General features: G+C 34.0%; 44 protein-coding genes, 3 long non-coding RNA genes, 2 other non-coding genes and 1 pseudogene across 94 annotated transcripts; 31 read left to right on the top strand and 19 right to left on the bottom strand.

Moving 5' to 3' along the window:
• Positions 1–22526: 22526 nt before the first annotated feature.
• Positions 22527–23957, top strand: LOC146722100 (uncharacterized). The gene is made up of 3 exons (XR_014925348.1): positions 22527–23030; positions 23409–23564; positions 23692–23957. It is a non-coding gene; the product is annotated as an uncharacterized LOC146722100 (long non-coding RNA).
• Positions 23958–194021: 170064 nt separating this feature from the next.
• On the bottom strand, positions 194022–201787 carry LOC114943444 (Sodium/solute co-transporter-like 5A11). The gene is given in 15 exon segments (XM_029319077.2): positions 194022–194556; positions 194558–194609; positions 194695–194853; positions 194990–195153; positions 195315–195401; positions 195491–195674; positions 196303–196527; positions 196874–197014; positions 197093–197247; positions 198664–198731; positions 198876–198927; positions 199018–199083; positions 199173–199332; positions 200117–200309; positions 201545–201787. Coding segments are annotated over 14 exon segments (1746 nt in total). The 5' UTR covers positions 200305–200309; positions 201545–201787; the 3' UTR covers positions 194022–194511.
• A 106-nt stretch (positions 201788–201893) lies between these two features.
• On the top strand, positions 201894–221334 carry spz5 (spatzle 5 Toll-1 receptor). 7 transcript variants are annotated; one of them, XM_029319082.2, is made up of 9 exons: positions 203492–207592; positions 207715–209007; positions 213292–214104; positions 217446–217600; positions 219051–219140; positions 219410–219538; positions 219625–219774; positions 219845–220087; positions 220264–221334. In XM_029319082.2, exons 4-9 carry the CDS (start codon positions 217455–217457, stop codon positions 220433–220435), a joined length of 930 nt encoding a protein of 309 aa, XP_029174915.1. In that variant the 5' UTR covers positions 203492–207592; positions 207715–209007; positions 213292–214104; positions 217446–217454; the 3' UTR covers positions 220436–221334. The 7 variants fall into 7 exon arrangements, with proteins under 7 accessions (XP_029174916.1, XP_029174915.1, XP_029174917.1 ...); XM_029319083.2 differs by lacking the exons at positions 203492–207592; positions 207715–209007 and adding an exon at positions 201894–202342; XM_029319084.2 differs by lacking the exon at positions 207715–209007 and having other exon boundaries at positions 203492–204034.
• LOC114943443 (endoplasmic reticulum transmembrane helix translocase) lies at positions 206259–213980 on the bottom strand. The gene is made up of 18 exons (XM_029319074.2): positions 213436–213980; positions 212781–213046; positions 212463–212691; positions 212231–212384; positions 212003–212155; positions 210878–211060; positions 210654–210791; positions 210452–210572; positions 210214–210368; positions 209964–210139; positions 209631–209870; positions 209332–209547; positions 209061–209250; positions 208733–208990; positions 208209–208545; positions 207959–208124; positions 207731–207874; positions 206259–207574 (listed from the first exon to the last, which is right to left on the bottom strand). The coding sequence occupies exons 1-18, from the start codon at positions 213697–213699 to the stop codon at positions 207467–207469; spliced, it is 3498 nt and encodes a 1165-aa protein (XP_029174907.2). The 5' UTR covers positions 213700–213980; the 3' UTR covers positions 206259–207466.
• A 20042-nt stretch (positions 221335–241376) lies between the features above and the next one.
• On the top strand, positions 241377–302225 carry Tet (tet methylcytosine dioxygenase-like). The gene is made up of 11 exons (XM_029318969.2): positions 241377–242624; positions 274032–274106; positions 284144–284374; positions 288422–288650; positions 288738–288973; positions 289140–291723; positions 292019–292194; positions 292333–292686; positions 292778–293005; positions 293159–293313; positions 293409–302225. Exons 1-11 carry the CDS (start codon positions 241494–241496, stop codon positions 296077–296079), a joined length of 8070 nt encoding a protein of 2689 aa, XP_029174802.1. The 5' UTR covers positions 241377–241493; the 3' UTR covers positions 296080–302225.
• Positions 285951–310801, bottom strand: LOC114943381 (uncharacterized). The gene is made up of 4 exons (XR_014925343.1): positions 310206–310801; positions 297412–297612; positions 293974–294084; positions 285951–288933 (listed from the first exon to the last, which is right to left on the bottom strand). It is a non-coding gene; the product is annotated as an uncharacterized LOC114943381 (long non-coding RNA).
• Positions 300189–304079, bottom strand: LOC114943380 (steroid receptor RNA activator 1). The gene is made up of 2 exons (XM_029318975.2): positions 302836–304079; positions 300189–302734 (listed from the first exon to the last, which is right to left on the bottom strand). Exons 1-2 carry the CDS (start codon positions 303341–303343, stop codon positions 302541–302543), a joined length of 702 nt encoding a protein of 233 aa, XP_029174808.1. The 5' UTR covers positions 303344–304079; the 3' UTR covers positions 300189–302540.
• Positions 304741–322487, top strand: Aldh-III (Aldehyde dehydrogenase type III). 6 transcript variants are annotated; one of them, XM_029318971.2, is made up of 14 exons: positions 304742–304812; positions 305136–305290; positions 307350–307542; positions 314350–314378; positions 314590–314733; positions 314824–314919; positions 315043–315264; positions 315754–315917; positions 315998–316228; positions 316573–316773; positions 317275–317390; positions 319513–319648; positions 319825–319978; positions 322424–322487. In XM_029318971.2, exons 2-14 carry the CDS (start codon positions 305243–305245, stop codon positions 322472–322474), a joined length of 1785 nt encoding a protein of 594 aa, XP_029174804.2. In that variant the 5' UTR covers positions 304742–304812; positions 305136–305242; the 3' UTR covers positions 322475–322487. The 6 variants fall into 6 exon arrangements, with proteins under 6 accessions (XP_085341610.1, XP_029174804.2, XP_085341606.1 ...); XM_085485480.1 differs by lacking the exon at positions 317275–317390 and adding an exon at positions 318949–319064 and having other exon boundaries at positions 304743–304812; XM_085485482.1 differs by lacking the exons at positions 317275–317390; positions 322424–322487 and adding exons at positions 318949–319064; positions 320668–321145 and having other exon boundaries at positions 304743–304812.
• Positions 322431–329722, top strand: Sms (spermine synthase). 2 transcript variants are annotated; one of them, XM_029319029.2, is made up of 7 exons: positions 322431–322712; positions 325245–325356; positions 326088–326210; positions 326278–326432; positions 326510–326599; positions 326685–326876; positions 327031–329722. In XM_029319029.2, exons 1-7 carry the CDS (start codon positions 322431–322433, stop codon positions 327175–327177), a joined length of 1101 nt encoding a protein of 366 aa, XP_029174862.1. In that variant the 3' UTR covers positions 327178–329722. The 2 variants fall into 2 exon arrangements, with proteins under 2 accessions (XP_029174862.1, XP_029174864.1); XM_029319031.2 differs by lacking the exon at positions 325245–325356 and adding an exon at positions 323854–323965.
• Positions 327152–331905, bottom strand: LOC114943401 (uncharacterized). The gene is made up of 2 exons (XM_029319006.2): positions 331742–331905; positions 327152–330783 (listed from the first exon to the last, which is right to left on the bottom strand). Exons 1-2 carry the CDS (start codon positions 331841–331843, stop codon positions 329926–329928), a joined length of 960 nt encoding a protein of 319 aa, XP_029174839.2. The 5' UTR covers positions 331844–331905; the 3' UTR covers positions 327152–329925.
• Positions 331906–332059: 154 nt separating this feature from the next.
• LOC114943402 (elongation of very long chain fatty acids protein baldspot) lies at positions 332060–338795 on the top strand. Its single transcript, XM_029319007.2, is given in 4 exon segments — positions 332060–332624; positions 335428–335783; positions 336793–337009; positions 337011–338795. Coding segments are annotated over 3 exon segments (879 nt in total). The 5' UTR covers positions 332060–332624; positions 335428–335457; the 3' UTR covers positions 337347–338795.
• Positions 338354–343199, bottom strand: LOC114943367 (transmembrane protein 242). The gene is made up of 3 exons (XM_029318951.2): positions 342881–343199; positions 341938–342314; positions 338354–341550 (listed from the first exon to the last, which is right to left on the bottom strand). The coding sequence occupies exons 1-3, from the start codon at positions 342948–342950 to the stop codon at positions 341545–341547; spliced, it is 453 nt and encodes a 150-aa protein (XP_029174784.1). The 5' UTR covers positions 342951–343199; the 3' UTR covers positions 338354–341544.
• vimar (visceral mesodermal armadillo-repeats) lies at positions 342568–346704 on the top strand. Of its 2 annotated transcripts, XM_029318950.2 has the most exons (10): positions 342568–343200; positions 343444–343584; positions 343759–343992; positions 344293–344459; positions 344565–344796; positions 345073–345219; positions 345289–345684; positions 345792–345924; positions 345989–346257; positions 346345–346704. In XM_029318950.2, the coding sequence occupies exons 1-10, from the start codon at positions 343194–343196 to the stop codon at positions 346482–346484; spliced, it is 1866 nt and encodes a 621-aa protein (XP_029174783.1). In that variant the 5' UTR covers positions 342568–343193; the 3' UTR covers positions 346485–346704. The 2 variants fall into 2 exon arrangements, with proteins under 2 accessions (XP_029174783.1, XP_085341605.1); XM_085485479.1 differs by lacking the exon at positions 342568–343200 and having other exon boundaries at positions 343431–343584.
• A 1403-nt stretch (positions 346705–348107) lies between these two features.
• On the top strand, positions 348108–356526 carry Sec24AB (Protein transport protein Sec24AB). Of its 2 annotated transcripts, none has more exons than XM_029319014.2 (15): positions 348108–348283; positions 348800–348961; positions 349341–350473; positions 350586–350738; positions 350827–350942; positions 351190–351292; positions 351432–351558; positions 351640–351749; positions 351950–352565; positions 352954–353283; positions 353361–353471; positions 353627–353802; positions 353903–354238; positions 354534–354637; positions 354781–356526. In XM_029319014.2, the coding sequence occupies exons 2-15, from the start codon at positions 348823–348825 to the stop codon at positions 354893–354895; spliced, it is 3669 nt and encodes a 1222-aa protein (XP_029174847.2). In that variant the 5' UTR covers positions 348108–348283; positions 348800–348822; the 3' UTR covers positions 354896–356526. The 2 variants fall into 2 exon arrangements, with proteins under 2 accessions (XP_029174847.2, XP_029174846.2); XM_029319013.2 differs by having other exon boundaries at positions 351429–351558.
• Positions 356527–357478: 952 nt separating this feature from the next.
• Positions 357479–373400, top strand: LOC114943359 (protein qui-1). The gene is given in 18 exon segments (XM_029318939.2): positions 357479–357571; positions 359819–361070; positions 362072–362151; positions 362245–362367; positions 363100–363242; positions 363331–363491; positions 364433–364837; positions 365298–366055; positions 366111–366650; positions 366735–366975; positions 367114–367772; positions 367882–368188; positions 368284–368509; positions 368623–368902; positions 368904–369239; positions 369241–369337; positions 369429–369680; positions 369792–373400. Coding segments are annotated over 17 exon segments (4731 nt in total). The 5' UTR covers positions 357479–357571; positions 359819–360961; the 3' UTR covers positions 369806–373400.
• On the bottom strand, positions 369756–373261 carry LOC146722099 (bifunctional 3'-phosphoadenosine 5'-phosphosulfate synthase-like). The gene is made up of 7 exons (XM_085485514.1): positions 372892–373261; positions 372426–372602; positions 371655–372293; positions 371128–371562; positions 370827–371033; positions 370420–370702; positions 369756–370257 (listed from the first exon to the last, which is right to left on the bottom strand). Exons 1-7 carry the CDS (start codon positions 372940–372942, stop codon positions 370145–370147), a joined length of 1905 nt encoding a protein of 634 aa, XP_085341640.1. The 5' UTR covers positions 372943–373261; the 3' UTR covers positions 369756–370144.
• Positions 373401–374168: 768 nt separating the features above from the next.
• Positions 374169–375833, top strand: LOC114943420 (uncharacterized). Its single transcript, XM_029319034.2, has 3 exons — positions 374169–374449; positions 374643–374748; positions 374821–375833. The coding sequence occupies exons 2-3, from the start codon at positions 374644–374646 to the stop codon at positions 375637–375639; spliced, it is 924 nt and encodes a 307-aa protein (XP_029174867.1). The 5' UTR covers positions 374169–374449; position 374643; the 3' UTR covers positions 375640–375833.
• A 558-nt stretch (positions 375834–376391) lies between these two features.
• Positions 376392–379640, top strand: Ssrp (structure specific recognition protein). The gene is made up of 4 exons (XM_029318948.2): positions 376392–376604; positions 376914–377411; positions 377498–377893; positions 378001–379640. Exons 1-4 carry the CDS (start codon positions 376554–376556, stop codon positions 379288–379290), a joined length of 2235 nt encoding a protein of 744 aa, XP_029174781.2. The 5' UTR covers positions 376392–376553; the 3' UTR covers positions 379291–379640.
• Positions 379641–379903: 263 nt separating this feature from the next.
• LOC114943413 (TP53-regulated inhibitor of apoptosis 1) lies at positions 379904–381218 on the bottom strand. 2 transcript variants are annotated; one of them, XM_029319026.2, is made up of 3 exons: positions 381051–381218; positions 380700–380862; positions 379904–380330 (listed from the first exon to the last, which is right to left on the bottom strand). In XM_029319026.2, exons 2-3 carry the CDS (start codon positions 380844–380846, stop codon positions 380244–380246), a joined length of 234 nt encoding a protein of 77 aa, XP_029174859.1. In that variant the 5' UTR covers positions 380847–380862; positions 381051–381218; the 3' UTR covers positions 379904–380243. The 2 variants fall into 2 exon arrangements, with proteins under 2 accessions (XP_029174859.1, XP_085341604.1); XM_085485478.1 differs by lacking the exon at positions 381051–381218 and adding an exon at positions 380466–380659 and having other exon boundaries at positions 380759–380824.
• Positions 381219–381558: 340 nt separating this feature from the next.
• On the top strand, positions 381559–387010 carry LOC114943412 (testis-expressed protein 2). The gene is made up of 7 exons (XM_029319025.2): positions 381559–381898; positions 382048–383254; positions 383327–383704; positions 383864–384038; positions 384110–384591; positions 384899–384971; positions 385081–387010. Exons 1-7 carry the CDS (start codon positions 381850–381852, stop codon positions 385408–385410), a joined length of 2694 nt encoding a protein of 897 aa, XP_029174858.2. The 5' UTR covers positions 381559–381849; the 3' UTR covers positions 385411–387010.
• Positions 387011–387291: 281 nt separating this feature from the next.
• Metrn (meteorin) lies at positions 387292–389715 on the bottom strand. The gene is made up of 3 exons (XM_029318989.2): positions 389461–389715; positions 388394–388967; positions 387292–388286 (listed from the first exon to the last, which is right to left on the bottom strand). Exons 1-3 carry the CDS (start codon positions 389556–389558, stop codon positions 388071–388073), a joined length of 888 nt encoding a protein of 295 aa, XP_029174822.1. The 5' UTR covers positions 389559–389715; the 3' UTR covers positions 387292–388070.
• Positions 389633–395565, top strand: MICU1 (Mitochondrial calcium uptake 1). Of its 6 annotated transcripts, XM_085485461.1 has the most exons (13): positions 390129–390387; positions 390832–390890; positions 391677–391952; positions 392085–392241; positions 392658–392817; positions 393618–393655; positions 393715–393829; positions 393911–394071; positions 394246–394362; positions 394457–394581; positions 394669–394796; positions 395088–395177; positions 395334–395565. In XM_085485461.1, exons 3-13 carry the CDS (start codon positions 391684–391686, stop codon positions 395486–395488), a joined length of 1515 nt encoding a protein of 504 aa, XP_085341587.1. In that variant the 5' UTR covers positions 390129–390387; positions 390832–390890; positions 391677–391683; the 3' UTR covers positions 395489–395565. The 6 variants fall into 6 exon arrangements, with proteins under 6 accessions (XP_085341589.1, XP_029174817.1, XP_085341586.1 ...); XM_085485463.1 differs by lacking the exons at positions 390129–390387; positions 390832–390890 and adding an exon at positions 389633–390119 and having other exon boundaries at positions 391677–391814; XM_029318984.2 differs by lacking the exons at positions 390129–390387; positions 390832–390890; positions 392658–392817 and adding exons at positions 389634–390119; positions 393132–393291.
• Positions 395566–395728: 163 nt separating this feature from the next.
• Positions 395729–396713, top strand: LOC114943390 (uncharacterized). 2 transcript variants are annotated; one of them, XM_029318990.2, is made up of 4 exons: positions 395729–395957; positions 396048–396123; positions 396201–396324; positions 396606–396713. In XM_029318990.2, exons 1-4 carry the CDS (start codon positions 395846–395848, stop codon positions 396663–396665), a joined length of 372 nt encoding a protein of 123 aa, XP_029174823.1. In that variant the 5' UTR covers positions 395729–395845; the 3' UTR covers positions 396666–396713. The 2 variants fall into 2 exon arrangements, with proteins under 2 accessions (XP_029174823.1, XP_029174824.1); XM_029318991.2 differs by having other exon boundaries at positions 395905–395981.
• A 178-nt stretch (positions 396714–396891) lies between these two features.
• Positions 396892–399721, top strand: LOC114943423 (V-type proton ATPase subunit D pseudogene; annotated as a pseudogene).
• TRNAG-GCC (transfer RNA glycine (anticodon GCC)) lies at positions 396927–396997 on the top strand. The gene has a single exon. It is a non-coding gene; the product is annotated as a tRNA-Gly (tRNA).
• TRNAG-GCC (transfer RNA glycine (anticodon GCC)) lies at positions 397353–397423 on the bottom strand. Its single transcript has one exon. It is a non-coding gene; the product is annotated as a tRNA-Gly (tRNA).
• A 191-nt stretch (positions 399722–399912) lies between the features above and the next one.
• Positions 399913–413146, top strand: LOC114943422 (frizzled-4-like). 2 transcript variants are annotated; one of them, XM_029319036.2, is made up of 7 exons: positions 399913–400993; positions 401496–401833; positions 402515–402758; positions 402869–403115; positions 403535–403778; positions 408882–409069; positions 411256–413146. In XM_029319036.2, the coding sequence occupies exons 2-7, from the start codon at positions 401637–401639 to the stop codon at positions 412059–412061; spliced, it is 1926 nt and encodes a 641-aa protein (XP_029174869.1). In that variant the 5' UTR covers positions 399913–400993; positions 401496–401636; the 3' UTR covers positions 412062–413146. The 2 variants fall into 2 exon arrangements, with proteins under 2 accessions (XP_029174869.1, XP_029174868.1); XM_029319035.2 differs by having other exon boundaries at positions 399913–401021.
• Positions 403591–404118, bottom strand: LOC146722098 (uncharacterized). The gene is made up of 2 exons (XR_014925341.1): positions 404006–404118; positions 403591–403887 (listed from the first exon to the last, which is right to left on the bottom strand). It is a non-coding gene; the product is annotated as an uncharacterized LOC146722098 (long non-coding RNA).
• Positions 413147–413568: 422 nt separating the features above from the next.
• LOC114943419 (nuclear nucleic acid-binding protein C1D) lies at positions 413569–414629 on the top strand. 2 transcript variants are annotated; one of them, XM_029319033.1, is made up of 3 exons: positions 413569–413618; positions 413970–414228; positions 414331–414629. In XM_029319033.1, the coding sequence occupies exons 2-3, from the start codon at positions 414015–414017 to the stop codon at positions 414552–414554; spliced, it is 438 nt and encodes a 145-aa protein (XP_029174866.1). In that variant the 5' UTR covers positions 413569–413618; positions 413970–414014; the 3' UTR covers positions 414555–414629. The 2 variants fall into 2 exon arrangements, with proteins under 2 accessions (XP_029174866.1, XP_029174865.1); XM_029319032.2 differs by having other exon boundaries at positions 413577–413897.
• Positions 414630–415774: 1145 nt separating this feature from the next.
• Positions 415775–420761, top strand: eEF5 (eukaryotic translation elongation factor 5). 3 transcript variants are annotated; one of them, XM_029318995.2, is made up of 4 exons: positions 415775–415839; positions 416658–416950; positions 417267–417401; positions 418500–420761. In XM_029318995.2, exons 2-4 carry the CDS (start codon positions 416675–416677, stop codon positions 418569–418571), a joined length of 483 nt encoding a protein of 160 aa, XP_029174828.1. In that variant the 5' UTR covers positions 415775–415839; positions 416658–416674; the 3' UTR covers positions 418572–420761. The 3 variants fall into 3 exon arrangements, with proteins under 3 accessions (XP_029174828.1, XP_029174827.1, XP_029174829.1); XM_029318994.2 differs by lacking the exon at positions 415775–415839 and adding an exon at positions 415846–415942; XM_029318996.2 differs by lacking the exon at positions 415775–415839 and adding an exon at positions 416323–416474.
• Positions 420762–421614: 853 nt separating this feature from the next.
• Positions 421615–424232, bottom strand: cpb (F-actin-capping protein subunit beta). 2 transcript variants are annotated; one of them, XM_029319001.2, is made up of 4 exons: positions 424101–424232; positions 423487–423698; positions 423032–423404; positions 421615–422944 (listed from the first exon to the last, which is right to left on the bottom strand). In XM_029319001.2, exons 2-4 carry the CDS (start codon positions 423684–423686, stop codon positions 422711–422713), a joined length of 807 nt encoding a protein of 268 aa, XP_029174834.1. In that variant the 5' UTR covers positions 423687–423698; positions 424101–424232; the 3' UTR covers positions 421615–422710. The 2 variants fall into 2 exon arrangements, with proteins under 2 accessions (XP_029174834.1, XP_029174833.1); XM_029319000.2 differs by having other exon boundaries at positions 423995–424164.
• A 1060-nt stretch (positions 424233–425292) lies between these two features.
• Positions 425293–434381, top strand: Graf (GTPase regulator associated with FAK). Of its 2 annotated transcripts, XM_029318997.2 has the most exons (20): positions 425293–425689; positions 425939–426096; positions 426254–426325; positions 427092–427193; positions 427288–427398; positions 427512–427616; positions 428247–428318; positions 428545–428611; positions 428732–428829; positions 428922–429016; positions 429093–429174; positions 429265–429367; positions 429448–429669; positions 429885–429990; positions 430355–430697; positions 430897–431089; positions 431174–431333; positions 431438–431494; positions 431595–431674; positions 431751–434381. In XM_029318997.2, exons 1-20 carry the CDS (start codon positions 425530–425532, stop codon positions 431840–431842), a joined length of 2478 nt encoding a protein of 825 aa, XP_029174830.1. In that variant the 5' UTR covers positions 425293–425529; the 3' UTR covers positions 431843–434381. The 2 variants fall into 2 exon arrangements, with proteins under 2 accessions (XP_029174830.1, XP_029174831.1); XM_029318998.2 differs by lacking the exon at positions 428247–428318.
• On the bottom strand, positions 431681–435383 carry nSMase (neutral sphingomyelinase). Its single transcript, XM_029318999.2, has 7 exons — positions 435334–435383; positions 434710–434980; positions 434416–434589; positions 434156–434339; positions 433677–434003; positions 433500–433605; positions 431681–433403 (listed from the first exon to the last, which is right to left on the bottom strand). Exons 2-7 carry the CDS (start codon positions 434751–434753, stop codon positions 433063–433065), a joined length of 1176 nt encoding a protein of 391 aa, XP_029174832.1. The 5' UTR covers positions 434754–434980; positions 435334–435383; the 3' UTR covers positions 431681–433062.
• A 131-nt stretch (positions 435384–435514) lies between these two features.
• On the top strand, positions 435515–442670 carry Sra-1 (Cytoplasmic FMR1-interacting protein Sra-1). Its single transcript, XM_029319068.2, has 18 exons — positions 435515–436125; positions 436563–436742; positions 436841–437022; positions 437107–437631; positions 437715–437919; positions 438001–438215; positions 438380–438510; positions 438619–438789; positions 438873–438955; positions 439240–439308; positions 439565–439638; positions 439759–440164; positions 440252–440451; positions 440530–441059; positions 441145–441239; positions 441325–441563; positions 441666–441813; positions 441889–442670. The coding sequence occupies exons 1-18, from the start codon at positions 435916–435918 to the stop codon at positions 442099–442101; spliced, it is 3876 nt and encodes a 1291-aa protein (XP_029174901.2). The 5' UTR covers positions 435515–435915; the 3' UTR covers positions 442102–442670.
• On the bottom strand, positions 442663–444905 carry LOC114943440 (WD repeat-containing protein 55 homolog). Of its 2 annotated transcripts, XM_029319070.2 has the most exons (8): positions 444684–444885; positions 444464–444613; positions 444013–444226; positions 443761–443943; positions 443605–443678; positions 443346–443512; positions 443064–443281; positions 442663–442993 (listed from the first exon to the last, which is right to left on the bottom strand). In XM_029319070.2, exons 1-8 carry the CDS (start codon positions 444709–444711, stop codon positions 442735–442737), a joined length of 1293 nt encoding a protein of 430 aa, XP_029174903.2. In that variant the 5' UTR covers positions 444712–444885; the 3' UTR covers positions 442663–442734. The 2 variants fall into 2 exon arrangements, with proteins under 2 accessions (XP_029174903.2, XP_029174904.2); XM_029319071.2 differs by lacking the exon at positions 444464–444613 and having other exon boundaries at positions 444824–444905.
• Positions 444906–446514: 1609 nt separating this feature from the next.
• On the top strand, positions 446515–448546 carry tex (THO complex 3 homolog tex). Its single transcript, XM_029319072.2, has 2 exons — positions 446515–446773; positions 447239–448546. Exons 1-2 carry the CDS (start codon positions 446588–446590, stop codon positions 448019–448021), a joined length of 969 nt encoding a protein of 322 aa, XP_029174905.1. The 5' UTR covers positions 446515–446587; the 3' UTR covers positions 448022–448546.
• Positions 448539–449458, bottom strand: LOC146722097 (WD repeat-containing protein 55 homolog). 2 transcript variants are annotated; one of them, XR_014925338.1, is made up of 3 exons: positions 449318–449458; positions 448940–449157; positions 448539–448869 (listed from the first exon to the last, which is right to left on the bottom strand). XR_014925338.1 is itself a non-coding variant. In XM_085485416.1 (3 exons), exons 1-3 carry the CDS (start codon positions 449231–449233, stop codon positions 448611–448613), a joined length of 489 nt encoding a protein of 162 aa, XP_085341542.1. In that variant the 5' UTR covers positions 449234–449299; the 3' UTR covers positions 448539–448610. The 2 variants fall into 2 exon arrangements, 1 of the variants encoding a protein (XP_085341542.1); XM_085485416.1 differs by lacking the exon at positions 449318–449458 and adding an exon at positions 449222–449299.
• A 96-nt stretch (positions 449459–449554) lies between these two features.
• LOC114943442 (uncharacterized) lies at positions 449555–451241 on the top strand. Its single transcript, XM_029319073.2, has 2 exons — positions 449555–450362; positions 450442–451241. The coding sequence occupies exons 1-2, from the start codon at positions 449724–449726 to the stop codon at positions 450523–450525; spliced, it is 723 nt and encodes a 240-aa protein (XP_029174906.1). The 5' UTR covers positions 449555–449723; the 3' UTR covers positions 450526–451241.
• Tmem131 (Transmembrane protein 131) lies at positions 450702–462276 on the bottom strand. 3 transcript variants are annotated; one of them, XM_029319066.2, is made up of 24 exons: positions 462017–462276; positions 461080–461153; positions 460853–460881; positions 460223–460300; positions 460032–460155; positions 459697–459810; positions 459487–459609; positions 459219–459382; positions 458951–459137; positions 458731–458839; positions 458380–458639; positions 457854–458270; positions 457588–457776; positions 457255–457483; positions 456749–457121; positions 456300–456515; positions 456059–456198; positions 454360–455511; positions 454226–454287; positions 453579–453906; positions 452389–452813; positions 452103–452304; positions 451848–452020; positions 450702–451692 (listed from the first exon to the last, which is right to left on the bottom strand). In XM_029319066.2, the coding sequence occupies exons 1-24, from the start codon at positions 462108–462110 to the stop codon at positions 451603–451605; spliced, it is 5352 nt and encodes a 1783-aa protein (XP_029174899.2). In that variant the 5' UTR covers positions 462111–462276; the 3' UTR covers positions 450702–451602. The 3 variants fall into 3 exon arrangements, with proteins under 3 accessions (XP_029174899.2, XP_029174898.2, XP_029174900.2); XM_029319065.2 differs by having other exon boundaries at positions 454226–455511; XM_029319067.2 differs by lacking the exon at positions 459487–459609 and having other exon boundaries at positions 454226–455511.
• A 306-nt stretch (positions 462277–462582) lies between these two features.
• LOC114943370 (RNA-binding protein 28) lies at positions 462583–466334 on the top strand. Of its 3 annotated transcripts, none has more exons than XM_029318957.2 (12): positions 462583–462667; positions 462745–462833; positions 462915–463048; positions 463219–463387; positions 463470–463735; positions 463826–464178; positions 464356–464800; positions 464899–465067; positions 465162–465379; positions 465469–465618; positions 465704–466003; positions 466100–466334. In XM_029318957.2, the coding sequence occupies exons 2-12, from the start codon at positions 462815–462817 to the stop codon at positions 466220–466222; spliced, it is 2346 nt and encodes a 781-aa protein (XP_029174790.2). In that variant the 5' UTR covers positions 462583–462667; positions 462745–462814; the 3' UTR covers positions 466223–466334. The 3 variants fall into 3 exon arrangements, with proteins under 3 accessions (XP_029174790.2, XP_085341546.1, XP_085341545.1); XM_085485420.1 differs by having other exon boundaries at positions 462599–462667; positions 462749–462833; XM_085485419.1 differs by having other exon boundaries at positions 462602–462833.
• Positions 466212–474361, top strand: LOC114943372 (putative cytochrome P450 49a1). The gene is made up of 11 exons (XM_029318962.2): positions 466212–466276; positions 469149–469357; positions 470093–470339; positions 470732–470848; positions 471021–471097; positions 471512–471707; positions 471931–472090; positions 472169–472338; positions 472489–472567; positions 472803–473000; positions 473679–474361. The coding sequence occupies exons 2-11, from the start codon at positions 469156–469158 to the stop codon at positions 473784–473786; spliced, it is 1554 nt and encodes a 517-aa protein (XP_029174795.1). The 5' UTR covers positions 466212–466276; positions 469149–469155; the 3' UTR covers positions 473787–474361.
• Positions 472663–479875, bottom strand: Cyp301a1 (Probable cytochrome P450 301a1, mitochondrial). Of its 2 annotated transcripts, XM_029318960.2 has the most exons (11): positions 479689–479875; positions 478006–478476; positions 477252–477368; positions 477079–477155; positions 476473–476674; positions 475708–475870; positions 475326–475495; positions 475082–475160; positions 474631–474831; positions 474152–474271; positions 472664–473681 (listed from the first exon to the last, which is right to left on the bottom strand). In XM_029318960.2, exons 1-10 carry the CDS (start codon positions 479709–479711, stop codon positions 474164–474166), a joined length of 1611 nt encoding a protein of 536 aa, XP_029174793.2. In that variant the 5' UTR covers positions 479712–479875; the 3' UTR covers positions 472664–473681; positions 474152–474163. The 2 variants fall into 2 exon arrangements, with proteins under 2 accessions (XP_029174792.2, XP_029174793.2); XM_029318959.2 differs by having other exon boundaries at positions 472663–474271.
• A 3326-nt stretch (positions 479876–483201) lies between these two features.
• Positions 483202–488157, top strand: pink (WD40 repeat domain-containing protein pink). The gene is made up of 6 exons (XM_029318992.2): positions 483202–483377; positions 483879–483989; positions 484182–484415; positions 484690–486608; positions 487249–487363; positions 487799–488157. Exons 1-6 carry the CDS (start codon positions 483279–483281, stop codon positions 488048–488050), a joined length of 2730 nt encoding a protein of 909 aa, XP_029174825.2. The 5' UTR covers positions 483202–483278; the 3' UTR covers positions 488051–488157.
• Positions 487217–505678, bottom strand: Cpsf6 (cleavage and polyadenylation specificity factor subunit 6). Of its 5 annotated transcripts, none has more exons than XM_085485510.1 (12): positions 505490–505556; positions 504192–504258; positions 503231–503455; positions 502650–502877; positions 502046–502525; positions 500316–500442; positions 499901–500014; positions 499084–499364; positions 498360–498657; positions 497941–498205; positions 495401–495481; positions 487217–494754 (listed from the first exon to the last, which is right to left on the bottom strand). In XM_085485510.1, exons 2-12 carry the CDS (start codon positions 504192–504194, stop codon positions 494586–494588), a joined length of 2271 nt encoding a protein of 756 aa, XP_085341636.1. In that variant the 5' UTR covers positions 504195–504258; positions 505490–505556; the 3' UTR covers positions 487217–494585. The 5 variants fall into 5 exon arrangements, with proteins under 5 accessions (XP_085341636.1, XP_085341637.1, XP_029174782.2 ...); XM_085485511.1 differs by lacking the exon at positions 505490–505556 and adding an exon at positions 504945–505476; XM_029318949.2 differs by lacking the exon at positions 504192–504258 and having other exon boundaries at positions 505490–505678.
• A 338-nt stretch (positions 505679–506016) lies between these two features.
• On the top strand, positions 506017–514650 carry LOC114943424 (uncharacterized). Its single transcript, XM_029319039.2, has 19 exons — positions 506017–506437; positions 506532–506662; positions 506729–506925; positions 507590–507730; positions 507829–508162; positions 508269–508402; positions 508525–508797; positions 509067–509191; positions 510790–510908; positions 510979–511190; positions 511416–511550; positions 511638–511950; positions 512020–512147; positions 512224–512505; positions 512770–512891; positions 512996–513096; positions 513166–513299; positions 513382–513515; positions 514295–514650. The coding sequence occupies exons 1-19, from the start codon at positions 506361–506363 to the stop codon at positions 514326–514328; spliced, it is 3126 nt and encodes a 1041-aa protein (XP_029174872.2). The 5' UTR covers positions 506017–506360; the 3' UTR covers positions 514329–514650.
• A 351-nt stretch (positions 514651–515001) lies between these two features.
• LOC114943403 (protein Abitram) lies at positions 515002–516752 on the top strand. Of its 2 annotated transcripts, XM_085485433.1 has the most exons (3): positions 515002–515189; positions 515269–515340; positions 515536–516752. In XM_085485433.1, the coding sequence occupies exon 3, from the start codon at positions 515796–515798 to the stop codon at positions 516618–516620; it is 825 nt and encodes a 274-aa protein (XP_085341559.1). In that variant the 5' UTR covers positions 515002–515189; positions 515269–515340; positions 515536–515795; the 3' UTR covers positions 516621–516752. The 2 variants fall into 2 exon arrangements, with proteins under 2 accessions (XP_085341559.1, XP_085341560.1); XM_085485434.1 differs by lacking the exon at positions 515002–515189 and having other exon boundaries at positions 515196–515340.
• On the bottom strand, positions 516749–519664 carry Coq2 (ubiquinone biosynthesis protein COQ2, mitochondrial). Of its 6 annotated transcripts, XM_029319023.2 has the most exons (8): positions 519542–519664; positions 518598–518950; positions 518344–518510; positions 518124–518271; positions 517849–518042; positions 517585–517773; positions 517297–517495; positions 516749–517124 (listed from the first exon to the last, which is right to left on the bottom strand). In XM_029319023.2, coding segments are annotated over exons 2-8 (1242 nt in total). In that variant the 5' UTR covers positions 518941–518950; positions 519542–519664; the 3' UTR covers positions 516749–517122. The 6 variants fall into 6 exon arrangements, with proteins under 6 accessions (XP_029174856.1, XP_029174853.1, XP_029174854.1 ...); XM_029319020.2 differs by lacking the exon at positions 516749–517124 and having other exon boundaries at positions 517231–517495; XM_029319021.2 differs by lacking the exon at positions 516749–517124 and having other exon boundaries at positions 517231–517495; positions 519584–519664.
• A 4233-nt stretch (positions 519665–523897) lies between these two features.
• Positions 523898–526103, top strand: Dak1 (cytidine/uridine monophosphate kinase Dak1). Its single transcript, XM_029319024.2, has 2 exons — positions 523898–524326; positions 525228–526103. Exons 1-2 carry the CDS (start codon positions 523946–523948, stop codon positions 525504–525506), a joined length of 660 nt encoding a protein of 219 aa, XP_029174857.1. The 5' UTR covers positions 523898–523945; the 3' UTR covers positions 525507–526103.
• A 4859-nt stretch (positions 526104–530962) lies between these two features.
• LOC114943383 (nose resistant to fluoxetine protein 6) lies at positions 530963–544293 on the top strand. 2 transcript variants are annotated; one of them, XM_029318979.2, is made up of 13 exons: positions 530963–531194; positions 531338–531624; positions 538143–538357; positions 538834–539054; positions 539142–539233; positions 539323–539504; positions 539718–539902; positions 540269–540437; positions 540757–540953; positions 541273–541405; positions 541607–541796; positions 541892–542034; positions 542715–544293. In XM_029318979.2, the coding sequence occupies exons 2-13, from the start codon at positions 531411–531413 to the stop codon at positions 543096–543098; spliced, it is 2325 nt and encodes a 774-aa protein (XP_029174812.1). In that variant the 5' UTR covers positions 530963–531194; positions 531338–531410; the 3' UTR covers positions 543099–544293. The 2 variants fall into 2 exon arrangements, with proteins under 2 accessions (XP_029174812.1, XP_029174811.1); XM_029318978.2 differs by having other exon boundaries at positions 530963–531624.
• A 17366-nt stretch (positions 544294–561659) lies between these two features.
• Hand (heart- and neural crest derivatives-expressed protein) lies at positions 561660–569256 on the top strand. Its single transcript, XM_029318980.2, is given in 4 exon segments — positions 561660–562399; positions 564743–564774; positions 564776–565408; positions 568531–569256. Coding segments are annotated over 4 exon segments (882 nt in total). The 5' UTR covers positions 561660–562317; the 3' UTR covers positions 568666–569256.
• Positions 569257–576716: the final 7460 nt, after the last annotated feature.

The following is a 576716-nucleotide window of genomic DNA, read 5'->3' as shown; positions in this document are numbered from 1 at the left end:
TTAATTCCTCGGCGATCTCGTATATATCATAAATTACGTCGTACTTCCGCTCGAAAATTTCGATCGACAAAAAATCGCAGATTTTTATTCGTAGAAAAATTTCAACGCTTTTAACTAAAAAAATAAAAAAATTGCTTTAAAAGTCTGGAACTGTACTTTTCTCCGTGCCATCATTTTTTTCGACTATATAAATTCTTTTCTTTTTATAGACTTTGTCTCTGTCTGCAAAGCGCACCTATACGCCGGGATACAAATGTTCGAAGGAAGAGAGCGGCACGCGACGCGGAAGTCGATCCAACGCAAAAGTTTTCCTTTCCGGGTGGAATGGTGGTGGCCATCGGAATGTCGTTTTACCAGTACACGCTGTCGCATCGCGAGGCTTCGAAAATCCCCGGGATAAAGTTAGGGCTCAAGCCGGGCAAATGCGAGTTTGAAATGTTGCCGCCGGACGTGCGTGCGTGGGATCTCTATATGCCTTCGGCATAATACTCTGCTTGGCCGAACAACTTTATGCGAATTTCGGGAAAAATTAAAAGAGAATTTCCGTCGTTACGTACAGAGGATACACAGCAGCCGCGGCGTATACGTGCGGACAATACCGAATTTAGGGAAGAAAGGGGAAAGCCGACCCTTTTTGTTCCAAATCGTGGATTGCCATTTATTTTATACTTTTCCAGAATCGAATCTCGATCGTGTCGCCAGCAAGTCTCTATTTTATACGTATATATTATATCGTGTATTTTTAGACATATGATTATATATTAAATTATATTCATATATATTTATATATATTACTATATTATATAATTATATATTATATCATATTCGTATATTTTTATATATAATATTATATTAAATAATTATATATTATACACGGAGTGAATTTTCTCTGAAAATTTACCTTGGTGAAAATCATGGTAATCGTGCGGCATAATGGAAGAATCTTATAAGAGTTTCTCTGATTAATATTTACCACAATGAAAAATATAATTTCAATACCATATTGTCGCACGATTACCATGATTTTCAGGGTATATATAAATTCTAAAAGAAAATTCTCTCCGTGTATTTATATATTTTTATATATAATATATTAAATAATTATATACTATATAGTATTATAATATGTTAGATAATTATATAATATTACGTAATATATTACGTAATATATAAAAATAAATAAAAAAATATATAAAATATATCTTTGAATTTGCTATACTTTTTCAGAATCGAATCTCGATCGTGTCGCCAGCAAGTCTCTATTTTATACGTATATATTACTATATCATGTATTTTTAGACATGTAATTATATATTAAATTATATTCATATATTTTTATATATAATGCTATATTAAATAATTATATATTATATCATATATTCGTATATTTTTATATATAATATTATATTCAATAATTATATATTATACACGGAGAGAATTTTCTCTGAAAATTTACCCTGGTGAAAATCATGGTAATCGTGCGACAATATGGTAATGGAAGAATCTTATAAGAAATAATAAGATGCAATTTAATTCGACCAAAAACTGGTTATTTATTTATTGAAAATAAGTACATACTACGTTTCGACCCACATTGTGGTCCTTTTCAAGTGTTGTTCTTATTCAGCAATTACATTAATTAAAAATAGAAATATGAAAGTTGTCCTGTCATATCGACAATCTGTTAGCTACCGTCACAGTAACTTTTATGTTTCTATTTTTAATTAATGTAATTGCTGAATAAGAACAACACTTGAAAAGGACCACAATGTGGGTCGAAACGTAGTGTGTACTTATTTTCAATAAATGAATAGCCAATTTTTGGTCGACTTAAATTGCATCTTATTATTTGTTAAAATTTTATCACTGGCGATCAACAATTAATTGTGAAAATCTTATAAGAGTTTCTCTGATTAATATTTACCACAATAAAAAATATAATTTCAATACCATATTGTCGCACGATTACCATGATTTTCAGGGTATATATAAATTCTAAAAGAAAATTCTCTCCGTGTATTCATATATTTTTATATAAGTATAATATATTAAATAATTATATACTACATAGTATTATAATATGTTAGATAATTATATAATATTACGTAATATATAAAAATAAATAAAAAAATATATAAAATATGTCTTTGAATTCGCGATTGATCCAATCGACGGCGTCCTTAGTCGTTTCAATTAACTCGAATCGTGTAATCCGCGGTGCACTCGCGGCGCGCATTCACGCGAGCGATTCGCATTCTGCAGGAATGCGAATAGCAGGGGCGTGTCGACGATTTGCGAGAAGGATCGAAAGAACGGCGAGAGAAAGAGAGAGACAGCCGAATGATCGCGGAGCGAGAGAAATTGGCGAGGGAAAGAGAGAGATTCTCTTCCTGGGCCGGTACTTATAGTGCCTGGTAATGAAGGTGTTATTAAATAGATTGAGATTAATTGCGTGATTAGTGCTTTATGTGTAATTGGATAGCGAGCTGAGCAGAGAATCGCCGAGGAGGAATTAAATTGGTGTTCGTGTACGTGTTTATATCCTGAATCTCTTCTTCTTCTCATTCCCTCTTTCTTTGTCCCTTTTCCTTATTGGTCTTATTCTTATGGTACACCGAGATTCTCGGGACGCGAGAGACCCATCGCTTTATTTCCTCTTCTCCGCGTATCGTACATAAAAATAATGTTCATTGAAATTATCAAATCGAGAGATTTCTCTTCGCTCATCTTTTCCCAATAAATGTAATAAATTATTCTCTCGCGAGTAAAATTAAAATTTAATTTCAAATGACTTTCTCTCAAAGGATTAATTTCCAAGATCGTTGTCATCGGAGGATATCTAGGGGTGGGAAAACGCGCGAGAGGCAGGTCGCGAGACAAGATTGGAGAGAAAAAAGTAGATGGCCTTCAAGACGAAAGCGCGGAGGGAGAGGGAGGGAGGGTTTCTTCTTGGCCCTATTAAAAAGCCCGTTTCCTCCTCCGTTTCTAAAAGCCTCTTATAGCACTCGAGGCAACTGCGAAAGCACTTGAAAGCTCCTGAAAAGCCCGACAACACTTCCCTGGTTGAGTGCCGCGTCCCACTAGGAGGCCGCCGCCGCGACTTCGCACCCTGTCAGCGAGATACTCTCTTTCCCTTCTTCGTGTGTTGCAATATCGGCTTCTATCCTATGTATTAAACATCGAATGCCGACTTCTCGAGTCCGGTCGCGACGCGACACATTCGAGAGCCGCGGAAATTCTTTTTTTTTTTTTTTTTCTGACTAAATAGATTTTTCGCGCCTGCGACAAAATGCCTTTAGACATACATTTTAATAGAAATGTGATTAGCTGAGAATATTGATCTATATATATTTTAACATGATAAGTGATATACTGGGATGCATTTTGAAATTTTTCATTTTTTTAATTTATTCTTTATACAAGAAGCAAACTATTTTGTATATATTCAGGGTGTATACTACCGGAAAAAATAGCTTAGTGTGACATTTAGTGAAAATGTACCGTACTAATGATTTTCGGCTGTTTTAAGTATTATTTTTGACAGTCATGTAAGAGTTCTATGCTTAAGAAGTTCTGATAAAAAATTATACTTTATTGATTTTTAGAGTAGAATTATGTTTTAGTAAATTTGTTCTACAAGTATGATTATTTTTGTAGTGCTTTATGAAAGGCAGGAAGCACTTATATATAATTAAAGGCAAGTGCAAGTCCTGTCTGAAAAATATATTAAATTATTTCTTGTTTTAGTAGTAATATTTTTTTCTGTATCTTATAACTTCTTTGACGTTTCACAACAGACAGACTGAAAACACGTAGAGATTAGAGAAATTCTAATTAGAAACTATACTCTCTATTAATTTGTAGTAGAATTGAGTTTCTATATGTATGTTTATTTTGTAGTGTTAGATTGAAGACAGGAAGCACGTAGATAAAATAAAGAGCACGTGCAAGTTCTGTCTGAAAAATAGATTATTTTTTGCGTAAGTAGTAATATTTTTTTCTGTATTTTACAACTTTTCTGACGTTTCACAAAAGACAGACTAAAAACTCGTAGAAATTAGAGAAATTTTAATTAGAAAGTATATTTTATTAAAAAAAATTTTTAGTATAGAATTGTGTTCTATATGTATGTTTATTTTGTAGTGTTAGATTGAAGACAGGAAGCACGTAGATAAAATAAAGAGCACGTGCAAGTCCTGTCTGAAAAATAGATTATTTCTTGTTTTAGTAGTAATATTTTTTTTTTGTATCTTATAACTTTTTTGACGTTTCACAAAAGACAGACTGAAAACTGGTAGAGATTAGAGAAATTCTAATTAGAAACTATACTCTATTAATTTGTAGTAGAATTGTGTTTCTATATGTATGTTTATTTTGTAGTGTTAGATTGAAGACAGGAAGCACGTAGATAAAATAAAAAGCACGTGCAAGTCCTGTCTGAAAAATATATTATCTCTTGTTTTAGTAGTAACATTTTTTTCTGTATCTTTGAACTTTTCTAACGTTGCACACACTGAAAACACGTAGATATTAGAAAAATTCTGATTAGAAAATATACTTTATTAATTTTTAATAGAATTGTGTTTTATTTGTATGATTTTGTAGTATTTGATTGAAGACAGAAAGCACGTAGATAAAATAAAAAGCACGTGCACATTCTGTCTGAAAAATATATTCTATTATTTCTTGTGCTAGTAGTAATATTTTTTGTATATTTTATATTTTTTTTGACGTTTTACAAAAGACACAGACTGAAAATTCGTAGAGATTAGAGAAATTCTAATTAGAAACTATACTTTATTAATTCTTAGTAGAATTGTGTTCTATATGTATGTTTATTTTGTAGCGTTAGATTGAAGACAGGAAGCACGTAGATAAAATTAAGAGCACGTGCAAGTCCTGTCTGAAAAATAGATTATTTCTTGTTTTAGTAGTAACATTTTTTTACTGTATCTTTGAACTTTTCTAACGTTTCATATACTGACAACACGTAAATATCAGAGAAATTCTGAGTAGAAAATATACTTTATTAATATTTAATAGAATTGTGTTTTATTTGTATCATTATTTTGTAATATTTGATTCAAGACAGAAAGCACGTAGATAAAAAAAAGAGCACGTGCAAGTCCTGTCTGAAAAATAGATTATTTCTTGTTTTAGTAGTAACATTTTTTTCTGTATCTTTGAACTTTTCTAACGTTGCACACACTGAAAACACGTAGATATTAGAAAAATTCTGATTAGAAAATATACTTTATTAATTTTTAATAGAATTGTGTTTTATTTGTATGATTTTCTAGTATTTGATTGAAGACAGAAAGCACGTAGATAAAATAAAAAGCACGTGCACATTCTGTCTGAAAAATATATTCTATTATTTCTTGTGCTAGTAGTAATATTTTTTGTATATTTTATATTTTTTTTGACGTTTTACAAAAGACACAGACTGAAAACTCGTAGAGAGTAGAGAAATTCTAATTAGAAATTATACTTTATTAATTTTTAGTAGAATTGTGTTCTATATGTATGTTTATTTTGTAGTGTTAGCTTGAAGACAGGAAGCACGTAGATAAAATTAAGAGCACGTGCAAGTCCTGTCTGAAAAATATATTATTTCTTGTTTTAGTGGTAACATTTTTTTCTGTATCTTTGAACTTTTCTAACGTTTCACACACTGAAAACACGTAGATATTAGAGAAATTCTGATTAGAAAATATACTTTATTAATTTTTAATAGAATTGTGTTTTATTTGTATGATTTTCTAGTATTTGATTGAAGACAGAAAGCACGTAGATAAAATAAAAAGCACGTGCACATTCTGTCTGAAAAATATATTCTATTATTTCTTGTGCTAGTAGTAATATTTTTTGTATATTTTATATTTTTTTTGACGTTTTACAAAAGACACAGACTGAAAACTCGTAGAGAGTAGAGAAATTCTAATTAGAAATTATACTTTATTAATTTTTAGTAGAATTGTGTTCTATATGTATGTTTATTTTGTAGTGTTAGCTTGAAGACAGGAAGCACGTAGATCAAATATAGAGCACGTGCAAGTCCTGTCTGAAAAATAGATTATTTTTTGTGTAAGTAGTAATATTTTTTCTGTATCTTATAACTTTTTTGACGTTTCACAAAAGACACAGACTGAAAACTCGTAGAGATTAGAGAAATTCTAATTAGAAACTATACTTTATTAATTTTTAGTAGAATTGTGTTCTATATGTATGTTTATTTTGTAGTGTTAGATTGAAGACAGGAAGCACGTAGATAAAATAAAGAGCACGTGCAAGTCCTGTCTGAAAAATAGATTATTTCTTGTTTTAGTAGTAATATTTTTTTTCTGTATCTTTGAACTTTTCTAACGTTTCATATACTGACAACACGTAAATATTAGAGAAATTCTGAGTAGAAAATATACTTTATTAATATTTAATAGAATTGTGTTTTATTTGTATCATTATTTTGTAATATTTGATTGAAGACAGAAAGCACGTAGATAAAAAAAAGAGCACGTGCAAGTCCTGTCTGAAAAATAGATTATTTCTTGTTTTAGTAGTAATATTTTTTTTGTATCTTATAACTTTTTTGACGTTTTACAAAAGGCAAACTAAAAACTCGTAGAAATTAGAGAAATTTTAATTAGAAAGTATATTTTTATTAATTTTTAGTAGAATTGTGTTCTATATGTATGATTATTTTGTAGTGTTTGATTGAAGACAGAAAGCACGTAGATAAAATAAAAAGCACGTGCAAGTCCTGTCTGAAAAATATATTATTTCTTGTTTTAGTAGTAACATTTTTTTCTATATCTTTGAAATTTTTTGACGTTTCACACACTGAAAACACGTAGATATTAGAGAAATTCTGATTAGAAAATATACTTTATTAATTTTTAATAGAATTGTGTTTTATTTGTATCATTATTTTGTAATATTTGATTGAAGACAGAAAGCACGTAGATCAAATATAGAGCACGTGCAAGTCCTGTCTGAAAAATAGATTATTTTTTGTGTGAGTAGTAATATTTTTTCTGTATCTTATAACTTTTTTGACGTTACACAAAAGACACAGACTGAAAACTCGTAGAGATTAGAGAAAATGTAATTAGAAACTATACTTTATTAATTTTTAATAGAATTGTGTTCTATATGTATGTTTATTTTGTAGTGTTAGATTGAAGACAGGAAGCACGTAGATAAAATAAAGAGCACGTGCAAGTCCTGTCTGAAAAATAGATTATTTCTTGTTTTAGTAGTAACATTTTTTTCTGTATCTTTGAACTTTTCTAACGTTTCACACACTGACAACACGTAAATATTAGAGAAATTCTGATTAGAAAATATACTTTATTAATTTTTAATAGAATTGTGTTTTATTTGTATCATTATTTTGTAATATTTGATTGAAGACAGAAAGCACGTAGATAAAAAAAAAAGCACGTGCACATTCTGTCTGAAAAATGTATTGTATTATTTTTTGTATTAGTAGTAATATTTTATTTCTATATCTTATAACATTTTTCACAGATTGAAAACATATAGATTAAAGGAATTACATGTAATCATCTCTAAAAAATTAAGAATTTTTATAGTTTAGTTATATAGTGATATATCGCACTTTGTTGTCCAAATAATTTTTTTTTCCCCAAAGATTTGAGTATACATCCTAAATATTACACACATATTGCAAAATGATAAAATGGGAATGCATCTCGAAAATTTTGTTTTTTTGTCATTTCTTAATTTATTCTTTAGAAAAAAAAAAGAAAAAGAAGTAAACGATTTTATTTGAAATTATCGGCGACTAAGCATTATCGATTTAGTTGAAATTGGACATCTGTAGTCGTCGTAGTTCGGTATTTACCGCGAGTCTCTTCTCAGGGTCGCCTGCGCGAGGAAGTCGGACGATATTCTAATGTATTGTAATAAGGTTCGCAGGGAAAAGCCGTTCGCGCGAGAACCCATTGGCCCATTTTCATTTAAGACGCCTAGCGATTGGTCGTAGACCCGTAGAAGAAACACTGCATTATGTATGTTCCCGTTATCTCCGCTCGAGAGAGCGCTTCGACACACGGATTACCAACACTTTCCGTCTCTCTCTCTCTCTCTCTCTCTCTTTTGTCCTCCCTTCGTATCTTTCGATTCGTACAGCTTTACTCTGTCCGTGTCTGTTTAAAAACTTTTTTTTTATTTCTCTTTGGTATCAAAATTTAAGCAAAGCGTTTCGAGATGTCATCGTATAGTTAAATAAGAAATTAATTTTTTTTTTTATACAGAATTTTCTTGTGATCTCGCCAGTAAGTAATGAAAAATAGTAACATTAAGTGACCAACACTGGCTGCTTTTTTTTCGAAGAAATTAATTGTATATAATTTTTTTTGTTAAATATATGCGCAAAGTCAATGAAAGATAAATGATTGTTGTTGACTCGTATAAAGATGATAATTTAAAGATTTTCGTTAGTGTTAAATTTACAGCCTGTAGCGTCTCCGAAAGCCGATCTAGCGCGTCCGGGACGCAGCTAAATGAAACAATTCCCGGAATTCTTCTTGACTTGGCTGGCCATAGTAGGACGAGGGTTGGTTAATTTCTGGAGAGGTCGGAGACGGTAGTGTTGGAGGCTCGCTTAATCTGGCGCAGTTTAGACAATTTAGCGCGGTTACCCGGTTAGCGTCAAACATAACCTCGCCACTTGGCCGGGTGTAAAGAATGGCGGCTGTAATGTCGGTCCACGCTCCACGTCGCTTAGGGGAAGCGAAAGAGGAAGAGACAGGGTTGCGAAGCGCGAGCGGACGAGGGTGGAAGGGAAGGAGGGGGGTGGCACGGAGGGAGGGGGGTGGAAGGGACGGGTGTGTGCTTACCGGTTACTGAAGCAGAAGGGTAAGAGAAGAGGGGCTGCTGCTGGTCCGCGCCGGAATAACCCAGCTCTTTAATTTAAAGCCGCCGGACAGTAATTAAAATAACCACCCCCGACACACATACTCCCCCAAGCGGTGCCCAACCTATCCAAGGAAACGTGTCTCACGCCCCCTTCGATCCCATGGTTTTTTCCAATTTTGGGAATTGCCGCGACGATTGTTTTGCAATGTTAAATAGGAATTAATAAAGTTTTTTTTTTTTTTTTTTTTTTTTTTTTTTTGCGAAAATATTTGCAATTTATTAATCAGTTATTTCTCGAAATTATCAATATAGATTTCGTGAATTTTTATATCGTTGGATTTTGCCTCTTTTGAAAATTAGTATTAAAATATACGTGTATATGCATGTATATAGTCACATTAAATTATAGATAATCTGTTTTGAATGAAGTATATTTTTTTTTCAATTAAAAATTTTAAGCTACACACGCGAAAGGAATAATTTTTAACACAATATTTTGTAATTAAAAGTACTAACACATATTCGAATTAGATTTGAGCACCTTCTTGTTCGCGATTATAACGAGAAAGACTGAAGTCGCGGTGAAAGCATTGTAAAAAGATGAATTTAATTTTGTTCGTCATGTCTAAATTTTTTTCGTCACAGACGTACTCTTTTTTTTTTTTTTTTTTTTTTTTTATTCAATTATTGTGATATAAAAAAAAATCGAAATCTACGGGAATGAAATATTGAAATTAAAAAAAAAAAAACTACTACGAAATTAGTTGCGTGTGATTTAACGTTAATATCGATATTGTTGCGTGAAAATATAGCGATCTTAATAAAATCAAGTAGCCGATGTATCGAGGCCGGTCGAGAATTTCGATTAAGTGTTTCATCAGCGTAGCATCAATGCAATTTTCAAGTTGCTGGACGATGCGGTATCAAATTGCAGGTAATCACGGAAATTAGAAACGCATGTTCCCCGTACCTGAAGCGCGTTTATGATATAACGAACTGGTTTAATAATTCACTTAACTGAATATACTTTTCCATATATATATATATACTCTCGGCCGTTCGAAGCGAGGAAAGTGTTGCGCAAAAAACGCTATATAAAGCGCGCGTTGCAAAAAGAAATGGGAGGGATATAAAAATTAAGTCAAAGAAAAGGAGCGCAAACTTAGGACGGCAAACGGGATGATTTCATTCGCCATAACTGACCGTTCCCCCAGGATTATTATTTTTTCATCAAGACCCGTGTGAGGATGGAAGGAGAGAGAGAAAGAGAGTGAGGGTCCAGACGGACGGGCCACCCCGAGAAATTGCATCTCCAGGGTGGGAAGCCCTCCTTTCCTTCCTTCCTTCCTTCCTTCCTTCCACGGGTAGCCTTCGCGAAATATATACGAGCCGGCAAATTGAAAACTAGCGATCGGCCCGCCTGAATAAAATATCGTTTAAATTGATCGTAACACCTGGTATATCGACCACCGGTTATATCGACGCCGGGCGTTGGTCACGATTGCAACTTAAATGTGGATCAGCTTATCCTCTTATGATCTGGAATGTGCATCTCGATTCAATTTCTTTTGCGCGATGACGATCGCGCGACCAATGATTTTATCTTACACTAACATGTTTACGTATATAAAAATTTATTAGGATCACACTGAATTTTTGTGGAGACCTTTATTTCGATGTTTTAATGAAATTCTGAAAAGTACCCTTAATTTCATCCAGGGCGTTTTTTTATGGGGAGTAAAAGTTTAGTTTTTTGCCATTATCTCGGAAACAATCAATTTTTCGAGAAAAATGGTTATTATCAAAATTGTAGCTCATAAAATTCCCTAGAAAATAGGTTGTTATACTTTTTTTCGAAGAATTAACCGTTTCAAAGATATAGAGCGAATTAAAAAATAATACCCACACGATGATGTGGAAAGGAGTATGTATTTTTTAAGGAGCACGTTTTACTCAAAAACAATTAGTTGTACGAAAAAAAGGATAACGATCTTTTTTGTAGAGAATTTTACGAGCTACAATTTTGATAATAACTATTTTTCTCAAAAATTGATAGTTTTCGTTATAATGGCAAGAAACCAAAATTTACTCCTTTTTACTTCTCGTTTAAAAAAAACGCTCTGGATGAAATTGAGGGTATTTTTCAGGATTTTATTAGAAATAAAGGTCTCTACAAAAATTCAGCTTAATCCTAATTTTAATGAAGTGAAAGTCTAATTTTACTGGACTAAATGGGAGATTCCCAAGACTATTTGGAGACGACTCGAGAGAGGCTATTATTTTGATCTTTGTAAGAAAACTAAAATTTTGTAAAATAAAATTCGACTTGAAATTAACTGAAAAATGGACTGCCATTAACAGGGGCGATCTTAGTAAGTCTGGCACACCCAGTATATAAAAGACATTTTTGTTTATTGAGAGCTAAATATAGCTGAGCAAAATTGACAGCCTCTTTAATTAATACATATGTTTACGTATCTCGAAACTGCGAAATAGATCCGATCTAACGGGAAAAAGTCTGGGCATTACTGGCATTTTAGGACGCGCAACGCAGGTCACATTTAACGAACTCGTATTGTTCATCGGGTGCGCGCGTGTGGGTATCGTTGCGAAGATAAATAAATTAAGTGGATCTCCACGATAGCGCGGCATCCATTTTCGCGACGCGAGCAATAATACAAAATAACGTAAGAGCGAATCGATATACCTATGTGCGGAATATCTCGCAACGCGCAATTGGAATATACACACTCTCGAGCCCTCGATATATCGTTCGAATCGTTATTTTATTGTCGACATTCCAGCGCAATCAGAGGCGGAAATACTTTAAATGGAACCACTTAGCTTCTTCTATTCATCAGAGATTAATATCGGATTACTATCGGATATTTTCGCAGCAGTCTCTCTCGCTCTCTTTTTGTTTGAATGTCTGTTATCGCTACTGTTTTCGTGCACACATAGATAAGATATATATTTCGCTCGTAATAAATTTATTATTATTGCTATTGGCCGAAAGAATTCGTTGATCTCTCATTTAGGGTATACAGGTGCGAAAAATTTTAGGGGACGATTCTTTATTATTGAAAATTAAAAGGGGTTTCTCTTACATGTATAAACATAAATTCTTATATTATTCTCTCCCTGAGGAGTTATACTTTTCTAAAGAAAGAAGTAAAAATTGAGTTTTTTTTTTTCTTAAAAACTATTGATTTTACGAAAAAAATAAAGGACAAAAAAGTTTCTAAAGAAATTAAACTTTCTAACGCAAATTTTTAGATAATCATATTCCGGTCTGTTAAAAAGTTCTGATAATAAAAAATAAATAGGGGTTGTTAGTTTCATCCCCTTATAACGATACAGAAAGATAAAAAAATATTAATAAATATTTCTTTTGTTAGTGAAAAATATCTCTCGTCAAGTTTTATTTTTTAATTTATCTGAAATTTGAGAACAAAAAATAAAAACTTAATTTTTACCTTGGGAAGAAATATAAGAGTATATATGTTTTATGTTTATATAAGAAATCGCTCTTAATTTTCGACAAAGAATCATCAAAGATTTCTTGCATGTATTTAGATGCATCCTGTATATTAATTATTATTAGTAACTTTGCTTAGATAGCTTAACATATATCTTTGTTCGACAGGTATATCGAGTTATCTAAGCCAAAAGTCAGATTACAATAAATTATATAGGGTGTACCGAAATAAGTGTGAAAAATTTTAGGAGGTGATTTTTTGTCGAAAATTAAGGGAAGTTTCTTATATAAAAATTAAGTTAAGTTTTGATAAGAAATTAAATAGGGGTTGTTAATTTTATTCCCTTATAACGATACAGGAAGATAAAAGAAAATAAATATTCTTTTCAATAGTGGAAAAAAGCCATCAAGGTTCATTTTTTTTAATTTGTCAGAAATTTGAGGAAAAAAAATTAATTTTTAAACTCCTCAGGGAGGGATACAAAAATATATATTTATATAAGAAACCCATCTTAATTTTCGACAAAGAATCATAAAAAAAATAAATAAATAAATATGTATATTCTTTTCAATAAGTGGAAAATAGGCAAGTTTTATTTTTTTTTAATTTGTGTTCAGAAATTCGAGAAAAAAAATTTTAAACTCCCCAGGGAGAAATATAAGAGTATATATTTATATAAGAAACCCGCCTTAATTTTCGACAAAGAATCATAAAAAAAATAAATATCCTTTTCAATAGCCAAGGTTCATTTTTTTTAATTTGTCAGAAATTTGAGAAAAAAAATTAATTTTTAAACTCCTCAGGGAGGGATACAAGAGTATATATTTATATAAGAAACCCATCTTAATTTTCGACAAAGAATCATCAAAAAAAAAATAAATAAATAAATAAATATGTATATCCTTTTCAATAGTGGAAAATAGGCAAGTTTTATTTTTTTTTAATTTGTCAGAAATTCGAGAAAAAAAATTTTAAATTCCTCAGGGAAAAATATAAGAGTATACATTTATATAAGAAACCCGCCTTAATTTTCGACAAAGAATCACAAAAAAAATAAATATCCTTTTCAATAGCCAAGGTTCATTTTTTTTTAATTTGTCAGAAATTTGAGAAAAAAAAATTAATTTTTAAACTCCTCAGGGCGAGATATAAGAGTATACATTTATATAAGAAACCCGTCTTAATTTTCGCGAGAAATCCTGAAAACTTGTTCTTCCTTAGATACATACACCCTGATACATTTCGACATGTCGCAAACTTTGATCCGCTGACGAAAAGACGAATTACTTTTGCAACCTGCCCTCTCCCACCCCCTTTCAGGCGGTATTCAATTAGCAGAAATGACGAATCGTAATTTCCCGGAACATCGTTCAATTCAATCAGGGTCGGACGAGTCCGGAGAACACGAATTCGTGCTTTCCAATCGGGCTGATTGGCCGGAGCGTCATTGCGATCGATTAGGAGCAGTGAGCGGCGGAGGTGGTTTCGTTGCACACGCGAGGGGGTGAAGAGGGGGAGGGGGTGCGCTTCGCTCTTTCCCGCGTAATCCGTCGGATTAGTCAATTATGTATAGCATTACATGTCTCCATACATTTGGTCGCGCCGGACCAACTCGAGGCGAGAGAGAAGGAGATCCCGGGTTAGAGGTGATAGAACGTGGCCCTGGGGAAGAGAAGGGCAGAGTCAAATGAAAAAGAGGAGCCTTTGTGTTTGGGATTCCTGCGCGGATGAGCGACGGGGGTGGGATGCAACTGCAATTTGTACCTCTTACTGTCCGCGGGAAGAATGGGTATTGTCTTGCAGGAGAGAAACGAATTGAGCTTCTATGAAGCCCGGCGTGCGAATGGGAATCGATATTTTTAATTTCAGTAGAAGCCAAACATCTACCGGTCTGCCCTCCACCACCCTCGTGTTTCGAGCATCCTTCACCTTCGCGGCTTAAATACCTAGACCTAGAGGCACCTCCCAAGACGAGAGAGAGTAGGGAGAGATGCGCCTGACCCTTCGTCTTTGCCGGTGTGACACCCACTAATTGTAACGAGACGGTAAACATTGGTGAGCGCGCCGGGAATTGTCTCCGAGGATCCCGCTGCATGTCGCAGCTCAAGAAACACGACATGCGAGACGAATCCATTTAGGGGTAGATATATACGCGATACCTGTCTCTGCGTACGGCGTAAATTTTGACGATGGAGATTTCGCGAGGTATGTGTGTGAGAAGCCGATCGTGAGGAGCGTGTAATTTCAAGGTATCGAGATATATTCGTTTTATATATTATTACAAGGTGTATTATAATTATATATAATTTAAACGTAAATATAACTGAATTATATATGCCTTAAGAACCCTTAAAATTTATTTATTTTACCTGAAATTTTTATCAAAAATACCTGGAAGATCAGGAAATTTTTTACAAGATTGAATAGACACTTTGATTATTGTTATATTATCCACATAAATATAACTGAATTATATATGCCTTAGAAATCTTTAAAATTTATTTATTTTACCTGAAATTTTAACCAAAAATACCTGGAATTCAGGGAATTTTTTACAAGATTTGAGTAGACACTTTGATTATTGTTATATTATTCACATAAATATAACTGAATTATATATGCCTTAAGAACCCTTAAAATTTATTTATTTTACCTGAAATTTTAACCAAAAATACCTGGAAGATCAGGAAATTTTTTACAAGATTGAATAGACACTTTGATTATTGTTATATTATCCACATAAATATAACTGAATTATATATGCCTTAGAAATCTTTAAAATTTATTTATTTTCTCTGAAATTTTAATCAAAAATACCTGGAAGATCAGGAAATTTTTTACAAGATTGAATAGACACTTTGATTATTGTTATATAATATTATCCACATAAATATAACTGAATTATATATGCCTTAGAAATCTTTAAAATTTATTTATTTTACCTGAAATTTTAACCAAAAATACCTGGAAGATCAGGGAATTCAGGGAATTTTTTACAAGATTGAGTAGACTCCCGGGAAATCCTAGAAAACCTTAGATTTTCGAGGAACTTTCTTCTATCGAGAAATCAGAATTCGAGGGGGAATTTCATTAGGATTCGGGGAATTAAAAAATGCCCCTTTCATCATTTTTTGCTTCTTTAGCATTTGAAACATATGTTTCACAGATCTTTGGAATATTTTAGTTTTTAGCAACATTTTGTATGATTTTTTATCTCATCTATTTTTGATATTTAACACAGGATTCAGAAAATTGTTTAATTTTTTAATTTGTAATATTTAAATAAATTAGTTCTCTTTTTTACTTATTTAATAAAAAATTAAATAATTTCGATATGTATCAAATAGATGTAGTGATATATTAAACTTTGTTATTGTCCGGATTAATTTTACAATTATTGAATCTATATTAAATGCTAGGAAAATTATACTCTTAATAACTTTACAATCATACATTGAAGGAAAAATTTTGTTAACTTGACTAAACTTTTTAACTAAATTATTTTAATTGAGCATATATTAGTATTTCAGTCAAATATACGTTTTGTTAGATTTAATTTATTATATTTGATTTTTAAATGTTTTTATATGTTCAATTAACAAAATAATATTTAGTTGAAAGGTTTAGTTAGGTTAACAAATTTTTTTTTTAGTCTATGAAACGTAGAAAACGCATTTCAATGCACATACAATAAAAAAATTGATTTTACAAAGCGTTATGCAATAAAGAAACTGATTTTATAAAACTGCATCTTCAACTTTGTTTATTTTGCCTGAAATTATAAATAAAAATAAGTACCTGGAAGATCAGGGAATTCTCAGGGAATTTTTTACAAGACTTGAGTAGACATTTTGATTATTATTATTATATATTATTGAGATAAATGTAACTTAATTATATATGTCTTAAAAACTCTTAAAATTTATTTATTTTACCTGAAATTTTAACCAAAAATACCTGGAAGATTAGGGAATTCAGGGAATTTTTTACAAGATTTGAGTAGACACTTTGATTATTATTATATAATTCACATAAATAAAACTGAATTATATATGCTTTGAGAACCCTTAAAATTTATTTATTTTACCTGAAATTTTAACCAAAAATACCTGGAAGATCAGGGAATTCAGGGAATTTTTTACAAGATTGAGTAGACACTTTGATTATTGTTATATTATCCACATAAATAAAACTGAATTGTATATGCCTTAAGAAGTCGTCGCGCTCGTCGCAAGCTGATTTAATTACGGCGAATAATACATACCTTCGCATCTGTATCTATCTTTGTCGAAAAATTAACGCGGCATCGCATGAAAGAATGTCGCCACCCCAAGTAATGTCGTTCCATCTTGAAAAATTCGCGCTCACGTCGCGGTAATTACTCGCGCGAGAACTTTATCTCTCTCTCTCCCTCTCTCGTTTCTACGAAGAAAGAAGTCAAGAGAGAAGACTTTTGATTGACTCCCTTGGTCCTTCGTTACGCGGAACGAAGGGCATACAGCGCGGCCCACACCCTTTGTTTTCCGAATGCAAATAAGTAGCCTCAACCACTCACCCTCTTCTCCACCACCACCCCTTCTTTACCCTCTCTCTCTCTCTCTCTCTGTTCGCCCCTCACGCAACCCCTAGTCTCTCTCTTTCTCCTTCCCTCTCTCCCTCGTTGCCTTCCCCTCTACGTGTATCTGTGTGTGTGTGAGAGTACATCCCCTGCTCTCTCACACCGCGAAACGCAGAACACAGCGCATGCATATTCATACGTGGACCATGGCTGTGTGTGCACGAGAGGTTATTAATTAACCGGAAGCCTAATCAAGGCTCGTAGTCGAAGAGGGTAGCCGTCTCTCCGCGTTGGCGAAACCGCGCCGAAATTGCGGTCCCTGATATAGGTAGTAGACTTGATCGCGAAAAAATACTGATACGGAAAGGAGATCAAAATATATACGATTGCTCGATATCATTTTCTGCACATTCCAATCATCTTCGAGTATTCACACGGAGAGAATTTTCTCTTAAATTTTTAACCCTGAAAATCATGGCAATCGTGCGACAATATATGGTATTGGAAGAATCTTATAAGAGTTTCTCTGATTAATATTTACCACAAAAAAAATTAATATGTACATAGTAAATTTATATTATATGTACATAGTATGATAGTATTTATAGTATATGTACATAGTAAATTTATATGTACATAGTATGATAGTATTTACAGTATATGTACATAGTAAATTTATATGTACATAGTATGATAGTATTTATAGTATATGTACATAGTATGATAGTATTTATAGTATATGTAAATAGTAAATTTTACTAAGAATTTACTATGTACATATTAACTTTTACTATATACATATATTAATATTGTACATAGTAATGTACATAGTAAATTTATAGTATATGTACATAGTATTTATAGTATATATAGTATATATAATAGTATTTCTATAGTATATGTATATAGTAAATTTTACTAAGAATTTACTATGTACATAGTAATATTTTTATTGTAAATATTAATCAGAGAAACTCTTATAAGATTCTTCCAGTACCATTTTGTCGCACGATTATCATGATTTTCAGGGTAAATTCTAAGAGAAAATTCTCTCTGTGCAAGATGACGAGGATTCTGTTATTATAATGAGATGCATAGAATGAATTATGGATTACTCATTGATCATCGTTGATAAGAACTTAATAGAATGATATTGCAGGATGTCTAGTCATCCTTGAAATCTTTAAAGTCTTTGAAAGGTTCTGGAATTTTATTTCTCCTTTAAAAATCCTGGAAATGTATTTGAATTTTTAGTTCTTTTTGATTTTTTTTTCGTTGCTTCTAAATATTCAACTAAAAGAGTCAGCTGAGACTTTTCGAGTGAAAAATATTTAATCTTCATAAATAATACAATATATTTTGTATTTACGGAATCCAAAAATGTGTTACGCATAAGTTGTTTATACATGAATTTTCTCTTAGGATTTACCTTAAAAATCATGGTAATTGTGGGATGGAATTTTATGAGTTTTCCGATTAAATATTTATCACAATAAAAAATATTAATATTTTATTGCGTTAATATTAATATTTTTTATTGCGGTAAATATTAATCAGAGAAACTCTTATAAAATTCTTATCAATATCATATTGTTTCACGATTATCATGATTTTCAGGGTAAATTTTAAGAAAAAATTTTCTCTGTAGATTTTAAAAGTTCAAATATAATATAATATAAAAAAATTATATCGAATATTTGTAATGCATATATATATTAATTTTCATTAATATGCAATTATACGGACTTGATAATAAAAAAAAAGAAGGTTTTTAGTTTCTTGTACATTAATGTATATCTTTACTATACAATTGGAGAATTGTGCAATTTCCTTGAAATGTCCTGGAAATGTCCTTAAATTTCATTTTCAAATTTTACTAGACACCCTGTATAGCCTTCAAAAATTAACAAAAATTCGTTCGTTTTCAGTACACCGAAAAAATTGTCCATTTTTCTTTATAATATATTCCACTAAAAAATAGATGCCAAAAGAATCCTCTTAATTTAAGAGAACAATTCTCTAAATAGATATTCTTTACATGCAAAATCAATCGTGATAAGAAAGTCTTACAAATGGACATTTATTATGTTAAACATATAATTGAATATTTTTGTGTTGACATAGTTAAATACACATTTTTTATATTATATTATTATTTTTAATATTAATTGATAAACTTAAAAATTTTATTATAAACTTAAATAATTTCAATAATTTCATTTTATTAATTTATTATATTTATTTTTTGCGAAAAATTAAAGTTGCAAAAAGAAGAAGAATATATTCTTAATTTAAGAAGATATTCCAAAAAGCATCACGTAAAGAAGGAAATATCCTTCTCTATTAAGAGGACTTATAAAGTATGCATTTTAAGAAAACAATTTTTTCAGTGTATTTTTATATCGGACGTTGCGCATCCCCCTAAGAGGATTCCTTTCCATTTTTCGAAAAAATTCGATTAGTATCGAATATCTGGTCATCGAAGATATTAATAGAAAGCTCATATATAAAGCCATATCTTCTTGTCTTATTTCAATCGCTCCGCAAGAATCACTATTTATTTTTGTATTTCGCCGAACGGAACCGAATCGATGCATATATAGCGATGCATAATAGCATCGGAAATGTTTCACCGTCAAATTACACGTGCGAAGTGGGTAATATATTTCGGAATTCTAATTGGCCCCGCAACACGCGCACTCAAAATGCATCCTGTCGGCGAGTTATCATATCGATACGATACATCGATCCGATCCTCGAGGATTATTATTATGTCTCCTCGTCGTATCTTCTCAGAAATGGATATATCAGCGTAGGAAGGTCGATATATATATATATATATATATATATATATATATATATATATGTTATATATATTTGTATGCATGTACGTATGTTATATACCGGGTGTGGTACCTTACACGGCAGACCGACAATCTCGCGCCATTACGATCGTATAATGATCGTTATCCGAGAGCACAAAGGGTCCAAGCAGTGGTGCTCAGCTAGAGCCAGCGTTTATCGGCCGATCTGCGGCTTCATGCCGGCTGTTTGCATGCGGCGATCACACTTCGCCGCAATTATGATCGAGAGATAGCCGATCAGGGCCGCATTTGCGCCGCGTTGTCGCGCGTCGTCCGCGTTTCGACAAGCCCGAAAAATTGCAATTCACGTAATCGGCAGTCGGGATCGGTGATCCATTTCGGCTCTAATTAGGCGGGACGTTTGCATTTTGAAGGAGACCGAGAAACTATCGAGTACAGCTAGCGCGAGCGCGTACAATGAGCGCGAATAATGGCAAACTTTCGAAAGTCGATTGAAGCAAATGGAAAAAATCAATCGATCGACGAACTTGAATTTTTTTCCCCGAATTTTGTGGGTATTTTCTGAAAGCCGATATTTTGTGGAAGCGGCCCTGAAGGCAAAACGGGCTTTCTCACCGCGGAACCACGATCTACGGGGTGTAAGGTAAAGGAAGATCACCCGGTTGATCAACGAACACACCTTGGCTACACACGCTCGTGTGTAATTTATATTTAAATAAGTTCAGGATTGAAACCGCAAGGTAAATACGAGTTTCGACGAGCTGCACACGCGCCGAGTTTCTTCGCGATCTTCGGCGATATAGCATTGCGGTCGCCGGACGACGATGCATGGGTAATCGATCATCAACGGGGATCGATAGTATCAGTCAGGCCTCTGCGGCCTGGAGTGATCGGTTTTCTCTTTTTATCGACACGTGACATTTCGTGTGCTCTAGAAACTCTGCGAGCTCTAGGAAAAATGATTAATCGCGGAGGGACACGCGACAAATGTTTGAATAATCCAGACGAAGAAGGAGAAAGAGAGAAAAGATATTACCCATGTGGAAATTGTGAAGTCTAGTAAGATCCTTTTTTTTCCTGTTTTATCGACAAAATGTGAGGTTAGATAAACTATAATCTATTTATTGGCTTTACGGATTGTTTTTTGCCTGAAATAAGACCAGGTCGGATTTGGCATTGGATAAAGGAATATAAGTGAATGTTTAGATATCAATTTGGAAACCTAATAAACGAGAATAACTCATCCTATATTTTTCCCCAACTTTGTTAGAGTTCTAATGTGGAAGTCCAATAAAATCCTTTTTTCCTGTTTTATCGACAAAATGTGAGGTTAGATAAACTATAATCTATTTATTGGCTATACGGATTGTTTTTTGCCTAAAATAAGACCAGGTCGGATTTGGCATTGGATAAAGGAATATAAGTGAATGTTTAGATATCAATTTGGAAGCCTAATAAACGAGAATAACTCATCTTATATTTTTGCGCACACATGAAAACGTAGGATGAGTTATTCTCGTTTACTAGACTTCCAAATTGATATCTAAACATTCACTTATATTCCTTTATCCAATGCCAAATCCGGCCTGGTCTAATTTCAGGTGAAAAACAATCCGTATAGCCAATAAATAGATTATAGTTTATCTAACCTTACATTTTGTCGATAAAACAGGAAAAAAAACATCGAGGGCCCTTAAAGTTAATCAATCAGAGTCTTGATAGTTGCCTCATGAAATCCTTTATATTACCCTAAGATGGCCCTATAATTTCCAGTAATTACCAAGTATTGGCCAAACATTAGTTACCACATCGGGCCAAGGCATTGGCGCTATTGCAAAGACTGGCAATCTTATATGGGGTACCCGCTTTTTTGGGATGTGTAAAATATTAATACAAAAATTAATGCAATTTATTTATTAATTTTAAAACTTATCAAGCCTTATCAGGACCCTTTATTGGTTTCCTTATTCAGACCATACATTAAATTAGAACTAATATCGCCTTACTAGGACCTAATCTGACAGTAATGTGGAAAAATCCCTAATATAGGGAGCCCACGTTAAGTCCTCGAAATTTTTCAAGAATGCCCTAACAATTTTCCACGTGGATATTATTTATTTAATAATTCTCACGCGGCTTCGAATTTTTCTTCGCTCGTAACGAAAGAAGACGAAGAGCGGAAACAATATAAAACAATAAAGGGGTTCTTACCATAACGGCGCGATATTGTATCCGGAACTGCTTGCAGTTTTACTGAAAGGGTGAGAGGGAGGGTTGCTGGCTCACACGGGTCAGTTGTCTAATATATGTGATAATAACTTCGAGACGGGGAATCGAAGGCGGCGGCGTGCGAATCTCAGATCTGCATATATGGATTGCTCCTTTCCTCCTTGTCCTATTTCTCTCTTCTCCTCCTCGCGGTACCCGGCCGTGAATTTCGGGATTGAAATTTGAAATATGGAAATAACATGGAACGACCCTCTCTCGATCGCCACTTAAATACAGGCGTTTCGGGATCCCGTGGAAAGTCGTTTTTAAGATTCCGCCGCGCGTTAAAATCGCGTCCTCTCTTTTTTTCGGAATGGAAAAGCTCCAAGTGTCTTGTATTTGACCAGCCATTTGTCGATCTCTCCCGCGGCTCTCAGGAAAGAACAATATTGCCCGGCGTTGTAATATTTGAACGGTAAACACCTTAGTGACGCTGATATTTTTTCGCTAATTCTTTCCTTATAATACACGCATGCACCATTTTATATATATATATTCACGCGCGAGATTAATCAAGAGACACGGTAGTGTCTCGCGACCAGTTAAGGGCGTAGCCGAGACACCGTGTATCTTAACGCGAGTCGGACATTTGAGTCTTTATAATATTTCGAATTCTCAATAACGGCTGAAGCAATCGAGTTTATACTAGACTTAATCGATAGATTGAGTTTGAATTATATAATAAAAGTGTCTTTATTTCTGCTCTACGTGATTTGTAAGCAGAGATATATAATTGCAAAGTCGAAATATGAAAAATTTCTTTTAAGAAACGTCCCCGTCATCATTATTATCATCATCGACCACGCAAACATAGTAGTATCGTGCTACACGTATTCACACGTATACAACACATGCGCACACATATACCTGTATTACACGTACACAACACATGAATAGATGCATGTATTGGAAATGTCCATCTCGCACGTTTTACAACAGACGGCGATAGTTGCCCTCCGCTATATTGACAGCGTGCGGGGTTAGATATTTTCAATTTTCAATCAATCAACGTGCGGGGTTAGATATTTTCAATTTCAATTTTTACATTCAATTTTAATGTTATTATTTGCAAATTTATGGTCATAATATTTCAATAATATTTCAATTATATAAATGCCTATGTATGAGTATGCATATATTTTTAATAATAGTTGCCCTCCGCTATATTGACAGCGTGCGGGGTTAGATATTTTCAATTTCAATTTTTACATTCAATTTTAATGTTATTATTTGCAAATTTATTGTCATAATAATTTATGTGCAAGTTTACAGTCTGTGATACAAAATCAGATATTTTGCTATTATTTCAATAATATTTCAATTATATAAATGCCTATGTATGAGTATGCATATATTTTTAATAATTTTCTTAATTAGCTTCTATATTTTTTTCAGTTGTACATCAAGCAGGTAGCATTATCAGCTCACTTGTGAGCATGGGTTGGGCATTGGCTAGTTATCATCGCAGCATTCGATTAGCTTAACAAGATAAATCTAATATCAGTGCTATAGGAACTATTTTATATTTTTTCTGGCATTTTCTTATTGCAGGTACATATATATCCAATAATTAATATACAAAATTAAATATTATTCATCACACACTTTGTATCAAAATAACATATTTTTTAAAATTTATTTTAAATTTATTTAATCATTTTTATCATTGTGATTGTAGTGGCAAGGATCTTATTGCTCAGTGTCATTGCAAGCATCTGGCCTATATATACCATAATATATTGTGTAATACATTGGCTAAGTATGACAATATAGATTTTGATAGATTCCCATGGAATATTGGAATTTTGTCGGACTTACAGTCATCCACCACATATGCAGCCTACGATTAAAGAACGCATTTATTCCATATGATTTGCTTCCGTTATTGGAATATTTAAAATAAAAATTTTATTAATAAATTTCGATGAAATAATTTATAAGAGGTTGAAGAAAATATATTCTTAATTTAAGAAGATATTCCAAAAAGCATCACGTAAAGAAGGAAATATCCTTCTCTATTAAGAGGACTTATAAAGTATGCATTTTAAGAAAACAATTTTTTCAGTGTATTTTTATATCGGACGTTGCGCATCCCCCTAAGAGGATTCCTTTCCATTTTTCGAAAAAATTCGATTAGTATCGAATATCTGGTCATCGAAGATATTAATAGAAAGCTCATATATAAAGCCATATCTTCTTGTCTTATTTCAATCGCTCCGCAAGAATCGCTATTTATTTTTGTATTTCGCCGAACGGAACCGAATCGATGCATATATAGCGATGCATAATAGCATCGAAAATGTTTCACCGTCAAATTACACGTGCGAAGTGGGTAATATATTTCGGAATTCTAATTGGCCCCGCAACACGCGCACTCAAAATGCATCCTGTCGGCGAGTTATCATATCGATACGATACATCGATCCGATCCTCGAGGATTATTATTATGTCTCCTCGTCGTATCTTCTCAGAAATGGATATATCAGCGTAGGAAGGTCGATATATATATATATATATATGTTATATATATTTGTATGCATGTACGTATGTTATATACCGGGTGTGGTACCTTACACGGCAGACCGACAATCTCGCGCCATTACGATCGTATAATGATCGTTATCCGAGAGCACAAAGGGTCCAAGCAGTGGTGCTCAGCTAGAGCCAGCGTTTATCGGCCGATCTGCGGCTTCATGCCGGCTGTTTGCATGCGGCGATCACACTTCGCCGCAATTATGATCGAGAGATAGCCGATCAGGGCCGCATTTGCGCCGCGTTGTCGCGCGTCGTCCGCGTTTCGACAAGCCCGAAAAATTGCAATTCACGTAATCGGCAGTCGGGATCGGTGATCCATTTCAGCTCTAATTAGGCGGGACGTTTGCATTTTGAAGGAGACCGAGAAACTATCGAGTACAGCTAGCGCGAGCGCGTACAATGAGCGCGAATAATGGCAAACTTTCGAAAGTCGATTGAAGCAAATGGAAAAAATCAATCGATCGACGAACTTGAATTTTTTTCCCCGAATTTTGTGGGTATTTTCTGAAAGCCGATATTTTGTGGAAGCGGCCCTGTAGGCAAAACGGGCTTTCCCACCGCTGAACCACGATCTACGGGGTGTAAGGTAAAGGAAGATCACCCGGTTGATCAACGAACACACCTTGGCTACACACGCTCGTGTGTAATTTATATTTAAATAAGTTCAGGATTGAAACCGCAAGGTAAATACGAGTTTCGACGAGCTGCACACGCGCCGAGTTTCTTCGCGATCTTCGGCGATATAGCATTGCGGTCGCCGGACGACGATGCATGGGTAATCGATCATCAACGGGGATCGATAGTATCAGTCAGGCCTCTGCGGCCTGGAGTGATCCTCGGTTTTCTCTTTTTATCGACACGTGACATTTCGTGTGCTCTAGAAACTCTGCGAGCTCTAGGAAAAATGATTAATCGCGGAGGGACACGCGACAAATGTTTGAACAATCCAGACGAAGAAGGAGAAAGAGAGAAAAGATATTACCCATGTGGAAATTGTGAAGTCTAGTAAGATCCTTTTTTTTCCTGTTTTATCGACAAAATGTGAGGTTAGATAAACTATAATCTATTTATTGGCTTTACGGATTGTTTTTTGCCTGAAATAAGACCAGGTCGGATTTGGCATTGGATAAAGGAATATAAGTGAATGTTTAGATATCAATTTGGAAGCCTAATAAACGAGAATAACTCATCCTATATTTTTCCCCAACTTTGTTAGAGTTCTAATGTGGAAGCCCAATAAGATCCTTTTTTTTCCTGTTTTATCGACAAAATGTGAGGTTAGATAAACTATAATCTATTTATTGGCTTTACGGATTGTTTTTTGCCTGAAATAAGACCAGGTCGGATTTGGCATTGGATAAAGGAATATAAGTGAATGTTTAGATATCAATTTGGAAGTCTAATAAACGAGAATAACTCATCCTATATTTTTGCGCACACATGAAAACGTAGGATGAGTTATTCTCGTTTACTAGACTTCCAAATTGATATCTAAACATTCACTTATATTCCTTTATCCAATGCCAAATCCGGCCTGGTCTAATTTCAGGTGAAAAACAATCCGTATAGCCAATAAATAGATTATAGTTTATCTAACCTCACATTTTGTCGATAAAACAGGAAAAAAAACATCGAGGGCCCTTAAAGTTAATCAATCAGAGTCTTGATAGTTGCCTCATGAAATCCTTTATATTACCCTAAGATGGCCCTATAATTTCCAGTAATTACCAAGTATTGGCCAAACATTAGTTACCACATCGGGCCAAGCATTGGCGCTATTGCAAAGACTGGCAATCTTATATGGGGTACCCGCTTTTTTGGGATGTGTAAAATATTAATACAAAAATTAATGCAATTTATTTATTAATTTTAAAACTTATCAAGCCTTATCAGGACCCTTTATTGGTTTCCTTATTCAGACCATACATTAAATTAGAACTAATATCGCCTTACTAGGACCTAATCTGACAGTAATGTGGAAAAATCTCTAATATAGGGAGCCCACGTTAAGTCCTCGAAATTTTTCAAGAATGCCCTAACAATTTTCCACGTGGATATTATTTATTTAATAATTCTCACGCGGCTTCGAATTTTTCTTCGCTCGTAACGAAAGAAGACGAAGAGCGGAAACAATATAAAACAATAAAGGGGTTCTTACCATAACGGCGCGATATTGTATCCGGAACTGCTTGCAGTTTTACTGAAAGGGTGAGAGGGAGGGTTGCTGGCTCACACGGGTCAGTTGTCTAATATATGTGATAATAACTTCGAGACGGGGAATCGAAGGCGGCGGCGTGCGAATCTCAGATCTGCATATATGGATTGCTCCTTTCCTCCTTGTCCTATTTCTCTCTTCTCCTCCTCGCGGTACCCGGCCGTGAATTTCGGGATTGAAATTTGAAATATGGAAATAACATGGAACGACCCTCTCTCGATCGCCACTTAAATACAGGCGTTTCGGGATCCCGTGGAAAGTCGTTTTTAAGATTCCGCCGCGCGTTAAAATCGCGTCCTCTCTTTTTTTCGGAATGGAAAAGCTCCAAGTGTCTTGTGTTTGACCAGCCATTTGTCGATCTCTCCCGCGGCTCTCAGGAAAGAACAATATTGCCCGGCGTTGTAATATTTGAACGGTAAACACCTTAGTGACGCTGATATTTTTTCGCTAATTCTTTCCTTATAATACACGCATGCACCATTTTATATATATATATATTCGCGCGCGAGATTAATTACTAACTCGAAAGCGAAATCGAGGCGACACGCGATTCGTATACATATACAGGGTGTCCCGGACCACTGCTTTTCTTTCAAAAACTAAACATTTGAGAGACAAACCTTTTAGACAAAAATTGTATGGTTTTGAAGGGAACGTAAGATGGTACCATTGATTTGACCTTGAAAAGTCATTTAAAGGTCAACTTTAATTTCGTAAATGGAATTATCTATTTTTCATTACGTATTCTTGTAAATTATCTCAAGAACTTTTCAAAATCCTAGAATAAAGTATTTTTTCATGGAGTACTCTTTAAGTTATAAAGGTACGAAGCTAACAATTTTTTAACATAAAATGTATACCTAATATTCAGTTTTCGGTAATCATACGAAATACTTTTTTGCACGGAATAATGAGACCAATCAATTGGTGTAAAAAAAACATAGTTGCTTATAGAAAAAGTATGCAGCTGCGTGTTGAATATTACATAATCTTTTTAAAGCCATTATCTGTTTTCTTTATACCAATTGATTAATCTTATTATACTGTGTAAAAAAAGTATTAAGACATAATTATCGAAAATTGAATATTTTACATTTTATGTCAAAAAAATTGTTAGCTTCAAACTTTTATAACTCGAAGAGTACTTCATGAAAAAATTCTTTATTATAGGGTTTTGGAAAGCTGTTGAGATAACCTACAAGAATATGTAATGAAAAATAGGTAGTTCCATTTAAGAAATTAAAGTTGACCTTCACGTGACCTTCAAATGACTTTTCAAGGTCAACTCAATGGCACCATCTTATCTACCCGTTAAAACCATACCATTTTTGTCTAAAACGTTTAGTTTTTGAAGGAAAAGGGGTGTACGGGTGATCCGGGACACCCTGTATATGTATGCGTTGTATACGCGAGAAGACCGCGCGTATATATGTGAAAAAAACAGCCCGGCAAGATCGAATCGGTACACGATATCGTTTCACGCGCGGTAACAACGAAACGCGAAACCGACACAAACGGTTCGTCCCTGCCTGAAATCGAGACTTGCCTGATTCCGCCGAATTCCGACGTACTCTGTAATGACCGACCTCTTTGTGCTAGAAACTCGTGTTAGAAATTCAGTCCCTTCTGTGACAACGCGACAGAGAGAGGGAGAGCGAGAGCGAGATAGTGTAAAAAAAGAGCAAATAAAAAAAACAACTGTATTATATTCACACGCGCGCAATATGATCGGATGCGCGTTCGATTTCCATCAATCTTGTATTTTTTCGTTAGAACGCTTGTAAAGTCGCTACGGTTGCCGGGATAATCGTTCGATATATTTTTAGAAAATTATATGCATAAGATTGAGATTCGAATTTATTTGCCATCTCGAATTCTCTTTCCTTTTTTTTTTTTTTTTTTGAATAAACAAATTTTATTAAAAAATTTTTTCATTAAAATATTTTTTTATGAACAAATTTTTTTATCAAAAAATTTTTGTAATAAATAAAAGTATATTTTTTTTTTATTATTTCGAAAAATGGTACTTTTATTATTATTTATATATTATTTTCTATAAATACCTTGAAAAATAAGAGCAGTACTTCAAGTACATTTCTAGATCAAATATATGTTTGAATTTCTTTTATAAGTACTTATGAGAAATTTTAAAGATAGATGAATGTGTGTACGTGTGTGAATGTGTTAGTAAGTAGATTAGATGAGTAGATCGTCAGTAGATTTAGTAGTAGATTAGAAGTAGATTTTTTTTATCTTAGAGTACTACTTGTAAAAGATTCGATTTTTTTACAATAGAAAGTACTTGAAGTATGTAAGTATACTCAAAATCTAAAATTCGAATATAATTGTTACAGATTGGATCACTTCGCAAGTATTATATTATTTTTTTATAAGTTTAATTTTGATTATTTAAATTCATAAGAAATTTATATTGAGTATAAAATTTAAATTTAAATTAAATAAAATTAAGTAAAATTTAAATTATTTAAATTTTAGATAAAATTGAAACAATTTAAATCTTAGAAAAAATGAAATGATAATTGAATTTGACTCGTATATTTTTAAATACATATCGAACTTTATCCCATTTCTAGTCATGCGTCTTTCGCTCTGTCGAAATTACATGTACGACTTCCTGAAGACAAGTAGGGAATAAAAAGAAAGCATGACCGATAATCGGAGGTTCCTCTCTCCGTTACGACAAACAAAGTCTTTGTTTCGAGAATATAGACTCGTCGGAATCGTAATACGGAACATTAACCGAGCAGGGAGCATAACAGAGGAAAATCGTAGATTTTGCTAGGATAGGAGATGCATAATGCGACGTAATGCGTGTTTTACTTAGACTCATAATTCCGTGCATAAATATCGTTTATTGTCAAAATAAAAAGCGCGCGATCTTAAGCCCACTTTACACGATCTATAATTCGGGACAGAATTTTATGTATCAAATTATGAATATAAATTATTCATGAGAAAAAAATTTTTTATTACACGAACCATAACTTGATTTAAAATTATGTATAAAATATTCGATTTTAATTGATGGATTTTATTACATATAAGCAAGGATATTTCTTATATTTACTTAATAAACATTGCTCCCGTGACCAAGACATTGTCACGTATTTTCTTCTTTTTCTACTTAAAATTATTAATCAAATACGAAAGGTTAAATTGTAGTTTATGTTATTTACAATTTTATGCGTCTTTTCTATTCATAAAAATAAAAATAGAGCATTCTAGTTATAATTCTACACTGTAAAAAAATATGTAATATATTACACAAAAATATGTAAAATTACATAAATAATAAGTGTAAAATTACACAACAAATAATAGAAATGTTTACCTTTTCATTATTTATCATGTAATTTTACATTTATTATTCATGTAATTTTACGTATTTTTAATGTAATTTTACATATTTTTTTACAGTGTAGTTATAATTTGACTGTCATGTGTTTTCTGTATTACACGATGCATAAAATTTATGAATAAAATTCTGTCTCGAATTCTGTCGCGAATTATAGATCGTGTAAAGTGGGTTTTATATTATTTCCGAATCTCGAACATGTATTCTTAAATATATTTCAATTTTTACTTTTCGAATATCGAGTTGAAATCTGTACACCTGGACCACCTCTTCGAAGAGTAATTTGAATTATTCGCCGCGCATGTCGCGAATAATAAACCTTCGATTCGATCGATTACGATTATATATCTAGAAATTTTAAACGAAGAAGGCAAACATATCAAGTTTCTCGACAATTTTAAAAAAATGCTGTAACTCAAATTATGTTAAAAAATTCTCTGACAATTCCCTGATTTTTAAATTCCAAGTAAATGAAGTGCAGATTTTTAATGCAAGTTTTTCTTTATGGATGCGCTTTCTAATGTTTTCTATAGATACGATTGCAAAGTTATTATATTGATTTATTAATTATAAAATTAATTCAGACAATAATATATATATATATATATATATATATATATATTATAAATCAATATAATAACTTAATATATTATAAAATTAATTTAGACAATAATATATATATATATATATATATATATATATATATATTATTGTTCAAATTAATTTTATAATTAATAAATCAATATAATAACTTTGCAATTGTATCTATAGAAAACATTAGAAAGCGCATTCATAAAGAAAAACTTGCATTAAAAATCTGCACTTCATTTACTTGGAATTTAAAAATCAGGGAATTGTCAGGGATTTTTTTAACATAATTTGAGTTATATATATAACTCAAAAGTATATATATATAAAGTACGATATATCATCATATCTCTAAATAAGAATATTATCAGAGGCAATTTTAAAAAATTCCCCGAATGCCAATTAAATTCCACGAGAATTCCTTGATTTTTCAAGGTAGAACATTCCCTGAGAATACCAGGTTTCCAAGATTTTTCCCGGGAGTATACACACCCTGTATATTTTTTCATTCATAGGATCCAGTCGTTTTATGACTCGATTTGAACCTAAATATGAGTTTCGTGTATCCTTCTCCCTGTTTCCGCTGCGTTTCTTTTGCTTCTCGCGCAGACATCGAGAAGACATAATCGGTAGTTGAGATAGGTTCACGTGATCGAGCGCGGTCGAGCCTTTTACTGTAATAAACGGTTACGAACAACGACTTTTAATAGCTGAACGAAAGCATAGGGGGAAAAAGAATGGGAGTGGGGAAGGCGCAGCGTTTCTAGCGTAAAGGTAATTTATTAACGAACGCGTTTGTAATCGCGTGCTCCTTTCACAATGCGCGCACTGGCTGACCCCGCGGGCGAGCACGATGAACGCGCTTAATTAGTGTGCTTAATTAATAATTCTACTGCACCGGCCGCCAGCTCGTTTCTCTCTCGCTCTCTTCTCTCTCTCTCTCCTTCCTTCTTCTCCCCCTTCCATCTCTCTCCATTTTGTAGACTGCGCGAAAATGGTCATTATATCTCCTCGATGATTCTCTTACTTCGCGAATCCTATAGTTTTCAAAATCTAGACCGACCTGTCAAAAACCACGTGGTTCCTCAGAGTGTCCGGCACCCAATGAAAAATATTTTTGCAGATTTTTCAAGACCAGAAACTCATTTTTTCCCTGACTTTTTAGGATTATTTTTCTAAATAAAAAGGTGATTATTTAGAGTTTGTAATTACATGTTTGTTGCAATTTTATCGTTTCGATTAGCGGTCAGAGAAATCTGGAAAATCGAGCATTGCAGGATATTTTATAAATCTGGAATTATCAGGGAAAAAAGTGAGGAAATATTTTACTATTTATCTGGATTTTTTCACATTATTCTACATTTGTCTCAATAACTTGACATTTTTTATTAAATAAATATAAACTTTTCCTTGACTCCTAGGACGCTATTTTTCTGTGTTGATAAAAATCGATTTATCTACAGCGTGTTCGTTCATTTATATTTTCATCGTCGTGTTATTTTATTCTAATGTGTTTGATAGAGACAAAATTCAAAAAATTGATATTGAAATTTATTTGAAGAATTTATAGTGACATGTTTGTTCCTATTATCGTACATAATGCAGATTTACAATTGATTTAAAATGTTGTTTTTTTAACTTTCAAACCTTTTTATTGTCAACAAAAATATCTCAAGGATTTCACAATTTAACATTGAATTGATTTATCATACAGATATATGCAAATTATATATTTGGAAAAAATAATCTTAAAAAGTCAGGGAAAAATGAATTTCTGGTCTTGGAAAATCTGAAAAAGGTCAGGGAATTTTTTTTATCAAGTCTTTGGACAACGTCAATTTTTCCAAAATATTCGTATGTGAACGCGTTGTATTTTTTCCACCCTTTTTCCTGGGGGGGGGAGAGTTTTTCCTTGACAGAAGGATTACGACTATGTATGATATATATAGCTTTCGTAAAAAATTAAGAGTACACTGAAAAAAAATGACTAAATTAATGAATATTTATTTGAATACTCCCAAATGAATCATTTATTTGAAATAAATAAATATTTTATTTGTTTTGAAAAAGATTTTCTTATATCAAATAAATATTTTTCATATCAAATCAATATTATTAGCTTCAAATAAATAATTCATTGGGCAGTATTGAAATAAATATACTTATTCGAATTCAATAAATTTTTTTTCAGTGTAGTATCTTCCTTCGCAAATAAATTCGATATGAGGAATTCTAAGGATGGAACAAACGTCAATTTTTTCCGAAATATTCGTATGTTTAATTTTTTCCACCATTTTTCCCTTCGACGCTTCGAAAATCTGAAAAATCTTGGAAAATCTGAAAAAGTCCGAATTTTTTTCGCTGGACATCCTGTATGCTGAAAGAGGCGAAATTGAAAAATCACCTAATTCTCGGAAATAAACGCGGCCTCGAACCCAAATAACGGTACCGCTCGCGCAGCCGATCGCGAGAGCGTGTATAGGTCGATGATGCGTCTTTAATGATCATCGAAACTTCCTGGTTCGCGGGACTCTCACGCGCTTTCGCCTGCACCCTACCATAAGTCGCTTAACGAGGGAATCGACGGTGAGTGGAAATCGTGGCCGGGAGGCAGAAGGAAGAAACGGACGATACGCAGAGGGTACGATATTATTAACAGTCTCTCGTTATTTATTCCTCGTTAATCCCATGCATTTATTACGCTGCCGTATATACCGTGCTTTCTCTCCACGAGCATTCGACCTTCTTCTCCGCACGATACTCGCGAGGGAAGTGGGCGACTTAATGAATCGATTCGTTAACTCTGATAATGACTTTGTCACCAACTTGCAACAAACAAACACGTTTCCGTTCATCTGCTAGCTGAGATTAACAGTATCTGTTTTTTTTTTTTTTTTTCTATTGATGTTAGTTTTCTTCCCATTATTCGGCTGAGAAACCATTCACGTTTTTTTATGATTTTTAATCATTTATCTAACATCGAGTTCTCATACACAGACAGAAGAGAATTTTTTTTTTGAATTTACCCTGGAAATCATGATAATTGTGAGATAATATGTGGTATTGGGAAAATTTTATGAGTTTTTCCGATTAATATTTACCATAATAAAAAATATTAGTATGTATATAAATTTTACTATATTTTATATCTCGAATAAATTTCACTATATTTTGTATATCGAATATATTTTATATCTTATTGTGATAGATTTATTAATATTTTTTATTGTGGTAAATATTAATCAGAGAAACTTTTATAACATTTTTCCAATATTATATTATCCCACGATTACTATGATTTTCAGTGAAAATTCTAAAAGAAAATTTTCTCCGTGTATGATTAATTAAATATACGTAATTTTCATAATAGCGACTTGATAAATCGATTCCTTAATTATGATAATGACTTTGTCATCAATTGCAACGATGAAATATATTTATCCATTAACTTTCAGCTTAATGTTTTTTTTTTCACTGACATTACTTTTCATTATTTGATTATAAAAAACTTCATTTTTTGACTTATAAGGACACGTTCTAATATGATTAATTAAATATGCGTAATTTCACAACGAGAAGATAAATTTTCTTTATTTAGAAAAATAAATATCTAATTTATAAAAAATATAAAATAATTCGAAGAAATACTTTGAGTATTTCTTCGAATTATTTTATATTTTTTAAACTAGATATTTATTTTTCATTTCCAAAGTCGAGCATGACTGAATTATTAATTTATCGAGCGCTAAGGACTCTCGTAGAATTAATGCAATCACGCAATTTTCTAAGTCTCTATTGAAAAATAAATATCTAGTTTAAAAAATGGGAAATGATTCGAAGAAATACTTTGAGTATTTCCAAAGTCGAGCATGACTGAATTATTAATTTATTGAGCGCTAAGGACTCTCGTATAATTAATGTAATACACGCAATATTCTAAGTCTCTATTGAAAAATAAATATCTAGTTTAAAAAATGGGAAATGATTCGAAGAAATACTTTGAGTATTTCCAAAGTCGAGCATGACTGAATTATTAATTTATCGAGCGCTAAGGACTCTCGTATAATTAATGCAATACACGCAATTTTCTATAATAGAGACAAAGTCTCTTTATTGAAAAATAAATGTAGAAAAAATAGAATAATAAATGATTCATAGAAACGCTTTGCGTTTGATCAAAGTCGAGCACGACCGAACAGGTGTTTCTCCTCCTCGTATCGAGGATCATAAGGATTCCGAGCTTATTCCTTTTTGGACATTGGCTTGACATAATCTCGGGATTAAGATTCTTGTAGGTGTGGAAGATTAAATTACAGGCGAGCCGGTACAAGATAGTTGAGTTGGTGTACGCTTGTGAAGAAAAGCGACAAGATATCGTCTGAGGAAGGTTTTTGTCGCCTTCCCTTTTTTGTTCGCCAGATAAATGTCGCGTCGACCTCAACGAGTATTTAGGATTATACTTTGCTTTGTGATTACAGGAAAGAAACAAAATCATGTCCAATTTCGGAAAACTCTGCGCGGTAATGAAATATATATCGAACGTATTTATACGTTTCGAATTTTTTTATCGAAATGTTTTGTTGTCTCTATATATAATATGTCTGAATTAATTTTGTTTAAAATTTATTTGCGTTCTGAAAGTATAAATGCGTAGCTCGTAAACAAAAAATAAAACGTATCGCGTGTATGTGTGCGTGCTTTTCATTTTAATTAATTTGCTTGTGATATTAAAAGCAGATGAAATTTTATCAATAGAAGCGAAAAAGGCTCTCCGATATTAAATCACCACCAAGGGAAGAAGGGCCAATCAGAGACCCGGACGTGGGTTACGTTAGCGTAAATCTATGAAAATTATCTTGACGAAGATTGATGGGTCTATTGTTTAATGTGTTACTCGGTTCATTTCAAACATTTATCAGGGCATAACTAAATTGATATAGTAGAAACGCCGATATATGCAAATTGACATTTGTTGAAATTTAAAATTTTGACAAATAATGTTCTCGGGGGAAGAAGGAAATATATATTTCGAAATATAAACTAATTTGGAGACAAAAGTTGATGAGATTATACACAAGGCGAAAAAATATTTAAATTGTGAAAAGTACTCAAATATTGATATATATATAATTAGATTATATTTTATAATATAATTATATTTATATTTATTTATTTATTATGTTACAGTTATATTTATAGTTTATAGTATTGTATATAATATTACATTAGTACAATTTGTAATATTATATAATCTTTTAAATGTGTTTTAATACAAAAGACAAATAATTCTTATTGAATGAGCTATTAATATCGATACATATCGCGCGTTAAACATTGACATATTACTTATACAGTGTTGTGCTTAGATGATTTAAAAATTAGCTAGATAAAGATGAGATAAAAATATGAAAATTTATCTTGGATAAGATGAAGATTTTGTTTTAAATATATCTAGATAAAATTATATATGGTGATTTATCTAGATAATTTTCTAGATAATAATTTTTAAAACAGCTTATGTAAACACGGTTATAAAAAAATGTAAATTATAAATAGGAATATAAAAATATATTCATATTTTCATTTATAAATCAATACTTTTTTCATCTAAGATATAGAATACTTATTTTTGTTATCTATATAAAGATGAGATGACGCGAAAGTTTCATCTAGATAATTATCTGTATAATTTTATTTAGATAACAGCAAACACTGATTACTTATTAATTATTATACGGTGTTCTACTTATCGAAATACAGGTATATCTAGATAAAATTATATGGTGATTCATCTAGATAATTTTCTAGATAATAATTTTTCAAACTGCTTAAGTAATCACAGTTATAAAAAAATATAAATTATAAATAGGATTATAAAAATATATACACATTTTGATTTATAAATTTTCAATACTTTTTTTCATCTAAGATGCAAATATAGATAATACATATTTTATCTATACAAAGATCAGATGACGCCAAAGTTTTATCTAGATCTATATAATTTTATACATATTTTTATTTATAAATTTTCAATCCTTTTTTTCATCTAAGATGCAAATATAGATAATACATATTTTATCTCTACAAAGATCAGATGACGCTAAAGTTTCATCTAGATCTATATAATTTTATACACATTTTCATTTATAAATTTTCAATCCTTTTTTTTCATCTAAGATGCAAATATAGATAATACATATTTTATCTATATACAAAGATCAGATGACGCCAAAATTTCATCTAGATCTATATAATTTTATACATATTTTCATTTATAAATTTTCAATATTTTTTTTTATCTAAGATGCAAATATAGATAATACATATTTTATCTCTACAAAGAACAGATGACGCCAAAGTTTCATCTAGATCTATATAATATTCTTTAGACAACAGCAAATACCCTGATTACTTATTCTACTTATCGAAATGAATGAACATTTCCTCCTTACGTAGAAGCTCCACGTGAACTAATAAGGTCTTCAGCAAAGATTGCGGACACTTTCCACGTGAGAAAAGCAGGGTTGTTGAGTCTCGAAGAGGGCACCTGTCGTCTACGCGTAGAATCCCGCGCGCGCACCAGCCACGCCGCATAAAGAAGTTCATTATCGCGACGTTTAATTATGTATTTATTTTTAGAGTCCTTTGTCGAGAGAGAGCCCCGGAGTCCTTTACCGGGAAAAGAGTTACGCCGATTCTCGGTAACCCTTCCCATTGTCGTCCATTGCTAGCTGACTGCTAATGAATTTTCACCTTTTTTCGCCTTATTTGCTCATTAGTGCTTTACCCTCGCCTCGTCCGTTTCCTCTCCGCCGTTCGCCTAACGGCGACCGTCTCTCCCTGCCCCCTCCCTTGCTCCCCTACCGCACCCTTAATCCCGACGCGACGGTCGTTCCTTCGCCCATATGGGCTTCGACGCGTTTAGCATGCTCGCGTCGCGCGAGTAAAAAGGATTCGATAATTTAGTTATGAATACGTCTAATACGAAATACTCGCGTTTCTATGTGGATTTCTCATGTAGTCCGGTAAAGTTAGACTTGAAAAGGGCAAAACTTCAACAAAATTATAATCAAACTGAATTTTTGGCGAGACCTTTATTTCGAGATTCTAATGAAACCCTTAATTTCAGCCAGGGCAGTTTTTATGGGGGGTAAATTTTAGTTTTCCGTCATTATCTCGAAAACCATCAATTTTTTGAGAAAAATAGTTATTATCAAAATTGTAGCTCATAAAGTTCTCTACAAAAAGGGTCATTATACTTTTTTTCGTACAACTAGTCGTTTTTGAGTAAAACGTGCGGTAAAGTTGCAATACAGTAATAACTAATATACTATAAATTATAGTAAATGTGCACATTTTCTTTCAGATTTAATTCGCTCTATATCTTCGAAACGATTAATTCCACGAAAAAAAGTATAATGACCTTTTTTGTAGGGAATTTTATGAGCTACAATTTTGATAATAACTATTTTTCTCAAAAAATTGATAATTTTCGAGATAATAGTAAAAAACTAACCGGTAAGCGACTTTCGGATCTATATTTTTCTTTCGCATTTTTTGTAATTCTATCGAATCACGGGTAAAGTTATTCGCCTAATTATTCGCTCGTGTTTCAACGAGTCGATGAGAGGGTCGACCGAGTCTCCGCTCTCTTTCTCTAATTTAGATATTTTCGGACGACGGCAGCTACATTTGTTATATTTTCACTCGAATCATTATTACGCGGCACCGCATGCGTACCGTACGAGGGGATTACGCCTCAATCCGGTCCGCTATAAATTGGGCGGTATTGACGCTCGCACACGTACAAGTAGACGCCTACACGTGTACAGCCGCGTTCGCAAATTCGGAAACGCGAAACGGACATTAGGAATCATGGAGCTATTGGTTTTCTCTTTTAAACCATTGTTTTCCGGCCACTTCATTCGAATTTTTTCTTAGAATTTATCATGAAAATCATGGTATTTGTTGGACAGAAATAAAAAATATTATATATATCGAATTTATTTTATATCTTATTATTGTTGATTTATTAATATTTTTTTTATTATTTTATATTGTTTTTTATTGTGGTAGGAAGCATGGAGCTATTAGTTTTCTCTCTTAAACCATTGTTTTCCGGCCACTTCATTCGAATTTTTTCTTAGAATTTATCATGAAAATCATGGTAATCGTTGGACAGACTTTTATAAGTTTCTCTAATTAATATTGACCACAATAAAAAATATTATATATGTCGAATTTATTTTATATCTTATTGTTGTTGATTTATTAATATTTTTTTTATTATTTTATATTATTTTTTATTGTGGTAGGAACCATGGAGCTATTAGTTTTCTCTCTTAAACCATTGTTTTCCGGCCACTTTATTCGAATTTTTTCTTAGAATTTATCATGAAAATCATGGTAATCGTTGGACAGACTATTATAAGTTTCTCTAATTAATATTGATCACAATAAAAAATATTATATATTGAATTTATTTTATATCTTATTGTTGTTGATTTATTAATATTTTTTTTTATTATTTTATATTTTTTTTTATTGTGGTAAATATATTAATCAGAGAAACTTTTATAAACTTCTTATACTGTATCTAATAATTTTGAGAAAAAATTGTCTTTGTGTATGATTAATTAAATGTACGAAATTTTTATAATAGCGATGACTTGATAAATCGATTCGTCAATTCTGATTATCTCTGTCATCAATTGCAATAAAATATATTTAATATGTTTGATTAATTTTACTATGTACATAGTAATTTTATTCTGTATAGATTAATATATTTTTTATTGTGCTATATATTTATAAAATTCTTCAAATATCATATTGTCCCACAATTAATAAAAACAATATTAATATTTACCAGAATGAGATTAAAATATATTTGATTAATTTTACTATGTACATACTAATATTTTTTATCGTAGTAAATATTAATCAGAAAAACTCTTATATAAAATTTTTCTAATACCATATATGGTCTCACAATTCAAGGTAAATTCTAAGAGAAGATGCTCTCCGTGTATGTTTTTTTCATTCAAATAAATATTTATATTTCAATACTGCCTAATAAATTATTTATTTGAAACTAATAATATTGATTCGATGTAAAAAATATTTGATATAAAAAAATTCTTTTCATACTGAAAAAAAAATTTGTTAACTTGACTAAACTTTTCGACTGAATTACTATTTTGTTAAATCAACATATATTAATATTTAAGTCAAATATATGTTTTGTTAAATTTAATATGTTATAGTTAATTTAAATATTTTTATATAGGTTCAATTAACAAAATAATATTTAGTTGAAAGGTTTAGCCAAGTAAACAATTTTTTTCAGTGCAGTACACTAAAAAATGACTAAATTAATACACATTTAGTTCAATACTGTCCTATTTGAAACAAATAAATATTTATTTGTTTTGAAAAGAATTTTCTTATATCAAATAAATATTGTTCACCTCAATCAAGTATGATTATAGTTTCAAATAAATGATTTATTTGACAGTATCGAAATAAATACTTAACTAAATTTTTTCAGTGCACTGAAAAAAATATTAATTAATTAATTAAAATTTTTTAAAAATTTTATTTATCTTATTTATTAATTTAAATTTTTTCAATGTAAAAATTCGCTCTCTCTCATTCGTTCTATTAATCTCGAGTATTCGCGAGGACAATCCATCCTGTCGCTGTCAGTGTCCGTTCGGTCCCCGATCGCGTCTTAAAAATCGTCGATTCTCTTCGCGAAGCCCTGAATCGACTACAACCTAACGGCAAAAACTTTTTCGCGTCCGAAGGGATGGAAGGAAAAAGGGTTGCGGTGCAAGGAGGTCAAAAGGTGGCTCTGGAGGGCAAATGACGAGAATAAAGGATGCGCGGAGGAAAATATATCTGGGAAAAATCGTACGTCGAGGAAGGAGGAGAACCTATCGTGGAATCGCGGCAAAAGAAATATCGTCGGTCAACGGAGATAATCCGTATCCTGGCAGTAACGACGACGGGATGGACAAGCTAGAGAGGGAGAAAGAAAGAAAGAAAGAAACGAGGGGTTTAGTCGGAAGGGAGGAACTACCCTTAGCTGGTTTCCCTCAGGAGGTTTTATAATGGCGTCCAGTTATTACCGCAGAATCCACGGACACGACGCGAATCTCCGACAAGGGACGGAGGCCGATTTAACAAGTACTCGAATATATATATATATATATATATTAGTGTACGGATAGAGGGAGGAAAAGGGGTGGAAGGGGGAGGGGGAGGCAAAATTGTGGAGGAAGAAAGAAGACGGTACAAATCATTGATAAGGATTGCGTCTCGTTGTTTCGATAACGCAGAGAAAACGAAAGACACGTGGACACTCGATATAATACGAGCGTGAGTAACGGCGGTAATTAATATTAAGCAAAGCACGTAATTTACCATCCTTGCGAAGATTTATCGGCAACAGGCAGCCGAGCGACATCGCGTTTTAGTTTGCGTTATATAACGATGCGTTTGCGAATTATTTGCCGCATCATTTTTTATTTCGGAGAATATATTACGTAATTTATTAATATTATTATTATTCTTTATATTAATATATATATATATTCTTTATATATTAATATATATATATATATTTTTATTAATATATATATATATATATATATATAAAGAATATTCTTTTATTTAAATATGAGTAATATCTCCTTCTTCGCCGCATCTTTTCAAAATCCGTTTTGAGAAAATTATGAAACTGTAAGTAATTAAAGGTATAAATTTTTGATTAATATATATATATATATATATATATATATATAGTTAGTGTTTGCTGTTGTCTAAATAAAATTATATAGGTGATCATCGTGATGAAATTTTGGCTTTCTTCTTATCTTATCTTTATATAGATAATAAAAATATGTATTATCTATATCTGTGTGAATCTGAGATGAAAAAAAAGTATTATCTTTACTAAATTATCTAGAATAATTTTTAGATTAGTTTGGTTTAGAATCACAGCACATAAAAATACTTAAACAGTAGAACTTAAGTAGTAAGTGATAAAAATTTATAAATAAAAATGTGAATATATATATTTTTATATTTTTTTTATAATTTACATTTTTTTAATAACTACGTTTACATAAGCAGTCTTAAAAATTATTATCCAGAAAATTACCTAGATGAATCACCACATAATTTTATTTTTTATCTAACAATAAATATACTTAAAACAAAATCATCTTAATTTTATCTAAGATGAATTTATATAGATTTATCTCATCTTTTTCTAACAAATTTTAATATCTAAACACAACACTGTATATAGTTTTGCTTATGAAAATATTATTCTTTTTCGATAACGAGCGACATATCGCGTTTTAGTTAGCGTCATTTTTTATTCGGAATTATACTCTTTATAATTCTCCCATCTCGTATTTTTCCAAAATCCCGTTTTAATAAATTACAAAAGTGTAATTAAAGTTATAAATTTCTGATTAAAAATTGAAAATGTTCTTTTGAAATAATGAAAAAATAATATCTCATATTTCAGAAAACAAATAATATGTTTCATAAAGGAAGATGTATATATACATATATGTGTAATTATTTAGCCGCGTCATTTTTTATTTCGGAATATTATATTTTTTTTATAATTCTCCCCTCTCGTATCTTTCCAAAATCTATTTTAATAAATTACAAAATTGTAGTTAAAGTTTTAAATTTCTGATTAAAAATTGAAAATGTTCTTTTGAAATAATGAAAAAATAATTTATCATATTTCAGAAAACAAATAATATATAATTATTCAACCGCGTCATTTTTTTTCAGAATATCTTTTTTTTTATAATTTTCCCTTCTCGTATTTTTCCAAAATCTGTTTGAATAAATTACAAAATTGTAAGTTATAAATTTCTGATTAAAAATTGAAAATGTTCTTTTGAAATAATGAAAAAATAATTTCTCATATTACAAAAAACAAATAATATGTTTGTTTCATAAAGAAAGGTGTATATATATATATATATATATATATATATATATAAAATATAGGAATTTGTTTCGGAAATTTTCGGAGCTCTTCGCCACCGGAAATAATCAGTACAAACAAACTTTCTTAATTCAATTTATCGACCGGTTTTTCGACGCTCTCGGAGTCGGGATAATTAAATGTTGAAAATCGACCGGACTCGGTGACGGATGATATCGGCCGGCGGATTTTACGCTTTTGACGTGAAAGCGAGCACAATGCGCGATAAAGGGTAGTTCATTTGTGCGCTGCGCGCGCGCGTTTATAACCGTATAATATAAAAAGCTCTCAATTAAAAAGTCGACTCAATGTTCGAATAACCACCACCGGACGCAATGCGTCAGCATTTTTTTCTGATTCTTGCGTTTCATTAAAATCACAATGTAATTGGTAATATGATAGTACGTTTTTTCGTTAACACCGCTGGCATTATGATTATGGTTAAAGGGTTCCAGCGCACACGTATGCAGTTCCCGACAGCTACATCAGTTTCGAAAGTTGGAAATGATTAAAAGTTTAAAAGGCCGTGATTTCGAGGATAATGATTTTTCGAACAATCGGGTAAAATGCTACCCTTTTTTCCTTGTTTTTTTTTTTTTTTTTTTTTTTATATTTTTGCAACAAAAATTTAGATCATTATAAAAATCACTATTTTAATTGAACCAATTATTTTTTCACGGTGCACGCGATAGATATTTTTCACGACATTTATATTAATTGTATGCATAATGCATAATATTACATATAATAGTAACGGTCAAAGGTAATTTTTTTTTATATCGACTGAAAAAATGATTTCAGTTTTATTTATTCAAAATGCAAATGAAAGCAAACGAAAGCAAACGAGACGTGGAATCTCTTCCGTATTGTACTCGTGCCAAAATTCACGTGCACGTTTTGCTCTAATCTCAACCTGAACTAGAAAAGGCTACCAATGCGAGCTACGCTATACTTCTCCCTGATATATGAGATGTCAATTTAATAGCATCCGTAAAATATGTCTCTCCTTAGCACTTAGGAGCATTGAAATTAGATCTCGGGAACTATGCGCTATATGTAAGAAACAAGTAAGCTTTATTTCTGCTCTTTCGAGAGTTCGAAATTTTACGAGTGCATCATTTTATATCGCATATTTATATATTTTTCATATTCATTATTTATTTGTATTATTCATTATATAAATATTAATTCACAATATTATCTGCATATTATATATATGTGCATATATCAATATTATATATATATATATATATATATATATATATATATATATTAATAATATAAATACACATATAATTAATATATAAATTATATAAAAATATATAAAATAATATATAAAAAATATATAAAATAATATATAAAAAAATATATAAAAACTTTAATCTAGATAATTATTTAAAGATACACTGCTCGAATTAAATTATATATATATATATCGCGCATCTATCTCGTGCACATGTGTACGAACACGTGGCACATCTTGCGACGTGTCTGCGTTTGATCTCTTTTTAGTCCTTGAACGGAATAGAGAGGCTCCTTTATAAACACCGCGGCGCAAAGAGAAAGAACGCTTTGCATGTGTTTTGACTAATTAACATACGTGAAAATCCTCTTAATTGGGTGATTAAACGCCTGCGGAGAGACTCTAATGGGGAACAGGTCTTCCGCGCCGTATCCTTTTTTGGTTTTCGATTTTTACCGCGTTCTTTTTTTTTTTTTTTTTTATTTTTATCATCGTATTCGCGCGAGAGGTCAGATCCGCATTCGTGTCTAGTCTAGTCTGATGTATAGCCTGGTCTAATCTGATCTCGCTTAGCCTAATTTTAAACAGCGCGCGGTCTAAGTTAGATCGATCCAGTCTTGTGTTTAGTTTCCTTTACCCCGAAATAATTCATTCAGGCGTTAATTCAGTTTGAAGCGGAATATTTAAACGGGTTAGTATGTGTCTTTTTTAAATTAGATTTCGCATTCAAATTCTTCTTGCATTAGAGTTTACGTCGCAAAAAAAGAAAGAAAAAAGGAGACAGAGCTTCGCCTACTTCGCGACGTTAGAAATCGATGAGCAACGTTTATCGCGTTAGAGAGTGGCCTTTTCTGGCTATTACGTCGTTCCGGGGACAATTTTTTGCCGTCGCGTGAGATATCGCGGACTCGTTCGCTAACGAAGGAAAATCGAAGAAGAGACGGCGTCGGTCTGGGTTGGAAGAAGCGGAGAGGACGGCTATCTATTCAATTATCACCTCGGAACGGCCGCATACGTATGTACAGGTAATCCCATTTCACGACTTCCGGCCATTCTCGAGCTTTGAGCGACGTGTCCTGTGACGTCACATACGGTGCTATCATTCACTTTACGGATGCATGGTTGCTCGACTTTACTGCCTCATCACCCTTCTTATCTGCCATTTTCTTAATTGCATAAGAAATCTGAACATTGTTGAATTTGCTTTAGAGATCATGGACGTCCGCAGAGGAATGAGAGAAGAAAAAAAATTAATTTTGCATATTTAATGTATAAAAATAAATAAATATTAAAATATTTAAAAAAGTAAGAACAAAAAATTTTAATTCTGCGGATGTTAGAGAGTCTATACGTGATAGAAACCGTGAAAACGCGCGGCGTCGCGATAACAATGATTTAGCTGGGCCGGACTAATTATAAGATGCTGAGGACGTAAGAGTAGGTTGTCGAGCCAGACTAGACTGTAAACTAGATTGTAGTCGATCGGACAAGCGAGATTGTACTTTAGAATACGAACGACTATATGTACTAGTATCCGTTTTTAAATAATTAATATAAAAATAAAGAAATAAGTAGATATGATATTAAAATAATATTGTAAAAGTGTTTTTAAGACATATTTATATAAATGCGAAATAATTGGAAAAAATGTTTCATTTAATTGTATAATTATTTTAGAAAATTAAATTTGTACATACGTAAGTAAAATTAAAATTAAGGTATTTAAATGTAAATGATAATAAATATCAAATTTAAAAATAATTTTTTTATTTGATATTGAGCTTGAAGAATATAAAAATGTAATTTGTAGACCCCTAATTATAATTAAAAATAATATGACTGAATATCATAATTTAATTTTTATATTATTAAAGAAATTAATTAAAGAATACATTTATAAAATAGTGATAATCCAAATAACAATGGGATATATATAAATCCCATTATTGTTATTATTTTATTAATTTATTTTTTAATTAAATTATTTAAAGTTTACAATAATATAAAAATCTAATTATTTATAGATAATTACTACACTATTTTTAATTACAATTTAGATCTATTAATTATTTTTTATATCTTTCAGGCTTAATTTTAAGTGAAAAAATGATCAATAAATTCGATAAATATTTATTATCGAAGTTTTTATTAAATATCTTAATTTTATTTTTACTTATCTACAAATATAATCTTTTCTATTTACAAATTCAACTTTATTGAAACTGAAATAATTATAAAATTAACTGAAATAGTTTTTACAAATATTTTAATTTATGAATATCCCTTAAACAATTTTACATTAATATTGAAATTAATGTTACAGAGATAACAAAATTTAGAAAAAATAATTCTTCGTTTATGAAATAACTAATCTGAACTAACTAGTCTACTTTTAATCGTTTATCGCCAATCGATTTGTAAAAGTAGAGTGGTGCTCAAAAATGTGCTATCTTCTGATATAATGAACATTTTTTGCGAAATAATTAATTTCTCTTTGAGCGTTTATTGCCAATCAGCTTGCAAATGTTTGCAAGATTATTAGGTATCGAAAATACATCCGTGGATCGGGAGGGATAAAAGCCTCTTTTGAGTTTATAAGCGAAGTACAAGTCCGTGCTACTAGCAATTTACTATCTTCTGGTAATTAACCGCTTCCTTAAGCCGAGTCGTATCTCCCCTTATCTGTTTCGCCGTATCTGCCCTATACACACGTACACACACACATGCTGCTGCGTACGTTCTAAACAAAGAGCCATTTTCCCACATGGAGCACCGTGAAATTCTACAATTGCGTGTGCGTGCATATGGGTGGCGATCGAAATCTCGGCAGCTATTTAAGTCAGAGGTGGGCAACCTTTTGAGGATCAAATCGAACGAGAAGTAATTTTTAAACGCTTGTACATACGTGCCTCGACTTATCGTCGTACTTAAAGGGATGCTGCCGTAGTTCTGTTTTATCAACTTTAAGTTAGGTTAAATCACTTTTTATTCAATATATAGAGTGAAAAATCACCTCCACAATGAAAATACTAATAATAATGAATGGAGAGCGCTGTTCAATATTATTCTTTTATGTCATCTCTATTGAACTGATGCAAGAGGCCGATAAAAAAACTGTAATTTTTTTTTATACGAAATTACAGCTTTCTCCGTTTATTATTATCAGTATTTTAATTGTGGAGAAGGATTTTTCAATTTGTATAGCCAATAAAAAGAAAAGCCCTTGAACTCAAAGTCGGTAAAACAGTCATGGTCAGCATCCCTTTAAGGGGATCCTGAACTAACCTAAGTTTCCGTCCTGTTTTATCGACAAAATGTGAGGTTAGATAAACTATAAATCTATTTATTGGCTATACGGATTGTTTTTTACTTGAAATTAGAACGCTTCGCTCTTTGTTAATATTAATACTTTAATTTGTACACGAAAAAGATTTATTTCAGGTAAAAAACAATCCGTATAGCCAATAAATAGATTTATAGTCCTCACATTTTGTCGATAAAACAGAACAAAAATCACAGACTTCTCAGGGACGTTTTGGATAATCTTAACAAGAACAAAAAATATTGCGTAAATTTTTATTTGACCGTGAAATATTTCTCTAAAAATCACGTTTTTTTCCTTATATATATATATTTTTGTACTCATTTTAAGAATATTAAAAAACCTTTCTTCACGTTCACCGTTTTTTTTAACAGCCGAGTAATTAAGCTTTTGTGCCGTTTTTCTGGCGCGTTCTTTTATTCTTCAAAAGGAAACCCAGTATCTTTAACAGTTTTTCCCCCTCCAAAAAAATTAGAGAGACTCTCACGAAAAGAACTGTCCAGATAAAATTAAAATTTACGAGCACAAGAACGAGTGATGTTAAAATAATGCGGATCGAAATGAGATTTGAATTTTAAGGAACTAATTAATGTGTATTAAATAAGTTAACAAAGCACTTGTGCAGAAAACAGAAAAACCTAAGCTCAATCTCTTTATCTGAGACGATATTTTCTGCAATATCAGTTAATATATTTTCCAATTGTTTACTTGTAAAACAATGTAATTATAATATCGATTTAATTAGACGATGAGAAGTCACTCTAGCTTTTTATTGAAGGGTCGTAAAACTGAACAGTAATCGTGCGATTCGAGATATCGTTGATAGGTTTCTCGTGCACACACATTAACATTAAATCAATGATCTGTCCGATAACAGAAAATTATCCCATTTCTTTATACGAGATTTACATTAAATTTTTTTTGCTGTTACAAAAAAGTAAATTGCTGTTAATCGCAGTAAGATAGCTATCCGATTTGATGAATCGTCGTAAAGATTAATACGACGCTACGTACATCGTTTGATTGTAGGATGCAAATATTACCCGAAAACAATCTGTGAAGTTTAATTACAAATAGTTGGGATATATTCCCAGGTACAGTTTGACCGCCCAGTGTCCATATTTTCGGGTTTAGTTTCAAATGTCATATCGTCCGGTAAAGGTGCTGTTGATGCATGCGACAAAAACGTTGTTATGTATTTTATTTTCCATTCTCAACAGAAAACAAAGTCGGTTTTTTTCAAGTGCAATCTTTAATATATGCAATTTGCATATATTATATTTATATAAAAAAATCTTTTTTTTTAAAGATGTGAGATCTTTATTAGTCGAAAATAGTCGTTAAGGATATGTATAGACTTTAGTGTTTGCTGTTATCTAAATAAAATTATATAGATGATTATCTAGATGAAACTTTGACGTTATCTTATTTTTATATAGATAACAAAAATGTCTGCATCTTAGATGAAAAAAGGTATTATTTTCAATAAATTATTTAGAATAATATTCAGATAATTTGATTTAAAGTCATAGCGCATAAAAAATACTGACAATTTATAAATAAAAATATGAATACATAGATTTTTATATTCCTTTTATAATTTACATTTTTTTAATAACTGTGTTCACCACATAAGCAGTTCTAAAAATTATCTAGATGAATCGCCATATAATTTTATCTAGATATATGTCAAACAAAACCATCTTCATCTTACCCAAGAAGAATTTACATATTTTTATCTTATCTTTATATAGCTAATTTAAAAATCATCTAAGCACAACACTGATGGATCCATCATACATATGAGTCCATCATATGTATGATGGATTTATAGATAAATATATGTAAATTCATTGACACTGATGGACTCATACACGTGAATCCATCATATGTATGATGGACTCATATGTATGAGTCCATCGGTGTCGATGAGTTTACATATTTTTATCTAGCTAATTTAAAAATCATCTAAGCACAACACTGATGGACTCATACATATGAGTTCATCATATGTATGATGGACTCATAGATAAATATATGTAAATTTATCGACACTGATGGACTCATGCACGTGAATATATATGATGGACTCATATGTATGAGTCCATCGGTGTCGATAAATTTACATATTTTTATTTCATCTTTATCTAGCTAATTTAAAAATCATCTAAGCACAACACTGATGGACTCATACATGAGTTCATCATATGTATGATGGACTTATAGATAAATGTATGTAAATTCATCGACACTGATGGACTCATACACGTGAATCCATCATATGTATGATGGACTCATATGTATGAGTCCACCGGTGTCGATGAATTTACATATTTTTATCTCATCTTTAGCAAATTTAAAAATCATCTAAGCACAACACTGATGGACTCATACTAGACTCAATATATGCAACGCTTAGTTTGGCATACGATAAAGACTGCGATGGTTGGGTCGGGTTAGGTACTGTTGCGTGCGTATCGACACACACACACACACACACATACACAGGTCTACATAGGAGATTACATAGCATGTCTCGAAGTAGGATAGAGAAGGATATCGAGTAAGAGAAAGAGAGAGGGAGGGAGCGAAGAGGGAGGGTGGAAGGGTGGCTTAGTACAATTTCTTCGAATCAAGCGAAAGCCAATTACAAGTTTAATTCAGAACTTTGCACGGGCGATAATTAGCCGGTAAATTAAATTTACTTTCGTTTCAAAACAATCGCGCAAGTTTGCCGCCCTGCGTGCCGCGGCGCGTCGCGTCGCGACGAAACGTCGTCCTCGTCGTCGACGTCGTCCTCGTCGTGCACAGGAACAATCGAGAATTGTACAAAATTAATTATGCGAACAATGACGTTGTAATGTCTAATGTTTCTCATCGATGCGGTCTCGCATTGGCGTGGAAAGAAAAAATATATATTCCAGCTGCGCGCTCTCAAACACAAAAAAGTTCAAGTTTATATTATTCTTACTCGCTATACAATGATCGGAAACTGTGTAATATAAATATTGGATATTTTTTAACTAGTCAGACTGTATATTCCCGAGAAAAATCTCGATAACTTTGACAAATCAGAGGATTAGAGTTCAGGGAATTTTTTTTTCAAAATTTATCCTTTTCGATAAAGCTATGTAAACTTTTAACAAATTAATTTTTTGTTACAATAATTTCGTTTGTAGTTTTTAAAAATAGTAATTAATTTTACAATTTATAAAATTATTATTAAATATTAAAAATATATAAATATATAAATATTAAATTTTAAAAAGCTACATCTATATATAAATGCTCTCATTTTCCTGGAACTTTAGACGAAAATACCTGAAGAATCAGGGAAGCCTTCGAAAAATTTTTACCAGATTTGAATAGACACCTGTTCTTTTTTTCTTCGGAAATATGAAAAGATGATAGATTAGTTATGGGAGGAAATACATTATATATGTGCAAACGTATTCTCTACGTTTCTACATTATAGGGATTTGTGTAAAAGCGTCTTTACGTTTCCTGAGAATTGATCAATACTCACACGATTAATCCTGCGTCGAGAATATATCTCTGCGCGCTCTATAGTAATTACTGTTACAGATACAAATACCTGTCTCGTATATTATACCAAACAACCCTACTATATACTAGTTGCGAAGTGATTTCTTCATCGAATAATTTAATCTATATATAGTGAACAAATATTAATCTATAGGGAACTTTAATATTATCTTTTTAATATATTTTGTATATAATATTATCTATAATATATGTATATTATTTATAATATTTAAATTATATTATCTTCTTATATTTTGTATATAATATTATCTTCTTAATATTTAAATTTTATCTTCGTAATATATTTTGTCACGTTCGTTCTTTCGTTTGAAGAAACGAGAGAGTGGAAGATGAAGAATATATTAATTTTATTTTGTTAACGTCTTTTGTCTAACTTTGTAGAGATGAATTAGCACTGTCGGGGATTCCGAATAATTAAATTACTAAATTAATTGAATAGCGTAATAATAATTCACTCACCCAAATTATACGGAAGAATCTTCACGTATGCTCGCTATATAACCTGCAATCAATTATTAATACATTAAATTTTGATCATTTCAAATAAAGATATATTAACCCTAGAACGATAGTATATACATATATATATATATGTATATATATATACATATATATATATATATATATATATATATACATATATATATATATATATATATATTATATATATATATATCTTTATGAATGTAATATAATATATTCGAGCCAATTATGTCTTTTCATAACTGTCAAAATAAACATATTTTTTTCAGTCAATATTTCAGATACGTATTTTATTATTTATATTAGTAAAAATGTTGCGTTTTTAAAACTAAATAAATATATATAAAATTTTTAACTTTAAATCTCTTTGGATATATCTATCATTCTAGGGTTAGCAATTATTTTTTAAATAATGTATAGCAAATGGCAACTTAAATATGTGCGTGTAATGACATTTTTGTATCAATTTTCCACATGATCCCTATGTTAACTCTCGTAAGCCATTTCAGAGGAATAGTCATGTCATTCTCGCTATGAATCATTTACATATCGCCTCGTGGTATTTCTAAATTATTACCATGTCACTTCCATGCTATTTCCGAACGATCGTCATCGTTGTACGTTGTTCATTTCATACATATTCCTAAACATATTTTTTAAATAAAAGACTCGCATGCATATGCCAGCTTTTTTAAGCTTATATTCCCCGTAAACAAATTTTTATATATAATTATATATAAAGAATTATATAATTATACATATAATCGTAAAATTATATGGGAAATATGTCCATTTTTATACATAATTATATAAATTTATATATAAATTATAATTAAATCATCAAATTATATATGAAACAAATATTTATATATATATATGAAGAAATACTTATTTATCATATAGATATAAATATATATATAATTATATACAAAAAGCCCTTTTATCTAATTATGTATGGACATATTTTAAATATAATGTTGCGATAATATATATAATTGTTAATATTTTTATACAATTTTATTGTTATATATAAAAAATGTTTTACCGGGTTACATGCGCGATTTTTTATTTCGAGTTTTCTGAATTAGTCAAACGTTATTGCCATCTACACAGGAACACGCGGACACGTTCGGCTCTCTCGAATAATTTTTTTAGATTCATGCATTCTGCGTGACGTACTGCAGTCAGTCTTGGGACGCCATAATCGCGGGTGACACGAGCGATCAGCCCCCGCGTTATACCCAGGGGCATCGTTCTACGAGCTATGTTTCTTTAAACAAGCCGCTCTTTCGAGTAATGGTCTACCGGGCTCGGTATTTTACCGTCTTCTGCTTTGCATGTTTCAAGCCTACTAAAACTCTCAATAATCCGATCGAAAACTCAATTTCGCGCGTTACAAACGTGTCGTATTCTAGCACAGAGTCAAGTGTATATATAAGTATCGTTAGAAGAAGAAATCATAGTTTAGTATATATCTACTTTATATAGCTGAAACTGGCTGCACTAGTTTAGAGTTTATCTTTTTTACTCCGCGCATTGCAAGGAAAAAGATCAACTCTAAACTAGTGCAACCAGTTCAGCTGTAAAGAACAGATCTATCATGTGCGTAGAAAAAGGGAATCTGTTTTTAATGGGATGCTGTGTTTTATCGACAAATATGATTTTTATTTATAGTATAATTTAAGTATACAAAAAATCGAAGTTAAATAATTACAGTTTTCTTATCGGTTAGGTTATCTTAGATCGATCTATAATTATTTAACTTTCTTGGGTTTTTTTTATATATTATACATACCGAAAGAAATTTCTCCTAGAATTCATCCTGAAGAATGAAAAATATTAATATGCACTTAGTAAATTTTAAATTTTATTATGATAGATATTAATATTTTTATTGTTGTAAATATTAATCAGAAAAACTCTCATAAAATTCTTCCAATATTGTCCCACGATTATCATGAGTTTCAGGGTAAATTCTAAGAGAACATTTTTCCCTGTGTATATAAGTAGCCCAGATTTGTTATTCTGAATACTTTCTAGTAATGGATTTTTCATTCGGTGTAGGAAGATCTTAACCCTTTTTTATCTTTTTTTTTATTGATTGAACATATAATAATAAATGCTTTGATTTTTTACGTTAAAAAAAAATTTTTGTTCTGCGCAAAAATATTGTATCGTCGAAACAGAACAGTGATCAAGGTTACATAAGGATGATATTTTTTTCGGAGGTCGCGATATTCGGCGACACTTCAGCATGAAGTGCGCACGATATATAAACACACACTCACACTCGCACACATCGTTCTGTGCAAACGTGGAACGTCTTGGGATGCGCATACATTACGGACACGCGATCTCTCTCTCTGGTATAGAAGCTTCTCGCATTGAAAATTACAATTTAAATGGCCGCCGTCCGCGTTCTCCCGTGTCCGCTTATCTTCTCGTTTTCATCTAAACATCTCATTTTTATGCGCCATTGAAATTCCACGCGTCCCTTCTTTCGCCGGTGCTCCTTCTCGTCGTCCCTCGCTCGGTCACGCGATACACGCCGGCGTTGTCACTCCGCGCGGAACTTTTTCGCCCTTCGCGTGGCGGTCGCGTTCTCGGGGCTCGATATAACTATCCTAGGGGGTTGGTTACTTGGTCGTGTTCGGCCAGCGCGCAAACCAAGCCGAGCACGCACGGGGCGAGTGAGTCGGCGGGTCGTGTCGTATATATCGACGCGTGTCGCTTCGAGACACCCCGTGTGTATATAAACGTCATAGGAACACGGCGTCGTCGGGGTCGCGTTGCGTCGCGTCGCGTCGGGCACCTGTGCATACCCGGTGCGTTTCCAGGCTGCGAGACGCCTGGCGCGCGCACTCTTCGCAGGCCAGAGAGTTGATTTAAAATTGATTTATGCAAATTGGCGCTGCACGAGCAATTAACAATTCCTTGTAGACCGGCTCGAGTATAGCTTTTCGACGAGAAGAGGTTGCGGAGGGGGTTTGCTGGGGGTGGCTGGGGTGGGTTCGGCAAGGCATCGGAGTCCTAGGATCCTCGGGGTGCGGCGCAAGGGCACGCGTCAAGGGAAAGGGCTGGCTGCACATAGCCGAGCTGATGAAGGACGAAACACAGAGAATGCGCGATGCTCCGAGAAAATGGAATTAATTTGCTAGGATTAAATCCGCCTAGCGCCGCGCAAGCTATAGAACGCTGAATGTTTCTCGCGTACGTGTGCGGACTTATTTAGATTGAACGAGAGAGAAAGAGGGCGCGTTTCACTCGTAAGACGGGTCGCGAGGGAAAAAGACGGAGAAAGGCTGAAGAAAACGAAGAACGGAAAGACGCGCGGTAACGATTACACATAGACATTGATTCTTCGAAAAAAATATCATTGATTCATTTCGTCGATTGAGATTTTTTAAGGCGATGCTGACCATGTCTGCTTTACCGACTTTGAATTTAAGGGATTTTGTTTTTATTGGCTATACAAATTGAAAAATCCTCCGCAATTAAAGTACTGATAGTAATATCGTATAAGAAGCAATAAAAGTTAAAAAATTACAGTTTTTTATTGGCCTCTTGCATCAGCTCGTAACAATACTTATTTAATACAAAAGTTCTGCAGTTTATTTGTGCGCAAAATATGACGCTCCCAATAGAGATGACATGAAAGAATAATACTGGACAGCGCTCCTCATTCATTATTATCAGTATCTTTATTGTGGAGGATTTTTCAATTTGTATATTCTCAATAAAAAGTGAAGCTAACCTAACTTAAAGTCGGTAAAACAAAACTACGGCAGCATTCCCTTAAGGGGATGCTGACCATGACTGTTTTACCGACTTAAGTTCAAGGGCTTTTCCCTTTATTATTTATATACAGATTGAAAAATCCTCCACAATTAAAGTACTGATAATAATGAACGGGGAGCGCTGTAATTTCGTATAAAGAAACAATGTAAGTTAAAAAATTACAGTTTTTTATCGGCCTCTTGCATCAGCTCGTAACAATACTTATTTAATACAAAAGTTCTGTAGTTTATTTGTGCGCAAAATACGGCGCTTCTAATAGAGATGACATGAAAGAATAATACTGGACAGCGCTTCTCATTCATTATTATCAGTACCTTTATTGTGGAGGATTTTTCAATCTGTATATTCTCAATAAAAAGTGAACCTAACCCAACTTAAAGTCGGTAAAACAGAACTACGGCAGCATCTCCTTAATCGCTTTTTATATGATCGGTTTTTTTTTTTTGTGAAGAAAAAGATGGCTGAAGGGGGCAAATATATACGATAAAATGTAAAGCGGGACTCTTTGACTCTGTGAAAATCGAAATTGACGAAAATCAGAGATAGTCGCGCAGAATCGGATAGTTACTTATTTTGGTTCCCTGCGCATACACTGCCCACCCTTAAAATCTTTCGCATCGGTGCAAATGCGGATGTCGTTCGTTTATCTATTCACGTATCTCCGCACAGGTGTCTCTACGCATTATTCCGGCAGTTCTATCTCTCTAGCAATTCTATTTCCAGAATTTATCCTGTCGGTCGACTTGTTCCAATTTACGCAGCACAACTACGGCGTTGAAAGAGACTTCAAAAAACGTGTAATCAAATTTCATTTCCGTAGAGAGAATATCTATACATAAAGCGTCAAAATGCCGAGTTTACGAAAAGCGATTATATTTATTGGCATATTTTATCCGAAATTTTTATACGCACGTGTATTACATATCTAGTATTTTAAAGTCGATCCCTTTTACATTTTTTACACATATATAAAACTATTAAATAAAACAAAAATGCAACATTTATTTTTTCATCCAATTATATCGTATTAATTTCATAAATACATCGAGAAGCAAGAATTTAATCGACAGCTAATCGACACGTGGAATTTTTTTGACGAATAGTTTTGACGAAAGAGAAAATAAAAAAAAAAAAAAAAAAGGGAGAATCGATTCGAGGCGTCGTATTGAAGCATCTTCGTTAAACATTCAGCGTTCGTTAGGGCCGGCACCCGAGCAGAAGATTATTTACGCGACAGTTAAGTCGTCCCGAACAGTTTTCGTAGGGTAAGCTGAGTTCGGTTGACACATGGAAGAGGCGGCCAGCCAGGAATGTGCTAATGAGATCATTTAGCTGCCCCTTCCTGGCCCCCTTTGCACTCTTTACCCCGCCCTCGCGTTTACCTCGGATCTACGGAGAGAAAGAGAGGGCGCAGACTACCGCTGCTTGATTTACACTAACGCGCCAGGGACGTATTTAACGTTAACGAAGGCTGCCGTACAGCACCGGACTCCTTTGGCTAAGTAATTAATGGCCAGCGTTACAATAAAGTATTCTGTGTAAATATACAGTCGAGATATATATATATATATATATATATATATGTAGTTGAATGTGGAAATAGCGTATATTTAATTTCATACGCAAAGCACCGGGCTTAAATATAATTTCTCTCAGTCATAAATTAAATTAAATGCTCGAATATTATAGCGCTAATTATTAAAATTACTTTTGCGAAAATCAATTATCATCTTCTTCGTCGTCTCAATATTTATATTTTTTTATTTATCTATATATATATGAGGATGTATTTAAATAAGTGCGGAATATTTTTGGAGACGATTCTTTCTCGAAAATTAAAGAGGGTTTCGTATATAAACATATATACTCTTATATCCCTCCCTGAGGAGTTTTATTTTTGTTAACTATTAATAAATATCCTTTTTTAGTGGAAAATATCCATCAAGTTTCACTTTTTTAATTTGTCTGAAATTTGAGGAAAAAAACTTAATTTTCACCTCAGGAAAAAATACATATAAAAGTATACGTTTATTTAAGAAACTCTCCCTAATTTTCGACAAAGGATCGTCTCCTAAAATTTTTCTTATTTAGAAAATTTCTAAATTTTTTAAAATTAATTTCTGTATATTAAATATACAAATCAATCCAGTGTTTATTCAAAGGGAGAGCAAAAGCTTAATTTTATTACTGATTCCAAGGGGGATAAATACCTCCTCTGTATAATATATATATATATAGTGATAAACAATACGCGATACGATTTAATAAAATTGCTCGGCGATAGTTCGCGTGAAATACAGTGAGATTTTCGCAGCGTGAAATAATCGAGTTATATTCGGCGCGTTCGATTCGTAGATCGCAATCGGGGCGCCTTCGCGGAACTTTCGTGGAAGACAAGATATGGCCACAATAAAGCGGCGTATAAAATAATTGGCTGTAAAGTTCTGCGCTCACGTGCGGAGACGGGGCGCGAAAGGGCGAAGAGAATTGCAGCATCGCTCTCAGAAAATCTCTCCCGCCCGAGACTCCACGATCGTAAATTTCTCCGAATATTTTATTGTGTGACAATTTTTATGGTAATTGTCATTATAAATTTGCTCGGATTATTTATGCCTCGGGCGCGAATAAAGGGAGAAAAGGGAAGAAAGGGTTATTCCCGTCATTCGGTATTCGAAAAGAAGATCGGAGAGATCGCGGCGCGTAAATCAGAGCCTCGATGATGAGACCTTGCGGAGTTCAAAGGGTCGTCCTCTGTGGGAATTTTGCGAGAAGGCGCACCCGCTGAAAAATTCATTAAGCGGCGACTTGTCAATGTCAGCTGTTCGCCGCGGAATTTCGCGAACCAACGTCTCACTTTTTTTTTTTTCTTTTTTGCCCGCATCTTCGCACGTCTTTTTGTTCGCGACAATCGTCATCTGGATGTAGGAGTAAAAAAATCGCTCGCTAAATGCGCGCTCGTAAGGTACTCCGAAGCAAGTCCGAGGAACTTTAGCGGAGCTCCGAAACGTTCGGGGATTTTATGAGGCGGCGAAATTTATCGGCGGATTATTTGAATCTGTAAACAGAGACCGTGTCATCCCGTGCATGCCAAGGGCTGTAGATTGGGGCCGTAGCGCCCTGCGATTGACAACCTATAATTGAACGCGTCTCGTGATCGTAAATGCTGCCGCATCTGCCGGTTAATGATTTTACATAGAGATATGCATCTACCGTAGAATTGAATAATCGCTGCAACAAATATATCGATACTCTCGAAAGTGGCGAAATTATTTTGATCCGCGTACTTTGTCGCTCGACCCTCTTCTGTCGATAGGTACGCATAATTTTTTGTTTTTGACAATGATGCGTGTTTTTGACATTTAGCAAGCAGCTGCTTATCAAGAAATTCTTTCCCGGAATATTTGCTCGTTTTTCTGTGTCAAAGTAGTTTTTATATGTATTATATCAATTTTTCTTTTTAGAGGCGCACAGCAGCCTTTTTGTATAATTTACTTAAATTTTAGATATTTAATTTTTTCTTAATTTTACTAAAATTTTAATTATTAAAAAATATTAGTTAAAAATATTTAAACAATGTTTAATAAAATTGGAAAATTATAATTATAAAAATAGTAAAATTTCCCGATTTTTCTTTGTTTTTATTTGTATTATAAACCAAATAATTATCAATGGATATTAATTATGTATTAATATATAAGGTACGTTATCAATTTATCAATAAAAAATATATATGTTAATTAATTGATAATGCATATATATGCATGTGGTGTTATATGGAGCGATTAATGTTGCAGGATCAAAATTGACATATTTTGTTTTTTGAATATTTTTTTAGACGGAGAAATGCTCCGACACATTTTTAAAATTTAAAGTTGCTTTGCATACCCGTCGTATCTTCTTTCGCAAATAAATTATATGCCCCAAAAATCGATACAAGGAATTTTAGTAAGGATGGAGCAAACGTGAATTTTTCCAAAATATTCGTATATGGACGAGTTTTATTTTTTCCACCCTTTTTCCTGGGGGAGAGTTTTTCCCTGACAGAAGGATTACGACTAATGTACGATATAGCTTTCATAAAAAATTAGGAGTATCGTATCTTCCTTCGCAAATAAATTCGATACGAGGAATTCAGGGTGTCTAGCAGTCAGGAAAATCTAGAAACCCGGGCTTTGCCAGGGAATTTTATAAATCTGGAATTATCAGTGAAAAATCGGGAAATTTTACTATTTTCATAATTATAATTTTCCAATTTTATTAAATATTTTTAACTAATATTTTTTAATAATTAAAATTTTAATAAAATTAAGAAAAAAAATTAAAAATATCTAAAATTTAAGTAAATTATACAAAAAGGCTGCTGTGTGCCTCTAAAAAGAAAAATTGATATAATACAAATAAAAACTGAAGAATTGATTTATCATATAGATATATGCAAATTTTATATTTGGAAAAAATAATCCTAAAAAGTCTGGGAAAAACTGAATTTCTGGTCTTGGAAAATCTGAAAAAGTCAGAGAATTTTTTTTCATCGAGTCTGCTGGACACCCTGGAATTCTAGTAAGGATGAGACAAACGTCAATTTTTCCAAAATATTCGTACGTGGACGCGTTTGATTTTTCCCTGACAGAAGGATTACGACTAATGTACTATATATATAGCTTTCGTAAAAAATTTAGAGTACACTGAAAAAAAAAAAATGACTAAATTAATGAATATTTATTCGAACACTCCCAAATGAATCATTTATTTGAAATAAATAAATATTTTATTTTGTTTTAAAAAAGATTTTCTTATATCAAATAAATATTTTTCATATCAAATCAATATTATTAGCTTCAAATAAATAATTCATTGGACAGTATTGAAATAAATATACTTATTCGAATTCAATAAATTTTTTTTTCAGCGTAGTATCTTCCTTCGCAAATAAATTCGATGCGAGGAATTCTAAGGATGGGGCAAACGTGAATTTTTTCCAAAATATTCGCACGTTTCATTTTTTCCACCATTTTTCCCGGGAGGGAGGGGAGAAGTTTTTCCCTTCGACGCGGGCAAACGAGATGAAAGCTTCGAAAGGTCCCGAACTAAACAGAAAGCAGACTGCGCCGAGGTAAGACGTTTAATGAAATCAGCACGGTGTCTGTCTCCTCTCGCAGAGACTCTCTCTCCTCGGCGCTGTTTTAATTATACCGGGCTCTCTCGCTAGTTGCGCATCCTCCCCCTTCTTTCCCCCTTTCTCTCTCTCTCTCTCTCTCTCTTTCTTTCTCCGCTTCTCTCCACGCTCGTTGTGCGCCGACGGGACACGCACACCGCGAAACCTTTAGGATGATTAGACGAAGACGTTACGAAATTAGTATCCTCGCAGACAAAATTGTCGAAGGGAGCCGGTTGTTACGCGTTTCTATATACGTGTGTAGTGGTGATGGCAAGCCACCACCGTCTAGTCGGAGCTGCGGCATTTCGGATGTATTTGTCAAATTTATACATCTTACTTCGTTCAAGAGGCCACTCGCCAATTCAGATTTTATTTCAATCGAACGTTTTGTTCCTGGAACAAATTTCTAATAGGCTCGACGAAGGGATTCGAGGATGGACGACTCCTTTATTGACTGTTTCTCAATAAGTGTCTCTGTACAAAGATAAAAAAAAATGGACAGTGTAGTTTTGAATAATTATTCATTCCTCGTAATGTCTTTGATAAATTATTAATTCCTTTCTCCCCCTCTTCTTCCTCTTTTCCCGGTTCTTATTTCGTGTTATTCATATTTCATTCATCGTTCATTTAACTAGCAGTTTCTCGGTTTCTCGGCGAGAATCGATGGCTCCTGTTTTAATTAGGATCGAGCGGGCTCGATCGAGAAGAACATATATATCCCTTCCCTTCGCGAGATCGATGATCCACGATGGCGAGATGCCGATGCATTTCGAGGTACATTCGAGGGACGATTCTGTTCGATTGCGCCGACAACGGCGGGGCATTAATTAGCGTGCATAATTGTTTACTGGCGCTAAACGGAGCTGGATCAATATTTAATTGAATGCCTGCTAAATGCCAGCTGCATCGCCGCGGCTCTCAAATCGAGCCGATTCCTCTGAATAACGACGCCCTCCTGCCCCTCCCGCTACATACAATGCTCTGAGCCCTAAAGGAAAGAGGGGGGGGGGGAGGGACGCGCCCTTATGTCGTACGCGAGATGTTCTGCGCGGTGCCCTACTTTGCATCCTCTGCCTTTCCTCGAAATCACTCGAAAATGGTGCATATTTTTTTTAGAATTTATTTTTATTTTCTCATTTTATTTAATTTGTTACTTTTTATTATTTCATTTTTTATTATTTATATTCGTCATTCTTATTTTTTTGTATTACACGTGCAGGCAAAGTGGCACTTTGTGTGCGTGTTTTCTGTGCGGAAAGCGGCCGATTTCCCACGCCATCATCTAGCGGCGACGCGGTGAGTGAATAAGCCGCGTTCAAAGTCATTGCCCACGGCTAAAGCCGTGGGCAATACATTGCCTACGGCTTTAGCTGTGGACAATGACTTTGAACGCGGCTATTCCCGCATCGTGCCGTCGCAAGATGCGATCGGCCACCTCGCGCACAGAAAACGCGTACAAAGCCACTTTGCCTGCACTTGTAATACAAAATATCGTGTGTATCAAGTGCGGATTGACAATTGTTCATCCCCCGCACTCGTGACCAATTGTCAACTTTCCGCACTTGATACACAATGTACTATTATACTTATTTAATTATTTATCTAATTTATTATTGTTTTGTTATTTCTTATTACTATTTATATGTTTCTTATTCATTAGGTATTTTATACATTTAATTACGAATCAATCACGATAATTCTTACTCTTCCGTTACTTTTTATTATTTCATATTTTATTTTTATTTATTATTTTTTTTACTCGTTTTGTTATTTCATATCTCATTTCTTATTACTATCTTTTATCTATTAGGCATTTTATGTATTTAATTACGAATCAATCGCGATAATTCTTACCCTTCCGTTCGGAAGATGTAGCTAGGTAAATACCGACGGTTTTGAAATATTATTCTGTACACATCTACGCAAGCATATAGGTGCTGCATGCATACACGCTTTGATTAACCCCGTTGCAGGAATTATTCTCGCTATCTCGAGATTATGTTCGCGGTTATATTGCATCCGTGAAATAAGAGTCAGCGAGCAGGGATAGCACTTCGTACGAAGGGGGTTGCAACGGCGCGAGGAAAACAGGCAAATTGCGGCGCTCGACAGACAGGGGTGGAGAAGGAGGAGGGGGAGGAAGGGGAGTGAGAAGGGTGGAAGAAGGGGAGGGAGGCCGGAGGTTCGCGTGCCACTGCTTTTCCGCCCGGCTTTCCTTGTTCGGAGCATCCTGATGGTTCTTCGTTCGGGGGTGGCTTCTGGTGTAAATTTGTGTAATTAAAAAGGCGCCATGCCGAGATTTTCCTCCCTCTCTCCGTCTTACAATTAGAAAGATGTAGCGAGGAGGATTCAGCTTCAGAGAGAGAGAGGGGACGCTGCCACGAGTGAGTCTTCACTGGCAATAAGTAGGGAAAGAAGCGGAGGAAGGTTGCTTTTTTCCCCTTTTTTCTTTCTTTTTATATTTTTGATAATCGAACATTATTTATTCATGAGAGAGCCGAGAGGATCTCGTCGAATTCGAAGAAATGATTTGGAAACTTTTAAGGAATTATTACGCGTAAATGATTCGAGAACAATGGCGTTATTTTTTTTTTCCTTCACAGTCAGAAGACAATATAAGAGTGGCGTCGGACGAACTCGTTAAATCCTCGGAAACTTACTTTGAAGCGCTCGCGAAAACTCTAAAGTATCTAGAAGCCCAGAGGATAATATGTGGGAGGGGAGAGAAGTGAATGGGCAGCAGGGGGGCGGAAACGATTACCATCGTCATAGGATCGTATATTAGCATAGACGAAAAACAGACTCGTAAAACAAGCGACTGCAACCGCGCGGCGGTTCTGTTTCCATGGAAATCACACGTTGCGCGATTTTGACGTCACGCGCTCGCGCAAAAATGCGATATTTATTTCCTCGTTATTAGTCGACCGCCGCATTGGTTCAATATTTTTATCGCTCGTTTCTTCCCTTTTTTCCCCTCTCTCTCTTCGACCACTTTCGTCTTCGTCGTCTTGTGTCGCGTTGTTAAAGAAATCCTAAGCTAATCTAAGTTTTCTTTCTGTTTTATCGACAAAATGTGAGGTTAGATAAACTATAAATTCAGAAATTAGAACGCTTCGACCCTTTGTTAATATTAATATCTTACTTTGTACAGGAAAAAGATTTATTTCAGGTAAAAAACAATTCGTATAGTCAATAAATAGATTTATAGTTTATCTAACCTCACATTTTGTCGATAAAACAGGAAATCACAGACTTTTCAAGGACGTTTAGAATCACCTTATCGTCGTACTTAAGGGGATCCTAAGCTAACTTAAGTTTCTTTTCTGGTTTATCGACAAAATGTGAGGTTAGATAAACTATAAATCCATTTATTGGCTATACGGATTGTTTTTTAACTGAAATTAGAACGCTTCCCTCTTTGTTAATATTAATACCTTACTTTGTACAGGAAAAAGATTTATTTCAGATAAAAAACAATCCGTATAGTCAATAAATAGATTTATAGTTTATCTAACCTCACATTTTGTCGATAAAACAGGAAATCACAGACTTTTCAAGGACGTTTAGAATCACCTTATCGTCGTACTTAAGGGGATTCTAATCTAACTTAAGTTTCTTTTCTGGTTTATTATCTGGTTATATTATCGACAAAATGTGAGTTTAGATAAACTATAAATCCATTTATTGGCTATACGGATTGTTTTTTTTACCTGAAATTAGAACGCTTCGCTCTTTGTTAATATTAATACCTTACTTTGTACGGGAAAAAGATTTATTTCAGGTAAAAACCAATCCGTATAGCCAATAAATAGATTTATAGTTTATCTAACTTTATATTTTGCCGATAAAACAGGATGGAAGTCACAAACTTCTCAGGGACGTTTAGGATCACCTTAATCGAAACGATTTATTTCGCGAGAAATTGAAAAAGCGAAAATCGAGTCGGAATTACGATTCTTATATACGAACGCGATGGAGAGAGTTTCGGCTCTCGATTTGGATCGATCGAGGAAGGATGATTGAATTATTTAAAAATGTCATCGAAATTGTTGAACGGCGAACTGGGTTTATGGCTATGGTTTAGACACGTTTGCTCTTTTCGAGAGAAGTGGATACATCGCGCAATGTCGGCGCGATATATGCAGTTATTTTTAGCTGCCGGCACATAAAGTAATTGAGTGTCCATCACACAACCCAATGTCCGTTCGTTCGCCTCTTGCCTCCTCCTCGTCCGATGGTTTTGCACATACCGTATAATGCCTCGGACATGCTAGTGATAAATGATTTCGCCAGATTGGTAACGTTTAGTTGTGTTGCGTGTCTTGGCAGGTTTGAAAATTGCTATTCCACAAAATCCGCTCTGCTTTTTTCCTCCCTCCCCGATGATAGATCAATTATATTTAGCAGGCGTATTACGATTTCGCTGGAAAGCATTTTTCTCTAATGGAGGTATTTTAAAACGATATTTGCGTTTGATCTTTGCACCGTCCAGAGATTTAGTTGGCACAAATCAAATCGTAAATACGAGAAAATACGGTATATCTCTTTCTTTCTCATTATAGATGTTGTTATTTATTTAATAATAGCGTTATTTTGTTACGATATTATATTCAATTAGTATTTATCCTTATATACCGGGTATAAATATAAGCGCGCGAAAGCGCTTGCGGCTGATTTTAAAGTTCGATAGTTCCAAATACGCGGGAGATGTTCGACAAAGAAAGACACTGATGTATAGGATCGGCGCGCCTGTTCCGTGTCACTCTGTTTAGTAAATAGCCGAATAGCGAGCTACCCTTCTCGATTTTCCGGCACTTTATAGCCGTTATCTAACTCTTTCCTTTCCTTTCTATCCTTTTTTTTTTTATTCTCCTCCCGATAATCCCTCTAATAGTCTTTTCCCGCCTCGACAGATTTGCATTAAGAGTTTTTCCAAATTTCGGAATTTCAATTTCTATGGAAATTTGTTCGACAATTTTTACATCGATACAGAATCGAGAAAGGTAAAGCCAGAAATGAAAAGTCGGGACAAAAAATATTTAGATAATGATGAGCTATCCTTCTGGATATTTTTTTCTTAATCTTTTCCCGCTTCGATAGATTTGTATTAGGGGTTTACGAATTCTTCTAAATTTCAGAATATAGACTTTTGTGAGTTTCTTTGATTTTTATACCGTTATAAAATCCAAAAATCCAATGATTATTTATTATAACTTTTAAATGAGAGAAAAAAAGATATTTAAATTACAAGCTACTCTTCTCTCGATTTTTCTGTATTTTATACCAATTATCTAACTCCGTTTATTTTTTTCTATAATCTCTTTAATAATCTTTCTCCGTCTCAATAGATTTCTATCAAGAGTGTTCGAAATCCGAATACAGACTTTATGTTTGATATAAAATTCAAAAAGGTGAAACCGGAGCGTTAATTAATGACCGCGTATTATAGCTTGTAAATGAAAGAAGGATAAAAAATATTTACTATCTTTCTGGATTTTCCAATACCTTATATGTGTCTAATTTTTTTCTTAATCTTTTCTGGCTTTAACAGATTTCCATTAAGAGTTTACGAATTTTTCCAAGTTTCGGAATACAGATTTTTGTAAAAGTTCCTTTGATTTTCACCGATGCAAAATCCAAGAAGCCAAGAATATTAATATGAAACTTGATTAAGTATAGTTTTTGAATTAAAAAACGAAAGAAAGAAAATATTAAAATAACAACGAGCTACTTTTCTCAGTTTTTCTATATTTCAAAGCAATTATTTAACTCCTTCCATTTTTTCTAATCTTTTCATAATTTTTTCCGCCGCGATAGATATCTATCAAGAGTGTCCGAAATTCCCGAATACGAAAAATCCAGGAAGGTGAAGTCGGGAGCGTTAATTAATGACCGCGCATTGTGACTTTTGGAAGAAAAAAAAAAGAAAGAGAAAAAAGATCGAAGCACCGACAGCGCGAGATTCCCAGACGATGCGAGCTCGACGACTGTTGCTTCACACTCGTCCCACGTTGCGCCTATCCCTTTCGCTATTTCCGGCGCTATCCGTCAGAGCCGGTTACGGAGACACCGAACGACGCCCCTCTTCGACTCCGTCCGATGCCGTACGTCTTTCACAGACGGCGTGCGCCGAGTTATGCCCCTAAAGAGGTTTCTATTTACATCGTCCCGCGACGACACGTCTCTTTCTTTTCATCTTCGGCTAGATCAACAGCGTGAGAAACGTCTTGCTAACGGAGCGTTTGGGATTTACGATGGCGCCCACTTTTTTTTCATCCTGGTATCTATTATCATCGATGACGAGTCTAATGATATCATCCCGCTTCGTTATTTCGAGGAATAAAATTTTCCGGCTCCTCCTTCTCTGTCTCTTGCAGGGGAGACACTCTATACTCGTGTTTTTAGAGACGACCGGGTCTTAAAACAAGAAGTTACGAGAGGTGAGCGTATTTCGAGAGCGTGTAATGAAAGATAATATGCGCGTCGATGGCAGCTCTTTGTTGATACGCGGATGTATCTTCGTATCGGGCGTATCTATCCGCCGCGGAAAGGACACACATTATCCTCCGGTACTTGTATTCCATGCATTAACCGGGGACGGAGCGCGCTAATGCAGAAATCTGGTATCGGTTAATTAATAACCGTAAAACTCAAACCTCGCGTGTGCACGCCCGCTCACGTTATTTGATTTCGTCGGAAATACCTCCTTCCTTCCCTCCCTTTCTCTCTCTCTCTCTCTCTCTTTCTCTCTGCTCACGTAAATGGCAGGGAAACGTGATAGCTTAAAAAAACTTATTGGCCCGTAAGTCTCCCCGAGACTCGCCTAATATACGCTAATGCGATGGTTGGGTTTTTTTTTTTTTTTTATATTTTATTTTTAATTTTCCCTTTAGCAACACGGAAACCATATATTCGTATGATACGACGAAACAGGGATACATTTGGAAAAATTATACGATGAATTATTAATTATTCATTGTTCCATTCGGATGATATAATAAATTTGGTAATTTAATTTTCGGTATTTTTTGCATAAAATACTGAGAATCAGATTTTTAATTTTACCCCGTAATCTGTTTATTAGAAAATGTAAGGTAAATCAAATTGGATTTTATTTAACATTTAACTCGAATATATCTCGCTGCGAGTCAATGTCAGATTGTCGAAATTGGATTTGTTCTAAAACACTTTTGATCGTGAATCTTTTCTACGTAAAAGAAAAGAGTTCAGAAAGTCAGTGTTCGACTACTAATATTTTGATCGACTATACAGATCGATAAATTCTTTTCCACAATTAAAGTACGAAAATGAATAAACGACAGGGCGAAAAGGATCTTTCAATCTGTACAGCCAATAAAAGGATTCACGGTCAAGACCAACTTTGCGTTTCTATCGATGAAACTGCTTCAGGATCACCTTAAAGGAATGCTGCCGTAGTTTTGTTTTACCGACTTTAAGTTAGGTTAGGTTCACTTTTTATTGAGAATATACAAATTGAAAAATCCTCCACAATGAAGGTACTGATAATAATGAATGGGGAGCGCTGTCCAGTATTATTCTTTCATGTCATCTCTATTGGGGACGCCATATTTTGCGCACAAATAAACCGCAGAACTTTTGTATTAAATAAGTATTGTTACGAGCTGATGCAAGAGGCCGATAAAAAACTGTAATTTTTTAACTTTCATTGTTTCTTTATACGAAATTACAGCGCTCCCCGTTCATTATTATCACTACTTTAATTGTAGAGGATTTTTCAATTTGTATAGCCAATAAAAACAAAATCCCTTAAATTCAAAGTCGGTAAAGCAGACATGGTCAGCTGCCGTAGTTTTGTTTTACCGACTTTGAGTTAGGTTAGGTTCACTTTTTATTGAGATTACACAAATCGAAAAATCCTCCACAAAGAAGGTACTGATAATAACGAATGGGGAGCGCTGTCCAGTATTATTCTTTCATGTCATCTCTATTGGGGACGCCATATTTTGCGCACAAATAAACCGCAGAACTTTTGTATTAAATAAGTATTGTTACGAGCTGATGCAAGAGGTCGATAAAAAAAACTGTAATATTTTTGTAACTCATGGATTTTTTATATAAAATTCAGCGCTCCCCGTTCATTATCATCAGCACTTTAATCATGGAGAAGGATTTTTCAATCCGTACAGCCAATAAAAGGAAAAGCCCTCGAACTCGTCGGTAAGACAGTCATGGGTCAGCATCCCCTTAATAACCGGAGGATCGCGGTGGAAAAAAAAAAGGACGACGGTGTTGCGGAAAGGACGCGAAAAGTCCGAGGAGAGAATCTCTCTCTCTCGCGGAGGTGGTTGGGAAGGGTTGTGCGTCGCGCACGACACGAGGACACGCTCTCTCGCGTGCAGCCCTCGCCTTGGGCTGGCGGAGCAGCCTCGCAATTTAACCGGTTCGACATTCGCCTGGAGCTCTCGTAATTGGCAGGACGAATGAAAGAGCCTCCGCGCGCGCGGCGGACGAGGACGAGTGGTCGGGATTAACGATGGCGAATGGATCAGAAATTCTCCGCGAGAATAAAGTAGGTAGTAGTAGTAGAGAGAGAGTAGGTGGGCCGCCCGCCTACTACTCTCTACCTACCCTGGGCACTGAGCAAGAGCGAGAGAGTATAGCTCTGTAGTCCGTGGCCGTAGGTACGAGCCTTTGTTTGTCGTTCGCTCCAATTACCTCCGGCCTCTCCCGGTAGCTTCATAATTAACTCCCACTCATTTAACAAACTTTACTTTTAATGTTTTAAAAATAGTAATTAGCAGTGGCGGCAAGAGAGGAAGAAGGAGGAGGATGAGGTTGCGCGGGGCGAAGGAGGAGACGAAAGGGGGGTTGGTTGGAGACGGGGTGGTATAGAGGGAGTGGGGTGGGAAATGGTGGAGGAAGAGAAGATGGAAGGAGCGCCACGACGCGACGGTGGTGGTGGTAATGCTGGTGGTGGTGGTGCGCGGGGGTTGCAAAGGGGGTGTAATTAACTATCATGCAACCCCTTCCCAACAGCAGCAGCCGGCGTAGCAAGGAGGTAATTGGACCGGAGTCTTATACGTGTGGAGCGCTAGGTGGGGTGGGGAAGAGGCTGCTAGGATAAAGGGTTGCTTAAAATTGCACACAGTGCTGCATTATGGAACCTCTGACGAGCTTCCAGGGAACGGCCGTACGGATGGTGGCGTGGAAATCCATTAACCCCCTCTCCCACGCCATCTCTTGCTCAAACTCCCTCCTCGACCCCCATCCAGTCGCGAATTAATTGCGATCGTCTAAGGACGAGTCTTTGTCGGAGTCTGCCGTGACTACCTGCATGGTCGAATTCGCGATCCAATTTGAGGGATGCGCGTAAACAGAGAAGAAGGTGCCTACATCTGTCGAATTCAACGAGAGGGCTTCTTTCGTCCGAATCCGACTAAACGTTGCGGGCTAATTGTTATTATCCCATATCGATTTCGTATCCTTCCGCGGGAGATGATGTCGGCCTAATATAACATTCGACGTTGATTAGTTGACGATATTAACGTCTCTTAGGGAGGGGGAAACTTTCCCGCGAGATTCTGACGTCACGAAACGGACACGTTTGCAGGTAACCTCGCGTTTTCGCGGATTCCTTTCCTAGAAGCGAAATCGACTCGGCTCAACTTTGCGGCCGCGTGGATGTATATCCGGTTAGAGTTTTGAATATAATGGCAGGCAACTACTAGAACTCGGAAAGGGTGGAGGCAGAGAGGTGGAGAAGGGGTTGGGGAGGGGCAGGAGGGGGCAAGTCGAGGGCTGCCTTTGACTGGTCGTTGTAATACAACAGCAATTAGCAGTAAACCTAGCCCTCCCTGCCGTGCTTCCAACCTGTATGCTTCATAGTGTTTGCCTCGTCGTCTCGTCAACGAGGAGACGCGAAGAGGTTTAAGCCTTGTTTAACTCGGCAATACGCAATTAGCAATTTCCTTAATGCAGAGCAAATTATTCGGTCGCGGCGCGTCAAGCCGGACTTTTTCGCGATTTAATGACAATAATCTCCCGGCGTGTCTCGTCCCGGTATCAATGATGATATATCGTTTCAGCGCGATTTTCACGCCGCGTCTCACTTTCCGCCGCGATTAATCTTAATTTAGTAAGAATAATAGTTATTCATAGCTTTTTTTTTTTTTTTTTTTTTTTTATTATTTAGACCAACTATTCGAGTTAATAGCTCTCTTTTCTCCCGGTTTTTGTCGACGGCGAGGTGCCTAAATGGTTGGGGTTAATGGATGCTTTTCATTATGCAGAGCTCGGGCCAGGTGAGTCCGTGGGTTTTAAACGCTTTTAAGATCTCGATCGGTGGTTACTTGACCTCCGCTTGACCGGCCAATCGAGAACGATTATCTATATTTGGCCGATGTGATCTATATATTAGCCCGGACGCGTCCTTCGAAGAAAGAAAAAAAAAAAAAGACGCGTTTTTATCGAAACAAGAAATCTCTTTTTTCCCTACCGTTAATTATTCTTTAATACTCGACGGTAATTTTATAACAGAGCCCGGAGATTTTCGATTCGCGTTGAACACAACAAGCAGCTGCACGACTGTAGGGGAATAAATTGGCGCGTAAAAAAAAAAAAAAATGGACGATTCGAAAAGTCTAAGCGCGCGCGAGAGAGGTACGTCTTTCGAGAGTATAAAACGCGCGAGAGTGGTCATTTTTTATTCACACACACACGCACGCATCTCTTTCATTTGCCTTATGCCACGCAGGCATCGAATTATCGCGAACGTTCACGCCGACGGATATTTACAACGCATTTAAACGAAACACCTGTTTCCCTCGAACGCCCCACTCGATCGTAATGCAGTTTCCTCCTCCCCTCCCCTCCCCACTTCCTGTTTCGTCCCATCGTGGTAATGTCCGCGGTATCGCACGACGCCGTGAATGTCGCATAATTTAGCCGACATGATGAAAATAAAAAGCTACTTGAGTCTCGAAAGAGATAGCCAATTAATTCGCCGTTCGAAAAAATTCTCTCTCTCGATGTCTTTCAATTGTTTGTTTAATTTTTTCGACCTTCTTGTTATACCCTATCTACATTTAAGGATGATCCTAAACTTAAGGATGATTTCCGTTCTGTTTTATCGACAAAATGTGAGGTTAGATAAACTATAAATCTATTTATCGGCTATACGGATTGTTTTTAATCTGAAATTAAAACGCTTCGCCCCCTTTGTTAATATTAATACTTAAATTTGTACAGGAAAAAAAGATTTATCAATCTGTATAGCTTCATATATCTTGGTTACAAAGTTATGAATGCTTAGAATTCATAATTCTGTAATCAAGATATATGAGACAATACAGATTGATAAATCTTTTTCCTGTACAAATTAAAGTATTATTAATATATACATATATATAAACCAAAGAGCGAATCGTTCTAATTTCAGGTAAAAAAAACAATCCGTACAGGCAATAAATAGATTTATAGTTTATTTAACCTCACATATAGTTTACCTAACCTCACATTTTGTCGATAAAGCAGGAAGGAAACTTAGGTTAGCCTAGGATCCCTTTAAGGATCTCATTTGACTGCTTTCATTATGTTATTGGTATCATTGACCTCAAATAAAATATTTAATCTCACATAAATAGTTTACCTAACCTCACATTTTGTCGATAAAGCAGGAAGGAAACTTAGATTAGCCTAGGATCCCTTTAAGGATCTCATTTGACTGCTTTCATTATGTTATTGGTATCATTGACCTCAATTAAAATACTTAATAATCGATCAATGAGCTTGTCAATGAGCTCATTTGTCTAGATATGGCAGAAATGTTTTAAATTGGTACGATTGAAAACCAACTTCGATATGGTTTTTGATCGTCCATACTATTCACTGGGATAAGCCACAAGTAGGATTATCTTTAGGCGTTGATCTAACATTAGCGCGGTTGAAATCTATTATTATCACGTTGATGAATATTTGAAATGGCGTTTAACTGCTCGGATACGTATAAAGGGAACGAGGTCAGTCGCGTAATCGTAACGCGAATATATGTATATATTTCGTGACGCAACAACATGGTAACCACGGGACGTTAGGTAAATTTTCGCTTGTAAACGGCAAAGGTTTAGGCCCTGGGTGCCGGACGGACTCTCCATTTCCAAGGATGAGCGCGCCCAGGTAGACACGGCCCTGAGGCAACACCGGCGGACCTCGATAAGCATTCAGATTAGCGTGACGCCTCGAATGTGTTTACGTTTAATTACGCTAAGAGTCTCCATTAGGCTGGACCGCTGCCAGGCTCAATTCGGAGACCGCTCTGTTTTACCGAGCGTAGGTGCACCCACTTAACTCGCCCTCCCTCTTCATCTTCCACCTCTCTCTCTCTTCTTCTTCTCTCCCTCTCTTTTAATCTCCGCATCTTCCGCTCTCTCCAATTTCCCGTCTCTTTCCCTTCCGTCGACCTGTCTCTGTTTAATCCCACTCTCGGCCCCTTCTCCGTTTGAGTTCCTCTTTCTCTCTCTCGCACTCTTAAGGGTGGAACGCGAATGCCGTTTCGTGCGTCTCTTTTTGCGTCCTCTTCCTTTGCGCGCCCGTCGGCGGCGCGCAGGAAGAAACTTGTTTCGGGAACGCGGGAACTGATACGATTCTATGGGCTCTCCATGGTCCCGGCGCTTTTCAAACACCACTCGCGGCAATGTCTGGCTTTCAACACTCTCGATTGCCTGTGACTGAGATAGCCGATCGATTATACGATCTTGATAGAACGGCCGAGATGAGTCTGCTGAATCTTGCAAATTGCGAGAATTTCGAAATTCCTTCCCTATCTGAATGCAGGATGCTATGCAGATCTAAGATACAAGCTGAAGACACAGTTTTTGGAATTAAATTTCAACGATATCTTTAAAGTACTCTCTTACAAATTTTATATTTGAATAAAATCTGAGCAATGTCTCTAAAGTAAGGTACCTTTACCAATTTATTCGAATGAAATTTGAGCGATATTTTAAAAAATGCAGCTGCGAGAATATTTGGGCGACTTGTCCGAAGTAATACAAAGTTAGCGAAGGAATTGTGCGAAATTTCTAGGTTCTTTGAATACCCCATTTTTTTTTCTTGCTCCGAGTAGCTTGTAAATCCGTGGACGGGTGGATCGAACAAACAAGGAGCCTATGGAAGAAGAAGAAGAGGAAGAAGTTCGAACGTGTCGCCGTGCAAACAGCGCGCTCAGTTAGCAGCCTAACGTCTCCTCCGGGTGGCCGACACGACGGCGGTAAGGGGGAGAGTTGGCGGAATTTAAAAGCGCTTTTAGCTTTTAGCCCAGGCGATACCGCTAAGAAAACGTTTTAGCGGATTTCATTTGCCCCGTCGCGGCCTGCCGAGAACGATGGATCGCAAGAAACAGTGGGTGGGAGGAAAGAGATGGCGGAAGGAGATAGGGGTGAGAGAGAGAGAGAGGTGTAAAGGGTGAGAAGAAGCGGTGGTGGAGCGACGGTTGCTCCGAGGGATGTTGGCAACACCGGTTATTAAGTAGATGCTACATTGAATGGGTGGATGAATATTTAAGACGTTCAACAAGTTGCGGATTTTTCTTTAATCAGGCTAACCTGTGCCGGTCCTCGCCTTTCTTCTCATCCTCTGCCGGTTTCCACTTGCTCAGATTATGACGCGAAACGGGCACTCGAAGAAGAAGAAGAAGAAGAAGAGAGAAAGAGGGAGAGAATTTTTCAAGGAAGAGCAGCCGGGCATTGCTGCATTTAATAATCGGATCATCCAGAAATATTTAGAAACAGTCTCTTGATTTTATTCAGTCTCTTCTCTCTCGTTCCGGATTTAAATGTGGCTCACGCGGTCAGATCGATCGATCGGATGCTGCCCATCTTCCGAATTGGTCCGCGGTAACGGATAGGTCGATGGACAATCGGCAAGAATGAAGTTTTATTTGCGTCGTGTATTACTCTCCTCTTTCTCTCTCTCTCTCTTCGCGAAAGATAGGAGAGAAACGAAAAGGGGCGCGGTTGGGAGGGCAGGGGAGGCTCACGAAACACTCTAAATCCCCGAGGCAAATAGTTTTTCTTCGATATCCGTCGGCCAGAAACAAACAAGATTCTTTATAGACGGAGCAAACCACTCTTCTATAAGTATACCCGCTTTCCTCTCTTCTCCTCGTGCTCTTTTTCTCTCTCTCTCTCACAGTCAGTGAGATGTCTGCCCCCCCTCTTCCTCCCCTATACATATATATATATATATATATACACGTGTACATTTGTACGTGTGCAGTGTACGTACACGCGCAGGCGCGCGTACGTTGTTTGCTCGCGTTCGCGAGCGCTCGCCAAAGTAAAGTAAGCTTTTAGCGGAGTGGCTGATTTATCAATGTATTTATTCCGAGATATTGAATTCATTTAGTTAAGTAGCGTCGGCGGGGGCGGCCTCTCGCGCGTTTTCTACAGCTATTTTCACCTTTCTATATAGGGTGGTGCACCAAAGACATCGCGATACTCCTCACCGAGCCCTTACACATATACAGGGTGTAACTGAACAAAGGTATACGAAGCACATCATCGGATGCAGGACGACAAACTAAATCGAAAAGTCCTGAGCCATTTTTTCATCCGAGCTTTATTTTTGACGCTATTAATTGTTAAAGCGCGCCAATTAGCGCGCGGCTACAACGGAAAACAGCCTAGGCCCCGCCTACTAAGGCGGAGCCTACGCGCTAATTGGTACACTTTAATAATTTATAGCGTCAAAAATAAAGCTCGGATGAAAAAATGGCTCAGGACTTTTCGATTTAGTTTGTCGTTCCGCATCCGATGATGTGCTTTGTATACCTTTGTTCAGTTACACCCTGCAGGGCCGGATTAATCAATAGGCGAACTAGGCATTGCCTATGGGTCCCCACCAATCAATGAAGAATAATTTTATTTATACAAAAAAAAATATTTTATATTATATTAATTACAGTTCCTTTTGAGCTCATATGTTTAATTAATTTTCAAAAAATTCTTACCTTACATAGGTTCCCATTAAAATTGGCCTAGAGCCGCATATTAGGTTAATCCGACACCCCGTATAAGATATGCATTCTCTTAAAATATAAGTTGGGTTTGACAAAGAGCAAAACGGGGAAATTTTATCTGCGTGAGATGTGCAGTCAGCTTTTGACAGATCGTATATACTCGGAAAGTGGTATTGTTTTCAAGTTTTAATGATCATGTTTGAAAATTAACGGAGCTCCAATAAGAAGATAAATTCGCAGATTGAATATTCAGCCGTTCGGGACACCCGGTGTATCCGTTCGATACCACGGGGCGTCGATATTACGAATAACTATTTCAATCTCCTCACTCCATCTGAAAAAATTTGCGCTATCGAAAATAAAATATCGCGTGCAATTTTTTATATAATATTTTTATTGTGCATTTCATCGATTTGCATCAATCTATGCTCCAACAATTTATCGCCGCACACGTGACGCTTAGTAATTTGAGATATTCGAAATATCTTTATTCCCCCGGCTCTGTACGTATGTATGCGTGTGTGTTAATAATATTGCTAAATGCATTAAACGAGCGCTTCGCTCGGATAAAAAAAAAAAAAAGGGGAAAAAGGGGGAAAAAAACATAATGCAACAATAAGCCGAACGTGCGCGGCTTATGAACTTTTAGGTATTTATTATTTGCGAAACGTCGTGATTTAGTTCCCGTATAATGATTAATCCTCGACAGAGAGTACATTTACATATTACAGCATGAGTAATTAACTTGAGCCGAAAGTATGACAAATGTTCTGAATTAATGATGTATAATTAAATCAAGTACCGCACGCGGATTGTCTACGTCGGCTACATATTTCCGTAATCAGCTTCTCTCATTTAATTTGCAAATTAACATTCATAACGCGTGAAACAATTATTTCATAGTCATTTCTAACGTGATTAAATCAATCGTCTATTAATAAAACACACCCGGGGATGAGTCGCGAGAAATTAAAAAACGAAACGTTTCCCGCGGTGCTGCAAATTACCCTTTTTCTTCGTTCCTGTTCGGCGCTAAGTTTTTAATCGTCGCTCAAGATCGTCCATTTGCTCGTTCGCGTTAATCCAGCGTCGAAGCACGATCGCGCGACTAATGTCATTTCTAAGTACACACGCCTATATATGTACATATATATATATATATATATATATATATATATCGGCGCGGCATACAACATACAATTTTCCGATGGCGGCGTACCTGCGCTTTAACTATCCCTCGATCTAAATGCACTCTAATGGACTGCATTAAACAGAGAGACGGCCAGGCGGATAGGGTTGAGGAGGGGTGGGAGGGGGAGGGGAATTGGAAGGGCGAACTCGACCCGACACCGGGCACTTTCAAAGGGACGCCCGGAGACACGTCGAGAGAATTTTTATTTTTTATTTTTTTTTTTTTATTTTTATTTCCGAGGAAATCTCTCGCGATCATCTTTTTTTGCTATATAATTAAATGTATCGCCAACAATCGATTAAATCGAAGCCGACGATATAATAGAATGTTGTTTTATATGAAACGTGCTTTTTTTTTCGAAGATACCTTTTTTAATTTTTTTTTTTTTTTGCATATACGTCTGGTTCCATTTGATTGATTATATTTTTAATGCGTTAAAAATTTCGTTCACCCTTCTCTCTCGCATTTTTCGTCTTTCCTATATTTGTTCGGTGTGTATCAATGAAATCAAAACGTATACACACACACGACAATGAAAGAGAATTTTACCATTTCGGTGATTTCACTCAACCGGGCGAATCGTCCAGTTTATCCAAGCATAGTTTTCGACTAAACGGTTCGACCACACCAATCATTTTGTTCACTGATGCATTATACACCCCTCTCTCTGTACATCTTTTTCCTATACGCGTATAGTATATGAAGGATGAGCAGAATCGTTCGTTTTACAAGTAGCAACAAAAAAAATCAAGAATTGTTCTTATTATTAATATTTTATAAATCTTAATTGTTTATTGGTATGGTGATTTTTTTTATTTCACCGATGCGATTATGATTCTCAGGGAATCGATATGACCCAGTTTTTAATAGCTTTTCAAAGAGCTTTTCAAAGAGAGAGAGAAAGAAAAAGAGCGAAACTTTTAATTATTTAGAACATGGTAGCTTAGTATAAAACTTTATTTAATGAATTTTGTGATTTTAAATCGTATTTCATATTTTTACGAGAAATAAAAATTTACCTTCAAATATATATATATATACATGTTTGTTAATTTGGCGGACGGGTGAAAAAAAGTAGAGAGAGAGAAACGATTTATATAAATGCGATATCAAGAAAAGAGTAACATATCGTAAACACGGAATGCCGTAAAATAAAGAAAAAAGGAACAAAAAAAAGCGTGTCCGTCACACGAATACGCGAATAATACGACGAATATGAATGGCGGGGCCGGTTAAAAAGATCGAACAACTAATGAATATCGGAATCGTTGAACACACGATGAATTAGTTATTCCCTATGCAAATTCGACCCCCTCTTTTTTTTTCGGGCCGCGCGCTGATGGCGATCGAAATTCGAATTTTGGGGCGAGGGCGTTAACGCTGGAAGGCACGAATTTATGATCACACCGGGTGGATCTGCGATAAGAAAAATCGCGAGAATCGAGGAGAGGAGGGCCGGATATAATAAAACCGAGCGGAGAGAGAGAGAGAGAGCGCGCGAGAGAAAAACAGAGAGAATAAAAAAAAAGGGGGGCATGTGGGTGACGCGCTGAAAAAATGCCAGCGACACGCACGAAAATAAAAATGATTACGTACCCCACCGCGAACGTACGTGCGCTGCGTGTCACGCACACACGTATCGGAGGAGCACCGGGGTCGCGGGGGGTGGGGGTGGGGGGGCAGGGGGGTAGGCGTGTGCAGGGATGCAGGACCGTTACCGCGATGTTTTGTAATTTAAATTAATTGAAAAATATGCACTGTGTGTGTTGTCCGATCGCGCTCGTGTCGCTGGAGAGAAACAGCGGCGAGAGAGGAAAAAGGGAGAAAAAATGCGGGGGTTGGTAGGGGGGGGGGGCGAATGCTGCGCGGAAACTGTATCGCTAGAGAGAGAGAGAGAGAGAGAGAGAGAGAGAGAGAGTGAGAGTGAGAGTGAGAGAGAGAGAGCAGGAATGCAGGTACACCGCGGGCCAATCATTCGCGCCGGTCGGCCAATAACTTATTGGTTTTTCACGTACGATTTGATTCATTATCATTCCGTTATTTATATTTGTCCGACCTGCTGCGGATTTTGGGGATTTGGACGAGAGAGAAACTGCAGGGGAAAAATGCAGTCGCGGACGCAATGAGCGAGAGAACCCGCCCGAGTAATTTTGCTTCTCCGCCGAAACTTAATCGTAATCGCGGCTAAACAGTTTAATCCGATTTATGTCATTTCGAATTTTATTTATTCATCGGGGAGAGTATTACACTGTTTAACAAAAAAAATTTGCCAGAGACTTCTCGTCGTTTCTTAGTTTTTTTTTTTTTTTTTTTTTTGGATTCTGAATCCGGGCTCTACAAATTATTCCATCGCGGCATCGTTTTGAGAAGTTTTTAATTAAAGTTGCAGATATAGGTTTTTTCACGAACTTTGTTATATTATTGATGCGATATGTGGACGTGCTAGAAAAGTTTTATTGCAATTAAAATAAAGTATATTATTAGGACTTTCAACCCTTAGAAGGAATTTTTGATATCGGTTATAGTCAACGAAATATTCTTTTGGTTAAATGAGATGTATTGTGGAAGGAAATCAAATAGATTTCAATTATATTTATTTGATCTTAAAGGTTTTTCAATCACTGAATTCGAATCCAGTGTCAAAATTGTCAAATTCAAACTGATGGACTCAATATGGCGGATTTATATAAAAAAAGCATTTGTATTACACGTGCAGGCAAAGTGGCACTTTGTGTGTGTGTTTTCTGTGCGGAAAGCGGCCGATTTCCCACGCCGCCATCTAACGGCGACGCGGTGAGTGAATAAGCCGCGTTCAAAGCCACGGCTTCAGCCGTGGACAATGACTTTGAACACGGCTATTTCCCGCACTCGTGACCAATTGTCAACTTTCCGCATTTGATACACAATATACTATTTTGAAATTTTGACATCTCGTATCGAGTACAATTTTGACATATTAAAAAAAATTATACTGGATTTGAGAAAATAATTTTTTTAAATACTAACCAAATATTTACTTTGAAGGAATAAATAGAAGAAATGCATTCATTAATTTCTTTTATTAATTTAAAAAATCTTTTATATTTTATATATTGTAGTTACAAGACAAAGTTGGTGAAAATTTTTGCCCGTTCTTGAATTAAAAATGTCTCAGAATTGTACAACCGGATTCGTATTGAGCCAAAAGTCACTTTTCGTTGAACCTAATTATTCGTGACATTTCGATTCGCTAGCTGCCGTTAAAAGTCGGAAAAGCAAGGCGGAGTGGATGAGGAGACTTAAGGTTCCGAAATTCGCGAAAAAATAGATAAGGAGAGAGCGAGAGCGAGAGAAGTCTCTATTTATTCGCGGCGGAACTCGACGTCCGCCGATATTTCGTCCGGAATACGTTTGCACGTAGACAATTCCCGGAAAAGTCTTGCGCGCGCTCCTTTTCCAGCGACGAGGCGCCTTAATCATTCACGAGGGCCTGACGGCGGGCGCGCCTTTAAACGATCCAACTGAAATTCGTCCGGACGTCCAACGTCCGAATTTAAATCCTCTCAAATATTGAACGCGCAGCATCCGGCCTGGGCTGCGTACGTGTACACTCGTAACTTCTTTTCCTTTCCCATCCCGGCCGTCCATATATCTATACACAGTCGTTTTCCGCCCCCGAACGCACCCCGTTAAACCCACTCGACTCTCTCTCTCGGCAGAGAGAATCGTCGAAAAGCGGATATAATAATACTCGGGATATTTGGAAAAAAATGCATCGACTTTTGCCGGACGGAGATTAAAAGTCGTAGCGCGAAATCCCACGAAACCCGGGGATTAAGTCGAGTGCCCTCGAGTGCGATGTCGATATTGTTATCGCTCGGTGATGTACGCGATTTATTTGTAGGGCTCAGGAATCAAAACGGCCATTTCGAGTCACTCGAGAGACTCGAGCCGGACGTAATTCTCGAATCTCGTGTTTCATTACGATTTCAATTACACTACACGCGCGACTCCAATCAAATCCTTTTCTTTTATCCTCGCCAGTGAGTGAGAAGAAATCTATTTTTGTATATGTATTTTTTTTTTTTTTTTTTTTACTTTGGTCTTTATATGTCATTAATAATAATTTGACAACAGAATTGGATTTCTCTTTTTGGACTCGTCAGTTTTCAAAAAGATGAAGCGTATCTGGCTGCATTTGTATTTTTTTTTTTTTTTTTAATTTTTGCCTCTGTATGATATTAATAATGATTTAACAAAGAATTAGATTTTTATTTTTACACTTGCCAGTGTGTCAGAAATAAATTTCAAAAAAATAGAACGTCCCCCGAATTTGTATTTTCTTTCTCACTTTTGTCACTATATATCATTAATCATAATTTAACAACAGAATTAGATTTTTCTTCGTATACGTGCGACAGAAATTAATTTTCAAAAAATGGGACCTCTTTGTCCGATAATTTGTATTTTCTTTTTCTTGTCTTTATATATATATATATATATCATTAATAATAATTTAACAGCAAAATTAAATTTTCCCTTTTGTGCTTGCTAGTGCGACCAAAATCAGTTTTCAAAAAGATGAAACATTTCTTTCTGAATTTATATCTTTTTATTTTTGGTTCTGTACATTGAACAAAAATTGTTAAATCAACATATATTAGCATTTAAGTCAAATATACATTTTGTTAAATTTAATATGTTATATTTAGATCATTTTATAGGTTCAGTTAACAAAATAATATTTAGCTGAAAGGTTTAGTTAGCAAATTTTTTCAGTGCGTGATATTAATAGAACGATTGAACAAATAATTGATTTCTATTTTTACACTTGCCAGCGTGACAGAAATAAATTAATAATTTCCAAAAACTAGAACGTCCTCCGAATTTGTATTTTCTATTTCTCGCCTCTATATAATTATCATTAATAATAATTTAACAAGAATTTCCATTCTCTGGCGAGAGGAAGAGAAAAGCATCGCGCGTGTATGTGTACGTGTCATCGTGGTTTGCTCTTGTAGTACAGGAAATTTGCGCTCGCAAGATCGCAACTGCAGCTGCATCCAGGAGGACAGATATTCGTTCATTACGCGGTACATAACGCGACCGTGATACCGGCAATAACTCGACCGGGCCTTAATTACTTTAATTAATTAGGAAACGCGGCTTCGCCGAAGTCCGATCTTATGGCAGGCAACGTGTATCTTCCCGCGTGAAAGAGCAGCCCCTCGAAATATCTTCATTAATAACCAATCCTTTCATCCGACCTGGTCCTGCTTTGCAAAACGTCCGATATATAAATCGTCGCGTTAAATAAATCGAAAAACACAATTTTACAATGAAAAGAAAAGTGTGTGTAAATCTTAAGTAATAGAAAAATATTTTTCATAATTATGTAATTGCTTAATATTAAGCTATCTAGCTCTTTGTAACTTTATTTTTGAACAAAAAAATTATTTTTGATCACACAAATTAATTCTGTATATCATTTATTGTGTTGTCATAGATTTGGCTTAGATAATCTTAATATATATATATATCTTTTACCGTGCACGGAAAAAATTATTAGCAACTCTATAGCTAATATTTTATATTTTTCATATTTTTGACAAAAAATTAAAAAATTCTATATATGATTTTTAATGTGTTTGGCTTAGATAATCTAAATATATCTTTCGTACTGTGCACGGAAAAAGAATTATTAGCCACTCCGTAGCTAAATTTATAGCTGTCTTTGAAATATCACATATTAGCTACGCGGCTAATATTTTTTTCCCGCGTGCTCTTTAAGCGCTTTAAATTCTAATATCCGTGAAACCATTAATTAATCGGCGTTTAAGAATGAGAGGCACGCGACCGATAATATATAAAAAGTTACTGCTTCTCATTACGCGCAACAACAGGCAAAACTAAAAATTATCCTCGCTAAGTCACGTCGGTCGCCGCGCGTTATTTTTTAATTAAACGCGCGCCCAGTGTAGAATCAATACGCTCGGTATGTATTATCGTTATAATTAAAGCGCCGATGCTGGATATTAAATAAATGTTTTTGCAACCGGGCGTGCAGCGGTCAAGAATTTTCGCGAAAACCGCCGAATTATACGCGCGTATAAATTATATTACATTTATATATCTCTCGTGATTAATTTGCTCGACTTATTTCGCGAAAGAGAGGGAGAGAAAACCTCGGAGAGAAAACTTTCTTCGCGGTCGCGGAAAAAGTAGCACGACACGAGCGAGCGATATTTGAAATATCTAAAGGATCGATCCCTCGTGATAATCTAGGACGTTATTTCAGTGGTTTAATACCTTTATGGCATGACAAGAACGTTATTAGCATCGACCACCGTCGTCCTTTCCCTTCCGTCCTTCCTCGTTCACTTTCGCGTTCCTAAATTTAATTAAATTTCACGGTTTTTCGCGATTAAGGGACGGCGGCGACGGCGTAGGAGGCGTTACAAAATTAGTTTCGGCCGGGGATAATGAATTTCGTTAATTATGCCTCCGCGAATCGGCGCGAGCGTCTTAATCCACCTGAATGGTTGATGATAACAAGCGAGCGGCCGCTTAATGGTCAAACGAAAAAAGAATTACTACTGCCATTATAACTCTACGAAATATTCAACATCCTTCGAGGTGAAGGATGTTGAATAGTTATATCATGTAATTCCGTATATCATTTATCTTGGGTTTATCGCAGAAAAATATCAGATTAAATAATTAAGCTGACCATGTCTGTTTTACCGACTTTGAGTTCAAGGGCTTTTCTTTTTATTGGCTATACAGATTGAAGAATTCTTCTTCACAATTAAAGTATTGATGAACATGAACGGGGAGCGTTGTAATTTTGTATTAAGAAACAATAAAAGTTAAAAAATTACAGTTCTTTGTCGGCCTCTTGCATCAGCTCATAACAATACTTGTTTAATACAAAAGTTCTGCAGTTTATTTCTGTACAAAGTATAGCGCTCCTAATAGAGATGACATGAAAGAATAATACAGAAGTAATAAAAATAAGATTAAACGCCTGTATAGGATTTTTCAATCTATATATTCAATAAAAGGTGAATCTAACCTAAACTTAAAGTCGGTAAAACAGAACTGCGGCAGCATCCCTCCCATTTTCAACGTTAAGATCCACTAATGTTTGCAAGTACAATATATGAAGATTTTTTCGTAAGAATGATATAATACTCGTTAGAGTATTATTCGAATCCAGCACGGAGAGAATTTTCTCTTAGAATTTACCCTGAAATCATGATAATCGTACACTAAAAAAAATTTGTTGAACTCGAATAAGTATTTATTTCAATATTGCCAAATAAATCATTTATTTCAAACAAATAAATATTTTTCACATCAAAAATCAATATTATTAGTTATTGAAATAAATATTTATCAATTTAATAATTTTTTTTCAGTGTAGGATAATATAGAAAAATTTCATAAGAGTGTCTTTGCTTAATATTTACCACAATCAAAAATATTAATATGTACACGATAAAATTAATCGAACATATCTCTTATATCTTATTGTGGTTACGTGTTGTCTCACGATCAACATGATTTTCAGGGTAAATTCTAAGAGAAAATTCTCTCTCTGTGTAGAGAATGAAATTTGATTATTCGACTCGAGGGATTTTTAATTACCCATTGAACTTGATCTCATCCTTGAATAACACTGTCAGAGGGTGAAAGGGAACTCGGAGAATCATATAAACGTCGTCGGAAGGGGGACCCGGAATTTTCTTCTAATTTCATAGCTGTTAGTCCTAACGCGCCGCGTCGGCTTTGCCTATTCTAGCACCGGCGCCGACGAAAAAATCGCTATTTGCGGTCCGATTTTTGCGCGCTCGCGTCGCGTCACGTCGTCGCGCTAATCCTACCATAATGCTGCGTATAATGGCTCGTTAGCCGCCGGATTTATTCGGCGGCGACGCGCGTGCGGATTTTTCCGTGACTCGTCGCGGAAACGCGAAAAACTCACTTGGTCGTGACAACTGTAATTAGGAGAAATATTTTCCTAATTTTGTACGGCATGAAAATTTTATTCCCGAAAATGTAACCGCGTGTTTTAAATTTCGTAAATTCGTGCGAATATATACGCATATGTAGATTGCACGAAGTTTCAACTTGAAGAGATGGCTCGCACAATTTTTTATATTCTTCTCATTTTTTTCTTCTTTTTTTAATGTTTTAAGGAAGTATATATAGATATCTTTGTGTGTTAATCAAATGCAGGATTTTTTATTTTATTAAGTTTTATGAAAGATTATGATTTTTATGATAATTTTTCTTAAGTCAGTTTAATTTGAACAATAAAAATATCCGTAAAGGAAAATTTAAAAAATCCTTGATCACTGTGCACTGAAAAAAGAATTGTTAACTTGACTAAACCTTTCAACTAAATATTGTATTATTTTGTTAATTGAACCTATAAAATATTAATTAAATAACATTAAATCTAACAAAATAGTAATTTAGTTAAATAGTTAACAAATTTTTTTCAATGCACGGTGATCAAGGGTTCTTAATTTTTCTTTACGAATATTTGTATTTTTCACATCAAACTAACTTGAAAAAAATGCCCATCAAAATCATTCAGTGTGCTATTTACCGAAAAAAAGTCGAAAAATAGAAATTCTTTCGCGGACGCGTGAAGCTGCTAAAAAAGCGAGAGAAAAAAAATGGTGTGCATCTTAAACGGAGACTGACGTCACGCTCGTCCCGGAAAGAAATCGCGACCGACCGCATCCCACCCTCGGCTTCCTCTTGCATTTTTCCCGTTCCCCCTGGCAAATTGTCGTCGCGTGCGGATTCCCCCAGGTTTCGGAAAGGACCCTCGCGAGGAAGGCGGTCTCGAATTTCCATACACGCACCGCAGACCGCCGCTGAATATACTCACTTCCGGCAATAGATTTCCCTCCGTCCCCGGGTCGTCCGCCTCCCGTCCTCGCGCATCCCCTTCCTCGTCCACTGGGCTAGGATAGTTAGTTAGGAGTCGGAGGGATCGTGCAGTGGCGTACACAATCGGGGCTATTGTGCGCGGTGATTTGTGGGGACGATTTTTTGACTTCCGCCCTTCGCGGGTGGTGGAAAACGAGAGAGAGAGAAGCGGAGCCACGCGAGAGTTCGTGTCAGCCCTCCGGCGAATCATAGGAGATACAGCTAAATTATCGGGAGAGGCAAAGCGGGTTAAAGGTCGATTGCCGATTTATTTACGACGATTGCGAAGAATCCCTACAGGGGTGCATTTGTCTTTCAAGGGCGAGTCTATATTATTTTTTTTTTTTTTTTTTTTTTTTAATCTCGACGCGGTGTTCGATTCTATACGAGATATCGAGAGGGATGATGTATAAATCCGCCATAATTTCCGCGCAAATTAATAACAATGTTTATCAGGTTTTGCGCTTCGCGCGATTACTCATCGAATATACATATATACGTGTATACACGAGTTCATAGGTGAAGCATCGCGCGATGCAGCCGACGATGCATCTCGCACGCGACCGCATCTTCTGCCCCTTCCTTCCTCTAGGCTCTTTTTGTTTCTCCTCGATGGAGGTCACGGACCAGGACTCAACGCTATACTTACCGACCTCCGAGCTCATCATCTTACAGACATTTCATTATATGAATCAGACAACGGCATCCCAGCATCCCTCTCTCTCTCTCTACGAGAAACAACATTGAACAGAGAGAGAGAGAGAGAGAGAGAAGCTGAGCCGCGATCTCCGATAGGGCCGGTTTAATTTCTGATTGGTATTACCGCAGAGCGTGAACGACCCTCTTTCTCTCTCGCGCTCCCTCATCGATTATTGCAGAGAGAGCCGTCGAATTCGAGGCCGTGAGAGCGCGAGCATTTTTTTCGCACACAATTTTTCACCGGTATACGTTAACGCCGAATCCCAATACTGGCTGACGTTCTGGGCCAGTATAAGTTGATATCTGGGATTACTGGGACAATGTCGGAATGATAACACGGGTCCTAGTTTCGGCGCCAACTTTGGCCCGACACAGAGTATTAGTACAGAGGCAACGTTGGGCCAACTCTTGATGCCAACTTTGGCCCGACACAAAGTATTAGTACTGGGACAACATTCATTATCAGTATTGGGCCTATTTATTAGTCTGTATTGGGCCAAATCTAACATTAGAATAACCGATATGTTTAAAATCATTATAAATTAATGTTTCAAAATAAAAATATTTGTTGTCACACACCAACGTATGACCCAATGTATCCCCAGTGCTGATCCAATATATACGATTTTATTTAACATAACTTTTATCATCTCAGTACTGTTTCACGTCTCTCCCCCAGTGCACGCCCAGTACTGATACGATATTTGGCTCGGTATAGAAAATATTTTGTGTCAGTACGGTACACAAACATTGGCCCAATTTTCTTCCAGTATACTTGAACCGGTACTTGTGCTGCAGACAAAGTTGCTTGCTTCCCAGTAATCCGACACGAGTCGACTCAATACATGCTCAGTACTGAGACGATTCTCGGCCATCGATTAATACCATTTTTTGCCCTATACACGATCAGGCAACGTTGATTGCCAATGTTGGGCCAACTCTTGATGCCAATTTTGGCCCGACACAAAGTATTAGTACTGGGACAACATTCATTATCAGTATCGGGCCGCATTATTAGTCTGTATTGGGCCAGATCTAACATTAGAAGAACCGATATGTTTAAAATCATTTTTTGCCTTATACACGATCAGTACTGAGACACGGCTCGGAACAGAATATGATTGCATGGAAGTATTTAGTACAGTACCAATTACCGAGACTGGTACAGTATTGATCTGGTAGTTTATCCGTACTGGGACAGTACCACCTATCAAATCTTGGCAGCCAATATTGTGCCACTTCTGGGCCATGTTGACAACTCTGGCAGAAGCCCGACATTCGCATATGGGATAACGTCTGACCTCTCGCGATGCTTTTACTTCTGTCAATGGGCGACTTTTCGGGGATCCCAAGCAATTTTAAGCGTTTTTGGAAAGTAAGAATCTTTTTGTATTCGGAAACCTCCGAAATGATTTAAACAAAGTCAATAAAGTGTGTCAATTTTTATGTGTCACACTAAGCACTCTATATATTACATCAAAATAATATGTATATATTTATATATGCCTATATATTGATACAATTAATTATAAATATTGTATTTTAATATATACAATAGAAACTGATTTATTTGATTTTATAATATACATTAATTAATTAAAAAAATATAATTCTATAGCAGCTGCTATAAAAAAATTGCATGCACTTTATCGAAAACACTTGATGCCTGGGTCTCGTACATTGATGGAAGGGTGAGAAATGATGCATCGAAGGGTTAATAAAATTGGAAAAGATGCGGACAAACAGCACAACCGTGGTAGGCGAGCTTATTCTCGATATTTGAATTGCTATTAAGCAACGTGGATAAAGCGACGCGCGTTTTCGACCAGGGAAATAAAGTATTCATACGAAATACGTAGATGCACGGCCCGATTATAAGCGGATAAACATTTGGAGGTTGTGGAGAAGAGATGGAGGAGGAGGAGGACACGCAGATACCTGTAACTCGAATCTGGGTTAATGTGTGCGCTACAGGCAAATATGTGTGTGTGCGCGTGTGTTTCGCGTGCGCGTTGTAGGTACGTGCACGTGTAATCAGTGCTAATGCGTCCCTAATGGTGACTAAATACCAAATCATAGTTTGATGCGCTCCCATCAACGACGCTGCATCAACGAAGTGTTACATCGACAAACAAAATCAAGCCGGTCGATAACCAGGGGGGAACAAATGCAAAAATCCCATATACGCGGATGACAAAACGCGATAATGCGAGATCGTTTGAGAATCGACAACTTTGTGGGCGAGTCATTTTTTCCCCAAGAGCCTTCTTTCAATGTGGGTTTTTTCTCAAGAAATATTTCTGTCGCGATAAAACAATTTATGCTCCCTGGAAAAACCCTGAAAACCTAGAATTCTCGGGGAATTTTTTTAAAAATTGCTCCTTTGATTTTAAAATCTAGTTCTCAAAAATATTAAATTTTATATTTTATTCTAACATAATACTGATTACATATTACCGATTATATAAAAAAAAAATACTTTATTTATGTAAAAAATTATGTATAACAAATAATTATTTCAAAATTGCGTTCTAAATATTATTTATAAAATACCTTAATTGTACCTGGAAAAAATCATGGAATCCTAAGAAATTTCTTTCTAAGATCTGAGTATACGCTCTGTTCCAGATATTGGAAATATATTCAGTCAAATTGTTGAAAAAAAAATTCTTTAATCAGTCGATAATATCGATATATTTCTAGGTGCCGCGTTATTTTCTTTCGCGTAGGAGGTGGACATTAATTTTCTGGTTTAATAAGCGTACCGCGCGTTTATTAACGAAGCTGCGACCCGAAAACGGACCGAAAGCGTGAGCGCGGGTTATTTGTTTCTTAATTAGAAAGAAAACTTTGACTCGCTTCGGAGGCGACGATTATCGTTCCCAACTCCCATTAGAACTCGTTAACGCGGTATTGGAACGATACGTCTCTTGCGAGGGAGGACGTAGCAGCGAGTTCTCTCGTTTAATCACGCGAATCCACCCACTTGATAGTAAACAATATTATTAAAAGTATAGACAAATCTTTTTAATTTCCAAAATGCTTTTCTTCTCGCCGTGAATTAAATTTGTTTTTGTTACGAGAGCTTGTAACATAAATAAAGAAGATATATATATATGAATTTTCGTAGGATTAAATAAAATAATAATGACAAACATTGCGTTTTGCAGAATGTGCGCCTCGATTTTATTTTCATTCCCAACTTTAACCTCCTCCGTTTTATTCGCGACAATTATTCCGGCGTTTAATTTCGTCGTTAAAATTCTCGAGACGCGCGAATCAGACGCTCACAATTAATTGTACAACGCAATGAGACAACTATTGCACACGCGACAATGGAGAGAAAAATAAATGGGTGGGTAGAACGGGGGGGGGGGGGGGCAAAAGGGGGAGGGGAAAGGGGTATTAATTTAAACGATAAGCAAAGCGCACCAGTTTTTCCAGTCTGTTGAACAAACTGCTTACGTCTCCGGCCGCGAAAGAACGACGAGGTGGTGGACTATGCAGATGAAAGAAAACTCGTTACAGAGTGACAAGTGCCCAGCATCCTCATAATTATCACATCCAACGTAATTACGGAGTACGTGCCTTATCCTAACCTAACTAACTCCGGGTTTCATAAACGACTCCCACGCACGCGGACAAGGCAGCTTCCTTCTTTTATACGCGCCTCACCGGAGCATTTAAAAGCGTCACAGACGGAGAAATTAATAAATAATTAGAATCGGTCCATTTATGCGTCTTGATCATTTTTCTAAATATTATCTATTTCACTTTGCTTTGAACGAATAAAAAAGAAGATATGCGCTTTGTCAATAATTTTAATTAATTTTTGCTCCGTCGTGGCACGAAGTTGACCTAGAAGAGGCTGCGCGTTTCACGACCTCGCGGAATAATCGAGTCAATTATTATATATAGCTGGCCGCGGAAGTGTCGTAAAAAATGCATTTACCTCTGGCGATACATGGTTATGCAGCGCATCCGTGAACGACAAGCGTCTCTTCAGCATCCACCTATGCACCTAGCGGTTCTTCCGGTTTTATTCATAACGTCGTCCCGCTAATAAAAGAAAACCGCGCATAGAGGACATTAAAGTCTTCGCCGCTGCTGGCGATTGATAGCCACTCTTTTAGCGACTGACTAATCCTCCCTAAAGCCGGCATCGCGCGATAGTTTACCAGAGAATCGATAATCTTTTATCGAACAAGCTGTAAATTAGTTAAGAAGTAAGTCGCGTAGAAAAAAACAGGAACAAGTGTAGATTTTTTTTGATAGACACTTTATTTAGATCTCAATCAATTTGATGCCTTCGTTACTTGCTTATCCTTGTGAAGTTAGTCCCCCATTATTTAAAAAATTGATTTTTTTAGAGTTCTATATAGATTTGCGTTAGTTTCAGAGTTCTTGATAGTGGAGGGCTAACTTCACGCAGTTCTTCCATTTTTGACAAGAAATATTTTTTATTAAGCTTGCCTTCGTTACTTGCTTATCCTTGTGAAGTTAGCTTCCCATTATTTAAAACATTAATTTTTTTAGAGTTCTATATAGATTTGCGTTAGTTTCAGAGTTCTTGATAGGGGAGGCTAACTTCACGCAGTTCCCCCATTTTTGACAAAAAATATTTTTTATTAAGCTTGCCTTCGTTACTTGCTTATCCTTGTGAAGTTAGCTTCCCATTATTTAAAACATTAATTTTTTTAGAGTTCTATATAAATTTGTGTTAGTTTCATAATTCTTGATAGTGGGGGGCTAACTTCACGCAGTTCTCCCGTTTTTGAAAGAAATATTTTTTAATTAGCTTGCCTTTGTTACTTGCTTATCCTTGTGAAGTTAGTTCCCCATTATTTAAAACATTAATTTTTTTAGAGTTCTATATAGATTTGCGTTAGTTTCAGAGTTCTTGATAGGGGAGGCTAACTTCACGCAGCCCCCCATTTTTGACAAGAAATATTTTTTATTAAGCTTGCCTTCGTTACTTGCTTATCCTTGTGAAGTTAGCCCCCTATTATTTAAAACATTAATTTCTTTAGAGTTCTATATAGATTTGCGTTAGTTTCATAATTCTTGATAGTGGGGGGCTAACTTCACGCAGTTCTCCCGTTTTTGAAAAGAAATATTTTTTAATTAGCTTGCCTTTGTTACTTGCTTATCCTTGTGAAGTTAGTTCCCCATTATTTAAAACATTAATTTTTTTAGAGTTCTATATAGATTTGCGTTAGTTTCAGAGTTCTTGATAGTGGGGGGCTAACTTCACGCAGCCCCCCGTTTGGAAAAGAAATATTTTTCATAAGCTTCCGTTTTTGAAAAGAAATATTTTTTATTAAGCTTGCCTTTCGTTACTTGCTTATCCTTGTGAAGTTAGTCCCCATTATTTAAAACATTAATTTTTTTAGAGTTCTATATAGATTTGCGTTAGTTTCAGAGTTCTTGATAGTGGGGGGCTAACTTCACGCAGTTCCCCCATTTTTGACAAGAAATATTTTTTATTAAGCTTGCCTTTGTTACTTGCTTATCCTTGTGAAGTTAGTTCCCCATTATTTAAAACATTAATTTTTTTAGAGTTCTATATAGATTTGCGTTAGTTTCATAAGTTCTTGATAGTGGGGGGCTAACTTCACGCAGTCTCCCCGTTTTTGAAAAGAAATATTTTTTAATTAAGCTTGCCTTCGTTACTTGCTTATCCTTGTGAAGTTAGTTCCCCCATTATTTAAAACATTAATTTCTTTTAGAGTTCTATATAGATTTGCGTTAGTTTCAGAGTTCTTGATAGTGGGGGGCTAACTTCACGCAGCCCCCCGTTTTGGAAAGAAATATTTTTCATTAAGCTTGCTTTATGCCTTAACAAGGTACATATTATCTCGCTAAACATATACACTGAAGTGTGGCTCTGTGTTGGCGATCGTAAAAAAGGGCACGAGTATCCCTCCTTTTTCCCCCCTTCCTTGTGATCTTCTCTCTCTCTCTCTCTCTCCCTCTGCTTTCTCCTTCTCATCTCGTCGATGCTCACGTACAAGTATCCGGCTGGAAGTACTCGCGTTATGTACCGACAAACTCGAATCGAGTATGCTTTACGATCGGTTTATTCGCGGTCGGCTCGTGAGACGTTTTAAAAATGGCCGACGTGCCCCCCGACCCCCCACATTTTTTATTCCACGCTCTACTCCATTCTGCTCCCTTTTTTCTCGTCTACGACGCTGTTCTTTAGAGACGTCTCATTTATGTATTAGACAATTACAGAATCGGTGGCCCCCCTCGGCCCCCCTTTTTCAATGTCTCTTATTAGAACCGATATGATAAGTGCTATTTTATTATATTATATTTATTTATTGTCTTTGTCTTTTAGAGACATCTCATTTATATATATTTGGCAATTTTGGAATCGGTGGCCCCCCTCGGCCCCCCTCTTTTAATATGACATATATAAGGCTATTTTTTTATTTCTATTTATTTTGATATATTGTGTTATATTTGTTTTTATTTATTATTATATTATGTAATGATGCAACGAGAGCCGCATCGCGTTGTTATAATTCTGGCATTATTGCACGACGAGAGAGGGTGGGAATTTATGACTCCGGTTAGGTTGGGCTTCTTCGAACCAGATTAATACAATGATTTTACCGAACCGCTAACAACTTGATAGAAAGGTACGTACTTGTCGGCGTATTCTAATTATAGCGATTAATGATTTAGCATATTCGGGAAGTGGAAACCAGCCGTGCCGCTGCATAATCATTCGTAAATGCATGTAACAGCAATCGCGCTGCGTTTAGGCGTAGGGTGCATACATGCATACACGCGCGCGTCCAATACCATATCGAGCGAGAGTGATAAATCACGAGATGCGCAGCTTATTATGACTGCTCGTATTTATGCTCGCGTATCATGGCGAATGAATAGGATAGATCGCGAAAATTGTTGTTCGTATCGGAACATTTGTAAATCGAACAAATCACTAGGTTTTTCATTAAAGTTCATACAATTTAATCGAGGGAAAAGAAACGAAGATTTATTCGTCAAACATTTTTTTCCCAGATTTTAATTCCGCGAGAGAGTATTTAATTTCCGTCATTATCGCGTAATCGTCGACCGTGTGTGGATCCGAAACCGGTATGAGTGCCCCGAAATTACGTTGTTACACTCTCTTACAGGGACGAGACGTGCTCGCGCGCGCGTATAAATATTTCACACGTGACACGTAACGAGTGAGCGAGAGTAAAGCTTAAAGGAGCTCTCCGTGTACGCATCGCGTCTTGATTTACGCGTGAGAGGCGTGCCCCACGGAAGCCGCAATTAGTTTATTAATAATTAGTGAACGAGCTGCTGCATTCATGCGTCGCGCGAGTGTATGAAGATGCTTGCGAGTAGCGAGAGATCTTTCCCTGGCATTTATTTATCAACGCGAGTAAATAAAGTTAAAGTTCGCCTCTCTCTCTCTCTCTCTGTAATTTCGGACAAAAAAATAAAAAATCTTGCGCAAACAAATTTTACCGATCGGAGAAAAATGTGAAAGTATTGTATGCAGAGCCAATCTGTTATGTGTCAAATTCGTTGATTGAATTTGACGATTAAAGCATGCAGGAAAAAAAGGAAAAAACTAATTACTTAGTAATTCTTGATTGATTAATATAGTGTATGCATAGGTAGTGAAATGTATGATCAACGAACGAACGAGTGAATTAATTAATTAATTGCCAAAGGAAAAAGTAGCAAGGGATCTTTTCCTGGCATTTATTCATTAACGCGAGTAAATAAAGTTATAGAGTTCTCTCTTCGCTGCAATTTTGAAAAATAAAAAATCTTCCACAAACAAAATTCTAGCGATCATAAAAAATGTTGGAAGTAGAGGATCCAATTTGTGATTGAATTTGACGATTAAAGCATGTAGGAAAAATAAGAGGAAAAATTAATTATGCTTGACTGACTAATATATAGTACAATTATAGGTAATGAAATGTATAAATCCATGGATGGATTAATTAATTAATTAATTATCAAAGAAAAAATAGAGCTCTTCTCCTGGCATTTATTCATCAACGCGAATAAACAAAATTAAATGTAAAGTATCTGATGTATCAAATTAATTATTGATTAAATAGGACGATCATTGCAACACATACAGTATTGGATATATGGTATATACAATTTAATTAGGTAATCATTCTCGGCAACTCGATATAGCACAAAGCGTAGATAGCGAAATGTATGATCCACGAATGAATCGGTTAATTGGCAAAGGAAAAAGTGGAGGGTATAAATCGTTCAAGGGAAGACCTATAGTGGCCTGGATCACGTTTTCTTAGACCGGGGATCGCGAATTTGCTTAGAACACGGGTGCCGCGCATGAGTGCCACGCCGCTGGCATCACGTGCAACGTGATATTAGATCGTATATCGTCCGTAAATATATAGCGCGACTCGGAAAGAGAGAGAGAGAGAGGGTGGACGTAAAAAAATGGTTCGGCAGAGGCGGAAGAAAATTACACAACGGCTATTGCCCGCCTCGAAACATCGCTTATTTTATCATCTCCCGCAAAAATGTTCCACTTAGCGACTCCGCACTTTCTCTCCAATTCCTTTACCCGCGCTTTGATTTATCCACAACACTATACGATATTAAACTTTTGCACTTGTGATCAACGTTCGTGCACCGCTGATTGCGATCCCTCTTCTAATAACAGAAACATTTTATACGAGTTGTCGGAGGAGAGACTCCGCGATTGATCGCGTCAGCGCGCGAAACCTACCCCCGAAGTCGTAGGAAATTAAATTTTTTTCCTCCTCGGAAGATCTCCGAACACACTTGGCCACAAATTCATAAGATTCAATATGCTACGAGCGGGTTGCCAGAACGGCGCAGGGGCGCCGCAGCAACGACGTTGGCCACGCGCGAAAGAGGGGTCGAGGGGTTTTATAGTTTACATCAAATACGTGCCTCCTCTCTCTCTCTCTCTCCTCCATCTCTCTTTACGGGGAGGGCAGCGAGTTTTACACGCTCTCTTTGCGTCGTTGCATATTTACCCGCGATATATGAACTAATATCATGTGTTGGGCTGGCACGTGACATCGACATAGCGTCACTCCTGACCTCTGTTAAATGTTTTCTAATGAAAAAAATACAAAATGAAACGCAGAAACGAGAACCATTGACGAAATACTTAAGGCGAGTGAAACTTATTTCTAACAATATATATATATATATATATATATATATATATATATATACATGGAAAATTTATTGGGAGAGAAGGGAATGAAAGACGAAAGAATGGATATCTTAAACGTCGTTCTGGTTTATCGATAAAATATCATTTTTGCGCACTTTTTTTTATTGGTTGAATGAACAAAAAATTTTTAGTTTTAATATGCATTTTAATCATATATCTTGGTTACAGAATTATGAATGCTTAGAAATGCATAATTCTGCAATCAAGACAGATTGATCAATCTTTTTTCTATACAAATTAATGCATTAATATTAACAAAGGGCGACGAAGCGTTCTCTAATTTTAGGTAAAAATCTCTCTATAGCCAATAAATAGATTTATAGTTTATCTAACCTCGTATCTAGAATCATCTTATCGTCATATTTAAGAGGATCCTAAGCTAACTTAAGTTTCTTTTCTGTTTTATCGACAAAATGTGAGGTAGGATAAACTATAAATCTATTTATTCGCTATGCGAATTATTTTTTACCTGAAATTAGAACGCTTCGCCCTTTGTTAGTATTAATACCTCCATTTGTACAGAAAAAAGATTTATCTCGGGTAAAAAGCAATCCGTATAGCGAATAAATAGATTTATAGTTTTATCTAACCTCACATTTTGTCGATAAAACAGGACGGAAATCACAAACTTTTCAAGGACGTTTAGGATCACCTTACTTTCATAATTTTCCCAAAGATTAACCTCTAGCACGGAAGAGAAGCGACAATAATAAGAATCTACATTCGGATGGCGGAGAAAGATGTCGTGACGCTTGTTCGCGCTCGCTCCCCGCTCGAAGCCATCGCTACATCGAGGCGAGCGAGCAAGCATACTGAAGCTAAAAGGGAAATGAGAATGAATGTAATAATATATTTAATATTCGCCGGGTCCCTGCCTCCTCCACTCTCGGTATTACAAGTCAACCAATATTCTCGCCCCCGTTCTGAATCCTCCCCCTTCGTCTTCCGCCCATCCACCCCGTCCTCGGTTCTCTCATACCTACCCTACCACCCGGCCGCGTCTGTTATCCCGCGAGTGCGCGCGCGCTCTCTCTCTCTTTCCTCCGCTCTCGCCGACTTTGAAAGTGCACCGACATTATTTCCGCCGTAACCGACGGGTAGGGGAGACGCTTCTCTCTCCTGTAACGGCAAGAAACAGCAACGATTGCTGAGAATCGAGGAAAACCGGCGGTAGACATGAATTTCATCAACTCGTTACACATTCCCCTTTTTTTTTTCCTTCTTAAAAGGACGCCAATAAAACCGGATCGATTTTGATTAATTAGAAAATCCTCTCCCAGACACGCGAATGGGAGAGAAAGCTTTAATAATAAAATCCAACAAGAGATCGACATTCTGAACTGTCATCGAGCTTATAACTGCGACTGTTGAAGACGAGAGGCGGAGATATTTTAGAATACGTGCGTATATAATTTCTCGATAATAATAATAATAATAATAATAAGTTCGGCGGAAAACAAGGAAGTCGCGAATGAGATAAATAAAAACTAATAAAGCGAATTGGTTTCACTTTTACGTTTGTACGGCAAACTTCGCCGCGCGTAAACGCATGCTTTACCGTAAGAAGGGAAAAAAGCCAAGGAAACTCGAATCAGCCCGTAAAATGAGCCCGACCGCGACGAAACGAAGAAGAGAGAGAGAGAGAGACTGAGCGTTTGTATCGCGGAGGGACCGGGAGAGAGGTATAAAGCATCGTCGAGCGTGTGTACGGTGCAAACACATAATCGAGGGTATTAAACGTAATTAACTACCCCTGTACTAAGCATGTAGCGCGGATACACGGGCGAGGGCCGCCTATCGATATATCGATCGATCGCTCGCTCGCGCTGCTCCTCGCCGCGCCGGTAAATGTGTATCGAGGCCCTTTCCATTAGCGTACAAGCTCGCTCTCGGCTCTCCGCGTCCCTCTTTTACTTTTGCTCGGCCGCGATGCACCCTCTGTTTTCGCTCGTGGCAAATGCATTACTACCCGCCTCGTCGTAATCGTCGCGTCTCCCGCCCTTTCTCATTATCGATCTGCGAATATTTTAATAGCGATCCCGACGAGGATATAGATCGATCGAGAGAATCGTGCCTTCCTCCTTTGACTTCACCTCTTCTGTCAATAAACGGGTATTTCAACTTTGAATGTTTTAAAAATGTGCGTCGGAACTTTGCCCGAAACACTAGTCTTTGGAGATAAGTTTGAAACTTGAATTCGAAAGAAATAATTAATAATCTTCTAATTATCAGGAAAAATTGTATAATTGAGTAGAGGATTGATATTTTCATATTATCATTTAAACAAATTATTAAATTAATAAATAAAAGTAATGTATAGTATATTGTGTATCAAGTGCGGAAAGTTCGCCTTCGGCTCGTGCGTCCATTCCCCGCACTCGTGACCAATTGTCAACTTTCCGCACGTGATACACATACTATTTTGTATTACAAGTGCAGGCAAAGTGGCTTTGTACGCGTTTTCTGTGCGCGAGGTGGCACAGGATCGCACGCCGCCATCTTGCAGCGGTACGGTGCGGGAATAGCCGTGTTCAAAGTCATTGTCCACGGCTTCAGCCGTGGACAATGACTTTGAACACGGCTCACCGTAGGCAATGGCTTTGAACGCGGCTTATTTACTCACCGCGTCGCCTGCTAGATGATGGCGTGGGAAATCGGCCGCTTTCCGCACAGAAAACACGCACACAAAGTGCCACTTTGCCTGCACGTGTAATACAAAAAAATATATTAAATAAAAATAAAGTAACGAGATATATTTGTATAATATTTCATGGTGGAATAAATATAAGTCTTTGTTTAGGGATGCCAAGAGAGATCCATATATTGACGAAAAGACGAAGAAATTAATAATTGACAGAAGGGTTAATCTTGCTGTCTCGTCGTAATCGTCGCGTCTCCCGCCCCTTCTCATTATCGATCTGCGAATATTTTAATAGCGATCCCGGCGAGGATATAGAGCGATCGAGAGAATCATATCTTCCTTCTTTGACTTCACTCCTTCTGTCAATGAACAGGTATGTTGAATATTAAAAATGTGTGTCGGAACTTTATCCGAGAAAAAAGTTTGAGAATCTCCTGAATTGGAATGAATAGTTTTTATCAAATTTAGAGATAATTTTTAAACTTGACGAATTTGAAAAAAATAATTAGTAATCTTCCAATTATAATCAAAAATTGCATAATTGAATATAAGAGGCTTGATTTTCATATTGATACATTTACACAAATTAATAAAATAAAAATAATAAAAAATATATTGAAATAAAAATAAAATAACGAGATTATTTATTGATAGAATAAATATAAGTCTTTATAGGGATGCCCAGGTGGATGTTCACACAGAGAGAATTTCCTCATAGAATTTACCCTTAAATGGTAATCATGGACAATATAGTTTGGAAGAATTTTATAAGAATTTCTCTGATTAATATTTACCACAATAAAATATCAAATATGTTCGATAAATTTTACTGTGTACATAATATTATTTTTTATTGCGCTAAGTATTAATCAGAGAAATTCTTCCAAAATTCTTCCAATACCACATGTCCATGATTACCATGATTTTCAGGGTCAATTCTAAGAGAAAATTCTCCGCATGCATATATCGACGAGAAGCAGAAAAAAAATTATTGATTGACAGAAGGGTTAATTTTACGCGATGCAAAAATATCTGGAATAGAGTCGCATGAAGAATTTGTCGGATGTTTCCTTCGCACCAATAACGCGTGCATTTCGTCGAGAAAGGCATCTCCACGCGCCCACGCGATTCTTGGATCCGTGTCGCGCCTTGTAACGACAACGTCCAGTCGATAGCGAATGCGAGTTCTCTTATACACGCGCGAGTTCCTTCTCGGTTCCACTCGTTCTCGAAACTCGAAGGTATACGGAATCACGTTCGCAGGATCGCGTGGGCGCGCACGAGCTCGAATTAAGTGTTTGCAATAATAATGCCGCATACCTGTAACACAAGTTTTTTTTTTTTTTTTTTTATAAAAGTTATTTTTTGCAAAATTGTTATACACATAAGAAGGAGACGATTTGGTGCAACTGGATCTTCCATTATATAATGAAGCTAATTATAGCTACGCGCAAATAAAGCGATCGCGACAGAAGACGTTCTCTTTCGTAAAAGTGCTTGCACTCTTGATGAAATAATAAGTTTATCGGAAGTAATTTGCTTTTTTTTCTTTTTTTTTTCGTTTAATTGCGTCACTGCGTTTTCCGCCCGCGCGTTCTCATCTGCGATCGATGAAAATCGATACTACGGCTCTTTCACCACCATCGATGCTCTCCAACCGAGAAACATCGATGCGCCTCGCAAACATTTCGTCGCAATATATCCTGGAATCCGCGCAATTCGAATAAAGAGACGCCGTAATTCGATACATCCATGCCGCGATTTTTCGATAAGAATTTTCCTTGTCCCAGTTTTTAGTAGCGAAGGGACGAATCAAAGTGCGTATTCTTATTTAAATAAATAAATAAATAAATAGCTGAAAATACCGAACCCCGTTATGATTTCCCGCGCTACCTGGCCGGGGGTGAGGGGAGGGGGTGCGGAACCAAGGTCGATTGGAATTCATAGGGTATCGCGCGAACTTTCGAATTTCCCCTGCAATTTCCCTTGCGCGAGCCGGAACGAGGAGAGGCGAATACGCCTCGTGCACACCGCGACGCGTCGGAAATCGCGACGAAAATTGCTCCAATACGATGCCCCCCTCCCTCCCCCCCCTCCCTCTTTGCGTATGCGCACGCGCGCTTTAAGCCGTAAAAAGAAAAGACGGGGAAAACTTGAGCAGATTTCGTTTAAAGGATCCCGCAGCCTATGGAAGGCTTTTTTTTTCCGTTCGTGTTCACGAATTGACGTTTCTCTTCCTTCATCACTTTTTTTTTTTTTTTTTTATCTATTTATTTGCCAGAATATTAACGGACGAATTGACGTTTCTCTTCCTTCATCACGTTTTTTTTTTTTTTTATCTATTTATTTGCCAGAATATTAACGGACATTTTTTGATATTTATTTTAATTTCGCAGACATCGAGATTGATTTTTTTTTAATTAAGATAAAAAAAGAACGATTGTGTTAATTAAATATTTCAAATATATAATTCAATGAAATTTGTCAAATCTTGTCATTTTGTACCACCCTCCTTTTCAAATACATGTTTTGCACCAACTTTTTTTATTCCATAACATTTGTTTCTAATGGAACGAAGAAGTTGGTGAATGAATATTGAGGAGGGTGATTTGTAGATGAAAAAAATGATCCGATCGAATTATATATTTGAAAAAATTTAATTCGCTGTTACTTTTCGCCCTCGACGTGCGTAGGAAAATGAAAAAAAAATGGCGCGCACGCGCAGGCGGATTTTGATTGGCGCGCGACGCGCGCCTGGTTTCGCACCGGCGGATATCCCGGTCCGAAATCCGATAAACCGCAAAAGGCTATTTGTTAGAATGAAAAAATCACTTCCTCGCGGCTCGCGCGCGCGCTGATAAACCCCCGGTGGATCGTATCACCGGCCGCGATACGTCAAAACAGAAATGGCGTGAATTCAATATCCCGATTTCAAACCCGGTCGACATATGCACCAGAACCAACCCCCTCCCCCTCTCACCCCCTCCCCCTCCCGACAACGGGAGGAAACGGCACTTTCGCGAGCGCTCCCTTTCTCCGTCTGTCGGACAATAACCGATTCTTTATCGTGGAACGCGTGTTTTATCTTAAAACATTCTGTTCCGAGTGAATAAAAAATCTCCAGAATATTAATGGATATTTTTGGATATTTATTTTAATTTTGCAGACATCGATATTGAGTTTTTTTTAATTAAGCTTAATAGTGATTTCTCCCTCCCTGAATAAGTGTATGATGTATCCGATACTCCAATTATGCATCGATTGTGTGATAAGGACCTATCAAACCTTAAAACATTCTATTCCATGAATAAAAAATCTTTAGAATATTAATGGACATTTTTGGATATTTATTTTAATTTTGCAGACATAGGTATTATTTTTTTTTTTAATTAGGATTAATAGTGATTCCAGGATTTCTCCCTCCCTGAATAAGTGTATGATGTATCCGATACTCCAATTATGCATCGATTGTGTGATAAGGATGTATCAACCCTTAAAACATTCTATTCCGTGAATAAAAAATCTTCAGAATATTAATGGACATTTTTGGATATTTATTTTAATCTTGCAGACATCGATATTGATTTTTTTTTAATTAAGCTTAATAGTGATTTTTCCCTCCCTGAATAAGTGTATGATGTATCCGATACTCCAATTATGCATCGATTGTGTGATAAGGACCTATCAAACCTTAAAACATTCTATTCCATGAATAAAAAATCTTTAGAATATTAATGGACATTTTTGGATATTTATTTTAATTTTGCAGACATAGGTATTATTTTTTTTTTAATTAGGATTAATAGTGATTCCAGGATTTCTCCCTCCCTGAATAAGTGTATGATGTATCCGATACTCCAATTATGCATCGATTGTGTGATAAGGATGTATCAACCCTTAAAACATTCTATTCCGTGAATAAAAAATCTTCAGAATATTAATGGACATTTTTGGATATTTATTTTAATTTTGCAGACATAGGTATTATTTTTTTTTTTTTTTAATTAGGATTAATAGTGATTCCAGGATTTCTCCCTCCCTGAATAAGTGTATGATGTATCCGATACTCCAATTATGCATCGATTGTGTGATAAGGATGTATCAACCCTTAAAACATTCTATTCCGTGAATAAAAAATCTTCAGAATATTAATGGACATTTTTGGATATTTATTTTAATCTTGCAGACATCGATATTGATTTTTTTTTAATTAAGCTTAATAGTGATTTTTCCCTCCCTGAATAAGTGTATGATGTATCCGATACTCCAATTATGCATCGATTGTGTGATAAGGACCTATCAACCCTTAAAACATTCTATTCCGTGAATAAAAAATCTTCAGAATATTAATGGACATTTTTGGATATTTATTTTAATTTTGCAGACATAGGTATTATTTTATTTTTTTTTATTAGGATTAATTGTGATTCCAGGATTTCTCTCTCCCTGAATAAGTGTATGATGTATCCGATACTCCAATTATGCATCGATTGTGTGATAAGGACCTATCAATCCTTAAAACATTCTATTCCGAGTGAATAAAAAATCTCCAGAATATTAATGGATATTTTTGGATATTTATTTTAATTTTGCAGACATCGATATTGATTTTATTTTAATTAAGCTTAATAGTGATTTCTTTCTCCCTGGATACGTGTACCATATGATGTATCCAATACTCCAATTATGCATCGATTGTGTGATAAGGACCTATCAATCCTTAAAACATTCTATTCAGAGTGAATAAAAAATCTCCAGAATATTAATGGACATTTTTGGATATTTATTTTAATTTTGCAGACATCGGTATTATTTTTTTTTTAATTAGGATTAATAGTGATTCTAGAATTTCTCTGTCCCTGGATAGGCGTACATGATTTATCAAAACATACTTCAGCAATTATGCATCAACGTTGTAATAAGGATCTACCAACCCTTAAATATTCTATTTCGAATGAATCAAAAATCTAGAATATTACTGGAAATTTGTTGATATTTATTTTAATTTAGCGGACATTGATATTGATTTTCTAAAATTAAGATTAATAGTGGATGATGTATCAAAACATTATACAACTCCAGCAATTATGACCTTTATGAACAAAATTGATGCAACTATTCGTCTATATAATAACCGCGATAATGAGAGGGACGGGTCGATCGATCGATTAATTACCGACGTCGATTAAGATATTCCGCGGAGAGAAATGACGTTTCGCTGATCACGTCGAAGCAAGGAGAAAATGGTTTCACCATACACGATCGACGTATGGATATACCTATATTCGTCCATTTGGAGATTAAATAATTCGGCGCAGCCCTCTTTTCTCCTCCGCTCGCGTCCCGCGCTTTTCCTCTTAATTAAAAATCATGAATTAATCAGATCGTTAGTAATCAGACGCGCGCTCGTCTTCTCGCGTAGACGCTTTCTCGCTCTCTTCCTATCTCTCTCTCTCTCTTTCTCTCTCTGCTCTAAATCTCGCTCTCGTCTCTCGCCTCAAATAGACGTCGCAGTGCTTTTACGGTCCCTTTAGCCTTCCAACCCCATCGCCGCGGCGCGTTCGTTAAGGGTGGATTCATCCCCCAAATTAAATCAATTACCATACTAAGGCGGATTTTCGGAAAGCTCGCTCCCTATCTCTTCCCCAGTCCTCGTTCCGGCCCGTCTTTCGACGATGACGCTTGTCTCGTATCGTTATTTCTCAAAACTGAACTTGTGCACCGCCGAATACGTCGCGTATGAATAATAAATGCGCCACTCTCCACCTTTTGTATAGACGGAAGAGGCGCTTCGGCTCGTCGGAAAATTTCGTCGCTCGTCACGATGACGATTAAACGATTTTCAACGCGTAAATTTCATCAGTATGGTCCTTTTTTTTTGTTTAATTATTTTCTCGAATTTCGTTCACGAAATTCACCGATGAGGTATATTAAGCTATCTAAGTTAAATTTTTATTCTACTCACTGTATAAATAAATTCTTGACAGGAGAAAATTAATAAATGAATTTCATATATAATTTATTGTGTTCTGATAATTTGGCTCGGATAGCTTGTTAATTGTCTTGACCTAAATTCATGAAAAGCACCGACGAGGTAGATTAAGCTATCTAAGCTAAATTATCGTAAAACATTATTTTTATTCTACTCGCTGTATAAATAAATTCTTGACAGGAAAAAATTAATAAATAAATTTCATATATAATTCATTGCGTTCTGATAATTTGGCTCGGATAGCTTATTAATTTTCTTGACTTAAATTCATGAAAAGCACCAACGAGAAAATCTATCTAAGCTAAATTATCACAAGTTATCTTTATTCCACTCTTTGTATAAATAATTTTTGCCAGCAAAAAAATCAACAAATTGCATATATAATTTATTGTGTTCTGATAATTTGGCTCAGATAGCTTAATGTATCTTTGACGAGGAAAGAGTGAGTGAGAGAGAGAGAGAGAAAGGGAGATGACGTATGCGACGTACGCGAGTCGCAAAGAGCATCCGTTAGTTCGGTTGATCTTTCGGTCGAACCTCGTTTGACTTTCACGGAGACGCTAAAAGGCTCCGAGGTGTATCAAGGAGATTTTGCTTTTAGCACATTCACGATAAAACGCGTCAAGCGACGACGACGACGACCGTTCGACGACTCTCTCTTCGCGCATCATCTTTCCAGCCGACGACGACTACTACTACTTTAGCGCCTCGGCGCCCTTCGCTTTAACTCCGCGAAATACGTCGCGGCATATTGAGATCCTGTTTAAAGTTTATCGGCCCCCTGCTCGCCTCCGTACACATCAGCATCCAAATACGGATGGACGTGAGAACCGAACGCGGACGGACAGGAAGTGGTGAAATATATCAGCGTGAGTCGTAAATTTGGAAATTTTTAGTGGAGATTGTTCAAAATATATTTATTGCCTTCAAATTGTTGTTTTGCGGCACTTACAAAGTGAAAATATTTATTACAAAAAGTTAATGGATTATGGATAAATTTTAATTGCATTTAAATTGAAAAATGTTTTGCATACTTTTCCAAAAATATGATTTGGTACAGTTCATTTCCGCTGATATATTTTATTAGCGATGGGATCTTGTAAGTAGCTTCGAATTTGTTTGCATCATTTCGAACTCTATGATTATTTGAAAAAATTTTACTTTTGAGTAAGCCCTTAGACATTCTTTATAAATACTTTATTTGAATCTGGATCTCAAGTATGTTTGAATCTTTTATGAGTACTTTTTATTTCAGAGTTTTAGTATTTATTGTAATTCTAAAATATTCGACTCTTTACGAGTCTCTTTAGAAAGTACTCATAAATATTTTAAAGTACTTGACTCATAAGTATTCATAAATCGAAGTACTTGACTCATAAGTACTCATAAGCTTTTCAAAGTACTTGGTGGTACTCATAGGTATTTCAAAATACTTGACTCATAAGCACTCATAAAGTATTTTAAAGTACTTGACTCATAAGTATTTATAAATCAAAGTACTCATAAGGTTTTCAAAGTACTTGGTGATACTCATAGATATTTCAAAATACTTAACTTATAAGCACTCATAAAGTAATTTAAAGTACTTGACTCATAAGTATTCATAAATCAAAGTACTCGACTCATAAGTACTCATAAGTTTTTCAAAGTACTTGACAGTACTCAATCTTAAATTTGAACATATAATTGTTCTAGGTTCGATTATTTTGCAAGTACATACGAAATATTACTCTCAGTATTATTAAAAAAAATACATTTATATATAATACAATATTATTAGAAAAATTCAACTTTAAATACATATTGAACTTGATTCTACCGTCTGATATATATATTTATTTATATATTATTAAAGATATATCAAAGATGAGATTAAGTTTGTCATGTATTGGAATATAATATTATATACTATATAATAAATATATATATCCACAAATCACCGAATAAACCAGAACAATGACGTAGCGTGGATTCTCTCGGTGGATAGGGGCGGAACGGTGGTTACTGGGGACCTAGGCCAACGCTCTGCAGAAAGAAGGGGGCGGGAGGGGGAGGGGGAGGGGAACGTTGAGGGTCACTGTACAACGAAGCGCGTACCGGCTGACGATAAATTTGTCCACGGAGTCAATAACAGAGGCTGTTTCTGTGATTTAATGATACCTGCCGGGTGCATCCCCTTGCCCCCTCGTACACACGCTTGAAATGTTTGCCTGTTTTCACTTTTCATCCCACGACGCACAAAGCCGAGGCCTCCGCGAGGCCTCTCTTCTCTCGCGAAATTTTCGGATCGAGGAAAGAAGCAAATCCGCTCTGTTTTTTTGTTTTGTGCGAAAATAATTGGAATAAAAATTACAGAGGAAAACACACTTTTACATATTTCCATCTGGAAATTATGTTAAGACTTTGATAAGGCTTCTATTTTTTCCTAACTCTGTTATATAGGGTCCTAATGTGGAAGCCTAATGAGAACTCTTTAATTTTTATTACACTATTGGAAAATCGTGCAAATTTCCTCGAAATGTCTTTAAATTTGACTAGCCATCCTGTTTCATTAAGCCCTATCAGGACCCTTATTTCCTTATTCAGACCATACATCAAATTAGCTATTCAAAATTGATATCATCTTACTAGGACCTAATCTGGCCGTAATGTGGCAATCCCTAATAGGGACCCCACGTTGAAGTCCTTAAAGGGCCCGACATTTTTTAAGGTTGCTCCAACAATTTTCCACATTAGTTATTTATTTATTTATTTTTTTCGCATCGAATCTGGATCGCAGTATCCTGATTGTGGTAATCGTGTCGATCTCGAGGCTGGAGTCCTCGAAACTGAATCGCATTTGTTGATGCTGTTCCCATTCCCAGAGAGGAAGAGAGTCAGGTTTTTCGCTCTTCCAATCGCGAGATTCTCGCGTATTTCGCGAATGGTCGATCCCTAATAGGGACTCCACGTTGAAGTCCTTAAAGGGCCCGACATTTTTTAAGATTGCTCCAACAATTTTCCACATTAGTTATTTATTTATTTTTTTTTCGCATCGAATCTGGATCGCAGTATCCTGATTGTGGTAATCGTGTCGATCTCGAGGCTGGAGTCCTCGAAACTGAATCGCATTTGTTGATGCTGTTCCCATTCCCAGAGAGGAAGAGAGTCAGGTTTATCGCTCTTCCATTCGCGAGATTCTCGCGTATTTCGCGAATGGTCGATCCCTAATAGGGACCCCACGTTGAAGTCCTCTTAAAGGGCCCGACATTTTTTAAGATTGCTCAACAATTTTCCACATTAGTTATTTATTTATTTTTTTTTCGCATCGAATCTGGATCGCAGTATCCTGATTGTGGTAATCGTGTCGATCTCGAGGCTGGAGTCCTCGAAACTGAATCGCATTTGTTGATGCTGTTCTCATTCCCAGAGAGGAAGAGAGTCAGGTTTTTCGCTCTTTCATTCGCGAATGATCGATCCCTAATAGGGACCCCACGTTGAAGTCCTTAAAGGGCCCGACATTTTTTAAGATTGCTCCAACAATTTTCCACATTAGTTATTTATTAATTTTTTTTTCGCATCGAATCTGGATCGCAGTATCCTGATTGTGGTAATCGTGTCGATCTCGAGGCCGGAGTCCTCGAAACTGAATCGCATTTGTTGATGCTGTTCCCATTCCCAGAGAGGAAGAGAGTCAGGTTTTTCGCTCTTCCATTCGCGAGATTCTCGCGTATTTCGCGAATGGTCGATCGCTATTAAACGAAACAGCATAGTAGAGGGAATGAAGGAGAGAGCGAAAAAAAGGACGGAGCGAGCTCTGCGAGGGAGATGACACGAGGCTGTGCGAGAAGAAAGGAGACAGAGATAGGGTGAAAGAGAGGGAGCGCATCGTGCCGGCACTTAGGCCTGGCTTTTAATCTTCGAGCCTCGAGAAGAGCTCTAATTAGAGCTGGCTCTAGTTCTAGCTACGAGCCCGGGCTCTCCGTTATAAGCAGGAGTTAGAGTGGGGGGTGGAGGAGGAGGGGGTGGACGAGACGGGGGTATGTTTAGTTTTTAGCCGAGAGCGCAGTTACACGCGGTGCTAATTAAAATCTTGATTAATGCACGTGTCCATCAGGGCTGCCTCTAATGAACTTTCACGTCGCCTGCACTCTTAAGTCTACACGAAACCGTGATCGTCCCTTCCCCCACCCTCTCACCCCTCGTTTCTTCCACGGGATCGTTCTAATCGTTCGGATGGAATTGTTGCGCCTTTTTTTTTTCTCCCCTTTTTTCCGCTTTGCCGATTTTTCAACGAGAGAAATTGATCGAATTTTTTTTTTTTTTATTTTTTTATTTTTTTTTTCTCCCGTATATATCTTACTTTCCCGTCTCGTCGCGTTAAGTTATAATTCTATATCGCAGCGCTAAAACTACGGGGGAGCGCGCGCGCATAAAATCAAAAGTTTCCCTTATTTCGTAATTTTCGAATGGCGAGTTTAAATGGAATGCAAATATGACGGCTCGACATAAAGTTTAATTACGCGCTACTGCAAAAAGCAGGAGCTAACACGGCAATTAAAAAAATATTAAACCGCTCGCTCGGTCGCGACGCACCCTTTTTCCCTCTTTCTCTCTCTTTCTCTCTCTCTTTCTCTCTCTCGCGCGCGCGCAGAGTCTTCAGGCTTATTTCGCGGGCTTTTTTGAGCGGAAAATAATCGCTGAAATAGCTTTTGCCGGCTAACTCGGCGAACAAATATTGTGAATATACACACACAGGCGGAATACAAATTCATTATCCGATTCATTGCACCTCATAGGATAGTTGTTTGTAACGCTCAAGTGATAAGTGAACGCGTGAGCGTTCTATACTAGGGCTTTAGACGCAACAAACGAACTCGGCAAAACTCGCCGCGCTCGGGGAAAGTTTGCGATATGCGTCCTGGTCGGGGGAAATTAATGAAGTTATAGATAAAAGAACCTTTTTAAAGGAATTTCCGGTAGTTAACACACGGCGGCGCCCGGACGACGTTTATTAAATAACGATAACTTTCTTGTTAAACGTTGTGACGTTAATTTAAGCCGCAGCTTGCAAGCAATCAACCCGTCTATTCGCTGATACAAATATTTATAGGATGGTGTAATCATCGGGGATATTTCGCGCGTATCGTATAAACACGCCGCGAAACTTTCAATATTGATACATCAAAAGTCCCTCTCCCGCGTTTATTGGAATTTAAGGATCTCTCATCGATTCAATTTTACGACCCCGGGAACACATTTTTTTTTTTTTTTTTTTATAATTGTATAGAAATCATTGTATAAGTTTACATATAATCGTGAAATTTTATGTGAAATTTGTCCAGTTTTATACATAATTAGAATATAAATTATAAGGGTTCATATATAATCATGTCAAATTATATATGAAGAAATACTTATATACAAATTTATATAAATATGTAAATATATTTTATATATAATTATATATGAAAAAAAGCACTTTGTTCTAATTATGTATAGACATATTTCATATATAATTTTGCGATAATACAATAATTTTATATATTTCTATATATAATTTTATATTGTTACATATAAAAAATTGTCCCGGGACTGCTCGCACTTTTTATTATAAAAAAAAGAAAGGAGAGAAAAAATGGCGCGTCCGGGTTTGTCCGCGAAATAAATAAATCTAGGAATCTAGGGATAAATCTAGCGGCGATCTAGGAAAAAGCCGAACGATAGAAACGAGGCAGAAATTAGGAGGAGACAGAGAGGACCAAATACAGAACGGAGAGTCCATTTATTTAGTTTAACCGCGCCACCGCGAACGATGCATTAACCGATTGGAAGAGCGATTAAGAGCGGCCATTCTTTTTCATTCGGTAGATCGAAAGGTCTCTAACGACGGAGGCGTTATTTATCGGCCGTTCTCGCGACATTTGGCGCTTTTAATCGACGCTCGCTTACAGTCCGTCTCTGCGTATGCATTCGTCCATTTGCTTTCGTAAATTATTCCATCCATATGTCAATCTAGATCTTTTTATGCATTTGAAAAAATAATACATTCTGCAAGTCTGTCGGATTTTTTCTTATCTCGATATATAATAATAATAATATAGGGTTTTTTAAAATACAGGGTGCATCTAAATAAGTGCGAAAAATTTTAGATGATTCTTTATCGAAAATTGAGAATTTATTTAAAAAACAAATATTAATAAATATCCTTTTGTCGGTGGAAAATATCCACCAAGTTTTATTTTTTTTATTTGTCTGAAATTCGAGAAAGAAATATAAGTAACCCCCTTAATTTAGACAAGAATCCATCCATATGTCAATCTAGGTTTTTTTATACATTTGAAAAAATAATACATTCTGCAAGTCTGTCGGACTTTTCTTATCTCGATATATAATAATAAAGGATTTTTTTAAATACAGGGTGCATCTAAATAAGTGCGAAAAATTTTAGATGATTTTTTATCAAAGATTGAGGAGAATTTATTTAAAAAAATATATATTAATAAATATCTTTTTTATTAGTCAAAAATATCCACCAAGTTTCATTTTTGCCTTTAATTTTCGATGAGAAATCATCTAAAATTTTTCGCCCTTATTTCCTTTCGTAAATTATTCCATGCATCCATAAGTCAATCTAGATTTTTTTATACATTTGAAAAAAATAATACATTCTGCAAGTCTGTCGGGTTTTTTCTTATCTCGATATATAATAATAATATAAGGTTTCTTTAAATACAGGATGCATCTAAATAAGTGCGAAAACTTTTAGATGATTCTTTGTAGAAAATTAAGGATTTATTTAAAAGAAAAATATTAATAAATATCCTCTTGTCAGTGGAAAATATCCGCCAAGTTTCATTTTTTTTATTTGTCTGAAATTCGAGAAAAAAAATATAAGAAACCCCCCTAATTTTTGACAAAAAATAATCAAAAATTTTTATTTCCTTTCGTAAATTATTCCATGCATTCATAAGTCAATCTAGATTTTTTTATACATTTGAAAAAAATAATACATTCTATAAGTCTGTCGGATTTTTTCTTACAATCTTGATATATAATAATAATATGGATTTTTTTTTAATATATACAGGGTGCATCTAAATAAGTGCGAAAAATTTTAGATGATTCTTTGTCGAAAATTAAGGATTCGTTAAAAAAAAATATTAATAAATATCCTTTCGTCAATGGAAAATATCCACCAAGTTTCATTTTTTTTTATTTGTCCGAAATTCGAGGGAAAAAATATAAGAAATCCCCTTAAATTTCGACAAGGAATCATCTAAAATTTTTCACCTTTATTTAGATACACCTTGTATATCCCTTTTTTTATACAAAAATATATTTATACAAAACATGTATCGAAAATACATAAAAAAATATTGTGCAAAAATATATATACATATTTTTACAAATAATATTATTCATATATACAGAGCATGTTCGATAATAATAATCGCTCCACTCGTATTTACGTAACTTGAAGAATTCTCCCAGAAATTGACAAAGCATTCATAGTAACCCTAGCGCCGACTTTGATCTATTACACATTGCAATTGTCAAAACACACTTCCATATATCTCGAGGCGTGTTTAGAAGAATAAATCGTCTATTACGAAACAAGAAAGTTATAATGGGAAAGATAGAGAGAAAGTTGGCTGTAATTTGCTCTTATTGCCGCAAGTAAGATTGCACTACGTGAGTGTAATAAGCTTATCTCTCTCGCACTCTTCCTTCCAGTCGAAGATGAAGTTACTTAGAGGATTCTTCGCATCCGATCTTCGGGACGGCCCGTATCAGAAATTAGGAAATGACCGGATGCATCTCTCCATCTCTCTCTCTCTTATTTAGCGCAGTTGCAATAAGAAGGTAGTAGGTTGGTTCTGTCCAGTTTCCACTTCAACCCAGCGTACCTTCTATCTCTCTCGCTCTCCTCTTTCGACTACCGCCTCCTTCTCTCGACGGGAGCAAACCGTGGAAGGGAGAAGCTCGGATTCAATTATCCGATATTAAACTGCCCCTAGCCACGTTCGTGTCGACCCTTTTGGCTGTGTGAGTTCAAATGGTTGTTGCTAACCCCCCTAGAAGTATTAGATTGAATGGAGTTGGTGTTGTACTTGCTGTTACCCGCCGGAGATACGCCTAAAGGTAGTCGTTATAGGATAGCGCTGGATTTTCGCGTATATATCGTTTCTTTCTCTCATTCTTTCTTCCTACTGGCCGACTCATTTTCAAGCGTCCTCTTCATTTGTCCAGAGGGAGCGCGTTTGCAACATTTTTGTCTTATGACGTGTCGCTTCTTACGTTAACAATCGGGACTTTTCATTTTTCCCAAAAACGACGGGGAATTTTTTTTTTTTTATTTTTTTAAATTTTGCGGATCCTTTAATTGCAAGATTTAAATTTTATTTAGCCGTATTGCTTTTTATGATAATAATTGGGAGACTTTTGATTTTTTTTTTCTTTTTTTCAAAAACCACAAGGTATCTTTTTTTTAATTCTGCGTATTCTTAAAAATTGCAAAATTTAAATCGTCGACGTATTGTTTCTTGTACGATAACAATTGGGAGACTTGATTTTTTCTGAACATCACGAGGTATCTTTTTTAATTCTGCACAGAGAATTTTCTCTTAAAATTTACCCTGAAAATTATGGTAATCGTGGGACAATATGGTATTGAAAGAATTATAAATAATTCTTTGAATAAATATTAAGATCTACTACAATAAGATATAAAATATACTCAATTAATTTTACTAGCTACATAGTAAAATTTACTATGTACACATATATCAATATTTTTTATTGTGATAAATATTAATCAGAGAAACTCTTATAAAATTCTTTCAACACCATATTATCCTACCATGATTTGCAGGGTAAATTCTAAGAGAAAATTCTCTCCGTGTGTGTATCCTTAAATTGCAAAATTTAAATCTTGCGATGTATTGCTTCCAAGTATCATTTCTTCTTAATTGGGAGACTTGATTTTTCCGAAAACCACGAGGTATTTTTTCTTTTTAATTCTGCGTATCCTTAAATTGCGAATAAAACACCAATAACAAAGCATAATTAATCGTAATAAAATATCAAAAGTAAAATTTCTCTCTTCCTCTCTCTTTCTCTCACTCACTATTTCCTTCTCTCCCGCACTCATACTTTCTCTCTCTCTCTCTCTCTCTCTCACTTTTTAATTTTCACAGTGAGTAAAAGCTCGCCGTTGATTTTCCACACTAAACAAAGCACTCAATTCGTACAAATAATAGCGCTGTTCCGATCGCGCCCAATACTAAAATAAGAACGCGAACTCAAAACACGGGCGCTCGATTGTTTTTTCACGTAAGGTTATTTTTTATTAATCGAACCGACACATTTTGCAGTTTTAATCTACCTTGTATTTTAATATCGCATATCATCGTTGCTTTCTGGACTTGTAAACACAGCCCTTCCCCCTCCCCTCCCCTCCCCCTTGCCACCCCCTGTCGCGAACAACTTCCCTCTCCCTCCCCCTCTGCATCCCCTCTACTCAATGGCGGGAGGGTAAATACGGACGTCGGGTAGCCAGTAGTACTGAATAAATATAAACGATATAACCAATAGTATCTGTAAAATTAATAATAATCGTGATCGTATCCCCGGGTTTCCTCGTCCTTGCACTCCTCTCTCCGCCCTTTGCCACCCCCTCCCCCTTTCCTCCCCCTTCCCCCCCCCCCCGGCTCTGGCCATCAATCACATCAAAAATTCTGCAACCGGTCGATAAAATGCCGCCGTCCGCGCGGCGGCAGAGTCGGAAAGCCCTCTCTCATTCCGATGAGTTTGTAATTAAAAAATTAATTAAACGAAATCCCAATCGGCATGCTGATTTTTTGCTGTATATGGTCGCCGTCATTGTGTACACTCGCGCTGCATATCGCGGGGTCATTATGGCGGCTGGATTTTAACCATTCGTCCCTTTTCAGGCACCCTCTCTGGCCGCCCCCTCCTCTTCGCTCGTTCATCCGATATACATGCATAATTGCCTATGGTCGATTTATTTGTCTCTCTTCTCCCCACTCGCGCGATTCGGATAACATTTTTCCTGTCGAATTTTTTTTTTTTTCACTTTTGATCCAAGTATTTAGAGATTCACACGTGTTTCTTGCGAGTACCCCTCCAATTTTCACCCCTCTACTTCCGCCCGGTCATCGTTTCGTTAAAGGATTTATCTTTCTCCCCACTCGCGCGATTTGGATAACATTTTTCCCATCAAATTTTTTTTTTTAACTTTTGATCCAAGTATTTAGAGATTCACACGTGTTTCTTGCGAGTATCCCTCCAATTTTCACCCCCCTACTTCCGCCCGGTCATCGTTTTGTTAAAGGATTTATCCTTCTCCCCACTCGCGCGATTCGGATAACATTTTTCCTGTCGGATTTTTTTTTTTTCATCTTTGATCCAAGTATTTAGAGATTCACACGTGTTTCTTGCGAGTACCCCTCCAATTTTCACCCCCTTACTTCCGCCCGGTCATCGTTTCGTTAAAGGATTTATCCTTCTCCTCACTCGCGCGATTCGGATAACATTTTTCCTGTCGGATTTTTTTTTTTTCATCTTTGATCCAAGTATTTAAAGATTCACACGTGTTTCTTGCGAGTACCCCTCCAATTTTACCCCCCTATTTCCGCCCGGTCATCGCTTTCGTTAAAGGATTTATCCTTCTCCCCACTCGCGCGATTCGGATAACATTTTTCCTGTCGGATTTTTTTTTTTTTTCACCTTTGATCCAAGTATTTAGAGATTCACACGTGTTTCTTGCGAGTACCCCTCCAATTTTCACCCCCCTACTTCCGCCCGGTCATCGTTTCGTTAAAGGATTTATCCTTCTCCCCACTCGCACGATTCGGATAACATTTTTCCTGTCGGATTTTTTTTTTTCACCTTTGATCCAAGTATTTAGAGATTCACACGTGTTTCTTGCGAGTACCCCTCCAATTTTCACCCCCCTATTTCCGCCCGGTCATCGCTTTGTTAAAGGATTTATCTTTCTCCCCACTCGCGCGATTTGGATAACATTTTTCCCGTCAAATTTTTTTGTTTTAACTTTTGATCCAAGTATTTAGAGATTCACACGTGTTTCTTGCGAGTCTCCCTTCAATTTTTATTCCTCTACTTCCGCCCGGTCATCGCTTCGTTAAAGGATTTATCCTTCTCTCCACTCGCGCGATTCGGATAACATTTTTCCTGTCGGATTTTTTTTTTTTCATCTTTGATCCAAGTATTTAGAGATTCACACGTGTTTCTTGCGAGTACCCTTCCAATTTTCACCCCCCTACTTCCGCCCGGTCATCGCTTTGTTAAAGGATTTATCTTTCTCCCCACTCGCGCGAATTGGATAACATTTTTCCCGTCAAATTTTTTTGTTTTAACTTTTGATCCAAGTATTTAGAGATTCACATGTGTTTCTTGCGAGTACCCCTCCAATTTTCACCCCTCTACTTCCGCCCGGTCATTGCTTTGTTAAAGGATTTATCTTTCTCCCCACTCGCGCGATTTGGATAACATTTTTCCCGTCGAATTTTTTTTTTTTCACCTTTGATCCAAGTATTTAGAGATTCACACGTGTTTCTTGCGAGCACCCCTCCAATTTTCACCCCCCTACTTCCGCCCGGTCATCGCTTTGTTAAAGGATTTATCTTTCTCCCCACTCGCGCGAATTGGATAACATTTTTCCCGTCAAATTTTTTTGTTTTAACTTTTGATCCAAGTATTTAGAGATTCACATGTGTTTCTTGCGAGTACCCCTCCAATTTTCACCCCTCTACTTCCGCCCGGTCGTCGCTTCGTTAAAGGGTTCTTCTCGCTCGTAAAGGCAGTAAATTTCGGCGCCGAGAGGGGTCGGCGAAATGACCAATCCTCCGGCTCTTGGTCCTCCCGGAGGAGACCCGAAAGAGATTTGAGAATCGTGTGAAATTAAATAACTTTGTACGGGGAAGTGTGTTGAACGCGGGCGGCCTAAATTTATATCGGCGAAAATAAATTGCGGCCGCATTCCGCGACCGGGCACTATTTTAACTATACGCCGAGGTCCGACTTATTTTACCGAGAGAACGAAAAAAAAAAAATAGACAGGGTGGGGGTGAGAGAGAGAAACTGTTCTCGGGAAACTGAAAAAGAGGACGAGACGAGTTTATATCGAGCCATTTGCAGCGCGACTCGACAGCACGAATTGTTGGTGCGATTTAATTTGATTTCGCTTAATTGGGGAGTTAACAGTTTGCTTAACAACTTGATAGATTAGCTCAATACATTTGCGTTCAACGTTGAAACGCGAAGAAGGATTGCAGCTTTTAAATTATTAAAAATATGTATTCACGGCAAGTGAAATATCAAAGTTAATTAATTTCAACAATTTTCGCGTTTGTAAAAATTGAGCGAACTTTCTTCTTCCCTTTTTTGTTTTAAGTACGAACTCTTCTACTTTATGACATTCGATTGTCCACATTTGTCCATAGACAAAAATTAACAATAAAAAAAGAAATTTGAATAAATTTTATCATGTTGCACCACCATTTATAATTTTTATATTAAATAATCGCACTTAGGAATGTTTATAATATAATGAAATTGATTGTTGACTTTTTTGTTCATTTTTAATTTTTATTTGCATGCAAGATGATTATTTATGGACAAATGTGTGCAAATTGCGGACAATCGAATGCCATATCGATTTGTAAAAATTCGCATTTTGGGGTTCCAACTTTACAGACTCTTCTAACAATAAGTTTTAACCTAGGAAAGCGTTTCTGAAAAAAAGGGGCGTAGAGTCGAAAATCTCCTGTGGAACGGAAAAAAGGGTGGCGAGGGAGGGAAAAAAGGAGCGGCCAACAACTACTAGGAGAGCTCGCGACGAAGGCAAGGAAGAGAGATGCTCTCTTTTATTAAACGAAAAATTGGATCGTGCTTGTCGGAATGCAATATTTCGACGGATTCATTTGGTGGAAACATTTCTTCCTCGGGAAAAAATTCAATCAAATCCAGAAGGTGAGAGGTAGTGAGCGAAGGGAACGAGGGGGGAACAGAGATGTAGGGGTGAAGGCGGGTCGGAGGGAGGGGGTGCAAACACGCAAACGGTGGTTGAAAAGTAAGATAGACAGGGAGAAGTAAAATAGGTACGGAGAATCACTGGATGTCAAAATAAAATATTCATAAAATAAGGATCCTCTCGAATTTTCAACGCAAAATTGGTAATATATATATAATATCACTTTTTGCCCGGCATATTTGAAAAAAAAATTAGAAAAATCACGATAATATTCATCTCTCTCTCTCTCTATTTGTAATTTTCTAGTGTCTCAAGCAGTGATTTAAAATGTATCTTGATACAGATATGTGTAAAAAATATATCTAAATACAGATACAGGTATACAAATTAAAATGTATATAGATGCAGATACTCAGATACTTTATAAGTATCTCAGATACATATCAGATACTTATTAAATTATATTTTATAATAATTTCGATAATATGCACAAAATGTACTGAATAACTCTTTTATCTTTATTAATATTTCTGTTTATACTTATTACGACTTTATTCGTTAGTCTTAACACGTGAAAAATGCCTCAAAGATATCGTCACTCAAACTATTTCGTCATGGTATCATGGCCAACCGGTGTTGATGACGATATGTTGATAACTTGCAGTCTTGATCTTTTAAAATTTAAAGAATTGTGTTATTCAAAAAATATGTGAAAATGTATCTGAAAAAAAACAATTCAGATACCATATTTTGTATCTAGATACAGATATATGTAGATACTTCAATTCGAATGTCTCAGATACAGACTCAGATACACAAAATGTATCTAGTACAGTACTTAGATACATGTATCTAGAATTATCGAGATTTTTCTGATTTTATTTTTAAATATGTCAACCAAAAAGTGATATTTATATATATTTACAACAGTGTTGAGTAGTATTCTATATTCTGTATTTAGATACAGTACTTAGATACATGTATCTAGATATAGTATCTAGATACATTTTGTGCATCTGAGTATATTCTGAGATATATTCGAATTGAAGTATCTAAATCTGTATCTAGATACGAAGTATCTATATCTGTATTTAGATACATGTATTTAAATACATTACATGTATCTAGATACAGATATAGAATCTTCAATTCGAATATATCTCAGATACAGACTCAGATACACAAAATGTATCTAGATACTATATCTAGATACATGTATCTAAGTACTGTATCTAGAATTATCGAGATTTTTCTAATTTTATTTTTAAATATGTCAACCAAAAAGTGATACTTATATATATTGCCAACAGTGTTGAGTACTATTCTATATTCTGTATCTAGATACAGTACTTAGATACATGTATCTAGATTAGTAGTCTAGATACATTTTGTGCATTTGAATATGTTCTGAGATATATTCGAATTGAAGTATCTAAATCTTGTATTTAGATACGAAGTATCTATATCTGTATTTAGATACATGTATTTAAATACATTACATGTATTTAGATACAGATATAGAATCTTCAATTTGAATATATCTCACAATCAGATACAGACTCAGATACACAAAGTGTATCTAGATACTATACCTAAATACATGTATCTAAGTACTGTATCTAGATACAGTATCTAGATACTACCCAACCTTGTTAGCAATATATAAAATATCACTTTTTGACCGGCATATTTGAAAAAAAAAAATTAGAAAAATCACGATAATTCATCCCTCTCTCTATTCGTAATTTTTAGTGTCTCCAGATAACCCTTACAATCTCTTTTCCGAGAAAGACTAGAAGGGGGGCCCGGCAAGATAGACGCTCCGAAGTATCAACGTAAGAATTCTACTGGGTCACGTTTTCATCAAGACGAAAAGAGGGAGAGGGCAGGATGCTGCTGCAGACCATTGTTTTTCGACACACTTTCTCCCGCTCTTCTCTCGCTCTTGCGAAGACAATGCGTGTCCGCTTCTTAACTCTTCCATCCCCTCGGCGACGTTCGCCCCTCTTTCGCCCTCGGTCCCCTCATTAAGTAAATCACCATCGTCGCGGCTCGTTCTCGGAGCCAAAGTGAAAATTCCCCTATGGACCGGGCGAGATGGTGCAGGAGAGAGAAAGAGAGAGAGACAGCCACCCCCAGCTGCACCGAAAGGACGCCCGCGGCCTTTTGTGCAGCCGGAAATCCGAGCCGGAGAGATTAAAACATTGAGATACGCGAGAACGACGCCTTTTTCGTTGCTGCGCGCATGCGTGCGTGCAAACCAGGTTTGCTTTTACTCGCCGACTTCTTTCTTCGAGTCGCAAAGCTCTCTAGACGGTGCACCGGAACGCGAGATATGATTGAGAGCAAAGTGCGACTCGATCACGCAATCCGAGAGAGTATATTTTAGATACAGAGTTCGCTTAGGTCTAATGGCGGGAAAAAAGTTTTATATATAATTGTAAAATTATATGTAAAATATGTCTATTTTTATACATTATCATATTAATTTATATATGAATTATAGAGTTCATATATAATCATATCAAATTATATATGAAACATATATATTTATGTATATATATGAAGAAATATATTATTTATTATATATATATTGTATATATATATATATATATATATAAATTTATATAATTATATTTTAAAAGCACTTTTATTTAATTATGTATGGACATATTTTGTATATAATTTTGCGATTATATGTATAATTTTATATGTATTTCCATATAATTTTATATTGTTATAAATAAAAATTTTTTTTCCCGAGGGAGATCCACGCGTTCGATATATGGTATTCATTAAAACATCGTCAAGAATGTATATTCTTGCGTAAAATGCAATTACTGAAACAATTGTGATAGATTATATTTATACATTTATTATGCAAATTGCATGTACAAATGTTTGAATGCAAAAATTGAAGAATAATTAAATTTTTTTATTCTCGCAAATTTGTAATTATGCAAGTCAGCCTTTCTTGAAAATTATTTAAAGCAGTTTTATTAATGCAATTTATTTCTCTCTCTCTCTCTCTCTTTTGTAAAAATTTACAAAAACTAATGTTCTAACATAAAAATCATGCAATTACAACGCATGCAAGATTATTGATTAGATCTAAGAGCGATTTATTTGAACGAGGTATTCGGTTCGTTAAATTATTAGGAAATCTCTTAATTATTTCTGATTGAGTTGCCGGTCGAGAAAATTAGATAATTAGAAAATTGTTTCAACATATAAAAATGAAGATCTCTCTCTTACGTTTATTTTCAAATCGAATGCAACATGCTATCGCGACATAATCATAAATCGATAGAAAGAGAATCTTAAAGAAACATATAAATTATATAAATCGATCCGTGTTATTTTTTTAATTGGCATCAATTTGAGAAAAAACTACTCTTATATTTTTTATCTATGCAAATTAATTTTGGAAATAAATTTGCAGAAATCTCTGATCACTCTTGTAGAAAATATTTATCATCCTCATTTATCTTTAAAAAACCGTAGATCTTGAAACAATATTTTTATTTTAAATAAAAAAAAATCTCTTACACAATATAAAACAATTTTTGAAATTTGTTTATTTCCACCTTGAAATTTTGTAAAAAATGTTTCCCCAAAAATAAAAACCACTCTCGTATTTTTAATCTGTGCAATTTGCAGAAACCTGATGCACTCTTGCAGAAAATATTTATGATCTTTATTTATCTTTAAAAAAGCGTAAATCTTCAAACAATATTTTTTTAACATAAATAAAACTCTTCTACATTATAAAACAATTTTAGAAATTTGTATCTTTATCTTGGAATTTTGTAAAAAAAAAATGTTTCCCCAAAAATGAGCAACGTCGTTAAAGTCGATGCTTCCAGATGAGCCTGCATATCGCGGCCTCGTGTTTCGGCCTCGGCCAGAGAGACGCGTAGGGTCGCGCACAGGTACATCCACCTCTCTCTCTCTCATATATATACGTGTGTGATTTTATGTGCAACGTTTACGCGCGCGTGTAGGGCCGAGAGGGTTGACTGGCTCCCCGGTCGATCAATAGCACCCCCACGTTTGCGTCCCTGGGTGAATGCATGCGATAGGCACCCTATTGCTATGCCACCCCGAAAGCCACTTTATATTTTAGTGGGAATGTTCTACAACCCTTCGAGGAAGACACTTTTGGATCGCGGCGCGCGCGCGAAGCCGCGCGCCAGCGCGACCGACGAAGGAGCCCGCGAGAGAATTCGTCTCTTTTCGCGCGCGATCCTCCAAGGTCGCCGTGCATTTCATTCCGCTAATTAACGTGCACGCGCGCGCCCGCGAGTGACTCAGAAACCGCTCGATAGTCCGCGATGCAGCGCGTGTATCAGGCTTGTTTTATCGTGTGTCGGCTCATGGTAACAAGATCGAAGATTATATTCGGTTCACCGAAAAAGGTGTATATATACCAGACCCTCTGTCTCTCTCCAGCTCTTCGCTTCAATCCACCCCGTTTGCTCTTCTCGGAAAGTTTGTCTCGATTTGCGTTTCCAAAATTCGACTGCTTTCGCGGATTCAATTCAATTAAACGTGCTTAAAATAGTATTTTAAAAATTATTTATTATACTATATATTATTTACTATTATATATTACTATATAATATGTACTATTATATGTTATATACTATTATATATTATATATTACTACTATATATTATACTATACTATAAAAATAATTTATTATACTATAATACATATGGAATGATAGGAATTTGAAAAAATTAACTTACAATTCTTGTGCTAAATTGCAGCGTTATGCAGTGTTTTAAAAATGGAAACTTGAAACGAGAAAAAAAGTTGGTCCAGAAATGCAAAAATTGAAAGATGAATTTTTTTAACACATAATTATAACGTAATAAAGTGAATAATCAAATCGAGGGATGCTAAACTGTATCTCTTAACTAATTAACGCAACCCGCAACTTGTTATTGATGTTATTATAATTATGTTACAAATTTCTAAAAACTATCTCTTCTAATTTTGACAAAAGAAAGTAAAGCAATTTGAAATCTCAGAATTAATGCATTTCAGGGTGTCTAGTTGTCCTTGAAATGTTCTGGAATTTGTTCTTTAAAAATCCTGGAAATGTGCTTAAATTTTTCGTAAATCCTTGATTTTTTTACTTGTGAACATTTAGTTTTTTCGGATTGTCTTAAGAATAAAATAATTGTACTGGTGAAATGAGTCGTTTTACGTATGAAAATACTGTAAATCGAGTCATTTCATCAGTGAAACAAAATTTTTTCGCCAAAGTTTATGAATCGAGAATCAAGTTTTACCATTATAAATATATAGATTTTATAAGACTGTATTTAAAAATCTTCAGCTAAAGAGTCAGCTGAGATTATGTGAGTAAAAAATATTTCAGTAAATAATTCAGTGTACTATTTATTTACAGAATCCAAAAATGTGTTACCAATAAGTTATTTCGAGATTTTAAATTGATTTAAAATCTTTAGAATATATTTAATTATCTTTCGAAATATTTAGAATTTAGGAACGATATATTTAATTCGACCCAAACTAGGCAAGAAAATTTTTATTTTATTTCCACAACGTTTCGACTATCTGTTTTTGATCCTAAAAAAAATTTTAATTCTTACGTTTAACATCAAAAATGTTTATTAATTTTAATTAATTGTATCATTCTAATTTTTCACTTGAAAAGGACCAAAAACAGATGGTCGAAACGTGGAAATAAAATAAAAATTTTCTTGGATAGTTTGAGTCGAATTAAATATATCGTTCCTATTTTAAATACCACTAGCGACGTTTTAAGTATTCAATTTGACTTTAGAATTTACTTAAAATCTTTAAAATTTTTAGATTTATTCAAATATGAGAGAATATTTTATCGAATATTATAATGTATATACAGTTTATTTTGATTAACGTGCAATTTACATCGACTTGATTAAAAAAAGAAAATACTTCATTCGTTGTACATATTGATTATATTACTAGAAAATCGTCCTTAAAGTGTTATCGAAATGTCCTTAAATTGAATTTTCAAACTGGACACCCTGCGTTTCGCGATCCTGTTTTTTCGGGGTTGTCGCGATAATCAATAGCGCATTCTTCGAGGACACTTGGAAAACCCTTACGTCGATTTAACCGCATCGATTGTCGACGCGATCGCGAAGAGGTTGCAGCTCGCTACGTGCGGGCTTACCCCTTTAAATGACTTAGCAGACAATTTGCCCATTAACTCGGGCAACCTCTACCCGTAATGGAAGCCATTGTTCGACCTATCTTGTCAGTAATACACGCCGTGGCAACGTATGCGTTTACGTCGCGTGCATGTATTACAGGTAGCTGCCGCATGCACGCGTCGGGGACGTCGAGACGCTCGTGATATCGGGTAGACCATATTGTGCGTCAAGATGAGATCGTTCTATTAGGATTACATTAATTAATCTAATATATTACGCCCGATAGTCTCTTAGAAACTTCCCCGGCTCTAGGCCCTCAATCCTGCGCCCGGCGTCTTCTCCCGCCATTTTTTCCGGAAGAGATCAACATTCGGAGTCTAACGCTAATATACAAATTGTGCAATTACACACGACACACGCGAGATTATTGATTAGATCCGAGAACGGTGGATTGTGTTTGTTAAATTACTGGAGCCAATCTCTTGGTTAGCTATTTTTCATCAAATGAGTGATAGTTTTTGAGAAAATTTGGTTGTGGAAAAACTCCTTTAAAATCTTCCAATCTGAAAATAATTAAATTTTTTTTTATTATTTAAAGCAATATTGTTAAATTACTAGTGAATCTCGTAGTTATTTCTGATTGAATTGACAGTCGAGAAAATTTGGTAATGAGAAATTATTTCCAGATCTAATTTCAACATAAATGAATAAGATAAAAAATGTTTACTACATAAGAGTGATGAAAAGAAAGTTTTTTGCAAATTGAAAATTATTTAAAGCAATATTACGCGATAGAAATTTTCTCAGAATATTTTCTCGATTTTTGTTTTTGATAATTTGTGCTAATATACATTTTATGCAATTAAAAGATATGCAAGATTATTGATTAGATCTAAAAATAGTTTATTTAGAATGGTATTAGTTTGTCAAATTGCTGAAAAATCTCTTAGTTATTTTTGAGCTGACAATCGAGAAAATTTTGCTGTAAAAAATCTTTTCAAATTTTCTAATCCGTAAATAAACGAGAATGAAGGATGCGTTCTGTACGAGAATGACTGTTTTTCGTCAATTTGCAATTATGCAAAATTACACTGTAAGAAAATATGTAATATATTACACAAAAATATAAAACTTTATAAATAATAATAAGTGTAAAATTACACGATAAATAATAGAAATGTTCACCTTTTCATTATTTATCATGCAATTTTACATTTATTATTTATGTATTATAATTTTACATATTTTTTTTACAATGTAGATGAAACTTTGGCATCATCTTATGAAAAAAAGTATTATCTTTACTAAATTATCTAGAATAATTTTCAGATAATTTGATTTAAAGTCATAGCGGATAAAAAGCACTGAAAATTTTTAAATAAAAATATAAATATATTTTTACATCTCTAATTATAATTTACATTTTTTTAAAACTGTTTACATAAGCAGTTTTAGAAATTATTATCTAATAAAAATATGTATTTATATTTACATCTTAGATGAAAAAAGTACTGAAAATTTATAAATAAAAGTTAGAATATATTTTTACACATTTCTATTTATAATTTACATTTTTCTACAACTGTGTTTACATAAGCAGTTTGAAAAATAATTATCTAGATATGAATCGCCATATAATTTTATCTAGATATATTTCAAACAAAATCATCCTCATCTTATCTAAGATAAATTCATCTATTTTTATCTCATCTATCACTAGTTTTTAAATCACCCAAGCTCAACATCGATAATAAGCGGTTCTAAGGCGCCACCAGTGGCGCGAAAACGTCCTGCCACGATTAGGCCAGCAACTGTAGCTGGAGGTGGCACAGGACTAACAATGAGATAGCCGATGGCGCCGTAGAACCAGGAGCGAGAGAGAGAGAGACAGAGAAAGGAAGCAAAGGAAGAGACCGAGAGAGAGAAAGGCAGAGAACTCGTGCTATCGGAATAAATATTAAAAACGATGTTTTGTTTCGATTACTCCCAGGACACGCATTTATCTCGACTTGCAATTTCGCTAATTGCTGTATAAAAATTTATCAAATTGATTTCCCGCCTTTGTTTCGTCTAATTCGACTTTTTATATATTTTAATTAAAAATTAGCGCTCAATATTATCGAGAGAAAAATCAGAATTTTTTTTCTTCGGCTATTTTTTTTTTAAAGCTTCATGATTAATACGTGTATTGCGTATGTATTGCGGGAACAATTTCTCTTTGCGGATTTGGACACAAAGCGGTTTGAAGAATTTAATTGAACGTTCTGGGAAAACTTAGATTTTCGATCGAAACGCCCGGGAAGAAAAAAAGGTCGCGGCAAAGTTCGCGAATCAAGATTCTTCGGCAGCGTTTATTGGATCGTGAGAGGAGAGAAAGAGAGAGAAAGAGAGCTAGACAGATGGAAGTGAGGAAAAAGGGTCTGGAGGCAGAGGGCACTCTATAAGAGAGGAGCTCTCATTAAAAGTCGAGTATTAATATTTTAACGGATGCTCGTCACTTAAACTTTGTTGCGGTGCCCAACCCGAATACCTTCGCGCGTAGATTTGCATTTTTTTTTTTTTTTATTTACGATACACCCACCGTTTTTTAAGCCTTCGAACTGTTCAACTAAAGCGCGCGATCGAAAAAAAGAAAAAAAAATCAGCCAATCACTTGAAATACGGGGCTACTTTATCGAAAACCGAATTTTCCCCTTCTTGCATCAAACAAAATATACCGGCGTACAAAAAAATCCGATTAAATTGGACGAGATTTTCACTTTTATTCAACACACAAAGCGATGGGAAAAAATCTGATCAGAAATGTCTAATATTTTACAGATACTCTATTCATCTGCCGCTTAAAAAGCACTCGCATCAGTCGCAATATTTCTTCGCATACAGAGTAGAAGGGGGAAGAATCATATATATATATAGACATACGCGTTTCTATATATATATATATATATACATATATATGTGTATATACATATGCAGATATTTCATTTGAGTAATGAAAAAGTTTCGACGAACACGGACGTTGCACATGACAGAGTTAATTGCTTGGATACTCGTTCCTCTCCTCTCGCGAAAGCGCTTGTCCAGTTTCGAATAACAGAGAGACCACCATTCTTGCGACCAGTTGAGCGCCCCTGCCACCCTCTCCATATTACATCCGGGATTAATATTAAATTTCACACGATGATTGCAATTTCATTACCCTCCCACCCGGAGAGAGAGAGAGAGGGAGAGTCCAGGCTTGCCGGCTTCTTCTACTGTCGCTGGGGTTCGTGCAACCGTGTAATAAATTGCCCCCTTCGCAAAAATCGCGATTCAAATTGCCATACCTGAACCGGGCCGGTGGGACCCGCAGGTGTCTATTGTTGCCGGCCCCAGGATGGATCCTGCCGGCCCGATACGGATCTGAATGACGGTTTATATCGGAAATAACGAGATGAGACACATGACGTGTCTAAAAACTTGGGCGTCATGAAAGGAGTTCATATATCTTGAAAAGAGATCGCAGAAGATCGAGATTAGATAATAGAATATAATAATAAATATGTACATTTTTTTAGTAAAATTAATCACTACTATTTTTATTTAAAATTAATCAAACATTTTATTGTGGTAAATATTTATAAGGATCTGAATGACGGTATATATCGGAAATAACGAGATGAGACACATGACGTGTCTAAGAACTTAGGCGTCATGAAAGGAGTTCATATATCTTGAAAAGAGATCGCAGAAGATCGAGATTAGATAATAGAATATAATAATAAATATGTAAATTTTTTTAGGAAAATTAATCAAACATTTTATTGTGGTAATAGAATATAATAATAAATATTATAAAAAATATGTACATTTTTTTAGTAAAATTAATCAACCATTTTATTGTGGTAAATATTTATAAGGATCTGAATGACGGTATATATCGGAAATAACGAGATGAGACACATGACGTGTCTAAAAACTTAGGCGTCATGAAAGGAGTTCATATATCTTGAAAAGAGATCGCAGAAGATCGAGATTAGATAATAGAATATAATAATAAATATGTAAATTTTTTTAGTAAAATTAATCAAACATTTTATTGTGGTAAATATTTATAAGGATCTGAATGACGGTATATATCGGAAATAACGAGATGAGACACATGACGTGTCTAAAAACTTAGGCGTCATGAAAGGAGTTCATATATCTTGAAAAGCGATCGCAGAAGATCGAGATTAGATAATAGAATATAATAATAAATATGTAAATTTTTTTAGTAAAATTAATCACTACTATTTTTATTTAAAATTAATCAAACATTTTATTGTGGTAAATATTTATAAGGATCTGACGGTATATATCGGAAATAACGAGATGAGACACATGACGTGTCTAAAAACTTGGGCGTCGTGAAAGGAGTTCATATATCTTGAAAAGAGATCGCAGAAGATCGAGATTAGATAATAGAATATAATAATAAATATGTAAATTTTTTTAGTAAAATTAATCAAACATTTTATTGTGGTAATAGAATATAATAATAAATGTTATAAAAAATATGTACATTTTTTTAGTAAAATTAATCAAACATTTTATTGTGGTAAATATTTATAAGGATCTGAATGACGGTATATATCGGAAATAACGAGATGAGACACAACGTGTCTAAAAACTTACGCGTAATGAAAGGAGTTCATATATCTTGATGGAAAAAGAGATCACGGAAGATCGAGATTAGATAATAGAATATAATAATAAATATTATTATATTCTAATATAATAATAAAAATATATTTTTTAAATAAATAAATATTATATTCTAATATAATAATAAAAATATGTAAATTTTTTAAATAAAATTAATCAAACATTTTATTGTGGTATGTATTTAATCAGAGAAACTTTTTATAAAACTCTTCCAATAGAGTATGATTTTCAGGGTAATTTCTAAGAGAAAATTCTCTGTGTATGATACATAAAAGAGAAATAAATGCGTATATATATATGTATGTTATAATTATTTCGAATAATAATTATATATGTTATGAAAGATCAATCGCAGTTTAAATTAGTTTATTATGCATTCCATTCGTGCTACGCTAATTTATCGCACATTCAAAGTTCCGATGTATATATTGACGCATACATATATATATATATACGGCATCGTTGGAGAGCGAAATCGTAACTGAGAAAAAAATGCTTTGATATCGCTAGTTATGATATTCCATTAGTATTTCAACGTAACAACCTCATGCTCAATTCGACGCATCACATTTTTTTTTTTTTTTTTTATTTCAACTGTTTATCGTAAAATATCGAGAAATCCGAGGGGAAAACATTTCGCGTGTAATATAAACGAAATTATAGCGCTCGTCGCGTTATATATAAATGGGTCTTTAATTAAACATTTACGTGCGTTCTTTCGCAGAATCCATTATCTTCTTGTTTTTTAACAAATATCGACTATTAAAGAGTACATAATTCTCCTCTAGCTCAATAAAAATTTTTATTTTCGCGTGCAGATATTTATTGAGTAAACATGCAAATACATTTTTCACATTTTTTTTTAATAATAATAATAAAAATATTTTTTATAAACTGTAGAAATGCGTATCATATACGTGTGTGGAATTAAATAACATGTCCGAATCATATTTTTGCACTCGTTATAATTCGAGTAATAACTCCTCTTTCGAATTACAAACAGAAAAGTATAAATTATATATATTTTGTGTGTGTGTGTGTGTGTGTGTGTATGCAAGTTATTTTTGTATAAATATTTTATTGACGTTATTTGTGATACTCACTCTCTTTCCCTCTCTTTCCGCGGCTCTTGCTAGGATCCAGATGATCGAAGAACTCACTGTCGAGTCTTATGTCTCACTCGTGGGCTGCCCTTTTGCGATTTGACAGGTGCGATAACGAGTGGTGCAACATTTTAATGCATCCATACCGAGAGAAAAAAATATATCGAACACCTACAAGGCTCTCTCTATATTTACTGTATCTCCTTGACCTTTAAATATCGCGAAATGTTAAACTTTGAAGATGTAAATAGAGATAGTTAATCAAGAAAATATCTTTAATTGTTTTTACATACATATTATTTTCTTATAACGTTACTTCGACTAATTTTATCGCTCACATTTATGATTAAGAATCCTAATTTTCTAATAGAGTTTTATCTTATGCTGAAATAAGTCTTCGCAAAGTTTATTCTCGCAATCTGAATCCTAAATAGGATAATTATCAGGGATATCACGCTTCGCTGATGGAATTATTTTTTGACAGTGCGAGGAATTTTTGCGCACACACCTCTCTCTCTTTATGAGAAACACTCGTTCGGTCTTTCAAACCCGAAGAAGAGTCTCCGAAATCGGAAAATAAATTATTCTTGACGACGATCGAGGATCACCACCTCGTGGCCGGCGACACTCTCACGTGACTCCGCGAGTCGCACGTTTTCTCGAGAAGATTTCTCAGATATATATGTTTGACTCCGGCAGAGCGCGCCAGTCAGTTTTTCGGAGCCGAGGGGAATTTTTGAATTTGATCAAATTTGTTGTTCTGGCGATGAATTATTGGAGAAGCAGAGTCAAAGGTCTGGCCGGCGCGTGCTGACGGAGAATTCGCGCCTGCTGCGGACGACCGTGCGGTCGGAGAGCCGCGAATCGACTGCGAGGAGCCGCGGTAGGTCAGCGAGGTGCCATCTAGCGAGATTCGCCGGCAGACTGAAGGCTTTTTAGATATTGGGTCGGGAAGTGGGGCAGGAACCACCGACAAGTGTATCCGAGGTGTATTCGAGCGAGAAAGGGACAAAGAGATGCTGAAGAGTTGTCAAATTCCTCTCCCTTCGACGTGCAGGCTCCGCGACCGGTTGACGGAAGTGTAGCGATATGGAATTGGAATAAATTGGGTACACTGTAAGATGGATCGTCATTAGAAGGGATTCACGTTTCTATCGAAATTCGAAACAGAGCTCATTCGCTCTTCTTTGCAAACTCGGGACGATGAGTCAGCGAGATACCTCGAGAGTCATCGACCACTCGCAACTTCATCAGAGTTCGCAAGGACGTCGAACGTGTACGGCAGGGAAAGAAGACGATAAGTGTGACGTCACACAAATACATTAATAGATACCATCGTGGATGCAGAAACGGCAAGGAGGTGGAAGGGAGCCACGGGGGTGAATGGGACACGAGACCAAGCAGGTGAATGGGGTCACCAATCGCGGACAGCATCACGAATGGTGTTTCATCTCGCTCCTCCCTGCTTTGCTTCACGGAGGTGTGGTTAGCACCTGCGCTTGCGCCAGTCGCTCCGCCTCTCCGCACCTGCGGCTTTTCCTCGCTTCCGCATACTCTTTCCGCGACAGGAACAAGCGGGAAATGAGCTAAGATGACCCCGCGGTTGGGACTTTTGGAGGAACGGGTTCGAACGCGGCTGTCAGTCGTCCGAGAGTCGTCTCGAGAGTCTCTTCGATCTTTCCGCTAATAGGGCTCTCGTCTATCGTCGAATATTTTTTAAGCAGCTAGACAAGATTGGTATCACACAAGTTTCAAAGATTAATGATCCGAATAGGTTCACGTTCGATCAGAGTCCGATAGCTTAGCGGAGAACGAGTTTGGAACGCTTGTTCCAAATTAGCCTTAACAGACTCTTTTATATATGCCTAGCCTAGTTGAAGTAATCATCTAAGATTAATTTCTAATCGGCCAATACTAACGAGTTGAGAGCTAAAGTCCTCGGAATAAGTTGGAGCACTAAAGGAAGACTTTAGACGGTTATGGGGGGAAAAGAGAGGGAGAGTATTGTATGTTGCTGTATAAATATATAAGAATGCCTATAGTCGCGGTTTTTGCACTCGTATGACGTCCTACAACGACAACGCTACGTCGGAAAGATTGGTGTAACAGGGAAAATTAATTAACCAGGAAGCCGCGTACGGTACTTTGATGTTCGACGGGCTTCCGGTAAGCCCACGTAAGGTCCAAGGTAATCGACTTTGCTCGTTCGAGTTGTACCCAACCCTTCGCAATAATGGATTATCTGCACGATCCGCCGCGAAAGTGTGTCTCTGCGTTCTTATTTACGATCGTGTCAATTTTTAACCAGGCTAATGGTATTTATGACATCATAAAACGTCGCTACGGAACGCGATAAATTAGCATTATTAATGCTCTTGCCATTAGGCATTTGATACTGAAGAATCTATTTTTTTTTTCTTAAGTCAGTTTTTGTTATGTTAATACTTGAATAATTATTTTTGATATAAATGCAAAAATTGATTTTTTTTTTTTTGTTATATTGCAAGCAAAAAGGGTGACATAAGGATGGAAAATGAAATAAAAAAGAAGTAGCGAATCTTCCAGTTTCTTATTCTTGCCCGAACATCTTTGCAGAATTACGCCGGCTGTCTTAGAATTATTGCGAAAAAACAATACGTTTTTTTTTTGAATCCTAAACTCGGGATAATGGTAAATGTAAATGAGGATAAAAAGAAGGTAACAGCTCTCTGACGGAAGCATAAAGTTGAACTCTTTCGGTTAAGCTCTTCCCCATGCGAAACGCACGGGAAATCGGGGATGGCTCTCAAGGTAAACCGGCAAAAAACCGGGCAGCGAAATCCTGAGCGAGGATTAAATCCGCGGACTGGTAGTAACGTCGAAGAAGTCCGGCCCCGGCATTATAAAGCGTGTCCGAGGATCGTGAAAAGAGCGATTCTCTCTCCGGAGTGTTCGCGCGATCCTAGAGAGAGAGAGAGAGAGAGAGCGAGTGCTCGATCAGGCTTCGTGTCGCTCCCGAAATCGCCGAGGGAGAAAGAACAATGGCAGATATAACGAGGAGAAGAGCGAAATAACACGCTGGAAAACTCCCCGGCGGAAATCCGGCTTTCTCCTCCGCGAGGGGGTGGCAGGGGTTGGGGAAGGGGAGAACGAAATAATTACCCCGTGCAAATATTCGTAGGCGCTTATGAGAGGAGAAGGGAAGGGGAGAATATTCCTCTTCGCGCGGCTCCCTTCTTCCTCCTTTCTCCCTTTTCACTTCCAGCAAACTGGCTTTGGTCAAGATTTACATAAGAATAACCTGGAACAACAATCCCTCGAACAATTACCTCCGTATTTAGCCTGGCCATCGTTTCCCTCCGCGACACGCGGACGGTGTATTATTCTAATAAGCCGTGCCGTGCCGTTCAACAATGATATATCCAGCACGTGGGATAGGAGATAGGAGCGGAGCGAAGTTATTTTTTCAGCCAACCCGCCGCGCGTTGCTTTATCCAAAGCCGTGTGTAGTCCTTTCTTCGAGATGTTGCTGTCAAACGCGAAATATGGTAAAAGGGAGGAACATTATTCAGAAATATTCCTCGCGCTTCCGAATGTCAAAGTAATCACATTATTCAAAGAACTATTTTACAATAAGTTACAAATGTCCCGATGCCAATTGACAGTTGCGGCAATCAGCTGTTTTGCTTTGAACTTTATCATCGCCGAGTTAGACAACTCCAAAACGTTTTGGTGCCGCAAAAATTAATTTAATTCGACCAAAGATGCTTTCACCGACGTGAAACAGGGTATCTATAACGAGCTTTTACAATGGGTTACAAATGTCCCAATTGACAGTTGCATCGATCAGCTGTTTTGTTCTGAAATTTATGATCACTGAGTTGTACAGTTTCAAAACGTTTTGGAGCCTGCAAAAATAAAATTAATTCGACTCAAGGTCCTTCCTTTATCGTTGTGGAACAGAATATCTATAACGAATCTAATTCTACAATAGATTGCAAATATTCCAATTGACAGTTGCGACAATCAGCTGTTTTGTTCTGAACTTTATCATCGCCGAGTTAGACAACTCCAAAACGTTTTGGTGCCGCAAAAATTAATTTAATTCGACCAAAGATGCTTACACCGACGTGAAACAGGGTATCTATAACGAGCTTTTACAATGGGTTACAAATGTCCCAATTGACAGTTGCATCGATCAGCTGTTTTGCTCTGAAATTTATGATCACTGAGTTGTACAGTTTCAAAACGTTTTGGAGCCGCAAAAATAAAATTAATTCGACTCAAGGTCCTTCCTTTATCGTTGTGGAACAGAATATCTATAACGAACCTAATTCTACAATAGGTTGCAAATATTCCAATTGACAGTTGCGGCAATCAGCTGTTTTGCTCTGAACTTTATCATCGCCGAGTTAGACAACTCCAAAACGTTTTGGTGCCGCAAAAATTAATTTAATTCGACCAAAGATGCTTTCACCGACGTGAAACAGGGTATCTATAACGAGCTTTTACAATGGGTTACAAATGTCCCAATTGACAGTTGCATCGATCAGCTGTTTTGTTCTGAAATTTATGATCACTGAGTTGTACAGTTTCAAAACGTTTTGGAGCCGCAAAAATAAAATTAATTCGACTCAAGGTCCTTCCTTTATCGTTGTGGAACAGAATATCTATAACGAATCTAATTCTACAATAGGTTGCAAATATTTCAATTGACAGTTGCGACAATCAGCTGTTTTGCTCTGAACTTTATCATTACCGAGTTATACAACTCCAAACGTTTTGGTGCCGCAAAAATTAATTTAATTCGACCAAAGATGCTTACATCGACGTGAAACAGGGTATCTATAACGAGCTTTTACAATGGGTTACAAATGTCCCAATTGACAGTTGCATTGATCAGCTGTTTTGCTCTGAAATTTATGATCACTGAGTTGTACAGCTTGAAAGCGCTTTGGAGCCGCAAAAATAAAATTAATTCGACCCAAGGTCCTTCCTTTATCGTTGTGGAACAGAATATCTATAACGAACCTAATTCTACAATAGGTTGCAAATATTCCAATTGACAGTTGCGGCAATCAGCTGTTTTGCTCTGAAGTCTATTATCACTGAGTTGTTGTACAGCTCCAAAACGTTTTGGAGGCGCAAAAATGAAATTAATTCGACCAAAGGTTCTTTTCAGAAAGACACACTTTCGGTTGGGAGTTGAATAAATTAATCGCGATTTTCCTTCGTCGTCGAAACGCGCGACGTGTCAACATTCGGGAGGCAGCGCGACGCGCACGCAAAATATGTGCCGAATAAAGAAAAATTAACCAGGATGTATATATATATATGTGTATATCCGTAAAAAACGCCAGAGGGTCTCACTTTGACGAGCGAACGCGAGCGGCACGTTTGCGCGCATCGCGCGTCGTCGCCGAAGGCTGGATGATGCGCGCGCGAGCAAACTCGCGCGGTGTTATATTTCAATCACGTTTGTACCGACTTTGGTTATATTCCGCGATTCGGCCGGACCGGACAGTAACGCGCACCGGCCTAACGAACGATCTGTCCGATGCGATTGATCGGGTTATCGAATCATTTTCCCGTATTCCTCTGCGCGCGTCATTTTTCGCGCGCTATATAAAAGGATCCTCCTTTTCCCTCCCCATAGCGAATCTCACTATTGATACTTGCGAATTTTCGTGTTTATTACATTTATATTAATTTTTTCCTCCCCAAGTCAACTCTTTCTCCGCAGCTCCGAAAAAGAGAAGAATTTACTATCGTTTTCTCGTATTTTGCAGATTTAGCCCTTCTGTCAATGAATATCCAGGTACTCTCTAGAGCGATTTAAATGTAAAGAATGTGTCTTCCGTTCGAAATAAAATTATAACAAGGAAGAATGTTAGATAAACTGTGTCAACAAAATATTGACAATTAATTTACAGTTATATTATATATTGATATACATATAAAAATACTAAAATATATAAATGTTGCAAAATATAATATAACGAGAAAGTGTACAGAAATACGTAGGTGATACGTCTACATTGATAAAAATATGAAAAATTATGCATTAAGCGAAGAGTTAAAATATACACATTCCCTATCTTTGTACACGTGTCAGATTTGTATACATATATTAGTTTAATAGGTGTACGAAAATTGATGTGTTTCTCTATTTAAAGCTGTTTAGACAAATTTATCGTTGCGAGTTTAATTATTGAAAGAACGCGCTTTTATCTCGTCCAACGAAGGTTCTTTAAAGATAGAAAATAAAGAAAAATTCACATTGACTTGACGATGTGATAAATCACGGTAAATCCCATGGGGAAATTTTGTTTCCATTGCGCGAATACCAAATATCGATTTTATTTACATTTCTCTGCGTACAACTGTATTTTCTGTGTCAACTGTATTTGGTTTCCCAATATGGCTCTGAATCTGCATATCAGGCATCTATTATATTATATATCGCAACCTTCAAAATACCGTTCTGCATCTCTGAATAATTGTGCATTGTGGAAATTGGATTACGTCGATTAATTACGAACGAAAATCCAATCCCTTTATATCAATCACTTTATACTAATGATTACGTTTGTATCCACATTTTGACGCACATACTATTTGACATACTTGAGAATATTTTGCGAGAGATTTACACTATCTTTTTTTTTTTTTTTTTTTTTTTTTTACAAGCAATGTGACACGTGCGAGCAATATATATTGGAAGAATTTTATTAATATCTGCCACAATAAGATATAAAATAAGAGTAAAATTACTCCAACAAATTTTATATCTTATTGTGGTAGATATTAATGTATATAATTATATTTCATTTTTAATATTTATATATCGACGTATATTAATTATATACAGGGAGAATTTTCTCTTAGAATTTACCCTGAAAATCATCGTAATCGTGGCACAATATATGGAATTGGAAGAATGTTATTAATATCTGCCACAATAAGATATAAAATAAGAGTAAAGTCACTCCAACAAATTTTATATCTTATTGTGGTAGATATTAATGTATATAATAATATTTCATTTTTAATATTTATATATCGACGTATATTAATTATATACAGAGAGAATTTTCTCTTAGAATTTACCCTGAAAATCATCGTAATCGTGGCACAATATATGGAATTGGAAGAATGTTATTAATATCTGCCACAATAAGATATAAAATAAGAGTAAAATCACTCCAACAAATTTTATATCTTATTGTGGTAGATATTAATGTATATAATTATATTTTATTTTTATATAATTATATTTTATTTTTATATAATTATATTTTATTTTTAATATTTATATATCGACGTATATTAATTATATACAGGGAGAATTTTCTCTTAGAATTTACCCTGAAAATCATCGTAATCGTGGCACAATATATGGAATTGGAAGAATGTTATTAATATCTGCCACAATAAGATATAAAATAAGAGTAAAATCACTCCAACATATTTTATATCTTATTGTGGTAGATATTAATGTATATAATTATATTTTATTTTTAAATATATACAGGAAAATCGATTCTATTTTTGTTTGAAAAATTTTGTGCATTAATGCGGCATTGAAAAATGAAAAATGTTAATGCCAATGCTTATAAAATTTCGTGGATACCTTGCAGAGTCGGAAAAGTGCTCCTCTACCGCTCATGGTGCATTAAGCGTTCTCCAAATCTCGGCGAATCTCAAAGCGGGGAACTAAGCCGATAGTCTCTGCCGGGCTCTTCTTTCGCGGAACAATAGAGTCTACCTGTGTTATGTCCGAGCTCAGCCGGTTACGGGAGTTAAAATCAAGTAAAATCCTCCCTTCGCTTTTTGTTCCTACTTACGTTCCGCACGCGTATTTATTCAGCGCATATGTACATATGTAAAGTTGTACTGGCTACCAGTAGCCAGTTTTCACCGATGGTCCCCATTTTTTCGACGATGTATTTTCGGAAAAATTCCTAAACGATGTAAGAAAACTCTCGCTTGAATTCAGCAGAGTCGCGGATACCTGAAATTCGCGGAACCAATATGATGAATCGATGAAACAATTCCGCGACGGGTGTCGAGGAAACATTTTTGTAGTTAAGGGGATGCTGACCAAATATGTTTTATCGAAAAAGTGAGATTAGATTCGACTATAAATCTATTTATTGGCTATACGGATTGTTTATTCTTGAAATTATGATCCCCTCTCATTTGTTAATATTAATACTTTAATTGTGCAAAAGGATTGATCAATCTGTATAGTCAATCAAAATGTAGGCACTTGGACTTATAAAACCTCATAAAATTATGAGTTCAAGTGCCTATATTTTGATTGACTATACAGATTGATAAACCTTTTTGCACAATCAAAGCATTAATATTAACAAATAGGGGGAGCATCATAATTTCAAGAATAAACAATCCGTATAACCAATAAATATCAATATTTATAGTCGAATCTAACCTCACTTTTTCGAATCAAAATATAGGCACTTGAACTCATAAAATCTCATAAAATTATGAATTTAAGTGCCTATATTTTAATTGACTATACAGATTGATAAATCCTTTTGCACATTCAAAGTATTAATATTAACAAATGGAGGAGGGCATCATAATTTTAAGAATAAACAATCCGTATAGTCAATAAATAGATTTATAGTCGAATCTAATCTCATTTTTTTTAAACAAAATGTAGGCACTTGAACTCATAAAATTATGAGTTCAAGTGCCTATATTTTGATTGACTATACAGATTGATAAATCCTTTTGTACAATCAAAGTATTAATATTAACAAATGAAGGAGGGCATCATAATTTCAAGAATAAACAATCCGTATAGTCAATAAATATATTTATAGTCGAATCTAATCTCATTTTTTCGAAACAAAATACAGGCACTTGAACTCATAAAATTATGAGTTCAAGTGCCTATATTTTGATTGACTATACAGATTGATAAACCCTTTTGCACAATCAAAGCATTAATATTAACAAATAGGGGGAGCATTATAATTTGAAGAATAAACAATCCGTATAGTCAATAAATATATTTATAGTCGTATCTAACCTCACTTTTTCAAAACAAAAAACTTGAACTCATAAAATCTCATAAAATTATGAGTTCAAGTGCCTATATTTTGATTGACTATACAGATTGATAAACCCTTTTGCACAATCAAAGTATTAATATTAACAAATAGAAGAGGGCATCATAATTTCAAGAATAAACAATCCGTATAGTCAATAAATAGATTCATAGTCGAATCTAATCTCACTTTTTCGAAACAAAAAACTTGAACTCATAAAATCTCATAAAATTATGAGTTCAAGTGCCTATATTTTGATTGACTATACAGATTGATAAACCTTTTTGCACAATCAAAGCATTAATAATAACAAATAGGGGAAGCATCATAATTTGAAGAATAAACAATCCGTATAGTCAATAAATAGATTCATAGTCGAATCTAATCTCACTTTTTCGAAACAAAAAACTTGAACTCATAAAATCTCATAAAATTATGAGTTCAAGTGCCTATATTTTGATTGACTATACAGATTGATAAACCCTTTTGCACAATCAAAGCATTAATAATAACAAATAGGGGAAGCATCATAATTTGAAGACTAAACAATCCGTATAGTCAATAAATAGATTCATAGTCGAATCTAATCTCACTTTTTCGATCGATAAAGCATATTTGGTCAGTATCCCCTTAAATACTTGGAAGGGAGAGGCTCGTCATTGCCTATTTTTTTTTTTCTCCGCGATGTTTCGCTTACACGTGAAAAGAAAGGACGAGCGAGTGAAAGAAAAAAAGGATCCGTGACTATAGATTCGACATGTACGCGAGCGAGTTTTTTAATCTTTCAATGGGCCTCTCCTCTACGCGTACTCTGGAAAGCTCCGCTCACTTCCCATCCACCCCTCCCCCCTCTCTTTCACCCCCGCTATCACCCCTAGCCACTCGATTCTGCAAACCCCTCTCAAACCTTCATCCCACTTCAACCCTACCACCCGCTGCCCGCTCGACTGCCTGTCTCTCGATATATTTACATATTTTCGTGATATTTCGCGACGTTAATCCCTGAGCCTTCCTATCCCTCTCCCTCCCCCCTTGCCGCCCCTTGCTCCAGCGAGCGCGAATTAAATGTGAAAACTCGCCTCCAGCTATTTTCTCTCTCTCTCGGACGGAGCTTTATTGTCAAATTCGCGCTTGGCTACGGCTTCGTCTCTCACTCGCTCGGCAATTTTTCCTCAACATTTTTTTCCGTCAGCGCTTGGTTATCGTTGTTATTGTATCGTTTCGCTTTTTTTTTCTCCTTTTCAGAGGGGTCCAAAAGTGGGCGAGATCAAGGAAGAGGGCGCAGCCGGTTCTTCTGATGACGGAAAAATTCCCTCATTTGGGGAAGCGTTTTGAAATTTTTAGAGAACGCAGAGTGGGAGGAGACCCCCGAAGGGATTCAAAGGCGCGGAAATTGTGTCAGCCGTCGTGAAATATGCAGACGACTCCGCTGATCCCGTCGTTTTACCTTCCTTCGTGGAGCAAACCGGGAAGCTGATACCGCAAGCCGAAGAACATCTTCATAGCCGGAACTCACGTCAGATTCCTTACATGAAGCATGAGCTCCTCCCAACTGGGACCCGGCTGAAGTATCTAAACACAGGTGTATGCGGAAATACGCATAGTCGGGAAATTGTCAAAAATAAATTCCAGACTAGTAAAATCGAGACTTTAACGTCGAGTAATACAATGTATTTCTAGAGAGAAGTAATGAGACACACATGTATACGCAGAGAGAATTTTCTCTCTGAATTCACCCTGAAAATTATCGTAATCGTGGGACAATATATCTGGTATTGGAAGCATTTTATTAATATCTGCCACAATAAGATATATAAAAGAAGAGTAAAATGAATCCAACATATTTTATATCTTATTGTGGTAGATATTAAGGTTTATAATTTTATTTTATTTTTAATATTAATATATCGACGTATATTAATTATATACAGGGAGAATCTTCTCTTAGAATTTACCCTGAAAATCATCGTAATCGTGGAACAATATCTGATATTGGAAGCATTTTATTAATATCTGCCACAATAAGATGTTGAATTCATTTGACTACATATTTTACTACATATTAGTATCTTTTGTCATAAATATTTAATCAGAAAAACTTTTATAAAATTCTCACAATTACTATGATTTTCAGGGTAAATTCTAAGAGAAAAAATTTTCTTTGTATATAATTAATATAAATATATATATATAAATATTATCTATATATAATTATTAAAAATAAAATATAATTATATACATTAATATTTACCACAACGAGATATAAAATATATTCGATTATGTAATATTTTTTATTGTGATAAATATTAATCAGAGAAACTCTTCCAATATTATATTGTCCCACAATTACCTAAATTTTCAGGGTAAATTCTAAGATAAAATTCTTCCCGTGTATAATTAATATAAAACGTCGATATATAAATATTAAATAAAATATAATTATATACATTAATATCTACCACAAAATATATTCGATTAATCTTACTACATACATATTAATATTTTTTATTGTAATAAATCAGAGAAACTTTCCAATACCATATTGTCCCAGAATTACCTTAATTTTCAGGGTAAATTCTAAGATAAAAATTCTCTTCATGTATACATATTTAAAATAATGTTCAAGTAGCAAAGCATCCAAAAATTTTTTCAATTAAGCATTCAATAACATTCATAAATTATCATATCGCAAATATTGAAATATTGAGAGACATGGAAGTACAATATTATGCTTCGGATCTTGTTGATAATCGAGGGGTTTGTACTATAATTTTTCGGAATGTCCGAAAGCCATTGGACGAAAGCAATCTGTCTAGTGATCCATCTAGCTCGTTCTCGCTTTTTCCTTCCTCTTCTCTTTCTCTCTCTCTCTTTCGTGAAGAGAATCTGATAAGGGGAGGATTTCGAGGAGCGCGCGCGGTCAAAGAGCGATTTTGAAGGGTTTGCTGCGGAAGATCCTGTCGGGATGCAATCCCGCAAACACGGGAGCGAAATCGATTCTCTCGAAGCGAACAACCCGTGGAGGGGCCTCAGCATGCTCGATTTACGAGCGATTCAACGACACCGCGCGAGGAAACGGAACGAGATAAGATTAGACATGGCACCACATGCACACAAAAGTCATCCCACTTCTCGACATGCCTCGCTTTCCTAAAGTAACCATCGCGAGATACATTTAATTACGTCCAATTTTTATTCTGACTCTGTTTCTGCACTGAAAAAAAAAATTAGTTAATTCCTATAAGTAGTTATTTCAATACTGTCAAATAAATCATTTATTTGAAACTAATATTTGTTTGATAGCAAAAATATTTAGATTGTTTCAAAATAAATGATTCATTTGACAGTATTGAACTAAATATTTGTTAATTTAACAAATATTTTTTCAGTGTACAATTTGTATTTGAAACATCCATTTTTTTTTTCAATGCAAATTTTTGTCGAAATATGCATACAGTGTATCTAAATAAGTGAGGAAAATTTTAGACGATTCTTTGACGAAAATTAATGGGGATTTTTTATATAAACATATACTCTTATATTCCTCCGTAGTTTTTTCTCTAATTTCAGACAAATTAAAAGATATTTATTAAAATTTAAAAAAATATTAGGGAGGAATATAAGAGTATATGTTTATATAAGAAACCCTTCCTTAATTTTTGATAAAGAGTTACCCACGATTTTTCACATTTCTTTAGATACATCTTGCATATGTAAATTACAATATTTTTTGTTTTATATATATATATATGTATGTATATATTTCCGCGATGCTGGTTGGTTATCTCAAAGTTTGTTTCGCGGCTTGAATCACAATCAAGTCGTTTGACAGTTTTACAGTTTGCGGTTAAATTTAATATTATTTTAATTTGCTGAGTTCCTATTATGCACATCATTTTATGTCATTCATATTTCATGTCATCGAATTTCTATTATGTATATAATTTTAATTCACCGAATTACTATTATGTGCATAATTTTAATTTGCTGAATTTCTATTATACACATAATTTTAATTTACCATATTTCTTTTATGTAAGTAATTTTAATTCATCAAATTTTTATTATGTACATAATATTAATTGGCCGAATTTCTATTATGTACAATTTCAATTATTTACATAATAGAAATATGGCGAATTAAAATTGTGTGCATAATATAAATTCGGGAATTAAAATTATGTACATAATTGAAATTCGGCGAATTACTATTATGTGCATAATTTTAATTTGCTGAATTTCTATTATACACATAATTTTAATTTACCATATTTCTTTCATGTAAGTAATTTTAATTCATCAAATTTCTATTATGTACATAATATTAATTGGCCGAATTTCTATTATGTACAACTTCAATTATTTACATAATAGAAATACGGCGAATTAAAATTGTGTGCATAATATAAATTCGGGAATTAAAATTATGTACATAATTGAAATTCGGCGAATTAAAATTATGTACGTAATTGAAAATTCCGTGCGCAGTAATACATCTGTTCTTTTTGGCTGAACTCGTTGCACTAGTTCAGGAAGTGTGCACTGAAGCGTTCTTTTCGACATTGGTGTTCGATAGTGACACCGTACAAGCCCGTTCTTTTCATCAGTGCAATCAAACTTAGTGTAATAGTTCACTGTACTGCCTGCACCAGGGGGTCGATTGTGTAACTTTTTCTAAAGTGAAAACGTGAAAAGTGAAAAATTTCCACCAATTACGCATTGATTTTAAAATGAAATCGATATGTGATTGGAAGAAATTTTTCACTTTAGAAAAAATTACACAATCGACCCCCAGGTCTTGAGCAAGGGCAACCAGTGCAGTGCAGAGACCGATGGGGTAACCACTTAATGTAATCGTGGGACAGTGTCCCCGAAATCATTATGAAATCCTTATGAAATCCCGTGTAATCGTTTGCAATCAGATGTAATTGATAAAGTCAAATGAAATCATGCGGAATCATTAGAAATCATAATGAAATCATATGTAGTCAGCAGAAATCATTTTGAATTTTCGTGTAATCATTGGAATCATGTGTAATCATTATGAAATCTGTGATGAAATCATGTGTGGCACGAGCACTTTCCGTAGTAAATTGCGATCAAATTCAAGATAAAATGCTATTTATAATTTTATGTGTCACATAAAATCCTAAATGATTACATGTGCAATCACGAAAATGCATTGTGTAATCAGATGAAATCATTACTTTTATGAAATGATTTCATATGTAATGAAAAAAATCCATTTGCAATCAGATGAAATCATTTGTAATCAGATGAAATCATTTATAATCAAATGAAATCGTTTGTAATTAGATGAAATCATGAAATCAAATGAAATCATGTAATCTGTGGGACAACATTTTAGCTAGTGGTTACCCCCTCGGCAGAGACAGCAACATGCTGTCCCAAGGTCTGTTCGTTTTAGCTACATTGGCTAACTAGTGTGGTCAGTGTAGCCAAAACGAACAGACCTCTAGTCTGCACTACTCCTGGATACCTATTACGGTTCTTTGGGTGAGTTTGCTCACGAAGTAAAAATTGCAAAAGTGAGAGATTCACTAAATTTCGACCAATAGGTCCCCTGAACTAGTACATGAACTTGTAGCGACTTATAAATAAATTCACCAGATCTTTAAAAAAATAATGTTTATTCATTGAAAGTATAAAGCGAAAGAACAAAAAGAATTAATATGTAACAAATAAATGAATGAATGTGTTGTTATGGAAATATTGATTTTTCTTAAAAACATTATGTATATTAATGAATTGAAGTTATTACAAATGTATAAAGATGTAAAAAGTGTAAAAGTGCAGTGAAAAGTGTAAGGTGTAATAAAAGTGTAGAGTGTAAATGAAAGGTGTGGATGATGAATGCTACAGTACTCCCCCCCAAGTGACGATATTCGTTGCGAAATGGACTTTCTTCTTCTTTGGTGGGTAGGTGCATAAAGCTTTTCCAACAGTAGAAGAAGAAGAAGGATTTGAAGTAGCAGAAACAGGAGCTGAAGTAGCAGGAACAGGAGCTGAAGTAGCAGGAACAGGAGTTGAAATAGCAGGAACAGGAGCTGAAGATCTGGTAGAAAGTTCAGTAGAATCTGAAGTTCTAGGAATGAAGGCTGGCTTGAGACGTTTTGTCGAAATATTGACAACTCTTCCTGAAACATTAACTGCAAATAAATGATCAGAGATACGTTTCTCAATAGGAAAAGGGCCAGAATAAGGAGGTTGTAGTGACTTCCTAACAGTATCTTCTCGAATCCAAACATGAGTACAATCAAAAAGATTCTTGTGAACAAAAGGTGATCTTTTGCAATGATGACTTGTAGGAGATGATCTGATATTCCTCATATGAATCCTGTGTTTTTCAAGAAAGATTTCAGGATCTGCAGGAAAATCTTCTTCAATGAAAAATTCTCCAGGAATACGAAGAGTGGATCCATAAAGAAGTTCTGCAGGTGAAGCTTTTAAAACTTCTTTGAAACACGAACGTAATCCCAAAAGAACTGAAGGTAAAGATTCTACCCAGTTGGTTGTTTCGTGGCACATAATCGCTGCTTTCAAAGTCCTATGCCATCTTTCCAGAATTCCATTTGAAGCAGGATGATAAGCAGAAGTTCTAATCCTTTGGCATCCAATTAGGTTTGTTAAAGCTTTGAATAAAGCTGCTTCAAACTGAGGACCTTGATCTGTTGTAATGCTGATAGGAGAACCAAAACGTGCTACCCAATGTGAATACAATGTTGTAGAAACAGTTTCAGCAGAAATCTCAGAAATAGGAACAGCTTCAGGCCATCTGGAAAAACGATCAATCATAGTAAGACAATAACGGTAATTTTGACAAATAGGAAGTGGTCCAACAATGTCTAAATGCACATGCTGAAAGCGTTGATCAGGAATTGCAATCTTAATTGGAGAATTCTTGGTGTGTCTTGAAATCTTTGCACGTTGACATGAAAGACAAGTTTGAGTCCATTCCTTCACATCTTTTTTCAAAGAAGGCCAAATGAATTTCAGTAGTAATTGTTTAGATGTCAATCTGCCGCTGGGGTGAGCGAGTCCATGAACAACATCAAAAATTCTCTTGCGTAAGAGTTTAGGAACATATGGACGAATTAATTCCGAAGAGCAATCACAATAAATAGGTATGGTTGATCCTGAAAGAATAAGTTTCTTCAACAGAAGTGAAGAATTTGAAGAAAGTAAAACTTGAAGTTCTTCATCTTCTTTCTGATAATTAGCAAGTTCTTCTAAAGAAACTATAATAGGCATTGAAATAGATTCAATTCTTGACAGAGCATCAGCAACTGAATTCATTTTTCCAGAAATATAGGTAATATTTGTAGAGAATTGAGCAATAAAGTCCAATTGTCTGATCTGTCTTGGTGACGCTTTATCCAATTTCTGACGGAAAGCAAAAATCAAAGGTTTATGATCAGTTCTGATAATCAGTTGTCTTCCTTCAACAAAATGCCTGAAATGTTTAATAGCCAAATAAATGCTAAGAAGTTCTCTATCATAAGTGCTATAATTTCTTTGAGCTTTGTCTAGTTTCTTTGAGAAAAATGCTATTGGTTTGATATCGTCGTCAATAGACTGTTCAAGTGATGCACCAACAGCAAAGTCAGAAGCATCACAAGTTAAAATAAGAGGAGCATGAGGAGCAGGATGAGAAAGGGTAGTAACTTGTAAAAGTTCTTCTTTACATGACTCGAAAGCTAATTCCGCTTCTTTAGTCCAAGAAATAATTCTTCTATCCCTCTTGCGACTGTCCTTTAAATATTCTGTTAACAGAGCTTGATGATTTGCAGCATCCTTGAGACAGCGACGATAATAATTGATAATTCCTAAGAATCTGCGTAATTCATGAAGTGTCTTAGGTTTAGGATAATCAATAATTGATTTCACTTTTTCGGATGTAGGTTTAACTCCTTGGTTAGAAACTAAGTAACCAAGAAAAGAAATCTCGCTTTGACCGAAAAGACATTTAGCGACATTGATTGTCATTCCAGCTTGTTGAAGACGATCAAAAATAATGCGTAAGTGAGCAATATGTTCTTTCTCATCTTTGGAAGCAATAAGAATGTCATCAAGATAACAAAAGGCAAAACTCAAATCATTAAGTAAAGAGTTCATGAGCCGTTGAAAAGTTTGGGCTGCGTTTCGTAAACCGAAAGGCATTACGACAAATTCAAAAAGCCCAAATGGAGTAGTGACAGCTGTTTTGTGAATATCTTCTTTAGCGACGGGTACTTGATAGTACGCTTTAACTAAGTCGATTTTAGAAAAGATATTCTTACCAAAAAGTGAAGAAGAAAAATCTTGAATATGAGGTAAGGGATAACGATCCGGGATAGTCACTGAATTGAGTGCACGATAATCACCACACAGTCTCCAAGAATTTTGTTCCTTTTTAGGTACCATATATAGAGGGGCTGCCCAGGAGCTGCTTGAAGGCCTGCAAATTCCTTGCTCCATCATAGACTTGAATTCTTCCTTGGCACATTTAAGTTTCTCAGGAGTAAGTCTTCTGGGAGTCAAAAATTTAGGAGAACCTTCCGTAACGATATGATGCTCAACACCATGCGTTTTTACCGAGGAAATTGGAGAAAAACGGGTGAGTCCTGGAAATTCGGTTAAAAATTTGTGGTACACAGAATCAGGAGATGTGGTAAAAATTGACAAATGCGCAATTTCTTGAATTTTTCCAGTATTCATAAGACCGGTAACGTTATCAATCAATTTCTTGTTTTTAATGTCAATTAGGAGATTAAAATGACAAAGGAAATCGGCGCCTAAAATAGGACGTTGAATATCCGCGACACAAAATTTCCATTTGAATTCTCTCCTTAAACCGAGGTTCAAAATTAAAGTTTTAGAACCGTAAGTATTAATTTGAGTACCATTTGCGGCAAAAAGTTTTAAATTAGTATGCCACGGCTTCAATAAAACCTTTTTAGGTAACAACGATATATCAGCGCCCGTATCGACAAGAAAATTCAAATTTGAATGTCTGTCGAAAATAATGAGGCGATTGTTAGAAACACCGTCGTAAGCAGCCTCAGTCTTAAGCGGCGTTTTTAGTTTTCCTGTGAAGCCAAGAATGTTTTGGACATAGAACAAGGTAAAGTACATCGTTTAGCCTTATCACCAAACTTCTTATGGTAAAAACAAATTGATGTATCTTTAATATCTTTATTTGATTTGTCTTTGTTACGCGATAACGATCTAAATCTTCTATTCTCTCTAGACCGGCTTTTGGAACGATCTCGACGACGAGAAACTTCAAGAGCTTCGATTCTTCGTAGCAAATCCGCGAAATCCGAAGATTTATTATTTGCATTATTGGAAACTTCCGCGACTTGCAAACCGCCGTCCCGATCAGCAATTTTATCGGCTAATTCCGCAAGTTTAACAAGAGGAACATCCTCTACTACGGCTAAAGTCGTTTGAATTCTATGTGGTAAGCGTTGAAGCCAAATCATTTGCAAAACACTATCTGCTAAAGATCCTCCAGACAAATGACGAATTTCTCGAAGTAATTCCGAAGGCTTTTTATCATTAAGTTCAATTCCAGCTAATATTTGTCTCAAACGTTTTTCCTCTGAATCCGTAAAGCGATTTATTAATATTTTCTTTAAATAATTATATTTATCTGTTTCAGGTGGATTTTCAATGACTTCAGATATGTTTACTAAGGCTTGTTCATCAAGATGACGAATGACAGAACTATATTTAATATCATCTGATCGAATTCGATAAACCGTAAACTCACTTTCAATAGAAGCAAACCAGAGTTTAGGTTGTTTATGCCAGAAAGTCGGTAGTTTTAATAAACGAAACTCATTTGAGTGAATTTGTAACATAGGATCACTCACCTGATGTCCAGTTTGAGAAGGTAAAATATTAATATTATCTGATCCAACCTGATTTGATCCGCTCGCCAAATCCATATCAATCTGTGTATCCGAACAGGGTCTAACTGGTGATCTATCGATTGGCATTTTCCTCTTGTTCCAGGAATCCGATAAAATGATTTGAGAATTTCCGTGAAGGACTAATCCGCCTCTGATGTTTCAAAGATCCGGAGAATGAATCTCTTAAAATCAGAATATCCAGCAATTCTTCCAAGCGATGATAATATTTCGCAGACTTCAAATACGACGATCACTTGGCACTTATTCCGCATCAGCCTTTAAAATGCGTCGGCTTTAATATCACGTCGGCTTTAATATCACGTCGGCTTTAATATCACGTCGGCTTTAATATCACGTCGGCTTTAATATCACGTCGGGGTCACCAAAAATGTAGCGACTTATAAATAAATTCACCAGATCTTTAAAAAAATAATGTTTATTCATTGAAAGTATAAAGCGAAAGAATAAAAAGAATTAATATGTAACAAATAAATGAATGAATGTGTTGTTATGGAAATATGATTTTTCTTAAAAACATTATGTATATTAATGAATTGAAGTTATTACAAATGTATAAAAATGTAAAAAGTGTAAAAGTGCAGTGAAAAGTGTAAGGTGTAATAAAAGTGTAGAGTGTAAATGAAAGGTGTGGATGATGAATGCTACAAACTAGTGCAACGCCAAAAAGAACAGACCTATGAATTCGGCCGATTTTGACGTGACGTCACGACGTGCGAACCACACCGCAACGGTCAGCGAATCCAGCGGCGTAGAGTGCGTGTCACAACAAGGTGGCGCGCAAGTATCAATTTGCCATGACATTTTTCCTTCAATGCGCGATGACACGCGTTCGCGAGTGGTCTTATTTTTTTCGCGTCGTCCGTTCATTTCGAAGTGTATCTGTGTGTAGTGAAGTGTGACAAATAATTATTGCAAATATAAAATAATAGAAAAAACAGTGCAGTGATTTTAGTGTATGTGCAAACCATATGGGATTATAGCAGAGCAGCAGAACATTAAAGAGGATATATTTAAAGCAGAGAGGTTAAACTCAACGCAATGTGAGTTCATTTTTTGTTTGTTACATTGTTCGGAAAATAATGATTGACTTTTATTTTTAGGAAAATAAATTATATTGCGTTTTTACACATTTAATATAATTTAGAAATATAAAAAATTTTTTTTATATTACACGTGGTGTTACAGGCAGGTGCACTTCCCCGATTTTCTCCGCCGCCATCTAATGGCAGATTGACAACTTTCCGCACTTGATACACAATATACTATTTTTGACATATTAAAAATTAAAATTAATCTAATTTTTTATCATTTATCATAAGATGAGCGTTAAATTCGTAAATAAATATTATGTATTAATTCATAAATTTTTACAAATTATTTGCTAAAATTTTTCATTGTTTGATTGCCGTTACTCTTAAATTCCTTATTTCAAATTAATATTAATTTCATTTTCTACATTCAGTTAAAATTACGTTTTTTACTTTAATAATATTTTCTTAAATTTATTATTAACAAAATAATTTCAATTCTACCATTAATATTATAATAATATATATATGAAAGTGCGTGAAAGACGACGGTCAGTATTTAAAAGTTCACTCATGAAAATTTGGTGAAAGTGCGTGAACTTTTAAATACTGACCGTCGTCTTTCACACTTCATGAGTTCGGCTTGTGCGGTCATCGTCGTCAGCGTCCTCGCGGCCATCTTTGAACCTCTTGTGCCACATGAAAATCATTGCACGTGACATGGCTTCTTCTTTATAGGCCTCTTGAATCATACCAAAAGTCCCTGTAGCGGTATTGTTCAGTTTTGCACAGAATTTTATCGAATAACGCTGCATTTTCGACTCTCCGAGTTTTCGACAGGGGTCACTGACACACCTATGTGAACTTAGCACCCAACTTTTTCAAAATTAATTTTTTAATACAGAAATCGATAGCATTTTGTTTGTAGTTGTTTGTAGTAACATAAATTTCGTTTGTAGTTAATTTAATTAATAAAAAAAAATTTTTTTAAATAACTCGCACCCAACATTAAGATATCGCATATCCGCTTGCGCAGTCTTCTTCAGAATCGTTTGTAGTTGTTTGTAGTGATTTTCGATTTGTTTGTAGTCGAACGGGTCATTTGTTATAGACAATTGTTTATACCAGTAATAGCTAACTTTGTCAATTTTTGAGATATCGCGAATCCGCTTGCGCAGTCTTCTTCAGAATCGTTTGTAGTTGTTTGTAGTGATTTTCGATTTGTTTGTAGTCGAACGGGTCATTTGTTATAGACAATTGTTTATATTAGTAATAGCTAACTTTGTCAATTTTTGAGATATCGCGAATCCGCTTGCTCAGTCTTCTTCAGAATCGTTTGTAGTTGTTTGTAGTGATTTTCGATTCGTTTGTAGTCGAACGGGTCATTTGTTATAGACAATTGTTTATACCAGTAATAGCTAACTTTGTCAATTTTTGAGATATCGCGAATCCGCTTGCGCAGTCTTCTTCAGAATCGTTTGTAGTTGTTTGTAGTGATTTTCGATTTGTTTGTAGTCGAACGGGTCATTTGTTATAGACAATTGTTTATACCAGTAATAGCTAACTTTGTCAATTTTTGAGATATCGCGAATCCGCTTGCGCAGTCTTCTTCAGAATCGTTTGTAGTTGTTTGTAGTGATTTTCGATTTGTTTGTAGTCGAACGGGTCATTTGTTATAAACAATTGTTTATCTCTCAAAAATTGACAAAGTAATAGCTAACTTTGTCAATTTTTGAGATATCGCGAATCTGCTTGCGCAGTCTTCTTCAGAATCGTTTGTAGTTGTTTGTAGTGATTTTCGATTCGTTTGTAGTCGAACGGGTCATTTGTTATAAACAATTGTTTATAACAAATGACCCGTTCGACTACAAACGAATCGAAAATCACTACAAACAACTACAAACGATTCTGAAGAAGACTGCGCAAGCAGATTCGCGATATCTCAAAAATTGACAAAGTTAGCTATTACTGGTATAAACAATTGTCTATAACAAATGACCCGTTCGACTACAAACGAATCGAAAATCACTACAAACAACTACAAACGATTCTGAAGAAGACTGCGCAAGCGGATTCGCGATATCTCAAAAATTGACAAAGTTAGCTATTACTAATATAAACAATTGTTTATAACAAATGACCCGTTCGACTACAAACGAATCGAAAATCACTACAAACAACTACAAACGATTCTGAAGAAGACTGCGCAAGCAGATTCGCGATATCTCAAAAATTGACAAAGTTAGCTATTACTGGTATAAACAATTGTCTATAACAAATGACCCGTTCGACTACAAACGAATCGAAAATCACTACAAACAACTACAAACGATTCTGAAGAAGACTGCGCAAGCGGATTCGCGATATCTCAAAAATTGACAAAGTTAGCTATTACTAATATAAACAATTGTTTATAACAAATGACCCGTTCGACTACAAACGAATCGAAAATCACTACAAACAACTACAAACGATTCTGAAGAAGACTGCGCAAGCAGATTCGCGATATTTCAAAATTTGACAAAGTTAGCTATTACTGGTATGAACAATTGTCTATAACAAATGACCCGTTTGACTACAAACGAATCGAAAATCACTACAAACAACTACAAACGATTCTGAAGAAGACTGCGCAAGCGGATTCGCGATATCTCAAAAATTGACAAAGTTAGCTATTACTAATATAAACAATTGTTTATAACAAATGACCCGTTTGACTACAAACGAATCGAAAATCACTACAAACAACTACAAACGATTCTGAAGAAGACTGCGCAAGCGGTTTCGCGATATCTCAAAAATTGACAAAGTTAGCTATTACTAATATAAACAATTGTTTATAACAAATGACCCGTTTGACTACAAACGAATCGAAAATCACTACAAACAACTACAAACGATTCTGAAGAAGACTGCGCAAGCGGTTTCGCGATATCTCAAAAATTGACAAAGTTAGCTATTACTAATATAAACAATTGTTTATAACAAATGACCCGTTCGACTACAAACGAATCGAAAATTACTACAAACAACTACAAACGATTCTGAAGAAGACTGCGCAAGCGGATTTGCGATATCTTAATGTTGGGTGCGAGTTATTTAAAAAAATTTTTTTTTTATTAATTAAATTAACTACAAACGAAATTTATGTTACTACAAACAACTACAAACGAAATGCTATCGATTTCTGTATTAAAAAATTAATTTTGAAAAAGTCGGGTGCTAAGTTCACATAGGTCACTGACACGCACTCACGCTACTAGCGATCTGCTCACTGCAGCTTCTCGGAGACAATTGCCGTTGAACAATCGGTTAGCTGACACCCCCAACTACTTTACCCTGTCGGTGGAACCGGTCTGCGTCGCGCCTTCCACTACTCAGGAAAAAATCAGTCTTGAAACTTTGTGAACGCACCATGTATATATATATATATATATATATATATATATATATATTATTATAATATTAATGCTAGAATTGAAATTATTTTTAAAGCCACAATCTCCACTTGATTCCTCTCGACCAATAGAGCCAAACGCGATGTTATTGCGACAATTATGAAGGAAAGAATATTTTGGAAAGGAATTTGAATCCTATGGTTGGGATCTCAAAAATTCCCCCTGTTCCTTCTCTTAACGCTTTGGGGGGTGGGGGGGTATAAACATTGAGAAAAGTATTTATTCGTGTCTGAATAGCTCAGTTGGAAGAGCAGTCGCCCGGCAAGCGGAAGGTCTCGGGTTCGAGTCCCGATTCAGCCGACTTTCGGACCAATATTTTTCTCGCCTATTTCTTTACAGGGGATGTTAAGAGAAGGAACAGGGGGAATTTTTGAGATCCCAACCATAGGATTCAAATTCCTTTCCAAAATGTTCTTTCCTTCATAATTGTCGCAATAACATCGCGTTTGGCTCTATTGGTCGAGAGGAATCAAGTGGAGATTGTGGCTTTAAAAATTAAAAGAGCTGACTAAATAAGTATTCGCATTATTGAAATTATTTTGTTAATAATAAATTTAAGAAAATATTATTAAAGTAAAAAACGTAATTTTAACTGAATGTAGAAAATGAAATTAATATTAATTTGAAATAAGGAATTTAAGAGTAACGGCAATCAAATAATGAAAAATTTTAGCAAATAATTTGTAAAAATTTATGAATTAATACATAATATTTATTTACGAATTTAACGCTCATCTTATGATAAATGATAAAGAATTAGATTAATTTTAGCAACGAACAACAAATTAATTTTGTTCATTATTTTCTGAACAATCAAGTTTACGTATGACTTTTAATTATGTTTTGCCTATGTCTAAAATTTGATTAATTTGTCTTTTTTTAAATCTCTGCCGAATTTATACGATACATTTATATACAGCTATTTATTTAAATAGCGAATGGAAATAAGTATTTTAAATTTGACTCATATACTTAACAATGTTTATGCTACTGGTGCACTTGATGTGGCTATTAAAATGTTTGCGTCTCTTTCTATAATTATATATCATACCTCTTATTGAGCTTTCTATAATAATTTATTGATGCAAATTACACGTAATCAAAATAATATTTCAAATATAAGATATACAGTATTGTTGCTATAAGAATATTTAAATTAGAAAATACTGTTTGTTATATTATAATCCAAATTAAATTTTCAAAATTATTTATTGTATCTATTTAAAAAATATGAAATAAAATAAAAAAATAAATAAAATTTTCAGAAAAAAATTTTATAATTAAAATATATTGCTGTAATATTCTGAAAAAAAATACAGAGAGAGGCATTTATACAGTTTTCTGCATTATTAAAAATTAAATTTAATCTATATTTACAGAATAAATTATATATCAAATTCGAGAGAAATTGAAAAAAGGCAAATTAGAGAAGTTTTGAATTTGATCCTATTCAAATTTTCTGCAATCGCGATTGTCTTGCAATCGCAAATTAAACCTTTATGTGAAATATCTGAATATACATTTGAATAATATAATGAAGCTGAAAATATATTAAAATCTGTATAATTAAATACTTAAATGCAGAGCACTAACATTTTTTTTTATCTTTCGGGTGGGAATTACTGCAGTGACTCCTCTTTTTTTAATTAACTAATATTAAAAACTAATATTAGAAAAAATAAAACTAATATTAAGAAAAATGTATTTTTGGCAAGTTCTCAAATATTAAAATAATATAATATTAATATAAATTCGAGAAATAACGCGCTTTTGTTGGTCTAGTTCTTGAAAAGACGCTTTGCATATACACATACATAATTGTAAGACGCGGCAAAGTTCCTCGGGGATGATTTCTTTTTCGGAAAGGGAGGAGGAGACGTGTTTTTCCCGAAACGGAGGTTCCTCGTCGAATTGTAGTCGTCGAAAATGATTCGAGAGCTATCTTCGCGCGATGGTTAATCGCGCGCTTTATGGGGGCCGATCGTCGTCGCAGCCGGAAACCGCTTCCTCTTTAGCGTCGGAGCGACGAGATACGATCTCTCGGCGCGCCGCATTCACGAGGATCTAATACGCCCGGAGTATCCCTAATCTGATCTCGGGGAACGCCGGGAACGAACCGTTCGCAGTTATTACGCGCGACTATACGTTCCCGATAGGGGGATGCGCACACACATACACATATACACACTTGTACGCATCGTCGTTATGGATGCAAGCGCGGATGATAGTTCGAGAGATCGAGATCGTCCCTCCGGGCGCTAGTTGCACTGGGGATGGAAGGAGGAAGAGTACGAAGGACCACGCGCGAAGGAAAGACGCTTATTCCGTAAGCGCAATTTCTCACGCGAGCTCCGAACCTCTATTATGCGCACCTGCTGCGATTCTCTCTGTCGGCATCGCTGTACGAAGACACCTCGACGATACCTGCGATTCGATTCGGCCGTTCGTGGGTGACTGCGTCAAACCTGGAAGACAGAGGTCTAGCGATCACATCAGGGTGTCTAGCGGTCAGGGAAATCTGGAGAACCGGGCATTGTCAGGGAATTTTGTAAATCTGGAATTGTCAGGAAAAGGTTTTTCTGATTATAATATTTACCACTATAAAGAATATTAGTATGTGCATACTAAAATTAATGGAACATATTTTACATCTTATTGTATAGATATTAAAATTAATATATTAATATTAATAAAATAAAAATAATATTAATATTAATAAAAAATGTTTTATTATAGTAAATATTAATCAGAGAGACTTTAATAAAATTCTTCCAATACCATATTGTCTCATGATTATAATCAGGGTGTCTAGCGGTCAGAATGATTATAATATTTAATATTATCTCAATATTGTCTCATGATTATTATCAGGATGTTTATTTTATTCAAAGAAGCTCTTATAAAACTCTTCCAATACTATATTGTCCCACCATGATTTTCAGAGTAAATTCTAAGAGAAAATTCTCTTCGTGTATGTATCACGTTATACTATGATAATTTTTTATGACAGGTGTTGGGCACCATATATTAATTATGAATTAATTAATTATCAGTATATATTAATATATATTACCACATCAATATAATATAAATATTATAGAGCGATAATGTTATAATAAGAAATTGACACATTTTATTGACATTGTTTGTCAAATATTTTTTCTCGTTCTAACTTAAGAGGTTTCTTAAACTATAAAAAGGCTCTTTATATTTTCTTCCGGACAGAGAAAAATGTCGACACATTTTTAACAGTCAAAGTTCTTTTTTGGGGTACTCGAGTACCCATCAAACATTGACAGAAGGATAAAATATTTTAATATGATATATTCGACGTATGACGGATCGCTGTAGCCTCTCTTTTAAAACACGCTTTTCCAGATTTGCAAACATACACAATTTCGAAATGTCGATCGAAGGGTCAGACAAGAGATACCTACGTCGTCCCGGTACTAGTCGAAGGTTGCAACGCGCACATGATATATATACATATATATATAATAATGTGTGTGTATATGTGCGTATACACGCAAGGAAGGCATAAACCGAGACAATAGCCGCCTCGGGGTATTCGAGATGACCGCCATTAGGAGCACGTTCCTCATCCCCTTCGTTTCTCGACTCCTTGCTCCAGCAGACGCTCTCCTACGTTCTGTACGACAAACTCCGCAACGGGGAAATTTCACGCGCGTTCCGGCATTATGTACTTGCGAGAAAAGCCAAAACCGACAGCTAATCACATTACCTCCATTTATGCCACACTTCGGCATTCGGAAAGGAGAGAGAGAGAGAGGCTCTCTGTGTGTGATCAACTGAGCGTGTCGCGGTCGGAAATTTGAAGACGCTGCCGATGAAGCACCCCCTTTGGCGATTGTATGTGCGACAAATCTTAAGACAGGAAGAGAGATTATCCCCGACGACAATTTCCAATTTCGATTTACTTTTCGATGGGATCAGGGTGTCTAGCGGTCAGGGAAATCTGGAGCGATATCAGGGAATTTTGTAAATTTGAAATTGTCAGGGAAAAGTCAGGAAAGAGTTTCTTTGATTATAATATTTACCACGATAAAGAATATTGATATGTATATAGTAAAATTAATTGAACATGTTTTATATCTTATTGTATAGATAGGAATATTAATATTAAATAAAATAATATTAATATTAATAAAAAATGTTTTATTGTAGTAAATATTAATCAGAGAATATTTAATAAAATTCTTTTTAAAATTCTTCATTTATCAGGATGTCTAGCGGTCAAGAAAATCTGGAGAATCGGGCAATGTCAGGGAATTTGATAAATCTGGAATTGTCAGAGAAAAGTCAGGAAAGAGTTTCTTTGATTATAATATTTACCACGATAAAGAATATTGATATGTATATAGTAAAATTAATTGAACATATTTTATATCTTATTGTATAGATAGTAATAATAATATTAAATAAAATAATATTAATATTAATAAAAAATGTTTTATTGTAGTAAATATTAATCAGAGAATATTTAATAAAATTCTTTTTAAAATTCTTCATTTATCAGGATGTCTAGCGGTCAAGAAAATCTAGAGAACCGGGCAATGTCAGGGAATTTTATAAATCTGAAATTATCAGGGAAAAGCGTGGAATTTTTACGCTAATTTTCTGTGTTGTTAAAAATCGATTCATCTACAGCGTGTTCGTTAATTTATATTTTCATTGTCGTGTTATTTTATTTTTTTGATTGTATAATTGATTTAAATTTTTGTTTCTTTAACTTCCGAATCTTTTCATTGTCGACAAAACTATCTCAAGGATTTCATTATTTAACATTTAATTGATTTATCATACAGATATATGCAAATTATATATTTGGAAAAAAATACTAAAAAATCGGGGGAAAAATGAATTTCTGGTCTTGGAAAATCTGAAAAAGTCAGGAAAATTTTTTCATTGAATCCACCGGACATCCTGGGGATGCCGAAGAGGCAGAGATCGGCTTTCCAATCGCTCCGGAAATCTCGGCGGGACCCGCAGAACTCGTAGGTATCCACGATATAATATCGGAATCGGAATCTGGAATTTCCGCGGGAAGTTGGCGCTGGACTAGGAGCATTAATTCTCACGCGTGATAATCGCGAGTTTTGCGACAGAGGGAGAAAGAGAGAGAGAGAGAGAGAGAGAGAGAGAGAGAGAGAGAGAGATTTCCGAGATGTTCGAGGCGCGAACGATAAAGGAGGAGTTTCGGGCCAAAGCCGGAGGGCAAGAAGGGAGGTTTCCGCGCAAGGGAAAGAAGGGTTATGCAGGGGGGAGGAAAGGGTGGCGAACGTACGCCTGTACGAGTGAGTAATAAGCACCTGCCCGCCTCGGAACCAGCGACTTGATTCATTTCGCGGTAAGTACAGAGCGCGCCGCGAACGCCCAGACCCGCAAACGCCTTAGGCCCTCGAGAGTTCACCGAGAGAAGAGAGAGAGACCAGCTCGTCTTCTTCTTCTTCTTCTTCTTGTAATACCCTCCATACGCATTCCCGATCCGACAGGGCCCGCGTTTTTCTCGGCCGGCGATTTCGTCTCTCCCAGTTCCCCGTTGGCGATTCGCCGCCTACGTCGCGTTTCTTTTCGTTAAGAGACGACGAGCGAAGGATTTTAAAAGCTACGCAGGAAAGATCGGAGTGGAAGTATAGGGGAAAATGAGGAAAATTACGATCTCATCGATTACAAATTTTTATTAATTTTTATTACACTTGAAACTTGTAACAATAAGTTCTGAAGAAAAATTATATATACGCACAGAGAATTTTCTTTTGGAATTTACCCTGAAAATCATGATAATCTTAGGACAAAATGAAAAAATTTTGTAAGAGTTTCTGTGATTAATATTTATCATAATAAAAACTATTAATATATACGTAGTACAATTTACTGTTACAATGTATGTATATATTTAATATTTTTTATTGTAAATATATTATTTACTTTTCGTTAAGAGACGACGGGCGAAGGATTTTAAAAGCTACGCAGGAAAGATCGGAGTGGAAGTATAGGGAAAAATGAGGAAAATTACGATCTCATCGATTACAAATTTTTGTTACACTTGAAACTTGTGACAAGTTCTGAAGAAAAATTATATGTACGCACAGAGAATTTTCTTTTGGAATTTAAGTACCTTGAAAATCATGATAATCTTAGGACAAAATAAAAAAAATTTTGTAAGAGTTTCTCTGATTAATATTTATCACAATAAAAACTATTAATATGTACGTAGTACAATTTACTGTTACAATGTATGTATATATTTAATATTTTTTATTGTAAATATATTATTTACTTTTTGTTAAGAGACGACGGGCGAAGGATTTTAAAAGCTACGCAGGAAAGATCGGAGTGGAAGTATAGGGAAAAATGAGGAAAATTACGATCTCATCGATTACAAATTTTTATTAATTTTATTACACTTGAAACTTGTAACAATAAGTTCTGAAGAAAAATTATATATACGCACAGAGAATTTTCTTTTGGAATTTACCCTGAAAATCATGATAATCTTAGGACAAAATGAAAAAATTTTGTAAGAGTTTCTGTGATTAATATTTATCATAATAAAAACTATTAATATATACGTAGTACAATTTACTGTTACAATGTATGTATATATTTAATATTTTTTATTGTAAATATATTATTTACTTTTCGTTAAGAGACGACGAGCGAAGGATTTTAAAAGCTACGCAGGAAAGATCGGAGTGGAAGTATAGGAAAAAATGAGGAAAATTACGATCTCATCGATTACAAATTTTTATTAATTTTTATTACACTTGAAACTTGTAACAATAAGTTCTGAAGAAAAATTATATGTACGCACAGAGAATTTTCTCTTGGAATTAGTACCCTGAAAATCATGATAATCGTAGGACAAAATGAAAAAATTTTGTAAGAGTTTCTCTGATTAATATTTACCACAATAAAAAATATTAATATTAATCAAGTATATTAAATATTAATATGTACATACACTGAAAATTCATGTACTTTTACATGGAAATTATTTGTTCAAAAAACTGGAAAAATTACTTAATTGTCATTGTAATTTTTTTCCATATTTCTTCTGTCTCAAATACATAATTTCTTAATATACATATAAGTAAGTATGCAGAGCGAATTTTCTCTTCAAATTTATCCTGAAAATCATGATAATCGTGGGACAATATGGAAGAATTTTGCAAGAGTTTCTCTGATTAATATTTATAATTATTATAATAATATGTACATAGTAAAATTTATTATTAGAATGTATGCTTATATTTAATATTTTTCATTGTAGGAAATATATTAATCAGAGAAATTTATAAATTTCTTACTAAACTCTAACACTTGTATATTCATTGTATAAACAATAGAAAACATAAATATAGAGAAAATTTTCTCTTAGAATTTACCCGGAAAATCACAGTATTAATATGATATTGGAAGAGAATTTACAATTTCTCTGATTAATATTTACCACAATATAAAAATATTAATATCGACCACAAGAAAATATAAATTATGTACGATTAATTGTACTATGTATATATTAATATTTTTACATTATGGCAAATATTAATCACAGAGAATTATTTCTTATAAAATTCTTTTAATATAAAACGACGATAAATAAATATCGTATATAAAATATAATATTAAATATAAATCAAATAATCCTGCGATTGATCGTAGTCTATTATTATAATATCATGAAGAGAAACAGAACGATTCTGCTGTAATTCGGTATGAAGGAAGCCACCCCACATTAAATGTCTCATATTCCGCCGGAAATGTGTTTGTGCCGCGAAAAGAGGAAAGGAGAGGCATAAGTACATATATATCGCCGGTGTATTTTGTAAAATTCAGAACCCACCTCGTTTCACGCGCAGTAAACGCGCTTCCGAAGTACAATTCCGCCCCCGAAACTCAAGAATATTTCACGATTTTGCGAAACGATCGCGTATGGCTATAGCACACCGCGGAATCTTTATCGCGCGTTTCTCGCCCGGGTAAACAGTCGAATACATAATGTTTATCCTGTCTTTTACTGCTCTTGTACCATCATACAGTTTACTGTCGCTCGCAAATGTTTTTTTTTTTTTTTTTAGCCCGTTTGCGAAACTGAATGACAAAAGCTTTTACGAACTGCACCAAAAGAGATGCTCGCATTTCTATTTTTTCTTAAATACAGTCAGATAAAATAATCTCTATTAATAGAAATATTAATTATATAAATTTGCCTGGGATACTCATTCTCCGGCAAAAAATTTTTATATTTATATGTGAAATATGTCTGTTTTTATACATAATTATATAAATTTATATATATAAATTATAAGAGTTTATATAAATGTATATATATGAAGAATAGTTATTTATTATATATATATAAATTTATATATATAATTATATATAAAAGTAATTTTTATCTAATTATAGACATATTTCATATATAATTTTGCGATTATATGTATAATTTTATACACGGAGAGAATTTTCTCTTAGAATTTATACTGAAAATCATGGTAATTATGGACAGTATGGTATTGGAAGAATTTTATAAGAATTTCTCTGATTAATATTTATCACATTAAAAATATTAATCTGTACATAGTAAAATTCATCGAACATATTTTATTGTGGTAGATATTAATCAGAGAAATTCTTATAAAATTCTTCCAATTCCATATTGTCCATGGACGGTAATTTCTAAAAGAAAATGTTCTCTGTGCATATTTGTACATAATTTTATATTGTTATATATAAACATTTGTTCACGGGTCATTAACAGAAGGATTCTTTCCGGGTTTTAATTTTAGGCCTAGAATATCAGATTAGCTGAGGCATAAAACCCCAAGTAACACAGTCTGGCTATATTCGCTGCAACAGCAAAAATGTAGCTAGTAAAACGTTCTGCCAGCCTTAATTACATCTATTTGGCTGCAAATGCTATTTTGCTGGATTTTTAACTGTAAAAGCGCTGCGATAGTTAATAAAAGAATCAAAATACAGCCACAGCAATTTTAGCTATATTTATAGCTGTAAAATCATTGTGACTGCTATCGGAAAATCCAAAATGCAGCCACAGTAATTTGAGCTGTATTTATAGCTGTAAAGTCGTTGTGACAGCGATATGAAAATCCAAAATGCAGCTACAGCAATTTTAGCTGTATTTATAGCTGTAAAGTCGCTGTGACAACGATCCGAAAATCCAAAATACAGCCACAGCAATTTGAGCTGTATTTATAGCTGTAAAGTCGTTGTGACAGCGATCTGAAAATCCAAAATGCAGCCACAGCAATTTTAGCTATATTTATAGCTGTAAAGTCGCTGTGACAACGATCCGAAAATCCAAAATGCAGCCACAGCGATTTTAGCTGTATTTATAGCTGTAAAGTCGTTGTGACAGCGATCTGAAAATCCAAAATGCAGCCACAGCAATTTTAGCTGTATTTATAGCTGTAAAGTCGCTGTGACAACGATCCGAAAATCCAAAATGCAGCCACAGCGATTTTAGCTGTATTTATAGCTGTAAAGTCGTTGTGACAGCGAACTGAAAATACAAAATGCAGTCACAGCAATTTTAACTGTATTTATAGCTGTAATCTGGCTATAATTTGTATGTTATAGCAAAGAGTAACATGACTTTCAATTTTATGTTAAATTTAGTATGTATCAGCGATGGTTAGCGGACCCATGCGTTCACTTATTGCGAATCTAAACTTATTACTTAAGGATAGTATATAATTCTGTAATCACAGTATTTGTATGAATTTGTGTCCGCATTACTAGTATACTTATATGTAAGTTATAAATTGTAATTATTTGCAATAATTAATTAATTTTTTTTAATCTAAGCTTTTGAAGCAAAGGTTTCGGGTTGTCATAAGTTCAATCCCAGTTAAAGCAAAAAAAAAATTTTTAATATTTTTTTAACCTTTTTACGGAATGTTAAAATTAAAATTTAACTTTTATTGAATATTAATTATCCATTATTTGTATTGCTTGAATATTAATTATCCGTTATTTGTATTGCTTACTCCGATTGCTGTAATGTAGCTATGACAACGTCTTTACATCAAAATAGCTGTGCAACCGTATGACTGTGACAATGTCTTTACAGCAAAATAGCTGTGCAACCATATGACTGTGATGACGTCTTTACAGCAAAATAGCTGTGCAACCATATAGCTGTGACATCATTTTCAAAGCTTAAAAATGTTGTCCCACTTTTGCTGTTACAACTTTCTCAAAACGTCATAATGATGTTGTCGCAGTAGCTGTGGTAGACAAAAATGCTGCAGTTTAAGCTACGACAACGTTATCGCAGACGTTTTAAAGCTTCATGTGTTACTTGGGACGGCCATCTAGGATGAAAGCCAAACGATAAATAATTGGTTCCGGGTGAATAAGAATGCGCAGAGGGGACAAGAAAGTGCAAATATGAGAGAGAAGATTCCACACAACGAGAGAGAGAGAGAGAGAAAAGGATGTACGAATTAACCATTCTATTGGCCGGCGGCGCTATTTTTGTCGAATATTTCTGAATTTCGGCAGGCAGCGGTCAAATATTTGACTGTTTGCCTTCCATTGCCAAGATCTCTGTTGACACGGGGACACGATCGATCCGCGATGTCACTTTTGTCTTTCGTCAAATTATTCACAAGCCGCCGTCGCGATTCGAGTCACGGCACTATCTATCTAACCGCGGAATCGATGTATCGATCTCTTTCGACCGAAGGACCATCGTTTGATTGTCGCTGCGGGAATTCGCGGAAGGCGAGTTAGCGTTTTCCGCGAATAACGACTCTATTCCGCCCGAAAATTGATATCGGATCGATGTCACTTGAAAAGAGACAATCTCATTGGTCAAACAGTCGCTTACGCGAGATCTAATGATACCTTTATTTATTCAAGGTAGTCAGTCAGTCTGAACATAATTTCGTTTATTCGCAGTTAATAGTTGGAGGAGCATGGAAATTTTACTCTCTCTCTCTCTTTTAATATTCTTAACCCTTTGTTTGTCAGTGGAGTACCTAGGTACTTGCAAATTTAAATGTATCGGTCTTTTCTCCATCTAAAACACAAAATACAAGTAAAGTATTACACATATAAAAGAGGCTAATAAGAGCAGAAGTAATATTACGGTTATAAAAAAACAAATTTATTACATTTAATCAATATGTACTGATAGAAATAATAAAGTTTACATTATATAATATAAAAAAATTATAAAAATAAACTCGAAAGTTAAAACAAATGAAAAAGCGAAAATACAAGGTACTTTTTGAATTCAAAAATCTTCTAAGATATAATGGGAAAGAATGTTTGATGACCTGCAACTGTTAAAAAATTGTACAATATGTCAAAAACATAGAGAGAATTTTCTCTTAGAATTTGCCCTGAAAATCATCTTAATTGTAACATGTAAAATATGTTCAGTTAATTTTACTACACTGAAAAAAATATATTCTTATATATTTTCAAGCTTAAAAATATTTCACTGAACATGGAATTACACATAGGAAATACTAGTAACGTATAAATGCAATAAAATAATGTTATAAATAAAATGAATTAATGTTTATAAAATAAAGTAAAAATAAATTTTAAATGACAAATAATTTTTGCATAAAAATAGTAATTTTATCTATATTACTTTACATATATATATTTTTGATATGTATTTTTACTTTAAAAAATATGGAAAAAAATTACAGTGATAATTAAGCACAATTTTTCAGTTTTTTTAACAAGTAATTTCCATGTAAAAGTACATGGATTTTTTCAGTTTATATGTACATATTAATATTTTTCATTGTGGTAAATATTAATCAGAGAAGCCTCTTAAAAAATTTTTTGGATACCATATATTATTCCACAATAATTATCCTGATTTACAGGGTAAATTCTAAGAGAAAATAGTACATATCCACACCGAAAAAAAAATTATTTAATTCGAATAAGTATTTACTTCCATACTGCCAAATGAATCATAAAAATATATATTTGATATAAGAAAATCCTTTTCAAACAAAAATAAACATTTATTTGTCTCAAATAAATGATTCATTTGGCAGTATTGAATTAAATTGTATTAATTCAGTCATTTTGTCAGTGTACATATATATATTGATGAGGAGTGATGCATTTGAGACGGAATAAGGATAAGGCAAAATATTCTTTGGATACCATATATTATTCCACAATAATTATTCTGATTTTCAGGGTAAATTCTAAGAGAAAATAGTACATATCCACACCGAAAAAAAAAAATTATTTAATGCGAATAAGTATTTACTTCCATACTGCCAAATAAATCATAAAAATATATATTTGATATAAGAAAATCCTTTTCAAACAAAAATAAACATTTATTTGTCTCAAATAAATGATTCATTTGGCAGTATTGAATTAAATTGTATTAATTCAGTCATTTTGTCAGTGTACATATATATATTGATGAGGAGTGATGCATTTGAGACGGAATAAGGATAAGGCAAAATATTCTTTGGATACCATATATTATTCCACAATAATTATTCTGATTTTCAGGGTAAATTCTAAGAGAAAATAGTACATATCCACACCGAAAAAAAAAAAATTATTTAATGCGAATAAGTATTTACTTCCATACTGCCAAATAAATCATAAAAATATATATTTGATATAAGAAAATCCTTTTCAAACAAAAATAAACATTTATTTGTCTCAAATAAATGATTCATTTGGCAGTATTGAATTAAATTGTATTAATTCAGTCATTTTGTCAGTGTACATATATATATTGATGAGGAGTGATGCATTTGAGACGGAATAAGGATAAGACAAATCCGATAAATACTCTTGGCGAGCTTCCACAACCACGTGCAAAATAGCGCGATATAGGTCGTTTTGATATAACGATGCGCCTTTTCCACGGGACTTTACATACCGTCGCCGTTTGCACCCTCGCCTAATCGAGAGTTTATGTCTTTATTCACCGGAATAAAGGGATATCCCGAGAAGAGAGAGCGAATATTCGGCGGCATGGAACATTTAACGCCGTGGCGCTCCTCGCAGGCCGCAGTAAAAACTAAAAACGACGCCGCATCGCGCCGCCTCGGTGCGACTGACAGGAAGAAAGAGGGTCGCGTGGGATAAGGGTGGGCGAGAGATGGAGAGGCGAAATATACACACAGTCTCGCTCTCTCTCTCTCTCTTACGCGCGCGTTTACCGGAATCGGTATATTCCGGGAGAGTCTGCGAATTTCACCTGGTTTATATTTTCTGTCGTTTCCGGCACATCGCGTATAATTTTCACCCTTCCACTACCCTCCACCCCTATCTTTTGCTATTCCATCGCTTCTTCGTGTATTCCCGCTCGCTTGGATTTTTATACGCGGATAATCCACCCTTCCACTTCTCTGACACTTGTTTCGGCCGACGCGACGGCCGCTTCCACGTGTTTCTCCATTTTTGCGAAAGGAAAAGAGACGCGAGGATATTAACACTGACTTTCAAGAAATTAAGTGGAGAAAGAACAAAATTATCAGCTGATTGCACGAGAGGAGAAAAATCAGTAATTTTTTTTCTTTAAGATATCGGAATTAATAATAATTAAATTTCATATGTATCTAAAAAATATTTTTGGACATATTATACATATAATAAGGATATTAACATTGATTTTCAAAAAAAATAAAGAGAGCAAAAAATGATCGATTAGTGAGGTGATCAGCTGATAGGAGAAAAATTGATAATATTTTTAGATTTTCTAATATGCCAGATAATGGCGGTGTGTAAAATATTTTATAATATATATAAAGTGTTGTAATAAATTTTTGATACGGCGAGAAAAAATTTCAAACATGTACACATATCTGAATAGAGTGAAAGAACGGAAGGATATTCGTGAGAGGCTCGTGTATAAACGGGTTTGTTATCGTTTTTGCTCCGTGTCACGTACATTCTAAAAAAAATTGCAAAATGTATTCACTTGATATATGTGTGCGTTTGTTAATTATTGTCAGGGTGTATTTATTTATAAACATTTAGCTTTTGCTGCACGAAAAGAATCTTCTCTTAGAATTTACCCTGAAAATCATGGAAATTGTGGGACAATAATGGTATTTGACAAATATAAATTGTATCACAATAAAAAATATTAATTCGTACATAGTAAAATTAATCGAACATATTTTATTTATTTTTATTGCGGTGAATATTAATCAAAGAGAGAAACTCATAAAATTTTTCAGATAAATTCTAAGAGAAAATTCTCTCCGTGTGTTGTTGACTAATTAAAACATGGAGATTAAATGCAGGTGAATATCGTCGATTTCTCGCGTCTTGCAAGCGCGTTTTCGCGAATTTCGGCATTTTCCCCTTCATCATCGACGTGACGGAGGAAACGTAGTTCAAACGGAAACCGGCATCGCCCTCCCAGTATCACGTGGTCACGTAGGACGTTTTGACGTTGTACCGACAGTACGACGTCGCCGAAAAAGAAGCAAGAACGAGCCGCGACCGAGGGAAAACGAGAACGAGGGAGGTATATAACGTGATTATGTCAGGTACACGACGAGGAGGGAAGGGAGGGAGGAAGTTCGTGAAACTCGTACGTGGCGCGACGCAAAGTGGTCGGAAACGAGGTTATCATTTTCTCCGGGAAGAGCCGTCAGCTGGACCGACGAGGGGGAGAGAAAAAGAGAAGAAGGGAGAGAGAGAGAGAGAACGTTAGTAGACACCGCGAAAGTTGACGGGGAAAAACGCGCGTTTGATGGACGAATATTCGAAGTTTTGACGGGGCCGTCGGGCCGATCTCCATGAATTACGAATGAATTCGTCCCCCGACTCCATCCAGCTGACTTCTTCCACGTCTTCGTGCCGACGTCTACCCACCAGCCTCTTCTCGCGAAAAACTCCGGAGAGCGGCAAACTTATATTTGTTCTATCCCTAAGAGGCATCCCTGAACAAAACCGGATGTGTGACATCGGTCACCGTCGCTGCGAACGAGTCTGCGACTTCCGTTTAAGGATTTAACGAATTTCGTCGGATATCTGAATATTTCAGAGAACCCAGGAACGATCGAGTTTGACGGACAATTTTATCTCGACAGAGAACTGTCATTTCAAAGTGAAAGGGTACAAATCAGCATTCTTGGGGGTTTTTGAGAAAAAGAGTTTCTTACAAAAATCATATAACTGTGCTAGATTCTGATTGACCAATTGGAATCGATTAATATAACGCGTGTTTTTTTTCCCTCCACAATTTGCGGATCCCTATAAGAGGCGTTCGAGATATCCCTGAACAAAACCGGATGTGTGAAACCGGTCACCGTCGCTGCGAACGAGTCTGCGACTTCCGTTTAAGGATTCAACGAATTTCGTCGGATATCTGAATATTTCAGAAAACCCAGGAACGATCGAGTTTGACGGACAATTTTATCTCTACAGAGAACTGTCATTTCAAAGTGAAAGGGTACAAATCAGCATTCTTGGGGGTTTTTGAGAAAAAGAGTTTCTTACAAAAATTATATAACTGTGTTAGATTCTGATTGACCAATTGGAATCGATTAATATAACGCGTGTTTTTTTCCCTCCACAATTTGCGGATCCCTATAAGAGGCGTTCGAGATATCCCTGAACAAAACCGGATGTGTGACACCGGTCACCGTCGCTGCGAACGAGTCTGCGACTTCCGTTTAAGGATTTAACGAATTTCGTCGGATATCTGAATATTTCAGAGAACCCAGGAACGATCGAGTTTGACGGACAATTTTATCTCTATACAGAGAACTGTCATTTCAAAGTGAAAGGGTACAAATCAGCATTCTTGGGGGTTTTTGAGAAAAAGAGTTTCTTACAGAAATCATATAACTGTGTTAGGTTCTGATTGACCAATTGGAATCGATTAATATAACGCGTGTTTTTTTCCCTCCACAATTTGCGGATCCCTATAAGAGGCGTTCGAGATATCCTTGAACAAAACCGGATGTGTGACACCGGTCACCGTCGCTGCGAACGAGTCTGCGACTTCCGTTTAAGGATTCAACGAATTTCGTCGGATATCTGAATATTTCAGAGAACCCAGGAACGATCGAGTTTGACGGACAATTTTATCTCTACAGAGAACTGTCATTTCAAAGTGAAAGGGTACAGATCAGCATTCTTGGGGGTTTTTGAGAAAAAGTGTTTCTTACAAAAATTATATAGCTATATTCAGTGTTTGCTGTTATCTAAATAAAATTATGTAGATGACCATCTAGATACTTTGGCGTCGTCTTATTTTTATATAGATAATAAAAATATGTATTATCTATATCTTAAATGAAAAAAAGTATTATCTAACTAAATTATGTAGGATAATTTTCAGATTATTTTGGTTTAGAATAATCGCACATAAAAATACTTAAATAGTAGAACTTTAGCAGTAAGCGATAAAAATTTATAAATAAAAATATGGATACTTCATATATTTTTATATCCCTTCTATAATTTACATTTTTCTATCACTGTGTTTACATAAGCAGTCTTAAAAATTATTATCTAGAAAATTATCTAGATAAATCGCCATATAATTTTATCTTTTTTTTTATCTAGATATATTTAAAATAAAATCATCTAATTGTAAGCACAACACTGGCTATATTAGATTCTGATTGACCAATTGGAATCGATTAATACAACGCGTGTTTTTCCCTCCACAATTTGCGGATGAATGATTAGGTATGCGTTGAAATTACTTACTTTTAATAAGTAATAGCGGCGTAGTTGCTGATTAATAATTCATACCCGAGAATTATGAATGGACAAAGTAATTAGCATATAGGTAAATTAAGAGTGCGTTCAAATTATTATAATTAAGATAATTGCCATGTCTCTCTCGTCCTTCTTTCGTTTAACGCCTGACTTGCAGTTAAGATATTCAACGATCTTAACCCTTTTATCAATCCATAATTTTTCCACTTTTCCATTAATTTACAAGTTTGCTGGTATCAACTATGTATTTTCCAACCCATTGCATTATAATAATTTCTTTATAGCAGCTGCATCGAACAGCCTTTCTCGTTATATTTTCTACAACATATTCGCATATATCGAAGTATTTTTTATAAATACTAATATCAATACATTATATATTAATTCAATATGTATATATCAATTTATATTAATTATAAATCGATTGATTATTAAAAATCCTTTGTATTTTATTTCGGGCGGAGAAAAGTTTCGACGCGCATTTTTAATATTTAAATTTGAATATGCGTTCATTGACAGAAGGATTCTCATGCACAATTTATATATATATATTTTTTTATAATAATGAGTGCAACGAACGATATTGTACATGTCTTTTACATGCATTATTGACGTACTGTAAAATCATACTTTAATATATTCTGTTATCTACGAAGTGGAATTTCGCGGAAATTGTTAGTCACGATTGAAAACCGCCGTATTTCGACGGCGACACCCGTCTTAATTATTTATTTCGAAAACGTAACATCAAACAGAAAGCGTGAAATTAAATAGCGTTTATACGGTGCTTGGGTGGAGTCTGGGAGAGCGTTTACCCGCTTCCTCATTTCATTTCATTTCGCGTTATTTCCGACCATTTTTCGGCCGAATATTTTTTATGATCGGCCGACTGCCATCATTAACTTTTTCAAATAAATTAACGCACAAAATTCAATATCGCGCCGCCTGATTCTCCGCATTCGCCCTGTTCTCCCGCTTTACATAATATCGCTATAAAATTGGAAAAACGCACTTTGCGATTATCTCGATGATTCGAAATTGCAGTCGCCACTCCCCTTTTACATTTTACCTGTCGATGGGAATATTATTAAAAAAAATGTAATAAAGGATAAAAAAAAAAGATAATTATTCGCACAAAATTGCGATTATATAATTCATATAACACACACGCGCGTTACGTAAATCTTGATATTAATAACGATGTACACAAAGGACGATAAACGCGTTTAATTATAAAACGTTATGAAATAAAGTTGCCGTAATTTTTTTTCTCTTTTTGTCTTATATTAATGCGCGCCGTGTATTGGCTTACATTCATCCGGAATAATGTTGAGCACATTGCATCGAGATATCGTTTGTGCGGTCACGTTGACACGTTTGACACTGCATATGGTTCTGTATATATAGTGCAGAGAGAGAGAGAGCCGGCTTAATCCAAATCATGCGTCGGGACCGGCGACAAAGAAAATCCGGGGCGCAGTGACGGAAAGTGGCTAGTAATTGAAATTACTATCGCGAGTATAGTTCGACGAGCACGATTCGATAAATTCGATCTCGCGGACCGCGATTGCTCTCGCGCATGCGCGATCGCGATCGCTCGCCGCCTAAATCGAGAAGGATCCGTAATCAGCCAGAATAGAGAGCGTGCGCGAAATATATAGGCGCTGATAGATCAAACAAACGTCGGATTGGATTATTTTTATCGTTGTTAATGGCGATGGCTCGGCCGGGTTTCATTTCACAAAGCCCGGCGCTAAAATCAATTCCCTCCCTCCTTTCGCTCTTCGTTCGATGTATATGTATATATATGTACGCGATACATGTATCATACACTCGTCTCTATAGAGGAAAAAAAGACGTAAAAAAAATACGATGATGAATCTCTTAGAATAATTACGGTACTTGAAGACCTTATGTATGATTTTTTTTTAATTGCTCGTTTTATTTGTTACACATGAGCTTTATAAAGTTGACTTGATTTTTATTTTGTGTGTTTATGATTATATCTGTAAATAATTATACTGATAAAAAAATAATCGGAATATAATTTTTTGGATGCTGAATATGAATCTGCATCGAAAAAAATATTTGAGGGAAATTACATGATTATGCTGGGTTTTTTTTTCGACCCAACATAATCGTAATATTGCTCTATCAATATGGAAGATTATAGATTATATGTAATTTTATATGAAATATATTCTCAGTACTATGCTTAGATGATTTTCAAATTAGCTAGATAAAGGTGAGATAAAAATATGTAAACTCATTTTAGATGAAGCTGATTTTGTTTTAAATATATCTAGATAATTATTTTTAAGACTGCTTAAATAAACAGTTATAAAAATATTTAAATTGTAAACAGGATATAAAAATATATGTATTGATATTTTTATTCATAAATTATTATCACTTACTGCTCAAGTTCGACTATAAATATTTTTGTGTTTCTAAAATATGATTCTAAACTAAAATTATCTAAAATTTATTCTAGACAATTTAGTAAAGATAATACTTTTTTCATTCAAGATGCAGATATTGATAATACATATTTTTATTATCTATGTAAAAATAAGATGACGTCAAAGTTTCATCTAGATGATCATCTATATAATTTTATTTCACTGTATATATATATATATATATATATATATATATATATATATATTTTCATATATCGTAGAATTTGAGGCAGAATTTTATTTATAAATTTTATGCATCATGTAATACAGAAAACACGTGACAGTCAAATTATAACTAGAATTATAACTGAAATGCTCTATTTTTATTTTTATGAATAAAAGACGCATGAAATATGCGTAGTGTACAAATATTCGTGATTGGTGAATTATAAATGACATAAACTACAACTGAACCTTTCGCATTTAATTTAAAGCAGAAAAAGAAGAAGAATGTAGTAAAATCTATCAATTACACTCGAATATTTTATACATAATTTTAAATCAAATTATGGTTCGTGAACAGAGAGACTTTTCTCTTAGAATTTACCCTAAAAATCATGTGGTAATTATGGACAATATGGTATTGGAAGAATTTTATAAGAATTTTTCTGATTAATATTTACCACAATGAAAATAGTAATATCTACCACAATAAAATATAAAATATATTCGAATTTTACTATGTACACATTAATATTTTTTATAGTGATTACTATAATTTTCAGGATAAATTTTAAGAGAAAATCCTTTTCATGTGTAATATAAAAAATTTTTTTTATGAATAATAATATTCATAATTTGGTATAAATAAATATAGTAAAATCTACCACAATAAAATATAAAATATATTCGATGAATTTTACTATGTACACATTAATATTTTTTATTGTGATAAATATTAATAAGAGAAATTCTTATAAAATTCTTCCAATACCATATCGTCCATGATTACTATAATTTTCAGGGTAACTTATAAGAGAAAATTCTCTATGTGTAATACAAAAAATTTTTTTTATGAATAATTATATCCATAATTTGGTATAAATAAATATAGTAATATCTACCACAATAAAATATATTCGATGAATTTTACTATGTACATATTAATATTTTTTATTACGATACATATTAATCACACAGAGAAATTCTTATAAACTTTTCTTCTAAATTTAAATTCTTCCAATACCATATTGTCCACGATTACTATAATTTTTAGGGTAATAAATTATAAAAGAAAATTCTCCATGTGTAATACAAAAATTTATGAATAATTATATTCATAATTTGATACATATAAAATGATAAATGGAATTCTTTCCCGAATTACAAATCGTGTAAAGTGGATTTAAGGGAGCCATTCATTACGAATAAAATGTTGAAGGCGAAATTCGCTCGATCGTATCTCAAAAGTATGATTCCCATCTAATTCATCGAACGTCAGTGGTTGTGCTTCTTATCTTACAAAGAGTCGTCGGGAGCTTCGGCCTCCCCGGGAGAAGCTTATGCCACCTCCATCCGGACGTATTGTAAGGAATCTTGTCGTACACCCGCGAACGAACCGAGAGGGTGGAGCCGGCATTGAGGCAGCATTTGCGTTTCGGTACGCACGAATGCTGTGTAAGCCAACTTCAATCGGAAGAAAAGCAGCGTGCGAGCGCGAAAGGTGAATGCGGGACGGATGATGTGAAATGAATCGGGCAAACGGACAGACGTGACAGACATAATTCCCCAAGTAAGCGGTACTTAGGGGGAGCCCACCCCCACCCTTCGGGGACACCTGTCGATTCCCATTGGGAAATATTGGACTGTCTTCTCGCTTCGCGCAATTCGTATACAGCGGCTCGAAAAACTCCCGGCTCTTTTTATGCATCGAAACATCCAATTTCTACGTATTTCTTCTTAAGAATATCTATCTTTGTACGAGCCTTCCGTCGAAAATATTTATGTACAAATTCACACAGAAAGAATTTTCTCTTAGAATTTACCCTGAAAATCCATCGCAATCGATATTGGATGAATTTTGTGTAAGAGTTTCTCTGATTATTTACCACAATAAAAATTTTGGCAGAGTGAAAAATATTAATCAAAGGAATTCATAAAATTCTTCCCACAATTTACTATGATTTTCAGAATTAATTCTAAGAAAAAATTCTCTTGCAGTATTGAATAATTGCAATAATAAAAAAATATTAATATGTATATTTCACTTTTTGTCGAATTTCGAATTAAATTTAGTATACCTGCAAGATTTTCATAGTATTTATATATAAGTATTTTCTTATTACTTTGAAGAATTGGAATTTTTCACAAATAATACTTGAATTTTACACGGAGAGAATTTTCTCTTAGAATTTACCCTGAAAATCATGCTAATTGTGAGACAATATGGTATTTGAAAAATGTTATAAATATTTTGGCATAGTGAAAAATATTAATCAAAGAAATTCATAAAATTCTTCCCACAATTTACTATGATTTTCAGAATTAATTCTAAGAAAAAATTCTCTGTGTATAGTAAAATTTATTATGTACACATTAATATTTTTTATTGTGGTAAATATTAATCACAGAGAAACTCTTATAAAATTTTTCCAATATATTGTCCCATGATTATCATGATTTTCAAGGTAAATTCTAAGAGAAAATAGGCACGACAAAATTGATGTTTTAAATTCCTCTGTATTTTTTTCAATCTTACGGTTCTTTCTCTGGTTCATCCTCAGCATATTGATTAGCAAAAAAATTATTATTAATATTCTAGCTTTTACTTTGCCAATAAATTAGCAGGGTTGGGTAATAACTAGTTAATTAGTTAAAAAGTTAAAAAATTAATAACTTTTAACTTAGCTTAGTTAATTTAAAATGTATTAATTTTTAACTTCAACTAGTTATTCTTAAACTTATTAACTTTTTTCCCAATAAGTTAAATTTTTTTTATCTCTGAATATCATTATTGGTTTTTTATAAGTTATATAAACACATTATTTTTAAATTAAAACATTCATTTGTCATCAATTGTAATTACCAAAAAATATATTTCTATATAAAAATCAAAATTTCTTCGTTATTTGTTATTATAAATTTTTAAAAATTAACTTTTGAGATTTAACTTCAGTTAATTGAATCTTAACTTAACTTTAATTGAGTTAATTTTTTGCTCATGCAACTTTTAACTTAACTTAGTTTAAAAAAATCATTAACTTACCTAACCCTGTTGATCAATAAAAAAAAATTGTCATTAATATTCTAGCTTTGATTTTGCTAATAAATTAGTAATAAATTTTGTACTAATTGATATAAATCGAAATATTCAAAATAAATGTAGAGGAATGTAAAAATAATTTTAATCGATTGTTTGATATCTGTGTCTGATTTTTTTCATGCCTGAATTTTCACGATTTATCAATTCGATATTTGTGAAGACAATAAGAAGAAACAATTTAAAACATTTTATTGAATGGAATTGAATCAGCTGCTTATTTTTTCCGATACATTTGTGTTATACTCGAGTATGTATGTGTTGTGTATATTTGAAATATATATACATATCGGAATTTTAAACGTGTCTGCGATCCAATTAAAGTATCGCGCCGGCCTTAAATATAGGTTTAGAGATATCGGCTATTGGCTCTAATTAAATGCCGTATCATGGATAATTAGCAATGGGTTTCGCTACTTTTGCCCAGCGAGAGAATCCACTTCATAGACAATCGAGGTCGTGAGAACGCCGAGGCAGTCATTCAAATACAAACGGCCGCGCTTATGACTCGAGCTGCTAATTATATTTGCAATTAACCTCGAAGCGCGCGGATTCGAGCAAGAGAGAGATAGATAGAAGGAAAGGAGGAGGAAAGATGTGTGGAGAAAGGAAGGGTCGAAGAGAGCGAATAACAAAGGAAGAAATCGATCGTATTTCTTCATCGGATACTCATTAATTCACATTATTGATACCGTTTTATTTTTCACCGTCAGTGTTTGCTGCTGTCTAAATCAAATTACACTGTAAAAAAATATGTAATATATTACACAAAAATATGTAAAATTACATAAATAATAAGTGTAAAATTACACGATAAATAATGGAAATGATTACCTTTTCATTATTTATCATGTAATTTTACATTTATTATTTATGTAATTTTACTTATTTTTAATGTAATTTTACCAAATTTTTTTACAGTGTATATAGATGATCATCTAGATGAAACTTTTTTGTGTGGCGTCATCTTAGATGAAAAAAAGTGTTGAAAATAATAAATACAGTAATAATAGATTAATAAAATTAATTTAATAATAAATAATAAGTAATAATACACTGAAAAAAAATTGTGTGAAATTTATATGATTATGCGATGTTTTTCTTTTTCCTATATTGCTACTCATATGAAAGATCACAGATCATTTGTATTTTCATATGAAAAATATTCTACTGAAATACTATAAAATAATGTGATAAATCAAATGGATTAAATGCTTATAAAGTGAAGTAAAAGTACTAAATTTAAAATTGCAAGTGATTTTTGCATAAAAATAGTAATTCTACATATATTTCTACATTAATATGTATTTTCACTTTAAAAAATATGGAAAAAAATTACAGTAATAATTAAGTAATTTTTTCAGTTGTGAACAAAAGTAATTGTATTTTTTTTTTTAGTGTATAGATATATTTAAAACAAAATTCTTCATCTTATCTAAGATGAATTTACATATTTTTATCTCACCCGTAAAACCATCTGAAAGCACAATAACGCACTTCGTTCATTATTAATCCTCGTATAATGGCAGTCGCGTATATGAGGTTGAACAAATGTAACTAGCAAAATCGGGAATGATATCGGAAAGTCATGGACGGATTTATGAGAATTCGCTGGAGGGCGAGAGTGTGGAAGGGTCATGAGGGGTCACGGCGGACCGCAACGACAGGCTAACACGATTAACTAAAAAAATATTTCATCGCGCAAAAAGCTCATAAATGAATTTTTCGCTCTTGGTCGGGCCGATCCTCTGTGAAAGCGTGTACGTGTATATATATATATATATATATATATATATATATTTATTTATGTGCGTGTGTGTGTGTATGTGTGTGTGTATGTATGTATGTATGTATGTATGTATATATGCGCGCCCATAATTTGCATAATTGACGTCGGTTCAGTTCTGACATAATGAAATATCCGAATGTCTTTTTCGACGAGCCTTTCAGTCAATCACGGCCAGTCCGGCAATTTTATTCGACACTAATTAAACCTGTATTTGAGTTCATTTTTTACGCGCGTTTGAAAGCCAGACAGTATAAATCTTTCGATGGTTCCCGGGGATCAGTTTACCATTAAATCGATTTACGACTTCCGTCGTTTCGCATCTCGCTCGGCGTTTATATACAATTAAAAAAAAAAAAAGAGTGTCCCTGAGGATCGCGAGCGCGATTTCTTCAGGTACATCGTTTTCGGATTCGCTTCGGCAGGTAATTAGAAATTGCTAATTACCGAGGCTGACCGAGGGTAGCGCGATATCTCTTTCTACAGTATATACCCGTTGTTTCCGGACAGAGAGAGGAGCCCTTTTCGCGAGGCATCATAATGAGAGACCGTATATACTATTCGAGAGTCTCGCAACTCCAACTCGGAGTCGTACAACGGCAAGAGACGTGTTATTACTTCCTAATTGGGCCATTATTCACGGAACTAAACTCACGTGACTGCGGTATTTGCGGCTCGTCCATAGTGACTATTGTAGTACGAGGAGAAACGCTACAAAAACTATTTATCATCGCTTCCCAACCAGGGGGCTGCATCTGTTCGCCCGATGAGAATTATCGATCTTTTTTCTGTTTTTTATTTTTTTATTCGCCTATTATTCGGGGCTTCAAAATTCAATGCGACACTAGCGGTGAAACTATCATAAATGGCCGTCGCGAATATACATCTAACATTATCTTATTATTATTTGAAAAATTCATTAATAATGTTCCATAGTGATCCCATGAGATTCTGATGTCCAGGCACTTATTTGTAGACATAAGGAAAATATAAATCTATCCTTTCTTGACTTTTCATAATTACACCGCACATAATCATGTCGGAATTTATAACATTCGATCATATTCCTTGATGAAATCGTAGCTTTTGTATAATCACAGTGTGTCTAGCCGCAATGACATGTTTTTTAATTAAAAAATTTATTTTTACACTTAAAACTGTTGTATATTCGCGGCGGCCATATTTGTTTTGCTTCAGTAGCGCCGCGGTGGATATTTTTTTCATCAATATCGTACACGAGCCGTTTTGATTTTAATAAAATCGTAGCTTTTGTATAATCACAGAATGTGTCTAGTCGCAATGACATCTTTTTCATTAAAAAATTTATTTTTACTACTTAAAACTGTTGTATATTCGCGGCGGCCATATTTGTTTTGCTTCAGTAGCGCCGCGGTGGACGTTTTTTTCATCAATATCGTACACGAGCCGTTTTGATTTTGCGCGCAAACTACGATTACTACCTGCGGCGAGGTATTTCTGACAGATGATGAATACGAGCGAGTGTCTTCAAAGGAGGAAAGGAGGCTTCCCGAAGCGTCCTTGCTTCAACCGTGTCCTGGGAGAATTCGGAGTCTCCTTGTTTACACACGTATACGCAAATATAGCCACAGGTATCGGAACCAACCGAAGCGAAGAATTGATAAATTAGTTATTCCGTCAGTCGGCCACCCGCTGTTTCCAGTAAACCAGCACGTTTGATTCTGAGCTTTCGAATAATCATGTCCGGGCGGTAAAAGCTTTCTCGATATTTCGCTCTCGCGAGCTTAAAAGCCTGTTTGCAGCCTGGGAATCGCTTCCCGGACAGGTGGACACGTTTTTTTCTAATTTAAGAGAAATCCCGGATAGATTAATTAATTGAATGCTTAATTATTACATTAATAGCACGAATTATTATTACATCGATTACTGAAATATTAACCAATTAACCTCTCTGTCGCGTATAATGCATAATTTTTAATCTTTTTATACATGTATGAACCAACTGCGTGTTTTTGACACATATTGCATTATAATAATTTCTTTATAGCAGCTGCTGGGCATCGAATATTCCCATTATTTTATCCCGTTGTAATATTCGTATATCAAAGACTTTATATATTATATATATGTATATATATATATATATATATATATATATAATAATAATAAAATTATATATATATATATATATATATTTATACTATATAATTATTATATGTATTTATATTATAAAATTAATTTTATAACAATGCACAGAGAATTTTCTCTTATAGAATTTAAAATGAATTTACCTGAAAATTATGGTAATCGTGGGACAATATTGTATTGGAAGAATTTACTATGTATATATTAATATTTTTTATTGTGGTAAATATTATAAAATTCTATTCTATATCATTTTTATATATTTTTGTGTTTCGGGCAAGAAAAATACCGGCACATTTTCAACACTTAAAATTGCTTTAGAAATCTGTTCAAGAGGGGTTAATGTCAAAATTACGAGTCGACCAAAAATTATCGCTTAACGATACGAAATATCACTTCCATGTTAATATTTTTTATTGTGGTAAATATTATAAAATTCTATTCTATATCATTTTTACATGTTTTTGTGTTTCGGGCAAGAGAAATACCGGCACACTTTGAACATACTTAAAATTGCTTTGGAAACCTGTTGGGGAAGAGTTAATGTCAAAATTACGAAAAGTATCGCTTAACGATACGAAATATCATTTCCATGTTTAGTTTGAAAGTTGATCTCCGTCTCTTTCCGCGAAAGAGAGAGACAAGTCCCAAGAAACTCCAATTTAACCATTTCAGACGGAATCTGCATACGAGGGAACAACGTCGGGAGACAACGTTGGCGGTCGATAACACGTCGCTGCACCTCGTGAGCCCGTGACGAGGCTGCGACATCGGGATTGTGATTAGGGGCTGGTCGGCAAACAATGCCTAATTACATAATTATTGTGCCGCGGGCCGTAATTAAGACACATTACTCTGCTCGCTTGGTAATTCATTACGCTTAATGCCTTCCCTGCCTCCGCCGTTTCATCGCGGATGACAGCCGCGACGGTTCTGCTAAATACCGTTACTGTGAAATATCACCGGCCTCCGCGTCGTGATATAGTTTACGACGATCGCGATCGAGATGCGGCCTCGAGATCGTTTCCGGATTCGTATCGAGGGTATATTCATATTCATACTCGGGGAGAATTTTCCCGGAAAATTGTGGCAATCGTGCATTAAAAAAATTTATTAAATTCGAATGAATACATTTATTTGAAACTAATAATATTGATTTAATGTAAAAAATATTTATTCGATGTAAGAAAGTCCTTTTCAAAACAGATAAATATTTTTTTTCAAATAAATGATTTATTAGGCAGTAATGTGCACAATATTAATATGTATCACAATAAGATCAAATGATACTGTGAAAAATCAACCTCCGCGTTGATATAATTTATGATCGCGATCGAGATGCGGCCTCGAGATCGTTTCCGGATTCGTATCGAGGGTATATTCATATTCATACACGGGGAGAATTTTCTCTTAGAATTTACCTTGAAAATTGTGGCAATCGTGCACTGAAAAAAAATTCATTGAATTCGAATAAATATTTATTTCAATACATTTATTTGAAACTAATAATATTGAATTGATGTAAAAAATATTTATTCGATATAAGAAAATTCTTTCCAAAACAGATAAATATTTATTTCAAATAAATGATTTATTAGGCAGTATTGAAATAAATATTTATTAATTGTTTTTTCAGTGTGCACAATATTAATATGTATCACAATAAGATCAAATATGTTTGATTAATTTTATTATACGTACATAGTAAAATTACTATGTATATATTAATATTTTTTATTGTGATAAATATATTAATTAGAGAAACTCTTATAAAATTCTGCCAATACCATATTGTTCCACAATTATCATGATTTTTAGAGTAAATTCTAAGAAAAAATTCTCCATATATTCATCGTCGAATTTACGAACTTTGCAAGATTTTACGCAAACCTATACGTCATGTAAAATCAAATTTCAACGCGAATAGCGAAACTTTGAAATGCAACACTTGCTTGAATATTTGACTGACCTTTCTGTCAATGAATGAGTCTCCGAGTATCCAAAGCATATTTAAATTAAAGATATGTCGAAATTTTGTTTCCGTCCGATGCAAAGTACAGAGATTTTTTCTTTTAGAAGTTTTATCTTTAGTATTCAGCGGAAACCTTGAAAAATATAAATGGAAAAGAATATTTATCAAATTTAGAGATAATTTATTCATTTAAAATTAATCTTGAAAAATTAAAAAAAAATTTATGATTCTCTGATTATAATTATAAAGAATAAAGATAGTGGAATGAAATAAGAAAGTTGACTTTCATTTTGATACATTTAAATAAATTATTATAGAATAATATGTTAAAATAATAATAGGATGTATATACATATAAACATTATTTGTGGATAGGCTCGACATAATTAAAATTAATGTGTTACAATGATTATAAAATTTAGAAAAAGTAATCTTCTTTGCCCAACAACTGCAGTGCAAAATATTTAGATATACAATTGTTGCAAAATATAATATAATATAACAATAAAATATAACGAGAAAAAATTTCTCGTCACAGTGCAATGTGTTGAAAACACGCAATTGGTATCCGAATATCTACACGGAGAGAATTTTCTTTTAAAATTTACCCTGAAAATTATGGTAATCATGGACAACATGGTATTGGAAGAATTTTATAAGAATTTCTCTGATTAATATTTATATCACAATAAAAAATATTAATATTTACATAGTAAATTTTAATATGTACATAGTAAATTTTACTATGTACATAGTAAAATTCATCGAACATATTTAATATTTTATTGTGGTAGATACTATTTTTCTTGTGGTAAATATTAATCAGAGAAATTCTTATAAAATTTTTTCAATACCATACGATTACCATGATTTTCAGGATAAATTCTAAGAGAAAATTCTCCCTGTGTATATATATCGAAGAAAAGAAGAAATTATTCTCGACCGAAAAATCAAAAATATAATTAAAAAAAATAAATAAAAATAAAAAAATAAATAAAATAAAAAAAATAAATCTCGACACATAAAATACGAAAGGATGTAAAGAGATGCGGGCGATAAACTATTTTTCTTGTGGTAAATATTAATCAGAGAAATTCTTATAAAATTTTTCCAACACCATGATTACCATGATTTTCAGGGTAAATTCTAAGAGAAAATTCTCCCTTGCGTATATATATCGAAGAAAAGAAGAAATTATTCTCGACCGAAAAATCAAAAATATAATTTAAAAAAATAAATAAAAATAAATAAAATAAAAAAAATAAATCTCGACACATAAAATACGAAAGGATGTAAAGAGATGCGGGCGATAAATCGCAATAATTCCTAAAACGCGATGCATAGACACGCCGCGTGGATATCAAGCAGGTTACATCGCGTCGATATAATTGTATGGAAATAAAAAGCGGTTCTTATCGCGAGGCGTATCTCTTGCCCGCGGAAGAGGGAAGACCTTCTCCTTTGTGGGTGGATGAAGAATGGGAAGGTGGAGAAAAGGGGGCGCGCGAGGGATTTATGCCTCGGCTAACATTACTCTTAACCGTAGCTTATTATGGAAATTTCCTTAAATTGTGGGTTGGAGAGAACGTCGAGAACAATGCAAACAGAAAACGGATAATTATTGGACTGTAAATTGTGGCCGAGAGGCAACGCGTCAAATCGCGCGAGTGCCCGGGAAAAGTCAACAGTTCGATAATCAAGTCGCGAAATATAATAATTCGCCGGAGAAACAAATAAATATAGAATCGAATAAATAATCATTCTTGCCCAGACAAAGAATCCCGATACCATCTTCTCTCCTATACGAGATTATTATTGCTTGTTGTATTCTCGGTTTTGCTCCAACTTTTACAAGTACTTTAGCTCTACTAGAACTATTTTTCATTTGGATAGATTGTAATCGGACAGGAAGTTGAGAGAAGTAAATTCCGTAATTTCAAGGCTAACGAGATGATTTTTCTCCGAGAATGCGTTATACATACACAGCTTCTCTACAATATGTTAAATTCCGTAGCTCTGTGGAAATTCTATCTATATATTAGCAATTGTTCAATTTTCTCCCGACTGAATACCGGGATATATATCTCGCAGCCAGTTGCCGGTTTGTTTAATCAGCAGGTGCGAGCGAAGGTTCTGTAAGGAAGCAAACAGTAGCCGCTATTAATTGAAGGAGCATCTGCAGGGCGATACGCGATTAGAGTTACAAGCGCCGCGGCAAATATTGTCTTTTCTAATCTGATAGTGCCGCGCGCTATCTTGGAATTAGCGTGGGCGAGGAATCGAATTCTTAGAGAGTTAATTGGATCCTCCTCGGGGATTTGGCGCGAAGAGATTCCGAAGCGCTCGAAGACAAACGCGAGGACGGCCGGGTAACCCTTCCTTCCTGTTTAACTAAGCTGCACAATGGATACACTCTCCACTGGGGTATGCTTCCACTATAACTAATAGTATCTTAACAATACGAGACTGCAAAACGCGAGCCTCATCTAGTCGGGACGGGCTCTCCTTATCGCGCTCCGCAATATTCCTTAATATTAAAGGATACTTCAACAGCGTGAGATTTGACAGCGGTCAGGGAAATCTGGAGAACGTTGTCAGGGAATTTGATAAATCTGGAATTGTCAGGGAAAAGTCAGGAAAGGGTTTCTCTGATTGTAATATTTACCACAATAAAGAATATTAGTATGTATTGTACATATTGTACATAATATGTACATATTGTACATAGTATGTACATAGTATGTACATACTAAAATTAATGGAACATATTTTACATCTTGTAGTATAGATATTAATATTAAATAAAATAATATTAATATTAATAAAAAATATTTTATTATAGTAAATATTAATCAGAGAGACTTTAATAAAATTCTTCCAATACCATTATTATCAGGGTGTCTAGCGGTCAGGAAAATCTGGAGAACCGGACAGTGTCAGGGAATTTGATAAATCTGGAATTGTCAGGCAAAAGTCAGGAAAGGGTTTCTCTGATTGTAATATTTACCACAATAAAGAATATTAGTATGTACATACTAAAATTAATGGAACATATTTTATACCTTATTGTATAGATATTTAATATTAATATATTAATATTAAATAAAATAATATTAATATTAATAAAAAATGTTTTATTATAGTAAATATTAATCAGAGAGACTTTAATAAAATTCTTCCAATACCATTATTATCAGGGTGTCTAGCGGTCAAAAAAATCTGGAGAACCGGACAGTGTCAGGGAATTTGATAAATCTGGAATTGTCAGGGAAAAGTCAGGAAAGGGTTTCTCTGATTGTAATATTTACCACAATAAAGAATATTAGTATGTACATACTAAAATTAATGGGACATATTTTACATCTTGTTGTATAGATATTAATATTAATATATTAATATTAATAAAATAAAAATAATATTAATATTAATAAAAAATGTTTTATTATAGTAAATATTAATCAAATATTAATTTTATACCTTATTGTACAGATATTAATATTTTTTATTGTAGTGAATATTAATCAAAGAGACTTTAATAAAATTCTAGAGCTGAATACTCGTGCTCTTAAAAATTGGAAAAATTGCCGAGAGATGAGATTAATAAATGGGATTATAGAAAATGTTATAATACGGAAACGGTATAACAAAGAAGGGGTCAAAGGCACAAAATTTTACGAGAAATGAGTTAGTGATAGACGAAATTATAAGATTGAAGAGAGAGAGAGTGAAGAATGAAAAGATATATATATATATATATATATATATATATATTTATAATAGATATATTTAAATACTTGTAATTAATATTTTGTAATAAATTTAATTAGATAAATATGATAAATTAGTGAATGAGGTAGGAAAATAATTTTTTTTCTATAAATTTATTATAAAATTTGAATATAAATAAATTTTTGTAAAAAAGTATTTAAAAATTTTAATAATTTTTAATGATTTTATTAATATTTAAAATAATTATTTTAATGAAAATTATAATAGATAATTTTATTTATATTATTATATTATATTAATAAAATAAAAAAAAAACAAATAATTTAAGTAAATTATACAAAAAGGCTGCTGTGCGCCTGCAAAGAAAGGCTGCTGTGCGCCTATAAAAAGAATAAAAATATAAAAGAGAATAAATAAATACGAGAAAGAAAAGATCCATGAAGAAAATAAATCAATGAATGAATAAGAAGTTTGCGGTAATAAAAGAACGTAAGCGCGAGATTCGAGCTGAATACTCGTCCTTAGAAATTGGAAAAATTCCCGAGAGATGAGATTAATAAATGAGATTATAGGGACTTTCTAATTCGAATCTTTCATGAGTACTTTGTGTGAAAATGTAACAAGTATCGTAAATAAATTTTTTTTATTTTTCACAGAGAGGATTTTCTCTTCGAATTTTCCCTGAAAATCATGGTAATGAACAATTATACTCGAATTTTAGATTGAGTAGATCTGCAAGATTTGAAATAGCATTTATAAGTATTTTTTTATTACCTTGAAGACTCGAATTTACAAGTAATACTTGAATTCTGCACGGAGAGAATTTATTCTGAAAATCATGATAATTGTGGGACAATATAGTATTGGAAGAATTTTATAAAAATTTCTCTGATTAATATCTTCCACAATGAAAAATATTAATATAATATCTATCACAATAACATATAAAATATGTTCGATTAATTTTACTGTGTAAAATCATCCTTCTGCATAATAAAATTTACTCTGTACGTATGAATATTTTTTATTGTAGTAAATATTTCTAAAACTCTTCAAATACCATATTGTCCTATTTGTAAAAGATTCGAATTCTTCAAAGAGTAATAAGAAAATACTTATAAATACTATTGAAAACCTTCCAGGTGAGCATAATTTCTATAAAAAATGAAATTTGATCAAAGACTCAGATTTTAAGTATCAGACTTATTCCTGAACACACTAATTTTTTTTTTTTTTTCGTAAAAGTGATTCAACTCTGACAATAAACGAGGAAAAATTTTCCTCCCCGTCGCGAACAGAGATAATGTCGCAAACAGACCCCGAAAGCACCGGCGAGACAAATGAGCGGGATTTGAATAAAAAGGAAGAACAGAGGGAAGTGACGTGTGGGAGTGGTAGGGGTGGAAAACACCCCCGCTCGCGATCGATTCAATTAAATTATTCGTATCCATCGTGCTCTCCTGGACCCTCCCCCCTCCCCCTCGGCGTGCACGCGTCCCCCACCAATCCCGTCGTTGGTCAGGGTAACAAACCGAGGCAATTAACAATCAATCACAGGTGTCTCTCGCGTCATTGAAATGACGTCAAACATTGTATTTGTGTAATTGTCCATTTATTCCAGTCTCTCGGCTGTCACCTGACAAATTGCGAGCCTCCAGTTTGCGCCCCCTCCCCCTCCCTCCACCCCCGCGCACCCTCCGCCAACCCCCTCCCCCTCCCACCCCTCCGCCATCACGAGCACGCGGACCGTCGCGATGCCGCGCGCTCGACGCATTTTCCTGTCAATCGCGAACGAATTGTCGCCGGTTATATTAATTAGCGGCGGCCCTCCGGGAATCGTTACGTACTGGATAATTGCGATCGTCGAGTTCGATCGATGTAACATCCTTCCCGCGCATGCCGACTATGCACTTCCGCGTTTAACGACGCAAGGAAGTCGATTAGTTTTTTTTTTTTTTTTTTTTTTTTTTTTTTTTTTTTTTTTTTTTTTTTAATTTTATTTTTGTTTTTCCTTCAAGATAGTCACCCGAAAACGAACGCGGAAAGAATTTTATCTGTATATATAAGAATACATATATATAATTATTATACATATTTATATTATAAAATTAATTTTTTTAACAATAAAAGAGTGAATTTTCTCTTAGAATTTATCCTGAAAATCATGGTAATTATGGGACAATATGGTATTGAAAGAATTTTATAAGAGTTTCTCTAATTAATATTTACCACAATAAAAAAATTAATATTTATCAAAATAAAATATACAATATGTTCGATTAATTTTACAATGTGCATAGTAATATTTTGTGGTAAATATTAATCAGAGAAACTAATAAAATTCTTCCAATATCATACTGTCCCACGATTAAATTCTAAGAGAAAATGTTCTCCATGAACCACGAAATTGATTTCTATCTCAGCTGTCAAAATACTTTCGAGTACCGAGTACTTATTTGGGGAAAAGATATTCATCCGAAAACGAACACAGGAAGAATTGTCTCTTAATTTACTCTGAAAATCATGAAGGAAATCGTGGGACAATATGGTATTGAAAGAATTTTATAAGAGTTTCTCTAATTAATATTTACCACAATAAAAAAATTAGTTTCTATCACAATAAAATATAAAAATGTTCGATTAATTTTACAACGTGCATAGTAATATTTTGTGGTATTTATTAATCGGAGAAGCTAATAAAATTCTTCCAATATCATATTGTCCCACGATTAAATTCTAAGAGAAAATGTTCTCCATGAACCACGAAATTGATTTCTATCTCAGCTGTCAAAATACTTTTGAGTACCGAGTACTTATTTGGGGAAAAGATATTCATCCGAAAACGAACACAGGAAGAATTTTCTCTTAATTTACCCTGAAAATCATGGAGGAAATCGTGGGACAATATTGAAAGAATTTTATAAGAGTCTCTAATTAATATTTACCACAATAAAAAAATTAGTATCTATCACAATAAAATATAGAAAATGTTCGATTAATTTTACAACGTGCATAGTAATATTTTGTGGTAAATATTAATCAGAGAAACTAATAAAATTCTTCCAATACCATATTGTCTCACGATTAAATTCTAAGAGAAAATGTTCTCCGTGAACCACGAAATTGATTTCTATCTCAGCTGTCAAAATTCTTACTTTCGAGTACCGAGTACTTATTTAGGGATTGCTCTTGTAAAGACGGTCCAGTCTTGTAAAAACGAAGCGAACCGGGGTCGGTGCAACGCGAAATATATATACGAGAATACGCGTTTGATTGAGACGTCACTCAAACATGTATGTTGACTGATAGCTCCATTAGCACGCCGACGCACTATCTATGTTTGCCGGGGCGCGATATCAAACTCTCTCGCAACGAGATTTCCAAATATTTTATATTACCGCACCTTTATTCTTTTATATCGCGTCACGCAATGTTCGATACCGCAATAGTGACATCGTGTTTTGCAATAAACGCAATATCTTAAGCCGATTTAAATCAATATCCCGAGGAAGAATTCGATTAATACACAAGTGACGTGTAAAACAACATTGGTTGAATTAGGAGCCCAGACAAAAAAAAATATATATATATAATAGTATAATATTAATTTATTTTACATTCTGTCGAATTTTAAAGATTGAGTAGACCTGCAAGATTTCAAATAGTATCTATAAAAGTATTTTCTTGTTACTTTGAAAAATTCGAATCTTTTCCAAGTAATACTTGAATTTTATACGGAGAATTTTCTCTCAGAATTTACTCTGAACATTGTGGTAGAATTTTATAAATATTTAACACAGTGAAAAATACCTATTATTACGTACTTAGTAAAATTAATCGGACATTTTATATCTTATTCTATATATATATAAAATGAATATATAAATGTATATATGTATATAAAATTTGACCTGGAAGGGTCATGACGATGACGACGAGGACGACCACATCTAAACGGAATAGCGACATCGGCAGGTATCTCGTAATCGGCAACATAACCGGGGAAAAGTTCGGCGACAGTTTCCTGACGAGTGTATCCGTCGTCGTGCTCGATCCATTAGTGTAATTGCAATTTATTTAGTAATTACTTTAATTAGTGAGCACCCACCCGTGCTTCAAGAGGTTCGTTGGAGTTGCATCAACCCGAGGGTGGGACAGAGATGGGGCGAAGTGGGGGAGGGAACGGGCGAAGGGTAGGGTACTAACGGAATTAATTAATGAATTAGCCTTAAGGGATAAGGCGTAAAAACAAGCGGAGAATCGGGTTGAGGCGGCGCGCGGACGAGCGCCCGATTAAAATAAGTGGACTAAGTAAGCGAGTAACTAGCTAAGTGACGACCTAAACTGCCGTCGCGTCGGGAAAAGAAGAGCCAGGCGAGAAAGAGATGGAGGATTTCTCTCTTTCTCTCTCCGCGAGAATTAATGGCGTTCCCTCGAAATCCTTTCTTATCCCGAGAGTCGCTTTAATACAACCGGCCGGCCTGATGCAAATTAAACTACCTTCGGAAATCCTTTAGCGGGTACTCTTCAACGACACGCGCGCAAATATTCCTGTGGACTCGATCGTCGACAATCGCCTTATACACAGATCTTTTCCAATGATTCGAAAATTATTGGCGTCAACGAGATTGAGAGGAGACGTGTCAGATTATTTAGAAGCGCAACGTCGGACGGGTCCTGATCAGTTATGGGGAAGATTTTAAAGGTATCTCGATACAGATATACAAAATATACACGGAGAGAATTTTCTCTTAGCACAATAAAAAATATTAATAGGTACATGGTAAATTTTACTATGTATATAGTAGAATTAATCGAGTATATTTTATATCTTATTGTGGTAGATATTAATAGTTTTATTGTGGTAGATATTAATCAGTAAGACTTCCAGGGTAAATTCTAAGAGAAAATTCTTTAAATTATATTTTATCATAATAATGGTAATATGCACAAAATGTACTGAATAATTCTTTCATCTTTGTTAATATTTTTGTTAGAATTGGATCATTCAAAAAAAATGATGATTGAAAAAAAAACACTAACGATATTCAGACATAAAAAAAATTTAGCTTATTGTTACTAATTGAAGTTAAAAATTAATACATTTTAAATTAAAAAATTAACTTTTTAACTAATTAACTAGTTATTACCCAACCCTGATTGTATCAATACTTGATTAGTTACTTGCAAAGCAATTTTTGTTTAGCGGCTAATAACTCGAGGCTGCCTCTCACGTTTTGTCGCCACAGTGGGATGCTCTTCCGCTGTGTTTTTTCTATAAACCTGGCACTAGCTACAAATCAGTTTCACGTGACTCGCGCGGTCGGAGCGACGACACACTCGTGCGGAAATAATGCCACTAATGGAGAAAAATCGCCCAGGTGTGATAACGCGGTGTGCCTTCGTATCCGCTAATGTGCTACACGATGTGCTACAACTACCCGCGCAATTAAGCGAAACATGTCGTCGGGACGTTGAAAAAAAAACGAGGAAACACACACGTTGTCATTAGAGAATCCTTTTCGCAGCTAAGCATAACTAGTAGACGTAATGCGTGTTTATATTAAATAAAAATATACATTAATCCTTCCGTCGATGCACCATTTTTCGTCAATGGCCACCCCGTGATTTCAACACATTGCGGTGTCACAATATTTTTTTATTCTTTCCTGTCATATTTTACGACATATTTTCCAAATAAAGAATCTTTGTATTTCGTTTCGAAGAAAAATTCGGACACATTTTGACAATTGCTTTCGTTTACCCATTGATTGACGGGAAATAAAAGAGCAAGCGAATTAACAAGCAAATTTTGCTATCCAAATTACGCTATCGAATAAGATGCCGATGAATGTGTTCAATCCTTTTTAGCCTTCCTTTCGGCGACTAATCCAACTCAGGGTAACAAGTGCACAAAGTGATCTGGCGTTGACCTGATTTTCCGCGAGATTAATCCGTGATTCACTTTCGGAACCGTTCTAGTCTCTATCGACATGTGTAGGGGGTGGGAAGGGGTGGACTTTATTTTTCCACCCCTTTTATACGCGACGATCCCCGTAACGAGAGCGAGAAAGAGCGAGGGTTCAGGAGGATGGAAGTCGTCGACGCGGCCGAAGGATCTTCGAATTGGAGGGAATCGGGAGACTGTGAAATTTTCATTCGAGCTGCCAGTAACGCCGGAATGTCGCCACTGACCGCTCGCTGGGAATTCACTCTTGCTCCTCGCCTAATAACTCGAGGGATGGCAGAGAAGAGAGGGATGCTGCTTGTAACAAGGGATAATTGAATCAGAAGGACAAACGGTCTTCGCATATACGGATATTTTGTTCTCGGTTGTTGGGTTTTCGCAGCCGACCAAAAAAATATATTTTACAATCCTGCGCAACATATTCGTTCCCGGATATATAGAGAGCGTAATGCATTTTTTTTTAAATTTTTTTAATCCACCCTCCCGTCGGATTATTTCTAAACAACCGTGGCGCGGTAGTGGCGCCCTCTCGCGGGAAAAAAGGGAAAAGAAAAAGATACGGCACTTAATTAATACGCGAGACACACACACACACGTAAATTTTATTCCGCCGAGGGTCGAAGCGCAAAAACGAAACGCGGGGGAGTGCAATTAATTAATTATTCCCTTATTACGCTACACCGGGACGCGCAGGATAGGAGGGGTGGAAAAGAGGGGGAGGGGGAGAACGAGACTGTGCACAGTCGTCTCATTTCTGACTACCTAGCGAAAATTTTACTAAAGTGCTGCTCATGTGGAAATGACATAATTCGCGTGCGGCAAGGGCAATTGGCAGTAATTAAAGTGGGGTAGAGAGAGAGAGAGAGAGAGAGAGAGAGAGAGGGTGGGAGGGCCGGAGGGCAGCGGGGCATGAATGAAATTAAGGTGGGTAGCGAAGATGACCGTTTACATGGGTCCACGTCTGCTCAACTCGCTCTCTCTCTCTCTTTGTGCCGCGACAATAAAACGAATTTGCATACGGGACAACTCGCCCCCGGACGAATGTGTCCCGTGTCTGCCTCTCGAGCGGAACATTTTCCTCGGACGGACGTACAGGAGTCATCGAAAAGGCCGAACTGCCGTGTATTAAGAATTTATTATATTCGACTTTCTCCCTCTTCGAATCACAAATATTGCGACAGCAGCCGGGAAAATATGTTTTATATTTAACAAAATTATATAGGTATAAAATCGTACATATATGCAAAGTTATGTATGAAATGTGTCCATACATAATTAGATAAAAGTGCTTTTTAATTTGAGAGATGATTATATATGAAACCCTTATAATTTATATGTAAAAAACTTTTTCCCGGGCGGTCACAAATTTTTTGACGTAAGATGGCTATTAATCATTTTACAACACGAGAGACCGTGAGATATAAAAAAATGATTTCCCTCGTTCTTTTTCCAATTTGCTATCTGTAATATTTAATTTGCACAGCGAGCCGTCTTATGTGGAAATTTAATATAATTAGAATTTCGCATTTAATCCTTCTGTCAGTGAACCCGAAGCAATATTAAATATTAAAAATGTGTGTCGGAATTTTTCTTCGTCCGTAAATAAAATATAAACCTCCTAAAATATACAATATTATATGAGAAAGAATCTTTATCAAATTTGAAGACCTTTTTAAAATTAAATTTGAATAATAAATAATATAATTGAACATAAAAATTGATTGTATTTTAAACAAAAATTATTCGAGAATAAATTAATCGACATTTGTTGACGGAATAAATATAATCAATATTATCTAGATATCTGAATTGCTTTTTCCAGATACATTTTTACCTATTTTTTTTAATAGCCCAATGCTTTAAATTTTTAAAAGATCGAGACTGCAAGTTATCAACACCGGTTGAGCGATTATTAAGCATTCAAATTTTAGTACCATGGCGAAATAGTTTGAGTGATGATTTCTTTGAGGCATTTTTAAGACTAACGAATAAAGTCGTAATATAAACAAAGATAAAAGAATTATTCAGTACATTTTGTGCATATTACCATTATGATAAAATATAATTTTAAAGTATCTGAGTATATCTGTATCTACAAAATTTTCTCTTAGAATTGGAAGAATTTTATAAGAGTTTTACTGATTAATATTTACCACAATAAAAATATTAATTAATTTTACTATAGTAAAATTTATCTATTAATATTTTTTATTGTGCTAAATATTAATCAGAGAAAACTCTTATAAAATTCTTTCAGCGCCATATTATCCTACGATTACCATGATTTTCAGGGTAAATTCTAAAAGAAAATTCTCTCCGTGTATATTTTAATTTGTGTATCCGTATCGAGATACATTTTACTCATCACTGAATGTTACAACGATTACATAAAATTGAGAAAATAATTCTTCGCTCACAATGACGAAATTACATCGCACGTGTCATAAAAACGTACCCACACATTGGATGAGAAATTATTCATCGACAGAAGGATTAAAGGACCGAGTGAAGAGACGAGAGAACTACGAAACACATCAACAAAGAAGAGAAGAAGAAAAAAAAAAAGAAAAAGGAAGAAACTAGAAGCGAAGAATTTTTGCGGCGAGCTCGTTGGTGTGCGCGCTCACTCGCTCGCGCTATATAACGTATTTGCGAGAGATCCGCCGCGCTGATGGACATATAATGCGACGTGTGATTGTAGGCCCGCCAATCGCGGCCGATTGTGCCCCTGAAGGCCCGCTAACTATCTCAAACTAGCCCCATTCAAGCCTCGCGACCTCTCTCTATCCGCATCTATCCGTCTATATCCATCTCTGTGGAGCCCGCCACCTCAGCTACTCTACCCCTTTCGCTTTCCCAACCCTCGGGTCCCCTTCGACCCCTTCTTCCCACCCCATTTCCGCGCTTCAAAGCGCGGCTCTAAGCGCGTCGAGTCTCCGCTTGGCTCCTCCGCGTTATACATATATGTATAATATACGTATGTATTTTATATATATATATATATATATATATATATATAATACACACGTATATTATATATATATATATATAAAATATATATATATATATATATATATATATATATATATATATATAAGCCATGTAGGACGTACATGGAAATTCCGAATCTATCAGACGCCCAGACGAATGCAAATGGTGCATGAAACGCGCTTAATAAAGCCTGTACGCAACTTGCGAATCGCAATTTTCTTTAGGACGTGCTGCCCGTCACGATCGCGCGGGCTCGCCTGTGAAAAATTTCTGGCTTTCGTCGCGAGAACGACGCGATTCATCGGAATATTAAATAAATGCATCATTTAGCGGCGGCTTTTCAGCGAATTCGTGTCTTGAATACAACAAATACGAGACTATCTCCGCCTCCTTCCGTCCTTTTTTCTCTCGCCCGTATGGTCATTCCTTTTTTAAGTATTTCAGAGATGCGAGTGTTTGTATAATTCCCAATGTATACCTATAATTTGTCACGCGTCCGCGAAATATTAAGAGTATCTTTTTTTTTTAAGCTTATCGAAATAAAGTAATGAACGATTACGAATAATAAACATTTTATTATTTCCTATTTTTTTTTCTATGAAATATTTCTCTTTCTAAAAAATATACATATATATATATATATATATATATAATAAATTGTATTATCTATTGCGAACCATATATGCTGACATATAAAAAATATGTTTATAATTTTTTTACATGTATTTCCTCTTTCTATAAAAGAGTTTGAAAATTCATTAATTTCCAACTATTCAGAATTATGCCTTCTAATTCCGAAGAGATCGGAGGTTTATTTTATACACACACTCTTACGTATTTAAACATACTTTCCTACTTAAATTATTTCCACATAAATGCGTTCAGATAAACTTTGAAAAAACATAAAAACGATCATTTATATCAAACTGTAGTTCAAAAAAAATTGAACATTTCGCACGATTGTTCTAGTTTAGTGTACATATATTCATCGGTCGAGCATGATGATTTGTTCGTTAAAAACGTCGTAGGATTTTGGACACATTTTTCACAGCAAAAAATTCGCTGCTATTTGCGGATCAGTCGGCATTATTTGTCATGCACAATCCATTAACGTCATTTGGATATTTCTGCGGCGGTAGCCATCTGGAAATCAAAAGTGACATTTCTTTCGGATGCAATACAAAATTTTAAAAAATTGCCGGACAAGTCGGATTATTTGGTCATATACCTATGAATCACCGGAGAGAGCAGATTCCTGTCGATCGATGAGGGATCCCTCGCACCTGTTATCCAGGTGACTAACCCACCTATCACAAGTACCACCAGCGTGCCAAGAGGGGCAACCCAGTGGTAAGACAACCGGTATAATGGGAACACATCGTCCTCGCTGAACAACGGATCGATAAGAGTTCGATAGAAAAATATGACAGAGATAGAGAAATGAAGATTAATCGAGATAAGGATGCGCTCGATTTTTTTTCTTACGCCTATCTTGCGCGATAAGTTGTAAACGTTTGACTCACCTTGAGTATTCGAATTGCTTTAGAAAGTCATGATTAATATCCCCGTCGCAAGGCGGAACCGGAAGCTTCTTTGGCACCACGAGGCCGGAACCGATGGCCGCGTTTGCTCCGAAACTGGCCCATCCGGCCATCACGAATCCTGCAACGGCACCAATAAAGGCACCCTACGCAAAACGCGATGAAAAGTTGTGAAGAAAAACAATTACTCGTCCATCCGAAAATTAATTTGTAAAAAAATTAAATTGATTAATTTAGTTTATAAAAAAATTTAATTAATTAATTAAAAAGATTAAATTAAATTAATCAGATCTCCTCTTACGCGTACCTTGGAGTTTGCCCACGGAAATAAGACTCCCAGGGTGAAAACGCCGAAGGAAGTCCCGGCAGCGATGGCGGCCAAACTGTTCGTCACCTAAAAATGACGATGACGTTTTTTATCAGGTTTTAAAACAGATACTTGCAAGCTTTTTTCTCGACGATATAAAATCGAGACACACTCACGGCTAAAACTCCTCCCAGCTTCTCGATCAGGAACAGGAAGCTCAACGCCAGCAGACCGAAGAACAGAACAAGGATTTTGACGAAAATACGGGAACAACGATCGCTGGGTTTCATTTTAAAACAACCTATAACGAAGTCCTCTAAAATCACAACGGACGTCGAGTTGAAGCCTACGGATAAGGAACTGCGGCAGAGAAAGGGCGATTAAAGTTTATATTCTCTCCTGACAAAGACCTGAATAATTAAAATTAAATATTACCATTCATTTATCATAAGCAGATTTTTAAAGACACATTTTTTTCTATATAGAGATTTATTCTACGATTGAAAGCGAATCAATAACAGGGTGTTTAGCGGTCAGGGAAATCTGGAAAACCGGACATTGTGTCAGGGAATTTTATAAATCTGGAATTGTCAGGAAAAAGTTTGGAATTTTATCTGGATTTTTTCACGTTATATATTTGGAAAAAATAAGCTTAAAAAGTCAGGGAAAAAATTAATTTCTGGTCTTAGAAAATCTGAAAAAGTCAGGGAATTTTTTTCATCGAGTCTGCTGGATATCCTGTAAAATCTTTTCATTGTTGACAAAAATATCTCAAAGATTTCACATTTAATTGCTTTATCATAGACACATGCAAATTATATATTTGGAAAAAATAATATTAAAAAGCCATGCAGGGAAAAAATTAATTTCTAGTCTGGGAAAATCTGAAAAAGTCAAGGAATTTTTTCATCGAGTCTGCTGAACACCCTGAATAAACGCGAATATTACATCCTATTGTTGCGTTAATTATATACTAGTATGTGGATACCTGAGCGCCGCGCCAAAAACTCCGGAAATGAAGAGACCAGGTATTCCATGCAGGTGACCTGCGATCTCCATGACATAAGCTGGCAGCAGTTGATCATCAGCCGTAATTAAGCCAGATACTCTTGGATCGCATTTTGGTGACGACCACCAGGCAAGGAGAACTAATCCGCACCAGCAGCATATTGAAATAAACACCATTACACTGATGGTGAATATCGCGATGGATCTGCAATCGCATTTCAAGCAGCGAGTAATATGCAAATATTTTATATTTTTTTCATTATTTTATTCTATCAATAAGATTAACCTTTCTGTCAAGGCATTATTTTTTATCAATGCATAGGACATATATCAACTGCGAATTTTTTGACACATTGCACTACAATAATTTTATTTATTTATTTTTTTTTAAAGCAATGCTGGGTATCGAACATTCTTTCCCGTTAAATTTTCGGAGGTTTCCGAAAGGTGCTTTATATTTAATTTCGAGGGAAAGGTTTCTACACACTTTGAGCACTTAAAATTTGCTTGGATATCCGTTCATTGACAGAAGGATTAAGGCGTCGACTCACATTTGCGATTGCCTCGTACTCTCCAACGATTTATATCGTTGCACCATAGTCTGATTGACGGCGATGTACGCGGTGCTGTACAACCAGGAACCAATCAGCACCGTCCAAACGGTGTGCCTCGTGTAGGGTGACGGATCGAAGCTGCAATATATCGGAATACAATATATGGTGAAAAGAAAATTTCAACCCAATCCCATTTTACGCTCTTTGCATTCTTACTTTAGAAATTCGATGCGACCAGCGTCGACGGCCTTGTTCCAAATTTCTGACATTCCTCCCAGCTGATAGGTGCCTATAGCAGCGACTGAGATAGCGGCCGCTATCATCACCCCGACTTGTAACGCGTCTGTCCAAACCACGGCTCGAATGCCGCCCTTAATAACAGAATGATGAAACAAGTTACATAGAAGGAAGGAAACTCAAATTTTTACATAATTTTTACTCCAAAAATTCTGCCAATTTCTACACTGAAAAAAATGACTAAATTAATACACATTAATATTTATTTGGTTTGAAAATGATTTTTTTCTATCAAATAAATATTAGTTTAAATCAGTCATTTATTTGGCAGTATTGAATAATTGGAATAATAAAAAAATATTAATATGTATATTTCACTTTTTGTCGAATTTTAAATTCAGTATACCTGCAAGATTTTCATAGTATTTATATATAAGTATTTTCTTATTACTTTGAAGAATTGAAATTTTTCACAATTAATACTTGAATTTTACACGGAGAGAATTTTCTCTTAGAATTTACCCTAAAAATCATGCTAATTGTGAGACAATATGGTATTTGAAAAATGTTATAAATATTTTGGCACAGTGAAAAATATTAATCAAAGAAATTCATAAAATTCTTCCCACAATTTACTATGATTTTCAGAATTAATTCTAAGAAAAAATTCTCTGTGTATCGTAAAATTTATTATATTACACATTAATAATTTTTATTGCGGCAAATATTAATCAGAGAAACTCTTCTAAAATTCTCCCAATACCATATATATTGTCCCACGATTACCCACAATTTTCCGGGTAAATTCTAAGAGAAAATTCTTTCCTACGATGCAAGAATGAAGAATTCGCGAAACGCGCGTTTCACGCAAATTTCTTTATCTCCGCGGGAGAAGAGCGCGCGAGAGAGTTTCGTGTATTTTCTGGAGAATAAAATCATGACGGATGCTTTTCAAGTGCTCTCGCAATTATATAACAGCATCCGCTCGCGCATGCGCGGGCCGTATAATAAACAAATTTGTAAAGAGCCACTCAACCACGATAAATTCTCATTAATACGAGATCCAACAAATTGCTCGGATAATTACAGGCGCGCGATTCCGCGATTAATCACTTCAGCGCCGGCTTTGTGATCCGCTGCTACGATAACATCCGCTCGACGTTCCTCCGCGCCATTGTTTCCTCGCGCGCCATTGTCGGGCGCTTTCAGTTTCCGTCCATAAACATTTCCAGTACTAAGGCTCTCGCGTGAGAGATTCTTCGCGGCATTGTCCACTGAAAATTGTTTCCTACGGTAGACCGTGTCCGAGGAACTCCAGCCATCCCGCGGGAATTCGGCGAACGGGCCACCCTCGGAAAATTAGCCCGGCCCGGCCGACCAACCCCTTCTTCTTCTCTTTCTTCACCCTTCTTCTTATTAAGATTCAAGCGCGAGCCTCGATACGACACGCTACGTGCGCTCTTGAGCCCTGATTTTTTTCCTCTCTCTTTAGATGCGAGATAGGCGAGGATTGTGACGTGTTAATTAAGAGGCATCGAATCGTGACTTACCAAGACGGTGTAGAAAACGCAGACTACGCACACAACGGATCCGATCAAGTGTATATTGATACCGCTCACTGAAATGGATGGAAGAACGTTCATGAATTTTTTTTCATTGGAAAATAAACATTGATAAAATATTTATTAAGGACATTAATAATTAATAAAAAATAAAAATTCACGTATCGACGTGTAAATATATATATGCGCCAATGAAATACCTTGATTTAAAGCCAGCGCCGGGACGTAGATTACGATGGATTGATAAAGAACCTGCGATGGATCGACTTTTTATTCGACTTTCCAAATAATAATCACGACAGCATTATAATTAGACTCTGTGTTGTGTAATCTGAGACTTACCGCGTCAAAGACGAAAATTAAAGAAATGAGGATCCGCACGCTCCGATCGAATCGGATTTCCAAGTACTAAAAGAAGAGTATTCAAAGATTAAAAGAAGAATAGATCAGCGGAACCAGGTCAGTGAATAAATACAAACGGATTGAACGGAACGAACCTCGTAAACGGAATTAAGTTGCAAGTTGGTGAAGACCGGGAGATAAACGACGGCGACCACGACACCGGAAAAGAAAATCGAGATGATCGTGATCCAGTATTGCGTGCCAAAGTTGTAGATCTCTGCCGGAGTGCCCAAGATCGTCACGCCTGATATGAAGCTACAGTTAGGATCGGAATCGATTAAATATTTTCTATAACTAATCTGTCAAACCCGATTCTCGAACGATAAACAACTTAACAAAGTATGTCAATTTTTATCTGATTTATTTCTCTATAAATACATACAGGATTATCGAAAAGTATATCGAACCGTCCCAATATTTTCAGTTAGAATGCATTTTGGTTGTATGATTTCAAGCGGGAAGTAAGATGATGACTTCGACTTTGACTTTGACCATGTATTTTAAGGTCATTCGAAGGTCAACTTTAAAAAGAGGGTAAAAGTACGTTCTTTCGAAATCCGAGGTCAAAAATAATAGGTGTTCCTATTTAAAATTTTGAAGTTGACCTTCAAATAATCTTGAAGGACATGGTCAAGGTCATCATCTTACTCCCTGGTTGAAATCATACAACTTTCATTTTCTCCAAAATACATTCTAATGAAAATATTAGGAAAGCATCCGATACTTTTCGATAATCCTGTATATCGATACATATACATTATATTGATATAATTAATAATATATTATATTTTATATTTACGTAATGTATATATATTGATAATTAATTTATTTATTTATAATTAATCAAAAATAAAAAATTTATAATTAAAAAATCTGGTTCCCTTTGAGTAAGAGCACAAATCTTCAGCTGATCTCCAGTTCGCTGTTCAGCGAATTAATCGATTCTTAATTTTTTCAAACCAACCGTTTCAAAATAATTTTTTCTTTTCTTTAATAATTTTTAAAAATCTCGCAAAATATTGAACATGAAAGCGCTCACCTGGCAACGAGAGAAGCGGAAACGGGAAAGAGTCCTAAGCTTCTTCCTCCGAGCAGGTAGTCTTGTGTGTTCGACTTTTGTGCTCTTCTGAAGTGCCATAAGCCGGCTGCAGCAGACACGAAGAGCATAAGAACAAACACCAGCCAATCGATCCAATGGAAGTAGCCTCTTTCCGATACGGTTACCATTTTTGCTGAAATCAGAGAATTAAATCTAATACATTGTAAAAAAGTTTTGCATTTCACTTATTAATTTTTTTCATCACGATTATATATAAAGAGAATTTTTTCTTAGAATTCACCCATAATCATGATAATCGTGGGACAATATGGCATTGAAAGATTTTTATAAGATAATTTTATTTCGAATTTATATTTAATATATATATATATAACCTTTAAATTCTCATTGTAATTTTATGAGTTTTTCTGATCAAAATATTTACCACAATAAAAATATTAATATGTATTTTTTATTGCGGTAAATATTAATCAGATAATTAATGTAATGTATCTTAATTAATAATACTTGGGCTTATACCATATAAACTTATTTCATGTTTTCGACAATCAAAATTATATTAACTTAAGTTTTTTACATAGACTTTAATTTGTATTGATATATAAAAATAGCACGTAATTTTATTTAAATTATAAAAGCATCCTATTATATCGATATGTAGCAAGATAAATTATCTTTTGTGTGACACATTTTTAAGTACTAACGCAAGTACGATCGTAATTGTCACATTATATAATGACTAGCACACGCGTGCAATATCGGAGCAAATTGCATGAAATTTAATCAGCAGTTTTGCTTGAAACAACCGGGATTTCCGCAACACAATTGTCCATCATTTCTGTCTAATTTTCATATATATTTATGCACTGAAAAAAAGACCCAATTAATACATATTTAGTTCAATACTGTCAAATGAATCATTTATTTGTTTTGAAAAGGATTTTTTTACAACAAATAAATATTCTTCATATCAAATAAATGATTCATTTGGCAGTATTGAAATAAATACTTATAAGAATGAAACAAATTTTTTTTCAACGCGTATACCCGAGCGAAAAAAAATGCTCTCACCAGCGACCTGTTTTGGATCAGCGTATAAATTCGCGAGCCATATCTCTTACAAAGTCGAAGCGCGCTGATATATTTTTAATCCGGTCCTTTGACAAGGAGGCCTACCGACATTGTGGCACATCGCCAGGCATATTTCGATTTAGTTTTTCGTTATCTCATGCATCATTGTCCGTCGACGGCGATACAAAGATCAAATAACAATGCGATAAAAATATGACAAGGATTTTATTATGCGGTTCATCGCGTCAATTACTAGACAAAGGATATATCGCGACCTCGTTGTTTAAGACACGTGCGTTTACGTCGTTAACGCTTCCCTGTTTAGAAACCACTGACCTATGGACTCCGTGCTAGTAATTTGGTCTCGTTAACGCCGAATGACACTATCTGTCTATCTCTCTCTTTCAGTTACACATGTTGTTCCCAATGCCTTGAAATTTCATCCCGCACTAACGACAAATTAGTCCACGAAGTAGCATCGCGTGGAGATAATGATCTTAATTAAAAAGAGATAAACAGATCTAATCAGAGACCGGAGATTCTTTTATTTTCTCATATTTTATTGCTTGAATAATCCTATAGACGATAGAGTGTGTCATCGTCACGGGATGCAATAAAATCATTACGGTGAGAGACGATTTCGCGCGCAGCGATAAGATTTGATGGTCAATGTTGTTTCTAGTCAAAGTCACCGAGTGGACTTTCTGCGGTTCAAAGTTCTGTTATTTTGTGATCAATCGCCGCGGGGTCAATTGCTGGAGTCGCGAGCGCTAACAAGGGAAAAGTAGTCCGTTCGTAAGCCGATCACGGGACCGCATCGGGATCGCTTTGCCGAAACGCTTAGCGGGGATTTACACGTCGTCGCTAATTAACTAATATTCGAGGAGAGCGAGTATCCGGTGATTCATCGCACATCGGACATTTTTTTCGAAATTGTGAATTTTTTATTTTTTTTTAAATGTGTGTGAGTGTATAGTGTTATCTCGGGGATTTGAATATCTTGACAAAGTCAAACCGCACGTAATCGTTTCGACGACTCGTGTGTTATCGAAGCCTAATTGACACTCGGGTCTATCGACGTCAAATGTGCAATTTCGATTGCCACACGGAGAGAATTTCCTCTTAGAATTTATGGTAAATTTATGGTAATTTATGCTATTGGAAGAATCGTGTAAGAGTTTCTCCGATTAATATTTACCACGAGGAAAAATATTAATGTTATATTTTATTGTGGATTTTAAGATTTTTATATTAATATAGATATTAATATTTTTATTGTGATAAATATTAATTAGATAATCTCTTATAAAATTCTTCCAATACCATATATGGTCCCACGATTATCATGATTTTCAAAGTAAATAAGGAAAAGTCGTCTCGGTATATGTGGAAGATTATCGTTCTAAATTTACATAATTATCCTTCTGTCAACGCATAATTTTTCATCAATGTATATGGATACTCGAGTATTATCGCGTATTTTTGACAACGCATAATTTTTTTATAGCAGCTTAATTGCTATAAAGAAATTATTTCCCGTTCTATTTTGTCACATTCGTATATCGAAATTTTTTATATATTAATACATACTAATTATAAATCGATTAATTATCGATAATATAATAATTAAATTTGTATATAATTATCAATTAATATAATCATTAAGATAATACTTTAGAACCATTAATACAAGGAGAGAATTTTATTCTATAATTAAAATTTACTCTGAAAATTATAGTAGTAATTGTAGGATAATATGGTATTTGAAGAATTTTATAAATATTTTATAAGAATAATAAATATTAATATGTACATTACTAATAAAATTACCTTTTACATAGTAAAATTATTCGAACATATTTTACTTCTTGTCGTAGTAGATATTAATATCTTTTATTGTGGTAAATATTAATCAAGGAAACTCAACATTTTTCTAATATCATAAAGTCCAATAATTAAATATTTATAAGAATATAAATATTTATAAGAATAAAAATATTAATATGTACGTACATAGTAAATTTTATTAACAAAATTACCTTAATACATAGTAAAATTACTCGAACATATTTTATTTCTTATCGTAGTAGATATTCATATTTTTTATTGTGGTAAATTATAATCAGGGAAACTCCAAATTTTTCCAATATATTGTCCAACAATTAAATATTTATAAGAATATAAATATTAATATGTACATACATAGTAAATTTTACTAACAAAATTACTTTTACATAGTAAAATTATTCGAACATATTTTATTTCTTATCGTAGATATTAATATCTTATAGTAGATATTAATCTTTTATTGTAATAAATATTAATCAGAGAAACTCAAACGTTTTCCAATATCATATTGTCGAACAATTACCACGATTTTCCGGGTAAATTCGAAGAGAAAATTTTCTCTGTGTATTGTAGATAAAAAATTGACATTTTGCCATTATTTATGGAATATTTCGAGTATCCGGGTCCTCACCTATTGACAGAAGGATTAAGCGCATCGCGACTCCGGAATTTTCAATTTCGTTTCAATCAATGAGTTCAATCCTCTTTCTAATATACATATATGTATAAAAGAATTATGTATGAGTGAACGATAATTAAATGCATCAACAGCAGATAATGGCTCTTTACCGACTGTTATAACTTTGCGCACGTGACAGTCGACGGACGATACACGATATATATTCTTGTACCGTTATAAATAGTCATTCTTTATATTTAGTACATACCTAGTCTGTTCAGACACATTCGTGAAAAAGTGCCTAAGGTGTGGTAAAAAAAATATTTAAACCACGTAGACGACGAATTAATCGGCGATCGGTAAGAGTTACATGAAACATTGTTTATTTTATCGCGCTTTTCCTCTCGAATTTTCCGCAGCAATTTATATTTACGTAAGCACAATTGATGGTTTTTTTCTTCCGAAGGAATAAGGAAAGAATTTTGTTGTCATTTCCTTTAACTGGATGCATTTTTTACGATAAAATGGTAGATAAAAAAGTGATTTCCCCTTCACACCATAATATTTGGGTATCGTTAAGTAAAGAAGCGGTTTTATATTTATCTCTCAAATACGTCTAAAGGACGTTCTCTAAATTTCCTACTTCTAAAATTTAGTCCTATTTTTACTCAAGGTTTTTGTAAAAGCGGAATGTGTTTATTCTCTTTTGCCAATATATATACATTCCGCAAATTACGAGAAGTGCGAGACACATTGTTATAAACTGAGTTCGTAATCATTCATGCATCATACCTTAGAGAACGAAATCTTTCTGAATCATATCCAACCGGTTTAGGAGAAACAAAAAAAACCCGGTATAATAATTGTGTTACTCAATACGTTAATAAAGAACCTGGAGAAGAATGTTTCTTAAACTTGTCTTTTCTGCCTCAAAATGACTCGATGAAAAAAAAAATTAATTTGTTAGAATTGCGTCAAGTATTTTTCATATAATAAATATTTGCAACGTCAAAGCTTTTTCTTATTAAATATTTAACAAGTAGCATCACTAACCTTAAACACCACACAAGACTAACCTAGAACTATTTTATTTCAGTCTCGATCATCTTATATTTATTTCGTCACACTCGCTGATGATACATAATGAGCGGTGTTTTAAAAAAATCATTTCCTTTCGGATTACATAAATGATAAATATCGCTGGTTTTCAAACAATTTCCAACATACCTTTGATCTTCCGTTACTTCGTGTTTCTTATGCCCTCCTTCAAATTCAAAAATCTTATCAGTTCTATTACTTCATTCGGTCATCCGTGATTCATCGTCGTCCTAATTTTCTTATTAAAAAAAAAAAAAAAAAAAAAAAAAACTAAAATAAAATAAAATAAAAATAGAAAAAAGTACGAAAATATTGTAAAATTTGCAATCTCCGAATTTTCGTTAGAAACTTTCGATTCGACTCCTCGCGAGGTGGAACAAGTACATGGCGCGAAAGTTTATATACGTGCGCGATGACGCGGCGTGGAAAAAATTTCAGTGTTTCTCAACGCACGTGGTTTCCATACGCGTACTCGTGCACGTGCATCGACCAGCCACGACTCCACCGGTTATTACTGAGACGAAGGTAAGGTGTCGCGATGACGCGCGCAAGCGAACAGCGAGTGAAGGAGACGTTCGCTCGCGAGGGACGACCGCGATCGACTGAGCGCGGCCGCTCCGCGGTGACGATTACGTCGTGCACGTACACGCGGCTTAAAAAGAGGTCGTATATTGATAATATCATAGTCGGCATAGTTTGAGACGCGGGATGATCTAAAAGCCTGCGAAATACGGAAAATTTCCTTCCCATGCAGCACACAAGTTTGCAGCAATATTGCAACGACATTGCAATATTTTCGTTATATTTTTTGCGTGAATTTAATATTTCTGAAATGTTGCTGCAATGTCGTTGCAATATTGCACATTGCGTAGCAATATTATATAGGGAATTTGCAATGTAGTTTAAACAACAAATTGCAACGACATTGCAATATTGCACATTGCATAGCAGTATTGCAGAAATATTATATAGGGATGAATTTGCAATGTAGTTTAAACAACGTTGCAGCAACATTTCAGAAATATTAAATTCACGCAAAAAATATTAGGAACAGAACATTCAGTCCGATCATGTATTTAACACATTTCCGATAATCCCAATAGTAGTATTACATATTTATTTTATTGCGTTATTGCTGCAATCTTATAGAACAATATTACTGAAAGCATAATGTTGTAATATTGCAATGAAATGTTGCCACAATGCTGCTGCAATCTTGTTGCGCTGTATCCTACGCGAATCCTAGAATTCGATTATACAGTCGATCGCGAGGTAATATTAGCTTCATGTCAACAATTCGAAGTCACAACATCAGCGAATTATTATTGCAGATATTTGCAAACGCGCGCTTACAAACAGTGATATGATTCTTATTTTATATTGCAACATTTCAGTGGAGATTAAAAAACTAAGATACTTCACTTTTAGAAAGAATTAAATTATTGTAATTTAGAGTAAATTGATATTATATACCAAAGAGCGCTATTACTTTGAACGAACGTTTTATTATAGGTATTATAAATGTACAATAATATACAACTATCCTTAATTCGATTCACAATACGGACAAACAGATATTTTTCTCTCGTTTTGTTTTTTTTGGGGGTTTTTTTCTTTTCGTAACTGCAGATCATGTGAAACGAAATGATAACAGTTAATTACTGGTCACACTTATAACAAAAAAAATCAAAGAAAAATGATAACGATAATTATATTTAATCAGAAAAAGGTGAAATGTGGCCACAAAAAAGTGTATCCCCGCTAAAATACATAGCGTTTGTTGAAATGGAATGCAATTGATGCATAAAACGATACCGTTACAAGCAATCGTGTCAGAAATGTTATAAAAATCATTCGCGCAATCATGCAAGGTTTCACATTTATTTAAGATCATGAGCAAACTTCATTTTAAAAACATAGACATATGTTCATATAAATATGTCTATATAAATTTATATAAAAATGTGCCGACGTAAAAATTTATATAAATTTATAAGCTTATATAACATATGTCTGTGTATTTAATAAAACTTATACCAAGTGCGAATGTTTGCACTGTGGAGAAAAAAAAATAAGATCTTTTTTATCTATAATTTATATTCGCACGAAATACGCGTGCGATCCTTTCTTGAACGTACTTTCGCGATCAATATTTGTTGTTATTGTGTTAACAAAAATTATTGAATTACGCAGGAGAGAATATCTGAATATATAAATTCAAAAATTATTCATGAAAACTTTGTCTATAAGACATTGTGATATCGAAAAATATCCTTTTTACGTTATCGATAAATATATAATATGTAAAGACAATACTGTCACTCGACAGTAATAATCGAACATCATTAATATTTTCATAGACAATAAATAATGATCGCCAGAGCACTGCTTCTTGTTCCACAGAAAAAAAGTTGACAGCAAAAAAAAATGAAAATTAAGCGAAAATATGAATAAATGTGCACATATTTATATTCTCGCAATACATTTTCGTATGCAACAAACGAACAGAGAAAAAAACAAAAAATATATCGACATAAAATGCAGTTGCAAATGATGACACATGTATATCCACAGATAAATTATCGATTCTTAAATACAAAAGTTGTCAGCTCTTAACGTGGAACAAGATCAGTAACAAAAGTAATATACAAAAATCTTTGATACAGTCTGTATTCGGTAAAAAGGTAGTTTCATCACAGCTTATGTTGTCTTCCTTCGCCAAAGACCCATAGACAAGCTCTATCGACGATATACGCGAAGACAAAATCCGCGACTAGCATTTCAACCAGTATTGTACGATACTGCAACATGCAATAAAGGTATATTAGTTATATAATTGGCAAAAGACTAAATAATATATTAAAACAAATTATAACAATTAATTGTTCTAATTAATTATTTATTAATTGTTATATTCTCTCGTCCCCACACATATCCACAGATACAGAAATACTTACATGACTTGGAAAGTCCACAATTTCGAACTGTATCGCTACATCTGGCAGAAATCCACAAGCCAGTAAGAAAATGATGGCAGAAGTGCTCACAAGACTGAACAAAAGAGCCTTATTTTGTCCCAAACTTTCCATGAATGGCTGACCCTGTCACAATACAATGTAATCAATATTGATTAATATTTATCACATGCATTATTAATTCTACAATGAAACATGTAAATAACTCACTCGATAATTTATAGCGAAGGTAGAAACCTGAAGGGACATCGCAATTATATACACAGTGCTGTTAATCAAATTCGCCTCGAAGGGTTCATCCTCACTACTGTCATCTCCAGTCAGTGATGAATTGACTTGGCTGGAATTATTCAATATAGCTGCCAACTTATTGTCCCTATAAAAACGAATAATTTTGAAAACGTGTAATCATTCACGAATCATCAATCACCAGTCCCATTTAATTTACTTTACAACTTACTTTGGAGATAAAATAGTAGCTTCTCTTACTAAATAGACGAGACAGATAAAATGTACAGCAAACTGCAGCAATACAGTTGCGATGGTGTACAAATTAAAGATATTCGGTAGTGGTCTTTGCTGCGATAGAGTTTTCACGGGTTTCGATCGTGAGATAAAGAGAAAACAGGCCGCTAAAAGGACACCTTGCAAGGTCGCCTGGGCGTCGCTGAACTTGATTCCATCCAGATACAGCACTGACTGGCTGTAGGCGAGTATCAGTGCATTCAATGCTAATATTTTGAACATTTGCAGAGTGGTGACCAGTGTGCAACGTCCCTGTTTGATTACGTGGCATACTGTAAACAAATGAGCTCTTGTGTTTCTACTTAACATAACAAAAGAATAGGTCTGTTCGTTTTAGCTGAACTGGCTGCACTAGAGTTTATTCGACATTGAAAGAAAAAAGATGAACTCTGAACTAGTGCAGCCAGTTCAACTAAAACGAACAGGCTTAGTAATTTAGAAATATTCTACGAGTCTTACTGCATTGGATAGATGACATTTTGCTGGTGAAAGGAGCGGCGATGGAGGCGTCGCCGAGTTTCACGATCACGCATTGTTCCTCGTTATCGATTTCCTTCAGGATCTTCTGCAGCTTCGCGCGAGTATTCAGCGGGGCGCCTCTCGGATTGGTCCTTGGTCCGTTGCTCACAGGTGACACGGAGGTGTCGTTCCTTGAATCATCCGATTGTCGTTTGTCGGAGAGTATCTTTTCGGGCGGACTAGAGAGAATTGCCACACCTAACAGAAAAAAGGAGGTAAAAATGGTAAAAACGTACATCAAATTTTTTCTGTAATCTCTTCAACTTACCCACTGCAGCATGTTTCAAGGCGCCAACATCGTTCGTTCCGTCACCGCACATCAACGTTGTATAGCCTAAAGATTGCAGCGACACAATAATAAATTCCTTTTGCTTCGGTGCGCATCGCGCGAAAATCACAACGTGCGGCAAGAACCTTTGAAGAAGCTCTCGTTGATTTTCTTTCAGATACGATAGACCCTGAAAGAGATAATAGAGAATGATTGTCGCGATCATTCAAGCTCGCAAAAAATTAGCTCTCATATTTATCTATCTACACACCTCGCCCGTTACGCAAAGCGCATAATCCTTCCAAATTTCTTTACACGATACGACATTTTTTACACTTAGAGGAAGCTGCACCGTCTTATCTATGCTTTCCCACAACCATTCGTCATCATTTTCCGTCAGTACGAGTGTATGAGGCTTCTTCGTGAAATGTAACTCGCGACTCACATGACAGGCCGTTAAGGGATTATCACCGGTTATCATGACGACCTATGTAAATATATCACAGTTACATTTAACTTATACATTTTGAGAAGATATCTTCGATTCGAAAATATGTATCAGATATCTACCGAATGCGAAGAATTGACGATTTCTTTAATTACGGCTTTCGAGTCAGGCTTGAGAGGACAGCTGATGATGACGAATCCCGCGAATGTGAGATTGTTCTCCAATTTTTCGCGTGTCAGTTCCCTCAGATCTTGAGAGGAAAAGGTACCAGGAAGTTTCCGGTATCCCAAGGCGAGCACCCTTGCACCGCGTCGTGAGAGAGATAAATAAGTTGAATCGTAATTCTTCGGCACAGAAGATAACTGAAATGACAAGTTACATTTCATCGTAACATATAAAAAAATCAATACGATATTATAGATAATTGAAATTATTATTATTATTATTTCACTCACCATATCCTTTAGGATTTCTGGTGCGCCCTTTACTGTAGCCATATACTGAATTTCTGAAGCTCCAGGAACATTATGTCCAACCACAACGCACATTCTTTTCAGAGCCGATGAGAAATGAAATCTCTGTACAATCTTTAGTGCCGGAGACTTGCCCTTTTTAGGAATCACAGAATCACCTAAATGAACAGTGTATAATATAATACAACGTTCTCTATATGTTATATTATATTATCGACAAATCTATATTTACTTTTTGTAAGACTCCAATTTACAGCTTTAAGGGTAGCCTTTTCTAACGGATCCCCGACGATACCATCATCTAATTGAACAAGAGAATGACACGTAGCCAGCACTTGTACACTTTCCAAAGGTGCATCCGATATTTGGATTACATCTGATTTACCGCTAAAAAAGATGAAAATCGTATCTCATAAAATAACAAAATAATTTTGCGAAAATAATAATTATATAATTGTGCAATTTCTTACTCGATGCCCGCAATACCCTCGACAATCAGATTATCACTGGTGAGTGTACCAGTCTTGTCGAAACAGCAAATATCAACTTTGCCAGCAAACGGAATTCTGAACGGTTCCGTACAGAACACACCTACAAAAAAGATACAAAGCTTGTAACTGTATAATTATAGGATTAAGAATCTTTGATATTAGAGAAATTTGTCTTAAATACCTAATTTGGATAGAGCTACCAGAGATGTATTTACAGCTAACGACAATTCTATAGGTAACTCTGGTGGCACAACGGAAGTCAAAATCAACGTGCATTCCAAAAATAGTTTGTACTTGTTTCTCGTAGGATCTTCGCTGCCTGAAATTTGTTGTGGAATGTAATTCATATTGTTTTTTCTCATCTCGCTTTTTTTCTCTCTGCCTTAATATGTAGAATTGGACTACCTTTGATCCAGACATACGCGGCAGCGGCAATCGCGAAAATAAGCAGGAATAGAATGAAGCCAAAAGTTTCCAAATTATTGGCTGTAACGCGTTTAACACCGAACAATATCGTTCTCAAAAGTTTTCCCTGTGATGTGGAAAAGCCAGTACGTAATACATAGGCAACACATCCATTATCGGTTGCTGAAATATTAATAGAGCACGTTAATATCATATAATAAGCGAAAGCGTCATAAAAACTATAGATAATAAGGACTACTAAAACAACAAAGATAATGGCGATAATGATGATAATGATAAAGAAAATAAAAATGCAAGAAAAATGTTTTTAATAATTTTAGATAATATTTATTAGTTTTTTGTTAATAAATATTACCTCAATTTTTTAGTAATTTTTTACTCGCCTTTATCTCGTATTTAGCTCTTATTAATTCTTCTTATTACCTATTGGGTTGGCAAATAAGTTCGTTTTTTAGATAAGTTGTTTTTTAAAATAAATCAATTTTTTTTAATACACAAAATAAATTTTAATAAATTATATATTGTGTATTAACCATGTTCATGAATGACCTCTTGCCATTTTTTGACCAACTTCATTCTTGCGCGTTCGTGAAACGATAGCCTTGACTTAATCTCGGTTGGGCGACTGGAGCAGGGTACATTATTGACGTCGAAATCTCCAGAACGGGATTCGGCAAACCACTTTTGGCATACGCATTCTATTAAGGTATTATCCCCACATACATGGCATATCTTTTTACGAGCCTTCGCAGCTCGTTTGCCTTTTTTGAAGTAATATGATGATAATGCATGTTATTTATTAACATTTTCACAGCTATACAACATGCAACATATAACACTGATGTTAATCAAACCGAAATTCACAGGAAAGTTATGTGAAACATTCCAACATTCTTTCAAATGCGTATTTAAGTTTCGCGAAAGCATGTAGCACCGAGAAAAAAGAGTGAATCGAAATAACTTACACCGAACCGAAAACCGAACAAACTTATTTACCAACACTATATATTGACATATATATGTGTATATATATAGATATATATATATATATAGAGAGAGTTTTTTTTGTTTCTTCCATAGGAAATAAAATTTAATCAATAATACCTCGAAGGCCGGGAGTATTTTTGCTAGGAGGTGTATGTTGCACGACTTTCGTTCCACCAAAAAGTACATGAAGTTTATCATCGCCTTCAATATCTATAGTTTTACTCCCATCAATATCTTCTATAGGTTCTTTCATTTGAGGAACAGATTCACCTAGACATTTTCAGAGTTACAGTAGAATTACAACTTATTTGTATTGAACATAATTGAATTATTTCAATTATATACCTGTTAACATGCTTTCGTCAACTACACATGGACCTCGCAAAAGCAACATATCACATGGCACTAAATTATCATGTTGAGGCCTCGTAATAGAAACAATATCTCCAGGAACTAGTTGGTCTGTAAATAATAAGCGCCATCGCCTGTTTCTGTAAACCTAAAAAATGAAAACGCAAATATGAAACTCTTAGAAATAAATATACTTTAATTGTACGATAAGAAAACTTGTACCTACCATTATCATGTATGGTTTATTGCCCATTTTGCGAATTTCTGCCATATTTCTAAGTTGTTGCTGTACTAGGGTACATTCAAACATGATAAGCATAATCAGCGTAAAGATGCTATAGTACCAATATTTGTCTAAGCACCAAAGCGCCACGCAGAATACTTGAAAGACGAAGAATGGAGCAATCGCACGCTCCTTAAAGAGTTCCCAGAACTCTGGCACAACCATGTCTAATCTAAAAAACCAACAGAAATATTTTTAAAAAATACAAAAAGATGGAAATATCTTGCAAGGAAAATTTTAATAAGAATTATCCTAACGTACTTATTTTTTCCATATTTTTCCTCCGCTGCTTCAACTTCTGCTTGATCGAGGTAGCCCTTCCATTCACAGTAATGTTTCACGGAATGATTAATAGGAAACTCCAGTCCTCTGAACGATTTTACATCTGAATCCCAATAGTATTTCGTTTTTTGAAAAATAAACCAAGGCTCCTGCTGATCTGTGTGATGCAGCGGAATCAGCTCTGAACTTCCATTATTTGGGGTGGGAACCACTTTCACTATTCTCGCTTTATAAGGATCTTTTTCCTAGAGACAGAAAACATTTATTTCAGACAGAACATTTTAAAGTACATATTAAAAAATTATATATATAATATATTTCAAATATATTTTATACATATTTATTATATATTATTATATATTATTATTTATTATTATATATTAATATATACTTTTATTAAGAAATTTCTCACGTTTGGGTCGAATTTAATATATCGTTCCTATTTTTAATATATATTTATTATTAATATATATAAAATATATTTTTCCAGCAATTCAAATACACCCGGCGAGGTGTCACGTGACCGAGCTAGCAGAAGACCGGCTTCAAATGGCTGCCACGTTACAAGACACATCGCGAGGCCGAGGAAACGGGCCACGTGCCCCGTTGTTCAACCGAATGAAGCGGCACTTACCGAGCTGCAATTTAAGAACGTGTGCACGTGCACCGACCATTGGCAGCACAGACACAAAAAGATCTGCAGCACGCCGATCGCCGCGATGCCGACCAGACCCGCGTCATAGTACTCGTCGACGCCGTAGACGAAGATCCAGCAGTAGATCCACAGGGTCTGCAGCATCACGAACGGCATCACGTAGCCGTTCAGCATCCACGCGCGCGGATTGTGCAGACTGACGGACTGCACGAGCTCGTCCACCCGGGACGAGGTCACCGCCATGATTACTAATTGCTTAACCAACAAATTAAGGGACTACGAGTCGACGAACTTCTTTAAGCACCATTCACACATCGAGAGACCGCGCACATCGTCGAGTAAACCTCGTTCGCCGGATGACGTCACGCGTACGCGTAATCTGCATACGGGCTGGGATTCGAGGGGGTTCTACAATTTTTTCAGCAGGGGTTATGGTTGGAATGCGAAGAAGCGCGTGTGCCGACCGATAGCGCGTATCGGTGTCAGCGAGCGGACCAGATGTTACGTCAGCAACGCCACCGTCGAGTCAACACGGCGGCGGAGTCGCGAACTAAACGCCGACATGGCGACCCGAGGCGCAAGTCGCGAGTTTGAATCCCGCCAGTTTACTTTCCTCGATCAAGTGTCCACGTATCGAGCACACGCGCGGTACGTATTCTCGCTCTTTCCTACGACGTTTTATTCCTCGTTTATTATTAATTTAGCTCGAAAATCTGTCAAATATGCACATCTCTCGAGAAATACGCTGTATCCGAAATAGGTCTTAGCGAGAGATTTGTCAACTTTAAATGAAACCGTATCGTTGAAATTTCACGATTTTCTAATGATGTATGTATAATTTGCTTAGAATGTGTGCTATTTTTACGCATACTGATTATTGATTATTGTTTTACAGAAGCGAAAAATGTATCATTGCTATATAATTCGAAATATTAGCGAGAGATTCATCAACTTTAAATCAAACCTTACCGATGAAATTTGACGATTATCTAATAATATATGTACAATTTGCTTAGAGTGCGTGCTATTTTTATGCATATGCCAGGTGCTCAAATAAATTTGTACGTGTATGTATTCACATACTTACGATTAATTTTAATATAATTTTGGCAACTTGTTGATTATCTATCTGCTTGTTCAACATTATAGACTTTAACATTTTTAATCTTTAACATCATTCTGATAAATATTTTTCATCAAAATTTGACCAAAAAAGTATTAATATACGTATATATTTATATACTATATTATTTATTAATATTATTAATTATATTAATATAAATATAGGTTAATGCTTTTTTTACGAAAGTTTGATTATTTTGTTTTATAAAAGCGAAAATATATCATTATTATATAATTCGAAATACGTATTAGCGAGAGATTCATCAGCTTTAAATGAAACCTTATTGATAAAATTTGACGATTATCTAATAATATATGTATAATTTGCTTAGAGTGTGTGCTATTTTTATACGCACACGCTAAATATTTAAAATCAATTTGCACGTGTGTAACCTTTGTATGTGTGCGTATTCACACTTATTATTAATTTTAATATGATTTTTGTTAGCTTTTGTTGACTATCTGCGTGTTCAACATTATAGACAGTAACATTTAAGTCTTTAACATTATTCTGATAAATACTTTTTATCAAAATTTCGTCAAAAAAGCATTAATTTAAATATAATTATATTAATATAATTAATAATATTAATATTATAATATATAAATAAATGCTTTTTTGGTGAAATTTTGATGAAAAACATTTATTCGGAATAATGTTAAAGATTTAAATGTTATTGTCTATAATGTCGAATAACATTAATATTACACTGAAAAAAATTTGTCAACTTTATTAAACCTTTCAACTAAATTCCTATTCTGTATTTAAGTCAAACATACGTTTTGTTAATTTAATGTAAAATTTAATTTAAATTTTATATTATATGTTTAATGAACAAAATAATGTTTAGTTGAAAGGTTTAGTCAAGTTAACAACAGTTTTTAGTGTACATTGTTATATTAATATTATTAATTTATTAATTTATATTTATTTATAAAATTTGATAATGTCGAAGGGAAAAAGAGAGAAAGATAATATATCTGCGAAATTGATCGACGATTCTCGTTGGCTATAAAACCGCTAAATTTTTAATATACGAAGAGAGATAGCACATTTCTCTTTTTTTTTTGTCCTGACGGACTAGATGTAGATATGTAGTCGCGTAATCAAGATGTATCCGTGTCATCCGGTAAAAAAACTCGGTTCACTCTGTCATAAGGTCGATGAATCCCTCGCGCACGTATTCCCAGTGAAAGTGTGCGTCTCCGGCTGCGAAACCCCACCCCGGGGCCCTCCGCGGAACTCGTGCACACGTCGTTCCGAAGGAAAGAAGGGGTCAAACGCAGAGGTAGACCCACGTTGCTTAGAACCGAATCGCGCCAGTATCTGGACCCAACGTGGACACTTTCGAATCACCGCTGGCCAAAAGTGGAATGGTCGCTCATACAGTCGGTTTAATCGCAGTCCGGTGCATCGACAGAACGTCACAGTAATTCAAGAACGATACAGCGAATCGAGTCAAGAGTCTCTCTTTTTTTGTCCCTTCGATTAAAAATTCGCTGATCGATGCGAAAAGTTCAAAGATCACGTGGGTAAGAGCTGTTGCATTCGCAAAAAAAGAAAAAAAATAGATTATTTTCGAAAATCTAGGCGTATACGAGCGATCCTCCGTCCTTTGCACCATCTTCTCTTCGAGAATCATCACGTCTCGCGTTATCGTTTATCAGTGGTGACATTGCACGACGATTGATCAACGCGCGATGCCAATTAAGTGACTCTGCGGCCTCCTTTCTGCCTTCCTGCCGTGCTCACCACAGGAGAGAAGGTCCTATCACGCAGGGGTGAATCATAGCGTAAGAGAGAAATGGAGGTCGCGTGGCACCTAATGTCAATCGTAAGTGGTCGACTCATAATTTAAAAAAAGTAAAAGTGACAATTATCGTAGATTGTGGAGTAGGCAGCTGGATTTAAGTCTGATGTAATGTGTTCTTCGCATGAATTGCACATGTTATCATCTCTTTAATTGCAATTTCCTGAATGCAATTCCTTGATTCACCCGTTGATTTATTGTTAACAATTTTTATCTGACGATTAAATTACATGCAGGTTGAATCAGAATCGATTAATATTGTCGCAAAAAAAAAGAAACATTTATATTCATACAGGAAATAACCTGATAAATTGCAAGCCGGTGTATTTCATAATATGTGGTTGTCTCACGTTGTACGATACTTAATCTGGCTCTAATAATCTCGTCAAGAGTTGTTCTATCGTCTAGAGTTGTTCTATCGTATAATTTAACCGTGAGAATTACACTTTCACGCGTATGTACGAAAGGAGTTAGGAAATTTTTGTTCAAAACTGTAATAGTTGAAAAATGCGAGAAAATTAGTACTTTCCGGGTTTTCAAATTATATATATTTCTATCAGATTTACTATAAGTTGTTTTGTATATAGGATATTTCAAGGAAGGCCATTTATCAGGAATGTTTTTTTTTTATTATTGATACTATTATATTTTATTGTTTATTATTACTTGATAAAGCAAAAAATTAAATATCTCATGGCTACTTTGCAAGTAATTTAATGTATGACGAGTTTAAATGTCTATACCATATCATAAAATCAGAAAATTTATTGATTTTATAATTTATTATTAATTTTTTTTTAATTATATTCAGTTTTATTATGTTTTTGCCTCCAACTTTCATTATAATAAAATATAAATATTTTAAGCAAAAATTATTTCTTTTTTAATATAAATAACTTTGGTGTACGACTACTGTATTTCCAATGAAATTTGGACCGTATAAATTTAACATTATATGTATTTTATTGTATTATTATTTTTAATATAAAAAAGATGATTTATTTATGACGAGCATATATTATTATTATTATTATTAATATATGTGTACATTGACAGTTCTTCCTGATGGTCACCCGAGGTGAACCCTGCACGGAATACGGATGTCCTGGACGACCGCAGTATCAACCCTTTGTTCCCGCGCCTCCAGGACACACCCCCAGTTGTGCGCCACCGGGACAGACCTTCTGCGAGATCCTGGACCATTATCCTCGGTAAGTGCACTTAGACTCCCCTGGAAGCATCGGCTATATCAAGCGATAGCTCGAACGGCGTTGGACGCAACAAGTGGAAATCCTCAACGATCCGGTCGACCCATTTCGACAATTGTTGATATTCCTTTCGCCATCGTCGTGTCCATCTTCCGCCTCCCTCTACGCATACGAATGACTGGCACGCGCGTGTCGAGAAAAATTTCTGGTGGGAAAGTATGCCCAATCTCTTCGAAGTGAGAATCCGAAAGCATCGAGTTTGCTTTATGTCAGGACAACTTACACAACGAATTATACCGAGGACTCTCTCGCCCATAAAAGACAGTAGTCGGTTTGACCTGTTTTTACAAGAGACCCATAAGAACCTATCATGCTGTGATGGAAGAATAAAATGAAACATTAGCTCTCTCTCTCTCTCTCTCATCAGACAACATCCTGCTTTCTTCATTCTAGCGCTACGCATGTATAGATAATTCATGATATTCGTAATAGAACGATTTTCCATGAATTTTCACGCACTCGCGCGTGAAGAGTCTTATTCCAGACAAGTTAAGAGTTACGTAAAGTGAGCGGTTGTTAATAATGTAACAACGTCCGTGAGATCGTTGCTCAGCGTACCATGACCATGGCCTTGGCGCGGTCATACTGCCGCTGGATAATTATTGGGCCCGTTACAATAGTCCCCCAAATCGAACACCGATGTACTTCCCTATATTTTTCTTACGTTCGGCAAACCATCTTCATGAACTGGCGTCAAATACATATATACAAAAAAATAATATTCATACATGTTTGATCAATTATTGACGGCTAAATAATGAAAACAGTGCGCGAAATAGAAATTTTATATTTGTCATAAAAGAGCAATATTTAAATTTTTTTAATGGACATTTTATAAAATTCTAATAGTTGCAAGAAAATACATTTTTCCTGCTAATTGTTAGTTAAACAAGACAGCGCAACGTGGTATCGACAAGTTGAATAATTCTCCGGTAAACTGGAGAAAGTTGCGGCTGTGACAGCTGTCACTCGCGACAATTGTATGTGTACAAAACTGACAGAGAATGTCAGAAATATAAAATTGCCGGACTATCTTGTGTGCCTATATCGCGCATTTATTATTTCGCCGCCAAACAAATGTGCAGCTACTTGCTTAACTTACTAACATTATATAGTTGCGCAACACGTAACGTACGCAATTGACGAACGCACCTGCGTAAATAAGTTTTTGTCAACTCTAGACAAATCTCGGTGTAGACTACAGATAGAGGATGATCGGTATCCTTGATACGCGGTTGCAGCAAGACCTCAGAGGCAGCGGATCAAAGATCGAATTTAATCCCCGGGAGAAAATTACATTTTTTTTTCATTTTTAACCAACACATTGTATTCTATTCTCGCCGGCAGATGTAACGGTCTTTTTTCTTTCTCTCCTTTTTTGCTCTTTTTTTAGACAACTCATCAAATTTCTCGTCGACAAATGCAGCTTTGACTTTAGCACCGCGTTGCGAGACGAATCTCGCGACGACTTCAATTCTTACAGGTATATTTTTAATACTTGAAATACATCGTGAAATATATATATAGAAGCAATAAAAAGAAACTTGCATAGAAAATTCAGATCAGATAAGTATGAAGAATTAAATAAAATCTTTTGCAAAATTTCTATCTTTTAAATATATTAAATATTAGAATGGTAAATATTACGATAAAATTATTATAAAATTACATTTAAAATTTATTAAAATTATTTGCAATATAATCATTTAATTTGAGCATTCTTAGTATATTTTTTATCCTACCATTTGCAAGTTCTCGTCCGGATTACAGTCAAGGCTACGACTATCCGCGACAGGATAATGTATATCGATTATACACGCAGCTAACAGAACAGCCGGCTCCGGTATACGGACCTCCGTCTAATAGTAGCCGTTACAATGGGTATAAAACATTTATTTAATCGTCTCATTGAACATAAAATAAAAAAGACATAAAGAAATTCTTAGATTTTTCACTTTATGTTGCAGTTATAAATATTCTGCACCGCCACAATCGCAGAGAAATCCTTTCCTTCCAGAAACGACTCTAAAGCATCATCAAAATATCCCACGACAGTTCGATTATAATTATCCGCAGGAATCATTGGCTAGACCGAATCAGTCGTGGTTGACGAACAGGTATGATTGACAATTAAAACGGTGAAAATTGTTCACGCTCGGCGATACATTATTTTTCATTAAATGACAGATATTCGCGAAATGACAAAATAGCGCCGCGAACTTATAGCGTGAATCCTTTGTTGGGATACGCCAAGCTTAAGGGCGATCGTGTCAAGAGACAGTTGAATCCGAATGCGATCTCTCTTTGTCCTACACAAGCGCAATATATCGCTCCCAAGGCTGCTCTAAACAATCAAGGCAACTGGATGTACGTTGTCAATCTATCGGGACAGAACAAATACACACAGCTCGTCAAAAGTGAAAAATGTTTGTAAGTCCCAAGGATTCATATCTGTGATGATAAATAGATCTAGCGATTAGGGAATATTTTGAAATATTACATATTTATTTTGATTTTTGTGGGTTATCGATGTCAGAAAGGTCTATACCTTTTAAGAATTAAGATAAGATTTGACCGATCTTCATCGAATTATTATTATTTTTTAGAAATAACGAATGCAACGGTATATGTTCAGTTCCGGAAGGATACAGTAGCAAGTGTCAACAACAATTTGTGCAAAAGCGACTGATCGCGCTGGAGGGAAGCGGAAATCGACTTTACACGGATGTGTTCTGGTTTCCGCACGGTTGCTCGTGCCAGATTATACCAAATTTTTGAATATACAACAACATGGACTGTGTCGCATTCGATGAATAGGGATCATTTTCAAGGATAAGCTATTAAACGCAGTTAGATTGCTCTCTTCATGATTATAACTCGACGCTGCGGAACGCAGAGTGCGCTTCGTATCAGCGTTTAAAGGTGGGTACCGATAATGTAGCGTTCTAGGAACGATGATGCGTTACTCTCGAACAAGTCTCTCGACTCAATGTACATTACCAGCGGTGTTAAAGTAGAGGCGGATAAGCCTCTCGTCGACATATGTAGTTTACTTGTTACAGTAACCATTTTATAATATAGGACAAATCGCGCGAGCAACGTGAATTTTCTCATCCAGATGTTAATTTTGAATGTTTCAAGTCGTTTGTTAGCTACGAATAGGTAAAAATCATTTTCAACGAGAAATATTGCAATTATTTCCGCATCATATATGATATTCCATATCTAAATCTATTCGTATTACATTTGGCATTAAAATGTAAGATAGGATCTTTTATTATATTGACTGGATTATATATTAACGATTCGATCTTATCTACCTTTTAGCCTTCTCGCGATTCGTTTATAATTACTACAAGGACAGGCAACTTTGAATAATGTCTTGAATATCAGCAGTTCTTTTAATTGTAATTTTTAATTGATATTATCTTTAATGTGTGTGTGTGTGTGTGTGCGCGTGTATAAGAATTTATAATTTAGAAGATATTTCGATAAATACTTGAACTGTCACGCAATTAAGTTTATTTCTATAGTAGATACAATTTTCTTCTCAATGAGATTGAAGAGAGACAGCGAGAAAATTTCTCGTATTTGCAAAATAAGAGTTAAAGGAAAATTTTATGTATATGCTACTTACATATAAATTAGTAACAAATATAATCTATTTAAAAATGCCATTTATTGTGATATTAATTATTTTTATAAAGAATTTCATGAGAAAAAAAAGTTGTTCCCGCTAAGTAAAATAATTTCGTAGAAAAATATGAAATCAAGAAGATATCTGTAAATCTTCGAAACAAATTATATATATATATATATAATTATTTTTGGAAATTACATAAAATAGGCATCGATTCCTATCAGAGAGCCTATCTTACTCAAAAACTTATCAGCTCTATGCTAGCATAACGTTGCGTGAAACACGACATCGACCTAATCGTGACATCTTATCAAGAAGCCGGCTATGCTGGATATTCGAGGAATGCGGGAGGCATAAAATGAAGGATCTCGATTTCTATACTATACATCGGTTGAGAAAGGACGAACGAAGGCGAAAAGAGGGATGAAGAAGCCCGTGGATGACGGCCTGGAGGAGAGAGGACTAACGGGGGAGGAACTGTGGAGGTCAAACACGCGCAAGTTCCTCAGAAATGCTGCGGAGGAACACGACACCCCGTTTTGCGCCGTCTCTCCACGAAACTTTCGCAAAGCTGTAGTACATAATCTCAATATGCTATAAGAATTATAATTTTTACAACGAATGTATAGGATGTATAATTAGTTAGTTCGATCTGGCAGATTTGCTTGTGTATAATTTTGTTTCTGGAAGTAAGGCACAAACAGCAGTCGCTGAAACGCGCGTTTCCAAGAGAAAAAAACATTAAACGCGCCCCGGATTTGTGTGCGAGCTCCCGCTATAGATTCCGTTCCGCTTCTCGCACGCACCCGCAGCTCGTACCCCGCAACGAGAGTCGCCCTGTATCCTCCCCCCTCAACATCCCTTCAGCGGAAAGAGGGGTGAATTCTAGGCGTACGTAAGTGCACCTACACGGTGCCTATATACGCGTGCACTTGTACCTTACGCCTTTCCCTCCACTCGTGCGTGACAGAAGTGTCTGTACACATGAGGTGGATGGTAGGCTACTTGAAGGGTTTCCGTTTATATGCACGCGTGTAAGCGTGTGCGAGTTTGAACGAGAAGAAGGGGCTTTCCACAGAGAAGCGAGGTCGTCCTGCGATAGCGCGTGCATATCATATAGCGAAGGATGGAATATATATTAATTAAGAGAACTTCTTTTTAAGCGAGCGAAAAAACGAACTAGTCAGCCCAGCTGGCAAACTATATGGTATATAGATATTCACGTGTTTGATCGAATAAACAAAATGGAAGAATATCAAAACGCGATAAAGTTTTACACCGCAGTTTGACCTCGCATCTGGAGCCTCCGCGAGAGATTAAATCGAGATCCACGGCGTCCAGATGTCACGTTTCAGGAAGAGGAAGAAAGCCTGGCCACCTTTGATCCCTACCAGTCGCAAGATGACGAGCGAAGCACGCATGGACCGCAAACGCGCGAGAGTGGCTTTATTTACAAAATCGAACACATAATCAAACGCGTTACGTTTATACGCTATTAATATTTTGTCGAATCTCTCCGATTCGGTCGACCTATACCTATATGTATATGCGCCTCTTGTATTAAATCCCAGTCTGACCCATTTCCGCTTCCGTGCTATCCTGTACAAGCGCCGCGGTCAAGATAGGTCAAGTTTGCGACGCGGACTCATTGTAAAACCTCGCATAGCATTTGGGAGAGGCGCTATTTTCGTGAAATGGCTGTCGATCGATAGAGGTGCCATCGTCGAATGAAAATACCTCACACATGAATGGAATCGGGTTTATCGTGTGTGAAAAAAAAAAACGCTGCGTAAGGTCAACGCTGACGGCACAGACTTTACCTATGATATTTTTTTTCCGTGCGAACTTTCGCATAAAACGCGACCTTGATTACTTGCCAACAATTTTTTTTAATGTGACGTAAGCCTCCAACGGTAGCGAATTTTGTTTAATGTACCGTGCACGCGAGAGTGTCCCTGCGTCATCCTGCACCGTGACATTATTACTTACTGAAAGTATGAACTGATGTGAGATACATATGCGAGCAATTTTTGCTCCTCGAAAATATATGTATATTTTTTTAGTCGGTCTATTATATTATATATTTTATTATATGTATATATTTTTTTCGAAGCGCGATTGCTCGCATATGTGTGTATATATATATATTTAATTTTTTAATTATAATTTTAGTATATTTAATATGGAAGTTTAATTATATATTTAATTATATATATTATATATATTATATATATTTTTTGGCGACTTATATTCTGGAAAAATTTGGCGAACGAAATGTGTTGTGACGCGAACTTCTTTCTTCGGAAGAGATGGCGGCTTGATTTCCGCTTCCACGACGAGATCGGGATCACGGCCGGAGGGTTCGAAACTTTTTTCCTCCCCGAGAAATGCCACCCCCGCGAGGGAGAACAGAGAGTTTTACAGTAATCTTTGTGCCAAAAGTCGATTGTGCTCTCTTTTGCCGTCTCGCTCTGGACGTTCGTCTCTCTTCCTCCCTTCGTTTTTTCTCTCGCGGCTACACCGGAGCCGGTCGACCAGCAGCTTCGAGCGCCGGGATAAAGTCACGAGCAGTAATTATGAACGATAGCAGGGGAGAGAGAGGATATAATTGTGATTGATGGAGAGATGAGAAGGGAGGAGCAGGGGGTGACTTCCTTTTAATCTCGAAGCTAACCCTTTCGTTCATCCATTGCCGCTTCTGCCCGACGCGATTTTATTACCTCGAGTTGTGTGTATATATCTTCGCGGGAAAAAAAGAACTCGGATCTCTCACAGATTCCGTTCTCTTAATTCATTTCTCGAAACCGCGGAAACGTATATTAAGTGTCACCGAAGAAATTTTGTCCAAAAAATGCAATTTATCGTCTGTATTTTTCTCGTTATTTATAGAGAAACCTCCGGCAAAATGCAAAAGAGTGTATACGAGAATCTACCCAAGTAGCAACGTCATTTTGACGTTTACTGACGTCAGTTGGGTATTTCTTATCTAATAGTAAGAAAAAATAAAATGCTATCCGAGAATATTAATTAATATTAATTCGATGGCGAATTGTTAATTATAAGTAATAATCGTCGCGCAGAGTGAAATGACAGTTTGAGCGGAGGTTCTAAAAATCGTCGTTATAAAAGACGAAAGAAAGGCTCGGTAGCGAGGAGAAGCCCAACGTGTCCGCCTCGTACGTGCATTATCCCCGATGCGTGCGTGCATGCGTGCGACCGTATATACGCATATGCATTCGTGTGTGCGTGTTCTCTCTCTTTCTCTCTCGGTCGCGTCTCTCTACGCACTCGACTCCACGCAGTCCACGCACCGCCGAGCGAGCGAGCGGGAGTCTGCGATCAATGCGTGGCACTGCCACCGGTTGTCATGGCAACGAAGCGCGCGCCACGCACAACGAGCGAACGATCCGCGTCGATCGTGCGTAAGTGCGTGCTCCGGACGCGCACGCACACGCGCGCGTGTAGGTACGTACAGACGCGGCCTCCTGCGACGAGGCTCCGCGCGAAAGAGAGAACCGCGTGCAGAGGGTCGATCGATGGTCCGCTAACTTCGCGACGTATACTACGAGCACGTGGCGCACGCCACGAATCTGCGAAATCCCGCTACACGCTTTGTAAATTGGTATATAGTTTATATATATACTTTTTATTAGTGGAAAATATCCACCAAAGTTTCATGTTTTTAATTTGTCTGACATTTGAGAAACAAAATGAATTAATTTTTATCTTCCTTTTTAAAAACAGACTTTAAGGATATTAATTAATTTTCGACAAAGAAGCGTCTAAAAATGTTTGCACTTATTTAAAAATATTAATGAATATCCTTTTTATTAGAAGAAAATATCCACCAAGTTTCATGTTTTTAATTTGTCTGACATTTTGAGAGAAAAAATAAAAACTTAATTTTTACCTTTCTCTTTAAAAAAAAAACTCTAGGGATATTAATTAATTTTCGACAAAGAATCATCTAAAAATGTTCGCACTTATTTAGAAACCTATATATATATTACATTTTTAGATTCTTTGTCGAAAATGAATTAATATCCTTAGAGTTCTTTTTTAAAGAGAAAGGTTCTCTCAAATGTCAGACAAATTAAAAACATGAAACTTGGATATTTTTCCCTAATAAAAAGGATATTCTTTAATATTTTTAAATAAGTGCGAAAATTTTTAGATGATTCTATGTCGAAAATTAATTAATATCCTTAAAGTCTTTTTTAAAAGAGGAAGGTAAAAATTAAGTTATTTCGTTTTTCAAATGTCAGACAAATTAAAAACATGAAACTTGGTGGATATTTTCCACTAATAAAAAGAATATTTATTAATATTTTTAAAAATTTTATTTTTACCTCCCTCCTTAGAAAAGTATAACTTCTCAGGGAGGGATATAAGAATATATATGTTTATATAAGATATCCCTCTTCATTTTTGACAAAGTATCATCTAAAATTTTTCACACTATTTTAGATACACTCTGTGTATACTAGATATTTCAAAAACTATGGGTGGGGTTCATAGACCGTTCTTATATGTATTTAAGATTGTTTTCAGATCTCAATCAATCACAAGAGATGGCCATTTGCTACGTGCATTTCATTGGTTGAACAGGGCCTTAAAACGGTCTTAAATATAAGAATCAACTCAAAACCGGCCTATGTCAGAGATTTTAAGATGTCCATGCATTTTAGATGTCAGAATAAAAAAATTTTCTATAAACAAAATGGGTCCAAAAATAAAATCCCCTCAAAATCGAATCATACATAAAAATACATACAGTCTCTTGCGAATTTCCTTATCACACGAGTATTATAATTAAAATACTTGATCCTGTAGAAGGTTTCACGAGTGACAAAAGTTATTCCCCCCAAAATTAGCCGTCGACGACGCGGTTGTTTTTTCTATTTCTTTTTTTGTGGATTTTCTGGTCTAGTGTGTCTCGACAGCTGTTCCGAATTTTCTCTCCGCCTTTTTGCCGGGTAGGTATACTTGAATTTTCAACGTATATCTTGCAGAGTACATGTTACATTTCACGACGTTCAAAGTAATCTTCTCTAACTTCTGTAAAATTTTCTGACAATTTTTATTCCGTTACTGGAAAAAAATGTATTGAATTCGAATAAGTTTTTATTTCAATACTGCCAAATGAATCATGTATTTGAAACTAATAATATTGACTTGATGTGAAAAATATTTATTTGTTTTAAATAAATGATTTATTAGGTAGAGTATTGAAATAAATATTTATTAATTTAGTCACATTATTTCAGTGTGCAAACGAATATTTGTATCAACGTTACTGATACAAAGAAAAATTAAACGATAGTGTATAATATACTTGAATTTAGGAAATAGGGTAGAAAAGAGAGAAAGAGAGAGAGAGAGAGAAGGGGAGAAACAACAATCGAAAAGGATAATGCACAGAAATTGTTCTGATATTTCGCAGCCGCAGCCGCAACCATTCGCAGGAATGACGACGTCAGGATGAGGCAGATGTTCCTAACGAGCCTCAGCGAGAGAGAAAGTATCGATCGCGATATCGTTACGATTATGTTGTCCATCATAATGAAGATAAATTTGAACGACTTCACCGTGAGAAAAATAATTACGCGACGCACTCGTAATCGTATCCTGCGTGCATTTCATAATTTATATTTAGGCAACAGTCTATCATTCATTAAGAATTCAGAAAAGATTGTTCTTCTTTTAACATTTGAATCTCGGCTTTATTAATTCGCGAAAGACGTGATAGTAAAAAAAAATGTGACTCTCTCCCACATCTCTCTCAGGGAAAAAAACGTGGAAAATGTCCTACTACTCCGATTATTACCCCATCGCAGAAGGCGGAAAAAAGAGCATTTAAACCCTTTCGGTCGGGGTAATTCAGTGGCAGGCCACTACATCGAAGATGGCACGCGTTAGGGAGAAAAGGAGGAGGGGGTTGCGCGACCCCCAATTCGCTCGAACACCTAGAGTAACCCCTGCACCCTCGCACTGGGGTTCTTCGCAGATGAATCCACCGATTCTCGGCCATCTAGCGCCATCGGAAATTCGCGCGCAAGGTGTTCTGTACATGTGATATATTTCCTGATAAATTTCAGGTCGATTTTTACATCAAGCGATTTTATTTCTATGCATTGTGCGTATTTGTAATTTCTTTGCTTATAAAAATTGTGATTGAATCCTAGAATCGAGCTAAATGGAACGTCAGAGATGACATCTGTCAGTCGTTGAGAAGACAAGTTATTGTATTATTTAAATGCATGTATTTATTATTAAATTTTAAAAAGATTGTTGGCACGTATAAAAAATGAGAAAAATGATAGATTCATGTTATCTCATCTGTTATTTGGAGAAGAGATCTCGCAGTGCGATTAGAAAAGATTAAAAAAGTAGTCGGGCCGTGAGAGTAAATTTTTCAAAAAAGGCCTCTCATTCTCTATCTCCCTTTCTCTTTTGGTCCAGGTGACGCTCGTCGAGAAACGAAGAACGAAGGGATAATTCTGTACGACAAGAGAGAGACTACTAGGGACGATTTTTCATTTTTCGATGCCCACGAAATACCGACAATGGACACGTGTCACGCGACGTTGCAGCTGCTTTTGCCACTGTTTATTTGACGCAATACGGCACACATGGCGCAAAAGATTGCCTCGTAAGACCGTAATACGTACGAGTAACCGAACCTTCCTCAATCGATTTCTGCTTCATCGATGTATCATCGATGTATGGAATTGATATTTGTTGAGGTCAGTAATCAAACGCCATTGATACGCATTGCATAACGATGAATTTTGATGCTAAGTTGCATTTATCAAATTTTATTGTTGGCCTCTCTGGCGGGCCAACTATATGGACTATAGACAAAAAGTAGACTTGTTTTAGATGCATTCTGAACATCCACTCATTTTTAGACTACCTTGAACACGTCCACTCATTTTTAGACTACCTTGTCTAATATTTGTCTATATACTGTCTAAAAATTATTTACGTTGCCAAAATATTGATGAAATAATCTGTCTAAAATCTGTCTAATGGGTTTCTAAACACATTGCCCACAGTTTGGACATTCTGTCAAATGATATGAGCTTTTGAGAAATCAAACTGATCAACTCTATTTTGTGTTAATTTTTTATTTTAATACCAATTATGTATTTAGCACTGTTTTAGTACTAAAATAAAAATAAGAACATGGAATTAATTTATTTCTCCGAAACGGACGTCTTGAGAAATCATATAAGTCTTTCAAGAAATAAATTAATGTTATGTTCTTATTTTATTTTATATTTGCAGGTTATAAAATATATATATTTTATATTTGCAGGTTACAAAAAGATTGACGATGTTTATTCAATAGAGGCTAATTTTCAATCAGAGATGGACGATTTCACGGTAAAATACGAAGAAAGATGCGGATAGTATAAAAGAAGTCAGGTAGGTGGTATTGTAGTAGGAATGTCATCTAAAGATTCACAAACTAAAATGTCTTGAAAAAGTTATAGATATTTGGTAAAACAATTCCTTAAATATATCCGATCAAACTTGCGGTTATAATTCACAGAAGAAAAAACGCGTTCTTTAAAACACAATAGGAAAATTTGTGTTTTCTTGCTAAAAACGATCCCTGTTAAAATTTTGTATTACACATTTAACACATTCATGTGTTAATTAAACATATTGCTGTTGTGTTAATTGAACTTAAATGTTAAATTATTAAACCAATTGTAAAAAGATGTAAAAATAACACAAAGTGCATCTATTTTTAATTTCACACAATAAATACATTCTGTTTTTAGGTGACAGGATTTGTCTATTCAAATTTACAGGAAAAAATGTTGATTTTTTATTTTATAATATAAGTAGGAATGATAATTAACATATTTTTAGTTAATTTTTACATTAAAACTTTATGTTAATTTTACACAATTTATTTTAAATTACTTGAAGTTTTGCATTTATTTTGTGTTAAAATATTAATACAATATTTGTGTCTCCATTTAATATATACAAATGATATTAAATTAATACAAAAATTTTTGTGGACCGACATGTCTGCTATATTTAGCACAAACTTTTTCCATTGTGAAGAAGTAATGGTTTCCGACAAGGTCTATAAAGAACCTGCTGATCTAGGTATAAGGAATTACCTGACCTTTTTGAAACTGCGACGGTTTAAAGCACGCTGATTTATTTCGCTCGAATTTTTTCCCACATTCTATACTATTGCTGTTACATTCATTTTATCACGGAGTTTCGATACCGGTCTCGTCGAGATCTGATCTCATTCGAAAAACTCAATTTTTTCAAAATGATCGATTTTTTCGTTGACCAAATAACTGTAAATATTAGAAAGAAAGAGAGATGCTCGAGTTACTTTTTAACCGACAAGACTTGATCGAGTACAACGCTTGATCTAGTTAGGGCTGGAGGTGATTTATCAAGCGGCCACATCATTACCAAGGGTGTCCATGTGCTTCGTGATCCGTCGTTCTTCCACCGAAAGAAGAATACGTATTAATTTATATCTGTGCATGCGGCCACCATTGTCATGTTAATCGGATCTCTGGGCATTAAAGCCCAGAGCTTTTCGCTGATGCGTGCGTGCGGTTATTCGCTCTTCCCAGTCACACGCGCACGAAAGTCAAGAGACAACTGATAGAACTGAGTAGAACTTTGTGAAATTCGCCAGACGAGCTTTGCGAAATGAACTTGGCCCTGAGCTACCGCGGCACCCGGAGATCCTACTTCGATTGCATGACCTATACGGAGATTAGAAGCGCGATATTAACGCTTGAGTTAATTGATGGACGCTCGTAAATCAGATACATTTATTATTTTCCATTGAAAATAAGATCACGATGTTACTCTTTTGCTTTTTAACAATGTAATATTTTGCTGTATTTAATTCCCGAACTCTTTGAATGTGAGGGATCGTTCAACATCTGGTTTATCTGACATAATATCTAAAAAAAAAAGAAAAAACCGATGAATGCACCCGCAGAAAACATATGCGTCAGATAATCATTGAAAAAATTACGCCCGTATATATCTACCGTCTTGTGTATGAGAACACCTTGGATAGACATCTTGTTACCCTCATGAGAAATCGGCGCGAAGATCGAAAGATTTTCGCGTCTGGAGAAATATGGGATGAAAATGATTATTATCACGCAATACGTTTGAACCCGGCGGTGGCCCGGGTCGGACTTGCTCCATTTACCACGAAACGTTAACGCGCGCGCGCGTGACTTTTCGGCTTCCGAGATCGTTCCCGCTCGAGGGGGCGGAAGGTGAGAAATTTTCGCGGGAAGGGTTACACGAGGGAGAGAGGATGTGTTTCGCCCCGGGGCCCGAAAAGTCGTTGATATCGAATCCAGGAGGTCGCTGAAATAAATCGTTAGCTCTAGATAGAGGGGAAGAAGGGCTTCCCCTAGGGTCGCGATTGGTTGCTCGGGGATGAAAGTACCCGAGGCCTATAGCTATACGTTTACGAGCTCTTTTTTTTTTTTTTTTTTTTTTACGAGTCCCGGAAAAGGAACCGAGCAGCTCGCAAATTGGAGTGTAATTCCTCAAGAGGAGGTGTTGAGCGAGAGGGAAAAAAGCGGGACCAATTGTACACCAAATTTCGATCTTCGAATCTTATCTGAAAATCGGAGATAGGAGATTAGAAACGGAGAGGAAATGCTTATTGTCAGACAAATATTTAATCTTTCAGCCTTAAAATAAGTCACATAGTTTTTCTATACATAAATGATATCCAAAATATATTAAGTGTTCTCTTAACATTATAATGATGTATAATAATTTTCTCGAATTTTGCAGAGAGGTATTCGAAAATCCTGGACTTTGAGAAGAGGATCTATAGAGAACCATAAAGACCACCCGGAATGAAGAAGAAGGAAACTACTCTAGAGTAGGTTTGCATCATCCATTCCCTTCGCTACACATACGAAACGCTACATATCCAAAATATATTAAGTGTTCTCTTAACATTATAATGATGTATAATAATTTTCTCGAATTTTGCAGAGAGGTATTCGAAAATCCTGGAATTTAAGAAGAGGATCTATAGAGACCACCCGGAATGAAGAGAAGGAAGCTACTCTAGAGTAGGTTTGCATCATCCATTCCCTTCGCTACACATACGAAGAACTACGCGCATGCGCCATTTTCAACCCCTTCCGGCGGCTCCTCCCTATGCTGTATAACCTCCCTCCAGACAAAGCTGCGAGCGACTCGTCGATGCAAGACGGAGAAAGAGAGAGATCGCGCCGTCTCCATTCCTCCCCTTGCATTCATTCCGCCCCTCTTGCTCGTTTTCACTCGACCAACATTGGTCCTCGGTTAGATCCTGGTCTCCCGCCATGGCGTGCAATATATGATAAACCGACGAGTGCCGAGCGCGGCCGAGAAGCGTTGAAGCAGACAGGCAGTTGCGAGCGCGTATACGCTACTATATACACGTACGCGACAGACAAAGACTACTACTTAGCAGACGGCGGAGTGTGTGTGCCGCAGTGAGCCGCACGGCGGAGCTACGCCGCACTCGGTACGGGACAGCCCGCCAAACCAAAGGTACCAGATACAGTTTCGTTCGTTCCGTCGTGGGCCAACGAGCGGCCGGCCGGCGCGTCCCCTTATCTTGTCCAGTGGGAGATGAGACATACGCGCGTCTGTATGAGTGCGTGAGAGGGAGAGAAAGAGAGAGAGAATTGTATAGAATTAGGAAGTAAAGTGCTGGTGTACGTGGATCGGTAATCTGTGACCCTGTGCGTGAAAGGACAAAGAAAAATGTAAGAGAGAAGAGGGAAAATAATGTCGGAGCTTGAGTATAGCTGGGAAAGATCCGGGCGAAAAACTTTGCGACTACACCTCGAGCTTGAGAAAGCTTGAAAAATTGGTGGGAAAGAATAGGATACTTCAGAAAATTGTGTGTGAAAAGTCGTGATATATCGCTCTCTCTCTCTCTCTGGCATCTCTCAACCCCTCTGAGGAAAATGTCGTTTTCCGCCCCGCGTCAAGTTCCGAAATTCGACCGAGTATTTTGACGAAAGCTGCCAGTTTCAAAGCGCGAGAAAACGCACCGCACCGCTCGACGGGCGACGCGCAATGAAGGAGGAGTGTATCAAATCACTCCGTCTACTCCTTCGGTTAACTTCGACTTGACTCGCCTCTGCTGCAGAGAGGAGGCAGAACGAGAAAGGTGGAGAAGAAAGAATAGGGTGAGTGTGTGCGAGCCCGCGCGACCTAACAAACCTTTCTCTTTCTCTTTCTTTCTTTCTTTCTTTCGGAGCAAGAGAGGTGGCGCTCGAATTTTGGATGATAATGAAAGATCTAGTAGCTTGATTAATCACGATTAAATTAAAAAATTCCTTCGAGAGATACGATCGACAAATAGTCCAAACGTCAGGTGATGATTAGGGATGGGATCTTGATATGTACTTAAAAATTTTAGTCGAGTTTGATCATTCAAGTGTTCGAATGTTGGATCTATTGTTTTTATTTCTGAGGTACTTGAGAAATTTCAAACACATCTCTCGTTTAGAGATTCATCAGATTACCCTTGAAACTTTTTTTTTAAATAATTATGAAAAGTTCAAAACTGCAACCAAACTTACTTGCAAGCTGCAGATCCCATCACTAACTATGATAGGATAGGCAAAATATCGGGATTTCTTGAAGAGAGAATCAAGAAACTCTGGAGTAAAACGCGAGAGGGAACATCCCCCTACAGACACCCCCTGCAATTGACCCACCACCGGGCGCGTTACGTCAAAGCATCCTCTCAGGAGTCGCGAGTTACGCGGAAGTTGGACCCGCGCGATTTCGTCGCGTCCGCGGAGTTCGCTACTCATCAACTTCGTCACCACGAAATCATCAACAGCAGTCGCAGCAGGATCACAACCGCTACCGGCAACAGCACCACCATCATCACCATCATCATCTACCACCGCCACCAGACTCGAGCACCAGTGGCATCGTCGTACCCACCACTACCCGGCGTTACTGCCACCACTGGCCGCTGTTTCAACGCCTCCTGCCTTGCCGGCGGCGTAGTGTCTTCGAACACAGCATGCGTATCGTGCTGCGAAGGTTTGGCGAGTCTCGCGGTGCGTCAAACGAGAAACGTGTCTGTTGTGTGTCGACGTCGACGCCGGCGTCGTCGTCGAGACGTGAGAACAACGTGTGGGTCAAGGGAGTCCGGACTGAAGGGTCCCGCAGAGACCGAAAAATCGCTTCTTCCTAGGCTCTCGAGTTTTAACGCACGCATCGTGTGCGTGTGTGTGTTTGTGTGCGTGCGTGCGTGCGTGCGTGTGGGAAACAGGTTCTTACAACTACGTATTACCGTTTCCGTCAGCGGCTTTTATTTTGGATAGTAGAAGCTCCGGAGAGGATCTAGCCCTCCTCTTCGGGGTTTTTCCGCGTGAAATGTTCGTCCCGATTTTCTACTCTCTTGTTCCTCACTTTTCGCGCGAATGCGAGATTTTGAAATTCGAATCGATATATCGCTTTATCGAAATGCGAGTGCGCGCGATTCTGGCGAAAATAATAATCGTTCAAATTGTTACGATCGCTTCTCTTTTTTGCAACTGTCAACAGCTAAGTACTACGAAGTTTTCGTTATCAATTATGAAAATTATATTGCACCAAAGTATGACGTAATTTGCTGGAGAAAAAATCGAGGAAGAGGCGCGAAATTTTAAAATCATCGCGTTTAACTTGAAAATGATTTCTTTTCATGTTCGGGCGACAGCCGAAAGAAAAAGATAAATATTTCGACTCTGTTCTCATTTTCATTCGAATGACACAGTAAGACAAGACGAATCGAAGAAATAGAATAAACGAATTCCAACGAGAGAAAGAGAAGCGAATGAACAGCGAACTCGTCCCGATTTTATGCTCTACGTTCCTATAGTCGATCGATTCACACATATATTAATAGTCTTCCGTTAAGTAGATATACGTGACTCATACGGGGGCATTTTAATGCATTTTAATAATTCGGAAGATCGATGCCGCGATAAACCGATGTCACTTTGTCAATCTAATTTGACGTCACATCAGCTGTTCTCCGTTCAATTTCGATCGCATCTCTCTCTCTCTCTCTCTCTCTCTCTTCTGTATATGTAAACATCTATTTAGAACCTACGATGGAATTTGAAATGCATTGTTTTGCATATAAATTTCGAACGTGAAAAATATTTTAATTGAAACTGTACGGAAAAAGAGGGGAACCGATTTTTTTCTCGTCCGCCATTACTCATCCGCGATCGTCCTCGGTTATTTATTATTCGCGGTGGCGCGTTATAATATATTTTTTCCACGCTCTTTTTCGAAGCCCGTGCGTAGGCACTCGGACGTCGTTGCGCGCATTAATCCGTGGTTTAGCGAACCAATTTAAATATCAGCGGCGCGCTCGACGCAATTTTATATCATTTCCGATATCGCGCGCTTGTGTGGGTGGGTTTAACGCTGCGAAAGCTCTCCTGCCCCCGCGCCTGCGTCTCCCTTCCCTCCCCTCCCCCTCGCCGACGTCCCCCTACCCTTAAACGCGAACCGTTACGCACCTACGCCAGATATGCGTGCTTTACGATGCGTGTCGTCGCGCGCGCTCCATCGTCTTCTTCATCGACTCGACCGTCCTCGTCCTCGTCGCCGTCGTCTTTGTCATCGTCGTTTGTAAACGAGCGTGTGACCGGCCTCTCGTAACGTCGTCACGACGTACTTTGCGGTATCTCGCGAGAGAAAGAGAGAGCGCGCGCGCATGCGCACGCGCGCCAAGTGCATACAGGGTGGCGCGCCTTCGATTTCGAATTTCGCCCGGCGCCGATGCCGATCGCGATACCGATCGTCTCCGATCTCGATCCCGATCTCTCTCTCCCGCCGGCTCCGAAAGTCCCGATCGGCGAGGCGGTTCTCCCGTCGCGCGCGAAACGATCCGGCCGATCGGGAGACCGGTTCGCTCGGACCACCCTGTATATACGCGCACACCAAGAGCCGGCCGGCGTGCGTGCGTGAGTACGCGGGAATCAGTGCGCGGCCGAATGCGTCGCGTATGCGTGCGCGCCGTCAAACGATTTTGACCGCGACCGATCTTTTTTTCGCCGCGTAGGAAGAGAGAGATCGGTATGTGTCTACGGTTCGCCCTCTTCGCGCTCAACCTGGACAGCAACAAGTGACACTTGGTCAGTCGTGGTGAACTGTCAATTCTCTCCCAGTCCCTCGCGCGGCTTCTTTGTTTCCGCGATCGTGAGAACCAATGCTGAAGGGTCTTGAGGAGGGAGAGATATCTGTTTCGGCGGTTCATTAAGCATTGCGAGGAAGTCGAGTTCGGTAAAATATATAATTACGCGGAAGCGGTCGAGTCGAACGTTAAGAAGGGCCAGGCCAGGAACTGTAGAAAAATTGTAAAGGGTCCTCTGAGGTAGGTCCTCTAGACTCTCTCTCTCTCTCTCTCTCTCTCTCTCTCTCTGTCTCTGAAAATTGACAACCGTCCTAAAGAGATTCGTCAGACCTGAGAAAGGACGCGCTCGCAAGTGGTGCAGTCGATGCCGCATCATCTTCATCGATCATCATCGTGGAGCCTGTATACAAGTCATTAGCCATCCGCGACGCTCTCGGAGAGAGAAGATCGGGCGAGTCGAAATCTAATAATAAACGCATCTCTTCCGTTCGTTTCCGTCGCTCCAAGGAGCTCCGGCTGGCTTTTAAGAGAGAAGGAAGGAAGGAAGAGGGCAAAAATGAGCGGGAGGAGAGAAGAGAGAGATCCGCGAGCAAAAAAGGAGCTTCGGCGGGGTACACTTTCGCCGACCTCGCGATGCCGGGCGCGTTCGGCCGAGTGTGTTCGGCTCTCTCCCGCGACAAAGGCCGCTCGCTTGATTCAAGGTCCCACGGATGTGCACGCGCACACGCACCGGCCCTTCGCGCGAGCGCGCGGCCCATTCGTCCGCGGCGCGTTGCTGCATCGAGGACGTGGTCGGGTAGAGTTTCTTCCATATCTCTCTCTTCTTCAATCATCTGGAATAAATTCGCAGACACGTTGATAAGAATGTTGTTCCATGATTCCGCGTAGAAAATTCCCGCGAGGTCACTCTTCCTGAATTGGAGTTTCAACAATCGTCCGTAAAAAAATTCTACAGTCGATATTCTTCGTGATAGTTTCCGATTTTATTCTCTATTATGTGAAATTGATATTGAATTACGTTGATAAGATAATCGTTTGATAATTTTACATAGACGAAAATTTCCTAAAATTTCTTTACTTTCTACTTCAAAGTTTCATTCTTTATTTGAAATGTATAAAATAAGATATAAGATATATATAAGATACGTTGAATTTTAGATAAAGAAATTCCTTAGATAGTTTTATATATATAGACGATATATTTCAAAAATTCCTGAAAGTCTCTCTGATTTATTGACTTGAACTAAAGTTGCGGTGGTTTTCGATTTTATTCTCAATTTAAGGTCTTTTCCAAAGTGTGAAAATTGCTTTAAAAATTGAACATTTTGCGTGATATATGTCGATTTTACTCCGACTTTAATTTCTTCGAATGAAAGAGTTGACGAAATCTCTCGCAATTCCTTGAAAGGTTCGAATCCAACTTGAACACTTGAAGTTCGTCTGTCTTCCTCTCATAAGTCCGTTTCATCTCGCTAATTTCGGCATTACGCTGCGGCAAAAATGGTGCGCGAATCATTCTACTCTTCTTCTTCTCGATGCACGAACAAACAGTATGTCCGATGATGCATGTGTCTAAAAATTAAGCTAAAATTACAGAGATGTATTATCGTTCCACGAATCAGAACCGCTCATTGTTCACTACAAATTGCTGAATTTTTTTCAATCTAAATTTATTCTTATTTATCATAAAACCTATGTTTAGAAAATTATTCTCAGAAATTTGTAAATTAAACTTAGCCAGCAGAATTGAAAATCGTGAGAAGGTTTGTCGCGCCGATTCGGGGAGGAGAAATTTTGTGTCGGTTCAGCTTTGCGAATCGACGAGCGGGTGCGATTTTTCTCGGCGACGTTTCCGTTAGCGACGCACGGCTAATATTAATTCCAAGCATGTGGAATCTCCGGGTCTCTATGGCAGCTGGTTTATATGCGCTTCTCGGAATTTGCTTCGCTGTGGAAGAAAGAATCCGCAAACGACTCGTTCTCTGTCGCGACTGTACGGAGTGATCTTTCAAAAAGGTGCCATGTAATCCGGTGCCTAAATGCGGTGCCTAAATTCTATTTCTAACAAAAATTCCAGCCCTTTCTCTCATTGAAAATTCTTCTTGAATGTTATTGGTATGATGACTCATCTCGAATTGTGTGAGAAAATTGAATGTTGGAATTTTAAGATAAGTGATAGATTAATCATCCTTGACAGTTTCGTGCTTCTTTGCAAGCTGTATATTTATTTAGCAAATAGAATAGTTTATTGATTAAGTCACGCTATTCGTTCGAGAAAATTAGAGATTCTCAATGAGAGAGACCAGCAATTCGCACATATATTCTTTTAGATCACCCTATATGTATGACGCGAGACGGTGATATTGAATTTTTGTGCATGCACACGGTCGAGTCAACGAAAGTGCAAGCGGAGGTGGCGGGCTAACGGGTGTCTATTCTTATTAAACGCGAAATTATATTTGGTCGATTTTAGCAAAAATAGTTGAGATTTAAATATTGTTTTTATATACTGACTGAAATTAATTTATATATTTATTTTAGAAGAATTTTTTCAATCAGACTTGTGGAACGAATAATTTTCTTAAATTTATCAATATTGTTACAGATCAAATTTATATAAAATAATTATTTTAAGTAAAGAATTATATGTTACTCCATTTAAAGTTTTTGTAAACGTTACAATGAGATTGCAACCTTTAAAGACTAAAGTTCGCGATATTCAACGTAGGCCAAGATTTATGGACATTAGTAAAGTTCAATTGCTGAGACGAAAACCCTCCTCTTACGATCGTTGCACGAAATTTAGTAAATCCAATTAAACAAGGATCCGTATAATTAGGGTATTTCATTATATATGAGTGATTATATATAGTCCCGGATTTTTAATTAATTTAATTAATTTAGAAGACACGCCAAATATAATTTTATTATATCACGTTATTATATCACGTATATTAATAATTACAAAAAAAAAAGAGATCAACACCGACTGGATCACAAATGATATAGCAATAAATAAACATTTTAACGCGCGATAGAAAAACATTAAATCGTTGCAAAATGAATTCGGGAACAGAACGAGTTCAAGTACTTGGACGACAAAAGTAAATTGTATCATTCAAGTGCAGCGCGAAACAGCGGACGCATCTCCGCAAGGTCAAACCGACGAGCGAAAGTTCTGGCCAAACGACAGTGCAAGTTTCCAGCGATAGCGAAAGCACCGGACGGTCACACAGCTGTAAAGCTATTACAGAGTTCGGAGGATGGAGGGTGGAAAACGAGGCGGCCCACATAAGGGGTGGGAAAGCGCGCGGTTTACGTTATATATTCGCGTGCTTTGGGAAAGCTTTCACCTCTAAAGCCGCATGCGCGCGTATGTACGTCACCTAGATATCCTACATACAGGATAGTAGAACATGGGTAGAGAGAAAGAGAACTTGTACTTTTCCCTTCGTACTTACACATACTTTAAACATAATCCGATTATAATTGTACGCAGCTTTTCGTCATTTTTGTCTCTTTCACAAATGTCATATTTTTATTCTACTATTTTATTCTATATTTTTATTTTATTTCCGCATTAATGATTTCGTTAAATAACGATTGCGGGCTGTTTTCGCCACCCTGTATAAAAGAGTTTATTCTGTATGTATTGGCTGTGCAGGGAGAGAAAAAGAGAAAGGCGGGAAGAGGAGATAGGAAGAAGAGAATCAGTGAGAGAACGAGAGAGTAAACATCGATCGCTATTTTACAGAGGACTAGAGTCGGATTTTTGGCGATGGCAACAAAGCTCACACGAGCGCGAACAAATATATCTTGTAAAACAATTAACTGATGAAATAATGTATGCATTTAAATATTTTGGGCGCTCATTTCGTTGATTAATTTTTTTTAATTTTAATTTTTACTGTGTATATACACGGAGACAATATGGTATTGGAAGAATATTTTATAAAAATTTCTCTGATTATTATTTACCACACTAGAAAATATTAATATATACATACATAGTAAAATTAATCAAACATATTTTATATCTTATTGTGGCAAATATTAATATTTTTTATTGTGGTAAACATATTAATCAGAGAAACTTTTATCAAATTCTGTCTGTAATTTAAAAAATCTATATTTTGAATTTCGAAATTTTTAAATAATTTCGCCGATAGGGGGCGATACTTGTAATAACTCCGATCGATTTAGTTTAGTTGGAACAACGCGACGAGTTCGAAGCCATCGTCAGACTTCTAAACAGCGTGAATGAAACAGGCTAGGCGCAACATGCGCGAATATCAAAGCGAACGTAATAGTAGCCTTGGCTTAGCGATGGTCACGTTATAAGCAAGCGTCTGTGACACATTCTCGCATAGTTTCGCGTCACGTGCTCGCGCTCACGGTCACGTGACATACGTTAGTAATATTTCGCGCGCACCCCCGTTCTTGTTGATTTCTCGCCTTTTACTTTTTGATATGACGCTGACGGATATAATTTTCGTAATAAATTTTTTTAATCATTTTTATTTTCTCCACATGTTACTAATTTCTGACAAACAATTCTCTCTCTCTGTTTCAGATCGTACAAATCAACCGCCTTCAAACAAGCCACATAACCTCAAGTGATTTCTATTTTCTTACGAAGCGCGAAAGAAATATGTAATTAGTATGTTTATATTGACGTAAAGGAAGACGATTAAAAAAATAAAAGAAGAAAAGAAAATATTCCAAGAGCTTAGGTTCAGAAGAAGACAAAAGATTAAGAGCTATATTATCTAATAAGTGTACAAAGTATATCTAACGAAGAAAGAGGAAAGAGAAGAAATAAGAAAAAGAACAGATAAAAATAAAAACAACTCCGCCAGTGCCAAATCGAGGAAGAAAGCAAGGTGAAAGTGATCGATGTAACAGAGAGAAAAAGCGAAAAAGAGTAGCATAGAGTTAGAGCAAGATTTATTTTATCTCGGAATAAAAGGAAAATAACTCTTTAGAGATACGCAGTGTTATCTACAAATTTGCTTCAGAAACAAACGAACAAGTGCAAACGTACTAAAAAGAATAGAAGGAAGGAAAGAGAAAGAGCAACAGACAAAGTAATCCAGTGCGAGAGCAGGACCGTAAACCAAAGAATCTACCATTTTTTTCTATTCATTGAATAACATAACATAATCTCTCGTCAGGTGAAATAATAGTGAGACACACACCGATTCCTTCGTCAGAGCCGATTAAGCGAGCCGGCGCAATTTTTTAGAGGTTTATAGAAATATAACCATAAAATAAGTGCATTTTTTAAAAAAACTGGACGCGTCACGTGACAGATTTTCGCCAAGCGAAAGGAAGAAGAAGCAGACAAAGGGAGGAATCAACCAGATGCGCTTGAACACTCCCAGAGCAACCGATCTACTTCAGTTCGTAGCCTAAACCTGTTGAGTACAAAAAGACACAGAGCTAGAGATATAGATAGAGAGACAGGAAGATAAAGGAGGAAGAGAGTGAGAAGCTGAGTGCGCGAAAAACAAAGGTGTGAAAGAAAACGAGAGCGTAAAAGACTACGTGCGAGGTTAGCCGAAATCGCGCGACATCGAAGAAACTTGTACTTCAGGACGAGAGGATACACGGCGAATGTCAATCCACGTCGTCTCCAAGTCGGATCTGTAGGATCCAGCTTGCGTCCAATGTCGCGTGCGAGAGTTTCGTTCGTCATCCGCTCGAAGAAGACAATCCCCAGATAATCCCCGGCCCAAGTAGAGGAAGTCCGGTGACCGCGAAAACGCGAGAGGATATACGCGCGATCTCAGGAGGATCCCTCGATAAGAGGAAGAGGAAGAAGAAGAAGAAAAGAAAAAGAAAAAGAAGAAGAAGAAGAAGAAGAGGAGGAGGAGGAGGAGGAGGAGGAGGAGGAAGAAGAGGAGGAAGAAAAAAAAAGAAAAAGAAGAGACAAAAGGATCACCACTGTCAAGTGGCCAGACACTAGACGCGGGGACGGACGTTAACGTCGCGATGACGTGGCGGGGAAGAAGATGAGCGCGGAGGTGACGAAGGAGGTCGTCGCCACCGAGAGGGTCCCGACGAGCCCTCCGGCGGCGGTCGCGACCTCACCGGGCACGGTCGGCGCCGGCGACCTGTCCGCGCGGCATCTGCCGCCCTTCAGCAGCTTCGCCGGCGACAACACGATGGACACCTCGACGACGCTGACGACCCTCCACGCCCAGGACATCGGGTCGGGTCTGATGTCGTCCTGGGATTACTACGAGGGCCTGACCGGTCGGCTGATCGATTCCCGCGGCGAGGTGATCATGGCGAACACTATTGGCGGTCAGTACCGACCGTGGGAGTCTAAAGGCGGCGGCGTAGAGGGTCTACCCAGCTTCGCCAGTCAATTCACCGCCCCGAGCGAGGCCGAGCCGCAGTTGACGGCGCTCACGCCACTATCGCCGGCGTCCATCTCGCACTCGCCGCCGGTCACGTCGGCCGTGGGCCTGCCGAGCTTCCACACGCTCGGGACGCCACTTCCGGCGCCGCACCCTCATCGCGGATCGGTCGGTTATCCCCTGGTCCCGGCGCCGGTGCAGGCTCGGGAAGTCCCGGCGCTTCAGCAGCAGCTCCTCGACGAGCGTCACATACAACTGTTGGGCTCCAGTCAGGTCCAAGCGTTCCCGCCACCGGGTCACCCGCATCACACGGTCCTGACGGTGGTGAAGCCCGACCCTTATCCCCAGCTGCACCACGCGAATTTTCAAAACCCGATGTCGACCGTGCTGGACTCCTCGCCGACCTCGCGACCGATCGGCATCGACGGCCGCAAGAAGGAACGTAGAAAAATCCGGGCTGGCTCCATGGAATCGGAAGATGGCGGCGGTGGAGGTGGAGGCGGCGGCGGCGCTGGTACCGGCAACGTGGAGAGTTCCGGCCAGGTCGCCGCTGTGTCCTCCACCGCGAATCGCGGCGTTCACCACCTCGGCGGCGGCTTGACCGACGGCGACGGCGACGGCGGCCTCGGCGACAAGCCGGCGAAGAAGAAGCGGAAACGCTGCGGCGAGTGCATAGGCTGCCAGCGCAAGGACAACTGCGGTGACTGCGCGCCCTGCAGGAACGACAAGAGCCACCAGATCTGCAAGATGAGGAGATGCGAGAAGCTCACGGAGAAGAAGGTGAGTCGACCAATTTATCAACGCATGCTCGATTTATATTTTATTTTCTCTTTGTTTGTTAATCCTATCGCATTTGTTGTTACACAGGGTGTGTCGAAAATTAAGGGGTTTCCTTATATAACTTGAGTTTTTATTTTTTTCTTCAATTTTCAGATTAATTAAAAAATATCCACCGAGGTTCGTTTTTTAAATTAATCTAAAATTTGAGAAGACAAATAAAAATTGTGTTTTTACCTTTTCCTTCAAGAAGGGATATAAAAGTACATATGTTTACATAAGTCCCTGTGTCTTATCACGTCTTCAAATATGTTTTATCCGACTCATTTTATACGTCAATAAATAAAATGAGAAAATTAATAAAAAGTAAAATAAAATATTTAAAAAAATCAAAGGTAACTTTTTTAAAGAAAGGGTGTTTTAAAATCGCTTCTTAAAACATTTCATCTGACTCTTCATGAAGTTCACTTTACACATGAATGAGAAAGGCGATAGAATTAATCAAAAATAAAATAAAATATAATTAAAATGTTTTTTCTTCCTTTCTTGGAAGAGAGGGTGTTTTAAAATCGCGATAAAAACACTCGTGCGACACGATAGTACAGAATAGTATAAACGCGACAGACAAAACGCCGTTATAGAACGATATATATAGCCTGAACTTGGCCTCGATGCCTGAATGTGCCGAGAATCCCTGAGGGAAATACAGAAATACAGATAACCGAGGTGGTTTATTATTGTAGCGACATTGAATAGGGGGTTGGTGGGTTAACTGTTCAGCTGCTACCGCAGCTAGAGATGGCGTCGAACTACCTGCAATCTCGTGTTTGATCAACTACAAATTAATTCGAATCTAATATGTATATCGATGCCGAACAGGAAGCGCATTTATCTTATCTCTCGTCTTGTCCTTCTCAGTTCCAAACATCTAAGTCTCTAAACCTCTTATACATTATGTGTGTATATATTATATATTCTTTCTTATTTTATTTATTTTTATAAGGAAATTCATTTATCTATATCATAATATTTTATATATATAATATTATATAAAGAAATGAATACATTTAATTAATTTTTTTATATACAAAGTATTATATAAATTTATTGTGAAATTTTATATATATATATATATATATATATATATATATATAATAACAATTACTTTTATTCAATACTCTAAATATATAAAATATTATATATAATATATGATAATTGTATCTATAATATATAATCTAATATAAAAAGAAATTTAAGAGCATAATTATTTATCTTTATACGTTATAATATTTTATAAATATAGTATTATACAAAAAAATTAATACATTTAATTAATTTTTTATATACAAGGTACTATATAAATTAATTGTAAAATTATATATAATAACAATTACTTCATTTAATAATCTTAATATATGAAATACATATATATGATAATTCTATGTATAATATGTATATATAAAAAAGTTCAAGTGCATAATGTGAAGCTGCAATTTAAGGAAAGAAATAGCGCGATTATTTTGGTCTGGTCAGCGATCCGCAAATGTACATGTTCTATATATATACTATATAGGCTTGATGATTATTGGCGAACGCCTTTCGAGACGCAGCTCGCAACAACGGCTCGTAAAACGACTTGGCTTATCGTAGGGCAAGTTCAAGGCTCACCGCGGGTCATAATAATCGCGTATCGAACTTCGTCTCGTTCAGAAACAGACGTGTTGTTTGCCGGGGACACGCGCTCCCGACGTTGCCGTCCACATAATCCCCCGATAACATTCCGCCATTTATCAATTAGCATATTTCGCTGATCGGTGCACATTTTTGTAGCTTTCCGATAACGCGCGCTAATATATATAAATCATTAATCGCTCCTATTTAAAGAGGATCGGAATTTTATTCATCGCCCCACGAATTTCTCACTTCCTCATCGATTCGATTTTGACACTTATTGCAAGTTTACATTATGCACTTGAACTTTTTTTGTATATTATATAGTAAGAGTATTAAATGAAGTAATTGTTATTATATATATATATATATAAAATATGTAAAATGACATAAATAATAAATGTAAAATTACATGATAAATAATGAAAAGGTAAACATTTCTATTATTTATCGTGTAATTTTACATATTGTGTAATATATATTACATATTTTTTTACACTGTAATTTTACAATTCATTTATATAATACTTTGTATATAAAAAAAATTAATTAAATGTATTAATTTTTTTATATAATACTATATTTATAAAATATTATAATATATAAAGATAAATAAAATAAAAAATAATGGAAGTCTTAAAATTTGTTTCAACTTGAAGGAATTTTTGCGAGGTGGTGCGCGAATTTGTTTCATCCCCCAATCGACAGCGATTTTGGTGTTTTTGCATTTTTGTATATCTAACTCCAAACTATCATCCGTTTCCTTCGCAACTTTTGTGGAATCCAGATATTTCGCAGTCTGCCAGACTGTCCGATTATCTGTCGGAACATCGGACATTCTAGCAGATTCGAGGGAGAGAGAAATACAACTCCAACTTTTTCTCCTACATTTAAAGAGACATTCCTACATTTAAAAAAAAATTTAGTCTTTGAGACTTTAAATTTCTCTTTAAATGGAAAAGAAAAAGCTAAAGTAGTATTCTCTCTCTCTCTCTCTCGAATCTGCCAGACTGTCCGTTTACCTGTCGGAACATCGTTCTAACTTTGCAGGAGTCCACACATTTCGTAACTCCACAAAAGTTGCGAAGAAAAGGAATGATAGGTCGGAGGAGTTGAGGATCGGTATGTAGGAGGCACGATGCCGTCACAACAACTCCGTATTTCCCTCTTAACACCCTCTTTGTCCCAGGGGAAAAGACGACTAACGGCACCTTTTGCTACTTTTTCTTATCGCGGAGGAAACGGGGCTGTGACTGAAGAACTTTAAAGTTCAGTTCATCGTACACCTGCTGTCAAGAGTCCTCTGTCTCTCTCTCTCTGGATCCCTTCCACAGACTGTGTTGCTTTGATTTTTATCACGTTTCTTCTTGTTTTGACCCGATTTCTCATAAACACATGGATCATCGACCTGCCGTAGCAGCAACATCTTTCCGTCATTCTTGCGATTTTTTTTTTACTCGCGAATAAAAATACAAACAGACTCGTATCGCGTTCTTTTTATAGCTTTTTAATATTAAATTTTATGCATCGCAAACTGTTTAGATCTGAAAAAAGTATTTGTTTATTTTTTTATAAAATTTTATCAAAGATTTAAAAAATAAAATTGTTAATAAAAAATAAAAATATATAAATTAAATTTTTAATTAATTTATTAATTCTCTCGTCTCTTTAGTTTGAAATTAATTTTTTCTTTATCACGTTCTTTTCGTATCTTTAATATTGAACATTTTATTTATCATAAACTATTTAGATCTGAAAAAATTATTTCGGTTTATTTTTTTATAAAATTCTATCGAAAATTGAAAAAATAAAAATATATAAATTAAAATACGTAATTAATTTATTAATTCTCTTGTCTCTTTAGTTACGTTTGAGATTAATTTTTTCTTGGATATAATTAAATTCACTATTTATTTAATTTATTTCATAAGTTAAGTAAGTATACTAAAATTATAGTAAAATTTAAGGAGCCGACTTAGCATTCTTATTATTGTTAAGTAAGTATGTTTTACAAGGCTGAGAATAACATTTGGAAATTTTTTACGGATGAGACGCTAAATATACTATACTCGCCCTTAAAAAAAAATTTCTCGAAGGAGGAGGACGAAATAAAATAAATGCGTGGAAGCGTGGCTGCTTTTCGGTTCCGGTTTCTCGATAAATCGAAACAACGGAAGCCCGTGAAAGCCTATAACGGGAGAAGAAAAGGGATCCGTTTTGTGCGAACGAGGGTTTCGGTTACGTTCACTACAGCCCTGTTCTCTCATTCTCTCGACGAACGAGGCAAGTTTCGCGAGTGCATTACGAATGCTTTTTGCGTTATTCGCCAAAGCGATAACCGGATACAATTCTCGGTTGCTCAGGGTTATCTGACAGCCAGGCCAATCAACCCGTTCGCGCTCTTCGTCATGGCAAAATAATGCGACAGGCTCGACGTGGCCATTAAAAATCTCCAACTCTGTGTGCACCAGAGTTTCGATGCACAATGATTTCGGGGGATGCTGCGAAAAGGAAAGGGCGGAATTTACTTGAGGACTCGCTTTTAAGCCTTTCGATGGAATTTACCTTTTTTCGTGGATAATCTTTTTTTTTTTTTTTTCATTTCTTATAATATTATATAATATATAATGAATTTTTTATTATAATTTGTTTTTATGCACATCAAAATTATAACAATATTTTTTTTGTATAAAAGAAACAATAATAGTAGTAATAATTAATTTATTGTATATGATAGATAATAATATAGAAAATGAAAAACAGGTGCGAAAAATTTTAGATGATTCTTGGTCGAAAACTAAGGAGGATTTCTTATATAAAATATACTTTTATATATCTCTCTCTCTTCCTGAGGAGTTTATTTTTTCTCAATTTTAGACAGATTTAAAAAATGGAACGAAAATATCCACCGAGTTTCATTTTTTTTTATTTGTCTGAAATTTGAGGGAAAAAATTTACATGTTTATATAAGAAATCCCCCTTAATTTTCGACAAAAAATCGTATCTTAAGTTTCGCATTTATTTAATAAGGCAAGCTTTATTATTAACATCATTAACGATAATCAACGATTCAGTATTTGATTAATCTTCGATATAACTTATCGAATCCATATCGCTTTATTTCTTTAGAATTTGACAGATTATCTCTCTCTTGACGATGAAAAAAAAAAAAATAAATAAATAAAAATGAAGAAAGAAAGCAAAACAGGGAATTAAAGGCATCTTTCGCTCGCGAATTTTTTTTAATGAATCCCCCTAAAAATAAACCAAAATAAAGAAAGAAAGCGAAACGGAGAATTAAAGGCATCTTTCGCTCGCGAATTTTTTTTAATGAATCCCCAGAAAAACTCGCGCTTCCGAGGCCGCCTGAAAAATCGACTCTATCAAGGGGCTAGCAACGGGGGAGGGGGTGGGAAGAAGAAGGGAAGCGTCGAGAAAGGGGTGCGGGGGTGGACCTTGAAGCTACGCAGTTCCCGCTAACGGGCAGGAGCCGTTTCTCGAGTCGATATATCGATCCCCGCCCCCACTCGGTGTTTCCTGCCGCGGGAACAGGACTCGCTCTCTCTCTCTCTCTCTTTCCCTCAGGATGAGTCACAGCCTCCCCGTACACACGCAGGCACGCACGTGCGCGCACGCCTCGACGGTCTCTCGAATTCTCGACGCGTTACCACGCTACGGGAATCGTGAAAGATATTCTCTCGGCGTCCTTCATTTCTAACAGTTTCTCTCGACGTTCATCAGTAACTGCGTTTTCTAAAATATACAAAATATATATATATAATATAATATAATATAATATATAATATATTAGACAGAGAAGAGGAAGGGAAACAGAAAAGAGAAGAGAGAAGAGAACATAGGGAAGGAGAAAGAGAGAGAGAGAAGAGAACAGGAGAAGAGGAGAATAGAGTGAGACGGAGAAGAGAGAATAGAGGACAGAGCAGACAGAAGATAGAGAGACAGAGGAGAAGAGAGCCAGAGAGAAGGAGAAGAGGAAAGAGGGGTGAAGGGGGTAGAAATAGAGAAGAGAGGACAGAGAGACAGAGGAATAAGACAGAGAGAATGAGGAAGAGAGACAGAGAGACAGAGAGAAGAGAGAAGAGTACATATATACATATTAATATTATAGAACATAGGATATATTATACATATAACATATAAATATAATATACATTCATATAATATATACATATATTAATATAAAAAATATAATATAATATATACAGATAATATAATATATAATATAAAAAATATATATAATATATAAGATAATATAATATATAATTGATATAAATAAATATATTTTTTATATTAATTATATGTTACATAATTAATATAAAAAATATATAAGAAGAAAAATCTAAAAACGAGGGAGGGGGCGAGAAACGCCGTCTCTTCTCCCTTCTGTCAAATGCTCGACATAGCTTATGTTTATAGGAAATTCAACTTTTTATCGCCGTCTCATCCCCTTTTCCACCCTCCTTCTTGGCCGAATTTTCGACGCGAAGAAAACGCACGCGGAAAATGTTTCGCACACGCACTCGATCGACCCGTTTTGCCCGATGGAGATTCCTTGCACCCCTCCGTCCCCTCATCCCCCAGTCTCTCTCACCCTTCGCATCTCTCTTCCTCGATAACTCCATCCCCTCCCTTTGTCTTCATCCCCCGGGCCCCTACTTGTTTTCTCTCTCGCACACGCGCAGGTGTCGTCTTTCCTCCTTCTTTCTCTCTTCTCTCGCGGCATTACCCCCTCCCTTTTCACCCCCTTTTCACCCCTTCACCCCTCTTTGACGCCGGCATCCCCGCTTAAGACTATTCGGCAGAACGCGGGACGAGGAAATTGTAAAGCCAGTTCTGCATTATTCAACCTGAAGATTCAAACGCGGGTCCTCGCGATAATTAACTATAATTTTAATTAAAATTATATTGTTGCTCGGAGTCTGAATTTTTAAACAGTAGAGGCTGCGCGATACGATTTAAATATATATATTTCAAAAGATTCTTGTTGACGCGAGGTTTGGCAGAAATCTCTTCCAAGAACCGCGCTATCATTATTTCGAAAACGTCATCGGGCGCACGTGCATGCGTGTTCACTTGATGACAAGGTAGGGTTTCTCGTTGCACTCTGCAATTATTCTTGAAAAATGCAAAATGTAGCTTGAATTGTGCGCGCTAGCTTCAAGGTTGAGCAGGTAATTGAAGAGACAAGGGCAGGGGATGTCGAGATAGAAATTGAAAAATTCGATCAAACTTGTAGTCCCTTCGTAAATACAAAAAAAAAAAGCAATTTGCATTTGTTGAGAAAAAATTATGTTCCATCGATAATAAACTTTATTTTTTTCCATTAACAAATTTATTATATTATATATATTATACATACATTTTATGCATGTATTATTATATTATTAATTATATATAATTAGTATAATTATATATATTTTATATCCAGAATTGATAATAAAAAAGAGAAGCATATTTGGCAAGTAAAAAGAAGAAAAATTGTCTTAACATATGTCTGGAAACGCACCCCTTCTGAAAAAGATTCGAATTTTCTATATATTATCTGAATTCGGGATTTGAATTTTATAAAAATTAGTATATGTACGTTTTATTTATTTTTGTCAAAAATTATCTAACAAAATTTCAAAGGGAGTTTAAAGGGATGTATTATTTATAAGGCAATTTTACTTTCTCTTTAGAATATACTTTAGAATATCTTTTCTCACTATCAATTCTGGGACACCCTACACAATTAAATATTTATAATTATTTACATAAATATATAAATAATTGCATATTAAATTCTTTCCGAGAGACGAGAAATGTCAAAATCGATTTTACTCTGAATAATAAATTAATTTTTAATTCCTTTGTTCTTTATTTACTGCAAACGATTCAACTGCATTCGCAATTTTTTTTTATTATCAATTCTGGGGTACTCTACATAATTAAATATATATAATTATTTACATAAATATATATTAAATTATCTCCGAGAGACGAGAAACGTCAAACCGATTTTACCGAAAATAACAAATTTTCAATTCCTTCGTTCTTTATTTACCGCAAACGATTCAACTGCATTCGCAATTTTTTTTATTATCAATTCTGGGATACTCTACATAATTAAATATATATAATTATTTACATAAATATATATTAAATTATCTCCGAGAGACGAGAAACGTCACACCGATATTACCGAGAATAACAAATAAATTTTCCATTCCTTCGTTCTCTATTTACCGCAAACAATTCAACCGCATTCGCAATTTTTTTTATTATCAATTCTGGGATACTCTACATAATTAAATATATATAATTATTTACATAAATATATATTAAATTATCTCCGAGAGACGAGAAACGTCAAACCGATTTTACCAAGAATAACAAATTTTCATATAAATATAAATTGAGTGTGTCAAACAGGCAAATTTTCAATTCCTTCGTTCTTTATTTACTGCAAACGATTCAACTGCATTCGCAATTTTTTTTTATTATCAATTCTGGGATACTCTACATAATTAAATATATATATAATAATATATAATAATAATATATAATAATTATATAAATATATATAATTATTTACCTTTTTTTTTATTATCAATTCTGGGATACTCTACATAATTAAATATATATAATTATTTACCTAAATATATATTAAATTATCTCCGAGAGACAAGAAACGTCAAACCGATTTTATCGAAAATAACAAATAAATTTTCAATTCCTTCGTCCTTTATTTACCGCAAACGATTCAACTGCATTCGTAAATCGCGTGCAGTACCCGTTCACTATCGATTTCACAGACATGCGCCTAAATATCGCCACGGTCTCAACTGCGGTCATGGTTTACGACGGATTACGAGTATTGTGCGAAGCCCCGCGAAGGATATAATCTGGCTAGATTCGCTATATCGATTTTGAGTTGCAGCTCCGTGCATCAAGCGCGTGCGTGCGTGCGTGCGTGCGTGCGTACGTCAAATCTACGTGTGTACGTGTGCATATATGTATTCATATATGTATTTGTGTGTGCTCTGAGTCATGCTCGTACATACACATACATACATACACGCGTACGAATGACGCTGCGTGCGCATTTTACACGCTCGTCGGATCTTTGGACGGGATCTCGTGACGAATCGATTGTAGATATTAAGTTAATGGCTTTCTATTTATCCGTACAATCGAGACGGACTAAATGAATCTCGTCCGGGGAAAATTGTTCGATAAATCGGACATAATGTTTCGGCAAGCTCGTATAATATACGTATGATTATTCTTCTCGCTCTCTCCTCTTTTTCAATAAATTTTCGCGGAGGTTGATAATAAGGGAAACGACGAAGCCTCATCTCTCTTTCAGCGACGTACCCTGCCGGGGTATACCTTGAATTTCCCTTTCACGGGAGTCAGTCCAAGGTCTGTCTTGGCTTCAGGGTCGATGCCAGGGAGAGAAAGAGAGAGACTCTCTCTCGGGTATCGATCCGAGCCGCTTGCCGGATGTAACGTCTTCGAGGCGTTTGCGATAGCTAAACGCGAACGCAGCAAAGTCTCTTCTTCGTTCTTCGTCGCACTTACATTTTTCTCTTTTTCACATCGCGCGAATATTCGACGAGAAAAATTCGATGAGACTAGATCTGACACTCAATTTTCGTTACGCGAGAGCTTTTGTGCCGCAGGGTGTGAGAAGAAAAGGATCTTTCGGAATAATTTTCGCGTCACCAGAGATGAAAATCGCATCAATATTTTTGGAGAAAGTTTGAATGAATTATTTTTAAGCGATTCTTTTCAGCAAAGTTTGATGCGCCATTTAGAATAACAAAATTCAGATATGTTTCGATTTAGCGGTCTCCATATTTTTTGATACACGCATTTTTATAACATAGTAAAATTAATCAAACACATTTTATATCTTATTGTGATAAATATTAATCAGAGAAATTCTTATAAATTCTTCCAATACCATGATTTGCAATTTTCAGAGCAAATTCTCTTTGTGTAAAGCAGGGAGTTTATCCGCCATTTCGAAATTCTGATATTTTATATTCGGCTTCAGCGAGACCTCAACAACCTAACGTAACCTTATATTAAGTTTCATACAAATCTCAGAGAAATAAATCGCACTTTTTTTGTGCACGTATGCGAAGGGGTTAATTATTAATTAAATTCAGAGCGTGGACGTTGACAAAGAATTTTTGACGCGCGAGCGAAATAATGATGTCTCCGCTCGGATGTGTATAATAAAAGAGGGAGAGCCTCGAATAACAATAATCTGAAAGCAACAAAGAAGTCGTTTAATCGGAGCTGCACGGTTGATCGCGAAAGAACAACCGGAGACGATAAAAGCCGTCGGCGTCGGCGACTGTAAAAAAAATGAGGAGGAGGGATGATTCTTGGTTTCCTCTCGATTTGATACTCCGCGAGATCGATTCGTCCAAGTCCGGGACCGGGCTCTCTCCGAGCAGTTGGAATCGTAAAACGCGCGCGATTATAGCGTAAACCTTACAGCAGGAGCAGGTAAAAAGCCCCGGTACAGCTGTCTGACAGCTGCCGTAGCTGCCACGCCACGCCGTCCTATATACATACGTGATGAACCACCCTGTACATAGAGAGAGAGAGAGAGAGAGCCATAGGCGCATGCGTCTGAAAATACATTTCTTCTCCTTGGTACACGTGCACGCACAATACGCGTCGCCGATGACGAACGTAACAGAATTAGTGGCGCATCATTTCATCCCTTTTCCGCCTATTTCCACCCTTCGAGAGAGAAAGAGAGAGATAGGCACAGATTCACCATTGATATTGATTTATTTCTCCCGCAGAGAGAAAATTCGTTCGAATCTCTAGAAGAAAAATTCCACCAAACATATATTCATAAATTTCTCGTAAATTTGATCTCCCTCATTTCTTATTCATTCCGAATTTATTTCATAGCTTTTTATACAAACGGGTAGAATTTTAGCTCCTTGAATCTTTTTTAATTTTAATATGGAAAGGGAAGAAATTAAATCGATGGTTTGTGCGAGATTCTATACGCTTTTCACCAAGTTGAACAATTTTTTATAGCAACTGTCGAGCATCAATTTAAATACGAAGATTCTTTGTATTGCGGAGAAAAATTTCCATGTATTTTTTAAAGACTTAAAACTGCTTTATTGACAATAATTTACTCACAAAAGGGTTAATCGAGAAGCAGGGTTTGCTGTTATCTAAATAAAATTATATAGATGATCATCTAAATAAAACTTTGGCGTCTTATGTTTATATAGATAATAAAAATATGTATTACCTATATCTTAGATGAAAAAAGTATTATCTTTATTAAATTATCTAGAATAATTCTCAGGTAATTTTGTTTTAGAATCATAGCACATAAAATACTTAAATGATAGAGCTTAAGCAGTAAGCAATAAAAATTTAGAAATAAAAATATGAATACATATATTTTTATATCTCTTTTATAATTTACATTTTTTTTATAACTGAGTTTACACAAGCAGTCTTAAAAGTTATTATGTAGATGAATCGCCATATAATTTTATCTTATATCTAGATATATTTAAAACAAAATTGTCTTCATCTTATCTATGAGATGAATGTACATATTTTTATCTCAGCTTTATCTAGCTAATTTTTAAAATCGTCTAAGCACAACACTGTCGAGAAGCGAATCGCGTCTGATGGAAAAAGAAATTGAAACACTTCTGCGAAAGTGATTGATCAAATCGAGGAATCGCGTCTCCTCGGCTTGTCGAGAGAGAGACGAAGTCAATCGTTCGGTCAATTAAGAGGACATCAGAGATTTGAAAGCTCTTTCTCGTTTTCGTTTATTCCTCCTTCGTCCTCTCTCGTTTTAATTCGACCATACATTGGTCCCCATCGATTTAACTTGAAAGGACGATCGAGGTAAAAATGTCTCTTTTCATGCGCCGGCAAATACAGAGGATTTTCGATATTTTCCGGACAATTCTCACGACATTCCTTTTCTTTTGCCCCGAAAAAGAATTCCTATTCACGCGTTCGGTTTCTACCTTCTTCTCCTCGAAGAAAGAAATGATCGTGTTATCTAAAAAGGAGCAAGACAATGTCGAGTCTATTCGGGATCGCGAGCGAGACAACGCCACGGAAATTATGTCGACAATGCTGCTGATTGCCGGTTCATTATGACGTCATAAAAGCGAATCTAGCTGGTACGAATATGTACCTACCTACTATGCGCACTAACCTACCGCTGCCGATCAAGGATAATCGCTCTTACAAGGCGTACAGGTCTCTCCAAAGTGCAAGACGACGAAATGGAGTAAAAAAGGAGAAAGAGAGGCGACAACTGATCACGTGACCGCCTACTCCTGATTGGCTGGCATCATATGTAATTTTTAGATATTGCGACGCCATTGCAGGCATCTAACAGGTCACGTGACCGTTTATTTCTGATTGGTTTGCATCATATGTGATTTTTAGACATTGCGCCGCCATTGCAGGCACCTAACAGGTCACGTGATCGTTTATTCCTGATTGGTTTGCATCATATGTGATTTTTAGACATTGCGACGCCATTGCGGACACCTAACAGACCACGTGACCGTTTATTTCTGATTGGCTAGCATTATATGTGATTTTTAGACATTGCGACGCATTGACGCCAATGCGTCGCAATGTCTAAAATTCACATATGATGCTAACCTAACGGGTTAGGTGTCTACATTGGCGTCGCAATGTCTAAAAATCGCATGTGGTGCCAACCATATAATATGGACTGTGCCATCCGTGGAAAAAGAGCATATCAAGGCCGGTATTCATAGTCTGATCGTATATGTAAGATCGTCTTGACACAAAGCCATTTGAGTGTCTGTGAAGTTAGCACGTTTTACGAATAAAAAAAATACTAAGAGTTCTAGTAGCACTTTTCCTAGTTCTATAATTCCTGATAAAAATGAAAGAGTTCCGCATTCCTTATATTAAAAAATCAAAATTGAACAAATGTCGTGCTAAGTTCGCAAATCAAGCACGACATGTTCCCTCTAAAACACTAAAACGCGGTGAATAATATCATTTTTGACAAGAGTTCCCGATAGTTCTCCTCAAATTCAGCTTATATATGCAATTTTATATCAACATTCAATAATTAATTATTTATAATCCATTTTTAATAATTATGTCCAGCACATTTAATTAAAATGTATCGTGCTGATGATTTTCCGCAATTTCGACCGCAACTTTCTATAGTTCTATAAAAGGTCTATGTTTTAGAAACATTTTCTCAAACAGTTCCGATCTTTTACTATTTTTTAAATAATTTTTAACAATTACGTCCAGCATATTTTCGTCTCTTTTCAGATAAGTTTAAAAAAAACATAAAGATGGAACGATTTCCGACGAGATACCTTATTCCCTTTCTACAGAGTCTCTATAGAAGAAAGAGGCGACAAACTGCTTGACCCCCTACTCTTAATTGGCTTCTGATTTCTGACATTTCTCTCGCCAAAAGTATTCCCTCTTTGTAAGTTTTACCCAATAGCTAGCATACCTTCGGTTCTTTTTGTAGAATTCATTCAAAAAGCTTCCTGTCTTCTTCTAATTGGCTGGCCTAATACCATATATACATAGAATGGATTGTAGAATGCGAAGATGGCCATTCTCTATTCCTTTTCTATTCAGTCAAAAGTATCCTAAAAAGAACCGAAGGTATGCTAGCTATTGAGTAAAACTTACGAAGAGGTGATTTTGGCGGGATACGTCAGAAATCAGAAGCCAATCAGGAGTAGGTGGTCAAGCAGTTTGTCGCCCCTTTCTTCTAGAGACTTCGTAGAAAGGGAATAAGGTATCTCGTCGGAAGTCGTCATCGCGTTGGTTTTTCCCGCGCGCGTTGTTCCATCTTTATGTAAATGCGGATAATTAGCGTGTAAACATAAATCAAGGCGGCTTGGCGCGATCGATTAAAGGAGGGTGAGAGAAAGGGGGATGAATCATAATAATTCTCTCTCTCTCTCTCTTTCTCTTTCTCGTGTGCGAATGCGCTGACCCGATTTTGCCCGATCCGCCGATTAGAATTAACGGTCCCTTGTATAATTGGGATTAGCTGGCGTCTCTCTTAAATCGGTGAATTGAATTCGGTATTGCCATAAAGCGACAGCTTGCACGAACATTTATTTCTGACAGCGCATTTCGGATTACTAGTGTGATTAGTAATTTTAGGAGGGGTTCTTCCGGGGTTCATTTTCCAGAATCAACTTTTGTTCACCAAAAGAATTTTTCGAAATTCACATAAATTCCTAGGGTCATCTTTTGTTCACTGGAAAAGATATTTTTGGGTAAAATTACATGATTATGCTGGGTTTTTTCCGACCCATGCTATACTTAATACGGAAGATTACAGATTATATATGTAATTTCATATGAAATATATTCTTATATATTTTCAAGATTAAGAAAATTCCACTGAACATGGAATTACACATAGGAAATGCTATAAAATAATGTTATAAATAAAATGGATAAATAATTATAAAATAAAGTAAGTTCTAATAATATAAAAATATTAAATTTAAAATTACATACGATTTTTGCATAAAATTAGTAATTTTACCTACATTTTACATTAATATGTATTTTTCCTTTAAAACAAATGGAAAAAAAATTTCCCGTAATAAGCAAGTAATCTTTCCAGTTCTGAACAACTAATTTCCATGTAAAAATACATATATTTTTTTCAGTGTTTGCATTAATATGGACAGACATCATTAATTGCGCATTAATTTTGTCGAATAATAAACAATTGGAAAATCATATTCGAGTAATCGGAAACATATACAAATTGTTGGATCAATCTTGCTTGGTGAAAAGTGACAACCCGATGTTGCTAGGCGCCGAAACGCGTCGGGATTAATAATCAAGTTTAATTATGTATCGCGCCCCCCTGGCAACCGTGTAACAATGGAATGATTACCCTTTTGCCCTGCGCGGATTATATTCTTTTGTAATTAATTTTTTCATTAATTATTGCGAAGATCGCAAAACGGATTTTCTTATTCGGTTTTAATCCTCTCTAAAAAAAATCCCGCACACGAGAGCCGATTACCAGACACTTTGTACATACGCAATATTAAATTATACGAGTATTTTTGTAGTATGGAGATTAATTCTTTATTAGACAATTAACGCAGAATAAAATAAGGATAAACTCCGTGATTTACGCAAAGGAATTTTCTCTTAGAATTTACTCCGAAAACTGAAAATCATGGCATTGGTGTATAGAATTTTATAGGAGTTTCTCTCTGATTAATATTTACCACAATAAAAATATTAATATCCATTACAATTGAATATAAAATATGTTCAATTAATTTTTCTTCCAATATCATATTGCTTTACAATTATCATAATTTTCAGGGTAAATTATAAGAGAAAATTCCAAGAAAGATTATTTCTGTGTAAATCATAGAGTGATCCTTATTTTGTTCTTATTTTATTTACTAGATCCAGCGATTCAATTATTGCACGTTCTCAATCCGAATATGTTTAGAAAAATCGAACAATAAAGCAGATATTTCGAACGAAATATATTTGATTCTAAGTATCTTAAAAAAAAAAAAATTATTATTGTTCGTAAAAGTCGCAAACTGAAATTCTTATCAATTCGATTTCGAAGTATTTAATTAAATGAATAATTATTTGAAAAGCGTTTCGAGACCTATCGTCACGATATACAATTTATACATTAATTAAAGAAGTCAATTATTTTAATTACTTTTAAAAAATAAATTTGATAAGCTAAAGATAAGCTTCGTGATACATTAATCAACAAATAATTACTGTCTACATGCATATAATTACTATGCATATAATTTATAATTGACAGTGCTGTGCTTAGATGATTTTAAAATTAGCTAGATAAAGATGAAATAAAAATATGTAAAAATTCATCTTAGATAAGATGAAGATGACTTTGTTTAAAATATATCTAGATAAAAGGTAAAATAATACGGCGATTCATCTAGATAATAATTTTTAAGACTGCTTGTGTAAGCACAGTTATGAAAAAAAAATGTAAATTATAAATAGGAATATAAAAATTATTCATATTTTTATTTATAAAAATGTTTAGTATTTTTTATGACGCTGTGACTTTAAATCCAATTATCTGAACACTATTCTAGATAATTTGGTAAAGATGAGATGTCGTCGGGATTTTTAAATCATCGGGATTAGACATTCGAAATCAATCCGAACATTCTGCCCTTCTTCATCTCCCGGCTCCATCAGCGCGAGACTAGAAACTAGATCCGCACAGCTGCCGTGTCGCCGAAACCGGAAGCCATCTTGTTTGTACAGTAGCTACGGTTACCATGAAAGATCCTGTGAACAAGAATCCGATGTATACATATACATATACATAAAATACACACACGTCGATCCGTCACGGATCTTTTTGTCCGCCATTGATACGTTGTATTCTCTCATTGGCGAGGTTGGTTTTAGATTTCTGGAATTTATGAGTCGATCGTGTCACGGGAATCAAAAAGAGAGAGAGGGCTTTTCCGCTCCTTCATTTTGGGGCCAAGGACCTTTCCGACGGGAAACCTGGCAGATGGTGATTCTAGCTATTGCGCTTAATCGGCTTATCTCGTTGCTCCACCTTTGAAGATATCATCTCTCTCTCTATTTACTTTTTCGTGATTGCGTAAAACGTGTCGATGATCGCCAAAGTCATCCATCTTAGATCATTGCACTTTGAATCATTATTCGTCAACGGAACCCAGATAGTACAAAGTGCCAAACGGAAAAAATTTTAGCTTCGTTGGGATAACGCACTGTCATCCGCGATTTGGCTCTTATTGCCTGATTTACACTTTAAATTTATATTCGAAAGGAATTCATTTATGTGTCACCAATTTTAAGTTCCTTTTCAAATACATAAACCCTTTTCAAAAATTGGTGACATACAAATGAATTCTTTTTGAATAGTGCTATATCTGAGAAGACTACTAGTCTTCTGCGTTTAGACTTTATACACCTAAATTCCTTGTATCAATTATTAATATATCATTATTTATATTTAATTTTTATATAATTATTTATATATTATTTTTATATAATTATTTATATGAAATATTGTAACTTATAACTATGCAAAACTATTATATTAAATATATATATATATATATATATATCAAGTAACAAACTGATGTCGTTAAACGTCAAAATGCGCACGCATTTTGCTATCTGGGATAAATCTATATAATTACATCAAATAATTATTTAATTCCTGATGGAAGAAATTGGCGAAGGAGGCTACTTAGGGGCATCGATTTCACATTATATGTAAAAAATGTATGCAAGATGGGCGAAAAGGAAAAGAGAGCCACAACTACTCGGATGCTCGAATTGTTGTCACCGAAATAAACATTTGGGCACATCTGCGCGCGCATTTTTCACAGCCACCGTAAAAGGAAATGTATTTCCTCCACACGTGGCCCCCGTTTCATTTCGATTCAGTCTCCTAAAGCACCCGAACATCTGTCCGAGTTAGGAACAGTTGCCAGATTTACTCTCCTGAATTCGGTAAACGAATCGATTTTAATCGACCGGCGCAATATCTGGAAATTCAGGAAATCAACTGTCACGTTTTTTCACCCCAAAACAGCTCCTGAAAAAAAATTCGAGAGAACCTATCTCTTCCCAGGCTTCTCTATATACGATTTCCAAAAACACTTAGTTTCTCTAATATTTGGAACGATGAGGAAAATTCGGAGAAAATTCGAGTGCAATCGATGGCTTCGTTAGAGAAGGAAAGTTGCTGAAAAAAATTACGCACCGTATTGGGACGAAACCAACGGCGCTCCCGTAAGTAACAGGATGCATCTGTGATGTGTTTAACATGACAAAGAGGCTAGAGAGCTGGATGCGCGTCATCCAGCATCGCTCTCGCTGGAATCGCGACAAAAACCCCAGGTATATATGTGCCGGCTGATCGATACGGTAGCGTATAAGAGAGAGAGAGAGAGATGGAGGGAGAAAAGAGAGAGAGAGCTCCAAATATAATAATCGCAGACAGCTGTGAACTGGAAGAAGATCGGTTGCTTTTGACATCCGTGCTAAATTGAACGCAGCCCTTCTTTTCATTTGGGATTTCGGGATAATTTATTCGCATCTAGTCTTCTTTGTTTCTTCGTAAAAATGGTGCACATTTGATTCACACTTTCTTTCAGAATTGAAAATCATGGTAATTGTGGAACAATGTGGACGAATTTTATTAATGTCTGCCGCAATAAAATGTATAAAACATGTTGATTAATTTTATTATGTATATATGATAAGATATAAAGGAAATATTATATATATTAAAATTAATATCTAGAAATATTCTAAAGAGTAATAAATATTTATTCTAATTTATGTGTAGAAAAATTCTAATACATCCAGAAATATTCCAGATATTCTTTTATATGTGTAATATATTTTAATGGTATTGACACAATAGAATATAAAACATGTTCGGTTAAATTTACTACGTGTATTAATATTTTTATTAATTTTATATTTTTATATTACTCTTATAAAATTCTTTTATATTATCCCACGATTATCATGATTTTCGAGACGAATTCAAAGAGAAAATTCTCTCTGTGATTTACATATATTGAATTAATAAAAAAAAGGTAAGAATCTTCTCTCGACCGTACTGGCAAATATTATTTATCACAACGTTTCGATCCTTCTTTGAGTCCTTATCAAGTGATTTGTAAAAATAAAAATAAAATTATAATTTTAAGATGTCAAGAACGAACATAGTGCCGATAACACTGACGAAAAGGTTTAGACGATACTAACTAAAGAACTTCACTTTGGACCGAGTCGACTCGTCTAAACCTTTTCGTCAAACCATCGTGTTGTCGACACTATGTTCGTTTTTGACTTCACTTTAACACCGAGTCGACTGAGTCTCCAGTAACTCGTCTAAGAGTCTTGACGTGTTGTCAAACCGGCACTATGTTCGTTCTTGACATCTTAAAATTATAATTTTATTTTAATTTTTACAAATCACTTGATAAGGACTCAAAGAAGGGTCGAAACGTTGTGATTGAATAAATAATATTTGCCAGTACGGTCGAGAGAAGATTCTTACCTTTTTTTAAATTCTGTCTGGCGATTCTGCCGCAATCTACACACTGACTATATAGGATATCTTTATTCAACATTTCGACCCTAAATTCTCCTTTTCCAGCTTAGTTCTAATATATAAAAAATTATTTGTTAGACGCATATTTGCGCTTAGAGACATGTCCATTTGTGAAGATACTTTAAATTAAAAACTATTAAACGTTAAATGACCAATTGAAGTGAAAATTCATCATTAACGATGTTCACAAAATCAAAGATTAACATAAACAGCAGTTTATGTTAACAAATTTTTTTTTTTTTAAATAAGATAAGTTTACATATTTTGATCTCATCTTTATCTAGCTAATTTGAAAATCATCTAAGCACAACACTGATTGTGAAAGATGCACATATACGATTAGAGGGGAAATCGAGTGAGGGCAAACGTCATGTCGCGTTGACAGAGAGAGAGAGAGAGACCAGAAAGACCGACACCGCGGTTATTATCCGGACATGTATATACATGTAATGTATGTCTGTAGGTTAATGCAATTCGCTCAGATCTCATTGCAAGAATAGCAGTACGGCAGGCAATCGACTGAATAGTTTCATCTTCAGAGAGCGAGATGCATTCATATATTCAACAATTGTCTGGGAGAATTGGACGTTTCCCATTCTTTGAATTATTTTTGAAGTTTAAACCCGAAGTCCAACGCGGTATATTTTGATCCGAAGTAAACACAAAGAACGTCTCACCTAACATAATGTAACAATGTTCGCAGTTATTCATCTTTTTTGTTCGTGTATTTTCTGGCAGAACCACATTTTTGGACTCTGCAGGTAGTTCGAATCGGTCGTTCAACTTTCAGGGCTGTCGAAAAGAGAGGACATTTTTCCCTAGTGAAATTATGGGGTACCAATAATTTTTGAATTATAAATAATTGAAAATAAAGGCTTTCTTGGAAACTAAGCCTTGTGGAAATAAAATATTAACAGAACTATATTCTTCGGTTAATTTTAGATAGAGTTTGCTTTAACAGAATTTTAATACAAGGCTTATATAGTTATAAAGATACATAATAACAAAAATTGGGAACATGCTGAAAATGATAGATTCTCTCAACATTTTCACTAATTGTAAGGAAAAATTGTCTCCATATGATACCAGGAATCTGCCATTAAAAACTTTCCCGCCAATTCTGGGACACCCTGTAGTATATATTATACATTCGAGGAATATTCGAGATTCTAAAGGATATTAAATATTTATTCTAATATATACACACAGAGAGAATTTTCTCTTGGAATTTTTACCCTGAAAATCATGATAATCGTGAGAGTTTTATAAGAGTTTCTCTGTGATTAATATGTACCACAATAAGATATGAAATATGTTCGATTAATTTTATTAGATATGAGATATGTTCGATTAATTTTACTGTGTACATATTAATATTTTTTATTGTAAATATTTAATCGGAGAAACTCTTACAAAAATGCTTCGAATATCCTGATTCTTAAATACAGTCTAAGAGGAATTTTCTTTGTGTACATATGTATATATAGGGTGTCTAGAAATTAATAGTAAACTTGTTAATGGCAGATTTCTGGGATTCCTGAAGTTTTGAGGTAATTTTTTTACTCGAGCGAAAATGGAGGAAACATGGTTTTTTGCGTCTTCCCAATTTTTTCTATCGTGTATCTTCGTTATTAAGTCTTAAATTAAAATTATATTAAAGTAAACTATGAAATTAATAAAAAAATGTGATTTTGTTAATATTTTATTTCCACAAAACTTAATTTGCGAAAATCCTCTTATATTCAATCGCTTATAACTCGACAATTATTGATGTCTCGACATTTCCGTTGAAGAAAAACTGTCCTCTGATTCTTAGAGAAAGAAAATAACTTCAAGGGTCAGGTTATCTTTTTGGTAAATTTTGCTCGACTAGTAGCACATATTTCTTCTTTCTGAGAAATTGGAAAAATCGGACAGATTTACTACTAGTTCTATATAGACAGGTTTGAATATACCTAGGAATATATATATATATATATATATATATATATATATATATTAATATATATATGTATATATATATATATATATATATATATATATATATATAATCTAGAACTCTTCTAAAAAATAATAAATTCCTATTCTAATTATATGTAAACGAATTTCAACACATCCAGAAATATTCCAGCATATAATCCATTCTTTTACATAATACATAATTACTTACATAAGATTTACTACTAGTTCTATATAGAAATATTTTAATATATCTAGGAATATATATATATATATATATATATTAAAATATAATCTAGAACTCTTCTAAAAAATAATAAACTCCTATATTCTAATTATATGTAAAAGAATTTCAACACATCCAGAAATATTCCACCATATAATCCATTCTTTTACATAATACTTTAGTGGTATCGAAACAAAAATTATACGAGAAGCATCTATCTCGCGATTGGTCGTTGATAAAAAAAAAAAAAAAAAAAAAAAAAAAAACAGTGAGACGGACGAGACAATGGTGGAATATTTTTATAGCGATTCGTGTTGCGCTACGCGGTGCTGTACGGCGCGTCGGCAGCTACATCAACATGACCGGTTTCCATTGGGCGTTTTAACATCTGCCGCTTCGAATCTTTTGGCAGTGTGCACACATGTACGTATATCCATGCATGCGTGCGTTTGTGCATCTGTACGTGCGTGCGTGTCCCGCCACGCAACGTCGCACGCCGTTTTCCCACACACACACATGTACACGGATATATAGTATGTGTGCCACTACTGTACAACTGCTCTTGGCAGTAGATCCCAATTCCGCCCCTGGAACCGGGGACAACGATCGCTATCGATTTTGCCGTTTCGCAGAAAAGCCGAGAGAAGGCGACAAGAACGCCCTGTGTACCCAGGGGTGAAGCGATGAATCATCATCCCGATATCCCGAGTCCGGGCTGTCCCTCTCTTTCCCAAGTCGGAGAGACCAAGAGCGAGTTCTCTCTGTCGACGACGCCGATCGGCCATCGACTCGGGGTTGAGAGAGAGAGCTTTTCCTGACTGACGTCTACGTTGTTCGTCAGCTATTGGCTTATGCCAAAGAGTTATGAAGGAATTCTTGAGGTAGCCGCGCCATTCGGAAGCAGCCTAGCAATTTTAATTAAAGCGGAAGGCGCGCCCGAAGAAAGCTGGAGCCTTGGAGCTGGAATGGAGGCCACTCTCCGTCTTCCGATTAATCGTCGAAAATTTCTCATTTCGCACGGCCGCTCGATTTTATCCACTTACCCCGGGGAGATTAATTATTGTTCCGACGACCGATAGTATGTACGGGGAAAGAATATATATATATATATATTGGAATATTTCTGAGATATATATAGGAGGTAGCTGAACTTCCGCATTTGCCTTCTAATAATAAATTCTCTGACCAATTTGGGGATGATTTTTCCTCGGAAAATATGGAAACATCGATCATTTTTAAGTTGTAAGTAAATGAAAGGGAAAGCCTTTGCGCAAACTAAATTTTGTGGGGATGGAATATTAATATAACTTTAATTAATATTTCAGGTAGTTTACTTTAATAAAATTTCAATTCGAGGCTTAAACTATGTCTTCACTGGAGCAACAACGAGCAACATTTTTAAGGGACTTGGAACATGAATAAAAATTGGGAACTTTCGAAAGATGATGATCTTCCTTTTTTCTGACACAGTTTAGCTAAATTTAGCTGACAAAGTTTAGTTATCCCCGATATAATAAAATAGATATAATAAAATTCTAAAATATATATACTATATAAATATATAATATTTACTAAAATTTATGGCGCTGTCTCATCTCTCTTTTCTTATAGACGATAATCAGGGGATATCTTTTATATCTTCATAAATATTTTTCCAAGACCTTTCTTTTTATCTGCCACACCTAGGAGTACAAAAATTACGAGATAAATGATCGATGATGAAATATCAATAAAGAAACTTTTTTCTCGTACAGGATGTCAAGGAAATCTGGAAAACCGGACATTGTCGAGGAATTTTATATTTTATAAATCTGGAATTGTCAATGAAAAGTCAGGAAATTTGACTATTTATCTAGATTTTTTCACATTATTCTACATTTGTCTCAATAATTTGAAATTTTTCATTAATGAATATCAGATCTTGGAAAATCTGAAAAAAGGAATTTTTTTCATCGAGTCTGCTGGACCACCCTGTCGTATCGTTGTGTAAATTCGACGCTTTCTTTTCAATTCGAGTGTTTTAAACCGAGGAAAAATTGTAGACACGCGCGGACACACGCTCTCGCTTCGTCGCTGCTCTTCGTCAGTCAATTTGGCACACTTTTTTTCGCCTCGTCCGTCTGCGAGAAACGGGAAGGGATCATCAGTATATATATGTACGTGCGTGCTACGCAACGATATAAATTGAATAGGTAGAGACGGACATGGCCGCTGCACTCGCTCGCTCGTTCGCTCGTTCGCTCACTCACTCGTGGATAGAAAAATCCTGGGAACGAGACCCCTGTACAAGAGGCTGCTCCGGAGAGCGAGTCAATGAAAATAAAAAGGATGTCAGATTGTCGCGGCGTCGGAAGTTACGGATTAAGTTAGGAAGTAGACAGTTAATGTCGCTTCGGAGAGAGAGATACGAAGATAGATAAAGAGAAAAACAGAGATACCTATATAGATGTATATGTTTGTGTGCGTGTGTCGCATCACTTTGTTTATTTTATTTTTATAAAAGCCGCGAAAGAATCAGTATTTGACTCGTAAAGAGAGGGAGAAGCAATCAAGTTTATTAAAGTTGGTTCTTAAAAATCTTTGTGTAAAAAAAAAACAATTCGAAGACGATGGAGATTCGACGTCAACTTTATAAAAGAGTCGAATGTTTCGAGATTTATCAAGAAGCGCTGTAACAAATCAACTTTGTCCCCATTATAGCAATAAAATAGATCGGGTTATCTCGAACGGTCTGGCTTTATAGGTCGACCTTGGCAACTAACGTATAACTATCCTACTTACACCTTCGTAGTCGCGCACACACTAGGAGAGGAGGGTTCTAACCGGGTCGGTTGATTTGCGTTTGAACGCGAGAGGACACCCTGCTTTTTCGTCTTTTATCCCATCCCCAAGAAGGAGCCTTGCCAAGGTCTTTAACCGGTTTTGGATGAGTCCGATTGTTGGACTAGCTAGAAAACACGTTGAACGATCGAGAAACTTTTTTTCTACCCTACAAATCTTCAGTCTTCCACCTGGAAAACAAAAGGGTGACATAGTTGTAAATTTCTCTCGACAAACTTTAGAAAAATCTTCTCCGCTGGAAATTCCAATAAGAGAGAAAGAGAGAGAGAGAGCGTTGCGTTTCCCAAGTCTTTCCTCCCGATTAAACGAACCATCCAGGCGATCTCACCCTTACTGAAGGAGGGAAAGTACCAAGATAGGGCCGACACCCTCGAGTCCAGAGGATGGTAATGCGAAGGAACTGACCTAAGCTATCCCCGCTGGCCCCGTGTGGCAAAGGTGGCGGGCTGCCGTTAAGTAAAATACGACGTGGGGGCGTCCTTGACGTCGGAGACGCCTCTTCCTCCTTCATCCCTCTCTGGCCTGCCGCCCTATGGTTCTTGTATTAAGATATCAAATGGCCAAATCCGAGGGTTTCCCCTACCCCATTCTCGAGACGTCATGTGCCACGACACGGAACTACCCTTTTCTGGTGGTAATGTATCGCTTGCCCGCCTGCTCTCGCAGTCTTTGGAGGAGCAATGGGGGTGGCTTTCGGGGATCATGAATGAAATCCCTCCTAGTGGCTTTTACCCTGGGGTGTCCGACCCTCCGTACCTATTCCCCTATTCTACTCCTGGCCAGGAGGAGTAACAACACCCTTATGTTCAAAACAATAACATGACCACGTGCGATGGCCACGTGGTGACGATATCCCTCTCAAGATGTTGGCACCAAAGAGACGATTCAAGGTTCCTCGCAAATGTCAAGAATTCAGTCGTCGAGAGCAAGTCTGACACGAATAAGTTGGTTTCTCGAGGCAACTAGTTTGGTGTTTCTTCGGAACGGATGTATACTTACCGACACCGCTTTCCGCAGAAGAAATCAGTAGTACATATGGTAATTTGATAAAAATAGCTCCATGTGAAATTTTTAATAAAGTGTATGTTATATTGTGATAGAAAACACGCGCGTCAAAGTCAAGCGTCGTTCCATTGAACGTTTTGACGAGTAGAGAAATTACATGGGGCATCGCGATAATAGCTGTCCTCGTTATAAATAGCACCTGATGCAGAAGAAGTATTAAGTATTCCCCTCTTGCTTTAAAAGAGGCACGTTACTTTCATTACTTACACCTGCCAACCGAGTCGCACGCAGTTCCGCCCTTTCCACGCACAGACAGTCCTTGCGCGGTGAAAATTGTACGCAGCCGTCGCCATCGCGTCAAATTTTACCTACTTTCTCCCGAGGAACAACACGTCGATATAATTCTGAAAAAAAAATAGTTTCCGCGAGCGACTATATATTTTTAGCGACTTCTTCCTGTCGCTACATCTTAATTTTTTTTTTTCGGAGCAATTAAAAATCCTTTCTCGCGATATTTTTTTTTTTTTTCGGGAACTGATTACCCAGTTCGACGCCTAATTTACATTGATCTGGACTCGACTCGAAAAAAATGAAATAAAATAAAATGAAACGCGACGGAAGGACGACGTCGGTTTGCATGCGGAGCCGCCCTTGTGTGCCGCAGGGTTGCATGGAAGCCAGCTGCGAGTCGGCGAAGCGCGACGAACTGAGGCCGCGTGTACTCGGAAACGTTGTAAAAATAATTATTAAAGCCGTTACCACGCCGTACTACTACTACTACTACTACTACTACTACTACTACTACTTGTTTGTCCGTCTGACACGTGTACCGACAACGCCACGATCCAAGGTTGGTGTATCCGCGGAAATTGCAACCGATAACTCCCATCGATACCCTAGAACCTTGTTTATGAGTTCTCAGTCTCTTCGAGTTTAAACGTTTAATCATTTTTTACTCTTTCATCCATATATGGATATCCGGATACCAATTGCGCGTTTTTTTTTTTTTTTTTTGTTTTTTTTTTTGGGACACATTGCATTATGCTAATTTTGTTATAGCAGCTGCTTGGCTGAATACTCTTCCCCGTTATATTTTAGAAGATATTGTCTGAATATAAAGGCATTTTGTATTTTTTTGGCGGGAAAAGTTTTCACACATTTTTGACATTTCAAATTGCTTTATTTGGTACCCGTTCATTGAAGGAAGGGTTAATGATGGGTTGTTGAAATGAGCGAAAAGCAATAAATTTTCTTGCGATTGATATAATCTTCCCTTCGTCTGGCATCTATCTATATCTCGATTTTTGACAAATTAGTGAAAGGAGAGATCATTCTTTTCACGCGGAATTAATCCGTTTAATTTTAATTTTAGGGTACCTATAATAATATTTGGAGAATTTTTCTCCATGGCGCTAATTACGGGCGGTTTTTGCTGTACAATGAGCGTCATTATTCGCGGAAACTTTAATGCACCATCGTTTTTTTTTTCCTTTTTTGCACCGCACGCTCGGCAACCTGTCCTTCCTTCCGACGCGTATCTACCATTTTTAACCGCCACTTCTAATGGATGCAACGGCTTTTTCGTTCGCCGTCGCCGGCCATCTGTCGTACAATGAAAATGGTTTGATGAAATTAAAGTCAGCTGATTGAGAAACCAGCGCAGTCTAATATTCGAGCCGGATCTTCCAGCTGCGTGTATTAAACAACCGATACGATTTTTTCATCTGAATTATTCATCATCGCAAAGTCAAGCTTTTTTTAATGTTGATAAGACATGAGAAACTTATTGCAAATTTTCCGTGAATCACGAGCGCGATTTTTTGCGAATATGTCAGAATCCGTAATGCATCGGTTACTGTTTGACAATTTTATATATTATTTAGAATGCCCAAATGTCGACGAGACGAAGGGTAGAATATTTTTATTGTGGAAATCTGGAATTTTCGTCAATTTTTTTCCAATAGCTATACAAAATAAAATATCGAAGCTAGGTACAGCGCTTTAGAATTATTGATATTTATTCTCAAATATTTTCCAATATCATTTCTAATATTCATCAACAATGACGTTTGACAAGAAAGGACAGATTTAATATTGATGCCAATTTGACATTTCTATTAATGCATTTTTCACTTTTTCATCAATATATAAGTACCGACAATTTTTTCCCCGAATACAGAGGCTCTTTAATTAATTTTCAATTTTTCGAAAAAAAGTTTCAACAATTTTGAACATTGAAAGTAGCTTCGGGCATCCAGATATTCGTTGATTGACAGAAGAATGAAGTACGAGGGAACTAATCCTTATCAGACTCTGAATAAATAATCTTCGATGATTGCGATGAAAATCGACTTATGCGAGTGCGTGATACTTTGAGAGGGATCAGGTAATGTCATCTTCGTCCCTATAAAAGGAGATATGTATACTGTAGATCTGTATACCGTCTAGCTCAGCAATTAGAAGCACGCGTTCGAGTGGCAGCTGCCCGAGTGCGATTTGACGATAAGGTAATTAAAATATTTCGTAAACACGTTTCCTCGTACACTGGCAGATGCACAATGTCTGATAAGCAAAACGTATACGCGAAAGAAACTATCGTTCCTTTCCGAACGAAACGCGCCATCAATATTTCCGCCTACACAAAAGGAAAATATTAATTAGATAATAATTTAATTTTTAATATTATTTTATATCTTATTTTTAATATTATTTTACATGCTATTTAAATAATATATATTATATATTATAATAATATATATATATATATATATATATATATATATATTCTTATATATTAAATATTATAATAATATATATTTTAATATATGTTATAATATATACATTATAATGAAATATTATTTTACATCCTTATTTTACATCTGAAATTTCATTACAATAGAATGCCTAAAATTTAGATGTTAAAAAAACGAATATTTGTAAGTTTAATAGGAAAATTCCCCGCTAAATTCTAGCTTAAAAAATATTAGTTTACCACAGCTAAAATGTAGACATCGTAATTAAATTTCAAGCATAATATATATAGGGACATCTAATATATTTTTTCCTCGTGTGTATCGAAACGTTTGGGGAAAATAACTTTTCGAAGTCTTCCTTTCCGTTATTACGTTAAATTATCGTAAATTAGGATTCTTCCTCGTAATTCCGAAGATGCTAGCAGATGCATATGTGTGCGTTTGTACGTGTCGGGACGGGAGTTTAATGTTTCCTCCGGAGGCAAATGTTCGGTGTCGTCGAAACTTAAATAAATATAAGCGCCGGCTGCCACCAGGCTGCTTTCTCGCTGTCGTTGGAACGTAACTTGTAGCTTCTTTAAAGGGCTGTTTACACTGGCGAGCCAGGCCGGCGACTGAATGCATTCGTGAAATGCATTTCGTTGACACCGAGATTTGTGGAATGGAAAGAAAAAAAATCTCGAGACTCAAAGTTTATCCCGTCCCGTTACGACTCAATCTACCTCACAGATACACATCAGGGTGTCTAGCGGTCCAGCTATTCTACATTTGTCTCGATAATTTGAATTTTTTATTATATTTATTTATCATATAAATATACCTATATGCAAATTATATAATATATTTGGAAAAAAATCATACTAAAAGTCAGGGAATTTTTTTCGTTAATAAATCTTTTATTATTTTTCCGACCAAACTGACTATTAATTTGATTCCAAGTTGCACAACATTTCGACCATCGGTTCTGGTCCTTATCAAGCGCTCTAATATAAATACAAAATGATGTTCATATAATGTTACAAATTATTCAATTAATATTAATTACCTATGATTCCTATACACAAGATAAGATTTCTTCATTGAGTCTGCCGGACACCCTGCACGCACACATGACAGATGAGGGACGGGCAGCAATGAGGAAAGATGCGAACCAATTGATCGAAGGAGGAAGAGATTTCTTGGCTTCGGCGATTAATTACGCTCCCATTCCCGCCCTCTCAACGATGCATCGTCGATATTGACATTTGCCTTGCCTCTAACCGCTTCTCTCTCTCTCCCCGTGAGGAGAAAGGGAAAAAAGGACCGTGAGGGAACGGATACCCATCAGATTCTTTCTCTCACGGAGAACGAAGGGGGTGGAAATCCCTCGTGAGGGCCCCTGCTTCTCGAGCGTGTGCTTATCGCGGTTGCGGCCGGCGCGTTTTTCCCTCACGTGAGGAAAGAGAGAGAGAGAGAGAAAGAGGCGCAGGTAGGTTGGTAGGTAAGGCAGTCAGGTCGGCCAGGAATGCGCGTACAAGGGAATTAGACCATAATCGCCCACGCGTGTGTGTCGTGCGCGAAGGGGACGTTTTCCGCCCTGCCTTTGGATCCCCGATGTGCACTCGACGTTGCCCTCACCCTCGCCCTCGCGAGCACCAATCTTGACCTCACCTCACCGCACGGCAGATTACACTGCTGGGCCTTTGAGCCGCAGCGGGAAAGAGAGTCGGATATTAATAAACGGTTTTCAGCGCTTGCCGTAAAATGCTCATTAGGCGATAATTCAGGCTGCATTGTTGCGCGAAAAATTACGTTTGTGAAGGAAGAACCTAACTTGAACAACAGCGCCGAGCCTACGCGATAATCAATCATCCATTCGTGAACAAAAGTATTAATTACCTTTGCTATTTTAGATGTCCTTATATATATATATATATATATATTACTTGATATGCAAATTTAATGCGGAATTGCCTACTAAGTTACAGCTTTAAAATTTTACCTGCGATAATTAATATTTTTGAGCTATATACAGTTTAGTAGGGAATTTCCTGTTAAATTGTAGTTGAAAATATTAATTGCAGCTGAAGCTAAAATTCAGACGTGATAATTAAATTTTAGGTATAATATAGGAACGTCTAAAATTCAACTAAGGTAGATAATATTTTTTAGCTATAGTTTATAGTAAGGAATTTCCTGTTAAATTGTAGTTAAAAATATTAGTTGCAGCTGAAGCTAAAATTCAGACGTGATTAATTAAATTTTAGATATAATATATGTATAAGGACATTTAAAATTAAACTGAGAGAGCTAATATTTTTTTTTCTGATCTCACAATCCAGTATTTCAGAGAATAGTCTACAATATAATATATACCCGAGATTATTCTTGAATTTAATTTGAATTTAATTGGCTCCGCGTTCTTTGGAACCACGAGTACGTCCATCTTGACAGAAATGGGGATAGTTTCCCGCGGCTTGCGCGTTAATTGGAAATGTGCCAGACACCGATAAGTCACGCATAACTTATTGAAAGTTCTATATAAATGTCGACAAGAGTAATTTTGCAGTCTATTATCCAGCGCTTTCTTTTATGTATTCCATTAACAATTTTTCCTTAATTCCATTTCGATTTTTATCTTATTTTAAAATATCGCCATACAGAAGTTTAATTTGAAATCTATTTGCGTCTGTGACATTGTTGAAATTTTTAATCTTGCAAATCAAATATTCCTTAAAGAAATTCTTAAAGACGAAGTTGCGTTATAGCCTTTCAGATCTGCGTTTGAAGAGCTATCGCTTGATTGATCAATTATGCAATTAATTTACACTTGATTCGATTTTCTTTATGATCGACAATTTTTTTCAACGTCGGTAAAGACGATAAGTTCCTTACTTCCGGTTACCGCGCGTTTCCGTCAATATTAAGAGTCGGTAATCGGAATCTTTTTGAAAGATAATGCAGTTCTCTGCATCTGTCTGTGACGTAACGTACAAGATATTTTTATTATTAAAAGACAGTTTTCACGAAATTGCCACGATAGGAATCGCAATACAAAAATTTGATTCTATTTTAGTCAACTTTTTTCTTTTTAGAAAATCACAATTAGGAAAATATTGACGGATAAAACAGTGTTACCGACGACAGTATCGTGTGCAAATTAGTAATACGCGCGCAAAATGTTAATAAAAAATATACCAAAGTTCTTTCTGTCTCTATCTTAAAAGAAAAAGTATATACTTAATATAATATAATATAATATAATATCAACCTCAAAATAATAGTAATATTTATTGCATCATTATTAAGCATCAAAACATGGCTTTTTTAATAAGAAAGAAAGATACATATAACATATCTAGATATATATATATATATATATGTATATACAAATGCAATCAAAATTCCTAATAAAAAAATTATAATTGCACTAATTATAATAATAAGATATCGTGATAACAAAATAAATAATAATTAAGCATAGAAGCATCAGCGATTTAGGCGCGACTTTTAAAATTCGAATCTATACTTTTATTGTATAAATTCGAATAGTTTAGGGAGCGTTATTTTATATCGTCCAGAATTTAATCTAACGCGTCTCGGCTCTGTGGAAGTTATACTTTTATTACCGGTTCTATTGAACTTAACGAGATCAATTGAGACGATACGGTTGCCTTGATTTTACGATAGCCAAACGCTGCGATGTGGTGATATAAGCGTCCGATCCCCGCCAACTTTAAATTTTCATGTCTCCACCCACGTTTGACACATCGGTATCTCTCTTCTTTCAGCACCTGTACCACCTGCAAACCGGCGAAGGGGCTTTTCGGGAGCGAGGAAGGGGACGAGGCAAGGGTGCCACGAGGGTGAGTAATGTGTCTCTCGGCTTTTAACTGTTGATATTTATTTTGTATAGCATTATATTATTTTTATTTTATTTTATTTTATTTTATTTTATTTTATTTTATATTATTTCATGGCGTCATGAGCGCCCGCAGGGATGGGGGCAAGAGGGAGCATTCACCCCCTCTTTGAAATCGGAAAAAAAATTAAGCATTTAATCTCCTTTTGAATAAACACTGAAACTTATTTGCATATTTAATATGAAAAAAAAAAAATAAAAATATATATAACAAATTAAAATTAATTTGCCTCCCTACTTGAAATCAGTAAATAAATTAAGCATTTAATCTCCTTTTGAATAAACCCTGAAATTTATTTGCATATTTAATATGGAAAAAAAAATGAAAATATATATAACGAAAAAATTAAAAGGAACAAAAAATTGTAATCGTGTCTCTCCCTGGAAAAAATTCTGCGGACGTCAGTGGCGTATTTGTCTGAAATTTTGTCGAGAGAAAGCGTCGTTCCTCCGACAAGAAAATATAAAAAGGCACTCCGATATTAAAGAATCATCAATTAACTATAAAGATTATTAGAGGTGGAATTTCGGCGTTGTTATCTAATTCGCGTTATTTAATTACCGAAGACGCGCTCCGCGCCGCGCCGGCTCTATTCCGCTGACGTAGGCCAGCTATCTCTTGGTACCGACAGTACGGAGTTTCAGAACTGATATTAAGCAAGGTGGTATTGATCGACGCACGTTGCGCCTGTCCGCGTTGCACACCGCCATGTTTAAAATCCGTTTGCCTTAAGCCGCGTACGAACTTGGGGGCACGCATACGGGGAAACGTCGCTCCCGTACACGAAGAAACTTTCCCCGTATACGTGATATTTAATTTTCATTCGCGGAGATGAGATATATAGAGCCGCCGAGAGAGCTCCTCCGCTCTTCTGGGGCTCCGCTTTTACGAGGAGGAACGTTATATATTATCAGGCTAAATTCGAAATGAGAATAAACAGTCAAAATCGGGGGCCGCTCCACGGAAATTCAAACAAAACACATGGATTATTATTCGTCGGGATATCTCATCAACTATACTCCTATATTTCTCGGTCTCTCTCTTTCCGCCGATTCCCCCGGTAGTAAAGAAAATATTATATATTTCGCTTCGAAAGATCTTGGATAAATAATTTTCTCATTGTCTGTTGTTGTTTCTTTCTGTCGGTTTCTATTATTCGAGCGCGAACTTCTAACAGCGCGAGGAAATCGGCCCAACGACCCATGGGCCTTCCCTTATCTAATCTGAACATGCCAGATAAGATATTAACATCGCATTCCTGTATTTAACTGCTCTGGTAAACGAAGATAGGGACACGTGTATATTTGCTGACCCAAAATAAATTTGCGCCTCTTTTTTCTTTTAACGCGTTCTTTTTTCTCGATTTTTTTTATTTTGAATGAAATAGTATACATGGAAAGATAGTACGCGGTGCGTACTAGTATCTAAAAGGATAAGTATAATGAAGTTAATCAATAAGTATAAAGTAGGTATAATAATTATTATAGTATATTACATAACTGTATTTATAAAATATATATATATATATATATATATATAATATGTAATATTATATACTATTATATTTAACATAGTATTATAGTACTACAATACTATATTAAGTATAATATGCATAGTACTGCAGTATTATTTTAAGTACACTATATAAAATATACTACAGTATATTATACTTAATATAGTAATATACAGTACTAGTAATATAGTACTAGTAATATAACTAGTATATTATACTATATTATTATACATATAGTATTATAGTACTATATGTGTAATGGTAATATTCATAGTACTATAGTACTATATTAAATATAATATACTACAGTATATTATACTTAATATAGTAATATACAGTACTAGTAATATAATACTGGTATATTATACTATATTAATCATTATACATATAGTATTATAATACTATATGGTAGTATTCATAGAATGGTAATATTTATAGTACTATAGTACTATATTAAATATAATATACTACAGTATATTATACTTAATATAGTAATATACAGTACTAGTAATATAATACTGGTATATTATACTATATTATTATACATATAGTATTATATATGTATAATGATAATATCCATAGTACTATAGTACTATATTAAATATAATATACTACAGTATATTATATTTACTTAATATAGTACTAGTATAGTATTATATAGTACTATTAACATAATACTAGTATATTATACTATATTATTCTATGGTACTATAATACTATATTAAGTATAACAATATAGTAATACATGCTTAAACTAAAATACTTGTAGTAGAATATTGAAGTAAGAAAAGAGGTATATACAATATAGTAGTAGTAGACTTTGCAAAATGAGAAAGGATTTGGCGTGTAAGGATCAACGGGACGCGAAGGGCTTAAGGACAGATCCGTAAGACGGTTCTTCGAGAGGGCTCGTTTATTAACGTCCCTGCAACTTGTTGCTGAGCGCGTTGCCATCGGCCCTTCTGACCTCTTTCATGGCATCTCTAACCAGCCTCTCCAACGACGCCTTCGGGGAGACAAGTCCAAAAGAAAGAAAGAGAGAGAGAGAGAGAAACGAATCCTTAACGAGCAACTGATTGAAACATCCGTTTCCCCTTATCCTCACGCTCGAAGACGATTCTACTCTTTTTTCCTCCCTCGACGGGAAGACAACCCCTGCAAACTCGAGCGCATCAAGTCCGAACGATTCATCGATCGAACGAAGAAATTTCGACTATAATAATATGCAAAATTGACGCCGCAGAGTAATGTTCTATAATTAAACGCAGGTATCGTTGACGATAAAATGTTCAACTCGCGCTTATGTTAGGACTCGCTGGGAGAGCGCGCAATCTCTCTCTCTCTCTCTCTCTCTCTCTTTCTTTTTCGTCTCCCCCCGATACATAAACATTTCTCTGACGGCGGCAGGTATTCTCTTACCCCTCCAGAGCAGCCCCGTTCTCTACCCCCTCCGTCGCGTCAGCCACCTCCAGTTACAATGACGCGTTGGTGAACCATCCCCTCTTCTTCTTCGTCGTCGTCGTCGTCGTCGTCGTCGTCGTCGTCGACGGCGGCGGTGGCGACGACACCAACACCAACATCGGTCCTATTGCTCGTCTATCTATGGAGAGCCATAACGATTCCGCGACGGAAGTTTTGTTTTTTCTTTCTCTTTTTTTTTTCCTTCTTTTTTTCCCGCCTTCCTTCCTCTTTCGCGATGGTCGCCGGGGCTTAAGCCGATACTTGAAACGTGTTTTCCTCGAGTACGATGCTCCGATATTTTTTTCCTCGCACAACAGTACGAGATAAAATTGTATATTACTGCTGTGTTTAATCTAGGTGTGCGTAAATATAGGTATTTGCATATTTGAAATTGTTATTTGGATTATCGGTGCGATAAATCGATAATTTTGACGCTTCGCGAAAACTCTGCCCTCTGGGGGGGAAGATTCGCATCTCGATGCGGAGAAGAAAAAAATTAGGTGACGTAATGAAATTTTGAACCGGTATCATCTCGCCGTAGGCAAAGCAAGTCGATAACCGAATCAGAGGCCCCTTCCCCTTGTCGTTTAATTCGATGGCGCGCCGTCTCTCACTTCGGAAGAGAAGGAGAGGCCGGTCGGAAACACCAGACGGGAAAGAAAACGAGTAAAACAGAGTTGGAGAAAAAGAACACAGAAAGGAAGAGGGAGTGGAGGACGACGAAACGGAGGGAGATCGTGTAAATCGACACGAGCATGTACGAGCCTTCTGGAAGACACATATATCTACGAGCCGAAAAATCTCTCGCGTGGGACGTTAAAGAGGTTGCCGCGAACCAAAACCCCCAGTCAACCCTTCAATCCTTACTAACCCCCTTTTCTTTCGCAGAAATTCATCTGTCAGTGAACGACGATGACGGCTGTGAAAAATCTGAAAGAAATCTCCACGCCTCGACGGAAGCGAATCGCAATCTTGGGAAGTCGAAATCCCCTTTCTGGAGCCACCCAATCGAAAACCCGACTTCCGGTGCAACCCCAGGATCGTGTCGGGGAACCGCGTCGCGTCGCGCCGCGAAGAGACGCTCCACGCAGGAATCCGCGATATCGCGCCGCGATAACGCGGCGAAGAGGACGAAGAGAGAGGGGAGGAAAAGAGGGGGTGGGATAAGGGGAGGCGAGTCGTGGGAGAGAAACAACGAGCACGCGACCGCGCACACAACCACACGCGCGATTGCGCGCTTCAGCGTCCCGTCTCTCTCTTACCCTCTCGTTCGTAATATAGAGGGAGAAGAGGAGGCGCGAGAGGAGAAGGCGCGGAGGAAGAGAGGCAAGAAAGAGAGAGAAGAGGAGGGAGTGGAGGAGGAGGGAGCACCGGAGGAAAAGGGAGAGGCGTCTCATGGGAGTTATTCGGCGGATCGCTCCGCGACCAGAGTGATCTCTCGCGAGTGTCGTCGAGCGATCGATTCCCGATCGGGGGTTGTTGTTGTGTGCGCGAAAGTTGCGTGTTGTTCGAAAAGAGCGCAGAGAATATTGTGCGTAGCTCGAGCGCAGTTCGGCGCCAACACTCGCCCGCGAAAGGTAGCAGCCGCCTCTCTCTCTCTCTCGTCCTTTTCGAGGTAGATCCGGTGGTAGATCGCGATAGAAGAGAAATCGCGGGAGAGAACTCTTCGCGAATTGTATATGCGTATGTAAGTTGATAACCAGTCGTCGGGTGTCTTCTAAGTGATACTCCGATCGGAAGTTGGAGCTATCTTCCGGAAGTGGACCCCGAACCAACTTCGGGAAACGTGTTCTCTCCTGCGAGGGAACTTTGGAAGAGCGAGACGCGAGATCAAGTGTGAGTCTTTTCTTCATCGATTTTGCGTATATATATATATATATATATATATATATATGTGTGCAAAAATCTCTTGTCATTTTTTTAAATCTCGGTCCTCTTGGATCGAAAATTTCGAGGTGATGACGACACGTGTCTCGATTACACATTCCTCGACCGGCCGGTAAAATCTCCGACGACGACTCTAGACTCTGCTTAGGAATCTTGAGACGTGGAAATTTTGATTTAAAAAAATTCAGGAAAAGAACTGAGGAATTCGTGCTTTGTCAATCGCTTAGCTATCTTTTCGGGAAATTCTCGTCGACTTGTACGATTGTGTTATTGGATTACGATCAACGCAATACGACTCGGTGTAGCTGGAGGAAGAAAAAAAAGTCGGATGATTCATAAAAAAAAAACTCAGGCATTCGTGTATATGCGATGTCTCGATCATACTTTGATAGCGTGCATACCTATAAATTAATTATAGCTACAGGCAGAAAGAGTGCCTCCCTATTATTTAAATCCAACTATAATTATACAACAATTATATAACAAAATTATATAATTAATAATTATTATAATTAAATAATAAAAGTAATTGGCTCGTCCTCGTTTTGAGAATATTTCGTATTAGAACCTCCTTCAATTTTGCACAGAATAAAATCTCTTGGTCGCTTAATAATTCAAACGCAAATTAACGAAAAGAATAAAATAAAATAATAGATTTGTATTCTTCGCCAGAGAGAATTTAAAAAATAATAAGGAAATTAATGATTATATAATTTATATCTCTATATCTTAATGTGGCTTATTATAAAGGCAATAATCTCAAATATATATGTACGTATATACATAAAATGTTGGTTTAAATTGATTTGCAGCCAAGCCACGTAATGAGACGAGTCGAGTTTTATCAAGAGCGATAAAATGAATTTTTGCGCAATGTCCGTTGTAAATGAAAACTTAATATATCGTAACGAATCGTCGCGTAATTGAATAAAGCAGCACGATGCGTTTGGATTATATAAGTCAACGCTCGACTGGCATTACATCTCGACAAAACAAGGAGGCCCTTGGCGCGTCAAGGACCCGAGCTCTCTCGTCGAGCGCGAAACCGACTTCGCAAACCGCGCCGGGTTACGCAAGCGGAGGCATTCGTCTATCGTGATCGCGGAATTTAGGTCAAACGACGTGTCCTCCGTTACTATCGGTGGTCCGCGAAACGTCAGAAATTCCCCGCTCGTTTATTAACTTTTTACCGTTTTATCAGCGAGCGCGCGCGCGCGCGCGCAAACTAACTCTAAGCAACGATCAAGGTAATCTATAATGAAGAAAATAAACGCGTTGACCTGCGAGTAATGCGATCGATCGTGTGTTCGAAGCGAACGCCGAGAGGAGAACGACGTATATCCACCGTGATTTAAAATGACTTATTTATAGGAAAATTTAATTAAGAGTCGGGATGAAAGGAGAATTTGTCAAAGAAATTTTTCAAATTCACTTTCAAGATAACATTCTTGTCCCGATGGCTTTTTTTAACCTTTCTATCAATGCGGAATTTTTTTTATCAATGTATGGATACCCGGGTACTAACTGCGGCAATTTTTTTTTTATACACGGAGAGAATTTTCCCTCTTAGAATTCATCCTGAAAATCATGATAATAATGTGTACATAGTAAAATTAATTGCACGTATTTTATATCTTACGTGGTAGATGTTAATATTTTTATTGCGGTAAATATTTAATCAGAGAGAAACTCTTATAAAATTCTTGCAATGATTCTATCATAATTTTCAGGGTAAATTCTAAGAAAAAATTCTCGAAATCGAACATTCTTTCTTATTAGATTTTACCATTATTATTTGCAACATTTTTATATCAAAATATCTTTTATATATCAATATATACTAATTATTATATAGGATATGTTTCTTAAACAAATATAAAAAAATTTTAAGAAGTGATTCTTTGGGTCATTTTATGAAAATTTATACTTCTGATGATTTTTCGAAAACCGCTTTATAAGAAAATAATGAATATCTTGTAAAAGTTATCAATGTAGTATTCAAGAAACTTCTTTGATGTTATCAGCGATGTCAGCATAAAAATATTGTATTAATATAAATAAAAATATAAGAAGTTTTTATCGTTCTGCATCTTGAAAACGAAGCGATTTTCGAAAAATCATCGGAGGTATAAATATTCATAAAATGACCCAAGGAATCATCCCTTGAATTTTTGATATATGTTTAAAAAACATGTATAAATTATAAAGTGAAAAATGCTATAGATAAAAATTGACAAATTATGTTGACACTTTGTTTACCAAACATTTCCTCCTGTTTTACATTTTAGAAGGTTTCGGAATACAAAGGGAAACCCCCTGTATTTTATTTCAAACGGAGGAACAAATTCCGACACACATTTTAACACTTGAAATTGCTTCGAGTACCACCCGTTCATTAGCAGAAGAGTTAACTGATGCATCAGCTCATAATATCATTACTCCTTTTTTTTTGCATACAGTGTTTTTGTACGAGCTCCTAGAATCGCCTTCAAAGCGCGAGCTCGTGTATCAAAGCTTATTATATACAATATATTATATGGTGTATCGATGCAGCGGTGCATTCGTGTCGATGAAGCGAGTATTGCACGCAGCCACTTATACTTTCATTTAGCTTAAGTCAACAAAATGTGAATCACCGCGAGTGGAATGGCCGACGCTGACGTTGAAATCGGGTACTGGCGGTCGGTCAATGGCCACGCGCTAGCCACGTGGTTTGACAGAGCACTCGGTGCTCAATTATTTCCCAGAGAAACTGTCGCTCCGAATGCGAGAATAATTCACAATCCGAATCTATCGACGTTTGTTGCGTCAACTCTTCCGTCGGCGCTTAATTTTTCACCTTTTCATCAATGCTTTGGATACCCAAAAAAACCAATCACATGTTTTTGACATATTGCACCTACTGTAATAATTTATTTAAAGTAGCTGGACCTCGAATATTTTTCTCAATATTTTAAGAGGTTTTCGAATGCATTTAATACATTTAAAACTGCTTTGGATGGTCAAGTATCTGTTCATTGACAGAAGAATTGATATTGATCATCATTGTAATAATAATGAAAATAGCGTAATCAGCTGATTTTGACAGTTTATATCATTCGCTAAATATTTCAATCCGAATCTATCGACGTTTATTGCGTCACCTCTTCTGTCAATATACCTAATGTTTCATCTTTTCACCAATGCTTTGGATACCCAAGATACCAACCGTATGTTTTTGACATATTGCACCTACTATAATAATTTATTAAAAGTAGCTGGACCTCGAACTTTTTTCCCAATATTTTAAGAGGTTTCCGACACATTTTTAACATTAAAAGCTGCTTTGGGTAGCCAAGTATCTGTTCATTGACAGAAAGATTAAAGCCGATTCGATCATTGTCATAATAATAATGAAAATATCATAATCAGCTGATTTTGACAGTCTGTATATTTTAGACTGTCAAAATCAGCTGATTATGACGTTCGCTATATATTTTAATATTTAATCACATCAATGAGGGTAGTGAAGAAAACTGAATAGCGAGTGTGTGCTGGTTTTTTTTTTTTTTTTTTTTTTTTTTTTATAAAATTTCGAAAAGCCGCACGCACGAATAGTCCTAGATAATTGGCTATTCGCCCGCGCACGAGAAGGTAAATCGCAACAAGATCTAAAATAAGTGGCCCGGCCTATCTGAACCGCTTCTCAGAAAGGTCAGCCGTCTTGTATTACACTTCCTGATCGATGATTGACGTTCGAAAAGAGAATCCATCATTCTTTTCCGGACGTATTCAATGAGGGATTCATCATTCGATAGATCGAGATCGATCCGACGTGCGTGCACAAAGAATAAAAAATGGTAGTCTCTTCATAGAAGCTTCCTCCGTTTTTTTCTCCCTTTCTTCTTCTTTTCGAGAAATGAATTTGGCGGATGCATAATGCTGGAAATTTTTGGGATGAAAAGACGCTCGACAACAGATGATTATAGCTGTTTCTGATGTTTGATGATTCAAGTAGAACAGGGGTATAAATTTTTCTCGAATTTTTTCTAACAATTTCTTACCGTATACGGTACTCTTTGATACACGTAAGTACGAGAATTTCTCGAAACGTTGAACAGCAAATATCTCGGTGTGTGACAAATGTTCCGTGAGGAAAGGAACTCTCCTTGCAAGCTCAGCGTGGGTCCGAGACGCGACGTCCTGTCTATTTATAAACCGATGCATAATATAACGTATGCATGTGTATATCCTCACGTATACATATAGGCAACACGTGCATCAAAGTATAAAGTGCGATTCTCGCGCTCGATGGCATCGTGCCATGAGAAATTGACTACGTCATATAATAGATGAAATTCGTTTGAGGAGGAACATTCCTTAGGGGAGGGAGAAAACAACGATCAGCGGTTTACAGCTCCATCGACGATGCTTGTTCAACTATGGAAACCATTTCAGCCGCCTCGGCCTACTTAAGCCGCGTCGTTATTTTTAGCATTAGGGTCACACCGTCGTACAGCTCTGGCTCTAATAGTACCATCTTTTCTTCCTACAATTCGAGTCGACCAACTTTCTCAACCCTTCGTATCCTTCTAATGCTTTTGTCCTTCGATCGTAAACTCGAGTCGCCTATGTCTGGGTCAAAGTATTTCTTCCGTAAAATTAACGAGACCCGAAACTTCAATAAAAATATATTATATTCCCATATGGGATCCTGTAATTTGCCCCAGGATTCAATTTAAAAATTTATATAACGAAAATAGATTTTCCCATAAAATTGACATGGGTAATAAATAAGAATTACTTTTGTCGCAGACTTATCGAAAGATTGCGCGTCAAATCGGGACTTTGTATCCCACGAAATTCGTTTAGGATCCAATATAAAAATTTTTTTAATTCCAACTTAAAAATTTATCTGAAAAAAAATTTTTTTCTACATATTTGACATAGGAAATTAATAAGGCTTACGCTTGTTGCAGAACTATCGCAAGATTGCGCGCCAAGTTGGGATTTTGTATCGCAAAATTCGTTTAGGATCCAATACAAAAATTAAAAAATTCCAATTCAGAAAACCTGAAAAAAAAATTTTTTTTTTCCTAAACTGAACATGAGAAATTAATAAGGATTACGCTTGTTGCAGAGTTATCGAAAGATTGCGCGGCAAGTCAATACGCCTGACAGTGCGCCAGCTGGTCTTGGTAGCCCGCAGGCTGGTATCGGTGGTTTGCAGCAACAGCACCAGCAACAAACGCAGCAATCTTTGCACCAGGCAGATCCCATGCAGCAGACGAAGGACAATCTCAACCCCGCGGCGAACCAACAAACGGGCGCCTTGAGGAACGGCAACCCACCACCACCCGTCGTTTCTATGGTGAATGTTTCAGCATCCTGTTCAAATTCCTTCAAATTCGCGCGAAAAACAATTTTTCTCTCCATTAGACTAGCTCTTTTATTTAAAAAAAAAATATACAGAGATAACATTCATTATTTTATATTTAAAAAAAATAGAATTCGGAAGTATAAGACCCGAGGCTATAGATATTGGAAAGGATGCGGAATTGAAGCTCTACCAGGAAGAGGTTTCCTTTTTTTTACGAGAGGTCAGTAGAACCGATTAGGACGTGTAAAGGGCGGCTTTAACATTCGCGGAGCGAGCGTTGCTCACGCGACGGTCCATGGCTGCAAAGGAATCGACTGCCGAAATAGCGGCGTAACATGGAGGGCAAGGGTAGACTACCGGCAGACAGTGAGTGCGGGGGCGGTGACCGGCCGCCAACGCGAATCAATACCCGCAGGAACAGGAACCACCGACCTGCCGAGAGAGACGAAGATAGCGGGAAAGAGACAGGGAGAGAGAGAGAGAGCGTGCAAGAGAGAGAGAAGAGAACGACGTGTCCCGGGGACGAAAGGAGAGAGAAAGAGGGTGAGAGACAGAGGTAGAGTGAGAGAAGCGATGAAAAGCGAGCGGTATCAAGAGGTGGAGCGCAGGAGTAACGATAGAGGAGAGAATCCCGACGGGGATAGGGTAGCCCCGTTCAAGCACCGGCGGGGTACAAGAGCTGAGGGATGAATCTCCCTCGTCATATTCGTAGACGGAGATCTCCTTTTAATATACGTAATAATTCGCCGGGGGTCTCGATTATCGAGATGTCACGATAATATACTTCGATCTGATCCTTTTGTTCTCTCGCCTTCTCTTGCGAATATTTGCGGATACTTGAAAAAAAAAAATGTAGAGCCTCCGTATAAATGAAATTTTTCGCGCCGAACGTGTAAAATCCCCCACATGCATGTGTATTCTTTAATGAAATCGAACGAATCGATGTGGCAGAGCGATATCACGTCGGCGATAAATTCGTAACCTTGTGACTGCAAGCGCAATGTGTGTTTTTTAACACCCACTTCATCGTCTGTGTTCGACGGAAATCCCTCTTTTTTTTTTTTTTTTATTTTATATCGATGCATTTGGTGCAATTTGACTCGTCATATAAAAACGCGAAAGCTCTTTTGCTATTAAAACGAATGAAATAATTCTAAACTGGATCGGAATTAAAATTGCAATGATTGATGTATACGTTGCAGTTGTAATCGTTTTAACAATACATTTCTATCTGGCAGTACTTCTTTATTTGTGGTATATAATCTGTATTAATTAATTTATACATTTTTCTCCGAAAGATTTAAATACTACGTGCACCAGATTTATAAAATACGCACGTATTCTATTTCACACTATGTGCGTACTGTTTAACGTTATCGCGATTAAATAATGTCAATCCTTCTATCAATGAACGAATACCCGGGTATTCACAGTGATTTTAAATATTAAAAGTGTGTCCGGATTTTTAGCCATCCGTGAACAAAATATAAAGAATTTTTATATTCGAAAATATAGGAAGATATTCAATTTTTATTTACAATATTAATCTATATACTGATGTAACTGATCATTTCCATTGTATATATTAATATATAATTAATATTTAAGATATATGACATGCAAAAATATTTCGATATATGGATCTGTCAGAAACACGTGTTTGGTACCCGCACATTGACGGAAGGGGTGAAAAATGTGACATTTGACAGAAGGCTCGTGCGCGATAGTCGTACATTTATATAAATCCAGAAGCAGAATAAATCTAATAAGGCATGAAGCGCAATCGTTCGTATCGCTATGCTTCTTTCCGCCGTTATTGCGTTCACGAGACATTTTCATTGACGATTATACGCCACGGACGTTAATTGTGCATTTCGCGCGTTAAACGCGGCTATATCCGACGCACGCAAAACACGTTCGGTGTCGGGGCAGCGATACGATAATTGCTAATGCCGCGGTGATAAAGGAATCAACGTTACAGCGGCCAGCGTATTCATTGGAACGCCCAATTATGCAATAAACCGAAACCGCGAAATGCCGTTGTCCGATTGTTGCCGGTACGCAAATTGCGAATTACCGTCCCACCGCTACGTGCGATGCGGTTTTAACCGTTCGCCAGAAAGCGAGAAACGCACAACACGTCATCGTCCCCCATGTGGGTCTCCCTCTCTCTCTCTCTCTCTCTCTCTCTCTCTCTCTCTCTCATCCCCCATCAAAATTTTTTCTCTCATTTCTCTCTATGATCAGAGTGTCATCAAGGATTTACATCGATTTATACGGAGCGGCGATTATGGTTACGTGATGATGCGTTTGCAGCCGCTTAACAGAGGGGCTGACACGAAGTGGAGTAGGTGAAGAGTGTGATCGAGGTCGACAAACTCCTCTTTCTCTCCCCTGGGGGATATTCGCCGGAAGGGCAGACTTGACTCCCGAGGGTTATGTTTGGGTGCTGTCACAGAACGTTCCGTTTTATCACGCCAGGGTCTTAGGTTGCCCTAGGTCACGATGCCACGAGAACGGAAGGATTTTCTCCCCGAGGGAGGAGTCGCGCGCGCGAATGTGTGTGCGTGAAGTGAAAGAGGAGGATGATACCGTGGAGAGGAATCCCTTGCCTCGCTTGGCGAGACGCCCAGGTTCTTCGGCTCTATCAACCTCGACCACAAACACCGATTCACGGTCACTATTGAGGGTTCTCGGAGTTTCTCTGCCTTCTGAGAGAGAGAGAGAGAGAGAGAGAGGGAGAGACGGAGCAACTCGGACGATCGAACATTCAGCATGAGCAGTTTCAACAGCTTGTCGCGACAACGCGTCAAATGTCAAACCATTAACCCTTCTGTCAAGTCATAATTTTTCACCTTTTCATCGATGTACGGGTGTTGTCAACCGTGTGTTTTTGACACGTTGCACCGTGACAATTTTTTTCAACAGCTGCTAAGCAATTCAACATTTCCCACTACATTTTTCCAAATATAAAGGTTCTTTGTATTTTGTTTTGGCTAAAGAAAAAGATTCTTCATGGAGATTTTTAATATCTAAAAGTTACTTTGGGTACCCATTGATTGGCAGAAATATGTATTACAAATTTTATTATACTTTTATAAATGCAAAAATCAAGTCCTTATCTGGTTGATAGGATGCATTCAGCACTTTTGGATTTAGCAATCAGGTGTAATTAGTCAATTAAATCTAGTTATGCGTCAATTTAATGAAAAGGATATTCGACATTGATAAAAAGGGACCAATTTCATAATTCGAAGTCTAGAATCTTCGTTGCTTTTGCAAACTTCTGCAAATCTCGCTTCAAATTAAGCTCGCGAACGCTATTTGCGTCTCCGGAGGATGGCGACTCGCGTCGCGAGAGCGAATGACAAAAGATCGGCCGCGGTAAATGAACCAATCGTCCTCTCTCTCTTTCTCTCTCTCTCTCTTTCTCGTTTTGTGTTGTACAAAGTTTTACAGTCTGGTTGCGAGGTTGCCGGTTTGCCTCTTCTTCTTCGCCTCGCATCGCTGCGGACGGTTGGTTCCTCTCTGCCTCGGCAGCCTCGATACCGTCCTTTTTTCCCCCTTCGAGACTCCATCTCCGTCGATTCCAGCCCCCCGTTACGCGCCGGGCTCTCCTCCTCTCTTTCTCGCTCTATCTCGTTGACAGAGAACGCGAGAGACGCGGGGAGGCAATGCCGAAGAGAGAACGAACGAGCGAACGAAAATAAACGAAAGTGAATTCGTACAGCTCCATTTTTATACGCGCGCCGCGTCATTTTATTCCCCGGCTTGATCGCCGTTATTGTTATTATTATTTATTACATGGTAAAATATTCCGTCATGTTTTTGCCTTTGATGAAAAAGAGTAAAAAATGGGCTGAAGAAATGGAAAAAAATAGGATTTATATATCTAAAGAGAGATGTTGGAGAAACGAGGAAGCTCGAGGAGAAGCAAAATATCGAGTCTGAAATGTAAACTTTTGTAATTTCACGACTTAGTTGAAAAACTGAAGAGACCGAAAAAATTGTTAAATTTCTTCCTTCTTATATGCGCAGTCACCCGGAGTGATGCCATTTTACGGAGATTCCGGCACCGGCTTCCGACCCGCGGCTGGTTTTGGAAACGCGGTCTGGCATCAGGGAGTCGGACCCGTCGCAGTCGAGACGTCACCGGCTCCATGGCCGCCTCAACAATTTATTCAACAAATTTCCGCGCCAAATCAACTCGACGAGTTGAGGTACCATACTCAGTATGGCGCCGCGACACCCTATCATCCTCAAGCAGGTGAGTGACAAGCTCGTTAAAAAGACGAATTTTTTTTGTCTTTGCGTTATATCTGAATGAATCCTATTCATATTCGAAATATTACAGTCCCATATCAACAACAAACCTTTATACCGGCGGATCAGTCTGCGTTTCAACGAGCCGGGACGACGGGACAGTACACCATCACGGGACAGCCTTCACCGTTGGCTCCTGTTGGAGGACAGACGGTGGTTTCGACATCCCAGAGGCAGTTGAATGGACAATTTGTAGATCCTGCGGCCACCGCTAATCAGTCAGTCACCTACGAAAGACAGGATTACGTAAATGGCTATCAACAACAAGTAAGAGTCAATGATATTTAAATATATTAACGATTCCAGCTTATACATTTGACTACAAGAATGTCTTACGACCTTCTCGTATTTGTCATTTTGATAGCTATACTAAAGAATCGTATGAAGCATTCGCAACGAACGCTACACGTCGCAAAACGTGGGCTTCTTGCAGGAAGTGACAATGGCACCGCCCCCGTCAACGACGCCGACGAGTCGCAGCAGCTCGGTGCACATGGATAGTCAACAACAGCAACAACAGGGAGGTCAACAACAGCCACCGCAGCAGCAGCAGCAGCAACAGCAGCAGCAGCAGCAACCCACCGCGGATACGCAAGTAAAAGGATTCGCCACGATTGCCGCCACTAACGTGTCGGGAAACGAGATGCCTGGGTATCCACTTCAACCGGACCCACAGAGTTTACACAGCTCTAACGGATATCCAGGCTACGTGGAAATGGGTCAGCAATCATCGCAGAACCAATGGCAAATGGTTCAGCAGCAGCAGCAGCAACACCATCAGCAAACTCAAATTCAACGACAACAATCGACGGTTGACAATAATCAACAACACATGTGGTCAGACACGAGTGGAAAAATGAACAGCGCCGTCAACAGTAACATGAATTGGCAAGAAGGAGCGATGCAACAACAATCGCATCATCCGCAACAAAGTATGCAGGGCAATCTAAAGCAAGTGGAACAGCAACAAGCTACTCAAATGCAGGAACTGCCGAGACCGGCGAGTCACATGAGCTGGGAAACTGGAAGCGTAAAGGAACCCCAAACACCACAATCGTGGTCCGAGAACGCTGACAATCAGCAGCAACAAACTCAGGGAAACTGGTCGCGACAGAGTCCGAAGCTGAGGGATCCACAAAACCCACGGTTGACGCCATCCAATCAGCAGCAACAGCCTCAACATCAGACGTGGCTGCAACACTCTCCAAAACTGTCGGACCACAATAATGCTCAACAAAGCGCGAGGATGACGCCTTCCGTCCAGCGTAATTGGCAGCAAAATAGTCCGGAGATGCAAGGACCTCAGCAAAATCCGAGACTCACGCCTTCACAACAGATGCAACAGCAACAACAGTCGCAACAACAGCAGCAGCAGCCGCAACAATCACAACAACAACAACAGTGGACGCAGCAAACCAAGGTGGAGCAGAATCCCAGACTCACACCGTCCAATCAAATGTCGTGGCCGGATACGCCGACTAGTCAACCAAATTGGTCACCAAATAGCATAAAGAGTGATAATAGTCAACAGCCACAGCAACAGTGGCAGGACTCGCAGCCCAGTCCTAGACGAACTCCAAGTCATCAGTGGCAAAATCAACTGACGCAGGAGAATAAATTAGACAATCAAATGTCCTGGTCGCCAAACTCGGTATCGGAGAATCAACCGAGTTGGGGGCAACAAACGACGAAGCAGGACATGCAAAATTCTGGAGAAAGAATCGCGTGGCAACAACAACAAACAATGATAGACACTAATAAGCCGAATGGATTTCCAGAAAATCAGGATAATCCGGAGAACAACGTCTATGCTCAATCCAATCGAGTCAATCTCAATAGTCGGCTAAAATCGATGATTCTGAACAAGCAGCAGCAGCAGCAGCAGCACCAACAACAACAACAACAACAGCAGCAGCAGCAGCAGCAGCAACAACAACAACAACAACAAATGCAACAGCAATTGCAGACTCATCATCAGATGCAATCGCAACACATTAACAGCAACAACGGATCCTCCGGAGAATATCCAACGGATGATCAGATACGCGACGCGCACGAAAACAGCGAGAAGATGCAGGAAAAACGCACGGATCATTTTATCAATCAATCAAACATTATTTCGATGACGCAACCTAATGAAAATTTGACCGGTAATTTTTTATCGCATAGCCACCACCCTCGGGTAGATAATTTGCCCGACGGTGGTGGCTTATGGGAATGGACGGAAGGAGCACATAATCACGATAATAACGATAACAACAAAGATAGCGGTGATCCTGCATTACCGTCAGAAAATGGAATGACAGCCCTCGAAAGTTTCATGAAGCTCGCTACGGAGAACAAAAGCGATATCGTCGATCGATCGTGCGACAAAGAGAAGAATCAACCATCCTGGGAGGCGCAGAGGAAAGACAACGAAGTCATAGACGACAAATCGTTTCAGCAAAGACTATGCATGGATCAAATCGGGGACACGTCCTTCGAGGAAGCCCAGAAGACATCTGACAGTGACGAGGTGAAAAGCGACAGCCTGGATTTTCTGAAGACGGCGAGCATTAACGTCCACGCGTCTTCCCAAGACATCGAAAAATGCGACTCCGAGCATGCGATCAAGCAGGAGAACCTCGGGGATTACAACTGTGACGGCGACACGTCCAACGTCGCCGAGAACGTCGAAGAGAATGAAAAAATGGTACCGGATTATAAATTCCGCGGCGACGGCGGTCCCGCGAAGGTATCGCCGGAAACCGGTTCGTGGTGCTGTCGCAGAGGTGGGACCGAGCAACCAACCCCGGAACACCTGAGGGACGGCTGTTGCCAGGGTCTTCAAACCAAGGACGAAATGCTGGCCGATTCCCCGCAAGCGGCCGAGTTAAAAAACGAAGGGCCGCACAGTCCGCGTACTCCTGCGTCTGCGGCGACGAGCACGGCGACAAAATTGCAAGACCACTTGGACAAACTGAAGAATAATGTGAGGACCGAAGTGCCGGACTGCAACTGCTTCCCCGCCGACAAATGTGAGTTGCACAATTGCGTATTCTCCACTACACTAACATTGAGAGAACACACTAACCACGAAACCACACGAGAGAAAAGTTGTAAACGTAATACTAATATACATTTTATGGCCAATAACTACACCGACCGATTATGCGTCCCGAAACCCGGAGGAGAGTGTGTGCGTACCTAACCTACCCCCTTTTCGCAAGGGCATACCTACCACCACATGCGCGGCATAAATGTTTCCGCTTCTGTTGCTTCCTTTCGTTGACGCGTCGGTCGCTCGTAAGTAAAATGAGGTTCAACCACAAGGTCCGCCAGAGCCCGGCTCATACTACACTCATCTCGGGGCGGCTGCAAGCCTGCCTGATCTAAGGAACGATCTCGAGAGAAGAACCGGCCTTAAGGGCGACGCGATAAGATTCGAAAAGGTCATCTATACTGGCAAGGAGGGTAAAACCACGCAGGGATGTCCGATGGCCAAGTGGGTGAGTCGTTCTCTTCAAACATTCGCATAGCGATTTCCAAACTACATCAAAGAAATTGTCAAAATAAACAAATTGTATTTTAGCAGCGTCTGCTTCTTTTTCTCCTTATACAAAATTGTAATATTAATCATTCGTTAGATCATCCGACGGTCTGGCATTGACGAGAAGATCTTAACCATCGTGAAGCATCGTCAAGGTCACAAGTGTCCAACCGCCTGGATCGTCGTAGCCATGGTTGCTTGGGAGGGAGTGCCGACTCACGAAGCGGATCGGATCTACTCTCTCTTAAGTCACAAGCTCAATCGATTCGGTCTTCCAACGACTAGACGGTGCGGCACTAATGAACCACGGACTTGCGCGTGCCAGGGACTCGATCCTGACAGTTGCGGCGCCAGCTTCTCCTTCGGCTGTTCCTGGTCGATGTATTACAACGGCTGCAAGTACGCCAGGAGCAAAACGGTCCGCAAGTTTCGTCTGTCCGTACGGTCAGAGGTATATATACAGCTAAAAAAGCGATTTGTACGAGGAGAGTATATCGGGAGTCGATTTTAAATTGTCATGAAAACATTCTGGTTTCGTTCAGGAACAAGAGGTCGAAGAGAGAATGCACGTCTTGGCGACGCTTCTGTCACCTTTATATCTCAGCCTCGCCCCGGAAGCCTTCAATAATCAAACTCAATTCGAACGAGAGGCGAGCGAGTGTCGTTTGGGATTTAAGCCAGGTCGGCCCTTCTCCGGGGTTACAGCTTGCATTGATTTCTGCGCGCACTCTCATCGGGACCTACACAACATGAATAACGGATGTACCGTGGTACGTGAATTGGATATGTCGAGTCTGACTTAATCCGATGGATATTGACTCACGATGCACAATATTGATTCAATAAAAAAAAATACGTGAAACTAATTTTATAAATGTTGAAATATTTTTAATTTGTAGCACGCACATCGTTATATTTTTCAGGTAGTTAGCCTGACGAAACATCGAACACTATCAAAACCCGAAGACGAACAGTTACACGTACTACCTCTTTATATAATGGACGACACAGATGAATTTGGTTCAAAAGAAGGACAAGAAAAGAAGGTTCGCTCCGGCGCTCTTGAAATTTTATCCAAGTAAGTATTTCTTTGAAAAACGAAATAAATAATTATGTAATTTATAAAAAAAACATTCAATACATATATAAAATATTCTTGTACTTTTTGTTTAGATATCCATGCGAGGTTCGAGTTAGATCAGTTCCGCTGCAGCCCTGCAGACGTCACGGTAAAAAAAGGAAAGACGACGAATCTGATATTTCGAGCGGCAAGAAGGATACAGTCAAGACTTTCGCGGAGAAGATGGTGGATGCTGGACGTTCCGCAGACTCTTCCAAGCCACAATTGAGAGACTCGCAATTGTCATTGGAGATGACACCGATGTTTGAAGGAATGGACGCGCAATTGCAAAGTTCTCAGGTATCGTCCACAGTCTTAGATAGTCCGGTATCCATGTATCAAGGTTGGGGATCGTATCAGAATGAGCAACAAGGGTGGAATCGCAATGGCTGGCTCGAACAGCGAAAGAACAACTGGTTGAATCCATGGGGAGAGTATCCCTCGTTTAGCGGTTTAGAAAGGGACATCAAGGTGGATCCAGACAGTACCAGCTTGGATCCAGATATCAGACCTAAAAGTACCGTTTCCCAAGAAGAGCACAGACCGAACTCGAGGAATCTAGCCAACTCTACGATGGATTCAGCCAGAGGATGTTATGGAAATTCAACTAGAACTCACCTCGTTTCACCTCGTTCCCACGCGAATGTACCTGGAGAAACTTCTTACGGCATGTCGCCGAGAGGCTGCGGCCCGATGCTTCACGATCCAAAGATGATTTCGTCGAAAGGACTGGAACATATGAATATGGAAAATAATTATAATCATCATATGGTACCTGGGAATTATATCGCTTCTGATAATAGACAAAATGACTGTTCTGCGAGAATCGGTTCCCTCAATTCGTCATTCGGCGTGGAACCCGCGCGAAACACTCCATCCAAGATGAATCCATCGCCAACTATTCATCACGTTCGCAACACGGGACAAGATTACGTCGCCAATCAGTTGAGATTATCATCTCCCAGATACCCGGAAGATTCTAGTCAGCAGAAATACCCAAACGCCATGACGCAAAATTATATAGATGCTGAAAATTCGGCGAAACTGCTGAGGCCGCAGACTGAGCAAACATTCGCAAATAGAACGCAACATCCTTATCCATCGCAACAGCAGATGCAATCGCCCATAAATTCCGGCTATCAGAATCAATATGGCAACGGTAACGCGGCAAATTTATTCTCCTGCGTAGACAATAGTAATCATAAGTCGATGGAAACTCCAAACACGGACATTTTGATGCACGGTTCATTGCACTTGCCAGGATTTGAACAGCGAAATGACGCACAATGCTCATTGATGCAGAATGATCAACGAAAACCCATTTATCATGCGCAAAGACAATCGGACTCGAAGCCCTTCGTCAATCATCCTGTATCCCCGTCTTCCGATCAAGTTGCTTGTCCGCGTAATTGGAATACCGCGAACTCGTGGAGTCCCAATCAAGTTAAGAATCCGCAGCAGTCCAATGATCAGCAGATGATAGGTGATAGAAGAATCTGGGCCGGTAAACTAGCAAGACCAGATCAAACCAAGATTGCTTCCTGGGAAACACCATCCGAGCCGTCGCCATTCCGAGTGCCAAAAGGAAGACCGCCCTCACGCACGATATCGAATCAGAACCCATCCGCAGAGCCCAATATGTATCCGAATCCTTTGAACAAAACGTTTTTGAAACCACCAGACTCGACAAAGCCTATCTTTGCAAATGCCCTAAGTAGCAGCCCGATTCAAAACGGATGCATATCCAATCAAGCGAAGAATAATTACCCAGGAGATAAAATGCGAGAGGGATTCTACGACGGCAGGCAGGAAGTGTCCAATTCTAACTCGAATTCTCTGGCATGGGCCGAGGAGATGAAACAAGTACAGGACTTTCATGCCATGTCCGGTTTAAGTCACCATGCGTTTCCGCAATACGGATACCCGACTTATCCGGTATTCGAGAAACCCTACGCAAACTCGTGGGAAGGTTACAACTACAATCATCATCAGTCGTATCAGACTCCGGAATATTCTCAACAGTTTTATCAGCAACCGAAGCGCGAAGGCTGCTTCCACTCGTCTCAGTATCCGTACCAGGGCCTGAATCCGACGTACCAAGGTTTGAATTCCGGTTGGACGAGGTGGGACGCACCGCGATGGGACATCTACGGACCGCCGCCCTACTTCCCGGTGTTACCGGAGCCGCCGCCAAAAGCGGAGCCGCTCGGCGAAGTGGCGGATTACTCTGAAAACGAGGAGTGTTTCAAAGATCCGCAAATGGGCGGCGTCGCGATTGCCTTGGGCCATGGCAGCGTACTCTTCGAGTGCGCGAAGCACGAAATGCATGCCACCACCGCCCTGAAAGTGCCTAATCGCCTCAATCCAACCAGGATTAGCTTGGTATTTTATCAACATCGCAATCTGAACAGACCCAGGCACGGTTGGGACGAGTGGGAGGAGAAGATGCGGCTGCGTAAATTGGGCGTCACGACGTCTGCCAATAGTATCAGTAGTATGTCCTCGTCGACGACCAGCTCGTCGACTTCAACCACCGCGACGAGTCCCGGAGGCAGTTCCGGCAAGTCGACGCCGCTTCCGCCGCTGACGCACATTCCAAGTGTTCCCAGCTCGCAGTTCATGATGAGATCGCCCACGTATACAACGATGACCTGGACGACGCTCTTCCCGATGCATCCTTGCATGATAACTGGCCCGTACCAGGAAGGCGGTGCGATTGGATGAGTCGAGGTCGGACGGTGCAACTTCGATCGTTGATGACCGAAGCCTTGTACCGAGAGATTACCAGAATCCAAGGAGGGGATCTTAAGGATAACGAAGATCCTGACACGACGAGAATCGCGACGTCTCCGATCGAGGATGAGCGACGAGGATGGCGACTTTTACCACGAGAGGCTTTATATTGTTATTATCGTTATAGTTAGTTATTCCGAGAGAAAAAAAAGAAGAAACGAGAAACACAATTTGCACTGCCATTTTTCTATTTCGGGTTTTACGCAGGATTTTAACATAGCGACAAAAAAAGCGTGCTCGAAGAAAGCCTCGCCGGGTGTTGATATCACCCTTTATCGGGGCTCGCATTTTATATTGACTTTTTACTGACAAGAGCTGAACTCGAAAAAAAAAACGAGGCTCCTGTAATCGAACCGGAGGCTCACAAAATTGAAATGACAATGAATGATGTATAACGACCGAGGCTAATGACGTATCAGGAAAAAGCTCCGATGAAAGGCTACGCCTTGCGAAGACTTTGATACGATTATAGATTTTCGTATTCTGATCCTGTACACTTTAAGTAATATCGCTTACATATAACGATTTCGTGTTGGTAGAATTGTAATCTTATTAGCTAGTCGAAGTCTAGATGATGAATCACGCGATATCACACGTACACAGAGCACACATTAAACGTACTGCACACCCCGAACACTCAAGAAAAGAAAATCTTGCACGATATGATCTCAGAATTATCGTATTCCACCGAGAAATTTTGTAGAAAACCGAAAGAAAACAGAGAAAACATTGCATTCACATCTGAAAGCATCGTGTAAAGAAATATCAATTATTTAATTAAATATACAATAGAAAGCACTGGGTTTTTACTCGAAGATTGAGTAAATATTATAATATATTGCAATAACAATGAGATACATAATTATAATATAATATTCATAATACTGTTATATATCATTTAAATAACGTATCGAAAAATGCTGTCGAATTGTCGTATCTAATAAATTTTATATTTCTTTTCTGGAAATAGAATAAATGGTGGAAGGGCGATAATTCCGGGAACAGCTCTTTTTTATATTCGTTAGTTGAACGATTCTTCTCGCGAAAAGGTCCAAGCACAATCCTAAATATCCCAAACGAGGACACGACGACAATGATGATCTCAAGTCTTTAAATTAATTAAACGATATGTAATTGTATATCTGATTTCTAGCCTTTGTACATTTCGCTTCTTATTCTCGTATTTATTTACGTGTTTGTACTCGTAGCGCTAAGCACTAAGTACGATTATAATTCAAGTGGCAAGCGATATAAAATACTAACCACGCGCCCTTCGGGTCGGCTGAGTACAAAGCATTTATCTAACAATCACGTGACGCGTAGAGTAGGGCTGGTGTATCTGTATTTGGTCTGCGATGATATACATTGAACACATGCCGAGTGTTGTTCTCCATCATCGATTTGACGTTCTTCCCTTTACGTGTGCTTGTTTCATTTCACTTGCTTAGCCCTTTTTACTCGAATCTAAACAAGGAAAAATATTCGGCATAATTTGTTAAAATTCGATAAGGCAAAATATATATCAAGATAATTATGTACGAAGGTTTTTTAGGGGTAGAGTTCAAAGGGTTAATCAATCATACACTTTCAATATGGACGATGAGAGGCATATTTGCATTTGAGTTTCTCTCGTCGAAAGGAAAAGGGATAGATAAAAAGAAATGGTCGAAAGCTAATTGGTGCGACAAAACAAAAGGGATTTGATCAATTCTCTCTGAGATTCGACGCGTGGTCATAATATTATTGAATTAGAAAATGGTAGAAATGGTTCAATTATTATTGAATTTAGAATGGTAGAAATGGAGGGGAAAGAGATTCGATCTATGACTTTATCCATAAATCATTGTCTTTTTTATTATTCGTCGACTTTATTTGTACATATTAATCGTTCTTTTAATCTGAGCCTGTTGCAAGTGAGGCCAGACATTAGAATTCTGCTGATGACCTTTGATATCAAGGACCGACCTCTGGCGGTGTCGATTGGCTTCCTGAGAAATTGTAGACGCCCATCTGTCATCGTGGAGAGCCTTAGGAAGGATTTTGAAAAAGTGCGGTAGTTCGGTGTCCCTGATGACACCGAATGGCAACTAACCTTGTGCTAATACCTGATTGCGTAAGGAAAAAACAGATCTTAGATCTTAAAACAGTGGATCCGTCAATAAGAAATATAACGTTGATTCATTCGACATATCTAAACTGGCCAAAAGTGCCATGTTCCTCTTCATTCCATTACACTCCTGTCAAATTATCGAGCACATTCCATATTTGTGTTAACAAACCCCAGTAATGTCTTGACGGTATTATAGTTTGCGCCTTCCATATTCATAAACTCACGTTGTCTTTCGAAGTTTAACTCATGCTAATTTGGGAGGAGTGATGGGTAGAAGGGTTCACCATGTTCTCCATAAAGAACTATGATATCGTGGACTTTCTTTCAAGGGAGCAATCCAGAGAAAGAGTTCCTTTATCGAGAGCCGAAAATGCCGCGATAGAATCAATTTCAAGTGTTCTCTTCGATGACACTGGGCGTAAAGAGAGTTGATTCTCGAAGAATTAAAGAGTAGAAAAAAAGATAAAACTTCTCGCGAGTAGAAGAGTGATAAATACGTAATCCAAGTATACTCTATTGCGGAAAACCGACCAGAGGAAGGTATCCGAGGTGTGATAAGGCAAGAGAACGCAAAATTGATAATCCACTTATTTATTTATTTTCACGACGAACGTCTATCTTCAACTCTTTCAACGTAGCGCTTTACGGCGGAAAAATTTGTATTTTAGCTGATAATGAGGAGTGAATTGTGACGAGTTTTTGATTCTTTGACTCGCGTACCAGTCGAGTCCTATCTTTCCTTTTTGCATTTGTGTCCGTAAATAAAAAAATCGGTGGAATGAAAAAAAGAAAGAAGCGAGACGCGACCAACCCTCGCCTATTGGAGTATTATAGGAATCATTAATATATTATCATTCATTAGTTATCGCATGTAATAGTAAATAGTAATAGTAATAATACTAATATCGGCAGTAATAACTAGTAATATAATCTAATTTAATGTATTATTTATATTAATTAAGTTTGATAACGTGGCGTTGTACCGTTATTCTACTTTTTTAACAGCAGGTTGGCGGCTCGAATTTCGATTGAGATTATCTGACCTTCCTATGCGCGAACCGGTCGATCAATGTCTCTCCTTAACGCAAGAAAAAATGTCCATGTCCCACATAGACTTTTTTTGCTCTTAAATAAACAGCCTCGGATATACACGTGCAAAAATGTTAATTAAGAAAAATATAAATAAATATTAATCGAGCGTCCTAGAAAAGACTGAAGAGGATGTCTCAAGTATAGATATTTATTTTAGATATTTATTTAAAAAAAAATTAGATAAATCTCGACAAAAACGCGCATGGAAGCGTCGCGATATATTTCACATCGAAAATTCATACACACATATATATTAATTCTCCGATCTATTCCAAAAAAGTATCTCCGTTCTATATATAATATATATATATATATATATATATATATATATATATATATATATGTATATATATAAAATATATGTAAGCTAATAAGTTCGCCACTACTTCTTCTTCACGTGATAGAAATGCGTACAAGTACGGCAATATGGGACTATTTCAAACGCAACACTCGTTTCTTTCGCTTCACATACGCATATATATGTACGTCTCGATCCGTATAAATAATATGATAATAAATGCGTAATATCCGAGTGCGCATATGCGAGAGATCACACTGATACATTTTCTAGATAAGGCAGCTTTTTTATTTCGGATGACAATGAGAGTACAACTGTAGAATATATCATCGGGGCCCGATGGCTTTTTTTTAAACATATATATGACAAGATTATCCTCCTCGTATATCGCGTTCCGCAAGAAAAGAAAAGTGACAATACAATGACAAACACGATATCTTTGTATCGAGTTTTGATTAAGCGCGTTTCTCCCATAGATTTCGGATCTAACAGGTGTTGTGATAACACACTCTATGCGCAGCATCATCTTTTTTGTCCAAATTTATTTCATGTTTATTATATAGCTCGGGAATATTTTTAAATCTCTCTCCCCCGTCTGTCTTGTAATTAAGATGAAATTATGGTTGAAATGATTTTGCATTTTGAAAGCATGATGATGATGAAGCATGAACTTTCGCGATACCTGTTGCATTCCAAGGGAAATCAAAATTCCATATCAACTTCCGGAATAAACTTAGCCTTATTAACGCGCACCTTAATAAAAATGCCATTATATAACTACTACTACTTCCAACTGTCTATAAGTATATTGAAGATCGTTGTTCTTGCTAAAAAGTTTTTTATAAAGGAGTAAACTCTCAAAATACACAATACCGTTCTCGACGATGCCAAAATAGTATTAAATAATGAGGAAGTGTTTGTAAAATATATAACAATTGATATATACAAGAATGAGAAATAAATAATAAAAACCATCGCGTGTCCGAAAGATATAGATTGATATGCAACGATTAGCGTTTATCCTCGTAATTATACTTTCTCTTCGAGAGTCTCTTTGTTACAGGCACAAGTTTATTAAATCAAGCAAATACGCAGAAATTGCAAACATATTTCATAGATAAAATTTTTAGACAAAAAATTATATTTAATAAATCGACGGATGATTTTTGCGCAATTTTTCGAGCGAGCGAGTCGTTGCATAAATCCATGTAATAAGGAGGAAAAAATCTGAAATCTGATTAATTAAATTAGCGAAAAAGGGGGGTTACGATTGAAGATAGAAGGACGGTGAATTAAGAAAGAAAGAAATAAACGTTGAAGAGTGTATTTTTTCTTCCAATGCCAAAAAGATGCCATTTTGTTTTATACAAAAAATTCTACGAGAAAACTCAGAAAAAAATTGACGGGCGAGTGAAGAAGAAAGAGAGTGAATGAATGAATGAATAAATGAATGAATATATGAATGAGAGAAAGAAATGAGAAAACAAAGTTTTTAAATAGTTTGTAGCAAACGTATGGATGTATGTAACAATAAAAACAACAAACAAAGCAAAACGAAACAAGTCGATGTATATGTTTCGCGAAATCAATTTTGCACGCCTTCCATCAAATTACAAAAAGAATCTAAAGAGCGCTTACACTAGTTAACGCGAAATCCTTAATTGTCCAAACTTTATTTTACTCTCTTTGTATAAGTATATACCGTTTTAAACGTGCACACACATACCAGCTGGGTTTGTTACAAGCCGATTTGTTGATGTAACTCAGACCCGAGAATTGACAAATGTAATGTATGTTGTAAGGATGCAGCGTTACATATACACCGACCACATATATGTGTATATATATTTTTGGATAAAACCATGAAGAAAAAAATTTAAATCGAAATTCGGGCGGGGACGCGCGAGAACGTGATTATCTCTCGGCGAAATCGCAGTTTCACACGAAATTAGTGAGATATTCTTCCTGAAAGCGAGATAAATAGAGAGAAAAAGAGTGACAGAATGAAAGAGTGAAAGATAATAGTCGAGAGAGCTTTCACGCACGTCGCTCCCTAATGTATTTATGAATATTTATTTACGCGAAGAGTGGAAAAGAAATTTAATATATTGACGATTTAAAGAAGTGAATTGTAAGTTATAAGCGTAAGTTTTCTAAGAGCCGTAAATTGTAAAGCATTTTTTGCGCGCGATTAAAGTCACGCGCAAAAGCAAATCGAAGCAAGAATGAAGATGGGAGAGACAGCGAAAGCAATGGAATAAAAAGACTCACTTTGGGCGAAAAATATAAATGAGAGGACGTTTCAGGTTTAATAATAAATAAATTTCATTCAGGGGATGCATAGAGAGAGAAAGAGAGAGAGATGCGCGTCCACTTAAGATTGAAGTATGCTTAAAAGTACGATATAGTGAGTATATGATACGTATAAGTAATAAAATAAATGATTTTAGCTATCGATGACTATTATCAACATAAGAATACATTTAGACAAAGATATGTGGTAAGACAGATGTAATTGTCCTTTGTGAATATACATAAGAGAGAAATGAAAAATACAAAAAACTTTTATGAGTACAATCGCTTTCATTTTTTTATTCGTGTTATATATTCTTGTAAGAAATCTCAACAATTCATGGCAACGTATAATACTATATTGATTTATATATATATATATATATATTGATAATTTATGAACTTTTATATTAATATTAGATTAATTTATATTAATTATTTTTATATTAACTTATAATAATTTTTATATTAATTATTTAGATACCATGTAATGCATTTCCTACAAAAATATTAACAATCGAATGTAAGAAATAACAAATAACTATCCTCTTGTTTTTCCATTGTTCCGTACAGTATATTTATTGTGTGTTGGCAATAAACTCACTTTTCCTTTGATTTAAGAGATAGTAGAGGCGACTGTTCTAACTGTGAAAAATTGAAATCTTCACATTCTTTTTTTAATTCAAAAATGATGTGTCTAATAGCTGGCATCCAGGTACGACAGGCACTTGCATGCTGCATCATAAGAGAAATGTGGATCTTGTCAGCTTGTTTAACATCTTTCCTCAACAGTGCTGAAAATATATGGTACTTGTCACAAAGATATACATTTAATATATATAATATATAATACATTTAATATATAAAAATATTGATGCAAGAATCTTATCGATACCTTTCGATATATCCAAAACACTTCTCTGTATCATATTATTCAATTTGTTATCGCACCAGTCAGCTTTCATGCTATCTAATCTCCTTTGTACATCTTCTGTCTTGTTTGTGTCCATCTTCTGTTTCGACATAACTGATTCTAGATTGGCCAAAACTTCAGTCAAAGCTTGATCTTTGTCAAAATCAGATTCCAATGTTCTTGTCGCAAGATCTTTATCGCTGTTAGGTGCCACTAGAGGCTTATGGGGAGCTGTAGTTATTGCAGGGGCTGCGGAAGACTGTAAAGCAGGAGGAGTATTCGACGGAGAGGGTGAACTTTTTTCTGTGGGAGAGTTCTGCGAAGACAATGGAAATGCCACTCGCTTGTTCAAGAGTCTCTTGCTTCCGGAGGAAACATTTTGCGTAGACAGAGCCCATTCTGGTGGATCGTTCCAACCAGAATCGTGGGTGCTTGGCAGTGACTTTTGGCTGGACACTGTGTCATTGGACGAAGAAGAGTTTTGCTCCATTTTCTAGGTTAGGTCTGATAGCTGACAAATGCGAGATGGATTAATTTAACAACAAAATTAAATACAAAGATCAGTGTTTCATGATATATATCACGAAATAATACGTTCCTTGACAGATTCCTCGCTATTTTAAGTCTGTTTACTTCTTGGGGTTGTTTATTTCTGTCTGGACGCTGTATCACTGTTTTGCTTCATTTTTAGGTTAGGTTAGGTTAGGTTAGGTTTGACATGCGACATCAATTAATTTAAAATTTAAATTAAAATTAAAATTGCAGAGAATATAAGATTCAGAGACTCGTATAATAAATAATATATTCATTGACAGATTCCTCGCTATTAAAATTTAAGTTACGTCTTTCTCCAGCTAAGCATATTTATATTATACTTAGGCAATACATTATTTTTCAATCTTATTAATAAAATGTATGCGTATAGAAATCATATTCGATCGATTACAAGGCGCTCCACGTGCGCGCATTTCCACAGCTGCTGTATTTACACGATAAAACGATCGATGTGAACACATACAAAGATCACGTCCGACGAACGTGACAATTCGAAAAATCGGATTTGCATAAATATATATGCATTAATCACAAGTTGAGTCACGTACATTTATTCTCTTCTCGCTCTATCCTTTCCTGTGATCTCTCTGTTCAGCGCCGTTTCTCGTCTCCTTTTCCATCCACTGACATTCCATGCTAAAGAAGCGAGAACACGTGCGCGCGCACGAAAGCTGTCATCTGTCACATGGTCGCGCGAATATGAATGAAAGAGGAGCGCGCGCGGGAGTGAGAGAAGAGATGATAAACAGCAATAGAGAGAAATATAATGGTTCTCGTACATAAAACGCGACAATGCTTTGCAAAAACCAATCGACACGTTCTGCTATATTGCTTTGACAAAATTTGTAAAGCTGATTGACTGTTGCGCGAAGCAATATTTTTATTAGGCCTGTCACGTGTTCGCAATAAATATAGTTTATATAAGATTATGCGCAATAAATATTGAAGATTTTAGATTAGAATTTTTGATTAATCAGCTTCTTCATTTAGATCAATCAAATTTCAATCTTCAATTTTCAAAAAAAAAATATATATGTATATATATATGTCTGATACAGGCTTAATGTTATTGCTGACGAGAGAATGATTTGCAAGACCTACGTTTAATTAATCGATCTTTCAAAACCCGTTCGAGAAATTTCGTCAAAATCGTCAAATGAGATATATATCGAGAATGACTCGATGAATTTTACGTTTCTTTTTCTTCTACGCGCCTAATTTCGCAAAACAGCGTTAATGATTCGTATAAAAATATTTGTTTCAACAAAATATGCGAATCGACCTACGAGATCACTCGAGGTCATTATTAATTATTCATGAAGTAGGCTTTAGAGCGAAGTCGAACTTGTCTTCTTCTAAAACACTTAGTAATAGTGCGCTGTTGTATTTACTCCTGACTTTTCGGTTGGTATTTTATTAATTTTTCCAATTTTCCACGTAAACTTTTATATTTCGACGTATATATTTTATTAATTATCGACTTTTAATATTTTTATCCTCGTACTTTTAGAGATACATGTATAATAATTAACAAAAGCCTCTACAGCTAGAATACTCATGTTAGACATTCGAAGAGTAATTAATTATTGTGAAGTATTGTGAAGTACTTTATAACAATATTATATGCATAAAAAATATATATGTGCATATATCGCGTAAAAGGAATTTATATACATATATAAAACATTGTGAACTTTTATTATTTTGACTTTGATCTTTGACCTTAGGACTACGGAGCTTCATCCACAGAGATTGCACTGTGTATAATTTTAGAGTTACACCTGTACAAGACGAAGGACCGTTTTATTACATATATCAGTGTCCAGGAGAATAAATGGCTATGGAAGGAACGACGACACCTTCTACTGAATCTCTAAACATGGTAAGTTCTTATACATGTAATGATATGACAACCATACATCCTCGGTCACGTGATCGCACGTGAATACATTTTTCATTGGCGTATATCAAATGTATTCGAGACTTGCCAAATTTTAAAAATAAAATAATGACAAAACTATAGCGTCATTGCGATAAAAGTACACGAATTACACAGCGATGTAAATTATTCGCTATTTACTTCAAACCAATTATATATTTGTTTATTAATAGATTGTTTACGTAATGTTCTCTCAAATGTACTATGTTTCGAAATTTGATGCTAATCAAATGTTTCTACGTGTTGACGACCGATTCGAGTGACTCAAACTTTATGGAACCTTTATATTCTGCAAAACTGAGATATAATAACGTTTATGATATTTTTTTATGAGATAGCTTGCTTATTTAAGTAAGCGTGTAATAATATTTTAATTTATTCTCCACAAGTTTGTAAAAGATTCGTATTGCGTAAGCCGTAAAAATGGCACAATGCAATGTTTGTGCTATTATTCGATAATATTATACTATATTTATTAAAGAACGATTAAATTTGGATTGGCCTGAAAAACACGCAATTTCCGATTGCGTGAGTTAATTAATGACCAGTCAGCTGAATATGACACCGTAAAAATTCTTCCAAATTTTCTATCCAATAAAGATACGCCAAATTCTTTGAAATAAAACTGTTAAAATATTGCGATAAAGTTGCACATCATAAATCATACATTGAAATAATTAATGTAAGAACGGAAATGCGGGAGGGAATTTTTAAATAATAAAATAATCACACTCGAACGATAATTAATTTCGATTGTTTCTCCCTTTAATATGCATAAATGCACGCTTAAATGAATAATATATACATGTATGTAAATGTAAAATTCAAATTTCGAACATGATTATTTCAATTAATTAAATAACGTGAACGTAATAGTAATGTCATACATGATTATGTGAAACGTTGGTAATTTTCAGAAAATTATCGGCTTGTAACAAAGAATAAGCAAGTTTTTTTACGTATTTCATAATACGACATGAGACATAAACAGACACTAATAATCACTTCCTTATTACATACATTAGCATGTGGTATACTTAAAATAGAAAAGCTAGTAACATTTGAGCTCTTATAAACAACGTTTTGCGTAATAAAAAAAAACCGTGTCCCGTAATATTAAGGCTGTCATAAACTATTATTATCCGTATGAGCACGGATTATAGCATGAAAATATTAAAAGTCACATACGCGTAACTCGCACTTTCGACAAGGAAGTGAAATGGCATGCGATAACCAGCTACTCTCTCTCTCTATCTCTATCTCTATCTCAGTTTCCCGATTTTCCACTTTCCAGATCGTTAACCGCGAAAATGACAAAGTACAAACATACGCGAATATATATACTAAAAAAAAACTATTGTGTGAATTCAAAATAAATTATCTTTAATTTATTTGAAAATAATTTTTAATTTATTTTTAATTTATTTTTAATTTATTTTTAATTTCTTTTTAATTTATTTTTAATTTCTTTTTAATTTCTTTTTAATTTATTTTTAATTTATTTTTAATTTATTTAAACATAATTCCATTTACACATTTTTTGAAATAAATAAATATTTATCTGGTTTGAAAAAAGATTTCTTATATCAAATCAATAATTTTTCATTGAAAATCAATATTATTAGTTTCAAATAAATGATGATACAAAAAAAAGTATTAAAATAAATATTTACTTATTAAATAGAAATAAAGATTAAGTAATTTTTTTAAGTGTATGCAAGAAACAGTAAGTCTACAAAAATATGTATAAAGCAGCAATTGTACTATATGAATTCTATATATAAATTCAGATAATTATAAAACGATTAAATAGTTTTTCGACTCAAACTAACCATTAATATCATCATATATATGATTCTCAGAATCTATTATTATCTAATGTTCAATGTACATTTAATGTACATTTAATGTAAATTAAAGAGTGATTCCTCAATACAAAAAAAATTCCTAACAACACAATTAATGCGTTATCAATTTCACAATAATTTTTTTCTCTCTATAGGATGAAGTGGCAGTGAATATTTCAAATGCTGAGGAAGACTCGAAAGAAGTGGCAGTGAATATTTCGGATGCTGAGGAAGACTCGAATGAAATGGCAGTGAATATTTCGGATGCTGAGGAGGACTCCAATATTTGTCGCATCGAGATCGAAGAAGTCGGGATACAAGAAGTTGTTTTAACCATTCCCGAAGAAAGTAAGTCATTTCCTCTCCAAACTTATGCTTTACGGAACTTTAATCTATTCCATTAAAATTATAATCTTAAATTATAGGGATAAAAAAATCAGATATATTAACATTCGTGGAAAAAAAATATGAGGATCATCATTTTTTCGCCTTTTAACTGGGCGCGAAAACGCCGTCGAAATTCTTAACATTTGCATGAAGCGATAATTAAATTTTCACACAAGTTTACTCCATGGCCAAAGGCCAACTGGGACTTATAAGAATTTCTCTTGTTCTTTACCTGCCTTGAGAGGATCAATGATCTAAAAATAGACAAGGCGAGCTGCAATAATGATAAAGTCGTAACTATATAATAGATCAATAGAAAATTACATATTTAGCGATAAATGCAAGACGAACCTATAATTTGCCAGTTAGCTAAAGTATATCACACTTATATTATTGACACGACATATTTTATTCTATGGAAGTAGGTTAACGAGGAATATTAAGCTCAATCAATTTGCACAATTTGATCAAATTTTTATCAAATAAAAGTAAGAATATTAATTGACTCTTAAAAGATGGCCCCAAAACTAATCTACAATAAAAGTAAAATTTTCAAAAAAATTAAAAACCTGAAGTTTAAAGTGAGAAAGGAAGAATTTACAATTTGACATTTAATATTTATGCGAATCTTGAATTTGGAATCGAATATGATTACGAAAAATTATAGATGGTTAGACGTGCATCCTAATTATGCGCGATTCTATGTATATTCTGAAACTTTTTAAAGTTCACACATAGCAGTCAAAGAAAACAATTTTGAGAGATGTATACTGTTTTACGATTCGAACTGGTCCCCACCACATATATCGTCCTCAGACCTTTCGCATCGTCGACTCACCATAGTCTAGATATTAAAGAGCCAGTCTCGAATCTGACAACCTCGAAAGAACATTCGTGATTTCGACACCGAGTATCCACGAGACAAAGCGCGAGACAAAATAATTATCTATAGTGATTGGAAAACTCGAAACATCTCTTCATAAAAAATTCTTATCTCTTTTTTCTTATTTTTTTTTTGGTCGATTAAAGAGAAAAGATGGTATTTTAATACGGCTATTATATTACTTAAAAATTAATGCACAAACACGATCACGAAAAGTTGTACGTGCGCACTCGTTATAACGAAATATTCTAATTAGGGGGAACATTCTTCTGTGAAATGTCGAGTGATACTATGAATGCGAAAGAAGACTATATAAAAATACATGTGCAACCAACGCAGAATAACCATCACGATAATGCTCACGATAATCATCACGGTATGCTTTCTTCTCAGTATTTGAAAATAATTAGTTTTTTATTTAGCTTATTATCTTCAGCAAAATGTAATATATTAAAAATATATTTTTATTTTTAGTATTTTTAAATTTTTATATTTTTATCTTCAGATTTGAATATTGCTTCTTGCATTTTTTATTATAGCAATAAAATGCACAAGAATAAATTTGATAAAATAGAGAAAGATTATACAAAATTTGCAAGAACGTAATTGTTGTAGAATACATTTTACAGTTGACACATACTTTTTTATATTTGCCAGTATTTGAAAATAATTATTTTTTTAATTCTAATTTTAGCTATTATCTCTAGCAAAATATTATATTCTCAGACTGCATTAAAAAATATATATATTTTTATTTTTAGTATTTTTTATATTTTTATCTTCAAATTTGAATATTGCTTCTTGAATTTTTGATTATAGAAGCTGTGTTAAAAAGTGCACAAAGATAAATTCGATAAAATGAAAAAAAGATTATATAAAATTTGCAAGAACGTAATATGATTGCAGAATAGTTGCAAAATTATTTTTTTATATTTATTTTCATATTTATTTTGTGTTATATATGTAAAATTTTATATTTTTATATATATATATTTTTTACATAATTTTATGTTTATTTGATAAATATTTATATATATCTATTATTAAAAAAATGAATAAGAGAATGAAGAGAATTATTGTAAATCAAAATATATAAAATATATATATATCTCTTTCAAATATATATATATATATATATATATATATATATATATACACACTTTGCTCCCTTGCAAAATTTTAATGAGAATATAAAAAATTGTTCAAAAATTAAGAGAGATTTCCAAAAATTTCAAAAGAGTAATTAAATCAAAAAAAGAATTTTTATTCGCTTAATTAAAATGCTTTTTTTAACTCGATTATTTGACGTTTTTAATTATTTAAATCTCAAATGTGTGTTCCTTCGAATACATAATATCTATTATATTTAACATTCCTTGTAAACATAAAGCAAATAGAACGCTCTTGTCAACAAGTTTGTTACATAATAAACTTTCTCTAACTAAGGGCCAATTTCACGTCGCTTAACTTTAACCTCTTAGAATTCTTTGTCTCTTTTCAGATACGTTCTTTAAAAAGAGACAACGATATAGTTAACCAGAGGTTAAAGTTATTAAAGCCGACGTTGGTGAAATTAACCCTAGAAAAGGGACAAATTAAAAACGTTAAATTATTGAAAGTCTCAAATGATAAAACTTTCTCGCTGAAAGGATATATGAAGACGAGATTCGACGCGAGCAGATTTCGCGCCAAGAAAAATTGTCTTACAATTTACAAAAGCGAAACAAATAATAATACTCACTTCTATCCGGGAGAAAGTACGTAAATCCGTAGAATGCGTATTATATATTTCTATAAGGAAATGCACGTGTGAAACTGGTTTGAGATATGCGGCTGTATCCACCCCACAAAACCAGAATTCCACCCTTCACTTTTCCTCGACTCGTTTTATCACTCGCTACGTCCGCGGATTTGAGTTTTGACATGAGCGGTGGCGCGTCAGCTGATTTTGACAGGTGGCGCCTTCTTACGACAATCGCTATCAACCAACTACCGCAACCTGTTTCTCCAGTATCTATATGTATTTATTGATTTTATCGATGTATAATATGTATACTACGGGTCAATTTCATCACTGATTAAACCACAGATTAATAGACAGATCGCCAAAGGCCTGTCTAAAGAGAACCAAAAAACTTTGTCTCTAGCTAGTGCGAGTTCAGGCTAAAATCCTTTGATTATACGTGTAAAATAAAAATATTTTAGCCTGAACTCGCACCAAAGGCAAAGTTTTTTGGTAAAATCAAAGGATTTTATTAGCCTGGACTCGAACCAGGGGCAAAGTGTGTCGGTAACGGGCAAAAATGACGGTCTCCTCTTTAGACAGGCCTTTGGCGATCTGTCTATTAATCTGTCTCTGTCATCTTGTTAGTAGTTCCGTGGTTTCTCACTCTTGGCGCTCTTTTCGCCTCTCTCTCCCCTCTTTTTATTTTTGTCCCCGTCACTCGAGGAGAGATAACGAGAGATGCGGATACACTTTGTTCCTTTACATTATATCTTGGAGCTTAGTATGTAACGTGCAATTCTGTGTACATCACACGATCAACTGTCCTCTGTCAACTTAATCAGGAAAAAGGGCGAAGTGTCAAAAGCGAGATGGGTAAGACGCATAACTGCCATAGATTTTCTTTGTTCTCGCGTCAGATATATTTGACATATTTTATCGTTATTTGGTCCAATAATGCAGTTGGAAAGGAATGTATTTGGATGACTGCGCAATACTTTTTCCCCACATTCTTGTACGTTTGTTTCTACGATCGCATTATTATCTTTAATTAATGACCTGGATGACCGTGAAATCACGGCACGACATTCCGCGTTACGTTTGACGCTTCATTATTTCCACTTTACGATTTTTTACGTAACGTAATCCTTAAGAATTGAGACCTCTTCACCTTGTTATGTTGCTCAATATCAAGAAAAATATAAATCTTGTCTGCGTACAAATTATGCTAAGTTATTTTGCATATGAAGTACATCTTATCCATTCCTCTGAATCTGTGAAACGGTTCTCATTTGTTTTTCTTCTAAATTCAATATGAAGAGCGAATTCTCTGACAGAGTATAATATTATAATGATGTTTTTATTCTTTTCTTTCCTGCTATTTTGTCATTGTTAATGAATATCGATGAATAACAAATTGAAAAATGAATTGTCATTATAATGACAATTGTCAAAAATAAAGAGAATTACAAGACAATATTTAAAAATAAATTAAGAAAGAATGAATTGTCATTATAATGACAATTTGTATTTTTGTCAATTGTAATTCTTTTTTTTATTTATTATCTTGAAAGTCTTCAAATTTCATCATTTTTAAAATAGTTATTAAAATAACTATTTTAATATTATACATTTCAGATTCTTATTTTTCATCGGAGATTGAACATTGAACTTATTTTTTATAAGTATAGAAATCGAAAGATTGGCTCAAAAAGCTGAAATGATGATGTAAATAATAATTACTAGACTTCGGATTATATGCAAATTGCAGATTTGCTACTTTTTGTACATTCTGCGAGGACATTCATAATGTGAAAAAATTATGATATTTTCAACTAATTAAAATTTATTAATTGAAAACATAAATTGTTCACATTATTAATATTCTCTTGTAGAATATAAAATATGCAAAAAATAACCAATGCGCAATTCACATGTATAATCCTAAGTCTAATTATTATAATGACACTTGTCACATAAATAAAAAAAGAATTAGCAATTCAATATTTTAAAAAAATTTAAGAAAAAATGAATAATTATTATCATTATAATGACAATTTATATTTTACAATTGTAATTCTTTTTCTTTATAATCTTTTCAAGTTTCATCATTTTTAATTTCCACAGATATCCTATCTTCAAGAAATCTCTATACATATTTATGTCTTCTTGTGCTTAATCTTTCAATCTTTTAGAGCTATTTTGATCAAAGTCCAATTAACTTAATCGATTAACTTAATAATTCTTCAGAAATAACTAGTAGAACAAATTAAAATTCTATTATTAAATTGTATATAATAATTACATTGTACTCTAAAAATGTTGATAATGGTCCTGTGTAAGTCAATTAAATTAATCAGGATGACCCTTAGACTTAAAATACATATGGGAATAAGAGAATTCGGTATTAAATCCGGAAATGACTCAATTGTTTCTGTATGGAATCACGTTCTTACTTAAAAAATATAGCTCTGCTAAACCAACCAAGTCTTATATCACTGTACGTGATATAAATAAACCTATAAAGATATACATGTGTAAAAGTTGGTTGTTATGATGATTATAATAGAGAGATGATGTCATTCTGTAAGAAATTGCACGCGATGATGATAATGATAAATTTGTACCGAATTTGTCGATTTTAAAATTTTGAATTTATCTTTTCTAGTTAAATATTTCCTCAAAAATTTTTTCAAAATATTTTATGTAAATATACATATTCCATATCCATTTTTCAAGATTCCAATTACCATATAATTATAATTATAATTATATGGTAATTGGAACTAAAAAAGTAATTACCATATAATTATAAATTCAATGCTTTTATTATTTTGTAATATTGTTAAGTGAAGTAATTTTTTTTTTTTATTGTATTAATCTCTGTACTGTATTTCTTCTCTATGTATATCTAGATCACTTGATTAGTATTCAAAGAAGGGTCGAAACGTTGTGATTTAATAAATAATATTTGCCAGTACGGTCGAGAGAAGAGTTTTACTTTTATAAATTCAAGATAGTAGTTTTACTATCAATACTAGCACATAGTTTTACTAATGCATTCTATGTTTAAATGAGACATGTTCGACTCGTTCACTTATTTTTCAATTGAAATAATTTGTTATTTCCTTTTTTTACCTTTATTTACTCTTTTATGTTTATTTATATTGTTTTACATTTGTATTTTTTATACTCTTTTATACTTTTTTATATTCTTTTACATCGAATATCTTTAAGGCAATTATATATTAATAATTTTAATATTTGCATTTCTTAATAATTTCAACATCAATCTAAATAAATCATTATACAGCTATCAAATAATTAATTTGAATTAGATACTATGCTATTGTTCAAAGTTTTTGCAAATTTTTAAAGATGAAAATTAAAGCGATATATATTTTAACTTTTTAATGATAAAAATCGTTATTTTGTGTAGCTTTTTGTGATATTAAATATATCTTAACCTTTTTATCAATTATTTATTAAATTAAAGATTTATCCAAATTACTTAAAGAAAGAGATTTTATGATCTATTAATGTCCCTAGATATTAATCTTCTAACTTACTGAAAAAGTTCTTAATATTTCACACACACAAGCTTTTTAAATAAGTTGTTAACTAATATAAAATTAATGTATTAAATAATTTAGTTGGTTATAAATTTTAATTTATTTTTTCTCTAAAAAAGCAACATTCAAGATTGATAAACATTTCTATTGTCGTGTTTGTTTTTTCACATGTATAACGTATGGAAAATAGATCCATAAAAATGAGTTTGTATATAATATAGATTTAGTAATGATTCATATATTTCTTACTTTTATATAATTTAATATATATATATGTATACATATATATATACACACACACACACACACACAGGGTGTTCGGTAACAGGTGGGCCAAAATGTAAGGAGTGATTCTACATGATAAAATAAGACGGAAATATATATATATATATATTTACGCTTTATTCAATTCTTATATTCACACACAAATGCGAACTCGGTTAGCTAGTATGCGGAAGGTTAACTCTTTTAAATGTGTAAATTAGTTTAATTTACATATTATCTTCTTAATATTTAAATATAGAATGAATATATTTTTAACTACACTGTCCTGAGGCAAAATAAGCAGCTCGAATATTTATCTGTTTCAGCGAATGGTAAACAAGAAAATTATACGGATGTAAGTATAATTCACTGATTATATTTGTAAAAGTCATTATTTACATTCTTAGATATTTATAATTGATAACAAATCATCATAAAATTGATAATTAAATCTTTTTGAGATTGATTAAAGATTTTTTTCGAAAATATTTTATTTTAAATCACTTTTTTAATAAGTTATTTTTTTAAATCACCATATATGATAAATTATTATTTGTGTATATTAGATAGTTCAGCGATTGCGGGAGACATATAAAAGAGGAAAATCAAAACCGTTGGAATGGAGGATCAAGCAACTGAAGCAAGTTTTACGGATGCTGACGGAAACCACATCAGATATTGTAGTAGCATTAGCATCGGATTTGCATAGGGTATAAAAAAAATATATGCGACATATTACTTTAATTTTATTTTCAATCATTTTCCTCTTCTTTAAATATTATAATTCAATATGTTTCTAGAGCAAGTTCGAAACATATGCATTGGAGGTCGATTATATAATTCAAGAGATCAAGTATATGCTAATGCATATTAAAGAATGGTCTGCAACAGAGAAGGTGATTATTATTTACATCATCATTTCAGTTTCTCAATCTTCCGATGTCTATTTATAAAAAATAAGTTCAATGTCCAATCTCTGATAAGATGAAAAACAAGAATCTGAAATAATATTCTTGCAGCCATCCAAAGGAATGATAAATCTTTTCGATTCCGTGGAGATTCGAAAAGATCCCTATGGGGTTGTACTAGTCATGGGTGCATGGAATTACCCTCTTCAGCTGAATTTACTGCCTATGATAGGCGCCCTAGCAGCTGGAAATTGTGTGATTTTGAAGCCCTCCGAGGTAGCATCGGCTACGGCAAAATATTTGTACGACACTATTCCGAAATATTTAGACACGGTACGTAAATATGCTACTTTATATAGAATACTTACAAATTCGAGATCGAAATATTAAAAAAATATTTGCAAGATTGATAAGAATATTTGCAATTTTTATTTTAAACAGTAAGAAACAGAGATTTTTGTCGATATAAAAAGGCCATATAAACAAACTATATATGATAGTATGTTAATGATTATACATTCTATTGATGCATAGCAATGCTAGAGCAAAGATCAGTTGCTACCATTTACGATCGTTATATTTTTTTAATTGATCGTAAATCATATATCACAGATAGTAATAAGATAATGATAAACAAATGATAATTTTTTATCCAGCATCAGACGTTTAAAATACATGATTACGTTATCATATATGCGATTCAAAGCTGTTTAACTATTTAACTTGCTTTGTCAATTTTAAATACTTTTATTTCTAAAATAGTTGCTTTTGAATAAAAAGACAAAAATTCTTTACACTTATGTAATTTTTTATTGTGAACAGGAATGTTGCCATATAATATTAGGAGGAGTCAAAGAAACAACAGAACTACTCAATCAACGTTTTGATTATATTTTTTATACGGGATCCTCTGCAGTTGGAAAAATCGTGCGAAGCGCTGCCAATAAGCATCTTACACCTGTTACATTAGAATTGGGTGGCAAAAGGTAAACGAAATATTTAAATGCAAATTTAACTACGTTCTCTTTTTCATATGGCATTTTGATTAAGTAACAACAATTTCCAGTCCCGTATACCTAGATAATACAGTGGATATGCCGCTGGCAGCGAAACGTATTTTGTGGGGCAAATGTATAAACGTTGGTCAAACTTGCATAGCGCCTGATTATATTCTATGTACAACCGAGGTACAAAATAAATTCATCGAGGAAGTTAAAAAGATTATGAAGGAATGGTATGGCGATAATGTACAAGAGAGTCCCGACTTGGCACGCATAATTACAGATAAACATTATCAGTAAGTTTTCTATGCAAATATCGCTTATACACGTGGGCATCCATAAAATTTTGTCCAGGAAGGGGACATGATAAATTTTTTTTGTATTATTTTTTGTTCTTTCTTAACTTTTTTAAATTTAATTTTTTTATTTGATTATTTTTATTTTTTATATTAAATAAGTAAATAAATTTCAGTGTTTATTCAAAAGGAGAGCAGATGCTCCATCTTGCTCATATACATATATAATTAAGCTCTGGTCATTTTTAAATCGATATTTGATATTTCTCTATTTTTCTCAAACAATTTGACACAAATCAGACAATTGTTTTTTTTTTTGTTTTTTTTTTTTTTTTACTCTCTAGGAGACTTGTCAGTTACTTAACCGGTAACGGCAAAATTGCCGTTGGTGGTGAGACAAATCCTATAGAGAGATACATCTCGCCTACAATACTCGTCAATGTCAAACCAACGGATCCTGTTATGCAGGATGAAATATTTGGTCCGATATTGCCTATAATAAATGTTAATAACGCATATGAAGCGATTGAATTTATTAATAATCGGTAAGTTATTTAATTATAATATTTTAAGTAAGTATAAGCCAGAAGAGGTTATTGAAGTAGAATTCCTTTTTTTTTCAAATAACGCATATTTTTTTAAATTCGCGATTTTGTAATATTTTATACAAATATTTTAATTATCCGAATACATTTTTATTCTCTTTCATATAAATTCATCATTCTCGAATAAATAGGATTTTAGTTCAATCTTTAAGGCTCCTGTATACTCATTGCATATTGAATAATTTAACTTGCTAAAATGATCATTTATGCTTAGTCATTTATGCTTATTATTAATTAACAAAGTCGTATTATTTATTAATTTATATTATTTTTGTTCATTATTGTACATCGTTTGTCGATGAAATAAAATAGAAATTCTTATTTCCACCACTTTGAATTAAGTCGTTACTGTTAACGCGAACTTGGCAATGCGCTCGTATTTTCAATGAGTTCATTGTTGCGCGAGAGAATGGCACGAAGTAATTAGTTTGTCACATCTAGTGAAAGACCACTCGTACTGTACATATTTACCACGAACAAGAGGGTACAAGATCTAATTATAGACCAGATCTGCAGCGGAGCCGTGTGTGTCAACGACACGATATTGCAATATGCCGGTGAGTCCGGATTTTAAGTGACGGTTTATTCGATATTTTATTAAATTTTATTAATATTATATTAATATATAATATTTTAATATTTTATTAATATTATTTATTAAAAATTTCGGAAAAGAAATCTTGTGAGATATTGGAATAGAAATAGGAATCTGCTTCCATCATACTTAATTGTTTTACAATTCCTTTTTTCTCGTGCCTTTCTAATGCCTGACTATCAATGGTGACATTGTATATATTTCATCAAGATTAATGATCTATTTCCATCTTTGAGAAATATGCAAAGAATATTTTTAATGCGTTTATATAATTAGGGACACATTCTTTTGCGCGAATCTTTTGAATTAGAGAAGACAAAAGAAATACTTTTTTATTTAATTAGAAATGTATGAAAGATATATGTATTAGGTTATTTTGATTGTAAGAACAACTGCATACTCATTTCTTTCTTCTGGTTTAATGATTTATATGCGATAAGAAGAATTATTTTTATTCTATTAATAAGTCACACTGTATACAGGATATTGAAAAAAAGTAAAATATTTTAAGGAGATTTAGTATGTCCAAAACCAAGTCAAAAAGTCTTAATAAATACTAGATCTATTTTTGAGATATTTTTTTTTATTTTTATAATTTTTATTTTTTGTTTTAAATTTTTATTTTTATTTTCATTGTTTATTATTTATTTCATGTGAATATAGATAAATTAAGTTAAATTATAGGTAAGTTAAGTATATGAAATGAGGTAAGTTAAGTATATGAAGACTTTAACTTATTTTGAGACATTCTAATTTCTTTTAAAATATTTTACTTTTGTTTCAACACCCTGTATATACATATACATATGTACTTACATAATAACATAAAACTTACATGCATGTATATAAACACATGTACATAAACACATGCATGTATATAAAACTCTATTTTCATACAAACTGCATTAATGAAAGATAATTGCAAAATAATTTGCTGCTAATAACCCAGCTAACCATTTGCTTGAGAATTGTTAACAATTGGGAAACGATTTTCTGCCAAATACAGCTGCAAATCTAGGCCCTACTGTGTCCTCGAGTGCGTCCCAATTGCAATCAGTAGTTGAAAGCATATCCTTAACATCAAAAGTTGGATGTAACGATTTCGACAGATGTGCTTATTACTCATTACCACTTTGTCAATACAGTCTGCGAACTGATGTTAGGAAATATTTACTGAATTTATGCTCACAGTATTTGCAATGACAAAATATGTTTCTCATCTGCAACCATTTAACAAACAAAAGTTGTTGCCTACATTTCTCTCCATAGAAATGATTAGCTGGGAATAAATTCAAATGGTCATCAGCATCAAAACGCATACAAAAATTAAAAATTAAAGATTTCAAAACATTAATATTTCACAAATAGTTATTGGTATAAATTATGGAATTATACAGTTTCAAAATGTTTATTATTATTATGCATAAATGCATACATTTGCATTATCACCATTGTCATACACTACAAGAAAAATTTACAACTGCAAAGCAATATTCTTACATTAATTGTTTAATACACAGGGAGAAGCCATTAGTATTGTATATATTTAGCCAAGATCGAGGAATTCTCTCTACAATCATAAATAATACCTCTAGTGGCAATATTCTTGTCAATGACGTAATATTACATGCAACAGGTATTTTTACGCTTGGCCGTGTTGTAAAAAGTTTTATATTCTGCTTAAATTCTGACTTATTTTTTATGACACTAGCACTGCTTTGCATTAATTGTACTTTTTAAGATAATATTGCACAATTATAGTAAATATGTGGACATAAACACTCTATGATACACAAAAACAAAATTAACATATGAATTTAAATGTACATATTAAAGCACATATGTGCATGTACGCTTAGAAATATGTATAAATTCATGTATTGAAAGGCATTTCTATTCTTCTTCTTCCAATGTAAACGTTTTGTATTATTTTTATATTTTATATTTATTATATACATAAAATCTTTAAAGTTAGATCAAGGTAAATAATAAAAAAAGAAATTATAATTATATATTAAAAATAAATATTAAATTATTTTCATATATTGTGTTTCATAAATTATCATTGTATATTATTTTCTTAGTTGAGTCTCTACCCTTCGGAGGGGTAGGAAATTCTGGCATGGGAGCCTATCATGGAAAATTTACATATGATACATTCACGCACAAAAAGGGTTGTTTGATTCGGAATTACAATAAAATCGCAGAGGTGTTGGGAAAGTAAGTAAACTTTCTCTTTTATTATATATATTTAAATACGTATCTCGCATTAAAAAAACGATTGTAAAATCATAAATTATAGATTAACACATATTCTGCAGTAGTTTATCACTTATAAAATATTTTAATATTAATAAAACACTTTTTAAACCAATTTTAAATAATGTGTTTTACAGGAACCGCTTTTCGCCGTATTCCGATAAAAAATTGATGTTGCTTAGGCATTTACTTGAAAGAAGACCTGGAATACCTGGCGCAAAATATTTGTCATACGTATTAATGTTTGGCCTCGGAGTACTCGCCACGATCGGGCTCAAGGCCATAATGAAGGTACAAAAACGAATATCTAATTAAATTCCGCACAAATACTATTGTAAACGAAAACAAGGTTCACCTTTGATCACATAATTCATATTATGTCACATGTAAACACTAATACTCAAAATAAGCAGTCTATATATATTATACAATTATGTATTGAATAAAACATTTGCTTAATCAATGGTATTAATATGGATAGAGAATGGCATGGAAGGGTAGAGGGAAAAAATAATTTCCGAAAAAATATGGCTTTCAGGATAGAAAGGGAGAGAGAAAGTGTGTGATAGAGAGAATAATGTACAAATAAAAGCTAACATTTTTTTTGTTTTTTAAGTTTGATTGCTTTGCAAAACAAAATTGTATTGTGTATTTTATAGATTTATTATGTATATGTAGCTTTCTTAGAATCTTGTAGTGAATGTGGATAATGCTTCGAATTTACATGCATTAAATGAATGTGTGTTAAGTGATGTTTGAGACAATAATAATATGTATGTACATTATATTACTGCATATTTCTTACTATTAGAGATATAAGATTAACTTAATTTAAGAAAATTTATATCATATAACAATATCACTCAAAAATTAAATCTCATAGTAAAACACAAAATTATTCTTAAATCTGTCAAATTATTTTCCAAAACATTATTGGACGAGAAAGGAAAAGACAATATTGCATGCAAATATTGTTGCAGGACTCGGACGACTAGTTAAAATATGACATTTCCATGCAGCCTCAAAAAATAAAATGTACTCAAAGTGCATTTTTCGAGTTTTATACTAATCACACCTTTTACAATTAATCTTACAATTTAATGGATAATGTAAAAAAATTTTTGTATAATCTTTCTAATTATATATATATATATATATATATATATATATATATATATATATATATATATAATATGTACACACATGTTGTTTATATATAAGTTTCACATGGCACACATGTACAAATATATTCGATTCCTTTGGGATTAGTGGAAGATTGATAAAAATAAATATTAATTCTTAGTGGGGTAAGTTTTACTATAAATTTTTAAATAATTATGGCGGTTAAATCTTTAATTTACACATATTTGCATTTTTTGTATTTTATATCTTTTAATTGTATCTTTTTTCGCATATTGTATTATTTTCAATATACGTTCACTGAATATTAAAACAAAAGATTATCTGAATTACTGATCCTTTCCATTTTTATTTTTATTCTTATAAATTATCATGTTAATATGATTATATATATATAATAAATGTAATAAAAAAATTAATATATAATAAATATGTATAATCACTGACGAGGTACTGTTACCTCGTCAGTGGTATAATATAATAAACATAAAATAATTATGTTTATTATATAATGTTATCTTGTAATGTTAAGTTACAGCAACACTTATACACATATGCGAGTGATAAATTAACGAAATGTGTGCCTTTTTTAATTGCCATTTTGCTTTATTTAAAATTTTTAGAGTGAGCGTTCTTGAAGCTTAATCGTAGGTTGTTTAAATTGCCGGAATTTTCGCGCGCGTCTGACAAGCTGCGCGCGCATCGCGCTGGCGCGCATGCGCGGCTTGCGTCCTCCCCCGGTCGGAGCAATAACTGGTGTTCGTCCGAACAGACCGAGCGATAAACGTTGTTGCGATAATTATGTGAGTATAAACAACCGGCGCGGCTTATCAATCAATTACCTGTCGATTATCGAAAGTCCGAATATATTCGGATTACGGACGGATTAATTTTATAATCCATTTTAATCGGCGCGATAATTACGTAATATTTTTTCCCCCCCGGGAGAGACAATTAAATTATGTAATAATGTTTTTTCTCCTCGATGCTGCGTCGGCATGACGATCAAATTTTTCATGGTTTTTTTCCTCGAAATTCCATCGTAATCTTTATCTGCAGATGCGCAAATGTGCAATCGAAATTGTGAGAGGAGCACATAACCTACAATCATTACGGTGCATTTTTTCTACGGCTCCGTCTCGAGTTGATACGATACGATATTTACATCTGCGTGCGATAAGACGCTTTCCCCTGCGGATTGATAAGGATCGAACGAACTAAGGTAAACGGCCCATTTGCTGACCCTCTATCGATATATTTTAATTTTATTAATATACTTTGACGTTAATTATCATATCAATGAGATAAATAACGCTATGGATTACCTGAAATTGCAAAGAAACTGACATTTTAAAATGAATAATTAGAAATAAATTTATTATAATTTCTAGTTCTATTTACTTGCAAAATAAATGTATATTATACAGAAAACTCTGATTTATGCATTATTTGTCATCAATTTTATCTTATATTACTTTCATAAATAAAAAAATAACTGTTCTTTTTGCATTTAAGAGGTCAACAAGTGGGCCGTTTACCTTATAAAGATGTTGAATTTGAAATGACTCGATTAAGTAATTCTTTTATCTGTAACAGAAACACGATGGTGGCACATACAGTTCTCCTGGACTTCACGGTGTCCAGTAGCGTGATTGCTGATATGGAAAAGCGTTCCAGCTTGAAGTCGGCGATCGGGAACGTACTGGCGGAACATTTCATCGGTCTCAAGCCACTGACAGAGTCTAATATCGATGGCAGTTTGCTCGTTTTGTATACCGGACCTAGGGGCAGTCTGATCACTGTCAGAGGATACACGGAAGGTCTGATTACGTTAAACATCGAATATTACAAGCAGGATGACCAGGAAGCACTGTTGACATTTGAGGTATGTATGCACCAAAAGTTGAATAATTTTTTGACAAGTGATGGCAGATATATGTATCTCTTTTACGAATGAAATTTCAAAAACGAGAACGCTAATAGTTTTGAAAAACACATCACCCTTCTATGTATGTATATAGGAATTTTGTAATTATTTATTCAAATTTTTCTGAAAATGTAAAGAGGAATGAATAGCGAATATGTAGGTTTTCATTAGAAAATTGTAAACAATTTTTGACAAACAATGAATGAACAATGCGACATAACGTGATAACACTTGGCTTAATTGAAACGCTAATAAAGTACAGGCTGTTAGAAAGAGAAAACACTAAACACAAGTTTCTAACGCATTGATACATATTTATATGACTTAGTGCTTTTTAATGGTAAAATTTAAAATCAAATTAAGAAATAAAACAGTAAAATATTGGTTGTTAAAGAAAAGGGTTTAAAAATCTAAGAAGCATATAATACTTTCTTTCACATTAGACTAAATATTAAAAATAGTTAACTAATATATTTCAAAAAATTTACCTCATTCAGAGCAAAAGAGATTTTCGATTTTGATAATACAAATTATTTTAATTAAATTTATTGTTCAGAACTGCTCAATTTCTTATTAAAATCATACAATTAAAATCATTACTTCTTTGATTTTTATTTCTCTTTTCTTTCTTTCTCTCTATTCTAAAATAAAAAAGTGACAGATATAATTAGATTTATTAATTATAATTATTATTAATAGTTTATTAATTATAAATAGGAACAATATTTAATTAAATTTTATTAAACTCTCAAAATTAGTTATACAAATAAATTTTTACATATTTGTATTTACAAAGCTGCTTTGAAATGTACAAGAATGAGTAAGCACATTAGATTGTGATGTGTACAAACGTAGGATTGCATTATCTTATCTAAATGTATATGGCGATAAGATAGTTGTTATATTTAGCAATAAAAAGTTTTAATATGAGAACACACACAAAATCATGAAGATCTATTTTTCTTTGATCTTATTAATTAAACATTTTTTGTATTCAATGTCTAAGTACTATATGTCTTGTTAGTCCCTTCTTTTTAACATCATAGACATTTTTTATAACGAAAGTAGGAAATATGATATAACTGACAGAACATTGTAGCAGTTGCGATACTTGGAAGCTGATGTTGCCATGGCTTTGAACAGCCAGCGCAGCAAGCACTTACCACCAATAAGACGAGGAACCATATATGACCTCTATCTGACGCTATCAGGTAGAAAATGTTTTCCCTCAATTAAATTTTGTTCCTCGTTTACTTTTCCTAACACATCTACTTTACATATATGTAGATTTTTATCATGGAATATTTTTTGGCATAGAGAGAGTCACAATCGCTATTTGACTGTCATTAATAGATATTTAGGATATAGGCCGCTTTCCAGGAATGCTAACTTAATTTTTTTCCCAGCACTGTAACGTTCAGCCCAAGTTTTTTCTATCCAGCACCCTCAATTTGTTCATAAAAAGATTTTAACTATTTATTAAATCTGTAATATTTGAACATATGTATATTTACATCTACAATTATCTCTTATCCCTTCTTGATCGTACGAATAAAAGCTCTTAGGCATCTGGCTCAATACGTAGAATATATTTCATTATCAGGCTAACTTTAAGAATAGCTTCATAGCATTATGTGTGAAAGACAAGTAAAAGAAATCTGATATAAATGTATGGCTTGTATTATAAATTATTATCATTAGTTTTGTAATGTTTCCCCTTTATGTGCTACTTTAATAAATTTAAATTATCCATTGTTTTAACAAATTAAAATATAATCTTCTCTGTTAAAATAGTTTTTATGTATACCTAACTGAAATGTTTTTGTAAGATTTTGTTATCTTTATTTTGAATCAAGAAATTCTAATTATATATGTACAAGAGATGTGTATAATATATATTTTTGCAATATAAAATTATAAAATAGCTTAAGATATATTAAGTTTTGTAATAATTTGTTTCGTTATTCTTTTCAGTGTTTGGAGATTTTTAAGAGCCTTTTAAATTCTGAAATTATTAAATTTTTATATTTACAAATTTTTGTCACACTTTTAGTCGTACGATTCTCGATAATACACATTACACACATACTTACACATACATGCAGATACAGCTGTCTTTATCATGATTCGCGTTTTACCGCTTGTTACGTATCATTTGTTTGGACAAAAATAAGTTTTGCCATATATCATGGCTTGCCAGATTTTGACACCTTTTTTTAGCTTCCTTAACAACAAGGAGTGTAGCGATTCCGTTTTACAAGATAGTGTCTTTGTTCTGTTCATTCATTGGTTCGGCTTGATGATGATGATGATATGATGATATGATGATGATGATGATGATATAATGATGATGGTGATGGTGATGATGATGATAATAATGATGATGATGATGATGATGATGATGATCATGATGATGATAATAATGATGATGATGATGATGATAATGATGATGACGGTCATGACAATGATGATGATGGCCGATCGTGATAGTTGGCCAAAGAATTGGGAGCGGCATTGCAGACAGCAGCAACTGCTACACGGTCGCACACGCTTATCCCAATTAAACGCGGTGGACCTTTTGAGAGATACTTTCCTACCGCCGGTGAGTTTTTATTTATAATTATGTTTACGGACCAGCTAACGGCCGCTCTTACGAAGGAACTGCTTGTACTTAAGGAGCTCGATCGAAATTGGAAAAAATAAATCTAGTATTATCCATCGATTTGTAAATGTTTGTATTATAAAATGTCCTCATGCTTTTAATTTATTTAACAAAAAAAAAATACGAATAATAAAATATGAACAAAGAATAATGAATAAAGAACATCCATCTCTCTAAAGTATTTATTTTCTCAGGCGTTTAAGATCGAAACTCATCAAGCCACAAACTTGTAAAATTGATTTAATTAAATGTTTTTGATTTTATATATAAGATGGCTAGACAGGCTTGGCGAGATTTCTGATTCTAGACACCTTTTCATATTCATTGATAATATGTACATAAAAAGAAAATCTCTACTCGGTTCCATTCAGGAACATCCTTCCCATCTCTTCGCGTTAATATCGAGGACATTATATTTGCATGACGAAGCGACCGCAGTTTTTAATAGTATCTTTTACAATCGTCCTCTTCTCACATCACTTTTCCATTTCTGGTTATGATGCTAACGTTCCCCCCCCCATGCGTGTTATTAGCTTTGCCTTGCGAGACCTCGTTTTTTATTTTTTGCGATGTTTTTTTATATGTATTTGGAAGCATGCTTTAAAAATTAGCATTTTATTATATGAAACGACGTACAAGTATTGCCAATAAAGATATTGTTCTTATTCAAGATGAACGACTACTGGAATACGACATCGATAAGCTCGTGTTCGAGGCCAGATCACCGTATCAGAAGGTACAAATTGTGCACTCCAAGTCGCTGGGCAATCTGCTAGTACTCGACGAGCTGCAAAGTAAGTTGACATTGTGTTCTAATTTTGTCTTCACTATTTATACAACTTACTAGAAATTCTTCCATAGATATGTCCGAGGCAGATCTTATATATACAGAAACATTGATGCAGCGTGGCAAAGAGAACTATGCTGGGAAGGAAATAGTGATACTTGGCGGTGGCGATGGCGGCCTATTATGGGAATTGTTGAAGGAAAAGCCAAAGTTCATAACAATGTTGGAAGTATGTAAGCTGAATTTCGCGTAATTGTACAATTTGTAACAAATTTCTTACATTTTGCGTTTATGTTTGCCTTACAGATAGATGACATTGTTATGAAAGCTTGTAGTCAGCATATGCGTAGCATATGTGGCGATTGCCTAGACAAGAGAAAGGGCGATAATTATGAAGTAAGGTTTAATCCATGAATTTTTGTAGATTATTGTACATGTTGAAATTTATACGAATATATAATAACACTTTTTGTCTATATAGATTATTGTCGGCGATTGCGTGAAAGCATTAGCGCATATGATTGAAGAAGGACGACAATTTGATTATGTCTTTGGCGATTTGACGGATATTCCTATTAGCACAACGCCACACGGTGATGCCTGGGATTTTATTAGATTAATTTTAAACTCTTCAATGAAGGTGTTGAAACCTTCCGGAAAGTACATGACGCATGTAAGTATTTTTACTTGATTCAAATCTGAAGTTTTATTTATTGCATAAAAAGAAATTAACTTTAAGTGATAAGCATTAGTAATATTTATATATTTTGTTAAAAGAAAACTATGTACATTTTTTTACCTTTGCTTAATATATTTTTCAAACATAGGGAAATGGTGCATCTTGTCCAGAATCCTTGAAAATGTATGAAGAGGTTCTTTTGCAACTCTGCGTGCCGGTTACATTCACAAAGGATCGCGCCTTTGTTCCGTCCTTTTTCGAGGACTGGATCTTCTATCAAGTCTCACTAAAATGATGGAGCAAAGGATATTTGGGCAGAACTTGGAGGGTAATAAGTTGGCCTCCTCACAATCGATTATCACTTTTATGACCCAAGCTTTACTTCTTAGTTCTAGCCTTATTAATTAATGAAATTAGTTCCTGAGCGAGAGATAAATCAAACTATTATCGATTAATTAATCTTGTTACACATTAATTACGCTATATTCTCTCTCGTCAGATTGAGGGTCAAGTGGGAGAATTTTTATAACATTAAAGTAAAACGGCAGCATTGGAAAATGAATTCGAAACATGTTTAATAAACATATTTAATAAAAAGCTAATAGCAGTTTGAACATTTATAAACTTTTTTAATTATAATAATTTTTAATTTTTTCTGTAAATACAAGTTTTCTTCTCTCTTCCATTGCTGCCTCAATGATATTGTAAGTTGCTTTAGTTCAAAATCGCGAATGAAGCGAAATATTCAAAGGTGCTGACACTTTTATAAAATAATAATGTATTACATCTATATAATGACAGAATTAGTATTACATATTTCTATTTTTTGTTTGTTTCTTCTTCTTTTTAGTCGTTAAGGGCAGGAAAATCAACTTTTGTTGTTAATCCTTTATTTTTACTTTTCTTAACTATATATATATAATATAAAAAACTGTTAATCTCGGCTCGAATTATTGTGTTACAATAAAAATAAAATCTCGACGGCAATCGGAGCCTGTGCGGATGACATGCACAAAATTAATGAATTAAAATGAGATCTCAAATCAAACTCATTTATTAAATTCTAAACGTTTCGACCCACTTCGGGTCTTCTTCAGTAGCTGCAAAATACAAAGAAACAAAAATAAAAGATAATCGGTACAATCAGAAAATTATCAGAAACGTTTAGAATTTAATAAATGAGTTTGTTTTGAGATCTCATTTTAATTCATTAATTTTGTGCATGTCATCCACACAGGCTCCGATTGCCGTCGAGATTTTATTTTTATATATATATATATATATATATATATATATATATAAAACAGAATATATTTAAAATTTAAATACCTTTGTATTTCTCTTTTTATCAATGAAAGGATTAACAGCAGCAGCAGGCTCATGTTATTGCCTGCACTGACGATATAACTCGTGTATTAAAACATATATATGTCGATATATATATACAGCATATATAATATGTATACATATATCGCATATATAAATATATATTCTCTATTGTAAGGCACAATGTATAAAAACGATGAAATTGTGTCGGGATAAATTATTTTTCTAACAAACGTTTTTTCTGATTTGAATAATTGATAAAATATTACTGAATGTATAAAATATACGTATACACGATTAACCCTAAACAGTATAAAACAATACGATTTAATATATATACATATCGATATAATACATTTATATCATGGGAATAAAATTTTCACATTCATTTATATTTTCATATAAAATCTAATAAATTTTTTATATAAAAAATTAGAACTCGATTTGAAATTAATTTTCAAAAACAGAATTTGAATGTTTGTAAAATTATTTTGTTATCTTATTAATGTTAAAAATTTAATATTAAAAAGAATATGCCACAGATTCTTATACAGTTTAGGGTTAAAGAAATGTGAAACCAACAAAAATTAAATCCCATATGGATATACAAGTGTGAATTAATTGAAATGAAGATGGGTATTTCTCTCCAGTTATATCCTAACTCCATGTGCAACTTTACAAATAATATTAATTTATTAAAGACCTTTTCATCTCACAATATTAAATATGATATAAAACCACATAATAATATCCGTTTAACACTGGTAAGTTAAGCAGTGAAACATAAATGCGTGAAGCGTAATCCTAAATTACTTTTGTTCAATGTAATATATATATTAATTACCAACAGATTTTAATTATATTCTTAAAATTGAGCATTTAATTAATTGGATTAATTAGTTGCGGAATCGACAATTACATGCATACGCACAATTTAGTCATGTAATTAGTCAGTAAGTGAAGAGAAAGAGTTTGAATTATAATATGACAATGAATTGAATTGATTATTTACAACATACAATCATGTGACGTTCATAAAAAAGATATTACTTGAAGAAATTGCATCAAGATTATTCATTTATTCGCTGTCAAGATTTATCGACCAATATATTGTTCATTAATAACATAACACAGCAAACCGCATATAAATTGAAGACTATACACGATAAATAAATACGCGATATATTTTTAATAGAATAAACACAGTCTTATATAAATTGTTTCATAAATTAGGTAATCATCGATTTTAAGCAATAATTTTTAAAAGGGCACTAATCAATTTTGTTCAATATTTCGAGAACGACAAAGTATTTGTTATATTGAACAAGGAATAACATAATAAGTATCCATTGCAGAGGTACTAAAGTTTATCGATGTACACAATAAATCTTTTACTCTTTCTCCTTTTTACAAAGCGTTTGTTATATAAACAAGGAATAATGCAATGAGTATCTGTTGCAGAGGTACTAAAGTTTATCAATGTACACAATAAATCTTTTACTCTTTCTCCCTTTCTTTATCGTTCAAGTTTGGTGTCCTTGCTCGTGTGTTCCTGTTTTATTCCAAAATGTAACGATATCTTTTCAATTTACGAAAGATCGTATAAATTAAAAGCATCTGGTGTGTAATTCTAAGGTAGATCAGCCTTTTCAGTTTGTTTTTCCATAGCTCTGGAAACTTTGGCCCCAAATAGAAATACCGATTTGATGAATTGGGATTACAGCTTATTACAAAGTTTCACCTTGGATATTTCGGAGAATTGCCCGATCTCGTGAATCGCAGGTTCTATCTCAGTCTCTGCAAGAATTTGTTGTAACCATTGCTGCACCTGTATCGGATGCTCATGGTTTTTTTTTCGTTGCTTTGAGTATCTAATTAATTCGCAATCATCCTGACTGGACACTTCTTTATCTAATTCTCGTAAATTAGTTTCAATCTCTTCGTTTGTCAAGAGCCTACAGGACTCTGTGTTTTTACAAGACATCTCAAGAGACTGTATAGTCTGTGAATATGCTTTGTCGAAGGCATGCAATCCATCCAAGGATACATGTGTTAGACCAAGTTTACGTTTTATAATTAAAAGTGGTGAGCATCCCGACAAGGATAATGTATTTTTGAAGATCTTTAATGCATTGCCTTTTACATTCTGTGAATCTTGCAAGTGATTTTTGAAAGTGGTAGGCAAACTTGTAATACGCAGAGCTCTGTAGTCGGATATAAAATCTTTACAACGTGGAAGGCTCAGATCTTTGATTTTTTGACATGTGATTGCTTTATCGAAGCTAACATGATCTTTGTTAGCGTCTTGATAATCCACAACCTTATATGGCTCTGCATCTTTCATAGTAATTCCATTTAAACCATGTGTTTCGATGTTACCGAATCGGCGTATTCGTTCCTCTAGCTCGTTTCTATCATTAAGGACTACTATCGATGATGGCAGAAATTCCAATGAAGTCTCTACCAGTGAAAGTTGTTGTCTATGAATGGCTTCAGCCTGACGTAGTAATTGCTTCTCTCTAGATTGAAGAGCTTTTGCTAGTTCGTCGAAACAACTTTTGATCTCCGCTTCAATCTGCAAATTAAATTCTTATTATGATTCTGAAAAAAGGATAACAGTTATTTTATAGTTACATATTGATGTTTTACTCTATAGTGTATCTGTATATTATGAATTATTGATCATCATAAAAGATTTTTGCTGCCATTATGCTTTTTACACTATTCTTATACTCAACAGACTTTGAATCATATGCAAATTACTTATTTGATACTATTTGCATGTTTTACAAAAGCACTAATTACTGTAATTAATTGAAACCATTATAATTTGTTCACATTAATACTCTCTTAGAGTAAGCAACAAAATAACAAATATGCAACATAGTCTGAAATCTAATAATTAATTTTGAATATATGTAAAGAAAAAAAGCATCTTATTTTTTTATATAAAAATAGCATGCTTAATATTTATTTTCAATTAAACTTTTTAATTTACATAAATATGATGAAATGCTCTCACATTTCTTATATATATATATATATATATATATAAACTTTAATTTGGAAATACAATTACATATTTACATCGCACACACCTTTTGTTGTAAAGAATTTCAAAGATTTCTCTGTTATATGTTTTTCATATTAATGAACATCAATCTTTTCATACAATTTTGAATATGTATTGTAAAGAAAGAACGCACCTTAATCTTGTCGTTGTTTCATAAAACCAATATATTTATTTTAAATGCTTAATATTTATTTTTAAATTTAACATACGATTATAAATACTCTCACATTGTTGATCAATTTTAATTTGAGATTATATATAAAATTTCATATAAAATTTGTATATTGTGTTACGATCTTAAATACTTGTGTACATTCATGAAACGATAGTTGAATGACACATATTTCCACCGTACGCATCTTTCATTCTAAGAAATCTCAAAGAAATGAAAAGACAGAGTGTAATTAAACAACAATACACACAACAATAATAAAAAAAAGCCAAAGGTGTAAAAATATACCTGAGCTGACTTCTCCTCCAGGAATCTCCGTTTGTTCGCTATCAGTTTAATTCGTGCCTGATTGTCCTCGTTGATATCGGGCTGGCTTTGCTTGCCGATCATGTTGCTAGATCTCTTCTCCGCCACGAATCTTCGATAACATGAAAAAATCTGAGCACGACCCGAACGGACGACGCATCCGTCAAAAATCGGTCCTCGCGGACTCTCTCTCTCTTTCTCTCTCTTGCCGACTGGGAAAATTTCACGGGAAGAGAAGAGAGGGAAATAGATGTCACTGCCTTCGGCGGGTGTGGAGAAAGAAAGGGGGTAAGTGTGTGCGAAGCCACGCACAAGGCAAGAAAGTACAAGACGACGAGCAACGGACGAGGCGGCAGTCTCGCGCGGCTCGTCCTGTAGTAAAAAGTGCGAGTATGGCGAGTTGACTCAGAACGAGGCCGGGACGTTTTGCACACTCCTCACACACACACACTTATACACAGGGAGAGAGAGAGAGAGAGAGAGAGAGTCGGTATATATTAAAGCGCCGCGCGAGACGACGAGGATATTGAGAGAGGATCTTGAGAGAGAGTGCTCGCGCTCTCTTCCTTCTCCAGGACGGATTTTTGTTTATCCGTCTACTCTCTCGAGTATCTCAGGAGGCGCCGGTGAGACTCCTGTAAAGGAAGTGGCCTTGCCCACACACAATATACATATATATATATATATATACACAACGTCGGGAACGTCGTTCGTAACTCGCCGGTCTCTCGCGGCCGCGAGTTCTCTCTCTCTCCCTTTCGACGTTTGACAGCTCCACGCTTGAACCAGTGCGTGCCTGAAGACCCAGCGAACGTTCGCGCTCGACGAGTCTGAAAATCTACGAGGAGTAGCATCAGTTATCTAGGTATGTATATATGTATGTGTGTATGGATGTGTGCGTGTACGTTTTCTCCGCACGTATACACGGAAAGGGAGGATACGCCTGTGTGCACGCATGTGTGTGTGTGTGAATGAAGCGAATCGGGCTTCTTCTATTCGTGCGTTTGTACGCGCGCGCGGATACGAATCGGAGCTCACTTCAGGAGGCATATAGAGCTTCGAAAACCGTTCTCGACGACCGAAATACGAATTCCGTTAATAATGTGGGTACATATTTTTTTCACTTTTTTAGCGTCTATTGAAACCTTGATCTCTCTTCTTCAAATGTCTCTCTTCTTTTTCTTCTATAATATGTATTAGTTATTGTACGTTTATTAGCATTTTTTGCGAAGAAGCCACTTTCCGCAAAACAAAGTTTGCGCATATGAATATTGTAATTTAAATACATTGATATTCAAATCCTCATTTACACGGCGATTATTCAATACGCAAAAAGAAAGAAAAGAAACTAAACCAGTTGAACGGCAAACTAATATTAGTTAACCTGCAGAAAAACGATTAATAAAAATATGTGATCGACACATGTATACTATTAGAAAACTCTTGCGAATATCATGGAAGTATGACATAACAAGATATGACGTAATAAAATTCTTCTGTATAATTTTGATCGATTTTATTCAAAGCATATATAATATTTCAATGTTAAAAAAAATTTTTTTTTTGCATGACTCCTTTCTTACTTGCGTGCGAGTAATATAATTTAGGAGCAATTTGCCAGCGCACGTAAACTAATTCGTTTTCCTCTACTTATTCATTATTTTCCGATCAATTGCGGAGTCGTTTCAAACGATGTCCTTCACGAAATACGAACACGTGACATCTGTGGGGACAAATAAAGCGCGGCGATCAAAGGACACGTAAAAAAAAATCTCGCACTTTGACTTTTCAGATTTTAATCTTTCACGCATCGATCGAGGGACGCATCGCGTGAGATCGAGCGTCGAACTCGGATTGGCGCGCTCGTGGCTCACGCGTGCGCCGCTCCATACGCGTGAATGTGGTTGCGCGCAGCTGTTCGTTTCAAACCGACACGCCACGAGGAGACCGCGACACTCCCTATTTGTTTTATGAATTATATATATATATATAAAAAATACACTCATACACACATATATTAGAAATTGACATATGTCACGTGGTACACGTCACTGTACATTTTCTGCATCTTTATATTATTATTTTTTATATTAAATTCTCCATGAATTTTTAAGCGATTTAGCCAACTTCTGGCTCTTATGATCAACTTTTGACTGTATTACGATCAAAATGACATATACACAGATGTACCCAGATAACCACAGTAATTATTATGACATCATTTTGATGTCAAAATGCCATTTGCCATCAAAATGATGTCATAATAATTACTGTGGCTAGCTGGGTATATACACTATAATTAATTTAAAAGTAATTTAAAAGTATCTTGCAAACTACAATATGAGAAAACGTCTAGAAAAAGGATGTATACCTGTAAGAAATACTTTTAAACTAATTATAGTCTATAGACATATGTGTATATATCATTTTGATCGTAATACAATCAAAAGTTGATTATAATAAGAGTCAGGTGTTGACTGAATCACTTAAAAATTTATGGAAAATTTAATGTAAAAATAATTGTAATTGTAGAGACAACGTGTACCACGTGACATACATATATATCATTTTTTCTAATAATATGAATAAATATATATTAATAATAAAAAATACTTTTAAATTAATTATTTATACGAGATGATATTTATATAAAATGAAAAGCGAAGATGTTGATGAAAATATGTGCTAGGTCTTAATTTGGATTGGTAATTTGTTTTTGTGTTCTTCGTAGCTTTCGAATTTAGAATCTTTATTATTTTCTTTTTTATTTTTATTTTCTACATAATTTTCTCCATTAATTTTTAATTTTTTTTGCGATTTTTAAAAATTTAAATTACTATATTTTTTTTATTCTTATTATCTAACTAAAAAAATTTCTACTATTGGGTCATTTATTATAATTGGCGTATATTACATGCAATATTTCACTTTAATCCTTCTAGCAATGCATAATTTTTTATCTTTTGATCAAAGTATATACGTATACATAATCTGGTAACAACTGCGTAGTTTTCAATACCATACTTTTTTTATAACAGATAATTATTCAAAGTCCAACATCGAAAAAAAAATTTTTTTCGTGTTTTTGAATATAGAAAAGAATAGTTTTGCATAGTTTTGGACGAGGATAAGTTTTGCTTCGAATATCCATTTATGGACAAAAGGATTAAATAATTGGAAGAATGAATGATATTACATATTATAAATGATTGATGCAAAGACAAATGACATTTCGAGTTAAAAAAATGCGAACGTAAATATTTATATAATTTTTTTATTTTAGAATTAAAAAAAAACAAACACGTTATACTCGTTTAAACTGGTTATAATATATATATATATATATATATATATATATATATGTATATATATGTATATATATATGTATATATATTAATTATAATTTACGTATACTTTGATCAAAAGGTGAAAAATTATGCATTGCTAGAAGGATTAAAATGGAATATTATATATATATATATATATATATATATATATATATATATATATATATATATGATAATTAAACATTCGTGGATATCTAAGTTCTTTTTCCCTCCTGAACTCGTTGAACTCGATATTTTTACATTCTGGATTTGCACAACAAAAAAACTCGGCGCGATAATAAATTCAAAGAGGCGAAATCATTTATTCAAATTTGTTTACAGAAAGACGAATAAAAGACAAGAGCATCGAAGATGAATAAGGTGGATTATATGGAGGTGACCCTCCCGAATTATTCCTACATCTTTAATTTCGAAGAGACATTCAGCCACTACGAGACCAAGCAATGGATGATGAAGAATTGGACGAATGGTTTCTATTACTGCGGATTGTACATGATCTTAATATTCGGCGGACAACTTTATATGGCCAGCAGGCCCAGATTCGAACTCAGGGGAATACTGTGTCTTTGGAATACGTTATTGGCTACCTTTTCTATCATCGGTTTCACCAGAACGGCGCCCGAATTAATTCACGTACTCAGGCATCACGGATTACACCATAGCATTTGTATACCAAGGTCAGTTTATTTTGCTCGCGATCATTCATTTGGTTTTCTCATTTGCAAATCCTTTCAACAAGAATATTCTTTCTTCTTTTTCAAGCAAATTTTCCGACACCAAACATTTAATACTCGTATATAATTAATAATCATGAAAATTGAAAATGTTTATCATTGTACACAAACGTCTATATATTTATGAGTTAATTGCATATTCAGTGTTATAATATGCAATGGTATACGAGTAACTGCACAATGAATGCGCATAATTTATATGTTTAATTAAAATATATTCGCTATTGGAACAAATAAAAATTTATGACATTTATAATTTTGAGATTAAATCTTGTTGAAACAAGTTTTTTTTAAATTAATGTATATTCTCTTCATAATTCATACGAGATATAATTAATTACTATTCTCGGATTTATATAGTTTATACGAGATATATAATGTTTCAAACTATTCGCGTAAATGAATAAACATTTATTTCACAATTGACTTGTAAAAAGAAACAAAGGATTAAAAATAAAATGCATTTAAATAAAAGGAAGTAATTAACTTTATCTTTAATTTGCATAATTATTGTATTTATATTACGTGTGTGCAAAAATAATATTTTTCTTACTTTTTGCGAGCTAAATTTCAAAGATCGTAAAGTATACAATATTTTATTCATATTTTTACTAATCTATTTAGCCATTATATATTCATATATATATTACACATCTTTTGACACGATAGAGTATATGCTAGCAATAATTAAAATTTTTTTGTTAATCTAAAAGCATTATTGATTAATAGATAAAAAGTATCATATTGCTTTTTGTTATCAGATACCGAAATTCATTTATCCATACTGCTGTTTAATTTATTTATTACATCTTTATATCGAATTATTTAATTATATTTTATTATATTTAATTTTCTTTTTTTTAGAACAGAAATTAATTAAAAACTGAGGTATTAGAAAATTGCTTCCGTCTTGTTAGATAAAATTGATCGTGAACATGAATTTTGATTACAGCTTCATCGAGCAGGATTGCGTGTCGGGCTTCTGGACATGGATGTTCGTGTTGTCGAAGCTCCCTGAATTAGGCGACACTATCTTTATCGTGTTGCGTAAACAGCCGTTGATCTTCCTGCACTGGTATCATCACATCACCGTCCTACTGTACTCCTGGTTCTCATATTCGGAGCATACCGCGTCCGCGCGATGGTACGTCGTGATGAACTACTGCGTTCCACTCGATCATGTACACCTACTACGCTCTCAAGTCGATGCGGTACAAGCCACCTAAAGCGATCTCCATGGTAATCACCGGGTTACAGCTCGCCCAGATGGTGATCGGCTGCGCCATCAATATATCCGCCTACCAATATCTGGAGAGCGGCAAAGTGGACTGCCACATCACTCGCATGAATATCAATTTTAGCTTCGCGATGTACTTCAGCTATTTTGTCTTATTCGCGCGATTCTTCCACAAGACGTACCTGGCCGGAAAGAAGGCCGACAAGAAGCACTTTGCTAACAGCGCACCTGGTCACATCGGCTATAACGATAAGCTCAAAGCCAATTAAGGCTGTAATCAGCACACCAAAACGCCCGGGCGTTTCATTTCTCTAATCTTTCTGCTGGTTTTTCTTTCTTTTTACTTTCATCTGACTTTCTTTTTTTCTATCTTTTGTTTTTTTCACGCCGCTGGTCGACGTAGCCATACATCCAGGATCTATTTATACTAGGAGATAATAGGGGTTAACGGCTTCTAGGATTCACGCATTTAGTTGCTATTACCATTTAAACCAATGATTTTTGAACTGTGATGTGAATTTTAAATTATTAAGTATAATACTTAGTTCTCTACTTAAAAATTACTTTATTGAGTAATAATTACATGTAAAATAAAATTGAGTATAAATTTAATCATTATTTAATGATTATTTTTTGATTAGTATTATAATTTTTGATACAATTTGTGTCTTATATTAATTTTAATAATAATAAAGGCATAAATATATGTTCATTATATGTATTCGTAAATCAAATTAGGAAAAGCTTATCAAAATTATTACTTTTAGGCATGAAATTCTTCTCTGCCTAATCTATTTCCAATTATATCTATTATATATTAGAGCTTTAATTCTAACTATTAAAATTCTTACGTTCGTTAGAACGCCGAAACTTAAAATTATAGAAAGCCTAAAGCGCACAGGGCAACTCTAAATCTTTAAGATTTGTAGGATTTACATTCTATAGGAATCTAAATAAATTATCAAGTTTATATATATATATATATATATATATATATATAGAACATTATACATTTTAGGAATCATCGAATTTTAAGTCCATAGAGCCTAGAAATTACATTAAACTCTTAAACGTTTTAAATTCTAGAAGCCGTATATCCTAGATGTTATAGATTTTGGGTGCGATTTCTCAGGATCTTTATATCCTAGGATTCATAAAATGTAGGACTCGTGGATTACACAATCTGTAAAAAATCCTCGCGAAAATCGGCAGATCCTAAAAAAATATACATAATTTATAGGATATGTATTTTTCAGGATTCTTTTTGTCCTAAAGATTTAAATATAGGTCTCGTAAAACAATGAATTCATAAAATTTCGAATTTACAAAACACACCTAGGATTCATATATTTCATGTAATCATTGTATCCTACGATCCACGTTGATCTTCTAAAGTCTAAATTTTTCAAGATCTTTGGATCATAGGGTATATAACTAATTAACGTCCGGTTATGCGCGAAGAGCATCCTGAGGAGGAGGTTCGCTTGGGAGAAGGATTCACACAGTGATTCTCCTTTTCATTTTTTTATATGTAATAAAAAGATCTACTTTTTCGCATATACAATATATTGTGGAAGCGCGTGTAAGCGTACACATGCATTTCTTAGGTCTGACCGGCTGTTGCACAACATTGTTATTATGATTTTGTTATTATCTACATTTCTCTTTTGTGCAATTGAATATTGATATTATTTAATAATAACTTGTAAGACCAGATATATATACATGGTGTAAATAATAATTTCTTATCATAAGTCCTGCACGATATACCGGATACTATATACTCACTCGTTATCCTACAATATCCTACAATGCTTTTAATCCTAATTATATCATAAGCTTGATGAACGAAAAATTCGTGAAATTTTTTTTCGCGATCACACATTTCAATTTCAAAACGAAAAAAAGAAATCGACCTTAAACTTTTTTTACTATTTATTTAGCGGAATTAACTTTGAATCATGATGATCAATTATCGTACAAATGTTAAAAAGAAAATATTTTAGGCGCATTTCTTCGTTATATAAAGATTTAGCTGCTCACGTCAAAGTAAAAGTCTCGACCTAAATAATGCGAGGAATGTGCTGAGAAGTGTATATTGTTTGTAGCAAAAGTAGCCAAAAGGAAAGAAGGACCCATCTGACGAACGGTCGTATAATTAAATAACCACAATTTTTATTTGCGAATCATTACGAATTCTTAAAGAATTTCAGAATTTTTATTAGGTTTCTTTTCTATATACATTTTATGTTAATATAGTGTCTAGAGTTTTAGAGAATAGCTTGCATATATTGATGGAATAAATTTGTAAAAGGCGTTTTATCAAATTTAGTGACATCAAATTCATATCAAATTCACATTATATTAGATCAAATATATAGATTAAAATCTGTAAATTGCGTCGAGAAATTTAAAAAGAGGCCTCAAATAGATAATTATGAATATTATTGACTCTAATACATTCTCGCGGGAGGAAAAAATTCCACAATAATATTACATAACAATATTAATTTATATTTTTATTCATATAATTTGATTGAAAATGCATCTTCGTAAGAATACAAGTATTTTGCATTTTTATAAATTAAAAGTTCTTATTGAAGATATTGTAAAATATTTTTTTACTCGCCAAGTTTTTAATTTGGTGCACATTTAATTGTAATCGTCAATTTAAATTATCAATTTATTATTATTACGGAAAAATATGTATGTTTAATAATCGCTTAGTAATATTATATTATATTATGCGAATACTTGAAATTATTATGGAAATATCGGGCAAAAAGTCACGATTTCCAAGTAAAAATACGTAACTGGTTGTGTTTTGTGAATATATAAAGCATTACTTGATAATACTCTGCACTTTTCCACGCATAGTTGATTATTTATTCTTACGTTGTTTCTTATGCAATCATTTAAAGATCACCTTTGTACCAGTCTTCTTTAGTTAACAAATATACAGCCGAGTCTCACGTTCTTTTAACGTGATGTATCTTGTATCGATAACGAATGGAGTAACTTTTCTGTTGTTCAATATTGATATACTGAAACATTTATTTGATCTTTTTTTAATAATAAGATATGTGTGATACTTTGGATTATACGTGAGACTTTAATCGAATAAAATAAGATCTTTGCAACAGATTAATTTTACAGGGAGTAATCAAAAATTAATTACTGATCAAGAGATATTCTTCATGCGAGTACGATTGTTTTTCAAAACAATTATTTAAAATGACTTCCCGTGATTTTCATCACTTTGAAATACGGTCGAAAAAATTTTTAAATGTGATTTGTGCCAAGCACTTTATAAAATTCGCTAGATTTTCGGAGATACACGCATACGCTATTAAATATTGACTTTTCAGTGTTTTTTTCAAAATTATAGTTTTTAAAAATTTATATTCAGCAATCATTTAATAGAAAAAAAGATTTATTGGATTTCAATTTTATTTTAACATCAAAAGAGGAAAATTCAAGATATACCTCAACTTAGTTTCAGAATGATCAAAATTCATAAGTCAAAAAGGACATATTTATATATAAATTATTTATGAAATGAATAATAAATATTAATCTTATACATATGATAAATTTTAATTTTATTTATTTATAATAATTTGAAATCTCTTAAGAAGATTTATAAACAAGAACAAGCTTTCCATTATTTTTACTTAACATTTTTTAATATTATAAATTTATTTTAATTAAATAATCTTTCGAAAAATATTAAAAAATCAATATTTAAAAATATCTTTCCGAAATATTGCGAATCTTGCAAAGTGCAAACATTAGTCTTAAAACTTTTTAGATACTACAATAGTGTTCTTGATCTTTTTTAAAAATTCATCGATTATAGATAATCTAGTAAATATTATAGAGCTTAAATAAAAAAAATCAATGAAAAAGCAATGTAAAGCAATAGCGCACAAACGTAAATATAATAATGCAGATTAAATATTTTGCTAAGTATAAGGCTCTTTAATATAGTAATATATTATTTCAATAATACTATATTATCAAAATTTGCTTGCGAATAATTAATATAACATAATCACGATTTTTTTAGAGAGAGAGAGTGAGTGAGAGAGAGTTATGTTTATTAAATTAACTACTTTTCTTAATTTGATGTTGTGTGATAATGACGTATTTCTCAAATATTATAATTTTATAATTTTTATTGAAATATAATATATTGTATGTAATTAAATATGCAATGAACATATAAAATATATATATTTATTCACAAGTTAACATTCGCTAAATTAATTTACGAGTTACGCTCAACATTCATTCAACCTTTGTAACATATGTACAATGAGTTTCTTTTTTAACATGCAATGAACTCGTGCGTGATTCACGTGTACGATCATACGATTCTCGACTGATACGTAATTTACAAAATTATTAGATGTCAGCAGTGACCTGGTGGTCACAAACAAGATATTCCGTATGTAATTCAAATCTTTATTCCTACAACACACAAAACGAATCATTAAAATTATCATTAGTCACTCCTTACAAATAAATCATACTCTTATAAAATATGAATACAATCACAAAAAAGCATTTTAAGAATATTAATAAATCTCTTAGATAAAAAAATGTAAATAATGTTTTTATTAATCACTACTTGCAAAGTAGTGATTAATAATTATTAATAGTTTTATCTTATCAATTGTAAGGAATTAAGAAGAAGCTTAATTGGAGAATTAATCAAAACTCATTTTTTTTCTATTCCCTTTTGACCATTTTATCATATATCAAATATAAATATTTATAAATTTTAGATAATTATTAAAAAATGCAAATTATTAAAAAAAGTAGATATCCCTAGTATTAAGATTAGACAAATCTCACCTCTTTATTTTGTCCCCAATCTTCAGAGATGTACATTAATAGATCTGTCAAGCCCTCGAATTCTGTTCTGCTTTGAGGTGGATTATTCTTTGGTATCTTTGGTAACAAAGAACCCATTTTCAATCTAAATTCTTCCGCATTAGTGGCTCCAGAAATTTTCCAGATTCCGTAGAAAAACAAACCGCATCCTGTGATAGCCCAAAGTGAGCCCCAGCCCAGGGCTCGTATCGCTAAAGATGCTCCTGTTTCATGGACTCCTTTGATACCAGAAATTCCTTCTCCAAAGTGTTTCGGATCCTGCTTCTTAGCAATCCCCACTGCTCTAGCAAAGCCAGCAAGAGCGGAAATACTTGTGACAGCGCTTAAAAACACTGCAGCTGTAGAAATATCATTGAGTTTATTGAAAAAAATATGTGATGAATTGAATATTAAGATAAAGCGATGAAAAAAAGTGAAAAGAGAAAAAGACAGAGGCTAACTGAAACTGAAGAATAGTTAAAAATAGTTATCAAAAATGAATATATACAATCACAAAGTTGCAACTACGCATGTTATGCAATAATGATAAGGCTATATCAGATAAAAGAAGTTAAAATATTAAATTCATAGTCGTCATTTGTGATCAAAATTTAACAAAATATCTTTAATTTCTTTTCAGAATTTCTATAAACGTCAAAATATAAAACGTCTTATAAAATAACCAATAAAATTCTCCTGAGCAGAGACTAAAATAAAATCGAACGTGTTCATACATTTTCTAAATTTCTAATTTTTTAATAATCATAATAACTGTACAAATACTGGGTACAGCTAATTACATAATCATGAAACACGTGTATCGGCGAAAAAAATAAATGCAGATTTAGAGGTTACATCTCAAAGATATTTGTGCGAGGATAGAAATTGCATAATTTCCCCGCGTGATATCTCGTATTAAACTCACCGTATATCTTCTCCCTGTCTTTCGCGGATTTCACAACGGACGTTCTTGCGGCATCCATCGGTTCCGCCATCGCATTTGAGGGAAAAAAAAAATCATTGGCCGGTTATTCCGCCATTTTTAAATGAAGCGTCCACGGAACGTCGTCTCGTCCACTTCGTTTACTACACATGCGGGATAACTGCGCGATACAATTCCATATGTCAAAAGTGATCGGAGAGACTGTCGGGATTTTCCTTTGACGTTTCGTGACATTTGACAAATCGTGCAAATCGGCTCCGCAAGTTCTGCGGATTCTCGATCAGCTGATCCGGAAATGGAAGGTGTTCGTCATCCTGTTGTCTCTCATATTTTTTTATTATTTTTTATTTTTTTTCTATTTTTTTATTTTTTTCTATTTTTTATTTTTTTGAAAGAATATTTTATACTGATTTCTTTCGATGTAAAATTGCAGACGAGGCGAAGCATAATATCGATGGTTTTTTATATTTTTTTCTTATTTTTTTTTTGCTCCTTATTTTTTCGAAAAAATATTTTGTACTGATTTATTTCAATGAAAATTGCAGGCGAGACGAAGCATAATATCGATGAACTCGTCGACGACTTGAAACGCGCTGTGAGACTTGATGCTACGCAGGAAAATGAATGCTCCAACATCGTTGAAATGTTGGATTCTATAGCAAATACCAGCAAAACTTTAACTGGAGGTAGAAACATTGAACTTTGCCAAGTTTGGATGTGTATGCGATCAACATTTTATGCTTCCTGGATTTTTTTTCAAATGATTTTATCAATTTATTATAATCATACTATTACTGTCGCTGATGCTTCAGTATTGTATTACGTAAAATTGTGTTGTTAATTGGTATATATGATTTTAGAGGCGTTGGAGCTGGTCATTAATGAAGTTTTTCTGACATTGCTTGGACACAAGTCTAAACAGATTGTAGCAAAAACGGCAAAAGCCATTGCAGAGATTGCAAAGACTGAAAAGGGAAGAGAGAAATGTACCAATATAGCGTTGATACAAGCATTGATCGATTTACTGAAGAAAAAAGATATAGACATACTGACTCAGGCTTCAAGAGCTCTAGGAAATATCTGTTACGAAAATGGTTGTTGCAATAGTCATATTTACACAAGAATTTATCTTATATAATTATCCAAGATAAAAATTAGAAAATTTCAAGACCTTTTGATGCATTCAATCAATCAATTTTGATGCATATATATTTGTATAATAAATTCTCATTAGTTATCAAGAAAAGATATAAATATATTCGATTTAAAATGTTAATTTATACAATTTATGTGATAATTGTAAAAGTAAAAAATATATTGCATAATAATCATAAAAGTAAAAAATATAAGAAAATTGAAATTATAAGCTTAAGTGAAAAATATTTATTTTACAGAGAATGGTAAGAAACTGGTGCGGGAACAGGATGGATTAAAAATAATTTTAACAATGCTGAAGAAAAGTATTGCATTAAAAAATGTCGAGGGTGCAAGCTTTCTGCGAAACGTAGCTGCTGGTTCTTTATTAAATTTTTTGGTGGATCAGGAAGCATTGCATCAAGAGGTAAGAAATTATTATTATTTTTTCAAGAGTGTGTTATGCAATGATGAATATTACAAAAATACGACAGATAGGAAACAATTGTAATCATTAAATATACTTTATCAGGCACTCAAAGAAGACATAGTACCCATAATTAGCAGCATCTTGGAGGAAGATGGGACCAATGGTGGCGAAGCGGCTGTGCACGCATTACTCACTCTTAGTTTATTGAATGACGCAAACATCATATTTCTCGACGAGAGATTAACGAGAATTTTGATGGATGTATTAGTCAGTGACACTTCCTCTGAATTATGTGAAATGTGCTTGGAATTATTACATGGTCAGGCGGAAGATGGTACGTTAATGACAAGTTTTCATTGATTAACAAAAATCTAGATTGTTTATTAATTAATTTAAATTTAAATTAATTTATTTTTTAAATTAAATTCATTTAATTTAAATTAAAATTAATTTAAATTAATTTTTTTGAATAAATTAAATAATTAAATAAAGGGAGGGTATCTTAATATAATTATATTTAACTGGACTTACAAATCATAATAGTTAAACACTTGAATGTATTAAGTTGAAATATATAATAATGTTGTAGTAACTTAATTCCAACTCCTAGAAAAAACAAAGCTGTTGCTAGCCAAAACAGGAGTGTGCGACTTGCTCCTAAAATTATTAGAAAAACATGGTCCGCACTGCAATGACGAAGAAACACGATTAGTCCTAAAAGTTGCTTGCAACTTAATAGTTTTAATCTTAACTGGAGGTGAGTTCTAAGGAGAAAAAACTCTTAAATCTAATTTTATTTAGCTTAACAAACTTGTTTCTTATCTAGATGACAGTATGAACTTTCTTTACAACGATAGCAAAGGCGATGTCTACAGAAAGTTGGTGGAATGGCTGGAGAGCATCGATGAAGACTTACAGATCACCGCAGTTTTAGCTATGGGCAACTTTGCACGCACCGATATACATTGCAAACATATGGTCGAACAAGGTATTCATCGGAAGCTGCTGAAGCTTCTTCAAAGGAACGACAGCAAGTCCGGCGACATTAGATGCCAGCACGCCTTGCTTAGCGCATTACGCAATCTCGTCATACCTACGGACAACAAATCACTGATACTCGCCGACGGTTTGATCGATACACTCTATCCGATGCTGGACATCCCTACTTTTCCCGTTGTTTTCAAATTGCTGGGAACCCTTAGGATAGTCATAGACGGTCAAAGTGAGCACTCATAAAAAACCTCTCTTAAGAACTAAACAGTAACACAATATTTATTATAATTCAATAAGAGAATAATGTAATAACTATGGCCGAGTTACTTGCTGTAGGAGAAGCAGCAATCTCCTTAGGACAAAGGGAGGATCTAATCAAGCGAGCAGTTGAATGGTGCAGTATTGCGGACCACCCTGGCGTTCAGGGTGAAGCGAATAGATTGATCGCTTGGATAATGAACAACAGCAGGTGCGTTTTCAATGACTTGTCACGTTCTTTTACACTTCCCAAACTTTATATATTATTTTTTCAGGGACAAGCAGATCGCCTTGTCAATCATTAAGTACGGAGCGGTGAGACACTTGGTTAATATGCTTCTGGCACAGCATGCATTAATGCAAAATGAAGCGATACTAGGTCTGACGATATTGACGAGGATCTGTTTGATGGAATCTGAGGAGTTGCTGATCGAAGCGGACTTTGGAAGCAACATGCGCGAATTTTTCCAAACGCGCGCCGATAATCTCGACATACATATTGTGTTAAACGCGCTATCCCTGTTGGATGGCGTTGTTCAATCAGGTATTTATCTTAAAGAAAAAATATTAGTTTCTATAGCTCTACGTTAAAATTGTCCGATATCTAATTGCTGAACAATTTTATTTTCAGATCAGTTAAAAACACATCTGAAAAACTGTGGACTAGCCGATGCATGTAAAGCTTTGCGGTTGCACAAAAATGAAAATAATGATAGTACGGAAATCTGGACACGTGTCACTGCACTGTGCACTGTCCTGGGTACGAGCTAGGAACTCGAACTTGCTAAAAGTGTTCTAAAAAAAAAAACTGGGTGACGAAATCAAACCACATAATGCATTAATATGCTTGCCATTGATTGTATCTTCCATTCATTCCAGCAATTACGCAAACTTCTCCAATGACCAAATCATCATTCAAACTTGATCCACAGATTGATGTACATTGTAAGATGTACTTTATTTATTGAGAAATACATATTCTATTGATGTACATGTGCTATTCAAATTAATTCCTTTGTCATAAAACTTGCGTAGATGCTTTCTTAAGAGCTACAACTGACATATGATTATATGCATTGACAGAAGAAATTTAAAATTGGAATAACATTTAATCAAGATCAAGATAAAATCTGTATTTTTTTCTTTATTCTGGTTAGTCAATTGACCCTTCTGGCAACGCATAATTTTTCCATCAATGAAAGAGTTCTTGGGCGAAGAATTATGCATTGACAGGAAGGTTAAAGAGTTGCTTCAGGGCACCCGAGGGCCCGCGTTCATTGACAGAGATTCAACCATGATATAAATAATGAAATATATTTAAAAATTAAATTAAATATTACAATTATAAAATATATTATATTATAATTATAGATTATTATTGCGGCGGCAAATTTCGGGACGCAACCATTTTGTTGTCTGGAACAATTTCTATTCATCGATTCAGTTCGTTTTATTTATTAATTTATTGCTTTGAAGTTGCAATCTCAATCGCCAGAGTTTCTTTGATTATAAACTGGCGAAATTTGCAAGAAAAATCTATTCATTAATATGCTAATTATTAGTATGGTCAGTAATAAAATTAAAGTAAAATGATACGCATCTTCTAATACTCTAGAAAATTTATTTTTGAATTATTAGGAGAATATATTTTGCGAAGAAGTCGATATAGTTCGCGAACGATAATGCCTGGAAAATGTGTTGAAATTTATTTCTGAGTGACTAGGAGAATATGTTTCGCAAAGAGGTATGCGAAAATCCGGCGGGAGCATTTTTAAATAATCCATCCTGATTGGTTGAAGCACGGACCAATAGAAAACGATTATGCTTGTGATTGGTCCGCGATCCAACCAATCAGGATGGATTATTTAAAAATGCTCCCTCCGGATTTTCGCATACCTCTTCGCAAAACGTATTCTCCTAGTCATTCAAAAGTATATATTTTCCGAGATATATTGCTCGCAAATTGAATTATCGACTTCTTCGCAAAATATATTTCCCTAATAATTCAGAAATAAATTTTCGAGAGTATTAAAAACCGCGTATTATTGCACTTTAATTCTATTACTGGCCATATTTATCAATGCATTGTTTGTTTTCTCGCAAATTTCGTGAGTATTAGGCGAATTCTTCCAATTAAGATTGCATGCATATTTAAAGCAGTAAATTAATAAATGAAACGAATTCAATCGATGATTAGAATTGTTTGAAGCGTATCATTAAAGCCACATTCCCATGATTCGGAGCATTTTGGTTATGGTGTAAATATAATTATATTTTACGTATTATATTTATTTATATATATATATTTTTTTTTTGAACGCATCCCGGGCGATGTCTCCGCCGATCCACCTGCCCTCTGGTACCGTCACGTGCCACCTGTCTATTCATGCCGTGGCGCGGTAGTCGCGCGAGCTGCCACGTAAATGTTGTGTGTGCTGTCTGTCCGTTCTCTCTCGAGTTGCAGCAATTATATCGTCCCGTAGGACCCTGGTGGAGATAAATATCACGGGGGTGATATGCGCGAATCTGCATTCATCCCTTTCTAATTTCGGGCGACCTGCGTAATTAAGGTGAGCGGAGCACTCGGATGGGTCCAGCCCCCGCCTTCTGCATTTTAACCTTTTGGCACGCTGACAATGCGTTTTGCTCAAACGTCAAACTGCTGTAATATCTACACTATTTTCTGGAGTAATTAAAAAATACGAATTGCCTCAGAGTGGGCTCGATAGAGCTCCGATCCTCTGTTTCACTCTGTCCAGTTTTCAATTTGTAACTTCTTACTTTAGGTAGTTTGTGAGTTTTTCTATGTAGAACTATAGTTTGATAGTAAAGTCAGATTCTTGCTGCTATTAGAGGTAATCGTGCTTAACTGGATCCTTTTTATGTTATTTGTCGATTTACAAAGAGAATTCAAATAGAATCTAAGCACTAGATTTTTATCATGTTATTATGTACCCTTTTAAACTTGTCTTGAATAATAATTAACAATTATAAATCTTAAGTCAAATAGTTTATAATTATTTTCTATCTTTGTCTTTAAGAGTATATTATTAATAATTAATTAAATGATATATTTTATTTCGCAGTGCGACTGTGTTAAAGCAACAAAATGTCACAGTCAAGTTACCAGTATTCGGTGTATCCAGAGCCCAATAATTCCTTGAAAAATGATCCGTCACCAATAGTGAATGGCCAAAGTACTGCATCTCAACAAAATGGCATGCAGTCTCCGCAGTATAATTTGACTGGTAAGTTTGTGCCAAAAACACTTATATAGTAAAGAAAAATGTTACAGTTCCTTATATATGTACTACTTCTTTACTAGCGACCATAATTTTTGTCAAACTAACTTTTTTCTGCAAGATATTTTTACAAGAGTTTGTTAGTAGATTTCTACAAGAGTTTGCTGCAACATATAATTAAAAATAAAATTTTATTTCAAGAAAATTGCTAATAAATTTATACGAAAATTCTATGAAGCAATATTATATTATCATATATATTTTTCATTTAAAAGCATCTATTTTAAACAGTAAGATTGAAATGAAATTTTAAACATGTTACTCAAGTTTTGTTTATAGAAAATTTGTCATTAATTAAAATTGAGATCATTAAATGTATTTCCAGGCACACCATCGTCGCAATCGTCGCGCGACCCGTCCAGGGAAACTTCCAGAGATCCATCGCCAACTCAGTATCTTCATAATCAATATCGGCCTCAATTGCCTCGACCGCCAATGCCACCAATAAATGGACCTCAAAGCTCCAATGCATTACCTTCGCTACCTAGAACTACACAACTGTATAATCCTACAAATCCTTATGGGATTTCTAGCCAATATGCCAGTTCTAGTTCTCATTCAAATGTTGCAGTTAGTACATCTACGACTGCTTTTGTATCTCAACCTAATCAGGAAGTTCAGCATAGATCCGCGCTTTCTACGAATCAGATGCCTTCACTAGCCAAAAACCTGTCACCAGGATCTGCGCCTTCGACGTTTACGAATACTGTCGAATTGGAGCATGCTAAAGTAAACCAAAGTTATCAATGGACAGCGAATACCCTGCCTACTAATGCTGCGCAGGGAACTGTAGGCATTTCTGAAACATCTAGTAGCATCGAGAAGCCTAGTCAAGTCTCTACGAATCAAATTGTGGGAGGTCAGACATCCTTTGCTGGAATAAATAGAACCTCGGTGCATGGTCAAAGTGATCCTACTTTTCCATCTTCAGCCAACATTAATCTACCTCCTACAAATACTCAACATTTGAATCAAACCAGGCAGGTGCAACAAGATCCAGCAATTTCCAGTATACAGCCTCCAAGAATTCAGAATATCCAAGCACAATCGCCAGTTGGTCTTTCTGAAAACTTAAATAATCCTCAACTCAAATACAGCAGTCAACAGAATATATTCAGTCCAACGTCAACACCGTCGAACTCTAATACGCGAAACTTATTCTCCAGTTCCCAAGGTCATAATGTAGATTCACGGAATCCCCAGGATTTTTCTCCTCAGTTTCTGAAACCACAGCAAAATTTACTTACGGGTTACATGGATCCCACGGGATTGGGAAGTATTCCTCAAGGTCAGAATATACATCAAAATTTAACTGGCCAAAGAAGATATCCGCAACAAGACACTGCCAATACCATGATGCTACCTCCAAAGACTACCGCACCACCTTTGGGAGTTAATCAGTTACATAATGCGAGACCGCCGCTATCAGGAATGCCACCTCTTCCGGGACAACAGATGGTAATGGAACTTGCGAAGATAACACTTTGAAATATAATATAAAAATTAAATTAGATTTAATTAACATTTTTCTATGTAATTTTAATATTAATAGTTTTATTTATATTTTCAGTACGATCCTCGTTCACAACCTGGTCCGATGACGAACGTCCCATTAGACTCGTTAAATAAAAGATATCCTAATATGTATCCTGACCAATTAAACCAATTAAATAATCAGATGGGCAATTTAAACGTTGCACAAAGTGGCTACAACAAAATATGGGTATTTATTTTTTATCAAAATATTTTAATCTTTTAGTTGCATATGTAAAATTTAGCATATGAATGTATTACTTTAATATATATTTTAGGGAATGGAATCAATAGATCTTCTACAATGCAGAAATATACTGCCACCTGAAAAAGTCGAGCCACCACAGATCAGATTACATCAAGAATTTCTAGATTATGTAAATTGTAATCCTGAGTAAGTTTCCCTTTTTTTTTGTTATTTTATCAAAAAAATTATCTAAGTTATTATCTAAGAAATTACGTTCTTATCTAAGAGATATTGTATTGTTGATAGAGATTACATTAGTTGTAATAGAATGAAAGTATTTGATATACTTATAAATAAAATGTACAATTTAGAACTTTTGAACTTTTGTGTATTGTCACCGAAATTGTTTTAAGATATAAATATTATTCTTACATAATATATTCAATAATTACAGAATATTCAGGTGTACACTGACAAAGGTTCCGGAATCAAATTCGCTTCTTCAAAAATCAAGATTACCATTTGGCGTGCTAATACATCCTTTTAGGGACCTAAACGTAAGTAATGCATGTAAATAAATTTTTATAACTTATATAGGTTTAGATTATGTAAAATTTTATTTTGTATAACTCTTTAAAATATACTTTTTGTGGAAATAAATTTCAGTAATATGAAACTTGTTGTTTGTCGCAGCAGCAATTGGCAGTGATTCAATGTAACACAATCGTACGTTGTCGAGCTTGCAGAACATATATCAATCCATTTGTATATTTCGTCGATTCGAGAAGATGGAAGTGCAATCTTTGTTTCAGACTAAACGAACGTAATGAACATCGAATTGCTTATATTTATTGCTTAATATTATATGACGATTAAGTACACTCATATCTTGTTGTCTCTTCAGTTCCTGAGGAATTTCAATTTGATCCTGTGACGAAATCTTACGGCGATCCATCACGACGGCCAGAAGTCAGAACTGGCACGATAGAGTTTATCGCTCCAAGCGAGTATATGGTCAGTGATTATTTTTTTTTCACTCAACTGCAATTACATATATGTGCTAACTAAAATATAATAAATAAGTAATCAGCTTTTTTACGACTTAGATAATATATATGTTATATATTATTATATATTATTTATTATATTATATATTATATTTATAATTACATATTATTTCTTCAATTAATTCAATTTTGACGTATATTTTCCAGGTCCGTCCACCCCAGCCTGCTGTCTACCTCTTCGTCATGGACGTTTCTCGTCTTGCGGTAGAAAGCGGTTATTTGCAAATCGTCTGCAACATCATCACCGACGAACTGTCGCGTCTCCCCGGCGACAGTCGTACCCAAGTTGGTTTTCTCGCTGTTGACTCTGCCCTTCATTTCTTCAGTATGCCTGATAACGTGTCGCAGCCGCACGAGATGATCATGCTAGATATCGACGATGTGTTCCTGCCGTGTCCGGAGAACCTGATTGTAAATCTGAAGGAACGTGAGGAGCTCATTCGCTATCTTCTCACCCAGCTGCCCATCAAATTTTGCGGCACTCACGATACTAACAGCGCACTCGGCGCCGGTCTTCAAGCTGCCCTGAAACTTCTCTCCTCTACTGGAGGACGCGTCACTGTTTTCCAGACGTGCCTGCCTAACGTTGGCCCAGGAGCCTTGCAGCCGCGGGAAGATCCCAACACCAGAACGAATAAGGATGTGCCGCATCTTAATCCAGCAACGGACTTCTATAAAAGGTTCGCTCTGGATTGCAGTGGACAACAAATCGCAATTGATTTGTTCTTGTTGAATAGTCAGTACAGCGATCTAGCAACTTTATGTAAGTAAAGCCATCTCTATTGAATACTGTTCTAATGAAAGGATAAATCTCTAGTAAACTCATTTTGTAAATAATTAACTCTTGTGACGTTTTTAAGTTATTTTCTCTACATATTAAAAAAAAATATTTATATATATATATATATATATTTATAATTATATATATATATATATATATATATATTTATATATTTAATTGCACGATTTGAAAAAGAAAAATTGTATTCTTTATTAAATCTTATTACATACACATATTTGAATAATTCTTTACTTTTCGAAAAAATTTATTTTATTGCATAAATTAGTAAATGACGCAATAATTAAATTAGAAACTTTTTTGTCAATTAATTTATATAAATAAATATTTGATTTTTTATTATATTTTGCAGCATGCATGTCAAAGTTTACGGGTGGCTGCATTTACCATCTGCCATTGTTTCGAGCATCAAAGCTGCAAAATACTGAGACATTGGAGAGATTGCTTCGCCGTTACTTGACCAGGAAGATCGGCTTCGAGGCGGTGATGCGGCTTCGTTGTACACGCGGCCTCAGCATCCACGCCTTCCATGGCAGCTTCTTCGTTCGATCGACCGATCTTCTCTGTTTACCAAACATTAATCCGGACGCCGGTTTCGGCATGCAAATCTCTATCGACGAGAACCTCTCCGACGTGCAGAATGTGTGCTTCCAAGCGTCTCTCCTCTATACTTCGAGCAAGGGTAATAATATTTGTTCCCTTTTCTTTCGGAGCAATTTTCTCTCTTATTTTACATTTTATATATATTTCTATTTAAAGGTGAGCGAAGGATTCGAGTGCATACTCTATGTTTACCAGTCGTGTCCAGTCTATCGGATATCCTACATTCTGCGGATCAGCAATGCATAGTGGGTCTGCTATCAAAGATGGGTGAGTCAGTCTTTTGCATAATTGCATGCGCTGCTTTGCATTATGAATGTTTAGGTAAAACTGGAAAGTTTGAATAATATTTAAAAATGAAATCTTTATCTTCAGTCCCTGTTCTTATGAATAAAATTAAAGAAAGTATAAATTAATATTTATAGCTGTCGATCGATCGCTTCAATCATCTCTGTCGGATGCCAGAGATGCATTGATAAACGTTGCTATTGACGTCTTGTCCGCATATCGACTGTCGCAATCTTCCGGTGGCGGAGGAGGACTTATCGCTCCAGGAAGCTTAAAGCTGTTACCGCTGTATATTATCGCATTATTGAAGAGCGTAAGTTATTAATGATCTAGCACATACATTATTAATGATCTCGCACGTATAGTTTACATTTAGACAAGCTTGTTATCGCTCTTATCTTTGTTTTTTACAGGTAGCGTTCAGATCCGGCACGAGTACACGTTTGGATGATCGTGTGTACGCCATGTTTCAATTAAAGACGTCACCATTGGCACAGCTGATACAGATGATATTTCCCGATTTATATCCTGTTCACGCGCTCGACGATCGCAATTCAAAGGACATTGATGGCAAAGTGTGCCCGCAACCGCCGCGACTTCATCTGTCCGCGGAAAAACTCGACAGCCGGGGCGTCTTTCTTATAGACTCTGATGACAGAATTATGATTTACGTTGGGAAAAACGTTAATCCAATTTTTTGCACCAATGTACTCGGAGTTTCGGCATTTCCATGTATCCCGGAAGAAATGGTGAGTATTTTGCAATTTTCATCAGCTGCTAAATGCAGCATTATAGCCTTACATAGGCTCCTGGATCCTCTCCGCGGTCATGTTAGATTGTGACGTCAGAGGCGAGAAAGCACGCGCTGAAAATTCTTAGATGCCACTTTTAAATGAAAAGATATTTCAGATGGCTTTAGCACACATTTAAAATACCTGGCAAAACTATTATTTTCCCTTGACAATTCTTAAAAGGATTGTAACTCACGGATTGAAAAAAAATTCTGATCTATATTGAGATACAATTCATTTTTAAAATTTACAGTACGAACTACCGGAATTGGATACGGTAGAAAGCGAACGATTGCGAAATTTTGTATTTAGCTTGCAAGAAGAAAAACCGTACTATGTACCTGTACAAATTATCAGGTAAGTTTCTGATTGATAGCAAAAAAGAAGTTATTACAAATTACAAGTTATTTATACTCGTACAATCATCTTCAACATGTGCATCTCTTAAGTTGTCTATATCGTGATTTACATATTTTATAATACGATTAATTGTTTTTCAGGGACGATAGTCATTTTAGGACATTATTCATTGAACGATTGATAGAAGATCGATTCGAATCCGCTCTTAGTTATTACGAGTTCTTGCAACATCTCAAAACGCAAGTGAAGGAGTGACCAAGCTAAGGAAATTCTTGGGTGAGATTAAATATTGGAAGTGTTAATTATCGAAACTATGAATTATGGAACTATTATAAAAAAATGTGCAGCGAAATAGTTGCGCGATTCATCACAATTCATCGATTTATGGGTCTTCGGGATATATTGGGACATATCACATATAATTCAAGACCTACTTATGCCATCTACTTATGCAGCAGTGAGAGCCTTATTGAAAGACACTGACGCATTTAAATATGATAGATTGTTATTATTATTACTATTACATATATGATTCTTTATCATCAGTAACTAATATACAGATTTGCGTTCTAGTTGCGCATATCCACTTGGATTTAAACAATTTCTCTATGCTTTAACTTACCCAGTAAATGGTAATATCTGGTTTTTTATATATGATTTTGTGTTAGCCACCTACAGCAATTTTATTTGTACGAAATTGTCATTTATTCAGTAAGAAGATTTTCTTTTCTGCAATAATGGTAATTCGTGAATGGCATATGAGTATTTTGTTTGATGATATATATGTGTTTGTACAGAATAATTTTTTAAATATTAATATATATAAATATTTCTGAATTTTTTCTCTTTCCCATTCATCGAAGTATCATTATTGTCGCGAATTAATACGCAAGTGTTCTTACCTTAAATATCATATACATGTACACACATACACACACACAGACATGTACACACACCTGCAAAATCGTAAAAAAGAAAAATATTATTTACAAGTGATTATACATATATATGATTCATAAATAATTATATGCAAAACAATAGAAACGGTATTAAATGAGTGCAATTTTGCATTTTTTAATATATATAAGTAATATAAAACGAAAGTGTGTGTACTTGCAGGACATGTGTCGCCAAATGAAAATATATTTAATGGTGATAAGCAATGCACTTTTTGCAATTTAATCACCTATAGGCAATAAAAATGAACAAGAGAGAGGATAGTAACGACTCATAAAATATTATATTGGTTGCTGTATGTCATTCCTCTGGACAATGACAGGTTGTTAATCCATACTGTAAGATTAGAGAGACTTTGTAACGAGCATATAGTGTCACGACGGCAATTCCAAACAGTCGATAAACACTACGATTAAAAAAGATTATTGCAATTGAATTATGTGTAACTGATCAAGAATAGAAAGAAAGGCGCTGAGAGAGAGAATAATTTAATTCGCACGACTGTAAAATACTAATCGATTGTCGAAGCGGATATAAACTCGCCTATAAAAAGACTTTATAAGAAATAAATAATGGTGAAACGAATATATAGAGCGCTGACGAATGTTATAGCAAATAAAAGAATGAATATTGTAAAATAATCATGCTGTTCGTATTGTATCGTGCTATCAAAGCAGAGTTTCCTGGCATTGATTATTTTGTCGTTATTTTATGATTCGCTCAAAGCAAAATTAGCATGATGATTTAGTCTATTATTTAATAATATATATATACATATATACATACACAAACATTCATATACATATATACATTACACATATATGAAAAATAATTGTACATCTTTTAACGAACCCTCATCCGCGTGTACCCAATTTTTTATAAATCACAAACTGTATATTACAAAAAATGCTTCAATTTTTAGTCAGCTATCTCTATTTTTTTAATCAAAATATTGAAGCCTCCTAGTTTATCCTGGCACATATATTATTATTATTATTTTCGTCTAGTTGTAGAAAAATATAGCATGCATATGGATATAAAAAGCTATTTGCTATCACAATATAGATACAAATTTGCATCGCTTACAGGATATAAATAATACATTGATATACATATTATATCTTTTATATATGTATATATATATATATATATACATATATAAATATATATATACATATATATAAATATATATATATCGGTGTTATTTATATCCCCTAAGTCTAATTGTAAGTGATACATTTGATATTATATTTTTATTATATTATTATATATATATCTAATTATTTATGCATATAATATAATAGATATTATATTTTATATTATATTATATAATATATATAGATTATATATATGTATATATATATATTTATATATATTTATATTATATTATATAATAAATATATATTATATATAGCGCTTATTCTGACACATTATTTTCGTTTCGTTGTAGAAAAATACAGCATGTGTATGGCTACAAAAAGCTATTCGCTATCACAATATATATGCAAATTTATATCGCTTACAGGATATATAGATAACACATCGATGTATATATATCTTTTATATATACACTGACATTATCTATATCATCCCTTAAGCGATAAATTTGATATTGCATTATACTTTTATTATATTTATATATATATATATATATATATTATATATATATATATATATAATATATTATTTATACATCTATATATAAATACAAGATATATATAAATATGGATATTTAAAAATACATATATGTATGTATATCGTATGCAATTGCCCCCTCTTATTCGAGCCCGCGCCGATATCGGCGTCGAGGTCGGCGTCGGCGCCGACGTCGGGGACGAGGACGGCGTCGGCGCCTGGCGTTCAGCGCTCCGCGAGGCGTCGGCCGTTTGACTGCGTTATCAGTAGTGGTCCGCCGTCGTCCGCGTGAGCAGGTGAGGGCCTCCGTCGCTGACAGCCGCTCCCGACGACCCCTGGGTAAGCCTTGTTTTGACTGGATCCCTACCCCAACCCTCTCCCTCCCCCTCGCCCACCCCCTTTTTTTTCGAGTCCCTCATCGACCGCGCGAGGACCGCGATTTTTCCGCGTCCGCTTTTTTCCTCCGCACAGCTTCCCTCGCGACGACGTTCGAGGAACGATCCTGCGTAGGGTTCCGATAAAACGCAGAATGCACATTTCGGCGAAATTCAAATGAAACGCCATTGAATAAGGGTGGGATGAGGGAGAGAGGGAAGGAGGATGGATTCGTGAGGGAGAGACGTGTGACGTCTTATGTTTAACAAATCTGTATTTCGGGAATGCGAACTTCCTCTCGATTTCACTTACGTTTCGCTAATAATCATCTCGCGAGATGACGAATTTTTTTTTAATTTCTTTGGAGTATTTTCTCTTTTCCTCTCTTTTTCGTTTATGATCTCGCGACAAAATTATGCGAATTAATTCGATATAATTATTGGATATATATATATATATATATATATATGCGCGCGTGAATTGTCTGATAAAATAATAAAGGACGAATTTACCGAAAGGGTTGAATTCTTTTTATATACATATATATATATATTTGCATTATACGATTTATCGAGTGCGAAATGTGTGACGATTAACTTTTTAAAAAATTAATTATAAAACTCGGTGGCATTTGCTAAAAAAAGATAAATTAAAATAAAGTAAAAAATTCTATAGCACGGTTCAAGTATCAGATAGGTATATAAACTTTGTAAACAAATCCGTGATGAGGGTTTGTACGTTGGTGGAAGGTTAATTAGTCAGATCCGGTGGTGGAACCTATGTTTAGCAACAATCCTTTCCGAGATGGGTGTATAAATCCTCTATTTTTATCTTATCGTCGTCGCTCGCGGGTGTATTTCATCTTTTATTTTTTTTTCTTTCTTTCTAGTAAAACAATGATGTCAATTTACGCGCGGCTTTCTCCGAGTTTATTTTAGAATGCGATATATATACTCCCACTTTAAGAGCCTGGAATTCTTTTTCAAAATTCCTCCGCGGCTCCTCTGCTTCTCATCTCGTCTCCGGCGAGAAGACGCAGCATCCGCGACGCGAATTTCTCGCCGCTGATTCGCACCGTTAATCTAACGACGCGATAATTGTGAAACGTACGATGTAAAATGTGTATTTTTTTTTTTTTGTTTGCCATGTCCGTCCATAACCGAGGGTGTTTGTGTGGGTATATATTATATATGTGTGTGTGCGCGGGATAGCAAATATTTGCACACGTCGCGCGCGTTCCTCGTCTTCTCGATGCAACACGTATCCTGAGGAAATCATACTTAAGGAGAAAACACTCGAATACCCGAAATTCTTATGTAAATTTGCACGTATCGTGTGTTTGCTCCCTAAATGTACGCGCACATTTTTTCTCTATTAAATATAGGTCTGCGTACGTGCAGTTTTTAGCACTTCGCGCTAATGATGTAATCAGTATAATGGTGCACCAATTAATTATTATTATTATTACTAATTGGTAATTATTTTTAATTCTTGATCGCAACTTCAAAATGATTATCTTCGAAGGAACTTATTGCCAATTTCGTCAACCCCAAAAAATTACGTCGCAGCTGAACTCTTTAATTCGCGATGAGAAATTAAGCCGCCAGCTTGAAATTTCCATTTCTCGCGGAGAGGCACAATCTGACAGGTCATGACGTTTGAGCCACGTGCTATGTGAGCGGGTCAAAAGTTCACCCCCAGAACTCCGAACACACACACACTTTTATATATATATATATATATATATATATATATATATATATATATATATATTATTAGTTATTATATATATATATATATATATGTATACGTTTAACGCGTGCATTTGACAGGTGATGTCGAAAATGTAAATTTCAAATTATTGACGTGTATATGCATATATATATGTGTGCGCTGTCGAATACTGTCACGTTTCTGTATCGCTTTCTCTCTCTTCCGTTCCGGGTATTTCGTGCCATGCCGTTGTTGTCGGTCGAAAAGGATCGATACACGAACACCCTCTTAAAATACATTCGCATCCTTTGTGCGTGAAGGTGCGACACGCAGGTCCGCGAATTCGTCGAAAGAAAGCTCGATCGATTCGACTTTTAGGGGGGGATGAGGCGAGATGAGGTCGAGAGGGAACATCATCTCTTCGTACAAAGGGAAATTTTCACGTCACACACACACTCTCTCTCTCTCTCTCTCTTTCACCCTGCTTTCGTGTTGCAGAAGGTCTTCACCCCTGAAAATGGGAACATAAAAGGGAAAAGAGGATGCGACCGTCACAGGGCCTCGATATTCCTCCTTAATAAAAGCCCAGTCACACATCTTTGGCCCCTGTTCGACTACTAACTTTTGGGCAATGACCAATGAGCACGCTTGGGATAAGTACAAACTAACACTACGGAAGGCGATCAGATCGCTTTCGCAAGTCATCGATCTTATATTATTACTCAATCGATCGATGGGATGATGGTTATCGCGAGGGCAATCGAGGGTGTCGCCTAATCGTACACAATTAACGGATTAATGTAACACTCATTGCATTCGCAAGCGAAGACAATCGTAGCTGATTAGCTCTAATTACCGAATTAATATATAAATTATATATAAAATATATATATATGTAAAAGAAAAAACATACAAATATATTATAAACGAACTATAATAGACCGGAAAGTCATAATCTCTATTATTTGTTGAGCATCGACTATTGTATGTTGTTTAATTCTTGATCGCCGGATCGATCACACAAGTATATCGATATACACGAGTACCTTGCACACATACGGTAACTAATCAGCTGTTAGGGGAAAAAATCAGAGAGATAACGCAGAAATCTAAAAGATTTATGCTCGAGATATATTATATATAAACGCTCTCTCTTCGCACTGAAAGATTCAATGTTGTGAAGAATTTAAGAATCTAACGTTGTGTGATAAGAATTCCAAGAATACGTACATAGATCTAAGTACTCTCTCGAGCTATAAAACACCCCACGTCCAAATGTCCGAGACGATAAAAGGATCGGAGAAGCTTAATTAAAATTCAAACGTCCGTACGAAGAGATATACGAATTTATGTGGATATTTAAGAATATTAAGAATATAAAAGTATATTTAAAAGAAAAGACACACAGAGCACACATAATACATGCATACAGAAAATACACACATCTTTAAGAGAAATCAAAGTCCCGAAAGATCATAAAAAAACGATCGGCAGAGATTTAGCGACACAAGTTAGTTAGTAGCACGAATAAAGAAGATATAAGGATATATATCAAATTCTACGGGAAATGGAATAAATAATGGTCTAAATGGTCTAAAATAATATATATATATCGAATCGCGAAACTTTCACACACAAATCATGAATCTCGAGGTGGAGTTGATCGCGGGGGTCATCAAAGGTGGATCTCCTCCTGCGCATCTTCCAGCACCCAGACTCGTCAAGATATTCATCGCCAGTGAAAGAGATGGTGAGTCCAAAAATTTCCCAATTTCAAGGAATTTCGCTGACGTATTTAAAAAAAAAAGCACGAATTCAATATTAGATAAATACTAGCATTCTTCAACATATATTGAATAAGATTCTATCTGTGGCTTGCATATGATAATATTGTAATTAACGATGGGATTAAGTAGGTTTTTCAAATTTGTTTGCATGGTTTCGAACCATGATTATTTGGAAAGGAATTAGTACTTGAAAGTACTCGAACTTAAATTAAAAAATATATAATACTTGCTATATATTCACAAATTTTTCATAAAAGATTTGAACGTACTTGACCTAGATTTAAATGTACTCTATGATTATTTCGGAAAAAAATCAGTACTTTTATAATTTTCTTTTATTATATTATTATTATATTCTTGTAAAAGATTTGAACGTATGTATAAATCAGTATACTTTAAAGTACTTTTTATGATCTTTTATGAGAAAATGGATATAACACAAATATCATAAATTTCTTTATTTAAAAGTTTGAGTACTACTTGAAAAGATTCACTTCTTCACGATAGGAAGTACTATTACTTACAAGTACTATTTCGAACTACTCAATCTAAAATTCGATTATAAAATCGTTCTAGATTCGATCACTTCGCAAGTGTATGATATATGAAATAATATTTCTTGAGAGGTTTATTATTAGAATCCAGAAGCTGCAACTTGATATTATTTAGACTCGGATTTTTAAGTACTGTATATCGAATTTAATACTTGGGTCTCATCTTTTATTGCAATCAACATCCCACGTAGCAGACTGACGTCATTTTGACGTTTAATGACGTCATTTTGACGTTTAATGACGTTATTTTGACGTTTAATGACGTCATTTTGACGTTTAATGACGTCAATCTGCTACCTGGGATGTCATCGCATAAAATCGCGACACGAAATCGCAAAAAAAGTTACGTACCCGGGTAGAGAAGAGCCTCCCTCTAATAACGTGGAATTAAATTCGTTCGGTGACTGTAGACTTTACGGAAGAGCGCAAACAGTTGCTGGAGGTGGTCGGCCCGGAACTGCAATCAATTTACGATGATATGGGTATCGAGGTCAGTAAGCGAATTCATTTATTTTAACGATCCATGTGTGTGTCCGTTGACCGCCTGTCTTATTTCGAAAGTGTGTACCTTTGATCTGCGCAGGTGCTTCTGGTGGACATGCAATTCGGGACCGACGACAACCCGGATGCCGATCCTCACCTGGCGGAATACTTCCTGGAGGAGATAAACGCGTCCCACCGACATTCCCGGGGATGCTTCCTCCTGGTGAGAGACATTCGGCCAGGTCGTTATCGATCGCCGGGACACGGGTCGGACACATTTATTTTTCATTACCGCGTAGAATTAGAAATTGTATGCGCAGATCCTTCCATTTCCAGCATCAGCCTCTATCTCTGTTCCAACCCAAACAGTACTATGTCCGAAATTAGCGCACAAGACATCTTTAAGATGTTTTTATAAGATGTCTTTAGGGTATCATATCATAAGATTTCTTAAAGATAGCTTAAAGATTTCTTAATGATGTCTTATGCGCCTATTTTGAACATGGTTCTATCTGGGAACTCTAGCTCTCTTTGCAATTTTTTCTTTTTTACGCCTACATCTTACATATATGGTATATACATACATGCTCGACATGCAGAGAAGTAACTCAGGTCCATTTGTTATCCTTAGAATTAAAAATTGTACGCACAGATCCTTCCGTTTCCAACATCAGCCCCTAACTCTATCCCAACCCAGAGAGCACCATGTCAAAAATTGATGCATAAGACATCATTAAGAAATATTATGATTTAATATCCCAAAGACATCTTAAAAACATCTTAAAGATGTCTTATGCACCAATTTTGAACATGGTGCTATCTGGGAATTCCATTTCTTCCATCATCCTATTTTCTCCTTGCAATTTTTTCTTTTTTTACATCCACGTCTTACATATACTGTTATACATGCTCGACATGCAGAGGAGTAACCCAAGTCCATTTGTTATCCTTTCAGCTGTTGACGGGAACAAATTACACCGCGGGTTGGACACCGGCGGAATTGAAAGAGACTACCTTCCATACGCTTCTCGCGCACTCCGCCCTTCTAAAAGATCATTACGAGCAGAACGGGCACTCTTATGTTTTGAATGCTAATAGGTAAAGCTTGATGTTTTAGATGTCGTCCTGTCCTCCCCCTTTTGTCCTCCCACCTGCTTTTCAGCCATTACAAGTTGCGTGTGAACAGCGTGCGAACCGCACAACGAGAATGGCAAAAGGATCAAGAGCCGAGCTTAAGACAAGCCCTAAGGACCGCCGCGGAATCCGCGATCCTGGAACAACCGGACAATCAAGAGTTGAGGTACATCTTGAAGAGCACGATGGAACGGCAGCTGGAATATGGCCTAAGTGAGTAGACTCCATCCTAGTAGCACAATATATCCGAAAGACATTCAAAGGATATCCAGAGGACATCCGAACATCCTCAGGATATTCTCTGAACGTCTTCGGGATATGGGTGCTGTTAGGACAGGTTTGGGACGGTTTCATTCTATCAACAATCTTGGAAATGTAAGAATAGACACCCTCGTCGGAGAATCCACGATAAGAGCGATTGGTACGTCCCGATATGTGTGTCACATTTACGTCACATCCTGGCAAGATCGATAAATAAATAACGGCAACACACACGAATCGGGATATCATCACTGCAGCGCTGTCAATATTTGATAGACTTTCATACCGTGACACGCGACACCGGTGTACGGCATGACATATTTTCAGGATTGCTTCGATCTGCTATAATGGATCTCCTAGAATTCTGTACGTTCGAGGCTTTCTTCTCTAAAAATAGGAGATGTTGATCTTTTGGGTCAAGCATAAAGTCCGCCGCTTAAATTACTCTCTCTCTCTCTCTTTCTCTTCGTCAAACGCGCGCGACTATTCCGCATTGTACGTCATAATAACAAGAGAGGCTTTTATACGCGAAAGCTGAAAATTGAGCCACTTTGTGCTTCGTTTAAACGTCGCGTTAATTCGTTTTTCAGTCAGGAAATTTAATTGCTGCTCGAAACGAGCTATTTTTAGCCATTTCGTTGGCTAAAAGGGAGATTTATTATCTGAATATTTCAATCTCGTATTGCGATTAATTGATAGTTAGCGATTTAAAAAAAATTGGCCGTATGAAAATCTTTTATTTTAAAATGTTTCACGTGTACCTGAATACGATACGATCGTTAAAATTTCAAAGATCGCATATTGCTATAGATATGTACGTCACAAAAGACGCATACATATATAGGAATATTAATAATTCATCGATGGTATAATTGTTGGAACATTTCTATCAGGTCTGGACCAGCAGGGTCTGGGAATAATGGCTGTCATTCGCGGATGGACGGATAATGATGCACCGAAATGTTCGCCAGCTGCCGAGAAGCTCAAAGATCGCGTTCAGACCATCCTGCCTCCTGACAACGTCCTGAATTTACACGTAGAGTACCGTAATGGCGGTATCGATGCCGATTACGACAACCACGACGAGTACCTTGGAAAGCTTCGGGAACTGATCTTGGACAGGCTGCAGCAGTTGGTGAACGCGTCCGTCGAGGCTGATCCAGAAATCAAAAGTCGCAAAAAGATGGTCCAGGAGGTCTACGCCGAGAGTATGGCTCATTTCGCTCTTCTTCGAGAGTTACCCTTGGCCGACGAGAGCGACGAAGCTGTGGAGAGAGTGAAGAAGCTTATCCTTGCAGGTACAGGGTGCTTTTGCAAGATTACATTATTATTGTATACAGGGTGTCACACCGAAAATATACAAGTAGATTTTGTTATTTGAAGACAATTTTTCCTCAGCAAAAATAATGTCGAGGGAGGCCATCATTTTTTGCACGTTCCCAATTTTTGCCATTATGTATCTTTATAACTAAACCTTAAATTAGAATTTTATTAAAGTAAACTCTACTTGAAATTTATTGAAGAATGTTTTATTTCCACAAGGCTTAATTTGCAAAAAACCCTTTATTTTCAATTGCTTATAACTCGAAAAAATTATTGATCAATATTTTTGCAAAGGAAAAATTGTTTCCAAATAACAAGTATATTTTCAGTGTGACACCTTATGTCGGACAGCCTGTATAAATTTATATCTTACAGCAAAGTAGTCATTTTGACGTCAAAATGATGTCATAATAATTATTGTCGTTCTACCTCTAGGCAAGGAGCAGAAGCACGGGCCTATCCTGATCTACGGACCGAAATCTTCCGGCAAGTCCTCGATTCTGGCGCGTGTCTACCAGGACTCGCCTAACTGGCTCTCGGCACCGACGCTTCGCATCGTCCGACTGTGCACCGCAACACCCAGGTCAGCCTACAGCTTGGAACTCCTCCGCATCCTTTGCCAACACGTTGGTTTTCTATCCGGCGACAACGATGGTAATCTACCGCGTGACGCCTCCTTCGATCCACTCTACCTCAACAATTGGTTCGGGCTCATCATGCGCCGTATAGAGGAGCATCCGCTCCCGGACCAACTGATCATCCTCCTCGATGACCTTCATCGCTTCCATCCGCTCGAGTGCGACATCGTCGCCGCTCTGTCCTGGTTACCACTCGCTCTTCCCGCGGGCGTCCACTTCGTCGCCACTTCCGCCCTTCCGCCCGAGGGGATGCGTCTCACACCGCTTCAGAAGGATCGTCTACGCAGCGCTGATCTTCTCGTCGATCTATCTGGACGCGTATGCGCGACGCCACGCGTCGACGCGGCTCTGGACCATCTGGAGGAGCTCGTCGGACTCGACGCGGCTAATCGGATCGCCTCGATCCTCGCTTGCACCGAGTACGGTTTGTCGGAGACGGAGATACTCGAATTGATCATGCCTACTGGAGGAGAGGGACCCTTGCTCCTGCAGGAGGGCCAATTCAACTTTGCGACTTGGTGCCTGGTCAGAAGAACATTCGCTCCGTGGCTCAAAGTAAGCGATCGAGTCTGCAACGAGTAGAGTACATTGTCATATATTGTTATTCTAGGTACGAGTGATGAACGGCCGATTGATGTTCTCCTGGCGCGGTCAATTTCGCGAAGTCGCCCTCAGAAGATATCTTTCGAATCAAGATGTCTCTCGCGGTTACCACGCGGAGCTGGCCAGTCTCTTCTTCTCCGAAGAAGCCGAAAATAACTCCGATAAATCGCCGAAGAATCCAGCAGTCTCCTCGCCGGTCGCCAAGGAAACCCCATTTCAAAGCGCACCGCAAATCCAGGATGTCACGTATACGCTTCGACACGTTGAAGAAGCGTGGCTGCATCTTCTACGCGCTTCCGATGTCGACAAGCTGAAGAAGCTCGCCGTATGCGCGTTCGATTTTCTTCTCGCGGCTGTCCAAATGGTTTCCGTAAGCTATCTTCGATGCGTCCTCGAACACGCCAGGCGGTATCTCCTCGAACGTGATTTAGAACTTGTGTATTACGCCATAAGGAAGTCCAGCGATATTCTTACCAGGGATCCGCTTCAGCTGGCCGCTCAGCTCATCTGCTGGTTGAGACCGGTCGCCGAAGACGGCGGTGATCTCGTAAGTCTTTTTTTATCGCCTATCTTTCAATAATAAAGAATGCTCAATTCAAAAAATGGGAAAGAACTTATTCTACCGCTCAAGGTTAGTAGAATGGTTATGGCGGCCATGGCTTGGTGTGATGGTTATACCGCTCCCTTGCTCGTGCCCTTGAACGGATGGCTGCAACCACCTCTGCCACTGCAGATTCGAGCGATTACGTGTCCTCAAGGGGCCAAGTTGATCGAAGCGGCACCATCCGGCCAACACGTCGTCGTTGTGCCACCGCAAGGAGATGCTCAATTATGGCACGTTATGTCGAATCAACTCGTTCATACATTCAAAGGTAAAGAAACGTTTGATATATAAATGGACGGATTATTTGCAATATTGTTCTCTATTTTCTTGCGAGTTTTAAGGATGTCTCTCCATCAGAATCTTTCGTAAAAGAATATTAATTAATATAATTCTCTTTTTTTTCCAGGACATTCCAGCCCAATCTCATGTTTAGCCGTTACCCATCAATCGCAATATCTGCTAACTGGCTCCGAGGACACTTCCATTATCGTCTGGGATATGAAGGATCTTATCATGAAACGCCGAATTTGCGAGCACATCGCGCCAGTTCTCACTTTAACCACAGCTCTCAACAACTCAGTTATTGTGAGTGGTGGTGAAGATTCCAGAATTATCGCCACCAGTCTCCTCACTGGCGAGGTCCTAATGAAAGTTGATCATCATCGTGGTCCTGTCACCACTATTCGGGTTGATTCGGCGGGGGAAGTCTTGGTCTCAGGATCAGTCGACGGAACTGTGTGCCTTTGGTCTTTGGAAAGCTTCAGTCTTCTCAATAGCATTATTCTTCCTTCCCCGGTGGCCATGTTAGACGTATCCGCAGATTCAGTTTTCCTTCTAGCCGCTTGCGAAGATCAGAAACTCTATCTGAGATCTTTGGCAACGGGCACAGAGATTCATACGCTCAGAGGACATCAAGGACCAGTTAAAAGTCTCTGCTTGGCGAAGGATTGTAGAAGAGCTATCGCTGGCGGCACCGAGGGCAGAGTGTCCGTGTTCGACATGCATAGTGGAAAGTTGATCAGAACCTTACCTGCTAATCCATCAGCAAGCGTTACCTCGGTTAAGGTGATTAAACGCGAAATATATCACGATACATTACGTTTTTTTTTTATTTATGCTAATTTTGATATATGTTCTATTTTGTTTAACCTCTATAACACTTCTATTTTTACAGGTAACTGAGAAGGATGATTTTCTGATAACTGGCGGAGGAGGACGCGTAACTTATTGGAGCTTCCGCGGTGAAGAACCACCGCCGAAACCGCAGAAACCCGGAAAGCAAGATTCTCTACAACCTCATACCGCGCCGATATCCTGCTTGGATATCTCCAGGGATGGCGCAATGGCGGTGACCGGCGGTGTCGATTCTCTGGTTAATTTATGGCAGCTAAACACTCATGAATTGTTGTCCACACTGGAAGGGCATATTGCCAGCGTCACTTGCATCGCATTTTCCGCATCAGGACTCTTTGTTGCATCTGGTATGTATTTTTATAAAACGATAATATCTCTTTTATGGCTAAAATTTTGCTGTTAATGTATATAACTGTATCAAATAAAATATGCCATTCTTCAGGATCCGAGGACAAGACAGTGCGCGTGTGGGGTTTGACATTGGGGCTTGTCGTAGCTACGTTCAGGCACCAGGCGCCCGTGACTGCTGTTACCGCTATGCTAGATGGAAGGAGAGTGGTCAGTTCGGATCGAGCTGGCGCTATCAGGGTCTGGGCTGCAGATAGTGGTACACTGATCCAATCTGTTTGCGGTCCTGGACGATGTTTTGCTGTCGCGTCTGATATGAGGTAAGACTAACGCAGATTTATATAAAGTCGTATGAGTCACTCTAGACTAAAATATATTATTTATTTTGCTTTTCTATCTAGATTTGTTAAATTCAATTAATTCGTTACTTCAGATATGCGGTGTGTGGATCCGGGGATAATCAGGTGCGCATAATCAGTCTGGGTGCCGGTCCTGAAGAGAAATATCAGGTGACGCATTCGCAAGATATCACATGTTTGGTGGCAACGCCTGATTCTCAGTACCTGATCACCGGCTCCCGCGACATGAGCCTAAAGGTGTGGCAATTGAGCGGCGGGAAACTTTCTCAAGTATTGGTCGGCCATACCGACCACGTGACCTGCGTGGCAGTCGCCGTGCTCGACAAGTCCGTAGTGGTGTCCGGTTCTAGAGACTGCCAATCTGATCGTCTGGGACATCAATACCGGAGCCGACTTACATACTCTAAAGGGCCATCTGGGTTACGTGATCTGCGTACGCCTCTCCGGCGACGGCACTCTAGCTGCTTCCGGCAGCGAAGACAAGAGCCTCTTCGTCTGGGATACCAAGAAGGGCACTCCGCTCAGTTCCATCATGCTGCATGTACCGGTCTTAGGGGTCGAGATGTCCACCGATTGTTCCAGGATGGCGGTGCATTTATTGGAGCACAAGTGCATGCCTATTCTATGTCTGCACAACACTCCCGCACAATATGTCAAACTGCCGCCATATGTAGCGCCGCGAGATCTGAGACCCCCCTGGACCAAAGCGACCTGCTAGGAGATTGTTAAAGAAAGAGGTGTCCTTAGATACTTACACCTGGCAACGAAAATATGGCCATCTCACGTCAGGTTATCAATCATTTTTATATAATTTTTTAATAAAATATTTAAACGCCGTGTACGACTCTGGTTTGTCACACTTTTTGCATTGATTTTTTAGATATAGTCAACATTGAGAGACGTCGCTTTAGCGTGAGCGCATCCATGGAAGAGATCAGCAAGGCAGGCTTAGCCGGTTCCCAATCCGGTCTAGGTCCCGAACAGGCCGCTTTAGCGCAATCTCAACATTTTGATCAATTGGAAGCACTTTGGAACAAACAATCGCCGCCGCCGAGACCACGTGGCCTAGCTCGGACATTAACGAAGCAAAGTTCGCTCCAGGCTACCCGAATATCCGATTCCGAAGAGGAAGGTGAGCACGAATATAACATTTTTCAATTTACTCTTAAACGAAAAACTATTAGTTTTTATATATGAAGATGTACAAAGATCAAGTTAAGAATGATAAAATATTGTGTTGCAGATATATCCGATTAAATGGCAGAACTACTTTCTCTATCGACAACTTTCGCGATTGATTGTCGAATATATTTAAGCTACAAAAGAAATGTCCTTCCGTGTCATTCGATGCAATAAATAAATATATCCCCAGAGATAATAGACTAGCAAAAAAAATACAAGACTTGTTTCATATATATTATCGTAATTTGCAATTCCAGTATATAATATAATTTATCAATATACCTGATACTTAATCAATATTTTGTTCTATTATATTTTATTACTTCAAATAATAAAATTTTCAATGTTCAAAAGTATCAGTTATATTATAAGTATTATTTGTACATATATATATAAAAATGTCAATTATTCATTTTAATTCGATTCTCGCCTGCATGTGTACGCAGTTTGGTAATATTTCGCGACAATTTTCCATGCTTTCGGCGCCATGAAGCCTTCCGGAGGATCCTCACCATTTTTGGCCAAAGCTAACGTAAAAAAGAAACAATAAATATTTTTTGTAAAAACCTTGCGGAATTCATATATATAAAAGAACATGCGAATGAAAATAATATAAAAATATTATTTGACCTATTACAGATAATTAAACGAGAGAAAGAGATATATATATATATATATTATCTATATACCGCGCATTTTGGTGCCGGAAATAAAAGTAAAGTCTTCCTGCCGTTCAGCGTCGAAGAAAGACATTTTCTTCATTTTGGTGTCGTAAGCGGCTACCCTGAAAGGGATAATTTCAAGATTCTGCAAGCCCGGTGCCATTGAAAGGACACGCGCACCATGAGTTGCGTCGTAAAGATTGCCATCCAAGGTGGTGGACTTATCAGGATGCGGAATGCCGGCAGGATCCCTGCCGACGATGTAGAAATTTGCTCCTGCGATCATGCGAGCTTTGGCATGCCATTGCACCTGAAAAGATCCAAAATAGACATACACAATTTAGCATTTTTTAAATGCATATTAACAAATCTTGTATATTTTAAGGGTATTCGACATGGCAGAGTATTGTTTAATCAAAGAAGTACATACTGACCTCTGTAGGACCGGCGTAACACATAGGACTCGGGAAAATAGCGAGAATAGTGTCCTTGTGCAAGATACCTTCCTCGAGAACAGCCTGATGCTGTTGTATTCTGATCGGCAAAGGAACATCGTCGTCCTTAGTCCACCCACCTAAAGGATGCAGAAGAAGAACTGGTTTCTTGAAGCCTCGTTCTTCGACGAGATGTCTTCTAGTGTCCTGATAAGATGTGACAAAATTATATCTATGCAAAAGTGACAAGAGAGGAACATTTCCATTCGCACAGAAGACACATTGCATCTACCAAACCAACCTGCATCAGCAACACATGTCCATTGTGTATCGGATTTCGCAGTTGAAAGGCAAAAACCGCGTCGGCACCAATCTCCTGGCATTTGATCCTGATCTCATTAGGCGTTAATCTGTAATGATCCAGACCGTCGTTCCACCGGATTCTCTCGAGCACTTCCAAGTCGCCGCCGACCAACCAGTCGCCAGATTCTCGAATTATTCTGACGTACGGATGCCTGGGATCATTTGTGCCGAATTGCCGACAGCAACGTTCCTCCTTGCGGTGGTGATAAAATTCCGGATTACGTAAGATCGCAACATCCTTACCTAGGTATCTGAGAACGAGCGCACTCGCGTCGAAGTAGCGTTCCTTGTCGGCGGTGCTTACAGCAAGAACAATAGGAATTGACTGATTGATTTGAACCCCGTTTTCGTACAAGCAGTTGAAATGCTGCGTCTAGAAGGAAAAAGGTATGCATTTTTCATAATGCTATAATTTTTTCAAAGACAGAGAGCTATTTATTTCGAATAGAATAGGCTTAAACCTACTTGAAGGTACTCGTTCTCCCTCATAAATCCTTTTAAAGGTGCCGCCCATCCTTCGGCGAGAACTTGCACCCATTGCACATCTATCTCTTGGATCTCCAAAGCTGGAAGAGCTCGCATCTCCTCCCGGACGTCTTCTAATCTATCCTCCTTCACGAACAGTTCCCGTGGAGGTTGTTTAAAGGGATCGCCCGACTTTGGTACAATGTGTTTGCGCTGAAGGAAGTCGATGACGAGATCGGTGGACTGTCGAACGGTGGCGTTCTGCGTGTTGACGACGAGATCAGGCGTGACTGGTACCTCGTAATTCTGATCGATACCGGTGAAACCCTTGATGATGCCCTGGCGAGCCTTTTTGTAAAGTCCCTTGACGTCGCGGGACTCGCACACTTGGAGGGACGCCTGGACGAACACCTCGAAGAAGGGCAGATCGGCGTTCCTGTGAATCTCTCGTGCCATTTTCCGATCAGCCGCGAACGGTGACACGAAGCTGCAGAGGGTGATGATACCGGCGTCCGCGAAGAGCCTCGCGACCTCGGCTACGCGACGCACGTTCTCTTCGCGATCATCTTTGCTGAAGCTGAGATTACGATTCAAACCGGTGCGCATGTTGTCCCCGTCCAAGCTGTACGCGGGAATTCCCTTTGGTTCCAGAGAAATAATTATTGAATTTAATATATGCAAGGGATATAGAATCTAGGATCAATCTACTTTGGAATTTTTTAATAATTTATCAGTTGTTTTATGGTAAAGCGTATATGTAAAATAACGTACTTGAGAAACGAGATATTCTTCAAGCTGGAAAGAAACGGAAGTCTTTCCGGCACCGGAAAGACCCGTCATCCAAATAGTACAGCCACGAAATCCTCGAACAGAACCGATTGCTTGTCCTCGTTTAGCTCTAGACACATGATGCACCTGTGATGATACGTTAGTTGCTGTTGCCTGCGCCTGCGAATATATTTTTTATTTGTATTAATTTTTATTTTTCTTTTACTCAAAGATTAATATATCGTCGAGACATATTTTATACTTTTCTTTTTCATTAATATTTATTAATTTTATTATAAAGTTTATTATATACAATATTATTATTTTATATAATTATATAATTTTATATAATATATAATAATATAATATAATAAATTAAATTCTATATGATAAAAAAATTTAATAATTTAATAAAATAATTTTAATAAATAAATGTAAAAAATAATTTTACTTTTTTATTGAGTCTCACCTCTTTCGGGGAATCCGATATTTCCAGAATCGACCGCGCAAAAATTCCCATTTTTTTTAAAACGTTTTATTTTTTTATTTATTTCTTCTTTTCTTTGAACAATTAGTAAATTGTAATTACTATCTTTCTGGCAATTAATTAGTTCGAGAGACACACGATGGACTCCGAAACGTGCGACGGAGTGTAGAAAACTGATCTCTTGTACGAAACACAAGCTGCTAGAAGCGAGAAAGTAAGGAAAGTCACTTTCATTATACAAGTGACAGAAATCTTAAGACATACATATACGAGTTTGTTATGATGTAAAGTGCGCGAGTGCGTCGAAATAAAAATGTGCAAATACAAACTTAAAATCTCTCCCGATTAAATACGCCTTTTTTCTTGGTTTCTAAAAGACTTCTATATTTTTTAACTGCAATTCCTTGACAAGAATACTTTATAATATATGTCCTCGATTTACAAGATGAGAAAATTAATAAATATCCATTATATTTTTAATCAGAAGAAAATACTCTGTTTTTTCACATTAATATAATAATTAAAAAGCTATTCGATTCTCATTTTCTTATATCTATATTCATAACCAATTCTTTCTAATCTCTTACATATATTTTTTGTATTAATGATTTATTTCATATTGTACGATATTTCACAAAAATTAAAATTTCATAAAAAAATATAAAATATTTTATTTTAAATATTTTATTTTAACCAAACATAGCTTGATAAACACATGCGATTCAAAACAATAAACATGATTTTACATCTAGATCTCAAGTCATATGTTAGCTACAATCATATGCTGTAATATGTGTACTAAATATTCCGTGTCCTTTTGTAATAAATTTATCGTTGTGTTCAATTTTTCAATATATTTAATAATAAATTTAGATCATTATGAAAAACATATCGGATAAAATATTAAATTTTGATATTAAATGACAACAGAATCTACATTTTTCATATATATTAATTGTAGAAACTAATATTATTAACAACTCATTAATCATTTTATCGTATTAAATAATTTTCCGATACCGATTATCGCAATCTTGCGTAAAAAAGAAAAAAATTGGACGGAAAATCATACTCGCTAAAAGCTCAATTATCGTGTTTCTTGAAACCTCTTCGCATAATATGTTCTCCCAACGCGCACTTCTTTGCGACGTGTTCTGCTATTACTCGGTCATCCGATGACGCGGAGAACATATTTTGCGAAGAGGTATGTATCAGGAGCTTAGATATTGCAAAGAGGTTTCAGTTCAGAACGTAGTTCCAATGATCGTCAACGTGTGGCGCTGACGTGCGGAAAAAAAATGGCGGGTTAGAGGATTCCACTCGAGAAAATACATAATTCGCTATTGTTCGTCAAACACGTGGAAATATTTTTCATCTTTGTCGTATTAAGACAAATAACGTTTGTGAATGCAGTGAAATGCACTATTGATCACTCCAAGTCTTTTCCAATTTTGATTTTCGTTTAAGTGACCACTTGCGATACAAGTTACCGGCAATTTTGTAGGTTAGCCTATTAATGAAAGCACGTTTTAATTTGCAAGTAAGTTACACAGAACAATAATATGGTACTTAATTGAATTCGCGAAACGCTCGAAACATTAATCGCGTTTAATTAATATAAGAATAGATATTTATATTTGTTTTATACTGTCAAAGTTTATCTTGTTATTATAACCTATATGTTTACATGCATCATCAATAAAATAATTAATAATTTGATGATTCTATTGCAGAATGATGAAGTTTTGTCCGCTATGTATAAGGAACGGCCTAAAAAGAAAGATCAAAGCGTTTCAGGTCAACTTCAAGGAAGCAGTGTGGTCTTGCGAGGCTGAAACTGTAAACATCAATTTTCCTCTATTCCGATGTATTCTCTTCACACTTATGTTCATAATTTATTCTGTATTTCAGTGTCCTTGGCCAATTGGTTTTGAAGAATTGACGTACTTTGCAAGAGATGCTTTTGGCTGCGATTGGGATGAAGAGGCACCTCCTCCAATTGGTATCTCTGAAGAAAACATATCTATGGAATTGTTACTTTATACTCCACCTGTAACTCCTGGTGAAGAGCTGTCTAAGGAATCAACTGATAGTGTTAGTGCTGAATATTCAGGCAATCCTTCGTTAGAAAATAAACTTGATACATTACTTAAAAGTAAAGTTAATTCCAGTAAAGAATGTACAGGTTCTTTGCCAATATTAAGGCTAAGTGAACTAAAAAATAATTTTATTGAAGAAAGGAATAGTACAAAAGAAGATAATGCAAGTGCATGTGCTTGCAAAACAATGCCTAAGGTCACTAAGATCCAAAAGACTAATCTTGATATTACATTTTTATCAAAGAATAACGAGTGCTGTGATAAAGAGAAAATGTACAAACATAATAAGCTACCAATAGATGTGACTTCGAAGGATATTGCTGAAAATACATTTTTCGATAATACATTATGTAAAACGGTTGATTTAGATACACAGTGTAAAAGATTGGATGATACTATGAATGGAGCAGAAAAAACAAATTTTAATTCACAAACGCTATCGGAAATTGATATACCGCTGTTGCTTGATGCAAATGATACAAATAATCAAAATAAAACAAATAATTCTTCATTGAATAATTCGGATGTTAGTTCAAATATAGACAAAATATTAGAAGGTATCATGAGTACAGAAAATCCTAGAACGGAAAACACAAATAATGATTGGTTATATGCACTCGTTAATATGTAGCTTAGTTTATTATTTATTAATAAGTAACTAATTAAGTATTAAAAAAAGACTGAAACATATACTATGGATTATAAATGTTATTATATCAGATTAGTTAATATAAGAGTTACTTTGCAAATTGATCACTTGCAAAAGTAGAACATTTTGGTGCAATACAAAAATTGTAATAAAGCATTGTTTTCTATTTTGAAAAACTGTATTTTCTTCCTATATTCGTATCCTATATTACTATTAACGCCGTAGTATAAAATCTATTAGTAAATGATAGAAAAATTGTTAAATATTTTCAGTATTATAAAATACGCAAGAGCTACAGAAACTTAGAAGATAAACAATTAAATCTTTTGCAAATTGATTTTATAAATATGTGTACAAGCTATGAACTTCATTTAGTCTTATCAAATAAATAATGTACATTTTTCTTATCCTCTAATATATTTATTATTTAGGAATTAGATTTATTTTATATATATATATATATATATATATATATATATATTGTATATGTTAAAAGATTATACAGATAAGATTAATTTTTTTACACGTGCGTGAGGACATGATTACTTTTGTGAATTTAAGTCGACAGAGAAGGCAACGGCACAAAAAATCCCTAGGTAGCGATCGAACGTGATTGGTCACATTCATCTAACATTCGACGCTGATTAGTTGGATTCGAACAGAGGAACCAATCACATTCAATTGCTAGTTCAGAATTTTCTCATTCTTCAGCATCAGCTTTTAAGATGGCAATCTTGATTTCGTTCAATGGTAAATGGCGCACAATACCTGCCTTGTTTCTGTACATGTTATCATAATCGGAGATTGATTTGTATTATACATGATCTTGAGTAGATATATTATTAAACAGCAATTTTTGGTTAATTTCTTTTGAAGAAAAAAACAAGAAAGAAAAGATGGATTTTCTGGAATACCCAGACATCTACGCCGAGGTTAAGGGCGCTATGGTAAGAGCTCTTTATTGTTTTAAAGTAAAATTCACGTATATAATTGATTTATTATTATTATTATTATATAAAGCATTAAATTCTTAATTTGTTTTTTGTTAAAAAGCGAAAACTTTTTATTCTATGTTACGCTAATATTTAACGTGTTGATTACAATTTTGATTTTTGAAGTTGGTTGTTGAGAATGTGCAAATTGTTTAATTATTACATTCTGTAATTAAAAATTAGGTTTTTTAAAATATACAAATTTAAATTATTTTATTGATTTAATGATTAGGTAATTGATGAATTATTTTCTATTATTTACAGACACCAGGCAGATTAAAGTTAACTGACCAGCACCTGATCTTTAAAAATCAGAAGACTGGTAAAGTAGAACAGATTTCTGCTTCTGATATGGAGATGGTAAACTTTCAAAAATTTATTGGAACCTGGGGTCTGCGTATCTTTTTAAAAAGTGGCACACTGCATCGTTTCAAAGGCTTCAAAGAAGCTGATCAAGAAAAAATTGCCAAGTTCTTTTCTGTTAATTACAAGAAAGATATGTTGGAGAAAGAACTAAGTTTAAAAGGATGGAATTTGGGTACTGCAAAGTTTATGGGATCTATTTTGAGCTTTGATGTGGGCCATCACACTGCTTTTGAAATCCCTCTGTATGATGTGTCACAATGTAATACGGGCAAAAATGAAGTAACCTTAGAATTTCATCAGAATGATGATGCTCCGGTCAGTTTGATGGAGATGAGGTTTCACATTCCTGTTAGTGATAGCGTTGATCAAGATCCTGTAGAAGCATTCCATCAGCAGGTGAGAGAGAATATATTTAAATTTAATGAACGAATATACTTCCATACTTGAAATTTAAAAAAAAATCTTTCCTTTATCATTCATAGGTGATGGACAAAGCATCTGTAATCAGTGTGAGCGGCGATGCAATTGCTATATTTAGGGAGATTCACTGTCTGACCCCGCGCGGTCGTTATGACATCAAAATCTTCCAGTCCTTCTTTCAACTGCACGGCAAAACTTTTGACTATAAAATTCCCATGTCAACTGTCCTGAGACTTTTTCTACTGCCGCACAAGGATAGTCGGCAAACATTCTTCGTCGTGAGCCTGGATCCTCCTATAAAACAGGGTCAAACGCGATATCATTATCTGGTTCTTCTATTCAGCCAGGAAGAAGAGACTTCCATCGAGCTTCCGTTCACCGAAAAGGAGCTAAAGGAGAAGTACGAAGACAAACTCACTAAGGAATTAACGGGACCGACATACGAAGTACTTGGCAAGGTTGGTAAAGCGAAAGAGAGAGAGAGAGAGAGAGAGAGAGAGAAATTAAAATAATAATTTTTTCCTCAACATTTATATCTCTATTTCAAGTCTAACGTTATTTGTAGGTGATGAAGGTGATAATTAATCGAAAGATAACCGGACCTGGACATTTCTTGGGTCATACGAAGACACCAGCGATTGGCTGCTCCTTCAAAGCCGCGGCAGGGTATCTATATCCGCTCGAGCGTGGTTTCATCTACGTGCACAAACCGCCGATACACATTCGCTTTGAGGAGATAGCTTCGGTGAATTTTGCACGCGGTGGCGGTTCGACCAGATCCTTCGATTTCGAGATCGAGCTTACGAGCGGGGTGGTTCACACCTTCAGCAGCATCGAGAAGGAAGAGTACGGTAAATTGTTCGATTTCATCACGTCGAAGAAACTGCGCGTTAAGAATCGCGGCAAGAGCGACAAACCCAAGTACGACGAAGACTTCGGCGACAGCGATCAGGAGGATGAACCGGACGCTTATCTGGCGCGAGTCAAGGCCGAGGCCCAGGAACGCGAGGACGGCGATCAAAACCAAGACTCCGAGGAAGGCTCGACCGACGAGGACTTCAATCCGAATCAGGACGTGAGCGACGTCGCCGAGGAATACGACAGCAATCCCAATAGTTCCGACAGCGACGAGGACTCGGACGCGTCCGGGGCTAGTCGTAAGAAGGAGAAGAAAGAGAAGAAGGAGAAGAAATCCAAGTCAGCGAAGACGGTGTCGGAAAAACCGCGCAAACAGAGGAAGCGGAAGAAGGAGAGGGACGCGAATAAACCGAAGAAACCTTCGACTGCGTTCATGCTGTGGCTTAACAGCACGCGCGAGAGCATCAAGGCAGATAATCCGGGATTCAAACTGACGGAAATCGCGAAAAAGGGTGGCGAAATGTGGCGAGAACTCAAGGATAAATCGGAATGGGAAGCGAAGGCGGCCAAGGCCAAAAAAGAGTATCTGGCATCGATGAAGGAATACGAAGCTAGCGGAGGCGGTAAATCTAAAGAGACGAAAGAGACGAAAGAGACGAAAGAGACGAAAGAGAAACCGGAGAAGAAGAAGAAAGAGACGAAGAAGGATTCGCCTAGCAAAATGACCGGGTCGTCTTTCAAAAGCAAAGAATACATCAGCGACGATGATAGTAGTAGCGACGAGAGTAAGAAGTCCGAAAAGAAGCATTCCGATGATGAGAGTGGAGATGAAAAGGAGAAGAAGAAGAAGAGTGTGAAGCGACCTGCGGAAGATATTGTAAAGAAGGAAGTGAAGAAGGAGAAACGAGAACCATCGGACAATGAAGAGAGCGACGCGGAGGAACCTATTGAGAGCACTCCACCCTCATCCGATTCGGAATCTAAGAATAGCGATTAATAAATATTATTCAGTACTATTATATTGTATATTATTATTGATATAAATACTATTTATCACTTGTTCATTTATCCATTTACACTGTTAGAGAATCTTCGAGCAAGAGTAAATGACTTTTTTACTCTTATAAGAAAATGAAGATTTAACTGGATTAATAGTACATACATTTATAGGTGGTATTCATTTAATTTTAACAAAACATTAATTAGATTTGAATATTGAAACAATTTATGTTATCAATTTTTTTTATTTCTATTCGTTCGAACAAGTGTTTTTTTCATTTTTTACTAATGACAACAATTTGTAAAAACTATTCTGTCATTCATTCATTATTAAATATACAAAACTAATTTATTTTTACTTTTAATTAAAACCATTTCTTTACACAATTTAAACAAGTTTTTTTTTCATTAATGAAAAAATGTATAAAAACAGGAAATATTCTTTTCTCTCTTGTGTAAGAATTTTGTATAAATTATTTCTATGTCATTCATTAATTAAATATATAAAATAACTTATTTGTACGTTTATAAAATAATTTCTTTACACAATTTTTTTCTTTGCAACCTAAAAACTAGAGAGAAAGAAGAATTTAATAAAATATTTACACAAATTAAACAAATAATTAAATTTATTACACAGCACATATGCATTATTACAATATATAATTTCTCGTGATATATATATTTTTTTTTAATGTTTAAATGCTACAAATAAAATCTATAAAACATTCGGTTCAAAACTCTCCCGGTTATTCGGCAGTAATACATATATTATGTGTGGATGCTATAAACATTAAATATATATCAAGATGTATGATCTACTTAAACATTAATCATTATTTCATAATGAAAAGTAGAAATGACAATTGAAAGTATTTGCACTCTTATATTGTTGACAACTTTTAAAGAAACTATGTAGGACTCTAATCATAACATGTACACATTTTCTTGTCAACTATGTGGTTTCTTTTCCTTTTCGGTTTCTAAATAATTTGTCTCCATCTCTTTGAACTCAATGTGCTGCTCTTTCATGGCCTTCTAAAACATACAGGAAGCACACAATTGTTGACATTAGCTGTCTTTTTATATCGTATTGACAAAATTTAAAGATTTTTTTTAACAATTAGCAGTTCACACAAGAATCTGATCTGCGAGAAGGGAGATAAGACTTACCGCCACGCAATCTTTATAGACTTTAAGCAAGGGGGCACATACTGAATCATTGGTATCCCCTTTTAAAAACTTTTCAGAGAACCAACTGTTGAAACAGGCGTCGTATTTCTGTTTCAACTCACTGCAATGCTCCATGTTGCGCTCTTGCTTTCTCTCCCTCTCTCAGTTTCATGCGTTACACTCTTGCAGACCTCCTAAAGATATACAAGCAAGATACAATCTTGTTCTAATTACCTTGACACACTGCTGATACATTTTGAATAAATGCGAGCATGTGCTGTCACTCGTGTCACCTTTCAAGAATTTTTCAGAAAACCACGTGTGGAAACAGGAATCATACTGTTGCTTTAGTTCATTGCACGTCTCGCCTATGCTGTTCATGAATAAGAATATTGTTCTGAAATCAATTTCAAAGATTATAGAATTTATCAGTTTTATAAATTTAGTTGTGAAATTAATTTTGAAGGTTGGGTTTAAAAAACAAGTAATGACACGTCTAATCTTGAATGGAATAAAAAAGTTGGAAGAGCGGTTCATAATTTTAATGAAAATTTGGGCAAAATTAATAAATATTGCAATACTCACTTATAGTGAAGATATACTTGAATGCGATCGAAAAATTGTGCTGAATAACCGCACTTTAACCGATACGATTATAAATCGTGATAATTTTTTTTCGATTTGATCAGGATTATCGAACATGGAGCAATTAGGCTATAGACGTCAAAACTTTTATGAAGAATGATTGGCTATGCGATATTCAGAATCACCAACAAAAAATACTTCCTAGCATTTCTTGGGCCTTCCAACGCAGTAACGTTACAAGGCTGACAAGCGCCCATTTTAAAAATTTTAATTTTTTTTAAATCGTTTGTTGATCGTTTCTTGGTGATTGTTGGTCTAATTACGTTTGTTGGTTTATATATTTTTTTAATTAAAAAGAAAAATTTTAAATTGCATCTCTATTTTTCTGCATCTTTAAAATGAATAATGCCAATACTGAAAATCTATAGTGTACGTCACGTAAACTATAGCATTTCAATACTGGCAGCGAATATCGGAACAGCCCTATACACGTAAGCCTAATTATTCAGCGCATGCGTGCGAGGATCCCATGATTCGGAGCACTTTGACAGTCGTGGGCAGTTTTTATAGATCGAAAATTATGTTTTGACGCAATGTCACACATACTCGACGTATCGTAGTATAATCTTCATTATTTAAAATATGATATCGTCGCCCCGCTCGGGCGGAAAATGTTATTGGAAAATGTGAAATAAACTTTCGAGAGATTCTGTAATTTTTCTCTAGATTACAGAACACTTAATTCAATGTCGTCATTGATAAGTTCCTGATACGATAGCTGGTAGCTTCAATCGTAGAAATGAGTAGCAGACATAGTCCAGGAAAAATTACACTGGGGATGTTAAAAGGTGGGTTGTAAAAAAAAAAATAGATACATTAATAATCCAAATTTAATGCTTGTAACAAAGATATGATTTAATTTTTTAAACCTTTCATGTATAATGTAATATTTTTAATCTTTTATTATATTCGACCTTTGTACTTTTTTTCTATGAAGGCAAGCCAATTGCCACATCTGTACCAGTGATTCATTATCGAGCTAATGACGATGAACTGGAGGAACTATATCCAAGTTCCTCTGATGAGGAGAAACATACCACTCCGGAGTCTGAGAAAACGAGGACCCTTCCATCAAGTCCCTCCAAGGACAGCGAGAATGGCCAAGGAATGGAGAATGGATCAGAGAGACGTTCCAATGACAATAACATGTCTGAGGGTACTCATCCATCTTCAGATCCATGGAAGGTCTTGTCTGAGATCAAGCGAAATATTACAAAGACATTTGAGGAGAAACTTTCTGAGATAAAGAGCGATAAGAAGAAGAGAAAACTTAATAAAGATAATTCCAGTATTAGCGATTCAGAGGATCCAGGTGATATCACACCAGTTGATGAAAATGTCAACGAAAGACAAGAGAAGGAACCAGGTGCTGCTACCAATAAAAATACAGCTTCGAGATTTGTGGGATTTTCGCAGGTGAAAACTGGCTTGAAAACCAAAAACTCTCAGGACGAGAGTGTAGAGAGCGGTGTGGAAGCAGCTGAATTTTCCGAATCCACTCCTGAAACGCTTCTCTTTAAACAAGATTATTTTCGCGACGAGGATAAAAGGAACGATATTATGTGTCGTCGCAATCTTTTCAGCCAATCAGATGGATATGTCCAGAAAGAAGAAGTAAAATTCAGCACATTGCTCTCTCATATGAAGGATCATGTGTTTCAGCAATTGACAAAGCAGTTAGCCGCGTTGTTTATCCTTGTGTTTACTTTCTGCTTTGTGATTCCATTGCCTTCACATCTAGTTGGTTTTTCTATAGGAGTTTTCACCACAGTGATAATATATAAATTAGTACAGAAGATCCAAGATATTTTAGCAACGCCTTTAAATAAAGAGCCTGCTCACGTGGTGGTTCCTGTACTGGAGATACCAGCGGCAGAAGAGCACGCAGTCCAAGAAAAATATGAGGGCTGGTTAAATGAGTTGCCATATCTCTATGATTCCCAGAACTATCATGTGGCACGCACAAAGTCGGTTTTCTTCAGCCTGGAAGGCGGAATGCTGCGAATTATGGAGACTAGGATGAAAGTACCAAAGAGAGCGGTGTGGGATGAGCCTAAACGAAAATATAAGTTTATTAGGAAACGCGTGTATAATCTTATTGGTGCAAAGATAGAACTGGTACCGGAAGGACTCATTCGGAGAAGGTAATCATCATATTTTAGGATAAATTTTTTATATATAGAAATATACATATAAAAAATATTTTTTATACACAGGAGATGGAGCAAGAAGTATCCAATTTGTATCACTATGGATCCAGGAGCTTTATTAGAGGTCATAACATTGGATGATTGCATGGATCTTGGAAAAGAATTCGAGGATGAGAAGAAAGTTACTCAGGCGGAAGGAGCTAATCAGGAAGTCGAGGAAAATATCTTGTGCGATGAGACAAAAAGTGAGGACGAAGACTCGAGATTCGAATTTCTTAAAGATAATGAAGAAGATGAGTCAAAAATCGATGAAGACGAAGATGACGATGATCTTTCGCAATCCAAGTCCTTGAGAAGTATTTACGAGGATTGTCGCGACAACGAAGAAGTCACCAAATGTAAACTTTATGTCTTTGCGCGTGCCGACCGAGAGAAGGAAGATTGGTAATATTTCTTTGCAGCACAACATATATTTTAAATCAGTACAAAATAATTACGAAAGCCTTTAAATTTAACTTAACAATTCTTGAAATATATGATTCATAGCTTAAAATTTCTCTCTCCGATCATCGGCAGATTTTAATTTACGATGACTTTTTTCAGGTTTCGAAGATTAACATCAGCAGTGTCTCTTTCGAAAAAACGACATTCAACTTGTTCCACGAATGATTCCGTATCCTGCGCAAATGTAGTCTCTGTCCCGGATGTGGCAGAAACAAAACTGCTCGAGACGTCTCCCGAAATCAGTTATAACACCTATATGAACAAGTACTTGAACGTAAGTGAAGCAAAATCAAATTAATTAACTTCATGATCCTTTTGATGATTAGCTAATCGATTATCATTTAGGTGGATCCCGAGGGTTCTCCAAAGGAAGATGATGTTCTCTGGATAAACTGTCTTCTGGGACGATTATTGTTCGACATGCATGGTTGTCCAGACACAATTAATCTTATTCAGGACAAAATACAACGCAAACTGTCTAATATAAAACTTCCGTATTTTATGGAAAGCCTTCTCATTACGGAAATAGTAATCGGACAGAACGCTCCGACGATTCATAAAGTTACTAAACCGGTACTCGACGAACGTGGACTTTGGCTTGATATGAATATTACTTATAAGGGTTGTTTGACGATGACTGTAGAGACAAAGCTGAATCTAATGAAACTGACACGTGCAAGTAGCGCTTGCGGTGAGATCATCGACGAGAAAACCATTCCTACCAGATCGCCAATATTCGACAGCGATGTAGAAGATAGTCCGGAGACGTCCACAGAAGATGAAGATGTCGGAAATGTCGCATTGTGCGTCACATCCAAAGATGCCACGTAAGTAAATTAATAAATTATGAGTGTTTTCAATTTGCGAATCGCTTTCCCTCTCTGTTTAGTCATGTAGCTAGCAATCTTTAAATCTTCTCTAATAAAAAAATGCATTTTTTTTTTTTATATAAGAATAGATTTTTAAGAATATGTAAACACAAGATTTAATTTTTTGCAATTAAATGTATGCAACATTCTTTTCTAACATAAGCTTCTATTAGTATTCTAAAAAAATTTTATAAAGAAATTTATTTATAGACTATAATAATTTGTAAAAATGATAATAGATTGATTAGATTTTCGTATATTATAGACCAATTCAATCTTCTGGCAAGAAATTTCTCAGCATGGTCGATAAATTAACAGCCAACAAATATTTCCGACATGTAAGTGAATGATTTTTAATGATTTTAGTGACTTTAGTTTAAGTAGTCAATTTATTATTGTACTAATAATTACAAAAACAAATTATAATTTATATTAACTAATTTTTAGGCCACTGAGTTATCTTATATACGAAGAGCAATGGAGGGTGTCTCTAATACAGAGATCCGCTTCATAGTTAACATTTCCGGCATCGAGGGTTGTCTTCTGGTAAACATTCCTCCACCACCTTCTGATCGACTCTGGTACGGTTTCAAGCCCGTGCCTAAGATCACCCTTACTGTGCAGCCAGCCCTTGGTGAAAGGACTGTGAACATTGTATATGTGACCAAGTGGATTGAAAATAAGCTGCTCAAGGAATTCGAAAAGCTAGTGGTTCTACCAAATATGGATGATTTGGTCTTGTCACTCTGCCCAAATTATCCCTTTGTCGTGACATAGACAACTTTTTTACGTCAGCCAAAACAGTTTCCTGCTTTTACATTTCTTTTTTTTGTATATGATTTGTAAATATCCTCACTCGTATAATTGAGAAATGGATTTTTTTCTCATCGATACGGTAAATTCATCGAAATTCGTAAATATAAGTCTGTGAAAAAATTAAAAGATTTTCAAAATAATGTGTAGTTTTAGCTCTATTTTTACAATATTTTTTAATATTGTTGTTGCATTATTTTTCTCGCCTAAATGAAAAAAATGTTTCGTTAGGCATATGCAGTATTTACAAGAAAGTGAGAAGAATGATTGTGATATATATTTTATTTTTATTAATTATCTTTATATTTATAAAATTTAAAAAGGAGGCAGGAGAGAAAAAAATCATTATGAGCATTAATTTGATTAAAGTATGCAAACCAAATATATAGCGAGTAAGAGAGAGATGCACGGAAAAGTAAGGCAATTTAATTAATATTTAATGAAGTGCATTATTCGCTGCAGATTGTTTAATTATACAACTATAAATATCACGAAATGATGTGGCGCCTATCTTAAACAAAAAAGAATACTAATATCAATGTCTATGTGATCATACATTTAGTCTTTTGATGCAGGCAGCTGATGCAAAATATTTTGTTACATTGTTAAAATATTATAAAATGACTGGATTATAATGAAATTAAATAATCGATTATTTTTGATTGAAAAATCATTGTTAAAATGGGCAAAATTATTAAAAATATATATATGAAATGGAATACAATCACTTATATGCCAGTAGAACTTTTTGTGTCTTGATAATTAGACTCGTAATATAATCGAGCGAATATAGTTGATTGATAAAGTATGATAAAGAAAAAAGTACATAATGTGTTAATACTGTTCATCAAAATCGACCGCGTTGATTTTAAATGCGATGTTCAAAAAATGTTAATTTTATATATACAATTGTTGACATAAAAATGTAAAATAATTCATCGAATTACAACAAATAGATATGTAAATTTTATTTCTCTGTTGCAAGAGAAATTTATAATCAATGGCTTTTCGACAGATATAGCAAAAAAGTTCACTCTCCTCCGTCTCTGATTGATCAACTAATTGTAAGTTATACTACTGAGTCAACGACAATTGAGAGAAAACAAAATGTATATATGAATATGAAGTATATGTGAATGAATTAAGTGAATATAAAGTTTATATCTACTAGCCACATGATTTGATCTATGAGCTGTGTTATTTTGTTTGATACTATACAAATATGCGTGTGAATGTTGTGTATTTGCGTGTCTCAGGGAGATTATAATATATCGAATAAATCCTGGAATCACAATGTGATTTTATTTTATGATAAAAGCCATATATTCTTAAAAATAAGGAAACTTTTTATTAAACATATAAGATACAAATTATATATTAGAAAAGTCATTTCATACGTTTAAACATATAAAATTAATGCAATAAAGCAAATATATTTTGTAAAGATTTTTTAAACGATATTTTTCGTTTAAGACTTACATTGTTAATCTCACATTGTGGGTCCAGAATTAAATCACAGAGTTATATTGTAACAGTTTTTGCAAAAATAAATTATTGTACATTATCAGTTGTTTTTTTAGAAAATTTCTTTCTCAAACAAGTTTAAAAAAAAATCTTTCATTATTATAAAATTGTAACGTCCAAAAGATCTTTCTCTCTTTCTTTCTTTTATTTCATATTATAACTAATAAACGATTATTTCTACTATATACAGTATACACAATAGACTTTAAAAAAATTGAAAAGTACACAAAGAGAATACAATATTTTTTTATTTTTCAAATATATTTTCTTTATTTATCGCACATATTTTCTGTTATCCTGATAAGAGAACAATTATTCAGATTAATATAAAAATTTATAAAACGTGTTTATTCAATCTGTACAATTGTTATAGTTATTTAATTAATACAATTATAATAATATATAATTAATTCTGCAGCGAGTCGACGTACTCGTTTACGTAAAATGTACATACAGTATCTTAATCTTTGCGCATTTTCTCTTAGCAATAGATCCTAAATTTTACTCCCATATTAGTTTTATAATATTAATAATTAATTTGCAAGCAAGCTAAAGCATTAAAAAAAAATTTTGTAGGAATATAAATAGATAAAATCTTTATGCAATCTCACAAGTAGATGTTATTTTAACAAAAATTGTAATACGCAAAGATCAGATATTATATCATTCAAAATAAAAATCATGAATATAAGATTTCTTAACAGATCTAAACACATTTTTTCGTTTGAAGAAAAAGTACACAATTTCTGAGCTATTCTGTATATATAATAATCGTTTTGCTCTCTAGAACAAATATAAGAGCAAATGTACTTTCTATGTTTTCGTGCACTCTTCCACGTTTCTCTTAATGCAGCAAATAATATCACAGTTTGGAGATCAACAGTCTGACAGTTGCACGCCACTTACACCAAGAATGATGTTCCCTATGTATACAATACTCTCGTAAATAGCTAGATTGGCAGCATTTTTCGACATTGACACTGTTACTACCGGTGTTTTTTTTTTAGATTTCCAGTTTTACAACATTATGAATCCTTGTATCTGTTATTTAGTGTTACAGATCTTTACAGCTTTCTGAAGAAAATTAAATCTTAATTCGGCTAGCTGTTGAGGACGCAGGGCGCGGTGTCCATCTCCTGTACAATCTGTTCCCATGTCTCCAGCCTAGGTGCGCACACCAAAATGAGGTCTCCGAGACGTCGCTTGGCCATTATCACGAATTCACCAGGACCGTGTCGCGCGTCACACACCGCTGGCACTCTCACGCGTATGTTTCTCGAAGAAGAGACCATTCCGTCGACGTTATTCTCGTTGTTCTGTCAACATACATCAAGATACATATAATTTAATTTTATTGTATATAGAAGGAATCTAAAAATCAAAAAGATGACGTTTCCTGCGAAGCAAAGCTCAGTTTGCTTACCTCGGCTTCCTGGACTTGGCGCAGAATCTTGGTGGCTCTGAGCACCAATTCGGCAGCGTCCAGATCAAATTGTTGCTCAACGGCGGTGACGGTGCCTCTGGATACCAGGTCGCTCTGACAATAAGCCTTGGCAAGTTCCTCCATAGAGCACGGCCTGCACTCCTCTTCCTCGTCCGGAATATGTAGCATACCCCCCTTGGGTGAACTTGTTTCCAGATCGTACTGCAGCTTGACCTTGGTGCTTTTAAAGGAGTAATCATCCTCGGCTTCTATGTAGAGCGCGGCCACGTGCTCCCGCGAGCGGAAGCATCGATGTGAATACTCGTGTTTGCCATCGGATGGAGAGTAAATCTGTCTCAGCTTGCGGCCGGCTTCCAAGAATACTCGGGCAGGTCCAGAGATCTTAACACATGCACGAATGTTCAAGCTGTTATGATTGACAAGAGTGTCTCCCGTGGATGAAACTGGGAAAGAGAGGACTATCCTCAGGGCACCATGAGGATAACGCCATAAAACGGTTCCTCGAGCACAGCGCAGATATACTGGTCGAACACCACCACTTTCTCCTCCTCCGCTGCACAGAAAACAAGAGTTTACATATTTTAGTGATGCATCTTTATATGTTTCATCCACGTATTCAATGTGTGTCAACTCAGGAAGTAACATTTGAGTATTTAATATAAAATTGAACCTTAAACAAGGGATGTTTGTGAAAAGTCACAGAGCATGTAATGTCACTGTGAGAATGGCGGAACTTTAAAGCTTTTGTAACTATGTAGACGTTAAAAATATAAAAAATACATATATTCATTGATATCTTCTGCTCAGAATGACCTGTCAAACAAACTTATAAAATAATAAAACTAAATTATACATTAATATGCGTGACATTAGTATAAAAAACTAAAACATACTAAAATCTTTTCTATAGAATATGAACAACGATGAACAAATGTATAATTAACATACGTTTGTTGCAATTGATTCCTATTCTACAGCCAGAAATTTGACACAATAAAGTTGAAATGTTAAAATGTGAAAAGTATACATGATGATGAAGAACTAACCTTCCAGACCAGTCGCATTGGTCCGCGATGTTATGTTCGTAGGCGGATAAGCTGACGAGGAGCAGACTGAGGGCAATAATAATTATCTGGCGTAACATTTTTAATATATACACTACATAAAACGATAACCAGATAACAAACGCGTCACATGTTTGATTTTCGCAAGAATGACGCTTTCGCGGAACTCGGAATGCTCTCTCTCTCGAATAAGTACCAACAAGTAACAATAATATTATTTTTCGCTCATTTGTGGAATATCTTAATTAAAACACGTATATTCGCCGTTAAAAAAAAAATAAAAAATCTGTAAAAATCTGTCGTCGAGTAAACACACTTGTGGAATATTTCCAGACGCACTAATAAAATCTTCCAGATGGTCGCTCGACTAATAATGGCAGCGAACAGCTGTTACGAGGCGCTTGGGGGGGAGGGGGAGAAATGTCAAAAAGTCTTTCTTGCAAAAATATATTCGACGTCCCGGAAGGACAGAGATACCTCGCTCAGGCACTCGCGGAGCCCGAATGTACGCGTGAACTCGCGAGTATCTCGAGAGATCGTCCTTGTTTAGGACCGCCCACTACGAGAGCGTGCTACGCAGTTTTCTCTGGCGCGGACGGAGTCCATTTATAGCACGTGTCGCAGAAAAAAAGTGTTTCGACGTACGTACATCCGTAATTTATTTATTTTCTCCTGAAATTAATTTTCTCTCGAATTTATAATTTAACAGCACATAAGTGCGCTTAAAATAAATTCAAGTATCGTCTGTCTCACTCCGACGTGATCACATGGCGAGATGCACTAGATGCAGCTTGATGCAGTCAGTGGATGCAGTTCACTGCAGATTTTTACGCCGCCAACAAGACCTGTTCTTGTTTGAGCTAGACTTGTGTTAGGTTGACTTAGATTCTGCTAGATTAGGATTAGTAGGTAATATTCTGGATGCATATAATCTTTTCACATTTGTCACATATTTGTGTATATTTCATATAATCTCTTACATTGTTATTAATCAAAAATTGTGCGTCGAAAAAACGAAATAATTGGATTTCAAGAATTCCTGTAGGCAATGATTATTTTCTTAATTTTTTGCTTAAAATTTTCTTATCCATTCTTATTCTTTCCTATCTTGTTATTCCTTGTTCATCATCAAATAGTGATGGATCAGTTTATTTATCTATGTGACTGTTTAACTTGTCTTATGTTTCTAAAGAATTAAAATTATACAGTATAGAGAAAAGAAAAATTAATATGTACATATATATATATATAAATTTTTATATAATTATTTTGTAATGTTATATATATATATATATATTATATATAATATTTGATATTAATATATGTATATAATAATTTTTTTTTACTGTAAAGAAAAGGAAGGAGAATCAATGAGGCCATCACGAGAGAGGATGCATCTATCTAGGAATTGAGTAAGATATTCGAAAGGATCGTCAGGTCGATGGATTAAAAGATTGCACATCAGAAAATCGATGATTTCACGGATTCTCTTTTCTTTCAGATATAAAATTGCATCTTGCTCTTGCATGTTTTGCGATGTGTCAGATGCAACATGCCTTTGTTGTTCTAAAAATTCGAGAATTTGAATAATTTATCCCTGATTTGAGTAGATTAGATGCTCTATTATCAGATATCTTTAATCAATTGTATCATTAATCAATTATTTAGTAAAAAAATTATTGCCCTCCTTGGATGCTTACGTTTAGTCAGAATTTTGCTTGAGATTGAGTTAGACTCAGTGTTACAATCACATTTACTCATCTTGAGACTGGTATCTCCTACCATATGACAGATGTTCAAAAAGTGATTCAAAACAAATGACATTTTCATTTGTTGCTATTGAAAAATTTATTAAAATTCTCATACTTTTTATCACACAACCTGGCACAAGATCTGATAACAATCGATGATGATTTTGTTATAGTTATTCAATGTTAATAAAGCTGAAGTTTTTTTATTTATCCAATTTGTTTAATAAATTAATCTATCTATATTAATTTATTAAATTCTTTTACATCTATATCTACATATAATAGAATACTAGATAGTCCATAAAGAATATATCTTATACATATGTATCGTTTTCTATTTACTCAGCTGTTTTTGATTAAATTTTGTTATTTTCTTTTACAAGTTAATTATTAAATAATAGGTAACTATACGTAATATGCAATTAATGTATTTTTAATTCTTTTCAGGGAAAATATGGCTGTGACAATGCTACTCAGTAGAAGTGCGTGTGTACTCCGGCAGTATCCACAACACAGACTTTTGTTAACCAATGCATTCTATACTCTAGAATGTAACAACAGTTACACAACTTATAGAGAAGAGAGGTACAAGTATGAGTACCAGCAGACTCGTAATTATAAAAACTTTGGTCATACCAGAAAAAAATCTAGACTTCTCTTTGCTATGCCAGTTATAGTTCCCGGTGTTATAATGCTGATGTGCATAACTGTTGACTGGCAAAAGTAAGTCAATGATATTAATTATCAAAAATGAAAAATTAATAAAATTTTGAAGATGCATAAGGGAATAATTTGTATAATTCTTGAAAATTAAATTTAGCTTTTAGTATATTAAAATAAAATATTATCTTGCAGGCTATTTGGTATGATACCACCTAAAGTGGATGCAGCCAGCATTCAGTTGGTAGAAGAGACTCAGGCTAATGAAACAGATAGAAGTGTGGAACAGACAGAGCAGGAACAAAAGAAGAAGAAGAGTAAGAAACAGAAGATTGGATTTCGCGATAGAAAGGTTGATTAAATATTTACCCTATTGATATTGATTTCATATATATAGATATATATAGATGTGTTTTAAAATTTTCTAAATTATTTCAAGAATATTGAGCAAGTTTACATACATAACATAAGTTATTTATGTTTATATTATTTCATATCATACAAGTTGTATTTTTATTATTAAAAGATGAAACAAATTTGTATATAATTTTTTCTTAATTACATATAATATATAATTATATTGAAATGAAATAAAATTGTAGCAGTAAAACAAGGAAAAGGGATATACAGTATGCAGCAATCATTTTTCGTGCATTATAATTATTAAAATAGCATAATTATTAAATAGTAGATTTAACAATTTTGTGCTTTATATGCATCAGCATGTATCCGTACAGCAGAACGATGCAGGCTAAAGTATTTTTGCAGATAATAGAGTACGAGAACAGAATAAGATCATATTCGACGCCAGATAAAATCTTTCGTTACTTTGCGACTGTAAAAGTGACTAGCTTAGAGGATGTTGAAATCTATATGACACCTGATGATTTTATGCGGGCTATTACACCAGACATGCAACAGCCAAATGGTAGGGCTTTTCAAAATTTTCATTGTAATTGGCCCTGATGCTGTGCATAATCTTGGTATCTTGTCTTCCTATCTCTACAATCATTTATACTAAATCTTACTAAACACTATACTTACCTGTCTCGCTCTGCTAACTAAAAGCTTTACAATTTTATATGATACGACTTGCATGAAGAAAATTCTTCAAAAAAATTCCTGATTGTCAAAATCAGATATGAATAACAATACTGGAACATATATTGTGTGCGCTATTAATCTTCCGTAAGAAGTTTGCACTTTTTTGAGAGTTGCGAATTATCAATTAACTGTGTGCAGATAATAGAATACGAAAATCGTATAAGGCATTACTCTACACCGGACAAAGTGTTCCGTTACTTCGCGACCCTCCAGGTCACGAGCAACGACGTGCACGAGGTGTTTATGACGCCGGATGACTTTTTAAGATCAATGACGCCCGGCGTGAAACAGCCCGATGGTAATCCTATACGATTATGCTTTGCTTATTTGGCATTTTTCACATTAAATTTTGCTTGATACTTAATATTCTCTTCAATGCTCTTTAATTTTCTCCTAATTGATTGCAAAAATGCATTCTGATCAGCTCTTTCTTGCATGTGTAAATTTTTAATTAATATTTCAGATTTATATATTATATTTTAGATAAAAAAATTTATAAATTACAATTATAATTTGCAGATTACAATTTGCCTGAATTGTATATCAGATTTATATTAACTCACGTAAGAGAAAATGTAAGAAAAAGAAGACTTAACAATTATAACGCTTTATTTTAATTTTCAGGCCTTGGACTGGACCAGTACAAGCGTTATGATCCAAAGGTACATTAATGAGATTCAGTAAAGAAGAAATATGTAAGTTCATACTTCCTTCTTTTTAGAATATTCACACGAAATTAGAATTGGAATTGGACGAAGACAGCATCTTCTACAAGCTGGGCAGTGCAGGCCTCATTACTTTCTCTGATTACATCTTTTTGTTGACTGTATTGTCAAGTAAGCAGCATGTCTACTATTTTACGTTAAACTTTAATTATGTATATAAATATTAGACGGAAAATTTAAATTTTTTTATAGCTTCCAGACGTCATTTTGAAATTGCCTTTAGAATGTTTGACTTTAATGGAGATGGTGATGTCGATTCAGAAGAGTTTGGAAAAGTGGCTACACTAATACGGCAACAAACTAGCATAGGCACTCGACACCGTGATCACTCGAACACAGGAAACACATTTAAGGTCATAATTAACTTGTTAATACTTGAATTTTGACACATGAATTTTGACAATTCACGAAGTATTAAGCAAAACAAATATGCAAAATAAATGCTTATTAATTCTTGAATGATGTGTCTACATGTTTAAAAACTATACTTAATTAAAAATTAAAAATAATTGAAATCTTTATTTTAGGGAGTGAATTCTGCGCTAACTACATACTTCTTTGGGCCACAAATGAATCAGAAGCTAACGATCGAGAAATTCCTGGACTTTCAGCAACAATTGCAGCGGGAGATTCTGGGTCTCGAAGTAAGGATCAATCAAATTCGACATAATGTACAACCAGTTCAACGTTTTCATTTATATTTGATTGTTTGCTTATATATTGTTTTCTACTTATAAGTTTGAACGACGAAATCCAGATGAGAATGGCAATATCACTGAGGTAGATTTTACGGAATTATTATTAGCTTATGCCGGATACTCGACAAAAAAGAAGGCGAAAATGTTGAAAAGAGTAAAGAAGACGTAAGTATATGAAAATATTCACTTTCTTTATATTTATTTTTAAATTTTAGATCATTTTACATATGTTTAAATATTTTTTATTTGCAGTTTCAAGGAAGATCCAAAAGGAATCAGCAAAGAGGAATATCTCAAATTTTTCCACTTTTTAAATAATATTAATGATGTAGATACAGCCCTAACATTCTATCATATAGCTGGTGCATCTATTGATCAAGGTACGATATGGAATAATAAATAATTTAGAGCTTACAATTATATATATAGTTACACATGGTATTGATCAAGGTACGATATGGAATAATAAATAATTTAGAGCTTACAATTATATATATAGTTACACAAATATTTAATTGAAAATTTGACTTAAATAATATATAATTTGAAATTATTATGATATATTAATTGTAAAAGAATAATCGGTAGTGTTATTTAAAATGTTGAGCAATGTGTATCTTTATTAATATATTTAATTATTTATTAATAAATATTTTTGTATAACATTGCAGCAACATTGAAACATGTAGCAAAAACTGTAGCGCACGTCGATTTGAGTGATCATATTATTCAAGTGGTGTATACGATTTTCGACGAAAATAGTAAGTTGATTTTTATCAATAGAGTATTATTATATTTCTAATTAACAAACTACTAAAAACGTAATTGCAGTATCTATGACATAGTATGTATATAGATATGCAAAGTACGCCTTAAGTAAATCTTAAAATCATCATTGTATATCCTGTTTTTTATAGTGGATGGACAACTTAGTAATCGGGAATTCGTTTCTGTGATGAAAAACCGTGTTCTTCGCGGTTTGGAGAAACCGAAAGATACTGGATTTGTCAAGTTAATTCAGTCTTTGATAAAGTGTGCAAAGAATAGCAATCTCTTGTCATACGATAAATAATTAAAGCCACAGAATCTAAATACTATTTAATTTATATGTAATATATATAAAAATATATAAAAATTATTATTCTCAAATATAGAATTATAACATTTACAATATAGAATCGTTATACTTGTATTATTAGGAGAGTTAGATTTATATATTATAGTAAATTTTACATCAATATGGTGTATTATATTAATATATACTTTCACTATTCTATGAAATAGAGCATGATACCAGTCAAAAAAAGTTGTGAGCTATGTAAGAGCTACAATTTCACTCATTTAGTAAGCATTCAGAGTTTATTCAGTAAACATCAACAGACTTTATCTCATATTATTAATAATTTCAAGTTGAATTACTAAATATAAAATGTATATGAAATATAATTTCAATTTATTTTTGATGCAAATAACAATATTATTTATAATAAATTCTGTCACAGCCAATTTATTGGAAAAACTTACAGACATGACTGTAGCAGGCAAGTAGATGTCAAATGTTAATGGTAATTCATTTGCATATTGCATCTTACAATGTTATATGTATTAATATATTTTAATAATAATATCAGATTCACAAATTGTAAATAAAGAAGAGACTTCAAAACAAGAAATAGCAGATGTTTTATCAATGGGACAATACTTTCAGTGAGTAATAATATAAATATGGAAAATGATAATTATTTGTAACGTTTTTTTGATAACAATAATCCTATATAATGCAGAGATATATTTTCTGAACATCTTGCACCTCTTAAAATTGAGTTTGGTCATGTCTGTGAGAATCCCAATGAATGGGAACAGAGATTTGAACAAAAGGATTTTGATAACAATCGTCATAGTGGCAAGGTAATTCTTCTGTTTTGTGATTGTATATAAAAAACAAGTATATTAGAATTATTTAATATGAATTAATTAAATTCTCTATAGATGTAATGTGTAATGCAATTATTAGTATTTATTATACTATGTATATTTTATGTATCAATGCTTCATATATTTCATCGTTTACAATAATTTAGATAATATTTTTATTAATTAATCTGAGCAATATTTTAATATTTATTTATTTTCTTGTATACATGTTTTTGATTAAATATTTATTTACAACTTTGTTTGTTATATTTTAGATAAAATGGGGTAACAAAAATGGAGATTACGGCGAGCAATATTGGGACTTGAATCATTAACTTGAATTGCGAGATTAATAAATAAACATTGATAATGTGTTTAATAATTATTTATTCAATATATTGTTTTCTTAGTTAGCTTATTTTAATAACATAATCGTCATAAAATAACATTTTAGAAGTAAAAAAAAAATTATAAATAATAAGTGTTAAAAAAATGTAACAATTAAGAAATTATAAAAGTTAATATATAAAAAATTTGAAAATGACCCAATAATTTTGGACAATGAGACTGATTAAAAGGAAGCTGAATAATCACCAGCATCGGTGGTTCAGTGGTAGAATGCTCGCCTGCCACGCGGGCGGCCCGGGTTCGATTCCCGGCCGATGCAATTTTTTTAATATTTTTGTTTATGCAAACAATTTTTTTTTTTAATTTATTTGATAATACATATATATTATATAATTTTCAAAAATATTAATTAAAAAAATTTTAAATATAATTTTCTATTATATTTATTTATAAAATATTAATATAATATAATATAAATATATAATATAAATATAATATATATATATATATATATATATATATATATATATATAATATATAAATATTATAATATAAAAATATAAATATTTAAAATAAAAGATAATATAATATTAATATTTTATTTGAATATATATAGAAATATAATTTTCCAAATATATATTAGATTAAAAAATAAAATTTCTATAAAAAAAACTTGCATCGGCCGGGAATCGAACCCGGGCCGCCCGCGTGGCAGGCGAGCATTCTACCACTGAACCACCGATGCTATACAGTTTCTCTCCTACATATTGTCATTAATCCTAGATCGCTATAGTCATTGGCAATTCGAGTCTACCTTCACAACTTTGTTTATGGTCCTTTCAAATTAATCGTTGGAGCCAAATGAGAAGAAGAATCGCGCATAAAAAATGATGGAAATTGCGGGAAGAGACAGACTGATGGTCTTCCCGACGTCCAGCTCGCGGACGAACGTCAAGTGTCGCTTGATCTGCGCGCGCAGGAGTCAGGATTTGCTCGCGAAGAAGGTCGACGGTCTCCTAATCCGGTTTCGCGCGATTTTGCTGGGACTGCTGAAGAACAAATCACAGCTGGGCGAAGTTATGAGGAACGCGGCCTTCTCGTTAGCCGAGGTAAATTACGCGACAGGCGGCGTGAACGGCTTGGTCCTGGAAACGGTCGACAGGGCCAGCACCAGGATTCAGTGCAGGCAGGAGATCTTCGGCGGGGTTCGATTGAGGATCTACGAGCCCTACCGCAGCGGTGACGATCCCTTCGAGTTCACCGGATTAGCCAGAGGCGGGCAACAAGTAATTTTGCGTTATATATGGTAAGACAAAGACTACGATATAATTTTGTAATTTTATTAATGACTAAGTTTGTATAAAGCGTCCTTTACTACTACAGGACATGAGCATCTACAGGGGAGGATGATTCCTTGGATTCATTAAAAAATTAAGCATTTGCTTTTCTTTTGAATAAACACTGGAATTTATGTATACATTTAATATAAAAGATGATAAAAAAAATTAAACTTGAAAAAATTGAGACTGAACAAAAATTAACAAACAAAAAGAGAAAGACTACGATATAATTTTGTAATTTTACTAATGACTAACTTTGTATAAAGTGTTTTTTACTACTACAGGACATAGACATCTGCAGGGGAGGATGATTCCTTGGATTTATTAAAAAATTAAGCATTTGCTTTCCTTTTGAATAAACACTGGAATTTATTTGTATATTCAATATAAAAGGTGAAAATATCAAAAAAATTAAACTTGAAAAAATTGTGAATGAACAAAAATTAAGAAACAAAAAAATTGTATCATGCCTAATTAAAAATATCCTGCGGATGCCTATACCACAGGATGTCTTATATAAAAATAAGAAATATATATTTTTTTAGGTCATCTGATGGTTAATTAAGATCTATTTTTAAAAAAACTAGATTTACCATCACATTATCTTGAAAAATGACCTAAAATAGATTACTTGCTTTAAGCAAGTTTTGTTCGAAACATTGTTTTTAAAAAAATGTGATGTTTTTTAAATATATTTAACATATTATATTGCAATACACATTATCATATGCAGTTTAGCATATCTTTTAAAATAGGATTTTGTTATAGTTTACTAGCTATACTACTTGATACGTCAACAGGTTGCCAAATTGAAGAAAAATTATGGAAAGGCGATCGACCTGCTGATTGAATTGGCGTCGTTGCAGCACAACTTCCAGATGCTTGATCGAGCAATCAAAGCCACCAGTCGTCGCGTGAACGCTCTTCAGCACGTCATTATCCCGCGATTGGAACGGACCCTCGCTTACATCGTCACCGAGCTCGACGAATACGAGCGAGAAGAATTCTATCGCATTAAGAAGATACAAGAGTGGAAGATGAAGCGATATAACGGGAGATTCCCTTGCAATCCAGCTCAGGAAGATGCAGACACATTCGACGAGGATCTTCTTTTTTAACGCTAACAAAAACGAGATGATTCTGTCACGAGGTACGTTGGAATTTTTCTTTTTTAGCTAAAGAGGAATCCGGTTGCACGCGTTATTGTTTACATTGTCCGCGCTCTAATAAATTTCTTACCCTATTCTTGGAGCGAGGAAAAGAAGGAGAAGGGATACGGCCACCCCCTGTAATAAACGCGCCAGACAACCGAGGAGAAAGAACCGCACGAAGACTCGATGACAGAACAAGATGGGAAACGAAAATCGAAAGGGGGATCTGAGCGAGCTTGTGCGCCCAATTATGCCAAGAAAATACAGCCCATAAAAGCAGCCTAACTGCTGCCAAACATCGGGATATGATAATGAGAACGTGACTCTATTGCTTTTCTCTCTACGTCTCTCCTAATCTCTCTAGTTGAACAAACTTTTTCCGAAAATTTCAGAATACTGTTCCATGAAACATTTTGCAGCTTGGCATTTTACGTTAAAATCAAAATATCTTGATTAATATTAATTTTTTGGCTTTGAGAACAAGTTTCTTTACTATTTTTGCCATGTGCATTTATTTGAATTTATTAGTCAAGTTTTCTTCAATGTAACTTGTCAAAAATTAATATGTATACATAAGTATTATATAAGTATATGTATACATAAGTAATTATATACATATTATCATTTTATGTATATATAAATAATTATACTTGTAACTATATATATATAATTATAGTTATATATAATTATATTTATATAATATTATATAATTATTATAAATAATGTATGCATAATTATAATTATATATAATTACGTATGTATATTTATAATTATAATTACATAATGTTATATAATTAAATATGTATATATAATATGATAATTATAATTAAATATTGCATATGTAATAATTATATGTATGATTAAATCTATGTTGTGCATATGAAACGGCGTAATCGAATAGATCGAATCAATCGCCAGGCGTGTATACAAGCGGGATAAAAATCCTGGTGAGCGGGAGAAACCAGAAGACCCTAAAGAGAGAGTGAGGAGAGACGAGAGAGAGCGATAAGCAGACGGGCGCACTCCGTCCGTGAGCAAGCCAAGCGTTTCAGTCGTACAGAAACTTTCGACGAGGCAGGATCGCGCGCGCAAAACTCGGTCCGATTAATTATCATTTTGCGATGCGAGATTCGCCCGCGAGATTATCGTAGTACGCCACGTGATCGGCGATGGTGCGACGATTTTTGAATGAGACGACACGCGACGTTTTTACCAGAGAAAAACGCGTATCTTCGATTATGCAGCGACTGCCTTTGTGATTCATTCGGCGCTGGAGCCGAAGAAGAAGGCAGTCGCGCTCGTTTTTGAACGCATCACGCGCATTTTTTTAATCGAGAGTAATGTTTACCGTCAATCGATAGCTTATTTTTCAATTTTTTGTGATTTGTCTTAACTTAGGTGATCTCGTGTAATATATGAACTCTATTTTCTTGTCACGTCGAATTTTGTTACTTTGATCATCTGCGTCTGTATCTGTACGTGTTTTTTATAATAGAGAACTATATATAAATTGATATAAAAGAAATTATACATATGTAACGTGTCGAGTGCAATTTATAAATTGTGGAGGATGGAGTGAAAAATTAAATTATCGTGTCGAGAGATCTGATTGTCCGGTCGTTGAATCTTGATCAGTTGAAAGCAAGGTCGAATCTGCACTGGAGAAAGAAGCCAATTAATCTCGTTTAATGTGCACAAACAAGTTAATTAAACTACTCGTTAAGTCGAGCTCGAGATTTGACAGCTCTTTAAATGGAGCTGTGACAGGACCGTAATTAAGAAAAGGAAGAAGTTCCCTGTGCGTTCAATGAGAGAAGAGAGAGGGTAGAGTTATATCTTCATTAATTTAAAAGTACGTCTCCCTCTCTCCTTATATATGCCCTTTAATTAAATTTCAACTTTTCAATTCAGTTGTCACGCATATCTTTTCAAAAGTATAGTTTCTGTTTCCCAATACACTTTTCCACTAAATTTTTACCCATATCGAATTCTTTCTTATTCAAATTTAAATTTATCATTCTGTCAATACATATTTCTTTCACCTTTTTACGAGTGACAGTTTCTTTATGGCAACAATGGGGTGTCAAATTTGCTTTTCCTTTATATTTTCGAAGGTTTTCGAATATAAAGGCCCTTTGTATTTTGTTTCGGGCGGAAAAAAGTTTTGACACTTAAAGTTGTTTTGGATAAAGATGTTATTCACAGACAGAATGATTAAGTTAAAATGAAGCCGCTTGTTGAAAGATATTGCATCAAAACGTGCACTGTGTATATATTCATATGTAAATTTCATCTTTCTTATCTTGTGTGCCTTATGCTTTTTCAGGAAGCCTCGAGTTGATGTAAATCACCGCATGATGTACAACCGGTATCTCGGCATGTCGATCGACAGGCGGTGGATGACATACGACACGAGGGCAAGTTCGAAGTAGCATTTACGCGATTGTGGTTTCTCGAGGACAGAAAAATGCGTTGGATCCTGTTGTTGACATTAGTGCGTGCAATATGGTGCGCGCACGGCGCCTGCGAGCCGATCAGGATCGAGATGTGCCGCGGTCTCGGCTACAACGTCACCGTCATGCCGAATCTAGTCGGTCACGAGATCCAAGGCGACGCCGATTTCACTTTACAGACATTTAGCCCGCTCATTCAGTACGGATGCAGGTAAATTGCGTTTTTACAGAGTATCTACTCCCGGGTAAAACCTTGAAAACCTGGTATTCTCAGAGAATTTTGTTTTGAAACCTTGAAAAAGCAGAGAATTCTCATGAAATTTAATTGTGATTCAGGGAATTTTATGTGATTTTTTAATTGAACGGTCTATTTCAGCATCAAAATCTACAAGTTTCATAAAAAATTCAATGTTCAATTTTTTAATAGATAATATTTATTAGTACTTCTTATTTATTTAATTAATAATTTAATAAACAATTTAATAATTTAATAAATAATTTAAATAAATTAATATTCCTTAAGATGTTTATAATAAATTATTTTTTATTTTTACTTTATATTCTTGCATATATTTTTAGCGTTTAAATATATCCCACTTTATTATCGTTCAAATTAATTTTATAATTAATAAATCAATATTAAATGCTATAAAAACTGCACTCTTGCTAAACTAATGATTTTCCAATCGCATGAAAAAAACTATTGCATAACCAAAACGCTATACATAAATTTTTCACGTGCAAAAACTAAACATCAAAAAGAAATGTAAAAAATATAAATAAATTTGGAGCGAGGGATATGTTATGAAGCAATATTTCTTTATATTACTTTTTATCTTTATTGTATCTCAGCTACCTATACAACGGCATTAATGTATGCAATTTGTTGCAGCGCGCAATTGCATCTATTTCTGTGTTCGGTATATGCACCAATGTGTACCGAAAAGGTTCCCGCACCCATCGGACCTTGCCGAGGTCTATGCGAGCAAGTGCGAGCCCGTTGTTTTCCGGTGCTTCAGGGTTTCGGCTTCCCTTGGCCTGCTGCGTTAAATTGCTCCAAATTTCCACCGGAAAATAATCATCAACACATGTGTATGGAAGGACCGGGTGAACCAGGCCCAGCTAATCCTATCCAGGTATTTAACGATTTGATCAATTATATACGTATAAAAAAAATTATCCTGGCAATCGTCGTCTTGAGTTACGTCTAGATATAAATAAATAATTTCTTGTTTGTCTATTTAAGGCGGTGAGCGCCGGCAATGGACCCTGGGGCTGTTCTTGGTACGCCAAATCTGGATTATACATCTTCCTAAATCGTTCCGGGAGATGTGCCGCCGCTTGCGACGCCGACATTCTCTGGTCCCAAAAGGACAAGGGACTCACAGAAGCTTGGATGGCTGTATTCTCGACGGTATGCCTCGTCTCCGTCGTGATAGCCATCTTAACACTTCTAAAGCCGCGAAAACAACCTATACTGACCACTGTAGCAGGTAAGAATTTTCTTTCTGAAATAGAAACATTTTCACATTAAGTGACAGATTGTGGTCCTTTGCTTTGAACACTTGAATTTCACCTTAGAGATTAATGATGGGTTCGAGTGGCTTACAAGAAGATTTAAATTTGTTTTTACATGGTTCCTAGCTCTCTATAGGTCTGTTTTTTCAGCTCAGAATTTATCTTTTTCACTCCACATTGGAAGGACTACGATAAAATCTGAACTAGTGCGGCTGAAAAGAACAGACCTTATGATTTAGAAAAAAAACAGTATTTCAAGTAGACTCGCACCTGCATAAGATAGATTTAAACTCTTGTAAGCATCCTGTTTCGAATATTGCAGATACTAAATCTAAACTTCGAATACAACAATGTATTATCTTTAACATAATAAAAGAAATGTGTTTGCTTGCAGAACGTGCTATAATCTTCTTGACGGTCTGCCATACGGTGATTGCGATCGGTTACGTGATTCGATTGGCCGCTGGCCGGTTGAACGTCGCATGCACCCCCGCGATTCCACTGCATCCGCAGGAACAAATCGTCCTGACCCAACAGCAACAGCAGCAACAGTATCTCACGCAGGACGGTTTAGCCAATCCTTACTGCGCCGTCGTCTTTCTATTGCTCTATTATTTTGGAAACACTGCGATTGTTTGGTGAGTCTTTACATCTTCGCCTTATATATATATATTTTTTTGATTAACCATACGTAGGCTACTGTTTGAGATGACAAATCTTATCTTGAGATCTTTGAATTCGCCGCATCTATAAATAAACGCAAGGTGTTTTTGTTTTTATTTTTTCTTTTTGGCGTTGCTTCAATTGGCGAAGGTAGGAATTTTGCGGCAGGCTTTCCCCCATTGCCTCGATTTTAATTACGTACAGATGTGAGACTCGTATAACATGTTTCAAAGTTGTCGGTTGTTTCGGAGCGCCTTGTTGCACTCTCGGCAAGGCTGCATCCTCATCCGAGGTAGGGATAACAATCTGGCAACAGTGTTGACTCCCCTCGTGCCGCTAACGAGCCTCTGACTCCCATCTCGTCCCATCCCATCTCATCCCGTTTATGCTGAGAGGCTCATCTTAACTCGTCTAACGGGTGGCAGGAAGTAAAAAAATCGTACGTCCACCCGCGTTTTAAATCCATCGTGTTTGTACAAAATAGATTTATGCCTCGTTAGATTTACATGTCGATAAAGATCTCGATAAATCTTATGGAAAGTATCTCTCTAACGCGACACGAACATGTATTTTTTACTTGAAGATGATATCTTATGAGATCTTTAAATTGGAGTATTTGTGCTGTAAGAAAACAGTTTTGTGTGTGTGTGTGTGCAAATGATTATTCCTCAATTATTTACGTTTACATCGAATCATTGGTAATTTTGTAAATTCGATTCGAGGATTTTTCATCTATCTATGTGTTATTGGCACTTGGGGTTTTGTTCAATTCTTCCCTTTCTATATCTTTCTATAGAATATTTGTCTATAATCTCTTGTCTGAATCTAGTTTTAAATTTTTTACCTTCGTGTACCTTTTGATTTTTGAAATGAATCACCCGATATATAAGGTGGGTCGAAAGGAACCTTGTTGCCAGATATGCATGGAGTCAATGGCATTCCATCTTAGAGAAAGCAAGCTGCTTCGAGGCGGATAAAGAAAGCGCGAGAAAAGCAGAACGAGAGAGGAAGAGGGAGAGAGAAAGAGAAAGAGAGAGAAATGAAGGCGGGAGGGAAGGTGAACAAAGCGATGCTTCTCGGACCAAGCAAAGAGCAAGATGATTCACAATGCGTGGATGCAATTTGCGTGGTTGAGATTGTGTATGCAAATGAGTTTCGCGAAATTCGATCGTCTCGTCATATGAATCTTCGAATTTATGTGAATACTTAAGCATATGTAAAAAATTCAATTATATATAAATCTTTTGGAGATTTCCTTTCTTTCGCAAATTTCATCGTTTTCGAATCGATAATTATAGATTAGCATTTGTCAATTTTTTTCAACTTTTTAAAACCGTTTTTCACTTTACAATTATACATTTGTAGATTAAAAATGATGAAGAGGAATCAGTGCGATAGAGATAAAGTTACTTAAAAGAACTATCGCAGAGAGAATCCGACCCTGGACCCGAATACTTTTGTGCAGCCGTAGCAAACTGGTCATATATAGCGTACGGCCATAATTTACATCGAAAGAGCCGATAAACATCGCACCCTACGGACATGAAGCCACGAAGCCATGGACCCGTAGGACCCCTTGTACAACCCCCGCCATTGTCCTGTCTCTCCCTTTTCTCTATCACCCCCCTATCCGCATTAATTCTCCGTAACGTATGTCACCAAGTTACACACATATAAAAGCGTCGATTCCCAAGTTAATAAAATTATAGCCAATCGCTGAAGAGAATAGAAACGTAATTCAATGTTGAATTTGTAAACTTCGCTTTTATTAGAGTCTTTTATTTTATAATAATTTATGCATTAGTCAATTATTTCTGTGTGTGTATTAATTTATATTTATATTTTTTTTTCCTACAAAATTGCGCACAGATTTATGGCTTTTGAAATGAAAAATTGTTAATACATAAAGGACTTTCATCTTCGAAGAATCGAACCGGTAATTGACGTTGCTACGCCATTGACAAAGAGGAGATCGTACGGGCTCTCGTGGTAGTAGGTAGTCCAGCAGTTTCGTTTCCGTTTCTCTCTTTTCTCTCCCTTTTTCGTTCTCCCCTTCGCCTTCCCTTCTTCCTTCCCCCGATGCCCCAACAGTTTGACGGCCGTCTCAGGAACGAGGGGAAAAAGGACAAGTCGAAAGAGAGGCTCGAGGAAAGAGCTGATCCATCATCTCTCTCTCAATGCTCTGGCCTGGGCCTTAAAGCTTAAGGATCCGGATCCGAGAATTTCTCGATAATTTATCCGAGATAAGAGCTCTGCCCGGGAATGGTCGAGACCCGTCGAAGGCTCCGATAACAAGTCTCTGGCATTATTATCCCGCAGTTGGGTATTATCCTGCGAGGGAGAGACCTTTTTGTTCTTTTGTTCCTCATTTATAATATAAATACGATGCAGAAACATTAATAACGTATAAACGTGATACCAGTTGCGAGAAGTATTGATGAGACACGATTTTTTGCTCCGATCAGAATGACAATATAGTTCGAGGAAGACGTATTGTAAGCAGTACTTTGCAATTTTAACGACTTCGTCGCAAACTTATTTGCATTCTATTGTTATGTTTATACAAAGAGAGCTCTCTCTCTCTTTCTCTGGTTTATTATCATCGAAAGGATTCAAGAATCGCTTCTCGTAATCGCTCACGCGATTGTCAGCCCCGTCACATGGACATCTCTCGCAAAAGGGCCATATATGAGTTCGCGTGCATAAGCAGCCCCTTCCGTGTGGATGCATCGACACTGCGACGTTTAATTTTTTCCGAATTTCATTATTCAGGAAAAAAGGACGAAGCGAATCGACGAGGGAGAGAAAGGGTGAGAACGGAGGAAGAATGCGAGAGGATGAGGTACCTCGTCGTGCATAGAGGGCCCTGCGGGGTATATAATCAGCGAGATGAGATGAGAGGGGTACTAGCTACCTCTTGTTTGTTTTGTTAGTTAGCGAGTCGTTAGGTAGTCTCTCCCCTCCTTCTCTTCCACTTCTCGACTCGGAGTTGCACGGAAATTGTACGAGTGGTCGACCACCCAACCATGCGTACCAATGATTACCAGAAAGGAGGGAGTGAGGTATCTCGTGCCACGACTAATCGCTCTTATTACGCGTACTCTGATGAGATTAAGCTCGTTATTCCTCGCAAACGCATTAACCCCTTCTGTCAATGCATAATTTTTCACCTTTCCTTTCGTCAATAGGTCGGTTCTTCTTAGCTGAACTGGCTCCACTAGTTCAGAGTTTTTTTGTTACTCCACTTGTTGGAAGAGGAAAAAGATAAACTTCTACAAGTGCAGTCAGTTCAGCTAAAAAGAACAAATCTAATGCATATTGTACTGCGACCTTTTTTTAGCAGCTGCTGAGTATCGAACGTTTTTTCGTTATATTTTAGGAGATATTTAAAGGTCCTTTGTATTTTGTTTTGGACAAGTTCCAATATACATTTTTAATATTCAAAATTGCTGTGGGTACCTGGGTGCTCATATTCATTGAAGACAGAAGGGTTTAATCGTGCAAGATTGATGTGAAAATGCAAAGCAAGTCGTTTCTTTTTTATGTATATTTCAGTTTGTCTTCTACAACTAAACTTCTCAAAGTCCCTAAACTTCTATTAGATTCGGTATTCATCAGTAGCAAAGCGATTGCACCTGGCAAAGTGTCGATCATTCCTTCTCTTCCTTTTCTTTTTTATCGGCGTTCCGCAAATGCAAAAAGTCCGCGCGTGTGCACTACATCACATCCATTCATCACGACCGGAATTCGTCGGGCGAGTTTTTGCTTTTCCAACGCGATAAGTTAAAAGGGAATTACCGAATCTCTGCCGAATCTCTCTTCGCGCTAATCTCACAGTTTCATGGCTTCTCTTTATTCCTCCCATTTACGAGAAATAAAAAATCTCTCCTCCTGATAAATATATTAAAATTGACGTTTGTTTCTTCTTCTTACAAGAAAAAAATTGCTTGTCTTGAGATAAAAAATATTTATTATATTATCTACAATATTTTAGCATCATTTGAAAAATATATTTAAGACCAAGAGAAGACCAACCAGCACAACTTTCTCCGGTATGTCATGGCAAAGGTGTGAGATCCAACTACCTGTCCCGGTGGGTCTGCGTAGATCCGCGTGAAGAGACACGGCTACCGTTTGTCCACTTGGTAAATACTAGGCGGTCGCAAACACTCGAGAAGGTTGACTCGCCTTACGAGATACTGGTTTTCGGTGTATACATAGGATCCCGCACGAGAAAAAAAGAATCCAAAAAATCAAGATGACATTTCCGACAAATAAATATTTAACTTAGATTTTTATTAAACTTAAATTGTTAGCATCAACTAAGTATTTAGCTATTATGAATTACATTATTAATAATATATATATAATAATTTTTCTTTTATTTTATCTGATGCGTAGATAAAACATTCTTCAGAGCAACGAATTATTTCTTGTTCGCCGAGAATCCTTTTGGAGACTGGAATGAACCGTGGTTCGAAGATGCATGCTGGTCGCAAAGAGTGCCTCTTCTCTTCATGTATAATGTTGTATGCGTGCACGTGCAACTGCGATGTGTCGGCTATAATCCGTTTCTTCCAATAACCAGTCTGTCGAGAAAAAGAGAGAGAAGAAGAAGATGAAGAGAAAGAGAGAGAGAGGGAGCAGTTGCGGTGAAAAGCCGACTAATTAATCACGCGAGTCTTCGACAAGATCGAAAAGCAGCGCGAACAGGTCAAACGAGGCGCAAACACTCGCAAACATTCCATCTCGCTCTCGTGCTCATTCCACCGCATCCCTTTCTCATCCCTCTCTCTCTTGCGTGTCTTTCTTTTTTTCTTCTTTTATCCCGTGGTAAATTCTCTCTCGCAGGACCGTATAATCGACTCGAAGAGGCCTTCGAAGAAGTTTGCATTCGTCGACGAATTTTTTTTCGCGTCTCTTTCGCATTTTCTTTTTCTTTTATCCCTTAATCTAGCCTCCTGATGTACTCTTTGTAGTTTAACTTTCGAAATTGTAGGATAATTTAACGAATCTGTGTTCTCTTTCTTCCCTGCGAATAAATTTCTCCATGTTATTCGATACGATTCTGATCGCAGGTGGGTCGTGATATGCGCTTGGTGGTGCATAATGGCTAGAAAGTGGACGAAGATGACCGGCAACTGCAAGGAGGATGATTTAGGACAAGGATTCTCAACCATCGCCGCCGTCCTAGCTTGGGGTCTCCCAGCCGCACACACTATCGCTGTACTGGTTACAAGAGACGTCGACGCCGACGAGTTAACCGGTAAATTATAATTATCGCATCCTTCAACTCCTCCGTCAACGAACGACCAACAAAAAGCAACTTTAATTGTTAAAAACGTGCATCGGAATTTTTCTCCGCTCAAAACAAGATGCAAGGGATCTTGTATAGTTCTCGGAAACCTTCTAAAATATAACGGGAAAGTATGTGCGATATTCAGCAGCTGCTATAAAAAAATTGTCGCGGTGCAATGTGTTAAAAACACGCGGTTGGTACCCAGATATCGATAGACAGGTGAAAATTATGCGTTGACAGAAGGTATTAATTCTAGATTCTAGATTATCTGTAAAGAATATTTTTTCGAGCTTTCTCAGCCGACCTCTTATAATGTAGCAAGAATTATTTCTTAAATTATCGAGCTCGTATATAGAACCCCGGCGTTATTCGTCGATAGCGCGTTGGTCAGTCTCTAAGAAGAGTGCCTGTAAGGATTTTACGGCCACGCCTCGTTATACCGTTTGTTTTATGAGGTTGCCCATTGGCGTAGTTGAATCTGGTTGGATCCTCGCAGGAGATCCAACTCGATTCACCCGCACAAAATCTGGTCAGCGTCTCTGACAATTATTTATTTTTTTAAATCTTTACTCATCTCCCTGTTTATCTCTATATCTGCATCTGTCTTTATATATCCCCGTCATCTTCTCTCCATTTATCTTAATTCGAGCTTCAGCCTCAGCTGAAGCTATTTTATGCTAATACGCGCCGTTCTTCTCGTGTTTATGTTCTCGATAAGTTGTGCTCGAAGGCGATCAACAAGATTAGCATCTTTGAATTAAACGTCCAGTCTGCAGCAACCTATTTACGCACGCAATTTTCGATTATTTTTTTTATAATCGTTATTCTTGAATATAGAAATGAGTCCTCACATAAGTAAATATATAATGAATTAATGTAGTTAGTCATATTAGAGAGAGAGAGAGAATATTAATTATTTTTAGAATATTTATTATTAATTGAATTAATAAGATAATTACTTATATTAGAATAGCATAGTAACTTTTTTTAAATATTATTATATGTATTCTACATTTACTTTTCACTCACAATTGTTTTTATCTTAGCTCTTACTATATCTTTCAATCGTAAGGATAAAGAAAATTGGGTCGAATCTGTGGATCGCGGAAGGAATGTCAGCGATGTCTTCTCTTCACTCGTCAGTGTGTCTGATGATGATTCTCTGATGCGAAATAAAACTTTTCTCGGCACGTGAGAAGCACACAGGCCCAAGATTCTTTTCACATGTTCTCGAATAATTTTTTTTATTTTACAAATATTTAAATGTCTATCGTGAGGTGTCTGAAAGACACATTTAGACATAATGATAATACATGATATCTATATGAATATTCAGAGGTGTCATCCGAAACATGTCAGTGTAATATTCGCCGTTGAATCTGTCAAATTGAGTCAATTTGCTGGCAGCAAATTTTAAGAAAGTTAAACCATGGACGTAAAGGAGCAAACTCTCAGTTAGTCGAGATTCTTTCTTCGTATCCGTTTCCTTTTTCTAGACGACATTCAATGCAAATATCTTCAGACTTGCCCTGCAACTTGTCACTGTCTGCCGATAGGACCAAGAGGCTACTTTAAGACTTGAACCTTCACAAAAGATTCTAATCAGTAGACTCTTTACTCCTCTCCCTGAATCTTCATTTTGTAAATTAAATTTCTGAGAATTATTTTGTCAAGGAAATGAAAAAAAACTCGAATAGTTAGACGCTAAAAACTGTTAAAAAGCTTACTTATATTCAAGTGTAAATGTATTGTGATCGTTTTTTCTGACAAAACCCAAAACTTTTTGTAAGTGTTCTCACTCGCCGAGAAAATTTACGAGATATTTCTTTTTTGGAAGATAAACAATTCCGCTTTCATCAACGAAAAAAAACAGTCTTTTAAAACTAGACAATACTATGCACAAAAATGGCGTCATAAGATATTTTTTTTGATATTTTTTTCTACTGTTTTGTATATTATTGACATACAAGTTATTCAAATTTTTTTACTAGTCAACCTATTGAAGATATAGTTTAAAGAAAGGATCGAAACATTTAAATAGAAAGCGTTGCGCTTAATTTATGCGGTTGGCTCTTCCCTTAGCCTGTATTCATTTTAAATTTGTATTTGTATATTAGAGCCTTTTGATTTATTATATTCTTTTTCTGTTACAGCAAGTTGCTTCGTTGGTCAGCAGAACACGCAGTCTCTACTCGCCCTGGTGCTGGCTCCGCAATTCGCTTATCTATCATTCGGCATGACGTTTCTACTGGTGGGTTTAGCGTCGTTGACTCTACCACGACGTCCATCGGTGATGCCGGTAACATCGACGTCGGCGTCATCCTCGTCGGCGACAGCGGCGGCAACATCCACGACGACGACAGCAGTCTTGACAGCGTTAACGGGATCCCATGCTGCGAATCCACTGATGCGTCAGCAGCGCGAGATGTCCGGGAAGTCGTCCCCGGCCGAGATACACCGGCGACAGAAAGCGCTGTTGATCCGCGTCGGCATATTCGCCTGTCTTTATGGCGTCTTAATCATTTGCCTCGTCAGCACGACCTTCTACGAATGGTGGGGCAGGGAGACCTGGCTCCGAGCACCGGAACCATCCGCGGCCCCGCGGGTGCCCGCTCGACCCGTCTTGCAGTTCTTTATCCTGCGACTGGTGGTGACCCTCGGCGCCGGTATCCTGGCCTCCGCGTGGATCTGGTGGCCGGAAGTGGCGAGCGTGTGTCGCAGACTGTCGCGCTGCAAACAGCCGCCGTACAAGTGTTATCCGGTGTCTGTCGTGCATTGTTACAACCCCAACACTAATTCCGTACCTCGTCAGATTCATCACCTCAGTCATCTGACACCACCGCAGCATCCCCTGTTGCATCAACATGCCATAGCGAATTCGCAAATGAATCCGCATAGAAACTATAAGAAGTATCGAAAGCATCGGAAACATCATTCCGGCAGCGAGACACAAGTTTGAACGAAAATTGCAATTGTTCTCATTATTAGTCGTCACAAAGTGCCTTATCCCTTCTGTTGATGAACAGGTATCTGGATACTCAAAGCAACTTTTACATGTTAAAAAAGTGTTGGAATTTTTTTCTTCAAAAGGAAATATAAGAGGTCTTTGTATTCAGAAACCTCTTAAAATATAATGAAAAAAGGTTCAAGAAATTTAAAGAAATTTTGCAATGTATTAAACGAAGTTGATGTATCCAGATACTCATACATTAATGGAAAAGTGCATGAACTTATATATGGACTTATAAAGGTGAATAGTTATGCATTGACAGAAGGGTTAAACATGTATTTAGCCTATATATAATACGTAGAAGTGATAATGTAATAATTTTTGCCTGCCAATTTCTCACTGTGTATGCGTAAAAAAAGTCATTTATTCTAATTTAAGTTATTTCTATTACGCATTATTCATTTCATAGTCTTTCATTAAATTCATTCTATTTGCTCCACATTTAATAACGTGACAAATTTACTTTGACGTTTCTCTTCCTCTAATTACGATAAAATTGTGTAACAAAGAAGAGATAAATTTTTACGGATTTATTGGAAAATTCAAGTTACATTACTAAATTATACCATAAATGATGCATCTCTTTACGCGTTTAGATACGCCATTGAATTTCTTTGCTGAAACACTCGTGGAGAGAAATGAGAGAACAGTGGAGGATGCTAAATTTAAACCTCGAAGAATAGTCGGAGGGGAAGAATGCATCCCTTTCGGTTTCCCGCACGTGCAACACACCGTCATTGTGTAAATGCATATGTATATAAAACATCGCGCATAAATCTCATATGAAGATCGATCGCATCTTGATTCTGTGATGTATAATTTTCGACCACGGTTCAACCTTTAATCCGTTGTTAGAAAATTAAATTCTATTCCATGTATAGAGTTTATTTCATTATATTCATATGCCAGATCTTTGTTCTGAAAACATTAGATTTTTATCATATTACATGAGAAAAAAATATTAAAAAATAGAAACGAACGATATGATGTGATAATGACAAAATTATTCGATTGATCGTCCAATATGTAATATAGAATAGATATTTTATAAAAAAATATATATATATTTTTCTTTTTATAAAATAATTGTATAAAATATCAATAATTTTTTTCTCCTTTCCCTAGTTATGTTAAGGATTTGAAAGAGAATTCAAAATTATTTATTTTTTATACTTTTGCAATTTGAAATTGTGTAACATAAATTTTTAAAAGCATCTATATTGTGTATTGCATGAGTATTTCTGTCAAATCATTGTTATTTTGTTAATATTATTAAATTGTTAGATTGCAATTCTCTTAAGCTTAAAATATGAATATTTAAATGAAGAAGTAGTAATCAAATGAATAATATAATTTAATTTGTATGTATGAAATACATAAAAACGAAATAAAATTTGATATAATTTTAAATAATGGCGCCATTAATACGTCACTGTTTCGTCATTATGTTGCGCATGCGCAAAAGACAAAAGGAAGATTGAGCAGGATACACGAGAGTACATACATGTTTGTAAAAGATCTTATTTTATTTTAAATAAGCATTTTTAAAAAATAGTAGTGTTTTTGTGTTCTATGAAAGACTGATATTTACATAAAAAAAGAAAAAAGAAAGGAATATTTATATTCTCTACAGCCGAGACAGGAGATTAAAATATAAAATTTGAGGTTATATGTAATCTGATGTAAAAGAGAAAGCATATCTTTTGATTAATAATATTATTTATTATAATATTATATAATAATAAAAAGAAGGCTAGGAGAAAGAAAGAAATTTGTATTATCGAGGTATAAAATTCGAGGTTTTGTCGTAAACGTGTTATAAAGAGAAAAAAACTTTTGATAAATAATATTATTCAGGAGGAAAATTCGAATATTTTACGTTGACAAATCTGCTGAGAAAACATGGATGTTGATTTTGAGGAACTTTCACACGACACAGCTATAATCGCTAGGTTGCAACAGTTCAGCGAAGCAGCCTTCAAAGTCAAGGATGTAGTGGATTCTTTCAGCGATCCTTCACTGTACGAAAAACTGTCCAATGTCAATAAGATTAAATACAATTTGTTATTATCTTACAGTCTCAACAGTCTATTTTGGATGTACTTACGAGCTAAAGGTACTCAAAGATTGTGATTTCTAAAGCATGAGAAAAGTATCAATTTATATTTAAAAGAAAAGTAAGAATTTACATTTAATTTAATACCATTAAATTTTGCAGGGATTGATCCGTCAAAGCATCGAATCAGATCAGAGAACGAGAGATTGAAAAAAGCAATGATGCGAGCAAAGCAAATACATGATAGACACACACTTATGCCTCGCATCAACAAGGATGCTGCTAAGAGATTTGTGAAAAACAGTTTGTGGGAGTTAAAGCAAAAAAAAACAGAGGATGCAGAGAAAAAAACTGATAAGACTGCAGAAGATTCTTCACCTACGTAAATGTATATTTTATTACATTTTTGTACATTATATATTTATGGACCATAAAGCATAAACATACTATTTTGACATGGAGTTAGAGTCATAATTTGTTATTAATAACTTATTCATTTGTCTCTCGCAACATACATATATAATATATATAATCAAACTTATTTAAAAGGTAGCTATAAATTAAATCACACATTACTGAAATTATAAGAGTTTAACAATATTTGGCAAGCAAAAAACTTGATACAAAAAAGTTGCTTATAAATTTAAGACATGTATCTATGTGCATACATATAATTATTTATATATTTATTATTTTATTTTTCTATTATGAGAAATTGGACATTCTCATAGTTTTTAAATTATTATCTATAATTATGTATATAATAATATGATGTAATATAATTATGGATCGATATTACCGGCATATAAAATATATAAACGGATTTTTCTTTTTTAAAGAATTATGATTTGCAGTAATATTATATCAACAGATTAGGACATTAAATATATTCAGAATACTATCCACCAATCACAAGTATTTAAACTCGAACAGAACCGAGTCTACCCGAAAAGAACCGAATACATTGCATCCTGTTTTTACATATCTATATATTTTGTGTCTATGGTTTTGAGATGATACAGCAATTTTATAATCAATAGTTTACAACAGCTGGTTGACAACCATCTGGTTCATAAGAAAGAAACATAAAATTAACAGAATATAACGCAATTTATTTCACCTTTTGTTCGAACATAACATTCATAAATTCTTTTTAGAACCATTGAGCATGATTCACGAACATCTAGATATCTGATTCGAAATAAGAATCTCTACGAGTTTTCTAAAAATCCATAGATTTATATTTTATTTATTTCTTTATATATGATTTTATTATAATTTTATTTAAAATTATTTTATATATTATATAATTTCTATAATTATTTTATTTATATAACTTATACATAATTTTATTTATCATTATTTTATATATAATTTCTATAATTATTTTATTTATATATTATTTACAATATTAATTTTCTCATTCATTTTATTTGTGTATAATTCATATATACGATTTTATTAAAAATTTACGGATGAATGACAGCCAATCGCGAGCCCTGCCTGACATTGGACGCGACGTCATCGCGCCAGATGTCTCCAGCGTCGACGCCGCCTCGCGGCGACCGGCGAGAGACCGTCCGTGCGGTCAACGTTGTGAACCCCTAATACGGATCCCGTGGTGCGCAGGCGCAACACGACCTTCTGGTTAAGTATCCATTTTGATCACATGTGAGTATTCCCGATCTTGTTCTCGCTTTCGGCTTCGACTAATGGTGCTAATTTCACGATCGGCCGGCAGAACATTGAAAATACGCGGGTGATCGCCGTGCCGGTTCGTATTTCATCGAGCAACGAGGCGCCCGGGCCGGGGTTTAAACCCACCAAACGCGATTATCGGCGCCGAAGGTGCAATGTGGCTCGCTCGCCTTCGATCGCCCTTTCCGTGTTCACCGCGCGATTTCTTCCCCGTTCGCACGTGCGCGAAACATCTCGCGTTCCGCATCGGGCATCTGTCAAATGACGGCTCGAGGGCCACGAGAGCTGTCAGTTAACGCGAGCTCGACGCAAACATTTCGCGAATTCCGCGAATATCTCATCGCGCGAAGACGTCTTTGGTTAGCCGCGCGCTCCAATCGGCCACCTCCTCCGATCCACCTCCTCTCTCTCGCGGAAACCTTCCGCGACGACGCGCCACGTGGTCACCCGCTGCTCGCCCCCCGGGTGTAACCGCGTCGATCTTAATGGATTTTCGTGCATACGAAATTAGATTTGTTACGTTTTGAATACAAGATTTCCTCCTGGAGGAGATTCATTGTTACGTCAAAATATTGCTCTTCCTAGAAAGTTCGGAATATTCGGCTAAGGTTGCTCGGATTAATAATATAGCTGTAGAACTATTTAAATTGTTGTCTATATCTCATCAGCGATGAGCTGCTGCTAGCTTTTTTTAGAGTATTATTTTTGGGGAGGATAAAATGGAAGAAATTATGAATCTTTGGGAGAAACTGATGAGAAACTTATTGAAACTTTTTCTGTTTTGCACGCAGATATCTATAAAATAACTATGGCTGACATTGAGGATACCCACTTCGAGACTGGAGACTCAGGAGCCTCAGTGACATACCCTATGCAGTGCTCAGCACTGCGCAAAAATGGTTTTGTCATGTTAAAGTCTCGTCCCTGCAAAATTGTAGAAATGTCGACTTCTAAAACCGGCAAGCATGGTCATGCCAAGGTTCATTTAGTAGGTATCGATATATTTACCTCCAAAAAATATGAGGATATCTGTCCCTCTACACACAATATGGATGTGCCGTTTGTCAAACGGGAAGACTATCAGGTAAAATTACCCCTTTCGATCTCTTCTGTATTAAGCTAGACTATAGAAAATTATTTAGCTTAAATTCGAGTTTATTTTTTATATATATTTCAAAATCTTCATCTAGTCTTGAGACTATAAATAATTGTACATTATTTTTTCATGTTTATATAAATGTATATTAATATTATTGTATTCTTTTTCTTTATTTCTCTGGTATCTTGACAATTTTGCTGACAGTACATAAAATTTCAGTTTAAATCAAATAGACTATTTTAAAATTGAGTTATTTTTATAACATAGACAATGTAAAAACATTACAATTGTTTTGCGACAGCTTACAGATATATCTGACGATGGCTATCTTTGTCTGATGGCTGATAATGGAGAACTGCGCGAAGATCTCAAGATACCTGATGGTGATTTGGGAACGCAGCTACGTGCTGATTTTGAGTCTGGGAAAGAACTACTTGTAAGTACATTTTTATGTGTGATATATGTATGAATTATGCTTGTCATTAACATATTATTTACATATTGCACATTCAGCAATAATCAATATTCATTAATATTGCAATATTATTTAAAGTGTTTTGAACATTGTTGAATTGTATTAGGACATGTATAAGATTTTATAAAAGATCTATAGATGAGTAATTTATCTTTAAAATACTTGAAAAACATTATGCATTTTTAATTGTCAGAAAAAATATATTAATTTATCCAAAATCTAATATAATTTATGTAATATTATTAACAATGTCTGCTAAGAATAGATAATTTTCAGATTGTGTTTATGAGACATTTTTATAGTATTAGAAAGTAAAATCTGATCTATCAATTTCTATTATAGTAACTATACCAATTAATACAGCGTTACAGCTATTTACAAAAGTTTATGCAATTTCTAAATGTTCTTTTAGTCTTAAAGGGATGCTGGAGTGACTTGAGAAGTCAGTTGTTTTTTTCTTTTTTTATCAACAAAATATGAGGTTAAATAAATTATAAATCTATTTCTTGGCTATATGAACTGTTTTTTACTTAAAATTAGAATGCTTTGCCCTTTGTTAATATTAATATTATACTTTAATTTGTACAGGAGAAAGATTTATCAATCTGTATAGTCTCATATTTATTGATTACAGAATTATGAATTCTTATTCTGTAATCAAGAAATATGAGACTATACAGATTGATAAATCTTTCTCCTGTACAAATTAAAGTATTAATATTAACAAAGGGCAAAGCGTTCTAATTTTAAGTAAAAAACAGTTCATATAGCCAAGAAATAGATTTATAATTTATTTAACCTCATATGTTGTTGATAAAAAAAGAAAAAAACAACTGACTTTTCAAGTCACTTCAGCATCCCCTTAACATATATATTTTTTTGTTCTGATGTACAATCATTGTTATTGTGCTTAAGAAATTAAAATCAATCTAATGTTTTCTGCTTATTGATGTTTTATGTAAAAAATGCTATCAAAGAAAAATTATTTTTTCTCTAAAACTTTAGAACCACACTAAGTGTGTCTTTGTTGGATGTGTAAAATTATATTTCATTTTTCAGTGCACCGTACTCAAGGCATGCGGCGAGGAGGTAGTAATCGCCGTCAAAAACAACACCTCCCTCGACAAATAATTGTGTTCAGCCCGACAACTACGACGACAAAAAGCCCAATATACATTCGAGCAAAAACCACCCGCTTAGCCAATCAATTGATACCTTTACCATTGGTCAAACAGGATAAACAAAAATAATAAATCTATAGGAAGATGATGAAGAGAGTAGAAGAGCGCGAAAGATAAAAGAAAAGAGCGAGAGAAAGAGAGAGAGAAATAAAAAAGCAAAACAAAAGCAAATAAAACGGGCTAGCAATTCCTAACAACAACAACGCGCCAATGCGAAAAACGACTTTTATCGAAGTAACATCTGCTTACTTAATTATTATTCAACAATATTTAAATGAACAAATCCGGGAAAAAAGCGAGAACTGTGTATACGTACGCTCAGTTCTATATTACATGTAATACCATACACAGACGATACAGATCAACAGCGCAGTAATATGTGCGCATATATACACACAAAATATTTACACTTATACTTACACATCCACACACGCGTTGTTTGTTATAAATAACAAGAAAGTGGCGATACACAACTTCAGCAAACGATTGATTGAAAAATAAAAACTGAGAAGCCTTGACACATCCTGGACCTTTTTTTTAAGAATAGAGAGAAAGAAATTATTTACAACAGCTTTGTAACTTATTACACTTATATGTGTGAGTGAGAGAGAATATATGAGAAAATGAGAGAGAGCAAGAGAGAGAGAGAGAGAGAGAGAGAAAATTGTTGGAGACCAATACGAAGAGGTCGTGGGAAAAAAGGACTTTAAAGTCTTTAACGCGCGCGCGCGGAACAATTTTTCATGGAATGCTAGCGATGTCCGACACAAAGCAGCTCACTTCAAGCATCTTTCCTGATGATCGATTTATAATGATTATAGACAAAGACTGGCGTTTCGCTATACAGAATTTGTATACTTATGTAAGATTTCTCAAGATTTCTTTTTTCTTTTTTTTCCGTTGAAAGAACTCGAGATTTTTAGGTCTAATGAAATTTAACTAAGCACAAAATTTGAAAATTTCTGATGCTTGATCTTGTCTAAGAAATCTGAAAGGTTTACAAATTTCGTATTTCATCTTCCAAGAGTTGAAAAAAAATTCATTATGAATTAAACAAACTCAAAATTATGATATCCAAGGATATTAAAATACGATATATGTAGACCTCTAAATCCAAGAACGCTGAGATCACGCAAATTAACATTTCGCGTGCTTTGATATGGCCGGTGCGACGCAATGCGATATCGTCATGTTCAGGAGACTGTAATTGGCTTATGACTGCTCAGAAAACTTTATTACATTTTGTTGTAATATCTCGTTTTAATAAACATTTTTCAGAACAGGTTACACGAGCCGCTTTTACTCGACGAGATAATTATCTAATCTTTTAATTAAACGGCGTAATACTAAAAAACGGATATTACAATTAGTAAGAAAAAAAGAAGAAAAGAAAACTGAGTGGAAGATCCTTGTGTGAACTTGCAAATGTGCGTAAAGAATCTTTCCCTTAGATCCTTTCCATCTCGTGTCATCGTTTGTATAAAGAGAAAATTGTTCCGAAGGTGCAGTCTGAATGATTAGAAATAATTATAAGCAGATAATTAACTACAAGAGTGTATAATCACTGTTATCACTGGAAGGTATACGTTTTTTTCTCCCTTCTATAGAAGATAATTTTATCACTTGTAATTTGTTCGATTTGGGGTCTTCGCAACATTCACATTTTATTTATTTATTTATTTTTTTTTAGTAAAATCTTTACTATTTAATAAAGCAAAATTCTGAATCTTTTTGAATTTTTTTTCTATGACATTCAGATTGCTTATAATTTACTACAAGAATCCTGCATCTTCGAGCTTTGCATTAGGATTATAGTTTCAAATGTTCCTAGCGATTATAAATCAAACATTTAATAAAGTTTCTTTATTTAATAAATAGATACGAAGACCCCAAATCGTCAAATGTTTATAAATTCCGATATCAACAATTATCTTCTCTTTTATTTATTAAAACTATATATTATATATTGTATAATTTTTTCAATTTATTATAAAAAGGGATCCGAAAAAACGCGCCTTCCTTGATGACTTTGATTTCTTTGCGACAACATTAAAAATCGAAAACTCATCTATTATAATCGAAATAAACAAAATATCGAATAATTAATTGATATGAGAAATAAATCAGCGTCTGTAATCTATGTGTGCTATGTTGGACCAGGTTCATAATTCTTTCGATTGTTAACTCTATAACCGAAAGAGGAATCAATTAAAAAGAAATAACAAAAAAATAATATAGAAATAGTAAAAAATATTCACACAAAAAAAGGAATGATGTGTGGTGATGTCTTTTTCTTTTTCAGTTGTTTCTTAGACTGACTCGCCCGCACACTGCCATTATTCAAAATTTGAAAAAAAAAAGAAAATGTTAAATTATATCTCATCAAATTAATACATGTAATAGTAGAATAATTTATATGGGTAATCGGGGGTGATGTGTAATTATCAACAGTGTAAAAAAAAGGCACTAACGTAAAAAAAATTGCTTTTCTTTTCCTTTTGTGTTTACGTACTTACAAATTCTATTAGTTATTTTTATGTCTCCTTATTACAAGGAATAATCCAAAAGCGCACCCCCATGGATCATAAAATATGCGAGATTCTCAAAATGTATGATTGCGCAATCGTTTACGCAAGATTTCAAGGATTCATAGTACCAAGAATCTTTAATATGTCAACATCATCTAGTGCGTACCATAGAATTTAAAAGTTTCAAAGGATAGGGATATAATATATATATAATGGCAATAGTTAACAATTATATTAATTCATAGATGCAAGGATTCGTGGTACTAGCAATCCTTGAGATGCTAACAACTCATCAGTTCAAGGATTTGTAGTATCAAAGATCCATGGAATTCCAGAATATATATAAATATCATGTGTGTATCCCTCTTTTCCCCCTCCTCCTCGCCGTGATATCAAGGATCTGTGACTTCGAGGATCTATGGTACTGACAGATTTTTGTACCCGTAAAATTTAATACAAATAAAATTTAATTTGAAAACTTTTATTTGCGCACTATATATGGATTCATTATTATTATAACAAATGCAAAATGCAATCGCTCCTTTTGGATTTTTACGTAAATAAATCGTTTTATATACTATCCCTCGGAGGATATGATGAGTGAATTATGTTAAAAAATTTAATTCTAAATAATATATATATATATAAACGGGATATATGTATATATATATCCTTTAATATATCCAAGTGTTACAAAAATTTTAAGTTTATCTCGCTCGTATTTAAACAATATTAATACAAATAAAGAGAAATTTATAATTTTTATGTGTAGCTTTCAACAAGGTTCTTATTTGCAAAGATAGATTGTTTCTTATAATTGCGATGCGATATTTTTCTTTTCCAACTTCAAATATATCGATTCCAGCACTTTTAAATATTAATACTTTTCAAACATTTGAAAAATGTTATAGAGTTATTACCATCTTTCTGTGTATTTATCAAACTTAAACTGAAAGAGAATTGTTAAATTGCTAAAAAATTAATTTACTTCTTTTGAGGTCTCCTTTTATATAATAAATGTTATACTATAATATTATAACTCACTCTTTCTTTTGCATTTTACATTTTTTTTATCTAATTTACCATTCTAAAACGCGTTGCACCTTTCCCGCATATTTACAATAAATTCTATTTCATTCCATATTAAACAAATTATTTCATACTGTTTAGGTTTAATCAACGCGTTTGTGTGATTGATCCGTGTGCCTGGGCAACAAAATACTGTAATACATGTCACATTTTGATATAACGTGAACTAAACTTGATTCCAGGAATTCTACGAGTTCTGTGGATACGTGACGTGAAAAAGTCTAGATCGCGCAGCGTTTAAAGATTCCCATACGTCCAAAAAGATTTTAAGATTCGTCTGGGAAACGGATAGAAGACTGTCGTAAGAAAAACTTTAGCATCTCTTAAGAATCCAGAAAATTCCGTGGATTCCAAAAATATATAAAAAATATCTGTGAAAAATCGAAAGATCCCAAGCAAAGTTACAAGGATCCATAAAATACCATGAAATTTATTCGCAATCATAATCGAAGCTCTCTTGGCGGTCAGAAGATCAATTGTTAGCATTTCGCCTCTGTAGGGCTGCCGCGAGATCCTGCCTGAGCGCAGCCTGCTGTCTCTGATCAGCCAAGGATTGCACCGATCGCAGCCCGTTCACAATATCTTTTGTTTTACCAAAGTAGATCTCGTTCAGTGTGTTGCGGATCTTGTTCTCCATATCTTCCACCATTCTGCCGATATTCGCGATGTGAGGGGATGTTTCACTGATCTGAGCGTCTTGTTCTACCTGCAACATTATATAAGCACATTTTTTCCCACAATTGTTTATTTACAATGATCAAAAATTCTAATTTTCCAGGCTCCAGAGACTCACCTGACGCGTCAGACTGCCACCCAGATTCATTGTACCAGAGCCATGTTTGTTGGTCTGCAACCACAGCATGGCTGTCGATGTGAGTTTATAATGAGCAGTGCGGCCAGTTGACTTTTCCTGTACTTCCACCACATGTATCGAGTCCCAGCAGCCTTTAATCTTCTTGGAACCGTCGCCGGCCTTCTTGATAAGAATCACCGCTGCGAATCCATGATCCAAATCCCACAAGTATACCGAGGAGACTCCACCTTCAAAGTAAAGCTCTCGATATTGATCAAAAGCATGATTGGCATCTATTTCCAGTTTTCTCAGTCGTTCAGAAGGCATTGAACCATCCTCCAGTGGTGGATCGTAAGTGTTGCTCCAGGGAGATCTGCATAGAAATATAGAGAATGTACAGTTGATCCCGTTCTACTCTATCGTCACAAGATCGAAATGTTCATTTAGAATCAAACCTGTATGAATCTCCATCTCTATTGTAGTCACACAGAAGATAGTCCTTGCCAGATTCCTTGTCCTTGGCGATCTTCAACGGTTGATCCACCGAAGACAATAGATCCTCGCATAATGAAGGAACCAAATCGATTAGGTCACTAAGGTTCTTCTCGATTTGCTGCGGTGGCAGTCTTCGCATCAAATCCAGTGCACAATCCATTTGCTGTTCCGTCTAGAATATATTATATAATCGAGGAAAATAAAGACAGAAAATATATGATTTATATATATTTATGACCCCGTTGAATGTATCCTCCCTTCTCTCTTAAAATATGACTTGAACATCCATAATGATGATATAAAACAAATGGAACAAAAATTTATGGAGCGTGACAGGAAGAGATCGCCGATAACGGAAAAGATAAAATTTTTATTAAATACTCCCGATTGCTAGAATTACTTATTTAACAGGTGTGTAGAAATAAGAAACAGAGAGTGAGTGATAAATAAGGGATAAAATATCCGTACCATAGTGCGTGCTGCAATTGGTTATAGGCCGACGAACATCAAAATCTTGTAAGACGGTATCAATAATGAGATGAACGTGATATACGTATCTTTTATCAGTCACTACCTCGCTGGAATCTCGTCGAAAATAAACGAAACGAGCATTTAAAGGGTGTGTCGTAATGCGAGCAACGATTGGCTCGTCGCGCTCGTTTCGTCGCTGGCTCTTGCCTCCGAGAGGAGCGAGGTTAACTGTCCGCGTCGCAGGCTGACCAACCTGAGAAAATCATTTGCAAGTGCATTTTTTGGAATAAATTTATCATTTTATTTTTTGATAAATTTGTATTTATTGATAAATAATATTTTTATTTATTTTAATCTATCTCAATAAATTTTTTATTTATTTTAATTTATTAATAAATATTTTTTTTATTTATTTTAAAATTTATTAACTTTTTTTAAAAATTAAACTTTTTTTTATTTATTAATATAAAATAAATTAATAAACTTAAATCATCTAATACACTCAAAAATTCAATTTTGAAGTATTAGAAGAATATATTTTATTTTGATTTATTAATCAATACATTTTTATTTATTTTGATTTATTAATAAATAAATTTTTTATTTATTTTAATTTATTAATTAATAAATTAAATTTTTTTATTTATTAATATAAAATAAATTAATAAAATTCTAAATCATCTAGTACTCTCGAAAATTCAATTCTGAAGTATTAGGAGAATATATTTAGCGAAGAGGTTGGTAATTCGCAAACGATAATGCTTGGAAAATGTGTTGAAATTTATTTCTGAGTGACTAGGAGAATATATTTCGCAAAGAGGTATGCGACAAATCCGGAGGGAGTATTTTTAAATAATCCATTTTGATTGGTTGAAGCGCGGACCAATAAAAAACGATTATGCTTGTGATTAGTCCGCGATCCAACCAATCAGAATGGATTATTTAAAGATGCTCCCTCCGGATTTGTCGCATACCTCTTTGCGAAATATATTCTCCTAGTCATTGAAAAATAAATTTTCCAAGATATATTGCTCGTGAATTAAATTATCGACTTCTTCGCGAAATATATTCTCCTAATAATTCAGAAATGAATTTTTAAGAGTATTAGAAATCTCGTATTATTGCAATTTAAGTTTATTAATGACCATATTTATTAGTGTATTAATTAATAAGCAAATTTTGTCAGTAAATTAATTAATAAAACGTTTCAATAAAATGCATTCATGTATACGGAAGCCTAATTATTGTACGCTACTGCGCATGCGCACGAGGATCCCATGATTATATTTACATCATGCTACATGTCACATATACAGTCGGGGTTAAAGTGTGACTGTGTGAGGTGTTTGGACACATTGCACGTCGCAATGATGGCGAATTCGTGCGCGAATCTCTACGAATAATGTCGCGGTGATGATAATGATTGTGCATTTTATCACGGGCGCTCGAGGGTGACAGCGAACTCGCAAACGAATCCGGCCACCTCCCATCACTGCGTTCATGACACTTGAATTTTCCTAATACAAGCGAGAATGGGTGTTGGCCTTAAACCATTGGAGTTTACGGATTGTTTAACCGACAGTCCGTACTTCCGTGAGAATCTTCATTATCACGAGCGTGAATTGGAAAAGACCAGTCAGCAGATCAAGCGGCTCGTTAAAGAGGTCAAAGATTTATTGTTAGCCGCGAAAAGTAAGTTCTATCGCGTTACCATGTTTCTTCTTTCTTTTTCTTTCTTCAACTGTACAAGAATGTAAATTTTGCGAACAGCTGTTGTATATACATATATGTATTGTATTAATCTTCATATCCTTAATTAATATCTTCATATATAATATAATGTTCTTGAAATATTCAGGAATAACATTTTGTGCATAAATTTATTTTTCATATTTAATTTTTTTTATATATGTTAAATTAATGATTAATATCTCTTTTTAGACTTGTCCAGAGCTCAGAGAGCTTTTTCCAAAACGTTACAAAACTTCAGCTTTGAATGTATTGGGGAGAGCCAAACTGAGGACGAAACTCACATATCTCAAAGTCTAAAAGAGTTTGGCAAACTTATCGCATCTATAGAAGATGAAAGGGATCGCATGGTGTGTAATATTTGCTGATAAAAGTGTAATATTGCACTTTTGAGATTCTTTACACACTATTTTATACTTTTATCAATTATTATTGTTATTGATATTGATATTATCAACTATTATTGATCTTGTTATTTTTTAAAATAGGTTTTCTTTTTTTTTTTAGCTGGAACGAGCGTATGATCAAATTATATTGCCTTTGGAGAATTTTAGGAAAGAGCACATTGGGGGAGTTAAGGTAATGCTGCTTATTAATATTTTATAGCACTTTTTGTATTATTTTATACACATCTGTATGATTTTATTTGTAATATTATTTTTTGCATGTATATATTCTGTATATACAGGCTGTGTCTTAGAAATAAGCATTTCTGTTTTATTTATTTTGAGAATGAAAGAAGTTAGAAAAATATATAGATATTACTTTAGAGATGCTTTAAATTACATACACATCTTGTTTGCAGTAGAGTTTTACAAGAATTTTTGAAAAGTTAGTGATGCAAAGACTTGTCAATTTTTTCTCTGTATTGGTAGTAAACAATGACAGCGTATATTCTGATCTAATGAGTCAATTGAATATTTTATTACGTAGCAATGAATCAAAAGTATGCATCAAAGTAAATGATTGACCTATATTTGAATCTGTATGAGTTGAGATAGTATTTATCGAGATGAAGATAGCTTATTCTGAATTGGAGCAGACAAATATTTACATGTGTAAACAAGCTAATAAAAATTATAAAAAAACTTAATGTCTGTATATTGAGAAATTGGTTTCTTCTTAAAGACAAGTTTAGCAATACTTAAAAATTTTTTGTTTATAATTTGGAAATAGATTCACAGACCTGTATTTCTACAATCTTTTTTCATTCTCAAAAATAAGCTCTTAGATACATTGAGTTATTTATTTTTGGATACCTGTTTTTATATATATTTCAAAAGGACAGCTGATAAAATATTGTCCATTTTATTATTCCATCTCTGTCATAACTTTAATTTTTCAGGATGGGAAAAAGAAATTTGAGAAACAAACGATAAAATTTTGTCAAAGTCAAGAACGTTATCTAAATTTATCCACTAAAAAACAGGACAATGTGCTGCAAGAGGTATATAATGATCTACAAAAAGAATTGTATATATTATTAGAATTGTGTATTATTAAATAGTTGATATTGTGTATATGTGCATGTGCGTACGTAGGCTGATGCAACATTGGAGATGGCTGAAAGACACTTCTCTCAAGCTAGCTTAGAATATGTATTCTTATTGCAAGAGGTTCAAGAGCGGAAAAAATTTGAATTTGTCGAAACGGTAATAGTGAATAGTTTTAATTATATTTTATTATGTGCATTTAGATTAAAAACATACATACATGAATAATAAATCATCAGTACATTATAGTAATGTAATGTAAAATGTTCCAGTTATTGGGATTTATGTTTGGATGGTTGACATTCTATCATCAAGGTCACGAAGTTGCGAAAGATTTTAAACCTTATATGACAGAGCTGCAATTAAAAATTCAAAAGGTTAGTAATTAATCTCTATGATATATTTAGCTGCTTAAACACATGTCGAATAATATTGAAGAAAATATTTTTTTGTCTGGTCGATATATTTATTTTTAAGTTAATATATACTGTTGCAAGAGACAATAATTATTTCTTAACGTGCTATTAATATGTTTGTTTGTATTGCAATAGAATTTTATTAAGCATTACTAACACGTAGATACACGTGTTTGCTCTATAGTATTTCTAATATCACTGAAATTTCTTTGTTTCTAGTAAAGTAGATAAACATGTCACAAGAAATTAGTTAACAATTTATAGATTTGTTAATTAATTAGAAGTTAGCTTTATTAGTTTTTTCTCAAGGAACAAAGATATAGTTTTGCAAATAGTGTGAATAAGACAAGTTTAACTTGTGTATGATTTATAATGTGTTCTACACTGAAATTTATAACAGAATGTGTACACTATTAAATATTTGATAATTCTTTTTTAATTAAAATTTTGTTCGCGGATCTTTATGATGCCTATGAATTATCAAATATCAATATATCGTGTGTGATGTAAATATTTAATAGAATTGATAACAGCATGATTAATAAATTGCTTACTAATTGCGATTTTTTGTGTGTGCGTGTGTTTCACAAGACTAGAGAGAATTTCCTTGCTACCCGGGATAAAACCGAATCACTTATGAATAAGATGAAGGATATGAAAAAGGTATGTTTTATAGATATTTTTGTATTTTTTTATTCTTAATTATTCAATAAAATATAGAAATATACATTATTTTGTAGTTTGCTAAATCACTTTAATAGGTAGAGAAAATGCATAAGAGGAACCAATTGAGCATATAAAAATGTATTAAAAATAATTTTTAATACATTTTTTTATAAAATAAAAAGTACATATTTTTCATTTACTTGTAATTGTTTCTTTTCCTTAGTCTGCGGTAGAGAGTGGACTGAACAAACTGCATTCACGCGAAGGCTATCTATTCTTAATGGAAAAAAGTAAGTTTAGACATATTTGATAGATTGTTCACATATAGTCTTGATATAAATCTCCCTCTTTTATAAAGTCTTAGTTAAATATTTGTGTATCTTACTAAGTGCAATATATGATATTTTCAGAAGCGTTTGGTACAACATGGACAAAACAATACTGCACATATCAAAAGGACAAGAAAGAGTTCACTATGATTCCTTACAATCAACTTACGGGTAAATTTGTAAGTAAAAGCAGAAAAGTTAATTATGTATCAATATGTGCAATAATATGTCGCAATAGTCTTCGAAATAATTTTCAATATTTTCTCGACAGAGCAGCAAGGAAATCTTTACATTAGCTTCTTGCATACGACGTACATCAGACACTATTGAAAAAAGATTCTGCTTCGATATCACTGTCATTGATAGGTAAGTTGAATACGATTTTGTACGCGATTGTATAAAAACGAAAAATAATTAAAAAATGTTTCCATCGTTTTTCCAGGCCTAATGTAACATATACGTTTCAAGCGCTCTCCGAAGAGGATAGAAAATTGTGGATGGATGCCATGGATGGAAAGGAACCTGTAAGTAAAATGATCGTTTTTTTTATTGACGTTAGATTTTCTATCTTTCTTAGATGAAGAATTATTTCTGATTGTCAAAATATTTTTCAGACTTTTCCGCGATTAGGTTCCTCTGCAAAATCTGAGGATACAACATTGGATGAAAACGGTTTTGCGTTTATATCCAAATGTATCATAGCCCTCGAGGATAGAGGTAGATATCATTTTTTTTTAAATACAATCTATAATCAGAAAAAAGTATTCTAATAGTTTAATAATCATGAATTTCAACAGGACTTGAAGAACAAGGTTTATATAGAGTAGTCGGAGTCGCCTCTAAGGTAAACAAACTCCTGGTGATGGGACTCGATAAGAGGAAAATAGACAAGATCAACTTGAACGATCGTTTCGAATGGGAGAGCAAAACTATCACTAGCGCGCTCAAGACCTACCTGAGAATGTTGTCCGAGCCGTTAATGACTTTCCGTTATTACAACAGCTTCATTACTGCTGCGAGTGCGTATAGGTATTCTTGATAACATACTTGTTTTATTTTTGCCTCATTTTTGCACAATTTGCCTCTCTTTTGTCTCTCTTTCTGTAGAACACAAATCACTATTCATTTTTCTCTCCTTGCTGAGATCTCATATTCGATACACTCGTATACATAAGTAAAATCGAGTCAAAGAGCTAAAGTTTTATCTTGATTTTTATTGTATGGCATCTAACAGAACAGGAGATGAAGGAAACTCGGATAAATGATATACACAACCTCGTTTATCGACTGCCTAAGACCAACTTCAATATGTTGATTCTTCTTATCACTCATCTTTGCACGTAAGAAATTATTATTCGTCTATATATATTTTATTTAATACTCTATTGTATATATGTATGTATAGATGTGTGTGCATGTGTGTCTAATTTAGTCTCTGACTCAAAGAAATTGATTAGTTAATCTATCCAAATAATTTTATATCTATATAATATTTATATTTTTACAAGTATTATTATTAATTGATTAATATATTAAATTATTAATTTTTATTAATATTAGTATTTATATTTTTATTAAATAAAGTTTTTATTAAATATTGAACATTAATTTATTAATATTTATATTTTTATCATATTTTTCTTTTAAATATTATATTGTACATATTTATCATACGTTGCTCAACATTATCAAACGAATTTTCAGTGTGGCAAAGAAGAGTGATAAAAATTTAATGACTGTGGGAAACCTGGCGGTATGCTTCGGTCCGACCTTGCTACGACCGGAAGAAGAAACCGTGGCCTCTATAATGGACATCAAGTTTTACAATATCGTCGTGGAGATATTGATCGAGAATTGCGAAAAAATAATAGCCGGACCACCTCAAGACCTTTCATCGCGTATAACGGCGGTGCAAGCCACCGTAATCCCGAGTAAATCCCAATGTATCAAAGTAGAGGAGGGACTTCCGACTTCCTCTGGTAACGGAACGGCCTTCTTAAGATATCCTTTACACACAGCTGTACCCGCTACATCGTCGCACGCGCATGTGAGTTTCAATTATTATTGAATCTCTTCTGTCAAAACGATGTAATTTTTTTATCACTGCACGAGTATTTTTGACACATTTGTACTGCGACAATTTTTTTTTAATATTTAAAAATTGCTTTGAATATCCATTCATTGACAGAAAGGTACTTAATTTCTGGCTCTTTGTATTCAAACATTCTATATGTGTATGTATATAGCTTGTTACGAGATCCTACTACGACAGCCAGCCTTTAACTGTCGTTAACAAACCGTCCAGCGTCGATGAACGAAATAACGGGGATTACGAGGATTTGGATAGTACAAGTCATCGTATACCATCATATCTAGACAGTCGTGCTGGTCGGATAAAATTGACCAATGCGAATCTTATGTATCATTCGGCCGACAAAGGTTTATATCTCTTCTGCTATTATTATTTTGTAACAATTCTATGGTTCTATCATTTCTTTTCTGAATGAAAATTCTAAATTCCAGTGGTTCTAAGCGGTGGAAATACGAGTAGTTCTAGCGAATCGATCGCGTCCGATCCACATCCGTTTACAAGCGAGTTGCCGGTGAAACAAAAACGTGGCACCATGATATCCGTACACTATCCTACGGCTTATCCTCTGCGCAGTAACTCATCGATATGTCCGTAAGATATCTCTTTTTTTTCATTAACGAGACAATGAGAAAAAATTGTATATTTTTGATCTCCAAGTATTATCTTTAATTTATTTTATATTGCATTGATTATAGGATTAATACCTCGCCGAATAGCGGACGTTCGAGTCCTGGTCAAATGCCAGGAATTTGGTAAGTGTTTTATATATATATATATATATATTGTGTGCGTAAGAATTTCGATTTACACATTGTTTTTTAACTTGTAACGTTTCTATTCTTGTACTTTCAGGAGAGTACGAACCCTTTACGCATGTATGGCGGAAAACGATGGCGAATTATCATTTGAACCAAATCAAATTATCACAAATGGTAAAATTGAGATATTAAAAAATTGTAATCTTTATTTTCTGAGAAGTACTCGTAATAAAATATGTTTTTATTACAGTCAAGGCCTCTTTAGAGCCAGGTTGGCTGGAAGGCACGTTGAACGGCAAAACAGGCCTAGTACCCAAGAATTACGTCGAGCAGCTGCCCTAAAGAGTATGCAAAAAAAAGTGAAAACCAAAGTGTTTGTTGAAGATTCTCCATCATTACATTATTTTAAAATATTACTCTTGGTATTGCTGAAGGAAGCGCAAACTTGTGAAAGTTATGCAACGCGATATGTCAAAATATTCGCGTTTCTAATTTTCTTTGGCTATACACACACACACACACTGCTTAGTCAATTATACATATACTCGTATATAAGAGTTATTTATTAGAAAAGCCATTTTACTCTATGTATCTAAATTGTATATATAATCACTTGTCAGTGATATATATGTGCATAAGGACCATATATAGAATTAATATATCTGATGTATTTCAATAGACATTTATATTGAAAGATTCATATATATATATATATATATATATATATATATATATATATATATATATGGAAATTCCACTGGAGCTTATAGGAGATTTTAAAGGCAATAACCGTTTATACTATTGTATTATAATATAATAAAATATATATAATATGATGTATTGGATACCAAGCATAAAATATCGTAGATATCATAGAAAATGTGTTACAAACTTATTAGGTTCATCATACAGAGTAAATGCTTATCTTTGGTGTTGTATCTTAATATCTGTATTAGAAATGTGTGCAAAGCACACGATTTGTATATAAGGTAAAATGCGATAATGCATAAAGGAGCTATCTTTCAAAGACTGAATTAAATTTCAGTTTTGATATCTCGACGGAAGCATATAAGCATGAATACGACTATAGATATATTTTACAATATCGTTGATTTTCACGTGATATGCATTGCTCATATTATAGTTGGTCGATCGATAATACTGCTGTAAATACCTAATATATCTAAAGGCATGTCTAAAAAAAATAGTGTATAAACAAAAAATAATTTAAAAGAAACAGTTTATCAGCCAAGTTTTATAACTTATAATCTTAATATATTCGCATCTCTCGCTCTTTTAACGTTCAAATCAATCTATTATAAATCTAACAATAAATTATCCATTCAACAATGGCTAAATGTAGAACACAAATGTAAACTTAAACATTTTTTTATATAAGGATTGAAAATCAAAAATATAATTTCACAAAACGCGTATTAAATAAAACTTCTTTTAAATTAATTCTTTTTGTTTTGAGCACAATCTATTTTTAATTCTGTGCTCTGTATAGCACAAATCCTTCTTTAAAAAATCCAGTTTGCATAAATTTGTCAATCAGTGCTTTAATATAGGTCATTACTCAACTGTTTTATGTAAATTTCTATAGCTAAACATCCCGCTTTTAAAGCATTCTTCTCCACATTATTCCATATTGAACTCATAAACAGAGTGTAACATAATATCGCGGTTAAAAGTATACGTAATATATTCAAACCAATGTCGAGTCCTAAAGATGTGTCCATACAATTTAAACCGATAGACCAAATTAATGGAATGACCAGAATACAACCTGATAAAAGATACCAGAAACGCTGACGTTGTACACTCTTCAATGCGGTTTCGCAAATTGTAATTGCCTCTTTTAAAGAATCTATTGCATTTAAATTGTTCATGCCATGTTCACCTGCAAAGAAATGTATAGATCAAATTATCCATCTATAGTATTGCTCAAGAAAGTAGAAATTGAGAGAAATGCATAAGAAGAATCCTTTAAACTCACCATTGGTGAACTTGAGCGTAGCCATAACAGCTTCATGGTCTGAATAACTAAAATTTTTATACGGCACGCGATTTGGCAGAGGGAGTTGGAAATTTGTAACTTCAACCTAACAAAAATTATCTTGTATGATTCAAGACTCATACAATCGCTGGATACTAATATTTTCATTCAATTTACCTTCACGGTTTTGGAACCTAAGTATAAAATATAATCTATACGCTTTCCATCTGGTCTGGTTCGAGCCAGCTTTGAGCAGGTGTAACTGTTATTGGCACAATCGTTGGTCCCTATATGACTCGAACTGCTCGGACACGCGTCCATTAAACCACCAACTCCACGCAAAATTCTATAGGCTAAATCTTGCGGCTCGGTATTAAGATCGCCAGCCAATATCACAGCATCTGCACCACCACTGGTCATTCTTACAAATTGTGCGGTGTCGAATGCCTGCAGCACTCTGTGAGCCATGTATTCGTCGTTCTCCCGATTATATTCCGCATGCAGCTGCAAAGAACGAACAGTATTTAGATAACAGACATTTTCTTAAGAACACAAGCACAAATTCTGTGTTCCATCATATATTATATTGTCGCATAAATTGTACCAAATTAAATGTTTCGAAAATAATATTGAAAGAGTGCGTTAGCTGGACGTACATGTGCGATGTAAACATTAATATTCATATTGAGAATCTTAATTTTACATAGCCCAACACCTTTACCGCCAAACCAATCCCCATGATGTATCTTGTGAACGTAACCGTTCAAGGGCCATTTGTGAAACATAACGTCGTAAATAGGGTATCGTGATAGGATACATAATCCTGATCCAACGACGCCGCTGTCAAAAATTAAGATGAATAAAAAATGTTGAAAAATTATACTCTTAATGCATAACATACACAATAATACCATACCTATGGAAATAATGCGAATAAGGAAGAATCTCCTGCACTTTTGCCTTTACCATTTTAAAATCATGGATAGACCAAACCTCCTGCAGGCAAATAATATCATATTCTCTGCTCGCACACTTATCCGCAATAGCAGACATACGTGTCACTCTGTTCTTTGAAACATATGGTATGCTCCTGTGAAATATCCACAAATAAGAATAATTAAATAAAATTATTGCAGCTGGAGATAGTATTTCGTATAAAGTATAAGGCTCTGAAAATTTCATTAAAACTTCATTAAAACAGTTTACTTACCAACAGTTCAGTGTCAAAATACTCGTTGACATTTCGTTTGCCATTGTTCCTTTGTTTTGAAGCAGCCGTATCCTTCTTTATTACGAGAGAATATAACAATGATATATCCACTTAATTTTAGAATAATTTATCGCTTTCTCCCACAATTTCATGCCTTATTTTTAACATCCAATAGCGGATAAAATTATATAATTACAAGGAAAAATAGCGGCACTATCTTTTCTTATCATCCTTTCGTCCGGATACTGTTTGACAAGTCCTTATCTGTAATCTGTACGCATGTGTATGTATACATTTACATACGTGTATATATATATATAAGAAAAAATAAGAAATATATAAAATATATATATAAAATTAAATGTCTCGAAAATAATAATTAAATATATATATATATATATATATATATATTTAATATATATATAAAATTAAATGTCTCGAAAATAATAATTAAATATATATATATATATATATATATATATATATATATATATATATATAAGAGAGAAATATATGTGTATATATATAGTTCTTATTTTTTTCAATTAATATAGCCTTTAATTTAAAAATAAAAAATATATTTGTTCCAGTTCAAGTATATTTTTTTCTTATATAAACAATTACAATCCAAGAATTTATCGCCGATTATTTACGAAATAAGTGGATTCCAATTAATTGAGCTTGGTAATTAAATTATAGGGAATTTAAATTTCTCTCTTGAAAACTCCGCCCTTACCTCATCCAATCGACACGGACGTCGTAATCGATACAATCGATCAATCGATCGAAGAAAAAGATCGATTCATCCGTTCGATCCTCTCCTCCGTTCAGACATATTTCTCCGACATCAATCATTACATTCTTATCCCGTGTTAAAATTTTTGGTATTCGAGAAAAAGAAACGGGAAGACGAGGAAGCGAGGAGAGACTCTTTTGCGAAAAAGTGCCAAGTGGAGACAACAATCTGTCATCTGTCAAACTCCCAAATGCTGGTTGACAGTTCTTTGACAGTTGGAGCTTCCTTTCCCACGGTCTCGTTTCGCGACTCCAAACGTCAGATTGATCATCAACACTCATCTCGGGGATATGTCATCATGGTGATTGCTCATACATAGAGATACATCCGGCTACGTGGGACGTATTTTTCCGCCTCCCGGAGAATCAGCTGTACTTTTTGCTCTCGCACGAGGTAATTCGACGACGAGGATGACTACGGACAAAGTCACCCTAGGCGACGCTCTGTCGAACGTCGACGTCCTGGACGAATTTACGTTGCCGGACGAACAACCCTGTATAGAGGCTCAACCATGTTCCGTGGTGTATCAAGCAAACTTCGATACCAATTTCGAAGACAGGAACGGTTTTGTCACCGGCATCGCCAAATATATCGAGGAAGCAACCGTACATGCGAGTTTGGTAAGCTTTCTTTAAGTTAAACGAGGACAGAAAGGTTCGATGACGATGATAAAAGGAGCATATAAGAGCCAAAGGCTCGTTAACTTAATAAATTTAACTTAATAATTTAAAGTAAATTAAATTAATCAATGTGTGTGATACCTAAAATTATTTAGAAATTTTTATTCGTACCTTTATTGGTCTCTTATTAGTCCTTTTTATTATGTTCATCTTTAAGAATTAAGTCTGTTGATAATTAAATATTAACTAAATACTTGTTGATAATTAAATATTAACTAGAGCCGAAGACTTATTAACTTTAATAAATAATACCTAAAATTATTTAGAAATTTGTATTTACACTTTTATTAGCCTTTTTATTATCTCTATCTTTAAGAATTAAGTTTGTTGATAATTGAATGTTAACCAGATACTTTATTTGAAATATCTTTTCCCAGAATGAATTATTGGAGGAAGGTTTAGGGCATGCTGTCATGTTGTATACATGGAGATGCTGCTCCCGTGCAATACCACAACCAAAGTCTAACGAACAGCCAAACAGAGTAGAAATTTATGAAAAGACTGTAGAAGTATTGGCACCTGAAGTGAATAAATTATTAAATTTCATGTACTTCCAAGTAAGCACAAATTGTAGCTTATTATTATACCATATATTTAGTTTAGTTGTCTTTCTTCATATTGCATATACATTTACATATATATTTGTGTGTTTCAGAGAAAAGCGATCGAACGGTTTTCAGGAGAAGTTAAGCGTTTGTGCCATCATGAGAAGAGAAAAGATTTTGTGTCTGAAGCATATCTCTTAACTTTGGGAAAATTCATCAATATGTTTGCTGTATTAGATGAATTGAAGAATATGAAATCTAGTGTAAAGAATGATTATTCTACATATAGAAGGTAATTTATTGAAAATAGAATTTTATCAAATTTTTCTTTAAGTATGATTTGTTATTGAATATATTTTATTTTATTTTTTTTTAGAGCTGCACAGTTTTTGAAAGTGATGTCAGATTCACAGACATTGCAAGAGTCACAGAATTTATCAATGTTCTTGGCAACACAGAATAAAATTCGCGACACTGTTAAAGAAAATCTAGAAAAGATTACAGGATACGAAGAATTACTCGCGGACGTTGTTAATATTTGTGTTCATATGTTTGAAACCAAAATGTATCTTACACCTAACGAGAAGCACATGTTGGTGAAAGTAATGGGCTTTGGTTTATTCTTAATGGACAGCGAACTGTGTAATATCAATAAACTCGATCAGAAAAAGAAATTGAAGTTAGATAGAATTGACAGAATCTTCAAGAACTTAGAAGTAGTTCCATTGTTCGGGGATATGCAAATTGCACCATTCAATTATATCAAACGTTCGAAACACTTTGATGCCTCAAAATGGCCGTTATCTGCCTCGTCGAATAACATCAGTCCACAAGCAGATCTTATGGTACATCTTCCTCAAATTAGAGAGGACCATGTGAAATATATCAGTGAATTGGCAAGGTATTTTTCAACATCTTATTCATATTTGATTTCGTACTTGCTACTTGTAATTGTGATACATTTGACAATTGTTGTTTGTATAGGTATAGTAATGAAGTTACTACAACATATAAGGAATGCCGAAGCGATACAGAGAATCGGGATACTGCGGAGTTGGCGTTACGTGGACTGCAGTTACTTTCACAATGGACCAGTGTTGTAACGGAACTGTACAGTTGGAAACTATTGCATCCCACTGATCATCATATGAATAAAGAATGTCCACAGGAGGCTGAGGAATATGAAAGAGTAGGGATATTATAAAATTTATTAATTTATTACCATATAATTAAATTAATTTTTGTATTAATCTCGCTTTCTCTTATGTAGGCTACACGTTATAATTATACCGATGAAGAGAAATTCGCTCTTATAGAAGTTATAGCAATGATTAAAGGATTGCAGGTATTGATGGCACGTATGGAAACTGTTTTTATTGATGCAATACGTAGAAATATATATGCCGAGTTGCAAGATTTTGTACAACTCGCATTACGTGAACCCTTAAGAAAAGCAATCAAAAATAAAAAGGATTTAATCAGAAGGTTAATATAAATTATATTTTACCTATATTATATAAATTTTACATTTTTCCCTTTATTTTGTGTAAGAGTGTCGTTTACGAAAATTATATTTAGAGATTTAAGATAATTTTCAAGATTAGTGAAAAGCGATCTCTCTTATTTCCTTTCTTCTCATTTTGTTTCAGTATCATCGTTTCCGTCAGAGAAACCTGCGCTGATTGGCATTTTGGAGTAGAACCACTCGGAGATCCCGCATTAAAGGGCAAGAAAGATCCAGATAACGGATTCGGGATTAAAGTCCCGCGAAGAAACGTTGGTCAGTTTACCATTAAACTGCTTTATATTTTGTTTTCCCTTTCTATTTTTAATTTTAAATTGCGACTGAGTTCGAGAACGATTAATTGATAAAACTGAATGTGTATAGGTCCGTCCTCCACGCAACTTTATATGGTACGAACCATGCTGGAATCGTTAATCGCTGATAAAAGCGGAGGCAAACGCACTCTGAGGAAAGATATCGATGGTCAATATCTCTTCCAAATCGATCAATTTCACAAAACCAGTTTCTACTGGAGTTATTTGTTGAATTTCAGCGGTAAATAATAGATTTCTTTCAAATTCGCAGTTATTTTCCGTTTTATCTTAATACAATTTTCTTCTTTTTTTTTTGCTCTACAGAGTCTCTACAGAATTGTTGCGACTTGTCACAACTATGGTATAGAGAATTTTATTTAGAAATGACAATGGGTAGAAAGATACAGGTAAATATTAATACTGATTTATTTGAACTCGATTAATATCAACTCTTGAAATTGTCGCCTCATATAATTTGACGATTAATAGGATGAATTAACAATTATGTTATGCATCTAATTTATTTGATTCGAATATTATATAATATATATAATATTTGATAATAATATATAAGAGAATTGTACGTTAATATTTGTTAATTAAATAGACATTAGGTTTGCAATATCTTTTATACATTTGCTATGAAGTTAATATAAAAATAACATATTTTATAATTTATTTATATGATTAGAAATGCCAAGTACGTCATCAACATAATGAGGAATGCAGCGATCTGATCACCATGGAGAAACGTATTCAGGTACTTTTTCATTTGCTGTATGAAAACCGATGCCATACAAAACATGTCGGAATTTCAAAAACTTATCCATGTTCTCGGCCATTTCACGGATATATATATATATATATATATATATATATATATATATATATATATATATATATCCGTGAAATATATATATTTATTATATATTTATTGCAAGAGATGTGCCACATGGAAATACTGTCTGTATATATTTCACATTCAAATCAGCTTAATCGATAAATATATGTTTCAGTTTCCCATTGAAATGTCCATGCCATGGATATTGACCGATCATATATTAAGAAGTAAGGAACCGTCAATGATGGAGTAAGTTTATTATTTATTATATAGAGTAAAACGGCCATCAATACCGCGACAAAGTGGCTTTTATCAATTAATCCTTTATTATCATTATTATTATTATTATTAACATCGTTAATTTTGCAGATATGTTTTATACCCTCTGGATTTATATAACGACAGCGCGTTATACGCGCTGACCATATTCCGTAAGCAATTTCTATACGATGAGGTAGAAGCTGAAGTGAATTTGTGCTTCGATCAATTTGTTTACAAACTTAGCGAGCAGATTTTCGCGCATTACAAGCAGCTAGCGGCCAGCATCCTGTTGGACAAACGATTCAGGGTAGAGTGCGTAGCTCTCGGGGCATATCTACTCCCGTATCCACGTGCCAATAGATACGAGACGTTGCTGAAACAGAGACACGTTCAGCTGCTTGGAAGAAGCATCGATCTGAACAAACTTATAACGCAGCGTATTAACGCGGATATGCAAAAATCCTTGGATCTGGCTATTAGCAAGTTCGAATCCGGCGATATTACTGGAGTTATCGTGAGTCTCCCTCACTATTATCTATAATATAATATAATCTCGCTGTAAAAAATAACAGTACCTTTTAAACGCTGATATATTCTACAGGAACTGGACGGATTGTTGCAAGTCAATCGTCTTACTCACAAACTTTTATGCAAGTGGCTCGCTCTGGACGAATACGATGCTATGTTTAGGGAAGCGAATCACAACGTTCTGGCTCCATATGGACGAATCACTCTTCACGTCTTCTGGGAATTGAATTATGATTTTTTGCCAAATTATTGTTACAACGCTGCCACAAATAGGTACGTTTAGCATATTCAATGTATCACGTATATTCACGATATTATTAATTACATATATTATTCTATGCGTTTTTACAGATTTGTTAAATGTCGCGGTCTACAATTTGTACAACCAGTTCACAGAGATAAACCTCCGCAAATGTCTCATCACTATCTCTGGGGTAGTAAACAATTAAACCTGGCTTATAGCACTCAGTATGGACAGTACACGGGATTCGTCGGTCCGCATCACTTTCGTACCATATGCAAGCTCCTCGGATATCAAGGAATAGCTGTAGTCATGGAAGAACTCTTGAAAATCGTCAAAACTCTGATCCAAGGAAGCTTACACCAGTTCACCAAGACCTTGATGGAAGCTATGCCGAAAGTCTGCAAACTTCCGCGATACGATTACGGATCCCCAGGCGTTCTAGGCTACTATCACGCTCAATTGAATGATATCGTACAATATCCGGATGCTAAAACTGAACTGTTTCATAATTTTCGCGAATTTGGCAATACGATTCTATTTTGTCTAATGATGGAACAATCTCTGTCGCAAGAGGAGGTGTGCGATCTGCTACACGCGGCGCCCTTTCAAAACATTTTACCGAGACCTTATTGCAAAGGTATGGACAGATTGCTTTATTACAGATATTATAAACTAATTGAAATAAAAAAACCACATATACATATATGCGAAATTTTTTTCAGAGGGAGAAAAACCCGAGACTAAACAGAAACGACTAGAAGCGAAATATTCGGCTTTGCAAATTGTTCCGAATGTCGATAAATTAGGCACCGCTAAAGTAAGGAACACATGAAATATATCTTTCAAATTCAAGTTACAGTTTCTGCGACATCATCTGTACACAATGATTTATAATTTTGTAGCAAGCGATGATTGCCAGAGAAGGAGATTTATTAACGCGCGAGCGACTGTGCTGCGGTTTATCGATATTTGAAGTTGTACTCAGTAGATTGCGAAGCTTTTTGGATGATCCTATTTGGGTCGGACCACCGCCAGCGAATGGCGTAATGAACGTGGACGAATGCACGGAATTTCATAGACTTTGGAGCGCTCTTCAATTTGTATACTGCATTCCCGTTGGAGAAACGGAATTTACTGTCGAGTTAGTAATAAATATATATATAATACACATATATATATATATATATTTATTAATTTATCTCTGTAATGAATAATTGTAATAATGGTCGCTTTTCAATTGTAGAGAATTGTTCGGTGAAGGCTTACACTGGGCTGGATGTGCCATGGTCGTTCTTCTGGGTCAACAACGCAGGTTTGAAGCGCTCGACTTTTGCTACCATATTCTTAGAGTGCAACGTGTAGATGGCAAAGACGAAAATGTTAAAGGAATAGTAAGTATACACACATATGTATGTATAAAAATTAACAATCCTCGTTATGTTAACTTGTACTGTTTGTCTTTAAAGCATCTGAAGAGAATGGTGGATCGGATAAGACGATTTCAAGTTCTAAATTCACAAATATTCGCCGTGTTGAATAAATATTTGAAGAGCGGAGATAGTGATGCGGCAAGCGTGGAACACGTGCGATGCTTCCAGCCACCGATTCATCCCTCATTGGCACATGCGCAACAGCATTATCACGCGCCGGAATATTTGCGTCAAATAAATCATCAATAAAAGAATAAATCATAAAAAGAAGACTGTATTTTACGTCGTAACGACAAACTCGAACGAGAAGACTCAAAGAAAAAAATCATTCCTTTTTAAAGATATTTCTGAAGTATCTATAAAAACTATTCATCTTTTATATCAATGTCGAACTATCGTTTATACTATTTAATGCGACTGCTATGAATGTTATCAGAACAGACATTTTTTACGACAAACGAGATTTAGAGAGAAAGAGAAAAAGCTTTAAAAAAGATTGCGAACGACAAAGTTGAATATTTAATCTACAGGCATGATTTTTCTTGATCCATTTCTCATACAATGTACGTTTAGATAGGTAGATTTATATAATTGCACTGCTTTACTTTAATCATTCATAGGACTGGTAATGTACGAACTATATAAATATATCTTGATCCACATCGATGTATGGTGGAATATGTAATATTTTTTGTAATATGTTCTACGTTTAATCGAAACAAAGTATTATACATAAATATTATTCATATCATACGTGTAAATTTGTGTAGTACTTCTTATGTATTGGTAACTATGTATAAAATGCACATGTTTCATAATATTATTCGTTTTTATTTCTTGATAGTACAAATTTTGTTACTTTGTTACATTAAACTGTTAAAATTATAATTCGGCAAAGAAATCAGATCGATTATTGATTTGACTGCTTGGCAGATTGTGTTTCATCCTCTTTTGCTTTCCACCTTTTACAGGCTCAGTAACATTTAATGTTTCGAAATATTGTACATTCCAGAATTTTATATCATTATTGTGGGACGAGGACGCTATTAAAGTTCCATCTTTATTTATATCAAGTGTCTCGACAGAAAAGTCATGTTGTCCTACTATGCCGAGTTGACGATGAGGAAACAAACTAGTCGCCCTGTTTAATATATATAGGAATGACATATACATATATAAAAATATATTAAATCGTAAGAATTCCCTCTTACCTAACTATCCCGTTCTCTCCTCCAGTTATAACAACATTTTCCGTAACAGGGATCATACAATTTATGGGTATCTTTGTAGCGTTTGGAAATTCATCCGAATGTAGTCCAAATTCACCCCAATTGTATACATACATTTTTCCTTTACTACTAGCTGCTAATAATTTACTTTCAGATTTAAATAAACCAAGACAGGTCAGTTCCTCATCATACTCCTCAGACTATAAGATAATATCAGCTCGATTTAATAAAGCTATATATAAATCGATAATGTATATAATGTACCTGTATGTGCATTTTTCTTTCTGGTATATTTAGAGTCGTTAGACAGCCGTCTCCGCTAGCACAAACCAAATACTTGGCATCTCTGTTGGTTATCATCGCACTAATATAATCTTCCACCTCCTTTATGGAAAATATCGGTTCATTTTCCTTTCGTCTAAGATCCCACACTAAAAATAAATAATAAAATAATATAATAAAAATTAAAAAATAACTCATTTGATTTGGTTAAAAACTTTAAAAATATCACAAGATATCTTACATTTTATTACACCATCGTCGTCGCCTGTTGCAAACACGTGCTGATTGATTATAGTCATTTTATATATAGGTTGCCTAAAATATAATAATAAATGATACATTAGTATCTTTGACAGCATCAATAAAAGCTATATATTAATATTGATTTTATACATACTCATGAGCTTTCTCATATATTCTAGTTAACATTTCAGTTTCTACATCAGTTATTCCTATACATAAATCTTTTCCAGCTGAGAATAATGATCGTCCATCCTCACTGAACTCAATGTCCCGGCTAGCTTTAAGATGCAGCTCTATGGTTGATACAAGATTAGTCTCTTCATTATTATACTTATACCTAATATGAAAAAAGAACATGTAAAATTTTATCAGAAATAGAATATGTACATGTTTCCATCAAACTTACATAAATATATCTCCCGTAATACTAGCTACACCTATATAATCTGCCGCAGGATGGAAACATATGTCTGTTATCATATCTTCTAATATAATTGACGGTGGATGATTTCTGCACAATTGCTTTGCATCTAATATAGCCTTGACAACTTCATTCTCTTCATCCGAGTTATCCAAGTTACCCATTTCATTAGTGTTGCCTTGATGAGAAGATAACCCATCTTGGAGAAAAATAAAGGTATATATATTTAGTTTCCATGGCGTAAAGCTAGGGACTCTAAACAAGGGTTTTATATACAAATGAAAAAGAGGGCAACGGGTGGCCGTGCACGCTGCGTCACCGAAACTCGCCTGAGGCGAAGAGTAAGTATAACGCAGGTTCGAATCCGACCCAGACCCCCAAGTTCGTGATAATTGATATACAAATAAAGAAAATTGAAAAAATTAAAAGGAATAACCAGCTAAAGCAGATGTTCCAGCTTTCGATTCTTCGACATCAGAAACCCTATCGTTATCACTATCTGATGATAATGAAGAGGATTCAATCGAAACCTCATCACTGCTTATATCTTCATCGCTTATATCGATATCATCAGATATCACATTATCTGTCAAATTAAATTGTGTTTATAAACGCGTGATTGTATTACAAAAAACAAATTGTAAAATATTACAAACCTAATAATTTTCCCATTTTCCAGTGCATTTTAACAAAGACGAATTTATTGGTGTTTTTAAAATGTTTTCTTCTTTTTATATAAAATCTCCAATAATATTATATATATTATACAACTAATAATACAATTATTTCACATTACCTGATTACCCGATTAAAATTGAGGTTATGTGTTGCTATATTGAGGTTATGTGTGAATCAAATACAGTCACGTGACAACAGCTGCGAAATTAAAATCAGTCACGTGACAGGAACCGCGAATGAATTGACCAATCGAATCAGCTGATCAGGTTGACAGCTACTTCGTTCTGATTGGTCGACGACGACACGACTCTTTGCTACAAGCTGAAGTTAGGTATTATTTTGAATAATTATCTTCATCACTATGTTTATTTGTAGAATTCTAATGTAGATGAAATTTAATCTTAGGCCGGTATTCATAGTCAGATCTTATATTTAAGATCGTCTTAAGATCTCGTTTAACCAATCAAATAGCCGTATAACGTCATTTGATTGGTTGAACGAGATCTTAAGACGATCTTAAATATAAGATCTGACTATGAATACTAGGCCGGTATTCATAGTCAGATCTTATATTTAAGATCGTCTTAAGATCTCGTTTAACCAATCAAATAGCCGTATAACGTCATTTGATTGGTTGAACGAGATCTTAAGACGATCTTAAATATAAGATCTGACTATGAATACTGGCCTTAGTTTAATTTACTTTTAATTTTTTTAATTTGTAGAATTAGAATAAGATAAAAAGTAAGTTAAACCAATAAAATTGAAATTAATTTGCGTTAAAGAAGTAATATATAATATTTAGAAATAAATGAAAAAATCATACAAATTAACAATTAGTATTAATAATCTTATCGACTTCTAATATTACTATATATTTACCATTCATTATTCAATATTCGAACTATTCACTATAAATATTGCATATTTTAAATAAATAAGTATTTTTGAAAATATAAAATAAAATATTTTAATTTTTTTTTAGCAAACTATATTATACACGAAAGAAAGCATGAGTAGTGACAGAGAAAAAGCAATTATTGGCACGGCAATATCAATAGGAAAAAAACTTTTGTCCAATTACGAATTTGATTCCGATTCATCATTATCTGATAGTGAAACTGAAATTTTATTGACACTTATTTGCTCAAAAAAAAAGAGAAACAAGGCTAAACGCATTGAAAGATATGTGGAAGAAACCATTCATCATTTCACTGACAAACAATTTCAGTCAAATTTTAGAATAACGCGTGAAACTTTCCAAAGTTTACTTATTATTGTTGGTCCACAAATAGAAAATACTAATACTACTGGAACTGGGAGACCAATGGTCCCAGTTGAAAAACAGTTATTAGCAACAATATGGCTATTAGCGACGCCAGATTCTTATAGGTATCCTGACATTTTTATATATATGTAACGCTGATTTTTATTAGAAGTATGTAAATGTTTGCTCTTTCTGTAATCTAAAAGTAAATAACATTATGATGAAAAGAAAATTTTACTCTAAAAATTCAGACAATACCAAAATCAATTGTATATTTATTTTTAAACTATCATTAAATATATATGTGTAAAATGTGAAAAGTGCGTTTCTGCGCATGACGGGTAAACTCTACCTCAGTCGCGAGCAGGGTACATAAGGAGCACCCTGGGTAATTCCTCAAGAACTTTCTAAACGCATGTGGGTAAAGGTAACTTTTCCACCATAATGTATTTTTCGACTTTCTGAACGAGTTCAGAGACATTTATACCCTGCGGGTAACGTTTACGAACGCAGCCTAGGTGACAGTTTATACTTTTATACTTTCAAAGGAATGGACTCTAATCATGTATGTTTATGGTTCGCGGACGAAGCGAGTGGTGCAAAGTGTAAACAACGATGGCGGCCGGCATCGCACGCGTGGAAGAGTTAATTAAATATTTTAAATCCCATAATAAGATTCGGGAGCAGCAGAGTCACTCGGCGAAGGTACACAGCGTGGGATGGAGCTGTGACGGCAAATACCTGGCCTCGGGCTCCTTCGACAAGTCCGTCTGCATATTTTCTTTGTGTCCTGATCGTTTGGTTAGTAAACACGAGATTTTTAATATGATTTTTGTTTATTTTTTTTTAAGCGATAATTTTTGTTTTTATAAAATTTTCCGCGAGACTTAACGTGACGGTTTCTTATTACTTTTATTCGCTCGTTTATTTATAAATCAATAATTATGCGTCAGAAACTAGTATGTGCAAGTAGCCGGTAGCCGGTCATGCAATGAGATATCTGAGGTAAAATGAGTTATTTAAAAATTTTTAATATATATATTTTTATTAATATTAATATATATATTTATATATTAATAATAATATATATATATATTTTTTTTAATAATATATGTGATATATATTTTTAAGTTTTTTTAAATACAGAGAATTGATAAAACTCCATTTTTTATCTCTTCAAGTTTAAACAAATTTTTACATTTTTTAACACAATTTTTAAATTCGAGATATAGTTACAAAAGCTTTTGATGTAAATATTTCTTACAGAAACAGGAAACAACTTTTAGAGGACATGGTGGTAGTGTGGATCAGTTATGCTGGCACGCCTTCTATCCAGAATTATTGTCCACAGCGAGTGGAGATAAGACAGTTCGTATCTGGGATACAAGGACCCAAAAATGTACAGCGAACATTAGTACAAGAGGGGAGAATATCAACATATCGTGGTCGCCAGATGGTAACACAATTGCTGTTGGAAATAAAGAAGATTTAGTAACCTTTATTGATGCCCGGGTGATGAAGATACGCGCAGAGGAGCAGTTTAACTTTGAAGTGAACGAGATTTCGTGGAACAAGGACTCGGACACATTCTACCTGACGAATGGTCAAGGTTGCGTGCACATTCTTAGTTATCCCGAGCTGGAATTGTTGCACGTAATCAAAGCGCATCCTGGTACGTGTATCTGCATTGAGTTCGACCCGACTGGCCGGTATTTTGCCACCGGATCCGCAGACGCCCTGGTCTCTCTGTGGGACGCCGATGAACTCTGTTGTTTGAGGACATTTTCGCGGCTGGAATGGCCAGTGCGTACTATTTCTTTCTCATTTGATGGACAATTGTTGGCGGCGGCGTCCGAAGACTTAGTTATAGACATCGGCGAGGTGGAGACTGGTGAAAAGATCGCCGACGTCCCGGTGGAGGCGGCGACATTCACTGTCGCCTGGCATCCTAAACAATATCTTCTAGCTTACGCGTGCGACGACAAGGACACTTACGATCGGAAGCGCGACGCAGGAAGCTTAAAAGTGTTTGGCTTCGCAAACGATTGAGCGATCATTCTATATAAAATAAGATAATCTATTGAGTGCACAATGCGTACACATACATGAGTCAAGTACGAAGAATGATCGCTCAATCGTTTGCGAAGCCAACTGTCCTTTTTTTTTTTTTTTTTTTTTTTTTTAATTACTTTTTATTCTAAACGTCAATTATTTTACTTATTAATAATAATATATTATACCTAAAGATTGCGAACGACAAAGTTGAATATTTAATCTACAGGCATGATTTTTCTTGATCCATTTCTCATACAATGTACGTTTAGATAGGTAGATTTATATAATTGCACTGCTTTACTTTAATCATTCATAGGACTGGTAATGTACGAACTATATAAATATATCTTGATCCACATGATCGATGTATGGTGGAATATGTAATATTTTTTGTAATATATTCTACGTTTAATCGAAACAAAGTATTATACATAAATATTATTCATATCATACGTGTAAATTTGTGTAGTACTTCTTATGTATATTGGTAACTATGTATAAAATTTACATGTTTCATAATATTATTCGTTTTTATTTCTTGATAGTACAAATTTTGTTACTTTGTTACATCAAACTGTTAAAATTATAATTCGGCAAAGAAATCAGATCGATTATTGATTTGACTGCTTGGCAGATTGTGTTTCATCCTCTTTTGCTTTCCACCTTTTACAGGCTCAGTAACATTTAATGTTTCGAAATATTGTACATTCGAGAATTTGATATCATTATTGTGAGACGAGGACGCTATTAAAGTTCCATCCTTACTTATATCAAGTGTCTCGACAGAAAAGTCATGTTGTCCTACTATGCCGAGTTGACGATGAGGAAACAAACTAGTCGCCCTGTTTAATATATATAGGAATGACATATACATATATAAAAATATATTAAATCGTAAGAATTCCCTCTTACCTAACTATCCCGTTCTCTCCTCCAGTTATAACAACATTTTTCGTAACAGGGATCATACAATTTATGGCAATCTTCGTAGCGTTTGGAAATTCATCCGAATGTAGTCCAAATTCACCCCAATTGTATACATACATTTTTCCTTTACTACTAGCTGCTAATAATTTACTTTCAGATTTAAATAAACCAAGACAGGTCAGTTCCTCATCATACTCCTCAGACTATAAGATAATATCAGCTCGATTTAATAAAGCTATATATAAATCGATAATGCATATAATGTACCTGTATGTGCATTTTTATAAAAGACAGTATAGAGGGAATATAATACTATTATAAAAGTTTTTAACTTTTAACTTTAACTAATTAATTAGTTACTACCTAATATTGCTTGAAGATTTTGGTACAAAGTCCTGTAGAGACAATTAAAAAAATAACTCTGACGGATTAGAGACGAGCTTACTGATTACGAATATCAAAGATTCATTCAAGTACTTTGGCTACAATCTGAAATGAACGAATTCGTAATTCCCGGGCGTTTCCACCAAGTCTCCTGCCGACCCGCGCGAGATGTCATTACTATACATATAAAAATTACTATACATATATAGGTATATTTATTTTTAACGCTTTTGTTTATTGGGACTGGTACACCTTTGTTTACAACATGACCACGAATCTCCACTTGAGACGCGGGTTATTTCACTTTGCTCGCATGAAGATCATCAGCGGAAACTTCGCGTTCCTCGTCAGCGGCCTTCGATGAGCTGATGATCTTGGTCTCGCGATGGCAAATTCGGCTGAGGCAGATACTATCTGCGGATGTCGACACCCTCGCGAGGACGAAAGTGCTTCGAAGGACAGTCTCGAAAACGTTCCTAATATTCACGAGATCGACGAGGAGGAGAGCGAACCCGAGGAAGACGCATTACCTTCTGCTCTGAAGGACGAAGAAGGCGATGCGCAGGAGACCAAGGATTCCTCGGACGACGAATCCGCGTATGCAGGCGAGTCCTTTTGCTCCGATGAATCCTGCGACGAGTCCGAGGTCACCAACGTCGCGTCAGGATCACAGAATCTCCCCTCTAGGATTCCCGTCGTTGATCCTCAACGTAGCCAGAGTTCGAAGGATGCAGATATTGGCGAATCCAGATGGAAGGATGAATCTTGCTCGCTCAGCGACGAACCGACGTCTTGCTATCCGGATAGGCAGGTCAAGCCAAGAAGGTGCAGACGATGGAACATGAGCTTCACCGATGAGGAGATGCGCAGGATCGAGCGGGAGAACGAACTGCTGCTGAGGAAAATTATGGCGCAACAGAAACCCAGGCACAAGATCCTCAGCGAGCCAAGTGTTCAGCCTAGAACCAGCAGCTCTGCGATAAACAGGAAGAAATTGCAGAAAAGAATAGAAGATGACAATATGGTATATAGATTATACAGATGAAAGAATAGATATCACAGATGAAGGAAAAAATATAAAGTATCGAAAACTTTGCTTGCAGCTGCTCCTTAGGAGGATACAACAGGCCAAGTCGTGCGTTTTTGCAAATTCATCGAGGACGGGTTGCAGACTGACGTTTTTGTAGTCTTTTTTTTTTTATTATATAATATAGAAAGAATTTTATATTACGTTATTTATAGAAATTAAATTATTCGTATTTGCTGATTAAGATAAATTTTATAAATTGATATTATAACAGTGGAAAAAGGTTCTTTGCAATTTCTGTGAGGAAAAGGAGCTACTTCCTAAAAGATCACTATGTACTTTTTTTGTGACTTCTTTATTAAAACACAACGATTACCAGTCTTGAAGAATAGGTACACATTTCTTTCATTTTATACTTTGTATACAGCGCAACCTTGTAAAACTTGTCTTGAAGGTATCTCTACAAGTCAAGACTATAAAAAATCACAGTTCTCACTCGTCTCAAATAATTTAATCTTATCACTTGTTAATATACCAAGATTGGGACTCGAGTATTGCGATAGTTCATTTTTTTTTACATTATGCATACGCGGACAATGCCACGAGAGAAGAGAAAGAGTGTGCCGTAAATCAAGGAGCAAATTATGAATTTCCGTATAAGCCATGTATAGTTCCTTTAAATTAATATGTGCTGTGATTACATGAGAAACTGTATTTCCTTTTTTTTCACTTTTTTTTGTATGCAAATTCTGTTAATTCCATATGTGCTATTTCCATTTCATTTTTGTATAATCGATCAATCAAATATATTATTCTTTCTTATAACAAATCAAACAAAAGAAAAAAAGAAGAATATTCAATTAATATCCTGCACACCTCACTCGCAAATAATTTAAACGCATTCTATGCTTTAAATAAAGAGAAATAAAAAAAAATGAGATGTAACATCTAGATTTTGGTTTAAGAAACAATATGGAAAATAACTCGTCGAGAAACTATTCATATCTGGTATTACTATCGTACAACGTAATAGTAACAATTATATCACAAAGTACGCTCAGCGTAGTTGCATCAAATTATAACAATTTTCAAATGTGGCTTTCAAATTCAAATTATTACGGTCGCGTTGAACCGTCTCGTTTAACTTTCGATTTTCGCCAAAAAACAAAAAAATCTTGAAACAAAAATGTACGATATCACAAGATAAAATATTCCTTCGTTCCTTTTCATTGCTTATTCAATCCTCGCGTTTCGTTCTCCACGATTCGGTCGATGAGGGCGTCCATATTGTGTTAAGCGAACGAAACGGATCAAATCCTGATCGTTCCTGCGCAACAATCATAAAAAGAAACATTACTTTATGAATTATTCCTCCAGGTAACAAGCGTACATCATTTTGATATCGAATGATGTGATTATACGTCAAAATGACATCAGTTTGTTACTTGGGCCATTAGACACTTTTTAATATTCATTATTTACTTGTGTATCCGACTCGGACTGTAATGTTTGCGACATCATCGGCGGCGCAGCTGCACCCCAGGGTGCTGCAGCCCAGACACCTCCCGTGTTGATTCCCCAAACGCCACTACGTTCCTCTCCAACCGCCGCTCTAGTGTACAATGGTTCCCAATTTGTATCGACTGTCCAATTATCTGCAATCATGCATTTCATTAGTTCAATTTGTTACAATGTCATTACGTGTAAAATTATTTTTGAAAGATTTTCTCAAAATACCTTTCAAGTCAGGCAAAACAGGTTTCTCCGTTGTTTTTGACGACTCCAATTGAAATCCGTTTGTATTATCCGACAGCAAATTTATCATAGAACTAGTATCTTCCCACAATTGACATCGCGTGTCTTCTTCAGGAGTCTCCAACTCTACTAAAGGCTCGTCAGTTTCTGGAAGATCGTCGTACGGTACCAGCTCGCGCTCAAACTGCACACAAGATTCGACACAATTCGATAAATAAGTATCTAATATTCGAAAATAAAGTTAATTCCAATTGTGTGATATATTTACAGGATGTTCCGTGAAGGTGTTAATGAAGTAACTGTTCGACTGTTGTAAATCCGGTTGTAAGATCAGAGGCTCCGAGTTCAGTGCTTTATCTTTAGCCGGGGATGCGAGAGTGGTCGGTTTTGTCATCAAATTGTATTCCTTCGATGCTTGCAACATCTCTTGCGTCGACTGTGGTTTAATATATTGAACGTCTTTGACATCGGTGCCGAATACCGTAGACAGATTTGACGTATTTGTTTGACTCTTGTGATTTACGTGATTTAAATTGGAGAATGGCGGGACGATCTCTTGACTTCGAGCCACCACATCACTGAATTTAGCCCTGTTCTCGCCCCAACAGGAAGGCGGAGGTGGTAATGGAGTGGAAACTGATCCTATGCTGCGTGTTACGTCTTCTTTTTGGTTTATGTTTCCGTTTACAGGAGCTACAACAATAAAGAATGAGAATGTTTTAATTTATTAATGCAAGATATATATAAAATTTAATACATTATATATATATATATATATATATATATATATATATATAATAATTAAACTTATTATATAATTTAATTTAATATTTTATATATGTATGTATTTGTATATAAAGATACTAGTGTTTTTCTGATTAGTATTTTTATGCATTTATATAACTAAATATTATAGATTAATATTATAAATGTAATTTTTATAGATTAAAGAAAAAGATTGAGTAATTTATAGACTTTATAAAGTACTAAATTACAAAATTACAATTGATCTTGCCAATAATACATATTCTTACCTATATCACTATTAACATTATTAAGATCAATATTTTATTTGTAAACCAAGTTTCACTTCTTAACATATGTATGTTGAAGTTAATAAACTAACTATATATATATATATATATATATATATATATATATAAATAATTAAACTTATTATATAATTTAATTTAATATTTTATATATGTATGTATTTGTATATAAAGATACTAGTGTTTTTCTGATTAGTATTTTTATGCATTTATATAACTAAATATTATAGATTGATATTATAAATGTAATTTTTATAGATTAAAGGAAAAGATTGAGTGATTTATAGACTTTATAAAGTAATAAATTTAACATAAAAGCTCCTTTATATGCTATTATATTGATTTTAAATTCAAGAATCGAACAATTGAAAAGATTTCTAGAATAGATTTACAGATTATAACATACATTTGATGTGAGTTTTATCAGCTGCACGACGTTTCTGCACCGTCTTCTCCTTCCGTGGTGGATTCTTATTCTGACGTGGTAACTTGAAGGATGATTCAACAGTGCATGAGGTATGGATATGGTGCTTCGTGCTAGATCTACCAGAGCTCATCTTCCATCTGTTTGGATTATTCTGTCTCTCCTTATCGTATTCATCATCATCACAGTCGCCTTCGTAATTATCCTTATAATCTATGCATGGCACAGGTGGAATAGACTGAGGTTTGCTTTTCTTAGATATTGGCTTTCTTTGGAGTTTTTCTTGCTTCCCGCACGGTTGATCAAAATTCTGAATTAAAATTATGAAAAATCTTTAACTTATTTACCTCAAAACTCTTAATCAATGTTTCATTTTTTAAACAGAAAATGATGAATATATTTAGTTATATAAAATAAATATTTAATATTAATTATAAAAGAATATATAAAATTGTTTCCTAAAAGTTATTAATATCTAATTTCCAAATATTAAGTATATCTGATTATTTCTAAAATAAAAAATTATGTTTTTTTTACAGTCAAATTTAATTTTAAAATATAGTAAATATTGCATTTAACTCCTTAAAAATTTCTTAAGATCATATATTTAATAATTCGACATAACTTACTTTACAAGACGTTGTTTCATCGTGAGTCGAACTCTCTGTTGTCGTGGACGACGTCTCTTCCTCTGAAAGGTGAATAATTTTTTGAACGCTCGTTGATTCGAGCTTTTTCAAAGAAACATGATTATTGTGATTACTGTGATTTGTGGTGCTATTTGCTTGTTTATTGCGCTTGTTGTCCTGTGATTTGTTAATCCGATTGTTATTTCCGATCATTCCTGCATCCACTTGAACCTCGTGATCAAACAGCTTTGGCTCTTCCTTGACATTCAATTGCGTAGATGGTACTACCTTTCCTTTCCTATTCGACGTCGGGCTCGACTTCGTAACCATATTAACGGCAGTATACTTTTTCTCTTGAATTAACTGAGTATCCGCATCATTCGCCGCGCAATTTTCCGATTGAGCCTCTGGAGCGTTGCTTTGCTTTTTACTGCCGTTCTTCTTCTTCGACCCATACGATGTATTCACGGCATTAGTGGTGCCTTCTACATTAGACGGTTCTTCGCATCGCTTGAAAGACAACAGATCTTTAGACTCGGTGTCCAACCTGAATCTGCGTTCCTCCTCGGTGGACCAGTCCGGGATCTTCAATCCCTTCTGCGCATCCTTGTCCTTATACTTCTTCACGTTCATCAACGACCAGTCTGGAAAGCAAGTTTCATCCTTCTTCGTCTTGCCTTTATCATCGTTCGACGGTGTCCTCTCGTTCTTGTTAGCAGGACTGATCTGCGTCGAGTTGTGCATCGAGATGTGCGAGAGCAGCCTCAGATCCAGGGGCGGTTGCACCGGACTCTCCTTCGAGTAATTGGCCAGGGCTCCCCGTAGAATTCGATCCGCCTCGAAGAACGAGACCGCGAGAACTCCCAGCAACACGACGGACGAGATGCTGATCGCGGTCCACTGCACCGCGCGCTCCCACGATGGTCTGGCAAGCACCGGCGCGCACAAGTCCAACGAGTGTACTGGCAAAATCGCCAGTAGATTAAGTATCACCACACCGTTCTCGACGTCCTCGTCCTCGTCCGGTCCTACGCTCGTCAACACCAACAGCTTCCGTTCTACCCGCGACAGCGTAAAGTCCGGCGTGAACGCGATCTCGATTCTCTTGGTGGCGTTCGGATTCAGTTTGAAGGGCGCGCAATCGAGTACCTTGAAGCCGTAGCCCTCGCAACGCCAGTCGTTGATGTAGAAGCCGTAAATCTCGATCGGCAATTCCCCCGTGTTCCGAGCCGTGAAGGAGCGTTTTACAGTGAGAACGGGAGTCGTAACGTGTTTATTACGGTCTCCTGAAAGTTTTGTTTAAATGATAAAAGAAGTTCGATTTTTCAAAAGGATCCTACACCAAATACACATTTTTTTCAGGTATAGCTAGTCAATCATAAGTTGCAGCATGTGAGAAAATCAGCTGATTTCACCGGGATTCAATTTCTAGGATTTTATTTTTATTTAATTAAGTTCAAAAATCCTGTACTAATCATATAAAATTAAATCTTAGCAAGATCAACTAGTTTTCTAATATATTGTAGCTTTTGAATTGCTGAACAAAAAATGTAATAAACTATTTATTTATAGACAAGTTATTTGAATGGCTGTAACTCACAATGAACTATTCAATATTTAGTTTTAAAACTATTACCTATTTTGTTCAGCAGGATATAAGCTAGAACATATGGAGAGAAAACCAGATAATTCAATCGAAAGCTAAAATCCTATGTATTTGGTGCAGGGTATTCTGCAAAAGTGTGTGTGCAATAATAGGATAAAATTACACAAATATATCATAAAGAGGACTTTTCTTTAGATCGTAAGGCAAAGATGAGGAAACGTACATACGTTCGCAATCTTTAAAATGCTTATCCACGAGTTCAAACAGCAGAGGCGTAGTCGAACCTGGCTTGCGATTGCCGAACCTAAATTGCGCGCTCGCGCCTCGATCGCTCATACGTAGGACTTCTAAAATAGTCATATTATTTCTGGAAAGGCAACATAAGACGTACGTCAATACGTGAAATACAGAACTATTACTGTTATCCCTTTTGCTAAATATTTATCTTTTTTTTGTGGAAATACTTGCCTAATATATAAAAAACCAGAGGATGCCGAAGCAGAGAAGGGTGTATATGCCACGCGAATCGTCCTTGTTTCCAAAGGGTTCAAATATAAAGGAAGCGACTGAGACGCTACCGGTACATCCCACTGTTTCTCGAACAGCTCTCGTTCATCCGCATTCTCTTCTAGCTTGAATTCCTCCGGGACTGTGGACGAACATTCCGCACACGTGGGTTTAAATCTGCGCGAATATAAAAGTTTATATCAATAATTTCCATTTTAATTAAAACAACGATCGTATATCAAGCAGCCAAAGGTTGATTGTTCTAACTTTTTGGTAAGTTTTATTCGACAAATAGCACATTTTCGTCTCTTTTTACAGAACTTATCTGAAAAGAGATGAAAATATGTTACCTGTTGGGTAAAACTTACCAAGAAATTCGAAAAATCAGTCCCAAATAATCAATTACATACTTCATTGGCAAAGAATGATAAAGACGTGCTCCTTGAGGATAACTCCAGTCCATAACCAGCTGAACTAACAGCGGACTCGCGCTCGGATTGTGCAACTTGATCGTTCTATATGATGTGTTTCCGACTTGCGTCAACGGGAACATCAGAACGCTCTTGTTCTTTATATTGACCAACAAACTCGGCCAGTACGGCTTGATGTTCACGTAAAACCTGTGATCGCGCACCTCAGTCGTGTCCAAGCGCATCGTGACGTTCTCCCACGAGCCATCCGCGGTGGAGTTGACAAAACGTGCGTGTCGCGTGTTCAGCAAATTCAAGTCGGAGTCACGAGTGTGCGAGGGAAGGCTCATCGTATTCAACCACTGGCTTCCCGCTGTAAAATGAAATGTTACCACTAAACAGTTGTAAAACGACTGAACGACCAACTAATTTCATAGTGCAATAATTATAAAAATTAAAATGCAACATTTTAAGTTAAAAAATTACTATAATGTATTGTTACTTACTGTTGGTGTCTACGAATAAACCTAAATAACAATGTTGCTTGCAGATCACCGAGGGATCAATTTGTATCGAGCCGACATTATTTTCGCCCTTAGATATGACTGGCATGGTAGCTTCCTCCAGTGGGATGTACTTTATCCTGTCGTCTTTGTTTATAGGCGCGACGTGCGTCACCTCCATCGGTCTTGAAAACGTGGAGTGCACCTTCACTTGTTGCACACAGATCGATCCCTGTTCGACATTATAGAGATTATATATATAAATAGATGTTTCTTGTTTAAGAAAAAAGATTTTTTGGACTCCGATACAAAATTTGACTGTAGATTGTAACTTACAGGGAAGCAATCGGTAAAAATAAGCTTCTTCAAGGAAATCTTGCCGTGCGCAACCCTCATGTACACCGGCAACGTGAACCGTTCGTATGTCGTTCGTACGAAAACATCGCCGACAATCGTGTCTTCCTCGACCATAGGAGTCTTCACCTTGATCTTAAAAATCGCCAGGAACTCCGGCTTTATGTATTGCTGAGAAAAGTAAAAAAAAAATATATTAAAAAATATCACTTATAACTCGAGTAAAATTATTTGCAGAGCAAACTCACGTTTCCCGAATGACTGCACACAGTTATATTTCGAAATTCCTTGTCCAATGAATCCGCGGGACCGTTTTGACATCCCATTAATTCCAAAACTGCGCCGGGCATGTTCACACCCCAGCTATGTAGCTCCACGTTGACGGGGTTCTGATTCTCCAGCGCGAAAATCGCCTCGTTTTCGGTGCCGCTTCCTACAGTTCCGAAATTCATCGTCCCCATGTCGTTCTCCTTCTCGCTCGGCATGACTTTTCTCAGTTTCCCGTCGTAACTCAACACCGGAACTTCGGTTACGGATACGTTCGAGTGTATCAATATCGACGACTCCATCTTTACGCTGTCACCCTTCCGTTCTTTGGCAAGTTGTAAAGAAAATATATTGACCTTTTGCTCGGGTTTTATTACTCTAGGAGTAAAATCTTTAATCTGAAAAATTCAAACTTTCTTTTTATTTCTTTTTATTAAATAAGAAATAACTGAAAAGAAATATTAGAAGCTTCATTGATTAAAAATGATAAAAATTAATAGTGTGTACCGTAAAAAGCGATTTTGCATTCGAACACATCGTGACATTCGTAATTGCTAATGGTAATTTAAATTTGTTCACCACGCTAAAATTTCGAGCTTGATTGGATTGCGGAGAACAATAATGGGTAATCGATGTGTTTACTTCTAATCCACCTTGTAGCACTTGAGCTACCCATGGGATTGCTAATTTTTGACTAGAACCACCCGGACCTATTGCTTTTATTATCAATTTGCCTTTAAAGTGTTGCAAATCCAAACCAGTTTTCCCTGGGAAGATTAATATACCATTATTTTAATTAGATCAATGATTGTATCCAAATTTTTCTATCATATATAAATGACAAATGTTGTGTCTTACAATCATAAACCAGCATTCCAATGGCTATTGGTATATCTGTCTCTCCTGGAATTATTGCTGGCTCAAAATGCAGTTTTAATGCTTTTGATACAGGTGTATTTATAATATTCTAAAAACATTTCGATTTGTTTAATTTAATGCTTTAAACGTCAAAATTTTCTCTTTAGAAATTACATCAACAATCTTTAAAAAATTTGAATAATTCGCTGGTACAACTTACCACAACTTTGATTGCTTTCTTTGCGGAATTTTTTAAAGCAATAGGGTGGCGAATAGGTGGCTGTAATGAGCCACCCATACCTAAGTTAATTACTCCAGAACTCCCACCCCAATGAAGACCAGCTCCACTTTTGACCTCTACTTCGACTGCTACCACAAGAATCTCAGCAGTATTATTTACTTTAAATCTGTAACACATTCCATACATGTATATATTATATAAATTAATATATGCATGATATAAATATAATGTATTATATTTAACGAACCTAACATATGCCGTGTGATTTTTTTCCGCGTAAGCATTAAAAGTTAGTCTGATGATAGGCTTCGTTTGATAAGGTAGAATTTCCCATAATTCTCGAGTACCCTCCGACTCGCCCGATGGTAATTCTAATTGAAATTCTCCACCGCTACTATATACTTCCACCACCTTTATTTACACAGCAGACATTATAAATTATTTATTAAAGTGGTTAACACATGCAAATATTTTTGTGTGTTTATTAATCAATATTTATAGAAATTTTCGCATACTTGTAAAGCTTCCGGATGTGGATTGTGCATATATATAAGAGGTGTAAAAGATGCATTTAATGGTAACTTGACATCAACTACAGGTCGGAGTCTATAAGGACTACTGACACTTATTCCTTTGACCTGCACATACAGAAGCATCTTATTGCGCAACGCATCGTATACATATGCATAATAATTGAAACTATCATTGAGATAGATCTCCCTTACCTGATACTTTAGTGTCCCATCTGAAGTATGTATAAAAAGGTGTGTATCGATATCACCTTCGTCTCGACCAAGGAAGACAACATTAAATGTTGTGTTCCCCAATGGTGGAATTACCTGGAATAAGCATGACAATCATTAATACAAGATAATTCAATAATATATTTTTATTTATATTATTTTTAATTACTTAAAAAATAAATTTGATTTTTTAGATATTTCAGAAAATTATCAGCTTAATTATCATATATGGTGTAAATGTTAAAATGTGCTTTAATGTTTTCCTTCTAACTTATCTTTCATGCTCTAATTGTAAGATATTACATTCTATAACTTACTTTGCTTTGAAAAAATGATGAATGGAAATGACGTGTATTACCAGATATCGATTCAAGATGTATGGTTTTATTGTGATCTTTGTTAAACATGATCACAGTTTCTTGGTGAGGAATACCGAGTTGTCTAAGAGAAAAAATATTGCATAACTTTCTTGATATTGAATCAAAATGCTAAATTAAGCAGCATTCACCTTTCTTTAAAGTCCAAGATGCTCGGTTCGAAAGAAATGTGAGAGAGCACATCTTTATCCTCGTCCAATGTGGTATCCCTTAAAAATATAATAATGTTGTTAAGCAATTAATCATTGAGTACAATACTTCTAATAGTGGAAAATAAAAATATGAAAGATATAAGAAGACATAGTTTTAATTCGAGACAAATTCTTTTTTAATCAATAGAGAAACGTTATATGCATAATAATAAAAATGTTAAAATTTTTATAACACATATTTAAAAAAAAAAGAACCATATTTCTATTTTTTTCTATTTTCAATATAGTATGTTAACTTTAATTTATCTTATCTTTAGTGTGCTAATGATTTTAAAAATTGTCCAAGCTTAATAAATGTTGCTATTATCCATAAATTAAGCAAATGTATGACAATAAGATAACTTCAATGGTTTCAAATAAAACATAGTTTAAAATAAAAGACGAACATTTGCAAAACTATGAATTCTAAAAAGAACTGGCAAAAAGCTCGCAAAGTTTTTTACGATACATACACAGGGCATCTCATGTAATTAATATATAAAAAAAAAAATTATAATGAATACCTTTCCTACTTCCATTCATCATTATCGAAATGAGTATTATGCTTACCCAGTCTCATGTACTGTATTAGCAAAATCCTATAAATAAAAGAATTTCAATATACCTTTTGCATTATATATATGCCACATTATTTTAATAAACTAATTATTTAGCAATTATTTTCTTATTCTTCACAAATGGATAAGTCTTTTATGATTTTGATATTGAATTTACAAGTATCTTTTCCTTAATGCATAACTGTAAAATGCAATTATATATGAGGCAAGATTACTAACCTTATGCAGATTAGATATTTGCACATTATCCAAAAGATGAAAAGATTGAACATCGTTGTTATCTTGAACGAAGGCTACAAAAATTCAAAACAAATTGCAATTTAGATGGCTCAAGAGCATGTTGCTGAAAATAAGACTTGTGTTTACAGATTTACCGTGTTTCAAAGCCTCAACAAACATGTATATCAAACATCTATGCTATGCATAGATTATACAAATAGATAACGATGAACACGCGAGAAACGAATAGTCTAGAGTTAAAAAATATGCAGAAATAAAATTTCTTCGCTCAATTCAAAGAGAGTTTCAAAGTACATAGAGATGTAATAGAAAAATATCCATATTACGTAAAAAAAAAAAAAAAAAAAAAAAAACCCAGAAATTTATAATGAACAATTAATATCCTACTAAAGATTATAATTAACAATTAATATCCCACTTTTTTTTCATCACTAAAATCAAATCTTGGAACCATCAGATTCCTCCAATTGTCGCGAGGCGCAAAAAGCCACATGACACGTGCTATGTCATCGCGCCTTGCGTAACGTAAACACGTCAGTCAGACGACTATCAGGTGACAGGGACGCGAGGTTATACATTGCCCTTATCACCCTTTATCGCCGAGATAATGATTTAAAATTCGTAAGAACCAGACTCCCGCGCTTCGCCGAGGACGCGTGACAGCGCTTGGCGCGCGACAACGTGACCTTCGTGTCCGCGAGGCTCTCCCTTGCCTCGCGGAGGATCTCGCTGTCGCTCGCCGTCCTCTCCTCCGGACAAGTGTCAGGCGTCGAGGACGACGCGCGGGCTTCCTCGCTCGAGCTGTCATCGGCCTGACGAGCGAATCACTCGCGATTATCGACACCGAAATAGTTATGCGGGAAAGAGAGGGCGATGGAAGAGAGAGAGAGGGAGAGAAAGAGACAGAGATGTTCACCATTGTTGTGGCCGTGCAGCGACGATTGGATTTGCGACGTCGTGTCCAGTAGCGTCAGCAGGAACAGACAGTAGAACACCTTTAACTCGGGCATAATAAACACCTACGCGGCCGATGCTGCTGCACTGCTGTTACGTCGACTGTTGCTGTTGCTTTCGCTATTTTGTCTTTAGCAGACATGAGAGTCCGCTTACGGCCATATTTCGGTACTATCGAAGCGCGCGGTATCGATTTCGCTTATTCAGGAACTTCAGCGCGCGAAGCTGTCTTCAGCCATAGAATAATAATAATCAAGGGACGTCGCGAGTCTTCGGAACGAAGAAAGCGCCTTCTATGTTTAAAATAAAATAAAATAATATATATTTATTAAATGTATATTTTATTAAATAAAATTTATGAAATAAAAATAAAAATCTAGGAAATAATATAACACAATATTATAAAAAAAAAAAAATATATATATATATATATATATATATATATAATGAATTAACCAATCAGAAAAATAACCTAATTGATTTTATCCTGATTGGTCAGTTAAAATACTTATCTTACGATTTGATTTTAGAACACTCCAGCAACTTGAGCATGTGCCATTACAACCTACAAAATAAACGTTTGTTGCGTTTCTTGCTCGCGTGGTTTATAATTGTAAAAATTAATCAAATTATATAAATGATCGATTTTATTTCATAATTCAATTTGACAGAATTTGATTTTATTTTCAGACAGTAATAGACATAAGATATATATTTATTACAAAGGACTGAAATTAATATTTGTGAATTTTTGTGAAAAATGGGCAAACCAAGTTATGGTAAGAATTTCAGTCATGTTATGAAAATAGTAATTTAGTTTAATTAATTGTATAGTTGACATTTGTATTATATATGTTTAGGACAAAGAAACGGTAAATCTTGGATATATCGACAAAAGATAAAATCAGGAAAGATTAACAAAACGAGCAATACAAACAATGCAGATGAAAATGGTCAGAATTCTCGAATAATTGCGAGAAATTTATCATTTAAGGTATACATATCAACTTTTTTAATATATAATAGAAAATATAATATTTTAATTTATTTAAGTTTTAAATTAGCATATATATACATATATATGTATACAACTTATATCTGCTAATTTGATTTTATATATATATGATACTTAATTTTAAAGTTATGATATAATTGTTTTATTAGGTAACCGAAAAGGATGTAAAAAGGTTTTTTGAGCCATTTGGTGAAATTACAGAAATAAATCTTTTAAAGCGCCCGGACGGAAGCTTGGTTGGATGTGGTTTTATACGATTTAAACATGTAGAAGATGCTTCAAAAGCAATATTTAATACCAATAAAAAGGAATTTCTTGGTACGTATATTTGTAGAGTTGATCTTTAATTTCTTTCTGAAATATAATTTTTATTTCAGCATTTTTTTTTATATGTTTATAGGAAGAACTATAAGTTGTAATTGGGCTATATCAAAATCCAAATTTTGTGAGAAACTTGAGCAAGGCCTTAATAAAAATCAAGAAATTGATAAAAATGAGAAGCAAACTCAAGATGTTGAGGAAAAGAACAATGAAGCTAACAATACATCTAAGAAGAAATTGACAAAAGAGAAGGATAATTTGAACAAGCAGAAACAGAGAAAGCTTCAAAAGATGAAAAAACAGAAAAAACGAGCCAGAATTGTAATACGAAATTTATCTTTCGAGGTACTATATATTTAATATATATAAGAAGAACATGTTTTAAATATTGTTAATTATATGTAATATTTTTGAATAACAAACATACTTTCTTAGGCTACAGAGGACAATTTAAAGGAATATTTTTCTCAATACGGTGAAATAAGTGAAATAAAAATTTTAAACAAATCTGATGGCAAAACTGGTCAATTAAAACAAATTGGAGTTGCGTTTGTACAATTTAATCTTGTGCAAAGTGCTGCTAAAGCTATACATTATGCAAACATGCAATCTCTTTTGAATAGACCTATGATAGTTGATTGGGCTGTTCCTAAGAATAAATTTTCTCTAAACGATATTGATGTAAAACCTGAAATCAAGAATGAAATTATTGACAAAGATGAAGTACATGATACTTCAGAAGTTAAAATAATTGATAACAGTGAGAATGAGGATAACAAATCAGATAGGTATTCGAAAATTCAAATTGTGTATCAATATATGAATCCAATTTATATAACTAGATTTTCATAATTTTTAATACTAAATACTTTGTTGTATTTCTCTCTTTTTTATCTTTCTTTTAATTTTTTATCTCTTTCTTTCTATTTTTTAGCATAAAATCTAATATTTTTATAATTTTGTAGCAAAGATGTTACCATGGAAGAAGATATAAAAGAGGAGATTGAATGTGAGGAAGAAGAAACAGAAATTAAATATGATACAGAAAGTGTTGAAGATAATGAAGATGAAAATGATAGTGACAGTAACGATAATGATGATGATGATGATGATGATGATGATGATGATGATGATGATGATGATGATGATAATATCAATATTACTATTGATCAATCTGATGTTAAAACAGAGGAGGAAAATGAAAAGGAGGATTCCGATGCAAAACATCCGCGACGAGTATCTAATGACGTTAATGAAGGAAGAACAGTTTTCCTAAAAAATGTACCATTTTCTGTTAAGAATGATGAACTTAAAAGTTTTATGGAGCAATTTGGACCCATTTATTATGCTCTTGTATGCATTGATTCTTTGACCGAATACTCCAAAGGCACTGCATTTGTTAAATTTAGGGTAAAATTTGCTAATTTATCTCTTTATTTGCAGATGCTAAATTTTTATATATTTTTGTTTTATTTTTAATAACAAGTATATGAAACATTTTATTGTAGAACATTGAAGATGCTGAAAAGTGTTTGTCGGCTGGAACTGAGTTACGTTTACGTGATCAAATAATGGAGGCGCATAGAGCACTGCACAAGAACGAAATAGGAACAAAAAAAAGCTTGAAAGAACAAAGAATTAAGGATTCCAGAAATTTGTATCTTATCAAAGAAGGAGGTAATGACATTTATATTGTATTATATAATATTATATAAGACAAAAATATTATATTATAAGAAAGAATTTTAACATGTCTGTTGTCAATTTCTAGTTGTGTTAGTTGGAAGTCCAGCTGCAGTGGAAGTATCAGTATCCGATATGCAAAAACGTTTGAAGTTAGATCGATGGAAATCGCAGATATTGCGTAACTTGAACATGTTTGTATCGAGAGTGCGACTCGTTGTTTACAATTTGCCACCCAATCTTGACAATGCACAACTTAGACAATTGTGTAAAAATTATAGTGGACCTAAAGCTATTATTACGGAGGTAATTAGATTAGAAATATATATAATTTGTTGTTTTTAATAATTAAATTATATAAACAGTAATTTTAATTTAATGAGAATATTTTTAAGGCGCGAGTTATGTGTGATTTGAAAAATGTTGATGCAACTGGAAAAGGGAAATCAAAAGAATATGGTTTTGTTACATTTACCTCTCATGACGATGCACTTAAAGCTTTGAGGAGTTTAAATAACAACCCAAATATATTTTCCAAACACAGAGTAAGTAGTTAACAATTTATTTCGATTATTAATTATGTTTATTTTGTGTTATTTTTTTATCGAAATTTTTATAAATTGTTTGTAGAGACCTATAGTTGGGTTTTCGATAGAAAATCGCATTTTGGTAAACGCGAAGGAAAGAAGAATTCAGAAAAGTCGCAATCGCAATCCTTTGTGGCCTGCAAATCAAAATAAGAGAAAAAGCAAAGATGCTGAAGAAGAAATACCAGCTAAACGAATTAAAAATCGCATTTTAGTAAACGCGAAGGAAAGAAGAATTCAGAAAAGTCGCGATCGCAATCCTTTGTGGCCTGCAAATCAAAATAAGAGAAAAAGCAAAGATGCTGAAGAAGAAAGACCAGCTAAACGAATTAAAGCCAGAAAAGTAACTAAAAATTGATTTTTTTAACTTTACATATTTTAAATGTTTTTTTTACACAGCAATATTTTATGTAAAATACTTCTCGTCATTTTTTTGCAGGCACTGAAGCAAGTAAAAAAGTTTAACAGAGACAGAAACGATGACTTTAATGTACTTGTAAATAATTATAGAAACAAATTGAAAGATATTGATCTTAAAAAATCGAAATGGTATGAATCTTAATGGATTTGGAAAGAACAATATGTATTTAACTATACATAATTATCACTATTTAATGTAAGTATTGTTCTATTTCAATTAATAGAATTGAAAGAATTCAACAATTAAAAATTTTAAAAATTAAAAAAATTCTTTTTATTAAAATTGTACATCTTAATTCCTATTACCTTATATTATATTAAATTATTTTATACAAAGTGAAACACAACTATGTGTGTGAAACATTTGTATTCTATTCTTTCTCTTTTTGAAGTCATATCTTTTATGTCTCTATTTTCCATAGAGACTTCCCATGCATAAATTCCCCTTCTCGAAATTATATTCGTTCTCCCACTCGCGAACGGTTTTCTTTCAAACTTCCTCCAATAAAGTATACTTTACCACTAAGCAAAGCAACTTGACTTCAGTCAGATTGTGGTTTTTTCACGCGTACAACATATTCTAGGAGGTAAGATTTTTAAAAGTTGAATCTGTTCAAATAAAATTTCAAAATTGTCCGTAATAATTAATCATTTCATTGTCTGATTACTTAATTTTTAATCAAATATATAATTAAACCATCAAGTGTAAAATTTGTATTTTATTATTACTGTTTTTGCTAATTAGAATAAAATTATTAAAGCTCTTTATTGGTTGGTAGAAAGGGCATTTTGATCAAAGAGCGAAAATTCATTATTTAGAAAAATAGAAAATATTTTCAATTATATGTAACTTATTTTTCTTTGTTGTATATATTAATTTTTTTGTTATATATTAATGATATTTATTTTTTAATGTGTGCGTCATTATTTTTAATTGAAATTTTTGAGTGCAATGTTTTATAAATTTTATTTGTTTCTCATTAATTTTATAATTTCAATATATGTTAATTGTTTGCAAATTATAGTAATAAGTTGATTAGAATGTTATTTCATAAAAAATTAAAACTTTTATCATATATTATGTTATTTCATCACATCTTATTTATATAGATATATATATTTAATATATATATATATATATATATATATATATATATATATTATATTAAATATATATCTATATAAATAAGATAATGTGATGAAATAACATATATGATAAAAGTTTTAATTTTTTATGAAATAACATTCGAATCAACTTATTACTATAATTTGCGAACAATTAACATATATTAAAATTATAAAATTAATGAAAAATGAATAAAATTTATAAAACATTGCTCTCAAAAATTTCAATTAAAAATAATGACGCACACATTAAAAAATAAATATTATTAATATATAACAAAGAAATTAATATATACAATAAAGAAAAACAAGTTACATATAATTGAAAATATTTTCTATTTTTCTAAATAATGAATTTTCTGTTTGATCAAAATGATATATATATATTTGATTATATTACAATCGTGCAAATGTTACATTGTGTTGCACTTTGATTGAACACTAATGCGAATGCGTGTTCGTGATACGCATCGTTAAACGACGCCTAAATTGTAATTGCGACGATCTATGAGAAAGTTGCGACAATTGACAACGAGTGCATCGCAAGTATGAATTGCGAATTTCACAGTTAATGATTTTCCTACATCGCGATTTCTCTCTAAGACAATTGTCACAATTATTTTCGTATTTCTACTTCTGCTGTCTACTCAATGTATCGAAATATTCGCACATGTTTTATTTTCTGAAGAGATTAAGGATTTATTCGATATATCTCTTCTATTGATATTTCGTACGTATTTATAAAAATGCAACTCTATCTTTTCAAGTCTCTTTTTCTTCATCATTGATATTAATATCACTAATTGATATAAATTATTAGTTAATAATTATAATCCGATATCTTTAAATGTGTATGTAAATCAATTTCATTTTTTTGCATCAAAATTTATATTTAAAACTTATTAATATTCTTTTTTAATTTACTTTTATGAACTTTATAAAATTATTTCTAGATTGCAAAGTAATATAAATAAGATAAATATTCCTCTCTCTAAAAATATTTTACAGTCATTTATATTTTACAATGTACATAAATGATAGTCATGTGTCATGCATATTATTATATGATACAAGTGCTTAGTCGAATGCTCATCTTTTGATACTTAAGGGGATATTAAAATTAATATATGCAGATATATATATTAAGATATTACAGTAATAATATATGCAGAGGTTTTAGAAAGTATAGTGTTTATTTGTTAGCGAATTCATAGATCTAAAAAGTGTCACTTTCTGTCTAAATTATAATTTTTTTCTCTTTTTTTATCAGACTAGTTTGAATCGAATGCTTAATTAATTCGTCCATCTTTACGAAATGACATAAAATTAGCGCTCTCTATCACTTGAACATTCTAACAACGATTCAAAGACATTTTCGCATAAAGAGTGCATTATATCATACGGTTGTGTCACGTATTACATTCACCATGCACAGAAATCACTTTCCTACTCTGTGGCATTAATAATTTGCATGCAAAAAATCACATGCAGGCGGTTCGGAATGCGTATTTTGTTCACGTAAAAACTGCATTCCGATCTAATATGCAGCTTTCCCGAATGAAATCGGTATTGCATGCATTTTTCAAATCAATCATCATAGAATTCTATAAAAAATGTGATTATTTTTATAAATTACCGTATAAAGGATAAAATGTGAACATATATTTCTTATGTTTGCAGAAATATTTTATAAAAAACATTTAATTAAAATTTTACATGTTATAAATTAAAATTTACTCTTAAAGATTATTTTCGATCTTGTATATATAGTACAATATAATTAGTACAATAATTAGTACAATAATTAGTACAATAATTAGTACATTAGTACAATAATTAGTACATTAATTAGAGTTTCAATTGTGTAACAGATATAAGATGTATGTCTTGCTGCGGCTCTTTGCTCCTTTTTGTAATTGAATTAAATCATTTTTATTGTATAGTTAACAAATGGCTACGTTGAGACAATACACGAGGGAATTATTACGACGATTCATCAGGTTTGAAACGAAGAGCAACAAAACGACATTAGACACTTTGACTGTGGACGTCGGGGAAAAAGATTTATTGCAACATCGTCCGTACTCGGAGATTCCAGGACCTAAGCCTATTCCTTTGTTGGGTAACACCTGGAGATTTCTGCCTTACTTAGGTACAATTGAGTAATTTCTCTAAAGCAAATAAGTCGTACATTTCCGACTATTCTTCTTAGAAACTTATACATGGACCTCCTTGACCTTACGGTTCTTAATCTCTCTTATTTCGACTGTATGAGTTTTTTCTTTTTTTTCTTTATTATATAACTATATAGACATGTTGAGTTAACGAAGAGGCAAAATCATTTTTTAATTTACATTTTAATTAACTGATTTGCTCTGCTTTTTAGCAAATCCGGTTGGAGAGATATGTAAATATTGGCTTATTTGCGTAGAGCATTAGCAGATAATCGATAGTACTAACGAATCTCTTTGTAAATATGATTGATTCGATCCGTATAAGGAGAATTAATATATTTAATTAGCAAACATTTCAATTTGAAATTTCAAGTGCACAAACAGCATAAAAGTCAAATATTCAAAAGTTCTCATGCGTATTTCATATAGACAAGTATACATTTGTTATTTGTATATTTATTATATAATTTTGAGAAAAGATTTTTCAGAAGAAAAAGTAATTTTTCTATATTTGAAATAATGAAGACTCTGATATATAGAATATTCACATATATAATTAAAATATAATTAAACTTGTGCAAGCTGATGTATATACGGCAAAACAGCTATAGCTATAGATTATAATTAATATATGTTATTAAAATAAGAAATAGAAAGTAAAAAAATAAGACTCTTATTGTTACAAAATTTAATCTTATAAAAAATGATTTTAGGAGATTTCGATATACAAGCGGTAGACAAATTGTCAAAAAGATTGCACGACCAGTATGGCGACATTGTGAAGGTAGAAGGACTCCTGGGCAGACCGGACATGGTATTTGTATACGATGCAAATGAAATCGAGCGCATATTCCGGCGAGAAGAAAAAATGCCTCATCGACCTTCCATGCCGTCTCTCGATTACTACAAGCATGTATTGCGGAAAGACTTCTTTCAGGATAATCCCGGGGTCATTGCCGTGTAAGACATATAGAATTTAATTCTGTATCCTTGACATCATTATTTCAATGATCAATATACTCGATTAAATTTTTTATCTGACGGACGAAGTGGAATAAAAGTCATCTCATTATGCTATTTGATTTCATACTATTTTGATTTCATACTGATACTATTTTGATTTCAATATATATATATATATATATATTGAATTATTGATCAAATAGCATAATGAGATGACTTTTATTCCACTTCGTCCGTCAGATAAAAAATTTAATCGAGTATATTGATCATTGAAATAATGATGTCAAGGATACAGAATTAAATTCTATATGTCTTACATATATATATATATATATATATATATATATATATATATATATTATGATTCACCTTTTTTTATATTTATACAGTCACGGTGAGAGCTGGTACAACTTTCGGAGCAAGGTACAGCAAGTGATGCTGCAGCCCCGGACCGCAAGGATGTATATCGGCGCGATCGAGGAAGCGAGTGAGGCATTACTTCGCAGGTTCGTTAATCTTTTTTTTTGCTCTTCGTACAAATGCTATTCTAGACACTATACAATGGTACTTTACTTTTTCGAGTCATGCTTGACTCTCGCCGCTTAATATTTGCGGACACACCTGCTTAATCATTCTCAGGTCATCAAAAAGTTATTTATTCTCTCCTCCTTTTTGTAGAATAGCCAGAATACGAGATGGCAAGCACGAGGTACCTAACGACTTTCTCAATGAGATGCACAAGTGGTCCTTAGAATGTAAGCATACGATATGAGGTAGATAAGATTTAAAGAATGTTTCTCTGGCTCTCTGCTAGAGATATTAAATTGTTCGAGGAATTTGTATATGAAAAGCTTCTCTTATATATACGTGACAAGCTAGAGAGTTTTTCCTTCACCGAAGAAAAAAGTCTGGAAAGTTTCTTTTTTCGTTAAAGAATTTGGAAAGAAGAATTTCAGAAAGTTAAAATCTTTAAATTGTATATAATAAGATAATAATTGTGATCATTCAAATTAAAATTGACATGAATCAATTTGTATGTCTTTAAAAATATAGTCTGGTCTTTGAAATAATTTTTATAATTAAAGATTAGCTTATATATATAAGTAATTTAATATAAGTATAAATAGGTGAGAAAATAAATAAATGTAATAAATAATTTTGTTAAATAGCAATCGCACGGGTCGCGTTAGATGTGCGTTTAGGTTGTTTGGACGATAACGCGGATGCGGAAACGCAGAAGCTCATAGATTCATTGATCACGTTTTTCAAAAACGTGCCCGTCCTCGAATTAAAGATACCTTTTTGGAAAATCTTCAATACACCCACGTGGCAACAATATGTAAATGCTTTGGATACTATTGTCAGGTAAAAAATCATAATCGCGATATACGTAAATCTTTTTTCTTTAAAGAAAAAATTAATAAAATCTTTTTCCTTTCTTAAAAGAAAGTTTTTTTTTATATTACATTGATTATTTTTTAAAAATAAAATATGTAATTAATGTAATATAAATAATATAAAAAATACTGTAAAAATAATAAGATATATTAATCTTTTTTGATCATTTGTTTAATTTGTTACATTTTAGTACAATATCGAAGTATACAGCTGCCGCTCTGTCGAGAGCCAAGAATAACGTCGATTCGGACAAAGAACTGTCCCTTTTGGAAAGAGTTTTAGCTCTCGAGGGCGATACAAAAGTGGCTTCTATTCTTGCTCTAGATTTATTCTTGGTTGGCGTTGATACGGTAAATATTTTACTGTACTTCTTAACTTTCTGCGTTCCAATTCACATACATGTGAGTTTTGAAAGAAAATATTTGCAGACCTCGACTGCAGTGGCCTCGGTGCTCTATCAGTTAGCGCTACATCCGGAAAAACAGTCGTTGGCATATGAAGAAATCTGCAATGTCTTTCCGCAAATAAACACACCTCTCGAAGCGATAAACGTCGACAATTTAAAATACTTAAGAGCGTGTATTAAAGAAACTCTAAGGTTCGTTGAGATCAAGTGGATTTTCATATTTAAATCCATCGTTTCGCAATAAACCTGGTAGCTGCAACTCTTGCATATATGGTATATGTTGCCTCAACTATAATTATCATTATATACATATCATAATTTGTTTTTTAAATTTTTAATTAGAATGTATCCAGTTGTCATAGGCAATGGGCGAAGTACAACTTCGGACACTATAATCGGTGACTATCACGTGCCGAAAGGAGTGAGCGAAACAATTTTATATTATATATACAACAAATTTATTAATAAATCAAATTATATATAATATTTTATATATTTCTTATAAATAATTATAATAATTATATTTATAATATATAGATTTATAATCAAGTTATTGCATTTTGAACATACTATAATTACAATTAGAGGAATTTTTGCAATCACATATAATAGGAGAAAACAGATACAAAGTTTATGCGAATGTTAATTGTTCTCAGGTGCATGTGGTATTTCAACACTATGTCATTAGTAACTTGGAGAAGTACTTTCCGCGGTGTCACGAATTTCTTCCGGAACGATGGTTACGCGAAGACGAAGTCCGTCACGGATTCGCGTCACTTCCTTTCGGTTACGGTAGACGAATGTGTCTTGGGCGACGATTTGCTGAGCTCGAAATGATTATCGTCATTAGCAAGGTGAGAAATAAGACCTCTAATTGTCGGAGGTACGCTAAGTCGCCACAAAGTATAGAAAAAAAGGTTTTGTGGGAATATTCTATATGCACTTTCACTAACTTAGGTCGACGGATTACTCCTAGTACATAATATCTACTATTTGGGAACATAAAGTATGCTATAACTTGTAGCAATGAAATTTTAATTTTCATCAATAAACTCTTCCTGATAAATTTGATATATTGAGTACTTCTCACATAATTAATGATAGAAAATTGCATCGAGTTAATATTATTTTCACCTATCAATTTTAAACGACGGAAATTAATTTTATCTTATCCTGTATAAATATTTTTTTTAATTCTTTAATTGTATACTACACATAATGATTTTATTGTACAGTTATCATGAAAGTGTTACATAAAGCGAGAATAATTATATAATAATTATTTGACATGTCGCAAGAACTGCTTATAGTACAATGTAATTTTGCTAATTATTATACATTTTATACTTCGTCTTAGAAATGAACATGTACAGCGTACGAATCTATAATTTTATGATATAGTTGATGAAGTAATTTTTTATTACCGCATTTATTTTCACAGCAATAATGAAACATTTTGTTTCGAGGACCTCAATCGTTAATTTTTATTGTTATATTATTAAAAAGAAAAATATTTTTCTCCTTTGTTTCAGATTCTGCAATTTTATAAAATAGAATATCATTATGAAAAAATGGACTATTACGTAAATCCGATGTACACGCCAAAAGGACCATTAAAGCTAAGATTTATCGAGAGATAATTAAAAATATTCATATTTACAAAATTTCTTTAATAAATGCATACATTTTTTATCATCAGTGTTTAATATCTAAAATGCATTTTAACAAAAGAATATATAAATATGAATGAGCCCATACAAGTTTTGTATATCAATATAATCCGACATTATTATGCATTTTTGAACAATAAATACAACTCTTATAATTTAGATTAAATACCTCTGTAATGTGTAACATGCATAATCGAATTTTATTAATGTAATATGGCGTAGCATTTATAGATTTTTATCAATATATTAAAATTTCCAAATTTTCATTTCCTTTGTTCTAGCATTTTTTTGTTTCAAATCTATTTTAGAATATCATATTACAAGATTTTACTTACAGAATATAAAAACTATCTTTTTATTACTTTAAATTTGAGTTCTCCATCGGGCGCATACATAAAAGTGACCTTGTATTTTAGTGGCTTGTGATGATACTCTAACTTGTATGATCGGAGGAGCTGTAAAAATAATATCGTTATAATCAATTGCTATTTTAAATTGTTAATATTTGATAAAATTATTAAATAATAAAATCATTTTTTAATTAAGTGTGTGTAAAATTAAATTTTTAGAACATAATTAATAATTCAATATATAAATAAAATCTTAAAAAGTCAATTACTTAAACAAATTTAATTTAAAAAAAATTATTTTGTAAAATAAAATAAAAAATTAACACATTAAATTTATATCAGATGATTGATTCTCTATAATGAAAATACGTTCGAGCAAAACAAGTTGTTTGTCTAAGGATGCAACCAGTTAAATAACGCCTATTTATAAAATAAGAAAGTCACATAAAATACACGCTTTATACCTTTGTTAGCAGCACTTGCATCTCGAGATCCGCGAATCGTCTGCCCAAACACATTCGTGCTCCGTAACCGTACGGCAGCGAGGCAAACGGGTGTAATTTTTCGTTGTCGTCCTTGAGCCATCTCGCAGGTTTGAATGTTTTCGAATCCGCGATATAATCTTCCATGTTACCGGTTACAAGTGTGGGAAACACAACTTGAATCTATAATTATACCTTATATATGTATATTTATGTATCACAAGATATTTCCGTATTACTATATACATATGTATATATATAAAAAGCATTCAGTTTCATGCATATGCGCGCAAACACAAAATTATTTAATATTATAGAACTTGAATAATTTTATTGAACAATGTGTTTCTCGAAATTTTATTTTATAAAGATATATGAGGACAACAATAATGGAAGGACGTTTTATTTTAAGGCAAATTTAAATGTTACGTACTCCTTTTGGAATTTTATAGCCGCAAATGACGGTATCGTTCTGCAACGTTCTGCCATTTCCAATAACAGTGGAGTAAACCCTGCAACGTTCGCGTTTTTACTAGAGAAATATCTTTCTATTTTTCGTTCCTTTATTTTTTCAAAACGTAACTGAATCATTATTGTAGATATGCGAACAAAAATTGCGACAGTCATTTAGCAATTGAATTATTATCAAAGTGTTTATTAACGTTATTTAATATTACCTAAACACCTCGCGGATAAAAGCTTTCATATAGACCGCTTGATCCAAATGGCTCGTTGTGAGAGGAACGGAAGGGTCCGGAAGAATTTGCAGCAGCTCCTGATGTATCTTCTCCTGCTCTTCCGGTCTAGTCGCTAATTGATATAATATTGAACACGCTGCCATTGATATCTGTAATTTATTGTACATGAGTGTAATACATTTTATTTAAATCTTTATATAATATCTCTATATATTATAAATTAACATTGAAAAGAAACATTGCTTTAAACATCTCTTATGCTGCAGTTAAGTTATAATAATTGATATAATCGTAATCCCCGTATGATTTTATAATATGTATATAATTTTATCATATTTAATTATAATATTGTATTATTTACCGTGTCAATGCCGACTAATATCAGATCGAGAGCGAAGATGTAAGCCAACTTAGGATCTGTCTCCTTCGCTAAAATTCGTTCCACCAGCGACAAATCGCTCTCATCCATGGCTTTCTTATCTTTAAGCCTGACAATCGCGGCGTCGATATACTTCATGCAAATTCTGAAACAGAAAACACACAACGTTATCGTTGTCACAATAATTACCATCATTTGTCGTCTATTTCAGCGTTAATAATCGTAAAAGTATCTGCTAATTAAATTAAATTGCTAGAAATTTTTTTATGGCAGTTGGATTCTTATTTAATTTCTATTATCTTATATAACTTTCTATTTTCAAGACTCATACCGTTAGTGACTTGACGAAGTGCCGAAAAGGGGTAGAAAAGAATTCGCTTTCACATATTTAAATTCTAAATAAAGGAATTTGTCTCGTGGAAAAAAAAGAAAACGATTTGGATGATTTTTCTCTTTTCTATATGATTAACTTTCTTTTTAAATTATTTATTTCATTTATTTAATTATTTTTAAATAGTTTATTTTATTTATTTAATTATTTAAATTATTTATATCATTATTTTAAATTATTTCATTTTTAATTGTCTTATGTTTTTTTAATTATATAAAGAATTTTTAAATATTAAAAAAATAGTATTTCAAAACTATATTATTTTTTAATTATATATTTTCTTTATTTTTTTAAATTATTTAATTATGCTTTAATTATATTTTATTTCTTATATAGGAATCTTCTTGTAAACTTACTCGACAAAGTAATTCATATTGCGCACATAACGAGTCCACAAGGGCGTCGGGAAGTATCTCCAGTATGGAGCCTTGAGTTCGAGGGCGGCCACATTCCTCAGCGCGAATTTGGCAGCATCGATGATCTTTTGCGGTTCAGAATTCGGAGACAATGCGTCACCTAAACATCCGAGTCTGACGTCGAGTGCCACTCGACCTATACCTGTTCAACAAATGTATAATTCATAGTACGTAGCAAGGAATGCTATCACGAACATCATTGCATGGCCAAGAATGCGCTCTCGAGAAACTTAGGCTTTCCCCAGTAAGAGCGAAAGAGAGATTATTTTTGTCGGTGATAGATTGGATGCACTCGCTCGCTCGCAAACCGTTAGAGATCTAATCCTTTTCTGACTGACAATGTACATATACATATCTTAGAGACAACTGGAAAAGTGAAAATACACAGTCTTAATATATCGCGCGTAAATAGAAATTGCATAGATAAAAAAATGCAACGCGTGAATAAAAAATGTCATTCTAATTTTATATATATAATTGATGTGATCTCTTATGCAAGATTTGGGAAAAAATATTGTAACCAACTGATATAAAATAGGGACTAACATTCAAGGGCCCATTTATGTATCTCGTTGTCGAAGTCACCGGGCACTTCTCCGTTGTCCCCTTGAATCTTCTCTATTCTACAACACATCAGAAAGGTTGCATATAAAAAGTCATCATTTATAGAGTCGCTAATAAATATATCAATTTCACTTCCCGTTCTCTCTCTCTCTCACCTCTTTATGAAATCTCCCGTGACTATTTCGATCGGTGTTATATATTTTCTTATGGTCTGCGGTTGGAGAACGGGTTTTTGGACTCGCGTACGAAATTCCTTCCATTGTTCACCGTGTCTAATAAGAAAAATAAATTAACGTGAGATGAAGTCAAAATAAATAGACAGAGAAAAGACAAGTAGACATTCCATCGATACATCACCGATCATTTAACACTTAAAAAAAAATGAGGACAAGGTCTATTTCAAAAGTCGAAAGTGACTATTCAAATTCGGCATAACACATACATATATGGTATAACAGATGATTCAGAAAAAACTTTGACAGATTGTTTGGAAGGTCATCTTTGCATACACCTTTAAGTATATGTATATATACCTCTTCATGCTTTTCGTTATTTAACAAATTCGTCATATCTTTGTGTTTGATATTAAACTTTTCAAACAAAAGAAAAATAATTTTTGCTTTTATCCAAATAAATATATTAATAAATAATATAGGTAATACTATTATTAATATAGGTAATACTATATAATAATATAGGTAATACTATTTTTTATCTATATATATTATAAAATTTATTATATTTATTATCTAAAATGTCTTAATAAATAAATAAAAAACTGGCTTCTCCTTTCAAACAATTTGACAGCTGATTCTCATCGCGTCTTAAATGATTCTGTTTTATTTTTATTTTTAGTTCCGAGAATAAAGACTCGAGAAATTATTCGCTCGTCATTGTTATTCAACTCACACTCCAACGACGCCAGGTAGCTCGCCGAAGAAGTCTTTGCGCACGATACTTTTGTAGCGCACCAGACAGGGCATAGAAGGTCTGAAGGGCGTCGGGCCCTCTTGTCGGTACACTTTCTCTATTTCATCGGCATCGTAAACGAAAAGCAAATCGGGACGACCAATCAAGCCGCTCAATCGTACAATCTTGCCATACTCGTCGTAGAACATCTGCGAGATCTTCGCGACGTCTGAGATCTGGTATTGGCCGATGAGCGGCAGCATTCGCCAAGCGTTGCCCAGGATAGGGATCGGCCGGGGACCTGGCACCTCGTCGTACGATTTGACATGCGACGAAGTGATCGTCGCCGGGGACGACACATGAGGACACTCGGATGCGATGGTGCCACTGCATAAATCTCGCCGAAGAACACTCTTCTGACAGAACGATTCTCGAGGTTGCGACCCCGAAATTCGTAAGGACGACTTTATTCTGAAAAATCGATCATTCGTCAATATTCTTTACAAAAAGTATGATTTTTATTATAATTTAATCGCGTAATGATTGGCATTGTAAATAAAAAAAAATACTACTGTAACTACTGAAATATATTGAAAAAAAATTTAATATTTATTTTAATTTATACGTGTATTTTTAAGAGATACATTTGAATATGTCGTATAAAATGAGAAAAAATCGAAAAACAAATTTATATTAGCAATTAAATTGATTGTATACTTTACATAATTCATGTTAGTATAAACTTGTCCCGATGAAATATACTTTCTCTTGATTAAATATGCTAATATACAAATTTTGAAATTTTTTTTCATAAAACCAAATATACTAGTTTTGCATACAGTCTACAAATTATTTTTTATTTTATTTCACGTTTTTTTAAATATATTTTTTGATAGTTTAGATGTTTTATGCGAAGACTATTATCTTCAATTCTTTCATCTTTTCTTTTTTATTTAATTCTTTTCTCTTTTTTATAGTCCTTCCGTAATTAAAAGATTTCTTTATCACTTTTTCTTCTTTCTCACTTTTCTTATCTTTTTGTTAATTGTTACTTTTGCATTTTTATTAATTATAATGCTCAATTCTTTCTATGAGAAGAGACCGTCTATCTAATTAGACTCCCTAATCCGACTGTCACCTTAGAAGAGATTTATCTAAAATATATTGACAGAAATAAAATTTGACTGGATTTAAAATCAACCAATATGCAAAGATTAAAGAAAAATACGTATCAGAAATATAAATAAATATACATAATGAGAAATAAAGAAAGCAAAAAAGGATCTCTTTGTTATTTCATCAAACAAAATCTTACTCCACCGGTTTTTATGAATGATTTCTTAATAATTTAATAAAGAAAAAATTAAAAACGTCAAAATAAATTTAGAATTATTTATCAGACGTACTGCAATGTCAAGCGCGTGCAACTATTGTACGGCGTAAAACATAATTAATGTTAGAAAATTGCTGTGGAAAGTCGCTCTTCCGCGAAAGGCATTTCTCTCCCGCGCATTAAAATTACTTTGCTTAAGAAAAGAAAATCTCTTTTTTCGCAAATTAATTTCAATATCAGCAATTTATGTGGAATCCTATATTACGTTTTAATTATTAAAAAATGTCTATCGCAATTATGAGCGCAGTCAATCCCCGTATTCGTAATAATTTTATTTGATATAAGCGCACCTGATAACGCGGAAGGACAGCATCGTCGAAATGCACTTCTTCACCAAAGACCGAAATGTAATTTGAAGTGACAATTTCGTTCTTTCACACACAATATGTTTTTACACTGACATACACATTTCCAGGGTGATAACAAACAAAGAGGGATTATCAATGTTAACGCACGCCTTATGGATACACCGTTACTGAAAACTATGCGCGCTTGAAGACACGAAGAAGGTCGCCAGACGCGATCTGCGATGCGAATGCCCCCTCCCATTGATGAAATTGCCTCCTTCTTCCATAAACTGACCCAAATCTTGAATAAAACTCGTTTAACACGCGATCTTTTAGTCCCTTTTCTTTACTTCTATTTTCTTTTATACCTTTCTTCACTACAAATAAAAGGAGAAAAAGTCTTATCATCTCCTTTTGTGTTATATTGTGTTCATCTTCGATCAATTTGCATCATATTATAATATGATGTTATGTATACTTGCATATTTAATATAATACATATTATTTAATACAATACGTATACTTTCATGTAAGCTTGATTAAAATGAAAATATAAAATTGAAAGTATCTCTTATGAGAAATATAAAGATATCAATCAATTTGCAGATACACTTTTTGTACTTCTATTAATATTATTTTGTTAATTAGAATAGTAGTTAATTATATTAAGCTGCCTATTGTTTGAATGGTAAGAAACATTAGAGCAAGAAGTGAAGAATTATATAATTAGAAATTTCACTGCGGAAATAATTAAATTTTACGCCGATTAATTTAATTAATTAAAATTTAATTACAATTAAATGTGGTGTACTATTATCTGTAATTCAGAGATATATGTATATGTATCGCATTTAATCTAATCAATTTATATTTTTCCAATTAAGATTGGTTTTCAAAATTTTATAATTACTGCCTAAAATTAAACAGATATATCTCCAATCAATCTTTTGTCAAGAAAAAAAGAAAATTATAATATCGTTATAAGAAAATAAAAGTACCTTATCAATATTATTCTTATATTTTTTTTCAGAGATCTTATTATATAATTAAAATATCTTACTTTTTAAATAATGTATCATTCTTTTTAATCAAAATTTTTGAAAATTAAATTTTTAATAATTCTTGTTTCTTTAATTTTTCATCTTTCTCTAAAGTACTCCTCTAAAGTAAAATTTTAATTCTTTATAAACTATAATAAATTTTAATATTATATACAATTTAATTTTTTATTATATTAACTACCATATTTTTTTCTTATAAATTAATATTAATTCTCGAATTTATTCTGAGTGCAGGCAAACATAAGCTTTTCATTAAAAAGCAACCATATATATATGTATTGTGTGTATATGTATATGTATATGTAATGAATAGGACATTATATACTTTTATTTTGTTACATACCATATTTGGGCTCGTACACTCCATAAATTAATGTAGAATTGACATCGAGGAGTTATGGGATTAAGATAAGAATGAAAAATGATCACAGAGATCATCTATCCATGGTAGCACTGGTGACGATGCAAGGGAATACAATCCTGAGTCCTATATTGTCAGTATCATAATGTAAATATATATTATCACTCTTTGTATAATATTACTCACATATTTATCTAGTATAAATTAAAATAAGAAAAATAATCAAGTTAAAACTAAAAACAAAAAAGTTAAAAATAAATAATATACCACAATATACCTAACATACATAATATATATATATATATATATACTTAATATATCTATTTTAATATACCTAAAAATAAATAAATCTATATAAGTATATATAAAGTATATATTTGACAATGCAATAAATATTTACTTTATATGTATTGTTAATGTATTATATATGTAATTTATACATTTTCTTGTTTAAGCACTATGCCAAGCTGTTATATAAAAAATTGCACAAATTATTGAATTAAAAAATATAAAATAAACAAAAATAAAAAAAGAACATGTATTTTTTTCACTTTTATGTCATTGATATTGAAAGAGAATATAGTTTTTCCTATCATTATTATATACAGTAGTACTGTATATATAATATTGTAGACTATGCCAAATGCATTTATTTTTGATCGTACATAAAATCTCGAAAAAACCGGTATATTCAAGAAAAAATTGCCGAACAATTTAATATATTGTCCAGTTATGTTTATCGTCCTCTCTTGGAGAAAGGATAAGTTCTTATCGTAAATTAACCTCATATTACTCACATATTACACATAAAAAAACGCATATGTCCTATCGTAGCACCGTACCTTTATATTCGTCGAGTAATCAGTCTATATAATATTAAATTAATATCCTCAGGTTCTCCCATAGATTGTAAGGAAGGACTGATATAGCAGGATACATCGTCCAGTATCTTTTATTTACTTCTGGTTGACGTGAAGACGCGCGCAATGCAACTGGCAATGACTGGCAGTACTGATCATGATGTATCTTCTTCTTCATCTATGATTTATTGACCTTTGCTGACCTTAGAAGATCTTGTCTAGCCGGCCATATGATGTATAATATAATTATGTTTACGCCATGCCTCCACTTCTCCCATAACCCAAATGTCAAATGTTTCAAATCATGAGATCCTCGCATGCGCAGTAGCGCTGAATAATTTTTGCTTTGAATTTTGAATGTGAAATTCATCGAAAGAATTCATCTGATAGATATAAAATTAATGATGAAATTTGCGAGAAAACAAATCTATTCATTAATACACCGATAATTATGGCCAATAATAGGGTTAAAGTGCAATGATACGCGATTTCTAATACTCTCGAAAAATTTATTTCTGAATTACTAGGAGAATATATTTTGCGAGGAAGTCGATCATTCAGTTCGCGAACGATAATGCCTAGGAAAATGTGTTCAAATTTATTTCTGACTGACTAGGAGAATATGTTTCGCAAAGAGGTATGCGAAAATCCGGCGGGAGAATCTTTAAATAATCCATCCTGATTGGTTAAAGCGCGGACCAATAGAAAACGATCATGCTTGTGATTGGTCCGCGATTCAACCAATCAGGATGGATTATTTAAAGATGCTCCCGCCGGATTTTCGCATACCTCTTTGCGAAACATATTCTCCTAGTCAGTCAGAAATAAATTTGAACACATTTTCCTAGGCATTATCGCGAACTGAATTATCGACTTCCTCGCAAAATATATTCTCCTAATAATTTAAAAATAAATTTTCTAAAGCATTAGGAACCGCGTATCATTGCACTTTAATTTAATTACTTACTGGCCATATTTATTAGTATATTAATGAATAAATTGTTTTCTCGTAAATTTCGTTCAGTTTATGCAGTAGAGATTGCGCAAATTCAAAGCAGTAAATTATAATTAATAAAATAAATCGACAACAGATAATTGTTCTCATACATTCATGTGTATACATAATTTATACATAAATGTAATTTTTCAGCGCTATTGCACATGCGTGCGAGGATAATTCGGAGTATTTTGGGTATAGTGGAGGCATGATATATAAATATAATTGTATGTACATACATCATATGGTCAGTATTGTCAGTAGCGTTGCGCGCGTCTTTACGTGAAGCAGTAGGAGATAGAAGATGCTGGACGATGTATCCCGCTGCATTGGACCTTCCTTACGTCTTATGGGAACGTGAGGATATTAATTCAATTTTATATAGACCGATCAACTCGACTCAACGAATAAAGGTACGGTGCTACGACAGGACATACGCGTTTTTTTTTGCGTGTAATGTACAAGTCTAGTGCAAGGTTAAGTGTGATTGTGAGTAGGCGTAGTGCATCTGTCAAATTGATGCTCGATTTACGATAAGAACTTTTTTCCTCCAAGAAAGGACGGTAAAAATAGCTGTATAATATTAGATTGTTCAGCATTGTTTTCTTAAATAAACCGATTCTTTCGACTTTTTATATTTTTTTCTATATATACGAACAAAAATTAATGCATTTGTCTTTTTACACTATTATATACACACAGTATACTAATATTTATAATTATGATTGGGAAAAAAAATTCTTCTTCTTCAGTAATATCAATAAAATAAAATTAACAAAATCCATGTTTTTTTCAAATTTTGGTTTATTTTATCACTATTACATGTTATATTTGTTTAATATTACAAGTATACTGTAATATAAATTAATATAAATAAATATTTAATATTTATATATAATATAAATTAATTGCAGTACACATGCTTCAACGCTTCATCAAATTACATTTTACTGGGCTCGACCAGTGGCAGTATTTACGTGTTCTCCAGAAAACCATGTTCATTTTTGTATATAATACCCTTATCGGTAAGAAACAGTTTGATTTTACTTATTTATTAAACAAGATATATTTTTTCCTCAATATATGCATATGATAATTATAACTAAATGTCGATTATTAAAATAATACAATTTTTTTTATTGTAAATGTATTTCTCATTGCTCTCTGTAATATTAATTAAATATTGTATCAATAATTAATTCTTGTTCATTTACCAGGAGGGTGTGATTTCACGAATAGCGATATCACCTGACGAAAAGAATGTAGCATTAGCAACAGCTCGTGGCACAGTCAGTATAGTCTCTCTGAAATCTACACCTCAACTGATAGCTATATCTATGGGACATTTATATGAACAGATCACTTGTCTCTGTTGGAATAATAATAGCACCGATATATATGTAGGAGATGCAGCTGGCAAAGTTTCTGTCATAGTATTATCTATATTTGCGGTAAGTTTTCATAATAGATCAAGTTTATCAAAAATATTACTGAAAAAATCATTAACATTTTACAGTATAAATATATAATTTAATATAATGTTAACTTATATGCATGTAATGATATATATTTACAATATGATGTAACTTATATTATTGTTGTAGCATATTTAATTTTACACACACACACACACACACACACATATATATATATATATATATATATGCATTTATACATTAATATCAATTAATACATTATTCATTTTTTTTCTTTTATAATTGCCAGGTCAAGGGAATGTTTCAAACTCCGATCTGCATACTGATGAACTTGGATTCTAGCATCGTACAGTTGGACTTCTTCTCACCTCTACTCCTAGTCTCTACATTATCGCGCTGTTACATTTGCGAAACGGTGCAAGAACAGTATAAACATATAGGCAACAAGCCACGGAGTGGCGAATTTGGTGCGTGCTTTTATAAAGTGCACGAGAACACCGCGTTGAATCTGCAGAAAGAGGAGAGAAACATAAATGATGTGACGCATAACGCGTTTAACTTGATCTCGGATAACGACAGCAACATCCTGGGCGAGAAGAATCATACGAAGATCTTTTGCGCTCGACCCGGCTCGAGATTGTGGGAAGTATCAGCTGACGGAACCGTCGTGAACACTCATCAGTTCAAGGAGGCTCTGGCCATTCCTCCGACAACGATACTTCGATCGAGTCTCTTAGACTTTAGTCACAAGGAGGAAATAGAGCGCGAATGGCCGTCACAGTCCATCAACTTCTCGCATTTGTTCGTGATCGCGCGCAGATATCTGTTTTCCTACACGAATAGCGGCATGTACATTATTGATCCCATCAACGAGAGCGTGTTAATGTGGAGCAACGAGTACACAAATATCGTCATGGCCGCGGTCGTGGACGATCATATCTACCTGATGACCTGTGATAGCGAATTTCATTGTCTAGCGTTATCGTCCCTCGACAGTCTGATACTGCGATTGTATCGTCACGAACGGTATAGTGAATGTATAAACGCGTGCTATGTATATAGGTCGCAATTGTCCAGACTTACCGATATTAAGGAGACCGTCGAGATGTTTGAAATGGAGGAAGATCTGCCGCGAGTTTCGCAAGACGCGAAAGCGATGCTGCGGCCGTTGATAACGCTTTTGCAAGCTGGTAGTAATAATAGACCGGCTAAACTAGACTCCGGAATCGTAATCGTGCATTCGGAGAACGGCGGATTCACGAAGAGAACGTACGACTGCGAAAGGATATCCGCGTTGCAGTCTCCCGAAACTTCCAATGAAGACGAAAATCTCGCACGAGAAGAAACGACTTCAACGGACCTACTCGATTTGGACGAAGATAATTGCGAGAAGCTCGACGACTCGCAACAAAATGTAATGCACAGAGTGCAGTCCGACTTGCAGCTGGTCTACGATTTGGCAAACAGCGTCAGGCCTAACATATCGGAGAAGGAAATCGAGGAGATCATTTTAGAGACGGAAAAGCTGATGAAAACTATTAAAGAATTCTACAAAAGCTCGTCTGGACTTCAGAGTTTCATTTACGAAGTCACTCGCGCCGCCGAATTGCACTGTTATAATACATTTTTGGAAAACGCTTCGGTGGAACTACTCCACTCCATCAGCAACGACTTGATCGTGCGACAATTCGCCCGGGCCTTTATTCAGATCAACTCGCCAGCTTACGCCAGATGCAGCTGCGGCTATCCCTATCCGATAGAGAAGTCGGTGGAGCCGAAGTTCCTGGCGATCGGCGAGTCCTTGATCAGGAGATACGCGGATGCAGATCTGCCGAAGGAATGTAGCAACGTCTGCGACCAGGTGCCCTACATGTGGCGCGTCTACCTGGCTATCTGTATCGAGAGACGGAATACGCTAGACGACTTGTTGAGACAGTGCCTTCAGACAAGGGATAAGGTCGTATTATCCTTCCTTTTGCCGGCATTGAACGAGCAACAGTGGAGTTGCGTTGACACGTGCCTGAGCGAGATCGAGGAAGGAACTTGCCTGTTTTGCGCGATGCCTCTCACCGAGAAACCCGATTACAACGTATTAGTAGATTGGAGCGCTATCGCCGGAGAGATTATGAAAAGAGAGGGACCAGACCAGGCCACAGCGTTTCTAATTAAGCTGAAGAACATGATTCCGAATGTTAATTTCGACAGAAGGTATTGAGAAATCTTCAAATATTGAGAAACACCATTAGTCTAGATTATCTGAAAGAAGTGATGTTAAAATGATAGAGCATAACATTAGTGTATTTATATCAACAAGAGTTTTATTAATAATAAAGGAATAACAAACATATTTTGCGTATCATATATGTGAAAAATAATTTTGAGATTCTATATTGTTACCGATGAATGTTAATTTGTGTGCCATATTTCATGATTTCCAGATAAACATTTTTTTTATTAATAAAACTCTTGGTAATAATGTTTGATAGTGACTATATGAGTTTTTGTTTGCCTGTAAAAGAATATAGAATGTAATAATATATACAATTTCACAGAGTGCTTTTGATCTCAAATTTTTTTGTATTTTTATTTTTGATTGTTTTAGTTTTTCTAAACAGTTGAATATTATACAATATAGATAAATAAAAAGATTAAAGAACTTTAGAAATAGATTTTACATGTATAAAGTGAATAAAATAAATTCAAGTCATTTATAATATTGCTTTAATTATGTAATTGGAATGAAATGCCTTTGTGATCAAAACACTCTGCACGTGTACAAAAATTATAATTGATTTTAGCTAAATGTAACAGCTAGATACTGATATTATCATCTGACTTTTTATTACAGTATATTCCAATCTATCGTATTTACAAAAATGCTGCATCGTCGTGGTCTGAAGAAGTCTATCGATTTCAGTAAAACTAATCAATTATCGGAATTCGGTACAATATGCTCGTCACAGGTAAATCTCATTGCTCTATTTCTATTATAAAAACAATCTAGACAAAAGATGAAAATCTAAAAAACATCAAGAATTATCTTGAAATTTAAACATGTAATCTTATATTATCTGAATATACAAAGTGAATCGCATAATTCAAGTCACCATTTCTAATTAAGTACACCTCTGTAAAAATTTTAAAGAACTTATTAATAGTGTCTTTAAAGTTTTTAAAAGAATTAGGAGCATTTTCTGAAAATGTGGCTAAAATTCTATGTATCTTCAACAAATAATTCTGTTTAAATAAGATTCTAAAATAAAGAATTTAATTATTCTGCAACAATGAAGAAATTATAACAGTGAAAGTTATGCGATGCACCTTGTATTCTTAAGCAGCTTAAGGAACTCACGGGAGAATGCGATCGAGAAATAATAATGAATTTTTCAATGCCACAGGTGCGCGAACAGCTGGCGAAATCGCTGGAGAAAGATTTAAGGCGACCGATAAACGAAAATGTGTTCGGGAGCGGCGCTCATCATTGGGGTATGCGTCATCAGGCTAAATCATCGACGTGCCCGTGTTGCACATTATCTTTACAGACGCCGATTTTATTAGGTGATAGTGGAATCGCGATCTTCCGTTGCGGTCACGCCTATCATGTAAACTGTATGATAGAGAGAAAGCTCACTAGATGTAATCTTCATTAGCAAATCATTAGCAATCTTGTAAATAAAAGTCAAATAAAAAAGAGTTACACACGCATTGTACATGTCTCTCTTATATATAAATTAAATCTCTCTTCATATATATATATTCTCGAATTTATTATATATTTATCGCTTATATAAAGTTTTCTCTCTCTCGCAAAGATATATTATATATATACTTGGATTTATTACCTCAGTACATTCAGTTATCACAGTTATTAAATTGAACGAACGAGTTTTCACAATCAAATTTCTTAAATTAATTGTAAGAACAAATTCGCTATGATACAAATACTGTTATTGTACTCTTCGCATATCTTTCAAAATTACTGGATCTTAATCGTTATTAAAATTTGTTTTCTTTCAAATTGCAATAAGATAATGGCATTAATCATAATTGCAATGATTAAGTATAGCTTCTAGTGTACAGAGAATTGTCAGATATGTGTATGTGTACAGTATACAAAATAAAATTTTCTCGCGTGATTCCTGACGCCGCTTATTAAGCTTTTGCGAGAAATTAGGGAAAGGACAGATGTACATCTATATATACATTTACATTAATATTACATTATTTGTCTTATCACTTACCTTATTCGCGACGTTATTGAAATATATATTATAATTACACGCGTATAACGTGTAAATTTCATATATTGAGCTATCATACATATGAAAAATGTGCAACTGATCTTTGGCTTTCTCAATTTTTTTGCTTTTGCAAAGTGTGTTGCGTTCTTTAGCCAAGCAAAAGCTTAAAATCTTAATCGTTCGTAATTAATTAAATTGATTTTTAATGTAATATTACATGTTATTGTTGCAATATATTTTATATAGAAATAGAGAGATTTCATAACGATAGATAGTTCCTCTTATAAACTTATAGCAAAATTTCTAAATTAGATTTCAAGATAGACAATTAAACATCGACATATGTATCCTTACATGAAATAAATTTCGTATAAAAATTACAAATCTGGTCGATTTTCATTACTATTTCTATAAACATGTCGTGTATCCTAATGCAATAGCACCGGACACATTAATATTTTAAATATATATAAAATTATCAATTTTAAAAGAAAATTTACTAACAAGATTATTTTTTGTATATCGATATCACAGTTCAAATTGCAATAGTATGCATGAATTTTTGCTGTGACTTTTTATCACAGTAGGACTAGAAAATATTTCTCTTTTATATACTCTAACTTTAAATACATACTTTGTCTATAAAATTATCTTGTATATACTTGTAAAAAAGCAGTAAAACATTATGTAGCACAGATATAAATATTGATAAAATATTTTTGGCGTATTTATATATATACGTCCTCTACTAATTCATATAAATTTGAGTTGAAGCACAATGTATCTCAACTTTACGAATTCTTGAGCAAAACATCGATTGAATACGCTGAATCGTTGACACAAATAAATATTTCATCTTTCTTCAAAATGGATATCATAACTTGCGCGACTTGCTTATGCAAAATATATATATATATATATGCGTGTCTATCATTGCATAATAAAATCTCATGGAGAGAAATAAGAGATATAATTGATTACAATAAATCTCGCAAGATATTAAGATATATCCACGGTTTTTAAAAAATATTTTACAATACAATTTGTGTGGAAGCAGAAAGATTCTTTTCGGAATATATGGCTATATATGTATTAAGTTTTATGCTTCCATATTTCTTGAGAATCGACATCGCGTAATATTTTAACATTTTTAGTATTTCATAAATATCATTAATTGCCATTAAATAGCCTACTAATTACACCAATTAGATTCTTCGTAAATAAAGCATTTTGCTTTGAATGAATAATGACGAAAAGAGAAAATGATCAAAGATATGACAAAATGTAGACGTTGATAAATAATATATCATCGACACATTTTCTCTCGATATAATCATTTTGTTGATAAACAATTTTAACGAGATCGCGATTTATAAAAAGAGGAAGCACTTTGTGAGATGATCTTAACACGTTGCTCTCTCTGCTGTGCAGTTGTTTAAATAATTTCAAAAAATGGATAATTATGCCAAATATTACTTTCACAATTTGTTGCGTATACCATGAAGAAGATGACAAGAATATGAACGATTATTTTAAAATTCTAGCAATTACACATACACAGTGGACAACGTGTTAATATAATTTGCAAAATAATCGAGAGTTACGATTGTACAGTAAATCGTTTACAAATAAATATATAAATGTCGTTTATCCCTTTCGTTTTAAAGAATATCACGAAAGAGACATTAAATGAAAGCGTCTACTTTTTTTCACGAAAAAGGTGCACATATCCGTGTATCATATTTTGTGTACGCACAAAATAACACGCTTAAAATTAAATATAAACTAAATGTAGAGAGCTGCTTTCTTTGTGTTGCACTTACCCATTATTACGTCCATTTACATATCTCTCCCCAGGCAACTTTATTCTCTCTCTCTCTTTCTCTCTCAACTATACTATTACGCAAATAAAATGCTACGTGAAATCAAATAAGATATGACAAATAATCGCATTCATGACTTATAGTACACGAATCGTCGTAATAATTGCGGTTTCTAGTTTGCAATTTGGTTGAACACCTTTCTTGAGGCGTCGTATCGTATAAATGTGCACTTAGCAAACAAGTTATTCTCTAGAGAGTAAAAATTGATAAATATGCGTAAGATAATAAATTATGCGGACGATTGTACTCGTGCGATCGTAGAAAACCACGCACAAATCATCAATAATAGAATTTTAATTAATAAAGTTCTCTAAATATTTATCTATACATATATTGTATAATTATATATATATATATATATATATATATATATATATATAATTATTTACATATTATATAAATATATAATTATTATAAAACAGTATTATAGAACGATTTTATGATGACACACACAAATGTACGATTCTAATATTGATAAATATTGTGCATGGTTTCTCGAAAAATATTTGTAGAACATTTATATCACATTTTATAATTATATAATGCCCCTTTTTGCGGGACAATAATGTATCATTGAAGAATCGTCAAAATTTGCAATAATACTGCATACGTAAAAACGACTTTTTGTATTCATATTAATAAACGCTACGTGTTTCTTTCTCGTAAATTTAAATAAACGGAAATTCTATTAAGAAATCATCGCACTTCAAAATTCAATATCAGACTGAAATAACTAGCTGCTGTTCTTGGATGATTCAGCTAGAAAAATAGCAAGCGTGTTCTACTTTAATGGCATTTAAATAGGATGCTAAATATTATCGCACATATATATATCACACGTATGAATAAAATTATATATGATCGCGCTTTGTGTAGCAATCACTTTTCAGTTAAAAAATTTATACGGTTCTTATTAAATACGTGTTAAAAATCTGATGATGCGCAAATAATCACAAATTGTTTTCATAAATTCGAGGAAGAGTTTACAATGGAATTTCGCAACATTCAAATGATATTGAATGTGCAATTTGTCTCGAGCAGTTTCTTAAATTTTGAATTTTGATACGAGTAGATAGTTAAAAAAAATCTTGAGCTTAAAAATGCATCTAATGCATTATAAAACTTAAAAATACATTAATTGTATAACAATCAAAAGATTCATTCCTCATGTGTGTGCATCGGATTCTTTGACATAAATAAAAATTAAAATATTGAATGTGTATGTAATTCATGCAGAAATAATCTTAATAAAGGAAAGAACCTTTTTCAAGCGCTAGTGAGTGGTAAATTATAACGTTAAAATCGTATTATATCATCTTTAGCCACATATCAATTAATAAAGAACAGCAGAGTTCTGATTATATCAAGATTACATAATACAATGATTTACAATTTTTGTAATTTGTAACATAGAAGTCAGGAATACATTATATATATATGTGACTTTCTAATATTGGAGACATGTTCTTATTTAACATATATATCTCTTAAAATTTTTATATCTTAAAAAAAAGACAAATAAAATTCTATCCTTCTGAAAAATTAATATAAAGACTAGTTGAGCATAAAAACTAAAAACTTATTGTTCAAGAAACGTTAATCTTAATTTATATATATAAAAAAATCATATGTGTATCCCTTTATATAAATACTCCAGATTCAATTACGCATAAAAGATAAACTTTGTAAAAAATGTTTGTTTCTTCCTCGTTTCGTAGAATTTACAAGCACTTTGAAATTATTTATTAATCCAACAAAATTTTATTTGAAGCTTAAAGTTTATCTGTAAATTCGCAAAAAAATGAAGTATTTAATATTTCATTTTTATAAGTGGAATGCGTACAGCGTTTGAACATAGGAAGAATACTAACAATTTGCATTTCAAAGTCATTTTGCAAAGAACCTTAGGTTTTTATCTTTCAAAAGATTGATGACTCTGTTATGCAAAATGTATTAACTGTTAAATAGACTTAACTCAATAAACTTATGTTTATAGTCAAATTGTTATTTCACTTATTTATAACAGAGTGAAATATATAATGTATAATGCATCACGTTCGATATGTCAATATCTTATGCGATACACACATCGCCACCGCTTTACATAATTTTAAGTAAACAATTTGACTATCTCATGTACCAAATTATTTTGATTTTCTTAATGCTATTTGCATAGTCTTTAACATCAATGATATAATAATCATTGATATATATACTTTGAATAGCGCATGAAAATATATGCGATTGTAACCAAAGCTTCATGCATTTTTTAACTTAGTCTTACAGCTCACAACACAAAAAGTCAGGAGAGTTTATTGGTTTTACATAGAAATAATTGCGTTATATATAATGCTTCGTGAGATTGATTTTCAAAATATTCTCTATGAAATTTGTACGAATTTTTAGTATAATCATACATATTACATATATTATTATAATATTAATACTGTGAGTTACATGTTATAATTTTTTACAAAATATCTAACAATCTGTACAGCCCATTCTCATAAGCACAATATTATAGCGCATTTATTTCTAATTTCTTATTATAAAGCATACTCCAATTTGTATTTTTCTTCGAAAAGCAGATCATATACAATTATTAAAAATTTATTTCATTTATAGCGGAGAACGTTTTCTCTTTTCTATTATAAATCCTCGGATGAGAGTACAGCTTATTCATAATACTGAATAAAAGATTTTGCAAGTTACATAGGCCGATCACATCAGAGGATTACAATACATATTTATATATAATTGATCTAGCTTTTCGAAAAACTGAAAATTCGGGAGCTTCATAAAATCGCAGAAACAAAAATATAGTTGTCTATCTTTTTTCATATCGTCAGGATTTTGTGTGTACAAGATGAATAAAGTAAAGACATGTTTGGCATTTATATTTTTTTGAAAGCGTATATATGTATTATATATATATGTATATATATATATGTTAAGATACAATCTTGAATCTCGTCCGTGCTGAAGAAGGTTGAAGAAGGTTTCTCGCGTAAGATGTCTTCGTTCTTCATTCCGTTTCTCCAAGAATATTCTTGCTTTCGTCGTACAGCTTGCTCCTTTTTTCCTGTTATTTTCCTCTTCTCACTGTAAATGTATCTTAATCTCGTACGAGAGATGCATCAAAATATGTTTCTTTCCCCTTTACCTAATCTTATACGCGATAGCCATTCATTTTACAAATCTATCCTCGGACTAAATGTAAATATTTTCTTAATACAATTACATAGATATATGTATACATATAGAGATAAGTGCATTATATCGTATTAAGATATATGTATGCAAGATAAAAGTAACTCTGCGATCAATGAAGAAGTTTCACGGTGAGCACGAGTTTGGCTACTTTGAAAAGAAGACAAGAACATACAGAATTCTATATGTGAAGTTATACTAAATCCTCGGACTAATCTAAAGAGCAATTCGTTAATTCGCAAAAAGTACCCCCTTTAATGAGATTATCCTAATATCTCTCGATATTGTCGCGTTTAGTTAACAATTCTTTTAGCTGTCACATATATTCATACCAGCATTACAAGCGACATAATATTACTTTTACTTCAAGAATTAAAGCTCCTGGCTTCTCGCCGACTATATTGGAATTGTGATCTCGAAAACTATCCTTTTTCCCTTTATAATCAATCAACAGCTGTAATGACGCTCAGTCGGTCTGATCTTTGCACATGCGCAAACATTGCGCAGTACAAAATTTAACATCACGCTTATTTTACGGTTGTTGATTGACTGTCAAGGTATTTTCAAAGTGTGCCACAGTCATTTGAAATAATTTTATCGTGAAATATTTTTTCATTGAAAAATGGCATCTGAGAGTTTTTTTCGTTTCTGACGTCACAATTTAACATGATCGCAGCGAGGATCTAGGAGCCTTAAGAGACGAGGATCGCAATGTGTGTATGAATGTGTATATGTTGTACATCCATCTGATGTTTCGTTAAATAAATTCTGCAAGTCTGTGGTTTTAGCACACTTCCTATCGTCTCTCTTCGATGTTTGTATCTTTTGTTCTGTTGTTCTTTTCTTTTTTTTTAATGTCTTGAGCGATGCGAAGAGTCTCCTCGTTCATCCCGACGATCCCGTTCTCGTTCCCGTTCACGTTCACGTTCCGGTTCCCGTTCCCGCTCGGATGGTCTTCGGCTTGATTCACGTTCTCGATCTCGCTCTCGCTCACGCTCTCTGTAGCGATCGTCATAATACCTACACAAGTCACGTCAGCCAATTATCTTACTTTAGTGCTGCTTTCTTTTTTGTTATATCTAACGAATCCATTTTAACATGAACGTTAATCTTTCATGTTAATGCTTAATTTAGTACAAAGAAACACCGGATATATAAATATCGCATCTCTTTGTTTCTCTCACCTTGTCTGCTCTAATGGATTCTGCTCTATAATCGATATATCTCTCGTGTACAAAAGCGCATAAGCACAAACAAATTTAGAAAGATGATACTAAAAAATACGCGATCACAGATATATGTAGCTACATAATTTTTACAACAGAGATATACACAAATGTTTCTACAAAGATGTATATGTTTTCCTGATCTTCTATACAAGTTAGTAGCAATAAAAGAGTAATATTATTGATCAAAAGAACAAGTTTTGATCTTTTCGTTTATTTTAATCTTAATTTAATCGTTATTTCAGCTTTTCTCTTACTTCGCTATTCTATGCGCACTTTGTTCTTATCTTGATGAACGAAATGAAAGATGAAAGGAAGGGAAGTGGATTTGTCTACGCAGTGGACGCGTGACATTTCCTATTTCTGCATTATTTCAGTGTTAAACTTAGCGTTTATTTAAATCTACATGCATTCACTGTAATGAAAAAAAAGTTAATTACCTAGACGCCTTGGAAGATGAGACGGGTGCCGTCTCTGGCGGTTCTTCTTTTACTCTTGGCCTGGCTGATTGACGTGTTGTACTAATGAAAAATGGATATATTTTGTTATGACGGTACCATTAAGTAACCAGGCTTATTACATCTCATAAAAGCAAATAGATTATACTATATAAGAGAGATTATAGTTCAAATTATCGCTATTTCGATATCAACGAGAGTTACATTTCGCGAGAGACAAGGCTATTTTACAATTACATCATTAATCATTCGTAGAAATATAACATAAATGTATCGTAATTGCGATCAATTTATAAAATTAAGATTTAAGTACAAGTTTTTAAATTTTAGTAAATACTAATATAGATATATTAACTATCAATGACTTAGAAGACTGATGATTTAAGGCGACATATGATATTTAACATCAACCCTGGTACCATATACCAAAGAAAGAGAGATAAATAGAATAGCATGCAATAAGAGTAAATTGAGCAAATTGATTAACACAATTGACATTAAGTAATACATATTTTTATGTACTTTTAATTTTTTTATATCTCTCTCTCTCTATATATATATATATATATATATATATAAAGTCATAATTTTGATCAGTGATTGGCGTACATGATTACAGGGTTTCATGTTCACTATGATACTAAAAGTTTCAGTACAGAATGAGACCGTGAATTAGAAATATTTGTCACATATATAAGTATGTATGTATGTATATATATATATATATATATATATATATATATATATATATATATGACAAATATTATGGCAAATATTGTCTTTACTATCCATTATACTTTTATGCTTGCAAATTATATTTTACTCAATAGTCGAGAGATTTTTCGTCGCTCTATTCACTGGATTATACTTATAAAATATATCGAGATCCGCGTAAAAAATGATGTAGATATACGCAACACATTTGTAAATCTTAAAATTAAAAATAGTGATAAATAACTAAAATATTATAAACAATTGTGTATGTAGGTATATGTGTGTGCAACCAAATCTCACATTGCGACTTGTGTGTGCCTGGTTTTTCCTATGCGTAATCACGAAAAGTCACAATTTAATTTGTGTACGCGAGAAAACCGAAAAGCTAATACAATACTTTTTGCACAACGTGAATCTGTGCGAAAACGCGGCGCGAATAAATACATAAATCTTTTACATTTATATTAATATAATATCCTGTTACATTGCAATATCTTTTAAATCGTTATACCAATTTTAATGTGTTAAACTTGTGCGCGAGTATACTTGAAAATATATATATATATATATATATATAATTTATCGTATAAAGATACTCTGCATATAATAATATAATAAAAAAAAATAATACCCAATAAAATAAATTTTATATTAAAATAAATATAAAAAAATAGATTTTAGTTTTAATAATTAGTCAATTTACTTTTTCGTTAACATAACGAATACAATTTGTGTATTCTTTGTCTTCGTATATTTCGTAGCATATTTTGTAGACGGACAATGATGAAATACCGCATTATCTATTGTTTACACGGATACACACATAATTAGAGTTCGAAACTTTTGTCACCTAATACACTATCTAATCTAATGTCGTGTCGATGTAGGAACTATTATATAAGAAAAACATGGAATATATATACATTGCAAACTTATACACAATGGATGATTGAAAAGCACTTATACACTGATGGATATGATTAAAAAAATGCTCGATTGCGTAATTATACACGAAAAAGATCAGTCGGCAGAATATGCTGCCCCCAGAGAAAAATTACGATAAACTTCAAATATGACTTTGCAATATTAGCAATTTTGTTCATAATAAAATATCGCGTTGCATTATATTACGATGCATAAGATAAACGCAGCATTAACTTTCTTTTCCTTTCGTATCTACAGTGCAATAATTTGAATAAGATTTAAAACAAATGAACAATTTTATGATTAAGGTAATAAAAATTTGCGCTATTATATAAAATTGTCGTTAAACCTATGTATTTCTGGCTTATACTGATCTTTTCTCTTTTCTGCTATTTTTTTAGAGTATTATGTACTCTATATCTGCGTTCGACAAAATCATAGATTCTTTCGTGCTTTTTAATTCTCGCTCGCGGACAAACGCACAATGTAGAAGTTCCGCATTGACGATCTGTCTTCGATAGACAGCGTAAAGGAAATTTATTGATTCGACATAAATAAATTCCAATATACTATGCGAGGAAAAAATATATCGGGACGGAAAAATTTAGTTAATCCTTTTACACAATCCAATCTAATCTAGTATAGTATAATATAGTATAGCGTATACTCTTATATTTCTGCGAACGACATCTCTCACGGAATATACATAATACTTGATTCGCGTCTCTGCGTAAATGGCTTATAGCTCTTTAAACCATTAAAGTTCCCAAAAAAATCAAGAATTTTTCCCTCAACAAGACTCGTCCTTTCGCACAACTGGACGCGCACTAAAGGTCGAGAGGTGCAATTTTAAGAGAGTAATCTGGTGAGATCATTTGGCTTACCTTTCTTCTCTGCTTCTCTCTCTATATTCACGATCTCTCTCGCGTTCGCGCTCTCTTTCTCTGCTGCGTGATCGCTCTCTCGGATATGGTTCGCTGTAATAACGTTCCCTGTCTCTATCGCGGTCTCTTTCTCTCTCACGATCACGCTCCCGATCGCGCTCCCGGTCCCGTTCTCTGCTACGTTCACGATACTCGCGATCCCGGCTCCTGGACCGTTCGCGTCGTCTTCTATGACTGCGCTCTCTGTCGCGCGAACGCGAACGTTCTATAAAAAGATTTGTCAAATACATAAGACTGAATGACGCAGAGTTTTGAGTGTTGACGGAAAAAAAAGATTTTTATATTTCTATTTTAGGAAAGCTAATTGAAAGACTTATCCTGAGTACTTTTAACAGAATTGATCAGAATGAAGCACTCACCTCTACGTCCGGATCCATAGCTCTTAGTTTCGACGCCGCGCAAAGTATCCTGGAGAGAACTGATCAGGATCTTGCATCTGTCATCTGCTGCTACCTTGGATTGTTTTATCAGCGATATAGCAGTAACCAGAGTCTCTATGGCACTTGCGTATTCGCCCGCCGCGGCATCAGACACCGCCCGAGCGATCGCAGACGAGGACACTGTGCGATTGCGGCTCATTATCTCTTCGAATTCTTGTTCGGTTAACGGGGGTGGACCTTCCGGACGATGATCAGGACCGGGTGCTCCGTAAGGTGCCTGAAGATATAGATATAATATAGAGAATTGTATTGAAATATTTTGTCAATAGAAATTTTGTTATAAACATAAAATCCACAATATTTCGTTCTCGTAAGGTATTAAATTTGTATGGATCAATGATAACGTATGCAATATGATAATGCGAATTAAAATACAATATTCCTTTAAACAATTTGAAACGAGCACTCACGCTCGTATTCTCTTAATACATTGTAACAAGTGTGATTAATTAGACCTATCCTTTATAGATAAAGTATCTATAGTATGGATAAATTACTTACTATCTGTGGTATGGATAAACTATTCTGCAGAGAACTTATTTAAAATAATAGCATGTGTTAAAATTTAATGTACACATAGTAGAAGAGAAAATTATCGACTATCGCTCTTTAAATATTTAAACGAGATGTAACGAGATAATACTTGTGCACTTGGTGGCCCGTAACCATGTGGCGGCACATGCGGCGGTCCATGTGGTTGTCCATGAGGGGGACCATGAGGAGGACCGTGAGGAGGACCATGAGGTGGTCCATGAGGCGGTCCATGAGGCGGACCGGGAGGTCCTGGTGGATGTTGACCGGGATGCTGATGAGGTGGTCCTTGCGGAAAGAAAGCTGGATTGACATGAGGTGCTGGGCCACCTGGCGGTCCTTGTGGAGGTCCTTGCGGTGGTCCACCATGTCCTGGAGGCGGGCCTCCTGGGCCTAATAATGTGCATAATTAATATCAATTTCAGCTGAAAATATTTTCAAGTTTACTTCAATCTCGTTTTTATTCACGGGCATTTCCCTTAAATGTTATTAAACGTAATTTATAAATGCGTTGCAAAAAAATCACATTCCTACTTTATAATCTCGAATTATATTCTTCCCCTTCAAATCATATTTTTCTCCTTTTCCATTATGTATAAGTATATTATCATTTTATATTTATATATATGTAACATATAACATAGCAATTGTGTAGTCAGAAATTCATTCATGTAGATAAGCATATATGATTTGTAGATATGGTGCAATAAAACATATAATTACTGCAATGAATATTAATGATACTTTAGGAATTCAATAAATGGTGTCTTTTGCGTATTTAAATTTACGTATTGAAATGATCCTTTGAAACATCTTGCACCTGAATGCTTCTGCCAGATCAATTTCCCTCAATATCATGCATCTTGTGTATAGTTAAACAATTGACTAATAAAATTTGTAACACCGAACGAGCATTCTAAATCTCTCACCACCCATAGAACCTGGAGGAGGTCCTCTCTGTGGTGGGCCTTGGCCAGGCTGCGGCCCTTGCATATGTTGATGTTGAGGGAAACCTGGTGGTCCCTGAGGCCCATGATGCATTCCTATGCACATATCGAATAATCTTATCAGTAATACTAATATGCTCTTTCGGCAAATTGACATAGTAACATACTATCACTACTTTGAATGTGCGATTTCGGTTTCACGAATTCCCACCACATGTTCTTCGTTGGTTTTTCATTCATCGTTTATTCGATCATGCAAATTGAGAAAGTACTACAAATACATTCAAGTTCAAGATGTTTCAAAGGAGCGATATATCTTAAAGGTTTTGGGATGAAAACGAGATTTCACGAAGATAAAAATCACGTTTTTCATGGAAGTATGAAACAAAAGCCGAACCTGGCGGTCTATTCCATTCAGGACGCGGTTGAGCTCCTCTTGGATCCCCTGCAGGTCCACCAGGATGTCCGGGTGGGCCACGAGGAGGTCCCTGGCCCGGTGGTCCAGGGGGACCACCGTGAAATTGCTGGATAAAGGCAGATAAAGATTCTATTTCACTCCATCATAATTACACAATCACTAATTTTATGAGCTTAGTGAGAAAAAACAAAAAATTAATAAATAATTTTATAATTAAAAAACATTTGTGTGTGTGTGTGTGTGTACAAGAAGACAAATTGACATTAGCATACTCTATAAAATTAATAAAAATTAATATTATTTACATAAACAGTCTCTGAAATCTTTGTCTAAAGAGATTATTAATACTAAAAATTATAAAAACAAAACATTTCAATATTCTCTTAAAAATTTAATATTGTTTAAAGTATTATATATTGAATATTATACATATAAATTATAATAATATAATATTATATGTATTATTGTTAGAAGAGCAATTATTAAACATTTTATTATTAATTTCCATAAACTTCTATGCATGTATTAGTAATATGCATAACATCTGTTGCAAATCACAAGTATTATGTATACACAAATATATTGTGATAACATCCAATGTATCAATAAAACACAATCCAAACTCGACTACTAACCTACTTTAATAATTTGGGGACAGATTATTTAGAACATTTAATTAATTAATTTCTATTAGTCATATATATGCTGCAAGTTTCATTTAATTCAATTATTTTTCAATAATTTTTTTAAATATGGCCAGTTTATCTAAAGATTTAATCCTTGGAATTAAAGCACTCTAAAAACAAGTAATGAAAATAATTGACTAGATTAACACGGAATAATCTATTTTTTTACAAGACGAAAAAAATAGAAATTGAAAAAAAGACCTCATTATCGATTACCTGTGGCATATGATAACTGGCTTCTGAAAGATCTCTAGTGCAACTCTGTTTACACGTAAGACATGTAAGTGCAAAACATATTTAAGCCTGTACTATGATTACTTACAATAAACAGACATGCATTAACCAATCTTTTCGAAACTGTGCAGATTTCTGTATAAATGCATTTTTTACACAAGTATCACGATTATGCCCATCAAAATAACCATTAAAAATATTTCATAATATACCAATAATCAGATTCTCTGCACAGTTTAAGGAGATTTCCATATATTTTCTATATATCATAGAGCCATCATAGGAATTTTCAGAATAATACTTTTAAAATAATACTGATATTAAGAGTTCTATGCAAAAACACAAGTTTCTATGTATAATTTATCTCTATTAAATATATTTTAATAAATTTGTGTTTAATATGTTTTTTTTATATCTTTTATATGTTTTTTTTATATTTTTTGTCTTTATGTTTTGAATATAATACTTTGTTATTCTCATTATAGCCATTCAATACTCTACGAGTAAAAATTTATATTATTTTGTTAATTTAGAATATATTTTTGCTGTATAGCTTTTTTAAGGTATATACTTTGCAACATTTCCAAAGAATTACATTCAGATCGCATAAATTTTGCTACAAATAAACTTCAAAAACTTATTTTTAATTATAATGCAGAATGCAATATTAAATAAATACGAGAATACGAGAATGTAATATTATATAGATACGAGAATACGGTTAGATGTGTATTACGAATATTGTCCATTTATGAGTAATATAAAAAAAAATCTGTCAGTGACACGTACCATTCCAGGTGGTCTATGCTGACCAGGACCTGGTCCTGGTGGACCTTGCTGAGGTGGGCCACCCGGTCCACTGGGTCCTCTAGGCGGTCCTGGAGGACCATTAGGACGCGGTCCGTTCCATGGTCCTTGCTGATAACCAGGCGGAGGACCTTGATTAGGGTGACCAGGCAAAGGATGATGTGGACCCGGACCCGGCCCTAATGGCGGACCATGCATTCGTGGCGGTCCCTGCTGACCCGGTCCACCTGGACCAGGCGGACCCATTCCGGGTGGTGGCATTCTCTGAGGTCTAACACCCTGTGGAGGACCCATCATCATTCTAGGACCGTGATTTTGTTGTGAATGTTGAGGATGTTGAGGATGTTGGGGATGCTGTTGATGAGGTGGCATTGGTGGCTGATGTTGATGTGGATTATGAGGACGTTGGCTCTGACTCTGTTGCGGAGCCGGAGCGGGTCGTGTCTTACACTGCGATTCAAACTGAGAACACATAAAGAAATGTGTATAAATCCCACATGTACCCACTACTCGCGATATATCGTAGCGTATCTGCGTACGCTGTAATTGCCTTTTTCTTTTTATTTGTATAAGAATGTACACATACTTGATTCAACGCCTGTTTTGTTGGAAAAGTCACTACAGGATTCTGACCATGTAATTCCTTCTTCGGCAATCTTTCCATACATATTCTCATACTCTGCTCAGAGCCCAAAGATATTACACAAAAACCTTTGGACTGTCCGTTGGCGCGATTCTCGAAGAATTTCACTTCTGCAAAGTCAGTCACACCGATGCTTTGTACTGCATCTGTTATATCTTGATCACTTGTCCACTGAAAGTAAGAATATTCGTTATGATTTTTTAAGTCGACTCTCATTGTCAGCTACTCTTTTTATCTTGACTCTTTTTTTTTTAAAACATTTTATTAAAATATTTTTTTTCAGATAAATCTTTAATACTAAAAGAGTTCCAAAAGAAAGATAATAAAAGAGAAAAAATACTGTATATATGCAGAAAGACAGAGCAGAAAAATATATTACATTAGAAAAACATGAATTCATAGATGTATTAGCTTTGTCATAAATGTTTTATCTTGTTTTATATTATGATACAAAAGTGTTAGAAGAGTAATAAGAAAAAAATATCTAAAAAATATTAAAATTAAATCTTTCTGTGCATATATACCCATGTCAAATTTCCAACGTAAAGCTGATGACGTCGACCAATTTGATTTGGTTGTATATTGTTGCCGAGTTGATGATAAGGGGCATTTCCATTAGTTTCCTCATTGGGAGACGTGGTATCACCACCACCGTCCCCGGTATTCCCGGAGGAGACGCCTCCATTACCACCTGCTGGGGCGGCAATCACGTCATCATATAGATCAACGCCATCACCGGCGAATTCATCCTGAAACAGATGTGCAAGCAAGCGATGAAGTATGCTGGAGAAGTACGATGAAGACATTAAATTCATTTCTTTTATTTCTGGGAAAATGTGTGTCATTGTTGAGCAATAATATTAAACAGTATTTTTTTTATTTTGTATCTCAGATGAGAAGCAGACAGACTAATCACAACAAATATAAATATGCAATGGTAGAATTTTATTTTAGTATGTAACACGCACACATACACACACACACACACACGCACACACACACATACGTATGTGCTGAATATGTTACAGTCAAAGTGCAAAATAATTCTACAGAATATAATTAGATAAAATAACACAACACTGAACAAATATTCTATACTTTACTTGTCTAATCTAATTCTTAATTACGATCATTATCAAAAGTTATATATATTGTATTCATCACACAAAAAGAATTTTGATAAATCTTCTTTTAAAAAAAGAAAGAACACCAAATTTATAAGAATGTATTGAGTTCATGTTGTTATTTGAGCATTGAGTATGAATACAAATAAAAGCTACGAAGCATCAATTTAGTAAAACAGTCTATAGTAAAAATTATTGAACTAAACTAAAATGATTAAACTTGTAAACAAAAGTAGATACTCGCAATGTATATTTAAAATAATGCTCAATATGACAATATGATCTCAAGATGCTTCAATGTAAATAAATTACATAATTTATGGAAATTAATTATCAAAATGTAAATAATCTTTAGATGTACCATTTTCTTATTACACGCAACTTCCTGCACCTTGTGGTTCAACTGATCAACCAATCGTACACTTCGACTGTAACAGATATGCAGATATACAGACTTTTTTTGCATCGTGAAGAGACAATAAAGCGCAGATTGAAGTCAATGTAATTTCGACAAGTTTAAACTATATGTACCTAAACATAATCTCAATGTATTTTATTTCTGGATTATATTTTACATATTTACTCCTTTCTTTCCAAGACATAATTGTATATATATATATATATTTAAAGTACAAATAGCATTCTTCTAAAAGATATTGTTAAAGTATCAAGAAAAGAAGAACAAAAGCTCTTCCAAATTCACATTCTATATTTATATAATATAATTAATACATGTAACAGAATAAAATCGCTATTTAATTCTAAATTTTGAGAAAGAATAGTATGGCAAAAATCAATAAGAGAAGAAAATAGAGTTAATATATTAAAAATTGACTGAAACGAAATTACATGGATTTCAATCCTTACAGAAGTAAAAATTACTAAATTTCTTCGCAAGGAAGAAGATCCCCGCCTCCAAAAAACCACAGAGAGTGTGTAATATTATATATATCTCGCATGCAAGTGTGTATATTTTTTTATGTGTTTTGCGTGGAGGGTTGAAATTACAAGAGTCATAGACAGACTAAAAGACGCGGGAGGGGGCAGGAAGAGTGGGAGAGACAGACAGAGAGAGAAAGAGAGAAGAGTATAAACTACTCGACATTCGTCTTACCGCTAGCACCATTTTGCGGTCAAAATTCCTGCTGCGAGCCCGTATTAGTGCGCTTTCGCGCCTAAAGCTCCGGACGGAAACGCGCGCGAGCGCACAATCGGCGGCAGCAGACGAGAGACACGAGGGCACTAGCTCAGAGAGACGCGGCCGCAGAGGAGGACAAGGCAACAACTTCGGGGCGAAGCGTCTCGTTTCTCTCCCTCTCGCGCGCGCTTATTTTCGCCGGCTCGCGAGGACGCGCAATAATGAACGCATCAATGACGTTTCGCGAGGACCCGATTTGACAGCTTCGGCTCTCGGGGCCGCGCGAAACAATTAATTCGCCGGAGCGAAATCGCGAAGAGACGACAGAGTCCTTCCCGTTCCCTCCCCCCTTTCCGCCCCCACCCGTGAACCAACCTATTGGCGCGTCGCGATTTTACGCGATCGTAGATACCTTCCCGACGAACGCCTCGAAAATGAGAGTGAGAGAGAGAGAGAGAGAGCGCGCATGCCCCGCCGGTCTCTTTTCGTCGCTTATTTCAAGGAGAAGTTGCGAGAATTACCTGCGCGAAATCTTGCTCGAGATCGTCGGCGTACAAATCTATGTCACCGTCCGCCATTTTCCGTACACCGACGCTCACTGCATCGAGATACGCCAGAGGAACCGGGCTGCTTCTCGAGGATATACAATAAACGCGACGTGAGCGCGACGCGCGGTCGATTACGCCGTAGGCCCCCGCGATTAGCCGGACGTGACGTCACTGGGGTGGTGGGGTCGCGCTCGCGAGGTTCCGCTTTCGCCACGCGATCGATTCGTCTCCTCCCGGTCACGTGGTCGAGCGTCCGCCAATGGGAGCGGAGAATGGATTTCATTCTCCCTTTCTATTGGTAGATTTTTTTGTTTCCCTATACTTTTCTATTTCGCGCGATGGAAATGTGTTTGTTCCAATCGGAAAACTTGGTTTCTACAGGGCAAATGTCATTGGCTGATTTTTTGGACAAACTTGCATATCGGCGAAGAGCTCTGATTGGTCGAGAGGGATAGTTTCCCTAGGCAACGATTGCGCTGATTGGTTGCGTTTAATTTCGATTGCTCGAATTGACATCTGTCAGGGAGAGTAATGAATATTTATTTGCATCCATTTTTTATGATAAAAATATACACTACGGCGTTTTTTTTTGTAACAATAAATCATCTCTTGATAATATAAAGGGATATAAAAATAATGATATTTATGGAGGTTAGAAAATCTACTGTATGATTCCACGTGTTTTTCTAACCTTCAAAAATGTCACTTTTGACGTCTCACTTTTTATACCATCGACCGAAAATGTTTATTCCTCAAACATTTGTGTTTTTACGGAAAAAAAGAAGAAAAATATTTTGATCAAAATTTAAATAAAACAAGTGTTAACATTTAAATTATTTGCAAAATGGATGACAAAGTGGTGATCGAAGATATTTATCAACCTGCTTTAAAAGATGTATTATTAAATGAATTCGAAATAGAGTAAGTTCTTTTCTTCTTATCGGGCATTCGCGAAATAAAATAAAAATTAATTCGTCATTGACTACTTTCACTAAATTGAAAAACCAATTATTAGAGAATTACAGAAAGAGAAAGAGTTGGTGTACAATTTCACGAACATACATTATTTGGAGTTGAAGAAATGGCCAATCTTTAATTTATTAAGTTTGGACTTTATTAAGCAAATTTATATGGTTCTAATAATTGGTAAGTTGCATTTTATCTTTATCATTTTTATTGATACAATTTATATTTTGATAGTTTTTTAAATAGATGAAAATGGAGCTATTATTGCGACCAGAGATGGATTGGTACATGCCTTGGGTAATAATAACAATGGAAAATTAGGAATAGTTAATATACGTAATATTCTGCAGCCAATACAAATAGATATATTCTATAAAGAAACTATAGACAAGTTTGTCTGTTGCTTGGAACGAGGTCGTACTGCACTTCTGGCAAATGGAAAGGTATATTAAAAATTTACATAGGTATATATAATGAAAAGTAAAATAAAAGTAAAAAATATATCAAGTTATAGAAAAAATTATTGGCATATATACATATTGTATGTGTGTGTGTGTGTGTGCAGTATATATACACACATATATATATATATATATATATATATATATATATATATATATATATATATATATAACACTGACAATTCGTTTTATACATCTTTTAAATAAGTTTTGTTTTATTTAACATTTAAAATTGAAAAGGAAATTAATGGAAAAAATAATTATTGATGAATGAGAATGCATGGGAATAGAAAAAAATATCTTTGAAATATAAAATTAAGATAAATTTTGTGTTTTTTTTAATGTTTTGTTTTGTATACAAAAGTAGAATAATTAACTTGAATTAATAAATTTTGATAATTTTATAAAGAAGTTGTGTATAAAAGTGATTTTTTTTTACTATTAATTAGTGTAGCCACAATTTTACACAATCGCTGAGAGATTTCATAAATTCATTAAATATTCAGTACAGAGTAATACAAAATATATTCTTTTACAAACTTTTCTGCTGTAGTATTCTTGTAAAATTAAATTTTTATATTCTGTATATAAAATAATTAAGGTTAAATATGATATTTCTATAAGTTAATATTATTATTTTTAAAAGGTATATTTCTGGGGTACCAATGAAGTCCTGTCATCTGATACATTGTACACATTTTATCAAATCACTGACTTGAAAAACAACTATATTAAAGATCTAGTGTGTGGTATGAAATATTTTCTTTTTCTCACTATAAGTGGAAAGGTAAGCAATTATATATGAAATATGATAATATCTATATAATTATTGTTATTACATAAGTTAAAATATATGTTGTTCTTAACTTTGAATATATGATTTAGGTATATTTCTGGGGAGTAGAGACTTGGAAAATAAACCTTAAAGATATTGAAAGAGATGTACATAATAATGAACATGATTCAACAAAAGATGACACAAGCAACACGGATTTGTTTTACAAGATAAATTTTAATGGAAATAAAGTTGTATTTATTGCTTGTGGTGCACATTTTAATGTTGCAATCACTGATGAGGATCAGGTATATAGCTGGGGCAGTAATATATATGGCCAATTGGGCATTGATGAAGTACCTCATGTAAGCAGATTAAAAACATTAAACAGCATTTACAAATCGACTCCGCATGAAATCACTACGCTCTCCAAAAAAAATATAGGTTTTTTCTTTCATTTCTTGTTTCTATAATAATAAAAAAAAGATGACAATATTGAGCATTCGAAAATGCAAACAACGTTGTTAAACGGACAACTTTAACATTTCAGTTAAGATAGTCTGCGGAAGCGCGCATTCATTGGCACTTACGAAGAAAGGACAACTCTATGTTTGGGGTGGAAATCATTACAAACAATCGGGTACAATCAAATATGATGTTAAACTATTGTGCTGCCCTGTTATGGTAATCCATTTTAATGTGCAAAACAAAAAATGAAAAACAATAATATGTGTACATGTATACATACATATATATATATATATATATATATATATATATATTCACATATATCTTTTCTTTAATAGTTGGAAATGGAAGTAAAGATATTGGACATCGCGGCAAATTACTTACATCATACAAGCGTCGCTCTCGGTAGTGATGAACGTATCTATATATGGGGCTATTGGAATAATGAGGAGATAAATACTCCGACTATCACCCAGTTCTTGAACATGTACGATATATTCCTACATAAAGTACCATACATGATTTACAATATCATGCCTGTGAATAAATATGAACGCAAATGTGATGCATTCAAAATATTGGGATGCATTCAAGATGCGTTTAATTCTGATGTATGTACCATCTGACTTTTCGATACTCTTGTTAGTTTTGCATATATATTCTTTTAAATCTTGTCTGTATTTATATGCATGTCCATATTTTAATATTCTTTAAAAAAAATTAATTAATATAGTTGAAAAAATAGTGTATATTATATAATTTACTTTTAAAGTTTAAAAAAAATATAAAATTATATATATAATATAAAAAAATTCAGATTTATAGATTACATATATATATTTATATTTTGTTAATATTATCCATATATTCTCTCTTACAGGAGAAGACTGATCTCATAATACAAGTAGAAAAGCAATCTATTTATGTACATAAAGCTATTCTGGTTATCCGCAGTACATATTTCAGATATATGTTCCAACATGATTGGGCAGATAAGAATATCAGGTATTTAAAAAAGAATTAATATATTGTACTATTCTCTTATTAAAAATTCCTTAATTTTAATTATTTAATCATATATCAATTTTTTTAACAGTGTGATTAAGCATAAACAATTCTCTTACTGTGTGTATAAAGCTTATCTGGAATATTTATATACGAATAGATTTGTTCTTAGAGTGGAAGAGATGTTAGGTAAATTAAGTGATTAAATATAAATGCCATGATTTATTTATATATATTGCTTAGATGTGTACAATTAAAATAACGCCTTTTCTTACAGAGATGTTGGTCTTAGCTAATGCATATTGCGAGCCTAGACTTGAGCATCTTTGTCGTCAATATATAAAGTCAGGAGTCCATGCATTAAATGTACTTTTTGTCTATGAGTCTGCGATTCAACGCAAGTTAAATGTAACTATTATGGTTCATAATTAACTAATGTTAAACTTTATTAACTAAATGTAAGTGCAAAATGCTAAATGTAAATATTTACATCAAGTGCCATATAATTTTCAGGATTTGGAAGAATACAGTTTTAAGTTCATATTAAGGAATACAACAGAGGCAATATCAAGTGCATATTTCAAAAATTTGAACCGTGAAATAAGAGTTGATTTAATATTTAAATTAGTCAAAGAGGGTGCTTTGAAAACATAATTTGTTTTCTTATGCTTTAGTCGAAAGTAGAATAACCATCAAATACTTTTATTTCCAGATATATCTAATCTTAAGAGAAAATTTTTGTATTTTATTTATTTCTAGTATGGTAGTAAATATAATCTTACGTATAGAAGCGAGTAAATATCTGAATTGATTTTGAACATAAATTCTAATTAATTTTTTAATATAATTTTTGTATGTGCTTGTATAATAAAATAAATTTTTTTAGTGCATAATAGTTACATTTGTGTATTATCTATATGATACGATGTATCATATGCTCTGTCAAACTTCAATTTCTGTTAGCATTTATATTCATTTAGCTTATTGTTTTCTTATCACACAATATAAAAGTAATATAATATAAAGTAAGAGAAACATTAAATAGAAATATGCACCAATAGGAACAGAGAATAGATATTATTCTCTGTTCCTACTAGTGCATATATTTCTATTTTTATTGTTCTGTTATTATTGCTTGATTCTATGTAAGTTGTACCAGATCTGTTAGTTTTCCTAACTTTCAAAAATGTTATTTTTAACGACTCGAAACTTTCTTGCTACTGTTGACCGACAATGTTTACTTTTCAAATATATGTTTACGCAAAAGAAAAACAAAACCGAAATTTAAGCAAAACAGGTCAAATTTTAAACATTTAACTTATATTCGCAAAATGGGTCGCCCGAGCAGAAATATCGGAGAGTGGACTGTAATTAAATCATATTCAAATAAATTTCCGTAAGTTAAATTTTTTTCTTTAAGAGATATGTCTTTATCGTATAATTGTAAAGTTTAATCACAGAAACTATTAGTTTAATAAATCACAGAATTCTTTATATATAATAAAAATAAAAAGAAAAGTAAAATAGAATTAAGTCAAATGTCGATAAGGATTAATTTTAGTTTAGCGATCAATTTTACTAAAAAAAATTATTGACAGAGAGGAACAAACGCAATATAATTTCACGAGACAACATCCTTTTGAATTGAAGAGATGGCCAATGCTTAATTTATTGGATTCGAACTTTATAATGGATATATATAAAATTATGATATTTGGTAATTATCGCTTTTATTTACATTATTTTCATTGATGATATCATTATTTATATTTGGCATTTTAAAACAGGTGAACACGGTGAGGCATTTATAATCGCGATGAGAAACAACATGGTATATGCTTTGGGCACTAATGACAATGAGCGATTAGGATTTGAGAATGTGGAAAATGTCACAAATAAAATACTATATCCTGAAAAAATAAAAATGTTGAGTGGATATCCTATAAAGAAATTTTGTTGTTGTTTGGAAGTATGTAATGCTGCACTTCTAAATGGAAAGGTATACTAAAAAATTATATATATAATGAAAAAGTAAAATAGAAGTAAAAAATATATCAAATTATGGAAAAAAAAAACAATTAGCTTATATATATAAAAACATTTAACATTGTTTTTGCAAACTTATGCTGCAGGATTTTTTTTTAATTAAATTTTGATATTTTATATATGAAAGCAGTAAGACTGAATATGATATTAAAATCTATAACATTATTGCTTTTAAAAGGTATATTTCTGGGGTACAAGTACATTTCAATCTGTACATAAAACACCTTTTGAACTTGATGAGTTGCGTGACAAAGAAATTATAGATGTTGCATGTAGTGCTACATATTTTCTTTTTCTCACTGCAGATAAAAATGTAAGCAATCATTGAAATATGATAATATCAATATAATTACCGTTTTTATAACACTAGTTAGATAACTAAAATATATATATGATTTAGCTGTATATTTGGGGAAAGCACTCTTACAATGTAAATGTAAATGAACATCATTTAACAGAAGATCACATACACATCACGAATAAGTTTGAAATAATATTAGACGCTTTGAGTGAAAAGAGAATTTCACATATTGCTTGTGGTTCAAATTTTAGTATTGTTATCACTTATGCAAGTAAGGTATATAGTTGGGGCAACAATGAATATGGACAATTGGGACATACTGTTGAAAATCCTCTACACAAAATAAATAAACAATGCAATAAAGTCTGTTATTCTCCAGTGGAAATTACTACATTCTCAGATAAAATAATAAGTAAAATTCTTTTGTTTGTAAAAAAAGGGCGATTATTTACAAATATAATGACCAATTTTAATGTTTTAGCTCGAGTAGTCTGCGGTAAAGAGCATACATTGGCGCTTTCGAATGAAGGAAAACTTTACACCTGGGGTAGAAATAATTATGGACAATTGGGTATAGGCAACGAAAAGGATTCCCCTTGTCCTAATTTGGTGATTTATTTTAATATGTAATAGCTATGATAAAAAAAAACCCACGAAAAATAAAATACGATTTTTTGTTCAACAGTTGTCAATGAAAGAGAAGATATTGGACGTCGCAGCAGTATATACAAGTGACATAAGTGTCGCTCTCGGTTGTGATAACCATGTCTATGTATGGGGTTGCTGTTTTGGTGAGAAAATTGCAACTCCGATTATCACATCATTTTCTAATATATACGATGTATTCACATACAATGTGCCGTTCATAACTAATGATTGTGATTTCGACCACGTAAATATGCCCATACGTGTAAATAAAACGTCGAACAGGATATTGCAATGCATACAAGCTGCGTTCAATGATTCCGTATGTCTCATCCAACTTTTGTTATTTCTGCATGTTTTACATTTTCAAATTATAAAATATAATTTTGTCTATGTGTGTGTTATATTTTAATTTTCTTTTACAAATCAGTTAAATTAATAATTTACTTCAATTCTAGTTCGAGATTTAATTACCAAGTTTATTAATTTTATGTGTATGTGTGTGTAAAATTTAAATTTAGATTATATAATTAGTATTGTGTCAATAGATCCGTTTTTAACAATTTCCATATTCTCTTTGAAACAGAAGACGAGTGATCTCGTAATAAAAGTAAATGAAAAATCTATTTATGTACATAAAACGATCCTGATGTTGCGCAGTAAATTTTATGAAATCATGTTCACTAAAGTGGCAGAAAAAAATCTAAGGTATAATGTACATAAAATATGTATTTAAGAAAGAATCAGTATACTATTCTTATTAAAAGTTATTTATATTTATTTAATCGCGTGTCAATATTTTCTTTCGACAGTGTAATCGAGGATAATCAATTTTCTTATGTTGTGTATAAAGCTTATCTGGAATATTTATATACTGCAACAATCAAATTATCTACTATCGAAGACGTTTTAGGTAAGTTAAGCAGTTACATATTGATTTATTATTGTTCATATGTGTACAGAAAGCTACTTTGTTTTACAGAGTTGTTGACTTTAGCTAATACAAACAACGAGATTATACTAAAATATCAATGTAGTGAGATGATAATAGAATCAGGAATCACCACATTGAATGTCATTTTTATCTATAATTTAGCACTTCAATGTAATATGAAAGTAATTATTACAGTTTATAATTTTTTGTTAATGTCGAACTTTAATTGTTAAATATATATCTTAAATGCCATATGATTTTTAGGATTTGGAGGAATATTGCTTCCAGTTCATATTGAAGGATACAACAACTATATTAAGCAAATTTTTTAACAGATTGGATGATAATACACAACTCTATTTGATAAATAAAATGGCTATGGCTAAGGCTTTTAAAACGTAAGACGATTTCATTAAAATTTCTGTAATAGTTTTGTTTTCAGTACAACTGAATAAAGCCAATAAAAAAGATTGAAAAATTAACTGATTAAAATTGATGCAGAGATTTTTTTCGTTTCTGTATCTCAAAACTATGTTATCCAGAAGTAAACAAAATGAAAGTTTTCTATTCTGCCTAGATGTTTTGTTGATTTCTTTGTGCATACAATATACAAGTTAGTCTAAATAGATTTTTATAATCTTATAAAAGTTAGCTTACAAGTGCTTACAAATACTATAAAAATTACAATACAATTACAATAAAAAGTAATAAGCTAAATGAATATGCTGGTAATTACAGAAATTTACAGTTTGACAACTCTTAAGAAAACGTTTATTTAAACAATGTTTAATTAAGAATTCAGAATTAAATCGTTAAATATCTTTGTTTTTATATACATATCTAGTCATAATAGAAACTTTCATTTTGTTTACTTCTGGATAACATAGTGTGAGACATAGGAAATGCAAAAAATCTTTGAATTAATTTTAATTGCAGTTAATTTTTTAATCTTTTCAATCGACTTTATTCAGTTGTATCTAAAACAAACCTACTACAAAAAATATATGTTTTATATATAATGTTTATGCAAATTATACATTTTCTGTCAAATTATAATTTCTGTAATTATCAGCATTCATTTAGCTTATTGATTTTTATTGTAGTCGTATTGTAGTTTTTATAGTATTTACCATAGTATGCATTTTTAGAATTATCTCTTGTAAGTTAACTTTTATAGGATTGTGAAAGCCTATTCGGAGCAACTTGTATAATGTATATATGCACAAAGATATCGACAAGCTATATGCTTAATGTAAAAAAATGTTACCGCCACAATGTTTAAAATAATACATGTTACAAGTTGATATTGAAAAAAAGAGCATCATTACACACAAATTATGTTTTCTACATTTGATGCATAATTTATTGATTTAATATTTATATCATATTATTCTTCCACCATGATTTATATATAGAATCTATCTGAATAAGTTTTAAGTTTTTGATATATTAATGTTAAAATGTTTTTCACAAATTTAAAGAATTTATATTCATGATTTATTGATACGTCTCAAAATTTTATTCATCTATTATATTTTAGCGAATTGTTTCTAAGATAATGTTAAATAAATTTTAAAAAATGTCATGTATTTTTAAATATTATTTCATTAAAAAAAATTTTAAATTTAATATTTTATTATTTCCTAACATAAAACTATTCAGTGTCCAATAATAAATTCATAAAATAATTTAACCTATAATAAATGTTCATATTAAAATTAAAAACAAATTTTTTCCATGTTTTTTGTTCGCAAATATAAATTCGTGCTTGCAGGACGAAATTAAGATTATTAATAATGTATAAATTAATAAAATAATATAATTAATAATATAATAAAATAATATAATATAATTATATTATTAATTAATAATATATTAATATTAATTAATAAATTTTTAAATGTAACGTGGTACATACTGGCAAGTCAGTTCTCGCGATTGCATAACGAGAAACACATGCGGATAATTAAGGAAGGACGACTTAGCTTAGGGAAATGAATTACAAATTCCTGGCCGCGCACAATTCCGCCTGTAACTGGATATTTTACAAGTTTCAGGACTGCGAGAATGAGGTAATGAATGACAGCTGGTTGTTAAATTTTCACCATAAATCTAACCTGTCAACTGTCAACAAACATTTCGCACTTGCAGCATCCTTATCGAAGATTCCTGGGATACTGCGAGCAGATTCAGAAGCAGATGAAGGAATGCATAAAGGAACAAGTAGGTCCTCCTTGATTTTTGAAAAACGAAAAATGCTTAATGTAAAAAAAAAAAATGTTATAGTCACTATGTTCAAGTTTAAAATAATACATGTTGATATTTTCTGATATTTGATAAAGAGCATAAAAAATTAAAAAGTAAAAAAATTAAAGAGTTAAAAAATTAACGCGCGATCGATCTCTTCGTTTGTTACAGAGAGAAATTCGTAGGACAGAAAGCGCAGAATTTAGACACAAGAGGTTAGAGGCGAGAGGAATCGTGCAACAAGAAAGTAGCAATTAATTAGCACATGATTGGTTTTGTTATTAATAATTTAATAATTAATGATTATTAAAAGTCATTAGATTAGAATTTATTTTTGTAATCTTATATTGTCTGGGTACATATATGTTACTTGACAACTACGGATCACATTTGTCATTTTTGTTTAAATACTTAAATACTTGGAATTTAATATGGATTTGATAACAGATGTTCATGAGCCGGAGATCAAACGTATAAAGTCTGAGAATGAGTGTAACGAGAGGTCATGTAAAAGGGAGCAAAATAGCGACATTCAAGAAAATGTGACTGATACTTCCGATGCGAAGGAAATCTTTCCTGTAAAGAGAGAGGAAGATAAGGAAATCTTTCCTGTAAAGAGAGAGGAAGATAAGGAAAGAATGGAAGGCGATGATAAAAACGCAGAAATTGTTGACGATGATGACGAGTTTCAATTTCCTCCTGATGATGATGCTTCTGACATGTTGAACGAGGTGGAATACAATGGCTATCTTCCTACTGTTACCGATCGCTATTTTACTCCCTATTACAAAATAAACGTCCAATCGCCTGGAGATGATATATGTATACGAATACACAGCAATCGTATTTGTATGCTGTCCCTGGCACCTAGTCATGTCATTCTGCAAAATGATAAAGACATAACAAAAGTCAACTTTAAGGTCAGCGATAAATTAGACAGGTCTCAGAATAAAGTCTCAGGAAAGGGTAAACATGGTGCGCAACCATTGCAAACTAATTCGAATATCTGTAGTATATCATGTTCTGATGGACAGACCTATATGATTAAGTGCTGCATGATTGGAAAATTAGTGGAAGTTAACGAGTTATTGATGGAAAATCCAAGGCTTCTCAAAAATCCACCACATAAAGGTGGCTATTTGGCTATAATTTTACAAAATCTAAAGTTTCTAGACAATTTGAAACAATCTTTACTGACTCATGAACAATATATTGAACTAATTAAAGAAAGAGAAAAAACAGTAGCAGATACATAAAGTACAATATGTGGAAATATTTAGTTTACATTGGATGAAAAATTATTTGGTCAAAACAAATTTAATACAGTATTTTATAAGAAAAAGACAAATTCTAAAAAAATTAGTAATAATAAAAACATAACAAATAAATTTTGCATTTAATTTTTATTTACCTTGCTTTTTTAATCAAATTCTTTCTTTTCCTTGTTTTACATTTTACAAAATATTAATAGTTTAATAATTTTATTAATAATGAGATGCAAATTAATTCGACCAAAAACTGGCACAGTGTGTGTTTACTTATTTTTAATAAATGAATAGCCAGTTTTTGGTCGAATTAATTTGCATCTCATTATTTGGTTCAAATTGTCACTGGCGATCAACAATTATTTTTGAAGAATTTTATTAATGTTAGCACATTATCCATAAAAAGAGATTCTATTTTGTATAATGAAGACTATTTAAAATTATATTTAACAACAATCACACATTATTTTCTAATATGAATTATTAACTTGTCTCCTGAAATCATAAATTCATGAGTTAAATTATTAATACTGTTAAATCATAATATTAATATTATGATTAATGAAATCTATAAAAGGATGTAGTTTATGATGTAATAATATCAATTTTTTGTTTCATCTAATTTCATATAATTTACAAATAATATCTTAAAATTCTGACTAATTACAGTTATGGCTATTTTTGGTTTCGTGTAGTACAGTAATAGTTTGGTGCTCTGTTTCTTCTTCAACTTTGCTCTCTTTTTTTATAGATTTCTTCATTAAATTTCCTAATACAATACCAGCAAATAGTATCATACCCACTCTGTGATTCGATATGAATTTCTTAGCACAATCCGTAGGATTGTTAATATTCAAAGAATGTATCTGGAAGAAATTATTTTATATATATTTTAGTATATATCTCCTTTGATTTTTTGAAATTTTATTCATTCAAAGTAATTCAGAACATTTACTTGATTGCTAATATGTGTTGCAATTAATCCAACAGAAGTATAATAAGGCCAAGTTTGAGTAGTTAACAGACCAGAGGCAATTAAACTTGCAATCATAACTATTCCAAATCCAGACAGATAGAATTTCGTATCATCACCGAATTTTATGGCTGTTGACTTCATACCTATCAAAATGTCATCTACCTTGTCCTAGCATATAAAAAAGATTAAAGAGAGTGATGTAAGAAGAGATAGCATGAGAAAAAGTTACATTTCTATACTCACTTGATGAGCATATATCGTATCATACAAAATGGTCCAACAAATACCAGCTATGTACAATGGTAAACAGATGGACCAATCGCATGATCCATGTATAGCAGACCATCCTAATAACGCGCCCCAATTAAAAGTCATACCCAAAATTAATTGCGGCCAATACGTCACTCTTTTCATGAGAGGATAAATTATTACTAAACCTACAAAAAAGAAAAACATAAGATAAATTATAAATATTTTAATTTTATTCCTTTTATAGACTTTAGCATATTATTTAGTACCTAGTGAGCTGGCACCAAGAAATATACTATACCAATTTAATTGCAACAATACAAGTAACCCTAGACTCAATTGCCCAGCTAGAAATATTAATGACTGCATCTGCGTTATTTGACCGCTTACCAAAGGTCTATCCCTTGTTCTAGCTACCTAGTAATATAAGTTCTCTCTGTAATATTCTGTGAGAATTTTGTAAAATATATTGCTATAAAAGAGCTTTACCAGCTTATCGATATCTTGATCCCACATATCGTTGATAGTACATCCTGCGCCACGCATTATGAAAGCTCCTATACCAAAAAGTGCTAACATTTGAAAATCTGGTAGAGCACCAACAGGAGCTGCCATTGAAATGCTCCAGCCACAAGGCCAAAATAATAACCAGCTTCCTAATGGCAAATTAAAAAAAATCAACAGATTGAAATATATAGTGTGTGTTAACTCTTCCTAATCAACAAAATAATTGAATTCTTTACCTATTGGTTTATCTATTCTCATAAGTTTCATATATGGTTGAACTTTAGGCGAGGCATTATTGACTAGCGTAGCAGCGATACTCAAGCATCTTTTCTGTTGCAAAAGTGCTAACTTAACATGAGTCAGTGCATCGTTTGTCCTTAACAAAGAATGGGCAATCTTTTGCGCATTGGGATTCACTTTATGCGTATACTTGTCATGTGCTATGGATAAAGTACGAACCTCTGCGCATAGCCTAGAAAGATTCCTAGCTGTACAGTTTAATGTAAAGCTAGAAAATGCATTATGCGACAGCATACTAATAATTCCAGTAAAATGGTGGCATCTTTTTATAATTAACATTGTTTCACTCCTATAACAATATATTTTAAAAAGATATAGTATATCCTATATGTATAATAAAATTATAAATAGAAATAATAAATTATTATTTATATTAATATAAAAATTTTGTCGTTAAGTTAGCTACATTATTGTGACTTTTTATCATTATCTTTTCTTCATGTTTATTAAAACATTTGACTTATTTTTAAATTGTAAATTTTTCATAAATATGTAATATATACAGGGTATTCGGATATTCAACCTATAATGTTTAAAAATTGTCAAGAGCACCCTAATTTAAAACAATGAGTCTTAGCATGCTTCCAACAATCTCTAAATATTTGTTGGTTGAATATTCTGTACATTTTAAGTAAGAATAATCACATCCATCGTAAAGTATGGTTAGAATATAACCTCAAGATCGTAGACCAATTTACCTTTAATCAAATCGATTTAGCAGCTAATTTAACACTTTATTATCAAAATTCTTGATACGAGAATAAATTTACCACAAAATGTAAAATATTTAATTTATTACGATGTTTGTGAACGAGAATTGTCACATGGTGGAAAGTTTGATTGTGTATTTAGCAAATTGCAAACTCAAAGATAAACTTACGATAACGAATAACAATCATTTTAAAAATAGATCCGTCCTTACTATCGTAAAGTAGATTACATCACAGTCATGTTGCTGTATATTTCAATCACTTCGGCGTTTTGTACTTCGGTCTTTACGCCACAGATTAATAGACAGATCGCCAAAGGTCTGGATGAAGGAGAGACCAGCATTTCTCACTGATTTCAGCGCCATATCGTAGTAGTGGTCAATGCAGTAACTATTAATACGTTCCCAAGATAAGAGCGTCTCATGAACTCGTCCGGCGGCATGTACGAGATTTATCTTTTCGTAGCGTTCGCGTATTTCGGAAAGGACAGAATTTTATGATGTTATAAATAAATAAATAAATAAAATATTAACCTGACCTATTATAATTATTTTTTAATAAATGTTTCATTATTATTATCATCTAAGTCTAAGTCGTTTAATTAATTTTTAGTTTTTTAATAATTAATTTAATTTATTCTAATCATTTTAATATGTGAAAAATACTAATACGTATACGTTTTATAATGAATTAATATATTTCGAGAGTCGAATTATATATTTTTAATAATATAAAAGTGTTCAAAAATTATATTTGACTTTTAATTTTAATTATTTTAGCAAAGAGTTCCGAAATCTCTTACACACATAATAGAGATTTTGTTCATCCATATAATTCGCAATTAAGTATATATGTTAATTATTAATTTTAATAAAATACAAAATTAAAATTAAAGGTCAAATATAATTTTTGAACATAAATATATTTAATTCGTTATAAAACGTATACCCGCGTGATAGTATTTTTCTCGTACAAAAATAACTAGAACAAATTAAATTACTCATAAAAAAATTAAAAAATAATTAAATAATTTATATTATATATGATAATAATAAAACATTTTATAAAAAAAACAGATTCAATAAATATAAGTATATATATAACATGTACTTATATTTATTGAATCTGTTTTTTAATAAAATGTTTTATAAGCTTAGAAAACTTGACTTTGACGTAACTAGCAAATTTTATTTAATTATTTCACGACGGTTTGACGTAATAAAATGTTTTATTATTATTATATAAAATATAAGTTTAAATTCTTTAATTAATTTTTAATCTTTTATGATTAATTTAATTTACTCTAATTATTTTTGTACGAGAAAAATACTATCATGGGTATACGTTTTATCATTAATTTAATATATTTGTGTTTAAAAATTATATTTGACCTTTAATTTTAATTTTTATTTTATTAAAATTAATAATTAACATATATACTTAATTGCGAATTATATGGATAAAAAAAATCCCCATTATGTGTGTAAGAGATTTCGGAACTCTTTGCTATAAAATAATTAAAATTAAAAGTCAAATATAATTTTTGAACACTTTTATATTATTAAGAATATATAATTCGATTCCCGAAATATATTAATTCATTATAAAACGTATACGTGATATTATTTTTCTCATATAAAAATGACTAGAATAAATTAAATTAATTATTAAAAAACTAAAAAGTAATTAAACGACTTAGACTTAGATGATAATAATAATGAAACATTTTATTAAAAAAAGATTCAATAACTAGTAGGTCAGGTTATAATTTTTTATTTATTTATTTATAACATTATGAGCTATTAAGCTCATCATCTCGTTCGCTCTCTGTCTTGCTTTCATTCGGCAAGTCACAAACGATATATGATACTCGTATGTTCCTACTTCAACTCTCGAGAATCTGAAACAAACGAAACTCGTGTCCAATATACAGGGTGTCCGGTAACTAACAGACCAATGATTACAAATGGATTCTTTGGTCAATTTGGGAACGATTTTTCCTCAGCGAAAATGTCGAAAAAGGTCATCATTTTTTACAACTTTCCAATCTTTGTCATTATGTATCTTTATAACTAAGCCTTAAATTAAAATTTTATTATAGTAAACTCTACCTGAAATTAACTGAAGAATGTAATTATGTTAGACTTTTAACTCCAAAACGTTTAGTTTTCAAAAAACCTATTTTTTTCAATCGCTTATAACTCGAAAATTATTGACTTCTCAACATTTTTGCTAAGGAAAAATCGTCTCCAAATTGGCCAGAGAATCCGCCCTTAATCATTGGTCCGTTAGTTACCGGACACCTTGTATATATTATATAAAAGTGTATAGCACGTCAGAAGCTTGTGAGCTTACAGCGATAAGTAAAAACAATTGCGTATTTATTTCATTGCGTTTATCTGTTTAAACGCGCGCTTTAATTTTTCCAACGTTTTTGCCTGTTTATATTTTAAAGGTCCTCTCTTCTAAAAATCTTGTTTTAAAGATCCTCTCCGCGAGCAAAATTCGAAAACATAAATTATTTAATATTTTTACTTTATTATTTGTAAATCCTCGGTAATTTCAAAATTTTTCTATTTGAAAATTATTAATTTTCTATTGCCAATTAATTTTATCACAGACTTTACTCTTACTCCCATTGCACTTTCGTTTGCGGTTTTCAGTATACGATTTTTTATCGTAGTTACTGAAAATTATTATTGTGAATTATACTTGTGCAGTGATTTGAAGAATTTACAATTTCGTTGAAATTGTTGATTTTTCAAAAAAATTACGAGATTCGCGGAAATTGCGTGCTTTCTTGGCATTTTCCGTTCGCGGCAGGCGGTTTATTTTTGATTGTTGCAAGTGTTTTTGTTTTTTTTTATTAAAATAGATAATAATAATGTGAAATAAATCACGATATTTGACAGATGTGCATATATATAGAAATTGTAATAATAATAATATTATATCATAAAATTGTAAATTGTTTCAATTTTTTATAGACTGCGATAAAAGATTTTACATTTGGATAAGAAACTGCGGTAAGTAAAAATATAAAATTCTTGAAAACGTAAAAATATTTGATAACGTAAAAAGGTGAACTTTGAAAAATAAGGAACTTAAAAATTGCACTAATAAATGGGCTATATATATGTGAGCCGTGCGCGGATGTAAGGTGTGTTATATCGAAATTTAATTAATAGAATTGAGAATTAATCCCAATTTTAAGTCTTACAAATGTCCAAGCTAATTTTTTGTACCTCGTGTACATTTTTGAAAGTTATATCGAAAAATTAAATTTCAATATGCGTCTTACATCTCACATTTCGCATACGGCTCACATATAGCCTATTTATCTCTTATACTTTATTTCAACCCTTATAGAAATTTATTACTAGTAACGCCAATTTATCACTTATTTCGAGTAATTAATCACTTTTATTTCGAATACTTAAATTACTGTATATTATAGTATTTTAAATACTCAAAATAAGTGATTAATTGGCGTAGTGATAAATTTCTACAAGAGAATAAGGAGCCTTTAAATTCTTAATGTAAAAAATTTCAAGTAATTTTCTTTAATAAAATTTAATTAAAAAATTTAATTAAAAAATTTTTGAACACTGTGTTATATCACATTTAAAATCGTGATTATTTCAATAAAAAAACATTTTATGTGTAAAAAATATATTTTTTATATTTAATAAATTTTATATATATATGCATATATGTAAAATATTCTCTCTCTCTCTCTCTCTCTCTCTCTCTCTCTCTCTCTCACACACACACACACACACACACACACACACAACGGGGGCCAAATCTCTCAAATTGGTCTCATGATCAATTAGCCTGGATTCGCACCAGGGGCAAAGTCTGTTGGTAATGTCAAACGAATTTAGCCTGGACTTGCACCAGGGGCAAAGTCTTTTGGTCGAGTCTACGAAATTTAGCACGGACTCGAACCAGGGGCAAAGTCTTTTGGTTCAAGTCTACGAATTTAGCACGGACTCGAACCAGGGGCAAAGTGTGTCGGTAAGGGGCAAAGTCTATCGCACGAAGATGGCGGTCTCTTCTTTAGGCAGGCCTTTGGCGATCTGTCTATTAATCTGTGTTTACGCCATCCTATAATTTCGCGGTTCGCACACGATTGCATAACGATTATTTCGTCTGCTTGCTTTCATATCGATTAATCAATTTTACCGATTATCTCGATTAATCGATTTTATACACATCGATATATTTGAACAATATATATTCGCGCGAAGATATCGCTTTTCTTTTTTGAAACATTTTAACTTGTAGAAAAAAATCAGTATTATCTACAGATTTAGATATTTCTTATAAAGTTACAGATCAGATATTTCTTATCAAAAATTTCTAAAATTAAAAGGAGACAATCTCGTGTCGTTTTTGACATAAAAAAAGGCGGGACGACGCGGCTGCCTTTTAAGAATGGCGCCAGCGCGGCCACGTGTCACATGACATATGTCACGTGTCACATGACATATGTCACGTATCACGTGACATGTGTCACGTGGTGCAGCAGGCGTGGAGGAGAGGGAGTCCGATTGATCGTCGTGACGTTCATGTATACGTTGCGATTCCTCGCGACCGGTGCGCGACGTTTTATCCGCGCGATGTCCGCCGCCACGATGAACCGGAAGCCGGAGGTGATGTTCATCCTGGGCAGCCCGGGCGCCGGCAAAGGCACCCTGTGCCGCTACATCGTCGAGCATTACGGTTATGTCCACCTGTCGGCCGGCGACCTGCTGCGCGAGGAACGCGTCAAACCGGGCTCGCAGTACGGCGAGTTCATCGAGACCCACATCAGGAACGGCACCATCGTCCCCGTGGAGATCACCTGCAGCCTCATCGACCGCGCCATGCAAACCTCCGAGAATCCTCACAATCGGTTTCTCATTGACGGCTTCCCTAGGAATCAAGATAACCTCGACGGTTGGAATAAGGTACTCTAGAGAGAGAGCTATTTTCTCACTCTTTCTGTCTTGCATATCTAATTAATTCCACGCGCGCGACATGTCGATAACGTTTTGTCGAGAAATATATTTGTAGATAACACTGACTTTTCTATAAAATGTTTAAAAAAATATTTTGGATTATGTTGACAACATTTGGTGATACCATGCTATAATATTTAAAGAAACATTAATTTTTTTATTTAAATAACATTTCTACATCAAATTTGAAAAATATAAAGATATATTTTATGTATCATCATATAAAAATATATAGAAATGCTATTTAAAAAAAGAATCAAAGATTTTCTGTAAGTATTAGTTATACGATATCATTATTTCCAAATTTATATACTTGGAAATATTCATTTCTTGTAGTTTCTGTATAGTTATATAACAACTATATAAATTGACAGGTAGAATCAACATTATATTTTTACTCTATGATAGTTTAATTGATGGAAATATAAATGATGATAAAAGGTTAAGATGATTCATTCATGCAGACAATTTATTTACACACACACACACGCACGCACGCACGCACGCACGCACGCACACAACACACACACACACACACACACATATGTATATGTGCTGTGCATGTGGAACAGTTTATAATTCCAATTCATTAATTCAACTTCACTCTATTATTTCGACTTCATGTATTCATTGTATTCTTAGCATTTAGAATTTTTTAAATAACCATATCAAAATTAAAATTTATAAATAATTCTGGGCAACTAAGAATCAATAAATTAAATTATCATATCAAAATTAAATTTAGCTAAAGCTAAATTTGGGAAAATTTTGATCTTGCACATTCGACGTTTTATTTATCTATTATATTATGATAAATTTGATGTACTTACAAGTTTTTATGTACTTACAGGTGATGGCTGACAAGGTGTTATTAAAAGGCGTAATATTCTGCGAATGCAGTGAGGAAGTCTGCACTCAACGTTGTCTGCATCGTGGAGCCAGTGGGAGCGGTCGTAGTGACGATAACGAGCAATCCTTGATTCTTCGTCATCAGACTTACCTGAAAAACACATTACCAATAATAAAAATGTACGAGCAACAGGGCTTAGTTTATAAAGTTAATTCTATGAATACACCCGAAGAGGTGTTTCAGGATGTTGTAGCGTTCTTCCCTAAGCTAGGATGGTAATAGTAACGGTTTCTAAACGTGTTTCTCTCTAAAGCAATTCTAACAAATATATATATTATTGTACTTTTTGGTGCTGAGGAATATTATGTATATCATGATGTATCATGACACTTTTTTATACACATAGTATTTGTATTTTATAGAAAGTATCGCACTTTATTTATAGGCAGAACAGGTTTATTTAATTTTACTTTACTTGATATCTATTCAATCTTTATAATAGACATAGCAATTTTATCGGCTAAACATTCCTTCACAAATGTACAATAATACAATGTAAATACGGGTGATAACGGTATAATAATTGAAAAACATTGTAAATATTTTGTCAAAAGTGTACCCAGTATTAACGTACGACCCGTATTGTAAATCCTTTGATACGATATTATATACATAGCGTTGGCTTATATATTTATAGAACAAGTGTTCAAGCGACATATTATCATTATTGGATTGTACTTGAATGAGAATTTAACGATCGTTAGGAAAAATCGTATATTGATACGAGAAGAGACGGAAGAGACGATATATGGAAGAGAGACATGTTTTACGTATTTTTACTTTACATATATAAAAATATATTCATAATTAAAACGACACGAGGTATTTTATTTCAGATTTTCTGCTTTTGCCGTCCTTCAAAGTATTTTCCAAACATTTTCAGTACATTTATCAGTACGTTATTTGGATAATGAAAGGAAGATGTATAATCGATTATATTTTGGGAGAAAATAGAAGTATTTTCACAAGGATTTGAGAAAGATAATTTTGTACGAAAGATGTCATATATATCTTCATAATTATATTCAATGGAGATATATGTATGCATTTTGAATCAACAAAAATAAAGAGAACTAATTTCATCTTTTTAATTAAATATCATTAAATACGCAAAAATCGTAGAATTCGATCTATTTAGAACTGACAATAAAAATAATGTGTAAAAAAATAATTTTCTAGAATTTGCGTCGACAGGATATTCGCATTTCCTCTCTTATCCGGAATACTCGAGGTGAATGAACTCGATCTCTTCACCTTTATTATCTGGGAAAAATTCAAAGTTGGCAAAAACAATGATCGAACGAGAAATATATACTGATTGCGTGAAGGTGACGAACAGATAACGTACGATGTTATCAGAGAGATTTCCGTGTGATATAACGTTTATTTGATGCGGTAGATAGCAGATCAATTGTAAATGAAGGAAATGAAAGAAAATCAGCCAGTGTAAACGAAAGATTACAGCGAATTCGACAAACATAACGTAACATTAGTGTATCTGCATTATCGTTTTCGTATGAATATACAATATAAGCTAATAGTATATAAATATGCATGTATATCTAATGCATATGCATGTTTTTAAAAGGCGACGCCGAGTTTCAAAATTTGATGTGGGACGACTCACGAAAGTTCGTTCACGTTATATATATATATTTTTTTTTCGATTACAGGCGTCGAGAAAGTCGAATGTACTGGTCAATGTCCTGTCAAGCAATCGTAATATTACGTAGAGGGGTCATTACATTTACAGCAGCCAAGGATGAGAGAGGAAATTTCTTCGAGAAACGATGCTGGTAGAAATTTTGTATGTCGATTTCATGAGAAATTCCAGAGCCTATAATAACCGAACCGAACACGACTTCAAGATTTCATATTCTTTTGGGCGATAAGATATCCGTAATTTGTGTGCGTGATTTTAAATCGAGCTTGTTTCAATCGCACTTATCTAATTATAGTAGTAAAGTGCCAATTTCAAGTTGATAAAATTGAAAATTAATTAAAAAAGTAAAATTTCTTGAGGATATAATAAATAATAATATATAATAAGAATTATATATATATATATATATATATATATATATATATATATATATATAATCATCGAGATTTATTTTATTTTTCAGACCCTTGGAAAAAATTCTTATTTTAAGTAAAAAAAAAATTATTAATTATTTGTTTATTCACTTCAATATATCATATCTTGGCGGACATATGAATTATTAAGATTACACTATTTTATGACAAATTAAAAAAATAATTAATTTATTATTTCTTTATTCGTTTTAATGTATCATATAAATCCTATAGCAGATGTATGAATTATTATAATAACTAATTTATACCTTCATGAAAAATTTAAATAAAATTCCGATGAAAATTATACGGTGAGATTTATTGCAACAGATATATACATTATATGATTTTTAATAAGATATCATTACGAATCGCGCAGCGACGACGAGAAGCGAATCGAAAAGAAACGACGCATGACTTATACTAGATGACCTTCAAAATGTTACTTGTGCAACTGTCAGCGATATGCACCGGTCTCTTTATTTCTATAGATTATCATATCCAATACACTGGCCTTGACCTAAACATGTGTACATTTATTATAAACGAATGAGATTAAAGAATCCTTATTAGTTGCTTAGAGCTGAACATACAACAGTTGCCTTCTCTGTATATCTTCGACGGGGCTCGTTTCAGATCCATGATCTAACAGTGATTGAATGAAATGAATGAGACATAGTCGATTCAAAGCTGCGATAATCTCGCATTATGGTTCCTGCGAAAAACAACATAGAAATGTAAAGAGTAGCGGATTTCTTCATCCGAGACCTCCAAGATTGTTCTTGGTAGCTTTTTACATTTTTCGAGACCCTCAAACAATCCTTATAGTCAAATTTTCTAAACAAATTTTTAATTGTTTCTCAAGAATTTGAATTTTAAATCTTAACTCTTTTTAAGAGCATTGTTCAGCTTTTGAAGTTTAGCTTCTTATTCAATTTCAGACATTGCGACATGATATTTTTTACGCGGGTGACGAAATTTTTTTTGGTCTTTTAATGATAATTAATCATTGATAATTTAATGATAATTAAGTAGGTGATTGACATTATCGAAGATACACGAGATTCAAAACGTATGCAATCCAAAACGATTAAAGTCTAATGAACTGGTTGGGTAATTTCAATATCAATTTTATATTCCACGTGATGATATTCGTGTTAGAATATGAAAAATAAGTCACTTTCAGTCGGGAAAAGTATTTTACAAGGTCACTGCATGCAGTCATTGGCCCTTCTTATAATAAATAAAATATATAGATCCTGTGAAATCAGTTCTTAAATCTTTAGTCCCCGAAAAGTGTTAGAATTTTAATTAAAACATCATATTAATGATAAAAGAATAAATTTGCTTATCTCTCTATTTTTCAAACAAGTTTCACAACTTTCACGCTGAAGAGTTCAGTTTAAATTATTGAAATAATCTTTTTATTCTTTTGATAGGCAATATTCTAGCCTTTTCAATTTAAAAATTCAAAAGGGATAAGTATAAATGTACATTTATGCTGAGAAATATTTTGTATAATACAATTAAAAATTAAAATTAATATAAATTAATAAAAAATATAATATACGATGTCAAGAAAAATATAATTTTATCGAGTTAACAAATTGAAAATAGTAAATAAAAAAAATTAAATTCGATCAAATTATATTTTTTCACATACCTATATATCTTTTATTAATTATATATAGGATGAATTACCTAAGACAGACCACCTGAATAACTCTCGTAGTTTTTCAGATAAAAAGAAATGCTTAAAATAAAAATCATATAGTATTGAAGGAAACATCTTGCTTGAACATTTTTTTCCTGGATGGAAGTGCTAGAGATTTGAAGATTACTTTCATTTTTCTAAATAGAATTAATTCCTATAGTAATATTCTATATAAAAAGTTATAAGGATAGGAAGGTCACAAAGTGAATAGTTTACAAAATATTTTTATTTTAATTTTTATAAACTGTAAAATATCTCAGAGAATATTCATTTTTGATAATCATGTCTTAATATTTTTATGCACAAAATAATAAGAATCAATTTGGTGTAAAGAATAATTATTAATTAATTGTTTTTAAAAAAAAGTATGTCATTTACAATTAGCAACATATTTTTTTCTTAAAGACAATTATGTGTTTTCTTTACTCCAGTGAACTCTTCTCATTATTTTGTGCATACGTATTAAGACATAATTATCGAAAATGAATATTTTATATTTCAGAGTTTATGCAAAATTACGTCAAATTAAAGTAACAAATATCTCGTCAATTATTTACTTTTTGGCCATTTTATCCTTATAACTTTTTATGACAAAAGTTTTGCACTTTAAAAGATAAAAACGATCTTCAAATCTCCTAAGAATTTTTATTTATTGTTAGTTAGCAAAAAATGTTCACCTACGCAAGATGTCTCTCTTGATATCATACAATTTTTACCTGAAGTATTTATTTGTATTTAAAAAACGAGTTATTTCGGTGACTTGTCTTATTGTTAGATGACTCACCCTGCACATATGTATATACAGGATATTCATGTATTTAATAAATGGGAAAATTTTTGGAGATTATTCATAGTTGAAAATTGAGGGGGTTCCTTATATATAAAAATATATTTTTCTATCCCTCTGTAAGAAGTTTTTCTCAAACAAATTTAAAAAATGAAACTTGATGGATATTTTCCACTAATAAAAAAATATTGATACTTTCTTCTTTAGAAAAGTATATTCTTGTTATATGTGTATATACCCAGGTAGAACATAAAACTCATAATGACATCATAATGATGTCATCATGATTTTATTCATCACTTACAAGTTACCCAAACAAAAATGATTAAAAAATGATTTAAAGATGACAAAAAGAATCATAGATTTTAAGTCCATTGATCGCATTATATAACTTTCAAAAAAGTTATTTATATAATAATATATATAATGCAAATATATTTCGTGTATCAATTAATTTTACATAATATTCTTCTCTTTGAAGTCATATTAAAGTCAATATAAATAAGTCATCAAAACATAGCTAAAAATGTATCAAATGAGATTTTTCCAAAAGAACTCTTAACTGTACGTTATAATAATGTTATTATAAGATTTATATTTTACCTAGGTGATATGTCACAGATAGCACTATGTTCCAAATTAGTGTACATCATCAAGATATATTTCAGATATCTTTAAGAAATCTTATAATATGATATCCCAAAGACGTCTTAAAAAGACCTTACAAATATTTTATCCACCAATTTTGGGTATGGTGCTATCTGGGATTTCAATATGAATTTATCAAAAAGTAATAAAAAATTGTTGCGTATACCTGTCATTATTTCCAACTATCAGCTATCGTCCGGACTTTCTGCGGGTTCTCTTTGAAGAAAAGAGATTCCGTTTTGCTCCCTATTATTCACCGAATTCATGGTCGTCGTGACTTCGTGTATCCAAGCTTCTTCCCACTCTCCGGCGACGACCGTTTCTCTCCGTGTATGCGTAATCCTCGCTTATATCGATAAGAGGAGTCCCGGGAGATGGCCGGAGGAGTTCGGAATGCCTCCCTCATTATCCCCCCAACCGTACGTTCGTCCAATATATAAGTGAACCGGCGCGCCGGTTGACAGAACGTAATCCACACACAGTCACAGTCGTGTTTCTCGCATTTTCTTCTTTTCACGCGGATCCACGACGGTGTCCTCACGTGCCACAGGAGGTAAACCGTGATGCAAATCACGTGACTGCGCCCCTTCGAGAGTCCCACTCGAGCGAGTCACTCTTCACCCTTTGTGAAGCAGTCCAAGTTCATTGCGCGACATCACTCTCTTCCCCTAAATTAAAAGAGGTATACGAGAGAATTAGTTGAATTAATAAATATCGTCGAATTTGATGAAATATAAGAAAGACATGAGACGTGTCCTTATATGCCACGTTGGCTGATTCTAAGTGTGTGCCCACCTCTGACCAATTTCTCTCATTCATCAATAGAGGTATATAAAGAGAAGGACGAATAAAGAAGCTTCAGTGTTAATATCGAACACTAAAGAAAGAAGAAAAGAAGATGAAATTAATGTACTCGAGATGGGGAATGTGCGCAATTATTTTGGTGAGTTTGATGATGACGACCAAGGTTTGCGGGAAGAGGCCAGAAACGATTCTCGCGGAGGTTCTAGCAAAACCCTTCGCACCCCATGAATTCGCCTCACCGGAATGCATTCGTGACAGCAAATATTATCTCGAGGCACTCGAGAAATATACACCCTGGGCGCTTCAAAGTGAGTAAAATTAACAATCGAATTAAATTAGGTTTTAATTTTAAATACAGCCTCTTCACTTCATCATGTCCATCTTTTAATTTGAACTACATTTTGTCTCTATATTTGATAATTTTTATCGACCAATAAACAATTTTTATCGATTGATAATCAATTAATTTAGAGATAAGACGTAATTTTCTTTTTATTATAATTTATACACACACTAAAAAAATTAAATCGTTGAACTAAATTATTATTTTGTTAATTGAACATGTATTGGTATTTAAGTCAAATATATGTTTTGTTAGATTTTATATGTTATATTTAATTTAAATGTTTTTACATGTTTAATTACCAAAATAATATTTAGTTGAAAGGTTTAGTTAAGTTAATAAACTTTTTTCAGTGTATACTTGGCTGATATTTCAGACTCAACTTTTAAATGCATATTATGATTTAACAGATCTCCCGATTTTCTTGTCTTACAAGAAACATCACATACTTATATAAATTTTGCATGTGTAAATATATTAGAGAATTCATATATATTGTTATATACTATTATATTCCATGTACAATATTTCTTATTATATACTGATAATTATTGTATAAAATATATTTTATTATTATTAATTGCTGAATTGATTGCGACAAATAGTATTGGCATTCTTTTGAATTAAAAAAAAAGAGAGAAGACAAAGCGAAAATAATTCATTGAATTTCAAAAATAAAGAATATATGATATAATTCTTTAAAAAGCCATTAATTTAACAAAAATCATGCGTCAGTAATTAATTCTAATAATGTCATTCTATGCATAATTCATAATAATTGTGATTTCTTCAACGCGTTATATAAAAATAAAATTTTATTTCAAAACTTAATTATATAAACGACATAATATTATATTTAATCTTCTAAAGAGCTCCCTATCTAAAAATCGCAATTTAATAATTATCTTTCTAGCAATATTTTTCTACGCGATTTTTTTCTTCAAGTATCTCTCTGTATGAAGATGACTCGAGTAGTTCTCTCGAGCGAAGGAAGGACAATGGAAAAGAAAAACATTATATAATCTTTACGTATTATTATGCGCTGTGTAAGATCACAAAATGATTGCGATTGTGCCATCATTCAATACAATTATCGGACATTGCACGCTGCGCACAATTATCATGAAAGGTTATCGGGCATTTAATGTATTACGCATGATATCGCGGATACACGTGGAATATAAATCGCCAATTAACAGATCGATCTATTCGGATAAAAAAAAAACGAGATTAGATCGAGCGATAATTATAGAAACTGTATTAGTTCAATGTACTCCATAAATGAAGACAAAGTGTGCAAAGATGAAATGTCGCAAAATTTTGCGCCGTCTATTTTGTTTAACTTTTGTAAGAGAATAAATTTCGGGATAAATTTAACTGCGTGGATTTCGATATATGTACATACACTGAAAAAAAAATTAGTTAATTCTTATAAGTATTTATTTCAATACTGTCAAAAAAATCATTTATTTGAAACTAATATTAATTTGATATGAAAAATATTTCTTTGATATAAGAAAATCCTTTTCAAAGCAAATAAATATTTGAAATAATAGAATAATTCCCGTGTCGAGAGTGAAATAAAATTGCAAGGTTTCTTATGAACGACCCAACTGTCAACTGTGTTTTTGACAGTTGGGTCGTTCATAAGAAACCTTGCAAATAAATATTTATTCGTTTCAAATAAATGATTCATTTGACAGTATTGAACTAAATATGTATTAATATAGTCATTTTTTTCAGTATATGTCTAGATCGCATATACGAGATTATTTGCACGCAGACGCGATATATCGAGGGGGATGATATATCGCAGAGAGTCGAATTTGTGTGTATATGATCGATCGAAAGAACCTTGTATCCATTTTTGCGGACGCGAATTATCGTCTCCGTGACACTTAGACACTAGCACAGATTAACGAATGACATTGATCTGATTGATATTAATAGCGTAATGTCAATCGGTGACAGCAACCGGCTCGTTATAAGGCGTTTAACCCACGCGTCGTCGTTGGCGCATAAACGTGGATCCCGCGTATTATGGATCATCGCTGAATAGATCATTGCCGTTTTGCATTCTCCAGGACAGCTTTTATCTCGCCGGCGCGGCGATATAATTATTTAGCGGATTGTTTACCACACGTTCTTACGTCAATCTCGCGCGAACACAGCATTTCAAGAATATCCATCGGTGTATTTTTATTCCTTTTGATACCAGTACAAACACATTTTTTTCATTGATATATATATGTGTATTCGCAATATAGTATCTTTTTAAATCTATTTTTTCGAATAGTTTTTATATATCGATAGAGTGATATTAAATATATATTTTAATATGTAGAAATTTATGATAAAAAGAGGGAAAATAGATTGTTTGAAAACATTAGTGAAAATTGTTGATTAATTAGCAATTAATTTGATAGTGAATTAGTTAATAAAATATTTATATTTCGAAAGATTTCCTAATAGAAAGAAGAAAATAGATTGGTTAATGATTATAGATAGATTGGTTAAAACACTACTTCAGAAATTAGGCAACTATTCAGAGTGAAAAATAAAATTAATTATCATAATTTCAGAGAATTCCTCCTATTTCTCATTTATAAATTGACTAATTAATTGTGAAATTAGCAGCTATTCTATAATTGCATTATTATTATTTCTGTAACATCTACACGAAAAAAATTAGTTACTATAACTAAATTTTAGCTGTCCCTATATATTACACACATGAAATTTAATTATCATGCTTAAATTTTAACTATAACTAATCGTTTTTAGCTATAGAATTCTCAGTTAAACTACAGTTAAAAATATTAATTACCATAGAACCCAATTAAACATATAAAAGTATTTAATTAAATACAACATATTAAATTTAACATAACGTGTGTCTTAACTTAAATACTTATATATGTTCAACAAACAAAATAGTAATTAGTTGAACAATTTAATCAAGTTAACAATTTTTTTTTCTCATTGTATAAAATTTAGGCATGATATGAATTTCATGTTGCAATGTAGGAACAGCTATGGTAGCTAATTTTTATGTAATTTAAACAGAGTTGGATAATAACTAGTTAATTAGTTAAAAGTTAAAAAACAGTCAAAAAGTTAATAACTTTTAACTTAGCTTAAATAATGTAAAATGTATTAATTTTTAACTTTAACTAGTTATTTTTTACCTTAAACTTATTACCTTTTTTTCTAACAATAAATTAAATTTATTTTATCTTTGAATACCATTATTGTTTTTTTATATGTTATAAACGTGTTATTTTTAAATTAAAATATTATTAATTTTTATGTTTATTTATCATCAATAATTACCAAAAAATATATTTCTATATAAAAATTAAAAGTTCTTTGTTGTTTGTTATTATAAATTTTAAAAGCATTAACAAACAAAATTCTAATTTAATATAAATGTTTTTAAAAATTAACTTTTGATTTAACTTCAGTTAATTTAATCTTAACTTTAACGGAGTTAATCTTTTGTTCATGCAACTTTTAACTTAACTAAATCAATTTTATAAGCAACTAACTTTAACTTAACTTAATTTTAAAAAATCATTAACTTCCCCAACCTTGAATTTAAGATAGGAAAAATTGAAGGAAAATGTACTAAAAAAACTGAATTCTCCAAGGCGATCGCGAGCGATGTCCTTTTTTTACGTAAAGGAAATGTGATTTATGGATATTTTAATTAGTCAATTTATAAATGAGAAATAGGAGGAATTCTCTGAAATTATGATAATTAATTTTATTTTTTACTCTGAATAGTTACCTAATTTCTGAAGTAGTTTTTTAATAATCATTAACCAATCTATTTTCTTCTTCGCTTCTCTCACTTTCTTCCCGAGGAGAGGTGTACCACCCTAAAACCCTCACGGGTGTTATATAGTCATCCACGGAAAGGAGCCCCTTTCGAAGAAGGACTTCTCTCCATCCCCATCTGTCATCGCGCGGTTCCGTTCTATATAGTTGATCTCTCGCGATGGCCAGTAATTATCAGCGTTAAAGCAGCGCTTCGTTAAGCAAAAAAATGCAATTAGCCGCGTAGAAACAATAATATTGACCAATGTTGGCATGTGCGTCGTAACGAGAGATAAACTAGGTCAGCGAGATGCAGCCAAGAGGCCGATGACCGTCCTTGTGTATCAGGGATCATCTGCGATCCACCGATCGATCTTTCTCTGGTCTGTAGGCCATTTTAATTGCTGGTCCCCGACCAGTTCGCGCGTTTCTTCAACTATTTTTCGTATACGAAAAATAAGTCTGTTCAGGGAATCCTCTTCCTTCTTTCTGTCAACAGCCCCGATCGTTCAAATTTGAGAAATAAAAATGCAATTTATATTTTAATTTTTCAGCCATATCCTTTATTCCAGGGTTGGGTAATAACTAGTTAATTAGTTAAAAAATAACTTTTACTTAGCTTAGTTAATTTAAAATGTATTAATTTTGAACTTTAACTAGTTATTTTTCACCTTAAACTTATTAACTTTTTTCCTAAGTTAAATTTCTTTTATCTTTGAATACCATTATTGTTTTTTATAAGTTATAAACGTTATTATTATTATTATTTTTAAAATAAAGTATTATATTAATTTTTATATTCATTTGTCATCAATTGTAATTACCAAAAAATATATTTCTATATAAAAATCAAAATTCCTTTGTTGTTTGTTATTATAAATTTTAAAACAATTAACAAACAAAATTCTAATTTAATATGTTTTAAAAAATTAACTTTTAATTTAACTTCAGTTAATTTATTCTTAACTAAATTAATTTTATGAGCAATTAACTTAAACTTAACTTAGTTTAAAAAAATTATAAATATATCCAATCCTGCTCTATTCGTTGAATTTCTTATCAGAGTTGCCGGGGGCATTGACATTATTGCAATTATCTATATAAAATGCATTCTATGTGAAAAACGTTCGCTCTATCATGCGCGGGAATTAGAAAAAAAATTTTTTAAAATCGCGCTATAATTTTTCCAAGTTTTTCCTCTTTCTAATCAATTTAGTTTCGCAATGGATCGTATCGACGTATCAGCGAATAGCGCGATGCACTTCCGCAGCTAATGCACTCGCGACATTGACGCTGCTTTGCGTCACAGCTTTGCGACCTATAGAGGCGGGATACCGCGGGATCGCCTTGAAATCACGTACGTCTCTGTTTGCAGAAGATGAGTAATAATATAAATCATAGAGCATGACGTAGTTCTCTCCCAAGTAAAGTTTAATAATTTATCGCTATTCTCGTAGAACTGAACGCGACTTCGATCAACGCGAATGTTTGTTTCAGTTATATCTCCTGCCGCGATTAAATTCAATCGATCGCGTATTGAGCAATTTTTTCCTCCTAAAACTAATTTGCTTATCACGAGGAAAATGAGAAGAAAATATATAAATGGAATAGAATAAATAGAAGATTTGAGATCGGGTAAATTTTGATCACGTATTAATTATAAAATCGTAGATAATCGTATAGGATAATTGATGGAAACTCGAGATTGCCGGTAAAAAATTTTATATATAATTATATATAAATAATTGTATAATTATACTTATAATTGTAAAATTATATGTGTGTCCATTTTTATACATAATTATATAAATTTATATATAAATTATAAGGGTTCATATATAATCATGTCAAATTATATATGAAGAAATATTCATTATATATATTATATAATTATATATAAAAAGCACTTTTATCTAATTATATATTTCATATATAATTTCGTGATTATATGTATAATTTTATATATTTCTATATACATAATTTTATATTGTTATATATAAAAATTGTTTTACCGGGTTATAGTGACGAAACACTCTTCAACGACTTCAGTTTCATTTTTGTTTAAAAATATAGATATTCTGGATAATGCATTATCATATGTTATATATAGCAACGATAATAGAAAACTTAACAAGCGACTAACTTTATTTAGACTTTGTCTGATTCAATCTATATTAGATCAACATCTTTAGCAGTCATTATTTTTTTTTTAATTAAGTTTGTAATAATGATTCCGGATATTCAAACGCGAGAAAAAAATAATGCTAGCCGATTGTTGCATGGATTGAGGACAGAAGAACACCTTGACGCATCGACTACACCTATATGCATGTTTTAAATATAATAATATGTTAATATATACCTATAATATATATTATATATATATATAATATTATTATATATATTATATTATATATTATTATATATATTATATATCATATTATATATATTATACATATTATATAAGTATACATATGTGTGTATATATATATATATATATATATATATATATTATAAATATTAAAAAATTCCTGAAAATTGTAATGACAGCTCCGATCTTCATTACAAAGTTGAAAAAGCTCGTTCGTTAAAAATCCTTATCGGATAATTAATAAAGGAAAAATTCGATTTGTGTGAATTCGATATGCTTTTCCTTTGTTACAGTGTACGATGCTTCGATTAAAATACCATACGGCGTAATCACGGGCAATTATAAACAGCTGGGCAATTTCGACGAATGCTTACACGTGAAGAACGAACATGGCTTTATCGGGCAAGCTTGCAACGTGGCGGTGGAATTTGACATTGCAGCAGACAATGGTACACTGGACCGCGAATTGGACTTAGGGGATTTATTCGTGAATGTCGCGAACGCGTCGGTGAGTTCATATTAATGCAATATCACTGCAGACCTTGTATAAAAGCCTACGCCAATTTACAAGTTTCCGTCAATTTATAAGATATATATAGGTATATCAACTGATATAAATGATTTGAATAATACCGAATAATATTCTTCATTTTACAATAAATATTTTAACAGTTTAAATCCTAAAATGACAATACAAAATAATTTAAGAATATAACAAATATGTATATATAAATTTTAATCCACGAAGAAAAATTATTTTAAAAAATCTACATTTGAAAATACCAAATTTTATAATTATTTAAAATTATAAATTTTAAGTGTTAATTAGAGCTAAATTTCCAAATATGAAATGCAATATTTTAATTTTGTTTGAAAATTTACAAAAGCAAAGAAAAAAATTAGAAAAATAAAATAAGTATATAAGATGAATATTGTAATTACAATAATGACCTAGCTAATATTTTGACACATTTTGTGATATAGAATGCGATAAAATGGACATCCGGCAAAACGGTTGAATACACAGGGATGTGGTGCATTCCATCTACATGTAATCATATGGAAATTGAAGAGGCTCTGGAGATCGCATTTGATTCATTGAGAGTTGAAGGACGTGTAGACATGATCATTAAAGTACCTAAGGAATCTTGTCACACCATAGAGAGTATTAACTTATCCTGGGATTATGCAGATTACTGTTACATGTAAATGCAACTCCAATTATTTATCCAAGTATCGATTTTTTTGTTAAGTATGTACAGTTTAAGTAAGAAATTTTTGGAAAATTTCAGACTGATTCTTGCACTCTTCGCATTATTAATTGTAAGCAATACGATGTACGAGATGGCGGGACAATGGGGATTTATTAAGTCGAAACCAAAAGGTAGATGCAAAAACATATAATAAAGACGTCGTAAATAAAAAAAATTACGAGCCATTTCCGAAACTAACAGAATTAATGATTGCTCGCAGTTATCTTTACGGTCTTCTCTTTGTACACCAACGGGAAGAATTTATTGAAGACTGATAGACGTAAAGATTCTATTGGCTGTATAGATGGGATACGCTTTATTTCTCTCTGTTGGATAATATATGGGCATACATATTTCATGGAGGCAGTTGGTGTTAAAATAAACCTTGCGCAGATTCCACGAGTGAGTATTTAATTTTATACAGTTTTTCATAAATAGTGGTGAAAAAAATTGTGCGCCTAGTTTCTCTCCAATTTCTATCACCAACAAAGAATTTCTTCTTTATGTTAAATATGTATATATATAATTTTTAAAAAATCGTCTTATATTCTTTCACATATAATCATAAAAATTTGCACGTTAATTTTTGACATTATTTTTCTTATCACAAAAAAGATGCATTACGAGTGGAACAACATGCTGGTACTCAATGGGAACATCGTTACGGACACTTTCTTTCTTCTAAGCAGCACTTTGCTTTCTTACACCGAATTGTTGAAAAAGAAACGAAACGTTTCGATTCAGAAAGAAACTAAGTGGCATTTCGATTTAGTAGGACTTTATAGTCATCGTTATATAAGGTACATATGTTATTTATATGTAGAAGTAAATTAACTTTTTTCACAATTATAATACATATATATATATATATATATTTATATTTATATATAAATATAAAAATATTGACTATCTAAAATACTCATAGATTATAAAATTTAAACAGGTAAATTATATAATAATGCGAATACTTATTTAGTCAGCTCTTTTAATTTTCAAGTGGAGTTTGTGGCTTTATAAATTATATAATTTCATTTTAAATGATATAATTTATTTAATTTTTTAATTTCATATTTTTATTATTATATTATTAGACATTTTATCTTTAGTACATCTTTCAAATTTGTTTTCTTTTGTATGCATCCTATCTTTCTTCATTATATTTCCAGACTGACACCAGCCTACGCGATGATGATCGGTTTCTATGCCACGTTGTTTTATAAATTAGGCTCGGGACTAAATTGGGACACATGGGTTGGTTCTAATGTGAATTTCTGTCGTGAAAATTGGTGGACAAATCTCCTCTACATTAACAACTTGGTCAACGTGCCAAACATGGTAAATTATCTCTTTAATTTAATTAAGATTTTTTTCTGCATGTTCTTTACTATATATTTTTCGCTATTAATTATTGTATGTACTAAATACAACAATGTATCGATTGCGTAACTTGTTGAACCGTAATTAACGATTATTTTCTATATAAAAATTATTGATATTGCACAATCTGTATAAATGATTTTTCTTATTTTTAATTATTTCTTTTTAATCCGAATTTATTAAGTCTTACGCTACTTTGCAATCTCCGGTGCTTTCCAAATTTCTCCGATTTTAACATCCACATTATGAAGATATTTTTTCTTACGTCTGCTTCTAGTGCATGTCTCAATCGTGGTACCTTGCGACCGATATGCAGCTTGTCTGGCTGTCACCGCTTGTACTCTATCCTATGCTGAAGTTCAGGAGCTGCTTCTTCATCCTTATTTTGATTATTTATTTTATTTCCTCTATCATAGTGCCATTTGTTATAACATATTTACATGGGCTAACGGGCACAATGCTATACTACAAGGAGTGAGTGCAGAAAATTTTCATTCAACTTTTGCTTAGAAATTATTTTATTAAAATTTTTAGAGTGTGTTTTTCAAAATCCTCCAAATTATTTTTTTTTAATTTAATTTAAATATTTTATGTGTATTATCATGATTTATAATTTAGATCTATGTTGTGTAACAATTCTTATGAATTAATTATCAAGTAACTATAAAAGTTATACTATCTTATGTAATCGTTATTTTGAATTATATTTTGTGTGCGAAAATCGCGCGAAATTTTTTGCCGGAATATATCAATTTAATTTAATAATCTCAAGAGGGTATTATGTTTTTTTTAGTCAGATGGATGTCGCTCAAGTATACTTGGAGATTTATATAAAAGTGTACAGTAGATTTGGGCCTTACATCATTGGATTAGGCCTTGGATACATCTTATATAAGACGCGATCTAACCCAGTCAAGCTAAGAGTCGTAAGTATATTCATTTTTTTTCTATTTGATATATAATATTTTATATATAATATTTAATAATATTTTATATATAATATTTTATATATAATATTTTATATATAATAATTTATATATAATATTTTAATAGACATACATATATACTTAAAAAATAGATTGTAAAAAAATCGACATGCTAATATATTATACGTTTTTTCTGCACAGTGGCAGGTGATTTGCGGTTGGCTGATTGCGATTCTAATCGGTCTGTCATCCGTTTTCGGACCACGTGGAATGTACTTTGAAGATCACGTGTACAACGTCTTAGAAGCGAGCTTCTATGCGGGCTTCCATCGACAGATTTTCGCGTTATCAGTCTCTTGGATCATCTTTTGCTGCGTGAACGGCTATGCAGGTAATTAAAACGCGTGCGCTCGCGAGATAATTGCTAAACGGACTATGCCAACATCAGAGCTGCTCTTTATTCATCCTGCTGTTTATTCTTTCAAGGTCCCGTGAATCACTTCCTTTCTTGGAGCGGATGGATACCGCTCAGCAAATTGTGTTACTGCGCTTATTTGTGTCACTATATTTTCTTACTGGCCGAGAACGGAGCCGCTCGTACCACCGGCAATTTAACGCAAATAAATATGGTGAGTAAGAGAGGTCAAAAGATTTTTTTTAAATATCTGAATATCAGCTGTAACAAAGGTATACGTTTATACGTCGATACACGGTCGGTTAAATTAAGATAAGAATTTTATAATTATTCATATTATCTTCATTTTTCTTTATACAGAAATATAATACCTAATAGTAATATTAATTAGTGATCAATAGTGATTTAATTATAATTTAATTAAAAAAAATATGATAGAAATATCATAAATATAAAAGGATTTGACTGAAGATAGTTTGAAGTATTTTTATAAGATTTTCAATTTTAAATTTTGAAATATATTATTATTTGATCCTTATGTACGAACATAATTAATAATTCTTTTTTCCAAAATTTTTATATTGTTGCATTTGATTTAATTTGAATTTTTTTAAATCACATACGAGACAGATATTAATTATATCCTGTGCTTATCTCACATGATACGATATTATCAGCGCAAATAATTAAATCAAATGTAATAATAATAATAATAATTTAATAATAATAATAATGTAATAATAATAAAAATTTAAAATTAAAAATCTTCTAAAAATACTTTAAACTACCTTTAGTCAAATTCTTTTATATTTATGATATTTCTATCATATTTTTTAAAAATTAAATTATAAGAAAGAAACAGAGAGTGATAAGTTTTCTTATTTATTTTGTCAGTTGCGCGCGTTTTCCGCCAATTTGGTGTTTACGATGGTTTGCTCAGCCCTATGGAGCCTTTGTTTCGAGATACCCTTTATGAATATCGACCGTATCTTCCTTTCTGGCAAACAAAAATCGTCGAAAAATAAGAATGGCAAATCGACATTCGACAACGAGAGTTCTCAATCGAAGGAGGATCCTTCGACTACGACTTCGGTTGATTTTATAACTGTATGTGATAATTGGGAAAACGGCTACTGCAAACCTACGATAATCGCTGGTAAAACTCGCGAGAATGACGTAGAACACGAGAAGATAAAGAAAAGTTTCAGTAACATTTATTTTATAAGCTCGACTGAATGCGACGACCTGTACAACAACATGTACGGACGTGAATACTGATAAGAAAAAATTGAATTACTGCGATTTTTATTCCGCTTCCGACTTTGAGTTCAAGAGCTTTTTTTATTGGCTATACAAATTAAAAAATCCTTTTCCACAATTAAAGTACTCATGAACGGGAAGTGCTGTAATTTCGTATAAAAAAATAAAAGTTAAAAAATTATAGTTTTTTTATCGGCCTCTTGCATCAGCTCATAACAATACTTATTTAATACAAAAGTTCTGCAGTTTATTTGTACACAAAATACGGCGCTCCTAATAGAGATGACATGAAAGAATAATATAGAAGTAATAGAAATGAGATTAAAAGCCTGTATAGGATTTTTCAGAACAATGACAGCATCCTCTCAAACTTGCTGATGACATAGAACCAAGTCGGCTTTGAAACATATGTAAAAAAAATTAGTACACTGAAAAAAAATTGTTAACTTGACTAAACCTTTTAAATAAATTTTATTTTGTTAATTAAAAATATAAAAATATTTAAATTAAATATAACATATTAAATCTAATAAAACGTTTGATTTAAATATATGTTCAATTAACAAAATAGTAATTTATTTGAAAAGTTAGTTAACAACTTTTTTTTTCAGTGTATATAACAGAGATTGTAATAATGTGATAAAAGTCTAATTTTATAACAAGAGAAATGTGCATGTATATACACATATAATGTATACATATGTATGTATATATGTATATAAAATAAGAATACGTGATATATAATAAGTAGGATTTTATTTGAAAAGAAAGTAAACTATAAAGAGAGAGAACTAGACTTGGTTTATAGTTCACGATCAAAATATATAGTATTGATAGGTACATAGCATTAGCTATGAAAATGTTCAATAGATTAAGGAAGTAAAGTTATATGTAACTATATTCCTAATTGATAATTATGTAGATAAACTATTTTTTATTTTATTTGCAATATTGATAATATGATTTTAATAATAATATTGATGATTTATTGTGATAAAGCGGACGTTATGACGTCGTTATTAATTAATAAGAAAATGCAACATCGTATATTGTAAGATTTTTGCACAAAGAATGTAAATATAATCCTTCGATGCAACAAAAGTGACAGTGATTTATAAATATTTTACTTGCAGTATTAAGTTGAAAGAGTTGTAAACAAAAAATGTATTTTGATTTATATTAGAAAAAAAATAAAAAATGTTATTTAAAGAAATCTTTTTTACAAAATGTATGAAAAATATATAATACACTTTTATCTTTTCTTAGATTCTCTCAGTTTCTTATTTCTATCATTGAATTATTTTTACAAAATATCATAATTACTTTTGAACAGGGTTGGGTTAATGCTTTTTTTAAACTAAGTTAAGTTAAAGTTAATTGCTTATAAAATTAATAATTAATTCAGTTAAAGTTAAGTTAAGATTAAATTAACTGAAGTTAAATCAAAAGTTGATTTTTAGAAATATCATTTATATTAAATTCGAATTTTGTTTGTCAATTCTTTTAAAATTTATAATAACAAATAACAAAGAAATTTTAATTGATATAGAAATATATTTTTTAGTAATTACAATTGACAAATGAATACAAAAATTAATAATACTTTAATTTAAAAATAATACATTTATAATTTATAAAAAAAACAATAATAGTATTCAGAGGTAAAAAAAATTTAACTGAGAAAAAAGTTAATAAGTTTAAGGTCAAAAATAATTAGTAACTAAGCTAAGTTAAAAGTTCTTAACTTTAAAAATTTTGTTTAACTTTTAACTAGTTATCACCTAATCCTGCTTTTTAACGTGTAATAATCTCTGTAATTGCTTTTCCTTTTTTTAATATTGTTTAAATTAAAGATATCAATTCAAGATTTAAATAATTTGAGTGTTTTGATGAAGCTTGTTCATGATGTTTCGAATTAACTCGGGGAATCAAGCCGGCATAATTCCAAAAGGGCATCACTTTACCTCTCACATTTCCCTTCTTTCACACGAATACATGTATTGTACCCTTTAAGAGAGAAGCGGCTAGTCTCTCTTTTCGAACAGATTTGAGCTCCGAACGCTGAACGGTCTACAAGTAAGCCGAGAAAAAACAACAATGCGGAGTCTATGGAGATGTAATCGATATCCCTACTCGATACTGTGACGACCGACCTGAAAATTTGTCTTTTATTCCCTTTTCTCGGGAAAGATCATGCTATTCCAAGAAAGAGATGCTTCAGAAGTCGATGGTCGAAATATATCGATCAAGTGTGTCAAGTGAAGAGAAGAGAAATTGTTATGTGGGAATTTGATGACATCATTAGCGGGCAAAAGGGATTGATGCAATCGTAACACGTGGGTGAAAAACACCCCGGGGACACATTTGCTGTCGTGGGAAAAAGAAATGCGAATTTTCAGGAAACATTCTATTAAATTAAATTCGTTGGTCAACAAAATTTGCCCGCTAATCTATTTTTTCATGTCAAGCACGAGAAATAAATTTAAAATATTCTCTATTCTATTTTGTATCTAAAAAAGAATCTAATTTAAATTTAAATTTAATCATTATGAAAGAGGAAGAAAACCGGAAGAGAACATGTTAAAAAATGTATTTTGTCAAAATTAAGATCTAATTATTTTTTTTTTTTTCATTATTTAAATATGCAAATTTACTAAATATTTCAACAAGAATTTTAAAAATTCCATAAAAATGTCATTTCTAATCCAATCAGCTAACCGTGAATTTATCTAAGAAATTTCCTATTATTATAATTCAATTAACAATTCACTCGTACACTACAAACAAAATTTGTTAACTTGACTAAACCTTTCAACTAAATTACTATTTTGTTAAATCAACGTACATTAAATTTAATCAATTTATTCAATTCAGTCAAGTTAATAAATTTTTTTTCAGTGTATGGTACATCAACAAAAAAAGTCACGTGCAAATTTTTCGCTCATCAATTCTAATATCTAATTAATGTAATTAAATTTATATCAAAGAATATTTTTTCGCGTCACATCTCAAAGGGTGAATGCAGCAACTGTCATAAAATAATTGGCCGATTGCACATTTGACATTTGGCGGGGGCGCGATGTCTAAATGCATCTCGTAATTGCGGAAGAAACGGCGGCGTGTTGCGTTTTCACGTGAATTTAAGGGAAGCAAGGGAAAAGCGTGTGCCAAACCCGGGGCACGATGGCACCCTGTGGCGACGAACAGAGGGAATAGATTTCACCCGGATCGTCATCCTCGAGTAGCAAGTGGTGGACATCTGCGTGGCCATCGTTTTCCGCAATGAAAACGAACGAAACATTTGTCTATTCTTTCTCCCTCTTGCTCTCTTTCCCTTTTTTTTCCACGCGCTATTAGCATGCACAATGAGATGCGTAAATGAGTGAGTATTATATTCACCCCACAAATAGAGTGGTTATATTTATAATATTATAGGCGACTGTGTCGATTGATTTATTATAATTAAGCCAAAATGGGGTGAAATCTGAATTTCAATTCAATCCGACTTTTACTTTTCTTTTCTACATCTGTTTTTTGTTTTTGCACAATTTTTATATTTATAAATTTTTATATGTAATTTTTTGTAGTTTTTTTTATATATTTATTAATTTTTTATTTATGTACGCACGCAAAAAAATTAGCCACCATAGCTAAATTTAGACTAATATTTTTTTAGCTATAGTTAAACGGAGAATTCTATAACTAAAAAATATTAGTTATCATAGCTAAAAATTTAGGCATGATGATAACTAAATTTCATGTGTAATATAAGGACAGTTAAAATTTAGCTATATATAATAGCTAATTCTTTTTTCCGTGTATTCACGTTTGTATTATCATATATATTTCGTAATTAATAAAGTTCAGAATCATAGAAAGGATAAGCTTTAATGATATTTAAATTAATTGATTATTTGCCTTAAATTATATATTAAAATATTACAGAAATATTAAATGCATAAATTAAATCAAACATATAATAAGCAACGTCCAACAGACTTAATGAAACAAATTCCCTGACTTTTTCAGATTTTCCAAGACCAGAAATTAATTTTTTCCCTGACGTTTTAGTATTATTTTTTTCCAAATATATCATTTGCATAAGTTAAAACAAAAATTTAAATCAATTATACAATCAGCATTATGTATACGATAATCAAAACAAACATGTCACTATAAACTATTTAAATAATTACAATTTTTATTTATATTATATCAATTTTTTTAGTTTTGTCTCTATCAAACACATTGAAATAAAATAATACGACGATGAAAATATGAATGAACGAATCGATTTTTAACAACATAGAAAATTAGCGTGCTGGGAGTCAAGGAAAAGTTTTTATTTACTTAATAAAAAATTTCAAATTATTGAGACAAACGTAAAATAATGTGAAAAAATCCAGATAAATAGTAAAATTTCCTGACTTTTCCCTGACATTTCCCTGACCGGTTTTCCAGATTTCCCTGACCACTAGACATCCTGATAAGTTTAAAAATAGTAATATCTACCGCAATAAAATATAAAATTTAATTATATTCAAAATATAAAATTAAATTATATTAAAATAATATAAAATTTAATATAATTAACTTGTTTACTAATAAAATAATTGGATCGATTCGAGTGTTCTACTCCGAGAAACTGCAAGTTCGAAGGAATTTGAAAGCGGACGGCGTCGCGACTCACTTCCGTCGTGTGTTCTCCAATTTCGACAAAACTACACGAGACTGTTCCGTCGGAACTTCTGCGAAACGGAATCCCCGGATCGTCGTTCAGGACGAAACACGGAACAGTTCGGCGACTTGGCGCCAATCTTCAATCTTCCCGAACGATCCGGGTGTGTAACATCTACGCGAGAGAGAAAGAAGAGGGTGTCGAAGGACAGTCCTTTTCGGAGCACGCGTCGCCATCGCGTCCCTGCAATAAAATGTAACCGGAGGCGCTAGGACAATGAAGTCGAAAAAGAAACCCCTCCCGATGCCAAAACGCTTCCTCGGCACGCGGCGCAGGATGCAAAGAGGACGAATCCCCGACGGAGGGATATCTGGCGCGCACGTGGAAGAGCTTTTCCGCTCCTGTCGCGCGAGAGTTTTTTTTCTTTTTTTTTTTTTTTTATACAATATTGGCGGCGTTGTGCTTAGATGATTTCGAATTTTCTCTTAGAATTTACCCTGAAAATCATGATAATCATGGACAATGGTATTGGAAGAATCTTATAAGAATTTCAATAAAAATATTAATATGTACTATGGACATAGTAAAATTTATCGAATGTATTTTATATTTTTTATTGCGGTAGATATTACTATTTTTAATTATAATATATTATATAATTTAATTATATTAAATTTTATATTATTTTCATATAATTTAATTTTATATTTTTAATATAATTAAATTTTATATTTTATTGCGGTAGATATTACTATTTTTAATTATATTATATTATATAATTTATTATATTTTTAATTATATTTTTAATTATATTATATTATATAATTTTATTATATTTTTAATTATATTTTTAATTATATTATATTATATAATTTAATTATATTAAATTATATAATATAATATAATTAAAAATAGTAATAACTACCGCAATAAAATATAAAATTTAATTATATTAAAATATAAAATTAAATTATATTAAAATAATATAAAATTAAATTATATTAAAAATATAATTTAATATAATTTAATTAAGTCATTAATTTAAATATCATTAAAGCTTATCCTATCGATGATTCTAAACTTTATTATGAGATATGATAGTACGTGTACGTATGGGGTGCAAAAACCCTTAAAAATTGATGTGCAGTTAATTATCTTGGCTTTTTCGTTGGCGCACAGTATGAAGCTCCCAGATTGTCATGGACCAGGACTGACTTACAAAGAGGGATCAGGAAAAGGGGGCCCGAGAGAGGACAAATCGGCGCTTGGTGCAAGTGTGAAATACGAAGAGAGGCGCCTATAAAAAGCCACTCAAGTGGTTGCACATGAGGGCGAAGTTTTTCGGTCAACGATTGTCCTCGTTTCTTCTTCGCCGTCGTGTCCGACGAATATGTCGAAGGAACTCGTAAATCGTAAACGCGGAGAAAGGAAGAGCGAGAGATTTCGGCGCCAGGAAGACCGCGGGTTCATCGACAAAGCGATATCTTTCACTTTTCTCAGCATTTTTCTCACTTATTTTTCCGCCTTTGTATCGACGCGACGCCGCGATCTGCAATTTGCATGTGTTCGTTATTGTAACAATTTTAAGAAAGAGAAAAGGAGAGATAAGTAAGTAGATACTTCAAATATATATTGTGCATATGATTTTCTTATGAGAAATTTAATGACATTTCATGCTAAAAAAATTATATCGTAAAAATTATATCTTATATAGATGCTTTGATAGAAATTTAAATTAAATTAAACGGGAGAAGTGAGAAATTTTTATAATTGATTATTCTGATATTTGGTTAATGATATTTATTTAATTTTATTTCCTATTAAAGCATTTATGCAAGGCAATATTAATTTTTTTAGCATAAAATGTCATTAAATTTTTCATAGTAAAATCACACGCTTGGAATTTTAATAAAGATATGTGTCAATTATCTATAAGTTTAATATTGTGAAATGAGAAATTTAATGACATTTCATGCTAAAAAATTATATTGTCTTACATAGATGTTTTGATAGAAAATTAAATTAAATTAAACGGGAGAAGTGAGAAATTTTTATAATTTGAATAATTATGATATTTATTTAATTTTATTTCCTATTAAAGCATTTATGCACAACAATATTAATTTTTTTAGCATGCAATGTCATTAAATTTTTCAAAGTAAAATTATATGCTTAGAATTTTAATAAAGATATGTGTCAATCATCTATAAGTTTAATATAACAGAAAAATATATTAATATATAAATTATATAATATATGTATATTATATAATATTTAAAATTTTTAATATAATTTAATACATAAACACATAGATGCGTAATTGAAAATTGCAAATTACTTGACCAAAAAAGATGCGGATGAAATCATCAAGAAGAGGATTCGTTGTAATTTTATGAATATGAAAAAAATTCCAAAAAAATTATAAAGAAAAAGTACAAAAAATCAATAAAACTTGGACTGAAGATGACTTTGCATATTGGTCAGTGGTGTCGAGTTACATGTAAGGGATCCGAATGATCGACGCCTACCGATATAATAATCTCGAGTAATACGAAACGAGGGCGTAACTGGGTATTTCTTCACGTCAAGTTTGTCTTCTTCTCCAATTATAGTCTTTTTTATTTTTAACAATGCGATGAATAATTGTTATATAATTTTTTCGTTAATTAAAATTTCAAGTTGCTGAAATTAAATAAAAACATAGCACATATATTATTTTAAATAACAATTAAAAATAATAATAATAATAATTAAATATTATATTAAACAAATGGCAAGTATTATAATAAAAGAATAGATCAAAAATAATCTATTTTCACACTTCAATTATCGAATGTAGAGAGTTGTTGATTTTTTTTTATTGCGCCGAAACTTTAATTCAGTTCCCTCCGATAATGCATGCATCAATCGTAACGGGCCGTGACAGGAATTGGCTTTTTGCGAGTGCAAGTAGCACCAGCCTGGGAAAAGGGCAGATAAGGCCACTTAAGGAGTTCCAGCTTGAGTTTGCTTCGAGGCAGTGACCGACGTTATTTTCGGCCCGATTTGCCACTAATTACGACGCTCGTGGAATGAACTTTTATCGCGAGATCCTCGAGAGAAATAGAACTTTTGCCGGCACTTCAAGTCTCTCTGTGATGATGAATATTAGATTTCGAAATTAGACTCACACTTGAAAAGAGCTGAACGAATTCTATCGCGAAAGGATTTTGTCTGATGCATTTCGAGAAAAATGCATTTTGAGCAAAACTGCAATCTTGCTCGATTCGCGATGATATAAAATTAGAATCCGATGCTTTCCGCCAGAAACAGATTTCCGATATTAATAACGATCTTCCGTTGCAACACATGTCTCACAAATTAGTCATGATTCTTGTTATAGATATGTATATAAAATCTGAATATATTAAAATTTTTTCTATATATAAGATTATCTCTTTTTTTATGTTCAATAATATTACTAGACATTACGATAAATTGTTACATTTAATATAATAGATTCCATAAATAATTCTAAATGATAATAATAAAAATAAATAATTAATAAATAAATAAAAAATTAATTAATAAATAAATTTATTAAATTTAATAAAATTATTAATTTATAAATAATTCTAAAAATAATTTCTTAAATATTCTATACTATGGAATATTTAAGAAATAATTTTTGCAATAATATATTATTGTTATAAAAAAAATATTAATAAAAATAGAAGACTGTTAAATCAGACTGTTAATACAGAGATTTTCTTCGACACTCTGCAGTTTGCAGTTCGGTGTCAGCAATCGCACATGTCAAAATAACCAAATGCACGCACTTTCAGCATCTTTTGATGCCTAGCCTTCTCTAGGCATGAATGAATCTCATGACAGGATATAGTAAGCAAATTCGTGGAGGAACTAGAGCTCGTCTTAACGAGTCTAAGCTGAGACTTATAATATACAGAGGACACGTGTACGAGAAGCAGTGTTTACATTTTCTGGCAGTGGTATTACCGAAATTTGTCACAGGAGAATAGCAAAGGGTCATCTCACATCGATTTTCATAAAAATTGTTCGACTCAAAATATCAAATCTCAACCTTTCGAAAAAATTTATTATCATATCAATTATATCTGTCATATGCTATCTATGAATCATTTTCATAAATAAAAAAAAGTCTGTTTCTCAAATTTATGATTACTTCTTCAAGTTTTCTAAAATTTCTCTGTGTTTTGGAATCTCCCCGAATTTAACACGGAAAAAAATATTAGCCTCAATCACAGCTAAATTTTAGCTGTTCCTGTATTACACCTAAAATTTAGTTATCATATGCCTAAATTTTAGTGATGGTAATTAATTTTTTTCTTCATTAAACTATAACTAAAAAATATTAGTTGTCATAGCTAAAATTTAGACATGATAACTGAATTTTAAGTGTAATATAGGCAAAATTTATACAGCTAAATTTTAGATATGGTACACGAAGAGAATTTTCTTTTAGAATTTACTCTGAAAATCATGGTAATCAACATAGTATTCGAAGAATTTTATAAGAGTTTCTCTGATTAATATTTAACATAATAAAAAATATTAAAATATGTACATAATAAAATTAATTGAACATATTTTATATCTTATTGTGATATTAATATTTTTATTGTAAAAATATTAGTTAGAAAAAATTTGATAAAATTCTGTCAATACTATATTGTTCCACGATTACCACGATTACCATGATTTGAAAATCATTTTCAACAATCTGGTATTAAAAGAATTTTATAAAATTTTTTCTCACTAATATTTTTACTACAATAAAAAATATTAATATCACAATAAAATATAAAATAGTATGTTCAATTAATTTTATTATGTACATATTAATATTTTTTATTATGGTAAATATTAATCGGAAAAACTCTTATAACAATCTTCGAATACCCTGTTGATTACCCTGAAGGGTAAATTCTAAGAAAAAATTTTCTCTGGGTAGTTAATATTTTTTCCGCGAAGAAAACATCAAAGATTCCAACAATCTGGCCTGAGACGCAACAGCCACCCACGAAATTCCATGGAACTATATACCTAACTGCTTCCTTCCCGTTAATAAAGCTTCCGTCATAGGACTTTGGAATCCCGCAAACAACTGTAATCATCATTTAATTATGATATTTCGGGATGAAGTCGCGCGCCATCCTATTTTCCGGAGCGAAGAAGGAAAAAGCTAAGAAAGGTCGGAAAAAAGAGCATCAGATAGAGATCGCTGTTTACATCGGAGTTTTCGTTAGGGGAAAATTAGGCGGGTAGACCGCTGAGATGGTGGACCACACGCAGGATATGTCCCACTCGTGACACGCGATTTTGCAGATGGCACATCTAGGCTTATATAAACTAGAAGACGGTCGGTTATCAATTTTGCCCCTCGCTGGACGACAAACTGGCCTCGTTTTGACAGACGACCGCGCCTCCTCCACCCTTTTGGAACACAGAAAAAACAGTATCCTTGAGAGAATGCAAATGTGCCTTGATTCAAGTATATTTTATCCTTATAATAGCGCCAAATATAAATAATTTTGGATAAAGGATAATTTATCCTTAAAACAAAGTGCAAAATATTCTTGGTTGAAGCTGAAATTTACTTATAAATATTGCAAGGACAAGTGACAAGTGTGCATCGGATATAAGCGGTACTTTCAAATATATATAATAATTCTTAGTTCAAATGTGACTAAGTTTGTTTTTACCATATGCGATTTGTAAAACAAGAATATATCTTAAGGATAAAATATACTTTACACAAGCTTATTTATTATTAAAGCAAATGAAAATTTGTGATTACAAGGAGCATTCTATGCTTAAATCAATCAAATAGCGTTCAAGAATAAAAATATACTTGAATCAAGGATTCCTTTTTTTCTGTGAAGATTTTGAAGAACAGGGTGTCCAGCAGATCCAATGAACAAAATTCCCTGACTTTTTCAGATTTTCCAAAAACAGAAATTCATTTTTTTCCCTCACTTTTTAGGATTATTTTTTCCAAATATATACAGACAGGATCTACTCTTAGAATTTACCCTGAAAATCATGGTAATGGTGGGACAATATGGTATTGGAAGAATCTTATAAGAGTTTTTCTGGTTAATATTTGCCACAATAAATAATATTAATATGTACATGGTAAATTTTACTATTGAAACTAATTTTTCCAATACCCGAATGAAAATTTATCCTGAAAATTATAGTAATTGTGAAATAATTGAAAGAATTTTATAAGTGTTTCTCTGATTAATATTTACCACACTAAAATATCAAATATGTTTGATTAATTTTATTATATACATATTAATATTTTTTCTTGCAATAAATATTAATCAGAGAAAGTCTTATAAAATTCTTTGAAATATTATATTGTCTCACGATTAATGTGTGCAATTTTCAGGATAAATTCTAAGAGAAAATTCTCTCCGTGTACACAATAAAATTAATCGAACATATTTTATGTCTTATTGTGATCGATATTAATATTTTTATTCTGGTAGGTAAATATTAATTAAAGAAACTCTTATAAAATTCTTTCAATATCATATTGTCTTACGATTACCATAATTTTCAGGGTAAATTCTATAAGAGAAAATTCTCTCTGTGTATAATTTGCATATATCTATATAAAAACCAATTAAATGTTAAATCATGAAATCCTTGAGATATTTTTGTCAGCGATAAAAAAATTCGAAAGTAAAAACAAAAATTTAAATCAACATGTGCAAAAATCCAGATAAATAGTAAAAATTCCTGACAATTCCAGATTTATAAAATTCCTTGACGATGCCCGGTTTTCCAGATTTCTGACCACTAGACACCCTGAAGAAGAAGCTAGAAGAACTAACGTGGTGCTCTAATTTCCGGATATCGAGTTATAATTAGCAAAATTGCTATTTCTTACGCTTCTACGAAGTTTCACCAGATAAGAGATTCATTTTTCGATTGAAATTGCTCTCGAAGGGATCAGTATTTTTCGCTTTTCCGAAAGAGTTACGTTCGCGTTCGGGGGAGCCGTCTTTGTCGTTTCTATAGAAGCTCCATTAATACTCGGTAACGCAATAAACTATATTTAGGGGGCGGTATGGCGTACACGTAGTATGATTTGATATCTCGTGAAACGCCACATGGCTCCTCTGAATTTCTCTCTTCCTCACGCTCTCTTTCTCTATATATATATATATTATCTCTCTCTTTCGTTTTTCGCCCGCCTCCACATCTTTTCCGTTTTATCTTTTCCTTTTCCACCGTTTGCCATTTAACTTTTCTTCGCCGGTTGCTGAGAGATTAATTCTCTAATCTCAACCTTTTTGCAATCGAGATCCGAAAAAGTCGGGCGAGTCGAATTAAATAGACATAACTAATTTTTGTTGAAATTAACCGAATTCATTACAAGTCTTGTCCTAGTCTAAGCAAAAGTCGACATCTCCATCTAAACAATGTGAAATTTTGCGAGTTTTTATTTTAAAAGTTTTCTTAATCAATTTCACTATGGTAAAAAAAAAAAAAAAAAAAACGATATTATTCTCTCAATGCATTATTATAACATGAAACTTAGAATTTGTTTTCTTAACATTTCAGAAATAATGTAATTTTTATTTCTTGTAAAAAATAAATGAGAATAAAAAAAGGATAAAATACATATATACATATATATGTGAAAATAATTGACGAATTTTATTTTTAATCAGATTTTCCCGAAGTCCAGGGAATTTTCGATGATTCGTCGCGAGGTGCGAGACTAAAAAAGAAAGAGGGAGATAAACGGAAAGAGGAACCACGTGTCATCGATGGGAAAATAAATAAATTTCGCTGGCTGCGCAACGATAAAGTGCAGAACACCGTAGCCTACCTCCTTGTTTACGTCTCACCGCTCTTTTCCAAAAGAAATGGCCTACTTAACGACGGAAATAATAATTAGTGAACGTGTCGACGTTCCGGAAATTCCCGGGTCACGAGACTGGCACGCGTCCTTTGTGTATCCTTTTTCTAAACAACATTCTATTCTCTCAATACTACCCAGCTATGTTATGCTTAGATGATTTTCAAATTAGCTAGATAAAGATGAGATAAAAATATGTAAATTCATCCTAGATAAGATAAAGACGATTTTGTTTTAAATATATCTAGATAAAAGATAAAATTATATGGCGATTCATCTAGATAATTTTTAAGACAATTATTTAAAAAAATGTAAATTATAAATGGGATATCACATTTTTATTTCTAAATTTTTATCGCTTACTGCTCAAGTTCTACTATTTAAGTATTTTATGTGCTATAATTCTAAATCAAAATTATCCGAAAATTATTCTAGATAATTTAGTAAAGATACTTTCATCTAAGATGCAGCTATAGATAATACATATTTTTATTATCTATATAAAGATAAGATGACGCCAAAGTTTCATCTAGATGATCATCTATTTGTGTGTGTCAAATAAAATTAAAAGATATACACATTTATTGAAAGATATTTAAAACATGGTTTAAACTATAATTCTTTCTTTAATTTGTAAAAAGTGCTTTAATGACATTTCAATAATGTTGAATATTAAAAAAAATTCCAATTATGCAAAATAATAATCAATTAAATATGTATCGATTCATATTTTAAATAACAAAAGTATGCGAATATTAAAGTTCATTTGCTAAATTATTTCTCTTTCATATATATTTATTTATAATACAATGCATATATGTGTAGTTTTTTTTATTTTCAAATTCAATTAATTCAATTAATGTAATTTTTTGTTATTAACAGATTTTGTTGGACTTTTATTTTCAATTACTTATAACTGACAAATTATTACACGTACAAATTAGATTTAGAGGCTCCATAAATTATCCGTATTTTTTTATTTTAAAAAATGTAAAATTATATTATTATATCATAATATTAATAATTTTATCTTTAGAATCATGAATGCAAAATCATGTTCCAAAGTAAAATATTGAAAGTAATTTTTCGGGGGTTATCGAAAGAAATTCGATCCGGTCGCGTCTTTGAAAATGAGACTTGGAGTGTTCATCGGCCGAAAAGAACTCGAGTGCACTCACGAGTTACAACGGGTGTCTTGCGGTTTCCCACAGCGTAGGGTAGAAGAAATGATTAGAGGCGATTAGAAGGTGTTCTGGATTGCGTCCCACCACCGCAAAAGCGACTGGCGACAACCTTTATAACCCTGCATCCCTTACACCCCCATTGAATCGAGTAACAGATATCCAAGGGTGGATCACCCTTGCTTTTGCGCACACAAAAAGACCTCAAAATCAATTACGTAATTATATAACAGAGCTTAACACGTATAATATATATTTATAATTCAATTTTGATATTGAAATAAAAATGCAAATAAATAAGTGTAGTTTCATATATCAAGGAGCAACAGCATATAAATCATATGATATATATATTAACAATAATTTGAAAGTTAATTAAATAAAAATATCAGACAGTTAATAAAGCCTCTAATTTTAACTTGTAACGTGCAATAATTTTTATACTGCAAGTAATTTAAAATAAAGAACCTGTTGTATCAAATTTTATAATATGTAGATTAATATAGATAATAAATTTTATTTTTTATTTAATTTCAAATAAACAAATTAGCTTAACAAAATGTTATGCTTAAGACATTTTGAAAAAATACAAAAGTTTTTCGAGATTGAATAAAAAATTTATCTTCAACATTATTATACATTGTATGCGAATTATCTTATGTTTAATACTTGTTGGTACCAGGAAAAAATATAATTAATTATTACATCGCGCTGCTCCGCTGAAAATAAAATTTGTTAACTTGACTAAACCTTTCAACTAAATATTATTTTGTTAATTGAACCTATAAAAATATTAAAATTAAATATAACGTATTAAATCTAACAAAACGTATATTTGACTTAAATACTAATATATGTTCAATTAGTTAAAAGGTTTAGTCAAGGGTTAACAAATTTTTCTCAATGTAGAACCATCTTCGAAAGCCTCGATCTGCCACTGCATATGTTAAAATAGCATAGGGATGGGAGAGAGACGATGCAGGAAATCAGGGGTCTCGTGCAGGACTAGGCAATTCTTCCTACACGCCAGAACCCCACGCACTTCTCATCTCTAGACTATCATGATTATTACTTAATAGATATCGCCAGGCCACAAGGGAGACTCTTATCATCGCGCGTTATATCCCAGCTACTTGCTCCTTCCTCCCTTTCATCGTGTCCTGCGCACATCCGCCTCGAATGGCAACGCCAGGTTGGTCTCTACCCGCCCAGCCCTTGGAAAAGGGCTGTCTGTTGGTCGAAAGAAAATCGCAAGAGGGGAGAAAGTTTTGGGATACACTGATAATCAGCGACTTCGCTGATTACGTTAATAATCAATTAAATTCAAGGAGTTTTTTTAGATGTGCATTTACCCCTTCTAGAGAGAAACTTATATTAATAGGGTGTCCAGCAGACTCAATGGAAAACATTCCCTGACTTTTTCAGATTTTCCAAACCAGAAATTTATTTTTCCCTCATTTTTTAGGATTATTTTTTCCAAATATATAATATAAAAAATCCAGATAAATAAAAAAAATTGACATATATATTTCATAAACATAGAGAAGGAATAAAATGACAAAAATAATTTAAAAATTAGCTCTAGCTATTAAACCCTGTCCATAGAAAAATCCGAATTAAAAAAAATTGTCTTCAAGATTACTAGAACTAATTTTTAAATTATTCTTGTCATTTTATTCCTTCTCTATATTGATGAAATATGACATATGTCAATCAACTCTACATTCATGACAAAATAAAAATTGTCTTCAAGATCACTAGAGCTAATTTTTAAATTATTCTTGCCATTTTATTCCTTCTCTATGTTTATGAAATATGACATATGTCAATCAACTCTACGTTCATGACAAAATAAAAATTGTCTTCAAGATTACTAGAGCTATAATTTTTAAATTATTCTTGTCATTTTATTCCTTCTCTATGTTTATGAAATATATATGACATATGTCAATTAACTGTACGTTCATGACAAAATAAAAATGGAAGTCTTTGGCTTCCGAGGACTGGCAGATAAATCCTCGCTCCTCGAAAGCTCCTATCTCTTGGCAAAAGTGCTTCACGAGGAAAGCGTGGTAATCGCGGTCGCCAGGCATCAAAGAGAAAAATTAGTCGTCCTATAAGTGCTCCTTTTAATCGCGGCGTTTCCTTTTGGCGGTGTATCACCACCAAGAAACTCCTGGGGCGTTTGTCAGTGGACTGGCAGCCGGCCACTCGACCGATCACTTTCTCTGGTATCTGCCAGGAGGAACCAATGGGGAAAAAATTGAAGAGTAGAGAGATTATCGATCACAGACAAATGCCAGAAAGACGACGCAATTTTTCGAAATTAGTACAACAATCCTTCAATCAGATAAAATTTTCAATGGGCTGATTATGATATATAATTATAAGCCTTCATTATATTAAATATGCGGCAAAGATCTGTCGTAATTTGTATTTTATCCTCTTTTTTGTATAATTGTAACTTGGACGCGATTCTAAAAGCTTTTAAGCGCCAGAATTTTAGATTAATTAATATTTTTTTATATAATTCTCTATTTAATAGTAGCTAGGTGACAAATTTAATTTATACGATTAGATAACGAGAAATAATTATTCGGCTATTACATATTGGCATCTGGTTTCTCTCGGAAATAAAACCAGACGCCCGCCTTTATCGCAGATATAATGTATTCATTTTTTTATTCGCTTGCCATAAATTGTTTCAATCTTGTATGTCGCGTAAATAATTACACGAAACATACTGCTTTATGAATTTCCAGAGATAAAAAAATCATGACGTGCCTTTTAAAATTAGGAGCATAAAATTATACTGCCTGTTACGATAAGAAACATTTTTCACTAATTTTTAGATTGATTCCTGATGATTAAATCATCAATCCGAATCTATCGACGTTTGTTGCGTCACCTCTTCTGTCAATATACCTAATTTTTCATCTTTTCATCAATGCTTTGGATATCCAAGATATCAACTGTACGTTTTTGACACATTGCACCTTTATTATAATAATTTATTTAAAGTAGCTAGACCTCGAATTATTTTCCTAATATTTTAAGAGGTTTCCGACACATTTTTAACATTAAAAACTGCTTTAGATAGCCAAGTATCTGTTCATTGACAGAAAGATTAAAGCCGATTCGATCATAGTCATAATAATAATGAAAATATCATAATCAGCTGATTTTGACAGTCTATATTATTCGCTATATATTGATGTTGTTGAGAGTGACGATTTAATTATTTAGAGAACTAGAATTCGTCGGAGATCATTTCAATCCTGTACGCGAAAATCGGATGTTGATTCTTAATTGAATAATTGTCGCAATCAGGTACAAATTGGCTTGTTCAGAGACGGAACGAAAAGGAAACCGACTTATTTATGCGAACAGGTTGTTAAGGGTAAAGTCCCGCGGGACAAATGAGTGCTACCGATTTCCCGTCTTTTTGACTCCGACGTCGGATGCTCCCGGTTGTTTCGTTTTTAACCCGAGAAAACGTAGCGAGGGGGAGCTTTTTTTCTCAAAGGGTCGATACAAACCGGCGGATATTATAAGCTTGTTTGCGTGTCATCGCGTCTGAGATGAAGAAGGATATCAATGTAAAAGTAGGCTGACCTGTTATTTTTTTCGCGTATTACATGACAACCCCATGTCATTATTAAATTACGTTTAACAGTTTTTGACAATTGAATTAACATTCTTGTAACTTCAACATTCAGAATTAATTTTTATTTTCTAACTATTAAAAAAATGTTTTATTAATTTCGATTCAATAGATATTTTAAAAGTTAATATACAGAATATTTTAAGAGGCTCCAGCTCACTTCTGGATATATGTTTATAAGACAAATTTACCAGCTTTTAACTTGTAGAATATGTTTCTCATTTTTTACTATCAATCCTGAGAGGTTCTGTATAATTACACTAAATTACCAATTTAGATTAGGATTTTAATTACCAAATTAAAATCCAGAAAAAAATTTAATCTTCAACACGACAAAAAGAAAATACTTAATTTAGAAAATATTTAAGCTGAAAATTTTTATTTTTAACTATTAAATAATATTTTTTTATTAATTTCAATTCAATAGATATTTTAAAAGTTAATATACAGAATATTTTAAGAGGGTAGAGCTCACTTCTGGACATATGTTCATAAAACAAATTTACCAGCTTTTAACTTGTAGAATATGTTTCTCATTTTCACTATCAATCCTGAGATGTTCTGTATAACTACACTAAATTATCTAAGTCATAATACATATAATAAATGTATTTAAATATAATTTACAGCAATATACAGTTTATATTAAAATCCAGAAAAAAATAAATCTTTTAATTTAGAAAATATTTAAGCTGAAAAATGTTCGCTCTCGCAAATTGGGGAATATTCAAGGAAATTTTTCCTCTGCTTACGAACGAATTTACGGTGCAGAGAGAAAATCCCTCGTGCACTTTTGTATACGCCTTTCATCCAATTTGCGTCGCAGCCTCTCTCGCGTCGATATCTCGCGACTAATATTATTATGATATCATGGAGCAGCGTCTGAAGCATCTCGCGTTCGCTCGGGTCGAATTGGCAAAAAGACGATACGTCGGCGCGATGGCGATACGTCGCGAATCGAGCCACCACGGAGGGAGAGAACGCGCGCGTACGTCATACCCTAAATCATACCCCACTTCGCCCTGTTCCTCCCTCAATTTACTAATTGAATCCCGTGGTCCCTTCAGGGGCGTAGACCAAACCGGGCTCCGCCTGTTTACGAGGTCAGGTCACGGCGGAACAGACTCCGTCCGGGTACACCCACTTCGTGACTAACTCGTCCACCACCGACGACGAAGAGCGGAGAACACCGGGAAACAGATCGGTACCGCGTCAAATCCCCGTTTTCTCAGTGTCATTTTGGCCGCACGTCCGAAACCATATCGAGTCCGGGTTGAGATTATAAGCTGAGACTCCGTCGTCGTTGGGGAGAAGCGGAACCGTTTAAGGGTAGTCTAGACGAAAATTTGATGGAAAGATAATATATAAAAGGAGTACATATCAGTCGCGATAAGTTTCTGGAACAGTGAACGTCGAAGGAATCACGCGAAAAAAATAGGGGAGAGAGAATAAAAAAAAATATATACATATATATAATCAGTGTAAAAAAATATATAAAAATATAATAATAATCGGGGAAAGAGAATAAAAAATATATAATCAGTGTAAAAAAATATATCATAAAATATAATCAAAATAAATTTGGCGACATTTAAATGGAAATTGGAGATCTTGTTATACTTGAGAAATATAAGAGAATAATAATCGACATAATAATTGAACAATTTTCGTTTGTTCTAAAAATTGAAAAGACTTTCGTGATTGATGAAATCTAAAATATAATATAATAAGTTTATAATAAAATTCAGAGTGAACATTTTGTGAAATTGGTGACGAATTAAAAAAAGACTTGATAACAGTGATAACCTGGCATCATGCTTGGTGGATACGAGGCACAAACAGAATATTATCCGCAGTGGCATCAGCCATACAATTATGTCACTCAGCTTCCTTACGGTAAGATTTCTTTCAAGATTCTTTGAAGATAAATAGATTATTTTTTAAATTTAAATAAATTAAGAAATGTCATGTTCTTTCAACATTCTCGCGCTTAGTTATCCTCTGATAAAAGCTTTCAGAATATATAAATTTTAGATTCGAAACAAATTATTATCTCTACATGGAGAAAATTTTCTCTTAGAATTTACCCTGAAAATCATTTATTATCTATACATTAATATCGATTATTTTATAAAATTAATCTAAATTAATGTATCAAAGTATTTACCCTCAAGAACAAATTATTCGCGAGAATGCAAATTATGGACTTCAAATTTAAGCACAGCTTCGAATTATATATTTAAATATGTGTAAGTCAACACACACAATTTTATAAATTGTATAAAATTATGTAATATAGTTCTCAAACTATGTTCAGAATTGAAGCCTCTCTATCTATTATGAAAGAAAATAGAATTTATATACATTTTTGATGTATATGTAATATATAGATAATAACGCACCTTTCTCTCTCTTTCTGTCTCTCTAATTAAAATTTATTTTTATATGAACATTAAATAAAAAAAGATATATCGATGTTACTTTAAATCTTGGATTATAATTTGCGTTTTAAGTTACGAATATTATTTTCTGCGTTTGTCAATTTCTAAAATAAAAATTATTCTCTCAAATCATTTATATAATAGTATTGTTTTATATATTCGTTGCAATATATGTGTATTTATATGTCGTTATAATTTGTATATAGATTAAATTGTAATTAGAATGCGTGCAATTAATTTCTACAAACATCTAATAAATAATCTATTTTATGTTAGATCACAAGAATGGCAAAATTTCGTGAAAATAAAATTTGATCGTTCAATTTGCATGCAAGAACTTGATTACATTATCGCTTCTCTTATCATTTCGCAAAGCAGAGACGCCTAATAAAATGAAAAAAAGAGTAGATCAGATTAATTTTTAATGAAGAGATGAAAAATAGCAAGCACAAAATGTAATTATTTAAGAGTTTTTATATAAATACAATGTATAAAAAAATTTTTCATGTACGTTTTGCATTAAATATCTTATGCAAATTATTTTTTTAATAATTAATTATCATAGTATTGTATTATTTATATGATCATAGTTTACTAATAAATGGGAATTTTACAAATAATCTCGAAGGAAACTGAATTAAATTTAGAGAATCAAATTTAAAGACTAATTACTTGTAAATACTTAAAGAAATGTGTTGTAGAATATAATAGTAACTTAGAAATATTTCTTTGCAGATTCTTTGAAGATAAATAGATTATTTTAAAGTTAAATAAATTAAGAAATGTCGTGTTTCTTTCAAAATTCTCGCGTTAGTTATTCTCTGATAAAAGCTTTCAGAAATTATAAATTTTAGATTAAAAAAAATTATTATTTCTACACGGAGAGAATTTTCTCTTAGAATTTACTCTGAAAATCATGGTAATCGAGACAATATGATATTAAAAGAATTTTATAAGAGTTTATCTAATTAATATTTGCCACAATAAAAAATATTAATATATGTACGTAGTAAAATTAATCAAACGTATTTGATATCTTATTGTGGTAGATATTAATATTTTTTATTCTGGTAAATATTAATCAGAGAATCTTATAAAATTTTTCCAATATCAGAATTAAAATTTATCCCGAAAATCATAGTAATTGTGAAATAATTGAAAGAATTTTATAAGAGTTTCTCTGATTAATATTTACCACAATAAAATATCAAATATGTTCAATTAATTTTATTATGTACATATTAATATTTTTTCTTGCAATAAATATTAATCAGAGAAAGTCTTATAAAATTCTTTGAAATATCATATTGTCTCACGATTAATGTGTATAATTTTCAGAATAAATTTTAAGAGAAAATTCTCTTCGTGTACGTACACGATAAAATTAATCGAACATATTTTATATCTTATTGTAATGAATATTAATATTTTTTATTTTGGTAAATATTAATCAGAGAATTTCATAAAATTCTTCCAATATTTACCACAATAAAAATATTAATACATATCGTAATAAAATATCAAATATGTTCGATTAATTTTATTATAATTCTTCCAATATCATATTGTTCAACGATTACCATAATTTTCAGAGTAAATTTCAAGAATAAATTCTTTCCTGTGTATCACAAAAAAAATTATAAAACTGACGAAAGAAAATTAGTAAAAATGATATTCTAATTGTATAGTCGTCGTGAATGATTTTCCTCTATCCTGCATAAAAATCGTTGTAAAAAAAGAGAAATAAATTTCCCCAACGCAATCACGTACGAAAACGCGACGTATGATTTTTGCACAGGACCCTTGACTTCGGTTCCCGACGCCGACAGTCCAATCGACGTACTGGGGCGCGGATTCCGGCACCTCGGGAAACAGCTCGGGGGCAGGTAGCTCCACCGCGTCGACGCCGCCTCTGATCGAGGAAATCGGCATCCAGGAGACGAGCTACTCGCCGTTGCAGCCATACGCGACACCCAGCCAGCACTACCCTACTCTACCCTACCCCCAGGGGCAGCAGGAAACGTCACCCCATCATCATCATCATCACCTGCACCATCACCATCACCATCAACCGGGTCACCGACGCGAGCACGAGTTCGCGAGTGCCCAGATCGGTCAGCAGGTTGTCAGCGGAGTGGTCGGCACCCTCCAGCAACACCTTCATCAGGGAATTCGCGATGCGAGCGGTGCGCCACCTGTCAGACCGAAAAGGCGAAACACCGCGAACAAGAAGGAGCGACGTCGCACGCAGAGCATAAATAACGCCTTCTCCGACCTAAGGGATTGCATTCCCAATGTCCCAGCGGACACGAAATTGTCGAAAATCAAAACCTTGAGGCTAGCAGCGTCTTACATCGGATATCTGATGGCGGTCTTGGAGAGCGACGAGGGAGAAGAACCGCAGACCTTTAGAGCGGAAATTCTCTCGAACGGCAGGAGAAATAAAGCGAATCAGCTCAATCAGGTGAGACGTTATCTGTGCATGGTGAATTAATTTTGGTTACACACAGAAATGAAAAATTAACTATTATAGCTCAACTTCAGCTGGGCCTATATTCAGTGTTTGCTGTTATCTAGATGAAATGATATAGATGATCATTTCTAGATAAAACATTGGCATCATCTTATTTTTATAATAAAAATATGTATTATCTATATCTGCATCTTAGACGAAAAAAGTATTACCTTTACTAAATTATTTAAAATAATTTTCAGATCATTTTGATTTAGACTTATAGCATATAAAAATACTTAAATAGTATAGAACTTAAACAGTAAGCAATAAAAATTTAGAAATAAAAATATGAATACATATATTTTTATATTTTTTTTATAATTTACATTTTTTTATAACTGTGTTTATTTAAGCAGTCTTAAAAATTATTATCTAGAAATTATCGCCATATAATTTTATCTTTTCTCTAGACACATTTAAAACAAAATTATCTTCATCTTATCTAAGATGAATTTACATATTTTTGCCTCATCTTTATCTAACTAATTTTAAAATCATCTAAGCATAACACTGCCTATATTACATATAAAATTTAGTTATTACGCCTAAATTTTAGCTATGATAGTTAATACTTTTTAGCTATAGAATTCTCCGTTAAACTATAGCTAAAAATATTAGTTACCACAAATAAAAAATATTAGCTATATTATAGCTATAATTTAGGCATGCTAATTAAATTTCTGATTATAATACAGAGACAGAGGAGCTAACATTTGGCTAATTTTATTTATTTTTTCGTATATTAAAAAAAAATTTAGTTAATTCTTATAAGTATTTATTTCAATACTGTCAAATAAATCATTTATTTGAAACTAATAATATTTATTTGATATGAAAAATATTTATTTGATATAAGAAAATCCTTTTCAAAACAAATAAATATTTATTTGTTTCACATAAATGATTCATTTGACAGTATTGAACTAAATATTTGTTAATTTAACAAATTTTTTTTCAGTGTATATCTATTGATGCTGAATAAAACAACAATAGAGAATAATCCATTGAGAATATCAAACTATAATTAATTTTTAATTGATAAGGATTAGTGGCAATAGAATATATGCATCGAGATAAATAATAATACATTAACATTTTTTTCAATCCTACTTTATTTCTCCTAGTCTTTCCCCTATCTCCTAATTTTTTTCGAACTCGTGAGATTTTTCGTTTTTCTGAAAAATCTTGAAGAACTTCGAGAGCTACTCGAAACACCGTTTTCCGTCCGCGGAACGAAAGTTCTTCGGAATGAATTATTCTATCCTCTGCGAACGGACTTTCCTAAATCTTTCAGAACGCTTTTGTGAGGATCGTCTTAACGTAAACATTCGCCTCTTTAATTGGCCAACGTACGTCGGCCTGAGAACTCGACTTTAAAGCCATCAACGGAATTCGTTAAAAAATGTACCATATCGAATTCTCACGCGTTCATTATTAAAGTCTCACGAAAGTAAGGATGAGAAATAATTTTATTAATATTTATATCGATATTTAGTTAAATACAAAAAATCCGATATTAAAAGTATAAAAATATTGCAATTAAAAATTGTAATTTTTATCTTTAAAACTGTAATTATTTAATATATTTAATTTTTTTGTTTTAATATCAGTTGGATAAAGAATGAATCAATTGTCTAGTTTTATTAATTATGGACTTCCGAATTTAATTCTCTGTCGAAAGGCAAATCGTTGCCTCCGGAAGGTCTGGTAAAAGGAAACAAAGAAACTTTTCTCTCTTGCTCTTTCTAAAGGGACATCCATTGATTCTCCACACCCGATCGTTCTTTCCTAATTCCTGAATTTCGGAAACAATTTGTTTCCTTCAAACCTATATTTTGTAGTTTTCTTTATTTTCTGCGACCCTTTACCGCCCACGTGGATTTTCTTCCCTCAATAAAGGTCACCGTAATTTTCAGTAGTTTATCGAGTAGGTCGATAATCGACGTCCAGAACAATTTGTCTGACAATTATCAAAATTCTATCTCAATTTTAACCTGGAATCTAACATTAACAGGATGTCCAGCAGACTCAATGAAAAAAATTCCCTGACTTTTTTCAAGACCAGAAATTAATTTTTCCCCTAACTTTTTAGTATTATTTTTTCCAAAATATATAATTTGCATATATTTATATGATAAATCAATTAAATGTTAAATCATGAAATCCTTGAGATATTTCTGTCAACAATGAAAAGGTTCGGAAGTTAATACAAAAATTTTAATTAATTATACAATCTGTATTATGTATACGATAATCGAAACAAACATGTCACTATTTAAATAATCGCCTTTTTATATTATATCAAATTTTTTAGTTTCGTCTCTATCAAACACATTGAAATAAAATAACACGACGATGAAAATATAAATTAACGAATACGCTGTACATGAATCGATTTTTAACAACGCAGAAAATTAGCATATTAGGAGTCAAGGTAAAGTTATATCTATTTAATAAAAAATTTCAAATTATTGAGACAAATGTAGAATAATGCACGGAAAAAAATTTATTAAAGTCAAAAAATAAAAATTTAATTTTCTTAATTTAAAGAAGTATTTGATAATTTTAAGAAAACAGTTTTATTTAAAAAAAATGATTTTTTTAAAATAAAATAATTTTTTTGAATATAAATATTTCGATTTTAAAAAAGATTTATTTGATTTTAAATATTATATTATAAAAAGTAATAAATAATTTCTTTTAAATAAACAAATTAATTTTTTAAAATATAAAAAATGTAATCAAATAAATTTTTGTTTTTTTTTTAAATAAGCAAACTGTAAAAAAATTATCTCGTAAAAAATAAATTATTTGTTTAAGAAATCATTATTTCATTTATTTGTAATAAAGTTTTTTTATTTAAGCAAAGAAATACCTTATAATAAATTTTTTTTTATTTAAGTATTTTGATTTTAAAAAAGATTTTATTCGATTTTTATTTTTCTTTTTCATATGTGAAAAAATTCAAATAAATAGTCAAATTTCCTGACTTTTCCCTGACCGCTAGGCACCCTAATAAGCTTAATTTTTGACAAAGACACTGTCATCGAAAATTCATCGTTCCTTTATAGAATGAATCGTGTTTGCAATCTGTCCCGAATCTCGGCCACGAAGAATCGACGAAGAGCAAAGGACGAACTGGTTGGCCCCAACACATGTGGGCCCTCGAATTGAAGCAAGAATCACCGACCAGCCAGATGCAATAAAATACAGCGAAGACACTCTTGTCAAAACATATCCACGATATTCGCAAAATATCGTTCGAAACGAGCGTTATTTTTTGCGCCTGACGCTTTTTACGATTGGAAAAAAATACGAGTCGCGATTTAATGATGCATCTTTCAGACATCTCATGGAACATCTAAGCGAGAAATATGAAGTTATAAGGACTCATAATATCTTGAATAAAATAATATTTTAAATGAAGCAATCATCTATAAAATCTCAGATTTTTTAAAAAAAAGTTAACCAATTGCGAAATGTATAATTAATAAGTAAAAAATTAGAATCGTTTGTATATAACGCGTTCGTAATTATTGTGCCTGTACATAGAATTTTGTTCCTTCTGTAGCGATCGATGTCTATACTTTGAACCAAAGAATATTATTTTATTGACGAATAATAAGCCTCAAATGTGATTGAGTTATAATATCAATAAGATCATAATTTTGATGCGAAAAAGATTAGATTTAAGAATCTCTGTAAAGTTTTGTATAAAGTATTATTATGAGAGAAAAAAATGTATAAAATGTCGCTAGCAATAAACAATGTATTATAATAAAGCACAACTTGCCTTACTTTGCTTATTTACTGCTTTACTTTAATTTTTTTTACAAATTATTTTAAGAACGTACATTTTTATTTTGAGTTTTTATCTTCAAAAAACAAAATTTTATTAATTGTATATTGAGATAAAAAAATTACAATTAATAGAAATTATCAATTAAAATAAATGACATGTTAATAGTATAAATACAATCACTTTCTATAAAAGATTTTTCTATTTTATATACTCTGTGTTATTTTTTATATTTAATTCTTTTTTATATTATAATGAAAAAAGAGAAGAGACTAATATATAGGCTAGAGAAATATTTTTCACATTTTATATTCTTCGTATTATTCGTCATATCAATAATTGTAATATTTCTATTACACAAGTCTATCTTCTCAATTGAATTAAAATTTTATAATTTTATAATTTTATTTTTAGAACACCACTTTATATATCGTTTCGCGTATTTCTCTAGTTTACTATTGAAAATGTTTCTCTAAATAGAAGACCGTGAGAAATTCTCTTTCTCTATCTTTTTCTTTTATATTAGCTAACTTGTAGACGGAGAGCTCATTGTGTAGAGCGGCTAGGTTTCGAATTTCGTGGATACCCTGACGCCAGTACTTGATCCCATGTAACATGTCTGATACTTTACATGTAGACAATTTATGAAGAAAAAAGTGCACTTCCCTTGTACGTTAAGTAAATAGTCTTAGAATCTATTTAATCAACATCCATCTCATTTTCGTCGAATTTATTTTCGTCCTTATTTCGTGCAATATTCTATATATTAAAAAATCTTTTATCTGATTTTTTAGAAAAATTATTCTCAGGGTTATGTGATTATTTTGTGAGCATTAAAATTTAGAAATAATTCTATATTAAATAATTACAATTGTTTAATCAATTAATGTAATTAATTTAATAATTTACAATTATTTAATATAGGATTAAATGTAATATAGGATTTAATGAAAAATCGAAATCGATTAATTAATTACATTTAAAAAAATTTGTTAACTTGACCTTTCAACTAAATTACTATTTTGTTAAATCAACCTATATTAGTATTTAAGTTAAATACACGTTTTGTTAAATTTAATATGCTATATATTTAATTTAAATATTTTTATAGGTTCAATTAACAAAATAATATTTAGTTGAAACGTCAAGTTAACAAATTTTTTTTCAGTGTAATATTTTAATTTTATTCTCAAAAATCAGCTTTTTGACATAAATCAGCTGATAATTGTCAAAAATATTAATTCAATTTAAGTTATTGTAACATATTATTTTAAAACATTATCTTTGCTTTTGTAACATATATTATTAATGTAAAAATTTAATTAGCACATAAACACTTTAGATAACTGATGTTTCAAAAAAATATTAATTATCATTATAGAAATTTCGTCGCCAGATGGAATACTTGCGATCACATCTCTATGCAATCAATAATAATAATTTAAATAATTATTCAATATTAACATAATTGTAATCTTTTCCCAGAGCTATACGATTCACTTCGAGACTAAATATTTGCGATTGTCTTTGATCCGTCAATGTTCATCGCAGCCAAACAACGATGCGACTGATCAATCGAAGACGACATTGACGATCTTGTGTATTGTACGCGAGTGATCGCGAGGTCCCGGATCGATATTACCGAGGCGATTGACGAGTCGTTTGTTTATCGCAACGAGTGGCATTATATTACATTGCGTGGCCGTCCATGGGACTTTGAGAATGTTAATAGTTTAGCCTCGCTGTGTTGCCTCGACGTAAACATTTCAACCGGCTCCTCTGCACGACGCTGACGAGATCTCATATTTTGTTATTCGAGCCTACATCTCTTTCTACGTCCAGTTATTGAGTCACGATACATATACAATCTAAGCGTCAAGTCGAACGATCATTGTACGCATCGAATTAATCTGTAGAATTATTTTAGTTCATGTAAAATTAACAGGGTTGGGTAATAACTAGTTAATTAGTTTAACTTGGCTTAGTTCATTTAAAATGTATTCATTTTTCACCTTAAACTTATTAACTTTTTTCCTAACAATAAGTTAATTTTTATGTCTGAATACCATTATTGTTATTTTATAAGTTATAAACATGTTATTTTTAAATTAAAATATTATTAATTTTTATGTTCATTTGTGATCATTTGTAGTTACCAAAAATATATTTCTATATAAAAATCAAAATTTCTTTGTTATTTGTTATTATATATTTTAAAAGAATTAACAAACAAAATTCTAATTTAATATAATTAATGTTTTTAAAAATTAACTTATGATTTAACTTCAGTTAATTTAATCTTAATTTAACTAAGTTAATTTTTTGTTCATACAACTTTTAACTTAATTAAATTAATTTTATAAGCAACTAACTTTAACTTAACTTAGTTTTGAAAAGTCATTAATTTATCTAACCCTAATTAAAAGTATGAAATAAAGTTCATCGCGCTTTGTTTATGTCGTATAATATTTTTAATTGGTTAAATTTTAATTTGATGCAGTAAAATCATGTAGATTTGAAGAAGAATCATAAGTTATAAAAATAATCAATATATTGAATCAAATTGTACAATTATTTCAATTGAAGTAAAATTGAATAAAAATATCACTTCTCGAAAATTTTCAGAATAAATTCTTGGAATAGCGTTTTAGACTAAAAATATGAAATAAAATAATAAATATTTGATAAAATCGAATTATGCGAAGAATTATAAGAAAAAAAAGAAAGAAAGAGAGTGTCCCGTCCTATATTAGTCAAGAAAATATATCGCAGTAGATATTCCAAGTATCTCTTTCACGTGTCAGAACGTTAACCCTTCGCTCTCTAATGTTGACGTTCAATGTCAAGCATTTTATTCCCAATCCTATGTATACGCGATTTCACAGTCGGAATTGTTTGCAAATGTCACTGTTAAATTACTGCACGACTGCATGCAAACGTGAAAATTATTGCTAAATATTTATGTAATCCGTATCACGGATTAAAATGTCGACAAAGTATTATCGACTTGAAAGGGAAACGTAAAATACAATTTTGCTACTTCATTAAAATATTAAAAGTTTTATTTAAAAACACTAGGATTCTTGATATGTACTTATGATTTCAAAATTATTCATGTTTTGATATATAAGAATGTACACGGAGATAATTTTTTCTTCATTAAAATTTACACAAAAAATCATGATAATCGTAGAACAATATTGGAAGAATTTTATAAGAGTTTCTCTGATTAATATTAATTTTTGCTTTAATAAAAAAAATTATGTGTACATAGTAAATTTTACTATTTTACATTTACATGTTATTTTACATAGTAAATTCTTCCAATACTATATTGCCCCACAATTACCATGATTTTCAGGGTAAATTTTAAGAGAAAATTCTCTCTGTGTAAGAATGATTTCAAAGATTCGAGGTTGTAAAATAAATTGTCAAAGATGCTCTGTAATTATTTAATTTTAAGAGGCAGATCGCGCGCAAATTAATTACGATTTTAGTCGGATTTGTTTTCACGTGCACAAGGAACAATTTCTTTCGCCTCTCTTTTGGCTACCGACAGTGTTTGCTGTTATCTAAATAAAATTATATAGATGATCATCTAGATAAAACTTTGACGTCACATATTATCTTTATATAAATAATAAAAATATGATATCTGTATCTTAGATGAAAAAAATCTTTATTAAATTATCTAGAATAATTTTCAGATAATTTTGATTTAGAATCATAGCACATAAAAATACTTAAATATAGTAGAACTTAAGCAGTAAGCGATAAAAATTTATAAATAAAAATACATATATTTTTATATCCCTTTTATAATTTACATTTCTTTTTAATAACTGTCTTAAAAATTATTACCTAGAAAATTATCTAGACGAACCGCCATATAATTTTACTTTTTGTGGAGATATATTTAAAACAAAATCACATCTTCATCTTATCTTGGATGAATTTACTAAAGATAATTTTAAAATAATTTTAAAATCATCTGAGCACAACACTGGCTACCGAGAATAGCCAAAGTTCTTGTGGTACGGGAGTGTTTATATCGTGTACCGTCGGCCGCGGAGGAGGTGTTCTGGGCTTCGTCAGGGTAAGAGTTTACAAAGAGATGCCGATTCACCTTCCCTGCCCTCTTTCGCACCTATCCGACATAGCGCGTGTCTATTTTCGGTTTTTTGTCTGCAAAAAAGTACAATGGAATCTCTGATCAATCGCGTCTTCAGCCACCACAGGAAGAATAAATATAAGTGTAATATAGTAATGTAAGTGTAATATAAATATAATATAGTAATTTTGATACCAAAAAATTAATCTAATTTTAAAAAATTGAATTCTAAATGAAATTTGAGAATTAAATAAAGAATCGAAACTACATTCAAAAGAAGAAATTTTTTCTCGATTTTTTTAAAGATTTTAATACATAATATATAATTAATAAAAATAAAATAGAAAATATAAAAAAAAATCAATATAAAGGTTAATATATATTTTCCATTTAAGAAGAGTATAAAGTTTACCAATTATTAATTTATAAAAGAAAAATAAATAATCGCAAGATATAGTGGTGACTTTAGAACATTATTATTCAATCATACGCTCAATAATTGTAAAACAAAAATATTAGAAAAATTCAAAAGTATATTAACACAGAGAAATCCCTGAAATTTTATTTGAAACTTGATAGAGACTTCATATCATATACTAATTTTTGTCAATTGAGAAAATTCTAAGCAGACACATGTGCATGCGAGTGATGGATCGTTAATTCAAAGTAATGGTTTGCACGAACAGATAAGACCGAAACAATGGTCATCGTAAACCACCACAGAATGCGCAGTAATTAGATTATACCAGATACGAAGCATCCCCTGGCGATATCTCATGTGAAGATTTATCTCTTTTACGTGCGTTTCGGTCAAATCAAACTTATCGTACCTCATGATCATCCATCTGTTCCCAGAATCCCATTTTATGAAATCAATTGAGAATTAATGTTTCTCAGCAGTAATACAAATTCTGTCATTTTTCTTAGCTTTTTTCACTATTTCTCAATTAAATATCAGAGAAAATTTTCTTTCAGAATTTACACTAAAATTATGATAATCGTGGGACAATTGGAAGAATTTTATAAGAGTTTTTCTGATTAATATTTGCCACAATAAAAAATATTAATATCTACCACAATAAGATATCAAATATGTTCGACTAATTTTACTACGTACATATTAATATTTTTTATTTTTTATTACGGTAAATATTAATCAGAGAAACGTTTATAAAATTCTTATTATTATCATCCCACGATTACCATGATTTTCAGAGTAAATTTTAAGAAAAAATTCTCTCCGTACAGATTTATTTACCATAGAGTTAATGTTAATCAATTGATAAGATTTGCTTTAATTATCCTTCCTCAATCCGCGAATGGGGAGTTTTGCGACCCGAATAAGGAATCGAAAAATGTCGTCACGTGGGAAGATTTCAGTTTGGCAGATGCAAGTGCTCTTACACTGTGTCTACCAAATACGCATTGCGATAAAAAAGTATGAAGCAGACGTTTGTTTGCTTTGACAAGTATCGAAAGTAGCGGAGTACGCGTATAAAACGAATGAACACTTAAATCTCACTAAAAACCACGACATCCATGTGTGAAGCCGCCCCCTAATTGCGCGTTTCGAATAAGATGGATTCACTGCACATACATATATGTACACTGAAAAAAACTATTGATGAAAAATTTATGTTAAATTTAACAGATATCACAGATGCTCCAAACAGTTCACAGAAATTTTTGTGTTAATTTAACATAATATGAATATGTTAAATGGAGACACAAAAATACTGTGTTAATATTTTAACACAAAATAAATGCAAAACTTCAAGTAATTTAAAATAAATTTTGTGTAAAATTAACATATTTTTAGTTAATTTTTACATTAAAACTATGTTAATTTTACACTAAACTTATTTTAAATTACTTGAAGCTTTGCATTTATTTTGTGTTAAAATATTAACACAGTATTTGTATCTTCATTTAACATATCCATATTATGTTAAACTAACACAAAAATTTCTGTGGATCGTAAATTAAAATTAACATTGTAAAATTAACATAGTTTGAATGTAAATTTTAGATTTTATCATCCTCACTGATATTATAAAATAAAAAAATCTACATTTTTTCCTGTAAATTGTAACAGACAAATCTTGTAACTAATAAAGCAGAACATATTTATTGCGTAAAATTAAAAATAGATGCACATTGTGTTATTTTTAATTTTTGTCAGTTGTTTTAATAATTTAAGATTTAAGTTCAATTAACAAATCAGTAATAACATGAATGTGTTAAATATTTAACACAAAAATTTTAACGGGGACCGTTTTTAACAAGAAAACACAAATTTTTCTACTCAAATAAATATTTACTTAAATAGTTCCATTTACACATTTGTTTGAAACAAATAAATATTTATTTGAAAAAGGATTTCTTATATCAAATAAATATTTTTCTGCAGCAAATCAATATTATTAGTTTCAAAAAAATAATGCATAAAATAGCATTGAAATAAATATTTATTTGAATAAGTAAATAATTTTTTCAGTGTACGAATTTTTCTGTCCCAAAAACTATGTATATATAGTAGCAGCGGAATTTTAAATCCTCGATCAATTTGCATTTGATTTGATTATTACAAAGATAAGATATTGACATTTTGCGATGATTGATTCTATACGGCTTATCTTGATTTTATTCTAATTATTGTTAAATAGTTTGGTTATATCTTGCTATATGGATAATAATGTGAAATATAATATTTATAATAAATATATGAGAAATCTATTCATATTATATGAACATCATAATATAAAAATTTTAGTATTTGGAAATAAATAAGCTTAAAAAATAAAGAGATATTTTATATGATATAATAATTATAATTATAAACGTTTTGCTTTAATGATCTTGCGTAAATTAATAAATTATATTATTTAATAATTTAATAAATTAGATAAATTCTCAGTTTTTTATTCCTCAATCATTCAACTAAAATTATTTTAATAATATAAAAAATATGTATATGTTTTTTATTATCTAATTATACATATAATAGCTAACCAGCATAAAATAAATAAATAGTTCTATTATTAGTGTTAATAATAAAAATTTTAAAAGTACAGTGATGGAAACAAGTAATTAATAATAATTAATTAACTCATTTGAATTATAAGAAATTAAAGCAGTTAATTTGTATATCCAAGATAACACGTAATTAAGTCAACCTTTCCGAGTTTCATTCATTACTCACGCGCGTCTTTTTTCAGTAGCAAGTGCATAAATAATCTATTAAAGTTAATATAAGGTATAAAATAAATAATTCACTAAAGATAATAAATTAATGCATATGTTCGCGTATTTGCGCGGATTTTAATATTCCTTTTCCGAAAACACGA

The sequence above is a fragment of the Nylanderia fulva genome, unplaced genomic scaffold (assembly GCF_048542155.1).
Source record: "Nylanderia fulva isolate GAGA-0341 unplaced genomic scaffold, ASM4854215v1 Scaffold37, whole genome shotgun sequence".
In the NCBI taxonomy this organism is placed as follows: Eukaryota; Metazoa; Arthropoda; class Insecta; order Hymenoptera; family Formicidae; genus Nylanderia; species Nylanderia fulva.
Note: the sequence above shows the minus strand (reverse complement) of the source record. Positions and strands in the feature narration are given on the sequence as shown.

What these genes read in the sequence shown, in the direction of transcription:
- LOC114943443 (XM_029319074.2), bottom strand. Translation starts at nt 213,699, where the DNA reads ATGGCGGTGACCTCGTCCCGGGTGGACGAGCTCGTGCAGTCCGTCAGT. An exon ending in AAATTGGAGTCTTACAAAAA is followed by an intron (nt 210,140 to 210,213) that starts GTAAATATAGAT and finishes CTGTTCATTTAG; the next exon opens with GTGATTCTGTGATTCCTAAA. An exon ending in GCTACTATTTTATCTCCAAA is followed by an intron (nt 208,125 to 208,208) that starts GTAAGTTGTAAA and finishes TCGTTTTTATAG; the next exon opens with GGACAATAAGTTGGCAGCTA.
- spz5 (XM_085485486.1), top strand. Translation starts at nt 216,384, where the DNA reads ATGGAGGTCGCGTGGCACCTAATGTCAATC. An exon ending in ATCCTGGACCATTATCCTCG is followed by an intron (nt 217,601 to 219,050) that starts GTAAGTGCACTT and finishes CTCTTTTTTTAG; the next exon opens with ACAACTCATCAAATTTCTCG. An exon ending in AATAGTAGCCGTTACAATGG is followed by an intron (nt 219,539 to 219,624) that starts GTATAAAACATT and finishes TTTATGTTGCAG; the next exon opens with TTATAAATATTCTGCACCGC.
- Tet (XM_029318969.2), top strand. Translation starts at nt 241,494, where the DNA reads ATGAGCGCGGAGGTGACGAAGGAGGTCGTCGCCACCGAGAGGGTCCCG. An exon ending in ACCCTATCATCCTCAAGCAG is followed by an intron (nt 288,651 to 288,737) that starts GTGAGTGACAAG and finishes GAAATATTACAG; the next exon opens with TCCCATATCAACAACAAACC. An exon ending in CTGCTTCCCCGCCGACAAAT is followed by an intron (nt 291,724 to 292,018) that starts GTGAGTTGCACA and finishes TTCAACCACAAG; the next exon opens with GTCCGCCAGAGCCCGGCTCA.
- LOC114943380 (XM_029318975.2), bottom strand. Translation starts at nt 303,343, where the DNA reads ATGGAGCAAAACTCTTCTTCGTCCAATGACACAGTGTCCAGCCAAAAG. An exon ending in TGTTTTGGATATATCGAAAG is followed by an intron (nt 302,735 to 302,835) that starts GTATCGATAAGA and finishes ATATATTTTCAG; the next exon opens with CACTGTTGAGGAAAGATGTT.
- Aldh-III (XM_029318971.2), top strand. Translation starts at nt 305,243, where the DNA reads ATGGCTATGGAAGGAACGACGACACCTTCTACTGAATCTCTAAACATG. An exon ending in CACGATATTGCAATATGCCG is followed by an intron (nt 317,391 to 319,512) that starts GTGAGTCCGGAT and finishes TTATTTTCTTAG; the next exon opens with TTGAGTCTCTACCCTTCGGA. An exon ending in ATCGCAGAGGTGTTGGGAAA is followed by an intron (nt 319,649 to 319,824) that starts GTAAGTAAACTT and finishes TGTGTTTTACAG; the next exon opens with GAACCGCTTTTCGCCGTATT.
- Sms (XM_029319029.2), top strand. Translation starts at nt 322,431, where the DNA reads ATGGTGGCACATACAGTTCTCCTGGACTTCACGGTGTCCAGTAGCGTG. An exon ending in GAGATACTTTCCTACCGCCG is followed by an intron (nt 325,357 to 326,087) that starts GTGAGTTTTTAT and finishes TTCTTATTCAAG; the next exon opens with ATGAACGACTACTGGAATAC. An exon ending in GAAAGGGCGATAATTATGAA is followed by an intron (nt 326,600 to 326,684) that starts GTAAGGTTTAAT and finishes TTGTCTATATAG; the next exon opens with ATTATTGTCGGCGATTGCGT.
- LOC114943401 (XM_029319006.2), bottom strand. Translation starts at nt 331,843, where the DNA reads ATGATCGGCAAGCAAAGCCAGCCCGATATCAACGAGGACAATCAGGCA. An exon ending in TGGAGGAGAAGTCAGCTCAG is followed by an intron (nt 330,784 to 331,741) that starts GTATATTTTTAC and finishes TTTAATTTGCAG; the next exon opens with ATTGAAGCGGAGATCAAAAG.
- LOC114943367 (XM_029318951.2), bottom strand. Translation starts at nt 342,950, where the DNA reads ATGGCGGAACCGATGGATGCCGCAAGAACGTCCGTTGTGAAATCCGCG. An exon ending in AGACAGGGAGAAGATATACG is followed by an intron (nt 342,315 to 342,880) that starts GTGAGTTTAATA and finishes ATATTTCTACAG; the next exon opens with CTGCAGTGTTTTTAAGCGCT.
- vimar (XM_085485479.1), top strand. Translation starts at nt 343,431, where the DNA reads ATGAAAATTGCAGGCGAGACGAAGCATAATATCGATGAACTCGTCGAC. An exon ending in CAGCAAAACTTTAACTGGAG is followed by an intron (nt 343,585 to 343,758) that starts GTAGAAACATTG and finishes ATATGATTTTAG; the next exon opens with AGGCGTTGGAGCTGGTCATT. An exon ending in GATAGTCATAGACGGTCAAA is followed by an intron (nt 345,685 to 345,791) that starts GTGAGCACTCAT and finishes TACTTGCTGTAG; the next exon opens with GAGAAGCAGCAATCTCCTTA.
- Sec24AB (XM_029319013.2), top strand. Translation starts at nt 348,823, where the DNA reads ATGTCACAGTCAAGTTACCAGTATTCGGTGTATCCAGAGCCCAATAAT. An exon ending in TTGTTTCAGACTAAACGAAC is followed by an intron (nt 351,559 to 351,639) that starts GTAATGAACATC and finishes TTGTCTCTTCAG; the next exon opens with TTCCTGAGGAATTTCAATTT. An exon ending in TCGCTCCAAGCGAGTATATG is followed by an intron (nt 351,750 to 351,949) that starts GTCAGTGATTAT and finishes TATATTTTCCAG; the next exon opens with GTCCGTCCACCCCAGCCTGC.
- LOC146722099 (XM_085485514.1), bottom strand. Translation starts at nt 372,942, where the DNA reads ATGGGAATTTTTGCGCGGTCGATTCTGGAAATATCGGATTCCCCGAAA. An exon ending in AAGAATATCTCGTTTCTCAA is followed by an intron (nt 372,294 to 372,425) that starts GTACGTTATTTT and finishes CTGGAACCAAAG; the next exon opens with GGAATTCCCGCGTACAGCTT. An exon ending in GACATGTGTTGCTGATGCAG is followed by an intron (nt 371,034 to 371,127) that starts GTTGGTTTGGTA and finishes ACATCTTATCAG; the next exon opens with GACACTAGAAGACATCTCGT.
- LOC114943420 (XM_029319034.2), top strand. Translation starts at nt 374,644, where the DNA reads ATGATGAAGTTTTGTCCGCTATGTATAAGGAACGGCCTAAAAAGAAAG. An exon ending in GGTCTTGCGAGGCTGAAACT is followed by an intron (nt 374,749 to 374,820) that starts GTAAACATCAAT and finishes TCTGTATTTCAG; the next exon opens with TGTCCTTGGCCAATTGGTTT.
- Ssrp (XM_029318948.2), top strand. Translation starts at nt 376,554, where the DNA reads ATGGATTTTCTGGAATACCCAGACATCTACGCCGAGGTTAAGGGCGCT. An exon ending in CCGAGGTTAAGGGCGCTATG is followed by an intron (nt 376,605 to 376,913) that starts GTAAGAGCTCTT and finishes TATTATTTACAG; the next exon opens with ACACCAGGCAGATTAAAGTT. An exon ending in CATACGAAGTACTTGGCAAG is followed by an intron (nt 377,894 to 378,000) that starts GTTGGTAAAGCG and finishes CGTTATTTGTAG; the next exon opens with GTGATGAAGGTGATAATTAA.
- LOC114943413 (XM_029319026.2), bottom strand. Translation starts at nt 380,846, where the DNA reads ATGAACAGCATAGGCGAGACGTGCAATGAACTAAAGCAACAGTATGAT. An exon ending in TGTATCAGCAGTGTGTCAAG is followed by an intron (nt 380,331 to 380,699) that starts GTAATTAGAACA and finishes TGTATGTTTTAG; the next exon opens with AAGGCCATGAAAGAGCAGCA.
- LOC114943412 (XM_029319025.2), top strand. Translation starts at nt 381,850, where the DNA reads ATGAGTAGCAGACATAGTCCAGGAAAAATTACACTGGGGATGTTAAAA. An exon ending in GAAGGACTCATTCGGAGAAG is followed by an intron (nt 383,255 to 383,326) that starts GTAATCATCATA and finishes TTTTATACACAG; the next exon opens with GAGATGGAGCAAGAAGTATC. An exon ending in GACCGAGAGAAGGAAGATTG is followed by an intron (nt 383,705 to 383,863) that starts GTAATATTTCTT and finishes GACTTTTTTCAG; the next exon opens with GTTTCGAAGATTAACATCAG.
- Metrn (XM_029318989.2), bottom strand. Translation starts at nt 389,558, where the DNA reads ATGTTACGCCAGATAATTATTATTGCCCTCAGTCTGCTCCTCGTCAGC. An exon ending in CAATGCGACTGGTCTGGAAG is followed by an intron (nt 388,968 to 389,460) that starts GTTAGTTCTTCA and finishes TTTTCTGTGCAG; the next exon opens with CGGAGGAGGAGAAAGTGGTG. An exon ending in GCCAAGTCCAGGAAGCCGAG is followed by an intron (nt 388,287 to 388,393) that starts GTAAGCAAACTG and finishes GTATGTTGACAG; the next exon opens with AACAACGAGAATAACGTCGA.
- MICU1 (XM_029318984.2), top strand. Translation starts at nt 391,684, where the DNA reads ATGGCTGTGACAATGCTACTCAGTAGAAGTGCGTGTGTACTCCGGCAG. An exon ending in CGGCGTGAAACAGCCCGATG is followed by an intron (nt 393,292 to 393,617) that starts GTAATCCTATAC and finishes TTTAATTTTCAG; the next exon opens with GCCTTGGACTGGACCAGTAC. An exon ending in ACAAGCGTTATGATCCAAAG is followed by an intron (nt 393,656 to 393,714) that starts GTACATTAATGA and finishes CCTTCTTTTTAG; the next exon opens with AATATTCACACGAAATTAGA.
- LOC114943390 (XM_029318990.2), top strand. Translation starts at nt 395,846, where the DNA reads ATGTATATGAAATATAATTTCAATTTATTTTTGATGCAAATAACAATA. An exon ending in TCAATGGGACAATACTTTCA is followed by an intron (nt 396,124 to 396,200) that starts GTGAGTAATAAT and finishes TATATAATGCAG; the next exon opens with AGATATATTTTCTGAACATC. An exon ending in ACAATCGTCATAGTGGCAAG is followed by an intron (nt 396,325 to 396,605) that starts GTAATTCTTCTG and finishes GTTATATTTTAG; the next exon opens with ATAAAATGGGGTAACAAAAA.
- LOC114943422 (XM_029319036.2), top strand. Translation starts at nt 401,637, where the DNA reads ATGCGTTGGATCCTGTTGTTGACATTAGTGCGTGCAATATGGTGCGCG. An exon ending in CTCATTCAGTACGGATGCAG is followed by an intron (nt 401,834 to 402,514) that starts GTAAATTGCGTT and finishes AATTTGTTGCAG; the next exon opens with CGCGCAATTGCATCTATTTC. An exon ending in CGACGCCGACGAGTTAACCG is followed by an intron (nt 409,070 to 411,255) that starts GTAAATTATAAT and finishes TTTCTGTTACAG; the next exon opens with CAAGTTGCTTCGTTGGTCAG.
- LOC114943419 (XM_029319033.1), top strand. Translation starts at nt 414,015, where the DNA reads ATGGATGTTGATTTTGAGGAACTTTCACACGACACAGCTATAATCGCT. An exon ending in GATGTACTTACGAGCTAAAG is followed by an intron (nt 414,229 to 414,330) that starts GTACTCAAAGAT and finishes TAAATTTTGCAG; the next exon opens with GGATTGATCCGTCAAAGCAT.
- eEF5 (XM_029318995.2), top strand. Translation starts at nt 416,675, where the DNA reads ATGGCTGACATTGAGGATACCCACTTCGAGACTGGAGACTCAGGAGCC. An exon ending in TCAAACGGGAAGACTATCAG is followed by an intron (nt 416,951 to 417,266) that starts GTAAAATTACCC and finishes GTTTTGCGACAG; the next exon opens with CTTACAGATATATCTGACGA. An exon ending in AGTCTGGGAAAGAACTACTT is followed by an intron (nt 417,402 to 418,499) that starts GTAAGTACATTT and finishes TTCATTTTTCAG; the next exon opens with TGCACCGTACTCAAGGCATG.
- cpb (XM_029319000.2), bottom strand. An exon ending in AGAGATGGAGATTCATACAG is followed by an intron (nt 423,405 to 423,486) that starts GTTTGATTCTAA and finishes ATTTCTATGCAG; the next exon opens with ATCTCCCTGGAGCAACACTT. An exon ending in GTGGCAGTCTGACGCGTCAG is followed by an intron (nt 422,945 to 423,031) that starts GTGAGTCTCTGG and finishes ATAATGTTGCAG; the next exon opens with GTAGAACAAGACGCTCAGAT.
- Graf (XM_029318997.2), top strand. Translation starts at nt 425,530, where the DNA reads ATGGGTGTTGGCCTTAAACCATTGGAGTTTACGGATTGTTTAACCGAC. An exon ending in AAGATGAAAGGGATCGCATG is followed by an intron (nt 426,097 to 426,253) that starts GTGTGTAATATT and finishes TTTTTTTTTTAG; the next exon opens with CTGGAACGAGCGTATGATCA. An exon ending in GTATCATTCGGCCGACAAAG is followed by an intron (nt 431,090 to 431,173) that starts GTTTATATCTCT and finishes TCTAAATTCCAG; the next exon opens with TGGTTCTAAGCGGTGGAAAT.
- nSMase (XM_029318999.2), bottom strand. Translation starts at nt 434,753, where the DNA reads ATGGCAAACGAAATGTCAACGAGTATTTTGACACTGAACTGTTG. An exon ending in ATTTTGACACTGAACTGTTG is followed by an intron (nt 434,590 to 434,709) that starts GTAAGTAAACTG and finishes GATATTTCACAG; the next exon opens with GAGCATACCATATGTTTCAA. An exon ending in TTAATGTTTACATCGCACAT is followed by an intron (nt 434,004 to 434,155) that starts GTACGTCCAGCT and finishes CGTTCTTTGCAG; the next exon opens with CTGCATGCGGAATATAATCG.
- Sra-1 (XM_029319068.2), top strand. Translation starts at nt 435,916, where the DNA reads ATGACTACGGACAAAGTCACCCTAGGCGACGCTCTGTCGAACGTCGAC. An exon ending in ACCGAGACCTTATTGCAAAG is followed by an intron (nt 441,060 to 441,144) that starts GTATGGACAGAT and finishes AATTTTTTTCAG; the next exon opens with AGGGAGAAAAACCCGAGACT. An exon ending in ATAAATTAGGCACCGCTAAA is followed by an intron (nt 441,240 to 441,324) that starts GTAAGGAACACA and finishes ATAATTTTGTAG; the next exon opens with CAAGCGATGATTGCCAGAGA.
- LOC114943440 (XM_029319070.2), bottom strand. Translation starts at nt 444,711, where the DNA reads ATGCACTGGAAAATGGGAAAATTATTAG. An exon ending in TGGAACATCTGCTTTAGCTG is followed by an intron (nt 444,227 to 444,463) that starts GTTATTCCTTTT and finishes TTTTTCTCCAAG; the next exon opens with ATGGGTTATCTTCTCATCAA. An exon ending in ATATATGAGAAAGCTCATGA is followed by an intron (nt 443,679 to 443,760) that starts GTATGTATAAAA and finishes ATTATATTTTAG; the next exon opens with GCAACCTATATATAAAATGA.
- tex (XM_029319072.2), top strand. Translation starts at nt 446,588, where the DNA reads ATGGCGGCCGGCATCGCACGCGTGGAAGAGTTAATTAAATATTTTAAA. An exon ending in CTTTGTGTCCTGATCGTTTG is followed by an intron (nt 446,774 to 447,238) that starts GTTAGTAAACAC and finishes TATTTCTTACAG; the next exon opens with AAACAGGAAACAACTTTTAG.
- LOC146722097 (XM_085485416.1), bottom strand. An exon ending in GGAGAGAACGGGATAGTTAG is followed by an intron (nt 448,870 to 448,939) that starts GTAAGAGGGAAT and finishes TATATTAAACAG; the next exon opens with GGCGACTAGTTTGTTTCCTC.
- LOC114943442 (XM_029319073.2), top strand. Translation starts at nt 449,724, where the DNA reads ATGGCAAATTCGGCTGAGGCAGATACTATCTGCGGATGTCGACACCCT. An exon ending in GAATAGAAGATGACAATATG is followed by an intron (nt 450,363 to 450,441) that starts GTATATAGATTA and finishes CTTTGCTTGCAG; the next exon opens with CTGCTCCTTAGGAGGATACA.
- Tmem131 (XM_029319065.2), bottom strand. Translation starts at nt 462,110, where the DNA reads ATGCCCGAGTTAAAGGTGTTCTACTGTCTGTTCCTGCTGACGCTACTG. An exon ending in ATGAAACAACGTCTTGTAAA is followed by an intron (nt 453,907 to 454,225) that starts GTAAGTTATGTC and finishes ATTTTAATTCAG; the next exon opens with AATTTTGATCAACCGTGCGG. An exon ending in TGATAAAACTCACATCAAAT is followed by an intron (nt 452,814 to 453,578) that starts GTATGTTATAAT and finishes TTATTGTTGTAG; the next exon opens with CTCCTGTAAACGGAAACATA.
- LOC114943370 (XM_029318957.2), top strand. An exon ending in CTGCATTTGTTAAATTTAGG is followed by an intron (nt 464,801 to 464,898) that starts GTAAAATTTGCT and finishes ATTTTATTGTAG; the next exon opens with AACATTGAAGATGCTGAAAA. An exon ending in GTATCTTATCAAAGAAGGAG is followed by an intron (nt 465,068 to 465,161) that starts GTAATGACATTT and finishes GTCAATTTCTAG; the next exon opens with TTGTGTTAGTTGGAAGTCCA.
- LOC114943372 (XM_029318962.2), top strand. Translation starts at nt 469,156, where the DNA reads ATGGCTACGTTGAGACAATACACGAGGGAATTATTACGACGATTCATC. An exon ending in AGTGAGGCATTACTTCGCAG is followed by an intron (nt 470,849 to 471,020) that starts GTTCGTTAATCT and finishes TCCTTTTTGTAG; the next exon opens with AATAGCCAGAATACGAGATG. An exon ending in GCACAAGTGGTCCTTAGAAT is followed by an intron (nt 471,098 to 471,511) that starts GTAAGCATACGA and finishes TTTGTTAAATAG; the next exon opens with CAATCGCACGGGTCGCGTTA.
- Cyp301a1 (XM_029318959.2), bottom strand. Translation starts at nt 479,711, where the DNA reads ATGCTGTCCTTCCGCGTTATCAG. An exon ending in CTACCTGGCGTCGTTGGAGT is followed by an intron (nt 477,369 to 478,005) that starts GTGAGTTGAATA and finishes TTTTCTTATTAG; the next exon opens with ACACGGTGAACAATGGAAGG. An exon ending in TTTATCCGCGAGGTGTTTAG is followed by an intron (nt 475,161 to 475,325) that starts GTAATATTAAAT and finishes CGAACGTTGCAG; the next exon opens with GGTTTACTCCACTGTTATTG.
- pink (XM_029318992.2), top strand. Translation starts at nt 483,279, where the DNA reads ATGTATCCCGCTGCATTGGACCTTCCTTACGTCTTATGGGAACGTGAG. An exon ending in TGTATATAATACCCTTATCG is followed by an intron (nt 483,990 to 484,181) that starts GTAAGAAACAGT and finishes TTCATTTACCAG; the next exon opens with GAGGGTGTGATTTCACGAAT. An exon ending in AATGTTAATTTCGACAGAAG is followed by an intron (nt 486,609 to 487,248) that starts GTATTGAGAAAT and finishes TTTTTATTACAG; the next exon opens with TATATTCCAATCTATCGTAT.
- Cpsf6 (XM_029318949.2), bottom strand. Translation starts at nt 505,546, where the DNA reads ATGGCGGACGGTGACATAGATTTGTACGCCGACGATCTCGAGCAAGAT. An exon ending in ACGTTGGAAATTTGACATGG is followed by an intron (nt 502,878 to 503,230) that starts GTATATATGCAC and finishes TCTTACTTTCAG; the next exon opens with TGGACAAGTGATCAAGATAT. An exon ending in GAGAGAAGCAGAGAAGAAAG is followed by an intron (nt 495,482 to 497,940) that starts GTAAGCCAAATG and finishes ATTTTTCATTAG; the next exon opens with TACAACACGTCAATCAGCCA.
- LOC114943424 (XM_029319039.2), top strand. Translation starts at nt 506,361, where the DNA reads ATGGATGACAAAGTGGTGATCGAAGATATTTATCAACCTGCTTTAAAA. An exon ending in GCTCTCCAAAAAAAATATAG is followed by an intron (nt 508,163 to 508,268) that starts GTTTTTTCTTTC and finishes TTAACATTTCAG; the next exon opens with TTAAGATAGTCTGCGGAAGC. An exon ending in ATTCCCCTTGTCCTAATTTG is followed by an intron (nt 512,148 to 512,223) that starts GTGATTTATTTT and finishes TTTGTTCAACAG; the next exon opens with TTGTCAATGAAAGAGAAGAT.
- LOC114943403 (XM_085485433.1), top strand. Translation starts at nt 515,796, where the DNA reads ATGGATTTGATAACAGATGTTCATGAGCCGGAGATCAAACGTATAAAG.
- Coq2 (XM_029319020.2), bottom strand. Translation starts at nt 518,940, where the DNA reads ATGTTAATTATAAAAAGATGCCACCATTTTACTGGAATTATTAGTATG. An exon ending in ATACGATATATGCTCATCAA is followed by an intron (nt 517,774 to 517,848) that starts GTGAGTATAGAA and finishes TTTATATGCTAG; the next exon opens with GACAAGGTAGATGACATTTT. An exon ending in CAACACATATTAGCAATCAA is followed by an intron (nt 517,496 to 517,584) that starts GTAAATGTTCTG and finishes AATTTCTTCCAG; the next exon opens with ATACATTCTTTGAATATTAA.
- Dak1 (XM_029319024.2), top strand. Translation starts at nt 523,946, where the DNA reads ATGTATACGTTGCGATTCCTCGCGACCGGTGCGCGACGTTTTATCCGC. An exon ending in ACCTCGACGGTTGGAATAAG is followed by an intron (nt 524,327 to 525,227) that starts GTACTCTAGAGA and finishes ATGTACTTACAG; the next exon opens with GTGATGGCTGACAAGGTGTT.
- LOC114943383 (XM_029318979.2), top strand. Translation starts at nt 531,411, where the DNA reads ATGAAATTAATGTACTCGAGATGGGGAATGTGCGCAATTATTTTGGTG. An exon ending in TATTAAGTCGAAACCAAAAG is followed by an intron (nt 539,234 to 539,322) that starts GTAGATGCAAAA and finishes GATTGCTCGCAG; the next exon opens with TTATCTTTACGGTCTTCTCT. An exon ending in ATTTAACGCAAATAAATATG is followed by an intron (nt 542,035 to 542,714) that starts GTGAGTAAGAGA and finishes TTATTTTGTCAG; the next exon opens with TTGCGCGCGTTTTCCGCCAA.